General features: G+C 30.6%; 9 protein-coding genes and 1 pseudogene across 19 annotated transcripts; 4 read left to right on the forward strand and 6 right to left on the reverse strand.

The window, feature by feature from the left end:
• The first annotated feature begins 58,877 nt into the window (after positions 1-58,877).
• LOC132743505 (12S rRNA N4-methylcytidine methyltransferase-like) lies at positions 58,878-466,957 on the forward strand. 6 transcript variants are annotated; one of them, XM_060732031.1, is made up of 7 exons: positions 58,878-58,894; positions 452,534-452,595; positions 459,064-459,509; positions 460,365-460,498; positions 463,748-463,942; positions 465,026-465,220; positions 466,457-466,957. In XM_060732031.1, exons 3-7 carry the CDS (start codon positions 459,114-459,116, stop codon positions 466,878-466,880), a joined length of 1,344 nt encoding a protein of 447 aa, XP_060588014.1. In that variant the 5' UTR covers positions 58,878-58,894; positions 452,534-452,595; positions 459,064-459,113; the 3' UTR covers positions 466,881-466,957. The 6 variants fall into 6 exon arrangements, with proteins under 6 accessions (XP_060588014.1, XP_060588015.1, XP_060588016.1 ...); XM_060732032.1 differs by having other exon boundaries at positions 452,534-452,572; XM_060732033.1 differs by lacking the exons at positions 58,878-58,894; positions 452,534-452,595 and adding an exon at positions 452,461-452,528.
• Positions 155,094-158,076, reverse strand: LOC132743503 (octopamine receptor-like). Its single transcript, XM_060732029.1, has 2 exons — positions 157,749-158,076; positions 155,094-157,220 (listed from the first exon to the last, which is right to left on the reverse strand). The coding sequence occupies exon 2, from the start codon at positions 156,730-156,732 to the stop codon at positions 155,278-155,280; it is 1,455 nt and encodes a 484-aa protein (XP_060588012.1). The 5' UTR covers positions 156,733-157,220; positions 157,749-158,076; the 3' UTR covers positions 155,094-155,277.
• Positions 312,197-344,569, forward strand: LOC132743504 (uncharacterized). The gene is made up of 5 exons (XM_060732030.1): positions 312,197-312,220; positions 329,696-329,823; positions 342,747-342,833; positions 343,294-343,450; positions 343,664-344,569. The coding sequence occupies exons 2-5, from the start codon at positions 329,699-329,701 to the stop codon at positions 343,721-343,723; spliced, it is 429 nt and encodes a 142-aa protein (XP_060588013.1). The 5' UTR covers positions 312,197-312,220; positions 329,696-329,698; the 3' UTR covers positions 343,724-344,569.
• On the reverse strand, positions 404,836-412,687 carry LOC132743495 (uncharacterized). 2 transcript variants are annotated; one of them, XM_060732014.1, is made up of 7 exons: positions 412,546-412,687; positions 410,775-410,992; positions 408,918-409,019; positions 408,174-408,312; positions 406,672-406,686; positions 405,371-405,503; positions 404,836-405,041 (listed from the first exon to the last, which is right to left on the reverse strand). In XM_060732014.1, the coding sequence occupies exons 1-7, from the start codon at positions 412,604-412,606 to the stop codon at positions 404,954-404,956; spliced, it is 756 nt and encodes a 251-aa protein (XP_060587997.1). In that variant the 5' UTR covers positions 412,607-412,687; the 3' UTR covers positions 404,836-404,953. The 2 variants fall into 2 exon arrangements, with proteins under 2 accessions (XP_060587997.1, XP_060587998.1); XM_060732015.1 differs by lacking the exon at positions 406,672-406,686.
• Positions 418,824-428,226, forward strand: LOC132743496 (uncharacterized). 2 transcript variants are annotated; one of them, XM_060732017.1, is made up of 7 exons: positions 418,824-418,960; positions 419,493-419,655; positions 420,870-420,917; positions 421,164-421,298; positions 421,576-421,686; positions 421,864-421,929; positions 423,480-423,600. In XM_060732017.1, exons 1-6 carry the CDS (start codon positions 418,892-418,894, stop codon positions 421,923-421,925), a joined length of 588 nt encoding a protein of 195 aa, XP_060588000.1. In that variant the 5' UTR covers positions 418,824-418,891; the 3' UTR covers positions 421,926-421,929; positions 423,480-423,600. The 2 variants fall into 2 exon arrangements, with proteins under 2 accessions (XP_060588000.1, XP_060588001.1); XM_060732018.1 differs by lacking the exons at positions 420,870-420,917; positions 421,164-421,298; positions 421,576-421,686; positions 421,864-421,929; positions 423,480-423,600 and adding exons at positions 427,114-427,161; positions 427,405-427,539; positions 427,827-427,937; positions 428,125-428,226.
• On the reverse strand, positions 438,629-452,456 carry LOC132743508 (CD63 antigen-like). The gene is made up of 7 exons (XM_060732039.1): positions 452,316-452,456; positions 448,906-449,106; positions 444,848-444,922; positions 443,921-444,025; positions 442,356-442,595; positions 440,899-440,982; positions 438,629-440,212 (listed from the first exon to the last, which is right to left on the reverse strand). Exons 1-7 carry the CDS (start codon positions 452,379-452,381, stop codon positions 440,057-440,059), a joined length of 927 nt encoding a protein of 308 aa, XP_060588022.1. The 5' UTR covers positions 452,382-452,456; the 3' UTR covers positions 438,629-440,056.
• On the forward strand, positions 454,927-457,210 carry LOC132743507 (uncharacterized). The gene has a single exon (XM_060732037.1). The coding sequence runs from the start codon at positions 455,784-455,786 to the stop codon at positions 456,798-456,800; it is 1,017 nt and encodes a 338-aa protein (XP_060588020.1). The 5' UTR covers positions 454,927-455,783; the 3' UTR covers positions 456,801-457,210.
• Positions 466,958-470,616: 3,659 nt separating the features above from the next.
• Positions 470,617-483,008, reverse strand: LOC132743497 (uncharacterized). 3 transcript variants are annotated; one of them, XM_060732020.1, is made up of 4 exons: positions 481,376-481,577; positions 478,832-478,870; positions 472,256-472,307; positions 470,617-471,088 (listed from the first exon to the last, which is right to left on the reverse strand). In XM_060732020.1, the coding sequence occupies exons 1-4, from the start codon at positions 481,417-481,419 to the stop codon at positions 470,798-470,800; spliced, it is 426 nt and encodes a 141-aa protein (XP_060588003.1). In that variant the 5' UTR covers positions 481,420-481,577; the 3' UTR covers positions 470,617-470,797. The 3 variants fall into 3 exon arrangements, with proteins under 3 accessions (XP_060588003.1, XP_060588004.1, XP_060588002.1); XM_060732021.1 differs by lacking the exon at positions 478,832-478,870 and having other exon boundaries at positions 470,658-471,088; positions 481,376-481,570; XM_060732019.1 differs by lacking the exons at positions 478,832-478,870; positions 481,376-481,577 and adding an exon at positions 482,698-483,008 and having other exon boundaries at positions 470,664-471,088.
• Positions 483,009-505,113: 22,105 nt separating this feature from the next.
• Positions 505,114-529,856, reverse strand: LOC132743509 (uncharacterized; annotated as a pseudogene).
• Positions 529,857-553,873: 24,017 nt separating this feature from the next.
• On the reverse strand, positions 553,874-574,994 carry LOC132743510 (epidermal growth factor receptor kinase substrate 8-like). Of its 2 annotated transcripts, none has more exons than XM_060732040.1 (7): positions 574,593-574,994; positions 569,974-570,095; positions 567,622-567,754; positions 566,491-566,579; positions 565,511-565,737; positions 565,051-565,165; positions 553,874-559,700 (listed from the first exon to the last, which is right to left on the reverse strand). In XM_060732040.1, exons 1-6 carry the CDS (start codon positions 574,735-574,737, stop codon positions 565,051-565,053), a joined length of 831 nt encoding a protein of 276 aa, XP_060588023.1. In that variant the 5' UTR covers positions 574,738-574,994; the 3' UTR covers positions 553,874-559,700. The 2 variants fall into 2 exon arrangements, with proteins under 2 accessions (XP_060588023.1, XP_060588024.1); XM_060732041.1 differs by lacking the exon at positions 553,874-559,700 and adding an exon at positions 560,177-560,213.
• Between the last annotated feature and the right edge of the window lie 1,722 nt (positions 574,995-576,716).

Raw genomic sequence — 576,716 nt, forward strand, 5'->3', positions numbered from 1 at the left:
ACACTTAGATGCAACATGTTTTAATAAATATACAACATGATACTTAACAGATACAACAGAAGTTTATTTAACAAACTACATATTAAATACATGTAAAAGCATAAATGATATGTATTTGAATGATTTTTAGGGAAATTAAATCTCATTAATGTTCCCAAATTGATGGAAAGCATTTCATTCAACATTTTCAAGTGTTGTAAATTAACACTAATTCATCGCTTTTCAGTAATCACAATTACTTTTAATTCTGACGGATTGTACGTATTAGTTGGTAAAAAAAATCTTTCACAACGTTTAGATATGCACGATAATACACGTTAAGAACACTTTCCATTGATGAAAACATATTTTTTGTTAAGTGCATGTTGCCATGCATTATTACCATGCATAGCAAGCTGGTACCTGTATGTATAAAACAACTATTTATTAACTGAAAGGATATTAGCTTCATTTGATATTTTAACTTTGGTACGTTTGTTGTTTCTTTAGCAAGTTGCTGCGTTTTGATTTACAAACAGGATTTAATGTCTATTTATAATAATTCTCAATGCACAGAAAAAACATTTAGATAGATTGCTACTATAACAATACATGCTATTACTTTGATTCAGCAACTCTTGATACCGCATTTTGAAATCTATTGATTTTCGTAACATCCAAAGCTGTGCATTATTTCATGCAAAGAAAATAAACAGTTTTAAACGTTGGTTTTTTGACATTGCCACTAATTACATGTTGTTAACACAGTGGATCAACCCACTCAATAGTTCACATAAAAAAACAAATTCGTTATCTGCACCATCTCAATAGCTCAATGTAATAATAGCATTGATTATATTCGTTTCTGTATTTTGTCAGTAGTTATTTCGATACCGTTGATTTCAAAGTTGAATTTCTCTAGATATTTTTTTATAACACGATATCGTTTTATATCCATGTTTGCAACATTCTTTTCAGGGATGGATTACAGATGCACTTTAATTACAGTATTTGCAAATTTGCAAGCCTATTTTAGATAAAAGAAGAACAAAACAAATGCAAATGCGTAATTCAAGATTTCGTACAGATGCCCTCTATGAAAATAGAACTTCTTGGTAATAATGGAAATTTTAACGATGTACTGTTTGAAAGAAATATACTTTTTCTTCAGTTTAAGCTATATCTAAGATGCAATTCCATGCTTAAGTGTATACGAAGGTGATTAATTTTGTCCGTTACAACAATATGACTACTAAAGGAGATAATGACAAAAAAAAAACGATAAAAAAAGCAACAACAGAAAATAACAACAATAAGAAATAAACTCGGTCAAACCTTTCAGTGAAAGTATTTAAGAAAACATTTCTTATCTGTGAAAATTATCAATGCGAAATTTTAGTATATAACGATTATAATAGGATTTAATGGTTTGGTTTGTAAAGTCATCTCAGTTGCCTCAGGAAGCAAGGGCTATCTTTTTATGCTCGAAAGTGACATATATTTGAAGTAAGCGTAACACCATCCTAATCGACAACGTCAAATGACGTTCAAAAGTGCCCGGTGCACCCTATCATGCATTTGCAATAATAAGCCATTTAAATTTATATTTGTTTCAATTATTCATATGTTTACAGTTAAAAGCTTTTTAAAATATAACATTTATCTTTTCATCGTATTCTTTTTTTATATCAAAGTCCATAACTTACAAAAGCAGAGAAAACAAAACGCAATTGTGATTATTTCTTATGACCCCTAAACGAAAGGGAATACAAGGTTTGAAAACACAAGTTATCAAAATCGTGTCAGAAAGCAATGGCTAGAAAGTGACACATATTTGAAGTAAACGTAACGCCATTCTAATCGACTACGTCAAAATGACGTTCATAATTAAGATCAGACTAAATCATATACAAGCGTTTTTCCCCGTCTTAATTCTTATTCAGTGCTATACTTTTCAGTTAGGGGCAAATCATATAATTGTCCTGTCCAATGTATACATTTTATAGATTACTAGTACTTGCATTTGTTTATCTATATTCTGTCTTGTAATGTATATATCACATTTGTATACTTGTTCTGTCTGTAGTTATTTAAAAACTGGTTGTGTAATTGTCGTTCAAATCTTCATGTATGATGGAGGATGATAAATAAATAATGTAAATAAATAATGTGCAATAGTAGGTCATGTAAATTTATATTTGTTTCAATTATTCAAAAGCATTTAAAAGAGTCACATTTTATCTTTCCCGTCGAATATTTTTTTTATCAAATTTCGTGTCGTAATAGTGAAACTATCGCCTCAGTCCAGGAACATTTTTATTATATATTGTAAATGTATGTAAATTATCTTTTCTACTTCCACTTCAATGAAATGAATTGTCATTCTTTTGCACTAATCGTTGTTTGCATCAATTGAATACATAATGAAGTTACGTTCCTATTTTTCTGAATTATGCGGCGCAAGTCATCATGTTTTGCCCGGCACATTTCCTGCTGCTTTATTGATGACATCGTTTTTATTCTGCTGTTAGGAATATAAGTGAACTGCTTTTTAATGAAAGTGTTATTAAAAGCAAAGATATCATTTTTTGTTTGATGCGAAGATAATTTTAAACATATGAGACCATCACAATATATCCACCAATTTCATAAAAATGGAAATGTCTATTTTAATTAAAATTTATTAAATCAATACAATATTACTACGTACATGTATCAGAGATGCATTAAGCAGGACTTTGTCAGAACAATATACGCTTTTTGACGAATACTCTAATAAATATTTTGTAAAAGGACATTATAAGATGTTCAATCGAATCATGTGGTAACTTGAAGTTTTGATAGTCTCGCAAACTTTGTTTATGTCTTCAAAACAAATGGTGCAGATTTACAGACAGGCATTGAATACATTTTTTTATTTCTAATAGTCCCTGATGGAGATATTTTAAAACATTACCGATATCTAAATATACTTTGCTAGGAATAATACTTATACTTTTCTAGGAATAAAAGGAATAAAATAAAAAGCTAATTCAATTTCATTTCCCGGCCGACTTACATCTTCGAAATTTTATTTATTATAAGATATACTTGTTGCACAACTTTGTCTCTAGGCGATGTAATGATAAACAGAATGGCCTTCAGAATCTTGAAGAATTGTATATCTAGTTATAAAATGCCCAAATCTTTATATTTTTTTTGCACAATATGATAAAATAGAAATACTTTCTACTTCGTGTCTATGCACCGGAAACCTAAAACTAATCCAGAACACAGAAGCGACGAAACAATGCGTCGCAAAGTGACTGATATGCTGAAACGCAGTACGATAAGAAAGCTCAAAATAAATAGCGTGCCCTCACACCGTCTTGTCGGTCTATCGGGTCGTCTTATCGCCTCGTCGGTTTGGCGCATCATCTCGTCTTATTGGCGCATTATCCCGTTGAAAAAATGCGAGATGAATTTCGTGCTCCGTTTGTCGTCTCTTCGTACAAATAACAAAATTTTGTTCTGGGATAGTTGTTCAGGTAACATTGGCCAATGCAAATGAAAACGACGGTAAAAGATTGCAATTTATTCCAATCAGTACGAAGTTACCTTCCAAAAATGTTTGCTATACATAATGCTTCATATTAAATTTTTTATGACGTTTATGCAATGTTAAACTAATGAAGTGATCATATTCAGCAGAAACAAGACATAAGATACGAGCTCCTGTCTGATCTTGTATCTTGTTTGTTTGTTATCTATTGATGCATTATTTTAATGATGGGAGATACTTAATATTAAAAAATATTTGAGTCTATTCGGTCAGAACGTTACACTTTCTTAAGAAAACAAAACAATCACAACTTACGTGACATAAACTATTCATTTTGAGACATCTCGATGACATCGTAGTCTACATTGCATGCATTTATAAATATTTCAATTCTTCAGAGGGTTATGCGTCAACAATTTATTCATATGCGACACACGTCTTGTACGGACACGATTGTGTAGGATGTGATAATAATGCATTTAAATTAGGCACAGGTTAGGTATTTATTTTACTTCCTTTTGTATGTGATGGTGAATGTTTGGTTAATTTCTCATCATTAAGGGGTCACTCAGTTTTTTTTTATCTGACAGGACTGACGTTATATTGTGAGAAATTATTTTATTATTATTTGGAACTGATCATGCTTACGTTATAGCTAATATAAGATGTTCGTGGTCAATGTGGGTTCGAATCTTGCAAAGGACATTGACTTATTTCTCGTTAGGTAACAATACAGCTATCTTACATAACTTCGGTTGTGCTATTGAAAACCCCGCTCTTCCATGAAAAAATGCACTGAGAGGCACATAAACTAGTAAGTACAAAACAACAACAAAATGATTAATGTACTAATTTATATGTGTCTCAAAATTACACAGAATGTATGGTTAACTCAGACATTCGGTAGTAAACTCTGCAAAGGTCGCCCTGGCCTGTATTTGATGGAAAACTTATATGAAGGGTTGATAATGAATTGGTGATGCTACATCAATTCGTTCATCCTGTGATCTCTGCTTAATCTAACTATTTAAGCTTTTAATGTAAACTACATTCCAAGTTTTCCAAACAGTTGGCATATAATGTATTGTCAAATTGATTGACCCCACTCTGGTGGAAAATACTGAACCCGCACCTGTCCTCTATAAAATATCGCCTGTTTAATGTGTAAATTCAATCCATGTTTATTTCTGTAAGACTTAATTTTATAGCCCATTTAACAATATATAATTTAATTATTTTGTTATTCGTACATTATCATAAATACAAGAATAGTCTGGTCTTTTACGTAACGACATCAATCAAGTCACTGATTCACATTTCCATTTAATGATTAAGGATTATTTATACTCGTTATTACGGGGATTGTTGGTTAATGATGTTAATAACCTTATATTTTCCAGAACAAAACATATTTACAAGAAAACAAGTGAATTTGTTTTTTAAAGCGGCCTTCTGATTTTCTAAAGATTAAATATATCATTTTTCAAATTAGATCAAATCGTTTCATATAATTGTCAATCATAAACATTGAGGTTTAAAATGGAATTGCCGACGATAAAATACTTAAACAATAAGGAAACTCGTCGATATCACTACTCAGTAAAGTGCGCGATTTGCTTCCACATCTTCTATTTTTAGAAACGAAAGTCGGACGTTGCTCTGAAGATGGCAGATACTTAGTTTGAAACAACGCAGAATTGTGTTTTCAACAACAAAAATCTGGAGGTCGCTTTAAAGGACAGAAAGCTATAATTATCTAATGGAAAAAATACAAACGGTAAATTTATGTTGCTGCATAAACCTATGAAAGATTTTCCAAAGGGTTGTTACACATAATGTAATTCATCTTTATAATTATTGAAATTTTGTTTGAATGGTTACATGACTGTGCGCTTTACTTGACATTTCTGACTTCGCTTGACTGACTTGATTTGACTTGATTTGACTCATATCTTACTGTCTAGAATTTATACTTAAAAAAAATAATCAAGACAAAATAGTTATACTTAATTATTATCAAAATTTCGACAATTTCTTTATTTTACATGTATGATATCCAGTAGGAACGAGGAATTACGGACCGTCGGCGATTCTACTCACCAGTAACGCTGGAAAAAAGTGGCCTATACTGTGCCGGTGCTACGTAACTTCCCCCAACAAAAAAGAAGGGAAAAAAACCCATGCCATGTTAAATCTAACGAAATATTGCGTCTACAAGAATAAATACATGTATGTACACGTATAACATTATATTAATAATACAGTGGATTGTATTTGATACTTTCTGCCTAGAGTAATCATAATATTTACGCTATTTATGTTGAAATACAACAAAATATACAATTTTATGTATGACGTCTTAATTATATCCAAAATACATGAAAATAAATAAATTAATTAAAATATATAAATTTAAATAAATATTAAATAAATAAATAAATAAATAAATAAATAAATAAATGAATGAATGAATAAATAAATAAATAAATAGCTTTCACGTTCGATTAAATGATATAACACTCAAGCTGTTATATTTTCATTCTGGGTAATCTATTTTCATTGTATACTGAAACAAGCAAATATCATAATGTATAATAAGGCGGGGGCAGTTTGCGCCTGTTTCGATCAATCATGCGAAATGTAATTGAATAATATATTAATGTATCAAATGTAATTTGTAATACAATGCATGTTACTAAAACAATTTCACTGTCTATTGGGATTTCTCAATTATCATACCCTTGCCACAGACCCACCCACAGACATTTGGTTTGTTTAATGCACCAAACAATAAAGATATCCTATTTTATTCTATTATTAATGCAATTTTTGTTATAACAACCGTAAATCATCATGAACAAATTATCCTACATTGAAATAAACCATACAATATCCTCCATATATGGGTATATTAAAACCTTTGCTAAACAATGATGTAATTATTGACTGTGCATCCACTACAGTAAATTTGCAATAAATAATCAAGAGATTGTTATTGATATGTTACGAAAACAATGCTGTTTTGCAAAGTCATTAGTATTCTTCTTTCACTTGAAAGCGGTTTTTCAAGTATTTTCAAAGACAAGAAGCTGTATTGTTGGCTTAGAAACATTAGGTTTAACTACCTGATTACCGTCATCAATTCGCTTCTACAGACTAAATTCTTCAAATATACAAGAAAAGAAACTTAGCTTGATACCATGCAGTGAAACAATAAAGAAACTGTCTGCTTTCTTGACATGTTACATTAACCTTTGAGTAATAAACCAAAATCTGATACCCAAATTGACTTCTGTCTGGTATGTATCCCTGGTTATATGATATCACAAAATATTTGATTGTTCATTTTGCTGAGGATAAATTTTGATGGCTGTATACTTCGTGTTTAAGAAAAAAAATATAAAGAATAATATAAAGGAATCAAAGTACAAAAAGTATCGATAGAAGACGATTTTGTATTTTGCAAGATTATTAATGTTTTTGTATAAATAACATAGATTAAGACTTTTAACTTTCACTCGAAGAACCATTCCATAAATGGAAAACAAGTCCACTCGAGGTCATGCTAAGCTACTCAACTCTTTATTCTGACCAACGGCTCACATGCAGTGAGTATGTTACAAATTTGAATTGAATAAATCGCAGCAGATAGTTAATGTTCTAGCTAGACAAAGTTTTGTTTGTTTGGTTCGTTTGAATTTACGTGCAACAACACAATTTAGTTCAAATGGCGCCTGAGCAGGAAAGATGATACTTGGTAATCTCGGGTGTTACAAACTTAAAGCAACGCAAGGGACCAAAACTACCTAACCTGCTAGAGCTAATAGATGCATAGACCCCAGTAATTCAATCGCATTAAGTCACCTCTAACGACCACGCAGGGATAAAAGGAGGCTGCAACTCTGATACCTGAAATCTTAGGGGCACCCCATCGGAAACAAGGCTAGACAAAGAATCATTGTGCACTTGAAATTAATATAACAAATACTTTGTATATGATAATTCTGTAAACTGACATATTCTTGTAAGGTTTTGTTTTGAATTAATTACGATACCGAACTATATTTTTGCGAGCATTGATTATGATTGTCGTACGATACATCGCCTTTCAAACTCGTTTGCTAGACATAATGTATTATATTTTCTTATATTTATGACGCTTCTGTAATCTTATACAGATATAACTGAAATGAACGTATTCTGCTGAGATATAAAATATAGCTCCTGTCTGGTCTTGTATTTTCTGTGACTTATCGTCAAGATAGAAGAAATTAATATTGCAAAATATTGGTGTTTTTATCTTACGTGATATAACCTGTTCACTTTGAGAAATTTCATCGTTGTCCACATTGCATGCAGTCATAAATATATTTTTAGACATATACGTTTACATATAATTCACATTCGACATCTTAAAATAATATCACTTCTTGCACGGACAAGATTGTGTAGGATGTGGTATGATAAATTGAAATAAGGCAAGGCTTAAGAATTTAGTCTACTTCCTTATTTTATGGCGGGCGATCATGTTTGTTTATTTCTTTCATAAGGGGCGAAATAGTGATAGTGGCGCAATTGAAATAAAACACATCAACAAGATAGCACATCATTCCGACATTGAATTTAAAATGAGCATGCTTATTAATGATACGCCTGTATCGAGTGATTACTTAAAGGTCGTTGACTTTTAGCTACTAACTTCTAACTGCTGTAGATTTGAATCACCGAATTCTTTCATAAAAGGAAGCTATCAAGCTTGCTTACGGAATGTCTGTTGATCTGCTCAAGTACGATGGGGCACCTAAGGTCTTCTGCTACCAGTTAACCGATGAGTCACCACATGGCCATTAAAGTGCCAGTAAGACTTAAATCCCAACAACAACAGCAACAACAATTACAACAACAACAACAGCTGCAACAACAAAAACAACAACAACAACAAAAAAAAAAACAAAACAACAAACCGTTGTCCACATTGCATACAGTCATAAATATATGTTTAGACATATACGTAAGTACATATAATTCATATTCGACATCTTAAAATAATATCACTTCTTGCACGGACACGATTGTGTAGGATGTGGTATGGTAATTTGAAATAAGGCAAGGCTTAGGAATTTATTTTACTTCCTTATTTTATGGCGGGCGATCATGTTTGTTTATTTCTTTTCACAAGGGGCGAAATAGTGATAGTGACGCAATTTAAATAAAACAACACAGCAACAAGATAGCACATTATTTCGACATTGAATTTAAACTGAGCATGCTTATTAATTGTACACCCGTAGCGAGTGATAATGTCGTTGACTTTTAGCTACTTACTACTAACTGCTGTAGATTTGAATCACCATATTCTTTCATAAAAGGAAGCTATCCAGCTTGCTTACGGAATGTCTGTTGTTCTGCTCAAGTACTTTGGGGCATCTGAGGTCTTCTGCTACCAGGGAAAAGAGGAATCACCACATGGCCATTACAGTGTCAGTAAACAACCACAACAACAACAGCAACAACAACAACAACAACGTTAACAGCAGCAGTACAACAGCATAATAAATACTTGATGATAATGTACTAAATCTGTATGCGTTACATACTTGTCAACTTCGTCACAATTTGCAATCGGTTGGTTAACTAGGAACAGAACACATTGGCCGTTTATGTGAATTCTTTAATCTCGTTAATTCTTTAGTCGGGTTATAATTAATTTAAGATGCAACTAGGAGAAAGTCAGGCAAGTCTTCACATCTATTTGATCTCTGCCTCATCAGATAAGTGGATATATTTTTTCCAAAGAGTAGGCATTTCATACAAATTGAACAGTACAGGTATTTATTTGACGTAAGCATTTCATCTTTATCAACCGTTAAATTACTGACAAACAAACATACTAGCAATAATATTATCACATTTTCAAAAATGCCTTATTGATAAATTATTTGAAAATAATGTGTATGGAAATAAAAAACGCCCTTGCATTATGTACAAAGCATTATTTGTACGACAGTGATAAAATAAATGGCAATCGAGAAACCGACCTTTGAGAAGAAAGTTATAAATGCTTGTATCTGCTCATTTATCATATAATTGTTCCACTATGATAACTAGATGCGATTGAAACAATATAACTTTCCCAAAGTGCACTTTAGTTGTCTAGACATAAGAAATGTTTGTAATAAGACGTTACTTTAATTGGCTTGTTGATATTTTTTCAAAACAACTCAGTTTCTGATTGATGCATTTACAAAATACCAATTATCGAAATTATACGTCGCTTAGCTTGTTTAAGTTGATTTTTGATTCATCAGTATTGCAAAAAATATTCAAAGATAAAAGGAAATTTGATAATTTGTCTTTGTTTTAAAGAATAATTTGAAAATGCATTTTATGTAATACATTTGTAGAAGACAATGTTAAATTCAACTATAGCCGGTGCTACAGGGTGTGGTAGACGGTAGCTTGCACATACATGTACACCTGAAATAATGCCATATTTGGCGAAACTTTAAAATTTCCATATTGATTTCTTTTATCAATTACGTATTTCATTTGTTTTATAGATTAAAACTATCTACAAAAAATCTTTAACTGTCCTAGGTAAAATATTACTGCAAATACAAAATATGTTGAAAAAACATTTGACATGCTATCAGATTTATATGTAAGTATCTGGTAAAAATCATTAAGCAAGTATAAGATTTTCATAGTCATCAGCTTGCTTAAGTTCCTATGCATGTTCTATGTATTCAAATCTTGCATATCACACACTTCAATCGTATTGTGTTCAGAATTGAATGTTGTAAAGTACAGAATTTCCCACTGATATTCATGAAATGATTTAAGATCATAAAATGTCATACATTGACATATAATTATAACTTGACACAATGAAAAGTGGTTGCCCCGCTTTATTGAAGCGTGCCATAATCTTCATTGCTAGTACTATTTTAGTACATTTTACTAATCAATATGACATATGCATTGTTAAAGTCCATTGAGACAATAATCTGTTGTCTGTGACAATAACAATACTTTTGATTGATAGCCTGTAATGACTGTTTAATTCGTCTTTGCTATTCAACCATATAATCTCCACGGAGACAAGAAATGCATAAACTACATCTGCCAGAAGACAAGACACGTAATGACTAAACAATGTAGTTTTATGTCTATTTTCGATATTTTATTTTTAAATTAACAAAATCAACTAATATAAAATTTGTATGCATTCATAAATGATTGACAGGGGAAATGTTAGCAGATTTGTTGTGTTCTTTCTATTTTTTGTTTTGTAAGTTTATTTCAGAAAATTCAGTCTCAAATGGCATATATCACAGCAACACTCAGATTCGACATGTTTAAATAAATATACAACATGATACTTTACAAATACAACGGAAGTTTATTTAACAAACTACTATGAATAAAAGCATAAATGACACGTATTTGAATATCTTAAATGGAAAACATTTTGTCCAATACTTTCAAATAATACTGCTTCTTGTCAATTGTCGCATATTTTCATAAAACATAGTTGCATTAATTCTGACGGATTGTACTGAAATTCAATTTAATATATTAAATTGCAAAAACTACCCACCAAAACATCGTTTAAATAGGTACAGAAATAGTGGCAATATAGTGCACGTTAAGAATAAGAACGCTTTCTATTAAAGAACAAGTATTTTTAGTTAAGCGTATGTGTCCATGCATAGGAATCTGTTACATGTATAAATTACAACTATTCATAAATCGAAAGGATATTAGCTTAATTTCATATCCTTACTCTGGCATGTTTCTTCATCAAGTTGCTGCATTTGATTAACAAGCGCAGAATTTCATGTCTATTTATCATAATTCTCAATAATCCTCAGAAAATCTACAGAAAATCATAATGATTGTTTCTATTCGTTTCAGTTGATTTAATGCCAGCATTTGTATAGAGATCTTTTTATAACACGATATCGTTTTATATCCATATTGAATTATTTGCAACATTCTTTTCAGGGATGGATTACAGATGCACTTTAATAACAGTATTTGCAAGCTTATTTTAGATAAAAGAATAACAAAATAAATGCAAATGCGTAATTCAAGATGTCGTAGAGATGTCCTCTATGAAAATAGAACTTTTTGGTAATAATAGAAATTTTAACGATGTACTGTTTGAAAGAAAGATACTTCTTCTTCAGTTAAAGCTATATCTAAGATGCAATTCCATGCTTAAGTGTATACGAAGGTGATTAATTTTTGTCCGTTACAACAATATGACGTCTAATGGTGATAATGACAAAAAACGTGGAAAAGCAACAACAGAAAATAACAACAATAAGAAATAAACTTGGTCCAACCTTTCAGTGAAAGTATTTAAGAAAACTTTTCTTATCTGTGAAAAATATCAATGTGCAATTTATAGTATATAACGGATAGGATTCAATGGTTTGGAAACACAAGTCGCCTCAGTTGCCTCAGGAAGCAAGGGCTACTTATTTGAAGTCAGCGTGAGGCCATTCTAATCGACAATGTCAAATGACATTCAAAAGTGCCCGTTGCACCCTTTCATGCATTTGCAATAATAAGCCATGTAAATTTATATTTGTTTGAATTATTCATATGTTTACAGTCAAAAGCTTTTTAAAGAGAAACATTTTATGTTTTCATCGTAATCTTTTTTTATATCAAAGTCCATGTCGTATTAAAGCAGAGAAAACAAAACGCAATTGTGATTATTTCTTATGACATCTAAACGAAAGGGAATACAAGGTTTGAAAAATACAAGTTATCAAAATCGCACCAGAAAGCAATGGCTAGAAAGTGACACATATTTAAAGTAAACATAACGCCATTCTAATCGACTACGTCAAATGACGTTCAAAATTTCCCCGAGCACCCTATCATGCATGTGCAATGATAGGTCATGTAAATTTTTATTTGTTTCAATTATTCAAAAGCATTTAAAAGAGTCACATTTTATCTTTCCTGTCAAATTTTTTTATCAAATTTCGTGTTGTTATAGTGAAACTATCGCCTCAGTCCAAGAACGATTTTATTATACCTCGTAAATGTACGTAAATTATCTATTTTACTTCCACTTCAATGAAATGATTTATCATTCTTTTGCACTAATCGTTATTAATGAAGTTACGTTCTTATTTTTTCTGAAATATGCGGCTCATGTCATCATGTTTTGCCCGGCACATTTCCTGCTGTTGTATTGATGACATCGTTTTTATTTTGCTGTTGTGAATAAAAGTGAACTGCTTTTAATGAAAGTGTTATTAAAAACAAAGATACATTTTCTGTAGGATAAGAACAAATAACTTTAAACAGATGAGACAATAACAACATTTTCATAAATTTCATAAACTACAAATGTCTAAATATTTTTAATCATTATTACATTACTACGTACCAGAGATACAGTAAAATAGGATTTTGTTATAAAAGTATACACTTTTTGACGGATACTCGAATAGCAATTTTGTAAAAGGACATTATAATTATGATGTTTTATGAGAACTCGAATGTCTGTTTATCTCACATTTCATTTGGTTTTTTTATGTCTTGGAAACAAATGCAGATTTGCAAACAGATATTGAAGACATTTTTATTGCTAATATTCCCTGATGGGAATATTTCAAAACATTATCTACAATTCTTTACGGATATCTATTTCTACTTTTCTAGGAATAATACTTATACTTTTCTAGAAATAAAAGGAATAAAATAAAAAGCTTATTCAATTTCCTGGTCGAATTACATCTTCGAAATTTTATTTAAGATAAATTTGTTGCACAACTTTGTCTCTAGGCAGTGTAATGATAAACAGAATTGCCTTCAGAATCTTGAAGAATTATATTATATATTTATCAAATGCTGGAATCTTAATACTTTTTTGCACACTATGATAAAATAGAAATACTGTGTACTTCGTGTCTATGCACCGGAAACCTAAAACAAATCCAGAACACAGGGGCGACGAAACAATACGCCGCAAAGCGACTGATATGCTGAAACGACAGTACGATAAGAAAGCGCAAAATAAATATCGTGCCCTTGCACCGTCTTGTCGCTCTATCGGATCGTTTTATCGCTGTGTCGGTTTGGCGCATCATCTCGTCGCATTGGCGCATTATCCCGTTGAAAAAATGCGAGATGAATTTCGTGCTCCGGTCGTCGTCTCTTCGTACAAATAACAGACTTTTGTTCTGAGATAGTTGTTCTGGTAACATTTCGCCAATGCAAATGAAAACGACGGTATAAGATTGCAATTTATTCCAATCAGTACGAGGTAACCTTCCAAATATGTTTGCTTTACATAATGCATTATATTTTGTTATTTTTATGACGGTAATGCAATCTTAATCTAATGAAGTGATGGTATTCTGCAGAAACAAAACATAAGAAACGAGCTCTTGTCTGATCTTGTATCTTGTTTGTTGTTTATTGATTTATTGTTTTGATGATATGAGATACTTAATATTCAAAAGTTTTTTTAGGTCAGAACGTTACAATTGCTTTAGAAAACAAAACAATCACAACTTAAGTGACATAATTTATTCACTTTGAGACATCTCGGTGTCATCGTAGTCTACATTGCATGAAGTCATAAATATTTCCATTTCTTCAGAGGGTTATGCGTTAACATTTTTTTCATATTCGACATCTCTAAATAGATCACGCCTTGTACGGACACGATTGTGTAGGATGTGATAATGATAAATTTAAATTAGGAACGGGTAAGACATTTATTTTACTTCCTTTTGTATTTGATGGTGAATTTGTCTGTTAATTTCCAATCATAAAGGGTGCCACTCAGGTTTATTCTTACCTGACGGGACTGACGTTATATTTTGAGAAAGAATAGCAGCATATAAGCTTGGTTAAGCTCAACTGTATCAAAAGAAAGCAGTAACAGTATTCTATTTTCAAAGGTCTTTGACAAGGAAATTAACATGTATTTGATCGAATATGATTGCAGTTGTGATTTCATGTAAAACTCATTTATGTTTATACGACATATTATTTTGAACTGATCATGCTTACGTTATAGCTAGTATAAGATGTTCGTGGTCAATATGGGTTCGAATCTTGCAAAGGACATTGACTTATTTCTTGTTAGGTAACAATACAGCTATCTTACAGAACTTTGATTGTTCTACTGAAAACCCCGCTCTACCATGAAATAATGCACTGAGAGGCACATGAAGTCCTCCTTCTCCACTAGTAAGTACAAAACAACAACAAATTGATTAATGTACTAATTTATATGTGTCACAAAATTACACAGAATGTATGGTTAACTCAGACATTCGGTAATAAGCTCTGCAAAGGTCGCCCTGGTGTGCATTTGATGTAAAACTTATATGAAGAGTTGATAATGAATTGGTGATGCTACATCAATTCGTTTATCCTGTGATCTCTGCTTAATCTAACTATTTAAGCATTTAATGTAAACTACATTCCAAGTTTTCCAAACAGTTGGCATATAATGCATTGTCAAATTGATTGACCCCACTCTGGTGGAAAATACTGAATTCGCACATGTCCTTTATAAACATATCGCCTGTTTAATGTGTACAACCAATCCATGTTTATTTCTGTAAAACTTAATTTTATAGCCCATTTAACAATGTATAATTTAATTATTTTGTTATTCGTAAATGATCATTAATAAAACTACTAGGATAGTCTGATTTTTTACGTAACGACATCAATCAAGTCACCGCTTCACATTTCCATTTAATGATTAAGGATTATTTATACTCGTTTATACAGGGATTGTTGGTTAATGATGTTAATAACCTTGTATTTTCCAGAACATAACATATTTACAGGAAAACAAGTGAATTTGTTTTTAAAGCGGCCTTCAGTTTTTCTAAAGATTAAACATATTATTTTTCAAATTAGATAAATCGTTTAATATATTTGTCAATCAAAATAATTAAAGTGGAAAATGAAATTTGCCGACAATCAAATACGTAAACAATGTGGAAACCCCTCGATACCTTTAATAATCGTAAAGTGCCGGTCTTCTATTTCTAGAATGACGCGTTTTTAATAGCTCTCTGGACGCTGTTTTGAGGACGGTTTTGCCGTGATCTGAGATAAAATTACTAAAATACTTAGTTTGAAACAACACAAAATTGTTTTTCTAAGAGAAAATAAAAGCTGAAGGCCGCTTTTTATGGTAAAAAGCTATGTTCAATGAATTAAATGAAATATTAAAAAAAAATCTAAAAATGGTAAATTTATGTATTCCATAAAAATTTGAGCGATTCTACAGAATGTCTTTTTACTTAAAACACTTGAATTTTATTCGTAAACAGAAAAAAAATGTTTCATAACAAAATATAATTCCGCTTTTATAAGCAGGGTTCTAACCATTTAGCAATGATTTCGTACGTGCGGCATTCGCTCCTAAGGAAATATACAAACAATTCTTTCATACAAGAATTCTGGAATTATTCTTTTCTCAAAACTCAAATAATAATATTCTAAACGACAAACAGCAGATATATATAAAGTTGTATACACTTTAAAAAAAGGTTAAATTAAAAGCGTCATAATAATAACTATTGTAAGAAATACTGTATACAATGTCACAATTTAATTACAACTTGATGTAAGTCAAGTATATATTTATTTTTTTTACTATAGAATAGTTTTGTTCCGTTGTTTATCCTTGTAATGATTGAAATTTTGATGGAATGATTACTTGACTTTGTGCTCGAATTGACATTACTAACTTGACCTGACTGACTTGACTGATAAACTGATTAATTCTACTAACAATTAGGATTTATTAAAAGAAATCAAGGCAAATTAGTTATTCTTAATTATTATCAACATTAGGACTCACCGATTGTCATCATTTCTTCAATTTACAATATTCGGTAGAAAACAGGAATAACGGAACGTCGGTGGTTCTACTCAGGTGCTCGTACGTGCCTGAAATATTGCATGGAAGGGCATCTGCGGTCTTTCTCCACCAATAAAGTTGGACAGTCTATATGACCTATTCTGTGTCGGTGGACACAGCCCCCTACCCCCAAAAAGAAGAAACCAGGAACACGCTAAATCTAACGAAATATTACATATACAAGAATAAATGTGTATAGGTATAAAATTAAATTAATAATACAGTGGATCATATTTGATAATTTCTGTGTGGAGTTATCATAATATTTACGCTATTAATGTTAAAATATAACATATATCCAAAATGCATGAAGAAAAATAAATAAATATATAAATAGATCAATTAAATTAAGATAAATAAATACATTAATAAATTAAATATAAATAAATAAATAAGTAAATAAATAAATAAATAAATAATAAAATAAATAAATAAATATATAAATCAATTACTTACTTACTTAATAAATAAATTAATTAAATGATAAATGGATAAATAAATAAATTAATTAATACATATTTTTCACGTTCGGTAAAATGATATAACACTCAAGCTGTTTTTCTATTTTCGTTTTCGGTAATTTATTTTTATTGTACACTGAAACAAGCAAATATCATCTATTGTAATATAAGGCGGGGGCAGTTTGCACTCCGGTTCGATCAATCATGCGAAATGTAATTGAATAAGAGATGTCTCAAATATAATTTGTAATACAATGCATGTTACTAAAACAACTGCACTGTCTATTGGGACTTATCAATTATCAAACCCTTGCCACAGACCCACCCACAGACATTTGGTTTGTTAAATGCACCAAACAATAAAGATATCCTATTTTATTCTATTATTAATGCAATTTTTGTAATAACAATCATAAATCATCATGAACAAATTATGCTATATTGAAATAAACCATACCTTATCCTCCATATTTAGGTATATTAAAACCTTTACTGACGCAGATAACCTTTAGAATGACAAAATGGTTGATTGTGCATCCACTACGGCAAATTTGCAAGTGACAATCGAAAGATTGTTATTGATTTGTTGTTACGAAAACAATGCTGTTTTGCAAAGTCATTAAGTATTCTTCTTTCATCTCAACGCGTTCAACAGTTTTTTTCAAGTATTTTAAAAGACACCCACTTCAAAGTGCTTCCTCTCTGTCCGAAATGGTACTAAACGAGGGTCATTCTACCACATAAATTCTGTTTAGGTGGTGTAAAACATTTGTTTATATGACAAGAAGCTGTATTGTTGGCTTAGAAACATTAGGTTTAACCACTCGATTACCATCATCAATTTGCTTGTGCAGACTAAATTCTTCAAATATAAAAGAAAGGAAGCTTAGCTTTCTTTAGAAAGAAAAACAAAACACCATGCAGTGAAACAATAAAGAAACTGTCTGCTTTCTTGACATGTTACATTAACTTTTGAGTAATAAACCAAAATCTGATACCCAAATTGACTTCTGTCTGGTATATATCCCTGGTTATATGATATCACAAAATATTTTGTTGTTCATTTTGCTGAGGATAAATTTTGATTGATGTATACTGCGAGATTTAGATAAGAAAAATTAAGAAAAATATAAAGGAATCAAAGTACCAAAAGTACCTATAGAAGACGATTTTGTATTTTGCAAGATTATTAATGTTTTTGTATTAACATAGATTAAGACTTTTAATTTACACTCGGAGAACCATTCCATAAAGGGAAAACAAGTCCACTCGAGGTCATGTTAAGCAACCCAACTCTTTATTCTGACCAACGCCTCACAGTAAATATGTAACAAAATGCTTGCGTACTTTTCAATTAAAAAAATTGCAGCGGATAGTTTATGTTCTAGCTAGATAAAGTTTTGTTTATTTGTTTTGTTTGGATTTACGTCGCAACAACACAATTTAGGTCGTATGGCGACGGAGCATGAAGGCTGATACTGGGTAATCTCGAGAGTTACAAACCTAAACTCAAAATCTGCTGGCGCTAATAGATGCATAGACACCAATAATTCAATCGCATTGAGTCACCTCTAAAGACCACGCAGGGATAAAAGGAGGCTGCAATTCTGATACATGAAATCTTAGGGGCACCCCGTCGGAAACAAGGCTAGACAAAGAATCATTGTGCACTAGAAATTAATATAACAAATACTTTGTATATTATGATGCTTTTGTAAACTGACATATTCTTGTAATGTTTTGTTCTGAATTACTTATGGTATCGAACTATATTGCTGCGCGCATTGATTTTGATTAGTATACGATACATCGCCTTCCAAACTCGTTTGCTAGACATAATGCATTATATTTTGTTATATTTATGACGCTTCTGTAATCTTATACTGATATAACTGAAATGAACGTATTCTGCTGAGATATAAGATATAGTTCCTGTCTGGTCTTGTATTTTCTGTGACTTATCGTCAAGATAGAAGTACTTCATATTGCAAAATATTTTGTGTTTTTTGCGGCCATGTCACTACAATTGTTCGCGGAAACAAAGTTATCTTACGTGATATAAGCTATTCACTTTCGGTGAAATTTCGGTGACATTGTTGTCCACATTGCATGCAGTCATTAATATAGTTTTAGACATAAACGTTTACAAATAATTCAGATTCGACATCTTGAAATAATATCACTTCTTGCACGGACAAGATTGTGTAGGATGTGGTATGGCAAATTGAAATAAGGCAAGGTTTAGGAATTTATTTTACTTGTTTACTTTATGGCGGGCGATCATATTTGTTTTTTCTCTCTTTCCATAAGGTGCGAAATAGTGATAGTGGCGCAAATTGAAATAAAACAACACAGCAACATGATAGCACATTATTACGCAATTGAATTTAAACCTATCATGCTTATTAATGGGACGCTCGTATCGAGTTATTTAAGGTCGTTGACCTTCAGGTACTTACTTCTAACTGCTGTAGATTTGAATCACCGAATTTTTTCATAAAAAGAAGAATTCCAGCTTGCCTACGGAATGTCTGTTGTTCTAGTCAAGTACGGTGGGGCATTTGAGGTCTTCTGTTACCAGTTAACCGAGGAGTCAAAACACATGGCCATCACAGTGTCAGTAAGACTTAAATCTCAACAACAACAACAACAGCAACAACAACAACAACAACAACAATAACAACAAAAGCAGCAGTAGTACAACAACATAACAAATACTTGGTGATAATGTACAACATATGTTTGTGTTATATACTTGTCAACTTTGTCACAACTTGCCATCGGTTGGTAAACTAGGCACATGACACCTTGGCCTTGTATGTGAATTCTTTAATCGGGTTATAATAAATTTGAGATGCAATTAGGAGAAAGCCAGGCAAGTCTGCACATCAAGATGATCTCTGCCTCATCAGGTCAGTGAATATAACTTTTCCAAAGAGTAGGCATAATATACAAATTGAACAGTACAGGTATTTTTTACATAAGCATGTCATTTTTATCAACAGTTAATTTACTGACAAACAAATATACTAGCAATAATATTATTACATTTTTGCAAACGCATTATTGATAAATTCTTTAAAAATAATGTGTATGGAAATGAATAACGCACTTGCATTTTGTACAAAACATTATTTGTACGACAGTGATAAAACGAGAAACCGACAATCGAGAAACCGACCTTTGAGAAGAAAGTTATAAATGCTTGTATCTGCTCATTTATCATATAATTGTCCTACAATGATAACTAGATGCGATTGAAACAAATTCACTTTCCCAAAGTGCACTACAGTTGTCTAGACATAAGAAATGTTTGTAATAAGACGATACTTTAATTGGCTTGCTGGTATCTTTTCAAAACAACTCAGTTTCTGATTGATGCATTTACAAAATACCAATTATCGAAATTATACGTCGCTAAGCTTGTTGAAATTGATTTTTGATTCATCAGTATTGCAAAACATATTAAAAAAAGGAAATTTGATAATTTGTCTTTGTTTTGAAGAATGATTTGAAAATGCATTTTTGGTAATAGAAGACGATGTTGAATTCAGTTATATTCGTTGCTAGAGGGTGCGGTGGACAGTAGCTTGCTTATACACCTGAAATAATGCTATATTTGGCGAAACTGTATGATTTCCATATTGATTTCTTTCATCAATTATTTCATATGTTTTATAGATAAAACAAATCACCAATAATCTTAAACTGTCCTAGATAAAACATTACTGCAAAAACAAAATATGTTTAAAAACGGTTTGACATGCCATTATATCTATATTTATATATCTGGTAAAAATTATTAAGCAAGTATAAGATTTTCATAGTCATCAGCTTGCTTTAGTTCCTATGCATATTCTATGTATTCAAATCGTTCCTTCGTCATTTACATTGTGTTAAGAATTGAAAATTGTAACGTACAGAATTTCCCACTGATGTCATAAATTGACATGTATAACTAGACACAATGAAAAAGTGGTTGTCTCGTTTTATTGAAGCGTGCCATAACCTTCAATGCAAGTATTATTTCAGTACATTTTACTAATCATTATGAAATATGCGTTGTTAAAGTCCATTGAGACAATAATCTTTTGTCTGTGACACTAACAATAACTTTGATTGATAGCCTGTAATGGCTATTTAATTCGTCTTTGCAGTACAGTCACAAAATCTCCACGGAGACAAGAAATGCATAAACTACACCTCCTAGAAGACAAATCATGTAATGAATAAACAATGCACAGTTTAATGTCTATTTTCGATATCTTATCTTTAAATTAACAAAATCAACTAATATCAAATTGGTATGCATTTATAAATGATGGCTAGAGTAAATGTTAGCAGACTTGTTGTGTTTAATAAAATAAAGCACTATGTTACTTTATAAAGCAGTTCTGGATATTAGATAATCATAAAATTTTATGCACATGAAGTAAGCATTAACATAGTTAAAACCCGATGAGATGCCAAAAATAACAAAACAACACGAGTTCGATGAGATTATAAATTTAAAATGTATAATATTTTAAGACCAATTATGAACTTCAAAATAAGAGGAAAATAGAGAACTACAACACATCAATTAGGAACTTGAATATGTATAAATGTGATAAACATATTTTCGAACAGAAGCACACTATAATCTGCGTTATGGACATAATTATTTTATTGCACGGGAGATATATGTATCCTTAGAAACAAATTGCTATTTTCACTTCCGAAAAGCTATATAGTCCGAATTATTTACTGTATGATTAATAGAAATGAAAATATATTCATTGACCTAGTTTCAAGTTTTATTTACATATTCTCTGTTTGCATACATACAAATACAAGAGATAATACATGTCAATTATTTTACATACAAATAGTCACATGCATAGCAGAGAGCAACACAAAGTTCTAATACAGTTCATTCATAAGAATTATTAACGAAAATTAAACAATTCAGACACATACTGCAGTATAGAAAAAATAATGTTTTGGTTTTTTTTGCCCTTTTTTTACCTACATTTTAATTCAGTGCAACAGTACCCTAGTAATTACGTAACTGAGAATGCCTATAAAAAGATTTGTCGCATGATTAAATCGGGTCATTAGGTTCGGACAGGTGTGGACGGCACGTGAAGTAACAATAGAAGTGTGCCGTTGTCGTTAAGAAAAAAATATTTATTTTATTGATTTATGTTGGATGTTAAACAATATAAAATGCCAAAAATCTATGAGTTTCAATGTTGGAATTTAATTAAGATGGAAAAAAGCAAAAGAGTGTGTCATTCAGTTGGTGTTTAAGTGTTTGTCAGTTTGATTTCTGACTTATTTATATTGAACAGAAGTGATATTATTCTGTTTGTGGATTTACATGAGTGCATGACCTTTTGAACCTGCAATGTAAGTGTTGTTTTAAATTACTATTGTGATTTAAGCAGTGTTGTAGGCCTATTGTAGAGAGTAGTTTTTTTGTTTTTGTTTTTTTTTCATCACTGTTCATGGATATAGATATATCCTGGTAAAATATCTCTTATTTGGTTGTAGTACATTTGCTTTGTATTGCCTTTAGTGACCATATATATATATATATATATATATATATATATATATATACAGATCTATTTCCATGTGTAGACACATGCTTTTACTTATTACTTTGTAAAAGCATAATGAATGGAAATAATAAAAGGGATACATTATATGTCAGAGCTCTTTTTTTGCGAAACGAAATTATCAAAAGAGTATTTGATATATGAAATTTAGGTTGCTTTTTATTATTTTTTTTAATTAATTTATTTATAGATATATTTTAATCTTTATTGGAACATAATTGATATTTCATTCTCACTAAAGGCATTAATAAGTGTAACCTAATCAAAAGATATAAGTGCTTGGTTGCTTTGCCTTGTAAATGTCCAGCCCCCCCCCCCAAAAAAAAAAGGGGGGTGGGTGGGAGCTTTTAACAATATATTGACATTTTGACATTAAATTTTAAAAATAATAATGTGCATCATAAGAAGAAGTAGGTAATGTAATATGAAATATATTAAATAACAAACACAAAAACATGGTACATACCAGTCAAAAATAGTTTAAAGATCAAGCATACAGGCATATATCTACAAATATATTTAACATGGTGAACATATATACACATATACAAATTTATCAATTAATTTCTAAACAATTTCATGATACAGTCCATAAATTTGCCTAATCTTATTAATTCCTGTTTATTTTCAATGTTTAAGAGTTGGGAGAATTTTAAAATATTTGGATTCCTGTAATAATATGGTTTAATAAATTTTTTTTTTCTTTCTTCACATAAGAATTTGCAATTGAAAATGTAATGAAATTCATCCCCTACTTCATTTAAATTACATAACGTACATTTTCTTTCTGTATATGGTACTCCTGTCCATCTTCCTACTTCCACTGGGAGCCTATGATTTCTTGTCCTAAAACTTGTGATAATTTTACAAAAAATAATTAGGAAGAAAATTAAGATACTTATTTGTGCCAAATTCATTTTTAAATAGTTTATAATTAATACTGCATGTTGATTTGGTAACTAAATCATTCCATTCTTGTAAGTACTGGTCATTAATCTTTTGTTTAAAGGCAAGAGGGAACCATTTTCTATTCATTTGAATTTGTTGCTGCCATATATTTCCAAATCCATTTTTTGTAACTAAGTCTTTTATATGCATTAACCACTTTGATTTTAATTTACCCTGATCATGTATGTAATCCATATAGAGTTAAATACATATTGTTAGATAATTTGTTGCTTGTTATATCAGTCAATTTACACCAAAAATTAATAATTCTACTATTAATGTCTATTTGAAGAGGTTTTTACTCCTAATTCACCATATATCATGTATGAAGGTGTTGTCTTTTAAGATTGAGTATCATTTTAAAGAATTTTAGTTGTATTTTTTCAAGTTCTTTACTGCCTGAAAATCCCCATATCTCACAGCCATACAACAAGATGGGTTTAATAGCTTTATTGAAGAGGTCGACTTGTAAATCAATGGTCAAGTTAAGAGACCTAATCTTTTTTTGTAATGAAAACATAGCTTTATTTGCTTGATCAGCTATATGTTGTTTAGTTTTTTTAAAACTTTTAGTCCGTGAAAGATAGAGACCTAGATATTTATACTCATTTGTTGTTTCTAATATGGTTTCATTGAATTTAAAATAGTTGTTATATTTTTTGCTTCTTGAGCCAAATATGAGTACTTTAGTTTTTTGAGTATTTACTTTAAGTTTCCATTCTTTACAGTATTTATCAAATATGTTTAAATTTTCTTGTAAATTTTCACTAGTTTCACTCAGTAGAACAGTGTCATCAGCATACAAAATAATAAACAATTTAAAGTACATCCCAAACTCTTTGTGGCTTATTTTACATTCAATACCTTTTACATTTTCACTGCAGAGATAATTTTTAAGATCATTTAAATAAATTGCAAAACAATAAAGGTGAGAGATTTTCTCCTTGCCTCACTCCATTCATGCAGGGGAAAAAATCTGAATATTCATTATTTGATTTGATTCTTGATTTGATATTATGATACATATTCTTGATAACAGTAAAACATTTTCCATTAATATTATATTTCAATAATTTTTTGCCAAAGTCCCTGCCTCCACACTGTATCAAATGCTTGCTTAAAGTCTATGAATACACAAAATAATTTCTTTTTCTGTTCAGATAGTAAATCTATAAGGCAGTTTAGAATAAACAAATTATCAGTTGTAGAGTGATTTTTTCTGAATCCAGCTTGGCAGTTTCCTATCAGGTCATTTTCATCTGAGAATTTATTTAAGCGATTATTGATTATTGCAGTAAATAGTTTTCCAAAGCAGCTTAGTAGGGTAATAGGTCTATAATTTTCTGGTGATTTTACATCTTTATTTTTATATATTGGTATGATATTACCTTCAGTCCAGCATTCAGGTATTATACCATTGTCAAGAATCAAATTGAATAGCCTTACATAAACAGGTAGCATAGTATTTATGCTGCATTTAATATGCTCATAAAGAACATTGTCAACACCAGGGCTCTTGTTATTCTTTAATGTTTTTACAGTTTTAAGTATTTCCTCTTCAGTAATTGCGATATTTATATCTTCATTTATTTCATTTATCCTATTTAATTCTTCATCTCTGGTATCATTTTCTTCATTAATTTCATGACAATTTATATTTTTAAAATATTGGTAAAGATCTTCTATTTTTGCTTGTTGTTGATTATCTTTTTTATTGATATTGTTTATTGTATTCCAAAATTCTTTTGGATTATTTCCCTTTATATTTCTTAAATGTTCAATTTTGTTATTTCTGAATGATTTATATGTTGCATTTATTCTATATTTATACTGCTTGCTTACATTCCGTAGTATGGATTTATTTCTTTCTGTTTTATTTCTATTATACAATTTGCGTGCAATATGGTATTGGTTCCTACACCTGAAACATTCCTGGTTAAACCAAGGCTTAAAAAACATTCCCCTTTTTATTCTTTTTCTTATAAATTTTCTGTGATCCAAATGTGAGTTTACATGTGTTCAAAAATAGGGAGTTAATGTCCTGTATAACTACATCTATATTTTTCTGAGTGACCATTTTTGAGTCATTTATTGAATTAAGATTATCAATTATGTTTTGTATTTTATTTTGATCTATATTTTTATTAAAGTCATCTGTATTTACATTAGTATCCCATAGTTTGACAAAGCTGTCATTTGTTTTTGTACATTCTGTATTGGTTTTATCAATCACATTTTGTCTAAGACTAAAGGTTAAGACAACTGGATTATGGACATCTGAGTAGAGATCAGAAAAAGTCTATACATGTATATTCTTAATAATTTCAAAAAGCTTTACTGTACACACAAAATAGTCTACCGTACTACATCCTTTACATGTGGTACATGTATTTAAATAATCAGTTCCAACTCTTCCATTTATGATAAAAAGGTTATTGCTAGCACAAAAATCAATCATCATATTACCATATTCATTTACGGTTTTATCAGCTGTTTTCCTTTCTAAAGGAACATTACACTCATTTAATTTGTTTCAAAACAAAATTACTGTCATATATAAGATCATCATTTCCATTTTGGTGTAAAATAAACTCGTCACATATGATAAAATCTTTTTTTTTCACCAACACGTGAAATTAAAATCTCCAAAAAGGAGTAGATTTTGATTATCAAACTTGTTGATTTCAGTTTGTAGCTCTTGATATGGATCTTGGTTTGCATACTTTGTTCTAATAGGCGGAATATATATAATACCACAAATTACATGATCAACATCATTTAATAAATGCAATGTGTCAAATCTAAACCAAAGCACTAATTTGCTTTCGCTTTTAAGGATTTTAATTCTGTGAGATAAATTGTTTTTTACCAGAAGGCAAATTCCACCTGATCTATATCTGGAGTTCTTGTGCCTGTTGTTCATGAAAATTTGGTATCCTTCAACCTAACGCTCTCTCTATTTTTTGCTTTGTTATTTTATTTTCGGAAAATTCAGTCTCAAATGGCTTTTATCATACCAACAATCAGATGCAACATGTTTTAATAAATATACAACATGATACTTAACAGATACAACAGAAGTTTATTTAACAAACTACATGTTAAATACATGTAAAAGCATAAATGATATGTATTTGAATGTTTTTTAGGAAAATTAAATCTCATTTATTTAATGTTCCCAAATTGATGGAAAGCTTTTCATTCAACGTTTTCAAGTGTTGTAAATTAACACTATTTCATCGCTTTTCAGTAATCACAATTACTTTTAATTCTGACGGATTGTACGTATTATTTGGTAAAAAAAAAAATCTTTCACAACGTTTAGATATGCACGATAGTACACGTTAAGAATAAGAACACTCTCCATTGATGGAAACATATTTTTTGTTAAGTGCATGTAGCCATGCATTACTACCATGCATAGCAAGCTGGTACCTGTATATATAAAACAACTATTTATTAACTGAAAGGATCTTAGCTACATTTTATATTTTAACTTTGGTACGTTTGTTGTTTCTTTAGCGAGTTGCTGCGTTTTGATTTACAAAAAAGATTTAATGTCTATTTATAATAATTCTCAATGCACAGAAAAACCATTTAGATAGATTGCTACTATAACAATACATGCTATTACTTTGATTCAGCAACTCTTGATACCGTATTTTGAAATCTATTGATTTTCGTAACATCCAAAGCTGTGCATTATTTCATGCACAGAAAATAAACAGTTTTAAACGTTGGTGTTTTGACATTGACACTAATTACATGTTGTTAACACAGTGGATCAACCCACTCAATAGTTCACATAAAAATCCCAAATTCGTTATCTGCACCATCTCAGTAGCTCACTGACTGAAATAATAGCATTGATTATATTCGTTTCTGTATTTTGTCAGTAGTTATTTCGATACCGTTGATTTCAAAGTTGAATTTCTCTAGATACTTTTTTATAACACGATATCGTTTTATATCAATATTTGCACCATTCTTTTCAGGGATGGATTACAGATGCACTTTAATTATAGTATTTGCAAGCTTATTTTAGATAAAAGAATAACAAAACAAATGCAAATGCGTAATTCAAGATGTCGTAGAGATACTCTCTATGAAAATAGAACTTCTTGGTAAAAATAGAAATTTTAACGACGTACTGTTAGAGAGAAAAATACTTTTTCTTCAGGTTAAGCTATTTCTTAGATGCAAGTCCATGCTTAAGTGTATACGAAGGTGATTAATTTTGTCCGTTACAACAATATGACGTCTAATGGTGATAATGACAAAAAACGTGGAAAAGCAACAACAGAAAATAACAACATTAAGAAATAAACTCGGTCTAACCTTTCAGTGAAACTATTTAAGAAAACTTTTCTTATCTGTGAAAAATATCAATGTGCAATTTATAGTATATAACGGAGAGGATTCAATGGTTTGGAAACACAAGTCGCCTCAGTTGCCTCAGGAAGCAAGGCTACTTTGTCATCCCAGATATTTGAAAAAATCGTAACGCCATTCTAATCGACAATGTCAAATGACATTCAAAAGTGCCCGTTGCACCCTTTCATGCATTTTCAATAATAAGCCATGTAAATTTATATTTGTTTGAATCATTCATATGTTTAAAAGTAACATTTTATCTTTTCATCGTATTCTTTTTTTATATCAAAGTCCATGACGTATAAAAGTAGAGAAAACAAAACGCAATTGTGATTATTTCTTATTACATCTAATCGAAAGGGAATACAAGGTTTGAAAAATACAAGTTATTAAAATCGCATCAGAAAGTAATGGCTAGAAAGTGACATATATTTAAAGTAGACATAACGCCATTCTAATCGACTACGTCAAATGACGTTCAAAATTTCCCCGAGCACCCTATCATGCATGTGCAATGATAGGTCATGTAAATTGTTATTTGTTTCAATTATTCAAAAGCATTTAAAAGAGTCACATTTTATCTTTCCTGTCAAATATTTTTTATCAAATTTCGTGTTGTTATAGTGAAACTATCGCCTCAGTCCAAGAACGTTTTTATTATACCTCGTAAATGTACGTAAATTATCTATTTTACTTCCACTTCAATGAAATGATTTATCATTCTTTTGCACTTATCGTTATTAATGAAGTAACGTTCTTACTTTTTTTTTCTTGAAATATGCGGCTCATGTCATCATGTTTTGCCCGGCACATTTCCTGCTGTTTTATATTGATGACATCGTTTTTATTTTGCTGTTGTGAATAAAAGTGAACTGCTTTTAATGAAAGTGTTTATTAAAAACAAAGATACATTTTCTGTAGGATTAGAACAAATAACTTTAAACAGATGAGACAATAACAAACATTTTCATAAATTTCATAAACTACAAATGTCTAAATATTTTAATCATTATTACATTACTACGTACCAGAGATACAGTAAAATAGGATTTTGTTATACAGTAATACACTTTTTGACGGATACTCGAATAGCAATTTTGTAAAAGGACATTATAATTATGATGTTTTATGAGAACTCGAAATGTCTGTTTATCTCACATTTCATTTGGGTTTTTTTATGTCTTAGAAAGAAATGCAGATTTGCAAACAGATATTGAAGACATTTTTGTTGCTTATATTCCCTGATGGGAATATTTCAAAACATTATCTACAATTCTTTACGGATATCTATTTCTACTTTTCTAGGAATAATACTTATACTTTTCTAGGAAAAAAGGAATAAAAAAAGCTAATTCAATTTCCAGGCCGACTTACATCTTCGAAATTTTATTTAAGATATATCTGTTGCACAACTTTGTCTCTAGGCTGTGTAATGATAAATAGAATGGCCATCAGAGTCTTAAAGAATTTTATATCTATTTATCAAATGCTAGAATCTTAATACTTTTTTTGCACACTATGATAAAATAGAAATACTGTGTACTTCGTGTCTATGCACCGGAAACCTAAAACAAATCCAGAACACAGGGGCGACGAAACAGTACGCCGCAAAGTGACTGATATGCTAAAACGACGGTACGATAAGAAAGTGCAAAATAAATATCGTGCCTTCGCACCGTCTTGTCGCTTTATCGGATCGTTTTATCTCTTCGTCGGTTTGACGCATCATCTCGTCGCATTGGGGATTATCCCGTTGAAAAAATGCGAGATAAATTTCGTGTTCTGGTCGTCGTCTCTTCATACAAATAACATACTTTTGTTCTGAGATAGTTGTTCTGGTAACATTTCGCCAATGCAAATGAAAGCGGCGGTATAAGATTGCAATTTATTCCAATCAGTACGAGGTAACCTTCCAAATATGTTTGATTTACATAATGCATTATATTTTGTTATTTTTATGACGGTAATGCAATCTTAATCTAATGAAGTGATGGTATTCTGCAGAAACAAACATAAGAAACGAGCTTTTGTCTGATCTTGTATCTTGTTTGTTGTTTATTGATTAATTGTTTTGATGATATGAGATACTTAATATTCAAAAGTTTATTAGGTCAGAACGTTACAATTGCTTTAGAAAACAAAACAATCACAACTTACGTGACACAAACTATTCACTTTGAGACATCTCGGTGTCATCGTAGTCTACATTGCATGAAGTCATAAATATTTTCATTTCTTCAGAGGGTTATGCGTTAACAATTTGTTCATATTCGACACCTCTAAATAGATCACGTCTTGTACGGACACGATTGTGTAGGATGTGATATGATGAATTTAAATAAGGCACGGGTTAGGAATTTATTTTACTTCCTTTTGTATTTGATGGTGAAAGTTTGGTTGATTTCTCATCATAAAAGGAGTCAATCAGGGTTTTTTACCTGACGGGACTGACGTTATATTTTGAAAAAGAATAGCAGCATATAAGCTTGGTTAAGTTCAACTGTATCAAAAGAAAGCAGTAGCAGTAACAGTATTCTATTTTCAAAGGTCTTTGATATTGAAGTTAACATGTATTTGTTCCAATAGATTGCAGTTGTGATTTCATGTAAAACTCATTTATGTTCATACGAAATATTATTTAGAACTGATCATGCTTACGTTATAGCTAGTATAAGATGTTCGTGGTCAATGTGGACCCGAATCTTGCAAAGGACATTGACTTATTTCTTGTTAGGTAACAATACAGCTATCTTACAGAACTTCGATTGTTCTACTGAAAACCCCGCTCTTCCATGAAATAATACACTGAGAGGCACATGAAGTCCTCCTTCTCCACTAGTAAGTACAAAACAACAACAAATTGATTAATGTACTAATTTATATGAGTCACAAATTACACAGAATGTATGGTTAACTCAGACATTCGTTAATAAGATCTGCAAAGGTCGCCCTGGTGTACATTTAATGTAAAACTTATATGAAGGGTTGATAATGAATTGGTGATGCTACATCAATTCGTTCATCCTGTGATCTCTGCTTAATCTAACTATTTAAGCATTAAATGTAAACGACATTCCAAGTTTTCCAAACAGTTGGCATATAATGCATTGTCAAATTGATTGACCCCAATCTGGTGGAAAATACTGAATTCGCACATGTCCTTTAAAAAACATATCGCCTGTTTAATGTGTACAACCAATCCAAGTTTATTTCTGTAAAACCTAATTTTATAGTCCATTTAACAATGTATAATTTAATTATTATGTTATTCGTAAATGATCATTAATAAAACTACCAGGATAGTCTGTTTTTACGTAACGACATCAATCAAGTCACCGCTTCACATTTCCATTTAATGATTAAGTATTATTTATACTCGTTATTACGGGGATTGTTGGTTAATGATGTTAATAGCCTTGTATTTTCCAGAACATAACATATTTACAGGAAAAGAAGTGAATTTGTTTTTAAAGCGGCCTTCAGTTTTTCTAAAGATTAAAAATATTATTTTTCAAATTAGATAAATCGTTTAATATATTTGTCAATCAAAAGAATTAAGGTAGAAAATGAAATTTGACGACGATTAAATACGTAAACAATGTGGAAACCCCTCGATACTTTTAATCGTAAAGTGCCGGTCTTCTATTTCTAGAATGACGCGTTTCTAATAGCTCTCGGGACGCTGTTTTGAGGACGGTTTCGCCGTGATATGAGATAAAATTACTGAAATACTTAGTTTGAAACAACACAAAATTGTTTTTCTAAGAGAAAATAAAAGCTGAAGGCCGCTTTTTATGGTAAAAAGCTATGTTCAATAATTCAAATGAAATATTAAAAAAAAATCTAAAAATGGTAAATTTATGTATTCCATAAAAATTTGAGCGATTCTACAGAAAGTCATTTTACTTAAAACACTTGAATTTTATTCGTAAACAGAAAAAAATGTTTCATAACAAAATATAATACCGCTTTTATAAGCAGGGTTCTAACCATTTAGCAATGATTTCGTACGTGCGGCATTCGCTCCTAAGGAAATATACAAACAATTCTTTCATAGAAGAATTCTGGAATTATTCTTTTCTAAAAACGCAAACAATAATATTCTAAACAACACACAGCAGATACATAAAGTTGTATACACTTATAAAAGGTTAAAATAAAAGCGCCATAATAATAACTATTGTAAGAAATACTGTATACAATGTCATAATTTAATTACAATTAGATGCAAGTCAAGTATAATTTTTAATGTTGTTTTTTTTTTACAATAGAATAGTTTTGTTCCGTTTTTTATCTTTATAATGATTGAAACTTTGATGGAATAATTACTTGGCTGTGTGCTTGACTTGACATTACTGACTTGACAATACTGACTGGACTTGACTGATAAACTGACTAATCCTACTAACATTTAGACTTTTATTAAAACTAATCAAGGCAAATTAGTTATTCTTAATTATTATCAACATTAGGACTCACCGATTGTGATCATATCTTCAATTTACAATATTCAGTAGAAACCAGGAATTACGGAACGTCGGTGGTTTTACTCGGTGTAATATTGCATGGAAGGGCACCTGAGGTCTTTCTCCACTAGACAAGCTGAAAAGTCGCAATATGACCTATTCTATGTCGGTGCACATAGCCGCCTACCCTCAAAAAGAAGAAATCAGGAACATGCTAAATCTAACGGAATAATGCATAAACAAGAATAAATATGGACATGTATAATTTTATATTGATAATACAGTGGATTATGTTTGATAATTTTTGCGTGGAGTTATCATAATATTTACACTATTAATGTTCAAATATAACAAAATATAAAATTTTCATGTTAGACGTCATATACCCAAAATGCATGAAAAAAATTAATATATTAATTAGATTAAAATAAATAAATAATAAATAAATAAATAAATATAATTATATATGTAATAAAAAAATAAAATAAAATAACTATAATAAATAAATAAATAAATAAATAAAAAGTTATCATGTTCGATCAAATAATAAAACACTCAAGCTGATATATTTTCATTCTTTGTTATCTATTGTACACTGAAACAAGCAAATATCATCTATGTATAATAAGGCGGGGGCAGTTTGCACTCCGGTTCGATCAATCATGCGAAATGTCATTGAATAAGATACTAATGTATCAAATGTAATTTGTAATACAATGTATGTTACTAAAACAATTTTATTGTCTATTGGGACCTCTCAATTATCATATCCTTGCCACAGAACCACCCACAGACATTTGGTTTGTTAAATGCACCTAACAATAAAGATATCCTATTTTATTCTATTATTAATGCATTTTTTATTAAAACAACCATAAATCACCATGAACAAAAATCATCTATTTAAATAAACTATACAATATCTTCTATATATGGGTATATGAAAACCCTTACCGACACAGATAATCTAAACAATGATGTATTTGTTGATTGTGCATCCACTACAGCAAATTTGCAATAAATAATCAAAAGCTAGTTATTGATATGTTGTTACGAAAACAATGCTGTTTTGCAAAGTCATTTAGTATTGTTCTTTCGTCTAAAAGCGGCCAACAGTGTTTTTTCTCCAAGTATTTACAAAGACCCCCACTTCAAAGTACTTCCTCTCTGTCCGAAATGATACTAAACGAGGGTCTTTCTACCACATAAATTGTGTTTAGGTGGTGTAAAACATTTGTTTATATGACAAGAAGCTGTATTGTTGGCTTAGAAATATAAATTTTAACCACTCGATTACCATTGCAGAATAAATTCTTCAAATATAAAAGAAAGGAAACCTAGTTTTCCTTAGAAAGACAAAAAAGCACAATGCAGTGAAACAATAAAGAAAATGTCTGCTTTCTTGACATGTTACATTAACCTATGTGTAATAAACCAAAATCTGATACCCAAATTGACTTCTGTCTGGTATATCTTCTTGTTTATATGATATCACAAACTATTTGGTTGTTCATTTTGCTGAGGATAAATTTTGATTGATTTAGACTATGTTTTTTTAGATGAAAAAAATAAAAAATAATATTAAGGAATCAAAGTACCAAAACGTACCTATAGAAGACAATTATGTATTTTGCAAGATTTTTTATATTTTTGTATAAATAACATAGATTAAGACTTTAACTTTCACCGAAGAACCATTCAATATATGGAAAACAAGTCCACTCGAGGTCATGCTATTAAGCTACTTAACTCTTTATTCTGGCCAACGGTTCACAGTGAGTTTGTTACAAATTTCAATTAAATAAATTGCAGCGGATAGTTAATGTTCCAGCTAGACAAAGTTTTGTTTGTTTCGTTTGGATTTACGTCGCAACAACACAATTTAGGTCATATGACGCCGGAGTAGGAAAGAAGATATTGGGTTATCTCGGGTGTTACAAAGTTAAAGTAACACAAGTGGTTAAAACCACCTCACCTGCTGGATCTAATATATTCATAGACTCCAGTAATTCAATCGCATTAAGTCGCCTCTTACGACCACGGATAAATGTAGGCTGCAGTTCTGATGCCTCAAATCTTAGGGGCAACCCGTCGGCAACAAGGCAAGACACAAAATTCTTGTGCATTAGAAATAAATGTAAAGAATTATTTGTAAATGGTAATTTTGTAATCTGACATATTATTGTAAGGTTTTGTTCTGAATTACTTATGGTATCTAACTATGTTGTTGCGTGCATTGAGTTTGATTACTGTACGATAAATCGCCTTCCAAACTTGTTAGCTAGACATAATGCATTATACTTTTGTTATATTTATGACGCTGAAACTGAAATGAACGTATTCTGCTGAGATATAAGATATAGTTCCTGTCTTGCCTTGTATTTCCTGTGACTTATCGTCTAGATAGAAGTACTTAATATTGCAAAATATTTTGTGTTTGTAACGGCCATGTTACGACATTTGTATGCGGGAACAAATTTAAGTTATGTTACGTAATATAAACTATTCACTTAAAGAAATTTCGGTATAATTCATATTCAATATCTTTTAATAATATCACGTCTTGCACGAACAAGATTGTGTAGGATGTCATATGATAGATTGAAATTAGACAGGGCTTATGAATTTATTTATTTTTGTCCTTATTTTATGGCGGGCGATCTTGTTTGTTTATCTATCTAGCTTGATCACGGAATGTCTGTGGTTATGCTAAAGTACTGAGGGGCACCAAGATCTTCTGCTACCAGTAAAACCGAGAAGTCACCATATGGCCATCACAGTGTCAGTAAGACTTAAATTCCAACCACAACAACAGCAACAGCAACAACAACAACAGCAGCAGCAGCAGAAGAACATAATAAATACTTGATGATAATGTCCAAACTCTGTATGTGTTGTATACTTGTCAACTTTGTCATCGTTTGGTCAACTAGGCACAGGACACATTGGCCTTGTATTTGAATTCGTTAATCGGGTTATAATTAATTTGAGATGCAACTAGGAGAAAGCCAGGTAAGTCTGTACATCTAGTTGATTTCTGCCTCATCGGATCAGTGAAACAGAGTATGCATATTATATAAATTGAACAGTATACCATTATTTTACATAAGCATATCATCTTTATCAACAGTTAAATTACTTACAAACATACATTCGAGCAATAATATTATTAAATTTTCAAAAATGCCTTATTGATAAATTCTTTGAAAATAATGTGCATTGAAATAAAAAACGCACTTGCATTATGTACAAAGCACTATTTGTACGACAGTGATAAAAATAATGACAAACGAGAAACCGACCTTTGAGAAGAAAGTTATGAATGCTTGTTTTTGCTCATTTATCATATAATTGTCTTACAATGATTACTAGATGCGATTGAAACAATATTACTTTGCCAAAGTGCACTTAAGTCTAGACATAAGAAATATTTGATATAAGACAATGCTAAAATTGGCTTGTTGGTATCTTTTCAAAACCACTCAGTTTCTGATTGATGCATTTACGAAATACTAATTATCGAAGTTATACGTCGCTAAGCTTGTTTAAATTGATTTTTGATTCATCAGTATTGCAAACAAATATTTAAAGATAAAAGGAAATTGGATGATTTGTCTTTGTTTTAAAGAATAATTTGAAAATGCATTTTTAGTGATAGAAGACTATGTTGAATTCAGGTATAGCCGGTGCTAGAGGGTGCGGTAGACAGTGACTTGCACATACAGCTTAAATAATGACATACTTGTTGAACCATTTTGATTTCTGTTATCAGTTATTTCATTTGTTTTTTTAAAGATCAATAATATTCACAAAAATTCTTAAACTGTTATAGTTAAAACTGCAAATACAAAATATGTTGAAGACTTGACATTAGATCTAAATAGATCTCTGTTCAAAGCATTTAGTCAGTGTCATCAGATTGTGGTTATTCCTGAGCATGTTCTGTGTATTCGAATTGTTCTATTCCATATCACCCACTTCAATCGTATTGTGTTTCTACAGATATGAAGCAAGTTGTAAAGTACAGATCTTCAATTGTATTTGTTTCGTTGTAAAGTACTCTAATAACGTACTGGTTATGATATATTTATGCAATTATTTCATATCATACAATCATAAATTGACAAAGAAAAATTTGTTTTCCGTTTATTGCAGAGTGCCATAAGCTTCAATGCAAGTATTGTTTTAGTGCATTTTACTAATTCTAATGATATATGCCTTGTTTATATCCACCGAGACAGTAATCTGTTGTCTGTGACACTAAAAATAACTTTGATTGATAGCCGGTAATGACTTCTATTCGTCTTTGCTATAGAGTAATATAATCTCCACGTAGACAAAAAATTCATATACTATATCTCCCGGAAGACAAAACATGTAATAAATAAACAATGTTTAGTTTCATTCATGTCTTTTTTTCGATATTTCTTTTTCAAATTAACAAAATCAACTAATATCAAATTTATATGCAATTCTAAATGATTGACAGAGGAAATGTTAGCAGACCGTTTATTAAAATAAAATAAAGCACTATGTAACTTAATAAACCATGGCTGAAGTTTAAAATGGTAATTTTTTGCACACGAAGCAAGCATAGCCATTGTTGAAACCCGATGAAATGTCAAAAAATAACAAAACAACACGAGTTCGTTGATATTATAAATCTTAAAACTATAATAATTTTTTTATTTGATCAATTATGACTTTCAAAATAAGAGTACAACACGTCAGTTATGAACTTGAATATGCATAAAATTCATAAACATATTTGCGAACAGAAGCACCCCATTATCTGAGTTATTGACATAATTATTTTATTGCACGGTAAATATTTGCATTGTAGAAACAAATTGCTATTTTCACTTCCGAATAGTCCGAATTATTTACTGTATGATTAATTGAAACGAAAATAAATTCATTGACCTAACGCTCTTTCTATTTTTTGTTTTGTCATTTTATTTTCGGAAAATTCAGTCTCAAATGGCATTTATCATACCAACACTCAGATGCGACATGTTTTAATAAATATACAACATGATACTTAACAGATACAACAGAAGTTTATTTAACAAACTACATATTAAATACGTACATGTAAAAGCATAAATGATATGTATTTGAATGCTTTTAATGGAATTGAATCTCATTAATGTTCCCAGATTGATGGCAAGCTTTTGTTTTAAACAATATTTATTTTCAATAAATTGATTACATAATATATCATACAAAGTACACAAGAATAATCACAGAGCGATTTTACATTAAAACTAAACTAAAATGTATACAGAAATTATTAGGTGTACTAAACATGTAAACTATCAGAATAGAGGAGAAAGCTAAAAGCTTGTGCTAAGCCTCGCTTCTGACTATCGTGCTAAGCTGCCATGATGGTGTAATAATGGCAAGCTTTTCGTCCAACGTTTTCAAGTGTTGTTAATTAACACTATTTCATCGCTTTTCAGTAATCACAATTGCTTTTAATTCTGACGGATTGTACGTATTAAACCTTAAACAACGTTTAAATATGCACTATAGTACACGTTAAGAATAAGAACACTCTCTATTGATGGAAACATATTTTTGTTATGTTCATGTTGCCATGCCTAGCAAGCTGGTACCTGTATATATAAAAACAACTATTTATTAACCGAAAGGATATTAGCTTCATTTGATATTTTAACTTTGGTACGTTTGTTGTTTCTTTAGCAAGTTTCTGCGTTTTGATTTACAAACAGGATTTAATGTATATTTATAATAATTCTCAATGCACAGAAAAACCATTTAGATAGATTGCTACTATAACAATACATGCTATTACTTTGATTCAGCAACTCTTGATACCGTATTTTGAAATCTATTGATTTTCGTAACATCCAAAGCTGTGCATATTTCATGCAAAGAAAATAAACAGTTTTAAACGTTGGTGTTTTGACATTGCCACTAATAACATGTTGTTAACACAGTGGATACACCCACTCAATAGTTCACATAAAAAACCCAACTTCGTTATCTGCACCCACTCAATAGCTCACTGAAAAATCCGCATTGATTGTATTCGTTTCTGTATTTTGTCAGTAGTTATTTCGATACCGTTGTTTGCAAAGTCGAATTTCTCTAGATACTTTTTTATAACACGATATCGTTTTATATCAATATTTGCACCATTCTTTTCAGGGATGGATTACAGATGCACTTTAATTATAGTATTTGCAAGGCAAGCTTATCTTAGATAAAAGAATAACAAAACAAATGCAACTGCGTAATTCAAGATGTCGTAGAGATGCCCTCTATGAAAATAGAACTTCTTGGTAAAAATAGAAATTTTAACAACGTACTGTTAGAAAGAAAAATACTTCTTCTTCAGTTAAAGCTATATCTTAGATGCAAGTCCATGCTTAAGTGTATACGAAGGTGATTAATTTTGTCCGTTACAACAATATGACGTCTAATGGTGATAATGACAAAAAACGTGGAATAGCAACAACAGAAAATAACAACAATAAGAAATAAACTCGGTACAACCTTTCAGTGAAAGTATTTAAGAAAACTTTTCTTATCTGTGAAAAATATCAATGTGCAATTTATAGTATATAACGGAGAGGATTCAATGGTTTGGAAACACCAGTCGCCTCAGTTGCCTCAGGAAGCAAGGGCTTCTTTGTCATCCTAGAAAGTGACATATATTTGAAGTAAGCGTGACGCCATTCTAATCGACAATGTCAAATGACATTCAAAGTGCCCGTTGCACTCTTTCATGCATTTGCAATAATAAGCCATGTAAATTTATATTTGTTTGAATTATTCATATGTTTACAGTTAAAAGCTTTTTAAAGAGTAACATTTTATCTTTTTATCGTATTCTTTTTTTTATATCAAAGTCCATGACGTATAAAAGCAGAGAAAACAAAACGCAATTGTGATTATTTCTTATGACCCCTAAACGAAAGGAAATACAAGGTTTGAAAATACAAATTATCAATATCGCCTTAGAAAGTGACACATATTTGAAGTAAACGTAACCCCAATCTAATCTACTACGTTAAATGACGTTCATAATTGCCCCATGCACCCTATCATGCATGTGCAATAGTAGGTCATGTAAATTTATATTTGTTTCAATTATTCAAATGCATTGAAAAGAGTTACATTTTATCTTAATTTCATGTCGTCATTGTGAAACCATCGCCTCAGTCCAGGAACGTTTTTATTATACCTCGTAAATGTATGTAAATTATCTATTCTACTTCCACTTCAATGAACTGATTTATCATACTTTTGCACTAATCGTTATTTGCATCAATTGAATACATAATGAAGTTACGTTCCTATTTTTCTGAATTATGCGACGCATTTCATCACATTTTCTGCTGCTTTATTGATGACATCGTTTTTATTCTGCTGTTAGGAATATAAGTGAACTGCTTTTTAATGAAAGTGTTATTAAAAGCAAAGATATCATTTTTTGTTTAATGCGAAAGATAATTTTAACATATGAGACAATAACAATATATCAATTTTGATTTCATAAAAATGGAAATGTCTATTTTTGTTAAATTTATTAAATCAATAATATATTACTACGTATCCGAGATGCATTAAGCAGGACTTTGTCAGAACAATATACACTTTTTGACGGATACTCGAATAGATATTTTGTAAAAGGACATTTTAAGATGTTTAATCGAATCATAAGGTAACTCGAAGTTCTGTTAATCTCGCAAAAATTGTTTATGTCTTGAAAACAAATGTTGCAGATTTACAGACAGACATTGAAGTCATTTTTATTTCTAATATTCCCTGATGGAGATATTTCAAAACATTACCGATATCTAATTATACTTTTCTAGGAATGAAAAGAATAAAGTAAAATGCTAATTCAATTTCATTTCCCGGCCGACTTTCATCTTCGAAATTTTATTTAAGATATACTTGTTGCACAATTTTGTCTCTAGGCGGTGTAATGATAAACAGAATGGCCTTCAGAATCTTGAAGAATTATATATCTATTTATCAAATGCTTGAAATTTTAATACTTTTTTGTACAATATGATAAAATAGAAATACTGTGTACTTCGTTTCTTTGCACCGGAAACCTAAAACAAATCCAGAACACAGAAACGCCGTAAAGTGACTGATATGCTAAAACGACGGTACGATAAGAAAGCGCAAAATAAATATCATACCTTCGCACCGTCTTGTCGATCTTTCGGATCGTCTAATCACCTCGTCGGTTTGGCGCATCATCTCGACGTCGTCGCATTGGCGCATTTTTCCGCTGAAAAAAATGCGAGATAAATTTCGTGCTCCGGTCGTCGTCTCTTCGTGATAGTTGTTCTGGTGACATTTCGAAAAATGAAAACGACGGTATAAGATTGCAATTTTGCTATACTTATATCTTTTTATTTAAATGACAGTTTTGCAATCTTAAACTAATAAAGTGATCGTATTCTGCAGAAACAAAACACAAGAAACGAACTCTTGTCTGATCTTGTATCTTGTTTGTTGATCAATTATTTTCATAATGTGAGATACTTGATATTAAAAATGTTTGACTTTATACGGTCAGAACGTTACAATTGCTTAAGGAAACAAAACAATCACAACTTACGTGACATAAACTATTCACTTTGAGATATCTCGGTGAAATTGTAGTCTACACTGTATGCAGTCATAAATTTTTCATTTTTATTTGTTTGGGTCGTCAGACCAAACAAATAATGGTAGCGAAATTTCAGAGTCTAATGTTGTTAATTGCAAATGCCGAAAGTAGTCCACTTTTTGGAGCGGTTACTTCCCTTTTGTATGTACACTAAAGCCGAAAAATTCAGGGGAGATCACTGCGTAAAGATGGTCAAAGACAGGCGCATCAATTTTCAAGCAAAGTAATTCCCGAATGGTCAAAGATTTCTAATATTGTTTTATTGTATTTTCTGATCGAAAATAACTAAATACAAAGCGGACATTCAATCTCTGACACAGAAGTTTACTACAAACCTAGCAACAAGTAGTTCTCAAAACAGCTAAAAACTAGCGATTTAAAAGAAAGAAATATTTTATTTTGTTACAAGTATCCAACAAATTACAACGCATTTAAAGTTAAACAATAGCGTTGGCTTATAGAATTGTCAATAAATGCACAATCACAAATTACGCGGATGAATATGATTTTATCAATGAAAATACTATTTTTAGCCATGTTGATTACCGAATACTACACAAACCTAGTAGTGGAATATATAGATTCTACATGCCGTACCGTTTGGGCGAGAGGATTTTTGCTAAAATATTTACTTCAATTATAAACAACAGGTTTACCCTGAACAAAATACCACGAAATTAACAAGGATTACAAACCCGAACTGCAATGGAAGTTCTAAATTTAGAATGACTTGATGTTATTCAGACACACTGTGTATAACTTTTCCGTGGTACAGTGGTAACGCGCTAGCCTCGTGAGTGAGAGGTCTCGAGTTCGAATCCCAGTCGAGGAAACTTTTTTTTTTTGTTAAATTATTTTTTTTAAGTGTTTTTGTTAAGGAAGTAGCCATGATATACAAAGGTAAAGTGTGGCTGTCGTAAAAATAAGAACATATATGATTTTTTGATGCAACTCTAGTTATGCAGAATTCCGTATGTATCAAACTCTGGTGCCTTACAAAAGGAATTATAATACATAAAAATAAACTTATTCAGGAAAATGCATACAGATATACAGTACGATTTAGATTGCAAAGATCAGAAAATACCACAGAACTTGCAGCCGTTTGATTCTTTATAAATATACATGCTTATAGTAAGCTCCAGGATTATTTACATCTGTGTTAAACAACAGTTAAAGTCGTTACAAGCCCTAATTTAGAATAATATGGTTTTCTTCAGGCCGTTCACATATAAATTCACCGTGGCTGAAGGGTTTTCGGGCTCGCTTAGGAAGCGAGAGGTCTGGAGTTCAAATCCCAGTAAAGGTTACTCATTTTTTTAAATTGTTAAAGTCAAATAAACATTGGATTGCATATCAGTGTTGCAATTAGTCTAATAGCCAATTTACTACAATAAAAACGCTGGAAAGCATTGGTGGCACTAAACATATAATCTCACAACCTGCACCTTTCTAACATTCTGAGACCCAAACAAATTCAGCGCCTTCTGTGCTTTGATTTCAGAGGGTTATGAGTTAACAATTTTTTCATATTCGACACCTCTAAATATTATCACGTCTTGTACGGACACGATTGTGTAGGATATGATAATAATACATTTAAATTAGGCACGGGTTAGGAATTTATTTTACTTCATTTTGTATTTAATGGTGATTTTCATAATTATGAAATGAGTCACTGAGTTTTTTTTGACATGAAGGGAATTTTGTTTTGAGAAACAATTACTTTGTTTTGAGAAACAATTACATTGTCAAATTGATTGATTTTGTCTGTTAGTAAACATTTTATCGTTATTTACAAATGATTTATAATCATACAAACTATATTTTATACGACATTGATATTGTTCTTAACATTTGTCGGACAGTAATAAAAGAAATGACAAACGAGTAACCAACTTGGTAAAGGAAGTAACTTCTTTGCATCTGTGCATTTATCATATTATTGTCTCATAATGATTAATTGATACGCTTGAAATGATATCATCTTTCTAAAATGCATTTTAGTCTAGACCTTTTGGAATTAGATGATACATAAATTGGTATAGTATTATCTTTTCAATCAAACTCAGTTTCTAATTGATGCATTTACAAACAGTTATTTTTGGAAATTATATGTCGCTAGGCTCTTTATACTTTGCTTTTGTTTCAAAGATAAAATTAAAAATAATGTACTTTTAAAGAATGAAATAAATATTGAATTCTGCTATAGCCGGTGCTAGAGTGCGTGCAGCGGACATACAACTGAGTTATGCAATATTTTAACATTCTTCATTTTAAAATTTCTGAACTTATTTTATACATGAAAAATATTTGCAAAACGTGCATATGCTATATAAATAAAACATTTCTGTAGACATAAACTTTAAATAAATTTTGATTTTTTTGAAAAGTCACCATATCAGTATTTATACTAAGTCTAATGTGGTACAAATCGTTCAGCCAGTATATAGGATTTTTATAATTATCAACTTGTTGTCATTTTTTACTTGTTTCGTAACACTTGCTCCAACCGTAATTATTTTCTCCCGAACAAAGCATATTGTAAAGTACAAAATTCTCCACATGTTATAATATTTATGCAAAAAAATACATTCAAAGCTTGGCAAGGAACAAATGGTTTCCCCTTTTGATTGTAAGGTAACGTAACTGTCAATGGAATAATTGTTTGTACAGTACATTTTTACTTATCCGAATGACTTGTGTATTCTTTAGGTCCACTAATACAATCTACTTTCGGTGAAAGTAACACTAATTTTGATTAATAGCATGTAATAAATTTTTGTTTACCTTTGCTGTACAGCCAAATAATCACTAAGAAGACCAGAAATGGATAAACTACATCTCCCCTAAAACATGGCATATAGTTTTGTGTTTTATTATTTGCTATGATTAAATCTAACAAAGTTTAGTTACGGTATACATTAGTGAATGATGGACAAAAAACCCCACCAACAACAAACAAAGAACCATAAACGCGTTTTGTTTGTTAAAAACCTTATATACAATTTAGTTTCCCAGGGAATATATGTTGACATTTCATTAATTAAATGTAATATATTTTCGAATAGAGGCAAAATGTTTACTAAGTTATAGATATAGTTTATTACACCGTAAATATACGCATAAGTATTTGTAAATAATGTTTTCTGTATGTATCCATCAAGTGTTATTTATAGCACAAAATATGTACAGTTCAATCTCGTAATTCAGTGTTATATTTTAAATAACTTTTGTTTCAATATTTGTGTCATCTATTTTCCAATTTAACAATTTATTTACAGTTGTTGTTTAAAAGTCTAGTTTCCTTTTTTTATCCATTATGTTAAGGATTTAAATTATCTATTTACCGTTCTCGTTGTTTATTTTACAAAAAATTGCTATTTTCACTTTCGAATTCCCCGGATTATTTACTCTAGGTACTTGAAGGTTATTAAGATGACTGATGGAATGTCTATTTATTGATCATGCCTTACACATGTTCACTTCCTATTTCCTGTTGAATCGAGGTTTGTGTCATTTTATGATTGGGAAATTGAGTTTGAATGATATATATCATAACAGAACTCAGTTACACCTGCTTTAATAAATTAAATAGAAAGAAATAGAGCATGATACATACACATGAGCAAAAGTTCATTTAACAAGCAACTATAAATACTAACAAGAATATCATTGTTTAAATTCTTTAATGGAATTGAATCTCACTTTTATACTGTATTTGTTCTCAGGTTGATAGAAAAGCATTTTGTCAAACGTTTCAATTTTTGTCAATTAACATTGTTTCTTGTCAGTTGTCATCGACTTTTAGAAAATGCTATCAGAAAAATCAATTAACAAAGTGTTTTCTGTACCCACTCAATCGTTCACCAAAAAACATTTATAAACGAATTGTTTTCTGGACCCAATCTCAACAATTTACCGAAAAAGGCCCGATTTATTTCCTGTACCTATTCAAAACTCACTATATATCTACTCAATAGTTCGCCTAAAAAACTAATTGTTCTCTTCACGCACACAATAGTTCATCATAAAATAAAAATGTAAGATTTCTATTTATTTCGTTAATCGTCTATATTATAAGTTAATGACGTTGTTACTTAACTTTCATAAATACAATTAAAAGAATGGGTATCCCTTTTATGTTTCATTGTTTATTTCTTATTGTAACACAATCTTATGAAATGGAATAAAGATGCACCTAAATCATAGACTTTGCTAGCTTATTTTTAAATGAAATTAAAAGAAATCTAATGCAAATGCGTAAATGGTGATGCCGTATAAGTGTAATCTATGAGTATAGAACAATTTGCTTGATAATAATAAAAATTACGTTATTTCAACAATGTACTCGTCTGTTAGAAAAAGAGATACTCCAGAAATTAAAGCTACATTTCATGTGGTGGTTCATGCCTAAGTATATAAGAAGGTGAATATTGTGTAAAATAAATCAATGTGACGTCTTATGGTGATAATGACCTGTGGTGATAATGACCTGTGGTGATAATGACTTGAAACAGCACAAGACAACAAAAATAAGAAAGAAACTCGGTCAAACATTCACTCAGTGAAAGTCTTATTTATGTTACACAAATTTTTTAGTTTTTAACCTTTTAAGCGTATTATATAACCTATTCATTATGTCGTGTGTCGTTAACGTCATATGAATTGATTACGTTCTATTAATGCCTATGTAAGAAAGTATGTTTTTTTCTCTTTTTAAAATGCTTTATTAGTTTAAGTTATTAAATGATGATTCATAATATAAGGCATATTCATGAACTAAATGGAAAAGACATTTCAGTGCGGGAGAATTAATGTCTGATAATAATTTAATATTTGAACGGTATTGAAAATGTGTCGTGCAATTATAGAAAATAAAAAAAATAAAACGTAATTATTAGTATTATATTTATTTATTAGTATGAGGCATCTAAATGAGTTGTAATTACTGGAGTCTAAGCATGTCTTATCTCGAGGTAAACCAAAACCATGTTTCCTGTTTTGGCTCTATATGACCTAAATTGTGTAGGCTAGCCGTAAAACCAAACTGAACAAACAAATATTGACATGTATTGTTTAAGAATAATAATTGTTTGTCTGTGACACTAAAACTACTTTGACTGGTAGCCTGTCATGACTTTTGTTCGTCGTTGCTATGGAGTGATATAATCTCCACAGACAAAATTGCATAAACTACATCTCCCTGTGATAAACGAATAATGTTTAGTTTCGTGCCTATTTTCAATGTTTATTACTTAGATTAACAAAATCACGCAAATTTGTAGGCATTGATAAATGCTGAATTAAATGTTGAATTACCCGTCTTTAAAGTAAGCAAAATATTTTAAATGTATATTTTTAACGTATGTGACATCTTTTTTTCCAATTTAACATTTACATTTACCTGAATAGAATAGCCAACATCCCCATGATATGTCATGTTAAGTGTATAAATGATCTTTTTTACAAGCATTGACGTCTATTTTACATCAAATTGCTATTTTCAATTTCGAATAGTCCGTAAAATTTACGCAAGGTACCTAATTAGGTAGGTAAATAATAGATTAATAGAAATGATTATGGCTTTCATCGACCATAGGCTATGGAAAAGTGATCATTTTATTTTTTGCTTTTGAATCGAGGTTTCTGTCATTTTATTTCGGGAAATTCAGTTTCAAATAGTATTTATCATAATAGAACTCAAAGTGGACCTGTTTCAATAAGAGAAAAATACAGAATGATATGTGAACACATTATTATGTATAATAGCATAAATAACATGTATTTAATATCTTTTAATGGGATTGTATTTCATTAAAATATTGTTATTGTTCGCAGATTGATGGAAAAGCTTTTTGCATAATGCTTTCAATTAACATTAATTCATGTCGATCTTCGTCGCTTTTCAGAAATTTCAAATGCTTTTAATTTTGACGGATTGTTCTAAAATTCAATCTTATTATCTGAAAAAAAACCCATAATAAACAAACAAACAAACAAACAAACAAATAAAGAAAACAATCAACAAAAACAACGTTTTAATAGATACAAACATAGTGGCACTATAGTACATGAAAAATATATGAATAATTACTTTTGATAAAAAATTGTTTTAGTTAAGTGCATTTTGCCATGAAGAGCAAGCTGGTACCTGTATACTTTACAACAACTATTGATATAAGCTTCATTGTGGTACATTTGGCGATTTTTCATCAGTTTGCTGAGTTTTGATTAACAAGCAGGATTTAAAATCTATTTATCATAATTTTTAAAACTAAGCAAAACAATTTAGACAGATTGTTGCTAAAACGATAACTGCTATACGGTAATTGATTATATAGTTTACACGTATTTCATTTAGCAACGCTTGACATCTTATTATTAAAGTCATTGTTTTTCTAAACAACCTTATAAAACCAATACCATGCGAAGAGAGAAAACTCATTTCAACATTTTTTGTTATACATTGCTTCTAATTAACTGTTGTTAACAAAAACCGCATTGTAATATGCACCCACTCAATAGCTTACTGAAAAAAACGCATTGTTTCCGTTCTTTTCTGTATTTTGTCGCCGTTGTTTGCAAAGTCGAATTCCTTATGCACCTTTTAATAACAGCATATCATTATATATTTATATGTTTAACATACATTTAGGAATGGAATACAGATATTACTTAATGTTTATTTTGATAACAGAAGAACAAAACAAATGCAAATGCGTAATTCAAGACGTCGAACAACTTCTTGATAATAATAGAAGTTTAAACGATGTACTGTTAGGAGGAAAAGTACATCATTAAACATAGGTTTCATTCTTAAATGTATATGAAGGTGATTATGTTATTATCCATTTATGATTACATCAATTTTATGGTGATAATGACAAAATATGAGGTAAAAAACCCAAAAGAAACTAACAAAAATAAGAAATAATTTCGGCTAAACTTTTCATTAAAACAATACATGCAGTGAAAATCTTATTTAAGAAAAGCATAAAAGTGCAATTTAAAGTGCAACAAGCTGTAATTTTGTTATCTGTGGATTGAAGTCATTGTTTATATTGTGATAAAAATGATAACTTAATACTTTGAATGGCAGAAATTGTTTTAGTATATGTTCCTGAAAACGTGTGGAACTTGACGTGAAAACAGTGCCAAACCTACTATTTTTGTAATATGTAAACGAAATAACTGTAAACAGATAAGACAATTACACCATATCCATCAACTTTATAAAAAATGCAATGTTCAAATTTATTAGATCATTATTTTATTACTACGTATCAGAGCCACAGTTGAGCAGGATTTTGTCATATTTATATATACATTTTGATGGATAATCAAATAACAATTTGGTTAAAGGACATTATAAGCTGTTTTATTGAATCATAAGGGAAATCGAATTTCGGTTTATCTCGCAAATTTTATATGTTGTGTTTTATGTCTAAGACTTGAAAACAAATGTCGCACATTTGCAGACAGTTATTGAAGACATCATTTTTTGCTTATATTCCTTGATGAAGATATTTCTAACCATTATCTACAACTCTTCAAGAATATCTATTCATATTTTTCTACAATTAACAGGAATAAAATTAAAAGCTAATTTAATTTCCCTGCCGAATTACATGTTCGAAACTTGTTGAACAACTTTGTCTGTAAGCATTGTAATGACAAACAGAATGATCTTCAGAATGCCGAGGAATTATATATCTTTTCATCAAACACGTTTTTGTAAAATGTTATTGAACGGGTTTTTCTTTGCTTCTATTCTATTCATTTTCATACAACACATTTTATAGTCGGTTTTGCGCATCATCACGTCGCATTCGCGTCTTATGCAGTTGCAAAAAATAAACGCGTAATAAATATCGTGCTCTGGTCGTTGTCTCTATGTACATATAACAAGCTTTTGTTCTGAGATAGTTGATCAGGTAATCCGGCGCCAATGCAAATTGAAACAACGGTATAAGATTGCATTTTATTCCAATCAGTACGAAATAACCTTCCAAAAATGTTTGCAATATATAATGCTTCATATTTTATTTTTTTATGACGGTTATGCAATCTTAAACTAATGAAGTGATTGTATTCTGCAGAAACAAAACACAAGACATGAGTTCCTCTTTGATTTTGTATCTTGTATGCTGTGTTTTGAAGTATTATTTTCATGACGAGATATATTTCATATTCAAAAATGTTTGGGTTTCTACGGTCATAATGCCATAATTGCTTTAACGAAACAATCACAACTAACGTGACATAAACTATTCACGTTGAGACATCTCAGTGACATCGTAGTCTACATTGCATGCAGTCATAAATATTTCATTTCTTCAGGGGATTATACGCTAACATTTTATTCATATTTCGAATTAGTATCGCGTCTTGTACGGACACGATTGGTAGGATGTGGTATGATAAATTGAAATTAGGCACGAGTTAAGAATTCATTTTACTTCCTTCTGTATTTGATGGTGATTTTGTTTCTTAATTTTTAATCATAAAGGGAGTCAATCAGGTTTTTTACCTGGCGGGACTGACGTTATTTTGTGAGAAACAATAGCAGCATATAAGCTTGGTTTGCTCAAACTGTATCAAAAGAAAGCAGTAACAGTATTTATATTCAAAGGTTTTTGACAGGGAAATTAACATCTATTTGTTTAAATAAATTGCAGTTATGATTTCATGTAAAACTCTTATGTTCAAATGACATATTATTTTGAACTGATAATGCTTACGTTATAGATAGGATAAGATGTTCGTGGTCGATGTGGGCTCGAATCTCGAAAAGGATATGACTTATTTCATGTTAGGTAACAATTCAGCTATCTTATGGAACTTCGTTTGTTCTACTAAAGAACCTTCTCTTTCCTGAAATAATGCACTGAGAGGCACAAGAAGTCCCCCTTCTCCTCTAGTAAGTACAACAACAACAAAAATAACAACAACAGAAAAATGATATACGAATTTATATACGTCACAGAATTGCACGGAATGGCTGGTTAATTCAGACACCCGGTAATAAACTCTGCTAAGGTCGGATACCCTCTAATCGCAGCTCATTAATACACTCATGTTACTTCAGACTAAGAAAGCGAGATAGTGAACCATTTGACCGATACGAAGGAGTAAGGAGAGTAAGGTCGCCCTGGCCTTTGATGTAAATCCTATACAAAAGGTTGATAAAGAATTGGCGATGTTACAGGAAAAGATTTCGGTTAACTCGTTCATCCTGTGATCACTGCTTAATTAAACTATTCAAGCTTTTGATGTAAACTTCTTTCCAACTTTTCCAAAGAGTAGGCATATAATACATTGTCAAATTGATTGATAACATATTATCGTAATAAGCAAATGATTTATACAGTTTAACATACAAACTATTATTGATACGACATTAATAATGTTCTGAACATTTTTCAGACCGTTATAAAGGAAACGAGAACGAGTTACCAACTAAGTAAAGGAAGTAACTTGTTTGTTTCTGCTCATTTATCACATTATCGTCTCATAATGATTAATTGATACGCTTGAAATTATATCATCTTTCTAAAGTGCATTTTAGTCTAGATATGTTTGATTTAGATGATACATAAATTGGCATGGTAATATTTTTTTCTAGCAAACTCAGTTTCTAATTGATGCATTAACGAACAGTCAGTTTTTTGGTCAAAATTATTTGCAAACATCCATATGCTATATAAAAAAAAAAACATTTCTGTATACATAATTTTTTTTTAAAAGATTGAAAAGTCACAAGATCAATATTTAGACATCTGGACTTGTACAAATCTTTCAGCTAGCGTTTAAGATTGTCATAATCATCAACTTGTTGTCTTTTTGGATGAATTTCCTATATATTTAAGCCTTTCCTCCGACAATTTCGTAACTGTTATGTTTTATTTTTGAACAAAGCAAATTGAAAAGTACAGAATTATCTACTTGAATAATATTTTTGCACATTATATATTCATAGCTTGACAAGGATAAAATGGTTTACCCTTTTGATTTAAAAGTACTTTAACTTTCAATGAACGTTTTACATTTAAGTACATTTTTACTTATCTGAATGACTTGTGTATTCTTTAGACCGACTAATACAATCTACTTTCGATGAAAGTAATTTGATAGTATGTAATAAAAGTTTCTTTATACAGCCATATAATCACCAAGAAGACCGGAAATGCATAAATATCATTGTTTAAATTCTTTAATGGAATTGTTTCTCATTATTATACTGTTATTGTTCGCAGGTTGATAGAAAGGCTTTTTGTCAAATATTTCAATTTTTGTCAACTTACATTGTTTCTTGTTAGTTGTCATCGATTTTGAGAAAATACAATTAACAAATTATTGTTCTCTCCCAATCACTAGTTCACTGATTTCTGCACCCATTCTCAAAATTTCACCGAAACTATTTCCTGTACCTTTTCAATAATTCACTTAAAACATCAAACACACACAACAAATTGATTTTTCACCCATTCTCAATAGTACGCCGAAAAGAAAATCTGCACTCACTCAATAGTTCGCCGAAAAAAAAAACATTTCTGCACCCACTCAATAGTTCGCCGAAAACAAAACTATAATTGTTTTCTGCATGCACTCAATAGTTTACTATAAAAACGCATGGAAGTCAGCTAAGAGTTAAATTTGTTTCGATACTTGTCTAAATTATAAGTTGCCTTAATGACGTTGTTACTTAACTTTCCTAAATGCAATCTAATGAATGGGTATCCCTTTTTATGTTTAATATTGTTTATTTCTAATTGCAACACAATCTTATGGAATGGAATAAAGATGCACCTAAATCATAGAGTTTGCAAGTTTGTTTTAAATGCAACTTATAGAAGAAATCTTATGCATAATTGTAGATGTCCTAGAAGTGTCCTCTATGAATATAGAAAATTTGCTTGATAATTATAGAAATAACGCAATCTTAACAATGTACTGTTAGAAAATAAGATACTCCAGACAATTAAGCTACATTTTATGTGATGGTTCATGCCTAAGTATATAAAAAGGTGAATATGGTGTCCATTATATCAATGTGACGTCTTATGGTGATAATGACCTGTAACGAGAAAGAGCAACATCACAAAACAACAAAAATAAAAACGAAATTCGGTCAAACATTTTATATCAAGAACACACGCACTGAAAGTCATACTTATGTACCACAAAAAATGCAGTTTTTAACCCTATAGCAAAGCTTGTTGAATAACCTATTCATTGCGTCGCTGATGACATATCAATCAATTACTTTATCCTAATTCCTCTATAAGAAAGGAAAGGTTTGTTCTCGTTTTACAATTGTTTATTAGCTTTTTTGTTCTTCAAGGATAATCCATTAAATTATGTTTAATTCACCTTTTTTAGTGCGGCAGAGTTAATTTTCTGATACCAATTTAATAATTGAATATTATGTATAATGGGTCAAAACTTATTCAAAATAAGGACATCACTTTTAATTAATATTCAGTTACCTACCCTTTTTTGCCTTTCTACGCATATGTTGTCCATTCTTTTACGAGTCTTCGCAAAATTAATATTGAACTTGTTTTCGCCAGTCATTATTATATTGATATTTACTCATCGCAATGACATATGTGTGCTTAGATTTATTTGGTCATTTCGTACTGACATACTAACTGTCTGACCTTCTTTCTAATAGGATTGACATTTTAAATCTGACGTGGATACCAATTGATGTAATTACTACGCTTTTATGTTTTCTAGCACTGCAATTTATAATCGCATTTCTCTAAGTGACAGGTAATTTCACTTTCATTATTGATTTAAACAAAATCTCTTTAAGGTTAAGCAATAAGATAAAGCGGCTACCTTCAAAATCTAAACTTTAAGTTACCAGATGAGCTTGTAAGTGCTAAAACTTGTGAAGTTACATACTTTGTTGACACGGATATAATGTCTAATGAAAATCTATATACTAATGACATACTTTTTGTTGTGTCAACAGTTAATACTTAGTTCGTCAGAGTCCGCAAGTGAAATAAATTACTCATTGCTTGCGCTAGGTTAAGCGATATTCAACGCTGTCACCACCGAAGACAATGACCATGAAGAACAAAAAGAATTTGAAGCTTTGTAAAGAATGAAAATCGTTAACAGTTTAAACATTGCTATATGGTTACATACATTTTAAACGCGACAGTATTGAGCTATTGTAAGATGGCATATGATTTGAAAGTCTACTGGATTGAAACAGAGCGCTGTATCCGTAAGGACAAGTATGATTTTACTTCTAGCTCATTCTATTGATTGACAGATGCATTCCCTGGTACACGACAGTGCCTTTGATAACCAAATACAATCTTGATATACATATCGTCATCAGGACATTAAGTATTCATCTTTTTCTGTCCATCGGTATTATTCCTTGACAAACAGACAAAAGGATCGAAGTAATGAATATGTTTTGAGCGATATATTAAGTCATATATTGATATATTGATTAGAATACAAATACTTGGTACCAAAATGGAGTAAAGGAAACAATTAATATTTTTTCTGTATCTAAAGATATATACCGCTTTACAATCTCACTGCGTTAAGTTTTCTTTGCTTTTAATTGAAAAAGAAATCATCAGTTTATGAATTAAACTGTGCAATCATTTTGAAATATGACAAAGCAGAACAATTCAACATATAATTACATTGTTGACTTATAGACCCATTGGGTCAGGTGATTTAATTGATTGTACACATATACATGATTGTAATTTGCATTTGACTATGCACATGTCACAATGATAAAAATTTTACTTTAATTACTTACTTACTTTCTTACTTATTAAATTTGAACAGAAATTCAGGAAAAAACATGTCGGCAGAAATAGTTTTAAATAAATCTCTGGTCTTAAAGCAGACAACTTATTTGTAATCAAATGTTCTAAAAAAGGAAAAAAGTACTTTTCCTTTACATTTTGTTGCATTTATAGATTTGAAATTTTTATATTTTAAAGCAATATTATTACATTATTCCATTTATTGTATATAAAATATAGTTTTAAAAATTTAAACTATAAATTTATGTAACAACATTACAGTTTAACGAAATTTAAAGAATTTACAAATGTATTCGTTACAATCAAGAATTCACATGTTCACAATTAAACAATCCTGTTTTGATAAAATTGAATGAATTGCAGTTTCCTGTGAGACCGTTCGGAGACCAGTTTCAAATGGTATCATACGTTGTTCCGTTGATGTCTTCGTTTCTTTGCATCGACAACCTAAACAACATCAAAAACACCGAAGCAACGAAGCGATGATATATGGCAAAGCATTGTACCATAATTAGATGTAAAATGAACACAGTGCCCTTGCATAATCTGGTCGCTCTATCAGATTGTCTTATCACGTCATTGGTTCGGTGTAATTTCTCGTCGCATTGGCATTGGCTCCTGTCTTTTGTTTTTATTTGGTGCGATGTTAATAGTGTATTATTGTCATGATGGGAGGTATAAACATCCCAAAATATTTTGTTTTTACGGTCATTACATTACAACTATTGTTTGAGGAAACAATCTAATCATAAGTTATGTGTTATAACATTTTCGCTTTGAGAAATCTCGGTTAAATTGTTTTCTACATTGCATGCAATCATTAATATTTTATTTCTTGAGAGATATACGTTTACGTATAATTCAAATTCGTCAACTGTAAAAGTGTCGCATCTTCCACGGGCGCGATTGTGTAGGATGTAATATGATAAATTGACATCAGACACGGACTCATTTTACTTCCTTTTGTTTTTGATGGTGATTTTGTTTGTTAATTTCTAATAATACAGAGACTAAATCGGATGGACTGAATTTTATTATCGAGGAACATTAACTCTTAACATGTCGAGAAACAGTTACTCTTAACATTATTCTATTTGTTCTGTTGTGAATACATGTATTTTATGACCCTTTATTTGAACTTGTCATGCTTACATAATAATAGTAGGGTTGCGTATGATCGAGTGATTGACTTTTAATCACAAGTCGTTTACTGATGTTGGTTCAAATTCCGGCAGGGACCCTAAAAGCTTTCATCTAAAAAAGCTATTCTTCTAGCTAACAAAACGCCAAAGGTTTATGTAGGGTACCGGTTTGTGTCTTAAATATGCTAAAAGTCGTCATATGACCATACAGTGTCAGTGTGGCTTTAAACCAAATAACAACAACAACAACAACAACAACAGCAACAACAGCAGCAGCAGCAGTAGCAACGAAATCGCAAACGAGAGCAACAACAACAACTTACTTAATTATTGATAATTTACAAATATGCCCACAAGATAGTAATAGTTTGAAGCCAACGACCACACGGTCAATAATTATTTCATTATTATTAATTATTAATATTGATGTATGCGCAGAATTTTGTCATAAAAATTGTTACTCCTAGACGTTAAATCGAATAGTTATTTATGTTATGATAGAGATAAAAAGATTGTAGATTACATCATATACAAATTATAAGTCTTAAATGTTGGAACGTGAGTTTCTGTTAATCTTTCAAGTTATATTTGTTTTGATGTAATGAAAATATTTATTGTAGATATGCAGAGTGATTACGAAGTAGACCTTGATAATAATATAGTAAGCTGACAGAGTAACAATTTCGAAAAATGCTCTGTTTGTCTCTTGTAAGTATTATAAAGACATACAGGGTGATCTTCAGAATGTTGAGGAAAGATATAAATTTATATATTTTTTAGATGTTAAGGTCCCAGTACCTTCTTCGTTTAAGATGATATTATGGAAATATTACCTTAATAGAGGGACAGCAGCGGCCACTTATTTGATCCCAGATTTCCCTAGTGACACTTGATCACGGAAATAGATTCTAATGGCCATTAACCTTACACCACTGATTCAGAAATCACGTGGGATTAGTAGTCGGTCACTTGCTAACAAATCCCGGAACACCATTAAGGAAGATGGACCGCCCAGGCATGACAAAAACATGTGTAATACTCAGCATTAATTCCCAGTCAGAGACATACGAACACATTCTTTTTATGTATCTATTCTTATAAAACAAACATTTTTCATTCTTTTTCATATTTTAAAGCGGCTTTTTGTTCACATCTAAATCTTATTCGGTCAAAACAGACTATGCTACGTTTACTATGATAGTAACACTTCAGGAAATATACAGTATCATTTAACTTGAATTTAAAATAAATAGATTATTTTGTGACTGAACTATTTCCGCTTTCAGCCTTTTAATGACAAAACGTTTCATTTACACGCGGTTGAATTTTTCCACTATCATCTTCCTAAATCTTTATAATTGAAGAAAATATGTTATAATTGAACACATTCTGTTATATCAATTTTTACGGCGTATTTTTTAAGTAATACTCGATGGTTATAATACAATTTCCTAATTTCTCTATTGTACGCATATTTTGTTCTTTTATGCAATTTTGTCATATATTATAAAAGCTTTGATGTCTTTTATTAATATTTACCGATAGAATGACAGTTAAGTGCTAGGACTTATAAGGTTATTTCGCACTGAGTTAATAACTGTCTGTTCTGCTTTCTAATAGGACTGACATTTTAATTTTTACGTGAATGTCAACCGATGTAATTATCACGCTAGTATGACTACTTACACTGCAATTTATAATCGCATCTTTTATGTGGCAGCTTCATCTTTTTTGAAAAAAAGATTTTGATAATGATATATTTACGTTAAAAATATCAACCAAACAAAAAACACTCCCCGGCCAAATGCAAGATCAAGTTGCTTTTAATCAAAATGTAAATTTGTACTATATATTCAATATCTGTTTTCAAAGCTTAAAGCAGCTTTATTTTAAACGGTTGAGTTGTGAATATTTCAAAAAGTTGTCTGGGCAAACTTAAGCGACACTCATAGCAATATTTCTTGTGTTTTTCTTATATCAACACCCAATTACAAGATGATCTTTTTAGCCTTTTTATTTGTGAAAACGTATTAATTTGTACAGATGCATTGACAAAAATCCATTATTTAATTTAATGCTATTATATGTACCTACATTTTCCAAAATAAAACTCTAGAAAAGACGACTGACCTGCCGAATGTTATAAAAGACAAACAAGTTGTTTGAGAATTGAGTCTGAAAATAAAAGATCATAAAAGTGCATCGTTTCTAACACCACTTAATCGAGCTAATTTAAATGGTCTTCAATCCTGAAAACTAAAATCATTGCAAAAATAATTCCGAAAAAAAAAAAAAAAAAAAAAAAAAAAAAAAAAAAAAAAAAAAAAAAAAACAATAAAGATATATCAACGCTAAATCATTATCGTCTGAGTACCTGATTTCAATTTCATTAAATATGAAACTTCTTGTAAAAGGAATGTCAATATACAATTACCCACACTTGTATAATTAGTAATAAGCATCTATATCTTTATTTTTGCACGTGCCAGATTCACAAAATTATTCAAATATTCAAATTGCACTGTGATTACATACTATTGATTTTAAACGCTATCAATATAAAGCCATTGCGCGATGACATATGTTTTGATAGTAAAGTTGATTGAAACAGGGTGTTGTAACTTTAGTGTAATTTTACTACTATTACATTTTATTGATTGGCAGATGTATTCCCTGAGACTTGATATTGTCTATCATTTTGATAGATATGGTTCTAAGGACATTAAATAGTTTTATCTTATCTTATACCATCTGTATTGTTCCGGGACAAACTAACAAAGCAATCAAGTAAGCGATGTTTTGATCCGTTTAAATGGTTTATTCTATATTTTCTCTATATTCGTAATCTGCATTAGATTAGTTCACAAGTTTAAAAAAAAGAAAAAATGGAAATGCTACATTTCATTATTTTTGAAATCAAGGCATTAAAGACATTTTGCACATGGCAGTCCACATTCACTACCAAAAAAGGGTCAACATATGCATAAAAACATACTCTTTACTGTGTTAGTCGCGCAGTAGAAATATGGTGATAAATACCAGTCATCAGTCATTAACTGCACAAACATGTAAATGTACACTGAAATCTGGAATTACTTGTCTAAAAATGTAACTAAATTTAAAGATTTCTTTTCAAGTTTTTTTTTGCAATATTTTTTGCGTGCAAATTTAATTATTGGATTTTTTCAATGAAAAACAATTCTACAAAAATAGTTCAAAAATATTTTCAGGAAAAACAATGCAGATACGTTAAATATGATGAAATATTATGTAAAAGAAAAATACTTTTCCTTTTGTTATTCCATTATTTTATAAGACTATAAATTAAAGGCTGTATACAATTATTCTCATTTTGTTATTTGTATGTTATCATTAAAACAAATATGAAATCATGGGTTTATGTAACTCGTCAATGAAATCAAAGTGTCATGTGAACAAGCAGGTGGATTGTTTTATGTATTTATAACAACAAAAAATATACATCTTCTATTTACACTAATTTTAATAAATACAACTGAAGTGGAATAAGAAATCTTATATGTATATAATTTGCCATACACGTGTTGTACAGAATAAGTTACACAGTATATTGTCCAAAATTTGCACATACATTTAAATTTGGACAATGCATCAATCTTTATGCTATTTGATATTAAATATTATATTAAGCTTTCATTTTTAAATATTAAATAAAAGGCTAGACTAGAGAAAATAAAACAAAATGTGGAAAAGGCCTCGACTTCGTGATTGATATCATGACGTCACTTGTATAATACATTATTGAGTCCAGAACTGTGAAACTAATAATTTGACAAAACCCTAGTTACGTCTTATATAGGTTTTGTATAACATTATATTTTTGTTTGTTTTGGTTTGGTTTAACGTCGTATGAAGAGGTCTTCCTCACCACTAAAGATTGAAAAATTCGCCATTTAAAAAAAATAGACCCCCCCCCTAAAAAAACAACAACAAAAAAAGACAACAACAAATAAAAAAAAAAAAAAACAACAACAACAACATCAAAAAGGCCACAACTACAAATTTCTTTGAAGATTATTGTGACACAATTTTGTATTCAGTTCACTTTTATGAAGATGATCTCAAAACATACGTGATGTTTATATATTTCGGTTGATTGATGATGGTATCCTATTTATATCGGATGCCGTCACACAACGTCTTTTCTTTGGAGAGTTTTCTTTATTCATATTTGACATAGCTAAATATTACTTTTCGCACGGATAATAGTGTGTAGGATGTGAAAATTGGTTTAGATTAGGAAAATTATTTTATTAGCATATTGTAATAATCTGATCATCTGTGACATGAACATGAAATAATATGTCGGTCAAGCTGAACTTTATCAATTATTACGAAAAAAGCTGATGCAACAACACTGCTTAAGTTTACAATCATCGGGGTTTTACATGTAAATATGTGTTTTCAGTTTACATTGTTATGTTCATTGCCAACATGTGCTTTTTGATATGACCTCAAATATGTCTTATCATTTTATTTATGCTTCATGTTAAATAAATAGACAAATAGGCTTTCTTTTTCATTTCGCGTGTATGTTTGGTCCATTTAAACCGCTGTTTTGTTTTTTCTTTCATTTGTTTGCAGTGCAAATTTATGATAACCATAGCATGTGGTTGTCATAATCGTCTTATCTTTCTACCTTAGGTGATAGTTTAAATTGGTTTTGTATTATTCACACTATGTACCACAAATGCATACTTATCACAAAAATTTGAACTGAATAATAACATGACTTTTATTGCAACAGTATGTATGATACTGTTTAATAGAGTTTGTTTACTAGTAGATAGTTTTAAAATAAATTGAAAATTTAACATGACAGAGTACATTATCTTACCTCTCTAAAGCGAATTATCGATGTCACAACAAGAACCTTATGTCATGTCAGCACACCTGCTTGACAACTGGCTTGTTTTAGTATATTAATTATTAAAACAAAGATACTAGATACTTTTTCAAGATTCAAGATTCAAAAAAATGAGCAAAGCCTTAATACGATTTTTACTAGTTAAACTGAGTTTAGTGAGTAAGAATTTAATCGTTATTACAATTAAATTAATAAGAATAATCGTATTTAACAGTTTAGTAAGAAATCAATAATTGTAATGAACAGTTAATAATTATTCACACACTACGATCTTCATGGCACCTTACATAACATGTACGGAAATATTCCTGGGAAATGTTGTAAGATGAATAATAATGTTAAATAATTGTTTTCAAAAGATTTGTCATACAATGATACCAGACATGAGAAACAAGAAGCCGACCTTTGTAATGATCTTATTTGATTATCAGCTCATTTATCAAATAATTGTCTCATTATATTTTCGAGTGATTCTCTTCAAACAAGATCACATTATGAAAGCACACTATAGTCTAGACACACCAAATGTTAAATATAAGCTGAATAAAATGTTATTGACTTAATAATATCTGTCAAATACACTCTGTTTCTAGGTTATGCATTTACGTAACATTTGTTTCCCGCTATGATATTTTGCTGCGAGGACTTTAAACTTTTGAACTGACTATTATTTTTGCTTAGAAAGTGTAATGAAAATGTGTGTTTCTGGCTAAACAAACATTCTTTACTATATCACTCATTTTCTCTGATACTCTCCGGCGTGTCGGTCGAATGTTCCACTACAGTTCACTTTTTACTATTTAAAGGAGTGTATTCAATAAGATGCCAAGGAAGCGTATTTTTCTGATAAAATGAATTTGTATAATTGATGCTAGGTTTTGATGTTTGACTGAATTAGTATTAACTTCAAAAGAGCACTATTGTACGTTCTTAATGTTCACCAGATGAAAGTAATCCCTTTGAAACGTTTTTTAAATATGATCTCATTCATTTTGTAGAAAATTTGCTGGTAAAATTCAATCTATTCATATTATATAACATATAAAGTCACAAGTTTACACAAAAAAAGTGTTTTAAATAGTTAAGCCAAGCGTGCCATATCCTGCAATGCAAGAACTAGTATTATGCTTTATCTTTGTTATCCATCTAAATGATATGTGTATTGTTTATGTCCACTGAAACAATCCATTGTCTGTGACACTAATACTAATTTTGATTGATAGTTTGTAATGAATATTTATTTATCTTTGCTATACAGTCATATAATCTTCAAAAAGACAAAAAGGCATACGATTTATATCTAAGAGGACATGACAATCGATAACAAGACATTGTTTAATTTTGTAGAAGTTATTTATTCACTTATTCAAATTAAAAATATTAATCAGTATTAAACTTGTGGGCTACTTGCCAGTTAAATGTTTGATATTTTCATGATGGCTTTTACCCGCTCAACATAAAACTATATGTGACTTACAAAGCAGATTTGTGAGCAGAAGTAACAACAAGCAAATACAGTGTTTTAAAACAAAAAGTATTTTGCTTTTTTTGTATCAGCTTAATATGCTTTATATGTGAACAATATTTGCTTGCTTTTGTTGAAAAAAAATACACACAATTGACTTTAAATAAAACCATGGACTCACCAGCTTAATGTTTAATGAAACATGAACTTATGACTACCCTGAAATTACCATCCAAATAATAAAAGTATTTTATTATTAAAATGATTTCATAAATTTTTATTTAGAAAGGGTCATTAATTATTAGTCGTCTGCTATATTGTGTCTTCATCTTAATAAATCGTCTGCTGCACTTTGTATGTAAATGTTTTACCTAGTTATGCTCAATCGTCATATTTCGCTAGTCGAGCATAGCGGGTACTCAGTATGATATATATAAGGCTTAACTTGTGCACTCTTGTACGCGTATACATATCAACTTATCCAAATGATTAACTCATCCCAGCAGTAATACAGCAGTAATTGTATTGGCTGGTAAATGGGTTTTGGCTGGTAAATGGGTTTTGCTCTTAGTACTCGGCAATTCCTAACTAGCTATGCTTTCTCGCATTGCTTTGACTTATATTGTACATTCTTTGATGTAATACCGCTTTGCCTTTTATGCTTACATTGACGCGAATTATGGACTCATTTTTCTCTTGGTCTACTTATCTGGTGGGTGGTTTCATTGTTCTTCGTTATTTGTACCGATGTTTGCGGTTGTATGTACTAGTAATATATGGGTCTTAATATTTTATTTCATTCAATTGTAAATATAAACATATATGGCAAATGGTTTGTCCAGTTCTATTTTCAGCTTCAAATTATGATATTGTGATCAAAAATAGCTAAAGGAATATTGTAATTACCTATTTAGGCTAATCGCTAATGTCAGAAATAAAGAATGAATGTTCTGTTATAATAATTTGTAATGTAAGGTGGCAGCAATGAACAAAAACCATTTAATCACAATACACCATGCCTGAACAAAAACCCTTTAATTTATATACGCCATACAATCACTGTAATTCTGATCCATGCTATTGGTGCATATTTTTTCTTCTTTCTATCGATTTCAGTGAAATCATTTATCATACTGTTAAGCTAATTATTTTTGCATAAATAGAATAGATAATCAAGTTACCTTTCTTTTTTTTCTTGAAGTATGCGGCACATGTTATCATGTTTTCGCTGAAACATTTCCTGCTGTTTAATCGATGGCTTAGTGGACGTTCTTTATGGATTCTATTTCCCTCTATTTCATTTTTATTCATCTGTTGTGAATAATGGTTAACATTACTTTTAATGAAAGTGTTGCTAACACAAAAATGGTAATTTTATATCAATAAAAGCAATTGTCTTTGTTATGTTAAAAAACAATGAAATCATTGTAATAGCAATCTTTTGTATCAATGACGAAATAAGACAGAATTTTGTCATTACAATATTTTATTTCTTGAAAAAATACATACGTTATTTTGGTATATGGAAATAATCTTGTGTGTTTTTTCTCGAATTATATGAGAATACAATTTTACTCGGAATCCTGTTATTTTTTTATGTCATGAACATATGATATGTGTTCTACATTTGTAGGCAAGCTGGTTCTTGTTGCTAGGTCGTGTGGGGTTGTGTTCATTTGGACGCCGCCGTTCCTTGTTGATCTTTATTGTCATATTATTTGATACTTTCTACAGATATATTCCATGATGGCTACGATATTTCATTCAAAACATAATTCTACAATTTTCAAAGATATCTGCTAGATTTTGGAAAAAAATCTTATTCAGTTATCTGACAGACTGACATCTTCAAAATTTATCTAAGTTGAACGTTGTTAAAGTTTGTCAAATAGGCAAACACTCCGACCTTGTCACAAAAGGAATGAAGTGGTAGTTTTAGCTTCATACGAGAAGAATATATTAATTTTATGACACTTGTTAGAAGAAAAACTTCTTGAAACAAAGAGTATCATTTAACGTTATTTGGATACTTGAATTAATAGATTTTTATAATGTCATCAATCGCAGAAAACACGGATGAGATAAATAAAAATGTCAAATATAACCAGTGCTGTTCTTCAAAAAATAAAATGTAAAAATAAAATCCAGATAAAGTATGACCCCCCTGCAAACACTATTTTCAAGTATACATGTTAACAATTATTATTCAATTCACTAAATTAAGGCGGTTTAAAGAAACCAAGTTTGAACTAACGTGATATATAGATATTTCAGTTAATTAATGATTGTATTTAATTTTACATCGGATGCCATCACAACTATTTTTCTGGAGAGTTACTTTATTCTTATTTGACATCCCTAAAGAGTCTAAAGAGTGTTACTTTTCACAAGGATAAGATTGTGTCGGACGTGAAATTGGCTTTGGGTAAGGAAATTTATTTGATCAGCACATTGAAAATATCTGCGACATGAACACGGTATAATCTCGGTTAAACTGAAGGTTATCAATTACCAAACAAACTGATGCAACAATATTGTAAAAGTTTATATTTCTCGCGAGTTTACATTTACATGTATGTGTTTTTACATTTTAGTTATTATATATTCATTGTCGACATTTGCTGACTGATATGACCTCAAAGATGTTTCAACATGTGATTAATGCAACATATCAACCTAATAGACAACAATAGGTAGATTAACAGTTCTGCCCTATGTTATTTAGCCACATTTTAAATTAATTGACAAGAACAGGTAGATTTAGATGCATGTTTGGTACAGTTTTCTTATATTTTTCATTTTGCAGTGCCATTACCAGATTACTTGTCATAACCGTCTAGGCGATACTTTATATTATTCACACTATTTGCCACTAAAACACCTGTGATACATTTCATAAATTTGAACTGATTAACAGATGATTTCACGTTAACAGATTGTTACATATTTAATGCAATTTTATTAGATAGTTTTAAAATCAACTGAATATACTACATGAGAGAGAACATGTATACAAACTTACCTCTCTGAAGCGAATGATCGATTCTACAACAAGCGTCAAGCTTGCTTGTACTTGCATGACCTTTGATTACTTTTAATCATTGTAAGAAAAGTACTAACTACATTTCTGACAGATTTGAAGACGAGCAACCCAGACAGCAATTAATTAGTAAGTGTAATTATAGTAATAAACTGTTTAATTAGTAAAATTCATCGTAGTTAACTATTAAATTAGTAAGTGTAAAGGAAATCAACAGCTGAATTATTATAATAATAATCGTAATTAAATGTTAAAGTAGTATTAAATCGTGATTAAACTTTAGGTGAAATAGGTAAATATATAATCGATATTGACAGTTCAATATTTTACACACATACATGTCTCGGTATGATATCTGTATGACTCCATACAGAAAAAAACTTTGGAATTGTTGTTAAATAAATAATAACGTATTTGTGATGTTTTCAAAGCCCTTGGCAAACAGAGACACGAGAAACCGAAATGTGTAATCGAATTTATTTACTTATCAGCTTATTTATCAATTAATTGTCTCACAACATTAACGGGAGATACTCTTCAAACAAGATCACATTAGCAAAGAACTCTATATTCTAGACTTACGTAGAAATTAACATTAGACAAATGAAATGTTATAGGCTTGATGATATCTTACAAAGATTTCAGTTTCTTGTTAATGCATTAACAAAATATTCGTTTCCTGATATAAAGCTTTTCAACGAAGACTAACACTCAGACTTTTAGCTTTATTTAGAGAATGAAATCTATGTACGATTTCATTTATTACAGACACCTACATTTATTTATGATATGTCATTATATTTTGCAGTATGCACTTGTATAATTGATAATACGTGTTGATATTCCGTCAAATTCCTGTTGAGCTCAAATGGACACCTGGTGGCACACTGCTCGCTCGCACATTCTTCATGATCACCAACTTAATTCCATCCGTTTATATAGTTTCTAAAATTGACTTCAACCATTTAAGTTTTAATTATTGTAATTCTTAAAAAGGACAATTTTCTGATGAAACAATCTATGACATAACATCATATACGTAGATCCACAAGGAAAAACGTGTTCTCTTTAAATTGAAGCGTGCCGATACGCACTTTCATTTCAATGAAAGAACCATTCATTGTTCTTTGTCACTTATCAGAATGATATGTGTATTATTTATACCCACCGAGTAAGTCCATTGTCTATAACACTAATACCAATTTTGATTGATAGTCTGTACTGGATATTTATTTATCGTTGCTATACAGTCATAAAATCCCTTAAAAGACAAGAAAGGCATATACTGTATCCCAAAAGACAATATGGCAATATTTTGTTTTGTGCAAATTATTTTTACTCTCCAATTCAGATGAAATGGTTTTCTTTAAATTATTGATCAATATAAAACTGGCGGGCATCAGTGTTTGGAAGATGCCCGCATAGCACAGCCGTCGGTTAGTGTGATATTTTTCATTCTACGAATTTTCGTAAAATCCGCTTTGAGCTGGAGATGACCGTGGCATAAGAATTGGAGTTGCATTTCAACTAGTGCAATAATAATTTATTTTGACCTCGTAGCAATTGCAAAAATGAATCTGCTACAGAAGGACCAATTGGTAGCTCTCAGTGGGCTACAGAATATGGTCCTTTTTTTAACGAAAATTCAATGAAAAGAAAGAAGTCGTTGCAAAGGCCCATGGTACGATGGCATCTCAAGCAAAGTTTCTCATGCTACTACTATGTGCATTTATTGACGTAAATATGAGACTCCATGCTATTGCACCTTCCAACTTGCTGAAAAAGGGATAAAAAAACTGGCTGACGGTCGCCTCTGGTGGGACAAAGAATTTTAATACAACAAAACAAAATTGTCGCACCGGCGTAAGCGTATATGACATTAATGTTATATTTTGTTTCATCACGAGTGACATCCATTTTTTTCAATTAACATGATTTAAGTTATGTTTCTACTTAAATCGCTTTCCTACGTTCGCTTTCGTAAAGCAAACAGTATTTACATTTTAGTATTAAGAGAATGATAATTGAATAGCTAGCACTCTACATGTAATGAACAATGTAATGATATAAAACGTATTCTCTTCCAACTGAGGTAGATATCATTAAATAATAATTTTTTTTATTCATTAGGAAATTGAGTTTCAACAGTGTTTTTACAATATAAACGTACTTTTATCTACATGTATTTACATTATGATATGCATGATAGAAAGATTCATTAAGTAATGATTTTTTGTGCAAGTTTTTGAATTGTTTTTATTTTTTACTGTTTTTCAGGAAATAAAATTACTCTGAAGCTGGCAGTTTGATCTTAAATTCAACATTATAGATAGAAGTTTATTTATAGACACACTATGCCTCAGAAATGCTTTCCAAAAAGATTTTTTGATTTACCGTTCTGTTACGTTTTTTTAAAGTTAAAATATCAATTTTCCCATTGACCAAATATCCGAACCATTTATTTGCTTCTGGTGACTTTTGCAATAAGAATTAAGTGTGGAATATTTTGCGTTATTAAATATGCAACTGCAATGATGAATAACGATGTTGCTGCATATTGTAATACTACTTAGTGCTTACATTATTTACTGCAACGAGAAATGAGTAGAATTATGTTAATTGTCATGTAAAAGGATATGATGTGATATAATACATAATGTCATATTATACAGGGTATCAATCATGTGTGGCCATTGGGAATATTATTGTTTCAATTTGTAGCAATATACTACCTACAAATTTAATTTGCAGAGTGCAAAATTAATATTCTATAAACATGTAATACTTTAAATAATTGCAATTCGTGTATAATGTATCATCTTTTTCATTCACCAAAAACCCGGCAATGTTTTGTCCAGCTTTATCGTAATTTAAGCTTCAACTATATATACTGCGATTGAATGTTATTATAGCCAAATACACAATGCAAGCGCCATTTTGAATTTATGTCCTAGATAATAGTAAATATATAATAATATTCGTATAATTATTATTTGGTAAAATAGCGGTTATGAAATAACAACAATATTTCAAGCTAAATACATCAATGCAGGTAATTCTTGAGCATGTTTTATATGTAAATGATCTTCTTTCACTCAATTTCTGTGAAACGTAAACTAATTATGTTTGCATATCAAATTGTCATGAATTAATAGATAATCAAGTTAAATCCTTTTTCAATGAATCAACGGCAGATGTCATCATGTTTTCCATGAAAAAATTCCTGCTTCTTTATTGATGACAATTTTTTTTTGCATGCTATGGATATAAATAATGGTTGTGTATTGATGAAAGTGATGAAGACAACAAAATGATATTGACTATGATGAAAATGTTCAAAGAGTCAAAAATATCATTTTCACCAATATCATATGTAGAGCAATTTTTCTGCTTTCGTTGGGATTATTTTCATCATAACATTAATATGAATTAGAAATAAAGTTAATACTACTACAGTACTACTACTACTAATAATAGTTAATACTGGATCGACCGCCGAGATATGACCAAAATGTTTGAAAATCTGCGTTTAAACAAACTGTCTTTCTTTTTTATTAACATTTCCACGATGGTATGACAAATAAGTGCTAAGAATATTAGGTTAATTCGTACTTACTTATTAACTGTCTGATCTTTTTTTAAGTAGGATTGAACTTTAAATCTGACGTGAATGTCAATTGATGTAATTACTATACAGTATAGTATGTTGACCTTGTCCTGCAAAGTCATCTAGAATTAATTTCATTTTCAGTACTGATCTTTCAATAGACATGATAAATTCAGACTTCTACATAATCAAATCACATAATCTGATATGCGGAGACAGGTTAGAAAATAAACTTTTTGTTACTAACAGCCGATTCATAGGATTAACTTAGGGACACCGAGGTACTTTAACCATAGTCTATTCACTTTTACTAAAAGGCTTTTAAGTATTTTAATTAGTCCGAATGCATTTATTCGTCTAGACGTATTAAATTTGTTTTTAATATCATCATGCATTAATTTAATTATATGCATTCTAAATATTTTAGTTTTTAAGCTTTCGTGTTTTAATATCGGCATTTTATGATATAAACCATTATTTGAACAATTGATCTAGTATGTAATTCATTTAGTAAAGGAGTTTATAAGTATATCTATGAGTTTATAGTTTGCCGATTTACCAAAGTAAATGTGTGACGGTACATTTGAAATACTGCAGTCCAATTGGAAAAAAGTAATTTCAAACACTAATTGGTATTAAAGCGTTTGTTATAATTAACTGAAAGTAGAAGATTAACTGTATATATTGAATTAATAAACATTATAAGATGATATACTGTCGGATTGTTTAACTTCCTCCTTTCTGTATGTATGATATTATGTTATTCCCTATAAATATAAACTATGGCAGGATGACATATGCTTTAATCGTTTGGGAATAGAAATAGAGCGCTTTGTCTATAAATACAAGTGTAAGTTTACTTCCATTTTATTCTATTGATTGACAAATGTTTTCAATGATTCCACTGAGGCTAGACATTCTCTTGGATACCCATGTCCTCATTTGATAGATATCGTAATATGGTCATTAAACATTTATCTTATCTTTACTGTCAATCGGTACAATTTCTTGCGACACTGACAACATGTTCAATAGGTCACCGAGGTTTTAGTCCTTGTACTGTCGGGGTATATTTTAATATAGTCACCCATATAGCTCAGTATTTAAAAAATGGAATAAAAGAGAACCATTAGACAAGTGTCATGAAGATTGTACTCAATAAATGGTATTCATCAAAATATTGACTTTTTAAGAATAAAACACGAAATAAAAATTTAATATAATAAACTAGTACAATTTGTACACTAAAATCCCTTTTTCAAACTTTGAATTTAACTTTTGAACATCAACACATCAAAGTCAAAGGGTACTTATTCAGTAAACGTTTTGGCATTTCATGTTTGCAAAAAGTTAATCACGCTGCTGTGATAATTAATGCTATTGGGTTTTGTTGGTAGATTCATTGTCTTTCATGACGAATTTATCTCCTACACCAGCAAAGAGTTGCATAATAATTGTAACCAAACCTCAATGCTCTATTATCATGCTTGTTTGTGGTGGTTTGCCGAACTAAACAATCATAGTGCTAGTTTCACAGTTTAACTTCGAGATGGTCCTTAATTTTCCAGCATTGTATTACCAAGAATTTTCAAGTGACCCTATACTTACCTAAATTTAGGTGAATTGTTACAGAAACCTTACGACAAATTTTGTAATGTAATTCCAATGGAAATAGCAAATGAGATATTATTTCCAAAATAAGTCAACTAAATAATTCATGGGTGTTTTTCGTGAATTTTTGAACAACTATTCGTGTAAATATTGAACTTTCATATCATGATACAGATTACTTCCTTAATTGAAAATATTTTCAATTGTCAAAGCGTTCTTAAGTGATTTCCTGAATAAATGAATGCGTAAATAGGACAAATCTCGGGAGATCAGAAAGTTTACGTGACAGGGAATAAATCTAGTTATGAAATATAGAGCAATATATCGGTTCAGTAGAATAAAAGAACGAATCAACAGATCTTGCCACTGGTCCTCAAATACCTTTATAATCTTATAATTTTGATACCTTCAGCTATTTGTGCCTGTAATCCAATCAGGAGCTCGAATGGCTGAGTGTTGCACATATAGTTAAATAGGGTATGTTCGGATCGGCAGTAGTCTTTAAGTTATTTTTTCAATAACTTGAACATTTTGAAGGTATTACAATATTTCTTATTGAAAATCCATGAAAATATTATCATGCCACTTTAAGCAACTTCATATTTTATCATTAATTTAAAATTAAAATGTCTTTTTTCTAAATTATAAAGAATGATATCTGGGAATAATAATTATGTAGTGAGGTAAATTGCTGTTATCATAAGTATTCCTTTATAAGGCTTAATCGGCATCCTTTCAACAGTAGTTAAGGTTAAGTTATAATATATTATTTAAAAAATTCACAACATTCATTGTAGGAGTACCAAATTCACTGCTAGATATACACAAACCTCGTGTGTTAAAGTTCGCTCCAGGAGACATGTTGACTAGAAATGGCTGCGTTCCCAGTAAAAGTCAATAAATTTGTAATAACACTACATAGTCTGTTGGTGACAGGTTCAGTTAAGAGAAACAGAATCTACGTAACCCATTTTTGTAAGGTTATTATAACATAAATGAATATAATTTACTTCATACAGATGTTGTTCTAATGAATGTATATAATAGGTTCTATAGTATGAGTGCAAACCAATTTGACAAAATAACGTATTCTAATTGTCGGTTAATTTCATGGTTAATGTCATATTGTTCTCGTTGAACTTGAAAACATATTTTGTTGCTTGTATTACATTACAAATAGACATCAATATTTAATTGATTTCTTCGTGACAAATCTGTGTGTCAAATAACAAATGGTATATCGTATTGTTTAAGCACATGTCACTATATTATATTTGTTATAGGATTGGCTATCTACACTGGTATCTGTATGTTTAACTTAGACAAACGCAAACCTTTCAAAAGTATCATATGTTTTAAACATTAAAGATGCCAGATTATATATATTCAAATGTCAGATTGATCTGATTGTCAGAGATTTCGTCCGCTTAATGAATTGATCTGTATAAAATTCTCTAAAATTTAATGTTTTGTGCAAAAAATCTATTCAGTAAATATTCTATTTTGTTTATATATTTTTTTTCAGTTCGAATGTTAATGAAGCTTTACGTTTATAAACACAATCTTGAACAACAAGTACTTAGTAATAAGTGTAGAGTTTCTTCTTACTGAAATAAAGTAATCGTTAGTGCTGAAAACGCTGTGATAAAAAATTTACATTGACTTTGAATTGTTCATCGTCCTTGAACGAAACTGTATGCGGATATCTTCGTATGTTTTAAATTTTGCCCGTTAATAGCAAGAACACGATTGTTTTGTTGTCTGTATTACTACTGGCCCATTACACACAATTTGTTTGTTTTACATAGATCAACTTGGGCACTTAAAACGAAAAGATATGCAAAAAATTATAAAGAAAAATAAACAGAATAAAAATAAAAAAAGTGTGAGATTTTAGCCTAAATTGCATTTCTGATATTCCGCGATGCCTTACCGATGGTAAGTATGACTGGGAACTGTTGTGCCTTCTTTAAATTAATGTCCCTTGTTGATCTTTTTCTTCAAAAACGCTTTCTGTATTTTGGTCATTTCTTCAAAAAAAGAATGATCATTTCTTAAAAAACGGACTGAGCGAATGATGCACAAACTTTAAGGTTATTAGTCAAGGCCTACGTCAAATGTACATCGATCACATATACATATTTCGAGTTCCGTCATGTCAAACAATTTACCTTTTCATTTCACATTAGGTAATTAGATTTAATATATAAGCCCTTTTACGTATCTGATTTCTCGTATACTGTAAAAATAGTTGCCCTACCAAGTGTGTTTATATGGTGTGTTTACAAGGTACAAGAAGCAAATATAATGTATTATCATATCATGCAGATTATTATAAAATGAAAGCTGCAACAGTTTAGCAGTGTATTCGCTTACGATTGAAACCACGATTGCATCTAATGCTGATTTATTAATGCTGTGATATAGCAAAAAATATTATTCAAGTATGAGTAAAATTTGAATACTTACCATAAATAATAAAATGGAATAAGAGAAGATATAAATAAATGATAATCCTATATAAAGTATTTCATATATTTGGCACTTCATGCATGCAACATGTGCAAAGAAACAATATATATATGTTGAAAAGCAATAAGAATGAATAGTGTGTACAGTGTTGTCAATTTATTTCAATATATTTCACTCATATATTCTAAACAACATGTCTGCTTTGCATCCGACGACTGAAATTCTATATTTCAGCTTAATTATATACCGATCACTGTTGGAAGATGGATCGTTAGTTGATTTCGTTGATAGTCGTATGTATTAATATAAATGTAAGTAATAAAATATATTTAACGTTGAAGTGGCTTTTCTTCCCAAACTAGATTATTTAAACATGTGACATAAACAATGCGTATTTATTAAATTAATTTTGTCTTGTTATTAAGACAAAAACACGTATATCACAATTTAAAATGAGTTAATAAGATATGTGAAACGTCTCCTTCTTTCGATGCAGGAAATGTCTTATGCCTTTTCTTGTATGAATAAAAAAACTAATGGTTGCTTTTATGAACGATTTTCATAGTGACATAGACAAAATGTGTTATGCCATACATTTTTGATGAGAATACGTCGAAGCATATTTTCATTTTTTACCATGATATGATATACTGGAATGGAAAAGTATAGGTAATTCGTTTAGAAGATACTATTCCTGTAAACTACGACCTTTTAGTTGGCGTGTGATAATGACCTTTGGTTTAAACTAAAGAACAGCAAGAAAAAATATCAATAGCGTAGTACGTTGTTGCTTTTAATACAGACTTATTTGAAAAAAGTATTCGATCATATACCAAATTTTTGTAAATCTAGTCAAAATTACTGAAATTAATTCAATGATACTTAAAAACAAATGCACTCTTTTGAATTTCGACATAAATATTTACACTTACAAACGGATTAGATTTTGAATACATCATGCAATTATGAAAAAGAATATGACATTTCTCATTACAAAAAATTCCATTATCCTATTTTCCAATGTAATAATGCTGCAAGGAAAGCTGGAGGGTACACAAACACAATATACTGAATTTGCTTCTATTCTGGATAGTGTCTTTCACGTCATTATGAAGGAAAAATATCTTATTTTTTATGTCATTTGTATGAGACTGAAACCTATCAACATAAAGTATAAGCCTTTCTTCCAAAACCATAAGTGTATGGTTTTATTTTATGATTTTAAGAAATCAGTTTTGTACCTTATTTTGTTAGGAGATTGATCATGGCATTTTGCTGTGGACAATTTTTTACGTAAAAGGTTATTTGTATTTTAGGACAATATCACTTACCACCATAAATAAGAGATACGATCAAATAAACACGTCATACAGCTATAGATGTTTTGTGAATTTACGTCTTAATAAGATACCATATACGTTAATAATTTACCACTAGTGAGAACTGATTAAATGGTAATATAATAATTATGTATAGATGTCTATACATATACTAATACATATTTATAGAATTAACAGATCAAGTATTAAAATATATAAGAATTATGTAATTAATTTCAAAGTTAAAGTCATACTCTTTCACTGTCATTTTTAATTTCTTTTGTTGAAAAGAAGCACACAAACAAAAAAGACAAAACAACATTGAATATTAATTAACAACATGTTAAACATTAGAAATGAGAAAGGAAATCTGTAAAAAATGCACTGTCAATTATAAATCTTGATGAATTCCTGAAAAAGTTATCATTTTTGTTCGATATAAATTTTATAAAGTCTGATAAAGCTATATATTGTAACATGTTATTTCTTTATCAAAATATTTGAATAGAACCATTATTATACCTAATGATCTTTACGAAAGGAAAATCATTAAGCAAATTCTGAGCCATTAATGATAGCTCTGTTGCCAATCTGTTCTTACACATTTCAGGAGATTAGTGGAAACCATGTATAATTACTATGATCTAGACCATCCGGAATTCCTAAATCAGTAACTGGTAATTGCTATAGGAATTTCTAGGTCATCAAAATTACTTGATGTAATATGCCAGTGTCTAGCGGACGTCTTCCCATTTAACATCGGTAACATCAATAAATATATTGTAAATGCTTTACAGAAAGAAACAGCTCTCTTTTTTAATATAAATGCTGAGTTAAACTAATAAAAACACAAAATATTCTGATTACTTGATCTTTTGCAAAAATGACTAATTTAAGGTACTTGAAATTTAAATATTTTTAAATAAAGATAGTAAGTGTATTAAACTGTAAGAGAAGTTAAAGATCCTGTATGTTTTGTGATTGATATTGTTACTGTGTGTATACCACACTTGCAACAATTATATATGTATATGCAAATAAAACAATTTTCAAACACCAACGTATATGTAAAATGTATACTGCAAATATTTGTGCACATTATATTTAATCAATAAATTACATGCATTCATTTCTTATTGGAAAAATTCACTTAAAATTTATAATTTATAGAAAATAGATTTCTTATTACATCCCTTTATTTACATAAAATGTTAAATTGGGTAATATCTTTATAAATAATGCTTATTTGAACTTACAATATTGACAACTCTTAATTTAAGCATCATATTTATGAAATAAAACCATGAGAAAATTGTGTTACAGGATCTTTAAATATTGTTTAACATGTTTTAATAATACCATACAAATGATTATCTTTCGTCGCGGTCAATAATCTATCTGTGTGAAATTAGAAATCTGTCATTTGCTGACATATTAGTGATTAATGATAGAATTTTAAAGAAGAAATACATAATGTGTAGAATTATGTTAAAAGTTTGAAGACTTGCGCAGAAGTATTACAATAATGTCATCTTACTCTCTTTGCTTGCTGCGTTAAGTTGCATGAAATATTCGAGGATTTCATAGAACAAAAAAATTGTTTTGTTTAACACATATTTTAGAATAAGGTTTATTATCTCGGGTAATCTTGCTTACACATTGTCTTTTGACTTAATCAACGTTTCTCTCGGACGAAGGGAAAATGATTTGATATGTAATTATTTCATAGATATGCCTCATTAGGATTTGTGTTCCTTATGAAATGCTAAAATAGGACCCATTAATGGCCGGTAAACACGTCAAAATAGAAATGTTGCTGGATCGGTTTGATTGATATTGTTTATGTTTATTGTCAACGGCCAATCCTACCCTGTTGAGACAGCCTGAGCATAATTCAACATATACAATCCTATTTTAATGACATAATTAAGGATATAAAATCATCCGCGCATGTTCTTGTCCGCTTTATGCATTGATGCATTGCTACTTAATTGCTTCAATACGTATTCAGAGAAAAGAGATGTTTTATATAAATGGAAACAATTGTAATGAATAAGTATTTGAAATAGCATCATTGTCACCTTGTAAAACTTGTCGCCTTGTATTTTATTACATGTTTGCTTTTAATTTTACAATAACATGTTTTCAGAAAAAAGCGTTCGATTACTTCAAATTTAGTATGCTATTCATTCTGTTCAAAGTGTTTCTGTTTTGCTTTCAATTATTTACGACTGCTCTAATATCACAAAAGAATATTTAATGTAAAGGAAATTAAGATAATTTCTGCTAAACATGGAGTTATGACGCACAACCTATGTGAAACAATATAGTCAAAATGATGTTCATTAACATGAAGAATTGTATTTTAGCAATTCAAAGGCGAAAAAACCCTTGACTAAAGCTTGAAAACGAAGGTCAGGAAAGGACCCCGATAAATTTGCTTTAAACTATATATATTTTTACTTATTTATGCTACAGTACGCTGTGATTGAAGCAAATGGTCTATCTCTTTCAATAATGGCTTGTTGGGTAGCTTATGTTAACCGATTTATGTCATTGCAGCACACTTAAATATTTATTTGTTTTCATTGTTCCCGAATGACTTCCTTATAAGGAAGTGTATATTATTCCACTGGTTGTCATAGTGTTGAACTATTTAGCAGCAATATATGATACATTGCTGAAATGATTTGTATGGTGCTAGTGAGTTTTCATCTATTTGTGTCAGAAATGTGTTATTTCTTTTTTCAATGAACATTTATTATTACGATCGTTTGCAAGGCTTTTCAAAATTTTAAAACCATAAGAACTATAAATGTCAAGCCGAATTGTTTACGTTCTCTAATTACAGAAGATCGTACAATAACATTGATTTAACAATCTTACCGACTTATGAAAAACCCTGGAAAGTTTACATATGAATAACAATTGCAGTTCTCAGACTGATATATTAGTATAGAACTGGGTATTTGCGACACAATGTATATCGAGGTCCAAAAAAATGGGTTTTTAATTCTAATGAGACAAACAAGCTACGCCAATATTTTTATAATAATTATAATCATAATATATCTCTATATCTTATGAACATTTTAAAATGATTTTGGTCTGCAAAATATATATCAAATATTTAATTATCTATACAAATATATATAACGTATAATTTAAAGATAACCGTTAATCAGTTCAGTGACGTAAGATTTGTTGATCTCTGAAATATAATTATGATGTCATTTAAGACTGAAAAGATATAAAAGATACAAACGACAACTGTCGCGTTCAACTTCAATACAAACAGGAACTGTTGTGAGATTGTATCTTTACGTAGTTTTATAAAAATGCTAGTATTATTAATAAACCTACTTGTGAGCATATTTACTTAAAACAAAGGCATAGAGCATAATTATCCTCAAAATTATTCAAAGAAAATACTATTTTTATTTCTATTTCTGTTATTTAATGGTATTTGTCCATACTACCGTGACATTGTAATGTGTTTATTTGTCAGACATATCCATAGAGAAAAAAAAGATTTTGAAATCTAATTAATTGTTATTCATTCAAAACAATGAAATTTTTTTTTCTAAAAGGTGATGTTTTTTGTTATGATTCCTTAATGCAATTGATTTTCCCAATGCCAAGTTGAACATAAAGAAGTTGCACAAGGTAGTAACATTACTGAAATCTATGGAAATTAAAAACAAAGTATGAAGATGATGAATAAATGACACTTTTTTATTTTGATACTTGCTAAGACTACAAGTTTAGAAAATATGTTAAAAACCTTATACGACAGAGGATGTGGTTAAATCAAAGTTGGTGAAAGCTAAAGAGTTTTAAAAAAATTGTAAATTTTTGTCATCATGATTGATCAATAGATCAATCGTTGTACTCTCTTTTGCTGGTCGGCACTTAATGTTAAAGTCTTTGTATAATGATGGATTTCAACCTTCAAACTTATATCTTTATTGGTCAATTCAATTCATACGTGTTCAAAACATAACAGAATGTATGGAAAAAAGACAATATTGCACATGACATTTGTTTAAAATGTTTGCTTTTAGCAGAATGATTAATGTTTTAGCAAGTGAGTCAACCTTTTAATTGGATTGTTCAAGCAATTCTTTGACAGATGGAAATAATTGTGTAGAATACATACATGACATGATAAAAAATTTCAATGCATTCAAGCCAGGTACCGTTAACACAAAAACAAGCGTTTCAGTATGTTTCATTGTTAATATCCTTAGAAGAGCTCAAATGAGATTAAAAATCCTGAAATAGAAATTGCAAAATTGTTACACAATCGACAATATGCAATTCAGATGTTTTCTTTCACTTTATTCTATTTCTATTAATTGTGTTTTACTGATCCCGTATGAATCAAACCTTTAACTATAGATACAAGTAATGCATTTAATGAGGCTATTAACAATTAATTGTGTTCCAATTCTTGACTCTGACGACATAAATGAGTTGAATGAATCTAGAACGGAGAAAAAATATATTTGTTGAAAGGAACAGGAAAAACATTCTAAGTGCATAACTCAGTCTCAGGACAACACACTCATCAGAGTGAAAGCAGTTATATAATAAATCTGTCACTTTTATTGCTAGGATAAGCAAATTATGACATGTAATGCATCAATTTATCAGTAACAGTTTCAACCCATTTATAGAAATTGCAATACATGCATAACAGAAAAAAAAGAGGATTATTCGAATTCTTGACTTGTCAAAGTGAAATTGATATAGAAAGTGTTTATTTTGCATTTATTTAAAAATAAAACAGCAACACAAAAAAATAATAACAATTGAAAATTGTTCGATTTTTCGTGTTCAGATATTTTACCAACACGATTAAGATTTAATTTTTGTAAACAAAGAATATTACCACAATGAAAGGTACTGATTTTGATGTTACGATGAGCATATTCAGAAAAGTTAAATACCAATTGATATGTATGAGAATAATATCATATTTATTCAGAAAATAAACATGAAGGAAAATCACTTTAAGACAGAGAAGTTCAGATTTCTGTGTTTTAATTATTTACTCATCACTATTTATCAAAAGCACTATTGCTCAAAATTCTTTACATTTAAAAACGATAGAAATCGTCTTTATCTCATCATGTATGATATCTTGCGTTAGACTCTCAAAAATAAAAATTTTCTATTAACAATAAGGTTTCTAAAAAAAAATGAATTTCACATAAGCTCAATCAAACCGAGAATGCAATATTTTCAATTTTGTCGTTTTGGACGTTTTTTTAGGGAATATCGTTTGTCTCTATTTGACACATTTTACTGTTGTGGTTTGAGAAAATAAACGTTAAAACTAACATTTTTTTAGATTTAATGGACAAATACAATAATACTACACATATGACAATACGAAAATCTCTTGAAGGTATCAAAGAGTTGTAATCTTATCCAGTATACTTATACATTTTGTTAAGTTAAAGCTTTTGAATTGATGCATGTGCATGTTTATATTATTAAAATTATTGTAGTACCTATTTCAACGTTAATTATTTCTTTTAATTTTCATCTTCTATATTAGATATATTGTATTGGTTTGAATTGTAAAGCAATAGTTTGTACAATGAAAACAAAGCATAACTATATAGTTTACATATAAGGGGATGAACGCTCTCATATCTTAGACTGTCAAATCAAGATTTTGAAAAACTATGTTTGAAGAATAGTTAATAATGCATTGTTAAACCAATGAAGTCGACGCAAAAATCTAAAGGAAAAAGATGTGATCTACTTATTACGTATACATATTAAAGATTTTCATAACCAATGGCATTTTGCCGTCAGACAGGCTAGATTAAATACAATTCATCTAATGAAATTCATAGTTTGTTTGGTGCGTTATTGGACATGTTTATTCACAAATCTTGTGAGAATACAAATTTACATAGTTGGAACACAATGTTTTTCAAATTATTGTTTAAAATAACGAAATTATTTGTTGTAGATTTGCAGACATATTTAGAACTTGACACTTATTATATAGTGTATGTCCCTTGATGCGCAAAAGAAATTTTCTACATATTTTCACGTATATGTTTTAGTATTTTGCAGGAAAATACAGAAAAGGAAAACAATTTGGTTTCCTGACGGAAAGACATCATCATTAAGTTTATTTACGTTGAACATTTTCGCATATGTCTTGGCATTGTAATATCATGAAATACAAGATGAACTTAAGGTAGAACACCCCTAATTGGCACTATAAGGAACTGTAAAATTGATAACATAGCACAGTTAAATGTCTTAAATGTCACCTGTATGCAAAATTTCAACAAAATTTACCGTGTGGTTAATGAGTTATGGACATTTTTCTGAACTAAAACTTTGCCATTAGAAGGCCTTTTATCAGAAATGAGGAAACTCTAAATAATCTATAATATCATCATTAGAAAAATGTTTTCCTATTGCTCATTGTTAAGAAACAAATAATGACATTTAGGTAACAGATTAAACAAGCAAAACGATTGTTTTCAAACGAAATGTTTTTAATATGTATTAAAATGTAACCCTACCCCACCCACTTTTAACACTTATTTGACCATTTACCTATGTAAAAAGCCTTATTTAAAATATCCCTTAAATTTTCCACAATGAGGAGCTGTTTTCAAAGTTTGCCTAAATTTTTTTCCATGTATATTTGTTGGTCTTGCAAAATATAAAATACTTTTACCGTGTAGTTTTTATTTTATTAAACTTTGAAAATATCTGGTATCATATTTGCTATTAAAGTTGGCATTATTTAGTGAATAAATAACTACAATAATTATATAATTAAAATGAAACACTTTTTTCTTCCATTAGGGATCTGAGAGATTAATAAGAAATGTTAAAAAGAAAAAAAAAGAAAGAGAAAAAAAGTTGCCCCTTCTGGGGTTTGTACGCCCCTCAGTTTCAATACACTTTACAGTGATTCTAGCCTATTTGATTACTCTTCATAGTGGAGATAGTGCATTAGGGGTGTACTACCTTAAGAAAGTTGTAAAAAATATGTACTTTCTAATATCTTTAACATACTTAATGTATGTTTCGCAAGCAATGACCATTATATCGTCCTTTATTACATGTAGTTGCCCGCTCCGTTCAATAGAGACTGCATCGAATTGGTAATGCTGCTATTTTGATCCTAAGGTGAACTCAAATTTCTCCGTGACAATTGTTCTCCGACAATGAGTCCAATGGTCATTTGTCTACCACCGCACATTAAAAAATCATTTTATTTTATTAGTTTTTGACTTGCAGATACATTGGTTATTACTGGTTAGTAATCAAGGTAGATATGATCAAACTATTTAAAAATCTGCGTTTAAACAAACTGTCTTTCTTTTTATTAACATTTCCACATCAGAATGACAAAAGAGTGATAAGAATAATAAGGTTAATTCGTACTGACTAATACCTGTCTGATCTTTTTTTAGGATTAGTACGATTGAACTATAATGTCAACTGATGTAATAACCACAGTGTAGTATGTTGAACTTGTCTTGCAAAGTCAACTAGAAATAATTTCATTTTCAGTAGACATGGTAAATTAAGACTCCTAAATAATCAAATCATACAATCTAATAGCCGAAATAAACATTTTTTTGTCACAAAAAGCCGATTCATAGGATAAACTTTCACAAATATGAAACGGGATAAGCACCATAAGGGTAATACACTAATAAAACTGACACCAAGTGAACAAGCATCATTATAATAAATGGTACACGATGCAAGCCATTTCTTAGACTGTGACTTCCTTTCATGCAATCTACGCCCTTTTGTTACTTTTGAGATGCCAAATTGGACGCCGGTGCGACAACAATGGATCTCCTTATAATTCGAATAGTCGGCTTTAATACGGGATGATATTTCATAAAACAATCTGATATTTCTTAGATATGAAATGTTATTTCATAACAAAGTAATATATTTCATAAAAAAAAATTAGTGTTACATTAAACATGGAAGAATAGCAATTCAATACAATAAACGATCAATTTACCATTTACGAAATATAAATTAGTTTTAACGTAATGTTATCAAGTTTCTAATACATATCGTTTTTTTGGAATAACAAAAAGTTTGTCGTTATAACAAAATGTTACGTTTTTTAAAATTTATTTCGTAATTACGAAAAATGTCACAGATGTCATTCAAGGGGCTACGAAGTAATGAACAATAGTATATTCATTTTACTAAATGCACTTTAAGTATTTCAATTGTCCGAATGCATTAATTTGTCTAGACGTATAAAATGTGTTCTTATAATAATGTGCATCAATTTAATTTATAATTATTAAATTATTGTAGTGTTAAAGCTTTTGTTTTATGTATTTTAATTCGGGCATTTTATGACACAAACCATAATTTGAACAATTGGTCTAATTTGCAATTTATTTATTGGTAACAAAGATTTTTTTTTATAATTTAACAAATTGTTGGAGTGCCATCATGATAAACTATATATTAGGAATTTATTGCAAGTGTCAGATTTACATTTTAGGATGATATTATCGTATTGGTTTATTTTTCTGTATATATGTATGGCATTAGGTTATTCCATATGAATATAAACTATGGCAGTATGACATATGCTTTGATCGTCTGGGAATAGAAATAAAGCGCTGTGTCTATAAATACAAGTGTAAGTTTACTTCCATTTAATTCTATTGATTGACAGATGTTTTGTTTTCATTGAGTCCAGTGAAAAGAAAAATGTCTTGGATACCAATACGCACATACATTTGATAGATATCGTATTATGGTCATTAAATAAGTATCCTATCTTTCCTGTGAATCGGTACAATAACTTTCGACACTGACAACATGTTCAAAAGGTCAGCGATGTTTTGGTCCTTGCACTGCCGGGCTATATTTTTAATATGGTCACCCTTGTAGCTCAGTAAAAACGATGGAATAAAGAGAACAAACAGAAAAGTGTTTATATAGAACATTCAACTTCTTAAAAAGGATTCATTCAAATATTGATATCAAAAATAAAACATTAAATTAAAATGTAATAACAGTTATTTAAAACACTAAAACCGCTGAATAAACGCCTGTGTTAAAGTTTGGGTTAATCTTATGAAAATCAACAAAATTGTCAAGAGTACGAGATCTGTAAACGTTTTGGCATTAGGAGTTTATCAAAATCACGCTGCTGCAACTATTAGTCCTATCCCTTTTTTGTTGGTTTCTGTTTGTAGATCCATTGACCTTTATGACAAATTTGTCTCCTTAACCATCAAAGAGTTGCGTAATATTGGCGTTACCGAATTATCAACTCACTACACCATTATCATGCTGCTCAGTGGTTTTCTTAACTTAACAATCATGGTTTTGATTTAACCTTGAGCTTATCTTTACTTCACTAGCATAGAAAACAAAATAATGCGAGACCTGGAAACAGAAAGCTTTACCACCACTTCATTGCCAGTGAGGCTGTTATCTGGAGTTTACCTTAACTTCACAACACAATATTTCCAGGTGATGATGTGGTTTGATGATTATCATAAATTCACAAACATAGTGTAGCCCATTGGTGGTATACCCTTAACATTACATAAAATATTCCAGCAGTATAATATCACCACGTCATTTTCAAACCTGTAGACTACATTTTTAGATTTCTCATACTTAATTATTCCATGTGTTTTCAACTTGGCATTTTATAGGTCACGAAAACATTTTTTTTACTATTTAACACCTTAATCTATGATGTAGTGCTACTAATATGAACACGAAATTCATTTTCCTGCTTGTTGCGTCGTTGTTGTCACATAATGCTATATTTTCCTGAACTGCCTGTATAATTTTTATTTGCCTGACATGATGAGGACCTTTGGCATTTTCAACTAATCATATACTTATCTGAATTTAGGTAAGTGAAGTACCACGACAAATTACAAATTTGTAATGTAATCCCCTTGAAAATAGCAACTGAGATATTATTTTCGAAATAAGCCAACTAACAAATTCAGGAGAGACTTTCCGTGATTTTTTGAATAAATGTTCGTGTAAATATTGAACTTTCATTATTTAATACAGACTAGTTCCTTAATTAAAACTATTTTCAATTGTCAAAGCAGGCATGACAAAAACATGTGTTATACTCGGCATTAATACCAAGACAAAGACAAACGAAAAATGTTCTGTTTGTAAATATTCTTATAAAAACAAGCATTTTTCATACTTTTTCATATTTTAATGCAGTTATTTCGTTCATATCTAAATCTCATTTGGTCAAAACAGTAAACGTGACGCTTAATATGATAGTAATACTACAAGAAATATAAGTATTTTCTAACTTAAACTTCAAAATAAATAAAAGATTTTGTGATTGAATTCTTTCCATTTTAAACCTTTTAATGACATACATGTAACGCTCAATTTATACACTGTTGAATTCTTCCAGTATCATTTCCGTAAATATTCATAATAAATTATTGACGAAAATATAACTTTTAAGTAATACACGATGGTTATAAAATAATTTCCTGATTTCTCAATTGTACTCATATTTGTTTATGCATTTTTGAAATATATAATAACGACGTTGATGTCTTTCATTTACTTTTTACCAATAAAATGACATTTAAGTGCTCAGATTTAGGAATAATGTTGTTTCGTACTAACTTAATAACTGTCTGATCTTCTTTCTAATAGGACTGACATTTTAAATTTGACGTGAATGCCAACCGATGTAATAATCACACTAGTGTGACTACTTATACTGCAATTTATAATCGCATCTATTATGTGGCAGCTACATCTTTTTTAAAATTGATTCTGATAATTATATCTTTACATTAAAAAAAAACAAACAAACAAAAACTCCCTGGCCAACTGCAGAATAAAGTTGCATTTAATCCAAATGTAAAAATGCACTATATTCACAGCTATAAATTGAGTTTTATGATAATATTTGATATAACGGGCTATCATACATACGTTTTCAAATTGAAACAAATTAAAAATTATATAAAATTACTATATTGACATACAATATAAATTACCAATTCCAATTAAGCTTAATTATAAGCAATTTAGTTCTGTAGCGTATAGTTGTTTAAGTTTTCAACGCAAAATACAACGAACACTTGTACAATTTTTAATGTGCTCTTAAAGTTAGCAAATAATGTCTGTAGTATAAGTAATATGAGATTCACTTCTCCCTTCTCATGTTCTGTTAACTATTCAAATTCAAAAGGAAGCAATTAGCTGATCGAGATTTCTTTCACAAAAAGTTGATAATTAACAGCATGAACTTAATCGAATATTAAAATAAAAAAATGAAGACAAACATTCAGCCGCAAAAACAATATCTGTCAGAAATAAAACCATTTTATTGTTTGCCATGTATCTTAAAGTATCTATTAAAGTTATAGCTATATGTATTATGTACTCGCAAACATGTATGCAAAAGTGAATGTTCTATTAAGCATCATTTTACTTGGTTAGATACGACGTCGCATGTCGTATACAACTTTACTACTGCTTTGAATTCTGCTGCACCTAGTGATGACAGAAATCTTTAAGCCGTTTGAAAGTGGGTATATTTTTGTAAGAAACAACTTAATGCATGTTTTATACATAAGTAATTGTAGTTTACACAAAACCAATTGCATGATAAAATACCCTTATAACAACTATTTAGATCATACTTTGCTGAAAGGCTCGTAATGCTCCAGAAATGCTTTTACATTTATTCCTCTTAAGCTTTTATTTCTGGTGTACTTTTAAAGTTTCTAAATAAGTACCAATTATCTGTACCATCTATATCTTCTGTTGCTTTTTGTCAATCAATACAGTTATAGTCATTTAGAATGTGTTGTTTAAGAAATAATATATCCCAAACTGTGATTTTATTGCTCAATAACATCACTGATTGGAGTTAGGTTGTGGGGAATTATATTTCGAGGGCGTAGCCCGAGTGATATAATGATGCGCATCCGAACGACAAACAGTGATATTATCAAGCAATAAAATCACCGATTTGGATATATTATTTCGATTCTAACACGACATCAACAAATAAATGCTGCCGTACATTATAATTAGATTAATTGCGCCTGATTTGTTTCCGTACTTATTGTCAGCGCGTCACATTTTAGTGGTTACGTCACGTGTATAATGATTACGTCACATGTCAAAATATAGAACGCCAAACAGTGATTTTATAGCATAATAACACACACTTTCGGTTCTTCTATGTTCAATAGGGAAAAATGCTGGTCGTGTTAGAATTGTTGTTTTTTCTTTATTACATGTATTTGGGTTTTTTTTATCTGTTTTTCTTTTTTTTTATTTGATTTTATTGTGTTATTATTTTTTGTTATGTTTTAGTTATGTTTTTTTAATTGAAGTAAAAAGTACAATTTGTTCAGTTTTTGCTTCTTTTATGACTCCGTATTTCCTATTTAGCGCTTCTTTCATCAGATAACAAGTATTTAAAATGATCTAAAACCATGTAATGAAATTAATGTTTGTTCATTTAAACAAAGTGAAAATGTATTCGTTTCTGAGGCCTAATGTCCCTTTAAATTCAAAACTATTTATAAATTTTGCACCTCCATCTCGCTGTTGCATCTGATCATAATGGCTCTATCTAAGCAAGATATCTACACCTGTCGAATTCCCCAGAAAGTACAGGCATCTTTACACTTGATGTAATACATGATTTATAACCGTTGACAGATACATCTGACGTACCAGATGTCGATGTCACAGATCAAGGCTTTTTGAGATTATACCATACCTTGTCTAATAACCATAATGCAATAAACTTCAAATTCATATCAATGAATGATTTTTCCAACACTCTCGAAACACACGATTAACATAAAATACATCGACTTTTGGGAAGGTAAAACTTCAATATAACGCTTTAACCTAAACAAGATTTAAATTTAAATGACAAAAGGATATGTCCTATAACTTGACAGTGCATGGTCAAACGAATTTCACTTTTTCACTATTACGTTTCTTTATACCCTTGAGCAAAACAAGGTATATCCTTGCTGATGTAAATTATATTATCATAGCCGATTTACGCCATTCATAAATGGCAATGTCATCATGATATTCTAGCCAGGGACCGATATAAGAGAATATATCAAATAATCATGCTTTATCATCTGAAGTAACATACTGTTTGTACTATACATCATATCAATTCAGCTCCCAAGCGATAACCGTGGGTGCTCTTCTATCGTTTAGATAAAAGAAAACAGCATGTCCAATAACGCACCAAACAATTTCATTAGACGATTTTAATGTAATCTAGTCTGTCGACGAAATGTTATTGGTTATAATAATTCTTAATATTCTATATATAATCGCATTAGTCGATCACACCATAATTTCTTCTTTAGATTTTTAGGGTGACTTTATTGATGAAACATAGAATGAATAAACATTTTAGCCATTCTTTTCAGAATCTTGATTTTAACAAACTTTGATTATATGACAGCTTCCATCCCTTTACATGTAAGATATATAATTATGCTTTAATTTCTGTTGTACAAAACATCGCTTAACAATTCAAACCAATACAATATAGTCCTTATTATACGAAAGTTTGATAATACTTATTTAATATAGGTATTGATATATATCAAGTTCGCCCCGAATATGTATTATACCATGTCCAACAAAAACAGCTTACAAGTTCCGATAAAATGTTTGCGATACATCTTTGGAAAAATATATCTATTAGCTATATATCTATCTGTTAATATTTATTCATTTTGTGATTTTGCTTTTCATTTTCATTTTACGCAAATAGGTTTAATTTATATAAATTATTGTATCATCAATCATATAAAAATGATTAACAAATTATAAGCCGTAGTTTTATTTTTGAAATTCAATAAAAGATTTCGTTTTCTTTATTTTATTTCAACTCTGGGTACATTACCACTTCAGCTCTGTTGATTGTATGTTGCTTGGTAAAACAAAAAAGTAAACTTAAAGTGAACCATGTGGTTCTTTGAAAATGTGATGATTGTACTAAAGTTACAAAGCATAACATGTACTATTACGATAGTTTACGTTTCCTATACCAGTTAATAAAATTTAATCAAGCTTGTAATTTCTGTTTTTACAAACAAACATATGATGGTTTTTAACAAACATATGGTGGTTGTTTGGAAAATGTGATGATTATACTTAAAGAAAACAGTAAAAGGTGATAACATATCGGGGTGATATAAAAAGGTCTTTTGTAATCATTCTTTGTATTGTGGATGTATTTCATTTTATACAAATATACACATTGGGTTCTTTGATTATATGACGATGCAAGTGTACTAAGTAATGACGTGAAAAATATTTGTGATGATGGTAGTCCGAGTACTCTCTTTTTTCGCTCTCTATACAGACCTAGTTTAAGGCCAACTATCTTAATCAGCGTACGGCATTTTGACATCTTTCTACAGATCATTTGTTTCTTAAATTGATTAGTTTTATCAGTCTGGCCAACAGAAGCTTCCGATAAACATGTCCTTGATCTAAATATAGTCTTGTCCTGACAATTAATGATATCCTGACACAAACTACATCATCTTCAACAACATTTAATATATTTTTAATGTGAAATTCAGTTATTTTATATACTTTTAGAAACCTTTTTCTAACAGAAAGTTTTGATTTTTTGATAAAGTTACGTAAATACAAGATCTATATATCACACATAAGGAGACATTACAAGATATCTGTCGTTTTGAAATGTAAATTCTTTTGAGAAATAGCGCTTTTGATAAAGAATGATGAGTAAATAGTTAAATCATAAAACAGAAATCTGAACTTTCTTTCTTACAGTGAATTTCCTTTATATTTATTTTCTGAAATCTGAATAAATATGTTATTATTCTGATTCATATCAATTGCTATTTATTTATCCTTTCCTGAATATCCTCATCTTTACATAAAAACAGTACATTTCATTATGGTAATAAAAGAATTTCAACAATATTTAATATGCTTATATTGTGAGGAATAGACAGATCATTCTTGGTTTACAAGAATAAAATCTTAATCGTGTTGGTTAAATATCGAGAAATCGGAACATTCTCATTTTTAACTGTTTTATATTCAAATGAATGGAAAATATTCACTTTCTATATCAATTCCACTTTGACAAGACCAAAGGAATCCTGTTTGTCTTTTATGCTATGCATCTATTGCGATTTCAATAAATGTGTTGAAAATGTTACTGATGAATTGATGCCATAAATGTCATAATTTACAAGTCCAAGCAAATAAAAGTGAGAGATTTATTATGTAACTGCTTTCACTCTAATGGATGTATTGTCCTGAGACTAAGTTATGTAATTGAAATGTTTTTCATGTTCCTTTTACAAATATATTTTCACTCTGTTTTAGATCTATTCACATCAATTATATCGTCAGAGAGTCAAGAATTGGAACACAATTAATGTTAACAGCTCGTTACATGCATTACTTGTATTTAATTATCGTTAAAGGTTTGATTCCTACGGGATCAGTAAAACACAGTAAAAATAGAGATAAAATAAAGTGAATGAAAACATCTGCATATCAATTGCTTATTCTTGATTGTGTAACAATTTTGTAATTTCTTTTTTAGGATTTCTGACCTCAGTTGAGCTCTTCTGAGGATATTAACAATGAAACGTACAGAAAAGTTTGCTTTTGTGTTTACTATATCTGGCTTGAATGCATTGAAGTATTTTTATCATGTCATGTATGTTTCCTATATTTCCTACGTCACACAATTATTTCCATCTGTCAAAGAATTGCTTGAGAAATCCAAGTTACTCACTTGCAAAAACATTAATCATTCTGCTAAAAGCAAACATTTTAAACAAATGTCATGTGCAATATTGTCTATTTTCCATACATTCTGTTATGTTTGAACACGTCTGAATTGAATTTACCAATACAGATATATGCTTAAAGTTTGGAATCCATCGTTATACATTAACTTTTACATTAACTGCCGACGAGCAAAAGAGAATACAACGATTGAAATATTTATCAATCATGATGACAAAAAAATTACAAATTTTAGAAAACTCTATAGCTTTTAACAACTTTGATTTAACCACATCCTCTGGCGTAAAAGTTTTTTAACAAATGACATGTTTTCTAAACTTGTAGTCTTAGCAAGTATCAAAATAAATAAAATGCCATTTATTCATCATCTTCATACTTTGTTTTCATTTTCCATAGATTTCAGTAATTTAACTATCTTTTGTGACTTCTTCATGTTCAATGTGACATTTGGAAATCCAATTACGTTAAGGAATCATAACAAAAAAACATCTATTTATTTAGAAAACATATTTTATTCGAATTTGAATGAATAAAAAAATAATTAGATTTGAAACAAATAATTTTCTATGGATATGTCTGACAAATGAACACATTACAATGTCACGGTGGTATGGACAAATACCATAAACAGAAAAAAAGGAATAAATATAGTTTTTTCTTTCAAATTTAATACCATGAGGATATTCATGCTCTACGTACAGGACTTTGTTTTAAGTTCACAAATAGAAGGTAAAGAGAGTACTGGAAACTAAAGTTGTGTATATATTTAATAAATAACACTGGCACTTTAAAAAAATACATTAAAGTGGTACATGTATGATATCACATCAGTTCCTGTTTGTATGAATGATTTAATCGCGCGTCAAATAAAATTTTAAAATACTTTAAAATACGGTAACATTTCGAATGAAATGTTTCCCTAGTAATGTAACCGTTAATATTAAATGATAGAATTATTATAACATTTCACATTGGATCAACAAATCACACGTCTATAATCAAATTAAAGTTACCTTTAAAGATATATTATGCTCATCTTTGTTCCTTACTACGAGTCAAGTAAAGCTGGTCCTTTCTTAAAGAAACTGCGAGTTTTTTTAATGACATTATCTATCCATAGTGTGTCAATTCATATTGTGTAGGATTTGAATCATAACATATCTGCTTTGTGTGACGTCAAAACATGTTTTATTTCATATTTACAAATATACTGTGTAGCAATAATCAATATTTTCAAGTATCAGATTAGTGCAAAGTATATCTTTGAATTATACTTTATCGATAATATTTGTATAAATAATTAGATATTTGTTATCTTTTTCTTCTTTTTTGCATACTAAAGACATATCAAATTGTTCATTAGATATAAAAGCTAAGGCAATAATTATAATAATAATTATCAATGTATTGGCTTTGGTTTTTTGTTTCATTAGACAGTAGTGTATATCGATAAAAGCACAAAATGCCATCGTTATAACACATAATTCAATATTAACATGATAGTCTGAGAACTGAAATTGTAATTCATAGGTCAAGTTAACAAGATTGTTAAATTGAATTTATTGCACGTATCTGCTGTGATTACAGAAAGTAATTTATTCGGCTTAACAATATATATTAAGTTCTTATGGTTTATTTTTTTTTTTAAAAACCCTTGTTTTATAACAATTTAAAAAAAAATTGATGAAAACGCACCAGCATCATACAAATCATTTCAGCAATATATTGTATATTGCGGCTAATATTTTTAGCCCTATATATGACGACCAGTGGAATAATGTAACTTTCCTTAAGGATGTCAATCGAGAACAATAAAAACAAATCAATGTACATGTTTTGCTTGCTACAAAGACATAAATTGGATAAAATAGATACCTTATAAGCCCTTATTGAAAGAAATCGATCCTTTGGTCCATCACAGCGTACTGTAGCACAAATAAATAAAAATATATAGGCTTAAGGACATTACTCGGGGTCCTGACCTTCTTTATAAAGCTTTTGTCAAGTTTTATTTCGCCTTTTGAATCACTAAAAATACATTTTCTTCATGTTCATGAACATTTTTACTTTATCGTTTCACATACATTATGCATAATAACTCCATCTTTTACAGACATAATGGTTATTTCAATTTTCATTAACTATTCCTTCGTGATACTGAATCGGTCGTAAATAATTAAAAGCAAAACGGACAAACTTTTAACAGAATGAATAACATGCTATATTTGAAGGGATTGTACGTTTTTGTCCGCAAATATGTTATTGTAAATCTAAAAGCATAATACTGTTTTGCAAGGCGACAATGATGCTATTTCCAAATATTTATTCATTAAAATTGTTTCCATTTATATAAAACATCTCTTCTCACTGAAACGGTATTGAAGCAATCGAGTAGCAATGCATCAATTCATAAAGCGGACGAGAACAATCTAAAAACGACATGAGCGGATGATTTCATATCCTTAATTATGCCATAAAATAGGATTTTATATGTTGAATTATTGTCAGGCTGTTTCTATAAGGTAGGATTGGCAGCTGACAGTAAACATAAATAATACCAATCAAACCGATCCTGCAACATTTCTATTTTGACGTGTTTTCCGATCATTAATGGGCCATGTTTTGGCATTTCATGATCATAAGGAATACAAGTCCTAATGAGGTATGTGTACAGAAAATTTACATATTAAATTATTCCCTTTCCTCTTAGTGAAACGTTGATTAAGTGAACAATGTGGTCGCAAGATTACCTGAGATAATATATCTAATTCTAAAACATGTTTCATCCTTGAAGTCTTACAATAAACAAAACAACATATTTAGTATAAAATTTATTTATTTCTTATTTTTATTTTTTTTTGTTCTGGGAAATCCTTGATTATTTTAGCAACTTGACGAATCAAGCGAAGAGTATGACATGATATTACTGTGATAAATTTTACCTCCGCGCCAATCTTAAAACTATTTACATTATTCTTCAAGTTGTATTTTTGTTCTTATATCTTATTAATTACTTATTTTTCCGCAGGTGACATCGAGATAATTGGCCGCGAATAAAAATAATCATTTATATGGTATCATAATTTATTTTTATATTATATTTAATTTCTACCTTTAATACACTTACTTTCTTAATAAAAAGATAGTTTATTGTTCAAGTACCTAAAATAATTCAATTTTGCAAAAAAAATTCAGATAGTCAAAATATTTTGTATACTTTTTTTTTTTACTTAGCATTCATATTAAACAAAAGAGCTGTTTCTTTCTGTAAATCAGATACAATATATTTATTGATGTTACCGATTTTGAATGTAAATAGGTCCCCTAGACACTGGCATATTACGTTAAGTAATTTTGATGACCTAGAAATTCCTGTAGCAATTACCAGTTACTGATTTAGGAATTCCGGATGGTCTTGAATCTTGATCACAATAATTCTACATAGTTTCAACTAATCTCTTGAAATGTGTAAGAAAAGCCCCGCAACAGAGCTATTATTACTGGCTCAGAATATGCTTAATGATCTTCACTTTAGTAAGGATCATAAGGTATAATAATGGTTCTATTCAAATATTTTAGCAAAGAAATAACATATAACATAACATATATAATTTCATATTGACCTTAAAGGTCAGGTAAATTGTCGGCACACAAACACAGGCACACACGCACGCACGCACACACACACCAACATACACACGCACGCACGCACGCACGCACAAAGCAATAAACATTGTATGAAAAGTTAATTTCGAAAACTTAAAGAAATGTTAGTTAAACGGTTTCCTGGAGAAGAGCAAGTTATAACTGATTTTGTCGAAATCTGCACGGATTGAATGTCTTCACCATACACGAGTTTACGTTTAAAAACATGAAATATAGTACACCGTTACAAAAACGCAGTAACTGGTTGATTAACATTGACATCACGAATTCGCAAAAATATCTGAAGACCTTTTAAAGACGTGTATACCTAATGGTTTATCACAGCGGGCTATTCTTTTAAAAGATTAAGCTATTTACTGTTATAGCTTGTTGTGTAGCATGTTACCTCATAAAGAGTATGACTTTAACTTGTATTTAACCAAATTCAATAATTTGGCCAAAGTAATTTTTGAATTGAATGAAAAATTAAGTATAAAATAATTTAACATTTCAATTCTTGAGAAGTGCTGTTGCTATGTATGAAAATACTATGAATAAGTACTAGCATATGTATAGACATGCCATAACTCTTGTACCTTTTATTTAGTTTTCAAAAGTCACTGTGGTAAATTTTTTAACACATAAATTTACTAAACATCTATTGCTTTATGACGTGTTATATCGACTCGCGTCTTATTTTTATGGTGTGAAAATGATATTGTCCTAAAATACAAATGACATAAAAGTATAAGATCGGCGTCCGACATAAAGACATAAATGACACTATTCAGAAAAGCAGCAAATTTAGTATATTGTGTTTATGAAACCCTTCATTTTTTGTTTCTTATTAATATATTCAAAATCTTCATTTGCCATTAATTATCTTAGACGAAATGTAATGCAACAATATTACTGGTTCCAAACAATGAGTTTGTAATATATTCAATATTCAACAATATATTTACATCAGTTTTGATATATATATATTTCCGAGGAAGTAAATTAGACTTGCATAAAAGTGTATTATTAAATAGAAAAATTGAATCATTGTGAAGTTTTTTATGAATAAGAAAATTTAATGTTATATGAATAATTCAAAGTAATCAAACCATTAAAGTGGAAATATTTATGTCGTTTTTAAAAAACGAAGAACATGATCAATTCAAATATCATTGAATTAATTTCAGCAATACAATTTTGACTAAATTTGCTTAAAACGTAGTAGATAATTGTACATTTTTCATATATGTGTATTAAAAACAACACTAGTACGTTATTGATTTGTGCTTGCCAGTGAAAACCAAACTAAGGTCATTGTCTCACGACGACAAAAAGGCCGTAATTTACAGGAATATCTTGTTCTAAACGAATAACCTATACTTGTTCATTCTAATAAAATCATATCATGGTAAGAAATCAGAATAGGCTACGACGTATTCTCATTATAAATTTATGGCATTCCACATTAGTCTCTGTCACTATGAACATTGTTCTTAAAAGCAACCATTATTTTCTTGTATTCATGCAAGGAAAGGCAAAAGAAATGTCCTTTATCAAAACAAGAAGACATTTTACATATTTTATTAACTCATTTCAAATTGCGATACATGTTAAAAAGATTTTAACGATAATTTAATGAAAAAGCATGTCACTTGTGTAATAGATCTGGTTTGGGAAGAAAAAGTCACATCAACGTTGAATATATATTACTGTTTACATTTATATTTAGACATACGACAATCAACATAATCGACTAACGATCCATCTTCCAACATTGATCGGTATATAAATATCAAAGCTGGAATATAGTATTACAGTCGTCGGATACAAAGTAGACATGCTGTTATGTAAAACAATCCTTATATGAGTGAGAGATATTGAAATATACTGAAATATATTGACAACACTGTACACACTGTTCATCTTCATTGTTTTTCAACTTATACACATTGTCATGTTTGCACATGTTGCATGTATGACGTGCCAAATATATGAAATACTTTATTTAGGTTTAACATTAATTTATATCTTCTCTTATTCCATTTTATTATTTATGGAAAGTATTCAAACTTTACTTATACTTGTATGATAATTTCTTCTATATCACAGCATTAATAAATCAGGATTAGATGCAATCGTGGTTTCATTCGTAAGCGAATACACTGCTAAACTGTCACAGCTTTAAATTTCATTCTGTAATAATCCGCATAATATGACAATACAATATATTTTCTTCTTGTACCTTGTAAACACACCATATAAACACACTTGGTAGGGCAAATTCTTTAGAGTATACGAGAAATATTTTCAGATATGTGAAATGGCTTATATTTTAAATATAAGTACCTAATGTGAAATGAAATAAGTTAAATTGTTTGACATAGCGTGACTCGAAATATGTTTATGAGATCGATGTACATTTGATGTAGTCCTTGACTAATAACCTTAAAGTTTGTGCAAAACTTCAGATCATTCGCGCACTCCGTTTCTTTTTTTTAAAAACCAGTCTTATTTTGAAGAAACGTCCAAAATGCAGATAAGCGTTAATGAAAGGAAAGATCAACAAGGGACATTAATTTAAAGCAGACTCAACAATTCCCAGCCACACTACATCATCGATAAGGCATCGCGGAGTACCAGAAATGCAAGTCGGGCTAAAATCGCATTTTTTTAAAAAAAAATTTTATTCTGTATTTATTTCTTTATTAACTTTTGCAGATCTTTTCGTTTTAAGTGCCCCAGTTGATTTATGTAAAACATTCAAATTTTGTGTAATGGGCCAGTAGAGTAAATGTAAGTGATACATACAACAGTTCTTGCTATTAACTGGCAAAATTGTAAACATAACTGTACAATAAAAAATATCCGCATACAGTTTTGTTCAAGAACGATGCATATGTAATATTTTTATCATTGCGTTTGCAGAACTAACGATTACTCTGAGTAAAATAATTTTTAAGCAATTGTTTATTTCAGCAAGAATCTCTACACTTATTGCTAAGTACTTGGTGGCTCCAAACATGGATTTAAGATTGTGTATATAAACTTAAAGCTTCATTCACAGTCGAACTTAAATAAATTCTGTATACAGCGGGTAATATTCGCGGGATTTTTATTTTCGCCCACTATATTCGCGGTTTTCAATCAACCGTGAATTCAAAACACCCGCGAGTATTTGCTACTTACGCAACAGACATAGTTAGATATTAAGACAGAGTATGTCGTAAATAACTTTGCAATACAATTACCAATATCAACTATCAGCGTTTACTTGCAAAAAAAATGTTTCATTTCATATATGTTATGCATGTACAGATTTAAATGTAATAATAAACAGTTTATTCAAACAATCGCATCGTTCTTTCTATTATATTTCAGCCATAGCAAATTTCTTGTCACAAGGTCGTTTGCTTCGACAGTTTATCTAATGCATTTACGACACACTGAGCCTGTTGTTCCTTGATTACGGATAATCGTAGGTCAATGTCAATGTTTTCGATCTCTTTGGAAACAGTCATAGACGACTGTATGGATTTTGCATATTATTGTTGAAATTCTTGCCTTAAATACTGTTAAAAAATTAATTCAGTACGCCGCGAATTTTAGATACCTCGAATAAGTGCATTTTATAAAAACCTCGAAAATTAGGTCCCGCGAATTTAACCCGCCGTGCAGTAAATAAAAATTGAATATTTACTGAATAATGTGTTTTGCACTAAGCATTAAGGGCATTTTATTGTAACAGATCAATTCATTTAGCGGACGACAACTTCGACAAACAGATCAACCTGACATTTTAAAATATATCATCCACCTTTATGTTTAAAACATATGATACTTTTGAAAGGTTTGTGTTTGTCTTAATTTAACACACAGAAGTTCAATGAATGTTGATATCAAATCATCAAAAAGATAATACAGTAACATGTGCTTAAGCAATACGATATACCATTTGTTATTTGACACGCAGATTTGTCACCACAAAATAAATTAGATATTAATGCCTATTTGCAATGAAATACCAACAGCAAATCTATTTTCAAGTTCAACGAGAACAATATGACATCAAAATAACCGACTTTTGGAATACATTACTTTGTCAAATTGGTTTGCACTCATACTAAAGAACCTATCATATACATTCATTAGAACAATATCTGTTAAAAAATCATATTCATTTTATTTTGCACAACCCAATGGGTTACGTTATTTCTGTTTCTCTAGATTGAACCTGCCAAAAACAGACTAGGCAGTGTTATTTCAAATTTATTGACATTTACTGGGAATACGACATTTGTAGTCCACTGAGCTAACTTTCACACGAGGTTTGTACATATCTAGCAATAGATAACCCTGTGAATTTTTATTAAATTTTTAAATGATACATTATAACTTAACTTTAAATACTGTTGAAAGGCGACCCATAAGCCTCAGAAAGGAAAAGTTATAATCACAGCAATTGACCTCACTACATAATTATTATTCCCAGATATCAATCTTAATAATTTAGAAAAAGACATTTCAATTTAAAATAAACTTTGGAGTTGCTAAAGGTGACATGATAATTTATTTTTCATGGACTTACAATAGCAATAGTACCGATATTGTAAAACTGACAAAATGTTAGATTTTTTAATTTATCGGAAAAAATTAAGACACCACCGATCCAAACATGCCCTATTTAACTATATTTAAATCGTAGCTGTGTATTGCTCAGTCATCCGTGCTCCTGATTGGATAACAGGCACATATAGCTGAAGGTATCAAAATTATAAGATTATAAAGGTATTTGAGGACCAGTGCCAAGATCTGTTGATTCGTTCTTTTATTCTACTTAACCGATATATTTCTCTATATTTCATATCTAGATTTATTCACCATCACGTAAACTTTCTGATCTCCAGAGGTTTTTCCTATTTACGCATCCATTTATTCAGGAAAATACTAAAGAACGCTTTCACAATTGAAAATATTTTCAATTAAGGAAGTAATCTGTATAAAGTTATGAAATTTCAATATTTACACGAATAGTTATTCAAAATATCACGGAAAATCTCCGATGAATTATTTAGTTGGCTTATTTTGGAAATAATATCGCAGTTGCTATTTCTATTGGGATTACATTACAACATTTCTCGCGCTGTTTCAATAACAATTCACCTAAATCTTTGTAAGTATAGGGTCACTTGAAAATGTTAAATGTCCTCATCATGCAAAATAAGAAATATACAGGCAGTTTAGGAATATAAATTATTGTAACATGAACTACAAAACAAGCGCAGGAAATGAATTTCGCCCTCCTATTAGTAGCACTACATCAAAGATTAAGGTGTTAAATCGTTAACAAAACATTTTCGTGACTTATAAAATGCAAAGTTGATAACACGTGGGACAATTAGGTATATGAGAAATGTAGAAATATATTCTACAGGTTTCAAACTGACGTGTTTTTTTACACTGCTGGAATAGTTTATGTAATGTTAAGAGCACACGACCAATTGGCTGCAGTACATTTGTGAATTAAGATAGTCTTCAAACCACAGCATCACCTGGATATATTGTGTTGTGAAGTTAAGGTTTTTTTTGTTTGTTTCATTTTACGCCTTTTCCAAACAGTATTTCAGTCATATAGGCGGGTAGTTTCCTAACCATCGTTCCTGGAGAGTTACACCAGTGCTAGACTACTTTCCTCCGCGCTAAACTACCAAAGCATCTCCCGGGGATCGAACCCACGCCAGAGAGGTGAAGTTAAGGTAAACTCCAGATAACACACTCACTAAGCACTACAATGGTAGCAAAGCTTTCTGTTTTCAGGTTTCACACCACTTGGTAACAAAATGATAGTGTAATAAGGGTAATCAATTGGCCACATCACTACTATGTAATGCAGTGCGGGTAAAGTAAGGATCATCTCGAAGTTAAACTAGCACTATGATTGTTTAGTTGACAAACTACCACAAAAAATCAAATGGCCAACAAATACCTGCGTTTTATAGTCACCAAACTACTACGCACAATGTATGTAATTTAAAAAGAAATCATTGCGCTGTCTAAAACGTCTTTAAAAATGCGTGCATCTTCCGACTAATGTGTCTTATACTAGTATTCTTTTATAGGGGAGCTACCAAGATATGCCATTCCATTGGCTGGTTTATAAGAACTTGGTCACAATGAGCTCAGGTCACAGTGAGCACCGGAATATGGTGATGGCTGAATGTAATTGAAAAAAGAACAACAAAGTTTCATATCGGATAAGGCCAATCTCAAAATAGCATCTTATATCATGTGTCTCGGGCTAGAAGCATTTCGCTTTATACTTTGGAGCCTCACATCTATATAATAAGTCAACCTGCATAGAAATGTATGCAGTTTCTAGATTCCGATGCGATTCCGATGATGATGTGAATGTTAAAGCCGACTGTTTGCCTCAGCCTTGCAAGTATTCAACGGTTATATTTACTAAACTAGCACCACGTTGTTATGTTGCCGTCAAAACAAACTAATTGCACTGATTAATCTGTATCGAACTCCGACAAATTCTTCATGGTCACTTCCGGATAAAAGGGGATTTTACGAAAATTTGTAGAATTTATATATAGAAAGACTAGAACTCCGCGAGTCGGATGTGTCGCCTTGTGAACAATGTAGTTATGGGGAAATGGCCAGGACAAAAATGAAATATGAAAAATAACAAAGGGCAATAACTAAAAAAATAATAAGTGCAGAGCAGCAGTTTCTGTACACTGCACTTCTTATCAATAAGATCTATCATTCTATGATGTTTCAAGTCCATAGCTTTCATACTTGAGGAAAAATGACCAGGACAAAAATAAAGTAAGAAAAGCAACAAAGGGCAATAACTCAAAAATAAGAAATGCTGAGTATCAGTTCTTATGCACTGCACTTCTTTTTAATGAAATCTATCACCCTATGAAGTTTCAAGTCCATAATTTTTATACTTTCAGAGAAATGGCCTGGACAAAAATTAAGTATGAAAATAAACAAAGGGCAATAACTCAAAAAATAAGAAATGCAGAGTACCAGTTCTTGTGCACTGCACTTCTTCTTAATGAGACCTATCATCCTATGAAGTTTCAAGTCCATGGCTTTATACATTAGGAGAAATGGCCCGGACAAAAATAAAGTATGAAAATTAACAAAGGGCAATTACTCAAAAATTAGGAAGTGCAGAGTACTGGTTCTTGTGCACTGCATTTCTTCTTAATGAGATCTATCATCCTATGAAGTTTCAAGTCCATAGCTTTTTTAGTTGAAGAGAAATGGCCCGGACAAAATTAAAGTATGAAAATTAACAAAAGGCAATAACTCAAAAAATAAGAACTGCAGAGTACCGGGCTTGTGCACTGCACTTCGGGTTATTGAAAAAAGTATGTATAGCAAGTTTGAAGTCAATCAGACTTATAGTGACTGAGTTATGCTCCGGACAAGCTTTAGCGGACGCCGACGCCGACAACGACACAGACGCCGCCGCCGCCGACACCGCCGACAAAAGTAACCCCTATATGTCACCTTTTCAAGGCGAAACAAAAAACTGTCCCACTGACTGATGTGCTGTGCAGGCATCTGCCAAATACTGATGCCCACCAGTTTTTTTCTATTTATCAATATTTAAAGAAAACCATTTTATCTGAATCAAAGAGTAATAAAAAATTGCACTAAACAAAACATTGTCATATTGTCTTTTGAGATATAGTATATGCCTTTCTTGTCTTTTCAGAGATAATATGACTGTACAGCAACGATAAATAAATATCCATTACAGACTATCAATCAAAATTGGTATTAGTGTTATAGACAATATGGACTTTCTCAGTGGGAATAAATAATACACATATCATTCTGCTAAGTGACAAAGAACAATGAATGGTTCTTTCTCTGAAGGATATGGCACGCTTCAATTTAAAAAGAACACGTTCTTCCTTATGGACCTACGTATATGATGTTATGTTATGTCATAGATTGTTTTATCAGAAAATTGTCTACAAAATGAGTCCTTTTTTAAGAATTACAATGAACTAAAATGGTTGAAGTAATTTTAGAAACTATTCAAACAGATGGAACTATGTCGGTGATCATGAACAATGTGCGAACCAGCATTGTACCACCAGGCGTCCATTTGAACTCAACAATAATTTGATGGAATCAAAACTTATCATCCATTTTACAAGTACATACTGCAAAGAATGATGACAGATCATAAATAAATGTTAATGCCTGAAACAAATGAAATCGTACATAGATTTCATTCTCTAAATAAAGCTAAAAGTCTGAGTGTTAGTCTTCGTTGAAAAGCTTTATATCAGGAAACGAATATTTTGTTAATGCATCAACAGGTGTCACGATAGCTCAGTTGGTTAGACCACTGACTCTCACTCCTGAGATTCCGGGTTCGATCCTGGGTAACACTCATGGGATTTTTCAGAACTTTCAGTGTTTCCCACCTAACTAGAGGTGTACTGGTAAGAAATCCAGGTAATCCTCGCATGTATCAGTGCTATACATTGGGCATGTAAAAGAACCAAGGAATCTATTCAATAAGAGCTAGGGACTAGTTCCCAGGTTCCCTTGTATCTCATAGCTGTCTCTAAAGTCTGCTTAGGTAAGGACCCTACTGGAAATAAGTGCTTGCACTTTCGTAGGTTATCCTTGACCGCCCCGTCCAAAGAAAATCAAATCAAATAAAAAAACCAGAAACTGAATACCTTCGGAAGATATAATCAAGCCTATAACATTTCATTTGTCTAATATTAATTTCTTTAATGTCTAGAGTATAGAGTTCTTTGCTAATGTGATCTTGTTTGAAGAGCATCTCTCGTAAATTTAGTGAGATAATTAATTGATTGATAAGCTGATAAGTAAATAAATTCGATTACAAATGTCGGTTTCTCGTTTCTTATTTTCTTAGGTATCACCGCGTGACAAGTGCTTTGAAAACAATACAAATACGTTATTATCCATTTAACGATATTTAAAGTAATGCGTTGCACGCTATGCAAGGAGTCATAAATATATCAATGTGTATGTGTGTAAATAATTAAACTGTCAATATCGATTTACTATTTACATATTTATCCATAAATCACGATTTTGTGCTTTCTTCTTCAACATTTAATCACGATTTGTATTACAAAACTCAACTTATACTTAATACTATTTAAAAAGTTAATTACGATTATAATTTTATTAATCTAACAATAATTACGATAATACTTAATATTAAATGCTTACACCGGTAAATTCGCATAATTCGTATCAGGGAGATTCTCGTCTTTGAATCCTTCAGAAATGTGGTTAGTACTTTTCTTTAAATGATTTACATAATAAAATTAAGCCGAGGTCGCTTGAATGAAGCAGGCTTGACTCTTGTTGTAGTATCGTTAATTTGCTTCAGAGAGGTAAGATTGTATACATGCTCTCTTTCATGTAATAATTATATTCAGTTTATTATAAAACATCTGAATAAACTGTTTTAAATATATAACAATCTGTTTGAAGTAAACTCATCTTATAATGAAAAGTATCACAGGTGTTTTTGTGGTAAATAGTGTAAATATAAAGTATCACCAAGGCGACAAGTAATCTGGTATATTGCACTGCAAAATGAAAACTATAAAATTCCGAATAATCTGTACTAGAGATGTAACTAAATTTACCTATGATTAACGTCTTTAAATTTAATATCTGGCATGAATAACATGGTGCAAAATCCTAAATCTACTAATTGTTGTCTATTAAGTTGACATGTTACATTAATAACATGATGAAACATTTTTGGGATCATGTCAAACAGCAAATGTCGAACTAAAATATAAAAACACATACATGCAAAATCGCGAGTCCTACGTAGATACATGATATCTTAGCTAAAAGAATCCAGGGAAATCTCAAACAATGGGATATTCATCTTAACATGCAATAGCCGCACTTAGATTCAATGTCTCTAGGACTTCAAAGCATAGTCCATTTTATTTGTTATATAACCGTGAGGCCATATTACCGGTCGACCTGTTGTTACAACCAAGGCAGCGCTATCATGGCGAAGAGTATCACAAAATTGCATTACAAGAACAACATAATACTTTTCTATCTGTTTATAAGAACCTTAAAAAAGCAAAACGAGAACAAGCTAGCTATGCAGATAAGACCGCAAAAGATATCAAATTTGAAATAGGCGATCCCGTATTTTATAAGAATTTTCGTAAGAGAAGCAAACTAGATGTGAATTGGAAGCCATTTTATAGAATTATGGAGAAAAGGTCACCATTAACTTATATAATAAAAAATCAGTTTGACAATTCAACAGTTAAAGTCCATGCAGAACAAATTAGGCACGCAAATATTAATGACTGGTCAATACCAAAAGCAGATGATACTGGCCGACCAAAAAGAAATGCCACATTTGTAGTTACACCTGAAAATAGCGATACTGATGATGCTTCAGAAATACCAGAATCAGTATTACCCCAAGTTGCTAAGAATGTTAGAAAAGAAAGGTCAAATTCTGATAGTGAAGATGATATTCCATTAGCCGAATTACAGAAACAAAATTAAAGTATGAAAATTAACAAAGGGCAATAACTCAAAAAATAAGAACTGCAGAGTACCGGGCTTGTGTACTGCACTTCGGGTTATTGAAAAAAGTATGTATAGCAAGTTTGAAGTCAATCAGACTTATAGTGACTGAGTTATGCTCCGGACAAGCTTTAGCGGACGCCGACGCCGACAACGACAACGACACAGACGCCGCCGCCGCCGACACCGCCGACAAAAGTAACCCCTATATGTCACCTTTTCAAGGCGAAACAAAAAACTGTCCCACTGACTGATGTGCTGTGCAGGCATCTGCCAAATACTGATGCCCACCAGTTTTTTTCTATTTATCAATATTTAAAGAAAACCATTTTATCTGAATCAAAGAGTAATATAAATTTGCACTAAACAAAACATTGTCATATTGTCTTTTGAGATATAGTATATGCCTTTCTTGTCTTTTCAGAGATAATATGACTGTACAGCAAAGATAAATAAATATCCATTACAGACTATCAATCAAAATTGGTATTAGTGTTATGGACAATGGACTTTCTTAGTGGGAATAAATAATACACATATCATTCTGATGAGCGACAAAGAACAAATATCGGACTGCTTCTTTCATTGAAGGATATGGCACGCTTCAATTTAAAGAGAACCATTTTTCTGTGCGGACCTACGTATACGATGTTATGTAACGTCATAGACTGTATTATTAGAAAAGTGTCTACAAAATGAGTCTCTTTTTTAAGAATTAAAATTTACTAAACTGGTCGAAGTCAATTTTAGAAACTATTCAAACGGATGGAACTAAGTTGGTGATCGTGAAGAATGTGCGAGCGAGCATTGTACCAACAGGTGTCCATTTAAACTCAACAAAAATTTCATGGAATATCAAAACTAATTATCTATTATTCAAGAGCATACTGCTAAAAATTGGCGACAGGTGATAAATAAGTGTAAGTTTCTGAAACAAATGAAATCGTACATAGATTTCACTCTCTAAATAAAACTAAATGTATGAGTGTTAGTCTTCGTTGCAAAGCTATATAACTTGAAACGAATATTTTGTTAATGCATCAACAGGTGTCACGATAGCTCAGTTGGTTAGACCACTGACTCTCACTCCTGAGATTCCGGGTTCGATCCTAGGTAACACTCATGGGATTTTTCAGAACTTTCAGTGTTTCCCACCTAACTAGAGGTGTACTGGTAAGAAATCCAGGTAATCCTCGCATGTATCAGTGCTATACATTGGGCATGTAAAAGAACCAAGGAATCTATTCAATAAGAGCTAGGGACTAGTTCCCAGGTTCCCTTATATTTCATAGCTGTCTCTAAAGTCTGCTTAGGTAAGGACCCTACTGGAAATAAGTGCTTGCACTTTCGTAGGTTATCCTTGACCGCCCGGTCCGAAGAAAATCAAATCAAATAAAAAAACCAGAAACTGAATACCTTCGGAAGATATAATCAAGCCTATAACATTTCATTTGTCTAATATTAATTTCTTTAATGTCTAGAATATAGAGTTCTTTGCTAATGTGATCTTGTTTGAAGAGCATCTCTCGTAAATTTAGTGAGATAATTAATTGATTGATAAGCTGATAAGTAAATAAATTCGATTACAAATGTCGGTTTCTCGTTTCTTATTTTCTTAGGTATCACCGCGTGACAAGTGCTTTGAAAACAATACAAATACGTTATTATCCATTTAACGATATTTAAAGTAATGCGTTGCACGCTATGCAAGGAGTCATAAATATATCAATGTGTATGTGTGTAAATAATTAAACTGTCAATATCGATTTACTATTTACATATTTATCCATAAATCACGATTTTGTGCTTTCTTCTTCAACATTTAATCACGATTTGTATTACAAAACTCAACTTATACTTAATACTATTTAAAAAGTTAATTACGATTATAATGTTATTAATCTAACAATAATTACGATAATACTTAATATCAAATGCTTACACCGGTAAATTCGCATAATTCGTATCAGGGAGATTCTCGTCTTTGAATCCTTCAGAAATGTGGTTAGTACTTTTCTTTAAATGATTTACATAATAAAATTAAGCCGAGGTCGCTTGAATGAAGCAGGCTTGACTCTTGTTGTAGTATCGTTAATTTGCTTCAGAGAGGTAAGATTGTATACATGCTCTCTTTCATGTAATAATTATATTCAGTTTATTATAAAACATCTGAATAAACTGTTTTAAAAATATAACAATCTGTTTGAAGTAAACTCATCTTATAATGAAAAGTATCACAGGTGTATTAGTGGTAAATAATGTGAATATAAAGTAACACCCAGGCGATTATGACAAGTAATCTGGTAATTGCACTGCAAAATGAAAACTATAAAATTCCGACATGAAACTAAATTAACCTATAATTCACGTCTTTAAATTTAATATCTGGCATGAATAACATGGCGCAAAATTCTAAATCTACCTCTTGTTGTCTATTAAGTTAATATGTTGCACAAATAACATGATGAAACATTTTTGGAATCATAACAGTCAGCAAATGTCGAACTAAAATGTAAAAACACATACAGGCAAAATCGCGAGTCCTACGTAGATACATGATATCTTAGCTAAAAGAATCCAGGGAAATCTCAAACAATGGGATATTCATCTTAACATGACACTAGCCGCACTTAGATTCAATGTCTCTAGGACTTCAAAGCATAGTCCATTTTATTTGTTATATAACCGTGAGGCCATATTACCGGTCGACCTGTTGCTACAACCAAGGCAGCGCTATCATGGCGAAGAGTATCACAAAATTGCATTACAAGAACAACATAATACTTTTCTATCTGTTTATAAGAACCTTAAAAAAGCAAAACGAGAACAAGCTAGCTATGCAGATAAGACCGCAAAAGATATCAAATTAGAAATAGGCGATCCCGTATTTTATAAGAATTTTCGTAAGAGAAGCAAACTAGATGTGAATTGGAAGCCATTTTATAGAATTATGGAGAAAAGGTCACCATTAACTTATATAATAAAAAATCAGTTTGACAATTCAACAGTTAAAGTCCATGCAGAACAAATTAGGCACGCAAATATTAATGACTGGTCAATACCAAAAGCAGATGATACTGGCCGACCAAAAAGAAATGCCACATTTGTAGTTACACCTGAAAATAGCGATACTGATGATGCTTCAGAAATACCAGAATCAGTATTACCCCAAGTTGCTAAGAATGTTAGAAAAGAAAGGTCAAATTCTGATAGTGAAGATGATATTCCATTAGCCGAATTACAGAAACATCTTCGACAACAACAACAAAGTTCAAATAATGACAATACTCAAAGTAATGCACATTCAGAAGAAATGCAATCGCAGACTGATTCAGAATTATCAGACTCAAATTCCATACAAGTAAATCGCAATCCTCAGTCACAAGCAGCATATAATGCTATTCAGTCAGATTCAATGGCTGATGATAATGATTCGGATAATGAAATGTTTATAAACTCTATTTCTAGTAAAAAGAAAAGTATAGTAAAACCTCGATATAAAGTATCTGGTAAGGTAAACACAAAGTTACAAAGTAAAAGTAAAGGGTCGAAATCAAGTTTTAAAATGATTTTACAAGGATTAGCTGAATTGTTATAGAACGTTATATTCCGTGTTATATGCTATACTAATTTTCGGTAAATTGACCTCAGGCATTGTAAATAGTAATTATGGAAAGAAGAAAATATATATGTTACAAGAAACGATAATAAAACAAAACAGAAAATTACATTATTTAATCATATATCTTTATATTTTTGGTGGTTGTATTCATTTATATCAATTTTTAACTTGCTTTTATTAGAAATATATCTTTTATTTTTTTTATTGATTAAAATGATCGTTATTCGCTATATGTTTATTAATAGATCGGTTAATTAAAATGCATTTTTAAGTAAATGACAGCACTTAATCATGAGTTTCAAATTGATTATTTACTTAATTTCATATTAGAATAACATGTGTATACATACATGTTTCAACTGTCAACGCACAATCATTTAATAAAGTTTAAATTGGGATAAGTCTTATTGTCGAAATAAACTAAAGTTAATAGCTTAGTTAAAAGTAACAAAATATGTCTAGAAAAGTAAAAAAATTTAAATATCAAGTATTACATAAATAAGATACTTACACTAGAGAACATCTTTCATTGGAATTCTTATCCTATGCATTTTATGACAGTTGTCTTGTTGTTCATATATCTGAAACAAAATTATGTTTATTGTATATAATATCTATTAACCGATCTGACAACGGACGAAAATGCAAAATATTGGTCTAACGATCACTTGTCGTCCAGCCAAGACAGAGAGGTGCGAGCGAATTCGCCGGTACAGTAAAACAGCGCCTGACTAGAAATATTACAGTCAGCCTCTACGATGTCAAACTTTGTACAAAAAAAACCATGAAGACACACAGTCTACGATGTAAAACCATGCAGATATAACCATAACACCTTCTTCGATGTAAAACCATGCAGATATAACCATAAACACCTTCTTCGATGTAAAATTATATGAAATAAGCGTCTACGATGTTTAAAATACATAACTATGCTGTTACAGCCGTCAACACCAACAACAACAACAACAAAATTGTGGTATCAAATAAACTTTTGTTCCTGTCTTCAACCAGAGAAGCCGAAAACTTCCGTTTATCAATAGAATGTGTTTTTCTATGTGTTATATAAACTAAAAAACAAAAACCCAGAGAAATACTGATGACAACTTCTTATCAAAATAATTATTTGTGCGCGACAGAGATATCCAAAATAAATATCACATAAACATTTGCGAGAATGCAACAGCAAACTGTTAATTTAATTATCTTTTACTCAAAAACATTGCTACATAAATGAAGAATTATAGATCTATCATCACTTTGTTGTATTGTTCAATACCAGACATTCTTTTTACAACGACGAAACAAGAACAACGTTTACAGATGTGCCGATAAATAATCGAATATAACTTTATCAACTTGTGTATAAAGTCTACGTTTACACATATCAAATACATATATATATATATAAATTTAAAAGAATCTTCAAGAACATCAAACATTTATGAACAATTATGAGTGTCAATTTAAAATTATACTTTAGAAAGCTACATACCAACGATTTGAAATTCCCGACACGTCACGAAGACCAAGCCATACTGATGTCAGCAAGTACCTGTTACAAAAAAATATACCTGTCACAGGAAGTGATCAATGCGCATGCACAATACACGTTTTACAGGAAATGAAACACCTGGACATTTGATCAATTATCAATTGTTTATAATATTTTTTAAACTTTTTCGTATATAAATATCTTTTCTACTCTTATCATACATATAATTCTGTTAAATTTTATACCTTAAAGTTTTTCTAATTAATATTCTTAAAATAATTTGTTCTTTGAAAATTGTTAACTTATTTGTTTGTTTTTTATGTTTTCTTGATCTCTAGAAATTAACTTTTTTTTTCTTTTTTTATGATGAAATAAAGGAAATTTAATATTTATTGAAAAACTTATAAAGCTATAATATTTACCTTATGTTACTTTAACATATTATTTTTGTATTTTTTGCATAAAGATTAATCGAACATTTAACAATAATTATCGAACATTTAACAATAATTATTATTTTACTTATTCAAAACTTTTAAAACTAATATCAAAAGTAAACTTACCTGTGCTACATTGTATCTATCCAAATTTCTCTATTAAAATGAATTCAAACATGAAAAGGTTACACACGATATTCAATTGACCAATCAGAGATGATATGACCTAAGGTGATTTTTTCTTTTAAAAATAAAGTAATAAAAAGTCATTAGATAACATCTCTGACCGGACATCCCTGACCGGATATTACCTAAGGTGATTTTTCTTTTAAAATAAAGTGACAAAAAGGTTGATGTATAACATCCTTACCTTAGGGGTAAATAGATGTCAAGTTGATTTTAGATTTTTTTTTTTTTTAATTTGTTAGAACGAGTTTGAAATATTTGATATTAAATACCTTGTTTAATACTTTTTTTAAAATATTTTTTTATATAAGTAAAGGAGGAATTGTCGTATAGCTGGTTGCACAGGCTAATGAGTCATACACGCTATATTAAAAAAGAATGACAAGTCAACATGTATATACATATATTAAGGTTTTTATTTCATAATGTGCACTATGGAACATGACATGATTTATGAATATTATAGTGCAGGATACATGCGGACTGATCTTATGTCAAAATGATTAATATATGTAACTCTAAAAACGTGTGTATTTATATACATTATAAAATGTCCTTAGGGCAGGTTGATATTATATATATATTATATATACTATTCTCAAATGTCTAGGAGAGGAGTTCGGCTTTGGTATTCCACTCGTTGACTTGTGTGTTTGTATTTATAAACTCCTAATTAGGCGGCTTTGTTTATCTCCTACGCAGGAGTTATAAAGTCCTATGTAGGAAATATCTTTTTATAGAACATATTAAATTGGCACAAGGACGCTTCCGAATACGTAGATGTCCGTGAAAACTGCTATCAAGGGATATAACAGACTGTAGAAAGTTACAAGCCTGTCTGCAATTGTAGAATAAATATAATGAATTTCATGAGATAAAAATAAAAAACAATATTTTCGAAAAATTATTTTTTCCACATACCAAAATTATTTGTCGTGTATTTTCAAGAAATTAAATATTGTAATGTCAAAATCCTGTCTTACTTCGTCATTGTTACAAAATATTGCAATTGAAATATTGTATAATGATGTATTTTATTAATTGTTTTGAACATAAAAAAACCAAGACAATTGCTTCTATTTATGAAATGAAATGAATATCTTGCAATTATCTTATCTGTTTAAAGTTATCGTAAAAATACCACTACGATTTTTGTTTCAGTAAAATTTTCATCAAAAGCAAAGGTAACTGTCAGTCACAAATGCAGTATAAAAATAAATGGAGGGAAATACAGAACGTCCACCAAGCCATCAGGAAAATTTTCAGGTAAAACATGATAACATGTGCCGCATATTTCAAGGAAAAAAGAAAGGTAAATTGATTATCTATTCAATTTATGCAAAAATAATTAGTGTAACAGTATGATTAATGACTTCACTGAAACTGAGTGAAGAAAAAATACGCATAGATCAGAATTACAGTGATTATATGGCGTATTTAAAATAAACGGTTTTTGTTCATGCATGGCATATTGATATTCAAGGGGTTTTGTTCATTACTGCTACCTTACCACACAAATTATTGTAACGGTATATTCATTATTTTATTTCTGACATTAATGATTAGCCTTAAAAGGTACTTACAATATCCTTTTAGATATATTTGATCACAATATCATTATTTGAAGCTTAAAATAGAACTGGACAAAACATTTGCCATATTTCTTTATTTACTATTAAATTTATAAAATATTAAGACCCATATATTACTGGTACATAAAACCACAAACATCGGTACACTTAACGACGAAAAATGAAACCAACCACCAAATGAGTAGACTCCACAATTCGAGTCAATGTAAGCATAAACGGCAAAGAGGTATTACTATTATCAAAGACTGTACACTACAAGGCAAATCAATGCGAGAAAGCATAGCTAGTTAGGGATTGCCGATTACTTAAAGCAGAACATACTAACCAGCCAGCACAACTACTGCTGTACCGTATAATAATTAAAAAGTACATGGTAAGCACTTTACATTTGGACTACCAGATCAAGGTTCCTATCTTTCACCGGTTAGACCAGCATAAAGACAAGGTGACACTTAACGGCTAAGATATTTGCGAATGCAACGAGGCCTGCCTAGTCCTCGATTGATAAAAGTGTCCGTCAGTGTACGTTGCTTGCAATGTATGCACATTACTGTGAAGCTGTGGCTATCAGATGAAGCGGAATTTTCTCCCATAAAATATTTTCCTTGGAAGACCACAAACGAATGGCTGTTTTGTATAAGAAATTACAGCAAAATCCAAAACACATTTATAGACCATCAGGATATTTATGACTGGCAATCTTAAATCCTACCAGAAGTATGTAAAACATTATCTAAATATCGAATAAACCGAAAGATATGATAACACAATTAAATGACATATTAGCAGTATAAGCAATTTAGCAAATCCAAATAATGCCGAAACATTATGGGATGAGTTAATTATTTTTGATAATTTGGTCGATAGACGCGTAAAAAGTGCACATGTTAAGCCTAATATATACCATACCTAGTAAAAGATATTATGCTCGACTACATAACTAGCCAAAAATGACGATTGAGGATAACTAGGTAAAAGGTTTACCTACAAAATGCAGAAAACGATTAATTAAGCTGAAAAAAAAACAACAACAAAAAAAAACAAAAAAACAAACAATAACAATATAACAGATGACTAATACATAACGAACTTTTGTAATTAAAAATAAAGAAATTATTTACATAATAAATACTTCTATTGTTTGGATGTCAATGTAGTGTAGTAATAAGTTCATGTTCCATTAAACAATTTAGCTGGTGGGTCAATGCTTTTATTTAAATCTAATTGTGTCTTCTTTTTTTCCAACAAATGTAAGCAAATATTGTTTCCATGCAAAGCATAAGCTAATACAAAAAAGCAAAATACTTAACGTTTTTAATCTTGTATTTGCTTGTTACTTCTGCTCAAAACTTCAGAACAGGCTTATGAAAACGGAAAACAAAACAATTTAGCCCACACGTTCAATACTAATTAATATTTTTAATTTGAATAAGTGAATAAATAACTTCTACAAAACTAAACAATGCCTTGCTATCGATTGTCCCGTCCTCTGAAATATAAAGTTTATGCCTTTCTTGTCTCTTTGGAGATTATATGACTGTATAGCAAAGATAAATAAATATTCATCACAAGCTATCAATCAAAATTGGTATTAGTGTCACAGACAATGGATTGTTTCAGCGGACATATCATTTAGATGTATGACAAAGAACAACATAATACTAGTTCTTGCATTGCAGGATATGACACGCGTCACTTAAACAGAAAAAACAACACTTTTTTCTGTATGAACTTGTGAATTTATATGTTAAAAAAATGCATAGGTTGTTGAATTTTTTCTTGCAAATTGTCTACAAAATGTGTACCTATTTAAGTAACACAATTAACTAAAACGGTTGAAGTCGGTTTTCGTCACGTTTCAAAGGGATTACTTTCATCTGGTGATCATGAAGAACGTACAAACGTAACTATTTGTACCACAATAGTGCTCTTTTGAAGTAAATACTAATTCAGTATAAGTATAAAACATCAAAACCTAGCATCAATAATACAAATGCATATTTATCAGAAAAATACGCTTCCTTAGCAGCTAATTAGATACACTCCGTTAAAAAAGTAAGAAAGTGAACGGCATCGGAACATTCGACCGACGCGCAGGAAAGTATCAGAGAAAATGTGCTTAAAACAAGTGAGATAGTAAAGGAATGGATGTTTAGCCAGAAACACACATTTAATAACACTTTCTAAGCAAAAATTATATTCAGTTCAAAAAGTTAAATGTCCTCGCAGCAAAGTATCATAGCGGGAAACAAATGTTGCGTAAATGCATAACCCAGAAACTGAGTGTATTTGGCAGATATTATCAAGTCAATAACATTTCAATCAGCTTACATTTAACATTTTGTTTGTCTAGACTATAGTGTGCTTTCATAATGTGATCTTCTTTGCAGGGTATCACTTGTAAATATTGTGAGACACTTATTTGATAAATGAGCTGATAAGATCAAGTACAAAGGTTGTTTTTTATGTTTCTGATTTCTGGTATCATTGTATGATAGATGTTTTGAAAAAAATTATTTAACATAATTATTCATCCTACTACATGTCACAGGGTGAGAAAAATGTGCAGCTTGACCAGGACCCGAACCCAGGACCCTCGGAATACCGTACCGCGGCTATATCGACTTAGCTATCCGGCCGCTTACACATTATCTATCCTTAATTATGAACAGTTCTGAACCGTGACATACATATTTTTTAAGAATATTTCAGTAAATGTTAAGTAAGGTGCCTTAAAGACATCAGTGTGAAGGATTGTGATTAATTTAACTGTTATTTACGATCATTACTTAATAACTAAATTGTTAATTACGATTATACCTACAAATTTAACGATTAAATTCTTACCATCTAAACTCAGGTTATTTAGTAGAATACTTGGTGTGGCTACTCGTTTATGTTTTAACCTGGCAGTTAAGGTAGTTATAATCTTTGTTTGAATTATTTATATACTAAAACAAGCCAGTTGTCAAGCGGATGTGCAGACATGACGCCTTGTTCTGGTTGTGACAGTGATATACTAAAAAACTATCTAAACAAACTCTATTAAACATACTTATACAGTCTATTGGAGTAAAAGTCATCTTTTTAATCAGTTCAAATTTTTGTGATAAGTATCAGTATGAATTTGCGGCAAATAGTGTGAATAATACAGAATCAATTTAAAGTATCACCTAAAGCAGAAAGATAAGACGCAATGTGCAATGCAAGATGAAAGAAAAAAACAACAGCAGACTGACTGGATCAAACATGCTTGCCAAAATGAAAAATAAAATCCTATATGTCTATTTTTTAACATGATGCATAAATAACATGATGGTCATACCAATAAGCACACGTTGGCAATGAACATAGTAATTGAAATGTAACTTTTAAACACATTCAAGTAATCCTGAGAGTAATAAGCTTTGTTGCATCATCTTTTTTTGGTTTTTGATAAAGTTCAGCTTAACCGACATTATGTCCTGTTCATGTCACAGATGATCAGATTATTTCAATGTGCTAATCAAATATTTTTAACCTGATCAAATTTTACATCCCACACAATATTATCCGTGCGAAAAGTAATTTTCTGTAGTATGTCAAATATGAATAAAGTAACTCTCCAAAGAAAAGGTGTTGTGACGGCATCCGATATAAAAAAGATACCATCATCAATCAACAGAAATATATAAACATCACGTATGTTCTGACTCGGTTATTTAAGATTATCTTCAAAAAAGTAAATTGAATACTAAATTGTGTCACAATAATCTTGGAAGAAAAAAGTAGTTGTGGCCGACCTTTTTTGTTGTTTTTATTGTTGCTTTTTATGTTTTTTGTTGTTGTTGTCGTTGTTCTTTTGGGGAGATGGGGGTTTTTACGTCGCATCAACATACTATAAGTCATATGGCGACTTTCCAGCTTTACTGGCTGAGGAAGACCTCTTGATGCGACGTAAAACCCAACTAAAACAAACAAAAACACGATGTAATACAAACCCTATATAGGTCTTGACTATCGCCTTGTTAAATAATTTGTTTCACAGTTCACTACATACTAATTCTGTACACAATTTTGTATGAAAAAATCTCTACATATGAGATTTCTCGTTCCAATTCAGTTATACAAGTAAGGAGTATGTTTGCATAATTTATGTTGTCCCTTTTTAGTAGTGTAACTATGTGGACTTTTATGTGAAAATTGTCTTTAAATATCTTAATTTCGAAAATTAGAAAAACGTAACATTTTCTCCATTTTGTTAAAAATATTTGTAAACTAATCTAATGCAGATTACGAATATAGAGAAAATATAGAATCAACCGACAATAAACGGACCAAAACATCGCTAACTCGATAGCTTTGTTAGTTCGTCCGGAAACAATACCGATGGACATTTAAGATAAATATTTAATGTCCTGAAAACGATATGTATCAAAATTGTGCTTGGATATGAAAGGCAATGACTAGTCTCAGGGAATACATTTTCAAATCAATAAAATGTAAAATTATACTAAAGTTACAACATTCTGTTTCAATCCACTTTTCAGTATGAAATTACAGTGCAATTTGAATATTTGAATAATTTTGTGACTGGCACGTGCAAAAATACTGTAGATATAGATACTTATTACTAATTATACAATTGTAGCTTATTGTAAACTGATATTCCTTTTACTCTTTTTTTAAAACATATTAAAAGAAGTTTCAAATTTAATAAAATTCAAATCAGGTACTCGGACGATAATTATTTAGTGTTGATATATTCTTCTGGTTCTTCGGGATTATTTGTGTAATGGTTTTAGTTTTAAGGATTGAATACCGCTAAAAGTAGCTCGATTAAGTGGTTTAAGAAACGATGCACTTAAATTATCTTTTATTTACAGACTCAATTTTCAAATATCCAATTTGTAACAACTTGTTTGCCTTTTATAACATTCGACAGGTCAGTCATTTCTAGAGTTTTATTTTATAAAATGCAGGTACATATAATAGCATAGCATTAACTTATTGAGTGTCGCTAAACTTTGTCCCGACAACTGTTTGAAGTATTAACAAGACAATCGTTTAAATCAGATCAAAATATATTTAGACATATTTAAGAAATTAAAGGTATATTGACCTAATTAATACATTTAGTGTTATATCAAACTAACATTGAAACGTTCTAGATTTATAGACTGTGGTTTCAGATGATATACAAATACCGTTTAAAGAATAGAATGGCTCAAATAAATTCAAAAATTCAGACACAGTATGTTTTGACTGACAAACCACTTAAATAAATGGCGGTTATGATACATGTATAACTTTAAATGTGCTACTTGCATGCTATTCAATGACAAGCGGTTCTAAATTATTCCTAATAAGTAAAAATAAGTATGCTGTAAATGAGAAACAACTAACTACAAATATGCCAAAAAGAATATGTAAACAATATACTTGTATCTGTTTAATGATATTGGTATATTTCGCAATATAAAGCTTTACACACCATCGTGTTTAACTAGTTCAAGTCCTTTCATATTAGCAGGCGATATTTTCTCATATCTTAACAAGTCAATATTTTCTTATCAGTCTGGCTAACAAAAACTTCCGACAAATGTGTCCTTGATCTGAATATCAATTGCAGACGTTTTTGTCAGTTCCGTCTGAAGCCGTGTTCAATTGTTAATATTGTAAGAAAAACATATGGAGAATAGTTTTCCTATCGTAGAAAATATACTTTAACATGCTAAGTATCAGATTTAACATTCTTTTTTAAATTTGTGAATGATAAAAACCTCTTCCTTTGTTAAATGCATCAGACTATTTTTTTAATACGCTTCACTGATATGAAGGCATTAAAATTGTTCATTCATTATCATTCATGTATGTTTATTTAACGACAAATGATTTTCATTCTACCAGTGCCTATTACCTCAAACCTTCTGCTGAATAACTATTACAATTCAAAGGGGGTTAATAACAGTTTGCAAAGTACCAGTACTTTAAGTAAGTACCGGAGATGTTGCTAAGACTGTTACAAGGGAGAGATATTGAACTTCCTTAGTCTGTCATGAACTTAATCATCTTGATTTCATCCAGATAAGTACTTGAGTCGTCATTGTTTACGATGGATTTTCCATTTAACACAATGCTAATTCCTCTTATACGTTGGACTAAAGAAAACGGAAGAATTACACAGTACTAGTAAATTGTGCGGAAATAAGGTTAGCACATTATTTCGGCTGATTTGAAAAACCCGACAGCAAGTTTGCTATTGCCACCTAATTCAACTAGTAAAATAGATTTATTTGTTAATATCAGTTAATCAAACGTTTATCTAAAGCCTTAAGACTGTTTTCATAAAATGCTATTGTAGTATCTTATGTTGATGCTGTACTTTTACTTGATTGCTATAAATGGATTCTTATCACAGTGGGTCAATGGTTGTCACATTACACTCGAAGTTGAGCACTCTGTCCTATATTACATCATATGTCAAACAAATTTATTTATTTTTAGAGCCTGAGTAACTTAGTCATGTGTTCATGCGTTGCATAAGTGATGAAACAGTGTGTGCAGGAATGCTCTCTTCAATTCGGTTAAAAACTACGATTTCTTTTACTTTAAGGTTTTATAACAATGACTAACAAATGATTAACATTTACCCAATGAGCGCGAAGTAAATTTTAAAACATCGGACATGTCTCTTTTGTTTTACAAATATTAATTAAGTTTTCTTTTTTCCGACAACACCCTTTTGACAAGAATACTTTATGTATCTTGCAAGAAGATTTCATCTATGTTACAAGAACACATTATGTATTTGGCAAGAATATTTAATCTGTCTGGCAAGATTTAAACGTCACGAAAGACATTATGTTCACGTTTTGCCTTTAAAAATGCTTAAAAAAGTTGAAGATTTCATAGAAAAAAAGACTTATCTTTCATCTTTACAAAGTAGTTTTCTCATTTTGTAAATTATAAATGATGCCAAAGTACCTTCCGAGAAGGTTGTTTTCTTTCTTTTTTAGGCATAACCCTTTCAATGTGACGTTTTGATATATATGTTGTTCTAGAATTAATATGACTTGACGGCGTCCTTGTCAATAAATCAAAATATTCAATTTCATGTTTAATTCTACGTAACATTTCTTTAGAAATTTCCTGACAGATAAGCGTGTTGTAATAACAGAAGGTGAAAATAAAACACATAAATATATGGATGGGATGATAAAGAAATTCCTAGTATCCAGTTACGATAGAAAACAATGAAGAGCATTGTCGTTTCTCTAATTTCTCTGAGGTTCAATGACTAACATGACGACTTGTGAACAAACGATTGCGATTAATGTTTACCTAACAGTACAGTTTGAAAAATAAACGACAGCAGTATTTAATATCTATTACATCGCAATTAAATTAGTCTGGTAGCCCAAGACTTTTATCATTTTGTAATGAGATGTATAAAAGCCTTTAATATGTCATTCAGTTGGTGAAAAATTTCCTGTTTTACTTATCGTGTTATTAATAAAATTGAATTTTAGATTTTAATGTTATCATGCTATTTTTACCTTAATCAAATTGCCATAGAATCGTTTTGGATCAGAAAAGTATAGAAACTAAAGTAAAGGAGGGAAATAAAAGGTTAAATAAGATGCTTGAAAGAGAACGGGTATAATCTAATTATTTATGTTCTTTTTCACGATCTTTTGCAGTGCTTCTTAAATCTTTCATTTGATATATGACTAGTAAACAACTGCCTTTTTGCCCTATCAAGTTAGCTTTTATTTCTCTAAACCAACCATGTAAAATAGAAAATAAATGATTCACGACAAATCTGTAATAAAACGATTCTCATCAAATTCACCACAAGCAAAAGCTTTCTGCCCAATTGGCAAGTACACACTTTCTCGAGAACAGTTTTTGCCCGAGTTCGTGTACATACTGAAGACTTTTTTAAAATTTATTTGTTAACTAAATTGTCACACTATACAATGGTTTCGTTTCTTTCCTATCATTTTGTTGCTTATTTATATTTTTAGTTTGTAGGTTTGTCTTTATTGTTTTTTTCTCATTAATCAATTTGTTTGTTAATGCAGTTAATTAACAATCTTTGTATAAAATCATGACCAATTAATTGCTTCCTTTGAAATTCGAATTGTTAACAGATATTTCACAGACAAGAGTATTGATTTCCCAGCAGGAAGAAAATCTGATATGAGCTTTAACGGACTTTTTATATGCTTAACCTTATTAATGCATGTAATGTGAGTGTGGACAACCAACCAGTTAAATCAAAGAAATTGTATCTTTTCAATCTTTGATGTTGTTTTTCGTTGCAAACCACAAAAGCAACAACTTTTATCTCACAGATCAATATTCGTTATAACTGACGGTTCAATTAAAAACTAAAATTTAAATTTGAACACGAATATTTTTAATATTATGATAGCGTTATTGTTAGTTCAGTTTCTAGTGTTATCCTTTTAGCTTAACATGTATTTTTTTTATAGATCTGAGTATATTTTACACGTCTTTCAGAAAAAGGGGACATTGACTTAAGTCGTTTTAAGTAAAATAAGTATTGCAAGATATTAACAAAAATGTTTTTACTTTAAATGTTCCATTGTCTCAACAGTATGAACAGGTTAAATATATGTAAAGTATTTTAGAAATAAAATATATTTCGTTATATTGCAGAACAACATAATATAAGTTGCTCACTTACGTACATGCAATACTCAAATTGATCAAAACGATGATAAGAAAAGTACCTCGATCACGATACTCATTACAATGCAATATGTAAGTAAGAAATATGTATTGATATTATTTTTTCAGCACTTTTATCGATGTTTAAAAGTAAGAAATCTACTGATATTTTTAGCACTTTAATCGGTGTTCATATTAAGATATTTGTACTAAAATTTATTTTCAGCTGTTATAAAACATGATAGATATATCTTTGAATCTTGGCACGCATTTGAAGAAAACGTATGTCAGCTAGACTGATAATTTGATTTATTGTGTTTTAGGACGATACAAAAAAAAAACATATAAAAAGATACAATAATATTATAAAAAGTTCATAATTCAGGACACAGATTAACCACTATTATGAACGGCAATTATCATTGAACTGTCAACATGATATTTCCATGATATTCAAGGTCAAGCCGATTATTGTCCCGATTTAAAAATATATGTGCTCTAAATAAGAAACTCATCCACTCCAAATATATCCAGAACGATATGACAACCACTTAGTTGTAATTTTTTATGTTAATGGCATAGTTCTGCATTGATACATATTTCCCCGTTAGTGCAGAACAAGTTCAAGTTTTGTCATTATCAGCATACGACATTTTCATGTAGCAAGTCAATATTTGATAAACTTGATTTGTCTTATCAGTCTGGCTGGCAAAATGTTCCGACAAAACGCGTCCTTGACCTACATGTATGTACGGATTGCAGATATTGTGTGTCAATAGCCTCTCAGCAACAAGTTTGAATTCCTTAGGTTTGTTTGAATTCTTTAGGTTTGTAAGGAATGTAAGTTATAATTTTTTTCTTACAGTAAAAATAGATTGTTGATAAAAAAACTAGTTTTCAATTTTACAATTCTTACAATATTCTCGTTTCTTTGTGTCCTGGAGATGATATACTTATTGTCGATTAAGATAAATGTAAATGGTATCCTTCGAAATAAAATAAAATAAAATAAACCAAAAACAAAGAACCATTGATTTGCATTTAAAATATATTATGCTAATATTTGTGAAAAATACTTTTATTGGAGACGTTAATTGGGATCCTGACATTTCTTGCTTTAATATGTCTAATTTGAATAAGGGCATGTCCCAACTTTGTTTAAAGATGATTACTCGGTGCGCCATAAACCTGCTGGTGTGTGACTGGGGTATTAAAGAAGTGATTCACGATGTTTTCAAGTTTATAATTAACAAAATAAAATACAGCGTTGCTCCTGAAAAAAAATGCTGAAGCTTTTGCAAAGGAGATACATTTTGTATGTTTAACTTTCAATATCGGTCATGAACTAAATCTGATTGATGTTTTACTTCAGTTTTAAATGCTTGCGATTTATGTTCTGTTTTATAGAATTGTTTTTCGTATCATATTTTGACAAAAAAAGTGAAGAGAATATGAACCACTTTTGAGTCTGCTTTCAAAAACTAACCATTGTTTAACTAACTTAGTGACATATGCGGTAACATGGTTGACATAGTCTTTCTACCGGCTTTACCTTATAAATGGTACTCTAGTTTGCCATTGTCTTCAATTTTAATTTATAAATGAAAAAGTTTAAAATAACCTTTTACTTCTTTTATTCTGTAATTATCAGTTAATCTAACATTTATTTTCATCCATTAACTCTAAAGAATATCGACATTTAAAAACAACCTTGCATAACCTTGCCATTTGGTAACCTTTATTTCATGCTGTACTTTTACTTGATTGCTATAAATGGATTCATAAGGATTCTTATCACAGTGGGCCAATAGACAGTGCACTCAACGTCAAGCACTCTGTCCTATATCAGAGAAAGAATTCAGCTTAATTAAGATTGATTTTTATTCAATTCACTAACAGCTATTAATGTTTTGGAATCAGGACAATAAAAACGACAAATTTTTCAGTTCTGCACAGTTTCAAATAAACATTGAATTCGGTATAGAAATTAAGCACAATCTTTTAACTAATGTGGAATTTCAAAACAAGTATCATATTGACTAAAATTTAAATCATTAATGTACAAATAAATATTAATTCCTATACAAATCAGTCAGAAAAAAAGCAAATATTAGAAAGAAGTAGCGACTTTCATGTTTCAAGATCAATTGTTTATACAAACCACTTTAAATCTAATTTTTAAGGTTATTGTTAGAAGACAAAAAAAAGACTTTTAGGTTACAAGATAAAGCAAACATGTTATTATCGGCGTTTTCACTATTTTTAATACTTTGGTTGTGACTTAATGTCATAAAAAGTCATAGGCTGACCAAGGCGAACACATTCAGATACATTATTTATGCCAAATACTAAGAAAGATTTCTGACTTATATATAAAATAATTATCAATTCGAGTCTTACTAGGTTAACGACTATATATCTTAATAAAATTCAAGGGAAATCGAAATTGATTAACAATACTTGATAAGCAATATTTTGTACGAACTAATTAAACATATATTGCATGGGAATCGAAGCTTCCGTAAAATATCACATCGAGCTTTATTCAAACCAAGATTTCGATATGACTTTCTGACGTAGTCCTTAAGCTAATTACTTAAAGAAAACAAGTACGGTAATCAAAATACGTGACAGGAAAATCCTTCACCTTTGTTTTAATCCATTTTTACATAATGGCAAGAATAATATACTGTCATGCAAAATTCTTTCCTCCTAGCTGTATTGTTAAGACAAAAATGTTTGATTACTTACATCATAAAAAGGTAAAATTTAAGACAAATAAGCTATATTTTCATTTTTTTCAAACTATCATGTGATGCATTTTCAATATCAAATGTTATAACTATTATCGTGAATGTCAAAGAAATTCGCCAACAGACAAAATAACATGTTTGAATAAAACACAAAGCAGCTGATCAAATTTGAAATTTGTTTGAATGCTTTTTTAAATCAACAATCCAACAATCAACTAGCACCAAAGGCTTTGCAGGAGCTGAAATGACATAATGTACAATATACAAACAGTATGTTATTTCAGATGATAAAACATGACTTTTAAAGTCATAATGGATATAGTCTGTCATGTCGTTGAAAAACAGAACCAGGGGTATTTAATCATGATAGTATTTCCCTTTATGAATTAAGTTAATCAGCTATCACAAGATCATTTAGATCAGCAAGGATATCGATTTCTTTGTTCGTTCGAATGATTACATTATTGGAAAAGTGCATAGCATATCTGCATGAAATGTCAACTTTTAGGACATAACCTTCTGTTCTAATTTCTATTGAAGTTTGTTCAGGGCCAAGCACATTATATTTAATTTTTTTAACGGTTTTAATATTAAATATAACTTTAATAATTATAAACTGTTTGTAAAATAATTTATTTGACTAATAAAGATGGCATGTGGGAATCGAAAAAAAATGCTTTAAATTTTATCGTATAATTGACATTTGACAAGGTTCTGATATAATCACAAAAACCTTGATCATTGGCATTGACATCTTGCATTGACATCTGATGCAAGGGTGTTTCTCTCCAAGGTCATTTAAAGACTACGATAAGGAAGATCCTTTTATATTATAAAACTCGGGCTGGAGACGAATACATACTAATTTAGGAGCAGCACGGATGGATGGGACAGTAAGATGGAGCGCAAATTTACAACAATTTATTTCATATCTCGATTAAAAATATTGCCATTGAAATACATAAAAGGGGCCATTTAATCATGTGGTATGTACAGATCATTTATCTACTATTAGGCTACAATAAAACACCTTTTAGACATCTAGTCAATAGTTACAGGTTTCAAACAGTAGCAAAATGTATTGTTAAATGAGTATTACATGTTTGCAAGTTAAAGCTTTCTCGAGAGAAGTTCTTTACCTTTGAAAAGTTCGAGAACATAACGAAGGCAACATTTTAACGATTTATTTGTTAACTGAATTGTCACAAAATAAAATTGTTTCATGTCTGAAATATTGTTTTGTTTGCTTTTTAGTTTGTCTATGTTGTTTTTTTCTCTCATTTTTATATTAAATTGGTACTGCAGTTTATACCAAACTTTGTATAAAATCACGGCCAATTAATTTCCTTCCTTTGGAATTCGAATTGTTAACAGATTCTTCACAAACTTGTGTATTGATTTCCTAACAGGAAGAAAATGTTATTTTAGCTTTAATAGAGATTTTATATGCTAACAACAACCTGATCGTTTAATGCATATGATGTGAATTGAGACAAAAAGCCAAAAGCGATTAAATTGTATTATTTTTTGGTGTTGTTTCTCTATTGTAAACACAAGAAACAACAATTTTTGCTTCAGATCTATATTTTTTACAATTGACAGTTCAATGAAAAAAAAATGGAAGTGACTACTTTGAATATATGAAAATAAGTTTTAATGTAAATATCTTATAATTTGTTTTCGTATATTTTTATATTCTAATGGCGTTATTCTTAGCTAAGGGTTATATTTATAAAGCTTAACATGTGTTTTCATTAACAGATCTGAGAACATTTTACACGTCTTTTAAAAAAGGGCATTTGACTGAAGTTGTTTTAAGTGAAATGAATATTGCAATATATTAACAAAAAATGTTTTGACTTTAAATGTTCCATGGTCTCAACCGTATAAACGGGTTAAATATATTTAAAATATTCATGTTTTGTTATGTTGCAGAATGTCATAAGTTGCTCTCAATTACGTACATGCAATACTCAAACTAATCAAATTAAGAAATCTGTACTGACATTTTTATGTGTCCAAAGTAAGATATTTGTTAAAAATTAGAGTATATCAAGGAAGCACGCATTTGATGGAAACATTGTCAGCTAGACTGATAAGGTAAATGCGTTTGATTAATAAGCCGTGTTTTAGGATGATAGATAATACCATTTAAAGATAAAACAATCTTTCAAAAAAGGGTTCAAAATTAAGGACACATAATAATTGTATCAATGAACCACTATTATGTACGGCAATTATCATTGAACTGTCAACGTGACATTTCCATGATATTGAAGGCCATGCAGACTAATGTCCCTGATTTTAGAATATATGTGTTCTAAATAAGAAACCCGTTCACTCCAAATAAGTCCAGAACGATATGAAAACCACTTTGTTGTAATTTCTGATGTTTATGAAATTGTTCTTAATTGACAGCTTTGTATTCATCAGTGCAGAAATAGTTCAAGTTTTGTCATTATCAGCATACGACATTTTCACGAAGCAAGTAAATATTTGCAAAACTTGATTTGTCTTATCAGTCTGGCTGGCAAAATGTTCCGACAAAACGCGTCCTTGATCTATATGTATTAACGATTGCAGATATTGTGTATCAATTATAGCATCACAGCAACAAGTTTGATTTCCTTAGGTTTGTAAGAGATGTTATATATCATTGTTTTCTTACAGTGAAAATAGATTGTTGATAAAAAACTAATTTTCAATTTTACAATTCTTACAATATTCTCGTTTCATTGCGTCCTTGAGATTATATACTTATAGTCGATTATAATAAATTTAAATTGTATTCTTCGAAATAAAATAAAATAAAAGAAATAAAAAAAACAAAGAACCATTATTTGCAAAAAGATCATAGTTTAAGATATACTATGCTAATATTCGCGAAAAATACTTTTATTGAAGACATTTATTGGGACCTTGACATTTTTTGCTTGAATATGTCTAATTTGAATAAGGGAATGTCCCGACTTTGTTTAAAGATGATTACTCGGTACGCCGTAAACCTGCTGCTGTTTGACTAGGATATTAAAGAAATTAATTCATGATGTCTTCAAGTTTTTAAAAGTGAACAAAAGAAAACATAGCGTTGCGTCCTGAAAAAAACTGCTAAAGCTTTCACAAAGGAGATATGTTGAGCTTCAATACCGGTCATGAACTAAATCTGCTTGATGTTTTACTTCAGTGTTCATTGCTTACTGTTTGTGTCCTATTTTACAGATTTTTTTTGTATCAAATTTTGACAAAAAATGAATAAACAATTGAAGAGAATATGAACCACTCTTGAGTCTGCCATTGTTAATGACATATGTGGTAACATGGTTATTATAGTCTTTCAACAGAGTTGAAGTTACCGGCTTTACCTTAATGGTACTCTAGTTTGCCATTGTCTTCAATTTTAATTTATAAATGAAAAAATTGAAATAACCTTTTCTTCTTCTATTCTGTAAATATCAGGTAATCTAACATTTATTTTCATACATTAACTCTAACGAATATCGACCTTTTAGAAAAACCTTGCATAACCTTGCCATTTGGTAACCTTTTATTTCATGCTGTACCTTTACTTGATTGCTATAAATGGATTTTTATCACAATGGGCCAATAGACATTGCACTAAAAGTCGAGCACTCTGTCCTATATCACATCACATATCTGTTTATTGTTAGAGCCTGATAAACTTGATCAGGTTTTCATGCATTTACTAAGTGATAAATTTGTGTGTGAATCAATGCCTTTTAAAAACGGTTAAATATATGATTTCTTTAACAATCAATAATCAGTTGATGCCGGTCGTAACATTCAATGACTTATTTCGCGACCACGGGACCAAACACTTATGATAAAGGACTCTCTTAATGCACCTTTCATATTTATAGAGAAGTGACATTCTAATCGGTTATTTTGGTCGTGAGTTCTGAATAAAATTAATGATATCTGATTGTATAACCACAGTACTTTCTGTATTTATATTTCCATTGATTAATTTTGAATAAGTAATGTGTTTGCAATTCTTTAAAATTATGTCAATTATTTGGATACATAACCTCTCCAATGCCATGCTTTCTTTTTTCATTACCATTCAACCAAGTGTTGATTGGCAGAAGAAAAAATGTAAAAAATTGAGTGAAGACTTTTTCCACCTTGCCAGAAAACAATATGTGTCTAGCAAGAAAACCTCATTTTCTGTTAAGAAGTAAACATTGCATAGGACATGAGTACGTTTTGCTTTACACAATGTTTAGAAATGGTCCAACATTTCATAATAATGCTACTTATTCATCATCTTCAGAATACATTTCTTTCCATGTCCACAATGAATAATTAAAAAGTGTTTGCTTGAAGATTGTTTTCTTTCTCATTAAACAATCATATCTTTTCAACGTGACATTTTGAAATATATTATTCAATTGATAAATTTTAAGTTTCCGTACGAAAGCATTGTCTTTTAGAATTAATTTGATTGATGACGTCTATGCCAATTATCAAATTTTAGGTTTCAATGCTACGGAAATAATCAGAATTCTATGACAAATGAGCGAGCGTATTACAATGTCACAAGGAGAAAAAAATGGGAAAATAGAATAATTTCTAGGTTCTGGTATGAAAAAAGAACAGAAGCCGAATCTAATTGTGTTCAAACAACATCATTTTTAAAAATATGTTACGATTTGACAGATTTGACAGCTCTTTCAGTCTAGTACCATTATCGTTAGGCAATGAGATATATCTATATCTTCAATTTATTATATGTGAAAATGTTTGTACATAAGAGATGCCTTTACGGAATATATACAACATTTTAATGAATTAAACAATTTTAATTTTAAATTTATTGATTATTATATTCATGATTTTAACTATAACACAAATTTAATAAGATTGGTCAGGCCAGAGACGAATACAAATCGAGTAACTTAGAGGAAAATAAATGCTAAAATATGATTCTTATCTAGCGGTTTGATTTTCTTTTACGCTTGTTTGCGGCGATGCTTAACTACTGCATTGGGAGTTCAAACCAGTAGTATAATCTATTACTTTTCTGCTGTATCCAATTAAGCTCATATTTCTCAGAACCAACCACGTTAAACAGAAATTAATGATCTACGAAAATTCCCACATTAAACTGTCCTCATCAAACTTACTACAAGCAAAAGCTTTCTGCCAAATTAATGGCCAATTATGGAGGAACAGTTGTAAAGATAAAATCTTAGTCGGCTTTCACACATTGTTCGTAATGAAGAACAAGAGATAATGAAATGAATAAACCAAAACTATCGCGGAATTTTATAATAAATAGGAGTATCACAGTCGATATGATTTGTGAAATCGGATGATAACAACGTTCATTGAAATATATAAAAATATGAACCTTCCGTAAACGATCAGTATAAATTGTACACCAGAAGACTGGAAGAATCGGGAACTTTAAGCTAGTCCTGTTTTCCCATCAGACATTGAATCGCCAAATATAAAGAAAATTAGATCAGACAGAAAGCCGTAACAAGATGTCTAAAAGGTATACATGAAACTAGTACAATTTGTGACATTTTTCTGATTACGTTATGCATTTGTGACCTTAAACAAGGAACCGGCGTTATTTGTTTGTTTGCATAATAATTATGAAAGAACTGTTTATTCATTTTAAATACAAACAAATATGAGCCAAAAATAAATTTAGAATTTTAAAATTTTTAATAAAGATCAAAGTAATGATTATCGGTTAAATGAAGATACAATGCTCATTTTATAAGAGAAATCGGTTAAAATAGAAAAAGTGGAATAAATGTATAATATAAAGTCAACTTTTTTTTACAAATGAATATATTGAAATACTAACAACAATTACTATACGAATATCAATTCAATTCGTTTCTAAAACCCAAGCTAATGCATTTGTTGTCCAAAGTAATGGCGAATAATGATATCTTATACATTGTTTTACGTCTCCCTTTCAACAAATATAACATTTACTCTCTTCGTCATTAAATCCTCTATATAAATCAATCTCAGTCACGATTCGGAAAATATGATTAATTGATTTGCAGGACATTAAGTGCATAAGCTTATACTGCTTATTAGTTGATTCCTATGGGATTATCGTTTAATTACGGAAATAGTTTTTATGTCACATTACTTCATTCAGTGAGCTGACTTATTACTGTAACAGCAAAATATGAATTGACTTCTCTTACATTTTTGACGCTGAATTTAGTTAAAACCAGGTTGAAACTAAAGAGATTTCCACTTTTCTAAAAGATAAAAGTTTAATATCTTACACATTGAATTTGAACTCTCTTTTATTACAAATTTTGCTACAGAATCACCCTCAGATTGAACACGGTTTAAATTGAACTATAAAAATCTAAAAGGAATGTTCTTTGATACAGACATATATTCGTTTTTTGTTTAATTAAGTTGCTTCGTCGGGCCCTTGTAGGTGATTTTCTTGTTGCTCTGTCTTCCTTTAGGACATTGAGTACTTTTGTTATGGTCATTGGGTTTACTTTTATATGTTTCTACATGATCATTTTAGTGTTTTACTTATTTTACCTTTTGTAACCATGACAACTGTTAGAATTTCACTTGGCGGGGATTCATTTTATTTACACTGTCTCGTTTATAGGAACATGGTGGGGCTAAGAGCGAGGTTTGGTGCACCATTAACCGGTTTAAACTCCCCAGCAGTCATTATTATGCTGCTGACCGTTCCAAGGCGGCGCCCCACTGTGTTCCTCAGATGTATGTCTATGTTGTTTCATACTGTTTTGGTGACACTTTTGCTTGTGTCCCTTGTTGTTTTCTCGTCTACGGTAAGTATCTTCCCCATTGTCTCTAGTTTTTATTTCTTTGATTAACCCCCCCCCCTTCCCGCCGTCTCCTGTCCCCTTCCCCTTTGTGGGCCTATTATTATTTTCTTTGAATTCCAAATCAGTTACAAATTATTTATCATTTAATGATTAACGTGTCGTTGCCCTGTCCTTTTTATGTTTGGGGTCCGCCTGGGCTCCTTGCCATTGGTTCTTGTTGCTGGGTCATGGGGGGTTGCGTTCATTGAACGCCGCCTTTTCTTGTTGATCTTGTTTTTCATATTCCTAAACATTGACTTTGACTCTTTTTATTACAAAGTAAACAAATATACTATGCAAAATTAGCATCAAACTATACCTTCAACGAAAATCGTACCCTTTTAAAGAAATAGAAACTTACTTACATATATTTTTCTGCAAGGCTTCTGACTTATCTCTCGGTTAATAAAAAAAATCCTTCTAGGACATAAAAATCTGGAAACAAAGTGATCCCTCGGAAGAATAAATCACAATAAAATAACAAGAGAATTGCAGACTCGGTTTGATTGAGTCTGTACATGAGGGATAATGAATGAGTGCAACATCACTCACGCCCCCTAGCACCGGCTTGAGTGGTACTCAATTCTCAACACTTAATAGTGCTGGCATCAATGATCCCGAAGGACAGAAAAAATATAACAACACTGAAGTGAAGTACGGGCCAACTTTTTACAGCTGCCATACAGCACTTGACACCTGCTGTTGTGAATTATAAAAATCTGGAAACAAAGTGATCCCTCGGAAGCATTAATCACAACAAAATTACAAGTTAATTGCAGACTCGGTTTGATTGAGTATGTACATGAGGGATAATGAATGAGTGCAACATCCCTCACGCCCCCTAGCACCGACTTTAGCGGTACTCAATTCTAAACACTTAATAGTGCTGGCATCAATGATCCCGAAGGACCAGAAAAATATAACAAAAAAATAGATAAACTGAAGTGAATTACGGGGCAACTTTTTACAGCTGCCACACAGCACTTGACACCTGCTGTTGTGAAGTATAACCCTTGCAATTAAAGAAGAAGATTTCATTTGGAAGATTTTACTGTAACACACGGAACAAAATTGATAAAGTATGATCTCTCGGAAGCATTAATGATAGAAACATTACATGAAAATTGCAGACTTGGTTTGATGGAGTCTGTTCTGATGCGTATTGAAAATTAAATGTTATAACTATCATCGTGAATATCAAAGAAATTCGCCAACACACAAAATAACATGTTTAAATAAAACACAAAGGAGCTGATCAAATTTGCAATTTGTATGATGAATAATTGGACATGCTTTTTAACATCAACAATCCAACAATCAACTAGCACCGAAGGCTTCGCAGGAGCTGAATTGACATAATGTACAATATACAAACAGTATGTTATTTCAGATGATAAAACATGATTTTTAAAGTCATAATGGATATAGTCTCTCATGTCGTTGAAAAACAGAACCAGGGGTATTTAATCACGATGCTATTTCCCTTTATGAATAAAGTAAATCAGCTATCACAAGATCATTTAGATCAGTAGGGATATCGATTTCTTTGTTCGTCCGAATGATTACATAATTGGAAAGTGCAAAGCATATCTGCATGAAATGTCAACTTTTAGGACATAACCTTCTGTTCTAATTTCTATTGAAATTCGTTTAGGGACAAACATATTTATTTATTTATATTTAATTTGAACGGGTTTTATAGTAAATATAACTTTAATATAAACTGTTTGTAAAAATGATTTATTTGACTAATAGACAGGGTATATTGGGAATCGAAAAAATGCTTTAAAATTTATTGTATAATGGACATTTGACAAGGTTCTGGTATAATCACAAAAACCTTGATCATTGGCATTGACATCGGATCCAATGGTGTTACCCTCCAATGTTATTTAAGTGTCCAAATGTGTACTATGATAAAGAAGATTCTTTAATATTAAAAGAAACTCGGCTGGAGAGGAGTACAATCATACTAATTTAGGAGCATCACGAATGGATGGGGCAGTAAGATGGAGTGTAAATTTACAATAATTCTTTTTATATCTCGATTAAAATATTTGTCATTTAAATACCTAAAATGACCCATTTCATCATGTTATATTTACAGAACATTTATGTACTTTAAGACTCAATAAAACACCTTTTAGACATCTCGTTCATAGTTGCAGGTTTCATACATTAATAAACTTGTTCACCTATTCAATCGGGAAAGATTAATAAATGTTTTTATTGGTAAATCAGTATTAAGTACATGTTTGAAAGTACAAGCTTTCTCGAGAGAAGCTCTTTACCTTTGAGAAGTGGCTCTGTTGTTGTTTTTTTTGTCATTTTTATATTAAGTTGGTACTGCAGTTAATACCAAACTTTATAAAATCACGGCCAATTAATTGCTTCCTTTTGAATTCGAATTGTTAACATATTCTTCACAAACAAGTGAATTGATTTCCTAACAGGAAGTGAATTGAGACAAAAAGCCACGAGCGATTAAATTGTATTATTTCTTTGGTGTTGTTTCTCTGTTGTAAACACAAGAAACAACAATTTTTGCTACAGATCTATATTCTTTGCAATTGACAGTTAAATTAAAAAAATGGAAGTGACTACTTTGAATATATGAAAATATTTTTTGATGTAAATATCTTATATTTTGTTTACTTATATATTTATATTAAGATGGCGTTATTCTTAGCCTATATTTATAAAGCTTAACATGTGTTTTTTATTTACAGATCTGAGAACATTTTTTAGAAAAAGGGCATTTGACTGAAGTAGTTTTAAGTGAAATAAGTATTGCAAGATATTAACAAAACAAGTTTTGACTGTAAATTTTCCATGGTCTCAACCGTATGAACGGGTTAAATATATTTAAAATATTCATGTTTTATTATGTTGCAGAATGTCATAAGTTGCTCAATTACGTACATGCAATACTCAAATTAATCAAAACGGTGATAAGAAAAGTATCTCTATCACTAACTCAATACATGTACAATGACAATATATCGGCATCCAAAGTAAGAAATCAGTCATGATATTATTTTTAGCACTTTAAGTAAGACATCTGTATTGATATTGTGAGGTGTCCAAAGTAATATATTTGTTAAACATTACAGTATATTAAGGAAGCATGCATTTGATAGAAACATTGTCAGCTAGACTGATAAGATAAACGAGTTTGATTAATAAACTGTGTTTTAGGATGATAACAAATACCATTTAAAGATAAAACATTCTTGCATATCAGACTGGCGTTTCCGTTAGTTTTACCCATGCCGGAAATTTCATCTGGCATGGGGGGTTCCAGATGAGTCGCGTGCTGTACAATGGCACGATAAAGATGACGTCATTTTACCGTTATGAATGATTTTGTAATTCATACGCTGTTGAATGAAAGTAGTTACGGTTGTAATGATATAAATTTTCATTGAAAATAAAGATAAAGAATTTAAAATATAATGGACTATGGTAGAATATGCAAGAAAAAATATCTGACATATGTTTGCGGTTCGGATCGGAATATCCGTCCCTCGATCACCCGCCCATGGGCGGTAACTCGGCAAGCCTCGGGACGGATTTTCCGATCCGAACCGCAAAATATGACAGATATTATTAATCTTTTATAAAAGGTTCAAAATTAAGGACACAGAATAATTGTATCAATAAACCACTATTATGTACGGCAATCGACATTGAACTGTCAACGTGACATTTTCATGATATTGAAGGCCATGCAGACTAATGTCCCCGATTTAATAATATATGTGCTATAAATAAGAAACCCATTCACTCCAAATATGTCCAGAACGATATGACAACCACTTAGTTGCCTTATGCTGTTAATGGAAGATTTCTCAATTGATAGCTATGTATTCATCAGTGCAGAACTAGTTCAAGTTTTGTCGTTATCAGAATACGACATTTTCACATATCGAAGCAATTCAATATTTGCTTAACTTGATTTGTCTTATCAGTCTGGCTGGCAAAATGTTCCGACAAAACGCGTCCTTGATCTACATGTAGTACGGATTGCAGATAGTGTGTGTCAAAAGCATCAGCAACAAGTTTGAATTCCTTAGGTTTGTAAGAAATGTAAGATATCATTGTTTTCTTACAGTAAAAATAGATTGTTGATAAAATACTAATTTTCAGTGTTACAATTCTATCAATATTCTCGTTTCATTGCGTCCTGGAGATAATATACTTATAGTCGATTATGATAAATGTAAATGGTATCCTTCGAAAAAAAATAAAATTCCCCCCCCCCCCAAAAAAAAAAAGAAAAAAGAAAAGAATCATTGATTGCATAACAAATCATAATTTAAGATATACTATGCTAATATTTGTGAAAAATACTTTTATTGAAGTCATTTATTGGGCTTTCGACATTTCTTGCTTGAATATGTTTAATTTGAATAAGGGAATGACCCAACTTTGTTTAAAGATGATTGCTCGGTGCGCCGTAAACCTGCTGCTGTGTGACTAGGATATTAAAGAAGTGATTCACGATGTTTTCAAATTTTAAAAAGTTAACAAAAGAAAACACAGCGTTGCTCCTGACAAAACCTGCTAAAGCTTTCGCAAAGGAGATATGTTGAACTTTCAATATTGGTCATGAACTAAATCTGTTTGATGTTTTACTTCAGTTTTATATGCTTGCGATTTAAGTCCTATTTTACAGAATTTTTTTTTCATATCATATTTTGACCAAAAAAATTGAAGAGAATATGAACAACTTTTGAGTCTGCTTTCAAAAATTAACCATTGTTTAACTTTTCTGTAACATTGTTGACAAAGTCTTTCTACCGGCTTTACGTTATAAATTGGTAATATAGTTTGCCATTGTCTTCAATTTTAATTTATGAATGAAAAGGTTTAAAATAACTTTTACTTCTTTTATTCTTTAAATATCAGTTAATCTAACATTTATTTTCCTCCATTAACTCTAAAGAATATCGACATTTAAAAACAACCTTGCATAACCTTGCCATTTGGTAACCTTTATTTCATGCTGTACTTTTACTTGATTGCTATAAATGGATTCTTATCACAGTGGGCCAATAGACATTGCACTCAAATCCTATATCACATCACATATATGTTAATTTTTAGAGCCTGATCAACTTGGTCATGTTTTCATGCGTTGACTAAGTGATTTATCTGTTTGTGAAGGAATGCTTTTTAAATACGGTTACATCTTGTGAAGGGATTGTTATACACAAAGTGTTTGCTTGTTTTCTTTCTCATTGAATAATAATATCGTTCCAACGTGACATATTAAAATATATCATTCAATTGATATATGTTAGGTTTCCATACGAAAGCATTGTCTTTTAGAATTAATGTGATTGATGACGTCCTTGCCAATAATTAAATTTTAGGTTTCAATGCTACGGAAATAATCAAAATTCCGTGACAAATGAGCGAGCGTATTACAATGTCACAAGGAGAAAAACATGGGAAAATAGAATAATTTCTAGGTTCTGATATGAAAACAAATAAAGTGCAGAAGCTGAATCTAATGATGTCCAAACAACATCATTTTTAAAAATATCTTAAGATTTGACAGCTCTTTTAGTCTAGTACCACTATCGTTACGCAATGAGACATATATATATATCTTTAAGATATTCTCTGTGCATAAGAGATGCCTTTACTGCATATATGCAACATTTTTGTGAATGAAACAATTTCAATTTTAGATTTGATAGTTATATTCATGATTTTAATCATGACAAAATTTAAAAAAGATTGTACAGGCTATAGAGTAATACAAAATCATATTACTTAGAGGAAAATAAATGCTAAAATATGATTCTATCTAGCTGTTTGATTTTCATTTACGCTTGTTTGCGACGATGCCTAACTACTGCATTGGGAGTTCAAACCAGTAGTATAATCTATTACTTTTCTGCTGTATCCAATCAAGCTCATATTTCTCCGAACCAACCACGTTAAACAGAAATTAATGATCTACGAAAATTCCAACATTAAACTGTCCTCATCAAACTTACTACAAGCAAAAGCTTTCTGCCAAATTAATGGCCAATTATGGAGGAACAGTTGAAAAGATAAAATCTTAGCCGGCTTTCACACATTGTTCGTAATGAAGAACAAGAGATAATGAAATGAATAAACCAAAACTGTCGCGGAATTTTATAATAAATAGGAGTATCACAGTCGATATGATTTGTGAAAACGGATAATAACAACGTTCATTAAAATATATAAATTAAAATATGAACCTTCCGTAAACGATCAGTATAAAATGTACACCAGAAGACTGGAATAATCGGGAACTTTAAGCTAGTCCTGTTTTCCCATCAGACAATGAATCGCCAAATATAAAGAAAATTAGATCAGACAGAAAGCCGTAACAAGATGTCTAAAAGGTATACATGAAACTAGTACAATTTGTGACAATTTTCTGATAACGTTATGCATTTGTGACCTTAAACAAGGAACCGGCGTTATTTGTTTGTTTGCATAATAATTGTGAAAGAACTGTTTATTCATTTATTCATTTTGAATACAAACAAATATGCGCCAAAAATAAATTTAGAATTTTAAAATTTTTAAAAAGATCAAAGTAATGATTATCGGTTAAATGAAGATACAATGCTCATTTTATAAGAGAAATCGGTTAAAATAGAAAAAGTGGAATAAATGTATAATATAAAGTCAATTATATTTTACAAATGAATATATTGAAATACTAACAACAATTACTATACGAATATCAATTCATTTCGTTTCTAAAACCTAAGCTAATGCATTTGTTGTCCAAAGTAATGGCGAATAATGATATCTTATACATTGTTTTACGTCTCCCTTTCAACAAAATTAATATAACATTTACACTCTTCGTCATTAAATCCTCTATATAAATCCATCTCAGTCACGATTCGGAAAATATGATTAATTGATTTGCAGGACATTAAGTGCATAAGCTTATACTGCTTATAAGTCAATCCCTATGGGATTATCGTTTAATTACGGAAATACTTTTTATGTCACATTACTTCATTCAGTGAGCTGACTTATTAGTTATTACTGTAACAGCAAAATATGAATTGACTTCTCTTACATTTTTGACGCTGAATTTAGTTAAAACCAGGTTGAAACTTAAGAGATTTCCACTTTTCTAAAAGATAAAAGTTTAATATCTTACACATTGAATTTGAACTCTCTTTTATTACAAATTTTGCTACAGAATCACCCTCAGATTGAACACGGTTTAAATTGAACTATAAAAATCTAAAAGGAATGTTCTTTGATACAGACATATATTCGTTTTTTGTTTAATTAAGTTTCCTAAACATTGACTTTGACTCTTTTTATTACAAAGTAAACAAATATGCTATGCAAAATCAGCATCAAACTATACCTTCAACGACAATCGTACCCTTTTAAAGAAATAGAAACTTACTTACATATATTTTTCTGCAAGGCTTCTGACTTATCTCTCGGTTAATAAAAAAATCCTTCTAGGACATAAAAATCTGGAAACAAAGTGATCCCTTTATCACAATAAAATAACAAGAGAATTGCAGACTCGGTTTGATTGGGTCTGTACATGAGGGATAATGAATGAGTGCAACATCACTCACGCCCCCTAGCACCGGCTTGAGCGGTACTCAATTCTCAACACTTAATAGTGCTGCAATCAATGATCCCGAAGGACCAGAAAAATATAACAACACTAAAGTGAAGTACGGGGCAACTTTTTACAGCTGTCATTGGCACTTGACACCTGCTGTTGTGAAGTATAAAAATCTGGAAACAAAGTGATCCCTCGGAAGCATTAATCACAACAAAATTACAAGTTAATTGCAGACTCGGTTTGATTGAGTATGTACATGAGGGATAATGAATGAGTGCAACATCCCTCACGCCCCCTAGCACCGGTTTGAGCGGTACTCAATCCTCAACACTAAATAGTGCTGGCATCAACGATCCCGAAGGACCAGAAAAATATAACAACACTGAAGTGAAGTACGGGGCAACTTTTTACAGCTGCCACACGGCACTTGACACCTGCTGTTGTGAAGTATAACCCTTGCAATTAAAGAAGAAGATTTCACTTGGAAGATTTTACTGTAACACACGGAACAAAATTGATAAAGTATGATCTCTCGGAAGCAATAATGATAGAAACATTACATGAAAATTGCAGACTTGGTTTGATAGAGTCTGTTCTGATGCGTATTGAAAATTAAATGTTATAACTATCATCGTGAATATCAAAGAAATTCGCCAACACACAAAATAACATGTTTAAATAAAACACAAAGGAGCTGATCAAATTTGCAATTTGTATAATGAATAATTGGACATGCTTTTTAACATCAACAATCCAACAATCAACTAGCACCGAAGGCTTCGCAGGAGCTGAATTGACATAATGTACAATTTACAAACATTATGTTATTTCAGATGATAAAACATGACTTTTAAAGTCATAATGGATATAGTCTCTTATGTCGTTGAAAAAAGAACCAGGGGTATTTAATCATGATGGTACTTCCCTTTATGAACAAAGTAAATCAGCTATCACAAGATCATTAAGATCAGCAATGATATCGATTTCTTTGTTCGTTCGAATGATTACATAATTGGAAAAATGCGAAACATATCTGCATGAAATGTCAACTTTTAGGACATAACCTTCTGTTCTAATTTCTATTGAAATTCGTTCAGGGACAAATATATTTATTTATATTTAATTTGAACGGGTTTTATAGTAAGTAAATATAACTTTAATATAAACTGTTTGTAAAAATGATTTATTTGACTAATAGACAGGGTGTGTTGGGAATCGAAAAAAATGCTTTATAATTTATCGTATAATGGACATTTGACAAGGTTCTTGTATAAACACAAAAACCTTGATCATTGGCATTGACATCTGATGCAAGTGTGTTTCCCTCCAAGGTTATTTAAAGATTCAAATGTGTACTACGATAAGGAAGATCCTTTTATATTATAAGACACTTAGCTGGAGACGAGTACATACTTATTTAGGAGCATCACGAATGGATGGGGCAGTAAGATGGAGTACAAATTTACAACAATTCTTTTCATATCTCGATTAAAATTTTTGCCAGTTAAATACCTGAAATGAGGCTATTTCATCATGTGATATGTACAGAACATTAATGTACTTTAAGGCTACAATAAACACCTTTTAGAAATCTAGTCCACAGTTACAGGTTCTTTAACAGAAGCAAACTTGTTCACAAGGGGGACAACCCATTCATGGGAAAAATTAATAATTGTTTTTGGGAAAGTTGTAAGTAAAAAACTTTTTCAGAAAGTTCTTTACCAAGTTAGGAAAACTTTTTTATTTATTTTTTTGTTAACTAAATTTAAAAATAAAAGGGGTTTCATGTTGAAAAATCGTGTTTTGTTTTTTTTTGTTTGAAATTTTTTCCTGTTGTTTTAATTTTTATAATTTTATATTAACAGGAAGAAAAACAAATATTGACTTTAATAGAGATTTTATATGCTAACAAAAACATTATTTATTCGTTTAATGCATATAATGTGGGGACAAAAAGTAAAAAACAATTCAATTGTATTATTTCTTTGATGTTGTTTCTCTGTTGCAAACACTAGAAAAAACAATTTATGTTACAGATCTATATTCTTTACCATTGACAGTTAAATAAAAAAAAATGGAAGTGACTACTTTGAATATATGAGAATATTTTGTCAGCTAGACAGATCAGATCTGATTTACTGACTGTGTTTTAGAATGATACAAAAATACCATTTAAAGATAAGTGGATCTTAAAAAAGTTCAAAATAAAGGACACAGATTAATTGTAACAATGGACCACACTATCATTTACGGCGACGCCAACGTGACAGTACATGCTTTTCAAAGCCAAGAGAAGATTATTGTCCCCGATTAAAGAATGTATGTGCTCTAAATAAGAAACCTATCTACTCTAAATATGTCTTGAACGATATGACAACAACTTAGTTATTATTTCTAATGTTTATGAAATAGTGTTCTATTGATAGCTATGTACCCGTTAGTGTAGAACTAGTTCAAGTTTTGTCATTATCAGCATACAAAAATTTTCACGTAGCAAGTCAATATTAGCTATACTTGATTTGTTTATCGTTGGCTGGCTTGTCCCGACAAACGTTCCCTTGATTATTTTCAAAAGAAACTGCGATATTGTATGTCAATAGCACCGAAAAGTTGAATTCCTTGGTTTTTTGTTAGAATGTTGATATAATTGTTTTTTTACAGTAAAAATAGATTGTTGATAAAATACTAATTTTCAATGTTACAATTCTAACAATATTCTCGTTTCATTGCGTCCTTGAAATTATATAGTTTTAGTCGATTTAATGTCCTATTTTACAGATTTTTTTTCGTACCATATTTTGACAAAAAAAAAGAATAAAAAATTTTCAGAGAATTGAAAAATCTTCTGTCTCTTTCAAAAATACCTTGTTAACTAATTAGTGACAATTTCGGGATTAGTCTTTAAAAATTTTAATCCGGGCTTTACCTTAAAGGGCTCCCGTTTTTCCTTGTTTCAATTTTAAAATTTATAAAATTGAAAGTTTTTTAAATTTTCTTTTTTTTTCTGGGAAATATCATTTTAATCTAACATTTTTTCTCTTAACCCCAAAAAAAATTTGACCTTGAAAAAAAACCTTGCATAATTGCCCTTTGGGAAATTTTTTATCTGTACTATTCTTTTATTCTATAAAAGGGTTCTTATAAGTGGGCCAAAAGAATTGCACTAAAATCCACCTGTCCTGTTACATCACATATCTGTTTATTTTTAGAGCCTGATCAACTTGGGGATGTTTTCATGCGTTGACTATGTGATCTGTGTATGAAGGAAATTCAATGCTTTTTAAATACGGTTAAATATGGTGATTTCTTTAAGGCACAGTATGCCTCAGAAATCCTCATTTGTTTAATTGTCACGCATTTGTTTGATAATATTTAAATTATAGATTAAGTGCTTGTCAGATGTTTTACAACTGATAGTATTTTGACTACCCTAAAAAATACGACTTAACTATAATTATATCAATTGCCAACAGTTCTAGAGATGCAAAAGAAAGTTCAAGTATATTGCAAATGAGTATGTGTTTTGGAAACTGTAACAATATACCAAAAGTTAAAGGGTTTTAGAAATAAAAATGATAAAAATTTCTGAGGCAAAATGGGCATTTAACAATCAATATCATAAGTTAATGCCTATCGTTACATTCAATCACTTGTTTGGCGACCACGTGACCACTTGTGTATAAGGACTAACTTAATTCACCTTTCATATTGATAGAGAAGTATCATTCTGAAATGGTTATTTGGTCGTGAGTTCTTGATGAAGTTAATGATGACCTCAGTTTTTTCAGTATTAATTAAATATTTCCTTTGATACTTTTTAATAAGAAACTTGTTACAATTTCATAAAAACGGTGCAATTTTGATACATAACCTCTAAAAAGGCATGCTGGCTTATTATTATTATTAATATTTAACAGTGTCAACGGTCAGAAGTAATGGGAGTGAATATTTCGTCTACATAGCGAGAAAACATTATGGGTCTGGAAGGAAGACTGCATCTTATTGGTAAAAAGTAAACATAACGTAGGACATGATGATAAGAGTACATTTTGCCTATAAATTTAATGCTTAGAAATGTGTTATGTGTCTGTACAAAAGTAAAGTATTTTAGAATTAATGTGAGTTATGATGTATTTGCCAATTATCACACTTTAAGTTTCAATTTTAAAGAAATAACCCGAAATTTGTGACAAATGAGCGAGCGTATTACAATGTCACTTGGAGAAAAAATGGGAATATGGAGAAATTTCTAGGTTCTGGTTTAATAACGAGCAGAATCTGATATATGTTCAAACAACAGCATCTTTCAAAATATGTTTTGACCGAAATGACATTTAATTTAGTTAGCCTTTCAGTCTAGTGATTATATTGTTTCGCAATGAGATATATCTACATGTTTGATTAATTCTTAATTCTCTGTGAAAACTATAATTGTACATTGACAAGATACCTGTTTTGCATAGCCGTGCCACTTTTATGTTAAATTAATAAAGAAAATATTTTTTTATTTTAAGTTTCAATGGTTTACATTCATGAAAATGTAACCATGGCACAATTTTGAGAAGATTGTATTGGTTAGAGAGGAATACAAAATCAAGTAAGTTAGAGGAAGATAAACGCTGAACTTAGATTTAAGAAACAAACGGATATGAGCTAGCTATTTTGTCCGGGTTGCACAGGTGCAAACCCAGGTTATAGTATGATGAATGTCGGGCGGTGGGATTCGGTCTTAGGTCTGTTGCTCATCTACATCCCATTTACCGACTTAGTTAAATTTTCAAAATTAATGGTAGAAAATTTGCGTAACAGTTTTCTCGGCAACTTCTTATAACAGCCTCCTCTTGATATTTGGTAAATCAATGGCCAATGGTAGAAAACTTTAGTAACATCACAACCTCATGATATTTGGTATACAAATTCAACCCATGCCTTTCTGTCTTTGGCCCATTTTTGTTTTTGTTTTACGCCTGTTTGCGGCGATGCTTAACTACTGAATAGGGAGTTCAAACCAGCAAAATGATTTATTATTTTTCTGCCGTAACCAATTAAGCTCTTATTTTTCCGAACCAACCACGTTAAACAGACATATAATGATCTACGAAAATTCTCACATTAAACTGTCCTCATCAAACTTACTACAAGCAAAAGCTTTCTACCAAATTAATGGCCAATTATGGAGGGAAATCTTAGTCGGCATTCACACATTGTTGTTAATGAGAACGAGATATAATGAAATGGGTGAAGCTTATTAAATAAACTGAACATATCGCAGAATTCTATAATCAAGAGGACTATTACTATCAAAATGATTTCTGGCAATGGTTAATTATAACGTATATTGATTGCAAAGTATAATATTGAACCTTCCGTAAACGCGTAAACGAGCAGTATAAAAATGTGAACAACAGGCGACTTAAATAATCGAGGATTTAAATCTAGTTCTGTTTCCCATCATATATTGAAGTCTTGCATTGTTCTGCCAAATATAATAATAGTATGTTGAAAGTTACTATTAAATTAAAATATCGGCATGTAGATGACATTACTAATGTATCCAGAAACAGTACAAGAAACAAGTCTTATCGGTAAAAACGTTTAATGTTTATTTTATGTATTTGCGAATGTCATCAAAGAATTAAGTTTGTTTTTGTGTTTGTATTTTGATTGTTAAAAACCTATTTATTGTGGAATGACACCTTTATTCCTTTTGTATATAAATCAAATATAAACCAAGAATAAAAATTGTTTTATTTAGATCAATAATGTTCATCAAATATTTACGCCAATTAAAACGCACATTTTTGTGAAAATCGCTTAAAAGGATTTAATTATCAACGAATTGAAACATAATGGCGGCTTGCTTTACAAAAAATATGTCTGTACAAAATTCTAGCACGCCTTACCCATAATAAAAGATCTATTGTTAGCTTATGCATTTTAGTTTGCAAAACATTACGATCATAACTGGTAAACACTTTATCAAGCGGAATCCTATAGGATTACCGTTTAATTACAGAAATATTTTAGTTTCACACAATTGCATTCGAGTGGTACAGTAGGCTGTTTAATCACAGCCAGATTCAGATTGCTTCTCCTACATTCATCACGTTTTGTTAACATTTGTAAAACAAGGTTTAATTGAAATCTTGATTTATGAAAAGTTACAGCTTTCCCGAAAGGAGTTATGTTTCACTATCAGTTACTTATTTGAACTATCTTTTATTACAAATTATGCCAATACGCTGTGCAAATTCAGTAACAAATCATAATTCTTACGACAGTCATACTCACCCTTTTTAAGGGCACATTATACTGTTGAAATGCATTTTTATTTCTCTTAAGTTTTTTAATTGTTGATCTACTCTAACTTTATAGTGTTTTTTATATTAATGCAGGTTCAGTTTGTTTCTAACTTTAAAGCAAATTTAATGTTGTTTTTTTTAAAAGTTTGCTTTAATTCGTTCGCTAAGTAAATATAACTTTTACTGTATTAAAAAGACAAGAAGGTAATTTGTCACTTGTTAAGACATGAATTTGCAGTAAGCGGATTATAAATCGTACAGAAATGATTACAATATTGCAATATTAAGTTAACTCTTCTATTCGCATTAAGCTTTCTCTGGTGAAAAGTCCTTTGTAAAAACATCCTGTTGAATCACTCAATGATTGTTATTTGTTTTCCTTGAACTATCATCATATTCTTCTGGTTGTTAAAAATCATTTTTTCTTGACAAAGACAATGCCATTATATTCGAAAGAAATAGTCACTAATTCTTCAAGATAATTTTAATCACTTTTTAGATTAAATGAGCTGATAAATTTCAACTCATGGAGTTGTCATGCTCTATTTAAGATTTTGATAAGATGCTTTAATCAGGTAAACTTTTCATTTATTAAATATTATAGGTTTATTGTTTTTTTTCTGTTTCAATAATTTAGATATTGATTTTGACTCTTCTTGTAATAAAATTCAAAATCGCTAAAAGACATGCAAATATTTATCTTTATGCTTTGAACAAATGAAATAATAATTTGAATATCGGGGTTTTCCATTTTTGTAAAGACTTCCAGTCTTGCATTCATCTGGAATTTCCCTATTTGATTTACAATCATTTCTTTGCGTCATCGACAAGTCTTACACTGATTCATGTATTAATCATACTGATAACGTTATAGTTCTTTAGCATGATTTAGGTTTAGGCGTCTTATCAAGCAGGACCTTGTAAATTATTCGTTTGCTACTTACGAAATAAAATGAAATTTAAAATTAAGTATATTAATATTGTATATCAATATTTGCCGTCTATGGATTCTTTTTTCATGTGGGAAAGCTATCCAGGTAGTTTACGGAACGTCGGTAGGGTTATTCAGGCGCGCATTTGTGCATGTCACCTGAGATCTTCCTCCGCCATAAAGCTGTGAATCCGCCATATGACTTGTACTGTGTTGGTACGCCGTACAACCTTACCCCACCGCCGCCCACCCCAACCAAAAAACAGCAACAACAAAAACAATATTAAAACAAAAACAAACATTTAATCTTATTAAAAAGTATGTACAAAAAATAGCAGTATCATATGACTTACACGTGACGACAGTTTTTGAACAGGGAAGATGTTTTGACAAAATAATGGCCAATCGTTCACTCACGTGTTGTGTCTAATAAACAACGTTCACACATAGTACATATGGGAACAAGATATACTGATATAACCGATTTTACAGTCACTGTCGAGGAATTTATATAAAAAATAATATTTATTACAAACTTGTTTGAGAAAATATTAAAGAACTTTTGGACCTAAATATACGACACTAAATACCTAGCCGTGTTACCTGTTCGATATAAAAATACACTATTTTCTACCTATCTGCTTTGAATTATAGAGATAATTTCCTTGCGCGAGCTCCAACAAATCTTTATATACAGTTTATATCTTAAATGCTCTTTTGTTTCCCAATTTTATGAAAACAAACATATGTTGCAACATAAAACATCTCTTAAATTAATTAATGTTGACCAAAGTAAAAATTGTGATAAATGTTCGTATTTGTGTAATATAAGCGACATATTAACAGAAAAAATATTTATTCTTACAATCTCGGTAATGACAGATTTATTACGTTTATAAATTGCAGCTAATGGATTTAATGACCTGAGACAAAGATATCATGTTATTTTACAGCTTTGTTTTTACTTCTTTCTCCAAATAAATATAACTTTTACTGCCCTTGTGATCAGTTTTCCCATCTATAAATCTGTCAGAGTCACGACTTAGAACACGGTTAATAGATTTTTCTGGCCGTTACGTGCATTACTAGTATTTAACTTAGAAGGTCTTATTCCTTTGGGATCCATTTTAATACAAAAACCATTCAGTTCCATTTAAACCTATCTAATGATTCCCCCAGGTGATGAATTTAAGCTAAATTCAGATTGTCTACTCTCAACAGTGATACAGTTAGGGAATGTTGCTTTGATTTTTTGCTTTTCAGTAAAATAAAGTTAATTCATCTTGCTGCTGTTTAATAAGGGCATTTAACTAAAGGTCTCGAATTCATTTCCGCACGTTTTTACATAACCATTAATGTCGACATGATATACTATCAAATAGGAATTTTTCAGGATAAATATTTATACGTGTAAAATTAACTAATCACAGTGTGGTATATTTCATGACCGACTTTTGGTGAATAAATCACATTCTTTCTTTAAATTACTTAATTTTGTTATTTATATTCACAATGGAAGATATATCATTATGAATGTTTTTAATATCTGTTTCTTGCTACAATTAAGAAAAAATAAATTCGGAAAACTTCAAACTCTCAAACTTCCAAATATTTTTTTCATTTATATACAAACTACATTAAGTTTATGAATTTAAAAAAGAAATGTTTTAAAAATATTTCACAGAGTCTATTAATATGGATATATAGGCAAATATCTTCAACATTGATTAAGAAATCCCATACATGAGATTATTTCAACCATATCAATAAATGTTATAGTAATGATTTATTACATTTTACATTGCAGATATATTTCCATAAATATGTTATACAAATATGCGTGTACAGCAACTTTGTAATTTAAATTTAACGCTTTCAGTTGGTTTTATATGAAAAAACCTATATCTAAATTGTATAAGGTTTTGTTTTGATCATTCCTCTGTTTAATGCTTTAAATGCGTAGAATCATTTCTATATTTAGCCTATTTCTCTAACTGTGTCAACAGTGGTTATCTGTTACAAAATGATGATTATATTTTTATTGTTGGCTGTATTTTACTTTTAAATATCAAGTTTGACGTATAACTTCGTGATATAAATACTTTCTATATATTATGTGAATCATACATTAAATTTATATGACAAAACAAATTATGTATATAAATTATAAATGACGTCAAAACTTGAAAGCTGATAACTATATTTTCACATTTTGAACGCGTTGGACTTACGAAACATTTGTTTCGTTATTGCAATAATAAGCTAAAGGTCTTGTGTGAGATATCTATTAGCGTAACAATGAGACGCTATTTAACGTGTGCCTGAAAAAGATATTTGATCATAAATTTAAACATTTCATCTAATTTAAAAATATCGTTTTCAAAACAAAGCCGTTTTAGTAAGGAACATTTAAACAACACCTGTATATTACACTTTAAAAATAACAATTTTATTCAGAAGATTTGGTTGTACAAAAATATATGTTTGGCAAATATAAAGCAATTTCTTTATTAGCAAAATTCGTATATTTTTTGTTCAAGTGAGAGATAATACAAATGATACAGCCGAGTTTTCAAAATTATAAGAATTATAAAAATTAAAAGCTAGTTCCAGAAAACGAGACATTTTCATTTGTCGACGGTCTCCCTTGTGTTATTTTTTCCTTGCACCATGCCTTAATACAATCTAAAAATAGATTCTTAAACGCCCGCCTTACTTGTTTATTCACAATTCCATAAACAATCGGATGTGTAACGTAAAAGTAACGAGTTAGTCAATCCGAAAATATCAAACCAAAATGGTAGCCACGTTACGAAGTATATCACAGTACAAAAAAACAACATTGATGCAGTTCGCCGATGATATGAGCGATATACTTAGGTTTTACTTTTTCTACAACTCCGAACTCAGGTTGAAGTGTTTTCTTGTTTTCAGACTCACTTCGGCAAAGCACAGGTTCATCTTCGTCTTAAATAAGATGAAAACAACTTTCAATTTTCTCTAACAAGCTTGGAATGTTACTGATGAGGCGACTTTACCTGTTTTTTTTTACTTTAAACAGGATAAGCTTATCCATTGGTCTCTACTTCGCAGTATATAATACGTGTATATTAAATGTCCAAAAGAAGTCAAATGTTATTCGTTTCTGGGGCAAACTATGACTTTAAATAACAAACAAAAAAAAACACATTTGAATATAACTTTCTTTATTTCATCCGACTGATATCTCGGTTTAATTTATAATTCTTTCCATTTTAACACATACGGTATGCTTGCTATAATGTTTCATTGATTTCACGAACAATAAAATGTATGACATTGATTTTTATTTTATTTCTTTGAGGTATGTGGCAATACATTTTATAACAACATTTAAAAAAATAAATAATATATAATCAAAATGACATCACTGTTCTTTGATATTTTTATTGTTTTTTTTTTCAATTTTTTTTTTAAAATGAGAAACTTCCTCGAGCTCGCACACTGTAAATTCTTGAATGTTTTATGACTATATGAAATGTGTGTTCCCAGTAATGAATAATTCCTTTTTGGTTGACATGTTCTATTTTAAACCTTGCGTTGTTTTTACTGCATATTATATATATTATACTTTTTTATCAATAAGAAGTTGTCGCACTGTCATACATAACACTCCTAATGATCACTATCAGCATAGTAAAGACTTAACATTGTCGGTTCCACTGTAGTAAATAATGCCCTACTGAATAGGAGAGCATTAATCCTAATAATGACTAAAACGTGGGGAAAGTTGTTGCGTTATCTTTCAAAATAATGGGTTTTTTGAAGATTTAGATTGGCAGCCTGGAAACTAAAGTCTTATAAAGCCTTTACATTTTTTATGCAGTCTTCACATACTCAACATACTGAGTAACTATTAATTACAAAATAACCTAAAAGGGTAGGTGCGTTTAGTAACTGTTGATGCTTTTGTGAAAATTATGATTTCAGTATTTGCTTTGATTGTTTGTCAAATAACTCGAGATTAATAATGCGTAATTAGGACTTAAGTGTTTTTGAATTCCATCCATATCCAAGTTAGTGTACGACACGAGAATTTATTCAATTAAATTCGCATTTTATCTATGAAATGGATTACAGTATTTTGTTGCTATTCCTTATTTCCAACAAATAACTATCTGGATATATTTAATTTAAACCTTCTTATGTATATCATATCTTTCCAATAAAATATTCCAGATATAAAATGTTATCGATTACCTAGTGAAATACAATAATGTTGTCAAGATTAATTGTTATACATGCATAGACGCAATAAAGACGATATATCAATTTATTCATTCAGGTTAAATTCGTTTCTTTATCAAGACAAAGTTAATGTGGATATTTTAAAAGTGTTTGCTTAATTTCGTCCGGTAGATAAATACAACTTAAACTGCCTTCGTGATTTATTCATTTCAATCCACCAGAGTCACGAATTAGAACTTTGTCAATTGATTCCAAGGATGTTAAGCGCACAACTGGTTATCAATTTAGAAGTTTGATTTTCCTATAGATTCAGTTTGATTGAACTAAAACTAATGCATGTGATACATTGCAGCTTAACTCTTAAATGTTTTTTTTTTCAAGTAAATAACATTTTTCTTCAAGTTAATAGCACTTATTCTTGTTTCGGAGTAAGGGCAATGTAATTATGTTCCTCATGTTTTAACAATGTCTTTGATTCCGGTATTTTTAATCCAAAAAGTAAGCTCCTTTTACATTAACGGAGTATTTCAAAACGCTACAATAAGCGAATGTTCAATCATAAATATAAACATAAATATCTATATCTACTCGTTTAAAATCAAATAATAAGAAAAGGATGGTCATATTCGACTGTTAATTTTACTGTTATATTTTATTTAGTTTTTTTTTTCATTATAAGCTTGTGTCAGATATCTCTTTTTCTATTTTAAATCAGTAAATGCTTTGTTTTATCCATCTGATCACGTTTGTAACACGTATCCTTGAAATTTTGTGTAATTTATTCATTGCAGTTAGGTCTTTGAAGCTTTATCAACTCCATTTTTTCTCTAATTTTGAAATATGAGATTTAATAATTTGTGTACGTAAAGGTTCGAGTCAGAGAGTCATATTATGAAACGCTCATATATATTTTTGTTATTACATATGATATAATATATGATTTCGGTAAAGGAAATTCGACAGATAATTTTAGATTATAACTTTTACAGTCATTCTAAAGACAGCTCTTAAATAATTTCTTTAAAATGTAAAGGACACATATTTTTTGCGTCAAACATCACTAAGTATTATGTATTCTTGTCATTGAGATAAAGTAATCAATTGATCTTTTCTTTCGTAAGTATAAAATATTTGTGACCGAAATGAAGCGATATGCTGACAATTAAATAATATATCGGATTTGTTTTATGCATGACAATCGTTACATTTGTCTATCAACAAGACAAGCATGTAATTTGTCACTAGTTAAGTAAGCAGATTATAAATCGTACAGAAATGGCTGCAATATTACACAAATTATTGCAATATTAACTTAACTCTTCCGTTTGTTTTAAGCTTTCTCTGATAAATATTCTTTAAAATATATTTTTAGTAAACATGCTGTATAATCATTGAATAATTGTAACTTTCTGTGAAATATCATCATATACTTCCAGTCAAAGAAATTGTCACTATTTCTTTAAGTTTCTCTACACTACATTGATCACATTTTATGACAAAATATCCTTTTACATCAATTATGATCTTGAATTGCCTATAGTTTAGCTAGGTTTACATAAATTTCAATGCAATCTTAGGCTTCAAGTCTTTATATTTTTATTTGACTTCATTTTGAAATAGATTATGGACATTATATTAATCTTAATACATTTTTAACCTTTGTGACTGAGGGATTGCCTTTATTGAATTGCAGCAATTGTTTATCCCTGCGTGACCATATGGGCTCAACTGTCTTGCATGCATGTTTTGTATGATCACATACACCTTTCCTGAAATTATGATTTAATTTATTTCGTGAGGTTATTAACAAAGTACATTTTTGTTGCTCAAGATTTACAACGGTCAAAAGCTATGTACAAGGGAAGAAAACACGTCATTTTACAAAGATGAACAACATTTCCAAGTGCTAATTGAGACATTTCAGCAAAAGGTAAAAGAGAATATTGTAATAGCTTTGACATTTAAATCATTTCGCAAATACCCACACGTCGCATTTCTTGTGAATTTCTTGTTAACATGGTTGTAGATATTAGAGTTTTATACCGCTACTAAACATAGTTATATTTGTTTTTCTTTTCTTGTTTTTCTTGTGTGTTTTTAGGGACTGGGGCCTATATCGGTGATACTTTGCCCCGTCCTATCTCTGAAACCTGAAGAGATATTAACTTGAAGTTTTGAACATCAAAGCGTTATCACAATGAATTGTCTATATCAAGTTTAAATTTGTCTTTTTGACGTCTTTTCTGTGATACGCAGGCTTCATAACCTCTGATCCCCTTTCAAAATTCCATTTTATTTAGTTCCGCCCATTGTTTTCTCGTTTAGGGCACACGCTTTTTATTACTTGGGGACCATACGCCGCTTTTCATGGAATGGCACGGAAGTGTCACATTGAAGGTTCCATGATAACCGCCGTATGAACACATCTGCGGATGTTTCTAAATTCAAAATTTTACTATTTCACGTTTAAATGTTGAATTCTGCTTAAGCCGGTGCTAGGGGGCGTGGACGGTAACTTGCACTTTCCAGTACCGTCCATGAACAGGCTCAATCAAACCGAGCCTGCAACATTTTCAATTTTGCCGTGTTGGGCTTTCTTTAGGGATTCTGTATTTATCTATTTCATAACTCTGACATAAAATGGCCCTTTTTAACTTAAAAAAATAAAATTTACCAAACTGGGTATCTTCAAATAGTTCTAAAATTGCTCTTAGAACTAAACGACTTCAGATACACCTTGGGGTTATTAAGAAATGCAGTCCTGATGTCAATTTAAAATGAACCGTTATAACTTTGTAAAGTTCATTAGTTTTTTTATTGATTAATTTACTTTTATATGTTCTTCTTCACTATTTATGCTGTTATTTAATATAAACATTTGAATATTGTTCTTTATTTCTATAGTCCATTATAAAAACATTTTTATGCTCTTCTAATTGTAATAAATGTCACAGCCTTACATGATATAAATGAGGATAAATACCATTGCAAATATGATTATTTGCTTCATGAAATATTGAATTGATGTGCCGTTGAACAAATGTTTGCAAATTTTTTTTTTTCAATGTTTTCGGTTGCACGAAATGAGCATCTTTAAACTAACTGATTAGGTAATATATAAAATTGACTCCTTATGACGTCAGAAATCTGCCAACTGAAAATCTCACAAAATAACTTACTATGTCGTTTGCGCCAAAAGTTCATATGCCAGCAAAGTAAAGTGACTTATAGTATATCCTTTGTTTTTCATTGGATGACGCCTTTTAATATTTTAACAAGTCAATAATTTCTAACCGTGATTGGTCTTACCAGTCTGTCTGGGTAACAGAAGTTCCTGTCTAACGCGTCCTTGAGCTATAAATTACAAAGTTGTTTGCCAATATCACCAGCAGTAAATCAAATATTTCATGTTTGACTTTTGATCAAGTGCTGTGTGGCAGCTGTAAAAAGTTGCCCAGTACTTCACTTCAGTGTTGTTATATTTTTCTGGTCCTTCGGGATCATTGATGCCAGAACTATTAAGTGTTGAGAATTGAGTACCGCTCAAGCCGGTGATAGGGGTCGTAAGGGATGTTGCACTGATTCATTATCCCTCATGTACAGACTCAATCAAACCGAGTCTGCAATTCTTTTGTAATTTTGTTGTAATTAATGCTTCCGAGGGATCACTTTGTTTCAAGTTTTTTATTAGGCCTCAAGAAAAATGCATGGTCAATAATTATTTTTCTTCCCGTCTATAAAATGTCCTGTTAAGCATATTACTCATTCTTAATTGCCATGCCGCTGTTTTGTTTCAATGCGTATTTAAAATTCCAATAAAAAACACATAAAAAAATATAATCTCGAACTGCTGTTAATATTGCCCTTTTAATTGCGTATTGCCCCTTTTAGTTCTTATCATTTCGCTTATTACATGTCCTTCCCTTCCTTTCGATGCCATTGTGTCCTCTCTGGTGCCCTCTTTTGTGACTGCGTTGTCCTTTGTTCTGTTTTTTAATCAGTGATTTTAATATGATGATGTTGTGCGTTTATTAGAATTCTATAAACAGTTTCTAATAACAATTTATCATTTTACACTCGAAGTCGGGCAATGGTCGGAGTTCTCATTAAGAGCACGGTAAATTAACTTGTTTTTAACTTACTATAAGATAATTTTTAATTATACTCAGATAATTTTCATCAGTTTTTAGAGTAAATGAGCTGATAAATTTTAAGTTCAGATTGGATTCTTATGATGTTGCCATGCTTTAATTAAATTTTTAATAAGATGTTTTAATCAGGTAAATTTTTCATTTATTATTTCATTTTCTGTTTCTACAATTTAGATTTTGACTCTTCTTTGTAATAAAATACAACATCGCTTAAGACATGTCTTTATGTTTTGAACAAATGATATCATAAGTTGAATACTAGGTTCTTCCCTTTTTGTAAAGACTTCCTGTTTTGCACTCATCTGTAATTTCCCTTTTTGATTTATTATTATTACTTTGCGTCATCGAAAAGTCTTACACTGATTCATGTATTAAACAAACTGATAGCAGCATGAGTGAAGTTTAAGTGTAGCCGTCTTATCAAGCAGGAGCCTGTAAATTCTTCGTTTGCTTCTGACGATATAAAATAAAATTTAACGGTTAAGTAATACTATATACCAATATTCGCCGTCATCTGATTTGTTTTCATGTGAGAAAGCTATCCAGGTAGCTAGGTCTACTCAGCAGCACACACGTGCATGTCATCTGAGCTCTTCCTCCACCATAATGCTGTGAAATCGCCATATGACTTATACTGTGTTGGTACGCCTTACTCCCCCCCCCAAAAAAAACCCAAAAAACAAACACAAAAAACAAGAAAAAAACACCAACAACAACAAAAGCAACAGGAAAACAAACTTTAACCCTTATTGTAAAGAAAGACAAAAATAGCGGCAAAATATGACTAACACGTGAGGACATTTTTGTACAGGGAAAATGTTTTGACAAAATCATGGCCAATCGTTCACTCACGTGTTGTGTCTAATTAACATATTTCACATATTGTGCATAGGGGAACAACAACAGACACTGATATAACGGTTTTTACAGTCACTGTCGATGAATTTATATAAGAAAATTATTTATTACAAATTGTTTGAGAAAATATTAAGGAACTTTTAAATGGACATATACGACAGTAAAATCCTAGCCATGTTACGTGTCAGATAAAAAAAACACTATTTTATATATCCGCTTTATATCCGCTTTGAATAAAAGAGAGTTTTTTTCCTTGCACATGCTCCAACAAATCTCAGAGTACAAATTTTCTTTATATACAGTTTATATCTTCTTAAAGGATTTTAACTTAACTTTTGTTTCCCAATATTATGTAAAACACATATGTTGCAACATCGAACATCTCTTAAATAACATAATGTTGATCAAAATAGAAATTGTTATAATTGTACGCATTTATGTTACTTAAGCGACATTTACATAATAACATGTTATTCTGACAATCTCGGTAATGACATATTTATTATGTTAATAAATTGCAGCTAATGGATATGATGATCTGAGACAAAGTTATCATGTAATTTTACAGCTTTGTTTTTATTTCTTTCTCCGAATAAATATAACTTTTACTGCCCTTGTAATCAGTTTCCACTCTATAAATCTGCCAGAGTCACGACTTAGAACACGGTTAATTTATTTTCTGGCTGTTACGTGCATTACTAGTATTTAACTAAGAAGGTCTTATTCTTTTGGGATCCATTTTAATACAAAAACCATTCAGTTCCATTTAAACCTATCTAATGATTACCCCAGGTGATGAATTTAAGCTAAATTCAGATTGTCTACTCTCAACAGTGTAACAGTTAGGGAATGTTGTTTTGATTTTTTGCTTTTCAGTAAAATTAAGTTAATTCATCTTGATGTTTAATTAGGGCAATTAAATAAAAGCCGTGAATTGATTTTCGCATGTTTTTACATAACTATTAATGTCGACATGTTAGACTATCAAATAGGAATTTTTAAGGGTAAAATCAACTAATCACAGTGTGGTATATTTCATGACCGACTTTTTATGAATAAATCACATTCTTTCTTTAAATTACTTAATTTTGATATTTATATTCACAATGGAAGATATATCATTCTGAATGTTTTAATATATGTTTCTTGCTACAATAAAGAACAAATAAATTCTCAAACTTCGAATTCTCAAACTTCCAAATATTTTTTTTCATTTGCACAAAACTACATTAAGTTTATGAATCTTAAAGAAATATTTCATAGAGTCCATTAATAAGGATATATAGGCAAATATCTTCAACATTGATGAAGAAATCCCATACATGAGATTATTTTAACTATATCAAAAAATGTAATAGTAATGATTTATTACATTTTACATTGCAGAAAAACTTTGTTGCTTGGTTGAATGTTATACAAATATGCGGGTACAGCAACTTTGTAATTTAAGTTGGTTTTATGTCAGTTTAACTGAAACAACCTATATTTAAATTGTATAAGTTTTTGTTTTGATCATTTCTCTGTTTAATGCTTTAAATGCCTAGAATCATTTCTATATTTAGTCTATTTCTCTAACTGTGTCAACAACGGTTATTTGTTAGAAAATGATGATTGAATTTTTATTATTCATTGCTGTATTTTACTTTCAAATATCAAGTTTGACGTATAACTTCGTGATATAAATACTTTCTATATATAATGTGCATCATACATTAAATTTATATAACAAAACAAATTAAAATTTATATAACAAAACAAATTATGTATAAATTATGAATGACGTCAAAACTTGAAAGCTGATAACTATATTTTCACATTTTGAACGCGTTGGACTTATGAAACATTTGTTTCGTTATTGCAATAATTAGATAAAGGTCTAGTATGAGATATCTATTAGCGTAACAATGAGACGCTATTTAACGTGTGCCTGAAAAAGATATTTGATCATAAAACATCTCATCTAATTTAAAAACAAAGCCGTTTTAGTAAGGAACATTTAAACAACACCTGTATATTACACATTAAAAATAGTAATTTTATTTAGAAGATTTGTTTGTACAAAAATATATATTTGGCAAATATAAAGCAATTTCTTTATTAGCAAAATTCGTAAAATTATTTTCTGTTGAAGTCAGAGATAATATGAAAGCAGAGTTTCAAAATTATTATTTAAGAATTTAAAAAATTAAAAGCTAGTTCCAGAAAACGAGACATTTTCATTTGTCGACGGTCTCCCTTGTGTTATTTTTTCCTTGCACCACGCCTTCATACAATCTAAAAATAGATTCTTAAACGCCCGCCTTACTTGTTTATTCACAATTCCATAAACTATCGGATTTGTGGCGTTTCCAATGAAAAACACATAACGTAAGAGTAACGAATTAGTCAATCCGAAAATATCAAACCAAAATGGTAGCCACGTAACGAAGTATATCACAGTACACAAAAACAACATTTTTGCAGTTCGCCGATGATATGAGCGCCTAGGTTTTACTTTTTCTACAACTCCGAACTCAGGTTGAAGTGTTTTCTTGTTGACAGACTCACTTCGGCAAAGCACAGGTTCATCGTCGTCTTTAATGAGATTATTACACGTTTCAATTTTCTCTAATGAGCTTTGGAATGTTACTTTGGAATCGGTCCTATGAGGCGACTTGAACTGTTCTTGACTGATAACAGGATGTTCTATTAATCCATTGGTCTCTACTTTCTTGTCTGTGTGATTATCACAATTAGTCGATGTATACTTATTGACGTCATTACATATTGTAGAATTTATTTGGCAATAAACGTCTTTCGTTTCCTTTTCTTGGCTCGTGTCATATGTTTTAATTAAAGAATCATGTTCAACAATAGGATTGACTTGTCTTTGGCCATGTGTATTGCTTTCACGGCGCCTTGTTAAAGCCTTTCTTATTTGAGTTTTCTTCCATAAAACTCCATAAATAATTGAATACAAAACAATAATTGCTATTAAAACAATAAAAAACATCGCCATCTGTAGTATTTGATATGCTTTTACTATATCATGTCCCATTATTGAGTATGTAAAATGACAAAAATACCCACTAGTATTTTCATGTGGAAATGAGCAAGGTACATCTCTCACCTCCGTATCTTTAACAACAGCAAATGTTCCAATAGATGGAGCTGCGATTAGAACTCCCATAAAGAGTATTCCATAAACACCACGATTGATGGTAGTTACATTAATTCGTTTGCTGATTTGGCATACCGCAATATATCGTTCAGTCGCAATGGCAACTAGAGTTGTATTGGAAGCTGCTATGCAAAAATGTATCAAAAATTCAAAAATCCTACAGACAATATCAGATGTCACTAAATGATACTCGTAAACAATGGTGTAAGGCATAACGAATGCACACACTAACAAATCAAGGAAAGCAAGAACTTTTATGAACGTGTTACTAGCTTTCCTATCTTTCCGACGGCAAAACACAATAAGAACTGGAATATTTCCTAATGTTCCGACAAAGGATAAGGTAGATATCATAGCGGCAAGTAAAACACTTTCAAGGTTATGACCATAGTCAAAACTACCACCATCTCTGTCTCTTAACACTTCAGACTGATTATATCTCCTGTCAAGCGTAAAATTCAACATATCAGTGGTTTTCATTCTTTAATTTTATAATACCAAAAATTTCTTTTTCACTTTATCGCGGGCATTTATTTAAAACATATCTCACCACTAAATTAACAATTTCCGTTTTTCTTTACCTATACAAACAAATGTTCACATCCCATTAATTTATATTCCATTTAAGATTCAATGCATTAAGATATAACTTTGAGCAACTTAAAACTTTTCGGCGTCCTGTGAACGTTGCCTATGCCTTGTTGATCTTTGTTCTTGTTAATTTTTGTTTCCAAAATATGATTATTAAATTTTTTTAATTTTCTTGTTTAGACACTTATTAAACAAGCTCTTTCATTGAAGATCTGAAGTAACGGGTGACTGTTGTCTCTTCCAACGGTCTTGGCAGCTATATGCGATTTAATGTATGGGCAAGAGAATAGACGCATCTGTTGAACTTTGTCTTTTCATCTCCGGTCTATGTCTTTGATCTTTTGGTCTTACGACATGATTTTAAACGCTCATATTGACTACAAAAGAAACAGAAAAAAGTGACTATTAATCTAATGAAGTAATACATACAACACTTAACAAATATCTTATCCAAAATATGAATGCCTGAACTTAATGTACAAATAATTTTCAATTTTGCATAATTATTCTGAAATACAACAAATACTCTTTGCAGTTTCTTTGGTTAACCTTAAAATTTTATTTGTTTCGATTTCTTGAACACCTTATATCTAATTCGACGTACATATGCACGTACGTGTATACGTTTTATTTTTGTATTCATTTATATATATGAGGAAAAAATCAAATTGAACCATTAGACTAAGTAAGATTTTGTCTTACGCATATTACGCATATTTATTTACGTCGAAGTAGCTATTAGTTGTTCAACACAAATTGAAACAAACAAATTTTAAGATTAACCAAGGAACCTGAAAAAAGTATTATAATTATTAAAATATAGACAAAAAATTGTCATATATGTTTCAGAATAACTTTCACATCAAATTTTAAATCATTTATAATAATAACGTTTATTTTCAAACCTTCAACAGTAATGATGTTGTCTTTAGTATGTTACATAACATCATGAATGTAACAAAGTCAAAATAATGAGAAACAAATTAACAAATCCTGGAGAAATTGGTGAAAACACACTTTAATATCCTGCTTTTGTTTAAACCTTAATATAAACATGTAATTCAAGTTATCCTCAATATTATGATGATATGACATTCATATTATAAATGTTTGCATCAATAACCATTGCTATGATAATACGTGAGCCGAAGTCCCTATTTTAAATATACACGATCCGATAATTGTGCTAATTTTAATTCACGTCACACATAGAGTCAATTAGTCAGTGTTAATATTGCATCGCTATAGGTTGAGGAACTAGGTATTTCACCTAAATTTCATCTTCCTTGTTTTACTACAGTCACGATATAATGAAGATAACATCGTTACAAATACCCGAAATTACATAAAACAATGTAAAAACATAGTTTTCTTTGTCAATCGCTTGATAAAAATCTTTTGTAATAAACTTGAAACCTTAAACCTCTTAACTTGAGATTTTAGTTTAAACTTATTCTGAAATCAACATTTGTGTATCTTTTTAAGGAAGAAAATGTTGATTTACCATTTAAACATGTACATGTTCATAAAGTTCACAAACTAATTAAATAAAGTACTTGTATGCTTTGATATAAGAAAGATAGACATTTGGTAACAAATAAAACAAAATTAAGAATAACACCCAAAATAACTCCTATGAACTATCCATGTTTAAATTAACTTGATGTTTATAAATAACCGACACTTGGAAGGTTATATGGCTTTATTTAAACGGTTGTATTTTTACATATATCAGTCGTATATAAATAGTGATATAACCTGTAAAGTTATTTTGATACTACTATCTTATGTATTTGAATAAAAAAATCAATGTATAAAATTGATGCGTATATACATGTAAAACTCAAACGTCACGATTATCAATTGATAATGACCGTGAAAACCATGCAATATTAAATAAAATATAACAACTTCAAATTACACAAGTTTTGTATTTATCTTAGATTTAAGTACTTAACCAATAATATATTTATAAACAAGTCTGTCCGCTTAACTCAATAGCGAGAGCATCGGATATGTAATCCAGGAGTCGCTGTCTTGATCCTCGGGCCGAGTAATATTTTTCGTGTTAAAAGATCTCCAAAATTGAGTCTTGTGGTCAATTATCTCTCAACACCGATTAAGAAATCATATGGAAGTAGAGGGAGAACTTGGTAGTTACTAGTTAGTTACCCAGGAAAGCCGGTAAGGTGGACTGTTTGTCAAAATCATATAGTAGTAGAAGGAAAACTTGGTAATTACTAGTTAGATATCAAGGAAAGCTGGTAAGGTGGACTGATTGTCGAGATATTGACAAAAATGAAATAGAAACGGCGTAAAAAATGATACACAATCAAACAATTTAAAACCTCCTAAACATTTATCAATTATTAAGAAACAAGACATGATATGCAATATTTATATTTGATGGTTTTTGCAAAAAGATAAATGATATGACTTTTTAACAAGCTATCACAAATACACGTAATGTTGTTGAATCATATGTATAATGGCAAATTCGCATATGGTTGTAGTGTTATCTGAAAAGTAATTAGGCAGCACAAATGAAGTTCTCATGAAATAAATTAAAAATAAATAATCATTTTGACAAGTAAAGTAAGATAATATTATGTGAGATAATATTTGAAGTAAACTGTATTTGTACATTTTTGTAGCTCGGGAATACTAAAACATGTATCACGAGGAAGATATAACACGTTAAACAAGATATTTTATAACATATTTGACTTTTGAAATGCATTTACAAATTCAAAAATATGTAAAAAGCGCAGTGCAGTAACGAGTCATTAGGAGGCACTTGCATAATAAAAACCTGGATGACTTTAGACATATTAAGATATTATTATGCATTGGATGTGAAGAGGTGTTATTACCTTTATCTTGTCTAACACAAAGCACTTGACATACTGTCTGATATATTATACTTTAATGTTTGCATATTTATAAGAATCGTGTTTATAAAATCAAGAAGCGAAATATTGCGAGTCATCGGACTGCTCGATTTTATTTTTTTTTCAAATTTAAAAGGGGAGGGAGTTTGACAATTTTACCACGCTGTATGCAACTATATTACTTACTTTTTTAATATTCATATTTCATATTCTTATGTATGCATAGTATGGTATGTATGATGATAACATGTCATAAAATATAATTTTGTACAGTATTGATGTTTCAGTATTTTCCGCGTATTCGCATTTTTCGTAAAACGATTCCTCTATGCGACTATGTTTTCGTTCTTTAACGATACTTTATTATCGTCCTATTTCAATATTGCTATTGATATGGAGGTTATTTACATGAATATAAATTTCTTAAGCACAGTAGTTTATAGCGAATAGTCCATATGCTTTGACGTTTTAGCACTTTGTTATTGATGCTTTACGATACGATTGGTTAGTTATTCATAACATGATACTTGCTATACAATATGTGTTATCATTTACAGTTCCGCTGTTTTGTTATTGAAATCATTAACAGCAGAATATTATGAATTATCCATGAAATCGGAAAGTCACATGAAGAAAATTAATAGCTTGGGTTATGATATGGACTTAAAGTACCATACCAACTTAAAAAAATATATAAAAAAATTGTTTTCCTTTCTACAGAAAATAAAATTTTTAATTGTTCTGAAAGTGACAGATAGTAAAATTTGTGACATGGAAGAACTTATGTGATCTGCATATTATGTAAAATTATGAGAATTTATATTCTTATCGCATCATTAAAAATAAATATGCAAAGCTGTTTATTCGCATGGAAATAATAAATTTATAGAATAGAAACTCAGCTGTTAATTCTGCACACAACTGACATGTAATAGAATCAGTCATGTGTAATGTAAATATTGTAATTTGAATTAAACACTAAGCCTATAAAGCAAGCATTGTAAATCCCCATTCAAGTAACCTTGTTTAAATGCTAATACCAGTATTTATTTAAAATTGATTTTATTCAAATATACAACTTAAGGCCTAGAACTTCTGTCAAAGCAAAAAAGCTGAATCATTCTCATGGATGCAGATAAAAATGATTGAAATACAAGAAATACAAAATTTCAAATTTACTTACATATAGTTATTAAGCAAAAATCTAAATTTTAAATTTATTTCCTGACATTTAAAAAAGGATAAAATAATAATGATACCTTGTATGAATCTTATAACCTAATATATATTTTTTTCTTTCACCTTCAGAAACAAATGGACATGCCACATAGACATTTTTCATGCTAAGCAACATAATTTTCTTTATGATAACATTTTTACAAGTAAAAACATTTGAATCACAATGTTTTATAAGAAATAAAAACTGTATTGATTTTGCAATTGGTATACAAGTTAACAAGACACAACCGTTTAAAATCTGTGCCCTATGGTCCTCATTTATTGAGTAGTTTAATTTAAGTGGTAATTAGTATTGATAAATTCCTCCGCAGTACACTATCATCAGATGTTGTTGATAAAATCCCCTTGATAATAAGATTTACAAGGCAAATGCGGACTCAATTAGTATTCCTATCACAGGCATTGATCAATATTTCGTTCAACCATTGTTTTATACTGTTACATGATCTCAAATGATAACATTCGTTCATGTGTACTCTCAAGTTATAGCAATCTGTAACGTTGGCAGTAAACGAAAAAAAAATGATCGAATGTTTAAAACCTTTGTTAAATACCCATAATAAACAATAATGTCAGTTTACGTAAGATAGATAAAAATGCAGAATTATTGACATGTTTAGTAACAATGTACTGATAAGCAACACGTTTTGAAAGTCTTCTAAACAGTAAATAAGTGCAATATGCTGAATAGAAAGAGTTAAACTAGTATGTATTCATATTAAAATATTATAAAATATCAAATTAACCATATAGCCTTAGAAAATTTTATGAAATGTTGAAGTCAAAGTTTGCAAAAAAAAACCCATTCATGAAAGAGCAATTATATTGTTCTGAAGTGAATAAGTTTGATGAGTTGAGAAACTTTGTTAAAGCATTTGGACTTATGTAGCTTGTATGTTAACTTTGATAAAATGTATTATCTTAAAAAATGCATTATCAAAATCTTTTTAATGCAAAACTTATTTTTTATTTCATTGTGTATTTAAATAACGTGTTTATAAAAATAGTTAATTTCTAATTACCTTATACTATTGTTGCCAGGGTATCATCGACATAAACGGTAAATAAACATAATATAATTTACCTTTCTTTTGTTTTTTAATTAATTTACATTATAAATAAAGATATAACTGTTTGCTCCTGTATGCCTTGCTGCAGTAGGAAATAGGTTTATCAGGATACAAATCAAAACTTCAACGTTAAACGATAAACACATTTAACAATATTAACTTTCAACTGGAAATGTTAAATAACCCTCCCCCAAACAAAAAAAAACAAATAAAAGAAATAAATAATGAATAAATACTAGATACATAAAAAAAAATTGAACCTTACCACAAAGCAGATGAGAAGTATAAATATATTACGTGGACAATTAATAATGTTGCTAAGAAAGAAAGCATAAATGCATAAAGATAATTATTATAGTAATGTCAGAAAACTTGATGGAATTATTTTATGAATACAGTCATATTATCGATATACATCAAACCTTTGATATTAAATATCTAGTAAAATATTGTCTTATATATGTAGACGTTACAAATGCAAAATTATATACTTTCCAAATAATGCTTTTGTAGAGATTAACTTAATTATGAACAACGTAAAAAACAAAAAACATATTTTAAAGTTGGTACATTTTCTATGTTATTAAACCTTGTACATATCTTTACATTTCTGACAAATCTAAACAATATCTCAGAATTCAACGTCATCAACAATCATTGCAAATATTGGCTGTTTTAATAATCGACCGAAACCGCCGATATCGTATACTAGAACACAAGAAATCAACAATGACATCTCACAGAGAACCCTTTAAGATTAGCATTTAAATGCAAACAGTTCAACGCAATAAAATGATTTGTTATAAATCGTTCACGGTTGTTTAGCCATTAAACTTAAAATGCCTTCATATTGGAACAAGTCATTGATAAAATATCAAATATCGAAAACAACAACAATAGAAATAACAACAACAACGAAATGATGTTATTACAATGTAATGTAAAAAATAATTCCACCAGTTTGTGACCCAAAAAGTTTGAATGCTCTTTGTGACTATAAGTAAAGACAGATATAATTGAAGTACAATAGATAGGTGAATTAATGATTTATAAATTTGACTATAATATCAATAGTTTCATGCTACGTGTGCTTTACAACGCGTACATTGAAATAACCAAATGAATAAAACATGCAAAAGCAAAAAGTGCACTGTATGAATGCAATAAATACGAATTATAACTATGCAGAACAATTAATGATTCAAAACTGTTTCCCTTGATAGTGTCGTGTTCAGGTCAAGCCGATATTATTACGGAAATAAAGCTTATTCTATTGAATTGCTTAACCGACATTGTGGTGCAGTATTTATTCTCTTATTAAAAGACAATAAATAACTAACTTAAAGGTGTAACTGGTTTATTCCGCGTCAGGTTACACTTAATGTAGTTAATGGAAGATTCTCGGAAAGTGGCCAAAATAAAAATGCTGCATATTTAGGTTACTAGGTTAATAGAATATGTCCATTAATCGAAACGTGAAATACAAGCGGCGTCCCCGGTTAACCACAATCGTCCTAAGGACAAACTAAAGCAGGATTGTGAAACAGGGAAATTAAGTATCACCCGCATGTGTTTATACAACGTGATAATGTCACTGCCATTATAGTACTTTCAAAAAGTGGTTTTATCCTTAAGTAAATAAGGAAGAAGCTACTGTCTACACTAACTTTTGAAAGTAGCTATACAAGAAAGTTAAGTTGTGTCAGGTGCCTTTTATTCAGACGATTATCAATTTCGATGGGAATTGTATATTTTTAAAATCAAATTAAATCAAATGAATTTTGATATTATTTCCGTATTAATTAGTGACCAGATTTGTCCGTTTGACAGATTATATAAATTGTGTAATTTTAAAGTTTATGGTCTGAAGTTAAGTATGAACATATATCGAAATGTTTCTATCATTCTGAAGTTTTTCATGAATAGCATACTTCACAAAGATCTGGTTTCACCATCTTTACATTAAGATTAATATCTAATCACTACAGTATCTATTATCTAGTAAGCAAATTTTAAATGCTTTTTATTGTTTTAATTTTCCGACAACAATTACTTTTGTGAAGGATTACCATTAATTAATCTGAACATGAGAGTGTTTAAAACACATTTGGCATTGTGCATTTGACATTTGACAATGGACAGTCGTGATAGAATAAATGTCTGTTTACAAATCAAGAATTTATCAAATATTCTTTGCATTATAAAGCCTCTACATTGTTTTAAACTGGAGGTGTTCTGATAAATCAATTTGCTTAGAAATTATAGCTTGGTCAATTTACTTAATGTTGCATTTGTAAATATTTAACCATAAAGTTAATGCATGTTCCTGTCTCTTTAAAACACATTTGTTGACAAATTTTACGATAACATGCTAATTTGCCAAGACACGTTTACGATGCCTTGTTTTAATATGATTATGTGTGAGTTTAAAACTGTTTCTCGGAAAGACAAATACAAAATTATAAAAGGTGTATCCTGCTCAAGTTATTTCAACTTTTAAATTATTAACCTAAGAAGTTAGTAAATACATTCAGAGTAGGAATAAATGAAAACATTTTTTTCATCGTCCACCATACAAATAGGCATATACATTCTGAATCAGAAATATATAATTCTAAACATGACTGATAACAATGGAACCCCTAAATTGTTTTTTCATGTTACAAAAAGCTCTAAAAATATTAAATAAAGTACTAAATTAACGTTTTTATGAAATTTCAACCTTACGTAAACTTTATTTGACAGCACAAGTTATTTAGATTTTTGGTTAAAAACCTTAAAGCATACGCCGATTATACATTAAGTTAGATAGAAACATCCAAAGAAAAGAACATTCCAATAATATCACATTGGATTGCACTTGACTGATAATAAATCATATTTGTCTTAACTAAGGCTTGCCACATGTGTCGCATAAAGAATAACAAGTGCTAAATAGACTGCTTAATCGTATCACTCCTGTCTAATATCGAATGCATCCAGTTCTTATTAAATGAATGAAATATTTATACTACAGCATATGCCATGTTTATTGACAAGCGATTGCCCGTTTTTACATGATCTATACTGTTATGTAATACATATACTGTTGATGTGTGGACAACCGCTTTTGGCTTGTCAACTTAACAATCATTTATTGTTTTCAAATGCCTTTGTTTATGTATACATGTATGCTCTTGATAACTTTGTCTAAATAGCCATTTTATTATACGACTATCAATACATTTAATCGTGCATAAAATGCGTAATACGTTATTTCACAAAACATCCGTTTCCAGAATAAGACAAGGAGATCCATTTCAACTTCAAAGTAAAACCTTAGAGCGGCTTATACAAAAAGAAACAGTTTTATAAAGAGTCTAGTATGTTCAAAGAATTGAAATCATTTGATTATGAATGTATAGTCAACAATTAACACAGCATTTTATAACAGTTTCATGATGAATCAATAACTTGCTATTCTATACTTAGTCTATTAGATCAAAGATCAAAAGAAAAATATAGACATTTTGAATAATATCTTACAGTTTTAATAGTGAAAACAAGAACCATTACGATGCAAAACAAACCAAAAGTGTTATATTATTCACTACATAGTAACTTTACTATCACCTTGACTTGACTATAAATGGTTTTCTGATAAAAAGACATATCTTAAATATTTTTCAAAGTTCATGCAATTTTACAATTTCAGAAATAAATGTCTCGTTCTAAATGCAGACAATGTCTGCATTGTGCCCGTGCCGAGATTGAGATAAGAAAGCTTTTAGTACAATAATATACTTTAAAACACTAACGTGCCATAATTGGTGTCCAAATCACGTTACATATTATGAGTTGAGTTTAGCTTAATATAAAATTTACATCTGACAACCGCACACAATATGTAGGAGCAAACAAAAGTAATATATGATACTTCTAAAACTAAATGTATGTTAAAAGGTCTTATCATTTTCTTATTATTGATTATATCACTCTGTTTGACTGAGTTATGATAAGTTTAAACACATGTTACATTCCGGCCTAACCAATTTTGATCAAAAATCTATAATAATTAGACTAACATTACGTTATTTGAATCACACGAGGCTCTGAATTACGTGTATTATAAACATATATTTTCATTAAGGACAAAAAATATACATGTAGTTATATTTTTGTTCTGATTTTATACAGAAGCGATTTCATTTTAATGATGTCATTAGTTCTTTCTTGTCATTTTGTCGTTTTGGAAGACAATAAACTTGTATACTTAAATGGATATTGTAAGTTTATTTTGACATAAAGATTTTGCCTTGTATAACGATCCGTCAAAACAAATGTATTGGACTATAAATCAGTCTATTATCTCGAAATGTCTAGAAAGTAAAGACGCAGAACAATCATTTAGAAATTAAAGAGCTTATTCAGCTCAAAGTAGTTTATGTAACTGCGGTTTATTTCTTTCATTTTGTCTGTTTTCAATTTAGACTAAAAGACAGACATTAAACAAACTTATTTCCCGACTGCCATTAAAGAATTCTAAATTGTTTATTACCTATTAACTGATATAACATATAAAATGGCGACACGAAGATATTAAGGTCTTTTTGCGTATCAAAGTAGATTGATTGTGTTGTTTTTTGTTGTTGTTTTATGTTGGTGTTGCTCTTTTTGAAACAGAATAGTTGTATAGAAAATTCAGTCTCTTATAAGAGCGTTAAGGGTCATTGACTACGGACACAGATGTATTTAGAAACGGTGTGAATGTGATGATGGACTTTTCTTTATAAACCCTAATCAAGTTTAATCAAACAAAGTCTGCAATTTCAGTAATCGTTTTTTTTTCTTTTCCGTTTCACTAGCCTAGAGTATTACTAAAGGAATGTTTTTTTTCTTCATAAAATGAAATATTCGCCCAACTTTTTTTTATATCAAACTGTTATCAACTACATGTATATTAATAGGACCTTTGTTAATACATCAAATTGTTTTTACAATTTTTTTGTCAATAGTTGCCATTGGACAATATATCTCCGTGGACTTTTGACAAACATTGTCATGCGGTTATCGAGACAAAACAAATACTTTCAATAAAAAAACATAAATCATACAATTGATTAGTAATTCTTTTAATTGAAATGTGATATCCAATATATTTGAATAAATAACAAATCAGCTGTCTTCTTGTTGGAATAATTGACAGATGTTACCATTCACACGATTGTTCAAAAGTAATTTAAAAGTGAAAACGGTTAGTCTACATTAAATGTAGCTTGCTTGTGTAAAAGAATTAAAGTTATGCAGGCCTATTATTTACGTCTTTGAACTTTTTGTAAGCAAATTAGTAATAGTATGTTCTCATGTAAAATGAGTTTACTAAGATTTTGAAAAATAGAAATAAAATTTATAATGAATAGGTCAAATTGTATTTTCTGTAAAGTTCTCAAGTCAAAACTTCTTATTAATTACAAGATATTATCTTTAAATAACATAAAATAATTTAAAAAACAACGAACATTCCATTTCAAAACTGTCTAACTATCGTTACACATGTAAAAAATATTGAACTTCAATTGTTTCAAACAACATGCAAATGCTAAAAAGAACTTTGGAATCATATTGATTAGGTGTATGCTAATAATTACTGAATGCATCCCATTGTTAGCATACATGAAATATTTATATATTATTAACAATAGCATCCTGTATGATAGATATGCTTATCATACCGTTGTTTTTTTTGGATCACCACTTTACGTATGTCATCTAAACTATCACTTATGGGTCTCAAATGCTATCATTTAATATGTCTTTGCTCTTGAAAACGTTATCTAAATAAACGCGCAAAAACCTAAAGTTCGATACAAAAAAACTCGTGGGATATAATTTTACAAAAAGCATCCGTTTTTAGAATTACAAGAAGATCCGTTTCAACTTCAATCAGATACTGAAAGTATCACTATTCAAACGACTTGTTCGAATTGTTCAAGAACAATTAGTTTTAAGAAATGTTTACTCAATTTAAAGAAGTCGATGTATCTAAAGATTAATAATAAATGTTTATAGTCTGCTTGTCTAAAATGTTTGCTCACTGGTTCATGACTTATAAATAACTTAGTATTATACAATGTGAGAAAGCAGATGAAAGAATACCAAAGAGAAGTTCAAAAAATGTCATTTTCAAATATATTTTGTAGAAAAGCTTAACATACGAACTATCAGTGTTTTTTAACATTCGTTTGCTTTAACGATAAACTATACCACTTTGGTAACTATGTTTCTAATGTAAAAGAACGTTACCTTACAACGAGTAAATTAATTAAGACAACATAAATTACATTAAATTTTGTATTTGTTTTAGACAAAGAAATTAATGTTACTTTTATCCAATGCAGGCTGTTTTACTTTTAATCAAAAAGCTAGTCAAGATTGAAATCATTATTATAATTGGATCATAAAGTTACTTTGAGACATTACATGTAAATTATGAATGTTGTGATTCAATGTTATTCTTAATTGTTTTCATCGGCGTCTAACTTGGGCCATTGTTCAACAAAGAACTCCTGAACAAGTTTTAACTTTGATATTCAATTTTAGAGATAAATTATTCATCAAGGCCATGAACACTGATTTTATATAACATTGATTTCTTTTTCATGATTTATGTCATAATGTAATTCTTGCCATTTATGCATTATTTTCTAGACAGTTATAAACGATATTTATTTGGATTATATTTTGATATTTATAGACTGACTTTGTCGTGTATTATAATCCGTCAGACCCACAGATATATTAGGCCATAATTCGGTCTATTGTTATCTCAAAATAATGAAAATAAAGACGCAGATAAATCTTAAAAAAGTATAATAGCTAATCGAGTTTAACGATTTCTGTTTAATCCATTTTTCATTTTCAAATGAAACTCAGATTAAAGAAACGATCTAATACACAGAAAATTTTACAATTTTGAATAGATATTGGCTAATTTAGGATATTAAATGAAATAACAAAGATGGTAAGATCTCAAAACGCTCAAAAGTAGCTTAATCTATGAAATTCAAAAAAGATAGTTTAGAAATGCGCATAGATAATTTTGTCTCAAGGTCTTAAATGTACACTGAGTGATTCGGGAGGTTTAGAATTTTTCTTGACTATCGTATGATCATTGTTACATTAAGAATTTTGTCTTGTGATAAACGATCCGTCAAAACAATTACGTCAGGCCATAAATCGGTCTATTATTATCTCGAATGATAAGAAATTGAAGAGACGTGATAAAAAGACCATTCCACGTCCGCCATTTAAGCATAAGAGATATGTATTGGCTTACATAACATACATTTGTATTAATTATGGAAGGAAACAGAGATGTCAAGATCTTTGCAAGCCAATATATATGTAGATTGAATTTGTTTTTGAATCTATATTTTAAATTATTTAAGGATAAAGTTAGGTATGTACATACATAATGAAATCTTTTAAACTATATTTGATACATACTCTATATGTGAGTAATTCTGAAAGTTTAGATATCATATCAATTATCTTGGCATAAGAAGCTTTGTTACAGATAATGGTCGTTATAAATATTTTCCGAAAAGGTCTCTTGGCAAGTGAATTGTTATCAACGTTTTCAATTGATAAATGATATAACATCAATTGCTAACTAGTAGCAGTTTAATTGTACAAACCAACATCTTTCTTCATAAGCATTCAAAAGTATGATGGGCAAATTTTTTCAGCGGACATTTGATGTTGAGCAACATATCATTTTGATTTTATTTTTTTTGAACGACATGTCATACTGAATTTCTTGCTCATATTGCTATGCCGTTATTTAGAAAAAAAGCAAATTGCTTGTATAAAAAGTCACACAATTGATCAGTTAGCTATTCATGTAATAAAGCATTATATGTAATTGAGGCCTATTTGAATACGTAAGGATAGCAATATTTTCAAATACAATAGCATATTCCATATTTAAGAATTTTAACATTCCTACATTTTTTGGTTATTCAAATAATTTAAATTGTAATATGGAATTCTATTTCCATGTTAGTACGTAACTAGTTAACCAGTTACCAGTTAGCGATATTTTGGATAAGTGGAAAGTGATTAACTAGTTACCTAACTAGTTAACTACATAACAAACTATTTAACTAGTTACGCAACTAGTTAGCCAGTTATCACTTATATATAAATAGCATTGTTTTGCTCCATAGCATTGATACACAGTCACACTTTAGTCATTGCAGACATTAGACGAATCCTTTGAGGGAATAACATTTAGATTTGGAGGCGAAATAGAAGGTAAATATTTATAACTTTAACAAAAATATAATGATTCTAACCATATAAATAACTAGTTAGTTAAGAGGTTAACTAGTTACGTAACTAGTTAACCACTTAACATTAAGCTGTTAAAATAATAAAAGGATGGCAGTTGTAGGCACTAACATGCATTTATTTCCCGTTATGATCTTTTATTTATTGAAAAAATCAACTAGTTACGTAACTAGTTAACCACATAACGAACTAGTTAATTAAGAGGTTCACTAGTTACGTAACTAGTTAACCACATAACTTACTAGTTAATTAAGAGGTTCACTAGTTACGTAACTAGTTAACCTTTTAATTTACTAGTAAGTTATATGGTTATCTGGTGGCAGAAATATGCCACCATAACAAAGCTCTCGATTGAATGTGATATTTGATAGGAATGTAAACATTCCTACACACCGTTTGTTTTTCTTGAAATATCAAAACTGTTCAAAATCTTCCAAAATATTAAAATGAATATATGAAACATAAATTTTAAAGTAATAAATCTTTATGTACTTATTGATACATATATATTAATAAATACCTGTGTAGTCCCTAGATAGGGGCACATGCCGGCCACGCCAAGTTATTTACAATTTTTGTGAATTATTTAACCGATATAGGAAGGCACTTTTCAGAGGCTTCATTGATAAGAATGGAAAAATGAAATAAATTACACATGAACAATTTGAAGTGAGAATTTAAAAAAATTTAAATTTTAAAATTAAAACACAGCTTATCTGAAATTGTTTCAAGTTTGGTATTTTACCTTATATGAATGATATTGTCAAATGCTGACTATCGGCCAGAAAATATGATAAACAAGATCAACAAGGAAAGGCGGCGTTCAATGAACGCAACCCCCATACGGCCCAGCAACAAGAACCAGTGGCAAGGAGCCGAGGCGGACCCCAAACAAAAACATGAACCATCAAACGAACTTAGTTCAGCAGGTTAGAATAACATATGTAATACTAGAGATTTATGTGGATATGTTTAAACAGTGATAGTTATGACAAAATCAATGTGATGTATGCCCTACACGAAGATTAAAATCAGAACATTTTTACAGAAACAAAATTTAAAAAAAGAAACAATAAAAAACAACAACAAAAGTTTTGAATAAGATTTTTAACTCACAATCATAAAACCTACATAATTTTGATAAAGGAAATAGAAAATAATTTTTATCACTAAAATTTACCCGTGATATAGTATCTATGTTTTTTTCGTGGCGTCTCGCAAATTATTCAATGTTTTCAAACATGTTTGTGACAGACTGCGGTCGCTTTCTTACCCTCATATTTTTTCAGATAATAAACAAATGCATACATTAAAAATCATATGAAAAAGCTAAGTGTTTAAAGAAGGGTAGTCGTTATTTAATCAAAGCAAGAAACAATAAAAGGTGTCTCTCTCTTAGTGCGGCAGATAATTTCCAAGACAAAGAGTAACCATCATATCAGGTAGACGTCTGCAAATCTGGACAAAAGCAATACGTATTTGATTTGTTTCTTCTACAAACACATACCAGACAAAGTACTTAAAAAGACAGAATTTACAAATATTGTAAAATAAACATTCTTTGCAATGAAACACTTTCAAATCGGTATTCACTGTGTGTTCTTTGCATTTTTATTGGACATTTGCCAACAAAATGTCCCGGTTAAACAATTTGCTTACAAATTACTACTTGCCCGAATTGACTAAATTTCACATTTATCCGGCTAAAACCATAATACGGGAATATTTCCGTCAAACAATTGTTTGTCGGTGTGTTCTAATTAACGTTATCTTTTGTACTTCTCTTTATTTTCTTAAAAAGCAAACATTAAACAGAAATGACGTAAAGATCAAACACAATGCAATTCCCTAGAATAATCAAATAAAATTCATATGAAAAAGCCATTTAGCATCCCTTTTTACATGTTTTATATGACGTCCATACAATGTGAAGGGGGCTTGAACGGTACCGTCCATGAACAGGCTCAGTCATACTGTGTGTGCGAAATTTACAATTTTGTCATTTAAGGCGTCCTTTAGGGATTCTGTTGTTTTTTCTGACATACATTTCATGCTGGATTAAACTTTGTATTTATTTACAATAAATTTCTATTTCATAGTCATCTTAACTGACTTTGTTAGAATACGAAATAATGAAAGCAGTTTTGTTTGTTTAACATTTATCTTCAAAAGTTACTTTTAAGAATAACTAATATTATCAAAATATCCCCTTATAGGCGTTTTATATGTAAATCACCATTTACAAATCCAGGTTCGCATTTAATCTAATGTAATAACATATCTGAATTCAAGTCATCTCCATGGTAAAACTGAAGTATAGTATTGTTAAACCAATAATCAACTACTTTCCGATAAAAATGTTACACAAACAACTTTCCAAACAACAAATGTATGCTGTTTGTGAACGTTTAATTATAAATTTATGTATCCAAAACAGTACACAAAGAAATGTTTTAGGAAGTAATTGACACAGAAACTTTGTCATAAACATGTTAAGTATTCACTTAATGTACTGTTGAGATTTTATATATTATCAAATATGGACACTGAATTATTACCAAACATTTGTCATGTGTTTAAAAATTATATCACAATAAATAAAAAAATATGCTAACAATATGCTTTCTTTAGATAAAAAAAGCTAGATAAGAGTAGGTTCTTTGTTATATTACATTGAAATGTTTGATATGGATTCCACTTGACCGATAATAGATAATATTTGTTTTAGCTAAAGCGTGTCACTTGTGTCGCACAAAGAATAAATAAATACTGAACAGAAAACTGGCATTATGTCGATTTTAAGGACCAAGTTTATTCTTTCCACTATCGGATAATTCTTATACTGTCAATGCATGAACAATTCATGTAAAAGCATTACGAGAATGCTTCTTAAGCCAGTATGCATGTAGGAAAAATGGATGCATATCAAGATTTTTTTCTAACGCAAAATTGTTAGAGTTTATTTAAAAAAACAATTGTGTGCTACCGTTGTCAAAATTTTCGATTATTTTACCCAGCGTTTAAAGTAATTTCATTTAAAATTGATAATATTTGTAGAGAATATGGTTGGTTCTTGACATATGTATTTCGTCAACTAAATTATGTTCAAATTATTAAAAATCTGGCAGGGTAAACTATTTTATCGAGATGAAGGTCAAGTACTGTAATAATATTTCAAAGAAATTTCTCTAGAAGAAAAATTCTTAAATGTTGTTAGAATGATGTGTATACATTTCATGCATATGTTAGTTTCAACCAAAAATTAACATGTGAACAATGAACAGTTCATACGTTTAATATTAATTAACATTTTAATTCATCGAGTTGTTTTCTTTTAAAAATCATAATGCGTATTTTTAAAAAATACTACAGATCCAGAATGGTTTTCTATTGCTCACCGACTATGAGTTTACCGTTAGCATATATAAGACACAATGGAACAACAACAATTGTTACATAAAACTGATCATTATCTACAGCGACAAAGATCTATTTTATGATTTATGTCAATTTTTACTTTCGTGTCATTCTGACATTTTCTTATATAAAACCTGAATACCAAAGAGAGCCTAATTTGTTCATTTTGACAGTCATACAGACTCTGCTGTCTTTAATGATCCATCAGGATAAATGTATTGGGTCATAAATCGGTCTCCTATTATCCCAAAAGATTTCGAAAGAAGAACACTCATTAAGAATTTAAAAGCTAAGCGCAAGCTTAAAGTGCTTTGTTTGATGCCAATTTATTTGTTTCCTGCTAAACTTACAATAAATGACAGATTTTATACCAACCTAATTCCTTATTTAACATTTCAAGTGCATATAAATGAACAATAAATTAAAAAAATAAACATCAGACGAAATAAAAAATTACTTCAATATTTTGAAAGTGATTGTTCTGGAAGTTACCGAGAAGATAATTTCGTTTTTTAATTCAACATCGTTGAAGAACACTATAGATAAGTGTTGCAATGTCAAACTTTGTTTTCTATGTTGACGAGTGACTATAGGTACAGTCTGTGCATGTTAGGGTCGACATAAGTGAGGTGATGCTTTATTCGCAATTTGTCATGTTAAATTTAGAATAGATTATTTTAAAGAAATATTAATTGATAATGCTTTCGGCCAAAAAAATCGTTACAATCTCCCTTGTCATTCAAGAAATGTTTATTGTAGATTAGAAATATTAATCCCACAGGTCTATTTTGTCAGCAAGGTTTCAAACTATATTTACAACCTGTTTTATTTCATCGACTATTTCTTAAATATCATTATAATGTGTTCTTATATTCAATTTGGTAAATTTGAGGTCCTGTCCTATACTTAACATAACCACCGAAATATTTTTACAGAAATTTTCTGCCGATATTTAATGTTGTTTATGATGCCAAAACGAATGCGTAAAACGCGTTACCGTGTGGTTACTGAGACAAAGTAGAATATCTAAAGTGTCTTGAAGTATTTATTTTGTAACCGATATTTTACGGTAACATTGATTATTCATTAATGACATGAACTGCGATATCTGATATATTTGATTACGCACACATCCCTTGTCTTCTTGTTGGAATACGTTACAGATGTCATTATGTATATGTCAAAGAGTAAATCCCATTAATAAGTTATACTGATTTCCTTTTTCGTACCAATATTTCTAATGAATCGTCCATACGTAGCAAAAAACAACACAACGGTTACCTTAAAAAAGGCAAGCAAACAAACAAAAAAAAAAATATTAACAGTTATCCCTAAAATATAGAATGTTTACTTTTAAACTTGATATTAACAAATCTATCGATTTAATATTTCGTATTTGATGAATTTTGCTATGTACTGTTAGATTAATCATACACTCACTTGAATTTGGAGCATTTTACGCTGATCGTCAACAATAATCTAGAACAAAATACAAGTAAAAAATTAATAATAAATAAGGTTCAACAAAACCTCCTTATTTTGTGATCTAATATTCGTTTGCTTGGTTTATTGACACAAAGATTCTTTACCCTTGCATGTTCTACAAATTGTCTGATTCTTTCATTATAACAAGTCGGGCGTTCAATTAATGATTTATCATAACATCTAAACGATGGCTTTTAAATATTTTGTTTTTGAACACCTTTAAAATGGCAATCAAAGTATGCTAGTTTATAAAGAAAGTTAATTGTTCAAATATATTATCAAATTTAACTTGTGGTTTTCATAGCGAGATATTCAGAGCCCTAAAGATTGCACTATAATTTCAAGTATTACATTTTTGTATAATTGTTAAAACATAGTTGTCTTTAATACATGTTCAACCACTTGATTGTTTGTACAGCTTCAAAACTATATGATAATATTTACTATAGCATGTCATTTATTCCTTAATGTAGACCATATAAAGAAGTTAAAAAAGTTAAGGAAGTAGATCAAGGAGAATATATAGAAGATAAAGAAAAAGAGGAAGAAAAATGGTATAAACTCTTACATACTAATAAACAGTATTCCATTACTTGCCATCATTACGAATACAATGCATGTATAATATATAAACCAAAGAACTATGTTTGAAATTTATCTTTTTTATATACTGATCAGTATAACAGTTTTTTCCCACATCACACTGTCACCTTCTATAAAATACCAAATGCGTATAATATGTTGCTAAGTTTATAAATCTAAACCCGATGAGTCACTGCAACTAATGAGATAAGAAAAATTGTTTTTAACAGGCACAAATAAGAAGGTTGTTGAACTGGCACTCTGTAAAACAGTTTTGGAATGCTTCAGTGATAAGAAAGAAGATTCTATAACAATTATGTGATTCCTAAAACAATGCTCCTTGAAGAAAAAGATGTTCATACCCTCTAAAAACCGTCGACAAATGATTATCTTTGTGCAATGGTTATTTATGTATCGGATTTGAATAATTGAAAGAGAGGGGTTTTAAGTCTCAAAGCGTCATTTGTGTGTAATAGATAGCAATACTTAGATATTCTAGGTACATTCGTTATCATAAATAGGAAAATAATAAACAATGCTCATGTTTGTTGTTAAATGTTTTTTTAAAAATGCCATTAGGACTTTTTTGTTCACATAAAACAATCCACTTAACTGTAATTGTATTTCTTATAGATAAAAAAAACTTTTTTATGAACAGTGTTGTTCTTAAAAAAATCGTCTACCGAACTAACACGTTATTTAAAATAAAAAACCTCTGTTATAAACAACTAAATAAATTTGGTACATTTTAAGCACGGAAGAATATTAGATGATCACTATTAAAAGAATATACAATTATAATCGTGATTTCTCATTAATCAAATAATAGAATTTACCTACCACTAAAGTATAATATTTAACTCCATCCAAAAATTTAAGAAAATATTTTGTTTAAAGATTTTCCATATTGTTTCAAATAACAAGATATATACAAACGCACAGAAGCACAAAAAATAAACCAAACATAAAAAAGTTGCATCAAACACTACCTTGATGTACACATTATTATCATTTCCTAATTTCCTAGCCTTTTAATATCAGCTCATTTTATAGTCACAATTAATTATAACAATGAATTAATTTGCAGCAAATAATCTTCATTTTTATAACTTAAGACAAAATGATTAAATGCATACCTTAGCTTCGTTGTTTCACAATGATAAAATATATCCGTATAGCTTAAAGCAATCTATGCATTAACCAGAATTGTCAACATCAGTCTCTATAAATATTGGGTGTCTTGCTTTTACCAGCGATCAAAGCCAATAATTTATACTACAGAGGATAGCAATATTGTGACAACGCATGGATGAAACATTTCAGTCTCAAGAATGTATGTTTAATAAAGTTAATCTTGTTCTTTCAACTGTTCATTACGTAAAAAAGATATTTTCTACTCAATTTATATATTTTTTTACTCATAATTTTGTTACAGCTCATCTCAAGCTTTGTTTAGCAGCTGTTAAATGTTGGCCGCATGCTCCATTTCAGTGTTGCTGATAATTTAATTGTGCTTCGGGACCATTAATCATTGATTTTTATACTTTTGTGTTTGTAAATTGAATATTGTTTTAGCTAGTGCTTGGGGCGTTAAGGTGATGCACTTTCAATTGTCACTCTTGAACAGGCTCCAGCTGAATCAATCCACTTCTTTACCTTTGTTTTCATTACTCCTGAAAGATCTTTGTTTTTCCAAATTTGTATGGCATCAAGTAGTGTTTGGCACCTCAAACAAAGTATCCCGTATTATCTTCCGTGTTGATATATTTTTGTAGTCCTTCAGGATCGTTGACACAAACATTTGAAAATTAAATATTGCTTTACCCAATTATATGGAAGAAAAAGAGATATTGCTCTTTCTAATGCCACTCATGATCGAAGTCAATTTTACTGAGTGTGCAAATTTCACTTTTATACTTTGTTTAAAATGCTTTCAATTCCCCTTTTCCCGATTCTTGTATACCTTATATAATGCATTGTTTAAAATCAATAAAATGAAATCTTTACTGTAAAACAAGTTACTTTATTATATGAATATTGCACGTAAAAGATTAAAAGCAGTTCCTTATTCAATTCAATTCAAAATTGAAGATTCAATTCAACAACATCACAACATCAGCAGCAACAACAACAACATCAAATAGATGCACGAAGTTGGTAATTTTTACATAATTCAATCTATTTTTTTAGAAGAGAGAACAATTTAGAAAGCATTTGAAACAAATACTTCAGGAGATCGTTATTTACACAAAAGAAAAAAACGTTTGAATTAAGATCCCAACTTTACTCAAGACAAACCTGAATTTGTTTTATCATGTGCAAGTTTAAATAATAAAACAGTTTCCTGTATTCTACAAAGAGTATTCAAAGAATTTTTCTAGTCCATCTGTGTTTGACAATGACAGCTTTCTAAATAATACATTTACTGTCAAAGAAAATAAAAAGGGGGAAATCTTACAACGAGAGGATATTCCACTGTGTTTATCAATACAAAATCTATATCTTTTACGGGCGGTGCTGTGTCTCCTATATACGAAATGTTTCAAGGGCAAATAATTCGATCACACCGTGAGTGGAAAACGGTAAACTTAGCACGTCATGCTATTTGTGAATTAATGCAGATTACTTTTATTAACACGCATTCCGATGAATTCTCTAGACAGTGTCATGTACAGGTCATGCTATTGCTCTGCAGTTAATTATAACTGTTAAGCCGACTTTAAGTACAATTTACACTCATCGTGGAAATAAGTATATCAATGAAGACAGTGTCCTCTTTTAATGTTTACAAGACAAACGATTTAGATACATGATTGACAGATTCTTAACGAAAGTGCGAATAATGAAACATAGTTTTGTTTGTAATACATTTGTTTTTTACTGAAGTAATATGAGTATATATTTTAAGTCGTATACTTAGTCCTTTTAAGTACTTGTATGCAACAATGAGGATTGATCAAAAGCTAAAATACAAACAAACCAAATTATCTTGTGAGATAAAGAGCATAAAAGTTTATTCTTTATCAAGTAGATATTACACAAAAACAGTTATTATGCTATTTAAAAGCGTCTTACAAAGATCAAAACTTTATACAATATACTACATACATCCCAGATTGCGTTCTTTTTTTAACCTCAAACTATATAATTTTGTATTTTTCAAAGTATGAATTTGATTTCTTATGCATTTCAAGCAAGAACACAGAATCAATAGAAAACACATGCATAATAAGAAAATAACAGCAACAAAAAACAACAGAAACAAAAAAATACAAAACAAAAAGAAAAAGAAAAAAGACCATCTTAGATAAATCATTTTCGACTCGGCAATGAATCTCAAATTGAATGTAATTTATCTACTCACAGTATAAAACTTTCTTCTCAACACACACCAAAGCACTTATGTTGTGATGAAATATATCAACATTTGCGAATTAGTCAAAAAGCGCAAAGACATGTGCGATGGTATGCGTTTCCTTTGAATGTATGCGTGCCTAATACTATGAATAAAACGTTTGAAATTTATAAACCGCTAATTTCTTTGTATAATAAATATATTGATAGCTTTTGTAACTGTATAATATTATGTATATTCAGCATTTTGATTTTTTACTGAATATTATATGTATTTATTTTATCAATTTTTGCTGTTGACAATCAAATACGCAACACTTGTTCTGTTCATGACACATGCTTTCACTGGCCACTGTCCTAATGTCCTTCATATGCAATTACGTAGCTCTGACATAGATTTAACTCCACGACTTCTTTGTCAAGGCTAAATGCTAACCTAGAAAATATTATATATAGTGCTGCGCGAACGTAAGAAAATATGTTTTCCATATCATTTCGAACTTTACAGTCTCTATGATATGATGGTGCATGTACGATCAAGATAGCACTGTATAAGAAAAGCAATTTTATTGAAAACATTCATGCACCAATTTATTACGTACATGTTATATTTAAAGCAATTTTGTTAAATGCACTTTAATAAGACCTTAATCAAAACAACGTCATTATGCCTTATATCATATATTAATGACCGATATTTCTAAGCAGTTGGATAGTTGGAAACACTGTTACAAAACAGCAAGTCAAGTCATGTCATTGACAGCTTTGTTATTCTGATTTGAAGCTATGCATTTGTTCAATATATCCTGCCATAATTTCTTCTTTCATTGAGTATCATTGAATCATCTTAACATTGAAAGGCTTCATTTTCTATTTCAATTGTTTATTGCTTAATCCAATGCTGGTGTCGAGGGCGGAGACCTGCGCTTGTCCCTACCTCACATGGACAGATTAAATCAAACCAGGCCTAAAATATTATTCAGTTTTGTCGGGAATTTTTGAGTGCTTTGTTGATTGTTTTTCCATTCAGTTATTAGATATGTTCTTGATACCACTACATATTCAAGTATAAAAACTTTATATTTTGCGAATATGTAGTACTTAAGTCAAAGCCTTATAAAAGTGTCCTGCGTAATCAGTAACAATGCTTCAACAACAATATGATATGAAAATGAATATGTATCACTTCCGTTCATGATCAGGCTCAAGTAAACCATATTTACATCAATATTTATTTATGACGATTTTGGCGATCATTAAAAATTTATTTCTATTTCATGAATTTTGGTCTACCTCTGCAAATATCTGGGCAATTATTGCATTAAAGACAAGAGCTCCGTTCTATTAAACGAACAAAATTTAGCAGCAACTAACGTATAAAAATCAAATTGCTTATTTATATTTATTTTACTGATTTTCTTCCAACATGTTTCACTGCCTTGATATAATGGTTTAGACATTAAAATAGGTCATTTGTTGATTACGCTTACTTAAAGCGATCAATAGCTAAAAGAAATATTTAAAAATATAAGACAGTTTGGAAACAGAAGTATAAAAACTGTAAACGTTTTCATATGAAGTCAATATTTAGTATTAAAACGATTAAATTTTCATGTAGGATAGAACAATTCTTCATTAATCATTTTACAAGATTGATGCCACAGTGTCAATCTGACATTATGTAGAAGACACTAAACTGATTCTTTAATGGATGATATCTGTCATTTTTGACATAATGACTTTTTCCCCATCTTATACTCCTTGAAAAGAGATTTGGCAATAGTTTTGTCTCCTTATATTTAAAAAATGAAGACCATAGAATCTTGAAAAATCATTTATTTTTAGCAGAAGTAATTTTGTTTAGATAATATAAATTTATGTTGTTTTTTTTTCGTAGTATCATTTCATTTCAGAATTGGAACAAACATTTTGATTATATATACAAATACATGTATTTATTAAGTGTTTTCATAAATATGTAAGTATATAGATATTAATCACAGCTCATTAGATATTTTTCAAGATAAGAAATAAATGTAAATAATATTCTACAACTTTGTTAATCAAAGTAGTTTAACCTTATATAAAATTAAACTCCCAACAGTATTATCTTCCTGTTTTGAACATTAAAGAAATGATGTGCAGAAATTTGTCAACGATAACACATTTTAGTAAGATAGCACAGAAAATGTAATTTTTATGTTAAATTTATGTTCGCGTTTTTTATATTCGACGTTCTGTAAGCCAACTGGATATAAATATCTCACATGAAACAATCCGAACACGTATGCCTGTGCAGCCCGAACTTACATCGGTGAGAGGCAAGTGGTTGAAGTCAACATCTTTAACCACTCGGCCACATACTTCCCTAATTACCTAATTATGTAGTATTATTGTTTGGTACTTACACTGTTTCAGATACGCGTCTAAAAGATGGAAACGTGTATTTGTAGCAATAATTAAAATACAATGAAAGCAATGAAAAAACCCTTATTTCAAAAACAGTCTCTCCGAACCGGTCGTATTTATTTAAATGTTCAGTACCTTAAAATAATGAGGATTAATAATTAAAAAAACAACATTTTGTTAGTCGGTAACAAAACATCGGATTCTATTTAAACGATTATTGCCTTCTTGTTTAACACATAACTTACATAATTGTTTAAATTTATCCTGTTTGTTTTACCCATGATTTTGTATTTATTACCACAAAAGGAATAAAAAAAGCAATTTAACAATACTTTGTTGTTTGTATCTTTCATAGTTTAATCCCGTGAATATGGTTATAGAAAATAAGACAGCAAATACCACTTATTTGTTAAGGACATAAAATGATCTCAAGAGGCCGATGATATGTCTGTTAAATAAAATGCTACAAGGATTTGTGACTGTCTTGAGAATGTCTAATTTATCATCAGGCAATACTATTGGTCTAGAAGTTAAACACGTGAAAAATGTGTGGAATTGCGAAAGACTTCCTTATTGCTTGCTAAGTATTTTAACCAATGTCATTAAAGTGTCTTAAGAATTAATAATTATTGAAATAACTTCATTTAGGTTTCTGATTGTAATGTCTTTACCGGCTTTAAAAAATAAGAGTACTAAGTCTAAGATATTTTAAACAATAGGTAAGTAAGGGGATATGTCTCTTAAAAGCAATATGATAGTGATAAAAGTAATAATGGTTTATTGAACATATGTATTAGAGCTCAGTCATAAAAGTTCTTAAATTAAAAGGAAATGATCAGAAATGTTATATTGTGTCTAATTTGTTAGTTTTGTCTTTAAGACTTTTTTCATCTTGGTGGTGAATATAACATTTTCCTGCCATGGTAGAAATATAATCAAAAATTAAAAAAAAAAAAATATATTAAGTAAAAATACAAACACGTATAATACATTTAAATTCGCAGATAGTCAGAACTCGAATGTAACTTGTTAATTACAACCAGTATTTTTTCAACTCAATAAGAATCATAATTTTCTGGTTGTACAATCAAAAGAATTAATACAAAGGAAAATAACACATATGAAAATGATTAATAAAAAAAACAGAATTGAAGTCGTCTTCATTGAATTGTGCTAATTAAATTCCTTTTTTGCTCAGATATTTGAGAAAAAATAAAACATCACTACAATTTCAATTTTCCAGCAGCACAGATGTTCCCCCTGATTTAATCATCTTTGAAAGAATCATTCTTAGATGGCAAAATAATTAGTCTTTAAAATGTCACCAAATGTCATGCACATATATGTTTCTCATTGCTCAACCATAGTGATAACTTACTGAATGGAATCGCAAATTGAACAGCTTAATTGAAAGAAACACATGTTATTACAAATGTTTGAAAATCATGTGTAATTATATTGACAAAAACATAATAAAATTGAAGCATAAAGTTTTTTCTTTTCAACTATAAGATAAGATAATGGCAAACCGATAAAATTGAAAAAAAAGATTAATCTGATATTTTATCAGATCATGTTCTCTTCTGTCGGCTTCTTTAGTATATATTCTTCTTTCAAATCTTCAAGATCAAGATGAATAAGGTTTCTTTTCTATCACAAAATTGGTTTGAAAATGAACTTACTTTCACTGGTGTTTTAAGTAATGAACGGCAAACAGAGGTCGCGATAAGTGCAGATACATCAAGAGAGAAAACAATGTATACCCTTAATTGTTTGGTTGACAGTTTTTTTTCAGGTGCAAATCTTGTGTAGTGTATTTGCACTGGTATTTATTTATCGAGAGCTATTAATATACTATTTAAATAGATTTAAAAAATAAATATTTTGTCATAATTACAGATATGTGGAGTGTTAAAAGTTCTTAACTTTTGCAATATTCAATTCAAATCATTTTGCATCTACCTGAGAACAGTTTTTATTACTTTCTTTTTATTATATTTTTAATTTGTTTCAACCAATACTTTTTGAGTCATATATGACAGAAATTGTAACCTTTTTATGTCGGCGATAGAGGTCAACTACATCGAATTTTGACATTGATCCGGTCAGTTTAAAACATATTTATGTTTGTACTATTATACTGAGTTTGGAATGTACATAAGTTCTTCTCACTTCTATTTTTAACGAAACTGATTAAAGAATAGTTTTAAAAAATCATTTTATAGCAATATTTTGCAAATGCAGTTTCACTGTTTAATATGAAAGTGCTAAGCTTAACCTTAGGTTACAGTTACTCTCATAAAATAGAGAGAAATAAGAATCCCAAAAGAAAGCCCAACACGGCACATTGAAAATGTTGCAGGCTCGGTTTGATTGAGCCTGTTCATGGACGGTACTGTCAAGTGCAAACTACCGTCCACGCCCCCTAGCACCGGCTTAAGCAGAATTCAACATTTAATATGAACTGGTAAAATTTAGAATTTTGAAACATTCGCAGTTGTGTTCATATGGCGGTTATCATTGAACCTTCAATATGACACGTTAGTGCCATTCCATGAAAAGCGGCATATGGTCCCCAAGTAAAAAAATGCATGTGCCCTAAACAAGAAAAAAATGGGCGGAACTAAATAAAATGGAATTTTGAAAGGGGATCTGAGGTTATGAAGCCTGCATATCACCGATATGACGTCAAAAAACAAAATTAAAAAGCAGGCCACATATCCTAAGGGTGATTCAACAGTATTCACACGGCACAAACAACGCTTATGTGGCAATAAAATAGAGAGAAATAAGAATCCCTAAAGAAAGCCCAACACGGCACATTGAAAATGTTCATATCGGTTTGATTGAGCCTGCCCGTCCGTACATTTTACATGAATTTCCATGAAAACTTCCGGAATTTTCATGGAAATTGCCAACTCTGGATAATTCGGACTAGTTTTCCGGAGTTGTTCAAAGAAAACTGAAAAAAATCGGGAATTTTCATGTACTTTCTCCATGAATTTCCAGAGCCTTTTTCATGAAACTTTTCCAGAGTTTTCCGTGAAAATGTTCCGGAGTTTTCAAAGCAACTCTGGAAATTGTTTTGCTACAATGACATACTACTCTGGAAAAAATGTTCCAGAGTTACTCTGGAAAATGTTCCGGAGCTACTCCGGAAAATGTTCCGGAGCCACTCTGGAAAATGTTCCGGAGCCACTCTGGAAAAAAATCCGCATTTAAATATAGGATCTGGAGTAAGATGCCATTAGCCTAATGAAATAATTCTGGAATTACTATGGAATTCACTCTGGAACATTCTGGAATTACTATGGAATTCACTCTGGAACATTTTGGGATTACTGAAATGATGGTTGCATACTAAAATCAAATGACCTTTTAATTTGCATTTGTTTTTTTATTAGCAAATCCAAAAAAGCACTCTAGTCGTCAAGAATTCAAACACTTATAGTAATTTGCACATTTCACAGTTATTTCTAAGTCAGAGTGTTTTATTCAAACAAATGTAATTTAACATCCATCTAGTACACATGTATATATCCTTCACTTCACATGATGCAACATCTTCTTGACTTGTGGTGTGACCTCTCCGATGGATACTGAAATATATGAATTAATTGTATATAAATACATGTACTTGTGTTATATGTACAATGTCAATATAAATGCATGCTATTTTCCAAACACTGAACAAATTGTTGTTCTTCATGTTTTATGCATATATTATTGTTATACTGGCTCCACAGAACACATCTCTATACTGACTCCACTGAACACATCTCAAACTTTCAGTGGTAATTAAGTATTTGTAAAGATCATTGAGTAATTAAAACTGCCATTACATAAAGTTGTCATTATATAGATATAGGAAAAGCAGGGAAATAATTGACACAAGTTTATCAGAATGTTGATTTTGACCAAAAATAAATTATTTTCATCAAAGCATGGTGTTTACTTGATAACTCTGTGCTGATATTCTGCAAAAATCATTTAATTGAAAGTTTTCCATCTTAACTTTTTTAACCCTTTCATGTTTTTTACTTAATTATGTTTAAACAATACTAATTATATGAAAACATGATACTTTGACATTTTACAACAAAACAAACTAAAATATTACCAGGATAGTTCTGTAAGCATTCTGTATTCAACAGTACATTTATCACTTTCCCCTCATCTGACATCTTTTGAGCTGAAACATCTCATGTGACTCCAAGATTTGAAAGTTTGCAACCTAATATGTTGAAAAAATAAACATTATGTACATGAGTAACAAGAAATTACAATTAAGGCATATTATGAATTTTATTAAATGTGAATTTGGAAATTCATTGCTTGATATGGAATCTGTTTCAATCACCAATATTTTGAATGGAAAATTATAATCTCTGATTTAAAATTTCCCGCCATTATTTAAAAATGAAAAAGATTTTCTTAAAAAAAGTTAATACATATTATGTAGAAATAAATCACTAAAACAATGTATACTTGCAAAGAAAGTTTGAAAAATCTAAAATGATAAGTGTTAAAAAATAAAAATACATTGTACTTACTCTTAGAAATGGTTATTTACATGTAGTTCCCTCCATTTTAACTGAATCATGAAATACACATGTTTAAAAGTTCATATTTCCAGAAAACTTTTGTAAACTTGTCCAGTTTAAACACACTTGATCTTATTTCCAATGCTCAAACATAATATTTCAAGTTATAACTATTAAGCAGTTAGGCACTTATAAACATTATCTTTCAATGCTTCTGTTCAAATGACCCGCCTGGAAGGAGTGTTCTGACCTGTGATTTGTTCTGCAAGGGTATTAAGTTACTTGGGAGCTACAGTGTAATATAGTATGTTGTAAACCTGCTTTACCTCTTTCTATTCTCTTATATCAGATAGGTGAGTTTTACTTTGGTAGTTTTGAAAACAGTGGGTTCCACTTGAGGGGTCATAAATATTTACATTGTGGCTGATGCTGATTTGAATGTTCCAGAAATTAATCACTATACATAAGTTACTTCTACACATGATGAATATATAAATTATATATACTTCAATAGAGACACATAATAAATTTATCATCAATTAATGAAGAAACATAAGTGCATAAAATCTTAAATTTAAATTGTTTCTCTTTAATTGTGTATTTATTTTTTCTAACTTTGGGTAATATATAATAATGAACCACTCAGATCAGGCTTGATATGAGATACCTTGCAAATATTGAGAGTTAAATGAAAAAAAATACCTTAATGCATTTTCAATGCCAAAGTGCAATGGAGTTGCATGTGTTTTTTTTTTGCAATAAAAAAAGAAACAGTTAAGCTCTTGAGGGCTCATATTACAGTTTCATTTTGTTTAACTATAATTAAGTGTTTATTTTGCTAACTGCGACTTTTAATTACAGTGAGTACACATGTATGACCAATCTCAATGCTAAGTAATTAAATTCATTTTTTCTTGCTGTTTTTAAATATCTGGTCAACAATTTACAATTGTGTCAATGCCATATTTTAAATTGTCTTTACTTTAATTATGTCTTAAACTTAAAACCAGAAAACTGTCTTATATTAAAAAGATTATTTATGCCTACTTATGAAAAAATATTAAAGTTTAATGTATTAAGTGAAGTATACGTAAATGCAGAAATCAAATGAAAATGTCCTAAGTCCAAAACTTTCTAAAAAATGACTAAGTGTTTTCCAGAGTAAAACTCCTTGAAAATTGTTTAAGTGTTAACTTTCCAGAGTTTCCAGAACGGTTTCATGGTTATTTCTTTGATGAAAAAGTCAAGTTCCAGAGTTCTCCATGAAAATTGTTCCAGAGTACTCTGTAAATACTGTGGAAAAAAGCTTGTTTCCATGAAAATTCATGGAAAATCAGTTATTTTCCAGAGTTTTTCCAGAAAGACTGTGGAAAATAAAATCTACAGACGGGCGTTCATGGACGGTACTGTCAAGTGCAAACTACCGTCCACGCCCCCTAGCACCGGCTTAAGCAGAATTCAACATTTAATATGAACTGGTAAAATTTAGAATTTTAAATAAAGACATATTTTTATCCGTTTGACTTTTAAAACTCGTCTTGAAAAATATTAAAACAATGTTAAAATGAATGCTCTGGAACATACATAGCTTATATTGATCAATGCATTTACTACAGGCAACCAATCAAATAATCAAATAATTTATAAGGCATTCCCGAAATGTCAAAGTTTTGTGAAGGCTATATGATGTAGTAAAACACGAAGTTTTATCAAGTGACGCGCATTAGTTATTAGAAGTGTAAACCATCCCACATTCTCTGAACTTTTCCCCTTAATACATACATTGTATTTATACAAATAACTCACAATTCTCAAGGGATGACTTTTTATCACAATCATCGCAATCAATATTGTTCATTTGAATACAGAGCCAAGTGGATAGAACATTATAATCTTTGTCATTAAAACAACGAGCAGATAGTGGATAGATTTGTATGACAGTAATGTACTTTATATTATCAAAAATAACCCAAAGGAGACTAAAGCCAACAGGAAATAATTATAATTTAAATAAAAAACATTTCTATGATAAATAATTAAGTGTCAAGAGTAAAGTCACAGAATTTTGAAATTATTTTATGCTTTATTTTCCATAACATGTAATGATGAAATATAAAAGAAATATAAAAAAGACAAATTGTTAACAATGCTCGAAAATTGATTTCGCTCGGGTTTCCTGTTATCGAAAAAGGTTTTATTTGCTGGGATCAAATAGCATTGTCGTTTATGTTTATTTGGGGATTGAATTTTTCGTGAAAGAAGGAAATATTTACTGCTCGACCTTGACCAATATCTATTTCAGTTGTGATACGAAACGGGGATGTATTTACTGTTATAATATCAAATTATCATAGAAAAACTATGAGGATATTTCAAGAATGCGCTCATGGAATATTAACTTTGCCATAAATTGCCGTTTATTTTAAATCGAATATCAAAAGTAGGAACACACATCAATAAAACCTGGTTTATCCGGGTTTGGGTTTTTATAAAAAAAATTTCTTTAGCAATATAACTGTCATGAAAAGCGTGTCCGGTATCCGATATACCTGAAGCAACCGCTTTTGAAATATCTATGAATTATAACACTAATTTTTATTCACCCAAAACAGTTATGATAACAATAATAACAAATTTGTTTATTGTTAAGCCTAAAATCACTTAACACATTATTTTAGACATTAATTATATCCCAACATTTTACACTGCTTTTAAATTCCATCTACGTACACATTGAAAACTACTAATCGAACATGTGTTGCTCGATTAAAATGACAACTCTTTCAGAATTCTGAGAATGTTAAGTGCATACCGGAATATTTTCTACAACCCTTTTGTATGTATAATTGAAAATATGCCAAAAGTACTTTACATTAATGAAGCAGTATCCCCAAGTTGAACTTTGGTGACATCAATATTTATTTATAGACTGATAAAAGTAATTCCATTATATCATTATATCGGATGATTCTTATGAATGTTTAGACTTAATAAGTTCATGATTAATGGTGAGATACATTTATTTCTAGAGATCAATAAGGGAAATGTATGGTAAACATGTACAAGAAGGGAAGCTTTTTTATGATAACCTGAGTTTGAACTTTGATCAACAAATATCGTTTTATAGACGTTATGTGGTCAATTTAAAGAAATAACGTCATATTTGTTAATCTGACGATTTATGTATCTAAATCTTAAATCAATTATTTCCATCAAAAATATTATCCTTACTATTCTACTTAATCAGAATTAAAAAAAGAATCATGGAGTAATTAATCTCATAATTTGGTGATGTCACGGAAAAAGGAATATTTGTTAAATGTTGCTTCTTATAATGATAATCTATATACTTTTCATTTTTGCACCAAGAATTTTGTAGCAAGATTTTGTTCTTGCACTATCTATAATTACACTTTGTTTGTACTGACTAGAAAGGTGGAAGATGTTAGAGATATTTCAAACTTCCGTTATTTGCGAAATCATTTTAATAATACAAAATATAATTTTTATCTCAAACATAATACATATTGTGTATTACGAATGCACTTAAAAAAACAACTTTAAGCTGGTTCATACATGTTTTTCTGTTGTTTTTATTTATTTATTTTGTTTTTGTTTGTTGGCTTTTAGCGAATTTCTACTTAGATTAAATATAGACCTAATTGTGGTATCTGTTTACTTCAACTTGTCGGTCATTATAGAAAGAATTTCTTTCTTTTTCATGCTATATGTTGATTTATAATAACTTAAAGCACTTGCATACTAAACATAATTATAAATATCATAGCTTTCTATGAAATAAATGTTGAAATGATTAGAGAGGTAAATAAACAGAGATAACTCACAATGTTAGTCGGCGAAATGTCCAAAATAAAAACCACCATGTATAGTTGAAACTAAATCAAATCAGTTTATCATTCAAACATCAAAATATTTTTTAAAATGTCAGAATTCACACAAATGTCCATATTTTATCTGCTCTTTTGCTATTTAAAAGAAGTAGTGAAACTGTATATATATTACATACGGACATGAAACTTGAGAATTAATCCATTGAAACTGATAACTTCCGGGCAACATATTTCAACTCATGTCTATAACAATTACGCATTGTTATACCACGTTAGTGAACAGGTTGCTTATTATGTTGATAAAAAAATTATACGATACAAAATTTGTTAAACATAATTTTTATTATAATATAATCACGAAAAAGATTTGTTAGTTTATTACTTATTATTGTAATGAAATATTTAGTACTGAAATTATGAAAATACGGAAAGAATAATATGAAAAAAAGGTAATGTTAAATATCTTGTAACGAAGTCGTTGAATTATAATGTAGTGAAATAGTTTACAACGACTTGACAAACTGAAAACTGAGAAAAACAACCTTAAAATATTACAAAAGTAATGTTTAACAAAATGCTGCAATATTACTCAGATATCACGTATCTTTATACATTCATATAGAAAATAAAGTTATGATAATTATATCAGTCAATATAATTTCTTACCGTATTACCTTGCTGAGAACTTTCATATTCAGATAATATAAACTTCTCAGACGCTACATTCCTTTTTGACTTTCAAGTATTAAATAATGTTCAAAATATTGAGAAGCCACCATTGTTCATTAATAAATAGATACAATTTATTTATTTATTTTTTTCATTTATTATTGCAAGTGATATTTTCTATAAAAAATATTTTTCTTCATTTTTTTTATTATTAAGACTGCTTTGATCGTTAAAACACTATTATACACTTGTGTTATATATAAAGACAAAATAGATAAGGTTTTGTCTTCAAATTAATCTATAACGAGCACAACCCGATACTAGTGTTAACTCAGGTATTTTCTAAAATTTATTATAACCTTATTGTATTTTAGCATTTTTACAAATGCATGCTTTTGTCACACATAGATGAAAAACAAACAGAACGTTGATATTAAATGGCACTGCCAATACACAATTATTAAAATTTGACCGTTTGCCATTTTAACTCAAATTATAATTGCAAGATTAAAGCTATATTACTTTGAATGTTGGACAGAGAGAGAAATCCTTGAGATACATATTCAGATTTTTTGTTATGATCTTAAATTTCGCATGTAATACTTTACGTCAACGGAGAAAGTTGCTGAATAACAAGATATGTAATGATAAACTATTGTCATCTTTAGATAAAAATCTTTTTTCTTCAGAAATGTTTTGAAATCTTACTAAATATGTCTAATTTGAATAAAAGAATGTACAAGCTTTGTCTGGGAATCTGCAGTTCCTATGACTGGTCAAGTAAATTTGGTCCTTTCTTGTAAAAAATTGTAAGTTTTTTTAACTGACACTACGTATTCATACTGTGTTTACCTATAATGCATAGAGTTTAGAACATAATACAGCTTCACTATTTGTAAATAAAAATGTTGTTTATTTTACAGTAAAACAATATTCAGTATTTTAAGTAATATCAAATTGGAGCATAATATATCTTTAAATTAAAATAACTAACCCTACGATATTGAGATGAAGATATGTAGTACTTAACAATAACAAATGTTTTCATTTTTCACAAGATAACACTTAATGATTATTGAAAGGATTATGTGTCATGATACTCAAAATTCTTGACATTTTTATTATAACTTCCGTAATTGTAATTTGAATAGACGTCATTTTAAGTACATTTATCTTGAATGAGCTAAATATTATTCAATTTAATTGATATAAAAACAAACCTTTGTTTAGTGAAAAGATTTAAAATATAATTTAGAGCCTATTCTGATTTAATTAATACCCTACATTTGAGCTGCATCAACACTTTGCATCAAAAATAAATACGAGTATGAACATTTAATGTACATTAGAGTATCATAATTATGACAAATTTCATCTTTAATGAAAATATATATTATTGACTTGTTTTTCTTTTCTAAGTCAGTTACTGTCAAAGAAACATTAAATATTTACATAAAAACATAAAAAGACTATCATATCCATTGTCAACTGTGTTAATTTAAAATAATTACAGTACAAAAGCTATAAATTTCCAGGAATATCGCTTTTTATTTAATCTTACACAACAATTATAGACAAATTTGAAAAAAAAACAGTTAATTTTATCCATCAATAATGTACCGAAACTTAATCTAACCGTTTTATTTCCTACTGGCGAACCCATTAGAAATTGATAACAATTGATAACTCTTTTCTTTAAATATTATGTTACTTTGTGTAATACTAGTAATGCGACTAAATTGTGTGTTAAACCGTGTATTAAATTCAGCTCTTGTCATTAAACCATTCGTTTATTTTCTGCAATATATTTTGTCTAAAATTAGTCTAGTAAATCAAAAATCTTACCAATATGGCAATGTTATTTTAGAAATATTTTAGAAACTTAGTTCTAGACTGAAGCAGTGAAAGTAATACTTTATATCTTTTGAATGTCGCAAGAAAAAGCTTAATATTACATCCACGAAAAACCTTAAGATCTGAAATATCTGAACAAGGCACCACGTTACAATGTTGAGGGAACTAAAAACTCTATTCTGATTTTTTTAGTGTTTAATTCGGTCGTGCTGTATTTTTTTGCATTTAAAATTACTTAAATGTTGTAAACATATGTTAACACCATATTATTACCCAAACTATACGTCTGTATGCCTAGGTCACAAATAAAACGGGCGCCGTCCGATTAAACGATTTTTTATAAAATCGGCAGATTTTTTGATGTCGTGGACGCCGGGCGATTTTAAATCTGATACCTTGCGTGGTCATGAATGAAACAGTCGTCGGGCGATTTTTTGCCGAGTGGATTTTACCGGATCAGGCGGTCGCCGCCCGATGTCCGTACGGCGCCTGTGCGATTTAAAAGTGAATCGGACGGTTGCCGCGCGGGCGCCGGGCGACAATGACTTTACATTTAATGACATCCTAGATAAATCAGCCAGTTGTAATTATGCCAGCAAAGAAGTCAGCTGCCAAAGCCAAGGGGAAGGCCAAGGAGTTGGTCCGTGTTGTTGACAACAAGTCACCAACGGCCAGTATCGAGGCCGTAGAAGGCGAAAATCAATCAGACATTCGCATGGACATTGAAGAAAAAATTCATGTTTACTAGTATTTAAAAGAAATTCACAAATATATTTTTGAGGCAATTACAACTTCTTCAAGCTGAAATTACAACAAACACAAGCAGCCCGGTCGCCGGATGACAAAACGATGACCGCCCGGTGCCTGTACATGAATCGTCCGGGTACCGGGCGATAATCGTTTGACTACTTGTCTCTATTCATGCACCGGGCGGGGCCCGGCCGATGTCCGCCCGGACGCCTTTTAAATCGGACGCTGTTTTAGTAGAACAAAAAATCGCCCGATCAAAAAATCATCGCCCGGTCGCCGCCCGGCGACCGAGCGATGTCCGCTCGATGATATTTATACTCAGTGACCCCAAAAATTATCGTCCAGCCGCCGTTAGCTTTTAAGTATTACTTAAAACTCGAAGGCGCCCGCCCGATGAGCAAAATTTTCAGCTGCTGCCGTTCGATAGTCACTGCCGCCGGACGGACGCCGGCCGATATTGCGATTTTTTGGAGAAACAGACGCCGCCCGGCGGCATTTTCTAATTTGTGACCTAGGCTTATAGCATAGAAATATGAGTTTTCTCAATTAAGCTATATCTCATACATTTCATTCAATACTTTTGATGCTTACAATTTCTACACATTGTGCCGTTTGATCATGGCCTGCATTCCTGCATTGTTCATTATTCTGTTTGACCTTTTCCCTATTCAGTCAGTTATTTTCTTTTATGATGTCCCCTTATTATAAAGAAGGATGAATGGTTTTGTCCAGTAAGATTAAAAGTTGGTGAGATCCATGTAATATGAAGCGTAGAAAAGGACAAACAATTGTTCGTTTAAACTCATGTCACCTGTATTGAATTTTGAATTTATGTAATGGGAATTCTTTATTTACTTTGTATAAGCTAGATTTTTAAGTCTTTAACTTACAATATTGTAATGTTAAGTCATAAATTGCAAAGCAGTGTGAAACATTAAACAAATAAACTTTACAAATTAAGAAGAGAAATTTAACATTTTTAATTTATTATTTTGATTTACAGTTTGCACAATTATTTCGTTAAACCACAATGTATCATTTGTAACCTTTTACATATTTCTAGATATTGTATTTAAGATATTTGATAAGAGGCGGTAATAGACGGAAATAACACAGACGTTTATAACAAGGATACTTCAATCCATCTAATAGTACACAAATAGATACTGTACTCTAGATAAAAATACGACAATGACGGAATTTTTGGACCGTTCATACATGTAGGACACTGTCAGACGTCATAAATTAGGACATAATATTTATATATTGTACACTCTTTTAAAATATTTAAACACAAATGACGCCGAGAATATTAAATGAGTGTATGTTAAACTTTTAATTTATTGAACGAACTGTATAAAATTATATTTGCCAAAACTCTTTGATTATCATTTTGATAAACGAGTTCAAAAGATTAAGGGATGATGAATATCCTATTCTATTTATCACATACCTAAAATCTGTAAAACGTTATCTTTTGTATCACCTGACGCACCTATATTGTAACAATAAAAATGAGCAAGCTTATAATGCAAGTTTTTTGAAATGCAAAAAAAAAAACAAAGCCATGTTGCATAGCAATTACACAAGGGTACATACATTTTTGTTATGTTATATTTTTACTTAATGATCTTATTGCACTCCTGTATCATGTGATGATATGAGGTTATTATACTTTGAGTACAATATTGAATTCTATTGGACAAGTAAACAACTGTGAAAAACCATATTGGACGAGGTGATAGCTGAGACTGATATAGCTTTTTGCAGCTGCGTTCAATAGAGTCCAAGAAAATCAATATTGTTCTCAACCGTGTTCAATGACCTCTTTATTTAACAGCACCATTGTGTGACATTTTGACAAAACTTTGTCACTTCAATTGAAAAAGGAATTTTGGACTCTCAAAAATGAAAACGAGAATAGATGGGATGTAGATACGGATTTGATACATATATGAACCGTTTTGACTCTGGAAAGACAATGAGACTATAAGGGGTGTGATAAGACTTTTTATTCTGGACATGAACACGAAGGTAAATAGATAAGATTAGATCCAATATTGTTTTCTATTGATACATTACGTTTTGCAAAGGATGAATTTGCATTGGCTATAATATGTAAGGTGTAATAAGACTAGTTATATTGGCCAGTAGAGATGCATCAAGACTTTAAACAGAAATGGTAATTCTAATAATCAAAGAGGTTACCAGACAGAACGAGAACGCAACATGTTTTTTAAATGATAACTTTATGCAGACGTTTTAATTCAGTGAATAACAGTTTTGTTTAAACCGTCACTCGTTTTAATGCAATATAACGATTACCATTCCTTTTTATCCCCTTTTTATCTAAAAATTAGACTGGCTTCATAACATTTCTTAAGAAAATTCAATAAAAAATAAAAAACAAATAATATTGAGATAATTTATTTATTCGATTTATACTGAGTCAGGCCCGTATATTTTCTTAATTTATATCATTTTATGATGTTCTATGATTGTATGTCTTTCTTTCACTCACTAATTATGCCATATTATTTATATTTTTATGCCAACAAATATTGCATGCAGTTTAATAATTTTCGGTACTACGTGGATATCAAATTATATTTTTAATTGACCAACAATTTGTTTTGGTGTGCTTTCTTCAATAATTACTTCTATTAAGGAGAAATACGACATCTGTTTTATAACATTTACGACAATGGATGAATGAGATAAAACATATTTTTTTCTGCAAAATTACTTAATATATGAGGAATATATTAAATCAAATATGTCTCACATGTTTGTCACATGTGAGCACATGTTATTCTATCTAAATTTAAATCAAGAAAATGTCCTTGTTGTTTCAATCATGAATGTGCCCGTTGAGAATGATATTAATATCTTTTTAAATTCAATTTAACTAAAGCGTTTGCTTTAAAAAAAAGAGAGAGACTTAAATAGTACACATTAATCTAGATAATATTTGTTTTCCATAAAGCTTGAAATTTGTTATTTCGTAATTGCCCTAATCATTATCTAGTTAATCGTATTGTTATTGTGTAAAAAAAATGTAAAAAACATAGTAAACAAATTTAGATAAATAATTCTAAAATAATGAAATCAAGGCAAAACAATATATAAATAGGTTTCGTTGAAGCTGTTCACATTTTATCTTTTTTGTTAAAATAATCATGAAATAATATGTACAATCAGTACACAATAAACACCGTCTGTTTATAGAATAATGTGATTTTATGGATAAAATTTGACATTCAGTCGAACGTATAATGTTATTTACTTGATGGCATTTAAGGAGAGAAAAAGTAATATAAAAAGAATGAAATAGTCACATTAACACGAATTTTTTTAACGTTTTAATTTTTTAGTTTTAATGTTTTAGTTGAATAAATACTGATTCAAAAGCCCATCTAATTAATAATACATGTCTTTAAAAACAAAGGGTATTCTAATAATTTCTTTATGAAATAATAGGATAAAATAACCCAGTTAATAAGGAAAACACTATACTTTGCTGTATACCTACACTAGTACTTAATTTTTATGTGAGTTAATAAATGCAAAATATTATGAATCGGTGATAAAATTAAAATCATTTACTTGTCCTGTATATATCAATGTCATTTTTCTTTTGTTTTCTTCGTACTAAGTCCATCGCTATTTTTCTGGGAAAGGTTTAACCTCTACATGAACTTCTAGCTGTAATGTTATTATTCTTATCAATCAAAGAATCAAACGACATTCGTCTTAATATTAATTATGGTGATTGGAGTGACAAACGATTTGTAACAAAAGTCATACATACGAGGATTTGTACGTGAGAACATGTATGTAGGCTTCAAACAAATTTTACAATAACAATGTTCTGCAATTTTTAATTCAAGCCGAAGGTATAAAAGCTTAAATATTAATTGACTTATAATATTAAGTTCCATGTAACTTGTTTCTGAAAACATAATATTAAAATGTGTTTTATTTAACATTTGGTGTACGTTTTGTCATTCTGCCATTTTACCATGTGTTGATGTGTTGAACACTTGGCTGTCAAAACCATTGAATGATTTAGTTATTTAAGCTTTATCAGGTTTGTAATGTTAAGTACAGGTGATGCAATCAACGATTTAAGATATGTTCCCGCGTTTTGTGAAAGTCATGTGCAAACCACTTTGGGGAATTCAGAACAAGCAAGAAACAATTCAGTGATTAATGCGTGACATGTCAGGAGAGTGGCCCAACAGATAGCCGATTTGAAAGATGATGCTTTGGGTGATGTCGATACATATACCGTCACGTAACGTAGGGCGCACCAACGGGCAAATGACAGTCAATATGAGGCCACTGATGTAGGAACAGATTCAGACCGGAAGGTACGCAGATATTCTGAATGGCACATGATATGGTATTCCGGCGGCCAGATGAAATAAACTTTTAAAACCCACTCAATTTACTTAATATAATTAGTAATTAGTTAAACATTCTGACATATTGTCGAAACCGTTTGTTTAGATCTTATTGGTACACTTAACAATGTCAAGTTAAAATATCAAATAGTAAAATTCTAAAAATATTGTTGTCAAAAACAAAGTATATTCTCCTTATTAGGTGTGGTAAATTTAATGAACACCACCTTATCGAATGACTGGAAAAAACAGAAACATGCCTATAGATTTATGTTATTATTTACGAAACCACAATTTACAGGAAATCATATTTCATCTGCTCTAAAACTAAGTGCTTGAAGAAATAACAAGGAAACTAAGTTTATGTATTTCTAGTAAGACATTTCCTAGAAATCTCCTCATATCACTTTACGAATATGGTTCAGAAAATGAGGAAATGTAGACGGTTTATATTGATCAATGCAATAAAACTGTCTGTTTGCTGTACTTAAGCATCTTACATAACCACTTGTTAGTCTGTTTTAACAGAAACGTTTTGATTGATTTGAAGAAACATTGGAATGTATTTTTATTGCGCTCTCAAGCTTTTAATACTGCCCAAAAAACAAAACGCTCTACCTATGATCCACATTTCATGTTTTAATACCATTGAATTTACTTTGACACGCTGCCATTTTTTAACCACCAAATTTAATTGCGGTTGATCAGACAGAATAAATAAATTTTCAAACATTTCTTTTTGTTTACATTTACCAGAAAGAGAAAATGGCAGACTTGTTAGAATTAGGTGTTTATTTAATGAACAGATAAATCTTTATGAAGTGTTGTTTGATTTATAAACAATCTAGTTTCTTGCTGAAAAGTTATTTCATAATAAATCGTTTCTCTTTTCACAGCTGCTTACTAAGGAACAGACGATATGTGCCCGACTCTCTTTACATTATCTGAGTATATCAGGTAAAAACCGCTAACTTAGCAACTGGCGAGATGTGTCCGAGTTTCTTTACATGGTAAAAACTTTGCATTAAAATCAGCAGATACTCGATAATGGATTTAAAGTAGTATACATTTAATGGGCACTAAAAGGAATTGTACAATTGACAACATAGGGCTGTTAAATGCCTTAAAAGACACCCCTTTGCAAACTTTAAACAAAATTTACTGTATGGTTTTTGAGTAATGGATTTTTTCTGATTTAAAACTTTGCTATAAGATGGGCTCTTTTTCAGAAATGAGCAAACTCTGAATAATCTATAATATCATCATGTTTCCCATTAATCTTTGGTAAGAAACAAAAACTAACATTTAGCTAACAATCCGCATTGAGCAAAATAATAGTTTTTACTCAAAATTTATTCAATATGTTAGAAAATGTTACAATACCCAACCCATTTTAACACGTGTTTGACTATTTTTAACTTAGTAAGCCTAATAAAAAAATCCCTAAAAATTACCAAATTGAGTGCCGGTTTTCAAAGTTTCCCTTAATGTTTTCAATAGCATATTGCTTGATCTTGTAAAATATTAAATACTGTTACTGTCTGTTTTGAATATACACTTTGAATATATCAGGTACCATATTTGTTATTATATTTAGCATTGTTAGCCAATAAATACCTACAAAAATTATATAATTAAAATCAAACACTTTTTTCTTTCCATAAGGGATCTGAGAGATACAAAAATAATGTTTAAAAGAAGGAAATGAAGAAGAAAAAAAAATTGCCCCTTCTAGTGTTTGAACACACGCCCCTCAGTTTCAAAGCAGTTAACAGTAATTTTAGCCAATTTGAATACTCTTCAAAGCGGAGGTAATGTATTAGGGGTGCACTATCTTAATAAATGTTGGAGGGTTTCTGCATATGTAAACGTTAGATTATGTACTTTTTGTCATTTGCTGTCTGTATAAAGAGACCGGTTTCGTATCTAAAGTGACACCAAGAACGCATTGACTATTCCGCTGCAGAACATACAAAATGTATAATGAAAAAACATCATATCTTTGTTCACGACAAAACAAACAGTTTACCACAGACCTCCAAAAGAGATAGTTTTGTTTTAACCACTCGTTATATAGACTTAGTAATTCGTGCGCACGACATTAATAAAAGATACGCATGTCACCTTTTTGTCACCGTTCAATTGCGTTACAAACCAGCTAAAATAATAAAACAATACTGTAAAATTTGCAACATATCGTTTTCGATTATAAATTACACAACAAACAGCATATTTACAAACTTATTAAACAAATTCCATAGCATTTCTATAATTATGTCTAACTAAAGTTTGTAATTTCAAAAATCAATGTATGTTGAATGTTAAAATAGAGGTTTAAAACTTAAATTTATATCGCCAAGTGTATTATATGGTGTCTGAAACCAAATTGATAAAAAAATCCCCCCTCCCATTATGCCTTTTTCAAATTGCATTTAGAGTTCATTAGAGCCGAGTCATATTAAATCAATTTTTTAAGTATATTTATATACGGACATAATGGAAGTAATTATATTGAAGTGAATTAATTGATATATAATTATAGACGTAGTGACGTTAAGCAAGTAAACAGAAGCCTTATAAGATTTGAATAAGAGCACTAACATCATTATGACGTATTGAATGTATACAATCGAAAGTATTTTTTATTTGTTTTTTCGAAGTTATAAGCAGGCTACAATATTTTAGACGATATCGAAAGAAATGTTAAAAATTCAATTTAAGCTTTTAATTTCAGAAATTTCATGTCGTTTTTTGCTGGTCTTTACTGTTATATATTCTGTATTAATTGATTTTATAAATCAATCAGGCCGTACGAATGTGACATTTAAATGGTATTCCCTTTTTAGAAAATTATTAATTACAATGTACACTATGTTTCCTTTTTTAAAACGCTTCATTCGGATCTAAACTGTATTTGTCTTCATACAACCGTTTTGTTTAGTAAATATCTGCTATTGAATGAGGTTGTTCTACTTGTTCCTGTGGAACTGTGGGTTGAGTGGTTTGCTTTTTAAAAAAAAAACTATGTAAATCCGTATTAAAGTAGATACACAGTAAACACTTTAGTTTTTATAACATTGGGAGTTTCCTTTTGCTTGAGTCAACAAAAGTAATTGACCTGGGAAGCAGTATGTTTCAATAGGGCGCTCCAGAATGACAAAGGTTACACTGGCAAGTCGTCATGTATGACCTATACTGTGATGGTGCGATGAAAAACCAAGTCAAAAGAAAATTATTTTTTTTTTTGTTAATACTTTTTTACAAAATAGGTTTTAAACTACTTACGTATATTTACTTTGATGTTACAAAACAAAACTGTACTCTTACTGTTACGGATATATTAGAATCCTCTTCTAATATTATACATCGTAATTTATCTTCGGAAGTCTGGCTCTTTTTATAACTAAAAGTAACTGAACGTTTTTTAATGGAATATTTGTACAAAAATGCAAACAAAGGGGAGGGGTGTAAGTGCATCATCTTTCAAGCATATAGATTATACTATCTATAGTTATTATTATGATTTATTTTTGACGTCGAAAGCTTATTTTGCATTACAATCTTTAATCTTCTTTGTTGCCATCATATAGGCTGTGTTTAAAAGTATGTACATAACGTTTGAGATTGTTATGCTTAATCATGTTTAAAGATATTTGTGATTCCACAGAGATTCTTTGACAAGACGACACTAAAAAATGTTTTCGAGATTTTGTGACCATTTGATGTAATATGATTAACAAGATCAACAAGGAAAGGCGGCGTTCAATGAACGCAACCCCAACCCGACCCAGTAACAAGAGCCAGTGGCAAGGAGCCCAGGAGGACCCCAAACAAAAACAGGACAGGGCACAAGGCAGAGCATGGGCAGGCTAACCACTAAAATCATACATAAGAATAAATAATTAGTAACTGATAAGGAACTAAAAGAAAACAAATAAATGATTGAATAATAGGCCCATAAAGTCAAAGGGCACAGGGGAAGGGGACATGAGACCCGGGGGAAGGGGGGATAAATAAAATAAATAAAAACTAGGGGCAAAGGGGAAGATACTTACCGTAGACGAGAAAACAACAAGGGACACAAAAGTGTCACCAAAACAGTATGAAACAACATAGACATACATCTGAGGAACACAGAGGGGCGCCGCCTTGGAACGGTAAGCTTAAAACAATAACATGTGTGCAAGATTTAAGATAAAACGCTGGCTTCGGTTTCCTTGAATTATTTTAATTGTACAGAATGACCAACAAGTGAAATGCGTTTAACGCTTCTGGTTAAGTATCTGCTTCAAATTTTTCCTTAATTAAAACAATAAACACCTTAACTCTAGTGATCTAACACATTCTACGTGTCAAAGTATTCAAAGCTTAAGTAACGATACAACATGATGAAAAATTTGCGGGTACAATAAATAGCAACCTGCAGTAAGGTTAATTGAGTTCAAGAATACTGACACTACTTATATCATCTCACAAATTGTCCACTGAATTAAAATGACAAGGGTTTTACAAAACAAGCATTTTCTGAGAACATACCACTTGTAAGATTTCCAGATCACATTTATTTTCTGCAAATCTTTTTTTTTATAAATATCAGTACTACTTCTGATAACGAAAGAATTTTTCGTGATCCAATAACCCCACGATGAACTTTAATGACGTCAAATATCTATTTTTAGACATTTTGTTGTTTTAATGAAAGTAATGTCATCTTGTCAATGAATTAGATGACAAATAAACTGTTAATACTCAAATCTGATTATTTTGTGTGAAAATAGCAACATACTTATATTCATGTCTTATTCATGGTTTTTTAACATGCAAGGGTTTAACTATACTTTGTCAAGTTAGACGGAAATAAAACAACATATAACAACCAATGCAAGTGCATGATATATAAGAATAAATGACTTTATACTGTATGATTATTAAATAGATACATTGTATATATAAATTATACGTAAATAATATAGTTTGATTTGAAGTAAGCAGCTTTGTATAACATTTATAGTTTTGCTGTGATTTAATGACAGGAAATATAAAAAGCAAATTAAAATATTGTTCAATCTTCAAGAAAAATATTTGTAAATAAAAAGATAAATGGTGCATTTATGGTATAACCAACCTACCTGTCACTGTTTAATATTTTAACAATAAAACCGGTTTAGTGTAAAATATATTAAAATTTAAATACATTGTAAAATATCTTTCATGTACACTCAGTAGCATTTGTTAAATTAAATGTTATAATTTATTAAGATTAAAAAAATACATGATTGATTTAATAACACCCGAAAGACCAGTTAAGTGTAAAATAGATCATGTGGCGGTTTCTGAGCTATAATATATACATAGCTTTGAAAAGTTCTTTCTAAACTCAGGTCCTATTCAAAGCAGTTTAAATCTTATCTTTGTGGCAGTACTATTTGAAACATTATATCATTTGAATGCATTGATTTATCAAAATCCGTTATCGTTTCTTCCTCAAACGAATATTTACATAAGAGAAAACATTTGGATACATATTTTAGGACAGGATGCTAAAATATGGAAGATATGATCAACAAATAGAAAACGTTTATAGAACGTAGCCATCACAATAAGCTTTTTTTATTTTATACGAATAAGTAACATGAAATTGTTTTTTTTCTTCTGATTTGTAGCGGTTGATCGTCCAATACATTTCCTGTTTTCGACTTGTTTACATTTAATACAGTAAATAACTATGAAATTATCTAAATACATTTATTATTTGACTAGTGTTTCAATGCTTAAGACTATGAAATTACAAATCAATTCCAAAAATTGGGGTTTTACTATCTACGAGTATATCCAGTATTTCATATAACGATATTTTCCATATTGACCGGTAACAATTAAAACAGTGATGGCATAAGTGTAATGACATTTTTAAATATAACTATTTACATCTTGTTGAATTTCTTTTATATTCCTACTTTATATATCAAACAAGATACTTGAGATAAATTGTTTGTAATTGATTACTTCCGTATGATTATATCCTATAACGTCCGTAAAAAAGTCCGCCGCTTAACTCAATAAGTAGAGTATTAAATTTATATTCCATTGGTCGCTGGTTCAATCCTTGAGGGGTAAGGGTGGGGGAAAGGGCGATTTTCCCCTTGAAAATTGATCTCTGACAGTGAGTGTTATGTCTTGCCCTTTATTCAAAAATCATATGTTATAATTTGTCTGTTATATGCGGAAAAAATGTAATTACTTGTTTTTCAGGAAAGCAGATTAAAAGACGTACCTCCAATATATGACCAAACATGTGTTAAATAACACACTTGTATACATTTTGGCATTGCTCTAAGGCGGATCGTGATGTTTAACACAAACGAAAAATCCTTGACAAAAATGAAATTTCGAATTATTGAATTAAATTGAGTGTGGATAAATTTGACGAAATGATATCATCAGTCTTGAAATAATTTTGCTGTATCGAAACAGGAGTTTAAATTGGTGAGTGTACTGCTCGTGTATAAAATAAATGCATGGAAAACGAACAGGGGATGCTCTGGGTTTATCTGTGGCAAATGAATCTATGTGACCTTAAAGACGTTAGCGTGAATTCCATCACAACCAATGAAAACAATTTGAGAGAACTTTATCTCTTTCACAAATAAATCAATATGTAAGTCATAAATCCGCTTACAGCTAATTAGACATAACGGTTGAAATAAATTTACGCAAGCAGTTTATGAGCTTAACTGATTAAAGTCCATTTAATGATATAATGTTGGTTTTGTGATTGATAATAATTATCTGAAAGACACACTTATGTGGTCTGTAATTTTAAAATCTCTTTTAATGCTATTTAACTTAGAAATTGACCTTTTCTTATACAAAATATCCGTATTTTTATGACTTAAGGAAGGAATATTACGCTGAAACATCATCAAGTTTCTGTTGATATTGTTGATATTGATATCATAAAGGTTAAAGTTATTTCAATGATACTTTAGAATCCTGTTACATTGGATTATCTCATAAAATATAATTAAAACATCAAAAAGAACCCGCATGGTGATTATTATTCTCAATTAAGTTTAATCCCGCACATATTTTTGTTGACGTTTTTAAATATTAAATTTATATCGATATAGTACCTTCATGGAATTGTGTTATTGATCTCCAGGGCCAGAAACCAATAGTTATATTTTCTTTGACCATTATCTATAATTTACATTTTAGAGTAAATGTTAGTGTTAATTATTTTATTTCGTTCTTAGATCTAAATACTATAATGGTATCAATCCATTTAGTTTCAAGATTGAGGAAGATAAAAAAAATATCCGCCATTCCATTTAATACACAAATAACTAACAATAGTGCCTTTCGCAATCACAGGAGGTCTTTAAAAACACATCACATGTTTGGGGAAAACGCTGTAACGTAGACAAGAAAGCCTTACGTAAAATTATATACAAGACTTCGGCAATTAACAACTAAGTATTCTAAAGTGGTACGAATTGCTACTTTTGTTTTTTGTTTAGTCCCCCCATCGTTTTCTCGTTAAGGAAACATGAATTCTTTTACTTTTGATCCATACCCTGCCTTTTAGGGAACACACGTGTTATATTGAAGGTTCCATGATATCCGTCGTAGGAACACATCTGCGGATGTTTCGAAATTCAAAATGTAACCATAGTCATGTTTATTTGGTGAATTCTGTCAAAATCGGTGCTAGAGGGAAACTCTGGATCATTTTAAAATTTGATTCAAATCATTAATTCCAAGAACATTATGATGTTATCAATTTTAATCGATCTTTGTGAATATTTTTTAACTGACAGCTGTTGCGTAAAATGAATAATAACAACTTAGAATTCGAGGAAAACGAGAATAAACAATAGGGTTTTAACGGGAAATAATTTATTGACAAGTTCCCATTTGATGATATGAATACCGTTTAGTGTAAAAAAAAACTCATAATTATAAAATTGTCAAACAAATCTTCATACACTTCCAACACAATTCAATAATTGAACTTAATTAAAGTTTTTTTTAGAGATATGAAAATTCACTTTCACGTAGTTGAATCAACAATGATTGGACAATTAACTCTGAATATGATATATAGTAATGTAAAACCACGTGAGTTATGCCAGGAAATAAACATGGTATTAGTTTCAGATTAAAGACAAAACAGTAGTCGTTCTAAATTGCAAAGATATCTGTGTTGTTTTTGATTATATTGTACTAGAGCGTTTATTGCTTTTATTTTCTTTATTAAGATACAACATCACAGGTAACTAAATAGAATTACTACTAGTAATGCACTAAACACAAATTTCAAATGAGTCAACATGCAGTCTCTCCTCAAGCAATGCACAAGCTATTCGTTATTATCCGAAATATAAATTAAATTAATTATACTCCAAATGTAGTTTTTTTTATAATTATAGGAGCACAAATTCATTATTTTTGCTATGATATAAAATGTAAATGAATAAAAACAATAAAAAGTCATTTTTTTTTTTTTTTTTTCATTTTTTTTCCAAAATTTGTTTTCTTTTACTCATTGATGTGACAAAGACTTTTTTCAGTGTTGAAAATTGAAGACTTTGATTTAAGTTATGGTTACCAGCTGAAACCATTTCATTTGATATCACATATCCGAAATTATAAATTTAATGCGTCCAGGAAATTTTCAGGATGATTTATCTTGTTCTGACACAATAAGCCATTCAGCATTGTTTTACCGAAATGTAAGACATTTAGTTCGTTCCATAAAAATCGGTCAAGATTTGTTTAAAAAAATAAATATATCAATTATTCTATAAGGCGGCTTTCTATTAAACTTTCAAGTGTATATGTTAATACCTCGAATGATCATTTAAATGTTTCATCCATTTTAGTAGCTATAAACGCTAAGTGTTAGATATAAAAGAACGTATAAATGAATTAATTCTTTATAAGGATGTTTGCTATTTTAGGAATTAAAATCAAAGAGATTCACTCAGCCGATTTAATCAACCCTTTTTTGAAAGATATCAACAATAGCGATACGTTTTAAGTTGAATATTTCTCTATGTAAATTTGTTTGACTCTTACACAACAACAACATGATAAACACTAATATTTGATTAATACTTGAAATGTTTCCCCTGAGTATTACCAATCACAATATTGTGATGCACATAGCTTTTTTACAAGCAATGTATTGAAATTTTTATTTCAAAATATCTTTTGATGTGTTGAAGAAATCCTTAACATATAAGTAATTCTTAATTATATCATACAACAAGAATTGAAATAGAGATACTGACCTTTAGAATACATATCAATGCTATCAGTACTTTAGGACAACAATCAAAATGAATAAGTGATTAAGTATTGGTTTTTATTAAATAACTATATGTTATTAGTCCTATAAAAAAGCACCTGCCATGTTAAATAACACGATGACCTGCCTTAAAACAGTGACAATATCTATATTACTTTTTCGGCCCCGGGCCGATTAGCGATAGAGATATAAAGCCCGCATTGGAAGTAATTTGATTGGCTTATAGAGCAGGGCCAAAAAATGATATAGATTTCTGCAAAAACTGGGAAAAGGCAACCGTTTTGTTTTAACTCGGTCTATGTGTAGACGCTGACAGGTTGCATAAATGAAACAAAATATTCTCAGGTTCTAAACATTCAAGTCATGAATAACTAATGTTTACCGATTGTGTTATAAATTTACAACGTGTAGATTTCACGAAAACACAAAGAAATATTTACTGACTTTGATCAATGAATTGCAAATTCGTCCGCCTCTGGGAAACAGAAACCGGGAGACAATAGGAAAAATGTCGAGAGAATCGTCGCGCAGAAAAGAAATGCTAGAAGAATGTACCTTCCAAGCTTGAAGCAGAGTCGATGGATAAGCCCCACTATTAGCAGATTCAGAACCGGATTCTGCAGGACATTGGGAACGCTTTAAGATTGTTTCAGAAGGAGACTGTGACAGTTTCATTAAAGAAAATGAAAATATAAACACAAACTATAAGACAAGAAGTGATGTTAAACTAATGTTTGACTGGATGAAAGCCATCGGTGAACATTGAGATATTAAGAAAAAAAACACCTGAAGAGCTTGATGTGCTTCTAGCAATATTTTTTCTTGGTAAGTAGAACAAAAATCTAAATAAATTAATGACATGTATTTGAACGGTAATATTGAGAATACTAAGCTAGTGTGGAATAAACATGATATTTATCAGGCGAGGCTTAGAAACTGTAAGGGCGAGGCTGGGCCAATACGGTTGCCCTCTGACAAATAACAGGGCCAATATCAAATCAATTATTTATTAACACATAATAAGTAATTTATGTAAGTTGATTGTGTAGGAAGCTATATGCTTATAGACACACTTTCGAATCCGTTCCTGTAACCAACCAGTACCGAGCAATAAATGTAAAGTTTCTTGTTCACAGAAACAACCACTTGCCGACCGATGGCGGAGTTTGAACCCTGGCGGCTAATGATCATTAGATTACTAGTCCGACGCGTTTACCATCCTGCCATGTCGCCACTAAATTTAGTATTATTTAAGTTCATCATTAGTATGATGCAAATGATGTGGTTTCATTTCTCATTAATGTTTTTTTCCCCTGTTTTATTGTTTTATCAGATATTATATAATTTATGTTAAACCATACTTTTAAAAAAACTACAATCGCTTATATATGTAAATAATTATGACACAATCTTCTTTTTAAAAGCTCCAATCGCTTATACATATGAATAATACATGCACACTGTCTTTACTTGGCTGCATAACTCTATGCCGCATCAAAATCGTTTAATTTGGTAAAAATATTGAGTTTATACTAATTAAATTAATTGAATTGTGATGGAAGCTGTAAGCCTATTGAAATACTCTCAAATCTGTTCCTTGAACCAACCAGTACTAAGCAATTAGTGTTACTTTTCTTGGTTATTAAACAACACGGCCAGCAACCCTTAGATAATTATTCCGATGCTTTAACCACATGCCCACGCCATCACTTAAACTATAAATTCTTCAAATTACAATTTTTTATACGTATACATTACAAAAGAATTGTTAGTGGCAAAATTCTGTTCGCATTTAAGCTGAATGGTTGTTACAATGTCAATTGAACCCATAGTTTTCTCTCTATATGGATATTTGAATTTTATCATTTTCTCCTCAGAAGAAATCTGTTATCTCTATTACGTTTTAATGACGGTAATGCAATCATTACAAACTGCTTAGTTAAAAATAGCAAAGTCATAATTATTTCACGCATATGATAAAATTTCTACACAAGTTTTTTTCATTTGATTGATTATCTTCAACATGTTGTTATCAAATATGCAGCACCTTTTGAATCAATGCTTTAAAGCTACACCTATCTATTTATAACACTCCAATTATTCCAATAGGAGAATAGTTTGTCATACTGGAACCAAAATAGAGGTATTTGTTGACATAAATTTAAATTTGTTATTTGTGTTTTACTTCAATAACTATATCAATCGTTGACGTCACTTTCTCTTAAATAAAACACTAAATATAACGAACAACTAAATCAAACTTGAGCTTTAATTCATTTTACAGCAAGGGTGTATTAGGATAATCACATGTCAATGTAGTGATTTTATTTAATATAATATTAAAAAAAGAAAACATGTCTTCATTTCTATGTTTTTTTAATTTTTTGAATACCCATTGAATTTCCTTATGATAAGACTATATTTTATTAATATATTTAAAATAAACTGTATGAGTAGAATGGAATAAACGGCAAAGTGTCTGCACAAAATTCAACATTTGTTTTTAGCGAGTTTTGAATATTAGAAACATCTGGAAGATTATGTGTTACGTAAATCAGTTTTAATTGACGTAACCTTTTAAACTGAAGACGTGCAAAGATCAAATTTTAAATGTCTTAACATTGTGATGCCGTCTACGATTTTAACTTTACGATAAATCAGCACTCCTTCCGCCGTTTGTTACCAGAAAATGACGCATCAGACAAATAAATAAAGATGTTGACACTGAAAATAAGATGTAATGATGATTCACTGGAACTGTATTATCTAATGGACTACTCTGGTAATCTAATAGTGAAAAATAGCGAAAAAAGGAATCAGTTAAGAACACCGTAAAACGACAAAACTGAATAGAATGCAGGCTTTATTTTGAAGTAATTGAATCATTTTGTTATTAGAATTTGGTTTCATTTTCTCTTTGATGTGACCTCTTTGATGTGACACATTTTAACATTTTTTGAAAATTTAAGTAGTGAAAAATAGCGAAAAATGGAATCAGTTAAGAACACCGTAAAACGACAAAACTGAATAGAATGCAGGCTTTATTTTGAAGTAATTGAATCATTTTGTTATTAGAATTTGGTTTCATTTTCTCTTTGATGTGACCTCTTTGATGTGACACATTTTAACCTTTTTTGAAAAATTTAAGTACTTATTCAGTTAAGAGTCTTTTATTGTAATCTTCATAAAAAACTTTTGATTTTGCCGTTTAAAATTATATCTATAGAATATCACATTATCTGTATAAAACTTATTGCGTTCAGGAAATAAAATAATAAAGAGACAATTCCTTTTATATTCCCTCATTCTTCAAGGCAAGTGGCTTTGATGTTGGCAACTTCAGTATTTTCTTACAATTTTAAATTGGCACATTCAAAACACATTTAAATTCTAATTCAATCATTATCAAGCTACAATGGTAAAGTCTCTCTTCAAATGCAGTCAATTATCTAGGACATTCTATCTTGATCACAATATGTCCTTCAGTATTGTCTTACCACTGTATTTCTCGGAACTGGAAACATTTACTCGATACTACAAAAATCGGGCAAGTTCTTTTATAACTATCTTTTATGCCATCAATATGTTTTCCCAATTAAGTAACAATACATTTTCTATCAAATGTTAGACAACAAAAGTACATGTCAATGAATTAATATTAGTAAAGGTGTTGGAAAATAAAGTATTACATACAATTGAAAGCTGATTAAAGAAATTTAAAAAATAACTTGATATCATGTTTTAAATATTTTTTCATATCACTGATTTAGAACTATAATGAGTACTAGTTGCTTCTATAAAACCTCCTTGGAAAAACATTGACTTACATTAATCATTATACATTCAAAATTTCTTTTTGCGAATTTGTTGAAATCCTAAATATCATTCACACTACTAGAATACTAGTTGTTGATCACTTTTCCCCGATACTTGACCATGTGATTTAATTATCATTCTAAATCAAATCACATTATTCCCCTATCAAACAGTCAAGTTCATTATCACATATATATGCACAGAAATATAATTATGTTCTCTAGTTTCTATTTAGACTCAAAATATATAAAACACAAATACATTAAACAATCAGTCAAAACACTGACTCACATAGGGTTCTTTTATTAATATGTACTGCAAAATATGGATTAGTTGTTTCAAGAAAATTATAAGATTTCAAATAGAACAACTCAATAAATTAACTGTAAAAAGTTATTCACTATTTCATGTTTTGAGTAAAAAGAGACACATACAAGTCGCTTAAAGCAATTTTAAAAACAAATTGAAAGAAAACAATATTTTCTGATCAGAAGCTGTATAAGACGGACGTACCATTGAGGTATGATATATCAAAGGGATTGTTTGCCATTATACTACATAAATAACAGACGCTTATGGAAATATATAAACCATTTCCAATAATTCTAATTTTAAATATATGATTTTGTTTTGATTTTGTCTGCACTCACACTACAATACATATAACGTTTGTTATTACATAGAATTGAATTTTACGATCATTCTACTTTGATATCATGCAACATGAATTGTCGATTAAGTCTCTTTTTACTGTTAGTCTTAGTATTATTATATTGAAGTGGTTTCATTTCTTATACATGTTTCACTAATACAGTCTGTTTAATTATTTTATCATGTATAAGAGATGCTTAACCATGGTTTTATACATTAAAAAAACACAACAATCGCTTTAAGATCTAAATTATGTCTTATAATCAGCGTCATAAATTTATTGTCTAAGTGACATTAAGATGGTTTAAAACTTCTTACATTAACATCCTTTTATTTGTTCCCTGCAAAACTCTGTATGCCCCTTTAGATGAATGATTGTCAAATAAATTTCATTGTCAAATTAAACCCGTAATATTCTATCTTACAAATGTTTCAAAATTAATATTTTGCTCAGTTGGAATCTGTCATCGGCAATGACGACAATACAATCATTACGAACTGTTAAGATGAAAACAGCAAAAGTATTACACAATGGTTCTATGACAAGTGTATGTAAGTTATTTTCTCTGATTTATTATTATAATTACAACATGTTATAATCAAATATTCGACATCGTTCAAATCAATCCCTTCAAGCTACACCTTTTTTAAACACTGCAATTATTCCTATAGGAGAATAGTTTGTCATACTGGAACCAAAATAGAGGTTTTTAATGATATCAGTTAAAATAAGTTATTTGTGTTTTCCTTTAGTAACTGTATCAACCTTGTACCTGGTAACGTTGACGTCATTTTGCCTTAAATTAAACATTGTGATATATAAAGAACAACTGATTTTATTCTAAAATTGCACAAGTAAGTGCAATCAAACTTAAGCTTTTATTCAGTTTGAGTTACAGCAAATATTTATCAGAATAATCCAATTCCTCCGATTGCATGTCTTGATTTTGTTATGAAGAATTTTTGAGATAGCAAAACAAGTCTGCACTTTTGATTTTTAAAATTTTCGTTGCAAATGTAACGAATATAGATATCCGTTAAATAATTTTATGATTAGACCATGCTTAACTTATAAGTTTAATACAGTTAATAGAGTATAATGAAAACCTTTAAACTGGACACCACACAAGTGAATGTGTGGTAGCGTTTCAACGGAATTCAATATTTGTTTTAAAATTTTGTATCATTAGTAATATTGTAGAAACATCTACAAGAATATGTGTGACGTAAATCAGTTTTAATTGACGTAACCTTTTAGACTGAAGACATGCAAATATCAAATTTCAAATTTCTTCACATTGTGATGCCGTCTACGATTTTAACTTTACGATAAATCAGCACTCCTTCCGCCCTTTGTTACATGGAAAAGACGCATCAGACAAATAAATAAAGATGTTGACACTGAAAATAGGATGTAATAATGGTTCACTGGAACTGTATCATCTAATGGACTACTCTGATAATCTAATAGTGAAAAATGGAATCAATAAAGAACACCTCAAAACGACAAAACTGAATAGGATGCAGGCTTGATTTTGCAGTAATTGAATCATTTTGTTATTAGAATTTGGTTTCATTTTCTCTTTGATTTGACACATTTTAATCATTGTTGAAAATTTAAGTACTAATTCAGTTTAGAGTTTTGTCTTGTTATCTTCATAAAAAATACTTTTGTCGTGTTAATAATACTAAACACTTAAAATCATATTTACAGGATATCACATTATCTAAAATAAAACTTATTGCGTTCAGGAAATAAAATAATAAAGAGACAATTCCTTTAATTTTCTTTCATTTATCACGGCAATTGTCTTTGATGTTGAAAACGATAGTATTTTCGTACAACTGTATTTGAGTTGCCACATTCAAAACACCATTTAAATTTTCAATAATTATCATGCTACAATGGTAAAGTTTCTCTTAAAATGCAACCATTTATTCTGGACATTCTATCTTGATCACAATATGTCCTTCAGTATTGTCTTACCACCATATTTACCGCACTTTGAAACATTAACTACATATTACAAAAATCGCACAAGTTTTTTTATCAAATGTAATACAGAAAAAGTACATGTCAATTTATTAACTTTAAATGAAATTATTTAAAGAAATTGAGTGAAACACACATTTTTGAGCTGATAAAAGAAATTTGAAATTAACTTTTATCTTTTTTAAAATATCTTTTTATATCACTGATTAAAAACTATAATGAATGCTTCTTGTTTGTTTCTACCAAACTTTCTTTAAAAATCGACTTACATTAAATATTCAATACATTCAATAATCATTTTGCGAATGTGTTCGATTAAAAAAATTCATTAACCCTATTAGATTAATGGTTATTGATCACTTTTATCTTCCCACCCCCGATATTTTGTCATGTGAGTTACCTATCATTCTAGCACAGTTCACACTTTTCTCCTATCAAACAGACAGGGAAATCAAGTTCATTATTACACAATTTATGCACAGCAATGTATGTTCTCCAATTTCTATAAGATTCAGAATATCAAAAAATTAATTCATACATTTAACAAACACTAAAAAAAAAACACTCTGGAGCATAAAGCGTTCTTTTATTAACATGTACTGCAAAATATGTTCTTTTAGAATTCATTGAGTTAAAAGCGCCCTATATAGTTTCATTTGGATATCGCTTTAGTACTAGAATGACTAGAAAACAGAGCCACAAAAGGAAAAAATAATAATTACAATGTACTTTGAAAAAATATGGCATAGGACTCCTTGCTTAACGCGTTAATAAAATGGTATCCGTTCAATTACCTTTCTGGGAGAGAGAAAAAAACTCATTGCGTATAATGAAGTGTAATAGAAGCCTTATGCTCAACCACAACAACACAACTGAATAGTTGCCAGTTCATGAAGTGTAATAAATAGTGTACGCCTATACGGAAATAAGCATTAATATAAGATTATCAAATAATATTAAATATTTTTAAACATCTGCATGAATGCGTTAACGTAAATCAGTATTTTAGATTTGAAGGCCGGCACAGAAGTAATTTCTAAAATTCAGCATGTGATGTCGGCAACAATTTTAACTTTGCGATAAATCACACTCCTACCTCCCGTTTGTTACAAGAATATAACGTGTCAGAGACGTAAATAAAAATGACTTCGTTTTGGATGCATTAATAATAATACATTGGAATCGTATTTCGTAAATTTTATACTTGGATTAGTTTTATCAAGAAAAATGTAAGATTTCAATAGTACTGTACAAATCAATACATAACCTGTAAATAAACTTTAAGGTAGTTTTTACTATTTTTATGTTCTAAATAAAAATATGACTTGTAAGTCGACAAAGGCAATTTTAAAATCAATATAAAGCATTCAATATAGTTTGATAAGAAACTGTATAAGACGGATGTACTATTGCTTTATGACACATCAGAGGGATTGTTTGCCGTTATACTACGTAAATAACCGACGCTAATGAACAATATAAAACATGTTAAATACTTTATATATTTTTGTTTGTTTTTGACCCAGTAACACTACTGTACATATAACGATTGACATTATATCCAATTTAATTTTCTTACAATTCTTCTAAAAGTTAATGACGTCATGCAACAATAATTGCCAAATCTAAAAGAGATTGTTATCGTAATTAGATGAAATGTCAATTCTATCAGTACCTTAGGTTTAATGAATACAAAATTGAATCTCTTTTTAACTGTTATTCTGAGTAATTTTGATGTTATTGATGTGGTTTTATTTCTCATTTATGTTGTACTAATACATACAGTCTGTTTTATTATTTTATCATGTAAAAGATATGTTTCGCCATGTTATTACACATTTTTCATTTAAACAATATTCAATCGCTTCAAATATATAATTTAAACAATGTCTCTTTATTAGCTTCATAAATGCATTTTCTTTGTGACATTAAGATGGTGGTCGTTGACTTCAAACCACTTGCCCCTCACCTCTGTGTGTTCGAATCCCGACAGGGACTTTGGATTCTTTCATGTGAGGAAGCTATCCAGCTAGCTTACGGAACGTCGGTGGTTCTACTCAGGTGCCCGTTTGTGCCTGAAATAATGCACGGAAGAGCACCTGAGGTCTTCCTCCACCAGTAAAGCTGGAACGTCGCCATATGACCTATACTGTGTTGATGTGACGCAAAACCCAAAACAAACAAACAAAACATTAAGATGGTTTAATCCGGTTAAACGTCTTTTATTTACAATCCCTGTAAAACTTTGTATGCATCTCAACCTTATTGATTGTCAAATAAATTTGATTGTGAAATTAAATACCTAATTGTTTCTCTTACAAAATATTTCATTTGATATTTTGCTATGTAGGAATTTGTCATCGCTCTAAAGATAGCAATAACGACAACAATACAATCATAACGAACTGTTTAGAAAAGAATAGCAAAAGTCATAAATATTTCACAATTGTTTTTGACAACAAGTGTATGCAAGTTTTTTTCTCTGAATTATTATTATATACAACATGTTAAAATCAAATATTCAACATCATTCAAATCAATCACTTCAAGCTACAACTATTTATTTATAACACTACAATTATTCATTACAAATATTCAAATACGAGAACATATTCAATTTGAAACAAAAGTAGAGGTATTGAGGATATCAATTAAGACGTATTTTCCTTTAATAACTGTATCAATAATGTACCTGGTATCGTTGACGTCATTTTGCCTTAAATAAAACACTGAGTTATATAACGAACAACTCAATATTCTAAATTCAAGTGCAATCAAACTTGATATTTAATTCAGTTTTAGTTTATCAGAATAATTCAGTTCCTCCGATTGCATGTCTTGATTTTGTTATGTAGAACATTTGAAATAACAAAATAAGTCTGCACTTTTGATTTGTAATTTTTCGTTGCAAATGAAAAGAATATAGATATCCGTTTATTTTTTTATAATTATTACACAATACTTGATTTCAACCAAATAAATCTGTATGAGTACAATGTAGTATAATGGAACCATTTCTTTAACAATAATGTTCCCCCTGAACAGCACACAGTTGATTATGCAATAAATTGCAAAGTGACTCAACTGTATTCAACTTTTTTTAAAGAATATTTTGTATAATGTTTTAAAAATCTGCAAGAGTATGTGTTACGTAAATCAGTTTAAATTGACATAACCTTTTAAAATGAAGACATGTACAAATCAAATAATACATTTTTTCACCCTGTGTTGCTGTCTACGATTTTATTTTTTACTATAAATCAGCACTCCTACCGCTCTTTGTTGCAAGCCTTATATAACGCCTTCACACTTAGTCTTACACTAAGCGTTCCTGAAATAAGATATTTCAAGAAAAACTTTGTTGTTTATTTAGTCATGTGTCTATAGATTGGTTCTATTCTTACACAGTGAAACAAACACAAACATATCTTGTTTTATAATAACCTATTGAACATTATCAATAGTATCTGATAAGAAGCTGTATAAGACGGATGTACTATTGCTGTATGATACATCAAAGGGATTATTTGCCATTATACTACGTAAATAAGAGACGCTAATGGAAAAATATCAACCATTGATGAGACCTCCTTTTGTCTGCAATCGCTCTACAGTACGTTTAATGTTTGGAATTCCATAACAGTTGATTTTTTTACAATTCTACGATACGGTTCCAAAAGAAGAAAGAGAGAAAATATGTCAATGCTATCATTACCTTAGAAAAACAATTGTATTGTAATACTTATCATACTATTATTGATGTTAATTTTCACTACATGTTTTACTGATTTAGCCAGTGTTACTATTGATAATGCATGTTTAACCATATGATTACAAACCCTTCAAAAAATTACAATCGCTGACAAATGACATTATACACTGTCTCTTAATCAGGTTGAAAATGCATTTCCCATGCGACATTTAAATTGTTTTATCCATTTAAACTTCTTTCATAACAATCCATAATCATAAAAAAACTATTATTGTGTTTTTTGCAAATTTTTGTATGCACCTTAAGCTGAATGATTTCCAAAAACAATATCTGTCAAAATGAATTAGTAATTTTCTCTCTTACAAACTGTAATTAATATTTTGCTCCGTAGAAATATTTCATCCCTCTAAAACGTTACGATAATGACAACAAAGCAATCACAGTAAACTGTCGAGATATTAAGCTGAAGTCATACATATTTTACATATGTTTATGACACGTGTGCACAAATTATTTCATCTGATTTATCATATCCAACATGTTTTAAAATATCAGACACCATAAATTAAATAAGAGTCAATCTTTTTTCCAAAACGAGAATAACTTATAAATATTTGTCATACTGGAATCAAAATTGCGGTATTTAATGACATCATTTAAGTTCTATGAAGTATTGCAAAAACGTGTTATAATTATTCCAATTATTACTCGAACAATTAATTGCAAATTCTAGTATATTCAAAGTTCAGTCTTATGTAGTTTTGTTCATACAGCAAAAAAAACTTAATGTATCGTGTTGAATTTTTCAAAACTTTTGTTTTGAAGAATGCAATAAATAACAAGTATTATATATACTTTTCAATCTGAAACTTTCACTGCAAATTTAAAAACTCTATATGTCCATTGCATATTTTACGATAATACAGTAGTATTTTATTGAAAACAAAAACTGTATGGGTACCATGGAGTTTAATGGACAGCTTTTAGATCTCAAACATAAACACACATGTGTTGCAAATGCGGCTCATGAATGTTGCTCGCCCAACAAAATTGAACTAAAAGAATATAGTAAAACATAATATATTTTAGATTGAAAGGCATGAAAGGATGAAATTTTATTTTTTTCACCCTCTGGTATCGTCTCTAATTTTAACAGTGCGATAAATCAGCACTCCTACCGCACTTTGTTACAAGAATATTATGGGTCAGACACATAAATAAAGAATATGACGCTGAAAATAGGATGTAACAATGATTCACTAGAAATGAATTAGTTTATAGACTTCTCTTATTATCAAAACTAAAATTTACGAGAGCATTGTTTCAAGAAAAAGTTATTATTTGTGATAAGTACTAATATACGAGGGTGGGTCAATATGTAATTCAAAAAGGTAAATAAATTTAACAAAATAGCAAATATTTTACTTTTTTTTGTACCCTTCGAAATAATCTCCTGCTTCAGAAATAGAAAGAGTCAGACGTTAAATCAAATTTGCAAATGCTTTAACACGGCCCTCCTTTAGAACACGTATACCTTTCAATAACTGAAAAAAGGCCGACCAAGTCCATTTCTATTCTTGTAGTGATGACCTGCAAGTTTTTTAACAGTCAATGGATAAGGGAAAAGACAAAGGTGCCAGGTTTGGAGAATACGATGGATATTTTAGGACAGTCACTCGCTGTTTTTGAAAAAGCAATTACGAGGCTGGTTTTTTTGTGCTGGAGCTTTGTCATACAGAAAATAAAACCCTTTTGTGCTAGTTGAAGGACGAACTTTAAAGAAGTGATTTTCAATGTTCCTTCACATGTGATCTCTATTTTACATTAATGAGTTTGCATATTTGATGTAAACATTCCAAACAAATTGAAGCTCGACAAGTCCTTTGAGTAATTCAGCATGTTAAGGGTTAATGTATATGTCATTTTTAATTTTCGTTTTGCCTTTTGGCAATAACATCAAGATCGGAATTAACAGTGAAAGGCTTAACCTCTCTATGAACTTTTGATATGCATTAATTCTAATCAATCAAAAAAATCAAATGACATAGCCCCGACATCAAGGCAGCATTGTTTGATGTAACACATCAGTGAGTATTGCAATGATGTTGACTATTTGTTAGCGTTCAAATGTCGAAAAATACGTCGAATATTTAAATAAAAATCAGTAAATATTGGATCGACAGTGTATATTGTTACAAAGTTCAATGTAAACGTTGTTATTAACAGCAAAAGCTGTCACACGTCCGATGTTGTAAAAAATTGTTCGTAAAAAAACCCCTGAATGTTGTAAATAACAGCGCACATGATACAAGTGTTTGAATGTTGAAAAACAACAGTGCACATGGAAACAATGTTTGAATGTTGAAAATAACAGTGCACATGGTAACAATATTTGAATGTTGAAAACCAATAGTACACATGGTAACAATGTTTGAATGTTGAAAACAACAGTGCATATTGTCACAGCGTTTGTATGATGTACACAACTGTGTAAATTGTAACAACTTTTGAAAGATAAAATCAAATGTGTAGATTGTAACAATGTTTAAATGTTGTAAACAACATAGCATATAAATTCTAAATTTACAATTTTAATGTTGTAAACTAAGTCAAATATTGTTAAAGTTATTACTGCTGTTAAATGTAGCGAACACATGTAAGCTTCAAATGTTTTTAACGCTGATTACTTTCTATTTTAATGCAAAGTTCCTATTTTTCTTTTATTGGTTTTAATATGAAATGATTGAAATTTAGCTGTTACCGAAGATAACTGTTCTTGAATTTTTAGTATGGAGCTTTACCATTTCTAAAACAAATAGTTCAGAGGTAAGATTGCGACGATTTCTAAATGGAATAACGTCTATTTATTTACATTGTTTAATTGAGTGAAAAAATAAGGTTTAGACTGAAAATGATACAAGCACTTTATTCTGAAAAGATCGCTTTCCTGAAATAATTTCCAATAATATAAGTAATAAGATAAACGCAAATATTTCGTGTTATTTTATCATTTTTAACTTATAAAGGCAATAAATCAACATTTGCATAATATTGTTATGTCGTTGTCTCTGTTTTGTTTTAAGTTATGCTCTTTTAAAAAATTTATCACTGTTTTTGTTAGAATGTATTTTTTTCTTGTTCAACTTGGTTGGTTTATTTGTTTGTTTGTTTGTTTTGTTTTGCATTTTCCTTTTGTCGCTTTTGTGATTTTTTGACAAATCTCGGTAATCAATGTTGTGATTAAAAAACAGTTTCTGTCTCCGTATCTAATTTGAGATACAGATGCAGACAGATATATTTTCTATAATTACTATTTATTATGTGTTTCTCTCATAGCATTTCTTGTCCAACGCCATACAGGGCCCATAAAACAAACTTATTTATGGTAGACCAACTTTATATATGGTATAAACGTCATACTGTATTGTATTGAAATTGCATTATGAAACATTAAGCTTTCAAAGAAAAGTTGATTTACTTAGTTGAAACTGAAATTAGATTAAATTTGAAATAAATAAGAAGTGAATTTATAACTAACAGGACAAGTCGGAACAAATGATTCTTGACAACAGTTTGGACAGTTTTGTTTTAATAAACAGCATTTGTTTCAATCAAACATTAAAAACAATTGCTGAGACAGTGTTGAACAAATTTTCATTCTTATTATTAAGCAAATAATATTGGATCTGTTACTTATCAAGTGTAATTACGTATGCTTTCAGAAAAAGTTCGATTTTTGAACGAACCCACTAGATGTCATTTGTCGACTTCCTGCTTTACTTGTGGATGAAGACTTCAGAATCACCTCCTTGCATTAATTCAGACACAAATGGGCACCTATCTAAAACCACCGACATTCAGTTAAGTTGCTGGATGGTTTCTTTACATAAAAGAATCAAACTCCCGGAAGGATTTCAGGCATACAGTGGTTTGAAGCCAACGACCTTTACCACTTGGCCAAGAACGCATATTATAGCAATGGTAAGGGGAAATACAAGCTAACTAGAGACGGAAAGAGGACAGTGTAACTTCTCTAACATTCTACTGATTTCTCAATGGCTGTCTTTAATGTATATACCAACGTTTATTGCACATTTAAATGAACCATTTAGTCTATTAATCACAAAACACTTCACGCTTTTTTGTGGACAAAGTGAATTATTTCAAACTATGTCTCAATAACTTTTTGCCTCTTATCGAAACACAGCTTCCCTTATGTTTTACAGAGATATAGGACCTTGAAAATTACATGTTTCCAAAAGATTTGCTTATTTTTTTTTCTTTTGATAAACTGTCTAAGAATCTGAATTCAATGGAACTTTTGAACAGCTATATTGATTTAGTAGAGAAGAGGGCATATCAACTAACATTTTACCGAAGGTCTGGTAAAAATGATTCTGTCGAAAAACACACTTTAAATATAATTTCCACTACGTACCTTGTATCAAATAACATGTTCCATTTTTCACTTCCAATCCCATCAATTTAATTTTATATCATACGAACAACAATAATAGACCTTTTGGTTCCATCAAATTTTAAATGTTTATATTGTAACTTAAAAAGAGGGGCGTTACTGTAAACATACAAGTATTGTGTATTTAGTGAATTAATTAATAAATCGAATTGAAGCTTTGTTAAGCTTAACACCGTTTATTTTCTCATATAAATACATTGTATCATAAACAAAGCTTCACTTATCATATGACAATAAAAATGTGTTTCTCCTATAGATAAAATCAATTAATTATAGAGGTTATTTAAATAATTCAGTGGATTATGTTATGCATTCTTATTTGATATTTTTTAAATAGAACGTACATACCTGCACTGTGAAATTGTCTTGCGATAAGAAAAAATATATTTGCTGAAGTTCAACCTAATTAATCTTCATCCATATCGCTATGAACTCCTTAAGTGATTTTCCCTCGAGAATATAAACATAATAAAATATATATATAGCTGGGAAAGTACTATTTAAAACATTTTTGAAGTAGTGAAATATTTTTTAAAAAAAATAAAGCATTTTTTAAAAATTAATTTTTATTCTTATAACTATTCCCAGCAGCAGTACAGCCTTAAACGAGCCACCTAAATTTTTTATATTTATTAATCAAATCTTTTGTGCATTTTTTTCTTTTGTGCATTTAATTTACCAGATAATAACTGAAAGGTATAAAGCGACTGAATTGTACACTTTTGTTATAACCGTAATTATTGTTAATTCGTTTTTTATGAACTGATGATAATCAAATAAACAGCCATCATTATGTAAATAATTATGGGTTCTGTTAGTTTCATTAGGCAGTCCTATTTTCTCTCAGTCCGTATCGTTGAGTTCCTACTTATAACGTTAGCCAATTAACGCCGTACACGATTATCATTTAACATGATATGATAATATCATTTGCTCATTATATTACTTTAAAACTCTATTGTTAAGCTATAAAGAAGTTGTCACATTTCCTACGCGGATGATTACGAAATAATATAAATTATGTTCTGGTTTGCAAAATACAACAAAACACATAATATCTTTGATGTCATAGAAAACACAAGAAAATGGCAATTTATCTGATATCATGCTCTGCTGAGGGAAAAACTTACAACTCCATTTACCAAAATAGTCCTTAATGCCAGGAAGTTGAAAGGGACACCGAGAAACGAATAATGGCATGTTCTTTAAAAGAGTCATACTTTTTTTATTACAAATCAAGGGCAAATGTAATAATAACAATGAATGTTCACCTTTTTTTCTAAAACACACACATCACACACACTACATGGTTGAGAGTTATGCACTCGTTTTTATTCAATGCAAGAAGCGTTTCCAATGTTTTATACGTAAAAAAAAATTGAAATTAAACATTGCTTAAGTTTATTTCTTTGTTATTTTCAACCAATGAAATCATGATCATTGAATATTCGTTATGTCTTCCTGAATTATCAAAAGCTGAATTGACTATTGACATTTAATCATATAAGGACAATGTGAACGCAAATTGAAACAACCTAATATCTTAACAATGAATTAGTCCCTTAATTATAATCTATTAAGCAGAATTACCTCACCATTAAATGTTTCTAAACGAGGAACAGCATTATCTTACAAACCGATGATTCATGCTTATATCTTAAACATCACCATTTGGTCTTTTATTTTAAGCTTCCAAGCTAATCATTGTTTGTTATAGTCGTATTAGAAAAGGGTTTAAGCGGTGTATTAATTATTTACCATTATATCGGTCAGAATGTTTGTACATGTACTTTGTTTTATTCGCTTAATTCAAAATGTAGGCTAAGTGGTTTGGTGTATTTATAGGACAATTAAGGCGTTTTTCTTTTAGTGTGTAAATATCGATATCATGACTGTAAAAGAGATGTGGTGTTTCTAACCACGGGACGTTTTTAACAATGGCGAACTTTAAAATGTCATTGCAATAGGATTAGGATTTAACATTTAAGATATTGAAAGCATGCTGCAAATCAATTTGTTTTGGTGTATATTGAATCAAAGTGATTCCTTTAAAATCCACGTGAATACATTAAATCGACAGGGAAAACAAAACTCTTGTGATTCAGAAGTAGGTGCAGTCCGGCAAAACAGTCAGTTGTACTTCAGTACAGTTTATTTCGAGCGGTCAACTTGACATTTCAGGCCCTACTTTATCAATATTATTATGTTATATTTTTCAGGAATGGTTTGCTTTATTTGCCACTTTTAAAAAACCTGCTGGTAATATCATCAAGTATCAAAAATCGTTTTATATAAAAATGGTGGATTTATTATGTAAATAACCAATTGCAATGTTTTCATGTTTATATGAAAGCAATAGTTTAACAATTTGTGTATTACTAAGTTAAACACGAAATGAGCTTAGAAAAATTTAAATATTATAACAAGAAAGGGATTTCAGTCGTCAACAATTAGCATTAATATTAAACTAACAAAAGTAAGACAAACATAAGTTGCGTACTATCTCCTGGTCATGATGCTTTATTTTTAATGTCTTTTCTTTAAGATACTAGATATTAAACCGTCAATGATATCTCACAAATGGTATGTAAGGAGAGGCTGCAAAAAAAGCAAAAGAATGGCACGCGTGTAAATGTTTTACAGAAATGGTAAATACTTTTTACAAGGATGCTCACATGGTGTTAAAACAACATCATTGTTTTATATTCAGCACAATTACCGTTGAAATAAATTGCATTATATAAAGCATGTCTGATATTTCACACCGCAAGCCTCTTACGCTTCCAGATACGAAAATGACAAAACAACGGACATTGTTTTATGTCAATTCACACAAATCAAATAGAAGAAAAATAAGACACTTACTAAAAAAATGTGTCATTGATGTTGTTTATTTAAGTAAACCCATATTTTACCATCTACGTCAATCATGCTATTTTCCGAAACAGTATGTTTCTCAGGTTCAAACTAAATGTGTCAACTCGATTTGTGGCCTATTTTACATTAAAGTGCAATCATTTTATAAGTTATCTCTAATCCAAAAGCAATATAAATAGTCAAATCAATATCTTTCTTGTCCTCTTATTTCATTTTGTCGGCAACATGTATAGTTATGTCTTTAAATTCAGGTTCTTTATCGTTTATGAAGTAACTCGACTCGTTTTTCTTTCTTCATATATAAATAGATTATTATAACAATTATAACAATTTATCACAGTAGTTTCTTGAAACTATGAATTGTTTTTTATAAACAATTGCATTCAAAACGCCTGCAATGCTGACATAAAATGTCATCCAACTAGCTCCGTCGTTTTTACTTAACATTTTTAAATGTATGTGGCATTATTACTACTGACAAGTAAAGAGACGGTCATGATCCAATAACCCCTTGTTGAACTTACTGACGTAAAGATTTTATCTATATATGTTGTTGATTCAAAGAAACTAATTACATCGTGTTCATAAATCTTATGATTAAAGTAAATACTCATTCAATTCCATGATGAATGACTATATACTCTAAACAGTAACAATGTCATTAAAATATCATATGATCTTGGTTTGTCGTTTCTTTTACAAAATCACGGATATACATTATAACGCATTGTAACTTAATTTATCTTCAACCCGCTACAAAGTCAAGACAATTTGGCCGTAAATCCAATAGGACTAAACGGACATCTCAAACCATACCTTTACTACATGATACTCAAGGCTTGTATGTGGCCAAAAGGTTGGACTAGTAATTTTGGAATTGCTGATAACGAAGTTTCAAATCCCTTCAGGGATTAACACGAATCAAGATATAGATTAACCGCGACTCTAAAACGGCTATGGATTCAAATCCTTTCATAACACTGTAATATACTTTACTTTAACTAATTTCTCTGATACATGAATATTGAATATAGATACTATTAGATAGTGTTTTATTTTCTTGAGAAGCATTCTTGTTTGTACATTATTGATAGCAGGGACAAAAGGTTAGACCTTTATCAATATCAGATTTATGGGAATTAAGGGAAGACTTTCCAAACAAGGTTTATAGTTTTACATTTTTCACTCGTATTGTGTTAAATGCACTACATTGTGTGTCCATATTTTCACCTGGACAAAGCTATCCAACTTTATTAGGGGAATTTCACAATAAGTATGGATTAAAATGAACAGACAGCGCAGATGATGATCTGTTGTCATGAATTTGAACTGGTCGCATCGTTGCCAATTGGATAAGCTTTAAAGATGTATACTTAACTAGGTTAAATTTTATTTTGATTTACGGCACACATTAAAAGAGATATAGCACTATTTTATAGTCTGCATTGTAAGCAAATTGTATTTTTTGAACGGTCAAACCTGTTAATCTTTTGCATGATGAGTGAATTAAAAATACTTTATTCAAAGTACTTCTAAGAACGAGTAGACTACACTTTATATTTTCCCCATTTTCTGCCTTTTTGAGAATTTGTTTACGTCTATTGTATTCTTGGTCTATTGTATTCAAGCATATACGTATAATTTGTATCAAGGACCCTTTTTGCAGCGTGTTCTATTACTACTAATGCCTAATGTATTCATTTAAGGTAAATATTTAATAAAATAAGATTTGATTCAAATAAAACGCTTAGAATGTGGAAATTCGATATCATAATTAAGGTGTAATAAATTGTATTTCTGATTGTTTTCCATAAAATGTGAACAAGTAATGCAATTTTCCAGTTTTCTAAATCATTAACAAGGTAATCTTGTATTCAAATGACGTCATTCGATCTCGAAAGACATAGTTGAACACGTAACACTCGTGAGAGATAAATAATTGTAATGAAATATAATTGTTTAACAAATAATGGCGTTATTTTCTGAAATTCAATATTGCGCAACGTTGCGCTTGGAGTTTGCTAACCGATTTTCCTGGATAACTAAAATATAATGACAAGTTTAGTTTCTTCGCAAGAGACCGACTTCTATAAATAGTATAAATTCAATGAAAAAAACTTCTTGCAGTATTTGAGATAAGTGTTTTGGCTGCATAGTTTAAATTGTTTGTTTGAAAATAACCGAACATAGTCACAAAAACAATTGTTAATATAAGTAAATATTGAATCAAAAAACAAATACTGTGTTATTTAAAATAGTTAAAGGAAACCGTAATGCAGCGAAAGTAAGAATCGATATCATAGTAATTTCACGGAGACAACTACGATAGCAATATCATTTTTCTGAAAGTCATTTTCTTGGATCTTAGTATCTTGGATCGGCATAAAATTTCGCCCTGTCGTAGGATCGACCCCTAAATAACAAATTTGATTTGTTAGTTAAGTGGGTATTAAAAAAAAGAATTGTAAAGTATCATTACGTGATTATGGCACGTTATTTGACTGTGAACATGAATAAACGGTTGTTTTCTAAAAGGCCTTTGCCAAGTGGATTTTGCTCTTGCTTAATATTACAGCTGTATTTTACATGTCCATGCAATATTTATAACTAATTATATGAATTTTTTTAACTTTCTTAATAAATAAACGCTTTTTTAATCAATCTAAAAAAACTTATATGACATGAAGAGCCTGTGAATCATGGCCTTTTCTAGAAAATTTCAATTCGTAGAGCTGAAATTAATATAAGGGTAAAGTCTAAGAATTAAGGGATGAACATGTTGCTTATCATTGACCACTAAGTGAGTCCTAGATGTAATAAAACAGATCAAGGACAGATAAGTCAAGAACATGATCGTTTACACAAAAACATAATTGTTTGTCATTACAGTTTTCTTTATCCTTTAATTTGTTTCAATCTGCGTGAAAAACTGTAGCAAATTTCTATAGGTGTCATGTCATTGAAAGTCCTTTTATGTATGAAACAAGAGTAGACAATACAATCAGATGGAAAAGAAGATCAAATTGAATGTATTTATATTTTTCAACAAGATTGTTTCATTCATCAAGTCTTGCAAACACTAATTGACATTTTATACCGCCCTCATGCAACTATTATAATGAAACAGTGGATCAAATTTAACACTGAGATTGACGTATCTTTCGTAGATATTTATATCCGCCATCATTATCATGGTGCAACTGTAGACATCATTGTCATTATGCTACTCCCTTGCTAGTTCTAAATACGGTACTTCGTAATTCTAACAAACTCCCTCTAAGACGATTTATGACTCATCTTATTTTAAATAATGACTAACCCATTCAGAAATCGGTAAATTTTATAGCATCTATACCTTTATGAAATAAATATTTGGAAATTTTCATTAGAAAATAGGAATGATCTCGTTAAAAATTATAATTTTACTCGAGCTGTAACTTGTCAATACTTTTATATCATTAATTTTATGTTCATTTTACAATTGTGTAATTATGTTAGCCTTTCGGGGTTATTGATACAAATACTTTTAGTATAAAAGATGAAGCTAAAGTGGTGCTAGCGTGGGGACGTGGGAGATGTTGATAATTACGTTGACTTATATCCATATTCAATCTATGTGCGGCTAAAAATATAAAAATGAGTGCCGTGGCTTTGAGTTTATGACGGTTTTCGTGACATGTATCGATATGTATCGATTCTATAACGTTCAACATCCTCAATGTTAATATCACTTTGAATATAAAAATATCAATATATGTATGAAACTAATAACACTTTTAATAAAACTTAACAAACATTATTACGTGAAAAGGAAATTATTCAGACAATTCTGTCCTATCCACTAATTTTCACTTCTAATACTTTTCCTTTACGGAAGTCTATCTGGAAAAGTTAAACAACTATATAATTATTATGAGTGACCATTATTTGTCTGATCTAATCAGAAATGCAAACCCATCAAAATAGTCCGTTTGAATTGTCGCAAAAGAAACGACACGAGTGCAAAATTGGCATCAACAGACGATTATTTTCAAGTTAGTCTGATTTGTGTTCTCTTTTTTTCCCTTATGAAACAGTATTTTGATATGTCAAATAAATGCTGTGAAATTTTGAAAACACTATGAAAAAGTTGATCATGAAATAATAATCAAATATTCGCAGATAATAAATATATCAAATTAATAATTATCTCCATTCCCGTTCATGTTAACTTTAACGGATTCTCTCTCCAGATTTACAAATTATACATTAACATTGAAAATGATAAAGATATTTATGGTATATAATAACAATAACCATTTCAGCTTGGTTGAATTTAGTCCATAGGAAAATATGATCAGAAGTATTCCCGGCAAAGATATATACAGTTGCAAAGAAATGACATTTCATTATTTGCACCTACACTTACAAATAAGAAGGTAATTCTTATAATTGAATATCTGCAAACCTCTTTATAGCATGACCATGATGACCTTGAAGTTCATGTTTACACATTCAATTAATTTAAAGCAAACATATGATGGTGAATATCTTTTACTTTTGGTTGTAACTACATACTGCAATAACTACATCAAAATTTGATCAACTGAATTTTAAGGTTAATATTGATACAATACATAACGGCAATAGTAGGAATTCAAAGACTTGTAAAGGAAACAGCTTTAGAAGTTGAGAAAGCCAAATATTGCTTTTTATATGTTCTGCCTTATTATACAAATATTTAAGTTAAGAAGCAACAAAATACAAATTGTTATTTCTATGACTTTATGAATTAAAAAGAAAAACAGTGATGTTAACAAAACTGCCAATAGTGAGATTTATTTTGGGTTTGGTTAGTTTTTATTGGACATGAGTATAATCACTCCGTCTGTATACTTCAGTCCATACAAATTACCTTAACCAAATTCTATATAAAATCACACGACGTCATAAAATAAATTGGCTTAATTCATTTCGTTGAGTTGACTTGAACTCGACTTATCATTTTACGCGATATGATATTAACTTAATTTGCTCGCTAAACATGTTTTATTATGTTTACTGTATTTGATTACAAACAAACCCTGTTGTCGAGTTTCAACGCGCTTTGCTAGTTTTAATATTTCTCAGTGGTCTTATAAATCAGTCTGTGTCATATTGTAACCTAGGGATACTACTTATAATGTTAGCCAAATAATGTCTACTTATTTAACGTCATATGATAGCATAATTTGTTCACTGCATTTGTTTAAAACTCTGTTGTTAAGCTAGATATAATGTTATCACAAATCCAATGCGGATGATTTAGAAATATTGCATATTCGTTTACGAGAGAAAAAAATCTTTAAAAAGCGGATAATGTCTTTGACGTTCTAGAAAACACAAGACAGGTCGTTTAAAATGACCATAAAACTGATATGAACCTCTGCTGAGGGAAATACTTTCGACTCCATTTACCAAAATAATGACAGGAAGTTGAAAAGGACACCAAGAAACAAATTATCACTTGTTCTTTAAGAGTCATGTTATTTTTGTAACAAAAAAGGGGAAATCTATTTTAACAAATGAATGTATTTTCAACTAAACATCTAAAACAAAGAAGAAAACAAACAAAAAACAGACTACATGATTAAGCTTTACGCAATCGTTTACATTCAAGACATAAAGTGATTCCTTATGTTTAACATGCTACTACTTTGATATAAATATTGCTTTTTGTTAAATAATTTTGTGGTTCAATTCAATTATGATTATTATTAGAGTTATGTCTTCCTGGTAAGCCAAATTATCAATTTATTCTTGACACTAAATGAAATTAGGATAATCTGAACGAGATTGAAACAATGTAAGATAAATTAAAATGTAACAAGCATAATTAGCTATTGTAATCATTAAATGTTTTTAAACGTTCAACAGAAATTCATCTTACAGACAAGAAATTCACGTTGGTTAAACTTTGACTTTGAAGCTTATCATTTGTTTGTTATATCGTTTTAGAAAAGAATATTATGCGGTGTACTAACTGTAAAGCAGTTTTTCTGTCAGAATGATCATACTAGTACTACGTTAAGTTTTTTGGTTTATTTATAGGGCATTTACGGGGTTTTCCCTTTAGTGCGTAAATATCGATTTTATGGGCTCAGAAGAGATGTGGTGTTTCTAACCACGGGACACAATTAGCAATGTCGAGCTTTAAACTGTCAATGCGATAGAGTTAAGAATATTGTAGCCATGCTGCAAGTCAAATTATTTTGCTGTATATTGCATCAAATTGTTTCTTATGAAGTCCACGTGAACACATTTAAACAATAAGGCTGATGTGAAGTAGTTATACATTTCTGAACAACGAAGTCAATAATATTAAAGTACACTTCGAGCCTGACATTTCATGCCCTACTTTATTTACATGATTTATATAATTGTGGTGCAAGTGTAAGAAATCTATTATTTTATTTGCTACTTTTAACAGACAATTATAATGCCCCTCCTGTTTGTATTAAAAATTACAAAATAGAATTTAAGGAACAAAATAAATTGTTTTTAGATAAATGATCTACATATTAAGGAACCTTTATGAAACATGTCCCTGTTTAGAAAGAAATGAATATTTTATTCTCTCACAAATACTAAAGGAGCATTAAAAATACAGTTTCTTAGATATTTTCTTTCGGAACAATATGTTTTTAAGGTTCGAACTGAGTATGACATTTTGATTTGTGGCCCTACCCCATAGTTTTTTTTAATTGAAAGTGCAATATAATTTTTTGGGTAGTTCATAGCAATATAAGTACTACTGTGTCAATTTCTTTCTTGTCTGCTTGTCTTATGTTATCAGACAAATTGTGTAGTTAAGCCTTTTACAGTGACATTATGCTATTTTTTACTGTCAAGCTGAGACTAATTGGTTGTTTATTTCAAAAGATAGACTGATATAATGGCAATTGAACCATAATTTATAACCACCAAAGTTTTGGAAAAAAACATGAACAACCCCATAAATTATAAAAAGACTGCGAACTCTTTTTATAAACTGAACATAATCGTTCTTTCCGGGGGATAGTTACAGATATATACGTGTGTCTGTGTCACAGTCGTTACTCTTTTGATGTTTATCATGAAATAGACAAATATGACATAATTTGAAGTTATTCTAATATCTTTTGGACACTCCCCATATAATCTTGAATGAGAATAATGGACGTGAAATCAGATCCTTTATCGTTTACGAAGTAACATAACTGATATGTTTTAATCGTTTTATTGTACATAATTGAAAAAAAAAATGTTTCACGAAAGTCTAAACATTTTTTGGATAATCAGTAGTAATAATGTTTTGCTTATAGTCACAACACAAGATTTCTGCAAAAAACTGACATAGACTATATTATCCAACTTATCCAAGCTATATAATGTATATTTTAATAATAAGTCGTATTAATTTGAAAATGACTTAGTACAAAGAATTGAGACCCTCGCATCCAAAGTGTCATCTACAACACCTTTAAAATATATGTCATTATCTATTTTTACAATGAAAACGACTTCCATGACCTAATAACCTCGTGGTGAACTAGCTGACGTCAGATAACTATCTATATATTTATTATGTTGTTCATGCAAAGAAACTAATGTCATCGTCTTCATAAATTCTGATGAATAATGTTAATACTTGATTACTTGGATGACGAATTAATTCATTCTCAAAAGAGTAATTATGGCAATATGTTAATATATAATTTTATTTTGCCCTTCACAAAAACATCGATATATTATAAGTTAGATAAGTTGCCGAATGCTTAAACGAGAGACTATAGCCTGAATGAAATTACACGAGGATCTGGAAATACCCAGTCAGCAACTTGTATAACAAATTTTTAACGCACATTGTTACTGAAGACGAGTTCATAAAACCCCCAGCAGCTTAACACTGTTTTCAAAGAAGCACCAAGGTAAAGTAATTCAAATATGAAATCATCATGCTTTTTGAATTGTGTTATATGCCATTAAGTACTAAACGCAATAATTAATTTCATGCACACACGTAGGTAACCGTGCAATATAAGTTGTATGTGCACGCTTCAATTCTTTATGGTATACACGACCTCGTAAACTTCAAGAAATTTATTTGCATTATTATAATACATATTATAAAGTTAGTCTGCTAACCTGTCAGATACATGGTAGTGAATCTAAAAGGAATCCATCCTATGATATCATTGATTTAGAGATACACACCTTAAACACATGGTGGGACTAGTAATTTAAGAATTACTGAGGGAGGGTTAAAACCCCGTCGATCCGTTACTTTCTTGAGACTGTTTAATTAAGACTGGCATGCACTGGTCGCATGGTAGATAGCTCGTATTCTAGGACTTCGATTTTATTTTATTTTGCTAAACGACATAAAAAATAAACTGAATATTCCTCATTGCTTGAGACATGCGTAAGCATTTTCCAATACATTGGTAGATGTATTTTTAATAACCAAACCTGTTTGTGCAACAATAATTATCCTTAATATGAATAAGGGTGAATTACGAAATATATATTTCAAAATATTTCGAACAAACCAACTTTTAAATCTTCGAATTTCCGGCTTCAGATACTACTTTTTCATCTATTATACATTATAATCATTTTGTACTAAGGACCTTTTGCAGCGTCGTCTTATGCTTTTTATATTTAATGTATCCCTTTAAGGAAATATTTAATATTATTAGATTTAAATCAAATTAAAGGCTTTAAACAGGGAAATTTAATATCATAATTTAAGCGTATTTCTGTTTGGTTTCCATTAAATATGAAAAGTAATGCAGTTTTTAAGTTTTCTAAATAATTAACTAGGTAATCTTGTATTCATATGACGTTCTTCAATCTTAGTATTGAGTTACGCAAGAGAAATGACTGGCACGATTAGTTTCGCTTATATATACGCTTTTTCTGTCATATCTCGGCGGTAGATTCGCCTAATCGGCTTTCCTGTATAACTAACTTGTAACTTCAAATCATTCCACAAGTGTGACCAACTTCTATGAATAGTATCAAAACGCTAAAAATACTTTTGCAGTATTTGAGAAAAGTGTTTTGTCTGCATTAATTAAATTGTTTGTTTCAAAATAGCCTAACATAGTCACAATACAATTGTTAAGATTATGAAATACCGAATCAAAATAATAAAAAAAGATAAAAAGTTCTAAGGAAAGTAAACAGCTATGCAGCGAAAGTAATAATTGATTTGATAGCTGTTTCATACAGATATTTTTGATGACATTATCTTTTTTTATCTTTATCTGCATCAAATTTCGCCTAATCAGCGATCACTGAACTACAAATCCGATGCTCTCTGTTTTCATAATAGCAGGTATTGAACAAAAAAAAGAATGTTGGCACATCATTTAGCCACCTACATGTATAAACGTAGTTTATTAAAAAGCCCTTGCCTAGCGGCTCTTGCTATATGACTTAACAGGCGTTTACTCTTGCCAATATACTATTTCAATAATCTTTATATAATGGAAATTAGTATTAAAGGTAAATCAAAGGTTTAAGTAGCTGAAATAATGCATTTCATTTATCATTAGGGGAGTTTTACAAAGATTTACAAATAAAGCATTTAAATCAAGGACAGATAAACCAAAGACATGATCAGCGACACAAAAATAAAATTATAATGTTATTCTATCAACAGTTCTCTTTTATCATATTAAAACACCCTGCAAACTTTTTATTATATTATTGAAAGAATTCTTATTCTGCTTCTGTGGAAATTGTAGTAAATGTCCTAATTTTCCTTCAAAGAGAGAGAAATAAGAATCTCTAAAGAAAGCCCAACACGGAGAATTGAAATTGTTGCAGGCTCGGTTTGCTTGAGCTTGTTCATGGACGGTACTGTCAAGTGCAAACTACCGTCCACGCCCCTAGCACCGGCTTAAGCAGAATTCAACATTTAACATGAACTGATGAAATTTAGAATTTTGAAACATACGCAGATGTGTATTATATGGCGGTTATTATGGAACATTCAATGTGACACGTTAGTGTCATTCCATGAAAAGCGGCATATGGTCCCCAAGTAAAAAAAAATACATGTGCCCTAAACGAGAAAACAATGGGCGGAACTAAATAAAATGGAATTTTGAAAGAGGATCTGAGGTAATGAAGCTTGCATATCATAGATATCACGTCAAAAGACAAAATCTAAAAACCAGGCCACACATCTTAAGGTGATTCAACAGTATTAGAGGAATACTGGAACCACCTGACAAGAAAGATGCCGAATAGAAAGAACTAAAATACAATTATATCGTGCTGAGCGAACTTTAAGGATCGAAAATATAACATCCCTGATTGAATGTACGGGGAGACTTTTTACGGCCTCCACACGGCACATACAACGCTGATGTGGCGATAAAATAGAGAGAAATAAAAATCCCTAAAGAAAGCCCAACACGGCAAAATTGAAAATTTGATTTGAGCCTGTTCATGGACGGTACTGTCAAGTGCAAACTACCGTCAACGCCACCTACCACCGGCTTTTGTTTTTAGAAAAGTGATAGGCTTCTTTTGAGTATAATATTTTAGAAGTATCAATGATTTTAAATTAATCAACAGGATTGTTTCATTCTTCTAGTCTTGCAAACACTAAATTGACATTTAATACCGCCTCCATACAACTATAATGAGACTTTTTTGGACCAAATTGAACACTCAGATTAACGTATTGTATCGTAGATATTTATATTAGAGATCATTATCATGGTGCAACTGTTGACAGCATAATTATGGTGCTTCTCCTTGCACTGTCTGTAGACGATAATTTTAGCTATCACTGAAAATTGTTTTTCTGCTACTTATTAACTGGTTGCGCGTAAAATTTCGGAAAACAAACCTTTATTGACAGTAATCAATGGAACTTTTATATTTATCAAGTTTATAAAGTTTATTCTAAACATTGGGCTTTAAGGATTCGTCATCATTAAAGTTGCGTATAAATATATTATACATGTATGAATCTGAATAAGAAAGATATATCAATAAATCATTAATAAACATTATAAAAATTATCACATAAACAGGACATAAGACAGACATTATCCTACCCATCTCATTTTTCTCTACAAAACATCTCCTGCTCGGAAGTCTGTCAGAATATTTAATAACAACTATACAGTTGATATGAATGACCTTAATATGACCTTCATCTGATCTAATCAACTAATGTTTATCCATCAAAATAGTCAGTTTGAATTGTCGCAAAAGAAACGAGACGAGTACAAAATTGACAAGGGCAGACAGTTATTATCTAGTTAGTCTGTTTCTTGTGTTTCTTGTGTTTGTTTTATTTGTTTCAGTGAATCAGTATTTTTATACGACAAAAAATGGTTTCGACTTCCTAGCAATTCCTGGAGTAAAATAAGGAGCAAATATCAACAGCAATAAAGTTTATAAAAAGTAAACCATGACTGTCACATTATTCCATTATCAAATTATAGGCTTGAATTGAATGGTTCATACTCGATTATACGTACAATGTGCTTTGATAGTAAAATCTAGATTAATCTTCATGAATCTAATTCACCAAACCGAACAAATATAACTTAAAATCAAACAAATTATCAAATCTTCCACATATTTGTTGCTATTATTATGAATAAAAATGTAAAAATGAATAATATCCTCAAAATCTGGAAAAGAAAGATTCCTCGAGATTCAGTTTGATTAAGTTTGGATATATGAGAAATTATGGAAAGTGCAACATTTGCGTAGCCCTCTAGCACCGGCTTAAGCAGTATTCAGACATACTTGAATCAATGATCCTAAAAGACCAGAACAATTTTAAAACACTGAAGTTTCACCAATGTTAATTTTATGCAAAACTTACCTCTCCAAGTAATTCATGAAACTAAATCCAAATAGTTTTTGTCCCAACCGTTGCAAATACATCTAGATAAGAATCAATCATTTAATTACTATCAAACTTATTCTATTCACCACATAAATATAATGATAATCATTGATGAAATACAAAGACAGCCACTGTTGTCCAATCATGTATATGAGCACAAAGTAAAATTATAGCTTAAGCATGTTAAGATCATTTTGTAAATTATAATTTGTATTTTACTGAGAATGTTTTAGATGTTTTAGCAATAAACTTTGAAATCATGATTTTTGGCCGGACGTATGCGTGCTAAATCCAAGAGAAAAGGACGTATTTCAAAGAATTTGTGTATGTTTATACATTAAAGAAAGGGATGTTTGTTCACCTGTATATGTTACGTATTTCAAGAACAGATATATCGTTACAAAGTTATGTTCAATTTTATAAACATTCGTGTTCCTTAATGAAAATTTGTATCACACTGAATATCTTCTTACACAGCTGTAAGCATTTCTTGTAATACAACAAAATGTAAATTGTTTAAATGTACCTTTTTTTACTGAAACATAAAAACGCATTGTGCAATGTTCACAAATCAGCTTTAGGTTCTTCCTTACTTTTGAATTACAATTCGTATGGAGTGAATTGAAATGTTTGGCTAATTTCAGAGAGAAATGTGTTTTTAATGTATGTCTTATGAACAGACAAACCGAAACAGAGTCTGCATATTTCTTTAAAATTTTGTTGTTTTCATAGATGACGATAAATCTCCCCTTTATCAGATTTTTTTCTCTCGTTCTTTTTGCTTATATCTTGGTATCTTTGAAAATGCAGCTTGCTTACTAGCGCGAAATCATTTTTTAAAAGAATAATGATTGAATGTGGAATTATACAGCCTATAAGCAGGTCAAACAAATGTATTCACCATATATAGAGTAGGAAGAATTAAATAGTTGGATAGAAACTATAATTAGAGGCGCCCTTGAACTTTGGAAAATGACTCATCAAAGACAAGGTAATTCATTAGCAGCATTATACATGTATGAGACGATTTCCTACGGGAAAGTGATATGTACACTTTAATTTATTCCCATCTTCTTCTCTAATGATACGTTATCAGTTGTCTCACCCTAAATTATAATTGACGATTCGGGTCCTTTGTTTAGATTGGAAACCAATAGTTGCCATTTGTTCTATAAACACAATTACTTTCAGTATCAGCAGACGCGTCTAGCCAAGTTTGAGTTATGGTCCCCCTGGGCTCCTTGTCATTGGTTCTTGTTGCTGGGTCATGTGGGGGTTGCGTTCATTGAACGCCGCCTTTCCTTGTTGATCTTGTTTATCATATTTCATAAAGTGAATTTCTAGGTTTCATTTTTGCCAACAAATATATTATAATCTTTAACCTTTATCATATTTAATTGTTGTATGTCACAAACAGCTTGTCATCCATATCTCAATACAAACATGTATCTAATAGTTATTTGATTTATTCACAAAACATTCATTTCTTTGAACACTTTCTAATATTACAAAAAGGTAATTTGTCAACCTTTTGCCATATATACTTTGCAGTTGTTTCCTCTGCGACTTCCAATCGCCTGCATGACTTAATTGTATCACCTAGCGTAGGAGTGTATTTAATTAATCAAAACATACAGGATTGGAAGTAAGTGGTTATCATCTTTAAATAATCATTATCTCATTAGAAACTTAAGCCGCACATACTTAACTGACGTATAAAGAATAGGTAAGACAATCTATGAAATCCTTACGTAATTGCAAAATATCAAGTAAAATACTTTAATGAAACGTAAAATTATTTGTAGTTTTTTAAATTTAAGATGCAACTTCAAAATATCATATATTCATATCATTTTTATTTCTTACTACCATGGTTGAGATAAAATTGAAAATGCTAAAGTTGTTCTACACGTGCAACCTAAAATAAATTGCACACATTTTGCACTGTGTTCATTATTTTCGTGTTGTACCTTGTTGTCTCCATAAAGTACAACACGATGATTGTTTATCAAATAATAAACAATTATGTGCGCTACAAGTCGCCAATAAAATCCTAATAAATGGACTAGCAAATTCAATGTAAAACTCATTAGAGCACAGTCGTTACAGACTCCGAGTTGTACATGTTTCTTTTACTTTGTGAGATTGAAAGTGTAGACTGCTGGATGTTCTATTATTTTAGAGACTTTTTACAGAATCTAATTGATGAGGAAGCACGAAAATAGGAAACAAAAAGATATCCCCGTTAATGCTCTTGGGAGATCAAAACACAGAAGCTAAATGATTGTGATTGTGATAATAAGGTCACAAAAGCAGAAACTAAATCTATGAAATATCAATACTAGCGAAAGCTAGATACAGAGCGTCGTTCAAATGTTGTTCTAGTGAAGTCATTTACAATCCATGTTTTATATTTAAATTAGTTATTTCAATGACTTGATAAATAGAAAAAAAACGATTAAACAGATGTTTTATTTTCTTTATCATGACTTTGTCACATACACGTATGATACTATAGTTTGACTGGTGGTGGTGGTATTTATCACACCGGATCAGTCATATTAAACTAGTTTACAACAGCACAGTTCAGTCCCCGTGATGTTCCTGGGAAAGCTGTAACTAAGACACATATTTACTTTTTGGCTCCTCAATTTATGTAATCGTCACGATAAGTTATGTTGATTTGAATTTGGCTCACGTGACTTTGTACTCTTAATATCATATATAGGTATTAAGGTACTTTGTCAAGTAGGGCAGTCATAATAAAATTTGCTTATATTGCAAAATATAGTTAAACCATCATGGTATTGTGATCTCACCAACTGAAATCTACATAAAGAATAAATCATTTGCCGATAAAGCATTTTCACTCGTAAATCAAAATTATAGCAAACGTCTACATTTTCTTTCTATTATTCAACTGGAAAAGATGTCGCGTAGAATATTACGTAAAAAAGCAAAACAAATGTTATCAAACTTTCAACTCATTTTATAGCGTGGATTTCCTTCCGCCTCGTACTTTTCTTTCATCATTAGAACAAATAAACATTAAACGGAAACAATTAATTGTGTTATTTTATACACTGAAAAGATTTGTTATCAAATGTCGGGAAAAACAGTGCGAAATTAAATTAATTTGAAATAAAGTAGAGACAAATTATATAAATGATTTTGCTCAAAGAAATTGAGGATACCAAGATAGCGTGTTTCTTTATCATTATACCATAGCTATCATTATTGTACATACATATTTTATCATTATCTAATATCATGTTAATAAGTAAAACTACACAAAATAAAACGTTTCCACTTATAATTTAACAACCGGTTTTATCTCATCATTTAAGCGGTCTTATTTATTCTCCGATTCCCTCAATTGTTTTATTACCAAAATACAAATATTTTAGTTAAATTATTATAATTTTATATAGTAGAGTGATACAAATTATAATACAAAAAATACATGTAGATAAATAAAAGTGTCCGCTTATCATTCCATTCACGTCAACCCTAAAAGATTCCTCCTAATTGTTTAATTACCAAATGCAAATATTAAAGTAAATTATCATCAATTTTGATATAGTGAGAGTGATACAATTATTTTTTTTTATTTAAGCCCGAAATTCAAGTACAAAAATGATTCTCTTTAAATAATAATTAAACAGGCGTATATAGATGTAGCTGGTGTATATGAAGCATAGATCTAATTGAAAACGTAACTGGCAGATACTTCTTAAAAAATTCAAGAGCGATGAAATAAGGTTCATAAAGTTTCTCGTTTTGCTGGTACGTGAATTGTTTGAAAAACTGCTGTACGAACTCAATCAAAACTGTATTCATTTTAATAGTTGATAGTCTTAAATTACATTTGTAAAATAATTGACAACGAAATACAGTTTGTCATCATCAGAGACACGGTAAATGATCATTTGAATATTCGGAATGCAAACAATCGGCACAAAATAATGATACCATGTAGATCGAGTAAGAGAATCGAAAATTTATGTCGTAAACATCATTATAATGTTTTGGAGACAACAACGTCAATATGTCACTCCTTTATGTTGTTAGTAGTTTGTATGATGACTTCTCTGTTTCATGCAGATAAAAAAGTTGCAAAATCGGAAGATCGATGTTAATCGAAATTTGTGATATCAAATTTTTGCAGATAATTTTGGTGTTGAGTATAAGTAAAGGGGATGATAAATTTACAATATAGAACCTTTCCACGATAATTTATTTTTTATCCTATGTTTTTGTATTCATTAAGTTATGACTTTTAAGATATGCCAATAATTTTAAACATTGTACTTTAAAATGTAATGATGTGACGTAATCATGGATTTTTAAGTCATTTATCAAACACAAAAACCGTTAAATTTTGTATTTCTGTATCACATGTTCCTTGTATCGGTATAATATAGTCCGTTGCATGTTTGTCTTGGGATTATTTCATAAATTTACATTTATTTTCATAGAAAAACGATATCTTCCAGCCGAGATTTTCAAAATACATGGCATGACGGCTTACATTAATGAAAGGGAGAACTCGTTGTTCTCGATGCATGATTTACGTAATATAGCATTCTTTGTATCTCTGAATTACAAATGTTTATGCTGAACAATTGGGAAATGTAAGTTATACTAAGATATTTCTTTCTCGTGGTGGACAAAATTTAGAGGAAGAATATATAATAATGATCCGCTCATAAACGACAAGTCTATCTTGCATGACATGATAATTGTAAAATAATTTTACCATTTATAGGTCTTTTCGCTACATAAAATAAAAGAGTAGAAACAGTTAAAGTGGTAAGACTCAACTGGAGTGCATATTGATTTCATAGTAACTTCACAGCTTCCCACTGTGATTGATAGTATCAACGGAAATAGATCGCACTGTCGATTCCGATCTGATTAATTAAAGTACAAAGTTCTGCTCCACGCTGTTTTATTTTTGTATCGGTCATAAATTTGCTTTTAAAATAGTTCGCTCATTACTTCCTGATTGCAACAATTTGTCAGTATTATCGGCATATTCTTATAATTGTTGGTAAATGACTTTCTGTCTGTCTGATATATCATCTTTATCTACATAATCTTTATGATGAATGATAGCATGAAATATTTTTAACATTATAAGCACAATCGTAAATTGTTCAGCGTTTTTGTTGTTTAAATGATGAGCAAGCTTAATAAACAAAAGTGATATAAATTTGTTCGTTTGAGATATTATTATTTTTTTTGTTAAGGTTAAGGTGATTAAATGACGAAAGCATTCATAATAGAAATAATAGATTTACCTAAAGTATATTTTATTTTCATTCGATAAACAAACAAAAAACAACAAAGACATACATAAATGTTTCTGTGAATAGACATCAAACAACTGATTATTCAATGTTTGTATACTTTTAAGATTTGTTCCTTTTCAACTAAGCCTCAAAAATTGTTTTGCATTTCTCTGGAAAAAAACGTCCAACATGATTTAATTTTTATAATGTTGTGAATATGGAAAAAGAACACTTCAGATGCTTAATCAATTTGATAGGGTTGCATATGATAAAGGTAGTAAAATATATACAAAAATATTTATGATAAATGTAGCAAAAATTAAAAAGTGATATCTTGACTTTTACACAAAATACTTAATCAATATAACTGTAAAAATAACCAAAGCTGAACAAAGACAAAAATGACAAATTATAATGAATAGTTGCCTGTAATCTGTGACCGAAATATGCGTATATAAACGACACTACAGAAAATTTGTCTACACAAATACGCTTATCAATCTCAATTGTCAATTTAAACACAATCACAGTCTCAATGTCTGTCAAAATTGTCATATCAACGCCATAATTAATATAAACGACCAATTTGTGATCGAATTATCTTTTTCTTATCCATCAAAATAGTTGCTTTACATTGTATATATTGGAAAGAAGCTTATTATTTTTACAAAAATAAATTATTAATACCCAATACTGTTGTCTTTTTACTGACCTGTACAAAAGCACAGCGATGATAAACAATAATTCAAAAAACTTTTAATTCCAGGCACTATAATTAATGTAACAGTAGCTAGTCATATATTATTGGCATATTAACTTGTGTTTGCAATGTATCTACAGTAAATATTATCCAAATTAAATTTTATATTGAAGTATTTAGTTTACACCAATTACATAAAAAATAAAATGTACATTTTAATTCGCATCATATATTAATTTTAAACACCTTTTATCTAGGGCTTCATTTTAATACTTTTAAATAATTTTAAGTTCAGTTACTTTCGCACGTTGTCCTGAAGAAAACACCCATTTTTTAAAATGAAGTAACATTCTTCAATTTATATCGAACACTGGAATGAAATTTCGCCACGTTTAAGTGAAAAACACAACTGACGACTGAGTGTTGATGATAAATAAATGATCTTTAGAAATAATTCAGATTTATTTAAATAGAAAGCTTACCTCTAGGAATAAAACGAAAATTGTGGATTATAACAAAATAATTGTCTTTGCAGTGGTAAATAAACAAATAATGCTTTTGTCATTGTTTCAATGTATCAAATTGATTCAAGTAGATAATATTTAAACGCTTTTTAAATGCATCCCGGTAAAGAGTTTATGTTTACTACTGATGAAGTTAAACACGATATTATATTTCATATATTTCCGTAGAATTTCCATTATTAAACACATATATGCATGTATATCACAAAACAAATCAAATATCCTGCAAACAGGAATGAACATATATCAAAGTTTTTGCTGCTGTTTTTACATAAAAAACGTGTTTGTATACCCGCACGTGTTAACGTAATTCATGAACAGATAAATCTTTAAAAGTGTTGTACGATTTATAAACATTCGTGAAGAAAAATATATTTGTACAACAAATCACTTTCTATTAAGAGCTGCATCGTTTTTACGAAACAAACGAGATTTGTTCGAATGTACAGATAGTTTATGCTGATCTTCAATTCTTATAACTTAATCTGCATATAAAATTTTAGATTTTAACTGTCTTAGAAACAAACAAAAAAGAAGACAAAATAAAAAAAAGGGGATTCGAGTTGAAAAAGAACAACAAAGGAACTTAATGTATCGTGTTTCCCCTTGTCTTTCGTAAGTTGTAGTATGAGTTCTTATATTGATTTATTTTTACCAAATGAAACGGATATTTTATTAGTTTGACATTCAATATAAAAAGAAGTGATAAGGCATCAGTGAAGAACGTTTTCAATTTTGAGTCATTTTTGCGACTGGAAAAAGGAGTGCTAGAATGAAAATTTGCACACAAATTGACTACATCAAATGAAACATTAATTTCAAGATCTCAAGAAAAATTATTTCCAGTCATGTCATGTCAAAAGCCTCAGTGGATTCACTGCAATTGTCCCTGTAATTGTATAGCTCAACGTTAACATTGAACTGTTGAGGATGACAATGATTTCAAAAGACCGGCATTGTAGTCAGTATTCGGGCTGAGTATTAAGTATTTTAAAGAAATACAAAATCAGTTTATAACTGTTACAGAAATGAACTCAGATAAGCTTAGACAGCAAAATATAGCAAACTCTTGAATGTATCCTGATTAGAATTATTGAAAAATAATTGAAGTACTGTTTCAGCAACAAACAATAGCGTTATTTACTTGAATAACACAATAAATTATTCATGGTACACTAAAACGACTTCACAATCTTAAACATTGATCGAATAGCAAGATGTGTTTAATGAGCATTTGAGAAAAAAGAAAGGGTTTGATCTATTGAAATACTGAAAATTTTGTCATTTTTGCAAATCGTATAAATTAATATTATATGAAGGATATTTAAAATAATTGTACGATAGTCTTATCCTCTCCCATAAAGAAATCCCGAAAAAATCAGAACGTGTTCACAGTTTAACACTTCTCTCGCATCCATCAGCCTCTATTCTATATCATTTAATCTATTTTTTAACTTTCAACATAGCTTCCTCAAAAGTTGTCAATTGGGTTCAATTTTCCCAGAACATGTACATATATTATCATATTAATAATGTACAACGTTTTATTGATCTATCTAACAAACAGGTTGGCGTCAAAATCATAATACAAACACTTTAGCAATTTGACTAATACACCACCTATTTCTTTAATACTGTCTTTAAGAAATAATTAAAACAAAACATAGAAACAGATTAGCAGTTGCCAACCCTCTTGCAATATATACTTTGCATTATTTATTTTATGTAATAGCACGTAATTATTCCGTGACTTTTTATTTTATTTTAATCACCAATCGCATATGCCTGACTGAATTTCATCATATGAGGGTAGGTGTGTATTCCAGTTTATTTGAATACATAGGATCGGAAGTATGGAGAGCTCAATTTTCCTATTAGAAATTCTAGTTTATTGTCGTATCGTTATTAAGTAACAAAAAACGACTGTGATGAAACATAAAAACATTTGTTGTTTTTTTGTTTTTCAACAAATAACAATTCATTTTAATATATAGCATTACAGATTTCAAACATTAAAGATACTGCATTCCTCCATTTCCATGGTGATGGCTATATTGAAAATTATTGAAAAGTTTCTGAATGTACAAATTCGACAATATTTAACATTTTTGTAACAATATCTAACTGACTGTTTTCATTGTTTTTATTGTTTTTGATGTCGCCACGATGTAAAACACGACTATTGTATTTAAAAAAAAACTATGCAAGTCAGCAATACAGTCCTTACAACTTGACAAGAAAACTGCATGTAAAACTAATTAGAGCACAGTCGTTGGAGACTCTGATATCTTAGTTATTCTGCTCTGTGAGATCGAAAGTGTAGGCTACTGGATGTTCAATTACTTCAGAGACTACTTGGAACATGTAATTGATGAGGAAGCACGAAAATAGGAAACAAAGGACATTCACGTGGATTCTCTAGGGAGATCAAAACACAGAAGCTAAATGAGTGAGATAATAGGAACACAGTCACGGCAAAAACAAAATCTATGAAACCTTGATATTACGGAAAGCTTAATGCACTCAATCGTTGAAATGGTGTTCATTAATATTTATTCTGGTGATGATTTAACAAATAAAAAGAAAAACGATGTAAATACTGTTCTATGTTAATCATTAATATTCCTTATTTTGCAATGATATTTGTTTTGTTCGCCTCCAGATGCATGCTAATTTTCATGAAAATTTTAAAAGCGGTATTTGAATGTGTAACATTGTGAAGTAACCAAAAGGAAGCAATTTTCACATTATCAATGGAACTTACAAACCACGTAAATTACCAAAATGTAGTCAAAATATGCATAAATAGCCTTTACTGCGTTAGTTACGCAGTAGAAAAATTATAATTGTAATATCCTATATAATATGTAAAATATCAATTGAATCTTAAAATCTTCATCAAGTTGGTTTTATTTAAATATTTTGGCATGTAGCTTTATGAAATAGAAAAAAAAAACGATTTTTTTATGTTATTATTTACTCTGTCAAAATTTAAAAAAAGAACTCTTAAAGAGATAGCAAAATGATATTCTATAAAAATTTGTAATTCAATTATTAAAATTTATCATCATTCTGTTTCAAAAAGAAGAACAATTTTAAACAAGTTCCAATTCATAGATTCAAAGATAGAATTGATAGATTTGTTTTGCTTCGTAATCTTCTTTCATTATAAGAACAAATAAATATTTAAGCGGAAGCAATTAATGGTGGATATTTTATGCGCTTTAAACATGTTATTGTTATAGCTTCGGGAAAAATCAGGACGAAATTAAATTGATTTAAAAACGAAGTTCTGACAAATCAAATTGAATGAAACTGAAGATACCGAGGTAGGATGTTTACTATAGCTGTAATCTTAATTCAAACAGATTGCATATGAATAATCTTTTATTATCAGATTTTGTGTTTATAGGACAAACTTTACTTATTATAAATGAAAACAAAATTGAATATCGATTTGATAGTATCATTAAATTGCTTTTAAACTTTTTACTATACCGCGCATGCTTTTGACATTACAGTAGCGGAAAATGTCAGAAGTAGCATGTTTATGGGTTCATAACAAACAAAAAGTCTGCAATAATACTGCAAATTTGTGTTTCATGAATATTTAAAATTGACATTGAATTGTAAAGGAAGCATTTTCCACTAATCAGTAAGCAGAATATAGCTTGTTTATTAATTTGGAGGTTATCAAAAAGAAGAAAGAAGAAAATAAAGCTTCATTTTACAGTTTTCATCACATCTGGTCAATGTGAAATTATCATTCAACAAAATAATTTTACCAAGAAAATATTTTCATTTTTTTAAATCAAAACAAATGCAATATTTATTATAAATGATCCTAGCAAAACAGCAGATAACTGTAAATACAGTTCAAGTCGGTAAAATAATTTACATACTTTATATCAAAATTGCTCTAATTATTATAGAACCAGCAGTTGATAGATTTGTTCTTATCGTGGTTTATTCTTTATTCTTTGGAGATCATTAAATGTTTTCGTTCTTTCTGGATATCAGGTAATGTTGAAAGTAGCTTCGTTAATGTAAAAGAGCATGCGATTTGAAACAATTCTCTAGAAAAATATGCAACATAGAAAAAATGGTAACTGATCGCTTAATATACAGGAAGAGTTATTTATTTCAAATAGTGCATATTTGACGTCATAAATTATCTACTACTTTGTGCTTTGTCTTCGTTACCTTTGAGACAATAAAATGTATGGTCTCTATCTTTCACTAACCATAGACAAAAAAGCGTAGTATTCATTTTAAAGAACTGTTTATAGCTTTCTTAAAATTCAAAATAAACCCTCATCAATCCCATGCATATTGTTTAATCATAAAATCCAACCCTTGAAGTATATTATTGTTAATGTTGACAGCTTTATAGAAAGAAATGTATTTATATAACCATAAGCTTTATTCATAATATCCTTTAAATTCAAAATTTTAGTTCGTAAGCGTAAATTCCTCCTAGGATTATTATTAAACATACAAGTATAGATTCAGCTAGTGGTGCTCATTCCCACAAAATAAATGTAAAAATCATGAAATAATTAACTGATAAATATATCTAAAACATAAATTTGAGATCGTTAAAAAAGGAAAATAAAGATTCCATATATAGCAGTGAAGCTCATTAGCTTAAACGTAAAATGTTTTGAATGTAGAAATATGAATAGCACAAAATAATGATACCACGAACTTTTATGATGTAATGATTTAAATCAAGCATTAAGTTAAGGATGTTAGTACTTAGCATAAAATTCAAAGTTTTGTTAAAATATTATTAATTGAAATGTTATATTTTGCAGCCCAAACTATAGCCATATATTAAATGCGTTTTAGTCATGACTACTGATAATCTTTTAGCTCTTTCATCTCCACATGTTTTTGCGAAGAAAAATCAGTTTCAGCTTCAAAATTTCAAATTCCAAAATCATAAAAAGTATTTAGACAAAAAATGATTTAGATTTGTATAAATAGGCCATCATTGGAATATCTTTAACAAATCTCACATGCTTTTAATGATTTTAATGAGTACTGTCCCAAATGTGACGAAACGAAACATTTGACATTTTATATCAACCACTGTAATAAACACGTGCTACAGTTAAACGACCGACTTATATAACTTAAAAGTGCATAAGAACTCTGGATAGAACTCAAGACTGATTTTCTGACTTAAGGAAGTTATAATTCATGTTGTTCTCCGAAAATTGGAACCTGGGAGAATGCTTTTTACTTAAAATTAAACAAACCTTATAATCCTGCAACTATAGTTATATTAACTTATATATATCTTAATTTCGAGACCAAAACAAAACATTTTAACATTTTTGTTGATGAAAAATAAAAATAAACTAATATAGAAAACTTACCTTTAGGAATTAATTAAGTGTTCTATCCAAAGTTATGAAATTGATATATAGAACAAAGACAATCTTCATAGTACACTTTTCATATAAATTCTTGTATAGAATAATTTATGTTTAGAACTAATGTTGAAGTAAGACACGATAACGATTTTATGAATTCCCATTCAAATTTCATTAATAGACAAAATAATTCACATAATTATATAATTATATATCACAAACATTTCATTTATCTTCCTAAAAAAGCATATAAATCCTCTGCCAATATATAAAGTGTTTCTGGATTTTTTAACACTTAATGTATATTTTTGCCGGATACAGATGAAACAAATGAACATATTTCTAAGAATTTACTGCTGTTTTCACTTGAAACGTTTAGAAAAGGGATGTTTGTATACCCGCACGTGTTTATGTAATTCATGAACAGATAAATCTTTAGATGTGTTGTATGATTTGTAAATTTTCTTGCAGAAACGTTATTACATAATAAATTATTAAATCATTCTATTTATGGCAGTTACTATTTTATGAAGCAAACGAGATTTGAGTATGCTGATAGTTTCTGCGCTATGATATATTACAGTTTATAAAAAGTATGTGAAGTAAAGCAGCAGCAAATCTTCCAAACTTTGAATTTATCAAATAATTTTCTCTAATTTTTAGAAAGCCCTGCTAATTCAATCTGCATATAAAACTTCTCCAAAATCCAGATTTTGGAATGAAAATTAATAACAGTGACCTTGGAGTTACGCCTCTGCATTTGAAACAATTATTAGGACACGAACGTGCAACGGTTGTTTTTAACAATCGAAATATTATTTGTTTAAGTACATGTGTTAAAAGTTGAACTATTATCTGAAAAAAAAAAAGCAAATTTCTATGAGTCAAATCTGTTTCTATGTTCAAACCCAAAATAAAAGGTCTCTTCGGGTAGAATAGTTCCCATCGTTTTGCTAATAATGGAGCTGAATTAACATACTGCTTGCATTCAAACAAGATTGTTTTGAAGCAAATGCATCTATACGAGTTTGAGTTATGGCTTAAGTTGAAAGACAGGCATCTATAATGTTGTCCACATAAAATTATTTGGTTCATTTTTACCGTGCGATCATCTTAATCATAAATTATTGAGCTATGTAACAAACAACTTGCCATCCACATCTTAATGCGAATACATTATTAATTTTACTTTACATGACCTATTAATTTGGTCTTATATTATTTTCACCAATCAACTGCCTGACTAAATTTCTTCACATGAGCGTAGGTGGGCATTCCAGTATATCTAAATATACAGGTTTGGATGATTGGAAGTAAATCAAGCTCATTTTCTTATTAGAAATTTAAGTCTTTAGGAAAATGTTAACGGCAGTATAATGATAATGAAACACAATATCTATAATCCGTATATAATATAAAGTTAATACAAAAACACTAAGTTATATAACGTAAAATAATTTGTTGCTTTTACACAACTAATGCATCTTCAAAATTATTTTTAGAAATGAGCCTTAAAGACAAATGCCAAATATGTTTCGATATCATTTTATTTCTGACAAGGATAAAACATTCATCTATTGCTATGGTGAGGACGGTAATGAAAATGTTAAAATTATTATTCTACACGTGCAACCTGAAATAAATTACATAACTCAAGACAACACACAAATATTTTTGTTTTTCCGATTATTGTTTTTTTTTGTCTTGTGAGCATTGCTGTCGATTCAATACACAACCTGTAAATATGATGTGGAATACAAGTCGCCAATAAAATCCAATAAAATCCAATTGTATTGCAAATAGACTGGCAAATTCCATGTATATCTCATTTGAGCTCACTCGTTCCTGCGCTCTTCAAGATATTTTACTCTGAGATTGAAAGTGTAGGCCGTTTGGCATTCAATTATTTATTTTATCTTTTTATATATATGTTTTATCTGGAACATGTAATTGGTGAGAAACGGCCATAGGAAACAAAAGATATCTGCGTGAATAATCTAGGGTGATTAAAACACAGAAGCTAAATGAGTGAGAAGGGCACGGTTACATAAATAAACAACAACATATCTATGAAATACCAATACTCTAGACATCCTAATACAGGTTTGGTTTAAACATATTTATTTTAGCTCGATTGCGAAACAAGTTCTTGCAACTTATATTAATCACTTTCGAGTCCGCTTCCCGGAGCCAACCAGTACTGGTGTCATATGAATAAACATTGTCGTGATCCGAGTAGGGCTCGAACCCATGATCTCTGGGTTGAGAGGCAGACACCTTAACCACTAGGCCACCGCTTCCCTTCCTGGAAAAGATGTCTTGTAGAATATTACGTAAAACAATAGTAAAACAATTTCGTAAAAACATTCTTATCATTTAATAGCATGGATCTCCTTCCGCCTCGTAATTTTCTTTCATCATAAGAACAAATAAACATTTAAACGGAAACAATTAATTGTGTTATTTTATACGCTGTAAAGATTTGTTATCAACAAATGTTGATAGCTTTGGGGGGAAAACAGAGCGAAATTAGATTAATTTGAAATAAAGTACAGACAAATTATTTAAATGATTTTACTCAAAGAAATCGAGGATATAGCTATCATTATTGCATATATATATTTATCATGTTAATTTGTAAAACTTCACAAAAATAAAACGTTACCACTTTAAATTTGACAACCGGTTTTATCATATAATCTAAGATTTTTTTCATTCCATGCATGCTTTTTTACATTTTTGATTAATCAATAAGTGAAATATAACCTTTTTTTACTACGTAAATGAATAAATGAATGAATAAATATTTTTTCCGCTTCTCATTCCATTCATATCCATGATTAACCCTAACAATTTCTTGCACATTGTTTAATTACTAAATGCAAATATTATCATAATATTTTTTGCAATTTGATAGAGAGAAATATATTGATATAACTATTTTTGTTTAGCCCAAACTTCAAGTACAAAAGTGTTTCTCTCTAGATAATTATTAAACAGCTGTGTATAGATTTAGCTGATGTTTGTTCATTCCGAAATATAAAACATAATACTCATTGAAAATAAAATCTTAAAATGAAGTAAGGAACGATGAAATAAGGTTCACAAAGTTTCCATATATAGCAGTATGCCTCATTAGCTAACAAGTGTATTGTTTGAAAATCTACTGTACGAAGACAATCAAAACTGTATTCATTTTAATAGTTTATAGTCTTAAAGTACATTTGTAATAAAATTGAAAACAAAATATTGTTTGTCATCATCACAGACACGGTGAGTGATTTTTGAAAGATACCATTTAAACATTCGGAATGCAAACAATCGGCACAAAATAATGATACCTTGTTGATCGAGTACGAGAATCGAAGTTTTGTGTCGTAAACATCATCATTATTGGAGACAGCAACGTCAATCTGTCACTCCTTTATGTTGTTAGTAGTTTGTGTGATAACTTCTTTGTTTTTGTGCAGTTTAAATGTCAATAAAACATTGGCAAAATCTGAAGAGCACTGGTTAAGAAATACAAAATGTATATATGTTTCCATAATGAAGAAGAGCTTATTATAATTAAATAAATCCAAATTTTTGATAATTGTTTTCAAGGTTATATGTTACTTTGTGGATCAGTATTTGGTAAAAGTGACGAGAAAAAATACGACGTGAATTATCAGACTTTTGTTTATTCATACCTCGTTAAGGTCAATGAAAAAAGTAAGTATATACATTAAGAATAACGTGAAAATAAAGTCGTTGCAATATACACTATTTTGGTCTTATTAGCAATTACATTGTCGGGATCAACTTTTCATGAACTTCAAGGAATTAAGTGACTTTATATTGACAATAATCTGGTTATTTTTATGTGATATCAAATGTGTGCAGATAATTTTGGTGTTCAGTAAGAGTAAAGGGGATAGTAAATTAACATTTAAGAACCTTTCGACGATAATTGATATTTTACCTTCAACTGGAATTTGCTTTGTATTCATGTTTTTCTTCCCTTAAGTTACGACTGTTAAGGTATGCCAATTACCAACCATTGTCATCCACTAACGCACATAAGAAATTTATTTTCTAATTTTGAGTACACTTTTTCCATATCAAATACCAAACTAGTTTCAGCATGAATATGCGTTTTAAAATGTCCTTAAAAATATACTATGAAATTTTTGAACTGCTTATTTCTCTCATCATTACATAAACTAGATTTTCAATAGTTTCATGAAGTGACGAATTATGTTATATGACAAAAACTGCCTCTATACACAAAAAAATGAAATATTTGAGAGCTTATCATTTTTGCTGTTCAGAATGCATAATGAATATTTGAGTCATTTATCAAACACAAAAATCATTCTTTTTGTATTTCTGTATCAATATAACATATTCCGTTTCATTAATGTCTTGGAATTATTTCATGAATTTAAATTTATTTTCATAGAAAAGTGATATATTTTAGCAGAGATTTACAAGAGACCTTAAGTAAGGCTTGCGTTAATAAAAGAGAGAACTGGATGTGTCCGTTCCATGTTTTGCGTTATATAGCACTCTTTGTACCTCTGAGATACAAATGTTCATGCTGAACAATTTGAAAATATAAGTTACACTAAGATCAATATATCTCTCTTTTTTTATAATTTTGTGAATATTGATAAAGAACAATTTCGATCCTTATATCAATCTGATAGTAATGTATGATAAAAGTCGCAAAATATTACAAAAAATATTTAAGATAAATGTAGCAAAAATTTAAAAGTAATATCTTGACTTTTACACAAAATACTAATAGAATTTAACTAGTTGCCAAAGCGGAACAAAGACAAAAATGGCACAGTATTATGAATAGTTGGTATATTAACAACAAAACAAAAACGACACTACAGAAAATTTGTCTAGACAAATACGCTTATCAATCTCAATTGTCAATTTAAACACAATCACAGTCTCAATATCTATCAAAATTGTCATATCACGCCATAATTAATATAATCGACCAATTTGTGATCGAATTATTTTTTTCTAATCCATCAAATTATTTTGTTTGTATTGTATGAATTATAAGGATGCAGAAATAAATTATTAATACCTCATACTTTTGTCATTTGCACTGGCCTATATTAATGCACAACGATATACATTTTAAATTCCAGTTACTGTAATTACTGCAACCATATATTATTGGCATTTCAACATGTGTTTGCAAAATTTTTACTTTACGTATTTCTTTTAAATTTATTAAAATTAAATTTTATATCGATGCATTAAATTCTATATTGATTCATAAAGTTTACATTTTTATTTATAAAACTGACATTTATTTTGCAACCAATGATTTTGATCATATATTAAACGCCCTTCATGTACGACTTCACGGAAATATTATTTTTAAACTCAATTAAATTTGCACGTTTTTTTCCGAAGTAAAAGCCCATGCTTTTAATATGTTTGGTCTCTAAAATGAAGTAACATTCTACAACTTATATCGACCATCACTGCTGCGGCAATGAAAACTTCGTAACTTTAAAATGCGACAACATTTAGGAATTTAGATGAAAAACTTTCGGAAATATAGCAACTGATTTTCTGACTTGAAGATATTCATGTTTTTTTGTTTTCGAAATTGGAAACCTAGGTGAATGCTTTGTAACATTGTATCATAGTTTGGAGACACTTTCTGTTGAAAATGTGTCAGGGTTAAATCGTTTACATATACATGCACAGTGCGTTAACTGGAGTGCGGGTATTAGTTACCCGCACTCCAGAGCATGCCCATTGATTGGCTCATTTTTGCTGGGGTTTACATACTGTGACGGCAGAGAAAGGGAAAGCGACAGAAATGTCATATTCAGATGTTCGTTTATTGGTTCATTTTTGCCGGGGTATCATATTGTGACAACAGGGAACATGCTTTTATGTTTGACTATGATACAAAAGAGAAAGAACACCAAAACACTCGGCAATCTGATTAATACTCGGGGGCTACGCCCCCTCGTACAAATCAGATAGCCTCGTGTTTCGGTGCTCTTTCTATTACTAATATGATAAAATGATAGTAATTATTTCGAGCTTACATGTTAGTTTAATTTATTAAAGATATCTTGATTTCAAAGCAAGAAACATCAAAACAGTTTTTATGAGTGTTGGCGTATCATAAATGATTTTAAGAAATAATTCAAATTTATTAAAAAAGAAAGCTTACCTCTATGAGTAAAACGAAAATCTCTAAACCAAAGATGTGGAATTGTTAAACAGGACAATTACTTTCGCAGAGGTAAATAAACAAATAATGTAATCATTCTTTTTAAAAAAGAATCTTCAATTTAACGAATTGATTAAAGTAGGTAATTTTCGAAAACTTTTATCGTAAATTCCAGTAAAAATTTTATATAAAGAACCCGCTGTTTATCATAATAACGATTTCATTTTCCTTTTATATTCCGTTGTTACACCAAATATTTGACATGTATATCACAAAACAATTCAAATATCCTGCTCCACAGGAATAGATATATATCTAAGTGTTTGATGTTTTTATAAACAAAAAACGTGTAGAAAAATGATGTTTGTATATCAGCACGTGTTGACGTAATTCATGATCAAATAAATCTTAAAAAATGTTGTTTGATTTTTTAACATTTGTGAAGAATAGTTATTTGCACAACAAATCACTTTCTATTAAAAGCTGAAACGGTTTTACGAAAAAGAAACTGTACAGATAGTTTCTGCTGATGGCGCGGTGATAAATTGAGCAATCAAGTCATACAAACCTTCATCTATTTTGAAATAAATCTTCTCTTCCATTGTTAAAATTTGACCTGCATATAAAATTTTAGCTATTAACTGTCTTTAAGAAACCAAATCAAAGAACACAAAATAAACAATAAATCATTCAAGTTGATAAAAAACAGCAAAAATCTTGAAGTATCGTGTTTCATTTGCATTTCGTAAGTCTGAGTCCTAATATTGAAACATTTTACCAAATGTCGTTTGGCAAAAGCATGTGTTTATATTACGCGAATATTATTACTGCTATTTACAAAATTCGGTAAATTTGTGATATTTAGCTGTGCATTTTACTTTAAAGGAACTCCAGTTATGTCTAAGGCCTTTAAAACATAACATTTGAATTACTTACATAGATCAACAAAGGCATTTAAAGCAGAAATATTTGCCAAGGATACTTTCCAGTCCTGTCATGCAAAAAGCATCAGTGGATTTCCTGTAATTGTAATCAACGTTAATATTTACCTGTTGAGGATGACGCTAATTAAAAAAGACCGACAATCTGGTCAGTACTTTGAATAAGTATTATTTTTTTGATGTTACAAAAATGATATCAGATAAACTTGCACAGCAAAATATAGCATATATGTTTAATTTGTCCTGATAAAAAAATATTGAAAAATAATTTAAGTACTGTTTCAGCAACAAACAATAGCATTATTTACTTGAATAACACAAGAAATTGTTCATAGTACACTAAAACGACTTAACAAACTTGTACATTGATCGAATAGCAATATGTGTTTGATGACCATTTGAGACAAAAAGAAAAGGTTTTCTCAATTGAAACGTTCTGATTTAAATTCTGTTATTTTATTCAAATTGTATAATATTATATGAAAGATAATTATGCATAATTATTGTCCTATATTCTTATTCTTTTCCTTGATCAGAACATGTTGGTATTCTAACACTTGTCTCGCAATTATTATCATTTGTTCTGTATCATTCAATCTATTTTTTAATTTTTAAAATTACTTTCTTAAAAATAGTCAACTGGGTTCATCTTTATTAGAACATATTATCATATATACAATGTATAACGCTTTATTGATTTATCTAAAGCCATCAAAATCTTAATACAAACACTAAGTAATTTGACTAATCGAAACTTTAATACTGTATTTTAGAAATAATTAAAAAAAACGGATTGGCAGTTGCCAAACCTCTTACAACATGTACAAAATGTACGCTGCATGTGTTTATTGAATGACATAGCGCGTAATTATTCCGTGACTTCTAATATTATCACCAATCGTAATTCATATAGTTAGTAAAGGTTAACTATCGTACCAAGAATAAGTTACATAACACAAAGTTAAAAATGGCTGAAATGAAACAGAAAACGTTTGCTGTTTTAAACACAAATAATGCAACTAATAGCATTTAAGAATAGAATCGTACAAAAAAATGTCAAGCATGAATGATGCTACATTCCACCATTGCCATGGTGAGGGCTATAATGAAAATGTTTAAATTGTTCTGCATGTCTTGTTTAGCTTCTGTGTTTTGATCTCCCTAGAGAATTCACGTGAATGTCCTTTGTTTCCTATTTTCGTGCTTCCTCATCAATTACATGTTTCAAGTAGTCTCTGAAGTAATTGAACATCCAGTAGCCTACACTTTTGATCTCACAGAGTAAACTAACTTAGAGAACGCGGAGTCTCTAACGACTGTGCTCCAATGAGTTATACATGCAATTTTCTAGTCAATTTATAAAGACTGTATTGTCGACTTTTATAGATTTTAAGATTTGAAATACAATAGTCGTGTGTTAATATCATGGATAAATCAACGTTTACAACAAAAAGTAAATACAATGAAAGCAGTCAGTTGGATATTGTTGCAAAAATGGGAAATCTAGCACGAAAATAGGAAATAAAGGACATTCACGTCTATCGATCATGTTATAAAAATGGAAGATAATAAATTAACAGATCCTACGGTTTTAAATTGTCTTCCGTAACGAGTTTTGTAACAAACGCGTTTAAGTTGTACATGTAAAAAGTATGTATGCCCTTAAAAATGTTTGCCTAAAATTCATGATACATGCTAGTAACTTCGAGAATAAAAAATGGAATGTAATTAAAGCCTCACATAAATTTGGGGCGTGCACATTAAACGCAACAATAATATGAAGGCAAAATACGTTCAATAGTTCTACTGAAAAATATGCAGACTAGAATAACACGTTATAAAATTCCTCTTCAAATTCTGCTTTCAACAGCAAAAACAGTTTTAATCAAGTTCTCAATTCATAGATTCAAAGATAGAATTAATAGATTTGTTTTGCTTCGTAATCTTCTTTCATTATAAGAACAAATAAATATTTAAGCGGGAACAATTAATGGTGGATATTTTATGCGCTTTAAACATGTTGATATCAACACATGTTGATAGCTTCGGGAAAAAGCATAACGAAATTAAATTGAAAACGAAGTTCTGACAAATCAAACTGAATGAAACTGAAAATAGGACGTTTTCTATCATGTTCACCATAGCTATTATTCTAATTTAAACATATTGCATAAGAACACTCTCTTATTATCAGATTTTATGTTTATTGGTCAAACTTCACTTATTATAAATGAAAACAAAATTGACTAACGATTTCATCATATCATTAAATAGCTTTATACTTCATATGTTACCGCGCATGCTTTTGACATTATAACTAGCATGTTTATGGGTACATAACAAACAAAACGTCTGCAATAATACTGCCAATTTGTGTTATTTGTCTTTCATGAATATTCAAAATCTACACTGAATTGTAGAGTTAACCAATAAACAGAATATAGCTTGTTTATTAATTTGGAGGTTATCAAAAAGAAGAAAGAAGAAAATAAAGCTTAATTTTTAATTTAACATAATTTTAACATAACTTAATTTTACATTTTTCATCACATCTGGTCAATGTGAAATTATCATTTGCCAGGAAAATCATATTTTCATTTTTTAAAATTAAAACGATTGCAATATAATTCATTATGTATGCTCCTAGCAAAACAGCAGATAACTGTAAATACAGTTCAAGTGGGTAAAATAGTTTACACACTTGATAGCGAAATTGCACTAATTATCAGAGACCCAGCAGTTGATAGGTTTCCCCTTATCGTGGTTTATTCTTAAATTCTTTAGAGATCATGAATATGTTTTCGTTCTTTCTGGATATCAGGTTATGTTAGAAGTAGCTTCGTTAATATGAAAGAGCATGCGATTTGAAACATTACTCTAGAAATATATGTGATATACAAAACATGGTAACTGACCGATTAATTTTACAGGAAGTGTAACTTATTTCAAAGTGTATATTTGACGTCATAGATTATCTACTACTTTGTGCTTCCTGTTCGTTAGCTTTAAAACAATAAATTGTACAGTCTCTATTGTCACTAATCATTGACAAAAGCTTTTTATTCATTTTAAAGAACTGTTTATAGTTTTCTTAAAATTCATATTAAACCCTCATTAATCCCATGCATATTGTTTAATCATAAAATCCAACCCTTGAAGTATATTATTGTTAATGTTGACAGTTTTATAGAAAGAAATGTATTTGTATAACCATAAGCTTTATTCTTAATTTCCTTTAAATTCAAAATTCAAGTTCGTAAGCGTAAGTTCCTCCTAAGATTATTATTAAACATACAAGTATAGATTCAGCTAATGGTGCTCATTCCCACAAAATAAATGTAAAAATCATGAAATAAGTAACTGATAAATATATCTAAGAAATAAATTTGAGATCGTTAAAAAGGGGAAATAAAGTTTCCATATATAGCAGTGAGGCTCATTAGCTAAATCGTGAAATGTTGTGAATGTATTCCTTTACAAGGACAATCAAAGCTGCATTCGTTTGAAAAAAATGATAGTAATAATAATAAGTGACAACGTAAGTAGACATGGTTTTATCTTAATCATCGAAAGTATTAGTGATTAATGAAAATAATCGTATAAAAATAAGAAATGTGAATGGCACAAAATAATGATACCACGAAGTTGTATGGTGTAATGATTTAAATCAAGCATTATGTTTAAGATGTTAATACTTAGTATGAAATTCAAAGTTTTGTTGAAATATTATTAATTTAAATGTTATATTTAGCAGCCGAAATTTTATAACCATATATATTAAATGCGTTTTAAGTCATGACTTCTGATAATTATTTAGCTATTTCGTCTCCACACGCATTTACGAAGAAAATTCAGTTTTAGATTCAAAATTACCCATTCCAACACCATAAAAAGTATATAGACAAAAAATGATTTAGATTGAATAAACAGGCCATCTTTAAAATAGTTTTTATCAAATCGCACATGCTTTTGATAATTTTAATGAATACTGTCTTTAATATGACGAAACAAAACATTTGATATATCGACCACTGTCATAAGCACGTGCTTCACTTAAATGACCGACTTATATAACTTAAAAGTGCGTAAGAACTCTAGATAGAACTCAAGACTGATTTTCTGGCTTATTGAAATATTCATGTTGTTTTTCGAAAATTGGAACCTGGAAGAATGCTCTTTACTTAAAATAAAACAGAGATATTAACTTTATAACTATAGTTATTTTAACTTACATTTATTTTTATTTTGAGACACAAAAAAACTATTTTAAGAAAAAACTAAATTATAAATATAGAAAACTTACCTCTAGGAATAAAAAAACAGTTTCTATCCAAAGTTATGATATTGATATATAGAGCAAAACGAAATCTTCATACACTTTCGATATAAATCTCGGTATAACATTTATGTTTAAACTTAATGATGAAGTAAGACACGAAAACGATTGCATAAATTCCCATTGAAATCTCATTATTTGACCAAATAATTCACATATATGTAAATATCACACACAATTCTTTTATCTTGCTCAAAGTTCAAATAAATCCTGTCAATATATAGGGTTTTTTTTAAACATTTTATGTATATTTATTCCTGATATATCGTCATGTAACTAAATGTATTTACTGCTGTTTATTATTTTAAACTCGTAGAAAGGGATGTTTGTATACCCGCACGTGTTAACGTAATTTTTGAACAGATACATCTTTAGAAGTGTTACATGATTTGTAAACATTCGTGAAGAAAAGTTATTACATATTAAATCACTCGATTTAAAGAAGTAACTATTTTCTGAAACAAAGATATTTGTTGGAGTTTCTGCACGATGAAAAATTACGGTAAATCTTAAGTCTGTGAAGTAAAGCAGCATCAAGTCTTCCCAAACTTTGAAGGGAGCTTTAATTTATTAAATAATTTCACCTATTTTTAGAAAGCCCTGCTAATTTGACATTCATATAAAACTTCTCTAAAAAGCAAAAATATACACATATTGGAATGAAAATGAACCGCAGTGACCTTGAAGTAACGCCTCTGCATTTCGTTATCTCATATGTCTCAGTTGAAATTCTCTGCGAGGAAAGGATGTGTACAAAATATTCTCTTCTTCTCTAATCTCAACCAAAATAACAGGTCTCCTCGGGATCTTGGTAAGATTGAAAACAAATAGTTGCCATCAGTTTGCTAACCATGGAGCTAAATGGACAACTACTTTCCTTCATTTCGTATGCTACATACAAGATTGGTTGCGCATCTAACGTAGTTTGAGTTATGGCTTCAATTAAAAGACAGGCATCTTAAATGTTGTCCACATAAAATTTCTTGGGTTCATTTTTACCATGCAAATATGTTATCTTATGAGTTATTGATCAATCTAAAGAAAACCAGCTTGCCATCCACATTTTAATGCGATAGTAATTTTACTATGGTCTTGTATTATTCTTATCACCAATCAACTGTCTGACTTAAATTCTTCACATGAGCGTAGGTGTGCATTCCAGAATATTTAAATGCATTGGTTTGGAGGATTGGAAGTAAATCAAGCTCATCTTTCTTATTGGAAATGTAAATCTTTAGGAAAACGTTTACAGCAGTATGAAGAACATGTAACCCAATCTCTGTAATCCTGACATAATACAATGATAAAAACTGTAATAAAAAGTAAAATCATTTCTTGATTTTACACAAAGAATGCAACTTTAAAAAGAGTTTAACAGACAAATGTCAAACATGTTTCCATATCATTTCAATTTTGGCAAGGATAAAATATTCATTTATTGCCTTGGTAAACGTTGCTATCGCTACAATAAGTCAACGATTATTAAGATGATACGGGGTACAAGTCCCCAATAAAATCCTAATATAAAACAAAGGGACTGGCTATTTCCATGTTTATCTCATTAAAGCACAGTCGTTAGAGACTATGTGCACTCCAAGTTATTTTACTCTGTGTGATTGAAACTGTAGGCTGTTTGATGTTCAATTATTTAGAGACTATGTGGAACAAGTAATTGATGAGGAAGCACGAACTTGGAAACAGAAGATATCCGCGTGAATGTTTCAGAGAGATAAAAACAAAGAAGCTAAATGAGATAAATCATGAGGACACAGTCACAGCAAATAAACAACAACAAATGTATGAAATAACAATAACCTAGCCATCCTAATACTAAGCATCGTTTATATGTTGTTCTTTTGGAAATCAGTTATACTCCATGTTTGATATTAATATTTATTCTGTCAATTATATTTTTAAAAGAAAAAGTAAAAAATAGAATTTAAATGTTATTCTATTGAATTCAGTTATTCTCCTTATTTTATTTTTATTTAGTATTCATTCTATCGTCAATGATATAAGAAATAGAAAATCAATTAAATGGATCCTACGATATTGATTTGTCTTTCATAAAGGTTTTTGTAACATACATATTTGATGTATTCATGAACAAGGTATATACATGCATACCGTAAAATAATTGCATAATGTTTGCATAATAATTTTGTCTTTCAAAATGTTAAGGAAAAAGTCGGTTGCATTTCTTATTTTTATTCATATTGTATAGAGAAACGTCACATATTTGCAATCAAACTATTGCATATTTGCAATGAAAATATTTCCAAATGTCACCTTTACCTTTCAAAGGTTGTCTGATTTTTTTTTGTCGAATATATGAATGTGAGTCACGACCAAATTTCCTGTTTCAATAGCAATGCATATTTTCATCAACCTTTCAATTCATTTAATAGGATAGGATGATTCTTCCGCATTGTAATCTCCTTTCATTAGCAGAACAAACAAATATTGAACGGAAACAATCAATATTGTTATTTCATACGCTGTAAAAATTATGTTATCAACACATGTTGAATGCTTCGGTAAAGGAAGTACATAATTAGATTGTTTTGAAAATAAATAAAGACAAATTATGTAAATGATTTTAATAAATACAAAGAACACCAATTGTGAAGCCAGATACCCATTTGTTAGTATTGATAAAAACATTAAAAATACTTGTTTTAATAATAAAATGTTAAGACGGAAGAAATGACATTTTAAGTTAACCCATTGCTTTCCTTGATATATATAATGTTGAACATGCTGGAATAAGCACTTTTTTAAAGTCGTTTAAATTCTGGATGTTAAAGAAAGACTTTTTAGTACTAAGTGGATAGACTTCTCCTGTATTTGTAAATAATGTCCTTCTCTTTTTAATAATTTATAGTCTAATAGTAGTAACATTGTCAACGGAATACAGTTTGTTATCATCACCGAAACGGTTAGTGGTTTATATATGTACAACCAATTAAACATTCAGATTGCGAATTGCACACAATATGATACAATGTATCCAATTAGAGAATCAAAGCTTTACGTCGTTAGATCTAAATCGAGCATCATTATGATGATATTGAAGACCGCAACGTCATTGTGTCACTCCTTTATGTTGTAGGAAGTTAATATGATAACTTCTTTGTTCTTTGTGCTTGAATTACGAGTACAACTACATTAATGTTTAAAATAACAGTTACATTTTAAGGATATTCTATATGGATATAAAAAACTGAAACATTTATAGATTATTGTGAAAATAAACAATCAACAACTGATTTTTTGTTTAATCCCTTTACGGTTTCAAGTTTCGCTTCATTTAAAATGTACATCATGTCTCAAAAATGAAAGCATGTGGGTTTTTTTAATGTTTGTATCAAAGATTAAGTCTTTTAGAAGTACACATAAATAAAAGAGCGTTTAATGTAAGATAACTACTGATAATTGCAGCAAAATATACAACGTTGGTTTCATGACTACTATACAAAATACATGTACTTAATCACTATTGCAAAATCGCAAAAGAGACGAATAGTGGATCGGCTTTATGGTCGTAGGCCTTTTAATTGTTATTTAGATAATTTTACGAAATAAAGAAAAAAATGACAGAGAATTGTAAATAATTCACCAGTTAACATTGACCGAAAATTTGCGTACAATACAACAAATTGAATACTACACCATAGAAAATGTGTCTAGACAAACACGCTTATCAATCTCACTTGTATATTCAAATAGAACCACAGTCTTAATGTCTATCTAAATTGTCATATCAATACCATGAATGACATAAATGTTAAAAATATATCTTAACTCTTATCCTCTAGTTTGCAAAGTTTAAATTGAAAAGAAGAATAATATACTGTAAAAACGCTGAATTGTCTTGTTCTTTGTTCATCGGCCACTGATATAGCGTTAAACTATAATTCAATATAGTTTTACATCTAATTTGCATGAATTTGTTTTAATGTTTTTACAGTACTTTACATGTTTGAGTATCTTTAACTATTTTTTTTAAAATTGAAGCACAAAGTGTTCAATAAATATGTGTTGAAATGTGATATTTTACAGCCAAAAAAAGTATATATTTAACGTGTTTTATCCATCCATTCAGGTTTAATACATAAACCTGTACGTGACAATTTTCTTAAAACTACCTATAAAAAGCTTTAAGACATTCGAGTTGAACATGAAAGGTAATGGCTTTGTAGTATCGTCTATGTATTGCAAAAGAGGCAGTGTGAAACATATTGAAACCTTACACGAAAAAGGCACTAAGAAAAAACAAATTAAAGCTGCATACAACATTAACTTGTTTTTGATAGAAATAAAATGAACAAAATCGTCTTCGGCTATTGTGTCATATATTCTATTTGATTTCTGTTCTTCACACAATAATATGGTAATTTATACATAAATACAGTTCTAATCGGTGAAAACGTTATATTGAAAGATTTTCACTGATAAGAAAATAATTACCAGTCTCTCCTTATCTGTTTTTTTTCTTTCTTAATATTTTCTTTGGAAATTATGAATATGTTTTCGTTTTTACCTGCATATCAGAAAGTGTTGAATTTGTTTCGTTATATTGGAATCATGTGACTTTGCGTTCATTGAACGCCGCCTTTCCTTGTTGATCTTGTGTATCATATTTGATTAAAAGAATACCTCATTCAAAACAAGTACGTTTTACTTCTTACTTTATGCTTAATCTTTCCTTCATTTATCTAAAATACAACTTTTATTTCAAGCCTTATAAAATGTAAACAATGCTTTTCCAGAATTTGTACCACGTGACTTTTCAATGGAAATCATTATTGGAACCAATCTTATCAATTTAGCTTCGTTTTCCAAAAAGTTCATATTTAATTTATAGTATACCCAATATAGTCTCGCTTTTCCTTCCAGGGCGAAATAAAGAGGTCATTAAAGATGGTTCAGAACAATACTGATTCTGTAAGACTCGATACAGCTGTAAGAAAAATCTCCAACACTCTTATGTTCCGATTAGTTAGCAATGTTTGTATATAATACTAAGATATAAATAGTCACGCTTAACAATTTGAAAATATAAGTCATGCCGAAATAGAACTCTGGATGATGCTGGATAAATTCTACAGAAATACATCGCTCATTCACCACAAGTCGACATTTGAGTTCTCTTTCAGCACATATTCATCCTGTTGTATGACTTTTGTGATTACTGATAACTTTTTTGCCAATATATTTTTCAGGGAAATGTAACTCAAGTGCTTAAACAGGAAGGCATAGATTTTCATAAAAGCTTGTCATTCTTTGTGAGTACGAGTGTACGTAATATCACAGGACATTCAGTGTTGTTAGTATTGTCTATTCCAATAAACAAAATTATGACTGATGAGGTTTGTTAATGTTTATGCATCGATTATTAGTTTGCTTAAGTTTTCTCATTATTTTATGGTTGCATGAAGTTGTCAGTAATTTCGGAAACATCTGAAATCTAACATCTTATTGTCGATAAATGACTTTCTGTCTATTTGTCTCTCTGTCTGTCTGACATATCATCTTGATTTGAATTTATCTGTGACGTACATATCATGTTACATATTTACTATCGTCATTTTAAGAAAAATAATTATATAATAGCGTTTCTTTCTTTTCATAAAGCACATGTGTATTATATAAAACATGAATGAGATTTTAGTTTGTCTGTTTGGGGTTTTGGAGCCTGCTTATCAATCTCAATTGTCAATCCAAAATAGAACTACTGTCTCAATGCCCATCTAAATTTTCATATCAACACTATAATTGATATGAATGACTTTCATGTGATTCTTACCTTTAGAAGAAGCTAAATATAGTATAAAAAGGTAAAAAGGTTACGCTTACTACTTAGCTGATAATCTAGGCCTTGTTTATCGACCATTGCTATAGCGTTCAAAATGGTATTTTCTTTAATTTGCAGGAGTGACAAAATTGATCAAATATCACCGACGTTTTAATTTGTTGTACTGTTTTAACAGTATTTCATTTTCTTGAGCAATTTTAACTGTTTTGAAATTGGAATGCAAATTAATTATAATCATAATTATATATTAAACGCTGTGTTTATTCATGGCTTCATGTAATGTATATTTTTAGCTCTATGACCTCCGCACAATCTTACAAAGAAGAATCAGTTTCAAAATATCAAATTCCATAACCATAAAAAGTATATAAACAAAATTATGATTTAGGTTTGAATTTACAAGCCGTCACCTAAATATTTTTAAACATATCTCACATGCTTTTGATCAATTTGGTCTCTGAAATGACGAAACATCTGACAATTTATATCGACCACTGCAATAATAATGTCTGTCTGCTGCAATTAAACGAATTAGATAAATTGAAAGTGCGAAAGAAATCCAGAATTATTGTAGACAAAAACCCTTAACCAATAAAGTAACTCATTTTTCTGACTTGTAAAAATAATGAAATTATTTATGTCGTTTTTCCTTTATCAAACAGAACTCGTTCAAAAATGCGACCAGGAAGAAAACTTAGTACTTAAATTTATTAGAAAATGAAAATAGTTTCAGATATATATTTTATATACGAACCTGTTTAAGCGTGTAAATAGTAAATGATCTGTTGAGATAATTCAAACTTATTCAAATAGAAAACCACTTACCTCTAGGAATGAAATGAGATCTCTATCTTAAGTCATTGAATTGATATGCAAAACAGTTTTCTTCGCAGTGGTTAATGTTATATATACGAATAATGTGACCATTATTTTGTACCGATAGATTATTTTCATACAATTTGATGTAAATCCAGATATATATTTTGACGTTTAGAACTTTGTTTAGATGAGATAGATGAGATGTTTAGATGAGATAAACACAAATAAGATTTAATGAATTCGCGTTGAAATTTCATTATTAGACCAACCTAAAATACATACATGATTACACCACAAGAAAAAATAATTTCTTTTGCACACAGTTCACATAAATTCCCAGTGAATATATAAAGGGGTTTATGTATATTTTTTACACTTTGCACACGTATTGTTTTGCAGGATAATTCATGATGTATCAAAATTAACATGTTTCTAAGAGTTTACTGCTGTTTCAAAATAAAAAGTATAAAAATGGGTGTTTGTATACCCGCACGTGTTAACGTAATACTGGAGCAGATAAATCTTTAAAAGTGTTTTATGATTTATAAACATTCGTGAAAGAAAGTTATTTTACAACAAATCACACTCTGTTAAACACTGTAGCTATTTTACGAAACAAATGAGATTTGTTGGAATGTGCAGATAGTTTCTGATGATGGTACGATGATAGATAACTTCATTAAGCTAACCTTGAAGTATATGTGGAGCTTGCTACATTTATTCTATGAAATATTTTTTACTTTTTTAAAAAAATAAGTCCCCTTATTACTTGGAATATACATATAAGTTTAACTTTAAACAATCTCTAACAACCTAAAGCTGTAAGACATTCGCATTAGAAATGGCCGTGTAATATCTCGGCTTTCTTTGTATTTCGGGCGTTATATTCTGAATCCTCATATTGAAACCTTGCATCAACATGACCCTGATTGAAATATTTATTTATTTATTTATTTATTTATTATTAATTATTTTATCTTATTTTTTAAAGCAGAATACAGCATTTATCATTTATATTTACTTTATAGAAACAAATGAACATATCACCGCAATATATTTAAAGGTTATATCTGATTTTTTGTTCAAACAATAATCTGTTCGGTTCAATGAAATTCGAAAACCAAAACAATTAAGTATGCTACTGCAAATAAATCAATCGGCTTCAATCCATTCAAAATTAATGTCACTTAAACGTCAAGTATCTTTTATTTATTCTTTTGTTCTCAAAATTTCTTATTTATTCACACCTGAAATAAACACGATGTGTCAATCAGTACGAAAACTCATGTACTTGGGGCGGTGATAAAAATAAACCAATCAGAGAGAATACCGAAACGAAATTCCCCTAACCACGTGATCTATTTTTAGGATAGGCCATCTGTCAATCAAATGCCCCTTTGAAAAGTTATTGAGTGCAGTTCCCACGGTTTATGCAATTAGACTACTTTTTTTTCTTTTCGATCGAACGGTACTAAACATCTATTTATTATTTATTTATTATTATTTTGTTAAATAAACGCAAACTAAAAAACTATATTTTTTAAATATGATATATCAGCTTACAAACATAAATCTATATTGTTGTCCTCTATGTTATATACCTATTTTTCATAGTGACCTATTTCTTTTATATGTTTACATATTTGATTTGCTCATGTTTTTGTACATTATACAAACTGAGTGTTATTGTAAATAAAATTGAAAATTGAAATTGGCTAATCAAATATGAAATAGTACATTTATCAACAGAATGATTTCGACACGGAATCAAGTGATCAAATATAAAATGGTATTTATTCGGAATTAAGAATCTGACATGCATCATTTAAAGCACACTGACAAATCCATGTAACGTTTTATTTTCTTATCACGATGCTTTTTCATGACTGTGTATAATATTAACTATGAAAATGACTTTTTTCTGTTTAGAGTTGTTATAACATGTTATAATTACCTTGTATACAATGTCATTGAGATAAAGGATATATTTTGGATATTAACAACGGAAAATATTTATTAAGATATAAATTGTTGAACAATTAAAAAAAACACCAACTGATCTGATTAGTCAATGCTTTTAGGCTTATAACCTGTTTTTCTATAAGTTAGATAAATGGTACGTTGTCAAGACAAAAGTGATATTTCATTATGAATTGTTGGCTAGTAATCATCGTCCGAATTGTGCACATGTTACAACAAATTAAATCCTAAACCACGGAAAAATGTGTCTAGACAAATGCACTTATCAATCTCAATTGTCAATTCGAAAATACCATCACTGTCTCAATGTCTATTTAAATTGTCCTATCAACACAATAATTCATATAAATGATATAAATGACTGTCATGTGATCAAATGATCTTAATTCTTCAGAAAAACTAAATACACTGTAAAAAGGTAACGCTCAAAACTAAGTTGTTTGTCGGCCATTGCTATAGCGATGATTCAAAATGGTATTTTCTTTAATTTACAGCGGTTACAACATCTGATCTAATGTCGAATGGTTGAATTGTTATAGTGTTTTTACAGTTATTTCGTTCTTTAGCAATTTTAGATATTTTAAATTTCTGTACTGCAATGTGTACCGCTCAAGCCGGTGCTAGGGATATGATGGATGTTGATGTTGCACTTATTTATTATCCCTAATGTACAGACTCAATCAAATCGAGTCGGCAGTTTTAATGTTATTTCGTTGACATTATTGCTTCCGAGGGATCCCTTTTTTCCAGACGTCAAGTGCTGTGTAGAAGCTGTAAAAGGTTGGCCCGTACTTCACCTCAGTGTTGTTATATAATTTCTGGTCCTTCGGAATCATTGATGCCAGCACTATTAAGTGTTGAGAATAGAGTACCGCTCAAGCCTGTGCTAGAGGGCGTGAGAGATGATGCACTTATTCATTATCTTTCATGTACAGACTCATTCAAACCGAGTCTGCAAATTTCATGTTGGATCACTGTGTTTTCTAGATTCTGATAATGTATATTTTAGCTCAATGACCTCCGCACGAGTTTACGAAGACAAATCAGTTTCATAGTATATAATCCCATAACCATAAAATGTATATAGACACAATTATGATTAAAATATGTATTAAAAAGCTGCCTCCAGAATATTCTTTAACAAATCTCACATGCTTTTGATAATTTTGATAAGTTTTGTCTCTGAAATGACGATTTACATCTGACAATTTATATCGACCACTGCAATAAATATGTCTGTCTGTTGTAATTAACAACATTTATAAGAAATAAAAAGCAAAAGAAATCTAGAATTGTAGACAAAATACCCTTAACCAAAATACAATGTAGTAACTACTTTTTCGAGAAAATAATAAAAATTTTGAGAAATAATAATAAAAGTTATTTATGTTGCTTTCATATATTATACATTTATATTGGATTCGTTCAAAAAGTGAACCAAAAACTTAGTACTTAAAATTATAATAAAAGGAAAATAGTTTCAGACTTGAATAATCAATATTTATTTTGATTTCGAGACACGAAACATCGAAACCTTTTTTTTAAAGTATTGATGGTAAATAAATATGATCCAAACTAAGAAAATTCAAACTGATTCAAATAGAAAACTTACCACTAGGAATAAAACGAGAATCTCTTTCTTATGTCATGAAATTGATATACAGAACAGTAATCAGTGCAATGGTAAATACATATACGAATAATGTACTATTATTTTGTGATATCTCTAACTGATGCCGATAGATTATTGCCATACACTTTGACGTTAATCCCGGTATATATTTTGATGTTAAGAATTTTGAATAAAGCAAACAAAAAATGATTTTATTAATTCGCGTTGAAATTTCATTATAAGACCAAACTACAACTGTAATATAAATACATGACTATATCACACAATAATTATATCTTGCACATAGTTCATATAAATTCCAAACGAATACATAAAGGGTTTGTATGTATTTTTTACAGTTTTTACACGTATATTTTTGGTAGATATTTCGTGATGTATCAAAATATACATGTTTCTAAGTATCTACTTCTGTTTTAACTTAAAACTTGTCGAAAATGGATGTTTGTATACCCGCACTTGTTAACGTTATACAGGAATAGATAAACCTTCAAATGTGTTGTATTATTTATAAGCATTCGCGAAGAAAAGTTTTTCATTACAACAAATCACTTACTATGAAAAGCTGTAGCAATTTAACGAAACAAATGAGATTTGTTGGAATGTGTAAATAGTTTCTGATGATGGCACGATGATAGATAACTCCATAAAGCCAACCTTGAACATGAGAAGCTGACTACATTTATTTTATGAAATACATTTGAGCCGCGTCACGACAAAACCAACATAATGGGTTTGCGACCAGCATGGATCCAGACCAGCCTGCGCATCCGCGAAGTCTGATCAGGATCCATGCTGTTCGCTTCCCAACTCTATTACAAGTAGATAAACTGATAGCGAACTTACTTACTTACTTACTTACTGGCGTTCGCACTGATAGCGAACAGCATGGATCCTGATCAGACTGCGCGGATGCGCAGGCTGGTCTGGATCCATGCTGGTCGCAAACCCATGTTGGTTTTGTCGTGATACGGCTCATTTTTACTTTTTTAAAAATACTTAGTACTTTTTTCTTGGCATATACAAATCAGTTTAACTTTAAACTGTCTCTAAAAACCTAAAGCATTTAGCAATTCGCGTTAGAAATGACCTTGTAATATCGCGTCCGTCTCTATTATTCGAAGGTCACAGTCTGAATCTTCATATGGAAATCTTGTTCAAATACTTATTTTATTTTATTTTAAGCAGAATACAGCATTTACAAGTTTGTTTTATTTTATAGAACAATTGAACAAATCACCTCTGGCTATCTTATGAAAGATAATGTCTGATTTCTTTTGTTCAAACAATAATCTGTTATTCAATAGATAAAAGAAAAACAAAACAATTAAGCCTGCTATTGCAAAGAAATCATTCGGCTAATCAAATATGAAATAGTACGTTCGTCAAAACGATAAAATGATTTCGACACGGAATCAAGTGATCAAATATAAAATAATATTTATCCGGAATTGAGAATCTGTCATGCAAACCCACATTATCAAACTTTTGTTTGCTCTTCTCATATTTTATTTCAAATACCTAGAAATGACAAGTTTATTGGTTATATAAACGTATAAAAAATCACAAAGGGCGAGAAGAACACTATTGGTCTAACGCTTTCATTGGCAGTCGAGACGATGTTGATTTAACGTTTTACTTTTACGCTGTCGATTTTACGCGGACGAGAAGTTCATTATTAATTGTACGTTTTTCTGAATGTAGTTGAACGTTAGCGATATGAGTTTTGTATATTTAAATATTTTTATTGATTACGTCAGATAAGAAATTAGATTATACATGAAAATACAATGAGTAATAGTTCTGTATCTGATAAGACTTTTGAATCATATGTAGAAAATTACATTCGTATGACCTTAAATTCCGAACTTATTTATAGTATATTATGCCTATCATTTTTTTCCAAAGACTATTATGTGCTTATATCGTGTTTTTATTCTTATAGCGCTCATTTGAAATAATGCCAAAACAGATGTTTGATATTCAAAACATTATAACATGATTTTGTTTTGCCTACGGAGTGCTTTTCCCCTGTCATACGATCTTATTAATCATTCATGACTGTGATTTAATAAGAAATGAATACAATACAAATTGTTAAGCAAGTTAAGGTAAATTAATCACTGCCGTGAGCAGCAAGAGATTAAGTGTCAGCGACCCACACCACTAGGGCCGCGGAGGCTCCGCAATATTGTATTGATGTAGTAATGATTTAATTTCCTTTGAAATATATCAATATTCATAAAAAATAAATTAATATTTACGAGAGAAAAAAAACATTCGTTTTCTTAGTTTTTATCAATATTTTATACCTTGATCTTAATTACGATATTGATTTCAATTTAAAAATGATAAAAAAGAAGAAAAGTAAAGAAAGAGGATAAATTTATTATAAACTTGTTAACCAAAAAAAATATATTTCCCGAAGTAAGCCATCAACATATTTCAGAGATTTTAGTTTTGTAGCAAAATATAACACGTGCATTACGCGATTATTTCTACGAACACGCAACTTTATCTTTTCAACAAATCATTACGATTATTCCATGCTCAGCGTCTTTATTGAAACAATCAATCTTTTTAAAGTACGTCAAGACTCGTATAAACACACGTGTCTTAACAGCATGTCCGTTTACTATCAAATAAACTATTCTTGCAACAGCTTGCCAATTCTTCATGTTTAAACTTTATTTACACTTACTTTTTTGTTTTAAATACATTGATGACGCATGTTACATCAGATCATTAAATGAAATCATTTGATTGATTTGTAAAACTGACTTTTTGCTAGTTATATTTATACTTACACCACATTTTGTTAACAGATAGAAAGAAATTTCTGCATTGTACATTATGTAATTATTAACATAATTATGTATGCACTTTGACGAAATATAATAACGATCAAAAATTCTAAAAAAACTGTTGAGTCTGCTAAAAACCTTTCACTTTTAATTTTTATAGGAAAATAGATATGTTCTCGTTTTAAAGTTAATTGGTCTACAATGGGCACATGTTTTCCATAAGAATGTCAAATTCTGATAAAAACAGTACCATTTGGATATTCGTATGATTTTACTTAAAATAAAATGTTAATTAAATTCTAAGTGATTAAGTATGAACATTATATATGATTAGCAATAATGATTTGTTCGAGAACACTTTATTATCTGCTATATAAATATGAGCCGCGTCACGACATAACCAACACAGTGCGTTTGCGACCAGCGTGGATCCAGACCAGCCTGCGCAATCTGATCAGGATCCATGCTGTTCGCTATCAGTTTCTCTACTTATAATAGGGTTGGTAAGCGAACAGCATGGATCCTGATCAGACAGCGCGGATGTGCAGGCTGGTCTGGATTCATGCTGGTCGCAAACGCACTATGTTGGTTTTGTCGTGACGCGGCTCATATATGTAATATCATGTATCAACATACGTAAGTACCTCTTTCCTGGTTTGTTGATATGTCTTGTACTAAATACTATCAACATAAGTATTTATGATGTGACATACCTTCCATTATAAACAAATTCACTTTAACTTATTCTGCAATTTGAAAAAATCTCAAATACTAAAATTGTATGATTTTTTTTCGGAACAGTGGTCACTCATTATTAAACCCGACAAGTCAAACGGAATAATATTGTAAAAAATAACTCGGTCAGTAATCTTCAATAAGACATCGGTATAGACGTATCGTGTGTAAATGTATATAGTGGCTAGAAGTATATAGGAACGTCAAACCTCGTAACTGATAGCTATCACAAAAAGGGAAACAATAAGTAACTCGCTTCTATGCGATGCGACCCTTGGTTGTCTTCCTTTGTAAGCATTACGAATATTGCAGCTTTACCAAAAACACGCTTCAATACTTCTTTCAAACTTTCGAAAGGGAGGTAACAAAGCATCTCTAAGCATATCTTTTTTGCTAATGATTTGTCTTTCGTTGAATGGGTTTATATATATATATATATATATATATATATATATATATATATATATATATATATATATATATATATATATATATATATATATATATATATATATATATATATATATATATATATATATATATTCTTTTATGTCGAAAGATATTTGATAAACACGTATGAATTTAGTTAAAGGGACTTCATTACCGTAATCCCAAAGAACAGCTAACTTTAATGATGTACTGTAATCAAACTAAAAGAAAGATCACATATTAAAACGACTATAACTCCATTCGTTTAAATGTAGATTTTTCTAAGGAAATGTGTACAAAACAAATATATTTAACTTAAAACTATATAGTTTGAGTATAGTAGGTAACACTATTTAATTTTGGGTAATAAAGAGAAACACCTCTACAGTAGATCGGAGCTAGTTATCAAAAATAAGTTTTCAAAAATCAAATTCAGTAAAATATACATGTATTAACATTTACCGACTTGTAAAGAATTCCTTCAATCAAGTTGAATCTTAGAATGTAATATGCAAATTGTTTGCGTATTATTACAAGTATTATTACAAGTATTATTACAAGTATTATTACAAGTATTATTACAAGTATTATTACAAGTATTATTACAAGTATTATTACAAGTATTATTACAAGTATTATTACAAGTATTATTACAAGTTTTATTACAAGAATTATTACAAAATGCGTGTTATTAAGTGGCTTAGGCTGGGTGAAATAAAATAGTCAGTCGTTCTATCAACTTCTTTACTCAGAGGAACAACTTCTTTTTATTTTCAAGAAAATCAACATAACAATGGATGAGTGCAGCTTTTAGATTTTAGGTGTTGATAATTTGAGACTAGACACAGTTTTTGTTTAGTTATGTATACAAATGAATATTTTACAAAACATTACAAATGAAGCAAGGAGAGTACTTTAATACATGACTATGGGAACGTAATAATGAATGTGTGTGCCAGAATGATAACGATGATTACAGCATTAAAATTACCCTGCCTTCATACAAATTTGTCGGCAAATTAATGTTTTCATCTGTGTTCAGGAGAAGTAGATCGCGATTCGTGTAATTATGTAATTATGCCCTTAAATAATGTCAACATGTGTAATTACAAGCAATCTTTTCTAACTTGAAAATATATATTTAGAAACAATGCGGTAACTGGGAGCAAATATTCCCCAAGCTAGTTTTACTCTTCATATGGCGAAGATTATATTAACTCCTGGACTTTTATGGACGAAATGCTATCTACTGAACAAGATTTTGTTAAGCTCCGGGGAAAAGGTGATGATTGAAAAAATATTGTTGTCATCAAAAGCTTTCTTATCATATTTTCTCATAGGAATTTCAGTCATCAATAAATATTCCCGATACAGATCGCGATTGTGTAAAGCAAGTATATGCCTTTAAAGTTAAGGTTAAATTGAACTGATGAAAAAAATATAATTTTGACCATAATCAGTTAAGTCAAAGGCTAGAAATTACAGCATAAGAATTTTATTTTTTACAAATCGTTGTTTTTAATTTATTTATATGAAGAAATCAAAAATAGTATCATCATTGTTTAATATTGTTGTTGTTGTTGTTATTATTATTATTATTATTATTATTATTATTATTATTATTATTATTGCAGTTTGTTTGTTGTTGTAGTTTTTGTTATTGTTGCTTAGTTTCTTTATTTATTTTTTCTGTTTTACTCTTGAAAAATTAAAACTTCTAAACAGATCTTTTCGTTTAATTAAATGTTTTACTATGCTTTTATAAGTAATTCAGTAAGATAGTAAAGAGATTAATTTAAATCGTATAAAAATGTAATCTAATTATAATCAATGTTAAAATGTTGTATAATATCCGAATATTCATCTATGATATTTACTATAAACAAATTATCTTAATATTGTTTGTTATTTTATCTGTTAATTGTAACCTGCATATTTTGAAAGCAGCATATTGAAACAGAATGCGTTGGAAGGAAGTAATTATTCTCAGGATTTTAAACCATGTTGCTTTCTTGCAATATTTTGTACCAAAACTACTAAAAACATGCTTTTAACGGCGGAACTAATCTAACAGGAATAATATATTCCTTTTATTATAAGCTCACTAAACTCTGAGCACTTCCGTATAAAGGACATCAAAGCCATTTTAAAGATACATTATGCTCAAATTTGATAAATGAAAATATCGAAAATTGCCACTCTGTCTCTTTGCAATTATATAATCAACAAATTATGTCTTTACACAAAGTTGATTTTTTATATCTAAACTCTACTCATTATAGGGGGTCACAAAACGAATAAATAGTGTCATAAAAAACATTGGCAGTTTTAATAAGAAAGGGCCAATTTAACTTGCCTCGTAAAAGGGAATGCGCATAGTTTGTTCAAATCAGACATATGCAGTAAGAACTTTATTGATTTCAATAAAAGTTTGCGATAAAATTATTTTACTCAAAGATGAACATAGAATATCTTTAAGCTTTAATTTATAACGTCATCTGTTTAATGCTATTGTCTAAACAACAACAACAACAACAAAGAAAACAGAAACACTCGATTGATATATAGTAAGTATTACCTTGTTGCTTACTGTATTGTTTTGGTACATTATAATCGAGAAATTGGAATTGCGATCAAGCAAAAATCTAATACTGTAACAGTACAAAATTTACTAATAGGTCCATAAAACAGTTTTGTCTCTCCCTAGATGTACTCGAGAAAATATGCCACATTATCAGCATTTATTCGATTATCATACTTTTGCTTGAGGATTAGTTTCGATATGAGGTCAATCTTTAAAGATATATATGAAACACTGCCAAAACAGAAAACAAGAACGCCAAAGGCCATGCTCACATAACCAGATCGGTTTGTATCATTTTGGAAAAAAATGAATTGAAATCACAAATATTTTTGCGTTTATTTTTCCTACATCCACAACAGGTGTAAACAAGAAATGATAGCATATGACCCTCTGTTTCCCTTTTATGATTAATGATTCATGTTTTCAGTTTCGAAGAATCCATTGATAAATTATGATGGCTTAAACATTTTGATAAAGTATGTGAAACTTTTAGAATTTTAAGTCATTATAATATTTTTTTTATTTTTCTTGCAAATTTCATAGTACAAGTAGAACGATACATTCCTAGTTTATTAGTTTTAAGATAGGAATAAAATACTAAAGTTGTTGTTGTTTAAAGAAAAATGCTGGTTCTATCGTGAACGAACTAATTTTTTTCATGTCTTTTACATTTGTGACACGTTTGTTTTATTGGTTTGAAATGTATATCACCTAAGAGACAGCACAGGTTTTTTGTGAGACCTACAGATCTTGAGCATGTAAAGATTTAGGTACTTGCTTGCAAAAATAAAATATTATAAAATCTTAATTGACAGCAAATAATAACAACATCAATTCCTTGAATAAAACATTGAAGATTTCCCGTGGATAGATTTATTTTACTTTTAATTAACTTAAAATTGAATATTCCGCTAAAATATAATAGTGTGAATTGCGATCTGGTTCAAAGAACAAGAGATACTACTTGCTTACACCGCCTATACATAACCGATTTATTACGATTGAAAACATTGCCAAGAAAGCATATCGATGGAATCTCCAAAGTTAAAGATTACAAAGCCAAACAAATATACCTCAATAATTAGCTGATACACTGGAATCGTCTCTTAAAAAAATGTTTAAAGGCTATGACATCTTTCTTCTTTTTGAGACACTTCCAAACAGGATTTAAACTATATTACATCGAGGTGGGTTTCGGCAGTTTTTGTAGCTCTTTATAGATCTCAGCAAATTACTGTAATGAACTGTATCATACGTTAGAACGGTCACCAGCTATTAAAAAGTGTTTTTATTTCTGACAGGTTTATACTAAAGCATACTAAAACACTTATCATCGGGGTATGGAATATGTGCTGTGCCTGCGATCTGATGTCTCTTTTAACTTGTGAACATGTACTAATTGAAATGGTTTTTAATGATGATTAAAATAATAGGGTTTGGTTTCATGTTAAATCGACTGTGCAATTTTCAAATCAAATCATATTTTAATTTATTGCTGTCCTATACACTTCTTGATTTCTAAAATTCAATGCAAATATAAATATATTTTTGTATCAAAAGGAAACAAATGAAAAATTGGTTAAATTAAAGAGCGGAATTCACCAAAACATTATAGTCCAACATAATTATTATCAATATATCTAGCAGTGTTGCGAATAACAGTTTCTAAAATCGATCTTTCGTACTTGGTTTGTGAAATACCTTGCGCTATTGCGCTCTCGATGTGACGTTTTTTTTCTTACACAGTTTCATCTTAACTGATATTCAAATTCTTCCTGTCCGAACCTTTTGTTAAAATGTTAAAATATTTGATAATATGTTTGTTATAATTTTAAGTAACACCGACACTGTTCATCATATGGTTTGCTGGGTAGAGAAAGACCTTAGGTGACCCTTTACATAATTTTTCAAACACGAGCGGATACCTGAGTAGAACAAATGGTATTTCGTAAACTAGTTTGAGAGCTTCGTCACATGAAATAACCCAAAAATCCTGATGGGATTGGAACCTGAACGGTTATGAGTAGGCAAATGATTTAAAGCCGACGACTTAAACCAATCTGTCAAGGAGGCCTCTTGTATTCCATATTTTTTTTAAATTCTAACTGTCCATGTTTTGTACGAATCTTAAATCAAGTGTTAAATAGTAAAAAAAATATGTAGTCAACTGCAAAAACTTGTGTTTTGTGTACAATTCCATCATTTACCTTATGTTTGTTTATTGTTTTTTTCCAAGTGCAAATATTTGAATTTTCAAATGAAATAGAATAGCAATTCTGATGTCTTCTATTTAATTGTTTAAAAATCTGGGTAGTTTGGAATTTGAAGTACATTCTTTTTTCTGATGTGCTTTCTGCTTGTCTTCCGGTCGGTGTCATATTGGGTGACTTTTCGATAGTTCTGTGTGACTGAATGTTTTCGGGAAGAGCTGTATTCCGTGAAAAAACTTTTTTAATTTCTTTTACTTTATGGCGTTTCGGAAAACAATACTTTTATTCTACTACTAGTTTTTCGGAAAACAAACTCATTGACGTTCATTTTCGGATTCACTGCAATTAAAACGTTTGAATATTTTTGTATCAGTTATGTGCAGGGCTGAATCAATTTAGTATCTATTGAATCCTGTTTTATAACTCAGTCAGTTATAGACACAGACGCATTTAAAATAATTGTTTTAAAAGGACTCGTTTACCACTACGTGAAAATTTGTTCATAAATTTTAAATTTTAAACTATTTCTGACAATTATTTCAATAACTAAATTGTCATTTAGGTTATGACCTATTCTAGGGATCTTACAAAACGTATAGATGTTCTGTGGGAAATATTCATAACTCGACTGGAAGGAAAATCTATTTTTATGCAATCAGCAGTGAAGCTATCAGCTTACAAACAAAATTAATATTAAATTTTTAATAAAAATTAAACAGTACGTATTTTGTAATGTGTCAATTAGGCGTGAGCTAGAAATACCAATTAATTTCATATAAATAATGAAGCGGTACACATTAATTGAAATAAAATTGAAATTATAGTTAGGCATAATGACGCCCTGGAGATGACAATCCTTGGTGTAACACGTATTTTATTAATGTTCAAATCAAGAATGTCTAATTACCTGCGACTCTAACTAATTATAAAATGTATTTTAGGAAACAAGGCTCTGAGTGGCTAAGTGGGAGTAACCCTTTCAATTAGTAATTACTGGTGATACTTTAGAGATGATATGTACTCGCGAGATTTTCTAAATGAAAGCAACAATGCCATTTACTGAACAAGACTTTGTATAGCTCTACGGAAACAGTTTTGATAGAAAAAAGATGTTTTCACTCAACCTCATCATATTATTTTCCCCTTATATGAATGACAGTCTTAAAAATATCATGACAAATACGTGAGATCTTTAAAAATACTTTTAACAACGATAATTTTTAAAATGTTGAATTATTTAAGTAACTAGAAACGATATATAGAAATGATATTATTACAAAACCACTGAATGAATTCGAAACCCATTTTTAATTAAATGAATTTAATTTATAACGAAATCTCTGAATGAAGGTGTAATGCAACCTTTAAATGAATTTATACGTAACTTTTAAATGAATTTATTTCACAAACTTTAAACGATTTTATAGCACAATCTCTGAATAAATGTATAATGGAATCACTAACTTTTAATTTTTAATGAAATTATAACGCAACCTCTTAATGAATTTTTAACAAATAATCAAAAATGCTTGAAGTGAAGTAGACAATTTTAGGTGATTAGTGAGAATAGTATGTTGCCATTGGTGAGAATTGATGATTAAAACAAATACTGAAAATGTAATCATGTAGAACCAATTCGTGTAGCAAAAAGACTTTTTATATTGTAAATATGTGCAATTTATCCGTACAAACGATATTTAATTTGCATAAATCTTAATACATAAAATAGATTTAAAATATGAAAAATATATATAATGCATTTCATAGTTAATAAATTGTTTCAGAATTAGTCTAGTGTGCCTTTCATTTTCAAATGAAGAACAATACCAATTTTTAAAGTGATATGGTTTTTGTACTTAAAACTTAAAAAAATTAAATTGATTGCATTGCCTGCGTTGTGCGTTCATTCGAATAAGACAACTACTTTCAGCCCAGGTTTAAAAATCAAACATAAGGACTCATGTTTAAAATTATTTCTTTATTCTCCTTTTTATGAGTAACAGTATGTATTTTCATCCTGAAAATGGTCAAGTAGGACACAAATATATTTATTGTTAATGTCGTTGTTGTAAAGAATGTGTTTATGGCAGATTCCTGGATAATATTTTCTTCTCTTAAAGCTGCAAATTTTCTGTTTAAAAAGAAATGTTTTGTCTTATTAAAAAACAGAAAATGAAAAAGGTTAATGTTAATGGTAATTTGAAAAAAATACAATACATTTAAAAACAATTTAAAGCAGACTTGTATATACAAAATGAATTTGTAAGGGCTCATTAAGCCTACAAATTGTATTATTTATTATTGTTTAGAAGCTTTTAAGTTTAAGTGTCATATTACAGTTTCTAAAAAGTAACTCGTCGGCCATAAAGCTGAGCCACCTTTTGCTTATTCTGTGTTTTTTCGCAATTAGTATATTTTAAGTGATTTATCAATGAAAATTCTACTTGTTTACATTTAAATACCTTTATCATAAATTGTTTCATATTCAACATTATTTCCCTGTGGTGACAAGGCTTTAAGTGCCTTTAAATATTTTTATAATATCTAAAACAAAAAACAACAATGGGAACACCTTAACGTGTGAACCTACTGAAACTTATGTAATTATGTAAACAGACATCCTGTGTTATGGCAAACAATAGTTTGCTTTAATTGTATAAAACTATTTTTTAAACAACCATAATTGCACTTAAAAATTCTCAAGTTTGTACACGTAAAGCCCTACTAAAATGACGATTCTCCCAAATTTTATATAATCGTTTGAAACGTCATTTTTATTATCAAAACTAAAAAATAGTAAGATTAAATGTTTGTTTGGTATATTTGTGAAAAATCTCTATCTTTATCTTTAAGAAATAGACAATTTTGACTGTTGTGTTATTGATAATGTTTCGGCCCCCAGTTCACTGACGTTCCGCCCCACTTCTATAATCACCATGTTTCCATGTTTTTAATCATTTTCCGTCAAGAATGTTTATGATATATATTTTTGTATAGCTGAAAAAGAAATATTCTTCTTTTAGGTGGTAAGCATTGAAATACTACATATTTCGTTAGTTTAAGGCCTATAGTAACTTTATTAAAAATAAATTTTAGTTTTAGAAATGAAAAAAAAAAATATTTTTTAATCATACATATAATTTTTAGAAAATATCCTTCTCAAAAATGTATAACAATGTAATATGTAAATTGAAAAATATATCACTTATTTATGACATAATTCTCATTTATATCTTATAACTCTCAAAGTTAAATAAAAAAATATATAAATTGGATTAGTAATTGTTATTTTTATTGAAAGATTTTTTATTCCATCTCCAAATCAATTGTCATTTATAAAAAGTATACCAAAATAAATGAAAGAAAAACCCTAACTATAAATATTATTCAATCCAAATGAAATAAAAAAAGGAATATAAGTTGGGGCGATTCGTAACTTAAGTGGTGCGAGACGTTTTTTGAATTCTAACAATGTACATATAAAATTGTACATATAATATTGTGACAGTCAGGATATAACGAAAGAAAAAAACACAAGACCTTAGTAAAGTATGTTTTCACCAGTAAAAATACTGGCCGACTTTTTTGTTTGGAAAATTAGATATAATTAAACAAGACAACATATTTATGCTTAATATCGTAAATGGAATTGTCCATCAAAGTGACTATGTATCATATTAAATGTTTTACTATGCTGAAAAAAGTGATTCAGTAATATAGTAAAGAGATTAATTTAAATCGTTTTAAAATGAAATAAAATTATTATCAATGTTAAAATATTGTAATATCCGAATATTCATATATGATAAATACTATAAAAAAAATTGTTTGTTATTTTATCTGTTAACTGTAACTTGCATATTTTGAAAGCAGCATATTAAAACAGAATGCGTTGGAAGCAAGTATCTTGGAATTTTAAACCACTAAAACTACTAAAAACATGTTTTTTTAAGGGAGGATCTAATATAACAAGAATAATATGATATTCCGTTCATTTATAGCTCACTCAGTCCCGATGCCCTTCCATAAAAACGATATTTCAAAGCCATTACAAGTTTAAATTTCATAACGTCATCTGTTTTATGCTATATTTTATTTGACAGCAACATAGAAAACAGGAACATCTGGTTGATATATAGTAAGAATTACTTTGTTGATTACCGTTTTGTGTTGTTACATTATAATCGAGAAATTGCTATTTTGGTCAACTTCATTTAAAGCAACATTAAACAGTTTTTTTTCTCCCTCGATGTATTCAAGAAAATATGTTACATTATCAGCATTTATTCGATTATCATACTTTTGCTTGAGGATTTGTTTCGATATGAGGTCAAGCTTTAAAGATATATATGAAACATTGCCAAAACAGAAAAGTAGAACGCCAACGGCCATGCTCACATGATCACATCGGGTTTTATCATTTTGGAGAGAAAAAACAGTATCAAAGGTCTTTTTTGCGTTCATTTTTTCCTACATCAGCAACAGGTGTAAACAAGAAATGATAGCATTTGACCCTCTGTTTCCCTTTAATAATTTAAGATTTATGCTTTCAGTTATGAAAAGAGAGTACTGTATGTAGAAGTCATTGATAAATTATGATGGCTTAACATTTTTATAAAGTGTATGCAACCTTTTCAGAGTTTTAAACAAAAAAAAACAACATTTTTTTTTATTTTCGTAACAAATTTCAGAATACAATTAAAATGATACATTCCTAGTTAATTCATTAAGAGATAAAAATTAGAGAATAGAATACTAAAATTGTTGTTTTAAAAAATATGAAGGTACTTTTGAAAAGAATGAAAACATTTTGGGATGATTTGTTAAGGGCAATTTTTCCACTAATCAATATAAAAGTTTATTTTTATATGTCTTTTATATTTGTGATACGTTTATATCATTGGTTTTAAATGCAAACCTTATAAACAGCATAGGTTTTTGTAAGACCTTCAGATCTTGCGCATGTTAAGATATAGGTACTTGCTTGCAAAAATGAAAATATTAAATTCTGAATTGGCAGCAAACAAAAACAACATAAATTCCTTTGAATAAAAGAAGAAAGAAGATTTTCCATGGATAAATTTATATAACTTTTAATTAACTTGAAATTTAACGAAATAGTGTGAATTGCGATCTTGTTCAAAGAACTTGATATACTACTTGCTTACACCGCCTATACATAATCGATTTATTACGATTGAAAACATTGCCAAGAAAGCATATCGCAAAGTTAAAGATTACAAAGACAAACAAATATACCTTAATAATAATCATCTCTTTAAAAAATTGTTTAAAGGCGATTAAATCTATCTTCTTTTTGAGACACTTCCAAACATGATTTAAACTATATAACATCGAAGTGGGTTTTGGCTGGTTTTTTTTGTAGCTCTATATAGACCTCAGCAAATTACAGAAATTAACTGTATCATAGGTTTGAACGGTCACCAGCTATCAAATACCATTTTTATTTCTGACAGGTTTATACTAAAGCATACTATAACACTTATCATCGGGGTATGGAATATGTGTTGTTCCTGCGATCTGAGGTCACTTTTAACTTGTTAACATGTACTTGATAAAATTATTTTAATGGTGATTAAAATAATATGCGTTTGATTTCATGTTAAATCGACTGTTCAATTTTCATATCAAATCATATTCTAATTAAGTGCTGTTCCTTTAAACTTCTTGCTTTCTAATATTCAATGCTAATATAAATATATATTTGTTTCAAAAGGAAACAAGTGAAAATTTGAGTATAAAAGCGGAATTTACCAAAACATTAAAGTTCCAACATAATTATTATCAACATATCTAGCTGAGTTGCGAATGAAATTAAACAAGCCGAATAACATTTTCTAAAATCGAGCTTTCGTACTTGGTTTGTGAATTACCTTGCGCTCCTGCGCTCTCGATGTGACGTTCTATTCTTACACAGTTTTATCTTCACTGATATTCCAATTCTTCCTGTCCGAACCTTTTGTTAAAATGGTAAAGTGTTTGATAATATGTTTGTTGAATTTTAAGTAACACCGACACTGTTTTAATATCATATGTCTTTGCTGGTAAAGAAAGACCTTAGGTGACCCTTTACATTATTTTTCAAACACGAGCGGATACCTGAGTAGAACAAATGGTATTTCGTAGACTAGTTTGATAGTTTCGTCACATGAAATAACCCAAAAACTCTGATGGGATTGGAACCTGAAACGGTTATGAGCAGGCAAATGATTTAAAGCCGACGACTTAAACCAATCTGTCAAGGAGGCCCCTTGTATTCCATAAAATTTTTAATTCTAACTGTCCATATTTTGTACGAATCTTAAATCAAGTGTTAAATAGTAAAGAAATATGTAGTCAACTGCAAAAACTTGTGTTTTGTGTACAATTCCATCATTTACCTTATGTTTGTTTTTTGTTTTTTCCAAGTGCAATAATTTGAATTTTCAAATGAAATACACCAGCAATTATGATGTTTTATTGTTTCATTATTTTTTTGAATAATTTGTGTAGTTTGTAATTTGAAATCGAATTGTCCTGGAATACATTTATTTTTTTCGAGTGACATTGATAGTGTTACTGAATGTTTTTGGGAGGGCTGTATTCCGTGATTTTTTGTAATTTCATTTATTCTATTACTAGTGTTTCGGAAAACAAAACTTTTAATTTACAACTAGTTTTTCGGAAAACAAACTCATTGACGTTCAATTTCGGATCCACTGCAATCAAAACGTTTAAATATTTGGGTGCAGGGCTGAACATATCTATTTAGTATCTATTTTATTACTCTGTCAGTTATAGACATAGACGCATTTAAAATAATTGATTTAAAAGTATTCGTTTACCATTCCGTTACCATTTGTTCATAAATTAAAAATTTTAAACTATTTCTGACAATTATTTCAATGCATAAATTATCATTTAAGTTATGACCTACTCTAGGGATCTTACAGAACGTATACGTTCTGTAGGAAAATATTCATAACTCGACTGGAGGGAAAATCTATACAACCAGTAGTGAAACATAAGTTAACAAACAAATATTACATTTTTAATATAAAATTAAACAGTACATATTTTTGTTATGTGCCAATTAGGCGTGAACTAGTAATACCAATAAATTTCATATTAATAATTTAAGAGGTATACATTAACTAAAATAGAAATAAAACTATAGTAAGGCATAATGACGCCCTGGAGATGACAATCCTTGGTGTAACACGTATTTTATTAATGTTCAAATCAAGAATGTCTAATTACCTGCGACTCTGACTAATTATAAAATGTATTTTAAGAAACAAGGCTCTGAGTGGCTAAGTGGGAGTAACCTTTTCCATTAGTAATTACTGGTGATACTTTAGAGATGATATGTACTCGCGAGATTGTCTAAATGAAAGCAACAATGCCATTTACTGAACAAGACTTTGTATAGCTCTAGGGAAACAGTTTTGATAGAAAAAAGATGTTGTCACTCAACCTCATCATATTATATTTCCCCTTATATGAATGACAGTCTTAAAAATATTATAAAAAAATACGTGAGATCTTTAAAATATACTTTTAACAACGATAATTTTTTAATATGTTGTAATATTTTAATAACTGGAAACGTATATATAAATGATATTTTCATTTTAAATATTGTATTATAAGTTAAGTATTTTTATTGATTTATTAAATAATATATTTTGTAATTAGATAACGATGTATCTGTCATGAAAATGGGATAAAAGTAGAAAACGGTGACAGAGTTTATAGATGCAAACTAATAATGAAACTTTAAAGTCTAACCTAGTATAATAACATTTTCCGTTGAAAGTAAATTTCAAAATGTTAATCGCTGAATGAATAGTGTAGATTAGTCATGTAAGTACGAAAGACCGGTAGGGACATTTCAACTTCATGAATTCCCGATTTCAGCTTCATTACAACTTCAAGAATTCACGATTTCAACTTCATGAATTCACGATTTCAACTTCACGAATTCACGATTTCAACTTCACGAATTCACGATTTCAACTTCATGAAGTTGAAATCGTGAATTCGTGAAGTTGAAATCGTGAATTCGTGAAGTTGAAATCGTGAATTCGTGAAGTTGAAATCGTGAATTCGTGAAGTTGAAATCGTGAATTCACGAAGTTGAATTCGTGAAGTTGAAATCGTGAATTCATGAAGTTGAAATCGTGAATTCGTGAAGTTGAAATCGTGAATTCGTGAAGTTGAAATCGTGAATTCATGAAGTTGAAATCGTAAATTCGTGAAGTTGAAATCGTGAATTCATGAAGTTGAAATCGTGAAGTTGAAGTCGTGGATTCATGAACCCGAATCGTGAATTCTTGAATTCCGTATTTTGAAAACGGGAATTCACGAAGTTTAAATTGTAAATTCATGAAGATGAAATCGGGAATTCATGAAGTTGAAATGGCCCTACCGGTCTTTCGTATGTAAGTGCACAACTGTGCCGCTGACTAAACACTGGAGCGATATACAAAGCCAAGATTTTCTAATCACATTTACAAAACATCTATTACAAGTACAAATGTTGCTGCAATGCAGCAATTGAGAAGCTCCGCGCAAAATAAATGCGCTCATTACAGATACCTTACCAAATTATTCCTACGCACAGGTCATGTTTTATTCAGATTAAGTACTATTGTAGATTTTTTCCGAATGTTTTGTAAACCATTTTTTGCATAATTATACTTATCTTATGCACTGTCCATAACTGTCCATCGTTAAAAAGAGGGGAAAAATATTTAATATAAAAATGCTTTCACTGATGCCTACCTGGTAAGAAAGTAATTCCATTGAATACAAACAAGACTTACAAGACTTGTAAATGTTATGTGACATGACTGTACTGTGTTCTGTTTCAGTAACAGAAGATAGAAATATCAAAGTCTGTTATAATTGTTACAAATATACAAATAGTAACAAAAGGGACTAATTTTATAATATAGTAATATTACATATATATATTTTCATGTCAAATTAAAAAAAAATGGTTTCTTTCAATACTGAAAGTAGAACACACTCTGGAATGAAAAAATGGGATGAATTTCCAAAAGACCAAATTCAGGATTTTTTTGTTTGTTATACACGCGTTACATGGTCATATAGTATTTATCAATATAATAGAAGACTGTTACCTGAATTTAAGGTAGGTATGAGGAAATTCACTTTTATCATATTCATGCGAGACAAAGATATGAAAGCTATTTGACATTGGTAATATATAAAAAAAACTATTGTTAATTAATTTTTAGGGAGATCAATATATATTTTATGTTGAATTGCTTTAAAACAATTCATAAAAAAACATTACACTTCATGTTCAAACTGCAGATCAATGTTTCTGTTGTTGTCATGATATCTATCTATAGCCTATGCTTAATGTGATTCCGCTTTGTCAGTCATGTTTGTTTTAACTAAAGTCTGTCCACAGTGAAAGTAGGCCAAAATTCATGTAACAACAAAGCTCTTATTGTAAAATGATGAACCATTTGAAAATACACTTCCAGGTTTATATTTTAAGGACAATTATAAACAAAAATAAAAATGATAACAATAAGAACATTTACCTTGAATGTGCTACATTTCTGAAGACCAAAAACATTCTGTTGCAAAGTTTTATGCACATTTCATGAATTGCAAAATCCTTTTAAAAGTCTGTTTTAGTGCCAACAAAAGCTATTTTTTTGCAGCAAATACAATTAATATTATTATAATCTTTCAAAACTTAACTCCAAATAAATCAGTATCTCATGTCCTTCTAAGCACATGACCTCCATTATTTTTTGTAAAAAAGTAGTGCAAGAAAACAATCATCATTTATAGCCTTATGAACTACAATTAAAATGAAAACACAATCAAACTTTAAAATCTAACCTTTTTATGTGTAACAGTGAAGTGTGTCTGTTTGTCATGTACACAAGAAATAGGTAAATGATGTTTATTTTCATGGTACTACTTTTTTACACATGTCATGGAGGCCATGTTTTTTCAAGGTCAGATAAACTACTTTCCTAAGATTTATGTTTTTAAAAGTTTTTGTTTGTATTTTCTGCAAAAAGTACCATTTGTTTGCACTAAAATAGACTTTAAACTGGATTTTGCCATTCATGAAATGTGCATAAAGATTTGCAACAGAATGTTTTTGGTCTTCAGAAATGTAGCCCATTCAAGGTAAATTTCTTATTGTTATCATTTTTATTTTTGTTTAAAATAGTCTTTAAAACATAGAATTGGAAGTGCACTTGCAAATGGCTCACCATATAATAATGTGAGCTTTGTTGATATATGAATTTTGGCCTACTCTCACTTTGCTCAAACTTTGTGTAAACAAACTTGGCTGACAAAGCGGAATCACCCTTATGAGGGTCCATCCGCTCGCAAGGCTTTAAAATCCAGCATTCGCTGTCGGGTCCGGACCCCCGAACATGTCACCATTCATACCATCATCACAAAGTGGTATGCTGTGTACCAATGACGCTAACGAAATGTAACTTAATATACTAAAGTTTAATTATTTCAAAACAACCAATATATCAACATGTTATTATTAAACATTTAATTTCATAAATATAAATTAAAAATAATTATCAAAAGCAAAATTGTTAAAATCTTTTGCCTGAAATCTTCTTTATATTGACAAATTCAATCACTAATAGTATACTTGATATGTATTTCAAAATGTAACAAATTATAATTGCATGTACTACTAAAAAAGGGAAATAACAAATGTATAACATTTATAGCTATTTATAGCTTTCGAATTTATGTAACAGCAGAACTGCTTTCCGGTTCTTATTCATTAATACGACATGCTGCGAATCATCGACGGGGAAACCAATATAGAAATCGAAAGGAGTTCTTGAATGCGGATTTACTTTTAGCTGTTAATCGAAAGGATTTATTGCTCAAATCCGGGCCCATGGACAAAAAAAAAGTAAACACAAATAGCTCCGCGCCTGTGGGCGCGGAGCAATAAACACATCAATTTCAGCATGGGTTCTTGTGTAAGTCTTTTATAATATGTCATAATGAGTTATAAAAATGTCAAAATACATATTTGGCATCATAAGACTTTCAATCACAATGCAAAAAATTTAATTAATTATAAAACCATTAATGTTCTTGATATCAAAGCAAACATCAGACTTTTCGCTGATGATACTAGTCTATTCATTATTGTTGAAGATCCGCTATCAGCTTAAAATATTCTAAATACAGACTTGCAAACAATAGACAGGTGGTCAACAAAATGGTTAGTCAAATTTAATCCTTCAAAATCTGAATCAATGTTAATATCCCGTAAAACAAGACAAGTAATTCATCCGTCCATTATTATGCAGGGTCAACCAATAAATGAAATAAATAATCATAAACATCTAGGTATAATTCTTTCAAATGATCTTCGCTGGTCGGCACATCTTGATTACACTAAAACTAAAGCCTGGAAAAGAATAAATATAATGAAAAAACTTAAATTTACACTTGACCGGAAGTCTCTTGAGATCATCTACCTTTCATTTATTAGACCTATCCTTGAATACGGCGATGTCTTATTTGATAACTGTACCAAATTAGAAAAAACGGAACTAGAACTAATTCAACATGAAGCCGCAAGAATAGTGACAGGAACAACCAAACTCGTCTCTATTGACAATCTTATGTCTGAAATTGGCTGGGAAACTTTAAAAAAAGGGAGATACAATCACAAACTTATCTTATTTTACAAAATGAAAAATAATCTCACTCCAGACTATCTCTCTGATCTTGTCCCTTCTTCTGTTGGCTCCGAACATCGATATCCCTTAAGGAATGCCAAAAACATACAGACCATTCGATCACGCACAGATTTTTACTACAAATCCTTTCTACCATCTGTAATAAGAGACTTCAACGCCCTTCCAGTTCAAACCCAGAATGCACCTACGCTTGCCGCTTTTAAGCGCAGTCTTAAAAGTGAAGTATCAAATATACCGAACTTCTTCTACTATGGTGAGAGAAGAGACCAAATAATGCATACCAGACTTCGAACCAATTGTAGCTCTCTTGCATCTGATTTATTTGATAAGAATATTGCCGAGTCTCCATTGTGTGATTGTGGGATGGTTGAAAATTCCTATCATTTCTTTATTTGTCCAAAATATGTACATCTACGTCCCAATCTACTAAACACTCTTTCCAACTTTTGCACTCCAACTTTGCATGTTATTCTTTATGGAGACCCCGCTTTACCTGCGGACTCCAACACTGCTATCTTCGCCGCTGTTCATAAATTTATAAGAGATACTAAAAGATTCTAATATGTAATATACTAGTTGTCATACAACATAGTGTTCACACAAGTTTTTTTTTCCATAAATGATGTACCAAAACGATAAATGATATAGAAACATCCGCAAACTCCTCTTTTCTCCATCTTTCTCTTTATTATTTTCTTTCAATTACATAAATGTGTTTGTAATTATTTATTCTTTCTTCGTTTTTTTTCTTTATAAGGTTTAATTAAATTATGATAAGCCATGTATTATGTAAACATATTGCCTTTGTTAAAGGAGAGGACTACTATGAGCTATTGTAGCTCTCGGTCCAATTCCTTCCTGCTTAAATTGTAAATTATTAACATGTATATATTATCTGAATAAAAATATGTTTAAACCAACCATTAAATAAATTTATAACAGAATTTTCAAATGAATTGAATTTATAACGAAATCTCTTAATGAATGTGTAATTGAACCTCTAAATAAATTTATAAGCAACTCCTAAATAAATTTATCACACTAACTTTAAACGATTTTATAGCACACTCTCTGAATAAATGTATAAGAAAATCTCTAATTTCATTTATTTTTTTAATGAAATTATAATGCAACCTTTTAATGAATTTTTAACAAATAATCAAAAATGCTTAAAGTAAAGTAGACAATTAGTCAGAATAGTTTGTTGCCATTGGTGAGAATTGATGATTAAAACAAATACTGAAAATTTAATCATGTTGAGTAGCAGAACCAATTCGTGTAGCAAAACGACTTTTTATATTGTAAACATGTGCACTTTATCAGTACAAACAATATGTAATTTGCATAAATCTTAATACATAAAATAGATTTAAAATATGAATAATATGTAAAATGCATAGAAAATAAATTGTTTCAGAATTAGTCTAGAGTGCCTGTAAAACCGAGTCTGCAATACTATGTTGTTGTAAATGAGATGACAATGTTAGATGCTTATCACCACAGGAAAATTTTCCTGTGCTGATAAGCATCTAACATTGTCATCTCATTTATAACAACATAAAAAGGACAAAAATCTGAAAACAAAGTGATCCCTCGGAAGCATTAATCACAGCAAACTTACCAGAGAATTGCAGACTCGGTTTTATTTAGTCTGTACATGAGGGATAATGAATACGTGAACATCCCTCACGCCCCCTAGCACCGGCTTGAGCGGTACTCAATTCTCAACAATTAATAGTGTTGGCATCAATGATTCCGAATGACCAGAAGGGAAGTTCGGGGCAACTTATTACAGCTGCCACACAGCATTTGACACCTGCTGTTGTGAAGTATAAAAATCTGGAAACAAAGTGATCCCTCGGAAGCATTAATCACAACAAAATTACAAGAGAATTGCAGACTCGGTTTTATTGAGTCTGTACATGACGGATAATGACTACGTGCAACATCCCTCACGCCCCTTAGCACCGGCTAAAGTTGTCCTTTTTACAAAATGAAATATGTATTTCTTTCTTAGGCTTTAAGAGTCTTTAGATATTTTCATAATATCTAAAACAAAAACAACAACGGGAACACCTTAACGTGTGTGTTTAATGAAACTTATGTAATTATGTAAACAGACTTCCTGTGTTATGGCAAACAATTTTTTGCTTTAATCGTATTAAAAAAAATTTGAACTTAATAAAGTTTCATATTTTCACGTTAAAAATTCTCAAGGCTGTACATGTGAAAGTATGTAAAATCATATTGATATAAGCGACAAAGCTGACCATGTTTGTTTGAATGAATTCCGATTCTCAAAACTGAGTTAGCCCATAATGATTCTCCCTACTATGGTGACGATTCTCCCCCACTTCAATATAACCGTTTAAAAACGTCATTTTTATTATCAAAATTAAGAAATGGTAATTTTGGTAAATTTGTGAAAAAAATGTTCTCCATCTTTATCTTTAAGAACAGAAATAGACCAATTAAACATTTGGGTTATCAATATTAAAACTGAAAATAATTCGCCCCAGTTCACTGACGTTCCGCCCGACTTCTAGAAACTTTGTTTCCAGTTTTCAATAATCATCATTGTTCCATGTTTTTAATAATTTTCCTTCAATAATGTTTATGATATATATTTTTGTATTGCTGAAAAAGATATGTTCTTCTTTTCGGTGGTATGCATTGAAATACTACATTTTTTGTTAGTTTAAGGTTTAAAATAACTTTATAAATATTTTGTTTTTAGTTTAAGAAAACGACAAAATATATTCTTAAGCATACATAAAATTACTAGAAAATATCATTCTCAACAAATTTATATCAATCTGCTTAAAATAACGAATAATTATGTGTACATTTAACAAATATCACTTATAGCATTAATCCCATTTTTATTCTTTTGACTCTGAAAATTAAATATTTTAAAGAAATTGGATTAGTAATTGTTAGTTCTGTTGGACTGATTTTCTTTTTCGTTTTCTTATTCAAATTTAAATTCCAAATCATTTGTTTTCTATAAAAAGTACATCTAAATAAATGCAAGAAATTCCCAAACAATAAATATTTTTTTTTAATCCAAATAAAGTAAAAAAATGTTTAAGCTAAGGTGGGGCGAATCCTCACTTAAGTGTGGCGAGGCGTTATTGGGCGAATCGGCAGTGGAGCGAATCGTTATAATACCGTATATTTTTGTTATAAGAAACGTGACAAATAATAGAGTAAATTAAAGCAATACCTAAAAACATTCAATCCACTAAAAACAGTGCTAGTTTTATTTTTTATCATGACTATTATATAGCAACGAGTACTTCACCGCAATGACTGATTTTTTAGAAATTTAATTACATTTCTGTCGGTTATGTTTAGTATAAAATTCATTAAAAGCACCATAATACAGTTTTTTCTCTCCCTAGATGTACTCGAAGAAATATGCTACATTATCAGCATTTTTCGATTATCATACGTTTGCTTGAGGATGTGTTTCGATATGAGGTCTAGCTTTAAAGATATATATGAAACATTGCCAAAACAGAAAAAGTAGAACGCCAAAGGCCATGCTCACATGACCAGATCGTTTTGTATCATTTTGGAAAAAAAATAAATTGAAATCACAAATATTTTTGCGTTTATTTTTCCTACATCCACAACAAGTGTAAACAAGAAATGATAGCATATGACCCTCTGTTTCCCTTTTATGATTAATGATTCATGTTTTCAGTTTCGAAGAGTGTGTTGTATAAAGAATCCATTGATAAATTATGGTGGCTCAAACATTTTGATAAAGTTTGTGAAACTTTTAGAATTTTAAGATATCATAATAATTTTTATTTTTCTTGCAAATTTCATAATACAATTAGAACGATACATTCCTAGTTTATTAGTTTTAAGATAGGAATAAAATACTAAAGTTGTTGTTGTTTAAAGAAAAAAGCATTATTTTTTGTCATGTCTTTTACATTTGTGACACGTTTCTTTTATTGGTTTGGAATGCATATCACCTAAAAGAAAAGTTTTTTGTAAGACCTACATATCTTGAGCATGTAAAGATTTAGGTACTTGCTTGCAAAAATAAAATATTATAAAACCTTAATTGACAGCAAATAATAACAACATTAATTCCTTTGAATAAAACATTGAAGATTTCCCGTGGATAGATTTATCTAACTTTTAATTAACTTAAAATTTAATATTCCGCTAAAATGTAATAGTGTGAATTGCGATCTGGTTCAAAGAACAAGAGATACTACTGGCTTACACCGCCTATACATAACCGATTTATTACGATTGAAAACATTGCCAAGAAAGCATATCGATGGAATGTCCAAAGTTAAAGATTACAAAGCCAAACAAATATACCTCAATAATTAGCTGATACACTGGAATCGTCTCTTAAATAATTGTTTAAAGGCTATGACATCTTTCTTCTTTTTGAGACACTTCCAAACAGGATTTTACCTATATTACATCGAAGTGGGTTTCGGCTGTTTTTGTAGCTCTAGTTAGGCCTCAGTCAAATACTGAAATGAACTGTATCATAAGTTTGAACGCTCACCAGCTATCAAATAATGTTTTTTTATTTATTTTTGACAGGTTTTTACTAAAGCATACTTATCATCGGGGTACTGTATGGAAAATGTGTTGTGCCCGCGATCTGAGGTCACTTTTAACTTGTTAGCATGTACTAGTTGAAATGATTTTTAATGACGATTAAAATAATAAGCGTTTGATTTCATGTTAACTCGACTGTGCAATTTTCATATCAAATCATATTCTAATTTATTGCTGTTCCTTTAAACTTCTTGATTTCTAACATTCAATGCAAATATAAATATATTTTTGTATCAAAAGGAAACAAATGAAAAATTGGATAAATAAAAAAGCGGAATTTACCCAAACATTATAGTTTCAACACATTAACAACATATCTAGCTGAGTTGCGGATGAAATTAAACAAGCCGAATAACAGTTTCTAAAATCGATCTTTTGTACTTGATTTGTGAAATACCTAACGCTCCTGCTCTCTCGATGTGACGTTTTATTCTAACACAGTTTTTATCTTAACTGTTATTCCAATTCTTCCTGCCCGGACCTTTTGTTAAAATGCTACAGTATTTGATAGTATGTTTGTTGAATTTTAAGAAACACGGACACTGTTAATATGGCTTTGCTGGTAAGTGCTCCCCCGTACATTATTTTTCAAACACGAGCGGATACCTGAGTAGAACAAATGGTATTTCGTAAGCTAGTTTGATAGCTTCGTCACATGAAATAACCCAAAAACCCTGACGGGATTGGAACCCGCAACAGTTATGAGCAGCCGACGACTTAAACCAATCTGTCAAGGAGGCCCCTTGCATTCCATAAAATTCTTAATTCTGTCAATGTTTCGTACGAATCTTAAATCAAGTGTTAAACAGTAAAAATATGTAGTCCACTGAAAATTCATAATTGTTATAAATTTGACAAAATGCATTAGATTGTTTAGCGATATTTGTGTTTTGTGCACAATTCAATCACCTTATGTTTGTTTGTTTTTTTGTTTTTTTAAATGCAATAATTTGAATTTCAAATGAAAGACACAAATCTGATGTATTCTATTTCATTGTTTCATTACCTTTTTAGTAATCTGTGCTGTGTATTTTGTGATTTGAAATTGAATTCACCTGTAACACATTTTTGTTTCGAATGAGCTTATCTGCTAATCTTCGGTGGGTGACTTTTCGATAGTTCTGTGTGACTGAATGTTTTGGCTGTATTCCTTGAAAACTTTGTTTTTTAATTTCTTTTACTCTATAACTGGTGCTTTGGAAAACAAAATTTTAATTCTACTACTAGTTTTTCGGAAAACAAACTCAGTGACATTCATTTTTGGATTCACTGCAATAAAAACGTTTGAATATTTTTATATCAGTTAGGTGAAGGGCTGAACTTATCTATTTAGTATCTATTTAGTCCTATTTCATTACTCTGTCAGTTATTGACATAGACAAATTTGAAATAATTCGTTTACCACTACGATACAATTTGTTCATCAATTTTAAATTTTAAACCATTTCTGACAGTTATTTTAATACATAACTTGTCATTTGAGTTATGACCTGCTCTAGGGATCTTACAAAACGTATAGATGTTCTGTAGGAAAATATCCATAACTCGACTGGAAGGAAAATCTATTTTTATGCAATAAGCAGTGAAATTATCAGCTTACAAACAAATGTTAAATTTTTTATAAAAAATTAAACAGTACGTAGTTTTTGAAATGTGTCAATTAGGCGTGAGCTAGAAATACCAATAAATTTCATATTAATAATGAAAGCGGTACACATTAATTGATATAAAATTGAAATTATAGTTAGGCATAATGACGCCCTGGAGATGACAATCCTTGCTCAACACGTATTTTATTAATGTTCAAATCAAGAATGTCTAACTACACGCGACTCTGACTAATTATAAAATGTATTTTAAGAAACAAGGCTCTGAGTGGCTAAGTGGGAGTAACCTTTTTCCATTAGTAATTACTGGTGATACTTTAGAGATGATATGTACTCGCGAGATTGTATAAATGAAAGCAACAATGCCATTTACTGAACAAGACTTTGTATAGCTCTAGGGAAACAGTTTTGATAGAAAAAAGATGTTTTCACTCAACCTCATCATATTATATTTCCCCTATATGAATGACAGTCTTCTAAATATTATGACAAATACAAGAGATCTTTTAAATATATTTTAAACAACGATTATTTTTTAATATGTTGAAATATTTTAGAAACTAGAAACGTACATAAATGATATTATTATAAAACCATTGAATGAATTCGAAACCCATTTTTATTTAAATGAATTTATAACGAAATCTCTAAATGAAGGTGTAATGCAACCTCTAAATGAATTTATACGTAACTCCTAAATGAATTTATTTCACAAATTTTAAACGATTTTATAGCACAATCTCTGAATAAATGTATAATGGAATCACTAACTTTTAATTTTTAATGAAATTATAACGCAACCTCTTAATGAATTTTTAACAAATAATCAAAAATGCTTGAAGTGAAGTAGACAATTTTAGGTGATTAGTGAGAATAGTATGTTGCCATTGGTGAGAATTGATGATTAAAACAAATACTGAAAATGTAATCATGTTGAGTAGCAGAACCAATTCGTGTAGCAAAAAGACTTTTTATATTGTAAATATGTGCAATTTATCCGTACAAACGATATGTAATTTGCATAAATCTTAATACATAAAATAGATTTAAAATATGAATAATATATAAAATGCATTTCATGGTTAATAAATTGTTTCAGAATTAGTCTAGTGTGCCTTTTATTTTCAAATGAAGAAAAATACAAATTTTTAAAAGTGATATGGTTTTTGTACTTAAAACTTTAAAAAAATAATTGCATTACGTGCGTTGTGCGTTCATTCGAATAAGATAACTACTTTTAGCTCAGGTTTAAAATCAAACATAAGGAATCATGTTTAAAATTATTTCTTTATTCTCCTTATATATGAGTAACGGTATGTATTTTCATCTTGCAAATGGTCAAGTAGGTCACAAATAGGTAAAATGTATATTTATTGTTAATGTTGTTGTTGTAAAGAATGTGTTTATGGCAGATTCCTGGATAATATTTTCTTCTCTTAAAGCTGCAAATCTTTTGTTTAAAGAGGAATGTTTTGTCATATTAAAAGAACAGAAATAAAAAATGTTAATGTTAATGGTAATTTGAAAAACATACAATACATATAAAAGAATTTATAGCAAACTTGTATTCACAAAATGAATTTGTAAGGGCTCATTAATCCTAAAAATTATATTATTTATTATTGTTTAGAAGCTTTTTAGTTTTACTGTCCTATTACAGTTTCTGAAAGGTTACGCGTTGGCCACAAAGCTGAGCCACCTTTTGCTTATTCTGTGTTTTTGGAAATAAGTACATTTTAAGTGATTTAACAATAAAGGTTCTACTTGTTTACATTTTAATACCTTTATCATAAATTGTTTCATATTCAACATTTTTCCCTGTTGTGACAAGCATGTAACATTGTAATCTTAATTATAACATCATAAAGGACAAGTTTGTCAATATTATAAAATGAAATAGTTATTCCTTTCTTAGGCTTTAAGTGCCTTTAAATATTTTCATAATATCTAAAACAAAAACAACAACGGGAACACCTTAACGTGTGTACCTAATGAAACTTATGTACTCAAATGTAATAATGTAAACCGACTTCCTGTGTTATGGCAAACAATATTTTGCTTTAATCATATCAAAATTTTATTTTTCAAACTTAACAAATTTTCATATTTTCACTTAAAACATTCTCAAGTTTGTACATGTGAAATTGCATGAAATCATATTGATATAAGAGACAAAGCTGACCATGTTTATTTGAATTGATTACGATTCTCAAAACTGACGAGTTAGCCCATATCGGTTCGCCCAACTAAAATGACGATTCTACCCACTTCAATATAATCGTTTAAAACGTCATTTTTATTATCAAAATTAAGAAATGGTAAGATTAAATGTTTGTTTTGGTATATTTGTGAAAAAATCTCTATCTTTATCTTTAAGAAATAGACCATTTTAACTGGTGTGTTATCAATATTAAAACTGATAAGGTTTGCCCCAGTTCACTGACGTTCCGCCCCACTTCTATAATCATCATGATTCCATGTTTTAATCAGAATGTTTATGATATATATTTTTGTATAATAGCTGAAAAAAGAAATGTTCTTCTATTGGGTGGTAAGCATTGAAATGCTACATATTTCGTTAGTTTAAGGCCTTAAGTAACTTTATTAGAAATAAATTTTAGTTTTAGAAATCGACAAAATATATACTTAATCATACATAGAATAACTAGAAAATACCATTCTCAACAATATAAAACAATCTTCTGTAAGTAACGAATAAATATGTGTAAATTGAAAAATCACTTGTTTCTAATTTATTTTGTATAACTCTCAAAGTTAAATAAAAAATAATATAAAAGTAGGATTAGTAATTGTAAATTCTGTTGAACTGATCCATTCTTATCTATAAAAAGTATACCAAAATAAATGAAAGAAAAACCCAAATCATAAATATTTTTCAATCCAAATGAAATTGAAAAAAGTAATATAAGTTGGGGCGATTCGTAACTTAAGTGGTGCGAGACGTTCATGGAATTCTAACAATGTACATATAATATTGTACATATAATATTGTGACAGTCAGGATATAACGAAAGAAAAAACACAAGACCCTAGTAAAGTATGTTTCGACCTTTAAATCAGTGGCCGACAGTATGGTGTGGAAAATTAAATATAATTAAACAAGACACAAATTTATGCTTAATATCGTAAAAAGACTTGTCCATCAAAGTAACGTAACTATGTATCATATTTAGGGAAAATTACAAAACAGTACTGACTGAATAGCGAACAGTGCAGGCCATGATCAAACTCGCGTTTTATTTGAGGTTCTTAAATTTATTTCGTATCTGCACCATTCTTTATAAGACAAAATTAAGGATATCTTTATGGCTTGAATATAGAAAAAATAATATATTTAATTATATATTTTGAAATAAACAAATCAAATTGTTATAGCCATAAAAAAGAAGAAACTGAAACGCACTAAACACATGAAAGTCAATCAAGTCGTTATTTATGCATAAAGCAATAAGAGAATTTTATATAGCAAGTACATTTCATGAAAATACAATAATAAACATGTTGTCAACGTGTTATTTACATATATCATGCAATACGTCGGCAAAATCCTCAGAAATAATAAAACCATCTTTAATATATTTAATGGTATTGAACATAACAATCTGTGTTTAAAAGCATTAAATATTGTTTTTGCACTGATTGCTACAAAATCTAAAGGCACATTATGCCTCAGAAATCCATATTTTCTACTTCTTTAGAAATGTCAAACATGTATTTTATAATGTATACATAATGGATTAAGTGTATGTAAGATGTTTTTCAACAAAAAAAAAACAGCAATGAACATGTGTCGTAAAGGTAGCAAAATGTAAACAAAACAAACATTTTGACATCAATAAAAATCTAATTGGTTTAAACATATTTATTTAAGCTCGAATGAGAAACAAGTTCTTGCAGCTTATACTTATCACTTTCGAGCCCGCTTCCTGGAACAAACCTGTACTGGTGGCATATAAAGAAACATGCTAGTGGCCCGATTAGGGCTGTAACCATGATTCACGCGTTGAGAGGCAGACACATTAACCACAAGGCCACCGCTCCCTCTAAAAACACTAATTTACTATAATAATTATACCGATTGCCAACATAACTTTTGATGCAAAAGATAGTTCATATATATAGCAAATGAGTTTTAGAAATTGCAACAAGATACCAAACGTAAACAGACTTTTTCTTTGATAGCATTTCTGAGGCATGCTGGGCCCTATAACACTCGATGGGCCCATTAATACTCGAAAACGCAAAAAAAATGTGCAAGTACTTTATATTTTTAATGTCCTGCTTTAAATTCGTAACACCCGAGGTTATTCAAAATCGTATTTCCTGTTTCGGCACCATATGTCCTTTACTGTGTTAGTGCGCCGTAAAACCAAACGAAACCAAACCAAAACCACACAATTTTTCAAAATGTTTAACATTGGCCATACAGCTCAGACATTTATCACTTCTTTTGCGTTTTGGCAATAAGTACAATTACAGTTATTTGGTATTTGGTAAATAAATAAGTTTGCTTATATCATGCTTTTATCAAGTTATTTCATATTTAACGCTTTTTTCATAAGATGATGAGTTCTAAATCTATTATTACATCACATGTTTGCACTTATACAATATATATATTTCTGAGGCTTAGCTTGCTTTTAAATAGTTTGAATATATTTAAAACAATCACGTCAGGAAAGTGACAACTAGTCGTCAACGAGATTAAAAACCTGCCATTCAAACGTAAATAGAAACATTTACCGTCATTTAAGATTTAAGACGTCAAACTTGTGCAAAATTTTTCTTCTCAAATTCTACACGCTGATTCAATACAAATTACTTTGTGAGAAACAAATATTGGAAAAAAAGTGCGGGAATGTTAGATTATCACAGGGACACTGTTTTGATCAGAAATCGATGATACTTTAATTGTAAATACAAATTAATGTTTGATAAAGTATTGATTTTAACAGAAAATGTTATTTAATATTAAGTTGGAAATAACAGATTTGTTTACAAAATGTAAAGGTCAAAGATATTTTTGAATATCAAAGTGAACAGTTAAGGTATCATCTTTTTTTAATGTTTCAGTCGTATTTACTCAAATCATATCAGAAGTTTCTAAGTTATAGAAGGAAAAAAGTAGCATCGAAATACAAGGCTATCATCGATTGCTTAGTGTTTTGATGCTCTTTCTCTTTTGTATCATAAGCAAAAATAAAAACTCATTCCCTGTTGTCACAATAAGAAACCCCAGAAAAAAGTAACCAATGAACGAGCATCTAAATATGATATTTCTATCGCTATCCCTTTCTCTGCCGTCACAATAAGTAAATCCCAGAAATAATGAGCCGATCAATGGTGTTCTGGAGTGTGGGTAACTAATACCTGCACACCAGTTAACGCAATGTGCATGTATATGTATGCGATTTAACTCTGACACATTTTCAACAGAAAGGTCCCCAAACTATGATAATATAATGAAAACGTTCCCAATTATGTGATTTTTGCTTATATACTAACAAAAGTCTTCTTAATACTAAAGTTTATTTAAGGCTATTTTCATCTTATGTCAGTTTATTTATGAAATGATTTCAATGTATTGCCCTTCTTCGAACGATTTGATTACTATCACATATTTAACATATTAGTAAATGCATAAACGTTACGAAAAAAATGTAAATCTTCGTTTTTGAGTTATATCTTGTAAATAATCAATTTAGGGTTTTACAAATAGATATTAAAGGCAAATTAACAAGTTTCATTTTCAATTTTATAGTGGCAAAATGATCTAATACAACTAAATATTAACTGTTTTGTTTAAGAATGATTACTTTGAGCAGTAAATCTATCCGAACAGCCTTTTATTTTGATACTATTTCAGTTTTATCTTTGTACCTAAATCAGAATTTGTTTAAGTCCTACTTTTTGAGTGATATGCCGTTGAAAGTGTGGTTTATGATTTCGGTCATTTTCACGCGTAAGTAGCCCATAATTGTAGCAAGCAACATCTAAAGTGATTTCAAATTTAAGTTTGATACTTATATTGAACAGTTTTATGGACCTCAAATGCCACTTATTAATTTTTATAGTTGCTTATACATAAATGATAAAAGGCATGATTTCTGCCCCTTTGTTGACAAAAATACAATTTACTCATTGGATCAAACAAATTGTAAACATTATGTCTGTAAACTAGAATATTTTTAATTTTGTAAAATCACTGAAAACGAATTGACACACAATAATAGAATCTAAAATAAAGTATCGGTAGACTTGATTTTGAGTTATCTGATCTTTAAAATGACTCCGAAAAAAAGCTTAAAAGTAACTTTTAGGTGCGTTTTTCTTTTTATTTATCAAACTGTACGTCATGACTATATCTTTTACAATTATTTTTCCAGAACATGTCCGATAAAACGTTTTTTTCATTGTTTTTTATTTCTGTTGTGCCTAAACTCTTTTATGCAACGACTGGACCTGTCTGTTACATTTTTTTCTTAAATCAAATTTCAACTTATGTTTTGTTAAAAAACAGACTGCCACTGTACAAATCATATAGGGACATTCTTTTTTCTTGTTTAGCATTCCCCTAAAGTATTATTTCAGATACAAACAAGTACCCAATTAGAGCTAATGTCTATTTATTAAGTTACTGAATGTCTTCCTCACATGGAGTAAAATGTAGTCAAGTAGAGATTACATCTATTCGTTAACCAGCTGGCCTCCCACATACAAAGATGCTTCAAACGATTCGTAAACAAATAGACTGCCTCCACATGGAGTCGAGTTTAGTTCAATCATAACATAAATGCAGTGCCGTGGCTTCAAATCCCTTTAGAGTCTTTGGATAATTTCAAGTGCAGAAGGTATCCAGCTTCTTTACAAAAAGATTGTTCTACTTAGGTTCCCGACCCTGCCTAAAAGGATGCTCGAAGGAGCACTCAAAGTCTTCCCCCATCAATAAAACGTTAATGTCGCCGTATGACCTTAACAGTGTTGGTGTGACTTAGAATCCAACAAAACAAACAAACAAATACTCCTTTATTCAAATTTGACATTCTATTGCGTAACAGTGCACTACGATATAGTGTATAGAAGAACAATAATTGAACAAGCGCGTGGTACATTTAGTACACGGAGTGATAAATGCAAGCAATATTAAAAGCTTGCCGAAATTATCAAGTATCCATTTATCTTCTACAAAAAAAACTGGATTTGATTTAAAGCAACATTTGCATAATTCAAATAGTGAAATACAAATAAGAACATTCTTCGAAAACACTCTTCAAAATCTAACAGCGAAAGATTTAAAAAAATGCAATGAATAGATGTTTTAAGTAAACAATTTTTGTCAAGGGACTAAAGAAAGATACTATCTTGTTAAAGAAATTATTGGCCGTATTATCGCTGTTTTGAGATGATTCTCCAATGAGATAAAAATGTTAGTTTTCATACTTCAATGAGGTTAAGGCGGTTAAAGGAAATGTTTATAAAACACACATTATGCTTCACACTCTTCACCTTACGATAATGATATCGTCTTGAAGCTAAAGAAGTAAAAATATGGTTTAATATAGGGTTTGTAAAAAAGGATTGTTTAAAAAAAAAATCAGTGTTCTAATTTTACAATTATCACTTTTTTATATTCATTAGAATTATTTTAAACATTCAATCTATAAATTTAACTAATCATTTGTCACCAGTAAATGGTTGGAAATATTCAAACAAACGCTGATATATTCATTTCAGAGTTAAAGTGCTACAATATTTTTCATAGACAGCGAGCGGAGCGAGAAAGGTTCTGAATTAAGTCGAAGCAACCAAAGTGCGGAAAGAAACTATGCATTAGAAATTAAAATATTATTTACTGCAGTGCTTGGATACAGAATTGTTTAAAACGAAAATCAATGTTCTAATGTTACAGCTATTACTTTTATTTATAAGAATCATTTAAAACATTCAAGCTATAAATTTAACACCAGTAAATAGTCCGAAATATTTAAACAAACGCTGATATTTTTTATTTATTTCAGGGGTAAAAATGCTACGATACAATGTTGTCCATAGGCAGCTAGAAAGGTTCTGCAACCAAACAAAGTGCGGAAAGAAACTATGCGATATAGATCTTGCTACGTAGTCTGCATATAAACTACTATGTGCACTTATCAGGGTGATTGAGTAGTCTGTATGGCTTAAAATATCAAACTCCTGACTAAATGTTCACTCAATGTCAGCAAGGGTGACAAAGGTTTATAATGTCAGGCGTGGCAAAATTTCAGGGATTGCCTTATATCACATGTTTAAATTCAGCTGAAAATAAAAATCAAGCTAAAAGAAATCCGAATGAAATATACGTTTGAAAATATTTGAGAATGAGATTTTCAAATCATTTCGAAAATAGTTTCTGTTATGTATTAAATGTTTAATGATTAAGATGTTTATCAATTGTTTATCAATGTTTGTGTTGTAAATCATCGATCAGATCAATTAATGGTATGAACGCTGCAAATAAACGTAAATAAATATTGTTTCAAAATATCATCGTAATAGCTTTAAGAAGCAAAAACTATGCACAAAAATTTATGCATAAACATTGAATTATATTTGAAGGCAGTCGTACATGTATGTTAACAGGGGCTTTAACTTCGCGATTAAAATATTGTCTTGTCCTGCTCGGCTGGAACCGGTGCTTGCCGGGCGGTGTTACAGATACTGCAATTTACATTTTAAAATGTATTTTTCATGAACAGATTCAGTCACACCGTGTCTGATTTTTTTAAGTGAAGCCATTAAATGCGTATCATCTCTAAAAATCTAAAAGTACTGAAATATTTATAATTTGCGCCTATGAGGATGGGAAATAGGAATATATATTTTATGACGAAATGCATTTTAAATGATTTTTAAAAGCCAACGCTCTTTTCAAACTACACTGGTATTTATCAGAGAATGATAAATTGTAAAAGTTTTTTGTTTCGGTTTAAGTAGGAAGAATAATTAATGTGGATATTATTGTAAGAAAGCACGCGTTTAGCGATCACATTTACATTTGTATTTTATCTGTATTTGCTTTTATAGAGTCTAATTACAAATATTATACAGTCCACACTGTTACATTGCTCAAATCTGTCTTAGAAAACAACAAGAGATTTAAATTTCATTCAATAATGCATTTATGTGTTGACTGTCAATAATATCGGTAATTGAAACATTACATATTGTCTCTCAGGGAGTTTTTGTCACATAGACATGGCTGTAATCACAATTTCTGTAAGTGAATTTCCGCTGCAGAGTTTATTGCTCAAGAAAAAAGCTGTTATCACTCCAGAAGCTGATCTTAACTGCTTTGCAAGGCTTCACTGTACTGAGAAAGGCATGGCTTAACGTGACTTTTACTCTACTATATGGCAGAAAGGTACTGATACCTTGCATTATTTATTCTGTACTGAGATAGGCACCTGAATTGACTTTATGTCGCCCACCTAGATCAATCGGTTGGGTAATCAATGGGTCGCGGGTTTCATTCTCCGAGCGACTGTAATTTCTCCTTGACCATTGATCTCGGACATTGAGTCTTATGGCCATTTGTCTCTCACCACTGATTTAGACATCATATGATGCAAGAAGTCGGTCACTTATGGAGTGGTAACAACCAGTAAATTATCGAAATAAAGACAGTTAAGTGGATCAACGTTGAAATGTGATCAAAACCATGGGCACATATTGGCGATATCAATCAGAAAAATATACAAACAAGTGACTGTCTACGCCATTCATAATCGAAATCAGTGTTTATATCTAAGAATCAAAAGATTGGTTTACGAACAAGAATGATTGGTCATGTTTTCAAAGGATACAAAAAGAACAAAGAGGACGGCGGATACAACTTGTTGAAAACTTTGATTTGGTTCTTACCAAATATTGTTCTTACCAAAATATTGCTCTTACCGAAACACTGCTCTTGAAGCTATATTTTTAGCATTTTGCGGGTTGTAATGTGTCAACAACAGCAATTTTATATATATATTGTTGACACAAATCTTGCAATATTACTTAATCCCTAAATCGATATTTTTGACGTCAGTTTTTATGATATAAGTTTGTATTAAAAAAACATTTAATCTATTTACCCTACCTAGTGTCGCTGTATGCATAACACTTGCATATGCAAGCATAGTATATTATTTCCTTAACTACTGACCTCATACGAATTAGTTTGCTGTTTTCTGTCTTTTTGATTACTTAGTTAATATGAATATTAAACTAGTACTAAGAAATGAGTGTAAAATTTCTTGCTCAAGACAACAACGACTTGTCCCTGACGAGATTTGAAACTAACAGTCGTTATAGTACTAGTTCGACACACATATGACCGTCTGATAGATCTTGTTTGTAATATGATATATGAAAATAAACGTGGGACAATTTTCTGGAAAGAAACACTTTACACATGTAAGCATTTTACACCGAACAACAGCAAAACAGCACCAAAAAACGAAGAAAACATGTGAAACACATGTAAGACAGCACTCGGTGAAGATAATCGGTGAACATTTTTATCTTATAATTAACTAGAACTGCCACTTTCATGGCGTGAATACCCCCGCATACCACTTTGTCAGAATCAACAGTGGCCATTTAGAGCTCAAGGACAACATCCCTACCAAATCTGAGTTTACTAAGCCAGTGCATTGCTAAGTTACGAATTCTACATGCTTCAAATGTAACAATGTCAAAATCAATACACTGCGGACAGGCATTCTTTAGCATTTGAGCAGACAAACTTAATATAGTAAAAATCCCTGTGACCTTGACCTTTGACACACAGTCAACTTAAAATCAATAGGGGCCATCAACTAGTCATAAACAACCTCAATACCAAATATGAAGACTGTGGGTCAAAGGTTTCTTAAGTTATTGGGCGGACAAACTTTTGAAGTCAAAGTCCCTGTGACCTTGACCTTTGACCCAATGACCTCAAAATCAATAGGGGTCATATACTAATCATGACTTACATCCATGCTAAATATTAAGACTGTGGATCAAAGGAATCTTAAGTAATTGGGTGGACAAGTTTGTTTTAGCCAAGGCCCCTGTGACCTTGATCTTTGACCCAGCAACCTCAAAATTAATAGGGGTCATCTGCTAGTTATGACTAACCTGCATGCCAAATATGAAGACTGTGGGTCAAAGAAATCTTACGTTATTGGGCTGATAAGCTTTTTTTTCGCCAAGGCCCTTGTGACCTTGAACTTTGACCCAGAAACTTCAAAATCAAAAAGGGTCATCTACTAGTCATGACTAACCTGCATGCCAAATATGAAGACTGTGAATCAAAGGAATCTTACGTTATTGGGCGGACAAGCTTTTTTTAGTCAAGGTCCCTGTGACATTGACCTATGACCCAGCAACCTTAAAATCAATAGGGGTCATCTACTAGTCATGACTGACCTGCATGCCAAATTTAAAGACTGTGGGTCAAAGGAATCTTAGTTATTGGGCGGACAAGCTTTTTTTAGTCAAGGCCCCTGTGACCTTGACCATTGACCCAATGACCTTAAAATCAATAGGGGTCATCTACTAGTCATGACTAACCTTCATGCCAAATATGAAGACTATGGGTCAAAGGAATCTTAAGTTTTTAGGCGGACAAGCTTTTTTTAGTCAAAGCCCCTGTGACCTTGACCTTTGACGCAGCAACCTCAATAAGGGTCATCTACTAGTCATGACTAACCTCCATGCCAAATATGAAGACTGTTGGTCAAAGGAATCTTAAGTTATTGGGCGGACAAGAAAAACCGACGGACAAGCTGATTCCAGTATACCCTCTTACAACTTCGTTGTGCGGGGTATAAAAATAAACTTTGAGTAAAACAAGGTTAAGTCTTTAAATAAAGCCTACGTAAAGGCAATATTTCACGAATTGCTTTTTAGGATATCATTAGACGGGCTGTGTGATTTGTCGAAATGTGTCACAAACCCGTATAGAAACTACGTTATATTAGCTTTAAAATTCAGTCAAATACTTTCCAAACACTCGGCAATCCACATGATTCCTTGTAGAGATAAAAGATGTTAAAATTGGCAGGCCTTTTTAAATTTCAGTAACAATAAAAAAGTTCGGAAGCGATTTATGATAACGATGAAATCAGGTGGATAGAAAGCACGAATTACGTGAAGAACTTAGCCGAACCAAAATATTTGTGGGATTCCTGTTCAGTAACATTTATATAAAATTGAAAGTCGGTTTGTAAAATAACTAAAATTAAACTTTTAATAATAACTACTAAGCAATGACGTATATATAAATATTGTAATGTCATAATTTACTAATACAGAGTGAAAAACAGTGTAAAAGTTGTTTTAAGTGGTATTGTACGGGAGTCTTCAAACTCGTCATAACAATAAAAAATAAATGACCAATGAAAAGAAAAAGAAATCAGAATGACTTGTGTTTGCAGCAATAATTACATTCAATGTTTACGCTTGGATGTAAAACACAAAACTGTATTTACGGAAATGTATCTATAATTTCAAAAACATTCAAACTGGTTATGACGATTTTAAATTAATGCAAAATGAGATTGATTATTATATAATCTAAACACAAAAGGTTTTCGAACGATTTAAATGTAACAATATCAAAACATACATTTGTATTGAATGTTACTCATGTTTTTTTCTCTTGGTTTCATTTAAAATTCATTCAGGGAGCGTTTTATGTGCGTTTTGGTACATGTAATTAATAACATCAATGTTATTCTGGTTTTCGTCATATTCGGGGGCAGATGGATAAGCGATAAAGATTTTATAACGAGATCAAATTAAAAAAGTCTTAATTGGTAAAAATGGTAAAAAGGTTGGGTATGTTCGGACATAACGACTCCATCAGTATTTATTAATTTATTTTATTTAAGTACATATCACATCATAAATACCAGTTAAAAGGTTCGTTTATGTATGAAATACCATTATCATGAATTATTACTAACAGATAAATAATTTTCCAGTATCTTTTATACTCCATAGGTAACTGTTGTGCATTAGGTTGATGGGAACATTTTATTTTTATGATTTTATAAACTGTCATGTTATACACTTGACAATAATTAATTAATAATAATAATTCAACAAGCATTTGAAAAGTTAAAACATCATTTTAATATTAGTTGTTATAACACTGTTGTTATATTTCGGAAGAAATGCACTTTATACATATATAATGCTCAACTTGTTAGATTGTTTGTTTTGCTAAATTCGTTAAATTGAAAGTATTAAAGTGTACCTACTGAAGTTTATTCGATGGATCCGATGAAGCTCATAAACCATCCATTGGACGGGCGGACTTCTTTAGCACAAAGACATTATAGAGTTGTTCTTTTGGTCTTCTTCAACCCTACAAGCTCCTTTTCAAGTCCATATAAGCCTTTTTATAACCCCAGAACAACAAGATGTACAATTTGTATACAAGACCTAACCCTTCAATTTTCTATCCTCAAAGATTGTCCGGATGGACAGATGGTTTGATAATTTATTACAATTTGGCTTTTTGCAATCATTCATAATTCCATAAAGAAAGTATTGGTGGTTAACTCTGAAACCATCTTTTATATTTTAAACCTTTATATATTAATGGTGCCTGGTAAAAACGTAAGGTTTGATGACCCCGGCATTCCTAGATAATTGAATTGAATTGAATTGTTATATCAGGGTGAGCAAGTTTTAAATCTAGTTCGTCTTTTTTCTCTCTTTTTTTTAAATTTCCAACGTCATTTTGTCTTTCGTCATCATCGAATTTTGTACGATATGTTGATCTTGTAGGTGAATGAAGGTATTATTAATTTTAAGTATATATTTAAAATAGAAGCTCTGAGTTAATTTTGAGTGTAAACTACATTGCAAGACATCGGCAGTATTTCCAAAGTCAGTCCGCAACGTTTCGTTAATAAACTTATGTTTTTAAGTTATATTTAACAAAGTCATTCTAAGAAATTGAAGGAACTAAAGATTTTTGTATTTCTGGTATCGTATAAACGGTAAAATGTCGAAATAAAAATACTTTAAAGAATTAACAAACACCAGAAATTCTGTGCACTATAAGGAATGTGAAATATTTCTCAACCTTTTTGTCAGTCGAGGACACTTTGACATTGTTTTATATAATAGATGTATGGTTAACACAAACGTGTTTATACTATTAACTGATTAAATTATTTAAAAGAAAAAATATTTTAAAACTGAATAAAATTGGTTTCCTCTCATTTTATTCTCAAAAATTCAACCTCTTCTCGTTCTTTTCAATTGAAACTTGAAAATTTGTACGTGAAAATTTGGGGGAAAGGCGGCACCACATTCTTTCACGGAATTTTCTGCAATAATTGAGCGATAACTGAAACAGACCACAACAGACACGGGTCGTTTAATGTACGCAGGTTGCTAAGCATGCATCTAACTGTTAGTTTATTTGGGGCGAGCTAATTCTGATAGTTATTTGATTGCTGGATAAAATGCACGTGATTTTTGTAGTTTATTCTATGTAGGTTAACAGTGTAAACACTCACATGTTATGTAAAATTGACGTATTTATCGTATTTTGAATATCTATTTAGCGGAGACAGATTGCCCACCTGCAATATTACAGCTTTTGTTTCCTCTCATTCATGAATTTCTTTTATAAAACAGAACAAACGATGTGATGCAATCCTCTATATATGAAGTGTGTTTTAAGTATGATCTTTGAAACAATAATCGTTCGCGGACTAAATAAGTCTGAACTGTATTTAATTGTTCAAAAAAATGTTAAAAAATAAATTTCAAAAAACTAAATTGATATGTCATTTTTTAAAGTTATATATATTAATATGCTTTTTTGTTCAAAAAAAGAAATCAATATCAAATGAGTTAATGATGTTTATTACCGACTGCAGGAAGTAGAATAATTATTTTGGGGGGACGATTTTGTCAAATATTTGGTCTTTTAATGAAAACTTCATGTTTTTAATGTGATTGTTTGTATATTTTTACACAATATAAATCAAGTAAAACATTTTATTTGCAAAAACAAAATACCATATTTACAATACAATGTAAGAAAAGTATAGCAATCAGCTCCTTAACAGTTTCGATAAACTCATACCTCGAAGATATGTTACAATAATTTTGTTATTTTCCTTATATAAAAAATCTCTTATAGAAGTCGAAAGGTTGCCTTTTCCTAACATTATTAAAACATTATCCCTTAACGATTTGTTCCACTATAGTTAAAACTAATCAGATTTATTGGTAAACCTATTAAACATAGGGGCTTAGTGTGATTCATTTACCTTTTTTCAATTATCATACTCCTTTATAAACATGTTTTTAGAAACAGACTAACACCGCACCGTTGCAAGGCGGACTATAAATATAGATTTTAATGCTGCCTCACTCATTTGGGAAATCAACGCTGTGAGAACGGTAATTGGATCGTTTTGATTGTTTGTATAGGTGTTTTTAACGACACTTGTTTCTTTAATAATTTTATGGTGGTTTTTTTTCGTTCCTTTTAAATTCAATAAGATTTTTGTCACTTTTTAATAAAAAACAAATTTCATTTTTGGTGATATTAGAATTTGTCTTTTTTTTTCAAAATAAGAACAAACTTCTGTAATTGACCTTGCAAATATGCGATTAAAAGTATCTAAAAGGGACAAATATCTCACTAAGCATTTAATATTGTTACACGTCATCAAACATGTTATTGTACGCAATTCTGATTGTTTATTAAACACGTTTGCTTAGGGAAGAGTTGTCGCTATTTCAATTATAAAGCAATTTATTTGTAACAAATTCGTTATACTTCTCACCAAATTTCAATTCTAAGACTCCTTTTATTTCGAATTAAGTGATATCATTTCACCAAAGCGGTGAATTAGCTGTTAAGAATACTCTCATCTCGCAGTATCATTGCAAATTAAAGCAGGTAATTTGTAACTGTACCTGTTCAGCACGGTATTACATATTCCCCCGTCTTGTAATATAAGTGCTGCTGATGCGATGATTTGCCTGCGGCTACTTGTACACGGGAGATATTTTCGCGGCAATAAATATAAATGGATTCATAAATCAAATTTGGTTTTTAAGATATTAATTGGACTTTGGCTGGTCGAAGGCGCTTGAGAGGGGCAACAAATCGACGTTAATGAGAGCTTTCCGCACTGTCTAGCTAAGTGTTCAAGGCGCCAACTAAGCTGGGACCACGCGATCGCGGTCTTAATGCGTAGGACATTGTTAGAGTAAAATCACTAGAACGTCAATCGCTAACAAATTCAATTAGAGGTGGACACAAAATCAAAGAAAGTGCACGAATAAGAATTTTTTGGTGTTTTGTCCAAACAATAGACAGTAGCAAAATAGGATTTATTGTTATAGCAGGGAATACACGTTAGGGAGAACCGATATCGGAATCGTTTTAATTCTTGAACAGGTAAGTATTGAGCTTGAAGGTATAACTTATTTTAAAGAAATAAATGTTATTTATCCAGATATATTTATTCATGAATTTAACATTTAAAACTATATAAAACAAAATCAAGGAAACACGTCTGAAATTATAAACTTTAATACAATATACCTAACAAATGATACTATTAGTTTTCTTTTTGTGAAATTGTTAATAAAAAAAGATTAAGTTGTTCAATAGAAAATTTAAATTGTTTCTAATATTCAATTTAGAAAGTAGAATTTCAAACCAATCTTGTGGCAATTTACAAATTGATAGTTGATTAAACATTTATTGTTTAGTTTATAACTTGCCTTGCAATATTCTTCATTTAGTTTTTTGATGTAGTAGTGTAATCACGTTTTTGTTAAATTAATATTTCAATCTGTACGATATCATGCTAATGAAATGAAAATTTAAAGTATGATCGTTTGAACATTTTTAGAAGTGAAACAGCTGAACCATGGTAAAAAGTTCAGAAACACATGTTTTTTAAACTTTAAAGTGACATTATGCCCATCTATAGGTATATAATGAATGAACAGGAGAGAGTCAAAATAAATTTTCATTTTGCCATATTTTCTTTTGATTTAATAATTTACTTTGCATAAACAATAAATAACCACTGGATTCATACGAAATTTCAGTAAATATCTTTTAGAATTTACCTGTAATGTTCAATTTATAAAAAGAGTGGGGCAGTCTTTTTTATATTTTAGGCAGATTTTAAATTTTATCCTAAACATTTTCCAATATAATATGTTGGTCAAACATCATTTAAACAGTCAATCTCTTGAAATATAAAGTCAATTCAGCTCAACTTGACAATGAAAATATGAGCATAATGTCACTTTAAAGTAATACTAAGATAATAAATATATCAATGATTTTCCAAAGAGCATTTTATTTTTATTATTTTTATTTTATGTACATTTACAAATTTGGCTAAAGTCTGGATAATGTGTAACATATTGCATATTTTAAACATCAGACTTTTTTTTAAATTTGAGCGTTAACTTTTATTTTCAATTTCAAGAGTTATTTAAAAGTATTATTTCTCGTCGAGCGCAATAGCTTATAGTTTCTTTATCCAAAAGTACGAAAACTTATCATTTTTCTATAAACGCAAAGTTTTTATTCAGATGAAAGTTACAAACTGGTTACATTAGATATAAAAAATGTTCGGAACAATTATAGGGGTTGTTTGTTGTTATATATACATGTATATATTTTAAAGATGCTGGTTATATTAGATATAAAAAGTGGTGTCTCTGAAACGATAATGATAAAAAAGCACAATTATAAAATTAATGTAATTAACATTTTCATACGCACTGAACAGATAAAAATAACAAGTGACATAAGAACTTGTAATTTACAATGAATTCGCTTTATCTTAAGTTGTCTTAATAGGACAAATGCAGAAAAACGATCTTACTATCTTAACGTTCTTTTGTGAAATAATTTTAAACTTAATAATGGAATAAAAACAAAAAGACTTAGTGACAAATTTGTTTTTCAGAAATTTTCAATTTATTTCTGAATTTCAACTGACATATCTTATCCCTGTCGTCGTTCGTTTATTTAATATTTTAAACATCACGTTAAACTTATATAAATATATAAGTATCCTTTTGAAGCATTTGGTTTAGCTATTCGTATAACGGAATTAAATATATGTTTTTAGAACATGGTAACTACATTGGAAAAAATTCAAGCATATGTCGAATTACATTGTGTTTGTTTATTCCCCTATTGCACTGTTTAATTTATCATTCTTTCTAAATATCTAGAATGTATTATAGAAGTAATTTCAATTATTCCATCTGTTTTACCTGTACTATTGCATATGTTTATTTCAATTTACTATTGAATATGTTTATTTTAATGTATTATTCCATATGTGTTTGTTTCAATTAATTATCCCATATGTTTATTTTAGTTTATTATTCAATATGCTTATTTTTATATACAATTCTATATGTTTATTTAAATGTATCGTTTTTAAGATATCTTATAGACCTGTGTTTCCATTTTGATGTTTCAAACAATGTTTAATATTAAAAACATCTTGAAACATCTGTTAAAACATGGCGTTATAAAATTAGTCATAATGTTTTGTTTCAAGTACACCAAATTAAGATTTACGTTTTTTCGTAGTATCTTGGAAATGTTATAGTAGTAAAAATAACTATTTAACGTGAAGTAATTGTGTAAATTGATGTGTTAGTTTAGGGGTCAGTCACAAGGGTGTAATTTATATTGGCAAGAGTATTTCTCAATTATTTTAAATGACCAGTCCGGTCGAGTTGACAAACGATGATGTCACTGTTTGTATATGATCATCCCAAATAGAGCAAACATAACGAGACATTCTATGTCCTAGTCTCTCCGTAAATTTATCATTCAAAAAAAAATGAATAAAAAGTTACTTAAAGAAGCAGCTAATTCTGTTTTGTCAAAAGATTTATTCAAAAATATTCTGTTCTGATATAAACATATATTTATGTTTAGAATGTAAGCAGGAAAAATGTAACACTTAGTAAAGAAACCTCAAAAGTCAACACTTGACATGATGACGAATAGTGAAATCGTACGTTATGTTTACATGCAATATTTACTTTTTTTCTTTCCATTCATAAAAATGCATAATTACTGGCAAGTTTCCGCTCCCATTTAGTCTTAAATCAGATATAAACATGACTTCCTTTAAACTAACTTCCTGAGTGCAAAAATAAATTCCCCCATTTTGTTTCTGATGTTGGTAAAGATAAACAAACGTCATTAAGTAAAATAATGCTCAAACACTCGACTTAGAAACAGAAATATATGAATGAAGTATTATACAGAGTACATATTTATTGAGTGTTTGTTTCTTTCAGTTTTGCATCTAAAATTCGGAAATCAAAGTCGTATAAGTGGGCTTAGTACTATTTTGGAAAATATAGATTTAAAGTTTTCTAATACGTGTTTCCCATTTACAACTTTTAGTTTAACTTATTATGAACAAACTCTGATAATAATTATTAAAATATTCCATAAATAACTTATTTGATAATGCCTGTTACACAAACAAGTAAATAAAGCATATTAATTTTTATAGTTGTATAAATATAATCAGATAACACCACGTGTTTATAAAACAGCATCCGTTTAGTTCCATAAGAAGACCATCGAAAAGTCGCTGGTCCAATCCTCGTGGAAGTCAACGGTACTCGATTTGTCTTACATGCCTGATTTTTAAACATTTGGAATTAGAAGCCGGTCACTTGCGGAGAAATTGGTAAATTAATTGTTGGTTATCCAGTAAAACTCGCTAGACGGTTCTACCTCTCTATATTAAAAAACTTGAGTTAAATCGGCTAAACAAGTAAAATAGAAAGCAAACAAACAAAGAAAACACAGCTCAAATGAAATTTATATCCTTAATTACATCCTAGGTCGTATTTGTGTCCAAACGTATTTTCTATTATATTTTGAAATTTTCAATAATCAAATTCTTGAAAAAACTTACTTTGCTCTGTTTTTGCAAATGAAATGGTATTAACTAAAATGATACTTTATTATCACAGTTAAACAGGAATGTTATAATAATATTAAATATGTTACAACTTTAAATTCAGAGTTTCAAAACACCTATAAAACCAAAATAGTAAACAATACTGACTCATATATTTGAAAGTAGAATGTTTGGGAGATATAAAACAAAAGAAAATCAGACAGGCCTATTCAAATGGATGTGCAAACATTGCATGATTTTTAGTATATTTTACAATGCTAAAAATTTGTAAAATATTCTTGATACAAATCTTATAAATAAGGAGTTGTTTGCATGTTAACAAGTAATATATAAAACATGTGATATCACTTTTATACGCCCGCATAGCTATTCATCTAATTTTAATCTATGATTGACAAAATCTCGTCCCGAGCAACTGGGTAATTTCAAGTGGTTGGAGCCATGCAAATTCACTTTAAAACTAAATTCAATCTAAGCTTTCTTGATGTTTTAATATAAAGGACGTATATAGTTGGACTAAAAAGGTAAGGAATACGTTAACTGTCGCAATTGCTAATAGTTTACTATATTTTATTAATAGAAGGTATTTTTGAGATATCACAAAATGGTCCATATCTTTCAATCTGATAACACCGAATTGCTTGTATTCAACTCATTTTTATAAATGTTTTATTTAAGGTTTTGACAGTGAATCAGTTTCATGAACAATGATTTCAATGTTACGTCACATTTCTATCTGATATTGTAAGATATCCTGAATTATTTCCAAGTAACAAAATTAACATGCGTTGGTTTTAAATTTAACAACAACAATATAACAATAAACATAAGATAATGTACAAGATGGTACAGGTAAATGTAAATGATGAAGTAAAAAATGAGAAGCATAAAGATAATATAAAAAATCTATAATTATCGTAAAACGTTAAAAAATAATATTTACTTAAACCACTTAAATTCTTTTACAATAAATTCTCATATGTTTTTAATGAAGGCCATCTACAGTAATAATGTTTTAGATATTTATATGTCAGTCCTGCGGGTTTGTACGGGTTTGGTACAAAACAAATGAAAATGATATTCTTTTTTCAATTATTCACAGATAACAATTTGTACTAATATTTTGTCTAGGTATGTTTATTAATCGACCTGTTTCTATTTGTGAATCATGTGATACTGTCCTAAGTCTGCACAAGGCTTTTAATTACTAGGTTTCTGATAATTTATTTACATATTTTTCAGCTTCAAAATCGTGTTTAAGTAGAGGGCACGAGCATTGTTTTGGTATATTATTAATATGTGGCATACCACGACTGTGTATAATTATCGTGTTTACGTTGTTTAATCTGTATTAGATTTATTACAGCTCTGTATAGCCATAAACCAGTCATTTTAAGTGATTTAACATTTCTCTAATGTTGCACGTCCAATAATTTACACTGTATGATAAATTAGTATCAGTGCTATATCTGAGCATATAGTATATAAACTTTATAATAGGATGATGATCAGGTTCAAAACTTAAGAATAATTGACTTTCCCATTACTTTCTTTAGAAATATATTTTATGTTAAAATGCATCTTTGTTCATTGATATTATAGATGTATATCTAGTAGACTTTCTGAACAAAACTGGAACAGCTTGGAACAATGACAGACAATGTTACCTGATGGAACCTTGCTTATCAACAAAAAGTTGAACAGACAAATTTATCTTGATTTTACCACACTTATCTAAACAGTGAAATGATAAAGTGTTCTTGAAATCACAGGAACAATTAATTTAGATTTTCTGAATGAACAAAACATATTACAATCCAGACATTTTTTGTTATTAATTCGAATAAAAATAGGCAAAAAAACCATATGTTATGTCTAAGTTTTGGTTAGGACTTTTTTATAACATATTAGTGCATAACGTAAGTAGGACAATGTTAAAAAGAAAACGAAACTAAAGAAAGCGAAACTAACATGTTTTATGAAAGTTGATAAATGAGTGTTGCATGTATGAACGAATTCATGAAAACCAATTCAATAGTGTTTTTTTTTCAAATACCACTCCTCCTCGCCGTTTTAAGTCTCACTGAGTTATAACAATTATATTTAGAGACCAGGAAATAGATGATACTTTGGTACCTAGACTAATCTATATAAACATTACAAAAAATAAATAAAACGATAAGTTAATATTTACTTTTTCCTTGTCCTCGAAATGTGGCAACATAAACATTGTGTAGTTCGCATATTTACGTGACATTTTTACAGAAGTTAACATTTAATATACTGCATATTGCATAGGAGATAATGGACTTGTGATAAGTAGAACCTCTTACTACATGATAACCTCCAATTGATTGATATACATCATCTTTCTATCAAGGAACATGTTTTATGGGGATTTTTCTTATATGCAAATGACGTCAAATTGCTTTTTAGAATATCAAAAAGTTTTATTAAGTGATTTAATAAAATTCTAGATAGTAAGTTAAAGTTTATTTTAAATACATGTACTTGCTGACAAAATTTCAATATATGCACTATTTATTTAATGGTCTTTTTATATTTTATTTATAACTATAACTTACAGTTCTGCTGTTTAAAGGGTATAAAGCTATATCCAGTGAAATATCTTTTTATAAAATCTGTAACAGTTAAAATTATGCTTCTTCGTCAATAATCAAAAGAGTTGCTATATGGAATGTTTCGGATTCTTAATGTACAAAAAATATTATTCTGCTATCTCAAGTACGTTTAAACAGTTAAGCACTGCTTTAGTGCATGTGACATTCGCTCGTTATGAAATATACAAGCATTTTTCTTTTATACGAATATTTTGGAAGAATTCTTTTTCAACATTTAAACACTGTCTACTGACAGCAGATATGTAGTTGTATACACTTAAAGTACTTAATCTGTTGACGTAAATACCTAGGCTTTGAATATCAAAACTTTTCACAATTGATAAGTGATAATTTGTATTCCTTCCTGGCTTATAATATTATTCATGTTTACTAAGGCAGTGCATGTATATTGTATATTACAAGACATTCCAAAAATAAAGAGAAAAACAGAATCCCTAAAAAAAAGCCCAACACGGCAAAATTGAAAATGTTCCAAACCATTTACTGAACATTAAAATTAGAGAAAATATATAAATATTAGTTTGGCACGAAATGTATGTAAACACTACATGTAAATCTCCCTTCGTAGTATAATTAATGTTACAATATAAGGAGGTTATTGAAATGACATATTCTACTTTTTTCATAATTAATTTAGGCCAATTATTCCGATGCTTTAATATATATATTAAATGCCATCCGAGTACTAAATAAATCCAGACTGTAAAACTCATTTTTTACGTAATTTTTGCATTCTTTATTACTTTTAATGTTTCCTAACGCTTGACTTTTTGCCTTGGCCACGAGTGCTTGCGGAAATATCAACTAGAAATAATGCTTGATTCAATTCAATATTTATGCTAATAGCACACTTATCGGTAATTCGACATAAACTTTATCAGACTGGTGATAAATGCTTGCTTTGATTTCTTACTGACAGAATGAAATACTTTTACTGAAGATTTTGAGTACTCATAACGTAAAAAGTTTCTGATGAAAATAATTATGTTGCAATTTTTGGTACAACAGACATGTGTGACTTATCTTAATTAAAATCTAACACGGATTTGATTTTTTCTCTTTTGATACGCTATCATTCTTCAAACAAAGGTATGTTTTTGAAATATCAATATAAATGCCTATTACTTTTAAATTTTAAATAAGGTGCTGTATTAGAAATATCTGTTTGTTTGTTTGTTGTTGTTGTTTGTTGTTGCTGTTAATTGTGTTTTTTCTACAGAATGAAGACCTATATATTTTCTTTAAAGCACCAAATGATTAGTAAATTTTAAGTTAAGTGTTAACGCAAACAATTCAATTTAAACTAAATATTTAAATCAAAACTCAAGACAATTTATAAGAATATCATATTCTTCAGCATAAAATACAAATCTCCTACATTTTTATGGGTTTTTTCCTCGAAACAAGATATTTTTTATTTAAATTTCAAACGTAAAGCCCCAAGTAAGATATCTATCTTAAAATGACGCATCGAAAAGTTAAGTTTATAGTTTATTTGTGTTAAGTTTTTTTTTGTAAACTATTTTTATCATTTACGAATGATGGTAATTATGTTTCGTACGTAAGACGTATATCCACAAAGACAATAAGAATAGAATGTCGGGATAATTATACATCCTTGATTAAAAAATACAAAGAAACGTTTTCGATAAATTGTTTGTTTTTGTCGTTTGTACGCCGATTTAAACACAATTTATCTGTCATATCTAGCGGCCTTACTGAATAACTAACTAACAATTTCCATTTTTTTTCAAAGTGACCGATTATTTAGTCCACATGAGTTGTTCTAAATCAGCGGTGAGAGACAAATGATCATTAGACTCAATATGCAACGGAGAAATTACGTCTCGCCCGATCTTCGAACCTCGGACCTCTGGCTTACCGATACAATTATCTGCTTATTGAGCTGAGCGGGACCTTTACCGATAAAATACATAGAATGGAATCTTTATTAGTTTATACAAATTTATTTTAGTTCGATTGTGTTGGAAGCTATGAGCTTATTGAAACACTCTCGAATCCGTTCCTGGAACCAACCAGTACTAAGCAATGAATGTAAAGTTTCTTGCTTAAGGAAACAACGGCTTGCCCATGACAGGGTTTGAACCCATGCGGTCAGCAAGCCTTAGATTACTAGTCCGACGCGTTAACCACTCGGCCACGCCGCCACTACTGGAATCTTTATTGTTATTGGTGGTGACTGATTTTTTTTTAAAAATCCTGGTGCATACTTCTAATAAAACTGTTTGGCCGTAGTCGGTATATTGTACTCATATGCACATAGTTAGATATATATTGGCAGTACTAATACGAAGTCTTATTTCGATATAAATACTAGTGATTAATTAACCAAACTGATACAAAAGAAACAGTCAATGTTCCCTTTAAAGCGTATAAAGATATATACTTGCTGTCTAAGGATTGTGAAATTTATGTTTAAATTGTGATTGAAATGATAAAAGAATACCTATAATGGAAGAAATGTGTCGGTACCTCTTATTAAAAGCTGGTTTGGTTTGGCATGTGTGAACTCATCGCCAAACCTATTGAAAATAGCAGCAGAATATTTTGTTCCGGAACTTTTTTCTGTTTATGTATATGTATGATATTCATGTATATTTAATCACACAAGATACAATCCATAGATTTTGAAAATTATATTATACTATTGTTTTTGGTTTTTGATAAAATATTTCATCAAGCATAAAATCTTTATACAGTTTAAAGTTTATAAAGTCATATTTGCTAGATAAATTTTCCAAAATCGCTATTTGAATTTTGTTAAAAGGATGCTTTGAATTTACATATAAATACATAGTAATATGTTTGTTTATTTCCTTAGAGCGAATGCACAGACGCACGGAATCATTGCTTAGTGGTTAAAACCCTACTCGAAATAATATTTTGTTCCGGAATATTTCATTCTACTTAAGTACGATATTAATGTGATAATTAACAGTGACATTCTACGTTACGCCTTTTTCGAGAACCGACAATAGATTATAGAAACTAAATAATTTAACCATTTATAAATTTTATAACATAGTTCAATAGATTTAGCTTTATGCCTTTAAATTTGTTATTGACTTGATATTTCAGTTCACTATTACATCTTTACTCACTTTTGTGTCTCTGCTAATTATTGTGTCTTTACTCACTATTGTGTCCTTACTCACTATTTTGTCTTTAGCCACTATTGCTTCTTTGCTCACTATTGTGTCTTTTGTCTCTACTGTGTCTTTGCTAACTACTGTGCCTTTACTCACTATTGTGTCTTTAGTCACTATGGTGTCTTTACTCGCCAAAGTGTCTTTACTTTCTATTGTGTCTTTGCTAACTGTGACCGTGACCTTCACTCACTGTGGGCTTGGTTTCAGTCATTCTTTTTCTATCAAATTATTATTAATTGTTTGTTAAAGTATGTGAGATATTATTCGACGTCAAAAGAATTTGGAAAAATAATTTGGTCAGGTTAGCAAAATCAGGGGTATTTTTTCTTTGCGATATATACACAGAGCCGGGGTAGAACATTGACAGTTATCTTATCTTGTTTTTCCATGCTTACACAGAACAAGTGCGATGCTTAATGTATTACTTTATTTTATCATTTGCACGTAGCAAATTTAGTTCAATATTGTAATAATTTGTTAAAATAGGAAAACTGCTAATCAACACAGAATTGATAACGCTGCAGGCTCAGTTTACTAGTTACCATGATAAAAAAGCTTAAATAATCTCGTGAGGTCGTCGCCTTTGCTGTCGTACTAAATTTTTAATAGCGTCCATTACTAACACTTCAATATGAAACATGGCATACTTTCTTATCACGACAAGACACGGCTGTTAGACAATGGAAAAGACCATGAAAGCATTAAGATCCCCTCTTAAGTTTATAATTTTGTTAAATTTTAATATTGAATTAAAAAACACTATGAGAGATTTTAAAACTGTATAGGGATACTACCTTAAACGTGGTTGGACATTTGTTTGACAAGAGACATAACTTAGTGGTACGAATTTTACATTTTAAACATTTTTCACATGGCCAATAATTAATATTTTGTATAAATACAATCGTATAGTTATTCGTTTTATTGAAAAATGAAGTTAACATCCGAAACACCATTATACACAATACTTTAATATTTAAGCTGTTTTCCTTAAGCGGCGCACGTTGGTGCTCTTGTTTGAATTGGTATAATTTTTTGGAAACATCAAGTTGTAAATTTCAAGTTAGTCTGACAACAGCATAGAACTTGGTCTGACCAAACGGTAGTGTAGGCTGATCTTTTAGTCCTTTACTCTTGTAATTTAACCATTTTCTTTAAAAGTTCTTGTTTAATTTAACTCATTGGATATTGTCCGTCTAAAAACGGAAACTCTAAACTAACTGTTCATTAATTTGAACTCAAGTAAATAGATGATCTTACTGACTAGACGTTCATGAAAGCAAAAAAGACAGATTGGTTTATGATTGGTTTATGATGTTATGTTAAAGGCTTTTAAACCTCAGTGGAGTCCCTTTAATGTCTAGATAGTAGTATTCAACTATGAGACGAGGTTTCCAGTTGTCCATTTATCAATAAATAATTCTATATAGTACCTTGCTAAATCCTTCCCACTTACTGTCAGTTTTGCATAACTTTAATACTGTTTACATTGCTTAAAAAACTATTCTCAAGCCTGAATGTGAGTATATAAATATCTGCATTATTTTCATGTTGCTCTATTTGGTTTGGTTTTGTATATTGTAAGTGATTTGTTCACCCGGCTTATATTATTTTACAATATTCGATATTTATTAGCATTCTCGTAATTGTTTGTTTGTAAGTTCAAGTTCTCACACAGTTCTTCATTTTTCTTAATACATGTATTTCTTCTTTCATTTGTTTATACTTTATCTATATCACTATTGTTCTTTGCGCTATAACGGATATAGCACTCCAGGAGTGTTGCCAACAAATACGGCTCCCTTGAGCTATATTCTTAAATTGTTTACAAATAAACTTCCAATAAACAACAACATGTATCGGTTTTAAAAGTGGCGTTTAGCTTAGGTAAATAGACCCCCATATTCCCAAGTAGAGTACAGACGTTGTAAAACAAAATTGAAATTCCAGAATATAAAAGCTGGTAACAAAAGGAACACATGAAAGAAATATTACTTTGAGTTACAAATTGGCCAACTGACAAATATGTTTTTTAAAAATTAGGAAGCGTGCGGTCAGAGAACTTTATATGCTTCTAATTAAATAGATGCACTTGACTAAAACCATTAACAATATTTCTAATATTGTCATTGATGACCATGGTTAAGTTGGTAACGACGACAACGAGAATGTACATGTTAATATTCGTTGATTCGCGTATATTCGTTGGAGCGCAACGGACAAATCTCTAAGGGGAGCTATATTTATGTATACGGTGGCGTAACGTTACAGTAATCAATACAAATAAATTTGAAAAAAGCAGAAATGAAAGTTTTCGTGGTGTATGTGGGAGGGGGTAGTTGTAGTAGAAAGATGAAATACTTCTTGAGACAGAAAAGTCATTGATATGCATATAAAACAGTCATTTATGTTTTATGTGATTTTGTCGATTCATTGTGCCTTTTTCGAATTTTTGGACTTTCAACGACAATAACAGAGCATACCACGAAATACCGTGGTAGACACTTCTTTTGCAGCTTGAAGTGTAATGATCGAATTTAATTATATTTGACATTCACTGGCATGTAAACTTACTACTTCTTTTTATATTAATTTATATAAATACTTTACTCATTTAGGGACTCTCTTACCATAAAGTATCGTTTGCTCTTGTCTTCATGTGTTTAAACGGAAAAAGATGCAACTTTGAGCATTTACGAAATATTAGAACTAACTGCTAGTTTTTACCGTCACCATCAAACGTTCTTTTTATCGTTATGATAGTTACTAAACCTTCATGGTCATAATTACCAATAATTACAACCACTATCATCATCGACATTGCCGTCATCGTCACCAGCTGATTCAGGACCATCGATTGTATCGTCAAAAGCATTGTTATTCTATACAAAATAAATATTAGTCCGGTCTCTTCAAATTAAACGACATTTAAAACGACACCGCCGTTTAAAGTATGAATATTTACGGCGAAAACTTTAAACGGCGGTGAATATTTACTGCGGGAGCAATATACGGCTATATAAGATGCCAAGAATCTTTATAACGAATTATATACATGTCTTACATGTATATCTTTAATTAGAAAAAAGGCACTTTATAAAAAGACAGCAGTTGTGTAATAAGTTTATATCAACGTTAGGAATCCAATGTAATGCGACGTTACAAACGTGCACTTTTATAACGGTAGCTACATACGACGAGCTGTAGGCGGCGTGAGTTATATACGGCGGGATGGCGGAAACAAAATTCGGCGGGAGCTAAATACTGCGTTACACACAGCTCAGTCATAATTAATTACTAAAAGTAACAACTCATCTAAGATCCATCTAAACACGATTCGCTGAAGTACAATTGAAAAATGTTTATTGAAATATCTTTACGAATCTCCGAGTGTATGCCATTTTGATGCATCAATTTATCCTCAATTTACAAACACACATTTAGATGCTCAGGTTTAAACACTAACAGTTAATATGTCATTAATAACAATAGTAACAGAAAATATAGAAATAGACTCGTTTTACTTCTTTACAGCATAGGAATTTGAAAACGTGAACAATTAAAATGAACTGCTACAATTATTTTTTTTCTAAAAGAAAGATATACGGTTTTTTACAAACAGATGAACTGGTATACATAAATACGAAAAGCAATATGATAAATACATTAGTTAATATAATGGTCAGTGGGCCTTTCAGTCAGTATATTTATAAAGCAGATGATAAAATTCTTGCATGCACTTCATATAAAATTTAGTAAAATAAAGATTCATATGAAGACAAATTATTTAATTTTTTTCAGCGTTACCATTTTTTGCTCTCTTTATTTCTATTGTAAATTTCAATTAAAGCTAATTTTCAAGTTTTCAGTATATAAAATGCACTGTTCGTTACTTTTTTGCGTGCTGCATAAAACCAATTCTTTTCGACCAGATTTTTTACGCGGAAATGCAAACTAAGCAAGTTCTTTATTTGCTCTTTTTTGCATAAAAGGATGTACGTTCAGATTTCAGTCAACTATAAATGAATAATTTAAATCTAATTAGAATTCACGATGTTCTTAATCCATTATTCATTCACTTAGTGCCGCCTTTAGCTAAGCACCTCTTTAATTAGCACCATAATGGAATTATTTTACCGTAGTGATAAATGATGAAAATAGTAAGACCATAATATAGTTAAAGTAATTAAATCAAGTAAACTGTACCTTATAGAAATACGTACACTTGTAATCAGGCACAAAAATGGATTCCAAGAAACAGGGAGAAAAACTAAGTATTACCGCAGCTTTTCATTTTTTGTAACTCTAAGGCGATAAATATAAAAAGAATGGTCAAAATGATGATCAGTGTACGTCATTTTTCCAAACTAAACTGTGCATTTATAACCATTTTGTCCATAAAAATTGGCATTTAATGAATGTAAATATAGGACATTTGGTGATGAAATAACATGTTTCAAACAACGATGTTCATTTAAGTTGTATACATTAACAAACACACCTTAGACATCTCTGTTTCGCTTCGATATTATGATATAGCAAATTCTACATCATGTCATACATGAATTCATAATGGATTTTCATTAGCTTCTTTTTGTTATGATTTATAAAAACGGAAATCATATAAAATCAATATAAATTCTTTTGTTTCATGTAGTGTTTTTCGAAAAGACCCAATTATTACATTATTTTTATAACGAGACCCCCTAGGTGCCGTTGGAAGGGGAGACTGTTATTGCACTTCGGCTTAATGAATACGTTGCCTTCCTACCTCATTACCAGCCAATACCTTTTTAACGGAAGCCACATTTATTTCCTTAGCGGTATATCCAAATATATATCGAAGACAAACAATTGATTGAAAACAAAACAGAAACACCGACCCATTAAGTCTGCAGGGACCACCTTGGTTCAAAACAAAAACATGTCCAGTCCCTCCATAATGATTCAAGATATCATTAATTGATTTGTTAGAACAATTTACAGCATATTTGTATTTTTTGCCGACATATACTGGTTTGAAATAATAATAGTAACTAAATAATAGATATATAATAAGACTGTAGAGATTAATAAAATCACAAATTACATTGCTGAAACATTTGCAATATGAGTGCGACATTACCTGCCAAAAAATTTGATTGCTTAACAGAACATAGAAGCATTGTTTAGTTAGGACAACTAACATCATATAAGATACATTATTTTATATAATTTGCGATTTTTTTTTAAACGACAAGCACAATTTTATAGGTCTGTGTTGTGACAAAGGCGATATAATATAATTAATTATTAATTATAAGTTACATTGCAGAAGAAAGCATTTGCAAGGGGACGTCACGTGTCAAATGTTTGAATAACGTAACAAAAATTAGGGAAAACATTCATGGAATTAATTTGTTCCGTCTAATGAATGTGATTTGACACCATATCTATCTCACGAAAATATTTAAGCGTTACATAAATCATTATGCATAAGCGATATGTAATTTAGAATTAACTTTTTTTTAAACTGGGGTATCAGTTCATTAGTTAAAGGTAAACAGAGCACAAAAACAAATCGCACAATTTCTTTTATGGCAATTACTAATTCAATTCCTAAGCTTTGCTTTTTGGAGATACAAAATAATAATTTAGGTATAGCCTTATATAAACAAAAGTCTCGTTAACTTTGACACGAAATGTTGAAATGCATAACCGCATCTGTAGTTCAATTAAGAGTCAAGAGTATACTAAGTATTTTATATGAAAAAGTCATGCAAATAAATCCGTTTTCAAGAGCAGCAAATCTTGCTTTGCTATATATTTCTTTCAGTATAAGTTTTTGTGATATATGTTTTTGGTTTGACAACTTAAGTGCTTGGTAATTATAATTAGTATACTACTTGATATGACAATGCCACATATTGTAATTTACCACAGCTATATTAAGAATTGCTTATTTGCCTTATATATACATGATAAGGAATGCAACTTTAGTAACATGATGTAATATAGTCTTTTCATGTGGTAAAATATGAAAACCTTATTTTATAACACGCCTTTCAAACGTAAACATATTAATGTACTTATCTCAGTGATAATAAAATGTTGTTAGGGGAATTAAGATGATTTTTATAAAGATTTATGAATTATCATTATGAACAAGTTGAGACTAAAATGGTTTAATTACATTGAGTGCAGTTTAATTATTTGTGTAAGACGCTGCAAAGTTTAATTTACAAAGTATTAACACTATGTTTAAATAGCTTTTCACAATTAATTACGTTTCAAAAAACACTGTTAAACACAAATTATGCAATTGTAAAATATAACCAAATCATTCAATTTTTTTTTTAAAAATGTGTTGGTACAAATGTATAAATAACATGTACTTTACCACATTATCCATGAAACAAACGATTATGAAAGTACTTATCTTAGTATGTGACTGTGTGTTATTTTTATCATTTTATTTTTAAGATATTTTACAAGTACAATTAATTCAATCTTGCCTTGAAATATTTGCAGTAAATATACTTGTTTGATATCTTTAAGAAACGAAACGTCATATTTATTTTCTGCTATAAACTAATTTGATTCTGTCTATTATCAAGAAGGATATTTGTCTCAAGTTCGTGTTACTGTTTGTCACTGATGTTATTGTGGTTAATAAACCCTGTAATGTTAGAACGTTCCGTCGTCTAGTGCATCTTGGGATCTTCCATCAACACCAATTTAACTACATCGTTACAAACAACCGCGGGCGCCTCTCTAAAGGAATAAAAGACTCGGCAACAATGTCTTAATAATCTAATTTACACTCAAACGTGGGACTGTATTTGTGACGTGAAATTGAATTGAATCTGTAGAAGCTACTTTGCATAGATGCTTCGACACTTCAGATACATTGTCCTTTCAGAAGACAATAAAAGCTAGTTTTACTCCGACTATCATTCCTTTTCTAGTGGGTTAACACAATGATGCTATGTAACAAAATGTACAAGTTTACTTTGATAAGCCTTATTTTATTCTTAAATCACATTATGATTTGTCGTGGATTTGCGTTAGGACAACACTGCAGGTATGTTTGTGTATGTCTAATAATTAGTGTTGTTTATTTGATGTTGTTATTGACAGGAGATGGTACGGTGTACTGTGAGGGGAACGGTAAGGAGTACGGTTGATCAGATTGTGATTATTATACCCATGATTCTTCTTCTGGTAGACACACCATGTGCCGCCCGACCGAGACGCAGGTTTTGTGAGTAAGTCTATATAATGCAATATTGTACATTTTCTTCTATGCCACCATTGTCCCTTTAGTTTTTGTTTTTCCTACCAATTAACACTTCTTAATAGTTAATTAGAAATTTTGGATAAATCAAGATCATTTTAATTAGTAAAAATTCACTTAATCCTTTTTACAAAATTGATACATTTTACACCAATAATTTTATTTTTTAAGAAATTCTGTTGTTTTGTTTTTTTTGTATCAGAATAAAACTTCTTTAAATATTAAAAGAAATAAATGATAATAATAATTTACATTTTCATACTTGAAATGTTATAAAAATGCGTATTTCTTTCTGAAACCCAATCCAGTCCGTTATAAATCAAACAAAAAATGGCATTGTGAATGAAAAATAAATAAGTAGTGTTTATTCTATTAATTGTTTTTAATTGCTTATATTTGTTTCTATTTGTAACTGTAGCAACTGCCAAGTAGATATGAACTAATTTTTAATCACCAAAAATTAAGCGTTAATTTAATCTTTTTTATTTTTAATCTCTTTGTAATAACACTTTTGTTACGGGCATGAAGTTTTTCTTCTGCGCTTTTTCGTCGAACTGTTTTCATTATTTCAAACTAATTTGTAAAACATTACAAGGTGTTTAATCACATATTGTGTCGGATGCCTTCATGCTATCTTGTAAAGTTTCCACCCTTTATATTGAGAAACAAGCAAAACTTTCTGCCAAACTCGGCAATTAAGTTTTCCAGTCAATTGATCAATGTCTATAAACACTGCAGACGAAGTCAAACGTTGTTTTATTGTTCAGTCAATTTGTATGTAATCACATAAACTGTTTTGTTCTTTATAAACTGTATATATTTCGGAAAAATATACTGGTATATTCTAAAAAAAAGAAGATTTATTTTGATGGCTTCTTAGTAATCAGTATCAATTACATAAAAATACAATTAAGTACATTTGGTAATATTATTTTGGTGGCTGCTCTAAACATAGCTCGGTTTAAAGATTTACTATGCTCATCCTAGAGTAAAATATTTCTATCAATGAACTTTTTTGAAATCTATAAAATGCTTACCTAATATGTCTGATTTGAATAAAGAAATGAACACATTATGTATTGGAAGCTGTGTTCCCTATTACAGGTCAAGTAAAGTCGGTCCTTTCTTAAAAAAAACTGCCAGTTTTATTAATGATACTTATAAATTCATATTGTGACTACCTATAGTGTGTAGAGTTTAAAACATAACATATCTACTTTGTGTCAAGTCAAAACATGTTTTCTTTATATTTATAAAAAGACTGTGAAGCAATTTTTAATATTTTCTAATATCAAATTTATGCATAATATATCTTTAAATTAAATGTTATTTTGTTAACAAGAATGTAGATGTCATATTTTGTAATATAGATTTTAATTTAATTTGATACTTTTTTGTTAACAGATAACTTATTATACAAATCGTTTCCTAATAAGTATCAAATATGTTTCCCAATTTATAAATATCGGTAGCTTATTTTGTCAACCAAGTCTTTATCATTCAAGTTTGGAATTCCTAATGCGTCATATAAGTGCATTATTTTTTTTTATTAAACCATTATTTAATATTTCATGTAATAAGTTCTCCATTTTTCTGATATATCCATTGTTTATAAGAATAGATTGGTAATAAACGGTTACATTTGTAGATAAAATATAAATATATATAAACTGATTTAACAGATTATTTTTAGAACATATTTTGTCAATGTCTTCCGAAAGAATAGTTTCATTCAGTTCATTTCACATTATGTTTGCTACGTTTATGTTTCAAACCGTGATCTAGCATACCCATTCGAGATATTTTAATATTCTTGTAAGATAAGTTTCGAATTGCAGGAAACTTAAACTGAAAAATGAAGCGTTATGTAATAATATGAATCATGTATCGCGGAAACATAAGAGTATCTTAAGAGAATCAAATTGAATTCAGTCATATACAAAACTCAAGCGTTATTTTCAGTTTTCAAAATGTTGTCACTGTTATTAGATTTCTGTTAAAACATGAAAATTTCGTGTTTCTCCTGTAGAAAGTTCATCTTTAGAAGTTTGTTTAATCTGATTTGCCCATATTTGCCATGTTTATAATTTAGCTCCTAATATCATAATAAGATCTTTGCTAGAAGGTCGCTTCGTAAGATGGCAATATACATTTCCGTTGTCACGTATGTTTCGTGGATGGCTACAAGCCTTTTGACCAGAAAATTAAAATAATTATAACTAAAAGCTAAGGTAATTACAAATAATTATCTCACATTGTTATAAAAATGCCAAACAAACTAATGTATATACTAAAGTTCTCTTTTCAACAAAATAAAAGGTTCCCGGACATTTTTGTTCTTTTCTCGTTGTTCTTTCAATCATTATAACTTTTCTAAGTTTGTTTTCTACAATTAAATTTACTTCTGTTTGATGAAGGGAATTTTACAAAATTTCTATATAACTTGAATTTATTACTTATACTTTTGTCAAATAAATGTAAAATTTATATCAGCAGTTTGAGTCATTTCATGTAAATAACAAAAATAAAAGCAATATGGGCATATATAGGCATTTTGCATGTCGATCGAGGGCAACAGATTCTACCGACCATACGATAATAGCAAACCATGATCAGACGGTGCATCCAAAGCTGTCTGATCATGGTCTACTCTGTCAGTTATTCTATCAATTCTGATGAACTCTTCCCTTAACATGATAAATAATTTTGTCAAATTTGTTGATGAAAGTTAGATCAGTTGATACAAAGTATTTAGCGGGTTAATGATTGGTATTTGTCTGTCTTCTTGTACAAATAACTAAACATTAAAATATCATTGTAACACTTTTCCAATATTTCTATGACACTTTCTGCTTACGTTTAGAATTTTCTTTAACTTAAAGTCTTACCTTTCTTTAGTGTCACTCGTTTAATCGGAACCAAACTTACGACTCAAAAAGAATTTCATGAAAACTGAAAATCGTTAACAAAACATGTTTCTTGTTCGTTAACAATATGTGTTTCAGATCATTCATTTTCATTCATTATTTAAAGTTTCAATATTTTTAAGCATTAGATTATGTCCTAACCTTTCTAATTTCCACTGCCACGTTTGACATTTAATGTTTGTCAGCGTCCTGTTGAACTCAATAATTAAATGTTTCTACGAATTAATCATCAGAAAAAAAGCAATTATGTTGAATGTTTTTTCGAAGCAGATTCAAACAATGTCTTTTGGAATTTAATCATTTGCTTCCCGCATGCGTCGAGGTGTCACTTGTAACATTTTATTTCCGCATGTGGAGGTTATTGTTAAAGACCAGTCATTCTGAACATGCATTTTCTTTCCGCAATTATCATAAAAGAGAATGTGTAAAAGTTACATGGGTGGATACACTTAAAGCAAATCAAAACCTTGATGGCCACTACCGTATCTTTTCGAAGATTTCTCGAAAAAGTTTTGCCGCACATGATTATTACCAGTTAAAAGAAGAATATGATCCGTCTAAGAACAATATTCTAGTTTTATTGTTATTTGGCTATGATTTTGTACAATCACCAGTCTCTTTTATGTTACTTAACAAACAATTTCCAATTAAGGCCCTTTGGACAGTTAGGTAATTATACATTTTTGAGTACAAGGCTGAATTGTTGCGGACGAGTACACTGCTGCTAAAACAACATTAAAGAAGGTGCTTACCGAGTATATAAGGTGTACTAGTCTAATAGAAGAAGTGTTATACACTCTACTCAAAAATGTATACTGACCTGTTTATTTCACACCACTATTTTTGACATATTGACAGTAACTTGCTACCTCGGGTACAATATTGATTTGTTACGGGTATATTTACTCTGAAAATGAAATCGAGGATAGATGGAGTATAATATATTTAACTAATATGGATTTTATGGACTCGGAAATTAGAAAAAGATAGGTTGAGTACAATAGTGATTTAGTATGGATGATTGGGTACAATACTAAATTGATCAGGTGGAATCTAAAAGTAATAATTTATATTGGGATATTTCATGGCGTTTGGCATCAATGTTTTGATTTTGAAATTAGATAATTATAAAATTTCCTTTTATAAAGAAGTATAAAATCTTAAAGAGGAAGACGCTAATGAAAGATGATGTCACTTTAAATGTTAAAACATTTAAAAACAATTATTCTGAAATATGATACTTGTAAAAATATCTCAGAAGATGTGCATCATTCATTCAAAAATTATCATTTTATCATTTTTTCAATAATAATGAATTTTACAACAAAAAATTTCCATGCAGGAAACCTTATGCGTTAGTGTAATAGCTTCAACGCACTCTTCAAACAGACAGCAAGAAAAGCTTAATGCTAAGGTACTAATATGTATTCATTAGAATAGAAAAATCACAATTGTTTGAAAGGTAAGCATTATCTCGTTAATCAAGTCTTACTCTATGTGAGTGGCCGTACATACATCGTCGAAAACGTTCGATATTTCACTAACTTTCAATTTCAAGCTTTTTATTTCCAAACGTCAATTGTAATGCATATACTCGTATATGCATTTTCATTAGGATATCCCATGTACTCCAAAAATATTGAAAGTCATGATCAAGATCGGGATCAGCTTTTAGATGTTACACTTTCTTTTATTTTTCTTTCTTGCTTAATAGTTTAATTTAAAGTTATCTTAACATATTAAAACACTGCTTGATATATTCACGGGGAATAAAAACAAATTTCTTTTCCACTAATATATTATTAACCCGTGTTATCGGATAAGAAAAAAAGTTTGTTTTTTTCGATTGAGTTTTGAAGTGACTGATTTCATTAGTTAAAGCAAATATATGTATATTGGATGAGCCAAATATAATGTTGATGATTAAACATCCTTAATTTGTAATGCTCATTTTGATCGCATTAACTTTAAACCCATATACCGGCTACTCATTCAAACAAACATAGTTACTTAATATAAAGCACATTGTGATTTCCATATAACATATTAAATGACTATAACTGTACCAATTGCCAAATTGCAACAGAAGAAAGAGATTCATGTAATTGGGCTAATGAATAACTTTTTGAATACAGTTACACCAACATAAAAGAGTATTTGGGAAATAAGAATAAAATCATTTTGGGCATAATATACCTTTAAAACAAACTCATTTTTAACTTTAAATGTTTATTATAACATAAGTTTATCCCTGTTAAACATAACTTTAGTGAATTATGTGAAAAGCCTAAGTTTCCCTAGACCCACGCGTGAATGCAATAACATTTCATCACATTTACTTAGTAATTAAGACTGAACGAACTGTTGCTAATTGACTTAGATATGCAACTGAACCCCGCATTTTTGGAGAAAAAAAAAATGATTGTGTTGTAATTTCATGTATCCACAAGTTTAGCATGCCTGATATACAAGTCAGACTATGAAATTGGTTAAGCTCTTCTATTACAGAGTTCAAGCATCATTAATTAATCATATAGTTTAAAGTTTTGTAGAATTAAATACTTCATATTTTGTCATGATACAGTTTGCTAAGTGTATGTTTGTATTAATGCGTTTATTTATATATAAAAATCTTAGGTAATTTGCTGTAAATGATAATGTAAATTAAGTGATTATTTTACTAATAAAAAGTCTTTCGATATCTTAAAACGTAATCATGAAGTACTTAACAGCTTAAACATTATCAACTGACTAGATTTGTTTGGCCTTTGCACAACATTGTGTGATTTGTATCATATCTGCGAAAATATTGTAATAATATATAGAGAGGCAAGTGATGTTCTGTTTAAAACATGATCTTTTCCTCGAAAATAAGGTTCTAGTTCATGTTTGAAATTATTTTCAATAATGAACTTGTCAAACCGGTTTTCTCAATCTGTCAAAAGATGAAATTCAATATCACTAAAATACGCCTAAAAGTGATTAACTTGTCTATAAAATTTCAAACGAAGTGTGAGTACGCAAATTTCTTGAGACGTATTTTTTTAATAATTGGAATAAATCGAAAATACATTCATAGATTTAAATATGTGGACCACTAATAATAACTTAGTGTTTTCTGTTTCAATCATGTTTTGCACCGTGTTATTTGCGAATGAACCTCGTTGTGCAATATAACACTCTATTCTCGCCGAAGAAAGCTGTCGTAAACAAGCAAGAGTTAACGACCGCTCAAGAAATTATAGTTTGAAGTAATGTTAATGTACAGTGAAATCCCTCCTCACGACTACCCCGGATTTAAGAAGAAGAAGAAAATTTTATTTAACTTATACATATACATGTATCTCGTTATACATCAATACATATAAAACATTTTGTCACGGTTGGTATTCAAATGAAAGAGAATAATTAATGTTTCAGTTTATACAATATGGAGAATAAGCTTTAATTAACATGAATTAGATATTGAATAACTGCAATTGTTCACTAATAAAGTGTCTAACAGTGAATATAATGAATATAATTATAGTCTTAAAGTCTAGGATATGAATTCAATAAATCGTTTCTTTTCTTATTGGCTAAATAAATAAATTTGCTAAGATTGTTAAGAACAGATTTATTGTTTGACTTAAGCATTTCTATGAATTTGTACATACTGGGTCTATGATAAAAATAACGTTTAATTAATCGAATTCTTAATTCATGGTAAACACTGCATATAAGAATAAAATGATACTCGTCTTCAATCTCAGAGCATTGACACACTTGGCATAATCTTTCCTGTCTATCTATTCTATTCCTACCATATCTACCTGTTTGAATTCTAAGATTATGCGAAGAAATTCTTAAACGCGTAATACTACTCCTTAGATATTTAGATTTGATAGTATTTAAATAATTTTCAAAATTTAAATCTGTTTTTAGATGAATATAAAGAGTGTTTAAAACACTATTATTGTTTAAATCTGCTTGCCATTTTTATTTGTTTGGGTCGTCAGACCAAACAAATAATGGTAGCGAAATTTCAGACTCTGATACTGTTAATTGCAAATGCCGAAAGTAGTCCGCTTTTTTGAAGCGGTTACTTCCCTTTTTTATGTACACTTAAGCCGAAAAATTCAGGCGAGATCACTGCGTAAAGATGGTCAAATGACAGGCGCATTAATTTTCAAACAAAATAGTTCCCGAATGGTCGAAGATTTCTAATATTATTTTATTCTTTATAGATATACATGCTTTTAGTAAGCTCCATGATAATTTACATCAACAGTTAGCGTCTATTTAAGACAAGCCCGCTAATGAGACCGATTCTGTTTTTCTATGTATCATGGTCACATCAATGTTATTTGTGCCGAGTGGCGGCTGTCAAAGGTCTTCCCATACATTTTATGAAAGATTTTATATTTTCGATCCTTGAAGATCGTTCATCACGACATAATTGTTGTGAGTGCATTTTATTGTTATTTTGAGTTCTTTCCAATGTGGTGTTTTTTCCTTTTCGGGGGGTTCCAGTACTTCTCGCTTGAATACTGTTTAATCACCCTTAGGATATGTTGCCTGCTTTTTAATTTTGTCTTTTGTGATGTGCAGGTTTCATAACCTCTGGTACCCTTTCAAAATTCCATTTTAGTTTCGCCCATTGTTTTCTGTTTTAGGGCACACGCATTTTTTTTTTTGGGACCATATGCCGCTTTTCATGGAATGGCACTCAGTGTCACATTTGTTTGGTTCCATAGTAACCGCCATATAAACACAGCTGTGGATGTTTCAATATTTTACCAGTTCATGCTTATGTTGAATACAATACTGCTTAAGCCGGGTTGCGTGCAATTACCACTACTTGCCATAAGACCGAGCCTGCAACTTTTTCAATTTTGCACAGTTGGACTTTCTTTGTGGAATCTGTTTCTTTCTATTGAATTGGAGATTTTCACTGCACTACATTACACCTTGAATAGTTACCAAAACTTACCAATTAGATCTCATTGTGGTTTCAATTTATGATAGAATTCATTCGTAAATTGCTTATTAAAAAAGATCTGTAACTGTATTGTAAGAATATAATAAGACACCATTTATTTACTCATTTAGGGCTCAGAATCATAAATAACCAAAGATATGTAAAGAGGATGATTTTTAAAATGTTTACTTTAAAAATGAACATGTATGATTTTACTGTTAGCCAGAAACTCAGTTTTGATAAAATGTGATCAAAATTTAGTTATTTTTCTGCTTCTTTTTTCAAGTTTTGTTATTTATGTAACACAAACGTCCGGTTCGATTCAAAATACATAATTTTACAGCATGATGGAAAACAAACATGAAAATGCAATGATATGATCATAATTTAACGTGAAATATCATCTTTTTATCAGCATTAACAATTAATTAAGAGATGTAAAGAATTAAAAATACTAGTAAATATTATTATAATTTGCATTTTTACATTAAATAATATATCAAATAAACAAATATGACAGAAGTATTTTGATTTACGAGTTTACGCATTTTTTTAATTTTATCATTTTGATGCTGTTTCGTAGACATTAATACATTCTATTAAGTGGCAGAGTGTGATAGTAACCTTTTAAATGTTTGTATGCTTTCTAAATATGCAAAACAGTATTTTTTGAATATCCAACAAAGTATTAAGAACTAAAAAGTATGCGTAATATGAAGTGAAATAGTTTGAAATCTATTGATACAGTATCATATATACCAATATGAGAATTTTTTGTCATTTTTTGTATGCATACTTTCAACAACTTTTAGTGTATTAAAAACGTTTGGCGCTTTTATAACAATAAGTCATCAAACTATGTTTACTCTAATACAAATGTGAGAATGCCTTAAATCATTTTTTGACAATATTTTTTCTTTAAAAAGTAGCAATTTTTTCCGGAAAAAAACTCATGTATTGCACTCACAAGATTAATATTATTTTTTTTATTAAAAAAAGGCATGCGCACGACCGAGTTTTTATGACATGATGTATCTTGAAATTCTTTTTATTGGCAATGAATACATTCCCAGAGGAATAATTTGAATTTCCATATTTCAACAAAAACATGATTCTAACCTAATGACGAAAATGAACCGAAAGACGAAGTTATGAAATCTAATTATTAAGATTGCATTAGCTTTTATGGTCCCGTGTCATTTTCCAAAGTACACTGATGACCTATTTGAAGTAATTGGTATAAGTTCCGAGTTTTCTTTCGAAAACTAAGGATTATTCATTTTAGTCGTTTTATTTAATTTACACCGTTCCTTCCTTTTAGAGGTGTGTTTGTTTAAAATAACATTCGGGGGAAAGTTACTATCGATCATTAACTTTTAAAATTTTCGTTGTTTAAAATAACTATTGCAAGAATTATACATTTCGTGGCAGTTAGTAAAACGTACTGAAATAAGAAAGTGGGGAATTGATATAAATTGAATTTTATGTTATATCATTTTTTTCTTTTTACTATTTAGTAGTTCTTTTTTAAATTACATTACAGTGTAAAAACGTCAGAGCTTGTAATTGTTCTTGTTGGGTCAAAAAACCTCTAATGAAAATAAGTTTTGTTTCAATACATGAAAATTAATATTATATTATACTTTTATAACCTGGTATTTGAATGTTTGATAATCGATCATTAATTTGTACCAACAATGCAGCCAGATTGTATTTTTATTTCACAATACTGTTCTTGTAATTTATATTTTTTGTATATCAGTCAGTAATCTGAAATCAAGCAAAATGTGACACAAAAATCGAAACAAAGATATAGTCATATCAATTCATATCTATCATTCGGTCAATACATAACTAAAATTGATAAAACAGATAGTATATGTTCCGTTCTTGAGGAGTACAATTCTTGCATTTGGACAAAGTAATTTCTCTTAACTGTGAGCGCAATATATACATGTATATTTTTTTTTAAAAACGTGCAGATTTATTTGTTGCTTAGTCATACATATGTCAAGGGCATTGTCATGAATTCAGGTCAAAGTCATTGTCGTGAATTTAGGTCAACGTCATAGTCATGTATCCAGGTCAGGTTCATTTTCAACGGCACAATTTTATTAGTACATATATATGAAAACCTATACGATTACACTTTTAATCGTCAGTTCAAGGTCGATGAAAAAAAAATTGAAATTGAAATATAGAAATAGACAAGTCATTTTATAAGTATCGACATTGAAATACCATACAATGTACATGTTCGGTTGAAATTAAAATAAGAAATAAGAAAATAATACGTATTCCACAGTCGTGAATAATGATAATACTAATATCACGAGTGTTCAGTACGCGCCTATGTCTATCCATCTTAAGGAATAACTATTTTGCCTGTACCTGACTATATTAAGAAATAATTCTTATTTGAAGATAAAGAAACAAGATGTCAAGCCAGCAAATGAATAGGCTGTGGTCCTACTAAGTGTATCAACTTGCGCCTGAAATAAGGCTGGTAGGGGAATCTCAGATCTTCCTTCGCCAGCATAGTTGAATACTTGCCGAAAGACCTTGACTATGTCTATGTGTCTTAATACGCCAAACTAAATCAACATTTAAACTACTTTTGCTATCACGCATAGATAGTAAAAAAGAGTATAATCAAAATTAAAATATTGGGAAGAAAGAGATATGAATCGATTAACGCAAGTCTATTAAACGTAATTGTATTTCGCTGTCTAAGACTAAGATTTTATCCGCATCAACACCACATTATCCACATAATTACTTCTTACAAGGTAGAGAAACTAATTCCCTTTACTAAGTCCCAAAAGGTGTAAGGTGCTTACTTTCTTTAAAAACGGTGATTTGCTTCTTACAGCTCTTTTGTTGTTTTATCAGTTAAGTTAAAGCCTTTAATCTTATAACTTGAAATTTGTTCGACTATGGAACAGGATTCTGGTCAAACAAAGTCATTAAAAGAGAACAGAAGCAAGTGATATAAAGTGTTTTCTTGGCCCTTAGGATTTTTTTCTGATACTTTGGAACAATAAAAAAGTAGAACATAAATCTCTTTAATAAAATAATGTCTTCTATTCGAAAGAATATTGTCTAGTGAGGAATTTTAACTGGAATGCTCGCAATTAATATTGAATGAGCCACCAGTCATGAATTGTGATTGATAATGACTGCAATGATTAGCTAATGACCCAATGAATATTATACATTTTACAAGCCAAAATTGTGTGCAGTGATACACAAAAATATAGTAAAATTCAAGAAAATTCCAGTAAAACATTTATGTAAATGCAAAATGAAAATAAGTCGGAAATACTTTATTGTTTTAATTGTTAAAGTGTGTGATATAAAGGACAGTTAAATTTTCAAAAATAGTTTTATCAAACAAAAAATACGTACACAAAAGATGGTGTTAATAGAATCTAACGTAAGTTCTGCAAAATAGAAATGACCCGTAGTATGTTTGATTAGATGAACTAAGAGTAAAAACGTTATTATTAACCAATGGTTGTACGTTAATAACGTAAATATCTACTCTAAAGACAAAAGAATATATATCGACCAAAGATAACATCTTTATTATCAAACTATGTCAGCAAAATAAAGTTGACAGAAAATAGTTAAACACAGGTTTTTGTTTCCTTTTTTGATATAACTATTTCACATAATTATACAAACTATTGTTATGGGAAATCTAGCCAACTAATGACTATAAGAAAATGAAATCAACAATTGCAGATCGACTAGTCTGTTTGGATTAATGAACAATAATGAGACATCAAAGAAACAAAATAGTCAAGATTCATTGAATTGTCTTGTATATAATATTATTTTATCATAAAGTTTTTACTCTTTACTTAAGAATAAGTAGCAGGCTTTGAATTTCTTACTATCCTTTCTAATAACCATTTTTTGCTTAGGTTTCATAGCATTGCTAATTGCTATAGATTTACTTTAACTCAGATATGTTTTTAAACCATTTAAACGAAGGAAAACGCAATGTTTTATATTAAAAGTACGTAATTTGCATTATTTTTTACTATTTGTACAAAAAAAATGATTTGTGACTGAATCGATCTATATTCAACATTATGTCAGGCAGAAAGTTAACATATTAATTTGACAATTCGTTTCAAAGCTAATCATATTACCCTCCGAGAGAGAAATCGACATTTAACGTTATTAGGTATTCCATTTCGATCAACAACTCAGTTTTTCACGACAAAATCAGTTCATTACAAGATGTTAGACAAATGGTGCTCAGTCCTCGTGGGAAATTGCATGCAAAGTTTTTTTTATGAATTTAAGATGATGATCATCGACTTTGTTGTATTTACTTTCATTTAACGCTAAAGATGTTTTAAAAAAAATCATGTTTGTAAATTAAAGTAACATAATCAACGACTCGCTATATTTAGCTGCACTTTGTTAACAGTATTAGACATTGAAATGAGAAATGTAAGGGTTTCAGAAGAAAACACCAAACGCATGTTCTACACTGAGAATATAAATATACAAAAACGAACAAATTATATAGAATATTAATAATTATATACAAACCCTTTTTCATTAGAAATGCATAAAGAGCCACAATAACTGCAACTAAAGAAAACCTGATTTTAGTCATTGTTGTTTGTTGGTGTTGTCTTGTACTTCTGTTGTAGGAATAATGTAAATAGACTATATTAAGTACATACTATTTACACACACTATTTACATAGAAAAGAAAGACATTGCGTGTTTTGTATTGTATTCAGCAATCTTACTACATATTTCTATCATTTCATGCAATTTTAATTTTCTTTAAACAGGGTATAATAATTAGTAATTAAATTGTTGCTTTAGAGTGTAATTATGAATTTTGTGAATATTAGATATTAGGCCTATCCTTAATTATATTTCTAAATGTAAATCACTCTTCATGTGGAAAAAAATACTCGTAGTAATCATTTAACCATTGAAAGAAAAATCATTTTTAAATTCTTGTTTAATTTTCAGATTTTACCCTTATGCTCCAAGATGTTTGGGCGTGGCAGCTAAAAGAAGCCCATCGAGATCGGATATATATCAAAGTTTAATAAATAGGTAAAATTCTTTTATTTCTTTCAAACAAAATTCTTTGTCAATTCAAGAGAGAAGTTTAATACGTAAAACGTAAATAAATGGAAAATGCATTCGCAGGTTAATTAGACTGAATTTGTCTTTTCAATTTAAAAAGTCGATTTTCATTAACTGTTCAAAAAGGCAAGGCAAACGCTAAGCTTTTTTATGTTTTAGTGAATATTTGAAATTTAAAGAAAGATTATCATACTTATGTTGTAATTGGATTTTACAATTATTAAATGAAAGATTTGTTGCTTTGGAATTTTGTTTAACTACCGGTTATTAAATACGGACACAAAACACTAAATGAGCCCTTGAAACAATTCAGTGACTAATATAAATTTTAAATATTTAATGAAACATATTTTAATATAATCGGTCTCACGAGTCATTGTTATAATTTTGAAGAAGATGTACATACAAGTATTATTCTATATTTTAGAGTTTTGGCAGAAGCTGTCGGAGAAAACTTTTCTAAAGAGCCTGTACTAACATCCACTCAGCCCGAAATGTATGGCGAAAAGGCTGCAACATTAAGCAAACTTGCTAATTTGGTCTTAGCGGCAGAGAGAAAACATGATGCAAGAAATAAGTTTTCGGTAAGTGAATATAGAACGTCATTTTAGGTAAATACTTACAAAAAATTATACGTAAAGACTCCGATGGAACATAACGTCGTTCTGAAAACATCCGAAAAAAATAATTTTGAAAAATCGCTCAAAACCATTGCTATCATTGTGAACTATTTTAATCGTATTTTGAACGTAATAAAATACGTTGTCTAATGTATTGTTCGTACTGTATATTTTCAGGACACGGCCGACAGTTGGTCGCAACAGTTTGAAGATTATGAAAATGAAAGGGGTGTATAGTAAACCTATACTTCTTGCGGCAGTGTACAAGTGTGAAACACACTTTTAAATGTGTAAATGAAGATAACGCCTAACAGGAGAAACAAATTGCTAATCTTTGGGAAAGAATAACTCTTAACATTCTTCTTGATTTTATATTCTTTAAAGTGTTACTTTTCACACAGATCTTGAACTTTTATCTTTCAAGACTTATTTCGATAAAGTGATTTCAAAATAAGAAACTTTAAGGTCAAAATGAAATAACGCCATCTTTATTTCTTGCTGGTGTCTTATATAGTTCATAGGTTCGGAGGCATAATTTCGAGGTTAACAATACTACAGCTTTTACTGTTGATGTATATTCAAAACATATGGAAACCTCTTCAATGTGTGGTATAAGACTTTCTTTATCGTTGGACTCGGCGGATAAAAGTTTCTATTCGATGTTTAGATTATGGTAAACGTTCTTTAGAAAATTTAGACGGAAACAAATGCTGGACAATTACTTATCATAAAACAAGTTTAACTGATTTCACATTTGGAAAAAAATACAATTTTAAACAATTTGAAACATCTAAAAATGAAGGTTTTCTCGATAACGCCTTTCTTTAGGCTTTAAGAAACGCATTGTCAACTGCAATACATGTATATCTTTTAAATTTTGTTACACACGTAGCGTTTCTTTAAAACAATGTATATACTCTCAACGCGGACAAAGTTGACTATGTTAAAATAAAATATAAGGTATTTATATATAAATAGATTGACATCTAATACTTTGTCAGAAAAAAGGCATTGTATTAAAAAGTACTGTACAATTATTTCTGTATATCTTGGTGATTGAAATAAAATTGGGTAATTACGTTTTCTAAATTGTTTTTGATATGTTCTTGCTCATCCCTAACATTATTTATAGATTTACTTGTATTAGATTTGATGAATAGATACGCTTAACATAAAAAGGAGAAACCATGTTGAAAGTAAAATTTATGTCCCATTGTTAGCTGCATAATAAGATAGTTGAGAGTTATATCAACACCATACAAATATAACAGAAGTTGAGGACACAAACAGCAAAAACTGGCAATGCACTACAAAGAAACAGACGTCATTGTTTTACATTAATGCTTGCAACCTTAAACGAACTTAGCTATAAGAATTACAATTATTCTTTTGTCCATACGCAATTTTTTTTTATAAGTTCAGCTGTGCTGAAGCATTTGTCTGTTCCGTTGTCCAGTTTTTATCGGAAAAAATGGTCGTTGCGTGAACCTTTCTGTCGTTTTAACTACACAGGCCTACCCGTGATTTTACGCTACAAAACATTCCTCCAGAACTTCGGTAAACTAGCAATGAACACGCCAGAAAAGATAATAGTTCTTAAAATATTAATAATCATTTAGATTATAAATTAAGAGTGTTGACTCTATTAAACTTTAAAGGCTTGTAACTCTGGTACAATTCGCGATTTAGCCCTGATACAAACAAGATCTTATCGTTTTCTCCTTTATTATTATTTTTTTGTGTTTCCTTAACCGCAATTCAAGAGCAGGGAAGATGCAATTCATATCAAATGGGCAATAGTTGATTTATGACTCCCCTGTTATGTAACGTAAGTAGTCCTCTTGAAATTAGAAGCGGAAATTATATCCCATTTGTGTGCCACTTCTTGAGACATTTCACGTTTTTAACCACAGAAAGTTTGTTGGTTTTTTCAAATGAGAAAAATATCAGAAAATAGGTACCGATAATTTGCTTGGATGAAAGAATTGAAAACGCAACGCTATGGTGATCGGTTCTGTCGGGAACGAGCAAAGCGAGTTCCCGATGTAAACGCATGTCAGAAGGTTAAGATTTCCAAGTTCTCTATCTAATTAAAAGGTTGATTATTTTTCTCACTAACTTTGATACATAGGAAACAAATTAAAACAAACAAAAAAACACATAAACAGTTAAACCACTTTAAATGAGCAATGAAAATTTTCCGGTTTGGAGCAGCGTTTCTGGACTTGACGTTTGAGAATTGGGAGGCAGCATTTTAACAATTCTTATGTAAATTAATTTGCCCAACAAATCAATGAAAATAATAATAAACTAGAACTCCGCGAGTCGGATGTGTCGCCTTGTGAACAATGTAGTTTAGGAGAAATGGCCAGGACAAAAATGAAATATGAAAAATAACAAAGGGCAATAACTAAAAAAGTAATAAGTGCAGAGCAGCAGTTTCTGTGCACTGCACTTCTTATCAATAAGATCTATCATTCTATGATGTTTCAAGTCCATAGCTTTCATACTTGAGGAGAAATGACCAGGACAAAAATAAAGTAAGAAAATCAACAAAGGGCAATAACTCAAAAAATAAGAAATGCAGAGTATCAGTTCTTATGCACTGCACTTTCTCTTAATGAAATCTATCATCCTATGAAGTTTCAAGTCCATAACTTTTATACTTTCGGAGAAATGGCCTGGACAAAAATTAAGTATGAAAATTAAGAAAGGTCCATAACTCAAAAAATAAGAAATGCAGAGTACCGATTCTTGTGCACTGCACTTCTTCTTAATGAGATCTATCATCCTATGAAGTTTCAAGTCCATAGCTTTTATACTTAAGGAGAAATGGCCCAGACAAAATTAAAGTATGAAAATAAACAAAGGGCAATAACTAAAAAAAAAAATAAGAAATGCAGAGTACCTGTTCTTGTGCACTGCACTTCTTCTTAATGAGACCTATCATCCTATGAAGTTTCAAGTCCATGGCTTTTATACATTAGGAGAAATGGCCCGGACAAAAATAAAGTATGAAAATTAACAAAGGGCAATAACTCAAAAATTAGGAAGTGCAGAGTACCGGTTCTTATGCACTGCACTTCTTCTTAATGAGATCTATCATCCTATGAAGTTTCAAGTCCATAGCTTTTTTAGTTGAAGAGAAATGGCTCGGACAAAATTAAAGTATGAAAGTTAACAAAGGGCAATAACTCAAAAAATAAGAACTGCAGAGTACCGGTCCTTGTGCACTGCACTTTGGGTTATTGAAAGAAGCATGCATACCAAGTTTGAAGTCAATCAGACTTATAGTGACTGAGTTATGCTCCGGACAAGCTTTAGGGGACGCCGACGCCGACAACGACGCCGCCGACACAGACGCCGCCGCCGACAAAAGTAACCCCTATATTTCACCTTTTCAAGGCGACACAATGAGGGCCAATGTCATATTTACCAACACATGAATAACCGTCGAACAGGTCAATATTGTTATTGAAGTTATCGTAAAGTGTATAAAGCTATATATATGCAGCAAAAATTATTGTTTAAATTTTAAATAATTAATACTTCCACAATCCTTGTATGAAAGAAATATGGTAGTGTATTGCCTTAACTGCGAATGGCGCAAAGAGTTAAAAGGTTAACACCTACTTTAAAAAGCAGCATAACGTTTTGTTCCAGAACATTTTATTCTGTTTACGTACAATGTTTATGTGTGTTAAATAACAGAGAAATTCTATCAAGAATAGACCATAATATGACGGAGACAACATTATTTACAACTGATTAATTTTATAAAAATATTCCATTAGATATAGCTTTATACCCTCTAAACTGTGTTAATTTTAGTAACAACCGGTGAATATGAAATATTTCTTCTCCTATTTGTACGCAGTCCGCTATTTGGTCACATCCGCATAAATGTTATTATTAATATGTTTAGGTGATTACAATATTCACATTTCAATACAATCTTTTAGTTCTTCTAAATAAGTTTCATTTTTGCATAAAGAGGAGAGGCTATCGCGTACATGAAAAGTAGTACAGCGCGTGAAGCATATGAGATAACAATACATTTTACTGTTTCCTTTAGTATCATTGGCGTATTATTACAACCCGTTAGTAAGAAAAAAAAATGTCATCTTCCAAAAATACATTCTCTTATACATAACTTTAGCGGGAAATGTTATGAAAGCTGAGATCCACATGAAAATGAGTGTAACAGTGTTTTGAAAATAAACGTTTTTTAAAGCCTATAAAGCTATATATCTGGAGATTTTTGGATTGCAAAGAAGAGTTGAACATGCATCAAATAATTGCAAATCAACTAGTAATAGAGAGGAAATATTTTGTTCTGGAATGTCATCCTGATTTTCATACAATATTTATGTGTGTTAAATAGCAGAGGCTGTTACAATCTATTCGAATAATAATCATAAGATTATGAAAAAAAGTCATTTTACTGTTTTTAAATTTTCCTTTTTTTCAAATTTAACCTTTAAGCATCTTACTCCATCCGTTATTCTTTTAAGTAATTTATTATGTAATGAAAAAATAACAGATGAAAATATTTATTTAACTAAGTTGTGAGATCCTTAGTTAGTAAGTTTGTAATTTTATCATGAACTTGAGTAACAAATTAAAAGTAACAAACATACTTGAAGATACTTCAGATAATACAGATAATTAATTTTGTTTTCATATTGATTTTCAAAACAATGACATTTTTTATTATTGATACTTAAATACAAAATATGGAAAAAAAACCACACTAAATACTTTTCGAAAAGTTCATTAAGTATATACATGTATATATAATGTATAAATAATGAAATAATTTATTAAAAAGATCAATATAATCTTAATCACAAACGAAATGTATCATTTAATTACTGACCAACCACATGCTACTTAATACCAATGTATCAATTACTAAAACAAAAAGGACAACTACCACTTTTCCCTTATGAAGCAAAAAACAAGTTTTCACTATCTTAATCAGATATCGCAGAGTAACTTGCGGCATTTGATGTTGTCATTACCATCAAATTTACCCTGAAGGCATAAAACTTTTCTACGTTTGTTGACTGCCCAGTGCTCCCGTGGGCATCAATTGAAAAGAATCTTTTTTCAGTATTTGAGTGATTCAATTTCGTCGACAAATTTTAGTCTAAACTATGCTATTAAAATGTTTTAAGGACCATGTAGATTCAGTGAGTGTTAACTTCTTTTGGTGTAATTTACTTTTTAACTTTTCATGACAGAGTTATCTAAATTACATTTGTTATACTGTATGACGTGAAAGTAAGTTATTTGAGATGGAATTTTTTGTTACACAAAAGAGGACAGTGTCATTTGTTTCCTTGTAATCAAGACGCAAATATATGGTCTTATTGTTAAATGTAATTATTTAAGTCTTTTATGAATTTATAGCTAGTATTTTGTTTAATGAGTGCTTGGTTATTGAAAATAATTGTCAAGATCTTTTGCATATAACTAAACTATACATAACTATATATCTGAATTTCTTAATTTAAATGTGAATAATTAAGACTAATTTCAAACGAAATTTTCAAAACAATTTTGTTTTGCAGTTAAATTTATTATCGGCTAGAACATTAGCTTTATAATTCAATATCTATAGATTCAATTATTAACTATTTATATTGTGACGTTAAACTCACTCAGTCGTTATAGTTAAATAAAAATCGAAACGGCTCGACTAAGTGGCATTTAAACTCAAATATTTTATGGTGTTCCATTTAGTGCGCAGTTGCACTAGTTCAACTTTTGTCGTCAACAAAGCAAGGGCAAATATATCATCAAAAAAGCTAACCAGAAAATGTGGAAACAAAGTTTGTCTCCCATGGGATTTTGCACAATTTCAAGAATCATCTTTGACACATCATATATATTTAGAAAGTACTCTCTAGAAAACAATAGAAAGAATCCTATAACAAGTGATCTCTCTGAAGTTAAATACAAATGATATAAACTAATATAAATTGAAACAATTTCTATTTGTTCTGTAAACTGAGAATTCTAACTCATGAAGTTCGTTCTCCGGAAATGAGGTCCTTATAAAATGGAAAGCAATTGCCAAATAATTGCAATAACATTTCGACATTTTTGAGTAAGCAATCACCTTTAAACATATAATAGCAAAGCAAACAATTATTTAAATATCTGCTTTATGTCTTCTATAGACTAATTACATGTGTACATGTGCGGCTGCACGACGTTTTTGTAAACACTTTGCCTCGATATAAAAATGCCAGACACTTTAATTATGTACAGGAGATAAAGTTTACAAACCTTTCTTTCAAATTTCGCATCAATAAAAGATACAGGTTAAGATAACAATTAGCATTTAACAGAAGACATTAACCTTACGTAAGTGCTCTTTATATACCACTGAATTGGACATTAAATAAGAAAAGTAATTATGTTTAGACAATGGATTATTCAACAATAATTGTACATTAAACTTAGGCGTAACCTTTGATAACGCGTAACAAATGTCTGCACGAAATGTGCGAATTCCCCCTCTTAATGAAGGCTCAATTCTCTCCTCATTTACAGAGGTGAATGGTGAACACCAGATGTACCTTTTTTTTAAAAAAAAAGAGCTGGTGTTCACGAGTATATCATTTGATCGTTCATAAAAAAAAACAAATTTTCTATTTATTCCATGATTTATCAAATCATGACTTCACATTGTTCTTGTCGAAAAAACATTCTGTAAAATATAACGAATTTTGGAACATTTTGAAATGATTTGTGTCGATATTCATGTGCTCCTTGTAGCAAGACAATTTTACTTAAAACGGTGTGTATTTCTGACGAAATTACCACTTATTTAAGATATATTCTTTTCATCCGCATTCAGATATAGTCCGGCTACAGTACAAACAGTTACAGTGAAAATTATATACTTACACACTTCACACTATTTCACTATTAAACATATATGGTTTTCAAGTGCATTATTATATGTTATATGCATAGCATTAAATAAACGAATGCTTAAACGTTATATGACTTCATATGTGACGTTCATAAACCAAATTACTTCTACCCACAATGTACGAGGGTTGTCCCAAAAAATCGTAGACAAAGTCTGTTACCCAATCAATTATAACACAATAGAGTAGTTTAGCTAGGGAAAAGTTAATACACCTTTTATGTGTGTCTATGCGAAATAAAATCAAAATACCTCCTAAGTTGACCAAGTTATCAAAATTTAAAAAATGCTACCTATACATATCCGGCGCACGCCGTCATAAACGTCATGACGTTATAAGATTTTTTAAATGTTTTTGAAAGTATTCTCCGTGTTTCTCGACGGACTTTCAGTGTCGGGCAACCCATTTATCATAAACGTTTTTTCAATGTACTCAACACTCGTAGATGTTCCTGGCGGAGTTCGCTGAAGTTTTTGAACCTGTGACCTCGTAATTGTGATTTCAAATAAGGAAACACTGCAAACTGCAGCAAAGTCTAAGGGCGTACGGAAGTCTCTGAAAACCTATCACATCAAGTTCAAGCTGCGTCTCCTGAGATTTATGGCAAGGTGCATTATCTTGATAAAATATAATGTTCTCCATGTTGTACATTAATGCTGGACGCTTCTTCAACTGAAATCTCAACTTATTCAATGGCATTTTCATCTGACGTCGCCATTTTGGGCATTTTAAAAATAGCACTGCTGTTACGTATTATGCTACATATTATTTTCAAAGTAACGTTAAATAAACGTCTGTTGGTAATATTACGTCAAAATGAATGCCGTCATTCCACATGAAGGTATTTCCCATAATTATTATTATGCTAGAAGTTAAAGGCATGTTTTTAAGAAGCATGCTCTCAACAATGACAAATATTTTATCTTGCTTCGGTAAGTTGACTGTTAAAGTTAAAACCGTGATAAAAAGTGTTACTTAATATATTGGCTATTGATTTTAAGTAGGTAAATTTACAAATGACCAAGGAAGATGTCTGGTAAATTTTGACGTCAGATTGAAGAGAAAATAATGTAGTCTACGACATTTTGGGACAACCGTCGTAGTTCAGCATATTTGTATTTATTCTCTTTCTCATTAGCATGTTAGAATGGAAATAGATATTAATTATTCTTGCATAATAGTAGTATTAATAATAATTAATAATAATAACTCTAGAGAATTACACTTAATGAAGTACACACCGTTACCACGTGATATTTAACCGTTTCAGTTGGAAAAAATATGTGTTGATGAAATTATCAATGTCCCTTATCTATCAATTTTTTTATGTTTATAATGAAAATCTATGAATACAAAACAGTCGAAGTGCCACCTGCCATAAGAAATAGAGATAATGTTTGCGTAAACTTATGTATTTACATAATATATATGTCGTATAAAATTATTTGCATCGTGATATACAAATTTCTTTTTTTTTCTTTTTTATTATTATTATTATTTCATTTTTTTTATTTTTCTTTACATTTGAATTAAAAAAGACCAAAAAAATCTTATCGCTAATAAATGTCATTTAGGTGAATTCCCTAGTGATGCACAAAATGGTGTTTATCTAGGTTTTCGAATTCGTGAATTATTTTCTCAAAACTAATTGGAGGCAAACAGATCAGAGAAAACTTCTTTTTCAAATGATATTCACACTGTTTCTGATTATCAAGGTTAATTTAAAAATATATGCTATTGTTTGATCTATTGAACTTTTTTTGTTGAATTTTTAAATTTAGTATTAATCGAGTATAGCATTAGTTGTAAAGATTTTTGGCAGGCTATATGAACATATGTACATTTAATACTAAATTTACTGAACGTGTTAAAACACATAATTAGGCTCATCAGAGCCTCGTATAATATTTTTTTTTTAAATCGTTCAATAAATTTTGTATTTAATATACACTTATTCATTATTCTCTATATTGACGTTTCAAATAATGAATGAAAAGCGACGCTACAGTGTTAGGAACTTTCATGTACGTAAAATCAAACTTATGTCATCAAATATTTTATGAACGAATGTGAATTGCTTCGATTATAGTCTCTTACAAAGTAACTCGCACTTAAAACTTTAGCGCAAACACATGGGCTTAGTCCCGTGAGAGATGACAACAAGTTTGCATTGATCTTGATTAGATAATGAAAGCTGAAATTATAGACCTAAAATGTAGAAGTATGAGAGATAATTTGATATTCTATAACCTTTGTGAAGAGAAAGATGAAAACTGTGAGGACAAGATATTATCCTTCCTAGAAGATAAGCTGAAAATAGATGATGCAAAATCTAATATTAAACTTCATAGAGCTCATAGAATAGGGAAATATAGCCACCAGAAAATAAGACCAATAGTTGCAAAATTTGCATATTTTCCAGACAGGGAGAAGGTCAGAAAATCATCAAAACAATTACACGGAGCACCGTTCAGGATCAGCGAACAATTTCCCCGTGAAATCATAGAGACTAGAAAACAGTTAATCCCAATCATGAAAAAAGCACGGGAAAACGGTGATGAGGCATTTTTGAAGGTTGACAAGCTGTACATCAATAAGAAATTATACAACGGTAACAGTACGAAATAGGTTACACGTGAGAGTGTTCTGAATTGTGTGTCATGGAATGTTGAAGGATTTAGCGAGGCAAAACGATCTTCGTCCGAGTTTTTAGCTGTATTGAAAGACTTTGATATTATATGCTTGTCGGAAACCTGGACTAACAAAAAGTCGAAAATTGACCTTAACGGATACAGTAATCCGATCCATTCATACAGACGCTTTCAGCTTAGGAGGGCACGAAGATCTAGCGGGGGACTTATAGTTTATATAAAGGATAATTGTCGTAAGGGGGTTAAAGTTGTTCAAAATGGCATTGATTGCTTAATTTGGCTAAAACTGGATAAAACATTTTTTCAAATAGAAAAAGACATATATCTTGCAGTAACCTATATAGCGCCAGAAAATTCTCCTATTCACAATACGTATGACGTTGATGTTTTTAGAAAAATTGAAAATGATATAAATAGATATAGCACATTAGGAAAAGTATTTGTTTCGGGCGATCTTAACTCTAGGGTTGGTAAAAAACATGATTATATTGATAACGATCGAATAATAGGAAACGATGATACATTTGATATTGACTCGGCGCTCCCTCGCGCAACGTGTGACGTAACAGCGAATAGATTTGGAGAATTGTTAATTGATTTATGTAAATCAACCAACATACGTATTGTTAACGGAAGACTTCATAACGATAACGGTATCGGTAAACGGACGTGTATGACACACAACGGAGAAAGTCTAGTCGACTATGTATTGACGGAAGAGGGTAATTTTAAGGACATAGTGAGTTTTAATGTTACAGATTTCAATACCTTTTCAAATCATGCGCCAATCTCGTTCTCATTCGGTATAAATACTGAGCTATCAAGTACATCTTCCAAAAAACATACGTATTACAAGTGGAATAATGAATATAGAGATGCTTTTGTAAATGACGTTAGACACGGCATTAGTGATTTAGAAAACAGTTTGTTAAATGATGTTTCTAATGGAGAAGTACCCGATATACTAGTAAATAAATTCACAGATTTTCTACATTTAAATGGGAAAAAATACTTTGAACGCTGCACAAAAAGTAAAAATGTGTATTTTACTGGTACAGACGTAAACAGGCAAAAGTGGTATAACGAAGTGTGTAAAGAAAAACATGAATTGTTTAAAAAGGCAATGTATGAATATAATATCAACCCAAATGATGAGAAAAGAATGAACGTTTATATCAAGAAAAAGGACTATAAATATTATTGTCGTAAATGTAAAAATAATTATAATAAAACATTTGCCCAATCTCTAAATACAATAAAGCATAAATCACCACGTGAATTCTGGAAGACTTTTAAACAGAAATCGCCAGGAAATCGGGGTGAAGAAATAACAGTTGACTCTTTTTATGAACATTTTAAAAATCTTTCTACAAATCATGATAAACGTGAAACTAATAATGATTGCGATGACTTTGTAAAAACTTTCTTAGAATCAGAAGGCAACAATGCTACATTTGAAGAACTTGATAAACCGATATCTGTGGAAGAGATTGTTCTAGCATCAAAAAGCTTAGGTAGTAATAAAGCTTGTTCTGCTGATAACATCTTATACGAGTACTTTACATCATGTATAAATGATATTGTGAATCCTTTACAATTGCTTTTTAATTATATTCTTGATAGTAGATCTTTCCCAAAATGTTGGTCATCCGGTATTATTATTCCTTTACATAAAAAGGGTGATTCAACAGACCCAAGTAATTATAGGGGAATTACGATAACAAGTTGTTTTGCTAAGTTTTTCACAGTGATTATAAATAACAGGCTGAAGAAATGGTCTGTAGAAAATGACAAAATTACGGATGCCCAGTTTGGGTTTAAAGCAGATTATAGCACTGTAGATGCTATTTTTATATTACATTCTTTGATTGAAAGATTTATAAATGATAAGAAGAAACTATTTTGTTGTTTTATTGACTTTAAAAAAGCATACGATCTAATTGACAGGAACTGCCTATGGTATAAATTGATAAAATGTGGTATTGATGGCAAATTGTTTTCTGTAATATATTCAATGTATGAAGATGTTAAATTGTGTGTAAAACATGTAAATACGTTGTCTGAATTTTTCAGTAGTGAAATGGGTCTCTTTCAAGGTGAGATAACTTCACCAATAATGTTCAGTCTCTTTTTGAATGATTTAGAAAATTTATTACAAGAAAATTTAGATGATGGTATAACATTAGATCAAATATCGATTTATTTGCTATTATTTGCAGATGACGCCGTTATCTGTTCTGAATCTGCTCAAGGTTTACAAAATTCCTTAAATAGTTTAGAAAAATATTGTAACAAATGGCATCTTACTGTTAACGTAGATAAGACTAAGATTGTTGTTTTTAGAAAGGGTGGAGTTTTAAATAAAAGTTATAAGTGGATATATGGGGGTTTAAATATAGAAATTGTAAAAACGTTTAATTACCTAGGTATTGTTTTGTCTAGCGGAAGTTCGTTCATACCAGCTACCAACACACTAAAAGGCAAAGCACTACGGGCTATGAGCTCATTATTTAATGTAACACGAGATAAGCAAGTTCCCATTGACATTATGTTCAACCTGTTTGATGCATATGTTCTACCAATTCTAAATTATAGTTGTGAGGTATGGGGTAGCCTACCATCGGAAAATTTGGAAATTGTACATAGGAAGTTCTGTAAATGGTTGCTTAACGTGAAAATGTCAACAAATACTCTTTCACTGTTTGCAGAAGTAGGCCGATTTCCATTATATATTTCACGCCATGTAAGAATTGTTAAATATTTTATAAAAATATACCAAAATAAAACAAGCAACTGTATATTAAATTATATTGTTAATTGTCAGAGATTGGAGATAGAGTCAAAGTCTAATACTGTTAATTGGTTATCTAAAGTCAAAACACTTTTGCAAAGTGCTGGATTTAATGATGTGTGGATGTATCCAGAATCAGTTAAGCTAAATATATTAATACCAGTCCTACATGGTCGTTTAAAAGATATTTATATCACAAATTGGCATTCTAGTGTACATATTTGTTCTTCTTTGTATTTGTATGAACATATTAAAACCGATTTTAGCAGGTCCAAATACCTGGATATTGTTGACTCTATGAAATTAAGAAATATATTAGCAAAACTTAGATTATCATCTCACAATTTATTAATAGAAACAGGTAGACACAATAATATTGATAGAAATGACCGGAAATGTACTATTTGCAACAATAATGACATCGAAGATGAATATCACTTTGTATTGATTTGTACTTTGTATGATTCTCTTAGGAAACAGTATATATCAAACTATTTTACAAGAAATCCTAGTATGTTTAAATTTTTAGAATTGCTGAATTCAGAAAGGAAGTCAGTGTTAACAAAATTAGCTATATATTGTAACAAAGCTTTTAAATTAAGATTTGATTCATTGAATGCCGGATAATGCTATATAAGACCACCTTGTTGTATTGTTTAAAGTTATATAAGGATTGTAAATATTACATGTGTTGTATTACACTCTCACTAGTTTATTTCATTTATTGATATGCGTTTACCATTTTTCATATTCATGCATGTATATATTTGTTGTATATGAAGATGAGCTGTATATGCTTAATTCAAAATAAAATATATGTTCTGTTCTGTTCTGATAATATTGATTAGATTTTCACAGAAACATACGAAAAGTCATCTTTGTCAAATATCTTAACTGAATACTTAAGGCTTAAGGCGCGTTACATTTGTATATTTGGTCTTCCGCAGAGGACGAAAAAATATCAAAAATAACAAATATTAAACTGCACTGGGTTTTGTACGCATAAAATAAAAACAGAGGTATTGGAATAATAAAATAAGATTAACTTCGTCGCATCTGTATCCTACACTTTAATGTTAAGAAACATCGAATGCAATGTTTGTTACGGAGTAATGCTTACTTTTTTATGTCATTTGCTTTTTCGTTTTCTCTGTCATAAGGGAGAGGTTTAATTTACATTTGTAATAAGGCATGGCACTTAAGTTGATGTATGAAACAAAGTTAAGGTTTTTGGTCAAAATAATTCATTTACTTCCATTTCCGCAAATTTAAATAGAACCATGCATATTTCTGTGAAGAAAATTCTAAAAAGGCAACATTTAGTTGAAGCTGCGTCCTTACACAAGGGAATGCAGCCATTCGTACTTTATTGTTAAGTTGAATAATCTAGGCCTGGCGATATTGACGGAGCAAACAACGCCATAACGTCATAAATCGTGGCGCTTAAACTGTCTATTATTAGAAACCAATCGTTACGGTTAGTAGAAAACTAACGTTACCTAAAACAAACAGCATGTGTAATTTACAGATTTAGACAGCGTTTTTATCAGTCAGAACTGCAAGGATAAACGAAATACGTTTTGGTGCGCTTTCTTATGAAGATTTTATCCGCTTTACAATTGAATCGAATGCCGAAAATAGGAAAATAGAAAACAACTTCGTCGCTTTTCGTCCGTTTCTGTTTTATATATTTTTATATATTTTTTAATCAGAATTAATTTAACTTTATCATGCATGAGATTTAAAAGAAAAATCACCAACATTTATTTAAATGTCATAAGAATACATTAATATAAAACCTAAGAACATACCTTAAAAGCTCAACAATTAATTCTATTCCGGAAATGGTGCTAAAGGGCATTTATATTTAAAATTCTAGGGATAATACAATACATAAAACATAAAGAAAACATATGGTGGTCATGAATAATTACTTTTTCTTTTTCTGATAATATCTTTATTTTGTCTACATATTTTAAACACTGCCATCTGACATTGCAGTTCAACTGGCTTATTAATTTCCCGACAAGTGCGCATCGATTTGTCGACTCGACAACAATTTTAATGAATGCAATATTTGCCTTATTAACAAAGACTTTCCAGAACTAGCATCATTTTTGACAGATAATGTTTGAGATTTTAATGCCTTAAACACTGCGTATTGTTCAATATCGCATGACGTCCATTTTATCAAAACTTTCATCAAATATCTGCTTTAAATACTTATTCAGTACCTAATGCAACAATTTTATAAAGATACGAATTTCAGTCTTTTGTTTATTTTATCATCTAACAGTAGCAAGGAACCTGACCATTGTTTTCCGGCTGCATATATATAAATTTGAAAAACACTTGGTCATTTCAAAGGCCATTTAGACGACATTGATACACTATTTTGGTGCAACGAAGCGTTACAGCATATCCGGAATTTGACATTCGAAGACCGGTTATAAATGGAACAACTCTTTTGCTGGACTCTCAAAAAAATTTTATTCCTATCTTCAGTGATTTTGCGGTGAAAGAACGCTCCTAGTTAAATAACGATCATTATAAATTTAATTAACAAAAGACTAATCATACCACGACAATGGAAACAAATTTTTTATCTGACCTTTAAAAACCTCTCAGATGATAAGATTGGAAATTACTTTTAAGAATATGATGCAATTAACTATGATTTCTTGTTACACTTTTCGGACAAACGTTTTTTGTATCTTTATTCATTATAAAACGTGTTTTTCTAAATTGTATTGTACTTTCAGTGTTGATAGCAAAAACTATCTACCGTATTTTCTTGCGTCAAATTGTCATATTACCAAAGACGCTGTCTGATGTTATTAAGCTACATACGTTCTTTCTTAAATAAGTGACACAACAACATGTCATCGCAAAAGGTTATATAACTTCATTACTGAGCGAAAGATACATAATTATGTTTGTTTTATATTTTATAAAAAAAATGATGATATTATAGACAATAAACGACACTATTATAATTAAAGTTATGAACACCGCCCCATCCACACTAACACACACAATGACAACACAGTTCAATTAAAGTCAGCCTTAAAGTGCACCTGTATGCAGACAATAAACAACATTTACCGTAAGGATTACGAGTTATGGTCACATTTCTGAATTAAAGCTTGGACATCAGAATGAACTTTTAAATAATTTATAACATCATCCTTATAAAAAGTTGTTTTCCGACTGATTATTGTTAAGAAATGAATTGTTTTGTGTGATTCGCCTAACAAATCACACAAACAAAATGATTGTTTTTTCTCAAAAGGTTTGAAATATATATAAACATGATACCATACCCCACCCGCATTTTAAACCCTTAATTGTACATTTTAAACACTTTTTAAGGGATCTGAGAGATAAATATATATACTGTTAAAAGAAAAGGAAAAAGAAAAATAAATTGACTCTGTTGAAGTTTGGACCATAGACTTTTAGTTTCAATGCATAGTCATTCTAGCCTATATTAATACTCTTCAAAACGAAGAAAATACATTATGGGGGGTTATATCTTAAACTTATATCAATTGTAGAATTTCTATATAATTTCATTAAACAAAAAATACTTTTAATACAGCCGTCTGGTTTAATGACGGCCTATTTAGCAGAACATTCCATTAAAATAGGAATGAAATTAAACTGATACTTACGAGGTCAAATCTTTTAATTTTTGGAAGAGGATCTCTAATGCTTTTGTTTCTATAAGTGTAAGTACCATAAAAAGAAAAACCAACAATCCTCAGGCTAGCGTAAAAACTTATCTTAATGACAAAATACGACAAAGAATGAAGGTCAATGACCATGGCCATTCCCTTGTAGATGCTGTCACCTGATTTTAAAAAGTGTTTTGATAATTATGGATCATATAAAATGTATCCTAAAACAAAAAAATGATACCGTGTATAAATAAATATGTGTCAGGTTAAAATAATGGTTATTTTCCATTCAAATAAACGTCCTTTGTTTTTGAAACAGGGATGGAGCACTATGATACCTTCTCACAACCTACTGAAGTCAAATTAAACATCAAAGAGAAGTAGTCGACCGTTGTTTGTTTTAGTTTTTTTGTTGTTTCTTTTTTTCGGGGAGGGGGTGTTGTTGGATCAAAACGCATAAATTGAAATATGCTTATATCTATTCTATTGAATGTGTATTTGATTGAAAATATAAACTAACAAAGTTTGCTGTACGATATAACTGACACAAAAAGAATTTTAAAAATCATTTTTAGCTGAAAAACAATGAAATATAAGATTAGTTTTCAAATGTTAACATACCATATACTGTTCGTGATACAAGTGTGTTTTAATAAAACACAAAATACTCTGTGCCTTCCGAATAACAATATATGTAAAACTATACAACTTACTCCAATGTGTCTCCATTTTTTACGAGCTTTTCCTCTCAAATTACACCAAAAGCAAGCATAGGTCTGAAACAAACATTGTCATTGAAGGTTTTTTTAATATTGCGGTATATATTACAGTTTATAAGACCTCAAGATGAGAAGGCCCTATATATTACTGTTAAACAACTCTCAACTGTCAACAAAAACTTTTGGACATTAACAGGTTTCTTATTAACGTTTATAGACATCATGCTATTCAGTAAAGGTTAACATGTTATTCTAAAATTTATACTATTAGTTAGGAGAATTTAATTATTCTAAGTATTTAAGGAGAGACGGGTGTATCTACATGTAACATGGATTTAATATATAACGCCATTTACTAAAATCCAGTCTACGTTACCGAAACTTTTATGACCGAAAGTGAATTTGTATGAATACGACTGTCTTGCAAAAACTTACGGTTTAAAATCCAACGTTTGGGCTAATTCCCTTGAGCAACGATAACAAAATTACATTTCACTTGATTGGATTAAAATGATTCCGTTTTCATAGAAAGTCGTGAAAAGTTTTCGTTATAATGGACTATAGAAATGACCCTGATGACCCTACAATTTTCTTAGCATGCTTTTTATAAGCTTAAAAATAGACATTGTCGTATTAGAATCGGCAAACTGTAGTCTATTCTTCATTAATTAGAAACCTCGATTACAATATTTGTTTTAGAGTTATGATTAATTTTGCTGTAATTTGCTTTAAGGCATTCTTTTTAATTAGGAATTGGTCTAATTTGCATTTGTAATAGCGCATAACATGAACGAAAATGAAAGATATCGGGCAAAAAGAATCAATGTTCTCTTTCAAGGAAAATGAACAACTTGAAGCATTACCATTCATTGTTTTGTTTTAAACAATTTAAAAGCAACAAATTAGCTCAAGTCAAACACCCTTTATCATAAATTGTTAGTGTAAAGATGCAAAAATGTTATACTATTTAGAGTGACAAACAACATCTTTAATTATTGAATCGTTAATTATTTAGTACATGTGTAATTTAAAGTTATCATCTTATCAGTTACCGAGCTCTTTATCATCTCACTTAACTAATATATCAGATTGATTTTTTATCCAAACATATTCCATACAAATTTTCAAAACAATTTTCGAAAACAATTTCATCACGGGATATGACAGACATAAAACAGTATCTTAATTTCTTGTGACATAAAGAGGCATGCGATAGAGACACACGTGTCAATGTATATAATTGTTCAAAATCAATATTTTCTTTTTATATTATTGCGCTAAACTCAATGGTTATAGGTTCAAAAATCGAAACGACTCTACTTAGTGATATTTAGATAAAAATATTGTACAAAAATCGCATTGGTTTTCTATAGTGGCGGGCGGCGTTAACAGAAATACCCAAGGATAGGGGCGTAACTGTTCAAAAAGTTGACCGGTCAACAGTTCATTTTATCAGTGCGCATGCACATGATTTCAGCTGTTCAATTAAACAGTTGTTAATAAGGAATGAGTATTTATAGAATGCATTAGGTAAAAATATTGACTAAATTATATGTACGTCTGCAAAGATCTTATTGTTCTTCTCCTTATAAACATATTAATTTTAATACATAACTTCCAAAGCTTTTTAACTTAACAATCGTAAATATAGCAAGTTAGTTAATCTCAAATTTCTGACATCATATCAATTGAAAATATTTTAAGCAATTTTATTTATTTATATGGCCTATGCTGTTCCAAATGCAATTGTTTGGTATTTTCTTTTTGCCTTTGTCTTCTTTTTTTTGTCTTTTTTGAGGAATGGGGTATAAATGATAAAAGTGACAATTTCTAGATGTAAAAAGCATAATTTAACGATTCATAATGTAGAGTTTTTAGATATATAAAAGTGACAAAAGAGTTCTTTCAATGTTTAAATGTGACAATTTTTATATTCTTTTCATATCAAAGAGTCACTTAATTGTTATATAATTATGTGTTATAATTACTAAAGCCGTAGCAAGGTCTTTCCACAAAGATATATTCAAGTTAATAAATTATGTTTATTTTTTACTGGGCCACCATACCATTATTTTGACAAATATGCAATATCCAAACAGGAAAGTGTAATGTTGTTGCTCTTTAAGTTATAAAGAAATATTTGATTGATCAAAGACTAAAAGAATTTCTATGTTGCGTATGACTAGATATTAAAGATATATGGAACATTTTATTATGTCAGAAAATTTCCTTGCTTTTTCTAGTAAGTCGGCTTTTACAGAGCTTTTGAAATGTCACATCACTTTGTTAGTTTTTAATGTCTGTAGGCATAAAATGTACTATAGAAGAAGGTCATGTTATCTTTACCATAACATTTTGGAACTTTAAAATTTTGCTGATTGGCCCGAGGTGAATAAGTATGTAAATCTTTAAAAGGTACAACGTTTTATTTTATGTAGGCACAACAGGCTATTAAACATATATTTGGTTAAGACGTTATTGCTAATTTCTGCCAAAGACATATCAGCAAGACCAACATTGTTCATACGCTCGCTTGGACCTCTCTTGTATAACTCTTCGATCTAGTAGTAAAGTGACTTTCTTTCTTTCTCTTGTTTCCTATCTCTTCTTTTCTATTATTACTTCTCCTTCAATGTTCATGTTTTAATCATTAAATTTTCTCAACATTTAATTGACCAATCACTAAACTAAGCAATATATCCCTTTAAAAATGAATTCATACTCGTGCTTATACCTCTAATCTAACAGCAATGTATCATGAATACTTGACATAAACATAGTATGTATTGTAAGAAAGCAAGAACAAGTCGATATGATATGTATAGTTTATTTAAGATATTTATATTTTGTTACCATTTATTTGAAATTTGTTAAATACTGAATTTAAATTGATATTATTTTTTTGTTGTTGCTGTTTTTTAGAGGTTTTTTTATTATTTAGTTGTCTTTTCTTTTTGGCGGGAGGAGGTGTATTTTTTCGAACTTGAGTATCATATAGAACATTAATAATCTAGGTGACACTGTGTACGTATTGATGCTGAACACAAACATTTTCTAGTCTTGTAATCTATAATAATAAGAACTTATTTAAATGGAACAATTTCTATAAATTAAGAATTATAAAAGTAAAGTTCGTTCTCCGGAAATGAAATCCTGATAAAATAGATAACGATTACTAGAAACATCTCGACATTTTTGAGTAAGCAATCACCTTTAAGTATATTATAGGAAAGCAAACAATTATCTAAATATCTGCTTTGTGTCTAATACTGACTTATTATATATAAACAGGCTGCTGATCCAAGACATTTTTGTAAACACTTTATCTCGATATAAAAAATACCAGACGCTTTAAATATGTTCACGAGATAAAATACATTTCCTTCAAATTTACATCAATATAAAATACAGGCATGGAACAGAATTTGCAGAATGCATAAACATTATGTAAGTGGTCTAAGTAAAACATAAAAATTAACGATAGATTGTACTAACAGTTAATTTGAGTAGTCAATAAAAGTGGGATGTAAAAGTTAGGCGTTATCTTTCATAACAAATGTCTGCATAATACATATGAAATGTCGCAATTTTAATTTAGATAAAGATAAATCTATATGATAAAATAAAAAAGTGACATATACTAATACAATACTAATACTATATTTTCAATCAGTGATGTTCCTTTAATTCCAAAGACATGTGATATAATTAGTTAGACATTAAATGATTTATGCATAATTTCTGATTAAAGTTCATGGAATTTGAAAATGCAAGAAGGGGAGTAAATATTTCACAAACTAGTTAAATTTCTTTGAAACGACTACAGACTGAAAAACAGTCAAAATAAACATTGCCATAATAAGCCTTAATGACAAGTTATAATGTCTCTTTAGAATAAATGGACATTAAAACTACACTAATTTCTCACAGTGTTGTATTTTTAAAGTCTCCACAGACTGTATCAAAGTGACTCAGCACAGGTTATTAAAGTTGGACAATCATCATTGTAATCGAAACTCTTTCATACATTGATATTTATAAAGATAAGAAGAAATTTTGAAACTGCCATAACTGTATATCTGTTTTGCATATTTGTAACTTTTCTTCTACAAATTTATCTGTTGATGGGAGATTTTTTTATAATAAAGCAAGAGTATATATTACAGCATTTATTTAAATTCAACCCTAAGCTATCGGCAAATGTATTATAGAAACTGAATTACTTTGATTACTTACTTACCTTCAAGTAACAATCAACGCAAAGAAAACTCAGGGACTTAATTCTAATCCCTTGAGAAACGACGGTGGAGTTTGCAATTTCTTTTTAATTTTTTTATAAAGTTGATTAGATATTACAGATACTAGTTGCAAGCAACCACTATGTCATACGTATTGAGGCACAATGTCTTCAGAGTTTTAAAGTCTGTAAGATATTCTATAATTGAAACAATGGCTATAAAATTATAATTAAAAAAATATTTGCAATTAAGGGAAAACGTGAATAACAGTATATCCTGTGTGACGTATTTGTTTGCCGGTTTCCTTTATTCTTAAGGAAATTAAACATTTCAATAGCCTAAGGGAAATGTAATGTTCACAATATCTATTTTATTTTATTTTTTATGCCAACACTTGGGCATATAGATTTGTCACGCTGTCCTGATGCCGTGCTGTCCGTCTGTAGACAGACTGATAAAATAGTGAAATATCCATCCTTGTCCTACGTTTTAGTTTAAACGTAAATAGAAGTAATACAGTCGAACGTAGAATTGTAATAGTTATCAATAGATTCCATTATCATTGCGTGATGGTTATGAAACATACCTCTAAATTTTTGCAAGACATCTGTACTTGCAGAAATACGCCGTTATACTTATCAAAAGTGTTCGAGGAGTGTAACTAACTGCCTTATCAGACATTTTATGAAATATGATAAAGAAAGGCGACGTTCAATGAACGCACCCTCACACGACCCAGGAACAAGGGCCAGCGCACAGGAGCCCAGTATGACCCCAAACAAACACAGGGCAGGGCACAAGAAACCCTAATGTGCAATACATAGGAAAATATTCAGATTCATTTTTAGAAAGAACCTCAAAACCGTTAATATATGGAAATAGAGAAGAAGATATATAACTATAAAATCAGCAAAACTTGAACCGTCATTTGAGATGCAAGTGACTTCACCGTCTTTATCGCTTGGAAAGCGCCCATTATGTATATAAAGATCCAAAATACAGCATCTTCATCAATTATTATAGTCTTAACTAAGAAAATGAAGTAATGAGGAACGTATGGGGAAGTAATATCGGGGACACAAATTTTATATGACCTTTAAAAAAAAATCTCAAGTGCTAAGATTATTTTAACATTAACATCAACTTGATTTCTTGTGACAAGTCGCCTTCAGACAATCGAACTGATTTCAATACCACACTTTTTTCCATTTTATTTTGTGGCCAAAACATAATTTAATTTAAATTCCGTTTTTTTTCGAGATGTGTGATGAAAGTGGGATTGTAAATTTGCGTTGAGGATTTTCGGGGGGGGGGGGGTAAGAATTCTACTTAGTATGTATAAGCTTTGCGTTTTAATTTAACTATGAAAGTAGCAATAAATTTTGATATTCAAATGTTTAATATGTACTACAGTATTAGAAAAATAAGGAGTCAGTTTATCCATATTTATCAAATGTGCCTAAAATACATTTAACAATATAATTGCTCATTTGAAATTTTCCTAAAATAGTACAAAAATGTGTAGCTGATGCAATAAGAAATCTAAACATTTCTGAAGGCAAAACATCATGAATTTTCAGGAACTTAATTACTCAAAGGGAAATGATTTGTAATAGAGCAATTGGCTCCCAAAAATAAACTTTTAGTCTTTTGAACTTGTAACTAGATTAAAGTGTATATGTAAGTAAATATTTCGCGCTTATTGAAAGCAAGAATTATCTGCAAGTGTTATGGTTAAATTCTTTGCAGTTTTCTGTAACTGTTTTTGTTAATAACATAAGTAGTATCAAATTTTCAATTTTTTATTGTTAAACATATCAATTTATTTCATTTACCCGTAGTACTAAAACCGCATGATCTGATGAAACGCACTCTTTTTGTGATTATATATAAGATTCTACTTAGTATGTATAAGCTTTGCGTTTTAATTTAACTATGAAAGTTCAATTTCGTTTTCCAGTAATGATGGTTTTCTCATTAGGTAACTATTGCCAACAAATTGTGATACTATAATTATAAATAGAAATGAGCACTCATCATCTAAAAAATTTACCAGTTATCACGTTCAATGTCATAATTTGACAAACGGAACAAAACCTTTTATCATTCTAGGAAGAAATTCCAAAATATGCACTGAAAAAGTGATCTTGGTTTGCACTTAGAATTTGGTGTCACCGACTCGCTAAGGATCAACGACATAATCATAGTATTCAATGAAAACGTTCTATAATTTGGTTTGTAATTAAACATTCTAACTTTATAAAAAATGTATTCCTTATTCCTACAAGGTTCTTACAGAATTCTCTACCTAATGCAAACAAGATTCGATTAAATTTGACATGTTAATTAATTTACTCACCTTTATACATAGAAAAGCAAAGCAAACAATTACGCTAAATATCTGTTTTGTGTCTTCTACAGACTAATTACATATAAACATATGCGACTGTGTGTCTTTTTTTTCTGTAAACAATTAACCTTGATATAAAAATGCCAGACGTTTTCATTGCATGCATGGGGTACGGAATACAAACATTTCTTTCAATTTTTTATGTCAATAAAATATATCAGTATATAGATGAAGAAGTATTGAATAAACTTTATCAATATATACAGGATCTCAATATAGAACAATTAAAAGATGGAACTGTTTTAGGAACTATTAAACAAATAATGAGTAATTGTTCAGTGTATTCGACTGCGCCATATTATGTGTTGTGTATGTAGCATATCGTTGTTTAGATATTCACGGTTATACAAGGAACTCCGGTGTGGTGGATTGACAAATATGACCAAACATATTTTAAAGTCGTTGTAAACTAAATTATGCGTGCATTCAGTCACTATAAAAGATACCCTTTTTATACGATTATTAAACAGCATTCAATGTGTAACATTTAATAAAATCTTCACGAGACAGACATTTCAGTTTCAGTGTTATTTGTTCTTACAGTATGTTAACCTTCAATAACTTGAAAATAGCAACACTGGTATATTGACAAATTAAATAAATCATTCATTGCAAGACAATGTATCCTGAAAGAAGATCTTAATTTAAAGGTTTATTATCAAGTTTTCTTACTGATACAGATTAAAAGCAAAATTAAATTATATGATTCTCCCTTTTCATTTAGTTCTATATCTATTATTAATCAAATTGTGTAGGAATATGTAATCCTATTTTAAGAAATACTTGCAGAACAGAATAGAAATGCCATTCAAGTTTTGTACAATATCTTACAATTGAAAATACAAAGTTTTAATAAAAAGCAAAAACAAAACATAGATCACAATGCATATGCTTTTATTTTTGGAAATATTGTAATGTTAAAGTTACATTAAATAAATATGTATAAATATGTTGCCGTCGGCCTAAAAATCAAACATTCTACAGTTTCATTAACCTGTTTAATAGTATTGTTGTAAATCTCATCAAATATTGTTCATAAATAAGGATTTTAAACGGGAAACCCCACGGTACCACTAAAGTTCGTATACGATTTTTAACATGCAAATGAAGACTATAATGAGCTCGTGTATGCGCTACGTCACAGTTTTATAGTTGCAATCCGAACACAGCAAATGTGATATTTTCTTGTGCAAACACACTTTAACCGTTTAAGCTTCACGGTGCACTAAACCTGGGGTTCAGTAAAAGTAATAATCTCGTAAAAAGATTAAATGTGTATGAAAACATCCGTTACAATGCGGAAATATACCGTTAAATTAGGACTGCTACTTATAGTCATGATTGTTGATTCAATATTGATATACGGATGATCCGAAGGCGGAGTTTCTCATGCAAACAGAAATTGTATTTCCCATTTCGCCACAATGAGGTTACCTATTTTTATGCTAATAAAACTCATTTTGGTTGTTTGGACACCAAAATAAGACCTGGAGTCGATATAAAACCCATTTTATTAATGAAATGTCGCTATTTAGTTTTTTATGAAATTTATTTAATGTAACTTTAACGCAAAAGATATTTGTTCCAATAAGTAGTTGACTATTATTTTATATTGAAAGACAAACCATTGTATCCGGCCTCAAACGTCAGTTATAACTTATAACTGTTAGGCAACCTTTTGTGTATTTGAAATATTTCAAACTTTGAATATGTATATACAATGAAAACAAAAATGACACTGCCAAGACTAGATAACGGTTTTTTTTTGTTTGTTTTTTTGTTTTTTTTTTTTTTTTTTTTTTTTTTTTTTTTTTTTTTTTTTTTTTTTTTGGTAGATTTTGTTCAGAAATCAGGTAGCAGTAACACATCTGTTTAGACAAGATGTTTACATAATAAATTAAGAGTATATAAGAGCATTTAATAAAATCAAATTCTAAGCTATCGGCAAATGTATTATAGAAACTGAATTACTTTGATTACTTACTTACCTTCAAGTAATAATCAACGCAAAGAAAACACAGGGACTTAATTTTAATCCCTTGAGAAACGATGGTGAGTTTGCATTTATCTTGATTTGATAAAGTTGATTAGAGATACTAGTTGCAAGAAACTACTTTGTCATACGTATTGGGGCACTATGTCTTCAGATTTTCAAAGTCTATATACTACAATTGAAACAATGGTTATAAAATGACACTTAAAAGGGAAATAGAATTACACTGTTCCTTACCGTCTGGGGAATTTATCGGCAATATAGGAAAAGGGTGAATGACAGTACATCCATATGACGTCTTTGTTTAGTCTGTACTTTATTCTTAAAGGAATTAAACGATCACTTAGCGTAAGGAGAATGTAATGTTTAACACATATTCATATTTTACTTTTTATGCCAACACTTGGGGTGGGGCATATGAATCTGTCACGCTGTCCTGCTTTCACGCAGTCCTGTCCGTACAAAGTAGTGGCATGTGGGGGCGCCCGTGTCCTATGAACACATTTTTTATTTATATTATAATTATAGCGTTAACAGCACTGAAAGAAAATATTTCACTCGGCTTTATTGAGTCTGTTACATTTCCGTAATATTATTATATAATTAACTAACAGAAAGGTTACTAGAATAGAAGAACCATGAAAATTTAAATGGAACATCAGTTTGACAAATTTATATGACCTTTAAAAACAACCCTCTTGAGAGCTAGGTTTATTTAAATAATATCTCTCCGGGAATATAACATCAGCTTGATTTCTTGTGAAAAGTCAGAAAAACGTTCCGCCTTCAGACAATTGAACATTTAGATCCTTTTTCAATATCACACATTTTTCTATTTTGTTTTGTGGCGAAACATCTTTTAATTTAATGTATTGTAATTGCAGATGTTGACTTAAAAATTAAATTGGCAACTTTGCGTTGGTTGAGATCTTTCTGTTTTGAAAATAGATAAGCAGTACTGTAGCAATATACATGATATACGTAGATGCTCAAAATATCAAGATAATGTACACAATAACAGACACGAAAGACTAGATATATGTTGCATGTAGTTTATTAAAAAAATCTTCTGTATGAAAGAAAAATGTTTCTTCTTTTTATAAAGAGCGAATAGCGCTCGAACAAAATAATTAATTGGTAGTTAAAAACCTACTTAAAACAGCAGCATAATATTTTGTTTCGGAACAATTTATTCTGTTTATGTATTTAAAATATTCATGCATAATATGTTATAACTCTTTGGAGAATCGATCATTAGGTCATGTAAACGACACAATTTTACTGATTGTGAATTTTTAAAATAGCTTTACACCTATTAAAGTGTCCATATGATTCAACTTTCCTAAAACTTTAATGTTGCATTTGAATATTCCCTGAAATAGCACAATTTTGGACCTGATGCGATAAGAAAGAGAGTTTCTGAAGACTAAACATTATGAATTTTCAAGAAACTTCATTACTCGAAGGGAAATGTTTTAAAGTAAAATAATCGACGCACCAAAAATTAAACATTGAAATTCAGTCTTTTGAAATTGTACGTTGAAATATCAGTAACAGTAAAAGGTATAACCGAAACACTGTAATTGTTGATACAATGTCTTCAAAATGAGATTATAGTTATTGCTTACATCTTATTTCAAAGCAGCAGTAGATGTTGATTGAAAATTGATGTATGATTATGTATGCAATAAAAAATTAAATTAAAAATGTTTCATATCATATCAAAATTGTGTATAAATAGAACAATAACCAAGCTATAGTTTCAAGAAAAATATGAAGAGCAATTAAAACAACACATATAAAGAACAAAATATATCTGTATTTAATAAGTGATTTTATTTTATTTAATTATTAATGTTAAAAATTTAGAATGTGTTTGTTTCATTGTTGTTTCATTGTTGCTTTGTATGTCTTGTTGTTGTTTATGTTTATGCATTTATTACCACATTACTCTGAAAGTCCCACTGCACCCAGGTAAAACAGTGATTTCATCATTATTGTAAGTGTACGTACTCCCTTCCTTGCACCTGAAAAGAAATGAAGACAAAGAAATGTTAAAAATTTAATTATCGTGTCATTTAAGGTTGTTCTTAAAGTTTACTATTTCTCGTAAAGTGAAATATTAGTTGAAGCATTTTAGTTGCAAGCCAGTAAATGGTTAAATTGCATACCTTAGAGAATGCTCATGCAAAGTCTTCGTACAATTAGAAAAATCATAGGTGTATATCAAATCAGAACATTATATACCGGTATTTTAGCTCGAATGTATTACAGACTCGTTGACTGTATCAGATGTTTTCGTAGAAAGCTAAGAGTCTTACTTTTTCGCACCAAAACTCCAAAGTAGAACAACTTTGACTTCTACGTTCACACGAATACTTCGTAGACCAGTTTCACATTTGTGTTGTGTAGATGTACTACATATACAGTTCACTGTTTTAGGTTCGTGCTGACCTATAAATGTTTAGCAAAAATTATCTTGTTGATAAAGCATTTTGAAGGTTTAGTATTATCATTATTCTTGTTTTATGAATAATAATTTTGAAGCCCTCAGTTTATCTTAATGTTTATATGCGGATCAATTTTAATTGACTTCAAAAGTAAATCAATTACAAAACTTGAAAATAAAATTTTAAAAAATGACACTTTGACGAAATTAAAAATGAGTAATTTTAATGTATCAAATGAATAACATTTATACGTATTTTTTCAAAATAAGTACATGTAATCAAAAAACTTTACCTACGTAACAAAAGCATTAACTATAATAATACTTATAACAAAACATGATTTAAGCTTGTGTTTATCGTTCTTAAACATTTCTATGAGACCGATTAATTATAATTTGTAATGAAAAAGGCGTTGTATAATTATGCCAGATTGTTAATAACTCAAAATAAGATTCAGTATCAAAAACGTGTGTAAGAGAAAACTTGCAAACATGCTTCAATTGCATCAAGAAAGAATGTAGTTACTGTTTGTCAAGTGTAAGTTTACAATATTACAAGTGATTACATTATATCATTTAAATGACATATCTATATGTACATTGTAAATAAACTTTACAACTAGTATACGTTAATTTCAATATACATTATATTGTAATGATCAGTTCCATAAATGAATCCTATCTTAATTAGTCACCTTCAACCATTTAATAAACTTTAACATACTAAGAAAACCTACTATATCCTATTCAAATAATAATCTTGTCAAGTAATTTAAAACATATTTTGATGGTTATCCTTATACCATGGGATTTCAAAAAATCATTAAATAATTTAATGATATATCGATAAATGAATAAAGGAAACGCCACATTGATAAACGGTGCTGTAACAAGATATATGTATCTTTTATTTTAAAGTTTATGGGTGTGTCTGTGTCACCAAAATAGGGTTACAAAGATTTAAATACATACCAGAACGTCCTTGCTCTTTAAAATGTATGGAAATCACTTACCTTCAATAATATATAATGAAATGTTTTCATTTTTATCATTATAAATAAAGCTTACGGTCCATTCACGCATACAAACAACAACAACACTTGAAAGTAAAAACTGTGTACATTGAAAAATCAGTCATAAAAAGATCTTATTTCTATTAAAAGTATATGTTATAAGTTATGATTGTAAAACTTTTTTTCAACAATATCTAAAGCTTTATTCAGTTATATCCCGGTACATTGGAGTTCAACATTTTGAGTCACTGACTGAAATACTTGAAAAAATAATCTTTTACATAATTATAGCATTTTTTATTTTGTTATTGCAAACTCATTTAAAAAGAACTGAACTTTCTAAAAAGCGATCCCTTGAGATCAATAAAAGCAAACAAACAAAAATCAGGCGAAATGGAAAGTTTGATTTAGTTAAGTCTGTTCTTGAAAGGTAGTGAAAAATGCAACATTGCCCATATTTTATAGAAACTGAATTACTTTGATTACTTACTTACCTTCAAGTAACAATCAACGCAAAGAAAACACAGGGACTTAATTTTAATCCCTTGAGAAACGATGGTGAGTTTGCATTTATCTTGATTTGATAAAGTTGATTAGATATTACAGTTACTAGTTGCAAGAAACCACTTTGTCATACGTATTGGGGCACTATGTCTTCAGATTTTCATAGTCTATATACTACAATTGAAACAATGGCTATAAAATGACAATTAAAAGGGAAATAGAATTACACTGTTCCTTACCGTCTGGGGAATTTATCGGCAATTAAGGAAAAGGGTGAATGACAGTACATTCATATGACGTCTTTGTTTAGTCTGTACTTTATTCTTAAAGGAATTAAACGATCACTTAGCGTAAGGAGAATGTAATGTTTAACACATATTCATATTTTACTTTTTATGCCAACACTTGGGGTGGGGCATATGAATCTGTCATGCTGTCCTGCTTTCACACAGTCTGTCCGTACAAAGTAGTGGCATGTGGGGGCGCCCGTGTCCTATGAACACATTTTTTATTTAATATATGTTATAATGATAGCGTTAACAGCACTGAAAGAAAATATTTGACTCAGCTTCATTGAGTCTGTTACATTTCCTTAATATTATAATATAATTAACAAATAGAAAGGTTATTAGAATAGAAGAACAATGAAACTTTAAATGGAACATCAGTTTGCCAAATTTATATGACCTTTAAAAACAACCCACTTGAGAGCTAGGTTTATTTATATGATTATATACTATTAAGGTACATTTTTACTTTTATATTCCAATTAACTTTAATTTGTGGAATAATTGATTTGAAATACATGACATCACTGAAACTAAAATTCTTGCAAAGTCATTATATTATTAATGACGAATCTCCATCCTATAAATGTGTTATCCAAAGAAGTTCGTGATAAAATAAACACATAATCATAGTATTCAGTGCAAACGTTCTTTAATTTGATTTAAATTAAATTTCATTCCTTGGAGGTTCTTACAGAATTCCAAACAAGATTCCATAACATTTGACATGTTAATTCATTTACTCACCTTTTTACATATAAAAGCAAACATAATCGAGTAATATCTACTGTGTGTCTTCAACAGACTAATTACATATAAACATCTGCGCATGTGCGTCTTTTTTCTGTAAACAATTAATCTTGATATAAAAATGCCAGCATGCATAATGTACGGAATACAAACATTTTTATCAAACTTTATGTAAATACAAAAAGTAGAGGAAGCAACCTGTTAGTGAAGAACTTTAAAACAAATAATGCGTTACATAGGTATGATTTTCGTGAAAAATGTAAAACTTTATTCAAATAAAGTAATGGTCTACAAATTATAAGAGCTGTTAATACCATGAGTAAGTTCAAGGTCACTATCCTTATTCTTTAACTAAATCAACCAGTCCAACAACCAATCAATCAATTAATCAGTCAATACACTACAGTTTCCACAACAGATGTATGAATATGTAAAACTTATAATTAATAGTTGATTTTTCAAAGTTATATTTGTAAACGTTATATCCTCATCTTCTAAAAGTTTTTAAACCTCAATCTATGTTTGATATACAATTATTTTGTGCATTATTCCAAAAAAATCAGAATAAATCATAATTAAATTATTATGATATTGTATAACTTATCATTAAATAGTGTAAAATAATATCGGTTACATATTTAAAAACACAAATACAAGTGTTCGTTCACTCTAAGCTGACCATAGCAGACCAAATTTAGCAGGCCCATGGACTGCACTGTTTGATATGCAGTCATCAAATATTTCGATTTTTCCCCTAAAATGATAAATCTTTTTGTCTAGATTAAAAAATATGAATAAGTCAATTATTAAGCATAGTTTGGGTAAATAGGGTAGTTGCTATAAAGCGTCATATGTTTTCATTACTTCCGCCGGCTAAGCTTGAAGGGAAAGGATTGGATTTGTAATCCACGGGTCGCTTGTTTGATCCTTGGGTGAGGTCATTCATTACTCACCACTGATTTAGAAATCATTATGGATTAATAATATATTAACTTTTATTCCTTGCAGAGAAAATAGTAATTTAGTATACTTCGAACCGGTTAGGTGGATAGCCCAGAGATGTTTGACCAAACCGCGTTCAAATCGCCCCACTTACTAAATCACTAACCATATGCTTGCACTTCATCACCAGTAAACATACCTTGTTTTACTATATATAAACAGCAACCAATGTGTAACATTTATATTTAATAGCAACTTCACGAGACAGACATTTTAGTTTCAGTGTTATTTGTTCTTACAGTATGTTAACCTTCAATAACTTGAAAATAGCAACACTGTTACATTGACAATTTAAATAAATAATTTATTGTAAGACAATGTTTCCTGAAAGAAAATCTTAATTTAAATTAATTTAAAGAATTATTAAGTTTTCGTACTGATACAGATTAAAAGCAAAATTAAATTATATAAGTCTCCCTTTTAATTTAGCTCTAATATCTATTAATAATCAAATTGTGTACAAATATACCAGCCCATTTTCAGAAATAAATACAGAACAGCACAGAAGTATTAAAATTTCGTACAAAACAAACCACTTTTTTACAAATAATATACAAATCACAACACGTGTCCTTTTACTAATAGAATAATGGTTATATTAACGCAACAGAAATATTTGTTCTGATAATAGTTAGAAAAAAAGAAATGCTTATACTCATAGTCACATGCGGCTCAGAGTTTTAAGTTAATGTGTGCGTAAATTGTAAATTGTTAATGTTTGAAAGTTGTATTATTATATTGTATCATAATTTGGAGACCTTTCTGTTGAAAATGTGTCAGGGTTAAATCGTATACATATACATGCACAGTGCGTTAACTGGAGTGCGGGTATTAGTTACCCGCACTCCAGAGCATGCCCATTGATTGGCTCATTTTTGCTGGGGTTTACATATTGTGACGGCAGAGAAAGGGAAAGCGACAGAAATATCATATTCAGATGTTCGTTCATTGGTTCATTTTTGCCGGGGTTTCATATTGTGACAACAAGGAACGTGTTTTTATGTTTGACTATGATACAAAAGAGAAAGAACACCAAAACACTCGGCAATCTGATTAATAACAAATCAGATAGCCTCGTGTTTCGGTGCTCTTTCTATTACCTGTTGTGCAGCTTTTTAATTGGCTACTTTAACTGAAATAGATATAAGGAAATCAATTCGTGCTTCTTCAAAGTAAAAATTAATATATATTTTGTTCCATCTTTCAGATAAATAAATTAAAATGATGATTTAAATAAAATGTGCAATATTTAGATAACGATCGTTTTTGTTGTTGTTTTTTTTTCCTCAGTTTAATGATCTGAATTCTTTACGGTGACTTTTTCTCAACAATCCTTATCGGTTTTCAGGATCTAGGTGTGTTGAGTGCAGATTAAAAGAACTCCACTGAGGTCCAAAAGCCTTAAAACATAATTCAGCTAAATTGGACGTACAAATAAAATAGAGAAGGCATAATATATTACTTAAGTTTCTTCCACTGTTTTGTATCATTTTTATCTATTTTCTGTGTTTAAAGTCATTCATAACATCACAATTTGGATTACATGTATATGTCCTAACATTATCTTTGTGTAATATGGACTTGATTTGATTGTTAAATTCAATACATTAGAAAAATGTTTTATCTAGTCTTGATGGAGACAAAAAGAGTTACGGTGATTCATCCTTTGATGATCAAACTTAAAACTTTCAGCAAAGCAATAGAATGTAATCAAAAGTGAGTTTATTTAACTTTAATGACAGAAATTAAGACAATACTCGAACAAAAACAAGCAATTGCACACCATTCATGTAGGTTTCGCCATTCATCTTAAAAGTCTAAACTCCGATTCGATAAAAGCAACGATACCTTTTTTAATTATTAAAAATATTTATACCATGCAGTTATCACTTCACCTAGGCTAAATGAGTCCATGCCCTCAATGGGGCGGTGTAATTACATGGCACAATCATTATGGACTGTAGAATGCGGTGTAACAGAGATGCTCTGAATGAATATCAAAATATAGACACCAGTGCTTAGATGACTTTAAACTTGATTTAAATGTTCTTAGAGTGACAATTTGACTATTAAAATCCTTTACATGCTAATGTCTCGACCGAAGTGTGGTGAATCTAATCTCTCATTTGGGTACGTCTTTGTCATCTCATACCAGCGTTTGCTCGTTCTTAAATGTGTTAAGTCAGTCAGTATCTAGAATAACTTGAACCATCCTCCTTTACACTTTTCGTATCCAATATAAAGTAACTGTTTAATACTAAAAGGTCCCTACCAAAATAAGACATACAAGACATTTACCCAAGAAACACTGAAGCACGCAAATGTTGAAAAAGCTTATATGTCATTTCAACATTGTGTATAAATAGGAGAATAACCAAGCTATAGTTATACATCTATACATTTTATTGTTTCCTTTAGTATCATTGGCATATTATTACAACCCGTTAATAAGAAAAAAGGATGTCATCTTCCAAAAAATACATTTTGTTATACATAACTTAAACTGGAAATGTTATGAAAGCAGAGATCAACATGAAAATGAGTGTAACAGTGTTTTGAAAATAAACCTTTTTTAAAACCTATAAAGCTATATATCTGGAGATTTTTGGATTGCAAAAAATGAGTTGAACATGCGTCAAATAATTGCAAATCAACTAGTATTAGAGGAAATATTTTGTTCTGGAATGTTATCCTGATTTTCAACCAACATTCATGTGTGTTAAATAGCAGAAACTGTTACAACCTATTCGAGAAATTACCATAAGATTATGAAAACAATATTAATTTACTGTTTTACAATTTAACAATCGTTTACATCAAATATACCCTTTAAGGTTCTTACTCCATCCGTTATTCTTTTAAGTAATTTATTATGTAATGAAAAAATAACAGATAAAAATATTTATTTAACTAAATAGTGAGATCCTTAGTTTGTAAGTTTGTATTTTTATCATGAACATGATTGTTGAAAAGTATCAAACATACTTGAAGATCCTTCAAAACATTATAAATATATATGATATGTTTTATCATTTATACTTCATTACAAAATATCTAAAAAAAACAAAACTTTTCGATATTAAAGTTGACAAAAATATATATTAAAAAAATGAAATAATTTATTAAAAAGATCAATGTAAACTTAATAACAAACGAATTACTTCTAAGTCGAAATGTATCATTTAATTACTAACAAAATAATAATGTATCAATGACTCAAACAAATAGTACTGCGGGACATGCTCAAACCAAAAGCAAGTTTTCACTTATCCTTATCAGATACCGCAGAGTAACTTGCGGCATTTGATGTTGTCATTACCATCAAATTTACCCTGAAGGCATAAAACTTTTTTACGTTTGTTGACTGCCCAGTGCTCCCATGGGAATCAATTGAAAATAATCATTTTTTAGTATTTGAGTAATCTAATTTTGTCAACAAAACTTAGTCTATACTATACTATTAAGATTCTTTAATGAATATGAAGATTCAGTGAGTGTTAACTTCATTTGGTGTAATTTACTTTTTAACTTTTCATGACAGAGGTGTCTAACTTACATTTGTTATACTGTATGACGTGAAAGTAAATTATTTGAGATGGATTTTTTTGGTTACACAAAAGAGGACAGTGTCATTCGTTTCCTTGCAGTCAAGACGCAAATGTAAAATGGTCTTATTGTTACATGTAATTATTTAAGTCTCTTATGAATTTATATATAGTATTTTGTTTAATGAGTGCTTGGTTATTAAAAATAATTTTCAAGTTTTTTTGCATATAACTAAACTATGCATAACTATATATCTAAATTTCTTAATTTGAATGTGAATAATTAAGACAAATTTTAAACGAAATTTTCAGAACAATTTTGTTTTGCAGTTAAATTTATTATCGGCTAGACTATTTGCATCTATAGATTCAATTATTAACTTTTTTATTGTGCCGTTAAACTCACTCAGTCGTTATAGTTAAATAAAAATCGAAACGGCTCGACTAAGTGGCATTTAAACTAAACTATTTTATGGTGTTCCATTTCGTGTGCTGTATCTTGGGAGAGAGTTGCACTAGTTGAACTATTGTCGTCAACAAAGCAAGGGCAAGTATATCAACAAAAAAGCTAACCAGAAAATGTGGAAACAAAGTTTGTCTCCCATGGGATTTTGCACAATTTCAAGAATCATCATTGACATATCATATATCTTAAGAAAGTACTCTCTAGAAAACAATAGGAAGAATCCTATAACAAGTTAAATACAAATGATATAGACTAATATAAATTGAAACAATTTCTATTTATTCTTGTAAATTGAGAATTTTAACTGATGAAGTTCGTTCTCCGGAAATGAGGTCCTTATAAATGGATAGCAATTGCCAGATAATTGCAATAACATTTCGACATTTTTGAGTAAGCAATCACCTTTAAACATATAATAGCAAAGCAAACAATTATTTAAATATCTGCTTTATGTCTTCTATAGACTAATTACATGTGTACATGTGCGGCTGCACGACGTTTTTGTAAACACTTTGCCTCGATATAAAAATGCCAGACACTTTAATTATGTACAGGAGATAAAGTTTACAAACTTTTCTTTCAAATTTTGCATCAATAAAAGATACAGGTTAAGATAACAATTAGCATTTAACAGAAGACATTAACCTTACGTAAGTGCTCTTTATATACCACTGAATTGGACATTAAATAAGAAAAGTAATTATGTTTAGACAATGGATTATTCAACAATAATTGTACATTAAACTTAGGCGTAACCTTTGATAACAAATAACAAATGTCTGCACGAAATGTGCGAATTTCCCTTCTGAGTAAAGGCTTAATTCTTTCCTCATTTACACATTTGAATGGTGAACATCAGATGTTATGGACTTTTTTTAAATAATTGGTGTTCACAAGTGAAATATCATTTGATCTTTTATACAAAAAAACAACAACAAATTTTATATTTATTCCATGCTTTGTCAAATCATGACGTCACATTGTTCTTGACGAAAAATAATTATGTAAAATATAACGAATTTTGTTACGTTTTTAAAATGATTTGTTTTGATATTCATGTGCATCTTGTTGCATATATTTTTCACCCGCATTCAGATATAATCCGGCTACAGTGAAAACAGCTACAGTTAAAATTATATTCTTACACGCTTCACACTATTTCCTTATTAAACATATATGGCTTCAATGTGCATTATTACACGTAATATGCACAGTATTAATATAAATTATGGTTCAAATACTTTGAAATTAATCACTCAGGCGTACCGGGCTTCGTGATTATATTCCCGCGAATTTGAACTTGAATCGTGCATTATTCTAAAAACTTGCACTCAAAATTAATTTCTTTTTTACTGTTATAATTTCACCGAGAAATTGTCAAAATATAATTCATAAACAACGATTTCATACGTGCCATAACTATTCTTTTAGATAATACTTTATTAGTCATAACTTTACTTTGAATCAAGATTCAAGAATCGTGCCTCAATTTATTGTAGTAATTTCTTCCAATGACAAATAAAATAGCAAACTTACACGCTACATGTTAAGTGAATGGAATAGATGAAATAAGAATCCGCGAAGGAACGTCCAAAACGCCAAGAAGGGACCCTTCAAAAGAAGTGCTTTGTTGTATTTGGCTTTATGTCCATGGATTTTTGAACAGGTAGCATTATATACCTTTTCGAAAACCTAGCTAGAAACTGTTTTCGGTACATGTAGATACTGATTCAGCTCTGGCGAATTACACTTAATGCAGTACATAACGTTACCACGTGATATTTTAACCGTTTAAAATGGAAAAACAATATGTGTTGATTAAATTATCAATGTCTTTATCTATCTATTTCAAATTTCAAAAATTACAAATGTTTTTAAAGATTCTGTATGTTGTAATCACATAATATATGCATTCATTTCTTATTGTAAAATTTGACTTAAACTTTATAGAAAATATTTTTTTTAATTAATCGAGAATAGTATTAGTTGTAAAGATTTTTGGCAGGCTATATGAACATATGTACATTTAATACTAAATTTATTGAACTCGTTAAAACGAATAAACAATATTCGGTTCGTCAAAGGCTCGCATAATATGAATTTATTCAACTCGTTCAACAAATTTTGTATTAAATGTACATTCATTCAATATCCTCTATACTGACGTTGCAAACATTGAATGAAAAGCGACGCTAAAAATGTGCAGTATTTGTAACCTTCATGTACGTAAAGTCCAACTAATGTCATCAAATATTTTATGAACAAAAGGGAACTGCTTCGATTACGTAGTCTCTTACAAAGTAACTCGCACTTAAACTTTAGCGCAATCTTATGATAAACACATGGGCTTATTTCCTTAGGATTTGACAACAAGTTCACATTTATTGTGATAAGATAATTCACAGAAACAAAAGGTCACATTTGTCAAATACCTTAATACGAGTATTTACCGTGAAGGCTTAAGACTTTAGGAGCGTTAAATTTGTGTACTACGATTTTGATCTTCCGCAGAGGACGAAAGGAAATCAAATAAATAATAAAAATAATAAATATGAATTGCACGCTTCTTTTCTACGCATACACTAAAAACAGAGGGATTGGAATAATAAAATAAGATTAACTTTGTCGCATCTGTAACCTACACGTGCACGATGTTAAGAAACATCGATTGCAATGTTTGTTACGGAGTAATGCTTACTTTTTTATATTTTTTGCTTTTTCGTTTTCTCTGTAAAAAGGGGGAAGGGGTTTTTCTAATTTACTTTTTGTAAAAAAGGAAAGGCACTAAATTTAAATGTAGAAACAAATTTAAAGGGTTTTTTTGGTCAAAAAATTAAATTTAAATTTTCCATTTCCCCCCAAATTTAAATAAAACCAGGGCCATATTTTCTGTGAAGAAAACCCCTAAAAGGAAAACATTTATTTTGAAGCTGCGCCCCTTACAAAAAGGGAAGAAAGCCATCGTATTTTATTTTTAATTTTGAATAATCTAGGCCTGGCGTTTATTGAGGGGAGAAAAACAACGCCATAACTTTCATAAATGGGTGGCCCCCCTTAAAACTGTCTATTTTAGAAACCTCGAAGGGTTTTAAGTAAAAAACTACCCGACAAATAAAAAAAAAACTTCCAAAAAACAAACGAAATGTATAATTTACAGATTTAGACATCGTTTTATCAGTCAGAACTGCAAAGATAAACAAAATACGTTTTGGTGCGCTTTCTTGTGAAGATTTTAACAGCTTATTGAAATCAAATGTAGAAAATAGGAAAATATAAAACAACTTCGTCGCTTTTCGTCCGTTTCTGTTTTATATATTTTTATATATTTTTTTAGTCAGAATTAATTTAACTATATCAAATATGAGATTTAAAAAACATCACCCACATTGTTCAAATGTCATTAGATAACATAAATATAACACCTAAGAACATATTTTAAAAGCTCAACAATTAATAATATTCCGGAAATGGGGCTAAAGGGCATTCATATTAAATTTCTAGGGCAAATACAATACTGAAAACATAAAGAAAAAATATCGTGGTCATGACTAATTACCTTTTCTTTTTCTGATAATATCTTCATTTTGTCTACATATTTTGAACACTGCCATCTGACATTTCCCCCAGTTCAGCTGGCTTTTTATTTCCCGGGACAAGAAGCCGCATTGGTCCGACTTCCGGACAACCAAATTTTTAATAAAATGCGATATTTGCCTTTTTAACAAAGACTTTTCAGAACTAGCATCATTTTTGACAGATAATGTTTGTGATTTTAATGCCTTAAACACTGCGTGTCGTTCAATATCGCATGACGTTCATTTAATAAAAAAAATCACAAAAAAATCTGCTTTAAAATTTTAATTCAGGCAACCTAATTTGCAACAAATTTGTATTAATAGATTATCCGAATTTCGTCTTTTTGTTTATTTCATCAATCTTGTTAACAGTTAAGCAATGAACCTTTGGACAATTGGGTTTTTCCGGCTCATTTATTAATAAATTTTTTGAAAAAACACTAGGTCATTTCAAAGACCATTTGGCTTTATTGATACACTATTTTGGTGCAATGAAGCGTTACAGCTTATCCGGAATTTGATAAAAGATATGTTATAAAAGGAATAAACCTTTTGCTGGACTCTCAAAAAGATTACATCAGTCAATAAACATTGGCTTCTATCTAACAATAGCAGAAGTTTCGTCGACATCTCCCGAAGGTTTGAAGAAAACTCCAATGGTTGATATAAGTTTTTTTAAATATTGAGACAGTAATGCATATCGCAGTGTTCAACAGTTCTATTCAATACTATAATTTTACTTTTAAGAATTGTATTGCCTGACGCATTACTCCACTGCTTTGTTATAATATGGAAAATTCAGTTGCCACGTTCAGCATAAGATGTCTATAACTGAAAAATATGGTATAAAAAATTTGTAGGGAAAACCTTTAATTTTGATTTTTAATTTAACTTTATATTTTTGGTTGTTTAATTGTAAAAACTTTAAAAAATTTTTACCGTGAAAGTTTTAAAATTTTAATCAGCCCTTTTGGAAATACCCGTAAACCATATTTTTTTAATAAATTTTACCCATTTTTAAAAGACAAAATTTTAAATTAATAAAAATTTAAAACCCTTTTTTCCCTTTTAAAAAGGGAATCTAGGGGTTTATACAAAATACTTTTTTAAAAAGATAGAAAAATGTTGACCCTGCCGCCGGAATTTGAATCACGACTCTAAGTTTCAATGCAGTTGACAGAAATTCTAGTCTATATTCTATATAATTTCATTAAATAAAAAAAACCTATTAATGAAGCCGTCTGAGTCAATGACTGGCTTTGTCACTGAGCATTCCTTTAAAATAAGATTGAAATTAAACTGATACTTAGAGGTCAAATCTTTTATTTTTTGGAAGAGGATTCCTAATGCTTTTGTTTCTATAATTGTAAGTACCATTAAAGAAAAACCAACAAACCTCAGGCTTGCGTGAAAAGCTTCTCTAAATGACAATATACGACAAAGAATAAGGGTTAGTGACTGAAAGTCAATGACCATGGCCATTCCCTCGTAAATGTTGTAACATGATTAAAAAAAGTCTTTTTGAATTAATGATGAAACATTAAAATGGTTATCCTTTAAAACAAAAATGATCTCGTGGAATAAATAAAAAATATGTGACTGGAGGTTTATAATAGTGGAAAAATTTTCACCATTCAAAATTAAACGTCCTTGGGTTTCTGGAAAATAGGGAGGGGAGCAACTATGATAACTTCTCACAACCTACTGAAAAAAAAAAAAAAAAAAAAAAAAAAAAAAATTTAAACCTCCAAAAGAGAAGTCAAATTAAACATCGACCTTTTGTTGTTTTTTTTTATTTTTTTTTGTTTGTTTCCCTTTTTTTTCCGGGGAGGGGTGGTTTTGTTTGGATCAACGCATAAATTGGAAATATTGCTTATATATTATTCTATTTTGACCTGTGTATTTTGATTGAAAATTTTAAAAAAAAATAACAAAGTTTTTTTCCCTGGCCGATACTCCCAACACAAAAAAAATTTTTAAAAAAGCTTTAAATTTTGCGGGAAAAAAAAAGGGAAAAATAAAAAAATTAGCCCCTTTAAAATTTTTAATAAAACCAAAATACGGGCCCCCATGAAAACAAGTTGTGTTTTAATAAAAAAACAAAATACTTTTGTGATTTCCCGAAAAAAATATTTTGGAAAAATTAAATAAAAACTTACCCCAAATTTTGTGCCCTCCATTTTTTCAAAGCTTTTCCCCTCTTCAAAAAAACCCAAAAAGCAACCCAAAGGTCTAAAACCCAAAACATTCAAAAAATTGTCTTTAAAAAGGTTTTTTTTAAAAATTGGGGGTAAAATTTTACTTTTTTAAAAACCCCTTTAAAAGATGTAAAGGGCCCTATATTTAAAACTTTTTAACCCAAACCTCAACTTTTCAAAAAAATTTTTTGGACTTTAAACAGGTTTTTTTTAAACGTTTATAGATATCATGCCTATTCTGTAAAGGTTAAAATGTTATTCTCAAATTTATACTTTTAGTAAGGAGTATTTGATTATTTAAGTATTAAGGAGAGACGGGGGTATCTACATATAACATGGAATTAGTATATAACGCCATTTACTAAAATCCGGTCTACGTTACAAAATTTTTATGACCGAAAGTGAATTTGTATGAATACGACTGTCTTGCAATTAACTTACGGTTTAAAATCCAACATTTGGGCTAATTCCCATGAGCGACTACAACAAAATTACATTTCACTTGATTGGATTACAATGATTCTGTTTTCATAGAAAGTCGAGAAATGTTTTCTTTATAATGGGACCCCTAAAGGGAATGAACCGGTTATGAAAACCCTACCAATTTTCTTAAGCCCATGGTTTTATCAGCTTAAAAATAGAACCCATTGTCGATTAAAAAATGGGCAAACTGTAGCCCCTGTTCCCTTCCCATTTATTAAAAACCCCTCAAAATTACAAATTTGTTTTAGAGTTATAAATTAAATTTTTTGTTTGTAATTGTTTTTTAAGGGCTTTTTCCTTTTTTAATTTTATAAATTTGGTTTCTAATTTTGAAATTTTAAATTTGGGCGAAAAACCTTGAACGAAAGGGGGAAAGATATGGGGAAAAAAAGAACCCAAATGTATTTTTTTTAAAAGGAATTGAACAATTTAAAGGGCATTCCCCTTTTCATTGTTTTTTTTAAACAACCAAAAACCAAATTAGCTAAAATTTCCAAAACCCCCTTTTTACCCAAAAAATTTTTTTAAAGTTTTAAAAAAATAAAAAATTTGTTCCTGTATACTATTTAGAGTGACAAACAACATCTTTAATTATTAAATAGTTAATTATTAAGTACATGTGTAATTTATAGTTTTCATCTTATCAATTACCGAGGTCTTTATCATTTCACTAAACTAATATATCAGATTGATTTTTTAAACATATTCCATACAAATTTTCAAAACAATTCTCGAAAGAAATTTCATCACGGGATATGACAGACATAGAACAGTATCTTGATTTCTTGTGACACATATAGAGGCATGCGATAGAAACACACGTGTCAATGTAATCAATATTTTCCTTTTATATTATTGCGCTAAACTCAATGGTTATAGGTTCAAAAATCGAAACAACTCTACTTAGTGCTATTTAGATAAAAATATTTTACAAAAATCGCTTTGGTTTTCTATAGTGGCGGGCGGCGTTAACAGAAATACCCGATGACAGGACGTAACTGTTCAAAATGTTGACCGGTCAACAGTTCATTTAATCATTGCGCATGCATCGGATTTCAGCTGTTCAATTAAACAGTTGTTAATAAGGAATGAGTATTTTATAGCATTAGGTAAAATATTGACTAAATATATGTATGTCTGCAAAAGATCTTATTGCTCTTCTCCTTATAAACATAATAATTTTAATACATAACTTCTAAAGCTTTTTAACTTAACAATCGTAAATATAGCAAGTTAATTAATCTCAAATTTCTGACTTCATATCAATTGAAAATATTTTTAAGCAATTTTATTTGAAATATAGACATCCCATAAATAATGACGTTACAAATGCAATTGTTTGGTGATTTCTTCTTTTTTTCTGTTTTGGCCTTTTTTTGTCTTTTTTGAAGGAGGGTATAAATTATAAAAGTGACAATTTCTAGATGTAAAAAACATAATTTAACGATTCATAATGTAGAGTATTTAGATATATAAAAGTGACGAAAGAGTTCTTTTCCATGTTTTAAATGTGACAATTTTCATATCAAAGAGTCAATTAATTGTTATATATGTGGATATAATTTCCAAAGCCATAGCAAGGTTCTTACACAAAGATAAATTCAAGTTAATAAATTATGTTTTATACTTTTTACTGGGCCACCATACCATTATTTTCAAAAAAATGAGGTGAATAAGTATTTTAAATCTTTAAAAGGGTACAAAAATTTATTTTATGTAGGCACAACAGGCTATTAAACATACATTATATTTGGATAAGAACGTTATTGCTTATTTCTGTCAAAGACATATCAGCAAGACCAACATTGTTCATACGCTCGCTTGGGTCTCTCTTGTATAACTTGGTTTTTTTTGGCGGGAGGGGGGGTATTTTTTCGAACTTGAGTATCAAATAGCACATTAATAATCTAGGTAACACTGTATACGTATTGGTGCTGAACATAAACATTTTCTAGTCTTGTAATCTATAATAATAGAGACTAATTTAAATGGAACAATTTCAATAAATCAAGAATTATAAAAGTAAAGTTCGTTCGCCGGAAATGAAGTCCTTATAAAATGGATAACGATTACTAGAAACATCTCGACATTTTTGAGTAAGCAATTCACCTTTAAGTATATTATAGAAAGCAAACACATTATTTCAATATCTGCTTTGTGTCTAATACTGACTTATTTATATAAACAGGGTGCTGATTTTAAGACATTTTTGTAAACACTTTATCTCGATAATAAAAATACCAGACACATTAAATATGTTCACGAGAGAAAAAATACATTTCCCCTTCAAATTTACATCAATATAAAAAAAATACAGGCATGGAAACAGAATTTTTGCAGAATGCATAAACATTTTGTAAGTGGTCTTAAGTAAAGCATAAAATTTAACGATAGATTGTAACTAACATTTTAATCTGAGTAGTTAATGAAAATGGGATGTAAAAAGTTTAGGCGTAACCTTTTATAATAAATAACAAATGCCTGCAAGAATACACCCGAAAAGCCACAGTTGTTAATTCGGAGATAGATAGATCTATGATATGATAACCATCAAACAAGAAGTATCTTTCGAAAAAAAAGATACTAGGTTGTTGAGGCAATACTGTGTTTATATTGCAAATAGCTAGCAATGCCTTGCAATAACAATGACATAATAATTATTTCTTTCTTGTAGCAAAGAAAAATACCCATTTTTTAAAATTGAAATTACATTATAGCATATTGATTTTGAGGCAACTTCTATTTAAGATATCCCTTTGACTTGTTTTACGTTTGACTTTATAAATTTTTGTTTATCATTTACAAAATTAACCTAAAAGTTAAAGAACCATCCTCATTCCTGTACATTTTTTTTAGAACTACCCTTTACAATTCATTTTATAGTGGGCAAAACTATTTTTAACATTTTTATTTTTAGAACTTTCCGTAAAATTTTTAATTTTAGATCCCTGGTAAAAAAATCCTTTACCATTTCTTTTAGAATGGTTTAGAACTTGCTCCTTTACATTTTCATTTGAAGAAAGACCAATAAAATACAACGATTTTCAGTTTTAATTTTTTTAAAATGACTAATGAAAATTCTTCTTACATTCAGTCCTTCCCTGTTAATTTTACAGGAAGTCAAACTGATAACAGACGGACTTCGTCCGAAAAAGTGATATATACTAATACTCTACAAATACTTTATTTTAAATCACTGATGTCCCTTTAATTACAAAGACATGTAATATTATCAGTTAGACATAAAATGATTTTTGCATAATTTTTGATAAAAGTTAATAAAAGTTGAAAATGCAAGAAGGGGATTTATATTTTACTCAATACGACTATAGATAGAAAAACAATCAAAATAAACATTGTCACAATAAGGCATATTGACAAAGTTATAATGTAATATTAATATACATGTCTCTTTAGTATAAAATGAAGATTATAACCACAAAAATTTTCCTCAACATTTTTTGTTTTTTTAAAGCCTTTATTCATATTTCCGAGGTTTCCACTGAAACTGGGTTTTGTGACTTTCAACGTGAGTCAGCACAGGTTATTTAAAGTTGGTCAATCATTATTGTTAATCGAAAAAAACTTTCCAATATATTGATATTCTAATATAATTTAGAAAAAATGAAAATTCTGACACCTGCCATAACTGTAATTATCCTGTTTTGCAAAATATTTGTAACTTTTTTCGTCTACAAATTTATCTGTTGATGGGAGATTTTTTTTAAAAAATAAAGAAGAGTTATATTAAATTCAGGGCATTTATTTTTAATTAAACCCTAGGTTAAATCGGCAAATGTATTATAGGGAAACTGAAATTACTTTGAATTACTTTTTACCTTTACTTTTCAAGTAAACAATCAACGCGCCAAAGAAAAACACAAAGGGACTTTTGAATTCTAACCCTTAAGGGAAACGATTGGGTGAAGTTTGAACACATTCATTTTCATTTGATAAAGTTGGATTAGATTATAGAATATTTTTTTTGATTACAAGACACTGTTTGCACGCAAACCGCTATGTCATGCCTTTTTGCATTTTAATATTTGAGGCACTATGTCTTTCAGATTTTTCCCATAGTCCTTGTTACCGATATTCTAACAAATTCAAACAATGGCTTAATTTAAAGTGAAATAGAATTAAACTGTTTCATTGCAGTTCCTTTGGGAAATTTAATCGACAAATTAAGTAAAAAAGAAAATGACCAAGTATAATTTCCATTTTTTGGCGTCCTTTGGTTTGCAGCCTCTCCTTTATTCCCTTAAGGAAAAATAAATTTTCCCAATAGCCCCCTAGGGTAAAGTAATGTTCACAATATATATTTATATTTTATTTTTTAATGCAAAACTATTTGGGGCATGTAGAATTTGTTCCCCCAAGGGCTGCCTTTGCTGCCGTTGCTGTCCCGACTGTCACAATAGTGGAATGTCTATCCGTGTCTTACCAACCGTTTTAGTTTATATGTAAAGAGAAGTAATACAATCGACCCTTATCAATAAATTCCATTATCATTGCGTAATTGTTATGAAACAAATGCAGAAATGCGTCGTTACCTATCAAAAGTGTTCAAAGATATTTGAACAGAGTAACCATCTGCGTTATTCTACATTTTATAAAATATGATAAACAAGATCAACAAGGAAAGGCGGCTTTCAATGAACGCACCCTCACGCGACCCAGCAACAAGGACCAGCGCCAAGGAGCCCAGTAGGACCCCAAACAAAAACAGGACAAGGCACAAGAAACCATAATGTGCAATACATAGGAAAATAATCAGATTCATCTCTAAAAAAGAACCTCGGTTAAACCTTTTAAATGTTATGGGACATGAGAAGATTTAATGCCACTAATTTAAAATTAAGCCGATAACCTCCTTAAAGCGTTTGAGAGGCCCCAAGCTTAAATTTCACCGTCCCCTTTATCGCCCTGGGAAAGCGGGTCCATTAATGTATTATAAAGATAAAAAAAAATACATTCATTCTTCAAACAATTTTTAGGTCTTAACCTAACCAAAAGGGAGTTTAAAAGAGGAAACGTTATCGGGAAAGTAAATATCGGGGGGGACGACAAATTTTTATATGAGAACCTTTTTTAAAAAAATTCTTCAAGTGCTAAATTTATTTTAACCAAATTAACCATCAAACCTTTGATTTTCTTGTGACAATTTCGCCTTCCCAACAATCGACAACTATTTCAATTACCACACCCTTTTTTCTATTTTATTTTTTGGGCCCAAACATAATTTAATTTAAAATTCCGCTTTTTTTTTTTTTTAGATGTGTTGATGAAAATGGGATGTAAATTTTGAGGTGGAGATCTTTCTTGGGATTTTTTAAGATAAGTGAAATAGCAATAAACTTTTGATTTTCCCAATAATGTAACTTTACGAATTAAAAAAATATGAAGAGAAAGGTTTTTATCCACAATTTGCATATTCATCAATATTGCCTTAAATATATTTTTAACAAATTAAATTGCTTTTAATTTAAAAATTTCCCAGAAAATAGTAACAAACATTTTGTTAGCAGCTGATGCAATAAGAAAAAAAAACATTTTCTGAAGGCAAAAATCATGAATTTTCAGGAGGAACATTAATTTACCTTGCTCACACAGAAAGGGGAAATTAAATTTGTTAATATTACATTTTGACAATGGGCTCTCAAAAAAGCTTAAACCTATTTTGTCTTTTTTGAACTTGTATACTAGATTTTAAAGTGGTATATTAAGTAAATTATTTTCCGACGCCCTTTATTGAAAGCAAGAATTTATTCTGCAAATGTTATGGTCCCCAAAATTGTTTGCAGTTTTCTGTAACTTTTGTTCATTAAGATGTTCACATATAACCAAAAAAGTAGTCCATATTATTTTTTTTCGACAGACTTTATTTGGTTAAACCATATTCAATTTTTATTTCCATTTACCCGTAGTACTAAAATAAACGATGATCTTTGATTTAAAATTGCAACTCTTTTTATTTGGCATGACAAATTTTTAATACATAAAATCATTTAATCAGCACCTTTTGTAACGCTTAAAAGTTATAAGTTTATTACATATCGAATAATTCAGGCAATTTGTTTATATTTTCATAATGTTGTCGCCACCTTAGAGTAAATTGCTATATTTTGGTTTTTTCTCAAGGTAATGAATGCAAAAACTTCAGCTACTCGAACTTAAATCGATGGTTTTTGCCTTTGGAGTTACTTCATTTGCAGACATGGAATAAAACAAAATCCTAATAGTTCCAGCAAATTTTTCTTGTAATATTCGAGAGATAGTAGAACCCCCCCGGAAAAAACATTTAACCCCCAACAAAAATTTAAAATAAAAAAAAAATTGAGACTCGGCCCTTTTAAATTTGAGTTTTGTACATTTTAGGGGATAATTTGGGAAAAAGGGTGCAACAAACCCTTCCGCCCCTAAAACAACCCGGCTTTTTAGCCGGGTTACCCCAAATTTTTCTTTCCCCCCACTTTAAAAAAATTTCCTTTGGGAATCCAAAAAATTCCCTGAAAGGGAAAAACCCAAAAAAATATAAAACCCCAAAAACTGAAGTGAATTTTTTCGGGGCCCCCAAATTTTTAAAAAGCTTGCCACACAGCAATTTGAAAAACCTTTTTGTTGTGAAAAATTTCAAATTTTCTGGGAAAAAAAAAAAAATTGATCCCTCCGGGGGAAACATTAACCCCAAAAAAAATTTTTCCCTAAAATTCAAAACTCGGGTTTGGGGTTTTAAAATCCCGTTTTAACATGAAAAAAAAGATTAATGAAAATAAGTTTTTTAAAAAAATTTTCCCCTCCCCGCTTTTGGGTTTTTAAAATTTTTTTTGGAATTAAATTTTTTTTAAAACCCATTTGGGAAAAATTAATTTTTTACTTTACCATTATTTTTTAATTAATAAAAAGAAAAGCAAAAAAAATTTTTTTTGCTAAAAACTGTTTTTTGTTTTTCTTTTTTACAGATTTTAATTTACATAATAAAAAATCCCACTTTTGCCGGGGGGGTTTTGTTTTTTTTTCCCGTTTAAACAAATTTACCCTTTGATATAAAAATGCTAGCGTTTTTTTTTATTGGGCATTGAAAAGGGGTTTTCGGGAAAATTAAAAAAAAACAAATTTTTCTTTCAAAATTTTTTTTAATTTTTTCAATTAAAAATTTTTTATCCCGTTTTTATAGAAGGAAGAAAGGTTTTTTTGGAATTTTAAACTTTTAATCCAAAATTTATTCCCCGGATTCCCCCAATATTTTTGGGGGAAAAATTTAAAAAATTGGGAAACCGTTTTTAGGGAAATATTAAAACAAATTTTTTGATAATTGGTTTTTTGTTATTCAAAACCCATTTTATGTGGTTTTTGTATGTAGGGATAATCGGTTTTTTTGTTTAGATTTTTTCACGGTTTTTTTTAAAAAAAAAAACCCAAAGGGAAATTTTGGGGGTTGGGGGGATTGAAAAAATATGAAAAAACATATCCCTTAAAAAATTTTTTTCCCCTTAAACTTAAAATTTTTTGCGTTTTCCAAATTCCCAAGTTTAAAAAAATAAAAAATTTTCCCTTTTTTTTGTAACGAATTTTTTTAAAACAGCAAATTTTTAAAAAGTGTTAAAAATTTTAAAAATTCCCAAATTCACCCGGGGAACAGAAAAATTTCAAATTTCAAAATTTTTTTATTTGTTTTATACAAGGTGATTTTTTAAACCTTCAAAAAAACTTTGAAAATAAAAAAAAACACCCTTTTTTGGTTTTTAAAATTTTAAAAAAAAAATTAAAATAAATCATTCTTTTTTCAAAAAATTTTAAAAGGTTTTCCCCGGGAAAAAAGATTTTTAAATTTTAAAAAAGGGTTTTTTATCAAGTTTTTTTTTTAAATGATAAAGTATTTTTAAAAACCCCAAAAAATTTAAAAAATTGGGGGGGTGGGTTTCTCCCTTTTAAAATTTAGTTCTATTAAAACTTTTTTATTTTAATGTTTTTAAAACAAAAATTTTTTAAAAAAAAAGCCAAAAAACCCCAAAAAATTAAGAAATTTAACCAATGTTTTAAAGGGTTTTAATTTTTTTTTGGAAAATATGGTTTTTTTTTTAACGCCCCAAATGATATTTTTGTTTTTAAAAAAAAGGGTTTGTTTTTTAAATAAAATTTTTTTTTACATTGGGGAAAAAAACAAAAAAACCTTGGGAGGGGATTTTTGGAATTTTTTTAAAATTTTGGGCAAAAGGGACAGTCCCTTTGGCCAAGTTTTTTTCTTTTTCCTTATTGGTTTAATTAAAGGTTTTAACAAAATTTCTTTTAAAAAAATTTTCCCAAAAAAGAAAAGTTTGTTATAAAATTTGGGGGGAAAGGTTTCCCCCCAAAAAAGGGTTTTCTTTTTTACCAGGAAATTTTATTTTTGCCTTTTTCTTTTTTTTTAAAAAAATTTTTAAACCTTTTTAAAATAAACCTTCCCTGAAAAATTTTAAAATTTAAAAGGGGAAGGGAAATTTTGATTACACCAAAAAGAAAAAAAAAGCCAAAACCAAACATTTTTTTTTTTTGAAAAGTTTTTTGAAAAAAAAAATTTATGAATGAATTGGTTAAACCGGCCCCTTTTTAAACGTTTAGTTATTAATGGGTTTGGCCAAAATGAAAAAAGGAAAAAAAATTTAAAAAACCCCGGCCGTGACCTTTGGAAAATCCAATTTTTGTTTTTAATTTTTTTTTTTTGTTTTTTTTGGTTTTATTTGGGGACATTTTGGGTTTTTTAGAAAAAACAGGTAGGCCAAATAACAAACAAAACTGTTTAGAAAAAAAGAAAAGTTTTTTCATAAATAAATTTTTTGGGGGTATATAATTGAAGGCCCCTTTAAATTTTAAAAAAAAAATTCTTTTTAAATCTTAATCGGGCAAATGGTTTTTTATAAAAAAACTGGGAATTTCCCTTTGATTCCCCTTTAAAATTACCTTTTTTAAAAAGGGGAAAAAAAAAACAAACGCAAAGGAAAAAAAATTTTTGGGGGAACTTTTTTTTTAATTTTTCCCCTTTGGAAAAAAAACGATGGTTTATTTTTTCATTTAATTTTTTTGATTTGAAAAAAAAGTTTTAATTTTTTGGAAAAATTTTCAGGTTTTCTTTAAAAATTTTCAAGAAAAACCCCTTTTTTTTCATTTTGTTTTTTGGGGGCCCCCTATGCCCTTCCAGGAAATTTTTTTAAAAGGGGCCCCAAAAATAAAATTAAAAATTGAAAACCAATGGCCCATAAAATGGCCAAATTTTTTCAAAAAGGGGAAAATTTGAAATTTTAACCCTTTTTTTTTACCGTCCGGGGGAAAATTTTTATCCCGGGGGGTTAAAAAAAAAAAAAGGGGGGAATGGACCCGTAACCAAAATTCAAATTTTTTACTTTTTTTTGGTTTTTGTCTGTTTTGGGGAAAAATTTAAAACGGGTCCAAAAATTTTAAAAACCCTAAAAATTTTATGGGTTTTTAACAAATTTTTTTCAAAAATTTTTTTTTCTTTTAGCCCAACACTTTTGGGGTTGGGGGCCCAAATTTTAAATTGGGAAAATCCTGTCACGCTTGTTTTTCCCCTTTGCTTTCAACCCCAGGTTCCCTTCCCCCTTTTTTCCGGGGACCCAAAAAAGGTTTAAAATGGAAAAGGTTTGGGGGCCCCGGTTGGGCCAATTAAACAAAAATTTTTAAAATTTATTTTTTTTAATTATTAAAAATTTTTTAGCTTTTTAAAAAAGATTTTGGAAAAAAAAAAAAATAATTTTCCCCCTTTCCCGGCTTTTTTGAAGGTTTTTAAAATTTTTTTTGGAAAATATTATTAAAAAAATAAAAAATAAAAAAAAAAAGGGTTTTCTGAATTAGGAAAAAAACCCTGGAAAAAAAAAATTTAAATTGGGAAAATCAAAGGTTTTGGGCAAAAATTTTTTTTTTAAAACCTTTTTTAAAAAACCCAACCCCCCCTTTGGAGGAAACCTTAAAGTTTTTTTTAAAAAAATTTAAAACTTCCTCCGGGGAAAATAAAACACAGCTTGTTTTCTTGGGGAAAATAAAGGAAAAACGTTCCGCCTTAACCCAAATTGGGGAAACATTTAAGGGTTTTCCCCTTTTTCAAAAAATTTTCCCAAAAATTTTTTCTTTTTTTTTGTTTTTGGGGGGGCCGGAAAAATCTTTTTTTAATTTTTTAAATTTTTTAATTTTTAATTTTGGGGAGAAATTTTAAAAATTTAAAAAAAAATTTAAAAATTTGGGAAACTTTGGCCGGGGTTTGGTTTTAGATTTTTAACCGGTTTTTTGGGAAATAAGAAAAAAAGTTTTAGGCCCGGGAGCAAAAATACAGGAAAAAATAAAAGTTAAAATGTTCCCCCAAGAAAAAAATGGTTACCCCCAAAATTTTTAACCCAAAAAAAAGGCGGAACCCAGTTTTATGTTTTTTTCAAAAGTTTTTGTTTATTTAAAAAAATTCCCCCCTTGTAATGGGAAAGGAAAAAAAATTTTAATATTTTTTTGTTCCGGAACAATTTTTATTCTTGTTTATATATTTGAAAATATTCATGTGTGCTGCCCATAATATGGGTTATTAACTCCTTTTTGAGAATCGGAACATTAAAATCATTTAAACCGGGACCACCAATTTTTATTTGATTTTATGAAATTTTTATAAAATAACTTTACCCTATTAAAAGGTCCATATGTTTTAACTTTTCTATAAAAAATTAAATGTTGCCTGAAGGAGCACAAATTTGCACCTGATGCAATAAGAAAGAGAGTTTCTGAAGGCTAAACATCATGAATTTTCAGGAACTTTATTATTCAAAGAGAAAATGGTTTTTGAAATTTAAAGTAACCGACGCATTTAAAAATAAAACCCTTTTAAAAATTTTTGTTTTTTTGAAAGTGTACTTTAAATATCAGTAACAATAAAAAGGGATATAATTAAAAAAATATAATTAAAAAATTTTTTTGTTTTCCCTGGAAAACCCAAAAAAAAATTAAACTGGGAAGTTTTTTTGGTTTTTTTTATTTTGCAGCCGTGCTTTCGCTTTTTTTTGGGGTTGTTTTTTTGTTAAACCGTTTGTTGTCGTTTTTGTTTTTTTGTTGTTTTTTTTGTTGTTCTTCCTTTTTTCTTCCTTTTTTTTCTTTCTTTTTTGGGTTTCAAAAATTTTTTAAAAGTTTTTTAAATTTTAAAAAAAAAGGTTTTTCAAAAGTGTTTGTCCATCTTATAAAACCCGGACCAAAAAAATATATTTTCATTTTTCAAAATTTAAATTTTCCCAAAAAATGTACTTTGGGGTGATTAAGGTTTACCTTTTTTACTTTTTATATTCCCCAATTAAATTTAAATTTGTGGAATAATTGATTTGAAATACATGACATCACTTGAAACCCTAAAAATTCTTGCCCCAAAGTCATTATATTATTTTAATGACGAATCCCTTCTTCCTATAAATGTGTTATCCAAAGAAGTTTCGTGAAATTAAAAAAAACACATTAATCAATAGTATTCAGTGCAAAAACCGTTTCTTTAAAATTTGTTTTAAAAATTAAAACAACTTTCCTCTAACTTTAGAAAGTTTTCCATTTCCTTGGGAGGTTTTCTTACCGAATTTCCATACCTAAGCAAACAAGTTTTCCATAACATTTTGACAAATTTTAATTCATTTTACTCACCCCTTTTTAACATATTAAAAAGCAAACATAATCGCGTAAATATCTTTGTGTGTCCCCTTCAAACAAAACCTATTACATAAAACACTTCGCCCTGTTGTGGTCTTTTTTCTGTAATAAATTTATCATTGCATGCATGAGGTACGCAATACAAACATTTCTATCAAACTGTACTTAAATAAATAGATAGAGGAAGCAAACGAGCTTTAATTTTAATTTTATGGGCGAGAACTTTTAAATTTTATGCAAATAAAGTATTGAGTTTCCAGAAAATATTAGAGGTTTTTTTAACTCCAGAAAGTTAAAAATTCAAGGTCCACTAAACAAATTTTAACATAAACCATTTTTCGTTAATATATGCTGTTTGAAACTACAATGTAATATTTTTATGGAGTTTGTCACCTGGTTTTTATTCTTTAACTTTAAACAAAACCAGTCCTTCACCTTCAATTCAATCAAGTTAATCAGTCAATTAAACTAAAAGTCAACACAAAAAAATGTTGAAATTTTGGGGTAAGTGACCCCTTTAAAATTTAGTTGTTTTTTTTTTAAAGTTATATTTTTTTAAACGCTTATTCCGCATCTTCAAAAAAGTAAATTAAAAACCTCAAAAATTCTTAAAAACATTTTTTGGGTAAATTATTATTTAATGTTGCATTTTTTTTTAATAATCAAATAATTCAAATTATGTAATCCATTAAATATTTACCAAAATAATTAATCGGTTATATATTATTTCTTTTATATTTGAAGAAACACAATTATTTCAAAAAAGTTTTGTTTTTATTCCCAAGCCCCCTTTTGACCCAAAACCCGGAAACCAAAAATAAGCCCCGGGACATGGTCTACACTTTTTTTATATTGGGAGTCATCAAAAAATTTTTAAATTTTTTCCCCTTAAAAAACCCCCAAAAAGTTCCTTTTTGCCCAAATTAAAAAAATTTTGGGCCCGTTCCCCTTTTTAAGGGTTTTTAGCATAGTAAGGATAAGTAAGGTAATTGCGATAAAGCGTCATATGTTTTCGTTAAGTCCGTCGACTTAGCTTAAGGAAAAACACTGGTACATTGACAAAATAAATAAATCATTCAATGCAAGACAATGTATCCCGAAAGAAGATCTTGATTTAAAGGTTTTATTATCAAGTTTTTCTTACTGATACAGATTAAAAGCAAAATTAAATTATATGATTCTCCCTTTTCATTTAGTTCTATATCTATTATTAATCAAATTGTGTAGGAATATGTAATTCCTATTTTAAGAAATACTTGCAGAAACAGAATAGAAATACCATTCAAGTTTTGTACAATATCTTACAATTGACAATTCAAATTTTAATAAAAAGCAAAACAAAACATACACCACAATGCATATGCTTTTATTTTTGGAATTATGGTAATGTTAACGCAAAAGATATTTGTTCCAATAAGAAGTTGACTATTATTTATATTTGAGAGACCAAACCCATTGCAACGATTTTTAATTTTTTGAGGTTGTCAAAAAGCTAACAGTCCAAATTGCAGTGGTCATAAATTCATATTTTGTAATTGAAGTAACAAAGTTTTGTAAAAATGTCAAAAAATTGTGGTATAAAATGGGGAGGTCCTAAACTGATTCTATTTACAGATTTGATAGCTTTCTTATCATTCAATAAAATTCAGCACTGTACAATAACCTCATGACGTGTCTCTTTAGTATAATATGGATGTCTGTTACCACACAGAATGCACGCATTGTTGTGTGTTTAGAAAAAATTATGACTGAATGTATCCGGCCTCAAACGTGAGTTTTTAATGTTAGGCAATGACAAGAAAAATGGCACTGCCGTGACTGGATATCGTTTTGTTTTTAATGTTTGTTGTTTTTTTTGTATATTGGTACATTTTGTTCAGAAATCAGGTAGCAGTAACACATCTGTTTAGACAAGATGTTTACATAATAAATTAAGAGTATATAAGAGCATTTAATAAAATCAAAATTCTAAGCTATCGGCAAATGTATCATAGAAAAAAAAACTGAATTACTTTGATTACTTACTTTTACCTTCAAGTAACAATCAAACCCGCAAAGAAAACACAGGGACTTAATTTTAATCCCTTGAGAAACGATGGTGAGTTTGCATTTATCTTGATTTGATAAAGTTTGATTAGATATTACAGTTACTAGTTTGCAAGAAACCACTTTGTCAAACGTATTGGGGCACTATGTCTTCAGATTTTTCATAGTCTATATACTACAATTGAAACAATGGCTATAAAATGACAATTAAAAGGGAAATAGAATTAACACTGTTCCTTGCCGTCTGGGGAATTTATCGGCAATTAAGAAAAAGGGTGAATGACAGTACATTCATATGAAACGTCTTTGTTTAGTCTGTACTTTATTCTTAAAGGAAATTTTACGGCCACTTTAGCGTACGGAGAATGTAATGTTTAACACATATTCATATTTTACTTTTTATGCAAATTTTTGGGTGGGGCATATGAATCTTTCACGCTGTCCTGCTTTCACGCAGTGCGTCCGTACAAAGAAGTGGCATGTGGGGCGCCCGTGTCCTATGAACACATTTTTTATTTATATTATAATGACAGCGTTAACAACACTGAAAAGAAAATATTTCACTCGGCTTTTGTTGAGTCTGGTACATTTTCCGTAATATTATTATATAATTAACTAACAGAAAGGTTACTAGAATAGAAGAACCATGAAAATTTAAATGGAACATCAGTTTGACAAATTTATATGACCTTTAAAAACAACTCTCTTTGAGATCTAGGTTTATTTAAATAAAATATCTCCGGGAATATAACATCAGCTTGATTTCTTGTGAAAGTCAGAAAAAACGTTCCGCCTTCAGACACTTGAACATTTAGATCCTTTTTTCAATATCACACATTTTTTCTATTTTGTTTTGTGGCGAAACATCTTTTTTAATCTAATGTATTGTAATTGCAGATGTTGACTTAAAAAGTAAATTGGCAACATTGCGTTGGTTGGGATCTTTCTGTTTTGAAATACTGTAGCAATATACAGGATATGCGTAGATGCTCAAGATATCAAGATAATGTACACAATAACAGACACAAAAGACTAGATATATGTTGCATGTAGTTTATAAAAAAAAATCACCTGCATGAAAGAAAAAAATATCTTCATTTCATAAAGAGCGAATAGCGCCTGAACAAAATAATAAATTGGTAGTTAAAAACCTACTTAAAACATTATATATAGCAAAATATTTTGTTCCGGAACATATTCTGTTTATTTTTAATATCCATGTGTGTTGATTAATAGAGACATAATATTAATAACTCTTTGAAGAATCGACCATAAGATCATGTAAACGTTACAATTTTACTGATTATGAATTTTTTGGAAAAAAAATCATTCGATATAGCTTTATACCTATGCTTTAACTATATTAAAATTTGAAACTTCCCTGAAATAGCACTGTGCACCTGATGCAATAAGAAAGAGAAAGTTTCTGAAGACTAAACATCATGAATTTTCAGGAACTTTATTATTCAAAGAGAAATGGTTTGAAGTTAAGTAATCGACGCATCAAAAATAAACTGTGAAAATCAGTCTTTTGAAATATCAGTAACAGTCAAAGGTATATATATAAAGAAATATAATTAATTTTTTGTTTGTTTCGTGAAACCAAAACAAGAATGAATTATCTGCAAGTTTTGTGGTTATTTTTTTTGCAGCAGCTGCTGCTGCTGTTGTTTGTTATCGTTTTTTGGTTTTTTTTTGTTTTTTTTTGGGTTTTTTTTCTTTTTTCTTTTTCTTCTTTCCTTTTTCTTCTTCCCTTCCCTTTTTCCTTCCCTTTCCCTTTTTCTTTGTTTAAAAAAAAACTGTGAAAAAGTTTTCAAAAATTTAAAAAATTTTCCGGGAAAACTGTTTGTTTCCCTCTTTCAATCTGGAAAAAAATATATTTTCCCTTTTAAAAGAATTTAAATTTTTTTAAAATAATTTTTGTAAAACTATTAAGGGAAAAATTTTTACTTTTAAAATTCAATTAAATTTTTTTTTGTGGGAAAAATTGATTGAAAAACATGACATTTTACATCAAAGAAAAATTCCCCGCATTTTAAATTTTGTTTTATGAATCTCGAATTTTTATAAATGGTTTTTAAACCCAAAAAGTTCGTGATAAAATTAAAAAACATTACCATAGTATTTCAGTGGCCCAAAAGTCTTTTTAATTTTTTTTTTAAAAATTTAAAAATTTTTTTCTAAAGAAGTTTCATTCCTTTAAGGGTTTTTACCGGGAATTTTCCCTTTCCTAAATTTTCAAAAAAAATTCCAAAAACATTTTATTGTAAATTCCCTTTTTCTCACCCTTTTTTTCATATAAAAACAAAAAATTTTCGTGTAATAAACTGCTTTTTTTTTCCCCTTTAAAAGACTAAATTTTCATTAAAAAAAACATCTGCCCTGTGTTTTCTTTTTTTTTTAAAAAAAATTAAAACCCCGATTTTAAAAATTCCCGGGCGTTTTTATTGCATGCATAGGTTAAAAAAATACAAAAATTTTTTTTAAACTGCCCCTTAAATTTAAATTTTTAAAGGGGAAGGAAAAATTTTTTAATTTAACCCGCTTTATGCAAATAAAGCATTGAGCTTCCACAAAATATAATAGGTATTAACTCCAGAAGTATGTTCAAGGTCACAACAAATTAACATATATTTCCGTTAATAGTATTGCTGTTTGAACTTCAATGTATGTTTTATGAAGTTGTCATGCTGACGAATTCTTTAATTTAAATCAACCAGTCCTTCACTCAATCAATCAATTAATCAATTTAGTCAATACACTAAGGTCAACACAATAAATGTGTAAATTTGTCAGTCTTTAATTATAATTATTAGTTCATTTTTCAAAGTTATATTTGTAAACGCTATATCCGCATCTTCTAAAAGTATTAAAACCTCAATCTATCTTTGTACAATTATTTAATGTGCATTATTTTAATAATCATAATCAAATTATTTATCATTAAATATTACACAAATAATATCGGTTATAAATTTCTTTATATTTGAGAACACAAACACAAGTGTTTGTTCATTCTTAGCTGGCCCGTGTGACCAAAGCAGACCAAAATTAGCCGGCACATGGTCTACACTGTTTGATATGCAGTCATCAAATATTTTTCCACTAAAATGATAAATGTCTTTGTGCAGATTAAAAGATAAGGACAAGTCAATTTAAGATATTTAGCATAGTAAGGATATGTAAGGCAATTGCGATAAAGCGTCATATGTTTTCGTTAAGTCCGCCGACTTAGCTTAAGGAAAAGCATTAGATTTGTAATCCATGGGTCGCTCGTTCGATCCTTGGATCGTTCGGTCCTTGGGTGAGGCGGAATACTCCGTAAAAACTGGTCTCAGACATTGAGTCATATGATCATTCATCACACAACACTGATTTAGAAATCGTTTGGGATTAGAAGAATGTCACTAGAACATAGGATATTTAACGTAGATAAATGTGTTTGAGTCGCCCCCTGAAAAAAGATTAAGATTAGTATTTTGAGGCGGCCCCTCCAGAATATTTTGAGGCGGCCCCCTCAATTATCGATCATTCAGTCACGTGACGTTTTTAGCGTGGACAAAGCAGAGAGATCATCCGCAACAAAGTCTTCCCTCCATCCTCCCCAACAACCTCCTTTGCCATGAGGAATATTTACTTCATTTGTTTTTTTGTTTTTTTTGTTTTTTTTGTTTTTTTTTGCAATTTGTCTTATTATAAATGTTTTTTATGATAGTTAGTAAATGTATTTTTGCAATTTGTCTTAAATGTTTTTTATAATAGTTGGTAAATGCATTTACACTGATTTTAGGTTTTATGTTACCCACCTATGTGTGGTTGGCGGTTTTATGTTACCAACCTATGTGTTGAGCCTACATTATTTGAAACTGTTCATTTGATAACTATTTTCATATGCATATTTTATTTTCGTCATTTAAAATAAAATGACATTTTCACAATATAGGTGGATCGTCCGCATATATGTGACCAAAATGCGTTAAAATCGTCATACTAACCAAAATAATTAACCATATGCTTCCACCTCGCCGCTAGTAAACATACCTTTTTATACGATAAATAAACAGAAATCAATGTGTAACATTTAATATCAACTTCACGTGACAGACATTTCAGTGTCAATGTTATTTTTTCTTACAGTATGTTAACCTTCAATAACTTGAAAATAGCAACACTGGTATATTGACAAATCAAATAAATCATTCATTGCAGGACAATGTTTCCTGAAAGAAGATTTTAATTTAAAGGTGTGTTATCAAGTTTTCTTACTGATACAGATTAAACGCAAAATTAAATTATATGATTCTCCCTTTTCATTTAGTTCTAATATCTATTATTAATCAAATTGTGTACAAATATACCATCCCATTTTGAGAAATAAATACAGAGCAGCACAGAAGTATTAAAATTTCGTACAAAACAAAATACTTTTTTATAAATAATATATAAATCACAACACGTGTCCTTTTACTAATATAATAATGGCTATATTAACGCAACAGATATTTGTTCTGATAATAGTTAGGAAAAAAAAGAAATGCTTATACTCATAGTCACATTCGGCTCAGAGTTTCAAGTTAATGTGTGCGTAAGTTGTTAATGTTTGAAAGTTGTATTATTATACTGTTGTGCAGCTTTTTAACTGGCTACTTTAAAGGAAATAGATATAAGGAAATCAATGCGTGCGTCTTCAAAGTAAAAATTAATATATTTTGTTCCATCTTTCAGATAAATAAATTTAAATGATGATTTTAATAAAATGTGCAATATTTAAATTACGATCGTTTTTTTCAGTTTAATGATCTGAATTCTTTACGGCTTTACGGTGACTTTTTATCAACAATCCTTATCGGTTTTCAGGATCTAAGTGTGTTTCGTACTCCATTGAGGTCCAAAAGCCTTAAAACATAATTCAGCTAAATTTGGACACACAAATAGAATAGGGAAGGCATAAAATATAACTTGAGTTTCTTCCCCTGTTTTGTATAATTTTAATGGCTGTGTTCATAAAATCACAATTTGGATTACATGTATATGTCCAACATCTTAACATTATCTTTGTGTCATATGGACTTAATCTGATTGTTAAATACAATAAATTATAAAAAGTTTTATTTATTCTTGATGAAGACAAAAAGAGTTAAGGTGATCCATCCTTTGATGATCAAACTAAAAACTTTCAGCAAAGCAAAAGAATGTAATCACTAGTGAGTTTATTAAACTTTAATGACAAAAATTCAGACAATACTCGAACAAAAACAAACAATTGCACAACCATTCATGTAGGTGTCGCCTTTCATCTTAAAAGTCTAAACTTCGATTCTATAAAAGCAACGATACCTTTTTTAATGATAAAAAATATTTATACTATGCAGTTTTCACTTCACCTAGGCTAAATGAGTCCATGCCCTTATGGGGACGGTGTAATTACATGGCACAATCATTATGGATTGTAGAATGCGGTGTCAGAGAGCTTCTGCATGGATATCAACATATAGACACCAGTGCCTAGATGAATTTAAACTTGATTTAAATGTACTTAGAGTGACAATTTGACTATAAAAATCTTTTACTTGCTTATCTCTCAACCGAAGTGTCGTGAATCTAATCTCTCATTTCGGCACGTCTTTGTCATCTCATTCCAGCGTTCTACTCGTTCTATAATGTGTTAAGTCAGTCAGTATCTAGAATTATTTGAACCATCCTCCTTTACACTTTTCTTATCCAATCTAAAGTTACTGTTTAATACTAATATGTTTATATTAAAATAAGACATACAAAAGATAAAAATCAACGCATTTACCCAAGAAACACTGAAGCAAACAAATGTTAAAAAAGCTTTTATATCAAATCAAAAGTGTGTATAAATAGAATAATAAACAAGCTATAGTTTCAAGAAAAATATGAAGGGCAATTAAAACAACACATATAAGGAACAAATATATCTGTATTTTATAAGTGAGTTTATTAATTATTAATGTTCAAAATTTAGAATGCGTTTGTTTCATTGTTGTTTCATTGTTGCTTTGTATGTCCTGTTGTTGTTCATGTTTATGCATTTATTACCACATTACTCTGAAAGTCCCACTGCACCCAGGCAAAACCGTAATTTCATCCTTATTGTACGTGTACGTACTCCCTTCCTTGCACCTGAAAGGAAATAAAGACAAAATTATGTTAATTTAATTATCGTGTAATTTAAGATTGTTCTTATAGTGTACCATTTCTCGCAACGAGGAATATATATTGAAGTTCTTCAGTTGCACGCCAGTAAATGGTTAAATTACGGCTGCATACCTACCTCCAAATTAGAGAATGCTCATGCAAAGTCTTCACACAAGTAGAAAAAAGCTTAGGTGTGTATCAAATCAACAGTTTTCAGAACATTACATACCGGTGTTTTAGCTCGAATGTATCACAGAATTGTTGACTGTATTGGATGTTTCATAGAGATGTTTCATAAAAGCTAATAATCTTACTTTTTCGCACCGAAACTCCAAAGTAGAACAACTTTGACTTCTACGTTCACACGAATACCTCGAAGACCAGTTTCACATTTATGTTGAGTAGATGTACTACATATACAGTTCACTGTTTTAGGTTCGTGCTGGCCTACAAATGTTTAACAAAGGCAATCTTGTCGATAATCGTATTGTCATTATTCTTGTTTTATGAATAATAATGTTAAAGACCTTAATTCTATTAATGTTTATATGCGGATCAATTGTATATGACTTCAAAAGTAAATCAAAAACTTAACTTGAAAATAAAATTTAAAAAATGACTCTTAACAAAAAGTAAAATGTGCAATTTTAATGTATCGAATGAATACATAATACATACGTATTTTTGTAAATAAGTTATTATCAAAAACTTTAACTACATAACAAAAGCGGTAACCATAATAATACTTATTACAAAACACGAAAGTTTGTGTTTATTGTTCTTAAACATTTCTATGAGACCGATTAATTGTAATTTGTAATGAAAAAGGCGTTGTATAATAATGCCAGATTGTTAAAAACTCAAAAATGAGATTCAGTATCACAAACGTGCATAAGAGAAAACTTGCAAACATGCTTCAATTGCATCAAGAAAGAATGTAAGTGTGAGTTTACAATATTACATGTGATGTGATAATAGTCCTTGTATTATCTAACTGACATGTCTATATGTACATTGTTACTTTAAAACTTAAAAGACTTAACTTAAACTTAAAACTTTAAAACTAGCATACGTTAATTACAAAAATATTCATTATAGTGAGATGGTTCCATAAATGAATCCTATCTGAATTAGTCACCTTCAACTATTTAATAAAACTTTAACCTACTAAGAAACTCTAGTATATCCTATCCAACTATTAACTTGTCAAGTGATTTAAAACATATTTTGATGGTTATCCTTATACCATGGGATATATTTCATCAACCAAAAGAAAAACAGTAGTGATATTCGTCTTCCATATTAACGAGCATACAAAATAAGCACTTTACTTTTTTTCTTTTATACAATTGAAAGACATTCTCTTTTTAAACTAGTATCCATTATATACGAGTACAAGCTAAATTAGAAAGTTAGATTTCAATAAAATTGATGCTCCTGTTTTTACATTTACAAAATAATCTTCTGATTTTATTTCAGAAGACTTAACTATTTAAATGATATCGATAAATGAAATAAAGGAAACGGCACAATGATGAAGAAGTGTATCTTCTATTTAAAGTTAATAGGTTTGTCTGTGTCACCAAAATAGGGTTACAAAGATTTAAATACATACCAGAACGTCTTTGCTCTTTAAAATGTATGGAAATCACTTACCTTCAAAAATATATAATGAAAAGTTTTCATCGAGTAGATAAAGCATTAATAATTGACGTGTTCAATTAAGAAAAGTTTTGACAGGTTTTATACCATTGCCGCCACATGATTTATTTTTGTAAGACCTTGATCGAATTGAAACAAACATGTTTATTCCATTGGGTTTCTATCATTCATTCCCAATTTAGTCTGTAATTGATCTTTCTATTAAAACCTTTTAAAATGAATCATAACTTAATCATGGAATATTATTAGATTCGTGTCACTTCCTTACAGCAGACGACATTCACAGCATGCGACAATTAAGCTTGACATACTCGTATTGGTTTTGAGAAGAGCCAAATGTCTGTACTACACAGAGTATTGATGAAGGCGGCGCTAAGGTGGGGTGAGCGATGTCGCACATTTCATTGCTTTTTTATGAATAATCTCAATCTAACAGGGTTTTCGTTGTTTTATTGCTCTCAAGGAACTCCTCCTCTCGGAATAAAGTTAAATTAAAGTGTTAATTGATATTATAACCCCTTAAATACTAACGAACATTTACAGGTTACAAAGCAGGACAAATCCAGGAGGCTTGTTAAGGCAGTAAAGAAGAGGGGGTATTAATTTTGATACAGTAAGCATACATAATTATAAATAAAGCTTACAGTCCCTTCACGCATACAAACAACAACAATACATGAAAGTAAAAACTGTGTACATTGAAAATTCAGTCAAAAAAGATTTTTTTTCTAATAAAAGTATAAAATTGACAAAATAACATTGCTTCACATAAGATGCTCGTAGAATTTATTTTTTAATTTATCGCAATGGAAGAGTGGTTGTTATGATTGTTAAACTTTTTTTCAACAATATCTAAAGCTCTATTCTGTTATATCCCGGTACATCGGAGTTTAACCTTTTGAGTCTCTTAATTACCTACAAAATAATCCTTCAAAATTATAGCATTTTTATATTTCGTTATTGGAAACTCATTTAGAAGGAACTGAACTTTCTAAAAACGATCCCTTGAGATCAATAAAAGCAAAGATTAAAAACAACAGGCGAAATGGGATTGTTTGATTGAGTTGAAAGTTAGTGAAAAATGCAACATTGTCATCGTCTCGCACCGCCTTCTTCAAAAGTATTCAACACTGATATTATTGGAGTCAATGATTCCAGCGGACGACTAGAACACCGAATTGACAATGTGTGGCAACTTTTTACATCGTTCCCGACTTTTACAGATAACTTGTCACGTTATTAACTTACTTTTAAACTGAAAAATATCACATGATAATTTTAAAAGATATTGTGCATTTCAAATGAATGTAAATCGTGCATACATCAATTGGTATTGTTTAAAATCATTTCAATGGACTCGGTTCAATACGAAATAGTCCATATGTTAACGAGCATAATTAATTTGATGCCTTTTAAGTAATCAATGAAATAAGTCAATGTGAGATAACAACTGACCTTTATCGTAGCAAACAAGAAATTTAGCCCTACATCCGGCATCTACCCAAATGTTGTTACCGTCATAGATTCCAAAATTTTCATTTTTCCCAACGTTACATTTTCCATACGAGTCTGTGTATTCCTTCAGCACCTGGACCTGAAATAGACACAATACTCTTTATACAAATACAAAAGAGGAATAATGCACCTTTTTCGAGCATTATAATTTGCAAAAGCACAAGGACGCATATAAAGCTCGAGCCTACAGAGCTTCTGCAGATGTTTATGCACAAAACAGTTACGTCATGTTTTACGTGCTAGTGTGATGTCATTTGACAACTATGTTTTGTTTTGAAATTAACGGTTCCTTCAAAGTATTCATATATTTTACACGTTGCCCTAAATCACGCATGTTATAAAACCATCTAGTTATCTATAAAATACATTCTAAAGATAACTTAAAAAATAAAGCTAACTACTGATCTTTTAACTGTACTTAAGCAATAAAAATGGGTAAAACAATAAATAAAAAAAGAAAAGTTGCATGTTTTCTATTCGTTTTATGAAACTGGGTCTATTGTACATTTGTATTATTAAAATGTTAATATCATATAGTCTGAAAATCTTGTAATTTACATTTTTCGGTAACAAGTGTTATGCATACAAATTAACCTAAGCCATAATACTTTGAAGTTTTTAAAAGAGTAATGATGGTATTTTAAAATGAGTGTATTCTTAAATAACATTTATGTATTTTACTACCTTTGTAATTTTACTCGCGGATGCGATAGGGCATCTCCTGTACACCTTTCTTTTACAGCTTAAACAATTCATCTCTACCGCCTCGGAGGGACATCTGTACACCTGGACGTAGAAATAATTTCTTAATGAGGTAAAAATATTATCTTAAAAGGTAAGGATGATAATTATTATCTTAGATAAAATAAAACAAGTGATTATATTGGACAATTGTTGCATTTATATCTCTTGTAATACAAGAAATAAAATAGACAAAATAATATTCATTGAGGAAAAAAAAATATCTTAATGAGGCAAAAATAATTATCTTACTGAGGGGTGGAGAAATTCAAAATTCTGACTTCACGCTTCAAAGATGATGTGTGTATAGTGTGAACTTTAAGTAAGATGAAGTTTGAAGTATGTCTGACGTTTGAAGTAAAGAAATGAAGTCTGAATTTTGAAACATGAAAGTCTATGATTGAAGTCTGAAGTAAGAAGCGTGTGGAAGTCTGAATTATGAATTTGAGTGAAAGTAGCATAACTATGTTATATTGTATTGGATCTGGTCTTACTCTACCTTTTAGGCCCCTACATTCATACAGATTTGCTCTTATGGCATAAAGCGACTGATTAATGCGCGTGTGTGTAATTGTATTACTGGCAGTGTTATTTTGAAAATAATATAAAGATACCTTCATAAAAAATACAAGTCCGATTATAACCAAACTTGATGGGATTGTTCATTGGTGAAGAACTTTAATAAAGTTTAAAGGCTTTGATTCTATGCAGAAGTCTTATTGCCATGACAACCAAAAGATAAACAGTTTTTTCCATCTTTTTTCTGTCTAAAAAGGCTAAAAGCTTTTGAATCTTGAATGAGGAGTTACAAAGAGAACCTCTGACAAGTTTGTTTTCAAATTACGATTAATTTTTGGTTTGTTGGTGGCATTTAGAAAGCAATGCACATCATCTTAATAAGTCTTAGCTTGCCCTTTCTAAAAGTTATTTCAGTAGGAACTATATTTGTGTAAGTAATTGGCAGGAAAGTTCCCAAAAGTCAATGGTCAAATTACTTGATCAATATTGAAAAGTGTTTACACATCTTCTGACTTTTAGCCTTCAAATGTGACAAATCACCACGTGTGAAGTCTGAAATTTGAATGTCGCCACCCGACATCTAACTATCTATACAGTTATCCATGATATCCATTGATATTGCTGCTACAAAGCGATAAAAAAAGCTCGAAAACAGCAATAGCAGTATTATAAATGATTAAATTCCAAATGTTTATACATTTTTTGCGCATATGGCAAAATATTATATTCTTATAAACAACAAAATTGTTTACTATATAATTTTAAGCATTCTATAACTACAACTTGTAAAATGTAATCAATGAATTTTCAGCGTTTGCACCATGCGATCACTGAATTAAATCATTATTGAATCCAAACAACTAAGCCTCGGTTTCATTTTACGAGTCCAAATACCCATATAAAAACACTATTGTTCTCTGTGTAGCCTCGTTATTGATTTTCGGGTTTAAAAACAATTTCTTATCGAATCATTTTTTATACTCCGTCGTTTTCATTCGTCGAAAAAAATCAATGCCTTTTCCTTATTGTAGTGGAAGTAACAAAGTTATATCGAAATATTAAACAATTGTTGTTGTGAAATGACGACGTCGTTTTGAATTTGAAAACAATACTGAACTATTAGGCTCGTTAACAGCAGCATAAACAGATTAACGATTCGTTCAGAATGGCTTTGACAGCTGTGTGCCGGTCCAATAGAATTCAGTATTGTACTTCACAATGCATTATAGCCTTATGATACCGACGGAAATATTACAAATTCTAAATTATCCTGTATCTTACGCTTATTTTGGTGTCAGAAGCTTTCGGGGGGTTCGGTGTCTTGGATTTTGGTGGTTTGTACTGATTTTTCTTTTGCGATTTCTGTTTTTTATCCTGTTTCTTCTTTTTAGCAGCTGCTCTTCGCCTGTCAGCAAGCTTTTTCTGGGAAGATTGAGATTTCTTTGACTTTGACGGTGACTTTATCATTCCATACGCTTCAGCCGTGTCAAGGAACATCCCTTGGAAACAAAAACACACAAACAATGCTTTTAAAAAATGATAAGTCGGGAAAAGTTTCAACACGCTTGAACTAAGAAATTAAGTTAAATCAGTATAATGACTAGACAATAAATTCTTTTATCTACCTTAATTTGGTGCATATAGAAACTAAAGAAACACAATTAGTAGCTCTTGAGACAAAAAAAAATAAATGAAAAAGCATATACAAAATGCCATGGTCATAAACAAGTTGATAGATATAATATAGTGGCGATGAAACGTTACTGCAGTGGGCGTTACCCTGTATGGTTGAAACTTTTGAGTTTGTACAATAGTTTTAAAACTCCTTCTGTGATATAGGTCCTACATAATTTACCCATTTGTTAGGAACAACTAAATTGTCTGCGTCAATAAGGATGTCATAAAATAATCTGCAATCCTTACTATTATTGGAGTTTGTAAGTGCACTATTTGGACTTCGTCAAAACTAAAACATGAATCAGTGGTATCAATAAATAGTGAAATTGATTGTAAGTCTAGAGTGATGCTGGACGCGATGCATTTATACGTTAATCATCAAATTATAAGAACAATGATTAGAAGGTCACCCGACAAGTTAAAAAATGTCGATTCTATTTCCGTACGAGTGACATAATGCGACTGTGGAATCAGACATTTTGATGATGGTCTCGGATGAAATGGAAGTCGAAGAATAATTATAGATATTTTCTGGCATTGATGTATTAATGAATATTAATTGTTCTAAAATTCTTTATCTTATCGTATTTTTTATACTTTTTATAAATACATTTTGTTATAGAAATGAAAGTTTTGCGCTGAGATGAAAAATATGAGATATTATTAAAAAAAAATCTAAAAATTCAGTAAAAGTATGAATATATTAATTAAACACGTACAGAAATGTATAAAAACATAGAACAATAAACTTGAAAATCAAATAACACTTGAATTTTTTTTCTTTAGTTATTAGAAATGAGCCTCTCTCCTTAATTTTTGTACTGTATAAATTACAAACCAACTTCTTGAGGTGATTTGACAATTGTTTAGCTTTTTATTATGACCACAGATGCTACCTCATCTTTATTATCAAGGGACCTTGACCAAGTTTTCTCTCACATGATAAGTTAGTACTAAAGAAAAACGTTAAGAACTTATATAGAAATATAGGAAATTTGTCACTTCTTAAGTTTTTATGATAGCCACAAGTGCTTCCCTATCCGTTATATCAAGCAACCCCAGCCCAGTTTTCTCTTACATGACAATTTCGATAAAGTAAAGCGATTACAAGTCAGTGACCTTACTTAATCCATGCCATGCACTCTATTTTGTTAATGATCAAAGGCGTCCCTCGGTTTGTTCCTTGCGTATTTCAGACTGCCAAAATTCTGAACAACAAATTATATTCCTGTAATGTGTTACTCATTATTGAATCTGCCCCTATACTTTTAAAGATTTTTTTAATGGGACCGAAACATTATTCTTAAAAGAAATAAGATTAAATTTAATTAAAAACAAGTTTTTTAGTCCTCATTGAATAGATATTAATTCTTACCTAATAAAAATATGCATATTCCAAGGAATAAAATCAGACGATGTGGCTGAAGTAACCACATTTTCCCGCTGATTATCTATACCTTATCTGTTATTGTTATAAATCCTTCGAGTCGGACTTTCTCACATTTTTCTTATGTTGTACAAAATGTCTTTTAAAGGTGGTGCGAGAGCATTGTAGATTTTATCAAGTCTTCCTAAAGGAATTATAAAATTTTTCTTATGATGAGTCCTGTGATTAATATTTCTTGGTTGTTTTTGACAGCTTACCTTGTAATGGAATAAAATCATTAAAATGTACTGAAATATGATATTTTTAAACAAACAAATGCAATGTGTTGTCCATTACTTGTAAAAACAACACGTATGTTTTGACTAATAACAACAATGGCTTTCCTAATCTTATCAGTGTATGTACCTTTAATTAATCTGAATAAATATACATAACCGTATTATGTCACAGATGTGAATAAATACCATGTAGCGTGTCTATAGCCGTATAAGTTGTTTTATTACATTTTTCGTTTCTTTAACTACCATTTACCTTTGTCTAATGGATAATTTTGCGCTTTATTTCTTACAGATGGTCGCAGTCTGATATGTTTATGTAAATATCTTGACTGTGCTGTGTAGAAGTACATAGTTAAATCTACACATGATTTGTTTGCCACTCTTTTTCTGTCTAATTATTTAAGGTCTTTCATTCAATGGCTTAAATTAGCCACACGACCGCACGTGTATCAGGTTTATGATATTCACGCGGACGCATGAGTATCAAGCTTACATATGTCACATTGTCTCAAGTGTTTCAGGCTTATATTTATCACGCGGTTGCGTGTATATCAAGCTTGTATTAATCACGCGATCGTGTATGTATCAGGTTTATATTAGTCATTCGGTCGCATTTGTATAAGGTTAATGTTAGTCACACTGCCGCATGTGTATCAGGTTTATAATAGTCACATTGTCGTATTGTGTATCAGACTTATTATAGTCACATGTCACCTTGTCGTATGTGTATCAGGCTTATTATAGTCACATTGTCGTATTGTATATCAGGCTTATAAGTCACATTGTCGTATTGTGTATCAGGCTTATAATAGTCGCATTGTCGTAAGTGTGTCAGGTTAATAATAGTCACATTGTCGTATTGTGTATCAGGCTTATTGTAGTCACATTGTCGCGTGTGTATCATGCTTATAAGAGTCACATTGATTTATTGTGTATCAGGCTTATATAAGTCACATTGTCGTATTGTGTATCAGGCTTATATGTCACATTGTCGTATTGTGTATCAAGCTTATAATAGTCACATTGTCGTATTGTGTATCAGGCTTATAATAGTCGCATTGTCGTAAGTGTGTCAGGTTTATAATAGTCACATTGTCGTATTGTGTATCAGGCTTATAAGTCACATTGTCGTATTGTGTATCAGGCTTATAATAGTCACATTGTCGTATTGTGTATCAGGCTTATAAGTCACATTGTCGTATGTGTATCATGCTTATAATAGTCACATTGTCGTCGTATTGTGTATCAGGCTTATTATAGTCACATTGTCGTATTGTGTATCAGGCTTATTATAGTCACATTGTCGTATTGTGTATCAGGCTTATATTAGTCACATTGTCGTATTGTGTATCAGGCTTATAAGTCACATTGTCATATTGTGAACCAAGCTTATAATAGTCACATTGTCGTATTGTGTATCAGGCTTATAATAGTCGCATTGTCGTAAGTGAGTCAGGTTTATAATAGTCACATTGTCGTATTGTGTATCAGGCTTATAAGTCACATTGTCGTATGTGTATCAGGCTTATAGTCACATTGTCGTATTGTCTATCAAGATTATAATAGTCACATTGTCGTATTGTCTATCAAGATTATAATAGTCACATTGTCGTATTAGTGTATCAGACTTATAACAATCTCATTGTCGTATTGTGTATCAGACTTATAACAATATCATTGTCGTATGTGTATCAGACTTATTATAGTCACGTGGTCGTATTTTGTATCACGCTAATTATAGTCACGTGGTCGTATTATGTACAGGCAAATCTTATTTACACAAATTAGGTGTATCAGACTTATGATAGTTCCACTGCTCAGGTAAAAGTGGCTTAAATAAGTTACACTGTTACATTTGCATAAAGCTTAAAGCTACCACGCGGCGGAAGTACACCAGGCTTATCTAGGTCGCGCTGGCGCTTATGCATCTCCCACAGTATATTTATATAGTAATATGCAGTATACAAATATATATGAGACACATATATATTGCACATGTACACTTCTGTTTGATTTAGTTTGGATTTAACTTTTAACGCTTACTTTTCCGTAAAACCACACAAGACACGTAAACAACATAACGGACACTCACTCAATCTGTTACAAAAACAACAAGACCTTTTGCAACACTTTTGTACTGGTTAATCATACATATACATACACATATGCATAGAGTTTAGCACATTCCATGCACGATCATAATAATAAAAAGCAAATAAATATTACAAATCCGTAACCATCTATAATGTCCTAGTTGCAACATTGCATGTTAAAGTACATACTGCCAATTTTGCAATGTCTGTTTAAATGATATCAAATATTGACATTTTAAAAAAAGAACTGATATTTTTTTTCTTTTTAGAAAAATAAAAGTTAAACACGCTTCTCATGTGATTATAGTAAGGTGGCATAATTTATAATTGGCATAGAGGTTGCATGCAACGATAAGTCATTTAAAGGAACACAAAGCCTTGGGTCAGTTTTTATTTCATTTGTATGCATTTTATGTAACATAATTTTTTATAACAATATGAAAATATGTAGACAATTATTGGCTTTTACAAGACCTATATATGTAATATTTTGTCATAGTATACTTTACAGAGAAATGATCAGACTAGTTTTACATTCAAAAAAATCCCCATAGTTCACTTCAGTGCAGTTACATTTTTCTAGACCTTCGGGATCACTGATCACAGATTCTAGCACAATTAGTGTTGAAATTTTATTCCTGGGGGTAGTGGGGGGATTGAGGGAAACTTCACTTTTATATTATCTCTCGTGAACCAACTCTTTCCAACCGCTTTTGCAATTTTCATGTAGTTTTTAATGTTTTCATTGCTTCCAAGGAATCACTGGATTCCTTTTCCAGATTTTTTAACAATTAAAGCAGCATACCTCAAAATTTATGCTAATTTTTATGATTTTTTTTACAAATGCATTAAAAGTAAGATATTATCAAGTGAACAAAACAAATGATTAACTGTTGTTTTTTTGTTTGCAATTCTCTTACTGCCGCATTATATAACGTTATGTTCTGTTATCTTCTGAAATAAAATTAAAGACATTTGAAAACTTCAGAAAAGTAGCGCAAATGGCAGTTGTTTTTTTCTCAAATTTATATGTAGTTGAATATTCATCCAGGGTTATTAAACAATGCATTCATACACTAGGACCTATGCCTAAAGACGTCCACAACGACAAAATTGAAAATGTTGCAAATATTAAACCATTGAATTGTTTTCCAGGGAAAAGTCATTTATTTTTTTGTATATGCATTTTTGGTTTCCATTTCTTGTTTGGCATTTAAAATAATGTACTTAAAGTCCTTAAATTGCTTTGAAAACGATAAAGTTTTTCTATATACATGCATCATTACTCCACACTACTTTGCTACTGAACAAGCATTAATCTAGATTAAATCTCGTCCAATCAGTGTTCCTTTACAATTTAAATTTCACAAGGGAGGAAGTTACTTACCTAATTGTTTAAATGTAATTGTGTGAAAATATACGAGTGACTAGTAGCATTGTAGGAACAAAAAATGGTATAATGAATGCATTACCTTTGCAAAATAAAGTAGGGATATAAGATACAAAGGGGACCTTATTCTGTATAATTTGAATTAAATCAAGAGGAATGCTAAGGTTATGCAGATGTAACTATAACTAAACTACAGATAAATGAGCCACGTCACGACAAAACCAACATAATGGGTTTGCGACCAGCATGGATCCAGACCAGCCTGCGCATCCGCGCAGTCTGATCAGGGTCCATGCTGTTCGCTTACAAACTCTATTACAAGTAGAGAGTCTGATAGCGAACAGCATGGATCCTGATCAGACTGCGCGGATGCGCAGGCTGGTCTGGATCCATGCTGGTCGCAAACCCATTATGTTGGTTTTGTCATGACGTGGCTCAAATGTCTGAGAAAAGGTTGATCTCTCCGTAGCAATGAAGACAACAAAATTTCATGACAATTGCAGACTGGGTTTGATGGGGTATGTTGATAAGGGAAAAATGCAACTCCCCACTTCCACCAGCTTAAGCGATAGTCAATCTTGAACACTTCATGAAATGAAATTAATTATCCCGAAGGACTAAAAAAAATATAACAACACTGAGCGCAATTTTAGAGTTTATGAGGCAATGAAAATGTGAATATCATAGTTTTTGCTTTGTTATTCTATAATCAATCTTATACTTTTACGTTTACGTTCGCTCACTTACTCACATACTCACTCACTCACATACTCACTCACTCACATACTCACTCACTCACATACTCACTCACTCACTCACATACTCACTCACTCACTCACATACTCACTCACTCACTCACTAACTCACATACTCACTCACTAAACATACTCACTCACACACTCATTTACTCACCAACGCACTCACTCACTCACACACTCACTCACTCACTCACATACTCACTCACTAACATACTCACGCACTCACACACTCACTTACACAGTCACTCACATACTCACTCACTCACTCACTCACATACTCACTCACTCACTCACATACTCACCAACTCACACGCTCACACACTCACTCACTCACACACTCACATATTCACCCAACAACTCACTCATTCACTCACTCACTCACATACTCACTCACTCACTCACTCACATGCTCACTCACTAACATACTCACTCACTCACATACTCACTCACACAGTCACTCACATACTCACTCACTCATTCACTCACCAACTCACATACTCACTCACATACTCACTCACATACTCACTCACTCACATACTCAAGATACAACTCACTCACTCACACACACACACATATTCACCCAACAACTCACTCACACACTCACTCACTCACATACTCAAGATACAACTCACTCACTCACACACTCACATATTCACCCAACAACTCACTCACTCACTCACATACTCAAGCACCAACTCACTCACTCACTCACTCACTCACTTACTCACTCACTCCTTACTACTGACATTACTTACGCCACACGTTTATATAGTGATATGATATGACTGAAACTATTTACAGTTTTTCTTTAAAGTATACAGTGGCCTATGTTATTGTTTGTGTTGTTATTGTTGATTTTTATAGCCTTGTAATATAAATGATAGATTTACATGTATTGAAATTGACCTTGAGAACAGCGTATGTCATGAAGTCACATGAAAACTATGCCTTCCAAATGACACCATGACTGATGAGTACTATAAAGCGTCCCTGCGACAAAGATCACCTAGCACATCCGTGTCGTCTGGTCATGCTATTAAATCGGTACATAAAATGATGACTATAAATAGTATTGTAGAGATAAAGTGATGGGCAAATCCATTTAAAATATTCATCGTGTTACGGGTTAAATCGTTTACATGTAATTAATTTCTATGTACGAGAAAATGGTCATCTGATAGCTATCCTTCTTCCTGGAAGAATCCAGAATCCGGAAAACAAAGTTTCTGCGGATTGTGCTAAGAAGTTCGAAGCATTGCGCCATACATATATGACGTCATCCCTATGTATAGAAGAATGGAAAGAAACTAACGTACCTTGTATCTCTTGTCCATGTTTGATAGGTACCAGGTCTAAGCCTCTTGGTATCAGTAACACAGCGCATGTCAACAGTGCTGAGAGTGTTGCCATTGTAAGGGCGATAATGACGTTCCATAATATTGCCTTGAATAGAAAAAACATGGAACAAGTTAAGATTCAGAGACGGTTGCTTTATCAATATTAATTATGAGTTGTTAATAATAATGATAATAATATGGCATTCTTAGTGAAACATTAATTCAACTTAAACAGTAGAATATAATGGAACAAGTTAAGGAGATACATGTTGATAAAACTCATACAGCCCAACATAGTTGTCACCAGTGAAAGGAAGGTAAAATAACTGTTCTCGATGTTTCAAATGCTTTTAATAAGTATGTAGCATTCGGAAATACACTGATTATCTCCCTTTTGTATCTGACGTCATGACGTCATTTAACGTTCAACGCCGCTCTTAAGCAACGAGAACAGTTGACTACAACAACATAGTTTGCAATGTCTGAAGACGAGAAAACAGGCTGTTTTACTTGGTGTGTGAGACTGAGAGATGTGTGTAACAAAAGAGTATGTAGTATTTTAACGCTTCTATATCATTCCTTTTTTAATAGTTTACCGTTCTTATTTAGAATATTATATTCGTGTAGATTCAATACTAAATTTATTAAACTCGTTATATACCCTGTAGTCCAGTTTTTTCCGGTTTTTTTAAATTATTTTTAGGTATAATGACAAGTTTGGGGATGGGGCAACCAGTTGGACTTTAAATAGAGATCGCATGGCTATTATTTTCTGACTTTACTGATGGAGGAAGACATTATGATGAACCACATTTACTTTTTGCAACATAGATCTCAAGAACTTAAATTGAATAGATCAGACGCGTGGATTGAACAGTTAACAACAAATTTCGTTTTAGTATTTCCGTGTCTTGTGTTATAGATATTATATTATGTGTTATCTTTTATCCCCCTCGAAAAAAGTAGAACATGCTCAAATAAAAAAAAAACAAAAAAAAACACACACCAAAAACAACAAAAAAGAAATAAAAAACAAAAAAAGAAAATCAAACAAATATACTGTTATTTTTATTATTCAGTGGGCTCGAATGATGAACCGTCTACGTCGCCGCTTGCACGGCAGGAGGGGTCAGAGAGTGGACCCAGAGACAATCATAGATGAGACCGGGGCTAGGGACATGGTGCTGACCAAATCTTATATTGTTATACCGGATATATTAGCCTCTAAAGACACTGGCACAGGTTTGTTTCTAGTGTAATTTTTGTAACTTAGTGTATTGACTTAAAAATATTATTATAAGTGATTAATGTGTACAAAATTAATATGTTTGTGATGACTTTATAAATACTACGCCAGTTATTATCATAACACATAACCTACTGAGATTTGCATTAATTTGTATTTCAAATATTTCATTCAAAACGTTAGGGAATTCAGTTATATCAACGAGGTCGGTTCACGGTTGTATTATAGAAATAAAAAAAATCTATGTTTTATCAGTGATTGTAACGTTCTAAAATACATAATTTTATTTCAATCACAGATTTAACCTATTATCACATAAACCGCCGTGCAGGAGTGTAATAAATAGAGGATATTGAATGAGTGTAAGTTCAATACTGAATTTATTGCACGAGTTGAATAAAATTATATTATGCGAGCCTCTGGCGAGCATAATATTATTCTATTCAACGAGTGCAATAAATTCAGTAATGAAATTACACGAATTTAATATTCTATTTATCACATAACCCAAAATAAAGACCGTTAAAAGTGAAATAAGAGTCATTTTTCATTGACGCGACTATAGTATAACGCTAACATTTAGCGCGTCTTTACACTATGTTTGTATAACGCTAATGACGTCACGTCAAAATATATGCACGGCCGTGCAATACCATATTTACGGAGTCGCAAAATCGGCACGGGTGTGTGATAAAGCCATTTAATAAAAACGATATTACACTAGTGTAATAACACTTTGACGTGACGTCATTTGCGCTATATAGAAACATAACGTTAAAGCGCGCTAATGTTAGCGTTACACTATGGGCGCGTCATTAAAAAATACTCATTTTAACAGTTTACTGTTCTTATTTCATTTATGTGATAAATAGAATATCACATTCGTGTAGATTTAATACTAAATTTATTAAACTCGTTGAATAAAACAATATTATGCTCGCCAGAGGCTCTCATAATATGATTTTTATTCAACTCGTTTAATAAATTTAGTATTAAACTACACTCATTCAATATCCTCTATTTATGTTATAATCATAAATACGCTTTAATAATTACCTTTATTCATGTATACTTAAAACAATATCTGGAATTCTCTCAACATGTGGCCTTAGTCAAGTTTCTGACCTGAAATTTCTTTTTTTATTATTATTCTTTTTGAGGTTGATTTCTGTTTCTGTTTATTCTAATATGCTTTTATTTTACCTGATAGATACTCATCATAATTGGGCCATAAATGACCAGGACTTTGACAGACAAGGTAAATTCAAGTTCCAAATCAAGACACTTTTGCAATAATATTTGAAAAAAAATAAACATTTTTTTTTATCATTTTCGACATAATTCAAATTGTAACCTCACATTGTTCTCAACATATATACATGTATACCATATAATAAAAGACATTTAGATCTTAAAATATGTTTATAATAAGAAAACGCATTCATACTTAAAATTATTCTTTGAATAACTTTGCAAATTTCTTATTTTTGTATCTTTCATAAAGTGGATGAATATGTCGCAGGAATTCTAAAATCAGCAGTCGACACATTGACGTCTGACTCACAGTTGCTAAGCAACACCAAACTGATCAAAGTTGACGCAGACGACAATATTTCCTTGACATCAAGTGTGATCAGTCGTAAGTAGAATTCAATGCAAAGAACAAAATATATTACACCAAAAACACCAAATGTTAAAATTGTCTTTAAAGCATAAGTGCGGTAAACCGAAGATTTAATAAAAAAAGATAAAAACAAAATATATGAAAGTTCATGGATCTACAAGTCGAACTTAATTTTTAAAAAAAACTATCATAAGAATCTCCTTAAGACAAAATTTATACATTTGATTCAATATGAATGTAGAACAATATACGAGTACAAATCAAAGGAATTATTTATTCTTTATGATTCTAGAAATAGCCGACATTGCTGTCACACAGAGTTTGTCAGCTATTGCCATGGAGACCGACATCAACCAATCAGCAAACAAACACAACAAACCAAAGACATTCTCAGATTTCAAAGGTAAGCTCCTTTTTATTTCCAGTTTATTTCAGTTACATGTACATACATTTTTTGTATATATATTTGAAATCTAAGGTTAACAACAGATTATAGGCTGATGCCGTTTGTTATATTACTTAAATGTCCCATCGTTAATTGCTTAAAATGCTCACCAGTCTGAAAATTAATATTTTACAGATGCTTCCGGTATTAAAGCAGACGACAATAATGTGACTGATCTTCCAAACGGAAACCCATAGAAAAGTAAGTTTGTTTCATTTCACATTCCGTTTTCTGCTAATTTCGCTGCGAAATACTATTATTTAATGCTTTCCAGTGTTTTATTACAATATATCAGATGATTATATAGAGGATATTTGTTTGTTTCAGTGTAAGATCGAAAAATATTTCACCGAGTGAACACCAGATGCAATATTTTCCACGAGTGGCGTAGTCACGAGTGAAAATATAATAGCTGGGGTTCACGAGTGAAATATTATTTGATCTTACATGTAAAACAAACAAATTTTCTGTTTATTTCATGATTTTTTAACGATTTTTACACCGTTTTACTGATTTTTGCCGCGTAACGTCATGCTCTTATCTTCATGACGTCATCAAATAATGACGTCACAATGTTGAAGCAAAATATAATTCCATGATTATTTTTAGATTTTAGATGTTTTTCAGCACAACGTTCGTAAATATTTACGAACTACAGTTATCACGTACATTTTTTATTATGATTGACTACATTTCCGCTGAAAAAAACATTCATTAATGATAAATATTTTATTTTTACGCCAAATATAGTTCGGCTACTGTGAAATTATATTTGGTAATCATTACTGTGAAATTATCAGAATATAATTAACCGTTATAATTCAGTAATCTACTGCAAAACATGTAATAAATTCTGATAAACCACTAGTGAAATTTATAAAATATAATTTTCACTGTAGCCGGACTATATCTGAATGCGGATGAAAAGAAAATCATAACCAAATGGAATAACAGGCAGAAATAAATGCCGTCATACGTAAATTTGCTTAATTAGGAAAACAAAGTCAATGTCATCATACATCATGTTAAAAATTTAACAAAATTAGAGAAATTTAACAGAACTATATTTCAAAACTTATGATGTGACGTCATGATATAATGACGTCACATAGGAGAATGCGCGACGTTACGCGGCAAAATCAGTAAAAAAATACTTAAAATCACTTAAAAAGCATAAAATAAAAAGAAAATTTCTTTGTTTTACATATAAGATTGAAATATATTTCATTCGTGAACACCAGCTATTATATTTTCACTCGTGGCTACGCCACTCGTGAAAATATTGCATCTGGTGTTCACTCAGTGAAATTATATTTCAATCTTACATGCAAAACAAACAAATATCCTCTATGTAATTATCTTTATAAACAGTCATCAAGCGGGAGTGGGGATTCAAGATGTCTTTACGGACTAAACCTAAGTTTTGCTGAATCAGTTCTAAATCAATCCGGTTGATGCACAATTATTTGACATTTTCTATACAATCTTTACGACGTGCTTTGTTGCTATGCAAAATCAAGACAAGGCAACACTTGCAAGCAGTCTGCGTAGGGCAAACATTACATAGAATTTTTATGAAGACGTAAATATAAACTCAACGACATCAGTTCTCTAGTCAGAGCATCAATGCTCTTTCACTTAAACGAAAGCAGAAATGATGGAAGTCGAGGTTTGATATAAAATTTGTTTTTATAACTAAGTCATTATAAAAACTGAAACAAAACTTATTAACATTTGTTTTCTATTTTCAGATGATGAAACAGACGGCATGTTTTAGAAAAGCGGAACATTATTTGTATTATTTGTATATGTTTAAACGTTTTGAAATATTTCGAACTACATTTGTATATTACTGGAAGTTCTGAAATATTCATTTATTAAACTTATTGAATTTTCGTAAAAATGTTGTTTATTGTTTGAATTACGTCTGTCCATAAGCCTCAGCATGGCAAAATGTGTGCGTTTTGTTATTATTGTTGTTGTTGATGTTGTTGATGCTTGTTTTTAAATACCAATTTAATTACACCAAAGTGTGACGCCGACACTGGGTGAGTTCAATAGCTCACCCTATGCTTCGAATTGTCAAGCTTAAAGGCATTTGCACGATTTAAGTCAAAGTACAATATATATCAAAATAGTAAGAGTAGCACGAGTATACGTATTAAGTACATTCTTACGTTCGATGGTAACCACTTTTGATGCTGCTTTGTAAAAAGTGCAGAACTTTGGAAGAGAAAATATCAGCCCAGGTGAAGCTACGGTTCATGCCGGTGTTTCCCCGGTCGTTCCCGTATGACGCATGAAGAGCCCCGGTTGACGCAGGCAGAGCCCCGGTCGATCCAGGCAGAGCCCCTGCAGAGCCCAGGACGATCCAGACAGAGTCCCGGTAGAAACCCGGTGGATTGAAACGCGCGAAAATGATTACACTTATTTAATATTATATCTACTGGATAAAAGGGAAGGAAGGGTTTTAATATAAACAAATGAAATCATCACAAATTGTCGAGATTCTTTTGAAATGAATCCGACTGTGCCGGGGCTCTACCGGGAATAACCGTAGCTCCATCGTCATCTTCAGGGACTCTGCCGGCATTCCCGGGACTCTGTCGGCCTTCATCGGGACTTTTAAACTTGTTTTAAGCATAAAATAACAATAACATTTGTTTGTTTGTTGTGTTAGATGTAATTTTACTTCATCTCGTGATATTTAAAAACAGTATTCTCTGTTGAAATACTGTTTTTAAAGCTCACTCATTGAAACAAAATTTCATCTTACACACAAACAAACAAACAAACAAACAAATATCCTCTATATAAGTACAGTAACAGATAATAATATTTTTCTAGCCCTTGACTCACATTATTGGTTATTTTGTTATAAATGGGTACATGGAAGTGTTCAGTTATGGAAAAAAGAAAAAAAGAAGACTTTGTGATAAATAGTTTTCAAGATAATGAGCGGACACCAGACATTTGAGGACCCTGTGACATGACCTTTAAACTAGTGACCACAAAATCAATAAGGGTCATATAATAGTTAAGACCAATCAATTTTAGAAAGACTTTGTGATAATAGCTTTCAAGATAATAAGCGGAAACCAAACTAACATTCAAGGACCCTGTGACCTTGACTTTTGACCTAGTGATCCCAAAACCAATAGAGTCACTTACTAGTTATGACCAATCAGTATGTGAAATATGAAGACTTTGTGATAAATAGTTTTCAAGATAATAAGCGGAAACCGTTCTGACATTTAAGGTCCCTGTAACCTTGACCTTTGAACTTAGCAGTGACCCCAAAAGCAATACGGGTCATCTACTGGTTATGACCAATCACTATGAGAAACATGAAGACTTTGTGATAATTAGCTTTCAAGATAATGAGCTGAAATCATACTTCCATTCAAGGACCCTGTGACCTTGACCTTTGACCTGGTGACCCAAAAAAATACGGGTCATCTACTAGTTATGACAAATCCCTATGTGAAATATGAAGACTTTGTGATAAAAAGTTTTCAAGATAATCAGCGGAAACCATGTGATCTACCGACGGACAGACAAACAGACATTAGCAAAACAATATACCCCCTCTTCTTCGATGGGGGCATAATAACAAATAATCAAAATAATAAAATAAATGAATGATACTTTTTTATTTATTTTCAAGGCTGAAAGGCATTTATTCGACCTAAAGCACTAGAATGTATGTAAAAGGTTAAGGAGATATATATGTTGATAGAATGACATAACTCAACATAGTTGTCACCAGTGACAGGCATGTAAAGTGATTGTTCCCGATGTTTTAAAGATTTTAATAAATCTATTGCATTCGAGTATACAATGATTATCTCCCTTTCTCATCTGACGTCATGACGTCATTAAACGTTCAACGTCGCTCTATTAGCAACGATAACAAACTGAACATTGGCGTTGACTACGACAACATACTTTGCAATGTCTGAAGACGAGAAAACAGGCTGTTTTACTTGGTGTGTGAGACTGAGAGATGCGTGCAACAAAAGAGTATGTAGTATTTTAACGCTACTATATCATTCTTTTTTTAATAGTTTACCGTTCTTATTTAGAATATTATATTCGTGTAGATTCAATACTAAATTTATTAAACTCGTTATTTTTAGGTATAATGACAAGGTTGGGGATGGGGCAACCAATTGGACTTTAAATAGAGATCGCATCGCTACATGACTGTAGATTCAATACTAAATTCATTAAACTCGTTGTCGAGTATGCTCGCCATACGCTCGCATTCAACTCGTTCAATAAATTTAGTATTAAACCTACCCTCATTCAAATTCAATATCCTCTATACTCGTATATACCCTGTAGTCTAGTTTTTTCCGTTTTTTTTTTGTTTTTTTTATTATTTTTAGGTATAATGACAAGGTTGGGGATGGGGCAACCAATTGGACTTTAAATAGAGATCGCATCGCTATTATTTTCTGACTTTACTGATGGAGGAAGACCTTATTTAATACAAGTCTAGATGAACCACATTTACTTTTTGTAACATAGATGAATATATCTCAAGAATTTAAATTGAATAGATCAGACGCGTGGATTTAAACTATTAACATAATGGTCTTTTATCCCCCTCGAAAAAAGTAGAACATGCTCAAATAAAAAAAACCCACCAAAAACAACAAAAAATAAATAAACAACAACAAAGAAAGAGAATCAAACAAATATACTGTTATTTTAATTATATAGTGGGCTCGAATCATGAACCGTCTACGTCGCCGCTTGCACGGCAGGAGGGGACAGAGAGTGGACCCAGAGACAATTATAGATGAGACCGGGGCTAGGGACATGGTGCTGACCAAATCCTATATTGTTATACCGGATATATTAGCCTCTAAAGACACTAACACAGGTTTGTTTCTAGTGTAATTTTTGTAACTTAGTGTATGGACTTAAAATATTATTCTAAGTGATGAATTTGTACAAAATTAATTTATGTGTGTGATGACTTTATAAATACTACGTAAGTTATTATCATAACACATAACCTACTGATCTTTGCATTCATTTGAATTTCGATCATTTCTTTCAAAACGTAAAGGAATTCAGTTATATCAACGTGTTCGATTGTATTTAAGAAATAAAAAATATTTATCTATGTTTTATCAGTGATTGTAACGTTCTAAAATACATAATTTTATTTCAATCACAGATGTAACCTATTATAATCATAAATACGCTTTAATAATTACCTTTATTCATGTATACTTAAAACAATATCTGGAATTCTTTCAACATGTTGCCTTATTCAAGTTTTTGACCTGAAATTTCTTTTTTTATTATTATTCTTTTTGAGGTTGATTTAAAATTCTGTTTATTCTAATATGCTTTTATTTTACCTGACAGATACTCCTCGAGATAGGGCCATAAATGACCAGGACTTTGACAGACAAGGTAAATTCAAGTTCCAAATCAAGACACTCTTGCAATAATATTTGAAAAAAAAAACATAATTTTTATCATATTCGACGTATTTAATATTGTAACCTTAAATTGTTCTCAACACATATACATGTATAACATATAATAAAAGACATTTAGATCTTAAACTATGTTTATAATAAGAAAACGCATTCATACTTAAAATTATTCTTTGAATAACTTTGCAAATTTCTTATTTTTGTATCTTTCATAAAGTGGAGGAATATGTCGCAGGAATTCTAAAATCAGAAGTCGACACATTGACGTCTGACTCACAGTTGCTAAGCAACACCAAACTGATCAAAGTTGACGCAGACGACAATATTTCCTTGACATCAAGTGTGATCAGTCGTAAGTAGAAACAAAAAGAAATTAATTTTATATTATTCTGTTCATTGTTAAAATTGTGTTTTAAACCATAATTGCGGTAAAAACTTAACATTACAATATTAAGTATTAATCATCAAATAAACAAAATAATATATAATTATTATTATATAAGTTCAAAAACTATTAAAAATACCTGCTTGCTAAAACAGTAAAAACTAAATTTTATCAATTAGCTCTTTATGAATGTAGCATAATATACAAATGAAAGGAATTATTTATGACAATAATATTTATCTTTATAATTTCAGAAATAGCAGACATTGCTGTCACACAGAGTTTGTCAGCTATTGCCATGGAAGCCGACATCAACCAATCAGCAAACAAACACAACAAACCAAAGACATTCTCAGATTTCATAGGTAAGCTCATTTTTATTTCTCCAGTTTATTTCAGTTACATGCATATAGTATGGAATTCTGACTTAATTAAATGCCTAACTAAGGTTAACAACAGAGAGTAGGCTGATGCCGTTTGTTATATTGCTTAAATGCCCTATCGTTAATTGCTAGAATAACGCTCACTTGTTTGAAAACTAATATTTTACAGATGTTTCCGGTATTAATGCAGACGACAAGAATGTGTACGATCTTCCAAATGGAAAAACATAGAAAAGTAAGTGCATTGCGTTTTGTACATAATTAATATTCATAATAAACTTTCATTTCACATATCGTTTTCTGCTACTATTTTCGCTGAATCAACATGAACGCTTAATAACAACATTTTTATAGACCTTTTTAAGTCGTGCTTCGTTGCTATGCAAAAACAAAATACTAGTAAGGCACATTTTCTCGCGTATAAATTCAACGACATCACTTCTCTTGCAAGAGCATTAATATTTGATAAGTAAGATATTTTTAAAGTAGACGTTTGATATTATAAAAGTTTATATGACTATAATTCATTTTGAAAAAAAAAATGAATAAACAAATAAATGAATAAATAAATAATTTTTTTCTATTTTCAGATGATGAAAGGGACGATATATTTTTTTTAAAATATGAAATATTATTTGTATTATTTGTATATGTTTTTAAACGTTTTGCGATATTTCGAACTTTGCTAAAAGGGAGTTCTGAAATATTCATTTATTAAAATTATTGAATTTTCGTAAAAATGTTGTTTATTGTTTGAATTACATCCGTCCATTCCGTCCATAAGCCTCAGCATGCCAAATTGTGTGCGTTTTGTTGTTTTTCTTTTTCCTTTTTTCTGATGTTTGTTTTTATAATAATTCAAACACAGACATACATGCATTATACATGTCTGTATATAAAAGGTTATTTCTCGTGTAAGATCCTATAAACTCTTTGATCAACATTGCATTTTGTTGTTTCATGAATTATTTTTGTTTGTTTGTTTCTTCTTTCTTTCTTTCCTTTTTCATTTCTTTCTTTCTTTCTATTATTTATTTATCTATTTATTTATTTTTTTACTTTTTTTTTACTTTTTTTAAAAGGGGCTTTTGGGGGGGGGGCGGAGTTGCAAGGCGACATTTACACTTATCTAAAAAGACCGTTTGAGCAAAAATTGTCAGGAAACTTTGCATGCATGAATAAAGTCTAAGGTTGACATCTTTGATGACGTTTAACTGTTATAATGCTAAATTTGGCTATTTATACAGCAGCGTGGTGCTCAGTAGTGTCAAAATCAAAATTGTCTTAAAAAAACAGTCAACCTCCTCATAGGTTGCTAGTTCTGTCAACTTCCACATGTGATACCAGTGCTATTACTTTCTTTTATGACACCAGTACTGTCAAAACATTTGAGCCGCGTCATGACAAAACCAACATAATGGGTTTGCGACCAGCATGGATCCAGACCAGCCTGCGCATCCGCGCAGTCTGATCAGGATCCATGCTGTTCGCTATCAGTTTCTCTACTTGTTATACGGTTTGTAAGCGAACAGCATGGATCCTGATCAGACTGCGCGGATGCGCAGGCTGGTCTGGATCCATGCTGGTCGCAAACGCATTATGTTGGTTTTGTCATGACACGGCTCATTTATAAATGTGATCACAGCAGTGGTAAGTAAACGAGCAGGGATTGATTAATCAAGAGCAACGTTCTCATTGTTTTTATCGAAGACAAATTAAATGAACAAACAAGAGGACAACGATATCACTTACCAAAATATATGGTTTATTCGAACAATATAAATGTTATTCACTATTTGCTCATTCCTATTAAGTTTCATCAAAATCTGCCCAGCTTAATTAAGATTCTTGTTGTATTTCTATTTTTAGTTCTGGTGGCCAGACCAGAATGGTTCTTTAAAGGACCACCCCAGTTAGTTCATGACCTTAATTTCATTTATCTTGTTTAACAGACCGGAACAATGTAAACTGCGTGTATTTTATGATATCTTATAACTGATTTGCATATGATTTGGAATCCTGTGGTTATGATTAACGATCCCCACCCCACCCACAGTATTTTCTAACCTTTGAATGAGTTACAGAGTTACAAAAAAAGAGGAAGCAAAACAATGAAATTACGACAAGCAAATTCGTTGAATTTATATCCCCCGCCGAGTACTGGTTATTATTAACACAACAACTGAAGACATAAGGCTTTATTTATATATTAATCATGGCATAAACAGTGATATTCTTTGAACTTGATAAATATTCAGGGCAATAACAGAGCCATAACGTGTTAAATAGTAATATCTGGAAATGCCAATGAGATGTATGCATACTACATAACTAATCAAGGGCCATAAATCTGAGTAATAAGTATCTGACTGGAACAAGGCGACTATATGCACATCTCCTCTTAGTATCCCATAAAGTTTCATTGAATTCCAGCCTGTAGTAGCAGAGAAGTAGCGAGGAAACAAATATTTTTCTATATGGATACTACATAACTAATCAAGGGCCATAACTCTGAGTTAAAGTGTCTGACCGGAACAAGCCGACGATATGCGCATCTCCTGTTGGTATTAAAGGTTCCCATAAAAATTCGTTGAATTCAAGCTAGTAGTTGCAGAGAAAAAGCGCGGAAAGATAATGGCTCTATATGCATACTGCATAACTAATCAAGGGCCATAACTTTGAGATATAGGGTCTGATCGGAACAAGCCGACGATATGTGCACCTTCTCTTGATATTGATGATTCCAATAAAGTTTCGTTGAATTCCATCCAATAGTTGCAGAGAACTACTCCGGAAACGATTTTTACTCCATATGCATATTGCATAACTAATCAAGGGCCATAACTCTGAGTTAAAGTGTCTGACCGGAACAAGCCGACGATATGCGCATCTCCTCTTGGTATTGATGATTCCCATAAAGTTTCGTTGAATTCCAGCCAGTAGTTGCAGAGAAGTAGTGCGGAAACAATTTTTACTCTATATGCATACTACATAACTAATCAAGGGCCATAACTCTGAGTTAAAGTGTCTGACCGGAACAAGCCGACGATATGCGCATCTCCTCTTGATATTGATGATTCCCATAAAGTTTCGTTGAATTCCAGCCAGTAGTTGCAGAGAACTACTCCGGAAACGAAATTCGGACGGACGGATGGACGGACAACGCCAAAACTATATCCCCCTCCCGATTCCATCGGCGGGGGATAAAAAACGTAAGGTCATTCAATTGGCTGAGGGTCATCGGAAGGGTTGCAAATAAAACACTGGTAACCTTGTGTATCTGAAAGTCACTGTTTAATAGTTGGTTTCAGTATTCACTTATAAAATTACAATATTTTACAAAAATTGTACCAAACAATATACATATATCATTAAAATATACCTAAATGCTAAAATCTTAAAAGCATAGGTGTTTGAAATAACAGTTTGTCACTTTTCTTCCCATTTGGATCTGAAAGCCAGTACAATCGTATTCTATCAAGCCATTTTATGAAAAAGCATTGTACAGTTTTAAAAGTAATTAATTTTCCAATAATTTTAGTGCCAAGCTGGCACCAGAGTAGAGAACCATTAAAGTTACATAAACTTGCTGGTTTGTTTCCTTACATTAAGTAAAGTTTCAAAAGTATATCATAAATCGTTAATATGATATCAAGTTGCATCCAAAACAATGACCAAGGCTGTATCACCAAGGCTGAGTTGGATAGAAGTAAAACCAAATATTACCAAATAATTTGACCTTTTTTTTAAATCTCCTACACTTCTTAAATCCCCTACTCTTCATTTTTAAAGGCAATAATATTTGATTTACAATCAAACAAATCATTTCAAACACCAGTATACAAAACCTGTAGTGAATCAATAATGATGGTTATATCAATTACAGCATGTTTACACGTATACACATATAATGTGTAAAGATGTGTAAACAATATACAAAGTTCTGTTAGTAAATGATAACACAAATTTACACAAATATAATCTATGCTACACATTTGACACCATTACTATTTTCACACAGATTTGACATAAAAATCAAAGCCAAGTACACATATGTCTTGTGTTGTATTAATGACACATAACACTACGCTTGACATATAATCAATAAAATATGTGTCTAGTAAAAGTCAATATGCTGTATTCAAAGACACCACATTATGTGATGCATATACCTAAAGTCATATCTATTTCAATCACCTTGTACTAATCTTATGCCGTGATTTAAGAAAAATAGTTTTTTGGGTTTTTTTGTATCTTAATGTTTGAAGTCACTGCCATCAAGTAGCAAGTAAAATTCTGTTTTAATGTAGATTTTGTGCATGACATATATTTGTGAAGTCAATGACACATAATATAGTACACACACACATACGAACTGGCACAAAAAGGATATTTAGAAAATGAAAGAAAGATACACAAATTATAGAATGCTCTACTGAAGGTATTCATACAAAATGCTATGTTAACAATAAATCTTTTACCTGAGGGGTCAGTCATTTTTTTGTCTCTTAACTATAATATTGTAAAATTTGAAACAATTAACAGAATAGACTCATTCCATTAATAACAACTAAACTTTAGTGTATCTCTGCCACAAGATAACTTATAACTTTTCACCCCTACCCTGCTGAAATATTGTAATGGATTTGCCCTGCTTTGAATTTGGAACAGTTCATTCAATGCTTTAGGGATTTCATTAACCAAATATAAGTGTTAAGTCCTTCAGACTGCACAGATGTGTAGGCTGGCCTGTGCTGGGTGGCCTTGCTCTATACTGGTGGCAAACACAATTCCAGCAGGTACAGGGTCAAGACCTGAAATATTTACTTTATCTTACATGACATACACAACATTATGCCACAAAAACTAAGAAGAAATTAAACTCAATAAGTTAACATTGCACATTGAAATCAGCTTTCGAACGAAACTATTGTAAACAGCAAGAAATCTGTCCAATATAAAACAGTTCTGTTTTTTTTTTAATTTTATAATGTTCTCAAAAATATCTTCTCATTAATATTGTATGATAAAATACTATAAAGCACCAGTTATTAAAGGAATGTCTGTAACTTACACATAAATGTTAGCCTAATCTCTTTTACTTTTTCATGTATTGTCAACATGTTCATACCATTCGATAACCCTGTAACCCAAAAAATGGTTATATCAGAGTTGTTTCCCTTGCCCTTCCCTTTCACAACATAAGTCCAACAGAGTAGCATCCCTTTGATTTCATAATCCTCCAATGCCATATTAATTCAAAACGGAAAAATGTCCTTTTCAATATATTTATCTCAACTAACTTATTTTGGACATGATTTCTTCAAAAACAGATATGATATTTCTTATAAAATGTTGCAAGTATAAAATTCAAACAATAAATGATCCTTCTAAAATGCATGATAAAATTCTACAAATTCATGATAAAAATACTACAAATTCATGATAAAAATAATTTTATCTGAAAGAAACATTCAGAATTTTTTCTCTTTTTTTCTGGAATCGCTTTGAAATAATTGTAAAGACAAATTTAGCTACAAACACTGTAGATTTTAATTCCTTTTTCAGATTTTTTCATCAAATTAGAGAAATTGAAAAGCCTAGTGTCAATATTTAAACAGTATGAAAAAGATACCAAAAAAATGTGTTATGTACATTTCTTGTGGGATTCTAATTGCTTTTTCAACACCTACACAAATATGCTGTACATGGGATGATTTTGGTGAAAAATAGAAATGCGTCATTGCTTTGTCAATTTGAAAGATCAAATAAGATCAATACCTACGATCTAGTGAAATATCAACCACACAATTCATTATTCCAGATCCTCTATTTAAAATAAATCTATTTAAAATAAATTGTTATTAAATCTAGGGCAAACTCTCATCAGTTTGAGTTCATAAGGACCATCAGAAAAATATGACGTTAACAAAATGTCAGTTTTTGAAACATTGGAGGATTTTTTTTAAAAGTTTCAGTAACTTGACAAACTATCCTATTTTCTCTTTTATTTGTCAGTATGTTCCTATGAGGACTCCACAAAATATCATTGCAAACAAATGTCTCAACAATCTGTAGTTGCTGTTTGTCTGTTCCTGTCATATTTCAAATATTCAAGAAAATATTCAAGAATAAAGAATTCAAGAATAAAATATTCCAAGAATAAAATTCTTACGAAAAGTATAGATTTTACAGTATTGTGTAGAGTAAAGTATATCATGGACATTCAATACATCATGTACGTATTCTTTCTTCACTGTGACGTCAAGATTTCCCTGGAGAAGCTCCAGTCACTTCTTGTTACAAGTAATTAACTTTTAGGACAAGAGAATAGTAAAACAAGACTTGTTCAATCGCATTACAATACCTGGATATATATATAACAGGATTGTAAACACTTAAACACAGGATAGAGGCTAGAACATGATATGCTCATCAAATATGAAAAATATGCATTGGTTATTAACTAAAATTATGTAAATGCTTTACATTCTGTTTGTTTTTAGTTTTGATCTATGATTCTAAAAAAGGTATCTCTCTTAATCCTGTATGTAACAAAGTAGGGAGAATAATGGAAAATAGTTCAGTAAACTACTTTGATATATGCAAATGATTAAAAATCATATACAAAAACCACAAAATTAAAAATAAACTTGAAAAAGCATAACTCTATTGAAAAGTACAAGACAGAATGGCGCCAAAATGTAAATACAAATATGTTTAAAGTTTCAGTATAACAATGTTATCAAACTTACATTAATATAGGAAAATTACGACGACAGAATGTATAATGGATAACGTGTAAATGATTACAAATGACTATGGTCATAAATAATATCATATAGACCTGGTATAAGTAACGTGACAAACATTGAAAAAACATACAACATCTGATAAAACCTGTAAAGTACACACACTTGAATGAAGTAAAATGGCACACAAAAAATGGTTAAATGGTAAAATGGTACAAATTTCACAATATCTATACTGCCTTCACAAAATATAACACTTTTTTTCTATAAAATTAATAAAACAAACCATATGATTTTTAAATACAACCAATGTAAAAAATACATACTAAGTGTCAAAATAATATTAAAAATACTTATATAGACTCTAATTGGTTAAATGGTGATTAAACTAAAAAGGTTACATAAAGTACATTTTTAAATAGTAACCAGGGGTAGAAAAATAATTTATATTTCCGGTCTTTACCAAACGTTACCAGATGGCTTCCCTTTTATCCACACCCTGTATTAATTTGAGCAGATCCTGCAATGGTATTATGCTATATATGGCAATAAATATGTTTATGCTATATATGACAATAAACATGTTTATACAATATGTTTATGCTTTATATCTCAATAAATATGTTTATGCTATATATTGCAATAAATATGTTTATGCTTTATATCTCAATAAACATGTTTATGCTATATATCTCAATAAACATGTTTATGCTATATATATCACAATAAACATGTTTATGCTATATATTGCAATAAACATGTTTATGCTATATACCACACGTTTATGCTATATATCTCAATATGAATTTTGCAAAACAAATATAACTATATTTTGGGTTTCAATTTACTGTCACACTTTTTCTTTCTGTAGTAAGGACAAACTTGTGTTTTATTATGTTGTAACAATGGATTAAGAACAATATATGCTATTAGTTAACTTTTAATATAAAAGTAGCGTTGAATATGAAACAGTTTTGATAAAGGTAGCAAAATGTAAACAGAGTGGTATTTTGACTTCCATACAAAATCAATATAACTGTACTAATTGTCAAAACAAAATATAAGCTAAATATGTTTCAGTTATATAGTGAAAGAGTGACTTTTAAGGACTGTAACAGAACATAGCTTTAGTAAAATAATTTTCTAAAAATTTGCATTTTTTAAACTTAATTTTTAAAACAAACTCAAGATAGTATTATCAATAATTTTATTGAAAATACTCTACAGAGTAGTCATGTACTATACCCATGTTAAACATGAAGTAAAAACTTCTCAGCATGAATCAAATGAGACACAAGGCTGAATGCTTGGAATTTGATATCCGAAAAATCTGTCGTCAATCAAAGCAATAATGATTTATAGAGAGCACGTGTCTGCATGTTTTTTTTTTTATTTTCAATGAATCTGTTATCACCAAATCTAAAGTAGCAAAGTAACTGACAGGTAACATGTACCCTTATATTCTCAATATTTAGTTATGTAATGATGGGGGAAAAATCAAATTTAAACTATGAAAACATAATCATAATTGTTGACAAAAATATGATTTTTTTTTACTACCTTGATGCATTCAATATTAATCAATAATAGACAAGTTTTTATTTTTTTTAAAAGTATTAGTATATTCTGCAATGAAATAAACAATAATTTTCCATAAATATTTTTTAAAAAAGTTATCAATATAAAAAGTAAAATAGGAAAGTACAAGCAAAAGTTAATGTAAAAAAGTAAAATGGGAAAGTACAAGCAAAAGTTAATGTAAAAACACAACCCAATTCTACACAACAGACCAAACCTTGAACAAAATACAAGATGAACATTTTATGTTCTTTATAATATTATAAATTAAAAGATATAAATAAAATTTAAAGCAAGATGTTCACACTTAAAGGTGATTTTTTTCCATATTTTTCTAAAAATAATTATAACATGTCAACATGTTAATCAGCTTAGAAGTGCAGTGTTTCTTTTCAATTTTTAGACAGGTCTTATAAACACCCATATAACAATAAAGCTAAATTTAAAAAATAAAAAAAAGTGTCCAAAAATCCCAACAATTATAAAATTTGAAATTCCAAAGTTGTTTTGACCAATTTTTTCTCTTCACTTTAACCAAACATTACAACAAAAAAAAAACTTCCATTTTTTTGTTTAAAGGTTGAAAAGAACCACCTACACAAAATACTCCAAAATGAATATTAAAACATACATATATGTGAAAGTACATCATACGAAAACCTTAGAGTTGACTAAAAATTCATTTGTTATATATTATTAAGCAATTTCTCATTTTCAGATGCGAAAAGTATTTTACATATTTATCATATGAATAAAATTAGAAATGTTTTCATCTGAGCCATAAATGAATTAATCCCAACCCTCTAAAACCAATATCTGTAGTACATGTAGTATATTTTGTTTAAAGCTTGTTTTAACACCTAGACTTGTACACATGTATTATGTCTATAATAGTTTTGTGTCTTGATCTAAATAATAATGCTAATTTCTACAGTTAGTTTTAGTTATGAGCTAGGAATGAATTAACAATTGTGTATAAAGAACATGCATAAATTGATAAATGAACATCACAAAATGGGTAATTTTATTAGAAATGCACCATTTAATTAAAATGCTGTATATTTTTTACATCTTATTAAAACATTTCCATCATAGAAAGTTGTTGACTAAGACAAATGACATGAAAATACTGACAAGACCTTAAATTGTGGACCACAGGCATATTAGCCTACTAAAATGACACTAAACATCAAGAAAAATTTAGTATGAAGATTGATAATTAAATATAGGTTTTAGAAATACTTCCTTCACGCTATAGACATTAAAACTACTGTACTCTATAAACATTTGATATAGATAAAGATGTCCCAACAAATTAATTATCATACAATCTTAATGATTTTTGACTGGATGTGATGTCACATCAATACTGCTACAGTTAAACTGTTGTAAGAAGACCACAGGTGGTGATCTATGTATTATTTCAGGCACAAGGGGACGACTGAGTAGAATGAACAACCTTTCATCAGCAAGGAGAGTTTCTTGATTTAAAAGAAGCCAAAGTTCCTTGTAGGATTTGAATCTACAGGGACGAAGCGTAAATGAATCAAGTCTATGACTCTTACCAGTTGTACACATTTGCCCCATTTCAAGAACCACTTAATATAGCTGAAAAATGCATTATATAATGAAGACCAAACAGGTCAAAGCTGAGCATGAAATTATCTGAATTTATACATGATCATAAGCTGTAACGACTTTAAGAAAATCTTTATCGTTCTGCAGTTTTCAGCTTTGAAAAAATATTGTAAAGACAATCAAATCTAAAACATTTATAAATTACAGTGAATGTGGTGACATCATGTGAAATGAAGTAAAGTTAATATGACAGATGAAACTTACAAGCTCCAGTACAACCATTGTGCAAATAGAATAACCAAATTTGTATATGTGGATGTGCAATAAAAATTAACATAATCAGTAATAAAGTAATCATGAAAAATGAAGAAAAAGTCTATTAAAACAACATAATGCAAACATGCTGTGAGGGTTTGACAAAATATGGACTAGACTTAACAAATATATATATACATTAAACGTATTCTTTCCCATGTATAAGGCCTTTAACTATGTAAGTAAAAAATAAAAAAATAAGCTAGGCCTATCAAATATATATATATACAAACTGTTAGAACTTCACATACCATATTTATCCCATAGTATTACAAATATGCAACCATAAACACAAAAAACACCTAAATCATCAAATTCAAAAACAAGTGTGACCAACATGTTTCATTTTTGACAACTCTTGAGAAATTTAAATTTAAAGATAATAATTCAGCAATGAATTTTAGACTATATAAAATTCTGCTTTTCACAAAGAATAAATCAAAGAATCATTCAAATTCACCAAAGCAGTATTTCAGAAAACAAAGGGAAGCAATCACACAAAAATCTCTCACCAGAATGCAGGATATATTGATTCAATACAACCTAATTTTGGTAGAATGTAAACTACAGCAAAACTACAACCTGAAGATTTATCATAAGCAGACTTACAATTTTTATGCATAAATACGTTCAAAGCTTTACATCAAAAAATGACCAAGTACTTACTGATGTTTTTCACAAATAAAGATTATATGAAGAATCTTGAAGGAAAGTCTAAAAAAAATTTTTTCTATTTTTTTGATTCCACAAAGTCATGGAAAACATTTTTTTTGAACAATGTATTTGAAAAGGGGGTCTTAAAAGGAAAATTCCTACCATGCTTTCAGAAATGACCCAGTGGTTTAAGAAAAGCTGTTTCAATCAAAAGTATGGAGCGACAGACGGATGAAAAGACATCACAAAAGCTCACCTTGAGCATTGAGCAGATAGTATGCAGTGTGAAAAATATACACGAATCTTTCAATATCACAAGATACTGAAATAAAATCATCAAATTATCAAAGAAATGGAATATTTTCTACATGGAATAGATATGGTATATCAGGTCCATATGGGTCAAAGATGTAAAAGGAAAGTCTAACGGATAAAAACATAAGCTATCACTAACCACTAGCCTACAGTCTACCTAACAAAATATACATCAGGATTGCACTAAATGGGACTTCTTCCAGGCTAGAGACAAATTGTTAAATCAGTAATCTTCCAATGAGGATTATATTCTGTTTACCATGATATCAATTTTCAAAAACGTTCATAATCTTGATTATAGATCATTAATATAGAACTAATACTCAAGGTCATGATTTGTCAGAAGTTGAAAAATACATGAAAATTTAATTTCCCAGAAAATTAATGATTTCACCAAATGTCAGGTACAAATGTCACATACAAAGATGTTTTACACAAAACAGGAGTCATAGCAACAATGAAAATAGGGAAGGTATATTTTGTTCCCAAATCAAATTTCATAAAAGATCGGTTGAAAGAAAAAGAGTTGATCCCAACAAAATAAAAATACATGAATAATAACAAAATATGGGTGTACAATATTTCATCTCCACATAATGATCTATGAAAGCAATTCTCAATCAAAATTGGTGATTTTCTTATTCTTCTGTTTTATAATATTTACAATAAGCATTTATTCAAAATGACGATTATGATGACAATGTGAAGGTGTTTTTTTTTTCTCTTCTTGATGTAATGTCATAAGTATAATGTCAATTTTATATCCATAGGAAAATTTTTTTATTTTCTTGTATTTTGTTGCCATGACGATTACAGATCTATTATCCAATCACAGAGAGCCAATATTGGACAGAAAATCTCAAAAATTTGCATTTTGTATGCACAAGTGTATGTCTGAAAAGAAGTATTTTAACTTTGGTAAAGGTTAGCGTACGGTCCACCACGTGCTGGATACGGGGATTTCTCTTGCGTTCTCGCCATCTCGTACACGACGTCATCTTCTCGTAGTGGCGGAGACTTCCTCATGAAGAAAAGAAGGAGGGCGCAGAAAGCTATAGCGAAAACCTGAAATTTGTACGAAAATTACACAACATATATATCTCAAACGCTACAGTTTTCATTGCAATTTAAAATATTGTGAGGTCACTTAGTATCATTCAAATCTGTTTTATGTTGATAATGAATTTTATCCAAAAAAATAAGAAAGCAGATTTTTATATTTTACATGTATAGTAATAGGTGAATACTGTATTCACATGAAACAAACTTTATGCTTACAACAAGTGCATGTATGTTACAAAATATCAGACTGAGGATAATATATGAATAACAATTCTTATAACAAAACACACTGTAAGTTCTTCTGATATATTCAAAATATTTGGGAAATATTGATAATGTATTCTATCTTTCCCCTACAGATTTCAAATATTACAACTATATGAAGACATCTAAGGATGCTTCTAAATTTTTAATCAACATCATTTTCATGATCAAATATTGAGTCTAGATAAAACAGTGTTAGGGGGCATACCCGGTAGATGGCAGCTTAGTTGATCTTACATTATTGTACCATTATCATTTATGAACAATTTAAATCAAACTGAGTTTGCAATATTTTCAACTGGGCAATCTTTTAAGTGTTTTTTTATTTACATTTTATTGCCAAAACTGAAACATTCAATCCCAAAACTACTACAATAAAGTACAATTTACTGTAAATGAAACATTAATTTTCAGATATATCTTACCAGTACAGCCACTATACTAAAGGCTATGGCAGCTGCAATTTTAACATTCTCCTGCATTAATGCTACGAAAGCTTCACCACAACCCTGTCAAAATAGTCAGTACAATACTTATTTTATACAATAAATAAATAAATATATCAAATATAAATTATATATCAAATATAATTAATGTTACAAGTCATGTATGTATAACATGCAGATATTTTAGACTCTTGATCATCATAAATACTAAATCTTTCATAAAATCTGTTAAACTCACCCAGTTTTTGACACGTAGTTTCTCCGTACGCCCTTTTAATTTCATAAAATTGACTTGTGCAGCTTCATTTTTGGACATGTCCATTATCCATTTTGATGATATAATGATGAAAATTTGGTTGCTCAGCCTACAGTCAGCCAACCTGGCCAGACTGTACATATGTACATGCTGAATTGGCTCAATACACGGGGCAAAGGCTTATCACTCCCTGTTACAGCATCGGAAACGTTAAAGCACATTATGCATCAGAAACAAATATTTTTTCCTTCTTTAGAAAGATTATAGATGAATTTTAATTATAACCTTTAAATGTTTATAAGCAGTGTAAGAAATTAGGATTTGAATCGACTAGGCTGGTTGGACTACCAGATTGGAATATTCACTAGCCCAAAAAACATTTCACTAGCACGATTAACTTGTTCTAAACAGTTGTTTATATTGCCTCTGAAAATACAGTAGCCTGGTCGGGCTTGTTACTGTGAAAAGTTGGTAGCCCGAGGAGAAATTTAGTAGTCAGGGGCTATCGGACTACTGCTAATTTCGAACACTGTATAAGGCATGTTAGATGAAACAGCAATGCATGAGATTTGTTGAGATTTATTAGGTCATTAAAGTAGTAAAAAGTATATAAAATAGTATTTTGACTTCCATACAAAATAAACTATAATTGAACTAATTGACAAAAAGCTATAGATGGTCTTGGGAATGTGCAAATGAATAACATTTTGGAAACTGATTCAAGGCAAAATAAATTTTAAATAAAGTTTTTCATAAATAAAAACAAAAGCATTTCTGGTAGAATTTCAAATGCTTTTCTTTTGTTCAACCAAATAATTATAAGTCTGAAAATGACATTATCTGAAATCTCAATTTCATACAATTCAGAACATAAAATAAGATTATTCTGTAATGTTTTATTTACTGCATTTTAGTATTCTTTTTGAATATATAATATAGCCTACAGCACACACCCTGGATTATCATGATATGATTAACACCAAATATTAGCACACATTTGTCAATGACATTCATCTTGATCACATTTTAGGTTACAAAGTACTAAATTTTTTACCTTTATCCTGACACTATCATGGGTTACAATTAATGTACCATTTTTTTACACAATCCAAAGGAACAGATGCATAGAATCTGGAGCTTTTTTTTTTAAACAAATACCATAAAATTAATACAAACTTACCTTTTTGTGGATATTATCATTAGTAGGTGGTAATTTATCCCCTTCGGAGCCTGCAGTTGTCTTGTACATAGGACAGTATTTATATGGTAAGGTATTAGTGTCCTCGTACAACTTATAATCTTTACAACATGTCTTAGGAGCCTGATCCTTGCGTGCGTTCTGCTCCGAGTTCGCGTCGTAGTCTTGCGACCAAACCGACTGTTTATAATCAGTATATGACATTCCCCCGCAACACTCCAACTGTAAAATCAAAACAAACAAACAATTTATTGAATGTACGTTTTTGCTTTATATCTAATTTGTTTAGTTTGAATGTGTAGAAAGCTATAAACTTATGGACACACTTTCCAATCTGTTCCCAGAACCAACCAGTACTGAACAATGAGTGTAAAGTTCCTTACTCAAGGAAACAATGACTTGCCCCTGACAAGTTTAAAACCCATGCAGCTAGCAATCATTAGATTACTAGTCCAACATGTTAACCACTCGGCCATGCCGCCACTACGTTTTTCATTCTTTATACTGCGGCTAGCAAACAGATACATTCCTAATTTGCTGGAAATTTGTTTTTTCAAAACAGTGTAAATAATCAGCCTGTCAAAATTTACAACCTGGCTGTTCTGAAAGAGGTATTTTCCACCAATTTACATTACTTTATAACAAAACAATTTCAAAACTGTGTAAGATTTAATGAATGCTAACTTGCCAATGATAAACTTATAATGTCATAATCAGTGTACATGTATATTAAGAATGCATATCTTTTCTTTTACACTTACAAGCAGAAACAGACTATAATAAATGTCAGTAAAAAACAACCAGGCTGAGCAACATTCACAGAGCCCAATCCCCAAGAGTATCTGTCTATACAGACACCAAAAGAACAAACAGGATACAAGTGACTGTCACCCAGTGGGGAACCATACCGGAATAGGCACTTATAACTTAAGTGGTGCACAATACAAAAATTGGTGGAACAAAAAGGTGGTGTAAAGGTATAGTTTTGTTTCTTGGTTTTTCTTGTTTTAATGCCAATTTTAACACAGGTTTTGGCCATATCTCACACTCCGTCCACCTAAAACTGGCTTTCCTATGTAGCAAACGCGTTATTACCTATTTCTCTGCAAGTGACCGACTACTTTTCCCACATGATTTCTAAAACAATGGTGAGAGACAAATCATGACCAACAGACTAAATGTTTGAAATCAGTTATGCCTTGTCAAATGAGTGGAAACCATTCTGATATTAAAGGCGCCTGTGACCTTGACCCAAGCTTGAACTAGTGACCCCAAATCCATAAGGGTCATCTACTACTTACTTCTTATGAACAATCAGTATGTGAAATATGAAGACTTTGTGATAAATAGTTTTTTAAAAGTTACTCAGTAGAAACCATGTGGTCTACGGACCGACACACAGACATACCGACCAACATTAGTAAAACAATATACCACCTCTAGGGGGGCATAAAAAGGAACAAAGTTGGACATCACCTTGGAATGGCCATTGAGCAGTAGAGGCTGATTTTACTGGTTAAACGGACTAAACCTAATAAAAGACATACCTCTTTCTGCATGAAGTCAATAGCCTGTGTAACTCTTCCATCTATTCCATATTTCTTTTCAACCACTTCCTTCAATAAATCTGAGTTCTTTATCGTATTTTCTATCTGTAAAAACAGAACAAAAATTAATTATCAAATAATATGACTAACTAGTTATCAAGGCTCTGTATCATCAGAGTGTTTGCAAGACAAACCTGTTCATTTGTCCTTAAATCAAATAAATCAGACTCCATATTTTCTACATAACTTTAATAGTTGTTATCTGGTCACAAAAGACTTTTTAAGGGGTATCACAGTGATGATAGTGTTTCTATAGATAGCCTCTCTTAACTAACATGCATGTTTAATTGAATTGAAAATGTTATAAAATGTGCGGGTATTTTAGTCCATTCACAGTTGTTTCAGGATTTTCCCTTTTCTGATTTATCTTGCTATATTTTCCCCTTAAGAAAACCACAGGTTGTTTTGAAAACTGAAAAAAATATTACTGCTGTTTCTTAATTTTGAAATAGACAACCTGAATTGCGTGTGTTGTCTCGTCATTTTAATCAAATCTTTATTTGAACACATGCATTTATACATGTAAAACTTTCAGTAACTTAGAACTTCCCTGTTCAGTTCAAATTTAGACTTTGCACCAAATTTATTTCCTGCCCTTTAAGAATCCATACTCACCCTCAGGGCATGATTCAAACCTTCAGCTGTAAAAGTCAACTGATTTAATTGTTTGCTATTAGTCATTACTTATATAGTCACCTTAGTACAGTCACATGTTAACTCCTATTAATATTCAATAGGAGTTAACCCATTTTTGCACTAAGATAAATGATATTCAAAATGTTCCCTAAAAATGATGAATGGTTGTGTCCAAATTGAAAGATGGACTAGTCCATTTAAGATATTTAGCATGGTAAGGGTTTAAAGTACCTCTTCTCTGTAGACATATGCGTAAACCCCACCTCCGATCATCATGCCAAGTATAATCGGCAAAAACACCATATACTGAAACAAACAATAAACATTGGGGTTTATATTTTCATATAGAACTACATTCCCGCTGCCTTATATATACATATACAAAATAACGTATGAGAAATTACAGTACTTGAACAATGCAATCAAGACTTCCCTGTTTCTGAATCTCTGAAACTTTGCCAACATTTCATTTTAAGGAAATCTCGCTAAAATCATATCCTTACTGACGCTCCATTATCTTTCACTTGTCAGGGTAACAGAGTGAAAACGATGATCAGATTTTAATGAGATTGCCACAACTTGAAGTTACGGACAACCTAGTTGTTCAGGTGTTTGCCTCTCAACCCTGACATTGCGGGTTTAAGCATTACAAATGTCATCACCATGATTCCTGACATGGAACCAATCAACTTAAAGGTAACCTAAGGTCACAGCGCTTTATTGGTTATAAATATTTATCTGTTACATACAATCTCTATATGTGGTTATACAACATGTCCACACAGGAAGTGCACACAAGTCTGACTGTAACTTATTATAATATAAAGCATATTTAGCATTGTTTCAGTTAAGATAAATATCTACACAAAGTGGTACTTGTATAATTCTCCCTTATCTAACTTTCAGACAGAAAAATACTTAAAAGGCGCATTAAAGGTGCATGCCTCCAGATAAACCAAAAATCAAGAAAATCATCCATGAGAAAAATGATCTTAGATTTTATGAAAAGTAAAAATATTCACAATACAAGAAATGATTCACATGTTGTATGCAATGAATGACTCGTTTTGCAGTATTTTATCTCTATATTTCTACTGTGTGCATATTTTTACCTTTATTTGGTAATTTTACTTGGATTGAACATGCCATTTACAATGTGTAAATTGCTTTCTTTATTCACTTGACAATATTTTATAATTTTAATTCATTTTCAAAATTTTCATGAAAATTAGCTTTAATATGGAGGAGTGTTGCTTTAAAAACTCATTTAGTCATAATACTGCTACTACTCTATTTTTCAAAAAACATGTTTTGAGTGTGTCCTGTTATAATTTCCGAAACAAATGATGTAGCTGAATAGCCTCCTCACATGAAAGAAACAAAAGTCCATGTCAAGATTCCTATCTGTGATGGGTATGTGGTTTGAATGAAGTCAATGACCTTAACCGCTAAGCTATGAACTTCCTTTTTTTGTAATAGCAGTAATGGATTAAGAACAGAGTAAGATGCTCAATATCACCTTCAGAAAATAGCTGAAGCACTGAATGTTTAAATAATTTATAATTTCCTTAGTAACTTTTCCTTAATGCAAATTGTCAAAAATGAACAAATAACATTTTATGACCTATTACCTGACCCATGTATACAGACTAAAACCAAAGCCATTAAAGATATTTATCACGAAAATTTTGGCTGTTTCAACATTGACCAGCAATTGTAAGTATGCCAATTCTTTAATTAAATCCACACTCTCTTTTAGACTTTGTAACTTAATAAAGAAACGACTGTCTCAAGTATGTAAAGATTGCAAGTGACTTCTGCACAACTAGAATATTCAATACATTCATTATCTGATTTGTTTTCCTCATTTAGAATTTCTCCAGTCCAGTAAATGGATATCAGATCTTCCAACTAAACAATTTCCAATTTTTCTTAAAATTGTCTCTAAAACTTATCAGTGACCATATAAAAAATAAAATATAATCTTGCTGTTTCTTGTGACTTTCTTTTACTATTTATCCTCATGAGTAACGTTATACTTATATACTCCTCATAACATCAATGATATTTACTGTCATTTATACAGTTATAGATTAATAATCCTAACATGTGCTTTATTACAGATCATGGGCATTGCAAATTAACATACATGAATACAATGTACACTTAAGTCATTTTTCTGTCCTTTAATTTTTACTAACTCTGCTGGAAAAATATACTTTAAAGGCATAATAGATCAATAAAGTTTTTAAAGTCTTTTTTTTTCTTTTCTCAAAAAATTTAAGTACCGGTACTGCAGTACCATTAAAGACAAACCTGCATTACCATATAAATGTATATATATATATAATATTAAAAATAATATTAATATCATTGTTGATTAAAGTATTCGGCTGATGATAATGGACAACAAGCATTACTGGAATAATTGAAAAAATAGAGTTAGTTGTTAAGAAATTATTTTTATTTCAACATTGCACAAGGAACATTTATCAATAGTTTTGATATTATAATAGTTTCATACATGTATATAGAGTAAAACCAGTTATTGACCCTGATTAAGCCATGTTGAATTTCTCAAAATTAATGTACTTGTCCAGCTTCAAATTTCAGAACTATCCATTATCAATTTTTGGGGATATCATGATGCAAATTGGTTATGTAGCCAACATTCTGAGAGCCTCCGAGGTTGGACTGCCCTGGTCAATGGCTAACCCCCTATGGTTACAGTAGGGTAAGGCCTAAATTGATTCACTATTTTCTTTCACTGAACATGTACAATAGATTCCACTTCATAAAATTTCAGTATTTATGCCCATATGTACTTTAAAATTTAAAATATTTAATTAAGGGTGCAACTAAAAAGAAAAAACTCTGTGTAGACGGATAGAAAATAAACACTGTTGTTCCAATTTCTGCTATGTCTTCTGTACAGGGTTTGCAATTTATTAAATTAACTAAGCTTTTATATATATTGGTTTTGTATTAGATTTCCAAACAAGTATAAAAACAAAAACTTCATTACATAAAGCATGTTTGGAAAAGTAATTTGTTGGGTTTTTTTACTTTTATTTTCCACAAGTTGATTTGTTCCATAAACTCAGTAAGTCTATCCGTTAATCAGTATTGATTTTTAAACACTGTAAGATATTTAACAAAGACCAACAAACATCTGACACAAGCAGCTTAAAATATTTGTTGTAACTCATCTGAGATATTTTCTGTATTGTTTCAGCAACATGTACAATGCCACGTATACCACATACATTGTATAAATTTAACCAACAGGAAAAATAAAAACCAACATAAAAAGACTCAAACTAGATGAACTTAGTCAGTTATACAATGACAGGTCAACGTATCAGTCTGTACATTTCACATGTTTTTGTTTTTTAAACTGAGATTATGATTAACTCTATTGTTAAATTCTACATGTATGTAATAAAAATTAACATTTAGTAAAACAAAAATCCTGAACGAGCTCACAGACTTGCTTCAAATACTAAAATAGTGAGAGGAATAAAGCGCACATACATAAAAAATACTACATTACTGTTTAATAGGCAACTTTTTCAATAAAGTAAAAATTTCAATTTTGTAGATAATTTCTTATATAATCTAGCATGATTTTTTTTACTTCTATTACCCGAAGTACCCTATTTTCAACACTTGTCATATCAGCCTTGCTCATGCCACCTAAACTAAATTTAGGATTCTCATCCCATGAAACAAAATTTTGTTTTTATCAACTGCACATCTTAAATAACATAATATTTACATATTTGTACATGTTAATCTTTAGCGGTTTACAAATTTCAACTGATTATATATTTATGACCTCCTAAACAGTCATAAAAATGTAAGGAAAGACTACAATCTACATACATGTATGTATGCAAACCATAATTACTGCATACCAATGTTACAAAGTGATAAAAATAAGCAGCCTGACCAGGACTCTAACCCAGGACCCTCCGAATACCAACTGATTACACATATACAATGTAGTGAACCGTGACATACTCCTCCGCTACATGTACATGTATATTGAAATTTGTTCACATATTTCTTAGGGTTAAATAAACTCTTGACTTATATGCAGTCACTGTCCCCTGTTGGGTGCAAAATGTCACAGGATAAAACAAGCATAATATGAAATCAATTCAAACTGCAAGTTAATATAACATGTATACAAAAAATCTGAAAACTTATAAAGGTCAAAGCTGACTTATGAAACAAAGTTAAATAATAAATGAACTATTATTTAACATCAATAATCATGTACTTACCACTATGATCGCACATTTATCTGGTCGTATTGCCCCATATATTCCAATGATACAGAACAGAACAACGATGGCTCCTGTGGCAATAAAGATGTAGACCGCTACGGTGTATTTGGTGAGTTCCTCACTAGCTGCCGCATACTGGTTCAACCAATAATCTACACGCAGGTAGATTGAGAACCCTAGAATAGCTGCACCTATCAACTGTAAATAATATATATAGAAATTATATTTAAAATCATTTTTATATAAAACTCTTTACTAGTAAATGATTTAACTTTGTCAGATCCATGGGTTTTAATCATTAAGGGAGTATGACTGTATGGCAAGTGGAAAATGCACAGCTTTCATCATGAGTGCCCCTTTGCCTATTATTATTGACACAAGTAAGTGCATGTACCTGAGTAGAACCATCAACCTTTTCATTCCTTAAATTTCTCTGTAAGCTATCACCTAATGAATACAATTAATATCCCTTGAGAGTCCCTAGTCAAGGGATTAGAGTGCATAGCAATGGCGCAGCCAGACCTGTTTTTAGATCGCGACAAATTAGGGGGTCCGGGGCATTTTCCCCCGAAATTTTTTTTTACCCACAATGTCTCTGGTACGATTTTGAGCACTTTGGGACAAGCTTTTCGTTATTCTGAATTTAATCATCTTTATACCATTTTAGTAAATTGTACATTAAACAAGAATATTTTATGTTCTTAACAAGAAATATATTTTATTTATCTATTCACTCAGGTTCACAGTTTCATGAAAAAGCTATTTAAGGCAATTCTTCTGTTTCCAGGAGAATCCCATACAAAAAATGTAACTTTAAAATCTCAATATAGTCAATGGATATTTATCAAAGCTATATTTGTAGACCATCTCGGTGTGGTAGGCCTAAGATGTGGTGACCAATTCGAAAATACCGGTCGCAACTTTGGAACAACAACCCTTATTTGCTTCAATCTGTTTTAATTGATACCGAAGGGTTTTTTTTATATTATTTTCAAGACAGATTTTTCTACCTATTATATTGAAATTTTTTATGAACTTCTTAAACTTTCACCAAGGCAACTTCCTCGGTTTGCCTCAGCATGGACTGTGCAGGAAAATTAAGAAGTTTAACATTTTATCATCAGTGTTAAAAAACAGTAATTGAATTAAGGGATAAATCAGTCATGCTATGTATAAAAGCTTACAAAGCACAAATTCTATTCTATTTCCATTTTAAAGACAGTACTTGAGACATAAGTGTGATAATTTATAATAATCATATGTGATGTTACATGTAATCTGAGACTGAAACATATGTTAACTCCTTGAAAACTTTGTAATATGTTCATAGAAAACATTTGGGCTAGATTTCTTTTCTTCCTCAAATAATTTGCAATAAAAAACACCAAACAATTAAACAAAAATAATTGGAAATATTACATTGCTCTTTACTACATGTATAATATATCAAGAGTGCCTCTTATTTTAGAGCAGATTGCCTTTGAAGATAACAGAAAATAAGCTGTTGTAATTATAGTTCAAAATCCCTGTTCAAATATATCAAATAGTTAATTGATTTAGTAAAATATCACTTTAAAACATTTGTTTTCTTAGACATTTTTGCTTTGGAAACAAACAATCAGTTAATGATCAGCCATTTATGATTGTAATAAACATGTACCTTCTTTTTATTGTATATTATATTACTTAATTCTTTCATTAGAGTTATTTCTAGATTAGGCTCCAGACAAGTAAATTTTCAAGGTGATTGCTCACATGAGCAAATGGTTTCACAATTGAAGATCGAACCTGGACTCACAGTATAAAAGTTAACTTCCTGTTTTTGCAATAAGGTTCAAGTTGAAATATAAAGGCTTCTAAGAAAAGTACAGTTATCAGAAATAACACATGCTTGTTATCAAAAGACAGGGTAATGAATTATATAGGCTTGCAAAACAGGGTACAGGGATTTCATAACAATTTTATGAATTGATTATATACTGTGGGAATATGTTTAAAATAAGAATGTTCAAAATGAAATATATTCAAATTGTAATTTAAGAATGTTTGACAGCTTGTCATTAAATTATTTTATCAAGTTTCAAGTTATGCTTCTATAAAGAAAACAAATATATTAAGTTATAATATTAATTTTTACACTTTTAAAAATTAGTCCAACTATAAAATGTACTATACATTGAGATATTGAGCTATTTTGTATATGGGCAATATCTCCCAAGAAGCAATAATCTGGCCTAGAACAAAAATATCTCAGAATCTAACTTTGGCATGTCACATACATGTGAACTTTTTATGATGATCAAGAGGGAGATTTTACCTCAAAAAGAGTTTGAATAAACAAAGAAGGAAGTTCTGACATAAAAAAAATAGAGAGATTTCTTTAATTTGTGAAATGCCCCTTATTTTAAGAAAAATCTTTGAAAATATGACTGCCAAAAGTGGGATACTCCCTCTAAAAGTCGGAAAGTTCACATGTATGGTGTCATTATTGTTGTTGGGCTCTGATAATTGCGTCAATTACCGACGGTATACAAGTTTGTCCATCATTAAGGAAAGTTTGCATGTTTCATGAAACGCATTGTCAGTCCCTTGGTAGGCTTTAATTAAGGCTAATTAATTGATTGTGCTTTTATGTTAGATATTTATCTCCTGTATTTGAAAATTATACAATTATTTTTGCTTTTTACCGTTTTATTTTCAATGTTCTTTTTATTTATCCCACTCCGATCATTATTTATTCGATCCATGTGCTTAATTAACAAAAATTCATCTTTCATACAAATAAAACAACAAATTATAATCATGAGGCACAAGATAACATATGCATGTTCGACTTCCATATAATTTTGAAAAGTGCCGTACGGCTAGACAGTACAGGCTAGTCGTACGTGACTCACGTACGGCTAGAACTTTTGGCTAGCCATACGGGCCCGTACGGCTAGCCAATTCCAAAATTAATATTCCAGTGAAGGTCTACTCTGGTTTTGAAGGTATCAAAATTTGTTTGTGCCGAAACAACCCTTTCTGGCAGTTCGTTCCACAATGGAGAAAGTTTTTATGCAGTAAAAGTCCCATGTTTAATGTTGGTTTGCAAACTTTAAGATATGTCCTCACCTGTAGTAGTTGATATGTTTTCTTTCTTTAAAAATCTTTCTTAATTAGATCTAACTGAATATTTTCAATTAGTATCTCATGGGTAAAATTTCTATTGAATCACTTAGGTGTCTGACTTTCAAGCCATACATATTTTACTTTTTCATAAATAATGAAAGTTGTAGATATCACTTTATTACCTAAGAGAACAGGTTTATGTCATTATGTCTTGTTTATGTCTACTGTACTGTCTGGTCTTTATCTGTCTAGTTTAGTATGAACATATTTTAGCATAATGAAGTTTCTATACTTACCAAAAGCAAAACACCTAAAATGATCGTTAAAATCCGGAAGCAAAGAGAAATTCTTGATGAACTCATTTTGTCAATTTCAACTTCTATTTGTGAGTCATGACAAATGAAAATACAAAATTTGTGTCAATTAGTGAAGATGCAACAATAAACTTGCTTCCGCCACCGCTAGATGTCGCTGTTAACCGGTGTCGATGTAAACAAAAAAGACAACATGTGTGTGTGTGACATAAATTTTGCAGTTTATTGATAAGTTTGATGTATTACAATTGTTTAGTTAAAGGTGACACTACTTTTTTACAAAAAAGATTGCATTCAATTTTATACTTGAATTGTCAGTAAAGATTTAAGTTGTTAAATTTTACTAGCGAAATTTGCCAATTTGAAACAGATTCTTATAAGACGGTGTTTGTTTAAAAATGTCCCCGTCTAAATAGTCCACAAACATTTTTGATTAACTTTGAATTAAATTATTATTAGCAATTATCTTGACTATAATAAATGCATTATACTTCCGTATTAGGTGAATAGGTATTTTATGCATTTGTCTGTTCTTTGTGGCTTGTCAGCTAGCAATTGACTAATACTGCTGGTACGTATTGCAGGATTTTTTGGCTCCAAGTCCAAAATAGAGGAGGTTATATCCAGCTAACATTGTTAGAACATATAGTGTGTATTTTATGGTGCGACTCTCTGCATGGCAGGGATTTCGAAAAAAAAATTTAAGTCAAAGTCCAGCAGTTCTCATAGAGAGGTGCATGAGGGTCTGGTCTATTATGGCTGCTGTCAAAAATGAAATTAAATTGGTCACTGTCAAATGTCAAGTTGAAGGAAGAGTTAGACACCGAGTGTAACACATTTGGGAATTTTTATTTCAGTTTTAGGTCTGAAAATATATTTATTTTTGTTCCTATCAGGATCAAATTATAAAGTTTTATTAACATATAAGTTTAGATGTCTCAATTTTGGTCAAATTTTAAAGAAACTTGATCAGAACGTACTTACAGATAGATGAAAAAGGGTTGTTTGGGACAAGACACAATGTCAGAAGAAAGGAAAACCTAAAATCTGTAGGTCTCAAGTTCATACAATTTTTTAGCTCACCTGTCACAAAGTGACAGGGTGAGCTTTTGTGATCGCTTTTCGTCCGGCGTCCGTCCGGTGTCCGTCCGGCGTCCGTCCGTAAACTTTTACTTTAAATGACATCTCCTCATAAACCACTAAGCCAATTTCATCCAAACTTCACAGGAATGTTCCTTTGGTGGTCACCTTTAAAAATTGTTCAAAGAATTTAATTCCATGCAGAACTCTGGTTGCAATGGCAACCGAAAGAAAAAACTTTAAATATCTTCTTTTAAAAAACCAGGGCTCACGCTGGCAGGAGCCAATGAGGAAATTGGCTCCAAAATATTTAATTTGGCTCATTTAGAAAATCACAATTGGCTCAAACTTACGAAAAGTATGACTTTCGGAATATCCAGTCTAATTTTAGATCCCGCTATTTTAAGAATGGGAAAACACGGTCTGGTTGTCGAATTACAGCTTCCGTTTTACTGCTTTTTATCTTAAAACACGCGATACAGTCTAGATTTTGAAGGTCATTGACTGGTTTATGCACGTTACTTCCTCTCGGTAAAGAAAATCGATACGAATAGTAATACAGTCTAGTAAAATGACCTTGTGTTGTGTATTGTTTACACAAGTGATAAATATGACACTAATTGGCGTGAAAACTTCAATGATTGCTGTGTGCCGAATTGTTAGATGCACTGGATAATTGATCTAAATATTAAACAATTAATAGCGGTACCTTAAGATTATCGCTAATCAAATTAGCGGCTTTAAATTCAAAAGAAAGTACGACAATGTTTAGCTGGAAACATTTAAAGAAGGTGTCGGTAAGTTTGCATTAATTACAATTTTTTTTCAATATTAAACAGATCAAACGGATTTTGAGTAATTCAGTAAAGGTATATATGCTTGCTGTTTTTTTCCTCACACAAATTGCCTATTTTGATCAGATTGAATCATGGCTTCAAAACGTAAATTTAACTCTGATTGTGAAAATAAGCAGCCAAATAAAAAAACAAAATTTGATGCTCCAAGAGCTTTCCAGGAAAGTTGGAAAATTGGAAAAACTTGGTTGAAATATGATAATGAAACAAAATCTATGCTTTGCAACCTTTGTTTGAAACACAAAAAAACTCCTTCACATCTGGCTGTACAGTTCTGAAAAGAAGACTCTGTATCAAAGCATTCAAAATGCAAAGGTAATTGGCCATATTTATTTTTACTTTCAAAGATTTCTTGTGAATTGTTTGCTGAATAATTTCTTAAATTCAGTATATATTGCTATTTCAGATCATATAGATTGTGTACAACAAATCACTGGCAGTTACGATGCAAACACCCCAACAGAATGCTTTAGGAAAAAGTGAGGATGCTGTCATTTCTGCTCTACGAAATGTGTATTCTGCAGCCAAACATGACCTAGCAAATGTGATTGTTCCTGATATGAATGATTTATCATCAAGCAGGTATGTATTCAGATTGTCATTAATATCATGTGGATTTTTTTATTTATTTTTTTATAAAGCAAGAAGAAATATTTTATAAAGATGTACATAAACAGAGTAAAATGTTACGGAACAAAATTTTCTGCTGCGATGATTTCAGACTTGCCCTACTCGCACTTAGTTAATTCTATGTATTCTGTCATCAATTCATTTTAAACACAACAAAAAAATGATTTTCCAATAGAGGGATAAAATAATTTTACAGCAAAAAGACAGCTTTAAAATAAACATTTGTGATTTAAATATATTCATTATATTTTATGTTGCTGTAACAGGAAAGTCCATTTCATTGTATACATGTTTCCAGTTATTCCAATTTTTTTTCTAGGGTGTAACACAGTTGAAAGACTTGAGAGTTGACAACCATACAACATATGAGCATCACTCTAGTATTGGAGAGTTCCAGGAGGCACTTGCTGGTGTTCTTCGAGAAGATCTGGCAGTGAAATTACAGAGATTTCCTAAATATTCTCTTATGTTTGATGAATCAACAGACATTTCTGTGCAGCAAAACTTAATTGTGTACATTAGGTATCTTGATTGTGATATTGCTGAAAATGTAGAAAGTAAAACTTGTTATTATTCCATTGCTTCTCTCCACAGGGCAAATGCAGATGCTATTTACACCAAAATTCTCCATTTACTTTCTGAGAAAGGCCTATATCTTGCCAATATTTGTGATGTTTGTACAGATGGTGCTGCGGTCATGGTAGGCTCTAAAAGTGGTGTGGTGACCCGTCTGAAGAAAGATGTTCCTGGACTCTATACTTCTCACTGCATTGTCCACCGTCTTGCTCTTAGCTGCAGCAGTGGTGCAGACTGTATACCTTACCTTGTTTAATTTCAGGAGATCCTTAACTCTATCTATAAATACTTTCATCTTTCTCCTAAAAACATGTCTACTCTTTCTGCTATCCAGTCTGTGTTACAGAAGCATTCTTTTCGCTTTCAGGAAGTGTTTCATACCAGATGGCTGAGTTTTGAAGGTGCAGTTGGTGCTCTGGTCAAAAATTACTCCAGTCTCCTTTCTTGCTTTCTTGAAGAAAACTCTGCTAAGGCTCTTTCTCTATACAAACCTGTTGCTACATACAAGTTCCTGTATGTTGCCCACTTTCTTTCTGATGTTCTTGAGCCCCTTGCTATTTTGTCTAAAATGTACCAGAAGAAAGATCTCAACTATGGAGAAGTGGAGCCACTCCTGACATCTACAGTACACACCTTGGAGACCCTGAAGGAGAACAAAAATGGTACTTCCCTCTCTGCTTTTCTTTCAGTTGCCCCCTCTGAACCTTGTCTGGATGAAAATGGTCTTTGTACTTTTGAGTTTCAGTCACACACTATCCGTGATTCTGCTGAACAGAGGCGTGTTGCTTCATCTGTCTGTGACCAATTTGTTGATTCAATGGTAGCCAGTCTCCATTCCAGATTTGCAGACAATGAGGATTCAGCTGTTATGAAAGCCCTTGGGAATCTTTTCAATCCCCACCTTTCTTCTGTTGGCTCTGATATTGACACTGTTTCAGATTATTTGGGCAAAGTTGGTTTTGAAGGGAGAAGGAATGAACTTCTGAGCTTTGTCCATTACTCTAGGGCTTTAGGGTCTGATCCAAGCAACCAAACAGTGACTGATTCCACTTCATGTGCCAATTTAGCAATCAACAACAAGTCTAGTTACCCTGCTGCTGCAGTGGCTGCCCAGAGATTCCTGATTCTGCCTGTGTCAACAGCTGACTGTGAGAGGGTCTTCTCCAAGCAAAACCTAATAAAAACTTCACTCAGAAACTGTCTGTCTCCCCCCTCCCTTGACAATCTCCTGAAAATTTCCATAGATGGCCCTTCTCTGCCTACATTCCCATACCAAAGAGCCTTCAGACTGTGGTCAACATCCAAGAGTAGAAGAATTCTGAAATAAATTGCCAAGCCCCTTCCTGATCCCTTGCAAACACATGTTACAGAATCCAGTCCCCTTCCTGATGCAAGCCACTATTAACATGCATTTTTAAAAATGTGTTATTCTAAGTAGCATAATATGATATTGTTAAGCATTAAATATATTATGTATGAGATATGATATGTATGATATATGATGTGCTAATGTTATTAAAATTTACCTTAAAAAATAAAAAGTTGAATGATATTCCTTGTTTTTGTTGATATCACATGCCTTTTAAAGTGTTCATTAAGTAGCAGAAATAAACCATTATATGTAAAGTAATTATAGAGATAGTAAAGTTCATACAGACTGTTAAAGAGAAACAGCAAAGACAGTAATTTTGATGTCAGCCTGTCGCGCGAAAAATTGGCTCAAAGAAAAAATTAGCCAGTGCTAGCCCTGAAAACCATAAGAGCTAGAGCTTAGATATTTGGCATGAAACATCTTCTAGTGAGTGTCTACCAAATTTGTTCAAATAACAGCCCTGGGGTCAAAATTGGCCCCGCCCTGGGGGGTCATTGATTTTCCCTATATGCATATAGTAAAAACTTAAAAAATCTTCTTTTAAAGAACCCAAAGAGCTAGAGCTAAGATATTTAGCATGAAACATGTTCTAATGGGTGTCTACCAAGTTTGTTCAAATAAAAGCCCTGGGGTCAAAATTGGCCCCGCCCCGGGGGGTCATTGATTTTCCCTATATGCATATAGTAAAAACTTAAAAAATCTTCTTTTAAAGAACTCAAAGAGCTATGGCTAAGATATTGAGCATCAAACATGTTCTAATAGGTGTCTACCAAGTTTGTTCAAATAAAAGCCCTGGGGTCAAAATTGGCCCCGCCCCAGGGGGTCATTGATTTTCCCTATATGCATATAGTAAAAACTTAAAAAATCTTCTTTTAAAGAACCAAAAGAGTTAGAGCTAAGATATTTAGCATGAAACATGTTCTAATAAGTGTCTACCAAGTTTGTTCAAATAAAAGCCCTGGGGTCAAAATTGGCCCCGCCCCGGGGGGTCATTGATTTTCCCTATATGCATATAGTAAAAACTTAAAAAATCTTCTTTTAAAGAACTCAAAGAGCTATGGCTAAGATATTGAGCATCAAACATGTTCTAATAGGTGTCTACCAAGTTTGTTCAAATAAAAGCCCTGGGGTCAAAATTGGCCCCGCCCCAGGGGGTCATTGATTTTCCCTATATGCATATAGTAAAAACTTAAAAAATCTTCTTTTAAAGAACCAAAAGAGTTAGAGCTAAGATATTTAGCATGAAACATGTTCTAATAAGTGTCTACCAAGTTTGTTCAAATAAAAGCCCTGGGGTCAAAATTGGCCCCGCCCCGGGGGGTCATTGATTTTCCCTATATGCATATAGTAAAAACTTAAAAAATCTTCTTTTAAAGAACTCAAAGAGCTATGGCTAAGATATTTAGCATCAAACATGTTCTAATAGGTGTCTACCAAGTTTGTTCAAATAAAAGCCCTGGGGTCAAAATTGGCACCGCCCCGGGGGTCATTTATTTTCCTTATATGTGTATAGCAAAAACTTAAAAAATCTTCTTTGAAAAAACCCAAATAGCTAGAGTTAAGATATTAAGCATGAAACATCTTTTAGTGAGTGTCTACAAAGTTTGTTCAAATAAAAGACCTGGGGTCAAAATTGGCCCCGCCCCGGGGGTCATTGATTTTCTTTATATGTGTATAGCAAAAACTTAAAAATCTTCTTTGAAAAAACCCAAATAGCTAGAGTTTAGATATTAAGCATGAAACATCTTCTAGTAAGTGTCTACCAAGTTTGTTCAAATAAAAGCCCTGGGGTCAAAACTGGCCCGGCCCCAGGGGTGTCATTGTTTTTAACTATATGTGTATAGTAAAAACTTTAAAAAAATCTTCTTTTAAAAAGCCCAATGAGCTAGAGCTTAGATGTTTAGCATGAAACATCTTCTTATGGGTGTCTACCAAGTTTGTGCAAATAAAAGCCCTTGGGTTAAATTGGCCCTGCAACGTTGGGGTGGGGGTTGGGGGGCCTATATACATGTACAGGTGAGCGACCTCAGGGCCATCATGGCCCTCTTGTTTACAAAACATGGCCTTAGAACTGAGCTCAATAAAATTTCAATATGCATGTATCTAGGATCTCTAATTAGGTCATTCATAGAAAGACCATCTTAATGCATGGTCCTCTATCTACAATGTACAGTACATGAACGTTATTAACATGCTAATGTCTGGCTTTTTATTTTAGAGAAAAACATAAACCATACCTAGGGTCTGGAATATCATATTACAAAGAAGATGGCAAGTGGATGTAACAGGCATTTGTTAACACGACTGCTACATTGTTCCCATAGGAACACTGCAATGAGACTTATGTGGAGAACTTTCTCATCTTTTAAGTTTGCTCCATGTCTCAGTGCAGACAGTAAAACTATTGTCACTAGAAAATTTGCTGGCAGGAAATGTTCAGTCTGCAAGAGCTGTCACAGTGATTCGGCAGGGAGTTCTCCAAACACAAGTATAGATGACAACTGCACAGAGACAAATGTTGACTTTGTCAGAGAGAGTCCTAGAGGACACCTAAGCCAGAAGAAACATTCAAAAGGACGCAAAAAGTCTGGACAAAATACAGATCTACACATACCTGTCCTGAAAGATGAAGTGCTGTCTTATCTTGGAGGAAAATCTAGCCAGGTGGGAGTTTATTTAATTTCATTATAAGTTTTTATTTTTGCATCGTTCTGCAGTTGTCAATTAATAATGTTTACAAGTTAGTAGTATAAATTTGATGTTTCATCAAATTTTGTTTTACAATAAAATTACTGCAAAGCATATATGTGTTTTATTGCAAAACTTAACAAAGGTCTTTGTGAGGTAATGTCAAGGTACTTATTATTACTTATATGTAATTAAGTTCATTCTTTTATTAAATGGTGCTTATTAAAGGTTTTTATATGAATATTCTTGAGCTTACTAAAGGTACTTGGAGGCGAGCTTTGGATTTTGCCTCATGTCTTATTAAAATTTATCACACACCCGTGCCGATTTTGCGACTCCGTAAATATGGTATTGCACGGCCGTGCATATATTTTGACGTGACGTCATTAGCGTTATACAAACATAGTGTAAAGAGCGCTAAATGTTAGCGTTACAATATAGGCGCGTCAATGAAAAATGGCTCTTATTTCACTTTAAACGGTCTTTATTTTGGGTATGTGATAAATAGAATATTGAATTCGTGTAAGTTCCATACTGAATTTATTGCACTCGTTAAATAAAATAATATTATGCTCGCCAGAGGCTCGCATAATATAATTTTATTCAACTCGTGCAATAAATTCAGTATGGAACTTACACTCATTCAATATCCTCTATATAACATAGATCTATTAGATATTTGAATAGACTGTGACACATGTTATATATAAACATCCTATATTTGCAGGGAAAAAAAAACACATGAAAAAATCTTGTATTTTAGCATACATATATATTTATTAAATATATTTTCAAATTATAAGAAAAATCATTTATTATTTATTATTTCAGCGTTTACTGGACATGACATTTGGAGCAGGTGGGCATACAAAAGCTTTGTTAGAGAGCGGACAAGGATACCATATATACACACTAGACAGGGATCCACTTGCTTACAAAATTGCTTGTGAACTTGCTGAACAAAGGTATTACTAAAGGTTTGACAAAACATTTTCAGCAGGACTGAATTATGCTATATATTTTCAACATTTTCTCATCTTTTTACAAAAATGCATTTGTATTTAACTTGTGATATCATTGTTAGTAAAATAAAAGCTGAAAATGAAATTAAGTTTATCCCAGTTGACAAAATTGTAATAGTTTTATCTTGGAAATTTCAGAAAAAAAGTGATTTTTTTTCCAAAATCCCTGGAGTTTTTTCTGTATCACCATAAAACTTCTTTGTTTAAAAATTAATTCAGACATTGAGTCCATAAAGTTTTGTTTTTAGCTCACCTGTCACAAAGTGACAGGGTGAGCTTTTGTGATCGCTTTTCGTCCGGCGTCCGTCCGTCCGTCCGTCGTCCGTCCGGCGTCCGTCCGTCCGTAAACTTTTGCTTTAAATGACATCTCCTCATAAACCACTGAGCCAATTTCATCCAAACTTCACAGGAATGTTCCTTTGGTGGTCACCTTTAAAAATTGTTCAAAGAATTTAATTCCATGCAGAACTCTGGTTGCCATGGCAACCAAAAGAAAAAACTTTAAATATCTTCTTTTAAAAAACCATAAGAGCTAGAGCTTAGATATTTGGCATGAAACATATTCTAGTGAGTGTCTACCAAGTTTGTTCAAATAAAAGCCCTGGGGTCAAAATTGGCCCCGCCCCTGGGGGGTCATTGATTTTCCCTATATGCATATAGTAAAAACTTAAAAAATCTTCTTTTAAAAAACCGTAAGAGCTAGAGCTTAGATATTTGGCATGAAACATCTTCTAGTGAATGTCTACCAAGTTTGTTCAAATAAGAGCCCTGGGGTCAAAATTGGCCCCGACCCAGGGGGTCATTGATTTTCCCTATATGCATATAGTAAAAACTTAAAAATTCTTCTTTTAAAGAACCCAAAGAGCTAGAGCTAAGATATTAAGCATGAAACATCTTCTAGTGAGTGTCTACCAAGTTTGTTCAAATTAAAGCCCTTGGGTCAAAATTGGCCCCGCCCCGGGGGTCATTGATTTTTCCTATATGCATATAGTAAAAACTTAAAAATCTTCTTTTAAAGAACCATAAGAGCTAGAGCTTAGATATTTGGCATGAAACATCTTCTAGTGAATGTCTACCAAGTTTGTTCAAATAAAAGCCCTGGGGTCAAAATTGACCCCGCCCCAGGGGGTCATAGATTTTCCCTATATGCATATAGTAAAAACTTTAAAAATTTTCTTTTAAAGAACCCAAAGAGCTAGAGCTAAGATATTAAGCATGAAACATCTTCTAGTGAGTGTCTACCAAGTTTGTTCAAATTAAAGCCCTGGGGTCAAAATTGGCCCCGCCCCGGGGGTCATTGATTTTCCCTATATGCATATAGTAAAAACTTAAAAAATCTTCTTTTAAAGAACCATAAGAGCTAGAGCTAAGATATTAAGCATGAAACATCTTCTAGTGAGTGTCTACCAAGTTTGTTCAAATAAAAGCCCTGGGGTCAAAATTGGCCCCGCCCCTGGGGGGTCATTGATTTTCCATATATGCATATAGTAAAAACTTAAAAAATCTTCTTTTAAAAAAACGTAAGAGCTAGAGCTTAGATATTTGGCATGAAACATCTTCTAGTGAATGTCTACCAAGTTTGTTCAAATAAAAGCCCTGGGGTCAAAATTGGCCCCGACCCAGGGGGTCATTGATTTTCCCTATATGCATATAGTAAAAACTTAAAAAATCTTCTTTTAAAGGACCCAAAGAGCTAGAGCTAAGATATTAAGCATGAAACATCTTCTAGTGAGTGTCTACCAAGTTTGTTCAAATTAAAGCCATGGGGTCAAAATTGGCCCCGCCCCGGGGGTCATTGATTTTCCCTATATGCATATAGTAAAAACTTAAAAATCTTCTTTTAAAGAACTATAAGAGCTAGAGCTTAGATATTTGGCATGAAACATCTTCTAGTGAATGTCTACCAAGTTTGTTCAAATAAAAGCCCTGGGGTCAAAATTGACCCCGCCTCAGGGGGTCATAGAATTTCCCTATATGCATATAGTAAAAACTTAAAAAATTTTTCTTTTAAAGAACCCAAAGAGCTAGAGCTAAGATATTAAGCATGAAACATCTTCTAGTGAGTGTCTACCAAGTTTGTTCAAATTAAAGCCCTGGGGTCAAAATTGGCCCCGCCCCGGGGGTCATTGATTTTCCCTATATGCATATAGTAAAAACTTAAAAAATCTTCTTTTAAAGAACCATAAGAGCTAGAGCTTAGATATTTGGCATGAAACATCTTCTAGTGAATGTCTACCAAGTTTGTTCAAATAAAAGCCCTGGGGTCAAAATTGACCCTGCCCCAGGGGGTCATAGATTTTCCCTATATGCATATAGTAAAAACTTAAAAAGTCTTCTTTTAAAGAACCCAAAGAGCTAGAGCTAAGATATTTAGCTTGAAACATCTTCTAATGAGTGTCTACCAAGTTTGTTCAAATAAAAGCTCTGGGGTCAAAATTGGCCCCGCCCCAGGGGGTCATTGATTTTCCCTATATGCATATAGTAAAAACTTAAAAATCTTATTTTAAAGAACTCAAAGAGCTAGAGCTAAGATATTTAGCATGAAACATGTTCTAATGGGTGTCTACCAAGTATGTTCAAATAAAAGCCCTGGGGTCAAAACTGGCCCCGCCCGGGGGGGGGGGGGGGGGGGGTCATTGATTTTCCTTATATGTGTATAGCAAAAACTTAAAAATCTTCTTTCGAAAAACCCAAATAGCTAGAGTTTAGATATTAAGCATGAAACATCTTTAAGTAAATATCTACAAAGTTTGTTAAAATAAACGCCCGGGGGTCAAAACTGGCCCTGCCCCAGGGGTGACATTGTTTTTAACTATATGTGTATAGTAAAAACTTTAAAAATCTTCTTTTAAAAATGCCAATGAGCTAGAACTTAGATGTTTAGCATGAAACATCTTCTTATGGGTGTCTACCAAGTCTGTTCAAATAAACAAATAAAAGGCCCCTTGGGTAAAAATTGGCCCGGGGGTGGGGGGCCTATATACAGGTGAGCGACCTCAGGGCCATCATGGCCCTCTTGTTTTATCTCACGGTTGATTCAGTATAGTAGTCTGTCACTTGTGAAAAAAATGGTAATTACTGTTTACTTATCCAGGAAAACATGGATGACGGCTGAGATATTACCAAAAATGTGTTAAAACCGACATTTAAACCAAACAACAAAACTATCTAGAGACTTTACTTAAATTGCAGACCAGGTCAGATAACTCCTTTACTTGGAAGATTCTCAGAGTTACCAGCCTTGCTTGCAGCAAAAGATGTTTCATTTGACTCCCTAGATGGCGCCTTGTTTGATCTTGGCTCCTCCTCCATGCAGTTTGACCAGTCAGAGAGAGGATTTAGCCTTAGTATGGATGGCCCACTAGACATGAGAATGGATGCTGATAGGTAATAAAAGTAAATTGTTTAGTATATATAGTGTAATATTGATACTTTTGTTGTACCCCAACTAAGGGATGGCATATAGATTTGCCTTAGTCTGTCACATTGTACGTCTGTAGGCTGACAATGATACAAATGTAGTGTAGGATGTTGTGGGCATTAGTGCCCTATGAACACATTGCTAGTTTACTTTTTCTTACATAATTGTTGAAGTTAAAGAAATTAGTCAAGGAGGCATTAAAGAGCTTAACCCTTTACTTGAGGAGTAGAGGCTGATTGGTAGCTTAATTTTTGTATTTTTATATTGAAATCCCTTTAAATGTTCAATGGAATGTTCCAAATTCAAAGATGGACAAATCCATTTCATATTGCAGGTAAAGTGCTAAATACATTGTATCTGATTAGCTGAATATTTGACTATGATAAGAAATTTTTTTTTATTAAGAACAAGGGTAGAACAATACCCTCAGCTTATGATATGATATATTCATGTTATATGATCAAGGTTCTTGATATTACTGTAGATATGTATCACAATATACATTGTACATCTGTGGGGGGAATGAAGACAGAATAAATCATTTAAATTTTATTTCAACTTAGTTACTTTACTGCATTGTATATTGTAAAAATATCATAAGTACCAGGTGAATGCACACATCACTTATAATGCTAAACAGTAACTGTTATAGTTGTGACTTTGATAGGTTGCTGACTTGAGATCACAGGTCCCTCACCGCTGTAGGTTCGATCCTCACTTTGGTCGAAATCTTTCATGTGAGGAAGCCATCCAGCTGGCTGACAGAAGGTCTGTGGTTCTTCCCAGGTGCCCGCTTGTGCCTGAAATAATGCCCGGAGGGGCACCTTGGTTCTTCCTCCACCAATTAAAGCTGGAAAAAAATCGACGAAAAAATCTCAGCGGGACGCTCTAGGATGGCCTGACTTGAGTGTACGGTCGCCAATATGGGCTTTCTGGCGGCGACCTTAAATAAACGCATTAAAAAAAAAAAGAAATAGTTGTGACTTGAAAGGTTGCTTGACCAGCCATTGTGTTAGAGTTTTTATAATAGTTCACTATTATATCTTCAGGTTGCCAGACCAGCCTACAGCAGCTGATGTTGTGAATACTCTGGATGAGTTAGAACTTGCCAAGATATTTAAGAAGTATGGGGAAGACACAAGATCGAAGAAGTTTGCTCATGCTATAGTTGAAGCGAGATCAGCTTTTGGGAGGATCACAGGAACAAAAGAACTTGCAGATATTATACAGACAGTTTCTGGAGGGTAATCACCTATGGCTAATGTTAATAAATGATACAATTGCATAACATATTATCGTAATATTAATATTTTGATGTCTTTTATCATAAAACAATATACTGTTTCTTGAAATTGCTTCATGTACTTTAAGTTGACCCGGCTCAGTTTTATAGGCATTGCTTTATAAAGATAAATTGTGAAAGTAAGATAGGGCAAGCGGTTAACATGTAAAGCTATTTATAAAAAGATCACTAGACGCATGGGTTCAAACCTTGTCAGGGGCAAGTCATTGTTTTCTTGAGCAAGAAACTTTACACTCATTGCTCAGTACTGGTTGGTTCAAGGTACAGATTCGAAAGTGTATCTACATAATAAGCTTATAGTTTCTTACACAATCTAACTAAAATTAATGCTGTATAAACCAAATTGTCTCTGAACAGCTATTAATACTGGATTAGGACATATATTTTAGTTTGAATACCTATAATCAAGACTGAAGTGATACTTTGATGTTTCATTGTTTAGATTTTTGATGAGCTATAAGCACATGTGTAGTGTTTTAACTACTTATTGTTTCATATGAAGTAATAGTCTGCACTTTTACTTCCTGACTTATGGACTTCCATGGCCAGCAACTTCAAATCATGTGCTCTACACCAATTTGGGTTTGAACCCCATCAAGGCTTTGGATTCTATTTTTTCGTGAGGAAGCTATCAAACTAGCTTATAGAAGGCATGTGCCTAAAAAAATGCATGACGGGGTACCCAAGTTGTTTCCTCACTAGTAAAGCTGGAAAGATGGCATATGATCGTAACAGTGTCAATGTTACTTAAAATCCAACAAAACAAACAGACATTTCCCAACTTTTAATCACTTGTTCCTCACAGCAGTTGGTTCATATCCTTCCAGGGACTGCAAGGTTATTTAAGATATATGTAAGATATCCAGCTAGCTTAATATTGAATGTCAGTGTTTCTACATAGGTGCCTGGTCAAGTCTAAAGTAATGCAAATTCTTCCTCAGCCAGGAATGCTTAGAAAAACTCACTACATGTATATGACCAGTCACCTGACCTGTACAGTTTCACTTTAAACCCAAATGAGAAAATGATACTTATTATTAATAATAGCAATTTACATAAACATTTCATCCTTTAATTTTCCTTGTTTTAATTCTTAGGATGTTAGAATACAAATACATGTACATGTATGTCTGTTGAAAATTCACTTTATAAAACAATAGCTGTGTATATTTTACAGAGCATTTGGACATGACAGTCTCGGGAGGTACAGTCATCCAGCCACGAAGATTTTCCAAGCTCTCCGTATCTTTGTCAACAATGAAATGAATGAACTAAATAATGGTATAGAAGTGGTGCATAAGTTTCTAAAGCCAGGCGGGATATGTGTAGCTATTTCCTTCCACTCTTTAGAGGACAGAATTGTTAAAAGACATTTTAACACTGTGGATATAGACCAAAAAATTAATATGTCTTTGGTTCAAAAACATCGTCTGATGAGTAGATTAGCCGATTCGAAATCAGAGTTAGATTCAATGGTTATACGCAAGTGGAAGCGGATTAATAAAAAGGTTACAATGGCGACGGATTCTGAGGTAGAAGCAAATCCCCGTAGTCGATCAGCCAAATTACGAGCAGCCATGAAACTTGAAATTAAGTCATGAAAATATCTATAAAAAATACTAATACTTGAAAATATGTTTGTAAGATATTAGTAGTAATTAAAAAATAAGTGGTTTGATTTAACAGTTTGAAAGCGTGTTAAATTATTTTAGAGGTGAATAGACTGAGGACTACCAGATTTGAGTCTTTGGTCGGTCATAAGTACCTGCCAACAGGTGGTTTAAATAAATGGGAAAAAGTTAATTCTTGACCTGCTGAAAAACTTCTTAATGGACCTGTCCAACCTCCATAGTTTTGTTACTGTCTATTATCATTTTCCAGTATATCAAGATGAATATTTAAAGTTGGTCAGCTTGGTAGTTTACCCTCTAGATCATGGCAGTATGTTACTTTGAATTCACCACTGCACAGTTCAGCCACCACATTGTTTCTATGCATGCTGTCATGCAGTTTACCAGTGCTAGTTGCCTTAACTTTCACAAGGAACTGATAACTTCTGAACATGTCAGAGTAGAGGTACAGTGCGAATGGCCGTAGTTAGGATTTTATAATCAGTTGTAACAAATGTGCCCTGCACTACCCGGGAATCAAACCGTAGTCACCCAGTTTACAGTCCAACGCTTGCTTGGCTCAATACTGGTTGCAAAGGTAAATCCTTTTTGGTTCCAACAGGTTTATGGTAAAAGGTTGCTTTACACCAGACATAAAGTAACACTTGGTTACTTTTCTTTTAATATTGCAATTTCTTTTGTATTGATCAATAAATAAATGTGTCATGAAAGTATTGCATTTTAGTATTGCAAAGGAAAGAAAACCAAAATTGAATTTGCTTTTTATAATAAAACAAAATTGGCAGAAATTGTCAAAGTCAATTTAAAGTTGATCGATATTTACAATTGAACTTGGGCATTTTTGAAAGTTGACTGTTTCCCTTTTACTGGAATTATAGACTTTGTCATTGAATGTGTGTAATTTCAATAAACCCTCAACTTTTTATGTAATAAACTGAATTATTCAGTCTATCATGTTGCCACTTATTTAATGTTTGTTTTTTTCTGGGATTTTAAAGGGAGACACAAGCAAAATTTTCATTTCTTCGTTTTAAAGTTTTCATTCATCATTCTGTAAATGTCAGCAAAATAAATACACTAGGGTGGTTTCCGAACTTGACCCATGTGGGTCAGGTTAGAGCGTTAAGATTTCACAATAGTTTTTACAGTGAACTCTGGAAATGTTTAAGAACATGTCAAAATGAATGACTATTAAAGTAAGACTTGTTTCAAACATACAATATCCACAATATCTGTTATTGTAACTTCCAGGGTTTGTTCAAGTCACATGACTGGTTTTAAAACTACTCAGAGATTCTGTTGGTGTCTAAATTTTGTTCAACATAAATAGATATATTTTCCCTTCAAATCCAAAATATATAGAATTTATACAGAAATTCATGCTTCAACTTCAAGAAATGTCAATTTAGCATTATTTGAGTACATAAGATCATTTTAATATTTTTGTCATTGATTTGTCTGAGGATCCCTTTAAGACACACGGACACTGTAAAGGTGATATGGCGACTTTCCTGGTTAGTTTTACTGGTGGAGGAAGACCTCAGATTCCCCCATCATGTATTATTTCAAGTTGGTATCATGGTATGTGAGTAGACACCAACATCTAAGCATGCTAAATATCTTTGATACATTAAAGAATTCAAAGTCCATGGGGGGATTAAACCTTTAGTGGTAAAGTGGTTTGAAGTCAACGATCATTATCACAAGTCTCGATGTGCATTTGTAGATGGAAGAGTAGGTCCCTTTTTTTAACGAAAAATTATGCAGCAAAGTTTGTTTGGTTTTTTTTTAAACTCTGATCTTATTTTTCTGTATTTCTCTGCTGTTGAAAAAAAAAAATTGTAGTTATTTACTATTAACTTAATGAATCTGAGTTTCGTAAATGGACTTGTCTGGTTCCATTGGAAAAGACCACTCACCATTGATTTTGGGGAATATTCCCCCGACCACCAAGAAGAAGTATTCAACAGTATAGTTAAGATTGCACAAATTAGATGTGTCCAAACACACAAAAACTTGTTAATATAACATTGTAAAAATAATTAAAAACAAAGATTCGTAATAAAACTTTTAACATTTTATTGTAAACAATGTTTTTTTTTATATAGTAAAAGAACACACCTAGCAAACATCACACAAAAATCAGTCCATTTGTACAATATCTAATACTGTTTCGGTAAAGTGACATTAATTAACATCATATAAGTAATATACATGTATATACTTCACACTTAAAACACAATACGGAATCTGGGGGAAATGTTGGGGGCACACAATGAAATTTATTACATATCAAATAACAATTTTCAAAACATTTTTTTTTTTTAACTTTTTTTTTGGCATCTTTTAAAATGATGCCATATTTTCATTATATTTTCATCATATATTTTAAGATGAAAATGGATTTTTAAAAAAAAAAAAATAACATCAAACATATGGAAACAATGTAACTTGTGAGAAACGGGTAAAAATAATTACAAATAGATATAATATGGAAAAACAACAACTACAAAAACAACTTATCAATTGCATATATATAAATAAGTTTAGAGAAGAAAAACAACATCCTGAAGGCCATTTTAATTTAAATGCTTTTGTTTTCATAACTATGTTAAATATTGTTATATACCAGGTATGTTTATTAACCAGATCTTAGTATTTACTGTTTCATTCAGAATTTAACTAACAAATCTATACAACAAGTTAAAAGAAAAAAAAAACGAATGGTAAAAAATTCTTTTTTAAAAGGAAAGTTTAATTGAACATGTTGAAATGGTATGAACCATTTTTCTATTTAAACTTCTAGAATTAACTAATTAGTCATTTTTTGTTTTTTAAAACAAAAGTTGATTTCTTTCTCAGGGGGTGGTAAAATGGTTAATGTAGCATTTAATTCAATATGGCCAAACAAGATCTATATATTTCAATAGCAAAACATTCCATTGAAATATATATAAAATGACTGTGTTAATAAATTAAAATATCAAAAGTTATCTTAAACATGAATATTTAAACAAATTGAAAGACCTTGTGCTCAAACAGTTTCTTTTTCTTATAAATTGGAAATATTTTTTTTGAGTAAAAATTATTGAAGAACTTTCTGAATTTCGATTTTTGTTTTTCTTGTCTAATTATTCCCACAAATTCGTGTTGGCCTGCACATGAAACTATTTAATTCTTACACCAGTATTTTCATATCTTTTTTTTTTTTACAATTAATACATCTGTTTATTATTATTATTTTTAAATTTTACTAAAACGCCTTGTATAAGAACTTTACATCGCATTTCTTAGTACTGGTTGGTTCCAGGAATGGATTCGATGAGTGTTTTCAATAACTTATAGCTTTCCAACACAATCAAAGAACTAAAATAAATTTGTATAAACTAACATTCCTCATCATCAAGTTATTGTAATAGTATGAAAAAGAAAGTAAATTTAAAGGACATAAATTTTTTTGAAGTTGTAAGTCAAAAATGACCAAGACTATAATGACTAAATACAGATTTTTTATATCTGCTTATCATTTTAATAACATTTAATTCTTTTTTCTGATAGAGAGTTTTAGATGGAATACATGTATTTCATATACTTTCATGTTTTTTGTTTTTATGTAACATTTTAGTTCTCTGCTTTTTGTATAATGGATGATTGTCTTAAATCTACATTCTACAACTTATACTGGCAGTGAACGTAATGTTATAGTGTTGTTTAAACTAATAACTATCATTTCTTTTCTCTACATGTATATTTATTTATATATGAATAATTCAAGTTTTTAATTGACTAAGGAAAGATAACTGTATTCTAGTAACTAAGTTTATACACTGATGTATCTACTAACGGGGCTCCAAATTGAGTCTGTTTTTCATAAGGTTTGGTCAAGTCTATTCCGCGGATGTGTCAAAAAGTGTAACCAATAGGTAAACACATTGGTGCGTCCATAACCATTGGCATATCTGAATTATCTTCGGCTTTTCCTTCGTTTTCTGTTTTATTTTTTCTCTTCTTCTGTTTTCGTCGACCTTGTATGTTATAGGGATTTGGATATTCTGACGGTATCTGGGCTGCTCCCAGGGCCATGGGGGACGGTGAAGGGGCTCGGGGTCTGTGTTGTCTACGGTCTCGCTAATCCATTCTGGGTGAACAATAAAGAAGGACTTTGACTGGAATGAGTTCTGAAAATAAACTTTCTCTAATATAAAGTTGTTACAAAATTTAGTTGCTGAAATTTTTCATGAAATTTTCTTATCTTTTTTTTAAAGGCCATTGTGCCTCAGAAATGCTTTTATTTTTATTTTTTAAAAGCATTTTGTTTTTTATGTCAAAAAAATCACATTCGGCTCTATTTTCTACTGTGATTTAGATAAAGAATCTAACAATTGCTCTTAAAGCATTATTTAAACATTATTAACTTGTGTGTGTCCTTTCTAAAGAAATAAAAATGTATTCATTTTGAGGCATAGTGTGCCTTTAAAAGAAGAAAATATGCTTTGATAAACAGTCCCAGATTCTTCTACTTTTATTGGACTGCTTTGATACCATGCCAGTAAATGATGTTGAAATGCTGCTAAAATTTTGCATTATATATATTATATACCTTTTATTGTAAAATTTCATTCCAAGACCATTACTAGTATTCAGTGATATCAGCATCTCTTGACAACCTGAGTTCTCTGTTATACATTATTATAACAGAGGATATTTGTTTGTTTTGCATATATTTCATTGAGTGAACATCAGATGCAATATTTTCATGAGTGGCATAGCCACGAGTGGAAATATATTAGCTGGTGTTCACGAATGAAATATATTTCAATCTAATATTTAAAACAAATAAATTTTTTTTTATTTCATGCTTTTGAAGTGATTTTAGGTATTTTTTACTGATTTTGCCGCGTAACGTCGCGCATTCTCCTTTAAATTGTCATCACATCATGACGTCACATCATCAATTTTGAAATAATATAGTTCTGTTGAATTTCTCTAATTTTTTTACATTTTTAACATGATGAATGATGGCATCAACTTGACCTTTTCCTAAAGAAGCAAATTTACATATGACTGCATTTATTTTTGCCTGTTATTCCATTTAGTTATGATATTCTTTTCATCTGCATTCAGATATAGTCTGGCTACAGTGAAAATTATATTTTATAAATTTCACTTGTGGTTTATCAGAATATAATCATCTGATATATTACAGTAAAACACTTGAAAGCATGAAATAAAGTGAGTTTTCCTATTTGATAACTTAAATTCCATAATCATTTAGTATTAACTGCATTGTGTCACCTTTTAGTGTGACATTACTCAAGTTCTCTTGTACATGTACATGTACTTACCCCAAAGAGACTGTCTTGATGATGGTGGTCCTTGGTGATTGGTCTTAGAGCCCTGTAAATAACAGAAAAATGTTTATGTATATAAGTAACAACAAGTTTCGTTAAAGCTACCAACCCTGTCATTAATAAACAAATTGTCATCAAATCAATCTTTAGATAAATTATGGAAGTGTTTAAGTAAGTAATAAATATCACAAAAAGGACAAAAAATAAAAAAGAAAATGCAGGATACTCTATATATATGTCTTATTTGTTGTTGTTTTTTTTGTAAAATTTGGCTGAAAATTTTTAGTAATATATTTTTGCCCTTTTCACTGGTGGATTGAGTGCTATAATTGCTTATCTGTATTTTACCAATTTATAAATGTTTTGTTTTTAAATGGCAATATCACAGACTGGCTAAAATGGCATTATTTGTACTCTTGACAATAATTTGAATACTTTGAACACTTTTTTAAAAGTTTATAAAGATTCACAATAGACTCTTGACATGCTCCTTTAAGGTTCAAACAAGGGGTATAATGTTAATTGCAAGTGTATGACATGTATGATAAACTTGAAAAGACAAAATCGCTATTGAATGAGTTGTAGATATAAAGCTTTTATTTTGTTAAAAACTATTTATTTTTCAACTTATCTAAAGCATTTTGACATCTGCAGAGTTGTAAAGTTAAAAAGTTAAGCCTCATCTTCAAACCATTAAATTCTATTCAAACCGTATCAAATGATTTTACAGTACTTAATGTATACTGTCGTTGTACGGTAATTATTTAAAACTGAAATGTGTTTTGTGATCGCCTTCAAAAGCGGTGATTAAAGTATTTAAGATTAGATTTAAAGGTTCAATTTAAAGTTTTCACCTTGTATATTTGCATTTGAACACCTGGATTAAGAGAATGTTACGATTTAAACTGCACGTCAGGCTGTATAATAGATTTCTTATCTCACTCAGATTACAATTTTAATTGTGTAGTTTCAAATTGATTTACTTAAATTTCAATGGTAGAACAAAATGTGAAAGTTTTAAATGCATGGATCGCAAGGCTTTGAAAATGTTTTGTTTATTGAATTTATTGTATTTAACCCTGCTCAGTGGATTATACTTATTGTGTTTATATTGAAGGTTATACAGCCTATAATTTTATTTTTAAAGTCACTGTCATTTTATTGACGAATGTTGAATTCAATATATTGTTGTCATCATGTATTTTGCTTATTGTTTACCTATGCATTATATAAATACTTTACATAGTAAAATTTTTTAAAAAGGTGTATAAAAGATTTGCAATGCATTTCTTAAGTGAAAAAGGTTTGTTGTAAAAATTGTTCACAAATTAGAAATAATATAAATGCAGACTTAGGTGCTTTTAAATATTGACAGCAAATAAAATTTTTCCAAAAGGCCCATTTTTATAATATGGTAAATAAATAAAGAAAAATTAAAGAACATTTTAATTTTTAAAATGATAGTTTTTGAAATGGTATGAGTTTGTTATATAATTTAGCTTTTCAGTAATTCTGTTTCATAAACATTCTACAGAAATTGCTTAAAGCAAACTCATCTGCAAAATTTTTTTGGTGATTTTTATATGAAAAATTTAATAAACTGGTTCAAATAATGAAACTTCTGTCATTTTGTTCAGAGAATTTATTTATTTCCAATGAAAAAGTTATGATAAAAAAGTCAAAATATACACAATAAAAGTATAATTTTCTGTCAGTAATATGAAAGAAAGACATTAGTAATAAAAATTCTTGATTTATTTAAACACGCAAAATGTCACAAATCGCTATAACATACAATCTCAACCCTCAATTATTTCCCCTCCTTGTGGCTGAGGTGTAGCCTGCGGGTCGAGGCATCAGAATTGCAGCCACCATTAATTTTATCCCTGCGTTATTGTAAGAGGTGACTAAATGGTTCGAATTACTTGTATCTATGCATCATTTAGCTCCAGCAAGTAAGGTGGTTTTGACACCTGGTGTTGCTTTAAGTTTATTACAACCAAGGTTTTAGCCAAAATATCTTTCCTGTTTCAGAACCATATGACCTTAGATATGTTCACCAGTGTGTTTTAAACCAACACGCCAAACCAAAAAAAAATCAATTATTTCTTCATTTTTTCCTTAACTTGATCTTTTTTTTAAGTTGAACTATAATAACTCAATCTGACTAAAGTTCAGATCTACTTATTTCTTACATTAGCATTTTAATTTAGGCGCTGATTTTTAATCAGATAGATAATAACTCATCTGGAGGAAATTGTAGTTTTTTTACTTAGAAACATTCTTGGTTTTTTTTTTAGGATTTTTTTTTAAAATGAGACACATGGGTGTAAAATGAATACAAGATATCTTATTGTCAAAATATAAACTATGGACCTTTTCCACCTTGTAAATTATCAAACATTTTAAAGTTGTTGTAAAATATTTTAGATTTTTTTTTTTCTTGTGATCAAATTTTAGATACATGTTGTGTTAACCTTTGCATTGCAGGGGCCATAAGATCTTAACAAACTTCTAAACTGTGATCTGTATCTAATGAATTTTGTGGGAGCCTATAAAGTTGAACCTGCTAGTAATTTCTTAAAGGCTCGACATTATTGCTCCCCTAGAAATCTTTAATGCTTTTTTTTTATTTTCCGAAACCCTTTTTATTTTTTTGGTTTTTCCTGTGATGTTTTTTTAAAAATTTTTTACTTTTTGTAAATTTGGCCCTGAATCATAGATTGTTTCCCCTTTTCTGGGGGAAAATTTCTAAAGTTTTTTAAACTTTTTTGGTATGGAAGTCAAAATTTTACTACTTTTTTTAAAATTTGCTACTTTTTATAAAACCAAATCATTTCGCTTTTTTATTTGCTTTTTTTTTCCCAGGAAACAAGCATTTTTTATTTTTCCCTCAACAATTAATTTAAAACTTTTATAAAATTTTTATTTTTTGCTTTTTTTCAAAAAGGATAAATTTTTTCCATTTTTGGGGGAAATAATGTCCCTTTTTTAAAGCGGGCCTTTTTACATTTTTTGGAATTTTCCCTTTTTTTAATTTTTTTTTAAAAGGCATTTCTTTTGAATGTCAAAATTTCAAAATTTTAAAAGAGCATTTTTTAGGTTTCCAAAATATACGGGGCCTGGCCGGGAATTTTTAAATTTTTTTTTGGTTTCAAAGCTTATCATTTTTTTTGTTCTGCCGGGGAAAAATTTGTTTTTGGGTAAATTTTTCAAAAAGTTTTTTTGTTTTTAATTTTAGTTTTAGAATTTTTAATAAATTTTGTTTTGTTTTTCTTAATGCACCAACATTTTTATTTTTGGGTCCAAATGTTTTTTTTTAAAATTTGTTTTGAAATTTTTTTAAAGAAAAAGAATTTATTTTTTTTTTTATTTTTTTTGGCATTTTTGAATTTTATTTTTTTTTGGGTTTTAAAAAGTCCCAACAGAGGAGTTAAAATTTTTAATGAGTTTTTTTTTTTTTTGAACATTTTTCCCTTAAATTTTCTTTTAAATATTAGAAAAAAAATTTCAGGCATTTTTCCTTTTCTCCTCTTTTTTTGGCTTTGTTTTTTTTTTGCTAGTTTGCATTCCCTTATGATGGGAATACTTCTTTAACTCTGTTACATTTGGAATTTATGTCTAGAAACCATTGGCATTATTAATAATTAATACTCAATTAAAAGTTTTTTTTTTTTTGAAAAAATAAATAAATCTGCTTTTTATAATTCTCAGTAAATAATAAGAGCTACAGCAGTTGTTTTATCAATGTTTAAAACGTGGATTTTCCTGAGTTCAATCAGAAATTACATTATCATATTTTTTACAAGGAATTATTGGGCATGACTGACATAGGAAATTAAAAAAAAAAATATAAAAATATGAGAAAAAACTGTTAGCATAACACATCATTTTCTTTTGTTTGTTAAACCAATAAACCATCATAAAAGATTCATACATAACTATTTGCAGTTAAAGGAGTAAGATTTTGATTTGTTTTCCAATTTTATGTCAATCATATGGAACAAAATTCATACAAATAGCATTTCCAATTTTTTATTTAAATTCAGACTTGGGGTTATTGAAAATTTCTTTAAAATTTTATAAATTTGGAAGTGGGGGCATCTGGTTTACTGGGGGTTTTTTTTAACGCTTTTTATGATTAAAAACCCAAAAGGGTTTTTAAAATTTTTGGTTTCCTTGTACATAAAATCCCTTAGAGGCATGGTTTTTAAAGGGGGATCAAGTTTTTAATCTGATTAAAGAGCCATTTTGTTTTTAAATTGAAAAAAACTTTTGTTCCAAGACTTTTATAAATTTTCTTCAAAGGTGCCAATTTTTTCAATTGTTTTTTTTCTTTAAAAACTTCGTATGTTAAAAGGTCAAATATTTATCCCCTGATTAAATTTAAACCAAGTTTACTTTCAATTAATGTAAAAAACCCTTTCCTAAAATATATGCCATAACTTTAATACAGAAAAATACAGGTTTAAATTAAAATTAAGGTCATTATTAAGGCCCTTTCCAAAATTTCATTTTTGCAGTTAAATAAAAAGTAAAAAATTATGTAAATTGAGAAAAATTATTGAAAGGGAACCCCTTTTCCCCAACCCTTTAATCCCCCCAGCCCTTTTTTCCCTTTTCTGCAGGGTTTTTTCTTTTTTGGGCCTGTTTCTCATGATAAAAGGGGGCCTTTTTACAATTTTTTTTAACCTTTTGGACAAAACCCTTCAAAAGACCAAAATTTTGATTTTTAATTTTCACTTTTTTAATGCCCTTTGCCCTTTAAAGGGTTCAATTTGGGGGTTTTTTGATTTGTAATTTCAATTTTTTTTTTTCTTTTTAATTTGGGTTTTTTTTTTCTTTTTTTTAAGTTTTGTTTTTGTTTTGTCTTCAACCCAAAACCCTTTTTTAGGAAAGGAATAAAAAAGGGATTTAATTAAATTTTTGACCTAATATTGAACCGTGGCACAAAAAGGTCAAATTAAAGTGATTTTAGATACAACTAGCCATCATCTTCGTTATTAATTTTTGCGATTTTGTTTTATAACTTGGGTCGAAAAGAAACACTTAAAACAAAAAATCGACATGTATATCAATACATAATATGGACACTGACCCAAATAAATGACCTTGACAGTCTAGATCAAATATTGAATTTAGCTTTTATGTCAAATGTCAATATTTTGTTACTTTTTCACAAATTTGATAAATCCTGCATGATGAATAATTTTGATATGACCTTGATCATTAATTGACTTGACCACCAAGATCAAACTTATAAAAATTTTTTTTATTAATTTACAGATGTGATCGATACGTAGTCAAATGTGCACATAAGACAAAACTTACATGTTGAATTACTTCACTATGACCATGACATTTACTGCCAAGGTCAAATGATTGAAATTTGCTTAAATTTTTGAACATGAATTTTGATTCAATACTTGAATATAAAAACAGGTATGACAAAACTGTCATAATGATTAATTCAAATGCGACATTGACCTTTGAATGAATTTGGCCATCAAGGTCAAATACATGTATTAGATTTGAATTAGATTTTGTTTCAGAAAGTGATATTTTCAAGAAGTATTCTTTACTCCTAAGAGTAAGAAAATGTCAAGTGTGTCCCCTGCTTGTAGGTGGCTTTGGTCGAACTATTACGATCTCTTTTTAAAAGAATCATAAGCAGCTTTATTAACAAAGTAATTTGTATGTGGAGATTATTTTCTTTGGATATAACAAGTTTTTATGTACATATACAGATTATGATATTCAAATGAAGATTTAAATGGCATATTGATATCTTGATAATGGAATTAGGAATTACATAATGGGAATGCTTTATCATAAATTTAAATTTGTTATGTTGATGAAATAAATTTATTTCCACACAGGCAAAAGAATACAAAAATGTAGTAGTTCCCGTCTGTGATCAGTTAAACATGCCCCTAAAGCACGTTCCTAATGCCCGTACCTAAATAAGGACCAGTAGTTGATACCCGCCTCGAAGATTCCAACATTTCTTGGCTGACGGCTAATTGTCCCCATATATAACCTAATACGTGGTCAGCTCAGAGACCAGACATGGATGTAAATTTTAAATTGAAACTACCTGTTTCATAATCATACTTAGCTACATGTAATTTTGATTAATCTCATAAGTTTGCACAACAAACAAAAAAGGTGATATTGAAATATTGTGATATATATCGATCAAATTTATAGTGAGTCAGTGAGAACGTGACTGGCAAACACCTCTTATGTACGCACGAAAACTGGTGTACAAAACATAGCAATATAAATTGAATAAACTAAAACTAAAACGACTAGATATTAACCCTTCCTTATCCTGCTGGACTCAAAATTATAAGCACAGAAGTCCGTGTAGCCTGGCCAGGGTTTGTACTATTAGTAGCGCATTTGCTTCGTACTTTGACGTCATTATCATCATCAGGTAAAGGGTTGAAATAGCACGGCAATCATGGCAATATAAAACCAGACATTTCAAGTGATAATATAAAAACATGGGTAGTGGAAACTAGCTACTATAATAGTCACTGCAATACGATAATAACATAATCAGACCTTTTCTTTTCTAGTGGTGTTAATTCTCTTTGGTTTGTACTGAAACAAAAACAACATTGTTAAGGGAACAATTCTATTTTTTTGTGCAAGACTGTACTGTATATTTCTAGAAAACGAGAAGAAGAAAAAACAAAAAACGTTTAATGCTGTTTGCTTTTTGATATTTTTCATTACCCGAGTCACTTTAGCAACTCCGTAAAAATGGTATTGCACGGCCGTGCATATAGTTTGGCGTGAAGTCATTTGCGTTATAAAAGCGCACTAAATGTTAGCGCGTCAATGAAAAAAGAGTCTTTTTCACTTTAAACAGCCTTTTTTGTAGGTATGTGATAAAAGAATATTACAGTCGTATAGGTGCACTACTGAATTTATTGAACTAGAGGCTCGCATAATATAATTGTATTTAACTCGTTCAATAAATACAGTATTAAACTTACACTCATTCATTATCATACTCACAAACGTTTACTAAATAGTTTGACCTCAATGCAAGCTACGTGCATTGAAATGAATTCTAAATGTTTAACAAAAGCTATTGTTTGACATTACTACACTTCATTCAGGTGTCTGATGCAAACAGTTTAATCATTTTGTTTTATTAGAACGAGCAGTCTTAGCTTCTTTTACATAAAATAGGTAATCTTCTTCAGACATTAATTAATTTATTGACTAACTAACGATCACAGAAAAGAATTGAGAAAACTACGCGTACAGCGCGTCACGGTCAGCAAAATAGCTAGCGAGATGCAAGCCATTGGTTAACCTCGTGCGGTCAGACGGACAAGCTATAGTATGTTTGAAATATGTCAGAAAGGGGGTTTCTTTTTATTTTCCATCATTTTTTGCCCCAAGGGTTCGAATTTTTTATTTTGGCATTTTCCAAAGTTTTAAAATTGGGTTTTTAAATGGCAAATTTTTTGTTTGGTTTTTTTTTTTTCCCTTTTTAAACGCCTTGTAAATTTTTTTTGTTTTTTTTTAAAAATAAAGTTATTTAAAACCCTAAATTTTTGTATACCCCCCTCCAAACCCAAAAAAACTGAAAATGAGTTGAACATGGGTTTTGGGGGTACTTGGCTTTTAAAGTATGGAATGAGAACTTGAATTGTAAATACATTTTTTACAGTTTTTAAGGTCTTTTTCATTATCAAGTATTACACAATCAACGCACCACACTTCATACTTCACAAGTCTCTTAAAATCAATTTATGGACGTCCACTTGTACTGAAATGTTTAACATTCCAAGTAACCGAGTGTCTGATTTGTTTGCAGTGCCTAGTTTTTTGTGGAGGTTGTTTTGAGTATCGCACATGTACAGTAACCTTTCTCGGTGCATGTATCCCTGCATTTTATCAAATTTTAATGCGTTATAGATTAATATTTTTCTCCATTATTTCGGTTATTGATTGAAATAGTTATAGCTGAAAGCCCCACACCACGTTTAACCGTAGCCTTATGATTAATGTAAATGTTGATTATGTTTTATTTGTCAACTGATATGCGATTTATTTGACATGTGTACTATAAATCTTTAAAAGAAAGAGTGAAATGCGATATTTTTCTATACCGTTGTTTATAACATTCTCTTCTCGGGGGATATTGGTACATATCCAAAATGTCATTTCATACATAATTCATAACTTTCGCTGGTTTCCAATGTTAAAAGTATCAGACCTACAAATGGTCAAAAGGTCGTTGTTAGGAAACTTACCTTTACGGTCTTTGATTGCTATATTTTTTTATCGCGGGTCATTTTTTATAAAGAATGCTATGGCATCAACTTGGTTATATCAAGTTATGTTGAAATCATTTTCGGTTTTTACGATACATGAAAGAAAGAAAAAGGCTCATTTACAAATTAAATGAATGAATTACAAGTATATGTTATATGATATGATTCAAGTATACATATTTCGACATACATGTCGTTTTTAATAAGTTCTGATGGGTTGTAGTGCGTTGAAATGACGTAATCTTTTTATTATATTCTATTTTATTTTTCTTTCCTATACAATGTATTTATATTTTGTGTGCATTTTGAAACCGTTGACGAAATAGTTTTTAATTGTTGCGTCCAGTATCACGCCGTCTTTGTGGATTTTTTTTTACCTAAACTGGCGCCGCACAAGTTAATGATTAAAAAGGTCAGACATCCAGCAGACTGTCGACCTCAGTTGTCGCTTAGCGAAACAGTAGTGAAACATTTATCTGAATACATGCTTAATAGCGTTCTTTCATTATTTTTTTTTCTTATTTTTATTATTATTTATTATTATTTATTTATTTATTTATTTTGCAGCTGACTCTCTCGTAAATCGGCACTTTGGAAGATTTATCATAAATTCAGAAACATCTCTTTAAATGTATAACCTATTTTGGCTTTTCTCTTTCCAGAACTTTTATAATAAGTGAAATTAATCTACGCTTTATACATGTACCAATGTTTTTTTTAAACTTTTTTACTTTAACTCAATGCTTTTTAAAACTCGGTTTTCTAAAACTTACAAAAGTGATATAAATAAAAAAAGAAGAAAAAAAATTCTTACTCAAGGTCTGTTTTTTCTCTCGGACCGATATTATTGTCCGTCATGTTTCACTTTTAATCCAGCCGAACTGTCACCGACACACAGACGCGATCCGAACTGCTATCGGATAGCAACTCGGTAAAGTAGACTAAAATTGTTAATCTTTAATCCGCATGGTTAGCGACCAGACATGAGCTATAAATACCGTGTATCTCTCTGTGCTATAGTATTTAAACTTGTGTATACTCAGCGGAAATTAATAACTTATAACCAATATGTATAATAATATAATTGTGTTATTTCTACTCTACATGTACCAATCGATTATTATTTCTTTTCAGATAAAATTTATTGTGTTTTTTTATTCAGTGAAATGCAACAAGTATATACTATAGTTCAACGGTAATGTTTGCCCGTGCCTTAAAAAACTGTACGAATTAATATCATTGACGATTAATTTGCAATAATATTGTTTATTATTATTATTATTATTATTATTATCATGAATTGATTGATTGATTGATCGATCGATTTATTTATTTATTATTTTAATCATTATTGATTGATTGATTGATTGATTATTTTATACATTACATTTTATTGTTCACTCTCTGTATGTATGTGTGAACGTGTACATGTCCATACCTATATGTTTCTTTGTGATATTTTCTGGCTTATCATCATCATCATCATCATCACTATCATCATCATCATTGGATTGTACCATGTTACTTTTCAACAACAACGCTATTATCTAATTACATTTGGTTTGAACAACATGGAAAAAGATAATTCTCCTTCTCGATTTTAGAACAGAGCGTTAAAAAATTATCTAAAGAGATCAGTCGCATAATTTGATTCGATATCCGTTTGAGAGATAAACATCAAATGTATATTGAAGATAAATTGGACATATTGACAAGGCACTGTTGGCATAGAAAACATTTATCGAATACACGTGCCGCTATTGCACCTCCATAAAAACGGTATTGCACGGCCGTTTCATTTTTGCTGTTTTGGGCGTACTTTAGGGTTTCCGTTTTTCTCTTTTTGTCTTCATTTGCGTTATACAAACATATAAAAACGCGACAAATGTCTTTTGGGTTTGTGATAAATATAATAAAAATGTATTATATTCGCGTAGATTCAATACTAAATTTATTGAACGAGTTGATTTTAAGCGTACATGCGAGCCTCCGGTATTGAACCCACATTCATTCGTCGAAAAAAACACAACATAAGATTTTGCAACATTATGCGAAAAGCCCAAACAGACTCATATTTTTCGCGCAATTTAAACTAAACATTAAGGTTTAAATGGGGAAAAAGACTCGAAACATTACCTTATTTGTTCAATCCTTCCTGAAGGCCTTGTAGACTTCCTGGGTGAATACATAGATGCTCTCGATATCTGACTTTTCCATTTATTTGAAAGAGATGGCAAATTATACCGAGTCAATCTTGTTAAAAAATCATTTCTCGTTTGCATGTGTTTAAGATCAGTAAGTGTTGAATATGTGCTATAATTCGGTCCACATATCTTTGAAACATTTGTGCTCGTACTTTTCGGCATCGAATCATGAAATCGGCAGTTGTATAACTGAAAACCGAGAGGACATCTTGAATTCCAACCAAGGTCCCTCTCAAGGTCCCTCTCAAGGTCCCTCTCAAGCATTATGTCCAGATTATGTCCTTATTTAATTTATTTATTTTCTATCTGAAAAACTCATTTACAATATAAGACATTTACTATTACCCTTAAATCTGACCCGAACCGATAGTTACAACGTTTTGACGCTAGTTACTACGTTCCAAGAATTCAACGTTAACTACGTCATTGACTACATTAAGTGACGTAATTATGTCCAAACTTAAGCGGTGCGGTTAAAACGTTAAATAGCAATACAAAAATAATGTTCAATAATTTATATATCGTCATTGTCATACAAATTATTATTGTCGTTTCAAAACTTATGTTTTCAAATATAACAAAACCTGTTGAGAAATGAAATGTGTGTCTAAGGGAGACACATCTTCAGTGCATAAAACAATAAACTGCTGTGATATGGTTTGTGGAGTTGTCCCACTTAGAAGTAAACATACATGTACACATCTTGATAAATAAATATCAATAACGCTTATTTTGAAACTCTAAATATCAATATAAATGAATGTTTGGAGGGTTAGAAGTAGGCCTAAAGGGAAAAAATATTAGAAAGGTTTATGCGAGATGTTGGACTCTCGGAATATTGAAAAGTTCATAAAAATATATACATTTAAAACGCCCGTGCAGATTTTGAGGCAAGCTATGGAAAAAATAATGAATTGAAAATCACAATATCGTCAGGGTGCTGAGCAGTTTTTTTCGACAATATTTACTGAACTTTCAATACCAGTAACACTGTACTTGTGTATTACCAAAATACATTTTTTTATTTGAAATATTTCCTGGATTTTCCTTTGTTACTCGTCTGCTAGACTGCGACTAAATTATTTTCAGTAATGTATCGAACAATCATTCGCACATTTTGATTTTCTTTGTGCATTGTCATGACTGTTGTATTTTTAAAAAAAAAAAAACGCAGTCCGGTGGTGTTTTAATGTAATCCTATTGTGTTCATCTCTATCTGGATCTCTTAATGAATTAATTTGAGCCGTGTCACGACAAAACCAACATAATGGGTTTGCGACCAGCATGGATCCAGACCAGCCTGCGCATCCGCGCAGTCTGATCAGGATCCATGCTGTTCGCTTACCAACCCTATTACAAGTAGAGAAACAAATAGCGACCAGCATGGATCCTGATCAGACTGCGCGGATGCGAAGGCTGGTCTGGATCCATGCTGGTCGCAAACGCATAACGTTGGTTTTGTCGTGACACGGCTTATTTATGTTCGTTTTGTTCATTGCAGGTTGAAGAAATTACAAAATTAAATTGTTAAAAGCTCACTAATCTTCAAACCGGAATAAACATTTACTTCTGTTGAAGGGGTAAACATGTGTTTAATAATGTTTTAATAATGGATAGATAACTTATAAACCTTTAGACATTCAATAATGTGTCATATAGATAGTATAATGTTAACAAAGTGGCGGTTTTACTTCCATACCAAATAGTAAAATCACATTAACTATACCGTACCAATAGTCAGAAAGAAAAAGAAAAAAAAAAGTTCATCTATATGGCTATGAGTACGTTTTGGGACACCCAAAAAAAAAAAAAACAACATTTTAAAGAGATAAAAATTATAGCATTTTTTAAGGGCTTTATACTTATGTCTAATACTACAGCAAACTGAGCTCATTTGATTGCTTGGTGTTTAATCAAGACAACTTCCTAACCATCTTTGTACGGTTGTGAATCAACGACGTTAACGACAACAACAACAACAAAAACGACCTCCGCTTATTCACCCGGAAACACAAACAAGCCTATAAGATTAAAAGCGAACATGTTTTGGTGATCCATATAATAGGAAATTAACATGCAGGAGGTAGGGGGGGGGGGGGGCGGCGGGGATAGTGATGACATGGAACGCGGTAATATTAAAGCCGATATACATGTATTTTTAACCCAAGCACATATTTGATCATCCAAAAGGTTGCTTTTTTGTGTCAAAATATAAATCATACAGCAGACGAGAAATTACTCGTGCGAGGAGTTACATTTTATGTGTTTTTTATATTACGTTTTATCAATTTTAGCGATATATTTCAGGATAACAATTATAAGGAAATTCTATTCAACATCGACCTTCATTCGTAAAACTAAATTTATCCGAGCGTGATGCACTTTCTGTTTAAAAAAAATTCGTACCGATTGAACTGTTTGACTGACACATGGTGCAACAGACGAACACTTTTTTTAAGTTTTGGGTTTTTTTAATTTATTATTTTTTAAAAGAACGAAAAAATTTTTTTTTGAAAATTTAAACCTTTTTTTCCATGGTTTTTTAACATTTTTTTTCTTTTTTCCCCAATTTTTTTTGTTTAATATTTAAATTTTTTTGAATTTTAAGTTTTTAAAATTTTCCCGGGTTTTTGTAGGGAATTTTTTTGAAGAGTTAAATTTTTTTTGGGTTTTAAAAATTTTTTAAAAAGTACTTTTTTGGTTTTGAAAAATGCAGGGAAACATGGAGATTGTTGGGAAAATATTTAATAAGTTATAACAAAATGTTTATTTAATTAATACATATTTTATTTTGGTAAGCAATATTTGCAGGCAAAGCAATGCATTTCGCGCTCAATATAAATAATAAAACAAATTTTTGAAGCGGTTATAGTTACCATAAATTATTCACGGATGTATGTAATTTAAATCCGTGAAGGGTCTATATAAATAGTGTTATAAATATTATCACACAACACTTGTTCGGATTATTGTTTTCTGATGAAACACATTCAAAGGCCCATTAAAGCTACTCTCCTACACAAAACAACATATCAGTTTACAGTATTTAAATATTACGGTGGCATAGAGGGGACATCAGATATATTTTATGTATCACGTGCGCACGCGATAGCTACTACGTGCGCACGCGATAGCTACTACGTGCGCACGCGATAGTGACTGTGCGCACTTAATAGCTACTACGTTGGGCACACAATCGCTACTACGTGCGCACGCGATAGCTCCTACGTTGGTCAATCATTAAGGGCGCACGTAATAGCTATTGCATGCGCTCATAATAGCTTGTATGTGGGCACGTAGTAGCAATCGCGTACGTACGTGGTAGTTATGGCGTGCACACGTGGTAGCTATCGCATGGGCGCGTAGTAGCTATCGCGTGCTTATGTAGTAGCTATCTCGTGCGCACGTGGTAGATATAATATTTAAGATGGTCCTTTTATGCCACCGTAAAATATGCATAGAAGTAAAATTTGCAGTTTTCACGAGATAACTGAGGCCGTTTCACTTTATCACACCCGTGAACATGTTACGAGTAGGACAGTTAGATGCAGGTATAACTTACTTTATAAACCGGGTTCCCGATAAATGTTTTTTTTGTCTTTTTTGTCTCCTTTTAGAGACATAATATTCCATGTTATATTGTGCAGCAACCGACTGCAGGATAAAAAGAACACCCGGTGCAAAACTGTTCTACCCGCAACCAAAATCAAAGGGCTGCAAGCTCAGTGGTATTTTCTGATCCCTGCAATCTAAATCGTACTGTATATCTGTATGTGTTTTCCTGTATAAGTTTATTTTTTATGTACTATAAGTCATCTTGCAGGGCACCAGAGTTTGATACATACGGAATTTTGCATAACTAGAGTTGCATCAAAAAAAAAATTATGTTAATATTTAATGATAGCCACACTTTATCCTTGCATATCGTGGCTATTTCCTTAACAAAGACACTAAAAAAAAAGAATTAAAAAAAATGTTGACTCGACTGGGATTTGAACTCCAGACCTCTCACACACCAAACGAGCGCGTTACCCCTGCACCACGGAGAAGTTTTAAAATCAAAAGCTGATTCTTAATTTAGAATTTCCATTGCATTTCGGGTTAGGGTAATTTCGAGGTATTTTGTTCAGGGTAAACCTGTTGTTTAAAATTGAAGTAAATAATTTAGCAAACATCTTCTCGCCCAAACAGTCCATCATGTAGAAACTATATATTCAACTACTCGACAGTCAGATTTATTTGTGTAGTATTCGGTAATCGACATCGCTAAAAATAGCATTTTCATTGATTAAAATCATATTCATCCGCGTAATTTGTGAGTGTGCGTTTATTGACAACTTTATAAGCCAACGCTACTTTAAAAGTTTGAAGGTGTAGTAATTTGTTGAACACTTGTAACAAAAAATTGTTCTTTCTTTTAAATTGCTGGTTTTAAGCAGTTTTAAGTGAGAACTAATTTGCGTTGTTAGGACTGTTAGGAAATTTTGTGTTAGACCGTGGATGTTAGCTATGTATTATCTGATCTGCGATCAGAAAATACAATAAAACGTTGCAACAGTTTAAAATTACAGGACCATAAACATAGCAAAAACTGTTTTTTTCTTCGGACAAAGACATGTATTAATCATCTAGTTCCATATAAATGTACGAGCTTGTGGTAAAACTTAACTTTTGATGACATTTTATTTCATAAAAGCCCAAACCACAATATGCGGGATAGTAGCTCAAAGCCCCCCAAAAAAGACAAAATTCATTTTCTCAAAAGCTTTTAATTTTTGGTGTCCTGAAACATATTAAAAAAAGTTAGTCATTGCCTTTGTTTGTGAGCCATTTTTATGCTCCCCGAAAAATTTCGGGGGAGCATATAGTCGTCGGGTTGTCCGTCCGTCCGTCCGTACGAACGTACGTACGTACGTCCCAAATTCGTGTCCGGCCCATAACATTGTTATTTGGAGTCGGATTTTAAAATTATTTCACAGAAATGATCACCATATTGAGACGACGTGTCGCTCGCATCATTTGGGTCGCTACCTTGAAGGTCAAGGTCACAGCATGACCTTGCAGCAAAATCGTGTCCGGTCCATAACTTCATTATTTGAAGTCGGATTTTAAAATTATTTCACAGAAATGATCACCATATTAAGACAATGTGTCGCGCGCATCATTTGGGTCACTTCCTTAAAGGTCAAGGTCACAGCATGACCTTGCAGCAAAATCGTGTCCGGCCCATAACTTCGCTATTTGAAGTTGGATTTTAAATGTATTTCACAGAAATGATCATCATATTAAGATGACGTGTCATGCACAATATTTAAGTCGCTACCTTGAAGGTCAAGGACACAGCATGACCTTGCAACAAAATCGTGTCCGGCCCATAACTTCCTTATTTGAAGTCAGATTTTTAAATTATTTCACAGAAATGATCACCATATTAAAATGGCGTGTCGTGCGCAACATTTGGCTCGCTACCTTGAAGGTCAAGGTCACAGCATGACCTTGCAGCAAAATTGTGTCCGGCACATAATTTCATTATTTGAAGTAGGATTTTACATCTATTTCACAGAAATGATCACCACATTGAGACATTGTGTCGCGCGCAACGTTTGGGTCGCTACTTTGAAGGTCAAGGTCACAGCATGACCTTGCAGCAAAATCATGTCCAGCCCATAACTTTGTTACTGGAACTCGCATTTAACAACTATTTCACAGAGATGATCACCATATTGAATCGACGTGTCGCATGTAACATTTGGGTCACTACCTTGAAGGTCAAGGTCACAGCATGACCTTGCAGCAAAATAATGTCAGGAGCATAACTTCGTTATTTGAAGTCGGATTTTACAACTATTTCACAAAAATGATCACCATATTGAGACAATGTGTCGTGCACAATATTTGGGTTGTTTTTACACTTTGAACTTTGTCTGTGACATAACTCTGACACAACAAGAGTTATGTCCTGTGTCCAAAACCTATTCGGGGAGCATCACCCGGTTCAACCGGCTCTTGTTTGTTGATGTTTCTTTTGTGATTTGGTAATTAGTACAGATATAGTGAATTTATATTTTGCATTAAATAACAAAAAAAACAAAAACACTTTGTTTACATTTTCCTTCCTTTATGACACTTCATTTCACATTCAACGGTATTTTCTTCAGACTATAATCATCTCATATATATTCTAAATTCATTAATACAACATTATTGAACTCATCTGTTCCCTTTCTACAGAGTGAAAAATTCATTCATTTAGAGACATAATGTGCCTACAGGTTTTGCATAATTATATTGTTTTGCTTTTAATCGAATTCTAGCTTCAGAATTAATGATGTTTTTCTGATTTATTTCAGCCTGGATGCCACATACATTTACAGTTTTATTTGATATTCAGCCTTTTTGAAAGAGTGGGTTCACCATTACATATGTATGAACAACTTCTTTCTAGTGGACATATTGAAAAGGCAATACAAGCCCCGATTGGTGGCTTCTCTCTGCCCAGTGGCATGGCGATTCATCATGACTTCAAAGACGCAAAGATTCACGATTCTGTTGAACTGCTGAGAATAATGTTTGACCAGATGGCGACTAAATTCTACAAAGCAGTGGTGTTAGATGGGAGTGACCTGTTGAATCATCACAAAACTATTTTTTCGGCTACATCAGTTTCTGAACTCGACGTTAATCGTATGTCTGTAACGTTACGTGGAGCTAAACGTTCATTTCAAGGAGTGGAAGATAACATGATAGGGCTGCAATCTGAGGTGCACTACCTTATTGAAAGTGTTAGGAAAAGAATACGTGCACTAAAAGAGCAAATCAACGATAACGAGATTAGGCGGCATCAATTGGAACAGCAAATACAAAGAATGAAACAAGAAATGAGCGAAAATGAAGAACGATCAGCCGAATATGACAGGTTGTCCGAGGATATGACGTATGCTGCCCGTAGAATGGATAAAGAGGCTGACGAAGCCGCTGCATGGGGAGCTGTACAGATATTTGGAGCATTTGGGTCGTTGGCTATTGGGTATGCTACCGGAGGATTAGCCTATGCTGTTTTACCCGCTGGTGTGTTTGGACTGTTTGGTGTAAGTAATACAAACGAGGCAAACGAATACTCATCAAAGGCTGAACGTTACAGGAGTGATGCTAGAAGATACGAGAGAGGAGCAAGAGAACTAAGAATCAACATCAGGCAGACAGACAATACTATTGAACATCTGAAATCGGACACGGAACATATTAATTCGCTGCTGAATCAGTTTGAAGAATCACTGGCTAAAATAAATGAGCTGTCTGAGTCATTATATAAATCTGTTGGAGCGACGTACGACGTAATTGCAACACTGCAAAATATGGAAGTTGCTATTAAAAATGCTGAACTTGACACAGAATCTCTGCAGGAGAGATTCAAACAGCTGCCGAATGTGTTTAAAAAGGCAGAATCTATTTTGAAAATATCACAATCTGCTTGGGGAACTATTAAGGAAGTTCTTAAGATTCACTATAAACTTCTTACATAATGGAGTTTTTGATTTTGAGAATCATATTGTGTTATTGATAAATATATTTGTCAAAACTGATTCTCTTTAATCACATTTTTATTCACTTTTGATGATGCTGTTGTTTGTTGTTCTTTTGTTTTTTGTTTGTTGTTGTTTTCGTTGTTTTTGTTGTTGTTGTAATAGCATATTAATAATACTTGCGAAAATTTATAATTTATCGAAAAGTCGACGAATACTATAAACATTTCTCAAAGGGTATTAAGTGTAGGTGGTGCTACCATTTCCTGGAAGGGTTTAAAGCTATTTTCTTGAGATTCCAAATTTAACAGATCTATGAATTGTCTTTCTTTATGATAAATTCGAGTTGCCATTTTGAACAAAACATTCACGTCAACGTGGATGACTGTTTCAATAGAAAAATGAATACAACGTTTAGCAAGAAAGCAACTGTTTCACCTAAATGACATGTTCAGCCTACGGGCTATATGTCCTGATTGTGCAGAATTATTCTGAAGTAATATCATATTGATAAAAGTATTCCGAAAAAAAAACGTCACGTGCGATCATATGTATAGTTTGAAACTATGTTTCGTTCGAAAATAAAAGTAACGTTTATGGAATTATTAAAGCCACGTCATACAATGTGTCCCCAAATGTTACCTAATTGTCTATTTCTATTATTTGAACTATCTGCTAAAAGTTGTAGGCTGTGCTGAGCATAAAGTTGATAAATTGTTTTAATGTGCTATTTACATTATGAAAAGGAGTTTAACCCTTTACCTCATGTATACGCGAAACAACGCACTTTCGACCCCCCCCCCCCCTTTTTAGGCCTGAAATAGTGAAAAAATGTCCTATTTGGGCCCCAAACACATGTTTTCGTTTGAGAAATGTTGCTAAAAAAATTGAGGACTTTTTCGGCGCCGCCCCCCCCCCCCCATCCAAAAGATACATCAGGGGGTTGAAGGGGGCGGTAACTCATCGCCAAGAAAATTTTGGACTTGTGAGAGGCTAAAAATGACCCCAGGTCGATCATAATGTAACGTGTAACCAACGCTGAAAAGCCTTTGACACTATCTCAATCCATTGAGAAGTTGCAGCACTTTGAAATAAATTTTGATGGAAAAAATCGAGGCAAAATAGTGATTTTTGGCAATTTTGAGATGTCCCCTCGTTGCCATGGTAACAGGAAATTTAAGACTGAGCATGTCGTTACAAAGGCAATGGTCCAGTCAACATTTGTGCCAAGTTTGATTAGTATTGAAGCATTTTTCATAGTTTCATAGCAGTTTGAACTTGTAACAGGAGGCTTTTCAGTGAAAACGGCCATTTTTCACAATATGCTCATGGGGGAAAGGGTTAAACAAATTTAGTCAAAGGCAATAAATTTGCGGAACTACGCAAGAGTAACCAGTTCAAGTGCTCAGATTGCAGCTTGTTTCTAAAAATATCATGGTCATACAGTTTAAAAAGACAATCGGAACATCTCGGTGAACACACAGAAAGGGTCGAAAAGTTGCGATTGTTTCAAAGGGCAAATCGGACACATGAAAATGGGATTCCAATTGCGAATCAAATGCACATGCAATCATCAGCGGTTAATAGGATAGATGGAAATTCAGCACTTTGCCTTAAAAACATCTAGATAAGATTTATTCAACCATTGATTCAAGGAGTTCTAGAGTTTTATCCGTTATAATCTAATTTACCACATCATATCATTTGCTGTACATTCGGCGCAAATGATCAAAAACTTTCACAGTGAATGAATAGATCAAAATATTAATATAACCTGTGTTAAGAATATTTTATCAGGAATTTAAGCGATTGCTCCAAACTACACAAGGAAAATAATCCAATGTATACTAGTACTGATCTAGTAACTTCCCGTAAGTTACTTATGGAAAAAGATGCAGTATCAATACTGCATACAATGGAATAAATACTTCAAGCATAATTATGTAATAAAATTAATAAAAACATATCAATTTGAACACAGTTCTCCTTCCTAAATTAGAAAAACAAAAGTTATTTTACATAGACACTCATTCAAAATCGTCTTTTGCAAATATCAAAACAGCAAAATATCTTTCAGTTACTTTTAACAATAAACAATACAGCCTTGTTTGCGCTAAATGTGTATTTTTAGCTGGAATTTCCTGTCAGATAATGTGTATCTCTGCATGAATGTTCAAGGTTGTGAAATGAAAATATTGTATGTATTAGGATTTTTTTCGTAGGAAACATTCTCAAGCTTTCGTTGAGGAACAAATGTCGTTACTCGCGTCAGGACCCAGTGAAAATAGCATTGTGTGAATGAAATTTACGTTGAACTAAAATCCAGTTTTTTGTATAAAAAAAAAATAAAAACAAAAAATATAAGAAAAGGAAAAATACCTTTACCAGGATTCGAGCCAGGGTCTCCACACTCACGAGCACTCTAGTACTACACTATTATGCTAAACGCATGAAAAATTAGTGATTTGGTGGATAGATAAGAAGTATGATTTCATGTAAGTATTATCAACACCCCTATTTTTCAATATTGATGCAAATAGTAATGAAAGGAATAGCGGATTCGAGCGGTACATTTTGATAGAGGCTCATAGGGGAGACTACTGGCTGTCCTATAAAAGAAGGCTTTATTAATATGTGATTATTATTTATCCACTAATGCTACATATACCTAAAAATAGATAAAGAAATCCCTAAAATAAGTTTTCGAGAATTCGAACCTGCAATTTCGCGATAGCAATGTCATTCTACTTATAACTAGGCTCTAGTCCATAGGTAAAAGTATCGAGAACTTTACTATCAATAGATATTAATAGGTAATTTGTAATAAATAAAGGAAACTAACGAAACACCTCCGGGAAATTAATCAGTCACTGGTCAATAACACGGGAGAGGAACTGTTTCACGAAGGATGGAGTTCTTATGATAACTTGTCAAGGAGTTCTTGTGATAACTGTCAAGGAGTCAGTCGGAAAACCTTTGAAAACACTACAAAAACACGCGTAAAAATGATATATTTCATTTTTAAAAAGTGAGTTTTAGGTGCATATATATTATTATACTTTAATGATTAAGCTTGAATAAAATCTTGTATTATGTGTCAAAAACTAATTCAAAGACCATTTTTCATCGCCTCTTGCTTAAAATCTAATAGTTTTGAGTAAAATTTACAAATTATTTGCCAATTCGCACGTATTGACATGTTCATTTCTGGTCTCCATCCTTGCCATACATAATTACCTAATCATAATGCAAAATTGCGAACATTAAGCCCCGGCAAACAAATTCATACCCGATTTTTCAAATGTCCTGGAGTTCTGGTGATAACTCAAAAGCTGTAACAGTATTCTTATGATAACTTTTTTTTGCAAATGTGTTTGTTGGGTTTTTTATTATTCAATAAGGTTGTAAATCATTATGAATATTGCCAAACTATATGGTTCAATACTGAATTTATCGAAAAAGCTGAATAAAGTTATATCATGTGAGCATTTATATTAAGAATTGAACCTATACGTTTATAAATATTCTATTTATTAATTACCCAAAATAAGCACTTTCACTGTAATGCTATAATTGAGCTGGTACGTTTGCTTTCGGTATGTGTGTATGTATATGCATATGTCGCTACAGTAAAAAAGATTTTTTTATTGAAGCACTTAGCACCGTTTTAATAACAAAACTTAATTTAATAAATTGTGTAACAAATCCATTGAATTATTGTCATTTGTCATGAGTAAAAGCAAGATTTTGAAAAAAAAAATGAACGAAAATACCGGGTATGTCAGATACCGTTCAAGACGTCAAATTGTTTTGTGGGTGTGAGCTTATATTTTATCAGTCAAAAACTGCAAATATGGCATTTAGCGTTATTTTGCTGTAGTTTCTGGCATAACAGTATTCAATAATATAAAAGAAAATAGATGAAATGTATCATTTTTTACTTTTATGCTGAATAAATTATGTAGTTATTATAAATGGATGGTGATTGGCATGTTTGGACTACAAATATGAGGGTAAAAAATCTCGTTTAAATATTATTATATTATCATACTTTCAATGTTACTCAATAATTTATATAAAAAAATTAAATCACAAGCAATTATCATATATAGTATTGCAAGCGATTCAAAAGTCCTCTACCGGTTAGAACCCCAGCAACATTCTCAATTAAGGGTCATTGGCATTTCAATTATGCCATTGTGGAAGTCGTGAATGAGCTTAAATCTTCTGAGGTCTTAGTTTGTATGTCATAGTAATGTATTAAATTTCCATGTCTAGTCCTTATGGAAATTATGTTTACACAACAGATAATCAAACGATCCAATTTTCTCAGGATGAATATGTATAACTTATGTTTCAGCTTAATCTCTATTTTAAGAAAATTTTGGAAATGTTCTTTAAAATGAATCTCAGGAAACAGAATTTAGGGACGGACTGACGGAAACTCTGAGGGTAAATCTTCAAACATCCCCCAGGCTGGTTAATACCAGATTGTAACATTTTTAAAAGAAGAATTTTTAGACTAAAAAGGAAATAACTCTTAAAATAAAGATGGTAGACTTATGAATATTGCTAAACATGACGCGAGTGATGATAACAATTATCATAGGATTAAAGTAGATACCATTTACATGTATATTAAAAAAGCGAAAAAATAACAATTATCAAATAAACTATTTATAATAAAAACGACGAAATCTAAAAAGAAAATATAACAATTTTCAAATACAAAATGTAGATTTCAAGTTAAAAATGAAAACAATCTTTGAAACCCAGGCGATAGACATGTAAATCACATATGTTGTAGGTGTTTATTTCAAATTTTAAGTAAATCCATGAAGAAATAAGGAAGGTTTAGAATGGAAAAGGAATATTCAAAGTTAAAGGAGCAGATAATTCTGAAATTATGGACGCTAGATTTATAAACCAGGTCATATTATTATGATTTGGGAGAATGAAGTAAATCCTTTAAAAAATAAAGCAGTTTGAGTAAAAAATAATAATTTCTAGAAAAAAATCTACTTTAAAGGATGAAATGATTCTATAAATAGTCAAGCTAGAGTACTTAATCTTCTCACATATGATGCATGTGATAATAAGAAACATATATTTGAAGTAGATGAATTAAGAAATAAAGACGTTATAAAAGACACACACATTTTCATGAAAATTCAAGTTCAAGCAGTGTATGTCTGATAATTTTGGAACAATGTTACATATGATGTGGTTGATGATCAGAAACATATATTTGAAATTCCAAGTAAATACCTTTAGAAATAAAGAACTTAAAGTGAACAAAAGGTATCTTTAAAAAAGGATACTTGGCCGAAGTATAACTGGTTATCTTGCATATGTGAGTTCTTAGTTTGCCATGCAGAAGCATAAAGAAATGTTAGCATAGCTTGTATAACAATGACATAATAATTTCTTGTAGGGTTATTAATCTTGAAAAATGGAACACTTTAAGATGTATGTGTTTCTAAACGAACCTGTCGTGTTTTGGTAAGTGAACTCAAATTCTAACATCGGCATTTACACCGTCGGTAGGCAATTATTTCTGTAAGTACTTGATTAATATGCAAAAATATATGAAAAGTACAAACATTATATTAATTGAAAACATCAATAATCATATAATATATGAGACCCTTGACGAACATCACAAACTTATGGTACCTGATAAGTTTTGATATTATTCTCGTGATTTTGGACAAAATTTAAAACTTGTGTAAATTAAACTCAGTACGTTTTTGAATGCAGAGTAAAATGTTTTGTGGGAGGAAGTATTGTTGAACAGTACTTGGATATCTGAGCAATTTAACTAGAAAGTGTACATTTTATTTTAGAACTATCCTTTAAATTTTATTTATAATGGCAAGAATTATCTATCACATTTTAGTTTAGACCTATCTTAGAATGACAAGAACTATCCTTTACATTTTATTTTAGAATGACCAATGAGTTTTCCTGATTCATTTTGTAATTCTAGTATGACCAATGAAAACTTAACTTATATACAATTCTTTCATGTAAACTTTACAGGAAGTCAAACTGATTTTAGACCGGGCTTCGGCCGGAAAAAGTTTTTACTGTTAAAAAAAAAAAAAAACTTTAATCAGAAATCTGGACGTGGTCGCTGACGCTGGGCGAATAGAATAGCTCTCATTATACTCAATATATAGTCGACCTTAAAAAGATATAATCTCAATACTGCCATTTATCCATATTTCTAGTTTTATTAAAATATTTTCAGTACTTTTTTTATTTATCACAAATATTGTTATGTTTGCCATATCTTAAGTCTATTTTTGCCAAAGCAAACAAAATCTTTCAACATATGAAAAACATATTTTAAAAAAACATGCATAATCTCCAGACAGCCATCTAACCATATTTCAAGTTTCATAAAAATATTTCTAGTACTTTTTGAGTTATCACAGAAGAATCCAGTTTTTTGTGTTAAGTTTTAAGTTTATTGCTGCCATAGGAACCAAATTGTTCAAGATAGATAGAACAGAAAAGGCGCTCATAATCTCCAAACTGCCATCTACCCACATGTCAAGTTTCTAATAGTATTTTCATTACAACATGTACTTAATTATACTATTATTTTGACACAATCACGGAATCCAGTTGTTTGGACAGACGGACGGAGGGTAAACCTAAAGTCCTACCTGGTTAAACCGTAAGGGGCCTAAACTGTCAATCAATAGCATTTAAGCAAAGTAAGAGAAAATGCAAAGCAGAATAAAGTCAATATCAAATAAGTTATAACCTCGTGAAGAGGTTTTTGTACCCATATCTTTCAAAATACATACAGTCATAACTTTGTGCTAACACGGGGGAGGAACTGTTACACGAGGGGTGAAGTTCTTATGATAACTTGTCAAGGAGTTCTTGTGATAACTGTCACGGAGTTCGTCGGAAAACGTTTGTATATACTTCAAAAACAGTAGTTATAAATGGGAATTTTCATCTTTAAAAAGTGAGTTTTAGGTGCTAAATTAAACCTACATGATTAAGCTTGCCTAACATCTTGTATTATATGTAAAAAACTGATTCATAGGCAATTTTTCATCGCCTCTTGCTAAAAGTCTGGTAGTTTTGTGTAAAATTTCCCAATTTTTTGCCAATACGCAAGTATTGACCTGTTTATTTCTGGAATACATCCTTGCCATACATAATTACCTAATTATAATGCAAAATTGCAAACATAAAGACCCGGATGACAAATTTATACCCGATTTCTCAAATGTCCTGGCGTTCTGGTGATAACTCAAAAGCTGTCCTAGAGTTCTTATGATAACTTTTGTTACTGTAAAGGTGTTTCTTGCGCTAAATCACGGCACATTTTAGCGGTTTTTTATTATTCAATAAAGTTGTATATCATTATGAAATGTAGTACGCTAATCCTTTGCACAAAATGTGGATAAAATGTTGGTCTTAAGTGTCTGCAAAGGATAAACATGTGATAGGCTATCATCTACAGTAAAGATTGAATCAGCGTAAACCGCAAAACAAAAATGTCTCAAAACTTACACGCTGTACTCAGTTACACATTTTTTAAGCAACCACCTTCTTAAGCAGACAATGTATAGTCGTGCATCGCTTATCTAACGGCTAAGTAATTTGCATCATTTTATACCATAATAAACAAGTATTAAACCAGCATAATCTCCAAACACATGTTTCTAAAAAGTACGATAAATGATAAAAACTCAACTGCGGTTGGCTCTAACTATCGATCTCTCGAAAAAATTTGCAGGCCCCTCCGGGTTCGAGCGAATTAAGTTAGAGTAATATCTATTTTTGTTATCAATTACAGCAAAAATAGCAGTTTTCTGCGTAGATTACATATGGGAAAAACTACGGAATTCCATAAACGACAGCCTACTGCTCACTGCCTACTGCTAACTGGACAGCCTGCTGCTCACTGCCTACTGCTAACTGCTTATTGGCAGTCTAAGTCTATGTATGGATCAAATAGAAGTATTCCGAATGTACACACATGTGCGCGCCCGCCATTTTGTTGAAAAAATCTGCTTGAAAAACAATGGTAAGTAAATTAAAAAAGATTATTTTACAAATAAGCCTAATAATTTGTAATTTCGAATTCATTGCAATGACTTGTGTACGTCCCACCATTGCACACTGCATTGATTATGTTAGGAAATGGTCCCACGTGCCATTTGCACAGGTGATTGATAAATTGTCAAATATAGGACTCATTTTAGGGTAAATCAACTTAATAATATTTTATTCACAAAGAATCTTTGTTCAACAATCAACATGGACGTACTTGAGCCCACTATTCCTCGGTTGAGAGGCGGAGATCTGGACCATTATGTCAACACTCCCTTATTTTATTTAGAATTTCATAGTTTATTAAACTTTCATTTGACAATGTTATACATTTCTAGAAGAATATCTGTAATACACTGGTGAAATCACGGGTGAAATTTAGGCTAAACATTCTCTCATAAGTTCATTTACGAGGTCATTTTGGTTCAGTTTTCATTGGCTGTTAGTTATAGCTTATAAATGTGTAATTCCTTATTAGATGTTATGTAATGCATTTTTGTTAAGTTGATTGCACTCTTTAGTTTATGTTGCAAAGATATGTGCTTTGAACGTTAATTATAGAATCAATTTTATTCCAGTACTGAGGATGATAAATCTGACAGAAACATTTCAATGGAGGAACAGCCTATTCTTTCATTTACTTCACAGACAAGTAACAGAACCAATACACCTGTATGAAAATATTGAAATTACAATGGAAGAGGAAAAGGACTACATAAATGTATTGGTTCTTAAAGGCGAGTTTAACTCGGCTTCCTTCTGAAAGCATAAACAAAGACAAACTTGGCTCAAATTGTTTCAAAAACGTTCAATATTTCAATGACATAAAGAGTGCAAACATGAAGTGATAAATTACAGTTTGGACCAGCTTATTTTACTTTTATGAAAAGCCATCGTTATTCTCTTGTTTAAATTCAATTGTGCTATTGAAAAACTCTGAGAAATAATAGATTCTTAACTATTTAAATTTACTTAAACATTTCTGATAGACAAAATGATCATGTTAATGTTACAATATATTTTTTTGACGTGTTTGTTTAAAATCCATCTTTTATATAATTTTATAATTACATGTATCTTGTTAACAAACACACTTAAAAGTGAACTTTAAGGTTGGTTATTTTTTCTATTTCTTTTTGCAATTACCGCAAGTAAAACCAATGAGCAAATCTTCCTTCGTATTTGCCAGAATCATCCAATGAAAGTCATTGCTATTTCTATCAGGGTTTTAAAGGTTTGACAACTTAGGTAAACAGTTCTAAAAAATCGTGATAGTGTAGAGCTTCTATGGTATAATATGAAGCATTTTTAAGTTACCATTCTTACAACGTGTATATCACTTTATATTGCAGAGTATATTTACATTTATATAATTTCATAACAATTATATAATTCATAACATAACTTTTAATTATAATTCTGCTTTTATATTAATTGCTTTCCCCGAAACTTTACAAATATTTTATATAGACTTTGATTTTTTACAGGCGTGTCATAATTTTTATTTTAAATAACGGCGTATACAAGAAAATATTAGCTTACTGGTCTAAACATACTTTTTATGTTGTGTTTTTATCAATAAGTGTATTTTGTTTTCGTTTTAATTGAAAATAAAAAAGTTCTTTAAAAATAAAATATCATAACTTTCTTGTAATTTTGTTTATGTTTAGCCCCCCCCCCCCCCTCCCGGAAAACAAAATTATGACAAAATGAATTGAAAATGGTTATATATATGTTAACCATTAAGCAACGTTTGTTTGTTGAATGTTGTAACATGACCAATTTTGAAAAAAAAACAAAAAACATTGTCCACATTTAAACAGTGTCTTAGTCCATCAATTTTAATGCATGGGATCGCGAAAAGTATGCATTAGGAAGATTAAGATTACGTTATATTATTAGTTCCATAAGAAATACATCTGAAGCTCCAATATCTGGCAAATTATCTGAATATTTTTCTTCAAAACAGCTTTACAAGTTAACCTAAACACTCTTTTCTTAAGACAATGAAATGAAATTACGGACGTGCAGCAATATATTGATTAGTCTGTTTTCTATCCTGTGGTTTTAATGCCTTTATCATAAGTTATAAAAATTAGAATGTAACAGAGGCAATACTGCAAAAACTAAGAAATTACATGCGGAGGGCATAACATTGACTCAAATTTAGGATACCGCAGTTCATCATATTGTTAAACAAATACTAACATCACTTTATATTAATAATGCCCAAGTCACTCAAAGAGCTTTCAATGATTTTATTATGCATCGACTTTCCAAATTATAACACAATAATTGACATGTTAGTCATCATGCTTCGATCTGTCGAATAAGATTTTAACATCTACTAAAGTAACATTTTCTTGAGTCAAATCTAAGGCTTTGTGTAGAATTAAGGTATACAAGTACGGTCTACAATCACCAGAACAAGTATGAACTTTTTTAGATAAAACTAAACGGTTCAATGTATGATTTGGACCATGAAGTGTGTATACTCTCCCAGAACGTTTAACGTTTATCAGAATAAACTACTGGTAATTCGAGACGTGACTAGTTATTTGTATGGGTCGTAACAACGCTGGAAAGTATTGGTGGCTATACAAAAACAAATTGGTTTATAATCTCACAACCTTCACCTTTCTGACATTCTGAGACCCAAATAAATTCAGCGCCTTCTGTGCTTTGATATATATAATTGTGTCTGAAAATCTATATATCTATGTTTTGAGCACCATTCATTATCTAGATTATTTTTTAACAAAACATTATAGCATTATTTTCAAAATACGAACATAAAACTGGCCGTTGTGATGACATTACAAGGCTTCCGTTTAAAAATATCATTAAGCTTTATAGTCATAGAGTAGGGTCAATATCATTCAATGAACAAATATTATAATATACATGTTATATGGTAGATGTATCTAAGCTTGAACAGGGATAAACATGTATAAATAATTAAGCAAGCAGTTATATTTGTTAGCTCAAAATTACCGAACAAGATTTAATGACAGAAAAACTTGTAATATTTGGTTTGATAACATTTTTTAAAAGTTTACAGGTCTATAGATGATTTGGAAAAGTTCCAGATGCCTGCAAAGATATATACTTATTTTTCTGCTTAGTAAAACGAGAATTATACATGTACATGTATAAATGTAACAAGTTCCAAGGTTTCAGTCAAAGTCTTCATAAATGATACAGAGTAATTCTTTGACTAATACTGTTTCAAACGGCCTCATTGTAACATATAAACACATTGGAAGAAGGACATAAAAAGCCAACATTTACTTTCAGACAATTAATCGGGTATTAGACAGGTGTAACAGTTGGCATTTATCAATTAACAGTAAGCATTAAACAGTAAACAGTCGCTGTAAGCATTGAGCAGTTGAAAGTAAGCAGTTAACAGTAGGCACTTGACAGTAAGCAGTTGACAGTAGGCAGTTGACAGTAAACAGTAGGCTGTCGTTTATGGAATTCCGTAAAAAACCCATCAAACATCGACAGAAAAATATATATACATGAAGATACCATGCTTGAGCGCATTTTATCATGCAAGTCACTGCTCTACATCAATCCTTTTTCCAGTCTACGAAATCTGCGTCAGGAAAAATAATATAAAAAGAAGTAATATCTCTTGAACAAGAATACACTCAATACCAACATTATATATCCTCATTTTTGTACAAAAAATGAGCGTACTACATTTCATAATGATTTACAATTTTTTTTGTATAACAAAAAACGCTAAAACGTGCAGTGATTTAGCGGAAAAAAAAACACATTGGCAGTAACAAATGTTATCATAAGAACTCTAAGACGTCTTCAGAGTTATTACCAGAACTCCAGAACATTTGAAAAATCTCACTTTTTAAAGATAAAATTGCCATTTTTGACCAGTGTTTTTGTAGTTTATACAAAAGTTTTCCGACAAACTCCTAACAGTTATCACAAGAACTCCTTGATAAGTTATCATAAGAACTCCTTGACAAGTTATCATAAGAACTCCATCCTTCGTGTAACAGTTCCTCCCCGTGACTTATGGGCTTATAAATATTTTATTGTAAATCAACTGCTTATTCTACTCGCACTGATTAACATTTCGATACATATATTGACTTATGGATATCTTTCTTTGTCCCCCACCTTTTCTTCGAAGTGTATAGAAAACTTACAGAATTTTGATCTATCTGTCCGTCTGTCTGTGGCCTGTCACTTAGTATAAACTCCATAACTCAGTCATTCATCAAGGGATTTTGAATTGAAAGTCCAGATCTATACTTTAATTTTTTATATCTATGTTATCATGTGCTTCATATAATATTTCCCTTAGACGGAGGACTACGATAACACTGTTAAAATATTTTGTTTCACTTGTAATTTTGAGTTAAAACAGTGATATCATGAAAAAATAACAAACACTACCATAATTTTAAAACCTGATTATTTAAGACACACATATACAGTAGATAAAGATACTCAACACAAAGAAACATTTACGCAACACAAAGAAACATTTACGCAAATGATAAGACTATCTCTTAACAAATTTCTCCTTTTTAAGAAAGAGTCGAATCGAAATCAAATGCATATTTGTGACATAACGCATCATTATATATTTAAAAAAACATAAATTTTATTCATACTTGAAAACGGAAGGCGCTCATGTTACATTTTTTGCCAATTATTATTGAAATCAGCCAACGTAAATACATGTTATAGAAGTCAAAAGTGATAAGATGATATTCTTTATATTCTGTTCTCACAGGCTCCTACGCATTGTTGCAGAGCCTCTCTTTCAGCGAAATGTTTTTTTGGCCACGACTTTCCTGTTTTGTCCTAAACGTGGACGACTTTAGAGTAGCTGTTCTGTTGTTTAGTTTTTAGTGCCACAAACACAGTAACAAATAGTCACATGTACATAAACGTAGACTTTATTCCATTATCTTACTTCATATTTTACAATGATTCACATCAAATATAACAACAAGTTCAACTTAACAAAATACATGCATGTACCAGTTATTTCTGAGTAACAGTTAAATATATTAATAAACTGTACAATAGCGCGATTAATGACAAACAAATAATTTTTAAGCAAACCATGAATGAAATGTCTTATTAAACTTTATTTTAATGCAGACAGATTTTCATGTTAAATTTTACACTTGACCGAATCGTACTCAAAATTGTGCGATGTCATGTAAATAGAAGTGCCTTCTATATTAAAATTGAAGATTTCATAAGAAAATGACAGACTGTATAGCATTAAAATTAAGTTTAAACACATTTATATATTAATTTCGCATGTAGATAGCATACGAGTATAATGAAACAAAAAAAAAGATATTTGACTGGGAACTATATGGAATCCCTCTCTTTTAACCGCAAAATATACACACAATATACGATATATTTGAATAAAAATTTCTGTCACATTATAAAGGAAATTTGACTATAAGATTTTACATTGCTAATAGGATATCGCTGATCATAACAAACAAAAAAACACCACCATCCCCCCCCCCACACACACAATCAATAATGTTAAAATATCAAAATGATAAAGTTTGAAAACGAATCTATTAGGCCAGATGTGCCAAACAGGATTAAAAGTCTAGATGATATAACAAATACATTCAATTTACTACAGTTGACCCCTACCCCCCCCCACCTCTGTTTATGTTTTACAAAACAATGGCTTGATCAATTAAGTTATACCGATCTGTTAATAAAAATGTCCATGAGAACATAAGTACGTGTCGAAGTCGAACTTTTCCTGTTTAATAATAATTCTATCGAAAAGAGAATGGGCGGGAGAGAGAGAGAGAGAGTTTGCTTCATTCCAAATATATCACAAGAAAAGCATTGATGCAAAGCATCAAAGGGCGTCCCAGCAAGAAAAGCAGCAAGTGAAGATGAACTAGTAGACATCTGATGACCAGATATTCTTATAAACTTTACAATGGTTAATTGGTTTTAACAAGTATTGTATATCATTTATGAATCGGCGGACGAAAGACATTATTCATCATGAACTTTGGAAGGCATGCTAGAGATTTGAATATTAATTTTTTTTCCACAGGAACTTTAATTCTATCTATGTTAACGATAATATCCAAAATATACAGGTCTATAATATCCAAAATATATATATGGTATAAGTTTATTTATACTATATATGTATTATAATTAATATTGGTTATTTGAATTTTAAGTTCATGTGGTATTTTTTTTTTTTTTGGAACATACAACATGATAGTCAAAATGAACAAAGTCTGTAAATTGATTTATTTGGGAGGTCAATCTACTATTTTAATGACTTAGTCTGACCAATCAGTGTGTTTACATGCCTATCAATAAACCCATTACAACTCATGTTAAAATTGCAGACGAAGAATGATAATACTATGATAAAACAATTCGTAAAAATTGCCTACTTAAAGATTGCAATTAATTGTTTTAATATGTTTGCATTTCATTACCCGCAAATTCTCCAGTTCGTTGCTACACGAATGACCGTTTCGGTAAACTAAAACTACTTCTTTAAATAGATTTTCTGACTTTCAAAATGTTCAGGTCATTATTCTATTTATAGGTAAAGCAAAAACACACATAATAACCCACTGTGTACAACAAAATGATTAATATAAAAAATACCGAAGAGCGCGATTAATTGACGGATAAGAAAATTTCATTTGAATATGTTTACATTGCGAAATTATCCAGTTCGCTATTCATTTTACATATCGCGACAATTCAATTTTGATAATCAAACACTCATACCAATCGGAATGTTCGGCTATTATGGCCTACGAAAAGACTCGAGATGTTTCAATTGCCCTTTTTCATTCCATAAGGGCGTCGCGCTTCGGCGCGGACGCCAATAATCATTGATCATGAGATAATAAGAAAAGGAGAACAACGACAGCAGTTGATCTCATGTGAAAAGCTCAAAGATTATGTTATTTTTTTCTGTTCGAACCTGGTGCATTTTCGTTCAGGACTTCGTGTGATATATCTTGAAGATCATTTTCAGCTTGTGCACCGACAATGTTAAAAAGGATTTAGAATTACTTTTTCTGTTTCATCCAAAATTTATATAAGTGTAAATATTGCAGTGGACAAGGAAGGTCAGTTGATGTTTTGCAAATCCACTATTTGTTTATTTTTCAAATAAGATCACTTCCTTGATATATTCAAATATAAAGTTTATTTGAAACATTCTGTAGACTGTACTTTTTGTACCAAAATTCATTCAATTATTGTTACATTATACAGTCGGGCTTTTTCAATATGAATACTCAGGAATATTTTTCTTAAACCACTTTGCAACTCTCTTTAATACAGACTTGGTGTCCCGTGGCCGTACTTCCTGATTTATTTCACATGTGGTTTCTCCGATTTCAACTTCTGCATATTTTTTAAATAATTCAAAATTATTTGGAACTTCAGCATCTTCACGAAACTCATTCAGGGTATTTATTCGCGCTTGATACCCTTTTGTCTTTGTTTGTCTCTCGTTTTGAATCATTAGATCGATATGATCCGTCATTGTTAATGGGTTTGGATTAAGTGCAATGTCTTGTAAGTTTTCATTGCAAATTTGTACAAGTCGCATCATATCTTCTACATTGTTTGTTAGCTCCTGAAGTTTGGTTGCATTCTCTACTACAATTTGTTGGTGGTTTAAAGCTTTTCCGCTGGCATCATTGTACTTTTCTTCAAGTTCCTTAAGCGTTTTCTTAACTTTTTTCACCCCATGGGTATAAGTGTATGCATCACTCTTATGTGCTGTCCAGTCACAACGATCTGGGCATATTGTACACTTTCCGGTTTCTTTATCCATAACCTGACAAAGTCGTATGCTTTCGTCATTTTCAAAAAGACATTTCGCATGACATTTCACATAACAATTCTCACATTTTGTGATGTGAACTTGACCTGGAATTAATGTCTTGGTTACGGTTGGCTCCGATACTTCAATCTCGAAATTTTTTTTTTGCTTCCATGGCTGTTTTGTATTGATTTAATACTTTCTTTTTGTCCTTTAGTACCTCAATCATCTGTAACCCAGCCTCGAGATTTTCTTTTAATGTCCTCACAATAGCCTCTAATCGAGACCTTTCAAGCAACACGCCTTTAGTCAGCATAAGACTTTTGGTACACATCTGCTCAAGATGGTTAAAAAAGGCCTCAAAACTTGACAACCCCATGCTCCAAAACATTGGAGATAAGCTTCTGCTTTCTAAACCGGAATTTCTAGCAAATAACGCTGAATTGTTAAATGTAAAATGTTCACCAAACGGAAGATTTGATTCTTTCAGCGAAGCTAAAACTGGTGGGTCATTTCCATCTGCAAATGTAATCAATGAACATATATTTTTCTCAATATCTTTACCAAACAAGGACATGATAGATTGAAAAATATAGCTTTGTATTGCAGTAAGTCGTGCGTCAGGGGCTTTGATAAGAAAACATACAGCATCTATGCATGATACTCCTTTTGGTCCAGTGTCGGAAAAAAGCTGGCGAATTTGATCAACTATTTCTTGATCCCTTTCTAGTCCTCGCGTATCTCCAAACCCAGGTGTATCAATAATATTCAACTGGTATGATAACCGACTTCCACTTTCTGGGTTAATTGTGTAGCATGTTATCCATTCTGTTTGAGACAATGCCTACAATTTGGGAAACTAAGAAAATGAATTCATGTCACATACGTTTAAAGATATACTATGCTCAAATTTCATATAAGAATATATTGATAATTGCTACACAGTCGCTTCATAAATATAAAATAAACATGTTTTGACTTCACACAATGTAGATATGTTGTGTTTGAAACTCTTCGCACTATAGGTTGTCACAATATGAATAAATAGAGTCATTAAAAAGACTGGCAGTTTTTTAAGAAAAGAGGGACTCAACTTGACCTGCAAAGTGGAATGGAGCTTTCCTTCCATAATTAACTCATTCTTTTATACAAATTAAACATATTCAGTAAGAATTTCATAGATTTCAATGAATTTCTGTGATTTTACTCAAGGATGAGCACAGTATGTCTTTAAATACAATTCATAATTTTCAACCATTTCTGTTAAGTCTATCTTAATCTAAGTAGGCTTTTTGTGGGGTTTTTTCACATTATTTTTTCTCGGCCATCATTAAAATTAAATGTAAAGTGGTTTACAAATACAGATTCTACTCATTAAACTCATTTGAAAATTATTGCTTACAAACACGTATTTGTGATACTGTGTGCATAATTACCTGATTTTGAATACGACCTTCCTCTTCAGCCTCTAAGTTGATTATCGTATACCTAAAAGGATCTTCCCATGTAACACCTAACACATTATTTACGATACCATCAACAAACGTACTTTTTCCTGTTCCTGTAGCACCAACTAACATAATTGTTTTTGATTCAACGTACTCGGAAGGTCGTGTACCTTGAATTAGGAAAGCAGATGTTTTGACATCATATAACTGACTGTTACTTTTCTTCGATAGTATTGTATTGTCGAAGAAATAGCATGTTTATCAGAATGATAACTGCAACGGATAGAGAAAATCGTTAGTAATTTCGATGTAAATTTTTACTTTTAATACCTAAACAGAAATAATGAAAAGATATTGAGGTCAAGATTTCAGACCATTTGTGATGAAATTAAAGCTTTTATAAAATTCTTCAAATATTTTAAACTCACCGACTTCAAATTTTCTTGTCTTTGCTTTTTCATTTCGGGAATCAATGTTTTCTATGATTGGTAAGGCGTATCTATGTGCAGCGTTATCACCACATGTCACTGGTGTTGATCTTCCCAAAATTTTTGTCGCAAGGGAAGCAGCTGTACGAATTTCATCACTTTCTAGACTGAATGGGCTTTCCTCTCCATTCTCATATATTACCCTTACCCGAAAAAAATGTGTAGCATTTGATTTTAAGCCAGTGATTTTAGTAGAAGTACAGTGAATTTCTTCATGGTACGATTTCCATCTTTGATTACTGCTCGTGTCTTTAAAGGAAATTTGGTAACAAGATTTTTCACTAAAATTTGTAGGAGGGTCCCATATTAATAAAACCGAATCGGGGAATACTTGTCTAGCGTGCGGTTTACCGGGAATATCCTGAAAGTAATTAATTTTATTATTTTTAGAAAACAAGACGATGCAATGTTGTAATAAAATGTTTTGTTTAGCTAACTAAAGTATTACCAAATAATGATACATAACATTTAATTGCTTAAAAATGACTTATTGTAAATATAAATCATCTACAGCTTTCAAAAAACGAACAATATTCGCACTATATAATGATAGAAATATTTTCTAAGTTCTTCATAAAATAGCATAAATGAACGTTTGTATAACTTTACTTTAACGTTACGCAAGATAAAAACCGTATCCTCAAGGTAATCCTAACGAAATTTAAAAAAAAACAACATATATAAATAAATATTTTCTCATATCGATAAATGATTTTAAAACATGTTATTTATATTCATATCCATTTCATTTACTGTAATATTTCTATAAAATTAATTACAAACGTCTGTTGTTAAATACATTTAGAAAGTTAAATGACATGTTAATGTAAATATTTCAATTGAAAGTCTCAAGGAACGTATTCTAAGGCAAATAACAAATTGTGCAAACCAAAGTTTCTATTAAAGAAGATGACCCACTATTTGGTTATAACAACCATGGCTATTTCTCCTCCTATTCCCTACCCACTCAGTGTCATTGACAGCATTTGTTTACCATACTTCTACGACATTCAATAAATTCAACGATAACATTTATACATAACATTATTGCCTCATCACATTCATATCCCGTTCCCATGTTCTTATATAAGTCATTTTACTACAAAACCAATTATTGTCTGCAATTCGTCCGCCATTTTGTTAACTACTAATATATCGTGACGTCACTTTTATCCCAGTTTTCACGGGAAACCCTACTTTTATTTTTACGTCATGTAAACAATGGATTCATATATAAATAGCATTTTTAATTAAAAAAGTCATAACGGAAAAGATAACTGAAAATATAACTGAAAAAAAAACTGAAAAGATAACTGAAAAGATAGCAGATGAAAATAGTTGAAATCATTACTTAAATTGATATAAATGGGAGATAAAGAATTTAAGTTATGCTAAGAAATATTTATTCTGTTTATACATATGTATTTACTTATTATTATTAATATTTTAATGTTACAAATGTGCTGTGAATATTTTACAATCCTGACTCGGAATCGGCCTGACAGTGTTTTCAAGAAACATATGTGCATGTGACATCCATGAAAATTCCAATCTCCTACGCAGTGATCTCCCCTTAACAGTATAAAGATCTCTGCCACCACGGTTCGATATATCTTTTAATATATATTTTTTAGCTTTCACTATTTTGTATACTTTTATAATTATTTGATAAACTATTACGAACGTAGGTACGAAAAGTTAAAAATAAAACAGAAAGAGAAAAATGATGTTAGCTTTTCAATAGAGCGGTCGATATTTACATTTGAATTTTGACGATACGTCATGTGACTTTCATCATCATGTGACGTATGCGAAGGCAGTGATTACAATTTGTAAAGGGAGGTAATCACTGTGAGGAGTTTGCGAAAATTCAACGGTGGCTAATTTCAGTTATAACCCGCCACGAAAATGCGAAAACACAAACATCAACTTAATCATACTTCGCTGTTTTTCTTTTTTTACTGTACGAAATCTGCTGTGGTCATAGATTTTTTCTGTACGAAATCTGCTGTGGTCATAGTATTATTTTTACAATAGTTTTGCTCTTAAATTTGTTTTGCTGATCATGATCCTGCAACTACATAATTAGGTAAAGAAGCAGACGCTTGTTTTGGTTGTGTCTTTTATGTTTTGTTTAGTGGTGAGTTGTCATACGCAAATTTACACTTTATATGCATTTATTATTTTCCAATGATTTTTATTATTTCAAATATTTCTAAGATTGTTTTATAAATGTATGTGTACATAATTGTTATATGTCCGATAAACGGCATATTTTAATGAAAATTAAATAAGTTCACATCTTAATTGTGTATTGATCACGTGATGGTCTCAACCAATGACAAAACATCAAAATAGTCGGGCAGAGAAAACGTTTGCAATTAGTAAATGATAATCTTTATGAACAGAAACTGAAAATTTCATATTATTTTCAAAGTGAAAGGGGCATTACTCTGAATCGAAAATTTCATATTGCTTTTAAAGTGAAAGGGGCATAACTCTGGCAAAAATAATCAAACCATGACAAACTTGACCTGCCCATTCCTTTGACATATCCATATGTCAAGTTTGAGTTGAATGTGTAATACCGTTGGGGAGATAATGAACGGAAACTGAAAATTTCATATTATTTTCAAAGTAAAAGGGTTATAACTCTGCCAAAAATCATCGAACCATGACCTGTTTTTTCTCATGACATATCCATATGCCAAATTTGAGTTGAATGTGTGCAACCGTTACTAAGATAATGAACGGAAACTGGTGATGACGGAATGACAGAATGACGGAAGGACGGAATGCATAAAAAGATCGTGTCCGTGTAAGGTATGTTTTCAATAAACCGGTGACCAGATTTAAGAGTTCAGAAAACAAAGAAATACGCGGGGGAAAAACGGGTTTTTATTGTTTATATTTCTATTTCTGTGTGTTTGCAAGATTTTCATATTGTCTGTTCAGTGGAAGATGTGTAATTTTGTGGTAATGTTTTAAAGCAAAAAAATTGGTCATGCATTGTTCTTTTATTGAAATCACTTTCCTCATCAGAAGGCATGAAACTTTAATATTATGATACATTTATTACATTCCATGAAAACGTTTAAAAATATAAAATATCTGATGACATGTTTGTCCATTTTACATTACACATTTCATGCAGCAAGCATAAAAAGTCTTCACAGGAGTTAGTATGCAATCGTACCTATATTACATACGAATGTATGTAATATTTTTATTGTTTACAATAGGTCTATCTCTTAAATTTGGTCTGCAAATTATGATCATGCAACTACATAATTAGGTAAAGAAGCAGACGCTTGTTTTAGTTGAGTCTATTATGTTTTGTTTAGGGGGTGCGTTGTCATACACAAATTTACAATTTATATGCGTTTATGATTTTGCAATGATTTTAATTATATTAAATGCTCCTGGGATTGTTTTCTTAAATTATTTGTAAATAAAATTGTAATATGTCCGATTAAAGGCGTAATTTTAAGCACCATTTGAAATTAGTTCACATCTTTATGTGAATTGACCACCTGATTGTTTTAGCCAATGAAAAGACATCAACATAGCCGGGCAGAGCAATCGTAACAACTCGGCAATCTCCGTCAAGTTCGGAGATTGCAAATTCTTGAAGTCGCCCTAGGTGTTCCGATTGCGGGCAGAGAAAAGGTTTGCAAATAGTACTCGTTGATAATCTTGATGTAGCAAATAAACTTTGAATTGGAATTTTGATTTCATATTATATTTTTGGTAGAAGAAACTGTCCGAGGACGGCCAGGCAATTTCGTATCGTAATATGGCTGCCGTGGCAGTGTCACGTGATTATCCCAAGCATCACCGCGACTTAGCGGGAATTATAAATATAGCTAACCTGTGCGCGTCGCATAAAATAGGGAATACCTTTTTATATCTTTTTGTAATAAATATTTACGAACCGTATCTTTTGGGTTTTATTGGGTCAATCAATTACAAAAAATGATGTGTTTTTTGTTTTTGTTTTTTGTAAATAAATGATCATTTCTTTAATCTGTGACTATGATTTACAATGAAATGCTACCTTTAACCCATTACTTCATATACACGCCTTTTAACGCCTTTTTCACCCCCCCCCCCCCTTTTTGTGGTCTCAAATGGTGAAAAAATGCATTATTTAGGCCCTTAACACTTGTTTTTGTTTGAGAAATGTTGTTAATAAAAAGTGACCACTTTTTCGGCGCGGCCACCCAACCAAAAGATACATCAGGGGGTTGCCAGAAGGGGGATGTGCCCCCTTCTGTTTGGGGGGGTTTGAACGGGGGCGGAGTCCCCCTCATCGCCAAGAAAATTTTGCACTTGTGAGAGGCTATAAATGACCCCAGATTGATCATAAGGTAACGTGTAACCAACGCTGAAAAGCATTTGACTCTATCTCAATCCATTGAGAAGTTGCAGCACTTTGAAATCAATTATGATGGAAAAAATCAACGCAAAATAGTGATTTTTGGCAAATAAGAGATGTCCCCTCGTTGCCATGGTAACAGAAAATTTAAGCCTGAGCATGTTGTTGCAAGGGCAATTGTCAAGTCAACATTTGTGCCAAGTTTGATTAGTGTTGAAGCAGTTTTTATAGTATTATAGCAATTTGAACTTGTAACGGGAGACTTTTCAATGAAAACAGCCATTTTTCACAAAATGCTCATGAAGTAATGGGTTAATGAAAAAAATAAAAAAAATTACAAAACAACAATTTTTCTTCAAATTTATATGACAGGCCATGTTTAAACATGGAAAAACGCAATTTAGAGTAATTTCAAGTATTTTCATCATTTTCTGTTAACCCATTACTTCACGCCTTTTAACGCCTTTTTCCCCCCCCCCCCCCCTTTTGTGGTCTCAAATGGTGAAAAAATGCATTATTTAGGCCCTTAACACTTGTTTTTGTTTGAGAAATGTTGTTAAAAAAAGTGACCACTTTTTCGGCGCGGCCACCCAACCAAAAGATACATCAGGGGGTTGCCAGAAGGGGGATGTGCCCCCTTCTGTTTGGGGGGTTTGAACGGGGGCGGAGTCCCCCTCATCGCCAAGAAAATTTTGCACTTGTGAGAGGCTATAAATGATCCCAGATTGATCATAAGGTAACGTGTAACCAACGCTGGAAAGCATTTGACTCTATCTCAATCCATTGAGAAGTTGCAGCACTTTGAAATCAATTATGATGGAAAAAATCAACGCAAAATAGTGATTTTTGGCAATTTTGAGATGTCCCCTCGTTGCCATGGTAACAGAAAATTTAAGCCTGAGCATGTTGTTGCAAGGGCAATGGTCCAGTCAACATTTGTGCCAAGTTTGATTAGTGTTGAAGCAGTTTTTATAGTATTATAGCAATTTGAACTTGTAACGGGAGACTTTTCAATGAAAACAGCCATTTTTCACAAAATGCTCATGAAGTAATGGGTTAATGTTTTAGAAAGGTTTTTAATTCTCTTCAAGATAATAATAATAATAATAATAATAATAATAATAATAATAATAAACGAAACAAAAAAACAAACAAACAAACAAAAACCAGAGACGTTAAAATACTATTTGTCTCTGCAAAAACAAAACAAAAACAAACAAAAAAAACGATCGTGTCCGTGTTAGCTGATTTTTAAATAAACAGGTGAACAGATTGACGTACGGAAGCGTCCTGGTGCCAATTTAACATGTACTATAAAAAGGAAACTCCTACGTAGGACTTTAAAACTCCTACGTAGAGGAACACTTATGAAGTCCAACGTGGGAGTTATAAACTCCTACGTAGGACTTTTAAACTCATATGTAAGACTTTAAAACTACTAGTTAGGTTTTTTTTATCTCCTACGTAGGACTTATATAGTCCTACGTAGGAGTTATAAAGTCCTATGTCGGACTTATTAAGTCCTACGTAGGAGTTATAAACTCCTAATTAGGCTTTTTTAACTCATACGTAGGAGTTATAAAGTCTTACGTAGAAATTTGTAAGTCCTACGTAGGACTTTAAAACTCCTAATTAGGTTTTTTTATCTCTACGTAGGACTAAGAAAGTCCTAAGTAGGACTAACAAACTCCTACGTAGGACTAACAAACTCCTACGTATGAGTTATAAACTCCTAATTAGCCTTTTTTATCTCCTACGTAGGAGTTATAAACTCCTACGTAGGAGTTTCAAAGTCCTACGAAGGAGTTATCTTTTTTTATAGAACATGTTAAATTGGCACCAGGACGCTTCCGTATTGACGAGTTCAAGGAACAAAGAAATTTACGAGGGGATGGGGTTTTAATGTTTATATTTCTATTTCTGTGGGTTTGCACGATTTTCATATGTTCTGTTCAGTGGAAGATGTCTATTTTTTTGTGTTTATGTTTTAAGCAGTAAATTGGTCGCGCATTGTTTTTTATATTTGATTTCCTGGAAATCATTTGTCTCATCTGAGGGCATGCGGACTTTTAATATTTATGATACAATTTATCACATTAAAAACTATAAAGTATCTGATGGACATGTTTGTTTCAATTTTTCATTACACATTTCATGCAGCAAGCATGAAAAGTCTTCAACAGAACGTTAGTATGCAATACGTACCTATATTACATACAAATGTATGTAATATTTTACTTTATTCATTTTTTCATCTCAAAATCAAAAATAAAATGTGTGACAAAATTATGCCAAAATTTACGACAAAAAATGTGCATTGTTATTTTGCTTTTTCGCATTGTTGCATTTTCCGCTTTTATCTTTCTGATTACGCATGTAAAGATATATATATACATGTGCCATATGTCATAGCACAAAATTCAACTAGACATGTGAATTTGAATTAATTTACAATAGTTTTGAATTATTTCCCAAAAATTTCCCCAGTGTTGTTTAATATTTTTCTTGGTCCTCCGAGATCATTGATTCAAGCACATTTAAGTGTTTAGAAAATTAAGTACCGCTCTATCCGTGCTACAGGGCATAGGCGATGTTGCCACTTTTTAATTATCCCTCTTGTAATCCTCCTTCCCAAGTTTATGCTTATTACCAAATTCTAAGCTCTCTCCGTTATTTCTTATCTGCATATTACACTTGTACAAATCGAAATGCGAAATTACGATCAATTTAACAAACGAAAAATGTAACAAGCAAATGCGAGAAAAAGCTTTAAATTAGTAATTGCCCAAAAGCGAAAACGTGTAACCATACGAATCATCTTGGAAACATTACAAATTGGTCTTTGTTGTTATATTTGGTGTTTTCGGCATCATTACATTTTCGCTGCGAAAAAGCAATTGCAAAATTGCAAAAAAAACATGGCGGAAAATCAGCCTCCATAAGCATTCGTACACTCACATTTTCTTCATGCAAAAATTTGATCATAAGATTTCTTCATTACTTCTCTTCTATATTGAATACTTTCTTGGTTCCTTTTTCCATTAGGCCGGTTTATCTCGTTGCATTTTGTTGCCTTTTCATCTTTTTGGTGAGATTTTTACACATTCGTCCACACAAAAACTCCTTCACATCCAGGACAATAACTGCTTGCCTTGACTCCCTGTCACATGGGTCGCAACTTATATATCATCAATGGTGACCTTAATCTGCAATTATTCAATTATTTTCTAAGATGTGACGGGCTCAATCTATGTTTGAAAGCCTTTATATATTCCTATTATTAAATAGCTTGACTCCAAAGACATCATTGATTACAAAAGCGTGTTTAAGCTTATATTCCATATGTTTGCAACAAAAACATGTTTTAAGACAAAACATCAAGTTGCTGAGATTGATATCCATCAGGGACTGTTGTTAATGTAAACAAGGGGCCAAGAGACCCTAGATCGGCTCACCTGACCCGAGAAATTACCTACACAAACATTCTGACCAAGTTTTCATGGACCAGGTGAAGTCCCAAAAATGTGGTGACCAACAGTGTTAACAAGGATTTTCCATATGCAGCAGTGTGACCTTGTTTTTGACCCCCAGGTGACCCATATTCAACTTGACCCAGAATCATCAAAATAAAACTTTCAGACCAATTTCCAGGCATTTTGATGCAAACAGTAGCCACTTAAGAGTGTTAATAATATCTTTCTATTTTTTAGCTTCATGTGAACCTATTTTTTTATTTGAGATGACCGGCGTTCGAACTCATCTAAGCATTACTTAGACAGCATTCTGGACGAAGTTTGATGACAATGAGTCACAAATGTTATAAACTAGAGTTGTTAACAAGGTTTTCCAATATTTGGGCCGAGCTGACCTATTTTGGCCACCAGGTAAACCCATATTGATTATGACCTAGAAATCATCAAATACAAATTTTCAAACCAAATTTCAGGATATTTCAATCAAAAAACAGTAGCCACTAGATGTAACAAGAATTTTCTGTTATTAGCTCCGTGACCTAGTTTTTCATCCAAGATTGGACCAATGTTTAATTACTCATCAGAGCAAAATATAATAATAAATAAAACTAATAGTATTCAAGCATCCTGACCCATGTTTTTGATGGACATTTGAGTTCCAAAAGTGACCACTAGAGTGTCAACCCCAAATGTTTTTTTGCAATTTTTGGTCCTTGTTTGACCTAGGTTCATTCCAAGATGACACATGTTCGTTTCGAACATATTTGAGCTATTACCTAGACAAGCCATTCCTGGCAAAAGTTTGATGATGATGGAAAAACTGTGACCGCTAGAGTGTTTAACGACAAGTGTGGACGGGGCGACGGACGACATTCCGACGATCCTTAATAGCTCAACCCTTTAGCTAGCTCAGTGGAGCTAAAAAACGTCAAGAATGTATTAGTTTTTTATAAAAAAAATAATTTAAAGATAATTACTTTCGAATGTAGATTCATTTAAGAATCATTTAACGAATTTTCTATTCACTAGGGATTGAAACCCCATTATCTATCTCAAAAATGAGCATCAGTAAAATTAATATGTGAATTTCCGCTGCACCAGCATGTGATAGCATAACACAAGATGTTGACTTGTAAAAATAGTGTCAATCACAGGGTAAGTGTTCATCTAATTTAAACATTTATATAAAACTCAATTCCTTTTCTTAAGAAAAATCCGAAATGTGGATTCTAACACCTCCTGGACTCTCCTTATAAAACCCATTTTTTGTTAAATTTCTATGCAGTCTCATCGAGATAATTCTTTCCGTCGTGGGTTCTAGTTTGTTCCAAAACATGCAATGTGAATGAAGATAAATGTCACTAAACGGACTCAAAAAACAGAGATTTGACAAAATCCACTACAGACTGATGCTGAACATTCAGACAATCCTGTTAAACATTTATTGAGCGTTTGGCTAAAAAAAAGGGAATCGCTGCTCAAAGTCATTACGTAGGAGTTTGTTAGGACGACTTTCAAATGTTCTGTTCAGTTGGAAGATGTTATCTTTTTTGTGTTATGTTTAAGCAGTAATGTTCGCGCTATTGTTTTTTTATATTTGATTCCCTTGAAAATCATTTGTCTCATCTGAAGGCATGCAACTTCTAATATATTGAACAAAGTATCCACATTTAAAAATTATAAAGTATCTGATGACATTTTGTTCATTTTTTCATTACAATTTCACGCAGCAAGCATGAAAAGTCTTCACAGAAGTTGTTATTGCATCGTACGACTTGTTAACTAGGTTGATTCATATCGAATGTATATGATATAATGAGTATACATTGGTTTTACTTCAGAATTATCAATCTCTCAAATTCACAAAATAAAATGACAAGGAAAATTTATTGAGCAAGAAGAGGTTACAGATAATACTAAGAAAATGTTGTCGGAGTAATGCATTTATTTATTGCTTTTTCGCATGGGTTAGTATGTAGGCATTTTTAGTGTTAGTCTCTTCTATTTATCTACTGTAAAGATTGTTGTAGTATATTATCAGAATTTGTAGGCCATGAATGCCATAGCACAAATCAAACTAGACATGTGATTGAATTATTTTACAATAGTTTGAATTATTTCAAAATTCAGTGTGTTATATTCTTTCTGTCTTTCGAGATCATTGATCCAGACATTTAAGTGTCAGAAATTGAAGTACCGTCTATCCGGTGATACAGGGCCATGAGTGGATGTTGCACTTTTTAATTATCCCTCTTGTAATCCCTCTCAGCTTATGTTATACCATTTCGTAACTCCTCCGTTATTCTCTTATCTGCATATTCACTTGTACAATCGAAGTATTGCGAAATAACACGACAATGTAACAAACAAAATTTTGTATAACAATGCAAAAAAGTAGTTCGAAAGTGAAATTATTGAAATGACATTATAATATATGAATTATTATAATAAGCGTTTTAATTAATTGTGCTAATTTGAATTAATGGATGTTGAACAAAAAATATTTGTAATGACTATGAACAGATAGTAAAGATATGGAGATGGTTAATTTGTCAGATTTATTCGGATATGTCATACTCTGTGTGGAACATATACATTAAAGTAATAAGTAACTGGATGTTGTAAAATGAAAGTAATTTATATTTAGTATTAATGTTGTATTAATCGGCTATTCGATACATTTTACGTTCTGCGAAAATAGCTCTCTTACATATTGACAAATGTGGCATAAATAAAAATGATCGGATGAGTTCGAGAACGTGAATCAGCCATCCTGAGTAAGAGTCTAAAGTTGGAAAACAATGCACTATACAATCATACTTGGCATTATGAACAAAATTTGATCTATAAAAATAGATGGATTAAAATGGCCTTTCTGGTTCATTCAAACTTAATACTACATTGCTATTATGGTAAATTTGACTTCTTAAGTGTAGAATTTTTGTCCATTTTCGAGATCTGGATTCAGCTCGTAGTCATTATTTAAAATGATATTGCGTTGCATATATTTTTGTGATATATTATTACACAAACTTACGATCAACACAAAAAACTCATCTCACAAATCAGAAGACATTTATAACTGAACTAAGCTGCGAAACTTATTTTGACTCGTCCGTTTTACTACATAGATGGTTAACTGTAGACGCACTTTATTATAGGTTCAGGATCAAGTGGTACTAGATCTCTACATCTTGCATTATTCAATTATTATCAAAGACCAGTGGAGCAGGGGTGCAAATTCATTATGTTTAGTAGAATGCTCTTTTTATTTAATATTTTTCTCCTATTTAAGGTAGCTTGACTCTGAATAGACTAGTTATTGAATACTCAAAGGGAATTGTTCAGCATACAGTATGTAGTGAGATTTGTAAAATTCTGTTTGAGTTGTTTAGTAATATTTTTTTTTATATTTTTCTTAAGATCATTGAATGTTTGACTGACTTGTGTATATAAGGTGCTAATAAATAATAATCTTATGTCATCGTGATGTGTCATACAGAAACATTGATGGTTTTGATGTGTGAGTGTCTGCGAGTGGGTGAAATCTTATATGTCTAGGTGACTTATTTAAGTTGATTGTGAGTTATGTAGTAAGTATTCCCATTGTGTCTATGATCTATTTTTTTGATATTGGTGTTTATTAACATTGGATGCGGGTTTATTTTTTTGTGGTTTTTTCACTGCGAGGCTTGTGTATTTCGCTCTGGTATATATTGTCTTTCTTGAACTTTTAGGTTCTATTTATTTTATTTCCCAGTCTATAAATCTTTCGAGGTTTGTCTGAGTGCTAATACCGTGCTGAGCTTAAGTGCTATGTGTCGTTTACCGTGTAAGTTTTTTCTATATATATGCAGTTGAAGTTTCTTTTTTTTCTATTATTAAAATGTTATTTACCTATCTTTATTTATTTTATTAGCTGATTGTTAATTATGTTTTCGGCATTATTTTTTGTTATCGGTTATATTTGATGTACTGAGTTTTTACCATTTTTTATTACTCTCTTCGAGTGGTACCACATTATTCTTGGTAATATTCTTTTTTTTCCGTCAATTAAATGGTGTCGAATCTGTTAGTATACAGTTCTGAAGTATATTTATTGTATATTCGATGTTGTACCAAGACGCTTATGTATTCTTCATTAGTGGTATTTTATGTAATTTTCTTTGATTGGTTTAGAAGTTTGTTTTGTGATTTCTAGTAGTTTTTATTGGCTTCACTATGTGGCTGGTATGCGTGTTTTAGTATAGTTTTGTATTTTTTATTTGTATGTTGTTTGTTGTTAAAGATGATTGTGGTATTTGATATGTGATAGGTATTATTATTAGTGGTATGTTTGTAATGGAGTGGTTGTATTATGTGAATTTGGTATGTGCGTCATGTTAGGTCTTTGCTTCGGTGACCTATGTGCGTGGCAGGGTAGACGTGATGTCTCTTCATGGTAGTTGTCTGAGTGGAATGATTGTGTCGTATTGTTTGTTCTTTACTGCTTTATTATGTGTATCGTTTAGACTAATTATTGCTTATTTTTTCTTTGATGGTTCGAATTATGTTTGCATGATCAGTATTGTATGCATAGTATATAATATCCGAATTACGTAGTGTGAGTGTTTTATAGCAAAGTGTTCCAATTGAGGTGTGGGCTCATATATTGATGGCCTATGTGTGGAGCGCCTTAGGATAAAGGCAGTATGTTTATATAGTATGTACCGTAGAAATCATTTGAAGCGAGAACATTTAGACTGTTGATATCAGACTAGATGTGATTACCCATGGATAATATACTTAAAACAGGAAAACACAGGTAAACAAAAACAAGAACAACAGAATTATTAGGTAGAGAAGAAAATGGACACAAACATAAAACTTAAAGTAATTAAACATTTATTAGAAGAGAAGTGTAGAAGAATATTAGATAATTTCTGATGGTAGTTGTATATGAAATGGGCAGTAGGATAGGATGTCTTTTATAATTTTTGCATATATTGTCGTTTTTCTCTGTGACAAGCAAAATGAAAGTTTATGCTTATCCTTAGTGAAATATGATAAACAATGAAATTATCAAAACACAATTTTAGTTAATGCTTTTGATTACAAGTGGCAATATCATTTTTATTTAAATTATTCTTATTTCGCTACTCTCTCTTACAAAAATAGCATCGTACTGATTCGCTATTTCGTTAGATTTTTTGTGCCATTAATTCTATACCATTTTTTTCGTGATGTGTGTTTCTTGATGTAATATTATAAGACAATTTAGAAAATTTGTAAAAGTGTATATGCTGATGAAATAAAAGGAGAGAGTTAAGAAATGGTTATAAAATAACATGAAATGGATAAGGAATATTTTGCAAATTATGAACTGTAGAGGAATAGGAGACGGTAATAAAATTTTTTAACTTAAATGTGTGGATTAGAAATGATGATCTGTGGAGGACAAAGAAATTAATACAAACCACTAAGTTGAAATATTTGTGTTGTCAAAACTTTACAATATCATTGGTAAAATTAATTTCCCTAATTTTAACACCATGATCTTATGATTTTTGTGATGATGGAATTTATGGAATGGTATAATTCTCATCGTTGTATTACACTTAGGGCGTTATATTTAGTTAACAGGATCAAGACGATATGCGAGAATGGTGGCGACCCAGGCTAATGATTCGAGGCATTGATTCGGTTTTGCTTATTACCGTATCTTTGATCGAAGCATCTATTACCTGGTCATAATGATGTTATGAAATTGATGTATTTATAGTTAGAAAATTTCTCGGTAAGGACCGATCTAAGGAGTGATATGATGAAACGATAACATAAGAATGAATGAGGAGTCAGAAACGACTGGTTAAACTCCCATGATCGATGACGTGACTCAGGATAATTACGGGATACAGTATCTCGACAGATTTCCCTGTAAAGGCTTTGTATGCACTGACCATTAGTCTAGCGTCCTAGTTGAAGGAGACATATAGAAAAAATGCGTCAAAGAATAGTAATTCAGTTAATTAATAGATTAATAAAAATAATTTAAAGTATATTACTTCGGAGTATTGGAATATCATTATTTATATAATCATTGGTACGCATCTATCACACGGGGCACTTAATCGATACTCCTAAGCTCATGCAAACCTCATATCACTCATGAATTAATGCAGCGATTCTTGTCTGAAAATTAGTTCAGACATCATTTATTAGTGTGAAATTCCCGCGCTAATCGCTTCATCCGCTATGTTATGTGTGACGCCGTTCATTAACACTGTGCGAGCATGTTACTCTCTCATATCAACAATTTGCATAGTTGTCAATGTCGGACAAGCACGGATCAGTGGTGTCAATGACATTTTCTTCGAATTGGACAATGATCTAGCATAAAAGACTACTCCCATACAACTAAAAATTCTTAAGAAAGAGTATTACTCGAAAAAGAAGATGGTTGCCTAGTGCATAGAGTCCCAATCCTGACTCATCTCTTTTCTTTTTCCAATTATCACCATGATTTTTGATTGGTTTATTGTTGGATATTCTTATTTATTGCATAAATGGTTTCTTATAATAACGGGAGAATTAGTTTCTTTTTCTCCAGTCTGGCTAAGGTTGAACGCGTGTGTTTAGGTCTATCTAATTTGGTCGGCGATAGAATCAATGCTGTCTCTGAGATGTGAATGTAAGGATAGAAATATGTCACTAAACGGAACTCAAAAAAAACAGAGATTTTTTACAAAAATCTCACTACAGAATGATGCTGAACATTCAGACAAATCCTGATTAAAACATTTATTGAGGTTTGGCTAAAAACAAGGGAATCGATGCTCAAAGTCCTACGTATGAGTTTGTAAGTCCTACGTAGGACTTTAAAACTCCTAATCAGGTTTTTATATCTCCTACGTAGGAGTTATAAACTCCTTATTAGGCTTTTTTATCCGTTGACATGTTTGTTCATTTTTCATTACACATTTCATGCAGTAAGCATAAAAAGTCTTTACAGAAGTTAGTATGCAATCGTACCTATATTGCATACGAATGTATGTAATATTTTACTTGTTATTATTCATTTTTCATTCTCAAATCAAAAATAAAAGTGTGACAATATTATGCAAAATTACGACAAAAACTGTGCATTGTTATTTTGCTTTTTCGCATTGTTGCATTTTCGCTTATCTTTCTGATTACGCATGTAAAGATATATTATACATGTGCCATATGCCATAGCACAAAATCAACTAGACATGTGATTGAATTAATTACAATAGTATGAATTATTTCAAAATTTCAGTGTTGTAATATTTTCTGGTCCTCCGAGATCATTGATTCCAGCACATTTAAGTGTAGAAAATATTTGAGTACCGCTCTATCCGGTGCTACAGGGCATGAGGGATGTTGCACTATTTAATTATTCCTCTTGTAATCCATTCTCAGTTATGTTATACCATTTCGTAAGCTCTCTCCGTTATTTCTTATCAGCATATACACTTGTACAATCGAAATGCGAAATTACGACAATGTAACAAACGAAAAAAGTAACAATGCAAAATTGCGAGAAAAGCTTAAATATACTTATTTGCAAAAGCGAAAATGTAACAATAAGAATCATCTGGAAACATTACAAAGTTGGTCTTTGTTGTATATTTGTGTTTTCGCATTATTACATTTTCGCTGCGAAAAAACAATTTGCAAATTGCAAAAAAACATGGCGAAAATCAGCCTCCATAACATTCATTACACTTCAACACATCATGAAAATTTGATCATAAGATTGTCTTCATACCTTCTCCTCTGTATGTAATACTTTCTTGTGATCTTTTTCCATTTCGGCCGCTAATATCTCGTGCTTTTTTGTTGCCTTCCTTTTTTGGTGAGATTTCACACATTCGTCACACAAAAGCTCCTCACATTCAGGACAATAACTGCTTGCCTTTGACTCCCTGTCACATGGGTCACACTTATAATCATCAATGGTTATCTTAATCTGCAATTATCAATTATTTTCTAAAGCGTGGCGGGTCAATCTATGTTTGAAAGCCTTTTATATATTCCAATCATTTAATAGCTTGACTCGAAAGATATAATTGAATACAAAAGCGTGTTTAAGCTTATTATTCCAATATGTTACAACAAACATGTTCTAAGACAAACATCAAGTTGTGGAGATTGATATTCCCATCAGACAGTTGTTAATGTAAACAAGAGGGCCAAGATGACCCTAGATCGCTCACCTGACCCGAGAAATTACCTACACAAGCATTCTGACCAAGTTTCATGACAGGTGAGTCAAAAATGTGACCACTAGAGTGTTAACAAGGATTTTCCATATTTGAGCAGTGTGACCTTGTTTTTGACCCCAGGTGACCCATATTCGAACTTGACCCAGAAATCATCAAAATAAACTTTCAGACCAATTTCCAGGATTTTTGATCAAAACAGTAGCCACTAGAGTGTTAATAATATCTTTCTATTTTTAGCTCATGTGACCTAGTTTTTCATTTGAGATGACCCAGGTTCGAACTCATCTAAGCAATTACTTAGACAAGCATTCTGACGAAGTTTGATGACAATTGAGTCACAAATGTGATAACTAGAGTGTTAACAAGGTTTTTCCATATTAGGGCGATATGACCTATTTTGGCCCCAGGTAACCCATATTTAAATATGACCTAGAAATCATCGAAACAAACTTTCAGACCAATTTCCAGGATATTTCAATCAAAACAGTAGCCACTTAAGTGTTAACAAGAATTTTCTATTTTAGCTCCTGTGACCTAGTTTTTCATCCAAGATGACCAATGTTTCAACTCATCTGAGCAATTATCTAGACAAGCATCCTGACCATGTTTGATGACAATTGAGTCAAAAATGTGACCACTAGAGTGTCAACAATGTTTTTCAATATTTAGTTCCTGTGACCTAGTTTTTCATCGAGATGACCCATGTTCGAGCATATTCGAGTCATTACCTTGACAAGCATCCTGGCAAAGTTTGATGATGATTTAGTCAAAACTGTGACCGCTAGAGTGTTGACGAACAAGTGTGGACAGACGACGGACGACAGACGACGGACGACATTCGACGATCCTTAAAGCTCACCCTTAGCTAGCTCAGTGGAGCTAAAAAACGTCAAGAATGTATTCAGTTTTTATTAAAAAAATAATTTAAAGAATAATTACTTCGAATGTAGATTCATTTTAAGAATCATTTACGAATTTCTATCACACGGGGCTGGAACCCAATATGTATCTCAAAAATGAGCATCGGTAAAAATTATATGTGAATTCCCGCTGCACCAGATGTGAAGCATAACACCAGATGTGACTCTAAAAATAGGTCAATCGCAGGGTAAGTGTTCATCTTTTTAAACATTTATATAAAACTCAATCCTTTCTTTAAGAAAATCGAAATGTGATTCTACCCTCCTGACTCTCCTTTATAATACCCATTTTTGTTTTGGATTTCTATGCAGTCTTCATCGAGATATTCTTTCCGTCGTGGGTTTGTCCAAAACATGCAATGTGAATGAAGAAAATGTCACTAAACGGACTCAAAAAACAGAGATTTTACAAAATCTCACTACAGAATGATGCTGAACATTCAGACAAATCCTGATTAAAACATTTATTGAGGTTTGGCTAAAAACAAGGGAATCGATGCTCAAAGTCCTACGTATGAGTTTGTAGGACGACTTTCAAATGTTCTGTTCAGTGGAAGATGTGTATCTTTTTTGTGTTTATGTTTTAAGCAGTAAATTGGTCGCGCATTGTTTTTTTTATATTTGATTTCCTTGAAATCATTTGTCTCATCTGAAGGCATGCAACTTTAATATTATGATACAAGTATCACATTTAAAAATATAAAGTATCTGATGACATGTTTGTTCATTTTTCATTACACATTTCACGCAGCAAGCATGAAAAGTTTCACAGAAGTTAGTATGCAATCGTACCTATATTACATACGAATGTATGTAATATTTACTTGTTATTATTCATTTTTCATTCTCAAATCCAAAAAAAAGTGACAAAATTATGCAAAATTACGACAAAAAATGTGCATTGTTATTTTGCTTTTTCGCATTGTTGCACTTTTTAGCTTATCTTTCTGATTACGCATGTAAAGATATATTTCAAATGTGCCATATGCCATAGCACAAATCAACTAGACATGTGATTGAATTATTTACAATAGTTTGAATTATTTCAAAATTTCAGTGTTGTTATATTTTTCTGGTCTTCCGAGATCATTGATTCCAGCACATTTAAGTGTAGAAAATTGAGTACCGCTCTATCCGGTGATACAGGGCATGAGGGATGTTGCACTTTTTAATTATCCCTCTTGTAATCCCTTCTCAGTTATGTTATACCATTTCGTAAGCTCTTTCCGTTATTTCTTATCTGCATATTCACTTGTACAATCGAAATGCGAAATAACGACAATGTAACAAACAAAAAATGTAACAATGCAAAAGTGCGAGAAAAGCTTAAATATACTTATTTGCAAAAGCGAAAATGTAACAATACGAATCATCTGGAACATTACAAAGTTGGTCGTTGTTGTATATTTGTGTTTTCGCATCATTACATTTTCGCTGCGAAAAAGCAATTGCAAATTGCAAAAAAAACATGGCGAAAATCAGCCTCCATAAGATTCAGTACACTTCAACACTTCATGAAAATTTGATCATAAGATTTCTTCATACCTTCTCTTCTATATGTAATACTTTCTTGTGATCTTTTTCCATTTCAGCCGGTATTATCTCGTGCATTTTTGTTGCCTTCATCTTTTTGTGAGATTTTACACATTCGTCACACAAAAACTCCTCACATTCAGGACAATAACTGCTTGCCTTTGACTCCCTGTCACATGGGTCGCACTTATAATCATCAATGGTTACCTTAATCTGCAATTATCAATTATTTTCTAAAGAGTGGCGGGGCAATCTATGTTTGAAAGCCTTTATATATTCCTATTATTAAATAGCTTGACTCGAAAGACATCATTGAATACAAAAGCGTGTTTAAGCTTATTATTCCATATGTTACAACAAACATGTTCTAAGACAAACATCAAGTTGTGGAGATTGATATTCCCATCAGACAGTTGTTAATGTAAACAAGAGGGCCACGATGACCCTAGATCGCTCATCTGACCCATCGAACTCATCCGAGCAATTACCTAGACAAGCATTCTGACCAAGTTTCATGACAGGTGAGTCAAAAATGTGACCACTAGACTGTTAACAAAGATTTTCCATATTTGAGCAGTGTGACCTTGTTGTTGACCCCAGGTGACCCATATTCGAACTTGACCCAGAAATCATCAAACATCAAAATAAACTTACAAACCAATTTCCAGGATATTTTGATTAAAACAGTAGCCACTAGAGTGTTAATAATATCTTTCTATTTTTAGCTCATGTGACCTAGTTTTTCATTTGAGATGACCCAGGTTCGAACTCATCTAAGCAATTACTTAGACAAGCATTCTGACGAAGTTTGATGACAATTGAGTCACAAATGTGATAACTAGAGTGTTAACAAGGTTTTTCCATATTTGGGCGATGTGACCTATTTTGGCCACCAGGTAACCCATATTTGAATATGACCTAGAAATCATCAAAACAAACTTTCAAACCAATTTCCAGGATATTTCAATCAAAACAGTAGCCACTAGAGTGTTAACAAGAATTTTCTGTATTAGCTCCTGTGACCTAGTTTTTCATCCAAGATGACCAATGTTTAAACTCATCAGAGCAATTATCTAGACAAGCATCCTGACCATGTTTGATGACAATTGAGTCAAAAATGTGACCACTAGAGTGTCAACAAGGTTTTTCAATTTTTGGTTCTTGTGACCTAGTTTTTCATCCAAGATGACACATGTTTCGTTCGAACATAATTGAGCTATTACCTAGACAAGCATCCTGGCAAAGTTTGATGATGATTGAGGAAAAACTGTGACCGCTAGAGTGTTAACGAACAAGTGTGGACGGACGACGGACGACATTCGACGATCCTTAAAGCTCACCCTTAGCTAGCTCAGTGGAGCTAAAAAACGTCAAGAATGTATTCAGTTTTTTATAAAAAATAATAATTTAAAAAAATAATTACTTCGAATGTAGATTCATTTTAAGAATCATTTACGAATTTCTATCACTAGGGGGTTGAACCCCATATGTATCTCAAAAATGAGCATCAGTAAAAATTATATGTGAATTTCCGCTGCACCAGATGTGAAGTATAACACCAGATGTGACTGTAAAAATAGGTCAATCACAGGGTAAGTGTTCATCTTTTTAAACATTTATATAAAACTCAATCCTTTCTTTAAGAAAATCGAAATGTGATTCTACCCTCCTGACTCTCCTTTATAAAACTCATTTTTGTTTTAAATTTCTATGCAGTCTTCATCGAGATATTCTTTCCGTCGTGGGTTCTAGTTTGTCCAAAACATGCAATGTGAATGAAGAAAATGTCACTAAACGGACTCAAAAAACAGAGATTTTGACAAAATCTCACTACAGACTGATGCTGAACATTCAGACAAATCCTGATAAAAACATTTATTGAGGTTTGGCTAAAAACAAGGGAATCGCTGCTCAAAGTCATACGTAGGAGTTTGTAGGACGACTTTCAAATGTTCTGTTCAGTGGAAGATGTGTATCTTTTTTGTGTTTATGTTTTAAGCAGTAAATTGGTCGCGCATTGTTTTTTTTATATTTGATTTCCTGGAAATCATTTGTCTCATCTGAGGGCATGCGACTTTAATATTATGATACAATTATCACATTTAAAACTATAAAGTATCTGATGACATGTTTGTTCATTTTTCATTACACATTTCATGCAGCAAGCATGAAAAGTCTTCACAGAAGTTAGTATGCAATCGTACCTATATTACATACAAATGTATGTAATATTTTACTTTATTCATTTTTCATCTCAAATCAAAAATAAAAGTGTGACAAAATTATGCAAAATTACGACAAAAAATGTGCATTGTTATTTTGCTTTTTCGCATTGTTGCATTTTCGCTTATCTTTCTGATTACGCATGTAAAGATATATTATACATGTGCCATATGTCATAGCACAAAATCAACTAGACATGTGATTGAATTAATTACAATAGTTTGAATTATTTCAAAATTTCAGTGTTGTTATATTTTTCTGGTCCTCCGAGATCATTGATTCCAGCACATTTAAGTGTAGAAAATTGAGTACCGCTCTATCCGGTGATACAGGGCATGAGGGATGTTGCACTATTTAATTATCCCTCTTGTAATCCCTTCTCAGTTATGTTATACCATTTCGTAAGCTCTTTCCGTTATTTCTTATCTGCATATTCACTTGTACAATCGAAATGCGAAATAACGACAATGTAACAAACAAAAAATGAAACAATGCAAAAGTGCGAGAAAAGCTAAAATATACTTATTTGCAAAAGCGAAAATGTAACAATACGAATCATCTGGAACATTACAAAGTTGGTCTTTGTTGTATATTTGTGTTTTCGCATCATTACATTTTCGCTGCGAAAAAGCAATTGCAAATTGAAAAAAAAAACATGGCGAAAATCAGCCTCCATAAGATTCAGTACACTTCAACACTTCATGAAAATTTGATCATAAGATTGTCTTCATACCTTCTCTTCTATATGTAATACTTTCTTGTGATCTTTTTCCATTTCGGCCGGTATTAGCTCGTGCATTTTTGTTGCCTTCATCTTTTTGTGAGATTTTACACATTCGTCACACAAAAACTCCTCACATTCAGGACAATAACTGCTTGCCTTTGACTCCCTGTCACATGGGTCGCACTTATAATCATCAATGGTTACCTTAATCTGCAATTATCAATTATTTTCTAAAGAGTGGCGGGGCAATCTATGTTTGAAAGCCTTTATATATTCCTATTATTAAATAGCTTGACTCGAAAGACATCATTGAATACAAAAGCGTGTTTAAGCTTATTATTCCAATATGTTACAACAAACATGTTCTAAGACAAACATCAAGTTGTGGAGATTGATATTCCCATCAGTTGTTAATGTAAACAAGAGGGCCAAGATGACCCTAGATCGCTCACCTGACCCATCGGACTCATCCGAGCAATTACCTAGTCAAGCATTTTGACCAAGTTTCATGACAGGTGAATCAAAAATGTGACCACTAGAGTGTTAACAAGGATTTTCCATATTTGAGCAGTGTGACCTTGTTTTTGACCCCAGGTGACCAATATTCGAACTTGACCTAGAAATCATCAAAATAAACTTTCAGACCAATTTCCAGGATATTTTGATCAAAACAGTAGCTACAGTGTTAATAATATCTTTCTATTTTTAGCTCATGTGACCTAGTTTTTTATTTGAGATGACCCGGGTTCGAACTCATCTAAGCAATTACTTAGACAAGCATTCTGACGAAGTTTGATGACAATTGAGTCACAAATGTGATAACTAGAGTGTTAACAAGGTTTTTCCATATTTGGGCGATGTGACCTATTTTGGCCACCAGGTAACCCATATTTGAATATGACCTAGAAATCATCAAAACAAACTTTCAAACCAATTTCCAGGATATTTCAATCAAAACAGTAGCCACTAGAGTGTTAACAAGAATTTTCTGTATTAGCTCCTGTGACCTAGTTTTTCATCCAAGATGACCAATGTTTAAACTCATCAGAGCAATTATCTAGACAAGCATCCTGACCATGTTTGATGACAATTGAGTCAAAAATGTGACCACTAGAGTGTCAACAAGGTTTTTCAATTTTTGGTTCTTGTGACCTAGTTTTTCATCCAAGATGACACATGTTCGTTCGAACATAATTGAGCTATTACCTAGACAAGCATCCTGGCAAAGTTTGATGATGATTGAGGAAAAACTGTGACCGCTAGAGTGTTAACGAACAAGTGTGGACGGACGACGGACGACATTCGACGATCCTTAAAGCTCACCCTTAGCTAGCTCAGTGGAGCTAAAAAACGTCAAGAATGTATTCAGTTTTTATAAAAAATAATAATTTAAAAAATAATTACTTCGAATGTAGATTCATTTTAAGAATCATTTACGAATTTCTATCACTAGGGGGTTGAACCCCATATGTATCTCAAAAATGAGCATCAGTAAAAATTATATGTGAATTTCCGCTGCACCAGATGTGAAGCATAACACCAGATGTGACTGTAAAAATAGGTCAATCACAGGGTAAGTGTTCATCTTTTTAAACATTTATATAAAACTCAATCCTTTCTTTAAGAAAATCGAAATGTGATTCTACCCTCCTGACTCTCCTTTATAAAACTCATTTTTGTTTTAAATTTCTATGCAGTCTTCATCGAGATATTCTTTCCGTCGTGGGTTCTAGTTTGTCCAAAACATGCAATGTGAATGAAGAAAATGTCACTAAACGGACTCAAAAAACAGAGATTTGACAAAATCTCACTACAGACTGATGCTGAACATTCAGACAAATCCTGATAAAAACATTTATTGAGGTTTGGCTAAAAACAAGGGAATCGCTGCTCAAAGTCATACGTAGGAGTTTGTAGGACGACTTTCAAATGTTCTGTTCAGTGGAAGATGTGTATCTTTTTTGTGTTTATGTTTTAAGCAGTAAATTGGTCGCGCATTGTTTTTTTTATATTTGATTTCCTTGAAATCATTTGTCTCATCTGAAGGCATGCAACTTTAATATTATGATACAAGTATCACATTTAAAAATATAAAGTATCTGATGACATGTTTGTTCATTTTTCATTACACATTTCACGCAGCAAGCATGAAAAGTCTTCACAGAAGTTAGTATGCAATCGTACCTATATTACATACGAATGTATGTAATATTTACTTGTTATTATTCATTTTTCATTCTCAAATCCAAAAAAAGTGACAAAATTATGCAAAATTACGACAAAAAATGTGCATTGTTATTTTGCTTTTCCGCATTGTTGCACTTTTTAGCTTATCTTTCTGATTACGCATGTAAAGATATATTTCACATGTGCCATATGCCATAGCACAAATCAACTAGACATGTGATTGAATTATTTACAATAGTTTGAATTATTTCAAAATTTCAGTGTTGTTATATTTTTCTGGTCTTCCGAGATCATTGATTCCAGCACATTTAAGTGTAGAAAATTGAGTACCGCTCTATCCGGTGATACAGGGCATGAGGGATGTTGCACTATTTAATTATCCCTCTTGTAATCCCTTCTCAGTTATGTTATACCATTTCGTAAGCTCTTTCCGTTATTTCTTATCTGCATATTCACTTGTACAATCGAAATGCGAAATAACGACAATGTAACAAACAAAAAATGAAACAATGCAAAAGTGCGAGAAAAGCTAAAATATACTTATTTGCAAAAGCGAAAATGTAACAATACGAATCATCTGGAACATTACAAAGTTGGTCTTTGTTGTATATTTGTGTTTTCGCATCATTACATTTTCGCTGCGAAAAAGCAATTGCAAATTGAAAAAAAAAAACATGGCGAAAATCAGCCTCCATAAGATTCAGTACACTTCAACACTTCATGAAAATTTGATCATAAGATTGTCTTCATACCTTCTCTTCTATATGTAATACTTTCTTGTGATCTTTTTTCCATTTCGGCCGGTATTAGCTCGTGCATTTTTGTTGCCTTCATCTTTTTGTGAGATTTTACACATTCGTCACACAAAAACTCCTCACATTCAGGACAATAACTGCTTGCCTTTGACTCCCTGTCACATGGGTCGCACTTATAATCATCAATGGTTACCTTAATCTGCAATTATCAATTATTTTCTAAAGAGTGGCGGGGCAATCTATGTTTGAAAGCCTTTATATATTCCTATTATTAAATAGCTTGACTCGAAAGACATCATTGAATACAAAAGCGTGTTTAAGCTTATTATTCCATATGTTACAACAAACATGTTCTAAGACAAACATCAAGTTGTGGAGATTGATATTCCCATCAGACAGTTGTTAATGTAAACAAGAGGGCCACGATGACCCTAGATCGCTCATCTGACCCATCGAACTCATCCGAGCAATTACCTAGACAAGCATTCTGACCAAGTTTCATGACAGGTGAGTCAAAAATGTGACCACTAGACTGTTAACAAAGATTTTCCATATTTGAGCAGTGTGACCTTGTTTTTGACCCCAGGTGACCCATATTCGAACTTGACCCAGAAATCATCAAACATCAAAATAAACTTACAAACCAATTTCCAGGATATTTTGATTAAAACAGTAGCCACTAGAGTGTTAATAATATCTTTCTATTTTTAGCTCCTGTGACCTAGTTTTTCATTTGAGATGATCCAGGTTCGAACTCATCTACGCAATTACTTAGACAAGCATTCTGACGAAGTTTGATGACAATTGAGTCAAAAATGTCAATACTAGAGTGTTAACAAGGTTTTTCCATATTAGGGCGATATGACCTATTTTGGCCCCAGGTAACCCATATTTAAATATGACCTAGAAATCATCGAAACAAACTTTCAGACCAATTTCCAGGATATTTCAATCAAAACAGTAGCCACTTAAGTGTTAACAAGAATTTTCTATTTTAGCTCCTGTGACCTAGTTTTTCATCCAAGATGACCAATGTTTAAACTCATCTGAGCAATTATCTAGACAAGCATCCTGACCATGTTTGATGACAATTGAGTCAAAAATGTGACCACTAGAGTGTCAACAAGGTTTTTCAATTTTTGGTTCTTTGTGACCTAGTTTTTCATCCGAGATGACCCATGTTCGAGCATATTCGAGTCTATTACCTAGACAAGCATCCTGGCAAAGTTTGATGATGATTGAGTCAAAACTGTGACCGCTAGAGTGTTGACGAACAAGTGTGGACAGACGACGGACGACAGACGACGGACGACATTCGACGATCCTTAAAGCTCACCCTTAGCTAGCTCAGTGGAGCTAAAAAACGTCAAGAATGTATTCAGTTTTTATTAAAAAAAATAATTTAAAGAATAATTACTTCGAATGTAGATTCATTTTAAGAATCATTTTACGAATTTCTATCACAGGGGGCTGAACCCAATATGTATCTCAAAAATGAGCATCGGTAAAATTATATGTGAATTTCCCGCTGCACCAGATGTGAAGCATAACACCAGATGTGACTCTAAAAATAGGTCAATGCGCAGGGTAAGTGTTCATCTTTTTTAAAACATTTTATATAAAACTCAATTCCTTTCTTTAAGAAAATTCGAAATGTGATTCTACCCTCCTGACTCTCCTTTATAATACCCATTTTTGTTTTGGATTTCTATGCAGTCTTCATCGAGATATTCTTTCCGTCGTGGGCTGTGTCCAAAACATGCAATGTGAATGAAGAAAATGTCACTAAACGGACTCAAAAAAACAGAGATTTTACAAAATCTCACTACAGAATGATGCTGAACATTCAGACAAATCCTTGATTAAAACATTTATTTGAGGTTTGGCTAAAAAACAAGGGAATCGATGCTCAAAGTCCTACGTAGAGTTTGTAAGTTCTACGTAGGACTTTAAAACTCCTAATCAGGTTTTTATATCTCTACGTAGGATTGTTATATAACTCCTTATTAGGCTTTTTTATCCGTATCTTGACATGTTTGTTCATTTTTTCATTACACATTTCATGCAGTAAGCATAAAAAGTCTTTACAGAAGTTTAGTATGCAATCGTACCTATATATTGCATACGAATGTATGTAATATTTTACTTGTTATTATTCATTTTTTTCATTCTCAAATCAAAAATAAAAGTGTGACAATATTATGCAAAATTACGACAAAAAACTGTGCATTGTTTATTTTGGCTTTTTCGCATTGTTGCATTTTCGCTTATCTTTCTTGATTACGCATGTAAAGATATATTATACATGTGCCATATGCCATAGCACAAAAATCAACTAGACATGTGATTGAATTATTTACAATAGTTTGAAATTTTTCAAAATTTCCAGTGTTGTTAATTTTTTCTGGTCCTCCGAGATCATTGATTCCAGCACATTTAAGTGTAAAATATTTTGAGTACCGCTCTATCCGGTGCTACAGGGCATGAGGGATGTTGCACTATTTAATTATCCTCTTGTAATCCATTCTCAGTTTATGTTATAGCCATTTCGTAAGCTCTCTCCGTTATTTCTTATCAGCATATACACTTGTACAATCGAAAATGCGAAATTACGACAATGTAACAAACGAAAAAAGTGAAACAATGCAAAATTGCGAGAAAAGCTTAATTATACTTATTTGCAAAAAAGCGAAAATGTAACAATAACGAATCATCTGGAAACATTACAAAGTTGTCTTTGTGTATATTTGTGTTTTCGCATTATTACATTTTCGCTGCGAAAAACAATTTGCAAATTGCAAAAAAACATGGCGAAAATCAGCCTCCATTAACATTCATTACACTTCACACATCATGAAAATTTTGATCATAAGATTGTCTTCATACCTTCTCCTCTGTATGTAATACTTTCTTGTGATCTTTTTCCATTTCGGCCGCGTAATATCTCGTGCTTTTTTGTTGCCTTCCATTTTTTGGTGAGATTTCACACCATTCGTTCACACAAAAGCTCCTCAACATTCAGGACAATAACTGCTTGCCTTTGACTCCCTGTCACATGGGTCGCACTTATAATTCATCAATGGTTATCTTAATCTGCAATTTATCAATTATTTTCTAAAGCGTGGCGGGTCCAATCTATGTTGAAAGCTTTTATATATTCCAATCATTAAATAGCTTGACTCGAAAGATATAATTGAATACAAAAGCGTGTTTAAGCTTATTATTCCAATATTTTACAACAAACATGTTCTAAGAACAAACATCAAGTTGTGGAGGATTGATATTCCCATCAGTTGTTAATGTAAACAAGCAGGGCCAAGATGACCCTAGATCGCTCACTGACCCATCGGACTCATCCGAGGCAATTACCTAGTCAAGCATTTTGAACCGCAGTTTCATGACATGGTGAAGTCAAAATGATGTGAACTCACATAGAGTGTTAACAAAGATTTTCCATATTTGATGCAGTGATGACCTTGTTTTGTGACCCTAGGTGACCAATATTCGAACTTGACCTAGAAATCCATAAATAAATTTCAGACAATTTCCAGGATATTGTTGATCAACGAACAGTAGCTACAGTGTTAATAAATATCTTTCTATTTTTAGCTCCTGCGACCTAGTATTTTAATTCGGAGAATGCCCATGTTCGATACTCATTAAGCAATGTTATTTTAGAAGGATGTCTGAAGAAGTTTGAGGACAATTGGAGTCAAATATGTGACACTTGAGTGTTACAGTTTTCATAGTTTTGGCGATGGCTATTTGGCCCAGTGCCCATACTTTACCGCTACATCACAATACAACTTTCGACCAATTTCCAAGATATTTAATCAAAAGTAGCATAGAGTGTTTAACATCCATATGTTAGCATTTTAGAGCTCATGTCTAGTTTTTCATCCAGATGTCAATGTTTCACTATTGAGCAAATTACTAGACAAGAACCTGATGTTTGATACAATTGCAGTCAAAGATATGACGACAAGGTAAACAGGTGTTTCTATTTTAGCTTGTAACCTAGTGTTTTCATCCGGAATGACCATGTTTCGTATTATTCGAGGCTTTTACATAGACAGCATCCTGGCAAAGTTTGATGAGATTGAGGCAAAAGATGTGAAACGCTAGAGTTGCTTTGAGACAAGTTGTGGATCGACGAAGGACGACGATCGACATTCGACGATCTTTAAAGCCACGCTGAGCTAGGCTCAGTGGGAGCTAAAAAACTCAAGCATGTTATTCAGTTTTTTATACAAAATAATTTAAGAATTATATTCGAATGTGATTGTTTTAAGATCATTTCGAATTTCTAAATTTCTTAGGATAACTTCTTTGACTTGCATATTTCAGTCCTTTATCATTCATATGAATCATAATTTTCCGCTATCGATACAGCTGTACGGGAACATCATAATGTGAGTTATAGTTTAATCGATTGTATGTTAACTTCCCGGCTCAATAAGAGTGAAAAGCATACCCTGGAATTTGGTTGTTTGTAATGAAGGCGCATTGTGCTTTGACTTAAACGTGTCAGCAGCAGACATCTCTGTTTTGATTGTAAACTGTGTCGAAGTAACAAACCTTGAATCGAACCAGGTAGATCGTTCGTCTTTATGAGATGAGAGTATTGAATGTTGAACGGTGGCCTTCTACGAATGGCACGTTGCGTATGTCCTCGGGGTATCTCAGATGGTATGTCTACGGATTGGAACGATCAAATGACTGAATGTCTTGCGAGGTCGGGAGCTTCAACGACTCAAACGTACGACCTTACGTACGCTCAGAATGCACTGTGTTCGTGTGTTAGCAATTAAACTGTTAAAACGGTTGCATGATACTGGCGTTGAGGTACGGAGGCGCACAATTGATTGCTTGACCGAACGCGTATATTAAGAAGTTTGCAATGGGCGCAGATCACGTCATGGATCTGTTCAATGATGACCCGGTCTCTTCATGTGATAGATAATAGGTTTTGTGTGGGACTTGCGGACAGACGGGCTAGGTTTGGAAAAGTCAGAATGGAACGCTAGCTCCAGCCATCGTTGAGAACAGACGTTGGCGGGGTTATACATGGTGTTAGCGGAAGCGCTCAGGGAAAACGGACCTAACATCTATGAAACGCTACACTGACGGAGTAAGTACTCCAATGAAATATTAGAAGTTCATGTACGCCGTACGCTGGAGCAAAGTCGGTCCTATTTCAATTCTTATAGATGACACACCTGACACAGAGCCACATACAAACGATATATTGAGGGCAACTATGTCCCATGGATTGGCGCGAAGCGAGGTCCCGGATTAATCCATTAAGATACTTGGATAAAGTGCGAAGAAAGCTTTCTTCAGCCAGATATTCCACAACGTTGAGAGCTATAGAAATGCAATTATGAGGAATGGGCAAGATCGCATCACAAGGTGCAGCTCATCAGCAGCATGCGGCGGCGATGCAGGCCGTAATTATGTCCGGGAACAATACTCGTATTAAACGCCCTAAGCACCTTCTGATGCAAGATTTCTTTAGGCCCTATTTGATCTCCAAGAATGGTTATTTTCGTCCAGACACTCTTTCCAACGGCAAAGTAGGAACACTTCCATTGCCATTATTTTCATAAAAATTCATTCCTATTATATATTTAATTCTTTTATCCATTTTTCACATTATAATGAATAAGGACTGTAGAAAAGTGAATCTTAGCAAATTGAGTAGTATAATTTAAAAAATTTTGTTAAAAAGTAAATTTTTATTACTTCTATCTGTATTAATTTAGGGATGATAATGACATTTTATTTAGTTTCTTGTTACTGTTTTACATCATTTTTTTGTGCACTGTCCCTTTCGAAGTACATTTCATTTGTTGTTGAACTTTTTTGCCCTTTGCAGAGATGACACATTGTCACCAAATTTTATTCCATTCAGAGACATTACTAGTTAGAATTGATTTGTCTCACATGGGTAACACTATAATCCTGTCTACATCTACAATTATATTTTTAAAAAAGTAAATTAAATGTTATCGAGTTTTCTATATCTGTTTGATAAGCGTTTATACTGCATACATTAATCTTTATGTTAGATTCAGTGGAAGATGTTGATAAACCTGAAAATTTTAGTTTGTTGTTATATTTATGTGCAAAACGTTTTCTGAGAAAGAAGTCCAAGTTCCTATGATCAAAATGCTTCACTTTAAGCTTTTTGTGGATTGGTCTAAATGCACATTTTGGATGTATTGTTTGAAATGAAGAATGTTAACTAATATTTCTTCTATTATCCATTTAAGTTAATGATATCTTAATTAAGTAAACAATTGCATTATTCTAAAATGCGTCTAAGGTTCAAATCTTTCGAAATGGAAGTATGTAGATACTCTGCTTTTAATATGTGAAAAATCAGATTCATATCCTTCATATCACGAAAACCTGATCTTCTTTATTATCTATTGTTCTTAGCATTGCGGATACTCTCCAAGGGGTTTTTGGGTTTTGACTTTGTCGTTATTGAAATAACATCCATCATAATCCAACTCTTAACTTGGAGAACGGCTTGCTCAGGTTCCCGTTAACTGGGTCGCACTTAACATCATCAAAGGTGAATATATTTTAGTAATATCATTATCATGGAAAATGTCATATCGTACATTGTTGTACATGTATTGCTTATTTATAATTATTCGAAAAGATATTGTTGGTATTACATGTTAGAATACACATGCTTAAAATGTATAAACATTTGAATGCGACAATATGTTTTTTATTTTCTTAATTACTTAATTTTCCTCATCTTTTATTTGTCTGACTATTTCGAGTGGATAGATCTCGTGTGTTCGTTGCTTTTGCTTTTTGACTCTGCACATTAGTGCAATATATTTTCACATTCAGAGCATGCTATTCGCCATTGATTTTCATCGTATTTCGCCTTATAGAAACATTGTTTACCTCAATTACAATTATAATTTTTCAACTAGAGGTAAAGGCAATGAGATCTACTATGTACTAATTCAATTACAGATTGAGTGAATGCATAAATTTTCACCACAAATATTTGTTACAAAGCAACTTGCCGTTTTTGTAATGATTGTTCAAATGAAGGTAGGAAAGGATCTATCAATGTCGGACTGAAGTTAATCGTCTATATGTTTAAAAGCTTTTATATTCCTGTATTAAATAATTGACTCGAAGACACATTCAGAGAGTGTTTTCTGTACTGTGTTTTAGAAGACTTTTATTTTACGTGTAATTTTGTAAGATTTGATGACCAGACACTATAAACCTCACTGAAATTGCATGCATAAACAATATGGCAACTTACGTTCTGGTGAACTTATTAATTGTGTCTTTCCACTCAATATCTCATTTATATTAAATGACAATTTTTAAGGAATATAAGTTTATTTTACATATCAAGTCATTAAAGTTAAGAAGAATTGATTTGTTGAATTTGAAATACGAACTGTACAGAGTCATATATGAATTAGTATGGTACTCAACACTGTAAGATCACTAATCACACAGTCTAGAGAAGAACACATAAATTAGGAAATATGTATATGTGCAAACGCTAAAGGTAATTTGGTGACATCGATAAGGGTAAGATAAGTGAACATTATGGGTGTGACAAAAAAGTATTTTGACAATTTACCTTACTGTCTTGGAGAAAGACTTAACAGGCTTTTTTATTGTAGTACTACCTTGAGCAAGCTATTGTTTGTCGCAAATATTAACTGCTATTTAAAAAATTGTTCTTGTAAAATACTTAGTTGAAATAGAATTATGAGATGAGATACATCTTGTTACTCACTAAATATCTTTCTTGTTTGATTGTGACACTAATAAATGTTACCATATCAACGATAACTGGTATTCTAAAGCAAAATCAAATTAATATAACCTTTTGCGTTAACCAGGAACGATGAATAAAAAATAAAGAATCTCGTATATTGGACTAATTATAATGTTGTGGTGAATGTCTGTGATTGAGCAATCGTGTCAAAGTAGGTAAGTGGAAAGGAAAGGATAAACAAGTTATAAACAATTTATATATCAATCAAAATGAATATATTAGGCTCACATCTGAAGAAAAGGGTATTGTAGTGATATATGATGAGATTAGTAAAATATTTGCAAGAGCTTTTATGATGTTTACATGATATAAATCAAAATATAGTATAAGCATTTAATGACATTGAATTAGACCTTCAAGTATATTTTAGATATCTCTATAGCAAATCATTATTACTAATATATTTTATAATGAGAAATTGAATTTACCAACATCACAAATTTATATACATCTGTATTTTAGTTATGTAAATACACAACTACGCGAGTTTGGCTATATTCTACTGATAAGAATGCAAGAATGTGATGTAAACCACACAAGATATAAAACGAAATTGATAGACGTCGGACATTTTTAGAATTTATATTCATGAGAAGTAATTTTACATGTTATTCCAAGAATCGAGTTTTTTATTACTGATGATTCTACACGGCCACTGACGTGACTTGCGTAGGAATTTTTTATATTACATTAACATAATCATCATATTCAGGTGACAAATCAAGTTTTAGGTTCGTTTAAATAAAAGAATTTGATCATTAATTGATCATTTAGATATATAAAGAGCTGTTAACTTCTTTATACGATAGGACCGAAAATTATATGTTTTAAATAAGTATTACATATTGTCCTTTACAAACATGAATTTGACTAGCTTCACAGGGGAACAACAGTATATAGACTATATAATGTTTAAATTTTTATTGAGTGCTTGTTCAAGTTGGTCATATCTTGTTCTGGGTGAGACTACCAACATACTTGGCAACCAAGTACTTGCTCAATTGTTAAATTGCATGTATACTACATTTAATAAAAATAATATGCATCATTTTTCTTTCCTAAAGACATTCTGCTATGTATAAAAATGTATGTTACTAAATTATGTGTCAACATATAGCTCTGAATTTTCATTTTAAATTCAATTTGTTTTTTTTAACATTGATAAGATAGCTGTTAAATCTAAGTTGATGCTCGACATAACAATACTTGTTGACTTTGATTACATTAACATAACACTCAAAATTACATTTATAACGTGTTAATTTCTTTTTGGCCTAATTTGGGGCATAACTACATTTTCTCCTGGGGACCATTTAATTCATCGCTCACGCGTATAAAAAAAGATTTTTCACTATTCAAGCAATGGGCTGTATACTATATAGATAGATATTTTTCTGTGATGGCTATCCTTGGTGAAGAGATCCGCAATCCTTTGGTCGCATTTAGCTTCCGTCATAAATCGTCAAAGACCAATAGATTCGTTTTTTTAGGGTTGATATATTGGGAAGCGTTTAGTAGTCGAATACTAGTGAACAAATTAGTCAGGATTTGTAAGTTGCAACTATTTGTCCAAAACACATATGGTTCCTCAGGCGCTGGCGTACTAGACTTAGACAAAGCAGTTCGTGTCCATTAGATTTTTGGCCCGGATACAATAGGCTCAATGGATGTTCGAAAGTCTAATAATCTCGTTGGCTAACCTATGTGTCGTAATGTAGTTCTCCTTCATTATCAGAGTGTTCAGATTTTGATGTGTCTTCAAAGTTGTCAAACATTACTATCGAGATACCCGACATTGTTTAAAGATATGCATTTTCTTGATTCAATATTAGTACTTTTACAATAAATTAACATTTTTTACGCTCTTTTTTGGCTTTCGCCTCCTCCTCTCTCCTCTCCCCTCCTTCTCCTCCTTTTCCCACCTACCCCTCCTCCCTCCTCCTTTTCCCTCATCCTTCTCTTCCCTCCTCCTTTGAGAGTGATGTGTCAAGGTCCACTACCTATTAGAATGCGATGTTTTGAAACAATCAAAGACGCTCGTGTCATTCAGACAAAATACTGTATTTGGAACCAATCAAACTGCGACATTATTAACCAACCAGAATGCAATATAGGTTTCATAATGACAGATCTGTACACGAATTGGGCATTCTTGAAGGAATAGCATCGTGGTAAAACTATTCAGTCCTTTTGATTTGATACGTTACACAACTAGGGTTTTTTCCAATAGTGACGTTTTACAGAAAACTAATATTTTAGGTTAAAATGAATCTATTTCAAACGTTGTTTAATGTAAAATGGAATTAAAATTTAAAAAGTTATTTTTGCTCAATTGTTATTTTATAAATCAGATTAACAGATGGATAAATCTTTACGATATAAAGATATAAAACGTAATACTATATACATCTTATTCAATTTCTCGGTAATGCCGGTCCTATGGGATTTTTTTTATATTTATAACATGAGGATGTCATTCTTAAAATAAAATATGAAATAAGAATATAGTATACTGGAATAGTAATCTTAAATAGCAATTTTATTCATTTTAAATAATAGAATTAATATTGGGGAATTAAAAATAAAAAATGAGGTATTCTGAAAATAAACAGTGATTCTTTTAAGAATCCCCGGCTTCGCAGTCGTGGGTTAAACCCGGCCCCTCTAATTTGGGTTTTTTATCCCAACTTTTGTTAACATACATATTCAATTCAAATGTTTAAAGCTTTAGTATTATTTTATTCACATTTGTATTCGGGTGCATTCGGAGTTTACATTGGTATGTAGTGCGAAAGGTAAAGATAATTTTTTTTTTTCTATGTATGTGGTGTTGGTAGTTTTTATCCGGATAAGGAGTTAGCCAAATTGAAATTTCCAGAACAAAATTAAGCCCCCCGATTCTCCTTGAGGCTGTCAAAAAAGTCTGGGTTTTATCACTTGCAAGAACTGAAACTTTACAAAGCCCGACAGAGGTTTTTTGTGAAAACCGTAAAAGGGTTTATAATCAATCAAACGAAAGAAAAAGCAAGAGGGTACCCGATTCACATCCCAAACCCTCAATACTGACTAACCGGACGTGTTTTTAAATAGTTATACACTAAATATAACAGCAAATGATATAAAAATGTTTCCTTGACCTGGGGGGGTTTTGTTCGTCCCAAAAAAATGACCAACAAATCCTAAAAATGAAAACTGCCCCAAAGTCCCAAAACATCGCCCCCGTGACAAAAAAATTGGAACAGTAGAAGCATCACTTTCTTTGCCGTGATGGAAAGAACCAATTCGTTTTCGATAAGTTGCTATGTCCACGCCCATCTCTGAAAAAAATATGTTGTTTAGTGTTAATTGATAATCACATTTACCATTTTCCGTTATTTACATGTTACTATACGTTTATCAATAAATATACAATTAGTTTATCGATTGTTTTTATCAATTATTACTTTATGACATTTGATAGTGCTCAATAATAAATCCCATGTACCGGGTATTTCAATCACATCGAACTACATAGTTGAGGCTTCATATTTCCAATAAAAATATATCATTCTTGTCTCTAAAATGACCAACATTCTTGTAAAAAATAGAGAGGAAAAATATGTATCGTTCCCCCTAAATACTGTTATTATGAGGTTATGTAATGCTTACTCATATACAACTGTAAAATCACACCTTAAAAAAATATATCCAAAGAATGTTCAGTGTTTTAACCACGAGTTGTCCCGATACGAAGCATTATATGATCAAATTTTATAAATATTTTCTAAGTTCAAAATTCAATTCAAACCACTTTGTACTCTGGCTAGACTCGTATTTTGTTTAAGAGGCAAAATCCATATCAAATCCTTTTTTTGTATTCAAAGTAACAAAGTTCTGTTAATTGTCAATATATAGTAGTGAAATAAAGAGGTCAAAAATAACTTTGTTTAGTACAGAAACAGAATACGAGTCTAGTCAGAAAAAGTGATTTGAAATTAATTTTGAGCTCGAAAAATATTTACAAAAATTGATCAAATAATGCTTCGTATTAGGACATCACGGAAATTTTTTTGTTATATTCTATAAGGTGTGATTTAACAGTTGTATAATAGTTCCAAATTAAATCAGCATTAATTCGATTTATTATGCTGTATCAGACAACTTTAGTTTCATTCATGTTGTATTAGAAATAGTTAGACGATAATAAGCTAATAAGAGAAATCAGTTCAAAAGGAGTAAATCGTACCGAAATTTGACGATAAGAAATATTCTTGACACCAACTATTATTTACATAAAATTAAATATAATGATAATCCTCTTTGTACCTTTTGTAAAAATGAAAACGAAACTAACGAACATTTGTTTTAGCAATACAGTTTTGTAAAGGACATCATTGATATCTATTTCAAAACAAAAAGAATATTTTTCCATCATTAACTGCAGACGAAATGATTTTTGGCTTTACATATGAAAGTCCTTTATCAAAAACAAAAAATCTAATTTTAATTTACTTTAAGATGTATTTTATTATAATTATTATTCCCTACATATATGCAGACTTAAACTTTTAGTCTGTATTGACCAATCCACAAACTACACATCAAACAAATTATATTTTTACCCCGCTTAAAATGACTTTAGAGATAAGTAAATGACTGAAAAGATAAATAGATATGATCAATAACAATATCAAAAGCGCAGACTACAGTGAGAGAGTGCAGATGAATGAGTGTAGTATGTAAAATTGTATTATTTTTTATGATATGTTCTGTTTTCTACTTTGAATACATTTATAGTTGTATGTTTATATACCCATACTGTACATACAATGTTTATATATTTGATCAATAAAAAAATAAAAAAAAATATTCTTGTCCTTATTTCAACTAGATTTTTTTAATTCGTAACAACCGATCTCGCATATCGAGTCTAATCGTCATTTGTCTCAGAAGTCATGTTGGATAAGTAGTCGGTCACTTGCGGTCAACCAGAAAAATAATAACCGAAATATGACAGTTCTACTTCAAAAACATGTTGAAATCGTTCATTTTCTGGAAGACATTCTAAAAATGATATTATCAGTTGTAATGCTTTCGAATTAACATTTCATAAAAAGATTCACTCCGCAATGTCGCTATGCGATCTATTTTTTATATTTTCATTCTATTTATTGGTTACTTTTATATCTTATATACTTTATTCAATCCATATTAAACTAAAAGTAAAACGTATATATTCAACTAAGTAAATACCGAAAAAATAGAGTAAAATATTTAGATATCCTTACTTGTCTAATGCCGTCTGAGATCAATCCAACTTTAACAATGTAAACTATTGTAACTGTTTACAGGTAACCATTATCAACCATAATATACAGAGGAAACATCACGACACAAAATTTTAGTAATTAAGATCATGGAATACTTATTCGTCATTAACCAAACGCTAAAGCAAAACGTTCAACAATTGAGATCAGACATGTAATATACTTATTTACACCTAAAAAGGTTGTGGTACATATAAGAATGGACTCATTCAAACAAACATATAACTGAACAGCTTATAATCATATTGAAAAGTAACAAATTTCCTCTAAAATAGGTCGATATAATTAAAATAAATGCATTCAAAATCACATTTTTACGGAAGCTTCTCAGACCAATGCTTTTATATAAGGTACATACAAAATGCATGTTAAAATTACTTATATTTGACTACATAAATTTTTAACCTGTTTGTGCGATACGTGCTTTAATAAGTGGGGCCTACTGTCAATTTGACTTCAATAATTACTATTTATATCAAATATAATATCTACAATTAAATATCCATGCTTGTCAAAATATTATTTCTTTGTTTAACGATTGTTTCAGAGGGTTTTAATGAATAATGTCACAACACAAATTTTTAGTTGAATGCGCATGAAAACCTTTGAACCTTTAGTTTATTACATTTTATCATTGATCAAGTGTCGTTGCACGCTGTGTCATTCTTTAAAATTTAAATAGCACTAAATCAGGCGTAACAAAAAAAGTTGTTTGTTTCCGGTGTCCCGTCCGACCATATTTTTTTTGCCGCCAACCCTAAACATTTTCGGTCAAATCAAACCGCATTTTTTTTTTACTCAGAGATCAGGTTTTTAGACAATTTGGGGAAAACAGTGCACAGTTTGCTTTTAAAGACGCAAAAACAAAGTCGCCCTCATTGCGATAATAATCATCCATGCTCCGACTATTTGAATACAGTGTGTTAAACCTATTTCCATTGGTCGGTAAAATTGGAAAACCAATGAAACGCGCTGATGCAATTCAGCGGATCTTGGAAGTTAACGGGTGACATCTTCGGTTGATAAACAGAGAAATTAAAGAAAATTGTTAAAGATAGACTGAAAGATTAGTTCATTAAAAATTGGCATAGTGAAAAGTCAGAATCCAGTAAATTTTTGAATAATAGAATGTACAAAAGTGCATTCGGATTTGAAAAGTGTTTAGATATTTTACCATCTCATTTAGCTTTAGTACTATCGCACTTTAGATGTACGAGTCATAAATTGCCTGTTGAGTTCGGTATATTTTGTAATATACCCAGAGAATTAAGAGTGTAACTTATGCAATACTAGCTCACTTGGAGATGAATATCATTACTTATTTAATTGTCAATTTTTTAATACTGATAGAAAAAAACATAGAGAGTATAGTACAAATGCCAATTCAATCAAGTTTTCTATGTTAATAAATAGCACAGATAGGGGTATATTGTTAAATCTTGCAGTTTTCTGTAAAACAATTATATCAGCAATTAAGTAACTGATAGCTAAGCTTATTTCCATAACACTTACATTTTTTATTTATATTTGCCTTGTAGTACGTCAGTATATTTTGTGGAACTCATTTTATGATATTTCACATTCTATGTAAATTATTGTATATGTGACAGATACCTCTAAGAGGCCCAGCATTTTCAATAAACTGTTGTTCAAACTGATAAAATGACGATTAAAAAAAGAACAATTAAACAATATACTAGTGGCGATAGGACAAATAAGGCTTTGCGCATAAATGTGTCGGTAAGTCTAGTTATCATTTTAATATATGTCGTTTTCCAAAAGTGTGTCGCCAAAAGTTTTAGTCACATGTTTTGATGTTACTTTTTTCATGTCAAATGCCGAAATAGCGAATAAATAACTTCTTAAAACGATGGTAGTTGTGAAATACCAGATGATTATTCTTTAAATTTGCATTTCTGTGAGAACGGTTATATACTAAAAAAATCAAATTTTAACTGTGATGACTCGAGTTAGCTGATAATCGGGCGGAGGCGATATGCTCGACTGTAACAGTAAAAGCAAGGTATTTTGACTTAAAGTGGTTGTTGTTTGATATTATTAGGAGACAATATTTTATCAGTTCAACTGTTAAATAGTAAGTGGAAAGTAAATCAACAACAACTTAATTTAGTTATTGAACAGAACTCCATACTGAAACAAGTTCTAGTGAGATTTTTATGAGAAAACATTGAAAATAATGAATAAATAATAAAATTTCAAATATAATATTTTATATGTAAATCAACATCAACTTAATTAAGCTATATTAAATGAAACAAGTTCTGGTAGGATTTGTATGAGAAAACATTGAAAATGATGAATTAAACAATAAAATATCAATTATACAAGTGATTTATTTTATTTCAGCACATCTCAACTGGATCACAAGCTACACAATCTATGATTAAGATGATATGGAAGAATAATGAGGCTACCTGCAAGTATTTGGTTGATATCACAACATTTGTAATTTTGGAATGTATTGTTACAGCTATATGTTGAGTTACTTAATATATAATGTTATGTTAATTCAGTGTTTTATTTTAACATAATGTAAGGTTAATCTTAAACTTAAAATGAATAATTTAAAATCATACAAATGCAGTGACTGAACTGTGCTCTGGTAGATTCAATGTGCCTTACTGCCATGATTCGGAGTGAAAACTACTAACACCTCCCACGAACAGAATTTGTAGCAAATCTCATTGTTTCCCATTCTCCCTTTTCTAAATGGAAGACCATATATATGGCTGAATTCTTGTAACAATCACTTCTTGGTCACTCTACGAAGAATTATATTACATGTCAAAATAAATTTTCTTCATATGTTTACAAATTGTAGTACTTTTTCTTTTGTTAAACAATTGCTTTGTGTCCTTGAAATTATAGACGGCCAATTTTTGATAAAAAATTGAATATGTTCTTGTTTTTCATAGATATGTTGGTCCACATGAGTCAAAAAAATATCGGTAAAGCACAATACTCGTATATATAAGAAAATTCACCCCTTTATCACTATTTTACTTATTTATGATATGGGTGACTTTTCTTACATACACATACAGAATTGCGCATTATCAATAAACTTTAAGATTCTTAATTATGGTCTGACTTGATGGGCGTTACACAACCAGCCAGTTGATTCTTATAGTTGGCATAGCATATGCTTGCAAGTCTGGTGGAACTGTGTTTATGTTTATGAAAAATTGTTCACTTATGTTTTAAACCTGGCCAACAGTCACTTTTAAGAATTTCAGTGGTTTCATCTTTGGGTGTTAACACAAGTATTGCAGCCATCGTCTGATATTAAGGAACAATAGTTAAAGATATTTTTAATCCCGAAACTTTCAAGGTCTTTTTGATGACTCCTCTCATTTACACTTGGTACACTGTACTGCAATATGAATTCATGAAAGCAACAATATTGACATGTGAGCAATATACCTTTGTGTATATATCACATTATTATGATTATGATGGTACATGCATGTTTGACTCTAATGTTTGATGGCATGTTACACTGGTCGGGGAAAAAAACGTTTAAAAAAATGTTTGCCTACCTACCCTATTCTTTACCCATGTCATTGGAAACAAACGATTTTTAGGTCTTAGGAACACAATTTGTAACAATAGATTTAATATGACAATTAACATGCCAAGGATAAAAGACTGTTTGTTTTGATAATATCTGTCATATGATTCGGAACGGATCGAATTATCCGTCGGAGGGGATCCGCTCTTTGGGCAGTAACAAGACTTGCCAAGTTGCCGCTCATATGCGGGTTCCCGAGGGATGGATATTCCGGCCCGAACCTCATTTGCATGCAACTTCATAGTACCTGCAACTGATTTTTACACTCTGAATATCCATCAACTTAGCCTTTGCCTCGCAACTATCCCTGAACAAAGCGAAATGTAATGTTTGTCATATTGGATGCCTTCTCCACTAATAAAAATCACGTGCATCGCTAATAACACATCTCCGTTGCTACTTGCTTCATCGACCATGCGCTTCTCTTACCTCCTAATCCGTCTTATGGACCTTCGCCGTGCCTGCTCTCAAAGTCATTCTAGTGGGCGTGGCACCTGTACGACGGAGTCAAATATGTATTTATTGCGATATTGAGAGGACGGTGAGTCACTCCAGTAGTGAATCGTTTGCAGTTGTGGGTCGATCAGTTTCAGTTCAGGAATGAGGTCATCAATAAATGATAAAAATGTAAGCTATGTAAGAGACTTCATTCGAAACGGTTACAAAAATTTTGTGTTGTAGCGTGTCAGTAACAACCATTGGGTGCAGCGTGACGGATGACTGGTTGAAATATGCACGTTGCACCTCTTTGTGTGAGCGTCAAATGTAATTTTCCGCAATATAAAGCTGAATAATAAAGTGGTGTTCTGGTAAAGTTTGCTTCAAGAGTTTAATGTGTTCATATTGTACGTGCATTCGTTGCACGTGATGTTTAAACTAATCTAGTTGTGGGCATGTTTGTTTTATGAACTTCTCTCTTGGCAGGACCTTTTCTACAATTCTTGTGACATTCTTCTTTCTGCCTTTATCCTCCGTTTTAATGCGTCTCCACTGTGTAGTGAAAAATTGTATGTCAGCTTATCTCATAGCATATCTCTAAGACAATTCGTTTTCAGACATCTTTTCGGGGTTTGCTGTGATGCTGATGTTTTTCTGCAAAGCCTTTACAAACAGCGATGCATTCTGGTGCTTGATTCACAGACATGTGACTCTGACAGTATAGCCGTTTTGTATATGTATGACAGTCGTGATCTACAAATGTTGGTGAAGGAAATCTTGGTTTTCAGACTTGAATTACAAATATAGATTTTTCAAGTAGTCCGTAAGTATGTGTATCTAAATGTTTACTTCTCTTTGCTGTCATTTTTGCGTCGCTTTTACCGGGCTGAACAAGGCTATTGTCTTCACGCTTTAAAAAGTTCACCACGTGTTCCTTAATAATATGAATTGCTGCTTATTTGTCTCTTGGTAACATTTATTTCACTGACAATCATATAACTGAAAATGATTGAACTCCTGAGTTTCTCCTTTTGCTCCATGGTGAGGTTTGCTGCCTTCATTTTATGTTTGCTTGCTTGGTGTTAATTCGCTTTCTCTTGTTTATTTTTACTGTTCTGTGTACTCTTCAAAACTATCTGTAACGTAACGCTCTTCGAAATATTTCTGTAAAAATTCAAAGTTATTTCACCAAACACTATATGTGACCAAGTGAAACATGTACCGAAATTTTGCTGCTTCTATAACTTCGGAAGACCTCGTAAATTATTCTTTATTTGAGTTTATCCGGAGAATGACAGTAATAGCCGATATGTTGCTGTTGTTTGCAGATGCAATTCGACTAATCAGAAGTTTTTACTTTCCCGCGATTTAAACACTTACACAAAAGAGCTGTAAAATGACCCTCTCGCATGCTTCTTTTTAAAGAAGCAAACTTGACTTTTTTAGTGTTGTGAGTTTTACGCAGAGGGTAATATCCTACAGTTGTGATAATTATTCAGCGATTTGCTTTCTTAAAGGTGTAAGTGGTATGTAGTGGACAATCTTATTAGTGGCGTAAGTACTTTGCAGTGGGTAAATTAATATGCATTGTGCCAATAAAGCATGTTGTGGGTAGTGAGAAGTATGCAGTGGGTAATATTTCTTGTGGTGTCAGAAGTCTTCAGAGGTTATTACACATGTCGTGTAGTGAAGAGTATGCAGAAGGTCATGATCATAGTGATATGTGTAGTTTGCTCTGTGTAAAGTTAATAGTGTGATTAGTATTCATCGGGTAAAATATTATGGCGGTGATAAGTATGCAGTATGTTCATATTGCGCTGTCTAGTATGTGATGAATAACATTTTTAAATGCAGTGACTTACAATAAATATATTCTATTATAAAGTTTTCAATGTGATGTTTGTTTATATATCACTGTAAACATTAAAAATGGCATTTTCCAAGTGAATTTTCTAAACCAGTCTGATAATGATGAACAATTAAATTCTGATTGCCTCTTTAAATGCATATTGACTTGCAAATGTAAACAAGTAAACCTACATGAATTAATAATGTAACATAAAATCGTGCCATGGGGCAACAAACATACAATTAAAAAATATATAAAATAGCACAAATTTAACCTTTATAAGGTCTCCGGCCTAGAAAGAGCATTGTGTAAGATTAGGTTTTTTCTAGCGCATACTTGCAAAATGAAAGCATAAGTGTTGCAAATATACGAATCCACAATGAGTCATTAGGCCATGTAAATTAAATGAATACGATCAATTTTCACAATTTTTCATTCAGAATTACATTTACTATAATTTTGCAAAATCAAAACCATAAAATGTATCTTTTGTTTACAGCTTTACTGAGTCGGTCTATAATTTTGAAATAGGTCAAACCATGCCAGAAAGATAATTCATTCAGTTTAGTTTAATATTATATTACATGCATGTAATTAATACCACAAATAAATACATTAAAAAAAACTTGATAAAGGGTTCAAAGCACAAGTGCATACAAACACTTATTGAATAATGTAAAATTTATATACAGTTTCCCTGCATGAAACAAAAAAAATCTGTTTTATAATACTAGTATATAGTCTAATTTTGGAGAATCAAATTGATAGTGAAAAACAAAAAGCCAAGTTACATTCTGAAAAATGGAATCAATAATCAATAAGTAAGGACAGATTAAAATAAGACGATACATGTTTACATCAAAGTTACAGGTTGCAATGGTTTGGTAAAAGTTATTAATATATTTTATATTAATCTTTTCTCTTCTTTGCCTACTATACTGTTAATGATACGTACTTTAATCTAAAGGCTTTCTTAAGACCTTAATTTCATTCGTAAGAAATATTTTATTTCTTCTTTTTATTTAAATTCTACTTTGAAAAGTAGACGTTTCCTTGGAGTAAACCACTTTTATTAATGGAACCAACTATTATCAAAGAAACAATGCATATTTGTAATTTTAGGATGTATGATAACAGATATATCTCTTTAAACTTCATTTTATTTATCATAAACATGTCAATTATTTGAAGATATCTACGTATTATACAAAGGCTGTATTTCTTTAAGTTATTTAAAATATACAAGGGGGTCAATATACTCTTCCGTAGTATATAACAAAATATACAAAATGACTTTTAAGTCATAAAGTTAAGTTCATATTCGTTTTATACCTTAAGTACCTAGTATTAATTATTAATCATAATCTCTGTAAATACACGTTTTCATATACCTTTTGCAACTCATGAGCTGATCAACATTTTACTGCTCATATTTTACCTGCACTGGCCTAGAATTACATACATACGCCGTCTTATGAATAGCCTTTTAAGAGTACATTTATTTTTCATATACTTCATTTAATCACATTTAAGTTGAAAAGTTAATTCATTTTTGAAAATATTACAAACACATTCATAATTTTGAAAGATGATTATTTAAGACACACATATTTAAAGAAATATACAATGTAAAAATACACATTTCAACTTTTAACACTAGCTTGTCATTTTAATAAGCGGTTAAATCTATGCCAATGCATAGTTGTTTATACATCAAGAATAATTCAGACAGTTGAAAAAGAATGGTGCTTTATATGCATGGATCCGAGCCGCCATATTGGTATTCTATCAAATAATGACGTAATACTGGAAAACAACCTCTCATGTGACAAAAAAAATCCAAGTAAGACGAAATGAAGCAAAAGCTGCTTCTAATTAAAACATTAACATGGACGTTAAAGACTCTTTACGTACGTTCGTAATTATTTTAAATATGCATATTGCCATTCATTAGATGTACACATATTTTGTATAAATCATATTTTTTGGTAAATTACTGTTGAACTGATTATATTGTAATCAAGTTATAGATTATAAGACAAAATATGTTACATATAAAGTAAGAAATAAAACGACAACGAACAAACATGATGTAGATAAAAAATAAAAATTATAAAGTTAATATTAGTATCAAAAATCGTCTTCGTCTTAATTTTAGGATGTATGATAACAGATATATCTCTTTAAGCTTCATTTTATTTATCATAAACATGTCAATTATTTGAAGATGTCTACGTATTATACAAAGGCTGTATTTCTTTAAGTTATTTAAAATATACAAGGGGGTCAATATACTCTTCCGTAGTATATAACAAAATATACAAAATGACTTTTAAGTCATAAAGTTAAGTTCATATTCGTTTTATACCTTAAGTACCTAGTATTAATTATTAATCATAATCTCTGTAAATACACGTTTTCATATACCTTTTGCAACTGATGAGCTGATGAACATTTTACTGCTCATATTTTACCTGCACTGGCCCAGAATTACATACATACGCCGTCTTATGAATAGCCTTTTAAGAGTACATTTATTTTTCATATACTTCATTTAATCACATTTAAGTTGAAAAGTTAATTCATTTTTGAAAATATTACAAACACATTCATAATTTTGAAAGATGATTATTTAAGACACACATATTGAAAGAAATATACAATGTAAAAATACACATTTCAACTTTTAACACTAGCTTGTCATTTTAATAAGCGGTTAAATCAATGCCAATGCATAGTTGTTTATACATCAAGAATAATTCAGACAGTTGAAAAAGAATGGTGCTTTATATGCATGGATCCGAGCCGCCATATTGGTATTCTATCAAATAATGACGTAATACTGGAAAACAACCTCTCATGTGACAAAAAAATTCCAAGTAAGACGAAATGAAGCAAAAGCTGCTTCTAATTAAAACATTAACATGGACGTTAAAGACTCTTTACGTACGTTCGTAATTATTTTAAATATGCATATTGCCATTCATTAGATGTACACATATTTTGTATAAATCATATTTTTTGGTAAATTACTGTTGAACTGATTATATTGTAATCAAGTTATAGATTATAAGAAAAAATATGTTACATATAAAGTAAGAAATAAAACGACAACGAACAAACATGATGTAGATAAAAAATAAAAATTATAAAGTTAATATTAGTATCAAAAATCGTCTTCGTCTTCATTTTCTTCTTCAAAATCACAATCACATGCGCATAAACTTGAACTTCCTTCTATTACGTAAACAATTTCGTGTTTTATGACAAAAATTACTTGTTCACAACAAACTTAGTACCGTGTAACATTCAACTTCAAAAAGTTAAATATTTTAGTTGCATATACAAAAGTTGGAAAGTTGGATGAAACATAAGAAAACTAGATGTTTAAAAAACAGCACAAGAACATATATTTCAGTTATACAATGTAATGTCATGTCAACTTTATTTCATGCACATACATTTAAGTGGGTTTTTGTTTATTTTACTGGTCCTTCCGGACCATTTATTCAAGCACGTTATTGTTAAGATTGAACACCACTTAAGCTTGAGGAATGGGAAACTTTTATATTATCTCTCATGAACAGACACATTCAAATCGTGTTCTGCAAGTTTCATGTTATATTGTTGTTTCACTGCTCCGGGGGATCCTCTTTCTACAGATTTTTAATTTAAAGTTCGGCATTTTACTCATTTGTACTATAAATTTTGCTGTGTTTGGTAAATTAAAGTGCGTTCTAAAATAGTTAAGATTGATTAATATGAAGAAATTAATATGATAAATAGACACACACAAAATCTTTTACATCAAACATTAGTTCAAACATAAATCAATATAAGTAGAATATAACTAAAATGGAAACGAGCTGGTGGTTATATGAAAGCCATTTCATTTATATCAAAATACATAAAATACAAACAGTACATGATAACATCTATTATATATAACAATAAGACATATTGTTTTATATAGATGAAAGTTATAGAAGCATATCAAACAGGATATCGATGATGTAGCATACAAAGGGAAAAGCGTCTCAAACCAACAAAAGTAAACTGAAATAATTGTGCAAGATGTGTCAGACATGACAAACATCCCAGCTTTATTGCCGTATACCAAAGTTGCCCACTTTACCCTAATTTACGTTAATCAATAATTTGATCAAACATTTAATATGTACATTTTGAAAGTCTATATTAAAATTAGATCATCGTTTTCGCTCCGTTACTCTTAGCTAAGCGAAGGGTGGTGGAGCGAGAGTCAGGACTGGAGACTGATTAAAAAGAAACCTTCATGAACAGAACAATAGACCAAACTGTAAATATGTCATGATCTTATTACATGTAGTAAATATAATTTTATTTTTATATCTGAAACTTTATTGACCATAATGATGAGAGCTATTAGGCAGTTCATAAAGATCCTATAGAGCAGAACAAACTATTTTGAGTAGTAAAGAGGCGTTTGCTTCTTTCCAAATAGCAGGAACTGATATTATGAGGGAAAACTTGAAATAGAAAAATCAGATGCTGACGGTTAAATGTTAAAATTCTCCTGAGATGTAGTCATCTATATGTCCAAACCTGATTTCGATTCTAAACGTTTCTTCTTTGTCCGGACTGATAATTTCATGTTACACCGATATCTTGCAGCTGATACTGAAGAACAACTAGTTGTCTGGCATCACTTTTTGGCTGAGCAACGAAAACAGCATTCAGTTTGAAATAATGTGTATCTTTTGTTCACCTAGTGTGACATCATGGTCTTTTGAAAGTGTGGATATTGAAGGGGAGACAAATCCAACAACCTTTCTTTAGAGTAACATCTTCTTGTTCAAGTGTCTGTGTGTATTTTACATAAGCCAATATTACTATAAATGTATCTCTATTGATGTGTATTTGGTAAAGATATGTACGGTTTATAATAACGTCACTTTCATACGGCCTATGCATATAACTCGGTTAACAACACTCGATTGTTATGATTAACGGAATGATAATTATTATCATCAATATCATTATTATTTAAAATTTAAATGAACAAGTCTCATAAAATAATTCCCAAATTTTATGTGTTTTGAAAACGCTACAGCATGTTTCCGTACTTTAACCTGGCATGTATAATTTTATACAGTCAGTGCACCCTTTTTAAATTGAAAAATTAGGAATATGTTTCTGAAACCACTCTCTGACTCTCTTCAATACAGACTTGCTGTCTAGTGGCCATATTACTTGTTTCGGTTCGCTTACAGTCTTCTTGAGTTCTACTTTTGAAACCGTTTGGAAATTTTTCGAAATTTCTTTTAACTTCAGCATCTTTACGAAACTCGTTCAAGATATTGATTCGCTCTATGTACCTTTCTTTCTTTAATAGTTTCTCGTTTTCAATCATGAGAATGATATGTTCCGTCATTGTTAATGGGTTTGATTTAAGTGCTATTTCTTGTAGCTTTTCATTGCAAAATTTTATGAGAAGCATCATAAGACGTGATAAACTTAAATTTTTTATAAAATTTTGAAAACATTTATTTTTATTTTTTAAGACCAATATTCTCACCGACTTCAAACTTTCTGGTCTTCGCTTTTTCATTTCGAGCAGCAATATTTTCTTTGATTGGTAAGGCATACTTGTTTGGAGAGTTACCACTTGTCACTTGTATTGATGTTCTCAACATTTTTGTCGCCAGCGAAGCAGCTGTACGAATTTTTTCACTTTCTTTACTGAATGGGCTCTCTTCTCCATTCTCATATATTACTCTTACCCGAAAAACATATGAGGCATTCGATTTTAAGCCAGTGATTTTAGTAGAAGCTTCATAAATTTCTTCATGGTACGATCTCCATCTTTGATTACTGCTCATGTCTTTAAAGGAAATTTGATAACAAGATGTGTCCCCAAACTTTGTAGGACGGTCCCATGCTAATAAAATCGAGTCAGGAAATACTTCTACAGCGTAGGGTGTACCAGGAACATCCCAAGGAAATCCATGAAGACTTTATGGATACATTTGGGAAGGAGTCCCCTTGCTATATCACTGTGACGAAATGGGCTGCTGAATTAAAGAGGGGCAAGGAAAGCATTGTAGATGATGAGCGGCCTGGGTGGCCAAAAGAGGCCACCAACGATGAAATTGCCGAAGCTGTGTACGATCTGGTCATATGCGTCAGAAAGAGAGACCTGTGAAACATTGCTAGGGAAGTTGGTATAAGCTTTGGATCAGTTCAGGCAATTCTTACTGATGTCTATGGCATGTTAAAGGTTTCCGGTAAGTGGGTCTCCAGACAGTTGACTTACTACCAGAAACGGACCAGGCTTGATGCACCTGCTTATATCTACCGGATCGTAACTCAGGATAAAACATGGGTCCATCGCTTCGATCCAGAATTTAAAAATAAAAACACACAAAAAAACAGAGCATGCAGTGCAAGCACCCTTGCTCATCCCAGTCGAAGAAATTCAAGAGGGTACCATCAGCCGGGAAGATAATGGCTTCAATTCTTTGGGATAGTCAGGGGATAATCATGTTTGGCTATCTTGTGCAAAGTCGTACCATAAACGGTACGTACTATGCAGACAAATTGAGACGTCTGCGTCAAAAACCCGCGCGTAAAAGAAGGGGAAAACTTACTCAAGGTGTTCTGCTCCTGCACGACAATGCGTCAGCTCACCCATCCTAAGTAGCGATGTGTGCTGCAACTGACTGCGGTTTTGAAATTCTTAGCCCCCTCTGACTACTACCTGGTTCCGAAAATGAAAACCAAGCTTCGTGGTAGACGTTTTGGAAGCAATAAGGTGTCATGGAGGCGGTCAATGACTTCTTTGAGGACCATAATAGAGAAGTGTTAAGCAAGTTGCAACACAGGTGGACGAATTGCATTGATGTAGAGGGTGATTATATTGAAAAGTAAGACCATTTGTTGGGTTCTCTGACTACCGGAAGTACATCGGGCCGAGAACTTTTTATCAATCCTCGTACATTCTCAATTGTATATATTACACAGTATCATTTAACCTAGGCAAGAAAATTACTAACAGTTTAGACTCATTACATATACATGTTGTATTGTCTGTTATAAACCCTGTGCAATAATTATAATAGTCTCAGAGTGATCAAAACGAAATTTGAAAATCATAACAATTCGTTTTTATACTCATTGTTTAATGATTTTTAAAAAAAAACATTATATGGAATGATATCCATTTCATATAATAGATTATTTTTAACCGCTTATTACAACAGTCTGTAACAGGCACATAGACTAGTTAAACATCCTGTAACATAATTTTTTATGGTTGTAAATCATAAATATGATGCTCAAATTAAGATTTATCAATATTGTAGGTTCAAAAAAGCATTATTTATAAAGATATTACCGAATTTAACATTTTATGTAAATAAAGGGAGGTAATAAAAAAATTATTTTCTATTTGTAGGTTCTAAAAAGTATTATTTATAAAGATATTACCGAATTTATCATTTCATGTAAATAAAGGGAGGTAATAAAAATTTATTTTCTATAAAGTTTAAGTAAAATTTTACAATAACAAATGAATGCATATATTTTAATGATTACATATAATATGCACAAATATTTGCAGTACATATTTTACATATTCTGCGATGTTTTAAAATGGTTTTATTTGCATAATTATGTACATACATGTATATATAATTTCACTAAGTGTGGTGAACCATTTTGATCACAACATACAGGATCTTTAAATGACATTGTTATGTATATGTTTTACTTGAAAGTCTCAAAGAAAGTTTTCTAAGACAAGCATCAATTTGTGCAAATTGGAGATGACTCCTTATCAGAATAACAACAAACTGGCTACACTTCCTAATGTATATATTGTTTTTGAATTATTTAATTTTCATGAAAATTTGATTCTAAAAATACGTCTACACCTTTTCGTTTTCATGTCCCATTGTCTTGTGATCTTTTCCCATTTCAGCCGCCAAAATCTCGTGCTTTTTTGTTGCATTCATCTTTTTGTGAGATTTTACACATTCTTCACACAAAAACTCCTCACATTCAGGACAATAATTGCTTGCCAATGATTCCCCGTCACATGGATCGCATTTATAAACATCAATGGTTTCTTCAATCTGCAATTATCACTATTTATCAAAACATGGGTCGATACATGCCAAATGTACATGAATATGTGTCTATATACCTTCTTTGGACGCGGTCCGTTCTGTGAAAAAATAGATTGGAAGTAATATTTCTCGCACGTGCGCAATCTGCGTAGGGCAAAAAGAGCATCGCCCTACATAGAAATATAGTAATTATAGTATATAACATAGAAATATAGTAATTATAGTATATAAGTTCATAGACAAGTCAGAGTTAGTTTAAGGTAAAATGTAGAAAATTATATAAAATAGCTTTTAAAGCAGCACGCCTCCAAATTCATGCTTATTTTCATGAAAATTTTGAAAATGTGTTTAACATTATTATTTAGTGAAATAACAAAAGCTTCCTAATGTATTTATTTTTGAATTATTTTCATAAATTTTTACACATTCTTCACACATCAACTCTTCACATTCAGGGCAATAACTGCTTGCCAATGATTCACATGGATTGCATTTATAAACATCAATGGTTTCTTCAATCTGCAATTATCATTATTTATTAAAACATTGGTCGAAATCATGCCAAATATTGTTATAAAAATGCCGGCGTCTCCGAGTGTCGTTGTCAGGGATGGCGCGGAAACGTTAGCACTATATAACGTTAAAATTGATGAGGATTTACTTCTGAAGATTATTTGTAGAAATAGATATTTTAATTTAGTGGTATTCAACCTAAATAGTATGGTATTGGAAAAGGGCACACTTCTATTTTTATTCTTGACTACCTAGGCCATCTAATATAGACCAGTCACCTGTTCTTCAACAATTATATAAGGCACCTGAACACTGCTCATTGGGATACTCCTTTTATATTAAATACGGTAGTGATGTCGAAATCACCTTTAAATAAATACAATCCTTGCACACAGGTGCATAAGTACTATTCAACACATAAGAGAAACATATTGAAACTTAATCAATTTTAATATATGTATATATATAACTCTTTAAACTTTAACTATTCAAACGTTGAAATATATTCCAAGTTTATCTTATGAACGTATTGTATGATAAATAAATTATACAAAAGCTCTGTGTCTTTGTTTTAATTCTAATTTGTATGCCCTTGGTAGATTGAAATAGCTTTTATTTTCTGTCAATAAAATAGCAAAAACTTATGTAGACTTGTTGTTGTTATTATTCCAAAGGAGATGTACTTTCTGATATAATTAAAGTAGCTGAGCTACTATACTGTATAGACTATTTATATGTACACAGTTTTAAACCGTACTGTATAAGGTGCGGATTTTGACAGCTGCGGATGTTTTTGTTTATATCGGAAGTTGTTGTTACTACGGATTACTTTTGGCTGCGGAAGCTGCGGATATTACTCACATAACAAATGCTGTGGTGTCTGCGGAGTAAATGTATGCGGATTGCATAGAATGTTAACTAAATTATTAACTCTCTAATCATCAGTAAGCCACAGAATGCTTTGCGACGCTCAATATATAGACAAATGCGTAAGAATTCCGTTCCTTTGGAAAATGCGGAGTACTTCAAGGGTACAGAGTCTTTGTCCAATCAAAATAGACTACGGAATGTTACGAACCAATCAGATTCACGGAAAGAGCTGCGGACGTTTTACGTCACAAAAGTTTATCAATACACTAAAATTAAATGATCCGCAGCCTAGTTTTAGATTTAGAATTCTTCATTTATACACAAAGTAAACAATAGGAGAGTTACACATTTAGGATAGGTGTCCCGAATAGGTACTGTTGGATGTTTATTGCAGTCTGATACCTTTGATTGTACTTTTCACACTTGCAAAATTTACCGACACCAAAATGCCGACTTCACTGTCAAATTGTCACCACAAAGATTTAATTCATTCCTGAGTAAGTTGAATGTATTTGTAGATGTAAATAATGGTGTTAAGAAATACTTTTAGTGCTGATAATTGTATAACGATAATGTTTTGTTATTTACTTCTGTGTTGGAGACACAATATTCATAAAAGTAATGTATTTTCGCGATTGTTAAAATGTTGAGTTCTCCCGATGATGTTACAAACAATACATAATGATTGTTTCTGGTACCATATTGAAATACTATAACAATATTTATGTGTTTATAGACCCTTTTACGACGCGGTCCATTGCTATTAAAAAGTAGAAAAATATTCCTTAATAGCTTTGTGGCCAAGTTTGCCATAAAAAGGCATGGAAAAGATGATTGTTTAAGATATCCTCCGTACGATCACGGATCTGACATTGACATTTACACAGTTGTAAAAATGTGGAAATATATCTATAAGCTAATAAAAAGTCAACATAATTGTTGTTGAACAAGAGCCACCACCGATTCATAACTTTGAAAATAGATTTGATAAGATGTAAGTCATAACTTTAATTATGCCCCCCCCCCCCTTCGAAGAAGAGGGGGTATATTGTTTTGTTAATGTCTGCCGGTCTGTCCGTCGGTCCTTCTGTCCGTCGGTAGACCACATGGTTTCCGCTGATTATCTTGAAACGACTTATCACAAGGTCTTCATATTTCACATACTGATTGATCATAACTAGCAGACGATCCCTTTTGATTTTGGGGCACTATGTCAGAGTTCAAGATCACAGAAGCCATAGATGTCACAATGGTTCCAGCTCATTTTATTACAAAGTCTTCATACTTCACATACTGAATGGTCATAACTAGTAGATGACTCCTACTGATTTTCGGGTTTATGGGTCAAAAAGGTCACAGGGGCCATAAATGTAACAATGGTTTCTGCTCTCCATAATTCATATACGGATTTGTCATAACTGGTAGATGACCCAAATTGATTTTGGGGTCACTAGGAAAGGTCAATGTCGCAAGGGCCTTAAATGTCCAAATTGGATTCCACTCATAATCTTGAAAATCATTTATCACAAAGTCTTTACGTTTCACATACTGATTAGTAAGAACTAGTAGATGACCCCTATATATTTTGGGGTCACTAGGTCAAAGGTTAGGGTCACGAGGGCCTTAAATGTCCGATTGGTTTCCACTCAATATTTTGAAAATTATTTATCACAAATTCTTCATATTTCACACTCTGATTGGTAATAACTTGAAGGTAACTTCTATCGATTTTGGGGTTACTTAGTCAAAGGTCAAGGTCGCAGGGGCCTTAAATGTCAGAATGGTTTCCGCTCATTATCTTTAAAACTATTTATCACTAAGTCTTCATATTTCACATATAGATTAAAAATGGTACGCTAAATATGGAGCGACGTTAAGATTTTGCGTTATTTCGTAAACACGCCCGTCACATGCGACTACTCAAAATTATAGCAAAAAAAATAGAGAGTGTTATCGATGTGATGTACAAGATAAATTGCATAATACCAGGCAACAATACACCAAAAAATGGGGCAATAAAGTGATATTATTAGTGCATGAAAACATTTTATCCACTCTCTCATTTTCATTTTCTTGTCATTTCGTTTTGTCGCGGTAGAAGGGCCCCGTCACAAAATCAAAGCACAGATGGCACTGAATTTGTTTGGGTCTGAGAATGTCAGAAAGGTGACGGTTGTGAGATTATAAACCTATTTGTTTTTGTAAAGTGCCACCAATGCTGTTTCCAGTGTTGTAACTGTAGTAAATTGGCTATAAGCTGGAATTTGAACTCCAGACCTCACACTTCCTAAGCGAGCGTGTAACTCCTCGACCACGGAGAAGCTATAATCAAATATTTTACATAATCGGCCTTAATATGTATATTAAGAGATATCTAAATATAATATATATCCCATATAAAACTTTAAAAAGTTTGTTTTAAGCACCTGTGTTTCGAGATATTTTGTTCACGGTAAACCTGTTGTTTAACACTGATGTAAATAATCATGAAGCTTAATATAAGCATGTTTATCTGTAAAGAATTACAAAAATATTAGAAATCTTCGACAAATCGGGAACTATTTTTTCTTCCCCGGTAATGCGCCTGTCATTTGACAATCTTTACGCATTGATCTCCTTTTAATTTTTCGGCGTAATTGTACTTATTAAGGAAAGTAACCGCTTCGAGAAGTTCGGACTACTTTCGTTTTTTGCAAATAAGCATATCAGGGTCTGAAATTTCGCTGCCATTATTTGTTTGGTCTGACGACCCAAAGAGACTAAGTAAAAATGGGGGACATAAATCATCCTAAATACATGACGCAGATATGAGTGCTGTTCAGTGATCATTATTTATGACCACAAATATGCAAAACTTGCATGTTAAACTTAACCAAGAAAAGGAGATTATTTTAGTACAAAAGGGAGCATAATTCAGTCAAAATACCTGGAAGAGTAATGAATCTTGAGATGTGACCTTCAATTATGACCCTAAGTACATGTGTAAAGTTTCAAGTAAATATCTTTGATAGTTTTTAAAACCTTTAACCTTTAACAAAAATTTCTAAGTTTCAAATGCGCATAATTCTGAAAATATTGCAGGCAGAGTTATGCAACTTTGCAAAATGATGTACATTGTTACTATAAAAAAGTATTGTAAATTTCAGTTGAATATCTCAATCAATAATTTAGATATATGACTTTAAAAAAAAACTTTAACCAAAATTATTTCTAAGTAAAAAAAGAGGCATAATTCTGTAAATATTGTAGGCAGAGTTATCCAACTTGACAATCTGATGTACATTGTTACTATAACTAAGTATTGTAAGTTTCAATTGATTATCTATATTTGAGATATTTGACTTTACAAAAAACTTTAACCAACGCAGACGCCGACGCGGACGCCGACGCCGGGGCGACTGCAATAGCTCTCCATATTCTTCGAATAGTCCAGCTAAAAAATCATAAAATCAACAAGAAATTGAAAGTTTTGTTGTTATCTGTTATTTGTTGCCAATAAGAATTTACTACAAAAATTCCTGAACAGATCACTATATAACTGTGTCTTAATTATCATTACTCTGTACTTAGGGCTTGAGGCCCTTATCTGATTGAAAATGCAAAGATAGCAATGCACATAACATATGTCATCTTGTACTTTTACTTAGAACTTCTCTATTTTTGGCTAGATTGGGATAATCTCTTAATTCATTTGAGCGGGCCTGCTAAACAACCAAGCCTTCACATTTGACCCCATGACCTCTAGGTTGATCCGACAGGTAGAGCTGATGAGATGCATACACATTCACGAGCATTCACCAGTGAAGTTTGGAGGCTGTATGTGGAACTGCTTCCGTGCTATGGTCAATGTTTAAAGTGCAGTGACAAACAGACACACACACTGACTAAAAACAATTAGCCTTTCTGATATATCAATTTGAGGGCATAAAGAAGACATTTAAAGGTAATAAAAGATAATGAAAGAAGTAATTACCTAAACATCTCTGATCTTGTCTTGTTTATTGACCTTGTCAAGCAGCTGCGGTGATGGTTGCCAACCATTAAAGAACCGTGGGTTGTACGAGGGCACATTTCCCGACCATTCATCTCTGGCAGAAAGTAAAATGTATCCGTTTATTTCTTTATTTTCTTTCTATAATTGGCTTTATGGTCAAGATGTTTAAGTCATACTTTATGGCAATGTTTTTCATTTCAAATCAAAAGCATTATTCTGTAATTTAATAACATTTGTTTGGTTCGTTATATAATGTCTATTTTCACATTTTTATTCATAACTCTGTGGTCGGTTCATCTAACCAGTTTTCTCCTTTTTAAGGTAAGGGGGTGGAATCTAATTAGCATATCCAGCTACAGCACAAAATTCATTTAAAATGTTTTGTAAATCAAACTTATCTTGAAGAGCGATGATAAACGATGAGTAATTGTTTGCTTACTTGACTAATGTCCATGGACGTCCTAGTGTCTGCCACAATTTAAACTCGTTCGATGTGAGGCAGTTCAGAAATAATTGTTTGGCATCGTACAACAACAAAGGAGCGACAGCTTCACTACTGAGGTCACGACCCCCATGAATCGAGTCACGACTAGCTTCGTAGATCAAACTTAATGGACTAAACAGGAAGTGAACAAGTTCCGGTGCATTTGGGTCATGAATGTGTGCCTTCAATTTTGCATGAAAGAATAAATAAAACATGGTCATATAAATCTCTACACACATTATTAGTTATAAAGATTTTTGACAGTTGTTTGGAAAAATAACCCGAGCAGCTAGAAAAATTTAAAACGAATATAATACAGCAAGCACTGGGGGTTTTTATTTCAGAATAAAGTGAGATTTTTTCATTAATTGACAGCTGCCGTGTGTATAAAACTTGTTGAAAAACACAATTATCCATTGAAAAAGCAACATTACAACATTTAGTATTATATATACCAGTAGCGCCTAGAAAATACACAATCGTTACAACACTGTTTTAAACATGTTATTTACAGGCAAACAAAAAAGTTCAATGGCTTTGCATTCACATATCTTAATGTAAGTGCAGTAACAGGTCAACTCCTATTAAAAAACACTGCACTACTTTGACGTTATCAGCTTGTTTATAAATTGTCCTTTAATAAAATTATCCACAAACACTATGACAAAGAATCAATGGACAGTTAAAAACTTATGTACATCTACCAGGAAGTTTCCATCACTGAATTATTCATACCTGGGTTATTTAAAATACATTTCGCCCTGACAACAAGTGTAAGGTTTCCAGTTAATACCTTCTTTTTTAAATGCTATTAGAAGTTGCTAGCAAAACCTGAAGTTTTACATTGGAACCAATACCTTGTTGTGTAGAAGCCCCCATTAATCTTTGATTCATCAAGCTATAAAACAAACTTGACTATTCTAATAATAACTTACTAGAAGATTGAAGGCAAATTTAAATTTCTGGAAGATATCTATAAAATCATCAGCTGGTGGCGGCCGTGCTCTCATCATTAACTTTTCATCTGTAATACACATATTAACATTATAATATTCCATCTGTAATACATTAATTAAGATTATAACATTCCATCTGTAATATATGGATTAAAATGATAACATTCCATCTGTAATACATGAATTAAGATAATAGTATTCCATCTATTACATACAATATTCTTATTTTATTTGTAATACAGTGGATTAAAATTTTAAAAATCCCATCTGTTATACATGGATTAAATAGTAAGATTCCATCTGTAAAACACAGATTAAAACATAAATAGTCCATCTGCAATTCACAGACTAAAGCAGATGGATATTTTCTTCACATGATAGAATCCAAAGACCTTGGCAGGATTCAAACCCACAGCGACGTGTGAAAAGTTGTTTAAAGTCAACGACCTTGACTTCCCGGCTATTGGACTTTTAAACAGCTGATAAAACCGATACGTGTATAAATCAAGGCGCTTAGTCCATTATAGGCTTGACAGCTGTCCAACAAGATTCAAAATCTCAAATATATATATATATATATATATATATATATATATATATATATTTAATTGTTCATTGATAATAAATTATTTTGTAATTTAAATAATTCATAGCTGGGTTATTTAAAATACATTTAGCCCCGACAACGAGTGTAAGGCTTCAAGTGAATACCTTCTTTTTTTAAATGCTATTTTACATTGGAATCAATACCCTGTTGTGTAGAAGCCCCTATTAATTTTTTATTCATCAAGCTATAAAACAAACTTGACAATTATAAGATTCATTATAGAACTTAACCATTGTATAAAACCCCGAAAACATCACTAAAAATATTACCTACAAGCAACATATCTTTCTGTTTTATTGGCAGAAATATAAATGGAAGCAGAAAAAGGTCAAACACTAAGCAGATTTTTGTTTCCCCTTTCCTCAAATTTCAACCCCTAACTCCCTATAAACCCTTATTAATCAATAATTTCTAAATTTTATATATTTCCATGCTACAAGCAACATTTTTCACAGAAATTTATTTGCATATACATGTAAATATCATTATAAAATATGTCAAACCTTCGGCAGATTTTTGTTTTCCTTTGCCGCCCCTCTTTAGCCGTCGTCCCTCCAATTCTTTATAAGCATCGGCTATCTGTTGTAACCTCTGTACAAACTTTTCTATATCATCAAAACAGTTGTTCAATAATTTCTCGAAAAAACAAAACAACAAAATCTTTAGTATTTGTGGGGCACTAATTTTCATGGTTTTTAAAACAGTCCACTTTATGTATCCACGAAAAGTGTTCTTTGTGATAAAACTACAAAATTGCATGACCACAATATTAAGTTTACAGTATATAAAAGATCTAGAGTCTAGTCTGAGAAGAGAAATGTCACCAGGCCATTGATTGTTCATTTTTCATAATAATCCTTTCATTTAAAATTGACCAATAACTTTATACACAAAGACACCTTTTTTGAAACCTCAGAAACTTATTTAACCCTTGGTTTATATATATATATATACCCAAGGTCATTTATGAGTGACGGTCAAGGTCTGTCTGGTTATTTTAAAAGGCTATCCTTGAAGGTAATTATGCTTAAGTTTGAAGACAATCCATTCAAAAATAACAAAATTACAGCCAATAATAGCGAAAAATATGAAAAATTTCAATAATTTGACCTTCAAAGTCAAGGTCATTTTTGAGTGAAGGTCAAGATCTGCCTGGTTATTTTAAAGGGCTATCCTTGACGATTATTATGTTTGAAGACAATCCATTCAAAAATAACAAAGTTACAGCCAATAATAGCAAGAACAAGCAAAATTTGGACTTTTGACCTTGAAGGTCAATGTCATTTATGGATGAAGGTCAAGGTAAGTGTGGTCTACTGAAAGGTCTTGTCCCAAGGGCTGTTGTGGCCAAGTATGAAGACAATACACCAAGAACTAAAAAAAATATTCTCCAGGTACAAGTTTGCGGACGGCAACGGCAACGCCGCTAGGACTAAAACAATACCTCTTCTTTTTTCTCTTGGAACGGTAAGTGGTAGTTAAACACCACTGGGGAGTTTAAACCGGTTTTAGGCGCGCCAAACCTCACTCTTAGCCCCAATATGTTCCTGAATGACATGAAAATGTATATAAAATTAATCCTCGCCAAATGAAATTCTAACAATGGTCATGGTTACATTAGACGAAATAAATAAAACACATACAAAATTATGTAAATATGTAGAAAAAGTTACAGCCTAATGACCATTACCAAAGTACTTGTTGCCTTAAAGGAAGGCAGAGCAACAAGAAAATCACCTACACCCGACGAAGCAAGGCAGAAGACGAACATTAAGCTATTCAGTCCCAAAGGGCTTTAAGAACTGTCCATCATAGAGTCTCCCACTTGGTCCGTCAGATGTAATCAAAAGAGGAAAGCGTAGCGTCAAACTGTAAAAGGGTTGAACACCAAGCATGCGGTATGCCTTAAAATAATTGGAGCTAAAAACGTCAAACAACAACAGTTTGACTATTTGTTCACTTAAACGTAGATCTGCAGTAAAGCTTTGTAATTCTATTGTTAATATAACTTGTCATTTATGTTTAAATGGATTTTTGTCTTAAAAACGTTTTGTTACATTTTGATATAAAAGTTCATGTAATTTAATTACGCATTCGTACTAAATCAGCTATTACTGCACTAGATCACATCCAAACATTAAATACGACGCCCGAACGATGCGAGTCGCTTTAAGTCGTGTTATATTCACATTTATAGCGAAAGTTTCGTACAATCAATAATTGATTGTGAACATTAGAATATGGGACAATTTAAAAGACGTTTATTTTTTATGATAAATATGTCTACTAGGTAATTTGTTGTATCCGTTTCGCGAACAATTTCTGACAGTTTGACCTATTTTTCCCAGAAATCGGCCAATTTTCAATTACAGATTAAGTCAATTCTAGACCGGTTAGAAATGAAACAATGAACAAGAAACAAACAGCAAAAGCTTGCCTGACAAATTTAAAAGCATTCATTTACATGAATTTTTATACATTTAAAGCCTAGCAGGATTTTCAAAATGCCCTTCTACGATAAACCGTATAAACCGTGGACTGTTTTCATGCACGTCGCGATTTGTACGCGACAACGGAACCATTTTAGCATTTTTATAGAAAACTATCCAAACTATCATCCATGTAGAGCTTCATCAAAATTTACCAAATAATTAAGGAGTAGATAACTTTTTTTCATTATTTATCTATCTTGTTCAGCAGACCAAAACAATTTAAGCAATTTCGGTAAAAGGAATGTCAAATGATGATTTATGTAGAGTGTCATTAAAACATATTAGCCAGTTGAGAACATTATGTCATTTAACATTTTATTTTTAGCACTTGCTACAATCTTGTTCAACTGAAAGGAACCATACTGTTTTAAAAGAAGTATCCTCTTCTTCCCAAAGTGTCGCCTTTCTTTTTGATTGTCTAGTTTGAGTTTCTTCTTCCGCCGCTGTGGCATTTTCGTCCACCACTGATGTGTCATTTTGTTGTGCTTCAAAGAAAAGACAGAGTTATTCCGCAGGTAATATTCCTCCACAGATGAATGACAGACAAGATGTTTTAGTTATCAGGAACATGAGAGTTCTTAAATTGCTCACCTAAATATCAAGGCTCTGAATGAAAAGGAACAATTAATATTGCTAACTCTGAATCAAAAGCAGATGAAATGTTTGAATCTTAAACTGATATCATAACGCTTGAATCTGCATCTGAAAAAGTGTAAATGTAAATCTTTTCCATATTTGGGCTGTGCCATCGAATTTGATCTTTTAGCTAGAAATCATTTGAAGCCGCATGCCTAAAGATTATCTAAAATGTTTTTCAAGAAAGTAAAATATACTGACATGTTAAGGACAGTAAAACATTCAAGATTCGAATGATTAATTACATGTGCGAGTAATGACTGTTTTCAATATTTGTTACTATAGTTATACTGTGTGACTAACGCAGTTAGGGCTTTTTTTAAATATTATTACCTCTTTTTTCTTTACGAGGAATGTAAGTGTCATTTGCAATGTGTAAATAAATATCTTAGTTCACTTCACAATATTTTATTTTTAAATACCAGTACAGTTAAAACATATCATGAAAATCATCATGAATCTGGAGAAGTTCCATTTGTTCTGGCCCAATAACATATGTGCAAATTCTCAGGTCATTCCCTCACTCCGTTTTTCCTATATATTCATATGAGCAAAATAAAAAATCAAAAGCGTTGCAACTCAAATAAGGGTAATAATCGGACAGGGTTTTGACCCAAGATGAACCGTACTTAATCTTGAGCTAGAAATTATCTAAACATGAGCACCGCTAGGCGGAGCATTATATGCACGAAAGTGATTTTTTAGTAAGGATGGAGCATTTGTAAGACATGGGAATACAATAAAGTATTACTCCTTTAAATAGCAATCCTCTTATGAAGTTTGAATATTGTGGGCCAAATGAAACTGAAGTTATGCTCCGGAAACTGTTTTCAGTTGTAGGTAATAGTGACTTTGACTTTTGATCTTGTGACCCCAAAATCAATGGGGGTCTTCTACCCAATATGGACAATCATCCTATGAAATTTGATTATTGTGGGCCAAATGGAACTTAAGTTATGCCCCGGAAACTGTTTTCAGTTTTAAAGTAAGAGTGACCGTGACATTTGACCTTGTGACCCCAAAATCAATAGGGGTGTTCTACCCAATATGGACAATCATTCTATGAAGTTTGAACACTGTGGGCAAAATGAAACTTAAGTAATGTTCCGGAAACTGTTTCCAGTATTAAGGTAATAGTAACCTTGACCTTTGACCTTGTGACCCCAAAATCAATAGGGATGTTTTACTCAATATGGACAATCGTCCTATTATGTTTGAACACTGTGGGCGAAAATGGAACTTAAGTTATGTTCCGGAAACTGTTTTCAGTTTTAAGGTAATAGTGACCTTGGCCTTTGACTTGTGACCCCAAAATCAATAGGGTGTTCTACCTTATATGGACAATTATTCTATGAAGTTTGAATACTGTGGGTCAAATGGAACTTAAGTTATGCCCCGGAAATTGTTTTTTTCTATTTTAAAGTAATAGTGACCTTGACCTTTGACCTTGTGACCTAATATACCAATAGGGGTGTTCTACCCAATATGGTCAAACATCCTATGAAGTTTGAATACTTGGGGCCAAATGGAACTTAAGTTATGCTCCGGAAACTGTTTTCAATTTTAAGGTAATAGTGACCTTGACCTTTGACCTTGTTACCCCAAAATCAATAAGGGTCTTTTACTCAATATTCACAATCATTCTATGGGTTTGAATATTGTGGGGCAAATGGAACAGAAGTTATGCTCAGGAAACCAAATTGCTAATGGACGGACGGACAGACAGACGGACGCCAGGGCGTTTAACATAATATGCCCGTATATAAAAATCTTTCTGACAAATTTCCAGTATATTTGAGCTGAAAACGCAACCTCTTTCATATTTTGGATATGTGACCTTCTTTTTATCCCAGATAACAAACACTCAAACCACAAGATACTATGTCGTGACCACGAGTTGCTAAGTCGTGGCCACGAGATAGTTAAGTCGTGGCCACAAGATACTATGTAGTGGCCACGAGATAAATAACCAATCAGATTACACCATTTACTTGAATTTAGACATGTGCTATAGTACAAGGATGTCCTGTAAAAGTGCCATTTATACAACTTATTGACTGGTCAATAATTTTTCATTTAGCTTCACTGTGACCTTGATTTTTGACCCAATGACAAATGTATTAGATGTCATCTACTGATCAGGTGCAATGATCTTTCTGGGTTATGTAAACCATGACTTATCCCTTTTAAATTATTCATCAGACAAGGATTTTACCCTATGGGCTATCTACTGTCCATGGACAATGTCCCTTTCAAATAAAATAAACCAGGACTTATTTCTTCTCATTAATCGTATAAACAAGGTCAACAGACCGTTGTACGTTCAAACTGACCAATTCGATCACAAAATTGTCCCAACAAATTGCTATAGTCAAAATTATGTATGATGGGCCTTGGAAGGTGACTTTCTAATATACTGTATGATCCTAAAGACAGATTCAAAGTGAATATCTTCAGTATTTTCAATGTAAAAGTAGGTTGTTAAGTTTAAAAAAAATCATAATATATATAGTGTACTCTGATTGGTTAATTATCTCGTGGCCACGACTTAGTTATCTCGTGGCCACGACTTAGTAACTCGTGGCCATGACATAGTATCTTATGGCCACGACTTAGAAACTCGTGGCCACGACATAGTATTACAACCTTGAGGTATAAAAATATATTTTATCGACCCTTTTGATATATTTCCAAGATGTTTTGGCTGAAATTGTAACCTCAAAAGTGTTTACAATCTTTTGTGATATTTTGATTGTTTGACCATATTTTTGATCACAGATGACCAAAATTATCACTTGAGCTAGAAAATATCCTTTCTGACAAATTTACTGTATATTTCTCCCGAACCAGCTCTAGAGTAATGAAAAGTTTATCATATTTGGGCTTGTTTTTTTTATCCCAGATGACATATATTCATACTTCAGCCAGAAATCATCTAATTGAAAACCTTACTGACAAATTTCAGGAAATTTGAACGGAAATAGTAGCCACTATAAAAACATTGAAAAGTTTGTAACAAAATATAAATCGATAATTATGTCCTACTTAGCCCATTTTGTTTAAACCCGCTTTTCAGTTTGGGTCATTTTGCACAACTAAAATGATAACTCTGAGGGGAATGATCTGTAAATTTGCACACACATGATTAGTCCAGACCTAAATCAAATGGTATAGAAATCTCGGGAAATTAATTTCGGTCCTGTTATGTCATTAAAGTCAGAAGACTCCTTTCAATCAATGTAGTATTTAACCCTTTCTTATTGGTAATTTAATTCACAAATTCACGGATACAGTAAGTTCAACTTATAACAATATTCTGCTGACCACCGAATTTATATCGTTATATCCGTATATCAGTAAATGCAAGAGACAACCGATTTTGAAATAAAACAAAATTAAAGCACCACGTAGGCGTTGCAACTAACGCCCGAATTCAGATTTGTTTTAAGTAATCAAAATCAAAAATAACTTTTAAATTAGAGAGAAGACCCGTTTAATACACTTGCCCGAAACATGTTTTATTTCAATTTTTAATATTAAAATAAGTGATACATGTATTAATAGTGATGTCAAGTAGATATGATCTTGTCACAAGTGAGTGCGTGCGTGCGTGAGTGCGCGCGCGTTCATGTGTGTGTGTGTATGTGTGTGAGTTAATCTATATTCGCCACCGGTTGCTCATATAGGTACGTGTGTTCTCCAGAAATAATAAAATGTAGTAGTCATTTTAGATTTTGGAGAAAATAGCAAGAAGTTCATAGCTGTTCATCAAAAGACATGAAAGTACGTCACTTCATCATATCATCAAGATCAGCTGATATCAAAGTTCAATTTACATCTTAATATGTGCACATGATTCAAATGCCATAGCTTTATATCAAAGGACAAGAAGGAAGTTCACTTCAGTTATTTATCTAGGTCAGCTAAATCAAAGTTCATTTCTTAATTTTAAACTATTCACATGACCCAATTATATAGCTGTAGATCTAAGAACAAAAAGAGGGTCACTTTGTCAAAGTATGAAAATATACAAAAATCTGTCGGAAGCATTAATCATAACAAAATAACATAAAAACTGCAAACTCGGTTTTATTGAGTCTGTACTTGAGGGATAATGAATAATTGCAACATCCCTCACGACCCCAGCACTGGAATTTATATGAAACATAATTGGTACTGTATCTAACAGTATTCAATAAATAAAGAAAAATCTTAAATTGTTATGGTGTAAACATTAGTGTGAACATTCTAAATTGTTTTTCAAAATCATGTCAGCATAAGATTAAAAAGAATAAAGACAATGATAATTATAAATGAAGTATATGGTAACATTAATATTAATATACCTAGGTCGTCCATGACTTCTATGAATTTCTCTTTGAAGATGAGATTGGCAAGTTGGACATTACTACAACCTGGCAACTTCTTTATAGCTGTTTCAATGCCTGAGAGTTGTAATGAGAGATCTCCAGTTCTGTAATCGCGGACCATTTCGAGAAAGCTTTTCACTGATGTACATTTTATTGTCAGCAACAGACATTTTGTTTTACAATTGTTATACGTCTGCCCTTCATTAAAAAGTCTCGAAACACTTGTTTAACCGATTCCCTTACTGTATGCAGAACATAATTTGGTAGATCTTCCTCATGACTTGATACTTTCTGTTCGATAGCCTCGTTAAAGTATTTCTCTAAAGTATCTAAAATTTCTTTCTTCTCTTCTGCACTGCAATTTTCAACCTCTATCACCATACCTACATAAGACGTAATCTATGTTATTGAAAAATAATGATGAATAATATTAAAAATGCATACAATAGATAGGACTTTTGACAAAAATGTTATTAAGATAACACATGTACCCTTATATTTCTAACTTCTTTATAACTGATGTTTGCTCTAAAGTTAATACGGGTTTTATTCTTATATATGTTCCTTTTATTTAAGTATTTTTCTGTCTACCCTTATCATTTCGGTAACAGAAACTAGGCATTTGATTTAAAAGTAGTTAAAACAAGATGCCGTCTGTTTTAAAAAAAGATCTATTTATATCAAAATGGTCTTATTTAAACTCCGAAATGTGATATCCCGTGATTACACCAGTATGGATGTCTTAAATCTAAATAGCACAAAGGCACAAATGCATAACGTACTTGACCTAAATACAGGCAAATGTTTAACAAATATGTTAACTTTTCAAACTATTATAATATACTCGTGTAGGCGAGTGTTTAATTTTTTCTGCTGTATTCATCTATACACGGGTAGTTGATTGTTTAATATTTTTTTTTAATTTAACTTTAAGTACTTTTTTAAACACGTATGTCCTTAAGGGGAGGAGGCGGTGAATTGTTTCTTTCGCTATGTTTTAATTCGATGAACTGTGGGGTTAGTGGGGAGTGGGGTGTTGGATCTTTTATTTCAGATTCATAGCAATATCAACCATATCCAAACAAGCAGATGGACTGAAATTATGCACTTCATCGCAATAATCATTTATTCAGTACTGAGTTTTTACATATAAATATCCAATATGTGTTTCATATGAAAACAATCTAATTTTTTTTTAATTACCCGGGATGTCTACAGAAGCTCCAGATGGCCAACGAGATTCAAGTCTTTCAACCTTTTCAATAAGTGCGTCAAGCTTTCCAATTATCAAGTCTTGGCCTATAAGTAAAAAGACGGATATTAAGTATCAATTGATTTCAAGTTTAATTTAGAGAAACAAAGATATTTTTACTTACATACAGAAGTATATATTTTCAATTAACTTTACCATATAACTTGTAAAATGTTGAGAAGATACCCTTACTATTCCCATTTTTTCCAAGACTTCCCTTTGTGTCCATTCTGAGCGGTGAAGATTATGAATAGCTTTATACGCATCATCTATTGACAAAGGATCTGTGGGTAATAACTGAACAAGTGCGTTCATTTCCTCTGTAAACTTTTCATCATTGTTCTCTTTTAAACAGTTTTCAAAGCTGACTTTCAAATCATCAGTATAGTCGTCGAATTTTATTGTTTCTAACGTTGGGTCATTTAAATGACAAAGTTTGTTCAGGATATTTATAAGCTTCTTGGTACACATCTTTGTAGCATTTGACAGATCACAATTTTTTTCTAGAATGAAACAGAGCATGCAAAAGGTCCCAGATATCTAGATTTGTGTGTCCGGACGGTGGAAAAAAACACATTTTCCTTGTTCTCTCGAAATTTTTGTTGTAATATTACAGCTTCATTTTTTAACAAAAATTCATCGATAGTATCTTCCTCACCATTCTTGCTAAGATCCTTCACTTTTTTTATCCTCAAGTCTCCTTATTATTTTTGTTTACATCGAAGTGAACAAATTAGATCATAGAAAAAAAACGGAAAATATCATTTACGTTACTTAGCGCTACGTGGATGTTTAATTCCGTTTTGATCTTTTAAATTGTATAAATCGTTTACTGTATTGTTTTCTGA

This window comes from Ruditapes philippinarum, unplaced genomic scaffold (genome assembly GCF_026571515.1).
Source record: "Ruditapes philippinarum isolate M1 unplaced genomic scaffold, ASM2657151v2 ctg258_1_1_1_1, whole genome shotgun sequence".
NCBI lineage: Eukaryota > Metazoa > Mollusca > Bivalvia > Venerida > Veneridae > Ruditapes > Ruditapes philippinarum.

Bases quoted from the DNA above. Each gene is read 5' to 3' on its own strand.
- LOC132743510 (XM_060732040.1), bottom strand. From the start codon at position 574,737: ATGGTCCGCGATTACAGAACTGGAGATCTCTCATTACAACTCTCAGGC. The intron at 570,096-574,592 runs GTATATTAATAT...TTTTCTTTGAAG, and splicing joins AGAAGTCATGGACGACCTAG to CACAACAAAATGACACATCA. The intron at 565,166-565,510 runs GTAAGCAAACAA...ACTTTCTGCCAG, and splicing joins CGTCCATGGACATTAGTCAA to AGATGAATGGTCGGGAAATG.
- LOC132743495 (XM_060732014.1), bottom strand. From the start codon at position 412,606: ATGTGGTTACTTCAGCCACATCGTCTGATTTTATTCCTTGGAATATGC. The intron at 409,020-410,774 runs GTAAGATACAGG...TTCTACGTCCAG, and splicing joins CTTCTGACACCAAAATAAGC to GTGTACAGATGTCCCTCCGA. The intron at 408,313-408,917 runs GTAGTAAAATAC...TGTCTATTTCAG, and splicing joins CCGCGAGTAAAATTACAAAG to GTCCAGGTGCTGAAGGAATA.
- LOC132743504 (XM_060732030.1), top strand. From the start codon at position 329,699: ATGGTACGGTGTACTGTGAGGGGAACGGTAAGGAGTACGGTTGATCAG. The intron at 342,834-343,293 runs GTAAAATTCTTT...TCTATATTTTAG, and splicing joins TATCAAAGTTTAATAAATAG to AGTTTTGGCAGAAGCTGTCG. The intron at 343,451-343,663 runs GTAAGTGAATAT...GTATATTTTCAG, and splicing joins ATGCAAGAAATAAGTTTTCG to GACACGGCCGACAGTTGGTC.
- LOC132743505 (XM_060732031.1), top strand. From the start codon at position 459,114: ATGGCAAGTGGATGTAACAGGCATTTGTTAACACGACTGCTACATTGT. The intron at 463,943-465,025 runs GTAATAAAAGTA...TTATATCTTCAG, and splicing joins ATGAGAATGGATGCTGATAG to GTTGCCAGACCAGCCTACAG. The intron at 465,221-466,456 runs GTAATCACCTAT...TATATTTTACAG, and splicing joins ATACAGACAGTTTCTGGAGG to AGCATTTGGACATGACAGTC.
- LOC132743496 (XM_060732018.1), top strand. From the start codon at position 418,892: ATGTCTGAAGACGAGAAAACAGGCTGTTTTACTTGGTGTGTGAGACTG. The intron at 418,961-419,492 runs GTATGTAGTATT...TTTATTATTCAG, and splicing joins GAGATGTGTGTAACAAAAGA to TGGGCTCGAATGATGAACCG. The intron at 427,938-428,124 runs GTAAGCTCATTT...AATATTTTACAG, and splicing joins GACATTCTCAGATTTCATAG to ATGTTTCCGGTATTAATGCA.
- LOC132743507 (XM_060732037.1), top strand. From the start codon at position 455,784: ATGTCTACTCTTTCTGCTATCCAGTCTGTGTTACAGAAGCATTCTTTT.
- LOC132743503 (XM_060732029.1), bottom strand. From the start codon at position 156,732: ATGAAAACCACTGATATGTTGAATTTTACGCTTGACAGGAGATATAAT.
- LOC132743508 (XM_060732039.1), bottom strand. From the start codon at position 452,381: ATGAGTTCATCAAGAATTTCTCTTTGCTTCCGGATTTTAACGATCATT. The intron at 442,596-443,920 runs GTATGTCTTTTA...TTGATTTTACAG, and splicing joins TTGACTTCATGCAGAAAGAG to TTGGAGTGTTGCGGGGGAAT. The intron at 440,983-442,355 runs GTAAGTTTGTAT...CTATTTTGACAG, and splicing joins ATGATAATATCCACAAAAAG to GGTTGTGGTGAAGCTTTCGT.
- LOC132743497 (XM_060732019.1), bottom strand. From the start codon at position 482,927: ATGCCGAAAAGTACGAGCACAAATGTTTCAAAGATATGTGGACCGAAT. The intron at 472,308-482,697 runs GTAATGTTTCGA...TGTTATTTACAG, and splicing joins GGAAGGATTGAACAAATAAG to GGCTCTAAGACCAATCACCA. The intron at 471,089-472,255 runs GTAAGTACATGT...GTTTATTTTCAG, and splicing joins ATCAAGACAGTCTCTTTGGG to AACTCATTCCAGTCAAAGTC.